This window comes from Pleurodeles waltl, chromosome 9, assembly GCF_031143425.1.
Source record: "Pleurodeles waltl isolate 20211129_DDA chromosome 9, aPleWal1.hap1.20221129, whole genome shotgun sequence".
Lineage (NCBI taxonomy): Eukaryota > Metazoa > Chordata > Amphibia > Caudata > Salamandridae > Pleurodeles > Pleurodeles waltl.
In genome coordinates, this window is record NC_090448.1 from 474759910 (window position 1) to 475336625 (window position 576716).

Below are 576716 nucleotides of genomic sequence, written 5' to 3' on the forward strand. Positions count from 1 at the left end.
TGTTGATAAAAGGACTTGAGTTGGGTAATCACAAGACTGTCTATGGATTAGATAGGATTAGAACTCATGTTTTGATTCATTTTATGTAATTGTAATTTAGGATTTGATGTTTTAGTTGAGTAGTGTGAGTTGAACTATATAGTTTTATGTTGGTTGAACCCTATTTATAAGGACATGTACTCTGTAAAAGACCCTGTGTTCATGACAAGAAAGGTGTAAGCTGAGCTGAACCTTAGACAGGAAAGCTGGTGTTAGCTTTAGCGCTGGCCATAGGATGGCACATGTGGTTGTCATGAGCTGTTCACAGAAACAATAATTTCCTTGTTTCTGCCTCTTTATTCCCTCTACCTTACTCCTCTTGGACTTCTCTAGCACCCCAATTTGGGATGCGATTGTAGTCCTGGAAAGAGGAGGTAAAGACACGGGGGCAAGAGATACAAAAGGTGGAAATTGTAAGCCTCATATGAAAGAAATGAGGTATCTCAATGAAAAAAGTTATATTGTGCTCCAAAATGCACCGCTGTACCCCATGTTTTAAAAGATGACCCCAGAACTCTCCTTGAGACAGCCATGTTCCCTCATTCCATGCTCAGGCAAAATCATGGTTTGCTCGTTTGCCCCACCACATTCAAAGTTGAACAGAAGCCACTGGTTCCATGGTTGATGGTTTGAGTTGGAGCTGGTGGGTATCCCGGAGATCCTTGGTGGTTGAAAGGCTGGGGACAGCAGAACAGATGGAAAAGACTGCATCCTTCCCACAAAAATGAGTCTGTGGATTTGAGGCAAACCATTCCAAGAAGGTGTCCGCCAATTATTTTCGGACTCTGCTGGGTAAGAAATGTAAGAGTGATCTAAAAGCAGGTAGGGCTTCACTCCCTTGCCTGCAACTGAATGTGTTTTTTCTGTTTTTGCTATTATTTATTGTTGGTCCTTCCCCTCTTTGCACCTCTGTTGTTATTTATCGTTCCTTCTGTCTTCCTTCCCCAGTCGGGATTTCTCATTGATTGAACATACCATTGATGTGCAATGCCTCTTCCTTATATAGTTGCTCTCACGTGTAACTTTTTATAATGTCCCTCACCTTCCTGCTTGTCTCAAGCTCCTGTTTTCAGCAGTGCATTCCTTCACTGTGTGCAGGATGCACATGGATAGGGACATCTTTGTATCCTTTAAGATTTGATTGCAGCAAATGACAGGTTAATGGTGAACATTTACCACAGCTTCATGTTGCTCTATTCTTCAGACAAATGACAAACATTGACTGACTAAAGATTTTCTACTTTGGACATGAGATCTATATTTTGTGGCGTGCTGTGCTTGATACTTTGTTATTGCTAACCAGTGTGACACTACTCTGTCCTTTGTCTCAAGATACCAAGAAATTGGTTAATAAATGTGGTAGTTCTGTCTGATCCAGGTATATTTCTGCTCTACTTGGTAACAGAGGAATTGTCTGCTAAGGAATATCTATACAGTCTCTGGTGACAGCAAACTATGCTGATGTACAGATTTCCTTGGGTTGTTTGCCCATGCATTTCACATCATGAACAAAGCTTACTCTGCATTATTGAACCATGCCTATGGGAGTGTGTGTTTATTTGAAAGTCAGCACAAGGACTGCTAAGTATTGATTTTTACCAAGCATGTGGGCCTTTATTTATTTGAAAGACCACTGTGTTCCTTTCAGGCACGAGCATGAGTGGGCAAAGGGACTTTACCTTTATGTTCTATGCAGCAATCACTGTTATAATGCAGTTTCTGTCTTGGGAAAAAGAACGAGCACATATCAATGAGATTCCATTAAATACATCCCTATAAATTGTACTGATGATTTCATCAAGCGCTAGGTCATCTTTCAGCATATATGTTCCAAGCTTCAGTTTGACATGGTGGCAGTAGGAATGAAAATTGAACTTGATGTTTCTGGGTGTGTACCATTAGTTTGTTCTAAATCAGAATGTGGCTTCAAAATGGATCGAAGCACCTATTTTTCTTCAAGTTGTTCTACATGCAGCACATATTTGGAAACACAGAGCAGTGGCTGTCTCTTCTCCTTTCTAAGCTACACTGTCTGCAACTTATATGCTAACTTGCACTTTTTCTGAGTTTAATACAACTAATTTTCTCCAAAACCGGTTCATGGGCATGTTCTTTGTTGCTGAAGATGTTCATGAAAGAGTCCTCCCTGTCCTTCCGTATGAGGTAATTCAGCTTCTTCTGGAAGGTTTTACAGACCATTGCCTTATGGGAGGACAATAATTCTAGAGGTGTCCCATGCAAAGTGATCTTTGCTGCCATAATTTTGAGACCTGAGTTTTCAGAAAGAAAAGCTCTGTCCCGTTCTCAGTGAGGGGAAATGTTATGATGGTAGTGTCTGTTTTCCTGGACAGAGGCCCTGCTTATAGCTCAGCAGTCAGTCTTCTGGCCACTACACAGCAATGTGCAGTGAACAATGAGCTGAATCCATATGAAGTAAGCCATGCTCCAAAAGGGGGAGTGGAAGTAGTTCTAGGGAGTTCTGGGGCCTTGCAGATGGTTCAAAGGGCATATTGATTGGCTTACAATGGCCCAAAAGGGCCATCGCTGGAGCCATCCATCACAGAAAAGTGCTTACAGATGGAGAGTGCACTTCTACTACTTTGATAACAGAGGGCTCCAAAGCAGTAACAATGCAGCAAAAGCAGGTGTTTTACAGTTTTTAAAGAGAAACAAATATTTGCTTTGGTGGTGTTTAGTTGTTAAAATCGGTTTTAACTGTTAAACCGGAAACACTATATATGTTTAATATTCAATACCTGTATTAACTGTGTGATGCCAGACTCCAGTGCCTTCCCCCTCCTACCATTTTCATCAGTTTTCCCTGAGTTTGATTCGTCCACTGGATTTCAGTCGCTGTTTGAGTGCCAAGTTACACCACTCCGGAGTCCGTGGGCATTTGCCGACTCTTTCAACACCACCTGCCTGTAGGCAAACCATTTAAGTAGATTAAATTGTCAATATTTCTCAACAAAAACATTACACCCAGACTTGATGTTAATGAGCCACTTATCATAATTGACACATTTTATTCCATTGAATAGTTTGTGATTGTCATCTTCACAGCACACCTACTGGTTGTTTTTAAAATTGGGAGGCATAGTTTACATGACATTTTTAGGCAAACCTTATGTGAGGCATTGCAAATCATATTTATAAGTTGTCTCCAATTTTTAGTTCTTATATGAGGGGTCAGACAACACAGATTAGTCATAAATAAGAGCAATATATGAAATGCATTATCCATGACTACGTAGACTTCTTTTTAAATTTGTTATGGCTAATGGAGTTGACATTTGATGAGCTGCAGTGAAGTGGAGCTAAAATATTTTCTAAAGATAAAGTCAGGAGGGGGAGACCTTGGAGAGATAAAAACAGACTGTCAAACTTTTTGGGAAATAGGCAGGGTAACAAAGAGGACATCTTTCTCAGCCATGGCCCAAGCACTCATTTTAAGTGGCTAGAACTTGGAGAACAACAGACAGGTGACACTCCCATCCCTGTCTTTATACCCTCCTGTTCAATTGATCAAATCATATCGACATGGAGGCCCCCTTCTAGTCTTGGCACTTTTGTCCCACCCCTTCTGAAACGATCAATAGGGGTGGATGTAACCACCACTGCTACTCTCCTTTACCCATAATGTCACTTGTTGTCACACAGCAAACTTCAACATCTTCAGTGCTGGTCCCTGCAGATAAAACAGTAACAGTGCATCATGATGTATATGTGAGCAGCATCAGCAATAGCTCAACATGGCATGATGCTTTATGGATTCTCTACCCCTAAGATGCCCATGTCGCCAAAGCATAATAACTCAGTGGTATATGGAGTAGCCTCAGTGGCAGTGCGCAAAGAAGCAAGCAAATGGTGAAGCCACAGTGGTGCACTCCTGACCTCTCCCCAGCAGTGATCATGTAATGTGTTTTGGACTTCTTGAGGTATCCCGGCCTCCATCCAGGTGGGCAATGATTGTGGTGATGAGGATGCACAATGTGCTCTGCTAGTTTATTTACTGCATGCAAATTGAGCTTTTTAGCACCTGCGCAAATATGTGTTCTTTGAAACACAGTGATCCCGTCTGGTGGTGAACCTGTTGATACCATCACACCACTGTACCTCACATGAGCCCTGTGCTTGAGGAGCACTTTGCTGCACATGTGCACACAGTGGAGCAAGTTTGATATACTGGAAATGGCATCAGTATATACAACAAAGAGGGGTTTCCTTAGGCCTCGCTGCAAACCACCCTTGAGTGGGCAATTGGTGGAGTTCCCATTAAAAATGTCCCTCTCTTGAGGAGTCAAGGGCATGCTTCTTCAGGAGGGAGCCTAAATGCTTCAGTAGGGGGATTCTATCTATTTTCTCACGGTGCGAACCTATATGGGTTTTTGGGGTCCGTTAAATAAATTATTAAAAGGTTGCCGGGGAGCCTAAGAAATCATATTTAACACACAAAGGAGCTCCAGGACACTAATAAAAACAAAGGTGACACTTCACAGGTTATAATGACCTTAGTGTCATATGGTCGACATGTTTTAGCTATGGGTATATCGTACCCAACTTTCTTTAGGACCTTTACAGATCAAATCCCCAGATAGCAACCTCAGAATTGAAGGTTATCAGTATCAGAGATTTTCCCCAATAGGTGTATCTCATGCATACAATACATCATTCATGCATACAAACCTATACCAGGTAATTCCTGTATCAGTATCTGTAGAGAATATAGAGAACCATTATTCATCAAAACAACATTGCATTTGTGCTCTAGTTTCATGCACATTTCTATGTTCACTACACACCCTACATTAGACTATAAAAACAGTGTTCCAAATGGTCTCATAATCCTCAGACCCGGTGTTCATATTAATGATAACAAACTGCAGGATATAGGCCCTCATTACAACCCTGGTGGTAAATCCCGCTTTCCACCGTGCTGAAGTCCGACAACATACCGCTGCGGCGGCAGAATTCCGATACAGGTATTACGACCCACATCTCAGAATCCGCCACACTACAGACACCCACACAAGTCTGCCACACCAAAGGTCAGTGATAAACTGGCGATACCAAAACCTACACCGCCACGCCAACAAGAATACACCCACACTATCACGACCCACGAATCGATGCAGCGGTCATTCAACCGCGGTAATCCATTGGCGGTACACACCGCCGCGCTCAAAATACACACACATTTACAAAACACAACCACATTGGACAATTCTAAATACACACACCTGACACACATAAACACACCACACCCACACACCCAATCCAATATAAAACACACACACACATTACCCACAAACCCTTACAAAGAACAATTTTGGAAGAAGCCCAGAGAGAGATTAGCAAACACAACACCAGCATCCACAGGCACACAACACTAGCACTCATACAACATCCACGCAGCTCAAACAACACACACCAACACATCCCCCCACACATCACAACAGACAGCACCTCACACATCACCCACACCACATCATGGCACCTCAAAGACACCCCAGGTTTTCAGAGGAGGAGCTCAGGGTCATGGTGGAGGAAATCATCCCGGTAGAGTCACAGCTTTACGGATCACAGGTGCAGCACACCTCCATTGCAAGGAAGATGGAGCTATGGTGGAGAATCGTCGACAGGGTCAACGCAGTGGGACAGCATCCAAGAACACGGGATGACATCAGGAAGAGGTGGAACGACCTACGGGGGAAAGTGCGTTCAGTGGTTTCAAGACACCAGATTGCTGTACAGAGGACTGGCGGTGGACCCCCACCTCTTCCCCCACAACTAACAACATGGGAGGAGCAAGTCTTGGCAATACTGCATCCTGAGGGCCTAGCAGGAGTAGCAGGAGGACTGGACTATGGTAAGTCATATTGTTACTACTATATCCCCCAACACACCTGCATGCCATCACATACCCCCACCCTCACTCCCATCACTCCATCAGCTCACATATGTCCCACTATCACAACCCACACATCCCTATACCAAGGCCCTGCTTGCAACACCTATGCATGGACACCCATCACCAAAGCATGCCCAGAACAGATACCCACACAGACCCCAAACCAACTGTAAGGAAATGGCTCCCTGTTGCAGTTACCCCCCACTTTTTGCCTGATACTGATGCTGACTTGACTGAGAAGTGTGCTGGGACCCTGCTAACCAGGCCCCAGCACCAGTGTTCTTTCACCTAAAATGTACCATTGTCTCCACAATTGGCACAACCCTGGCATACAGGTAAGTCCCTTGTAACTGGTGTCCCTGGTACCAAGGGCCCTGATGCCAGGCAAGGTCTCTAAGGGCTGCAGCATGTCTTATGCCACCCTAGGGACCCCTCACTCAGCACAGACACACTGCTTGCCAGCTTGTGTGTGCTGGTGGGGAGAAAATTACTAAGTCGACATGGCACTCCCCTCAGGGTGCCATGCCAACCTCACACTGCCTGTGGCATAGGTAAGTCACCCCTCTAGCAGGCCTTACAGCCCTAAGGCAGGGTGCACTATACCACAGGTGAGGGCATATGTGCATGAGCAATATGCCCCTACAGTGTCTAAGCAAAACCTTAGAAATTGTAAGTGTAGGGTAGCCATAAGAGTATATGGTCTGGGAGTCTGTCAAAAATGAACTCAACAGCTCCATAATGGCTACACTGAATACTGGGAAGTTTGGTATCAAACTTCTCAGAATAATAAACCCACACTGATGCCAGTGTTGGATTTATTAAAAAATGCACACAGAGGGCATCTTAGAGATGCCCCCTGTATTTTACCCAATTGTTCAGTGCAGGACTGACTGGTCTGTGCCAGCCTGCTGCTGAGAGACGAGTTTCTGACCCCATGTGGTGAGGGCCTTTGTGCTCTCTGAGGACAGAAACAAAAGCCTGCTCTGGGTGGAGGTGCTTCACACCTCCCCCCTGCAGGAACTGTAACACCTAGCATTGAGCCTCAAAGGCTCAGGCTTCGTGTTACAATGCCCCAGGGCACTCCAGCTAGTGGAGATGCCCGCCCCCCTGGACACAGCCCCCACTTTTGGCGGCAAGTCCAGGAGAGATAATGAGAAAAACAAGGAGGAGTCACTGGCCAGTCAGGACAGCCCCTAAGGTGTCCTGAGCTGAGGTGACTCTGACTTTTAGAAATCCTCCATCTTGCAGATGGAGGATTCCCCCAATAGGATTAGGGATGTGCCCCCTCCCTCAGGGAGGAGGCACAAAGAGGGTGTAGTCACCCTCAGGGCTAGTAGCTATTGGCTACTAACCCCCCAGACCTAAACACACCCCTAAATTGAGTATTTAGGGGCCCCCAGAACCTAGGAAACTAGATTCCTGCAACCTAAGACGAAGAAGGACTGCTGAGCTGAAAAACCCTGCAGAGAAGACGGAGACACCAACTGCTTCGGCCCCAGCTCTACCGGCCTGTCTCCCCACTTCTAAAGACACAGCTCCAGCGACGCGTTCCACAGGGACCAGCGACCTCTGAAGCCTCAGAGGACTGCCCTGCATCTAGAAGGACCAAGAACTCCTGAGGACAGCGGCTCTGTTCCACAAAGACTGCAACTTTGCAACAAAGAAGCAACTTTGAACCAACACACGTTTCCCGCCGGAAGCGTGAGACTTTGCACTCTGCACCCGACGCCTCCAGCTCAACTTGTGGAGACCAAACACCACAGGGAGGACTCCCCGGCGACTGTGAGACCGTGAGTAGCCAGAGTTGACCCCCCTGAGCCCCCACAGCGACGCCTGCAGAGGGAATCCCGAGGCTCCCCCTGACCGCGACTGCCTGCTTCAAAGACCCGACACCTGGTAAAGGCACTGCATCCGCAGCCCCCAGGACCTGAAGGATCCAACCTCCAGTGCAGGAGCGACCCCCAGTTGTCCCTCTCCCTTGCCCAGGTGGTGGCTACCCCGAGGAGCCCCCCCCCTTGCCTGCCTGCATCGCTGAAGAGACCCCTTGGGCTCCCATTGGATTACATTGCGAACCAGACGCCTGTTTGCACACTGCACCCAGCCGCCCCCGTGCCGCTGAGGGTGTACTTTTTGTGCTGACTTGTGTCCCCCCCGGTGCCCTGCAAAACCCCCCTGGTCTGCCCTCCGAAGAGGCGGGTACTTACCTGCTGACAGACTGGAACCGGGACACCCCCTTCTCCATTGAAGCCTATGCGTTTTGGGCACCACTTTGACCTCTGCACCTGACCGGCCCTGAGCTGCTGGTGTGGTAACTTTGGGGTTGTCCTGAACCCCCAACTGTGGGCTACCTTGGACCCAACTTTGAACCCCGTAGGTGGTTTACTTACCTGCAAAAACTAACAAACACTTACCTCCCCCAGGAACTGTTGAAAATTGCACTGTCTAGTTTTAAAATAGCTGTATGTCATTTATGTGAAAACTGTATATGCTATTTTGCTAATTCAAAGTTCCTAAGTGAAGTACCTTTCATTTAAAGCATTACTTGTAAATCTTGAACCTGTGGTTCTTAAAATAAACTAAGAAAATATATTTTTCCATACAAAAACCTATTGGCCTGGAATTGTCTCTGAGTGTGTGTTCCTCATTTATTGCCTGTGTGTGTACAACAAATGCTTAACACTGCCCTCTGATAAGCCTACTGCTCGACCACACTACCACAAAATAGAGCATTAGAATGATCTCTTTTTGCCACTATCTTACCTCTAAGGGGAACCCTTGGACTCTGTGCATGCTATTTCTTACTTTGAAATAGTACATACAGAGCCAACTTCCTACACCAGCTATCACAAAACGGCAAACACAATGATGCAAGCACAGGAGTAGAGGGTACCTCATGCAATGCACAGGATGGCACACACAGATACTAAAGCTATGCATTTACACCCCAACAGGACCCATACCCAACGTCACCGGACAGGAGGTGCCAGACATATCCAGTCCCCCCACAGTGATGACAGCAGCTCTGCACGCCTGGATCAAGATGACCAGCCTGGCCCACAAGGGACTTTTGGACAGTCGGTTCCCCTACCACTGTCACAAGCCACCACTGAGCCTCCACCCCTCAGGAAACACCACCACAGCACCCACCAAGTGGGCCCATTCCTCTGTCCCCAGGACACGTCAATCAGCAGTGTGTCCACCACTACAGGGAACCCAGGCAAACACACCAAACCAAGAAAATCAGGGACCTGGGGTCAGTGGCAGTGGGCACACGGTTCAGGGGACAGAGGCACAGGATAACAGGGAAGCTGGGAGGACTGCTGTGTGACAGGGGGAGGACAGGCCCAGGGAACCCACTCTCCACGAGGCACTCTCAAACATCATGGGAGCATATCACCATTCCCAGGAGACCATGGGCACGGTATTGGTCAAGTTTCAGGAGACTCAGCGGCTGCAGGAGGAACACTACCTTGGGATCAGGGAGGACTTGAAGTCCATCAACAACACCCTGGTCACCATTGCAGGGGTGCTGGCAGACCTTGTCAACACCATGAGGAACACAGTGGAACACAAACGGGCCCCTGACACTAGCCTGGCTGATGAACAGCCCTCCTCCTCCGTCGGCGCTAGTGGACAGGAGGCACCACCACAGGACCAACAGGCCACCAGCACCCCACCCCCTGTAGAAGGAGAATCACCCCGCAAATGGTCCCTGAGATCCAGGAACAAGACAGAGAACATTGCCAAGACTCCCGCCAGGAAATAAGACCCTCCTGAATGTCACCCTTCTGTCCCACTTTGTCACCCTGTCCACCTTAAACTGCCATTGCTCCCCTTCCTATGCCCCATTGGACAATGCACATGTGAGACCAAGAGACTGGACTCTGCCATGGACAATCCTCCACCATCACCCCAGCCCATTGCACACCCCCCTCCACTTATTAGCACAGAAATGAACACCCTTGAATCATAAACAAATCTGGAGTCAGTCTGTGCTTTCACAAAGGTGTAATTGCAACATCTCTGAAATATAACAATGTCAATGTACTTGTTCACATACCAATGTTACACAGCTGTAGGCCAGCAGTAAACATAGCAGAGGGCACAAAGTGGGACCCAGATCTGTGAAATGGAAAGCCAAAGTGACAAGTCAGAGTCAATACAAAGAGGTAAAAATACATATCTATGCTAGGTCCTACAATAGTATGAGATGTGGGAAGCAGTTCCATCCTCCTACCTGTGTCTCACTGGAAGTATTGCATGATGATGTTGTTTTGGTTGTCTACATCTTCTTCTTTTGCCTCCTCTTCTTCACTGTCCACAGGCTCCACACCTGCCACAAGACCACCAGCAGGCCCATCCTCCTTCAGAAAAGGTACCTGGCGTCGCCAAGCCAGGTTGTGCAACATATAGCATGCCACGATTATCTGGCACACCTTCTTCGGTGAGTAGTATAGGGAGCCACCTGTCAGATGGAGGCCCCAGAATCTGGCCTTCAGGAGGCCGAAGGTGCGCTCTATTATCCTCCTAGTTCGCTCATGTGCCCTTGTCCTGGGATTCCGCACTCGGGTCAGTAACCATGACAGGTTGGGGTAACCAGAGTCACCTGCAAATATCGAGGGACAACTGTTAGACATACTCCAAACATTAGGGAATCTCCCATACCCAGACAGCAAATAAAACTGTGTGGGGACTTTAGGCTCACATATTAGCCACACACAGTGCCTCTAGAGTTGCCCCATTACATAAGGGATGCTGCTATTCCTCAAAATGTAAGCGTAATGCACTGAGCCTGGATACTTGCCATTCACATGGGAGATGTACTGGTCTGCCAAACACACCAGCTGCACATTCATTGAATGGTAGCTTTTCCGGTTTCTGTACACCTGTTCATTCCTGCGGGGGGATACAAATGGCACATGTATACCATCAATGGCACCAATGATGTTGGGGTTATGTCCCAGGGCAAAAAAGTCACTTTCTCTGTGGGCAGATCCTCCACCTGAGGGAAAACGATGTAGCTGTGCATGTGTTTCAGCAGGGCAGATAACACTCTGGACAACACGTTAGAGAACATTGGCTGGGACATCCCTGATGCCATGGCTACTGTTGTTTGTAAAGACCCACTGGCCAGGAAATGGAGTACTGACAGGACCTGCACTAGAGGTGGTATTCCTGTGGGATGGCAGATAGCTGACATCAGGTCAGGCTCCAAGTGGGCACACAGTTCCTGGATTGTTGCACGATCAAGTCTGTAAGTGATAATTATGTGTCTGTCTTCCATTGTCAAGAGGTCCACCAGGGGTCTGTACACAGGAGGATGCCGCCATCTCATCACCTGCCCCAGCGGACGTGCCCTATGGAGGAGAACGGTGAGCAGAGGGACATACAACATATAGGTTTCACAAGGCTGTTTAGCACAATTGTTAAATGTTCTCTATGTGCCTTTGTCTGTCGTATTTTTGGCCTAGATAGGTGTGACGCAGTTATTTGGCCTGCCATGTGGCTGCCTGACCTGTAAGGTGGGAGAAGGGGAAATGACGTAACTGCGCTCCGGTTGTACACCGTCGCGGTAGGCGGTCAAAGACCGCGACACAAGACAGCATTGGTTATCATTGGGCACTATAGGTTCCAGGAGCCAATGACGATGTACGCCGGCGGAGACGGTGTAGGAGGCTGGCCTGGCTTATAGTGAGTACCTTGTGGTACTTACACCTTGGGCCAGGTCCAGTTATCCCTTATTAGTAGAATAGAGGTGTTCTAGCAGTTTAGATAGAGGTAGCTATAGCAGAGCAGCTTAGGCTGAACTAGGAGACATGCAAAGCTCCTACTATACCACTTATATCATATAGCACTATATCACAAGAAAACACAATACTCTGAGTTACTAACAATAAAGGTACTTTATTTTAGTGACAATATGCCAAAAGTATCTCAGAGGATACCCTCACTTAGGAGGTAAGTAATATACACAAGTGATATGTACACAAACCAAAATCAGGTAAGTAACAGTGAGAAAAGTAGTGCAAACAATGTAGAATCACAATAGGATGCAATGGGTAGAAATAGGCCTAGGGGCAACACAAACAATATACTCCAAAAGTGGAATGCGAACCACGAATGGACCCCAGGCCTAGTGTAGGTTGTAGAGGGTCGCTGGGAGTGTCAGAAAACGCTAAGGTGTCCAAGATACCCCACCCTAACACCCTGGAAAGTAGGAGTAAAGTTACCCTACTTCCCCAGAAAGACAGTAAAGTCGAGATAGGGGATTCTGCAAGAACAACATCTGCCAGCAAAACACTGAAGACAGATTCCTGGACCTGAGGACCTGTAAAGGAAGGGGACCAAGTCCAAGAGTCACGCTAATGTCCAGGTGGGGCAGGAGCCCACTAAACCCCGGATGAAGGTGCAAAAGGGCTGCCTCCGAGGGGAAGAAGCCAAAGATTCTGCAACAACGGAAGGAGCCAGGAACTTTTCCTTTGGTCAGAAGATGTCCCATGGTGTGCTGGAGGACGAAGAGTTGTTTCCACGCAGAAAGACCGCAGACAAGCCTTGCTAGCTGCAAGAGTTGCGGTTGAGGATTTTGAGTGCTGCTGGGGCCCAGGAAGGACCAGGAGGTTGCCCCTTGGAGGAGGAGACATAGGGGGTGCTCAGCAACTCAGAGAGCCCCCACAGAAGCAGGCAGCACCCGCAGATGTACCAGAACATGCACTTAGAAGATCTGAGGACAGCGGTCGACTCAGAGTCACAAAGGAGGGTCCCACGACGTCAGAGTCCAACTCAGCGAGTTGGGCAATGCAGAACGGAGAGCTGGGGACCCAGGCTAAGCTGTGCACAAAGGAAGTCTTGGAAAAGTGCACAGAAGCCCGAGCAGCTGCAGATCACGCAGTACACAGGATTACTGTCTGGCGTGGGGAGGCACAGACTTACCTCCACCAGATTTGGACAGAAGGGCCACTGGACTGTGGGAGACACTTAGACCCAGCTCCTGTGTTCCAGGGACCATGCCCGTCAGGATGAGAGGGGACCCAGATGACCGGTGATGCAGAAGTTTGGTGCCTGCGTAAGCAGGGGGAAGATTCAGTTGACCCACGGGAGATTTCTTCTTGGCTTCTAGTGCAGGGTGAAGGCAGACAGCCCTCAGAGCATGCACCACCAGGAAACAGTTGAGAAAGCCAGCAGGATGAGGCACTACAATGTTGCTGGTAGTCGTCTTGCTACTTTGTTGCGGTTTTGCAGGTGCCCTGGAGCAGTCAGCAGTCGAAAAGGGAAGTGCAGAGGAACTCTGGTGAGCTCTTGCATTCGTTATCTGGTGAGATGCCCACAGGAGAGACCCTAAATAGCCCACAGAGGAGGATTGGCTACTGAGAAAGGTAAGCACCTATCAGGAGGGGTCTCTGACGTCACCTGCTGGCACTGGCCACTCAGAGCTGTCCATTGTACCCCAACACCTCTGCATCCAAGGTGGCAGAGGTCTGGGACACACTGGAGGAGCTCTGGGCACCTCCCCTGGGAGGTGCTGGTCAGGGGAGCGGTCACTCCCCTTTCCTTTGTCCAGCTTCACGACAGAGCAGGGCTGGGGGATCCCTGAACCGGTGTAGACTGACTTATGCAGAGAGGGCACCATCTGTGCCCATCAAAGCATTTCCAGAGGCTGGGGGAGGCTACTCCTCCCCAGCCCGTCACACCTATTTCCAAAGGGAGAGGGTGTAACACCCTCTCTCAGAGGAAATTCTTTGTTCTACCTTCCTGAGACCAGGCTGCCCAGGCCCCAGGGGGGCAGAAACCTGTCTGAGGGGTTGGCAGGAGCAGCAGCAGCTGCAGTGGAGTCCCGGGAAAGCAAGTTTGGCAGTCCCCGGGGTCTGTGCTAGAGACCCGGGGATGCATGGAATTGTCCCCCCAATACCAGAATGGTATTGGGGGGACAATTCCATGATCCTAGACATGTTACATGGCCATGTTCGGAGCTACCATGGTGACGCTACATATAGGTATTGACCTATATGTAGTGCACATGTGTAATGGTGTCCCCGCACTCACAAAGTCCGGGGAATTTGCCCTGAACAATGTGGGAGCACCTTGGCTAGTGCCAGGGTGCCCACACACTAAGTAACTTGGCACCCAACCTTCACCAAGTGAGGGTTAGACATATAGGTGACGTATAAGATGCTTATGTTCAGTGAAAATGTCTGTGAAATATCGTGGACGTTATTTTACTCAGGCTGTAGTGGCAGTCCTATGTAAGAATTTTCTGAGCTCCCTATGGGTGGCAAAAGAAATGCTGCAGTCCATAGGGATCTCCTGGAACCCCAATACCCTGGGTACCAAGGTACGATATACAAGGGAATTATAAGGATGTTCCAGTGTGCCAATGAGAATTGGTAAAATTAGTCACTAGCCTGCAGTTACAATTTTAAAAGCAGAGAGAGCATAAACACTGAGGTTCTGGTTAGCAGAGCCTCAGTGATACAGTTAGGCACCACACAGGGAACACATATAGGCCACAAATGTATGAGCACTGGGGTCCTGACTAGCAGGATCCCAAGTGACACATATCAAACACACTGACAACATAAGGTTTTCACTATGAGCACTGGGCCCTGGCTAGCAGGATCCCAGTGAGACAGTAAAAACACCCTGACATATACTCACAAACAGGCCAAAAATGGGGGTAACAAGGTTAGAAAGAGGATACCTTCCTGCAGACGGTACACACCGCCGCAGACGTGACCACCATTTTCTATCTGTTCACTCACTTGATACCTGACATTCAACAGGAGAGGACCTACACTGCAAGTGCTGCTGTGACCTGTGTCTAGAAGCGCCAATGGCTACAGTATCTGGGCAAAGGGCCCCTGCCTTCACTTCGGAGGAGTTGGACAGACTAGTGGATGGGGTCCACCCCCAGTACACGCAACTGTACGGTCCTCCAGACAGACAGGTGAGTAAACTGTGTGCATGGTGAATGGCACATGATTGTATGGAGTGTCGTGGATGGAAGAGACAGGGGGGACAGGCCAGCATGTGAGGATGGTGTGTGTATGTATTTCTGGGCCAGGGTGGGAGGTTTGTGGCCAATGTGTGAGAAGAAATGTACAGGGAAGTAACATCCATTTATACTTCACTTTTCCTCTCGGTCAGCGCCCACCGGAAGTAGGGTATTTGGTGTGCCATCGCCAAAGACATGCGGACCCTGGGGGTCTACCATAGACGGAGCACCCACTGCCGGAAAAAATGGGAGGACCTCCGCCGCTGGACCAAGAAGATGGCGGAGGCCCAGCTGGGGATGGCCTCCCAACGCGGAAGGGGTGCCTGTCGCACCATGACCCCCCTAATGTTCTGGATCCTGGCAGTGGCATATCCTGAGTTGGATAGGCGCTTGAGGGCATCACAGCAGCCACACGGGGTGAGTACACTCTCATTCAGCTGACTCTGCACGCTTTATGAGGTGTCTGGGTGGGGGAGGTGGGCTGTGGGCTCCCCTAGGCCAGGGCAGACGCGCAAAGGTAGATCCATTGATTTGCAGCGTCATTCCCAGTCCAACCCCAAAGGTGGTATTTGCCCTCTACACCTAGTCAGGCTCCTAGGACTTCCAGGTGTGCATGAAATAGTTCTCGACAGAGTCCCCTATGGGCATGTGCTTTTTCCCTGCCCTGTCAGTGCATGGCTTAGTGCATGGGGCTGCTCCCTGTGTGTTGTGTCCACCAACGGTAGTGGTGTTGCAGGCACTGACCATGTGTCTCTTTTGTCTTCCCCCTCTTTTTGTTTTGTCACCCTGTCCTTGTGTGCATTAGCATTATCTGGCGGAGGAGCAGTGGCACCGAAGCAGGAGGGAGCTGCATCCTACATGGCACTGGAAGGTGAAGTAAAGGAGTCCGAAGGCACCAGTGGGACAGAGGGCGAGGAGAGCTCCACGACAAGGACAGGAGCAGACACCAGCGACTCCTCCTCTGATGGCAGCTCCCTTGCGGTGGAGGGAACCTCTGTGCCCACTGCATCAACAGGTATAGCCGCCACCCTCCTTACCAGCACCGCCCTTCCAGCGGCCCCTCATTGAGTTTCCCGTGCCCTCTCACCCAGGAGGGTGGGCATCTCCTTCACCCCAGGCACCTCAGCCCCAGTCAGCCCTGCTGCCCTCAGTGAGGAACTATTGACCTTCTGACATCCCTCACTGTTGGGCAATCAATCATTTTTAATGCCATCCAGGGTGTCGAGAGGCATTTGCAGCAAACAAATGCATACCTGGAGGGCATTCATTCTGGCGTGGCGGCCGAACAGAGAGCTATTCAGGCTCTGGCCTCAGCACTGATGGCAGCTATTGTCCATGTCCAGCCTCCCCCCTCCAACTTCTTTTACCCAGACCCAACCCTGTGTACCTCAGCCTATCCCAAGCACACCATCAGACCAGCATGCACACACATCAACACACAAGAGTGGGCATGGCAAACATAAGCATCACACATCCCACAGGCACTCACACAAGCACCATCCCCATGCAGACACACCAACATCCACTGTCTCCACTGTGTCCCCCCCTCCACGTCCTCCTCCTCCCTCCCTGTCTCGTCTCCACTCACACCTGCATGCACTACATCTTCATCCACTACCTCCATCACCAGCATGCCCATCACCACACACCGCTCATGTGCACTCACCACCCCCACTACCATTCACACATCCCCTGTGTCCTCTCCCAGTGGGTGTGTGAGCCCTTCTCCCAAAGTACACAAACGCAGGCACACACCCACCCAACAGCCTTCCACCTCACAACAGCCTCTGGCCCATGCACCTTCACCCAAATTCAGAAGACGTTCTCCTCCTACAACCACTACCTCTTCCTCCATTTCCCAAACCCCCTCCATCTTCCTGTCCCAGTGTGTCTAAGAAACTCTTCCTTGCAAACTTTGACTTCTTCCCTACACCCCCCCCCCGTCCTTCCCCTAGGGCCAGGCTGTCCAGGTCCCAGCCCAGCACCTCAGCCACCAAATCCTCCAGCACAGTGGTCTCAGCAAGTCCGGTCACATCGCGGGCGGCACCCATCAGGGCTACCAGTGTGCCACCTAGCGAGGCCAAGGAGCAGGCCATTCCGCCATCTGCCAAGGTGATGAAGGTGCCCACATGCCGGAGGGAGAAGCCGCACCTACCAGCAAGCAAGGGCTCCTCCAAGCCAAAAGAGGACGGTGGCAAGGCACCAGCAGTGACATCAAAGGTGGGGAAGGAACACAAGCAGAAGAGCAGGTCAGGACAGGGCATGTAGGCTCCGGCTGAGGGACTAAAGTCCCCCCTTCTGTCAACCACAACATTGACCTGTACGGCAGTGGACAACGCTACCTGAACCGCCACCTGCACAGCCACCTGCATGTCTCCTGCCTCAGCAACAGTCCCCAGCATCATCCTCAGTGGGTAGCTGTCCAAGGCTGCAGGAGACGTCCTGCTGTGTCCCTCAACAGGTGCAGACACATGCACCACCGCCAGCACCTCCGCCACAGACACCGCTGCAAGCACCGCCAACAGCCCCACGACATGCTCAGACAGTGCCACCACAGCTGACATGGCAATCATCCCCAGTGGCCAGCCGTCCGAGGCTGCAGGAGATGTCCTGGACTCTGCCCAGCGTATACGAGGCATGACTCCCAGCACCATTTGTACCTGCAGGTGGCAGGCGAAGTCACAGCAGGGTGGAGCGTGTCTCTGCCTCCATGGAGTATCATGCTACCTGTTCCCAGGCAATCTCGTGGCACACACACCCAGGTGAGGGAATGGGACCTGCCACACTGCATGTGAAGCACTCTGGGCACCAAGCCCCCTCCAGAACCAGTGGAGAATCACATCCACTACCTCAGTCCTTGGCAGGATGAAGCACTCTGGGCACCAAGCCCCCTCCAGAACCAGTGAAGAAAGGCATCCACTACCTCAGTCCTTGGCAGGATGAAGTACTCTGGGCACCAAGCCCCCTCCAGAACCAGTGAAGATTCACATCCACTACCTCAGTCCTTGGCAGGATGAAGCACTCTGGGCACCAAGCCCCCTCCAGAACCAGTGGAGATTCACACCTACTACCTCAGTTCTTGGCAGGATGAAGCACTCTGGGCACAAAGCCCACTCCAGAACCAGTGGAGAAAGGCATCCACTACCTCAGTCCTTGGCAGGATGAAGCACTCTGGGCACCAAGCCCCCTCCAGAACCAGTGGAGATTCACATCCACTACCTCAGTCCTTGGCAGGATGAAGCACTCTGGGCACAAAGCCCCCTCCAGAACCAGTGGAGAAAGGCATCCACTTGTGAGACTGTGGCTTTGCACTGCCCAGGATAAAGCAGTGGGCAAACCACCCACTGGAGAGACTTGAGAGTCTGTGGCTTTGCACTCCCCAGGACCAATCAGTGGGCATGGAGCCCCCTCGTGGAGCAGTGGTGTCGTCCGTTCATCCGGCTGAGGTGCCCCCCCTCTCCCTCCCCTTGAGGTGTCTGTTTATTTTCCATCTGATGCCCCTGCAGTGTTCTCTCCATTTCGAGTCAGGTATCTTGTGTGGGCTTCGCCCATGCATTTTGGGACACTGATCCACAGACAGTGATTTCATTCATATCCGGACTTGTGTAGTTGGTGTACATATTTGTATATACTGATATTTGAATTTGGCTTATCTGATATTTCAATGATTACACTCGTTACAATCATTTAATTTTGTCCTTGCGTTCTTCCAGAGGGTGACGAGGTGTATTTGTCATGGTGCAGCATGTATTTGTGTGTATGTTGTTGTGGGTGGGGGTGTTGCGTGTGTGTCTCTCTTTTCCCTCCCCCCTCCCCTGTGTGCTAGGTGCAGTACTCAACGTGGTCGTCGCCGGCGTCTTTGCTTCTCCTGATACAAGAGGAGGTAGACCAGCACCGGCAGGACCTGTAGCTCGGGCTCCATGGCGTCCTGGTTGTTCGTAAAGTGTTGGGAGGTGAGTGGCTTCCTTTTTTAAGTCCTGTTTCCGCCGTGCTTTTGATGGCGTTAGTACCGCCCCGGAAAAGGTGGCTGATAGGCGTGTTGTAATACAGTGGGTGGAACCTTGTGTTCCGTCTGTCTGTTGGTGGTGACCTCTGCGGTGTTTGTTTCTACCGCCGTGGTGGTAGGAGTGTTAAAGTGGCTACCTATGTTGGCGGTTTCCGTTCTGGTCGTGATTCCATTTCTTTTCCCTCCAGCCTGTTGGAGTTATTACCGCTGCTTAAACACCGACCGCCAGGTTTGTAATCAGGGCCATAATTCTATGTACTTTGAGTCCTGTGCATCTGCCCCATTACATCACCCATTAAACCATTGCTGATTTCTGACCAAATGTACAAATAATACGCAGTAGTTGTTTGCATGGGCCCTAGAAGTAGGGGAGTTGGTGGGAGGTGCAACATTTGCAAAATAAACTAGGTGGAGTTCAGAAGGTAAATGAGCAATACAAGTGCCTATTTATTTTGTTTTTTTATCTTGTCACATTTGCTGTTCTTTAAATACAGGTCAAAAGTCAGTCTGTCTTATGAGGAAAATTCTTCTTATTCTTTTAACATAGAGTTTAGTTTCTCTGACTACAAAGTGAGATGATTTTGTGAACTGAACTATGTGACAATCTTGCTGTGCTACGGAGAGTGGGTAAGGAAAGACTGTAGGACACAATTTTTATTGTGTTTATTTCATTATAAAGTAGGCTGTCTGCAAATGACAGTGAACTACCACATAATAATGCTTTAGTTATATGTTCACGACAGAGTGCTCCAAAATGCACCAGTGGCTACATACCACACCATTCCCACTCTCCTGAAGGGGCGTGGCTCACTTGCAGTATTGCAAAAAGACCAGTTTGACACTTGGGGGGGTCATTACAACATTGGCGGTAAACGCCGCTTACCGCCGTGCAGAAGACCGTCAACACACCGCTGCGGTCGTGGAATTCCGCCACAGCTGTTATGACACACATCTCGGAATCCGACAAAATTCAGACACCCACACAAAGGTCAGTGATAAACTGGTGAAAACAAAACCTCCACCATCACGGCAACAGAAATACGCCCACACTATCCCGACACACGAATCCACGCGCCGGTCTTTCAACCGCGGTATTCCATTGGCGGTACACACCGCCGCGTTCAAAATACACACACATCTACAAAACACCACCACATTGGACAATTCCAAATACACACACCTGATACACATACACACACCACTCCCACACACCCAATACAATATAAAACACACACCCACATCACCCACAAACCCCTACGACCACAATTACATAGAGAAGGCCAGAGAGAGACAACACCATCAACAAACTAGCATCCACAGGCACACAACACCATCACCCACACTACTTCCACGCACAAAACACCACACACCACTACATATCACCACACTTATCACCACATACACCACCCCACACATCACCTACACCACCCCATGGCACAGCATAGACACCCCAGGTTCACGGAGGAGGAGCTCAGGGTCATGGTGGAGGAAATCGTCCGGGTAGAGCCACAGCTATTTGGATCACAGGTGCAGCACACCTCAATTGCAAGGAAGATGGAGCTATGGCGAAGAATAGTCGACAGGGTCAACGCAGTGGGACAACACCCAAGAAATCAGGAGGACATCAGGAAGAGGTGGAACGACCTACGGGGGAAGGTGCGTTCCGTGGTCTCAAGACACCAGCAGGCGGTTCAGCGGACTGGCGGCGGACCCCCACCTCCTCCCCCACAACTAACAACACTGGAGGAGCAGGTCTTGGTGATTCTGCATCCTGAGGGCCTCGCAGGAGTCGGTGGAGGAATGGACTCTGGTAAGTCAAATCTTAACTATTACATCCCCCACCCTAGCTGCATGCTATCACATACTCCCACCCTCGCCCCCACCCAATCACTCCAACTCCTCACAAATGTACCAATATCACAAACCACACATCCCAACACTAAGCCCTGCATGCAACAACGCATGGACACCATCACTAAAGCATGCCCACTGCACATACCGATACACCCCCCTAAACATCATCACACAAGCTCCCACACAGGAATGCCAGCACTGGGGTACACGGTCACCCACCCATTGCACACCATGACACACACAGATGCAATAATCATGCCTTTACACCCCTGCAGGACCACTACCCAACGTCACCAGACAGGAGGGCGCAGACATCACCACTCCACCCACAGAAGAGGCCCACAGTGATGACAGCACCTCTGTCCACCTGGATCTAGATGACCAGCCCGGACCTTCGGGGGCCTCGGGACAGTCGGTTCCCCTCACACAGGCACAGGCCACCACAGACCTTCCCCCCTCTGGAAACACCAGCACAGCACCCACCCAGCGGGCCCATACCTCTGTCCCCAGGACACGTCAATCAGCTGTGTGTCCACCACTACAGGGAACCCAGGATAACCCACCACCCCAACAACAACAGGGACCTGGGGGCAGTGGCAGTGGGCACACGGTCCAGGGGACGGAGGCCCAGGAACACAGGGAAACTGGGAGGGCTGCTGTACAACAGGGGGCGGACAGGCCAAGGGAACCCACTCTCCACGAGGCCCTCTCCTCCATCATGGGAGCATACCACCACTCCCAGGAGACGGTGGCAACGGTACTAGCCAAGTTTCAGGAGACCCAGCGCCTGCAGGAGGAACTGTATTTGGGGTTCAGGGAGGAACTCAGAACCATCAGCTCCGCCCTGGGCACCATTGTAGGGTTGCTGAAGGAAGTACTGAACACCAGGAGGGACACTGTGGCACTACAAGGGGCCCCGACACTAGCATGGACGATGAACTGCCCACCACCTCCGCCGGCGCTAGTGGACAGGAGGCACCGCCACAGGAGCACCACACCATCACCCCACCCCCTGCAGACGGAGAACCACCACGAAAATGGTCCCTGAGATCCAGGAACAAGACAGAGCACGATGCCAAGACCCCCGGAAAGAAATGAGACCACCCTGATTGTCATCCCACTGTCCCACTTTGTCACCCTGTCCATATTGAAACTGCCCCAGCTCCACTTCCTATGCCCATATGGGCAATGCACCTGTGAGACTAATAGACTGGACTCTGCCATTGGCACTCCTCTGCCATCACCGCTCACCATTTAACTTCCCCCTCCAATATTTTGAAGTTAAATAAACACACCTAAAGCACCAAAAGATCTGGAGTCTGTCTGTGATTTCGAAATAGTGTATTTGCAATTACAGTGACAAAATGTTCATGATATAGTAATGTCAACATACCTATGTCACACAGCTCTAGTCCATGAGGAATCTAAGCAGATGACACACGTTGGGACCCACACCTGTGAAACCGTAAGGGAAAGTGACAACTCAGTGACCATACACTGGGTGAAATCGACAGACAGGATAGAGGTAGAAGTGTAAAAGTACATGTAGTAGGCAGGAATGTATTCTCACCTGTGTTTCACTGGAAATATTGCTGGATGACTGAGTCCCTGTTCTGCATGTCTTCTTCCTCTGCTTCCTCCTCATCACTGTCCCTAGGCTCCACAGCTGCCACAACACCGCCATCTGGACCATCCTCCTGCAGAAAAGGCACCTGTGGTCGCAAAGCCAAGTTGTGAAGCATACAGCAGGCCACGATGATCTGGCACACCTTCTTTTGTGAGTAGAATAGGGATCCACCTGTCATATGGAGGCACCTGAACCTGGCCTTCAGGAGGCCGAAGGTCCGCTCGATCACCCTCCTATTTCACCCATGGGCCTCATTGTAGCGTTCCTCTGCCCTTGTCCTGGGATTCCTCACTGGGGTCAGTAGCCATGATAGGTTGGGGTAACCAGAGTCACCTAATAGCCGCACACGGTGCCTCTGGAGTTGACCCATCACATAAGGGATGCTGCTATTCCGCAGGATGTAGGCGTCATGCACTGAGCCAGGGAACATGGCATTCACATGGGAGATGTACTGGTCTGCCAAACATACCATCTGTACATTCATGGAATGATAACTCTTCCGGTTCCTGTACACCTGTTCACTCCTGTGGGGGGGGGACCAAAGCCACATGGGTCCCATCAATGGCACCTATGATGTTGGGGATATGTCCAAGGGCATAGAAGTCACCTTTCACTGTAGGCAAATCCTCCACCTGAGGGAAAACGATGTAGCTCTGCATGTGTTTCAGCAGGGCAGACAACACTCTGGACAATATGTTGGAAAACATAGGCTGGGACATCCCTGATGCCATGGCCACAGTTGTTTGAAAAGACCCACTAGCAAGGAAATGGAGCACTGATAGCACCTGCACTTGAGGGGGGATTCCTGTGGGATGGCGGATTGCTGACATCAGGTCAGGCTACAACTGTGTACACAGTTCCTGGATTGTGGCACGGTCAAACCTGTAGGTGATAATCAAATTTCTTTCCTCCATTGTCGACAGGTCCACCAGCGGACAGTACACCGGAGGATTCCGCCATCTCCTCACATGTCCCAGCGGACAGTGCCTATGAAGGACAACAGCGAGCACAGAGTCAAACAACTCAGAGGTATGTACCCACAGTCTACACAGAACACCATTCATACACAAAATCTGGCCTGTATGTGTGTTGAGACTAGGCCTAGGTATGTGTGACGCAGTTGGTAATTAGGCCATGTGGGCCCCTGAAATGGCGGCTGCCTGACCTGTAAAATGGGACAATGGGATGTGAGGTAACTGCGCTGGTGTTGTACACCGTCGCGGTAGGCGGTCGAAGACCGCGGCGCAATGCTGCATTGATTAACATTGGACCCTATGGGTCCCAGGAGCCAATGACAATGTACGCCGGCAGTGATGGTACGCACCGCCGCGGACGTGACCGCCATTTTCTATCTGTTGAATCACTCGATACCTGATCTTCGACAGGAGAGGACCTACACTGCAAGTGCTGCTGTGACCTCAGTCTGGAAGAGACAATGGCTCGTGCGTCTGGGGAAAGGGCCCCTGCCTTCACATCGGAGGGGTTGGAGAAGCTTGTCGATGGGGTCCTCCCCCAGTACACGCTACTCTACGGTCCTCCAGACCAACAGGTAAGTACACAGGGAGCATGTTGTATGGGCTATGCCTTTGTGGAGAGGGCTGGTTGTAAGAAGGAAGGGGGCAGAGTACAGTGTGCATGAAAGACGGTGGGTGCATGTGCCACATGGCAAGGTTATGGATGGGGGCCACTCCCTTTGACGGCGCAGTTGGTAATTACTTCTCTTCTTCCCCTGTACATTTCATGTAGGTCAGCACCCACCAGAAGAAGGAAATTTGGCGTGCCATCGCCAAGGACGTCCGGACCCTGGGGGTCCACCACAGACGGAGCACCCACTGCCGGAAAAGATGGGAGGACATTCGCCGCTGGAGCAAGAAAACGGCGGAGGCTCAGCTGAGGATGGCCTCCCAACGTGGGAGGGGTGCCCGTCGAACCATGACCCCCCTGATGTTCAGAATCCTGGCGGTGGCCTACTCAGAGTTGGATGGGCGCTTGAGGGCATCACAGCAGACACAAGGGGGTGAGTACACTCTCATTCAGCTGACTTTGCGCGCAGTGGAGGGGTCTGGGTGGGGGAGGAGGGCTGTGGGTTTCCCTAGGCCAGGGCGAGTTCCGTAGGCTAGGCCCCTCCTTAAGGCATGGGCCTGTGGCCCCCCACCCCACCTCTGTAGAGTGCCAAGTACAGCTATACATGCACCTGTGTCATCTATGTGTGCATATGTCGTCCATAGCCTTGTAGGCCATTTCCCAGGAATTGCACTGTAGAGCCCAACAGCGCGACATAGTGCAGGGGGCTTCTGTGTCTGTCTTGTCCGCCAACAGTAGCGGTAATCCATGCACTCAACATGTCTTTCTTCTGTTTCCCCCCTCCTTTTTTGCGGTCTTCCTGTTCTTGTGTGCAATAGCATCATCAGGCGGAGGAGCAGTGGCACCGGAGCACGAGGGAGCTGCATCCCACATGGCCATGGAGGGCCACACTACGGACTCAGAATACACCAGTGGGACGGAGGGCGAGGGGAGCTCCACGGTGGGGACAGGAGCTGAAACCAGCGACACAGACTTGTCCTCCGATGGGAGCTCCCTTGTGGTGGTGGCAACATCTGTGCCCCCACTTCTACAGGTACAGCCGCCACCCCCCCTTCCAGCACCGCCCTCCCAGCAGCCCCTCAGCCTTCGCCCCGTGCCCGCTCACCAGGGGGGTGGGCATCACCTTCGCCCCAGGCACCTCAGCCCCTGCCCCAGTCACCCCTGCTGCCCTCAGTGAGGAGGCCATTGACCTCCTCAGGGCCCTCACTGTTAGGCAGTCTACCATTTTGAATGCCATCCAGGGTGTAGAAAGACAGTTGCAACAAACCAATGCATTCCTGGAGGGCATTCATTCTGGTCAGGCGGCCCTTTACCGATCCTTTCAAACTCTGGCCTCAGCACTGATGGCAGCTATTGTCCCTGTGTCTAGCCTCCCCCTCCAACTTCCTCCACCCAGACCCAATCCCCTGTACCTCTGCCTATCCCAAGCACACCATCAGACCAGCCTGCACACACCTCACCACACAAGGGAAGCTCAGGCAAACATAAGCACCACACATCCCACAGGCACTCACGCAAGCATCCCACACATACAGACACACCAACATCCACTGCCTCCACTGTGTCCCCCTCCTCATCGTCTCCCTCCTCCCTCCCAGTCTCTTCTACACTTTCACCTGCATGCACTACCTCTACAGCCACTACGTCCCGCACCAGCACACCCACCACCACACCCCGCTCACGTGCAGTCACCACCCCCACTACCATTCACACGTCCCCTGTATTCACACGTCCCCTGTGTCGTCTCCATGTGTGTCTGTGACGCTCCCTCCGAAGATACACAGACGCAGGCACACACCCACCCAACATACATCCACCTCACAACAGCCTCCAGCGCATGCACCTGCATCCAAAGCCACAAAACGTAGACCTCCTACAACCACCACCTCTTCCTCCACTCCCAAACCCCCTCCAGCTACCCGTCCCAGTGTCTCCAAACAACTTTTCCTGTCCACCCTTAACCTATTTCACCCCCCGTCCAACTCATAGGTCCCGAACTAGCACCTCAGCCACAACATCTCCGGGACCAGTGGTGCCTGTTGTCACAGATATGTGGAGTGCACCGGCCACCAGGACACCCAGTGTGGCACGGAGCCACAGCACAGCCAGTCCCCCCCCCCCGGTGAAGCACCACAAGTTGGCCAGTGCCCGGCGGGAGAGGGGGAAGACTCCAGCCTCCCAAGCCGCTCCCAGGGGTCCCAGTGGGAGTGTGGACTCAGCTGTGACTTCTCCCAAGGTGGGGAAGGGCCAGAAGAAACCCAACAAGTCTGGGAGGAGCAGCACGGCAGAGAAGACCGCCATCATCCCCGCTGGCCAGGAGGGCCTCGCCAGCCCCATTGTCGCTGCCCAGGAGGCCACCGCCAGCCACAGCCCAGCTGCCCAGGAGGGTCCCGCCAGCCACAGCCCAGCTGCCCAGGAGGGCCCCGCCAGCCACACCCCAGCTGCCCAGGAGGGTCCCACCAGCCACAGCCCAGCTGCCCAGGAGGGCCCCGCCAGCCACAGCCCAGCTACCCAGGAGGGCCCCCCCAGCCACAGCCCAGCTGACCAATGAAGGACCGCCAAGCCCAGCCCAGCTGGGCAATGAAGGACCGCCAACTCAAGCACCACTGAACAGGGCAAGAATCGCTGAACAGGGCAAGGACCGCCAACTTAAGCTCCGCTGAACAGGGCAAGCACCGCTGAACAGGGCAAGGACCGCCAACTCAAGCACCGCTGAACAGGGCAAGGACCGCCAACTCAAGCACCGCTGAACAGGGCAAGGACCACCAACTCAAGCACCGCTGAACAGGGCAAGCACCGCTAAACAGGGCAAGGACCGCCAACTCAAGCAACGCTGAACAGGGCAAGGACCGCCAACTCAAGCACCGCTGAACAGGGCAAGAAAAGCCAACTCAAGCACCGCTAGCCCATGAGCGGCAGGGGCACTGATGCAACAGGGACCGTCACGGGGTGAGTGATGCACTCTGGGCACCAGTCCCCCTCCAGAATCAGTGGAGACATGCATCCACTACGTCTGTCCTTCCCAGGATGAAGCACTCTGGGCACCAGTCCCCCTCCAGAACCAGTGGAGTAACACATCCACTCTGTGTGTCCTTGGCAGGATGAATCACTCTGGGCACCAGTCCCCCTCCAGAACCAGTGGAGAAACACATCCACTACCTCAGTCCTTGGCAGGATGAAGCACTATGGGCACCAGTCCCCCTCCAGAACCAGTGGAGAAACACATCCACTACCTCAGTCCTTGGCAGGATGAAGCACTCGTGGCACCAGCCCCCCCTCCAGAATCAGTGGAGAAACACATGCACTCCGTCTGTCCTTGGCAGGATGAAGCACTCTCGGCACCAGTCCCCCTCCAGAACCAGTGGAGAAACACATCCACTACGTCTGTCCTTGGCAGGATGAAGCAGTCCCCCTCCAGAACCAGTGGAGAAACACATCCACTACGTCTGTCCTTGGCAGGATGAAGCACTCTGGGCACCGGTCCCCCTCCAGAACTAGTGGAGAAACACATACACTACCTCAGTCCTTGGCAGGATGAAGCACTCTGGGCACCAGTCCTCCTCCAGAACCAGTGGATAAACACATCCACTACGTCTGTCCTTGGCAGGATGAAGCACTTTGGGCACCAGTCCCCCTCCAGAACCAGTGGAGAAACACATCCACAAGTCCTTGGCAGGATGAAGCACTCTGGGCACCAGTCCCCCTCCAGAACCAGTGGAGAAACACATCCACTGCGTCTGTCCTTGGCAGGATGAAGCACTCTGGGCACCAGTGCCCCTCCAGAACCAGTGGAGAAACACATCCGCTACCTCAGTCCTTGGCAGGATGAAGCACTCTGGGAACAAAGCCCTCTCCAGAAACCAGTGGAGAATGTTATCCACTTGGGAGACTGTGGCTTTGCACTCCCCAGGATGCAGCAGTGGGCAAACCACCCACTGTAGAGACTTGAGAGACTGTGGCTTTGCACTCCCCAGGATGCAGCAGTGGGCAAACCACCCACTGTAGAGACGTGAGAGACTGTGGCTTTGCACTCCCCAGGATACATCAATGGGCATGGAGGCCCCTCGTGGATCTGGCGTTGTGCACTCATCCGGCTGAGGTGCCCCCCCTTCCCTTCCCCCTAAGGTGCCTGTTGTATTTCTATCTGATGCCCCTGCAGTGTTCTCTCTGTTTTGATCTGGAGTCGTGTGTGGGCCTCGCCCATGCATTTTGGGCCCAGTGGTCCACGGACTATGAATGGTGCAATACCTGGACTACTAATCTTGGTGTATATTTTGTTAATAGTGTATATATGTATATTTTTTCTTACTGAATTTTGATATATTACAATGGTTACACTCATTTCCTTTTGTCTTTGCATTCTTCCTGGGGGGTTGGGGGGTGTAACTATAATGTATAGATATGCATTAGTGTTTGTGTTGTAGTGGGTGAGGGTGGGGGTGGGGGTGTTGCGTGCTGTGTGTGTGTGTCCCTGTTTTTTGCCTCCCCCCTCCCCTGTGTCGTAGGTGCAGTAATCACCGTGGTCTTCGCCGCCGGCGTTGGTGCTCCTGGTACAGGAGCAGGAAGACTATCGCAGGGAGAATTTGGAGTTCCGGGTCCGTGGTGTCGTCATTCCTCGTGGAGTGTGTAGTGGTGAGCGTTTTTCCTTCGAAATTCCTGTTTCCGCCGTGTTTTTATCCACGGAGAATCCGCCCCGGAAACGGTGGCGGATTGGCCTGTCATAATAGTGTGGGCGGTACATTGTCCTCCGCCTGTCTGTTGGCGGTGACCGCCGAGCTGTTTGTTTGTACCGCCGTGGCGGTCGGAGTGTTAAAGTGGCTGTCTTTGTTAGCGGTCTTACCGCCGCTTTAACAGCGTCCGCCAGGGTTGTAATGACCACCATGGTCTTTTCACAATACCTATGACTTCAATGATGTAACACTGATGGCAGCATCCACATTCTGAAAATTGTTCTAGCCCCACTGGTTGTTTGCACTACAGGGTGCCTCTGCATTATCAGTGTGCAAGGAATTTTTCCATTATATCTACCTCTGTGTGTTTTACTTCTGTCAGTAAAAAGCGTGTAGGTGTGGTGGCTACTTGTACAGTTTGGGTTAGACATAGGGTCTCTTGTCTAAATCACAATAAATGTTAAGTTAGGGATTGGGTGCCTGCGGTCATAAGTACTAAATGCAAAACACTCCTTTTCACTGATTCACCACACAGGGCTGTCATCACCGAAGTACAAAATGTGTTTCAGAATAATTCTTTCAGTAGCTAAGACATTGCGTTCTGTACTGCTAGTCACCGCGTTCTGTACTGTTAGTCACCACTCTTCAAATGAGCGTATACACATAGGATTCCACAAACCACTAGACTAGACATAGATTGATCATTCACCAAAATGCGAACGGTAGAGGAAATGACGGAATTGATGGTGTGCACCCTTTAACCCCTTATGGCACCATTGACCCTTCTTTTGACTCCTCGTTGCTGCAAGGTCAAACTACTCGAAGGGCCTCTTAGATAGAATCTTGTTTACTTTTTGCTCCTGCCATGGACTTCGCGGCCCTTAAAGTCGTGGATAGCAAGAGCAGTGCATGGGATAACAAAGAACAAGCCAGTGGTAGCAGCAGCCACTCTTGACGTCCTTTAATTGACATCCATGTCCTATTCGTACACATAACACCTGAACTCCTGTGAGGGTCGGATCTTCCTGAAACAAGTTTTTCTATTTTAAAAACATTGATACAGGAAGTAGAGACAAAGTGCTTGTACAAAATGATTCTTAAATTGCCAGAGTACTAAAGAATCAAGTCACAGAGAGTGCGTTAACGTACGTAAATGGTAGTCATGGCGACAGCGATGAGCAGGAGTCCAGACCTCAGATGGGATTCATCTGCTGTAGCGATAACCATGCAGACACTTTACCGATTCGTACAACCGGGGTATATTTGTTGTTTAAAACACGGTAAATCAGCAACAAACGAAAAGTACAGATCGTAAACACGCGCGTCAAGTGAGGTGCAATGATGTATGATGGTATATGATCGTGCGATATTCCTAGGATGACCACTTGGCATTGAGGCAAATTCTGGACAGGACTGCAAACAAATCAGGACAAAGGGTCAAAATTCAGGACAGATCTGTAAATCTTGTCCTTATCTTATCACATTTGCTGTGCATTCAAAGAACAAAGTCAAATGTCAGGCTTTTTCTTCAGAGGGCACTAAGGGCCAGATGTAGCAAAGTTGGAAATTGCGACTTGCAATTTGCGAGTCGGAGCGACTCGCAAATTGCAAGTCGCAATTTCCAATGCAGAACAGTGTCTCAGACACCGTCTGCGACTCGCTATGGGGTCGCAATGACCCACCTCATTAATATTCATGAGGTGGGTCGCAAATTGCGGCCCCATAGCGAGTCTAGGCACTCGCAAACATGGAGGCCTGCTGTCGTCAGCAGACCTCCATGTTCGTGACTGCTTTATCAATAAAGCAGTTTTTTTTTTGAAGTGTAGCCCGTTTTCCTTAAAGGATACCTGCCCTGAAAAAATTGTTTTGGGTCCATTCGCAAAGAGGAAGGGGTCCCATGCGAGTGGGTTACCATCCACTTGAAGTGGATGGTAACTGCGATACCATTTGCGACCGCATATGCAGTCGCAAATGGTATTGCATGCCACTCCGAATCGCAAATAGGAAGGGAACACCCCTTCCTATTTGCGATTCTGAAATGCATATTGCGAGTCGGTCCCGACTCGCAATATGCATTTCTGCATAGCAAAGAGGCATTTGGCCTCGCAAACGGCGATTTTCGCCGTTTGCAACGCGCAAATCCTTTGCTACATCTGGCCCTAAGTGCTTACTTTTTATTTCACTTCAAAGTGAGAGGATTTATGTGACATCTTGCTGGATACTGGGGTTAGGAAAGAGTTTTTTCTATCACATGACAACATTTAAATAAACTTCAGAATATATCAGAATTAGGAGTACAAATGAAGCACATTTTGTTAATTCTGAACTGTGCTGGAAACAAATGCATTTATATAATTAAAACAAATCATTGCATTGAGTGATGCAATTTCCACACATCATCATCGGTGCACAGTATAGTCTGATTTGAAAAATTGTATGTCTGTGCAAATGTAATGGTCATTTCAATCAAAAAGGTGTTGTCTGTAATGGCAGTGTGTTACTACACCATGCATACTCCACTCTGCTCTGTGCCACTCCATACCACTGCACCTACTCTGTATCACTCCACTTTACACCACTCTATGCCACTGCACTGCACTCTTCTCCATTCTAAACCACTCCACATTATGCCACTGCACTCTATGCTACTTCACAATAAGGGCCATATGTACGAACACTTTTTCCCATAGACACAGAATGGGTAAAAACCTTTGCTACATCTGGCCCTATGTCTCTCTACTCTACTCTGTACCACTCTACTCTATGCCAATGCACTTTATACCTCTCTACACCACTGCGCTCTGCCTCTGGATGCTATACCACTCCAGTCTAAGCAACACCAATCTAGTCCTCACAATTCCACTCTGCAACACTGCATTGTACGCCACTGCACTCTAAGCTAATACACTCTATGCTTGTGCACTTACCTCTATAACACTCAACTCTATGCCCCTGCACTCTACATCAAAACACTGTACATCACTCTAATCTACTCTGCACCTCTGCACTCTATGCCATGGCACTTTACTCTATGTCATCACACTCTATGCCACTCTACGCAACTCCACTCTACCCTGCACCTCTCCACTCTAAACCACTTCACTCTACTGTGAAACAATCTAGTTTACGCCACTGCCCTCTGTGCCACTGCATTCTATGTCACTGCACTCTACCCTGCACTTCTCCACTCTATGCAATTGCACTCTACCCTGAAACAATCTATTCTACGCCACTGCATTCTACGTCACTCTGACCACTGTGCTCTAATTCAATGCACTCTATGCCACTGCACACTGACACTCTACTCTGCAACACTGCACTGGCTGCCACTATACTCTACGCCACTCTACACTTACACCAAACTTTTGAAAGTCTTTACTTTTTCATTAACAAACTCCCAAAAATGGGAGTTTGTTTTTGAAAAAGTACAAACTAATTGCCCAACACCATGGGAGTGTTCTCCCATGGTGTGGGGGTAATTTTTAGGTTCATGCAATACATTATATTTACATACAGTGGGATAACACCCCACCCATAGCCTACTATTTGCTAGCTTCAGCGTTGCTCTCATTTCCTTAATTCTCATTTTCTTGGCATGCCTGTGTCATGCCCTCTTCTGTTTGTACCCCCACCCCCCGGAGCATGGACCTGTGTCCTTCCACTACTACCATTTTTGGAGTTACTTTTTTTTTGGTTCAGACACTTCATAAGCGAGCTTGTGTTTTCAGTCTGTCTGCTATATCCCTGTTACAGTTGCTTCCTTTCCCTCCCACCTACGCCCTACAGTGCAACCAAATCAGCTCATCTATGACAGTGAATAGCAAACTCCTCCTTCCATCACTCTTGCTCGTGTTGTGATGTGACGTGTTGACCGCACTGGTGCCTGCCCGCTGTGCTGGCTCATCCATCTGCTGTCTGCTCCCGCCTGTCAGCACTTGCTAGCTTGCTCACCTTCCACTCCCTGCCCACCGTCGGCAGCCTGCCTGCATATTGCTCCTGTCTTTGGTCTTGTTCGGTCCACCTGGCCCTTGGGTTACGGGAGCCAACTGTTGTGGATTAATACACCACAGTGGAGCTCATGGAGTCCCGGCGGATGGCAGGCAAGTATTTGTGAGGAATGGGAGGAATGGGAGGCTATGCAAGCAGTTTTGTGTATCAAGGGCATAGTTACTTTAGACAAGCCTTGCTCCTCCGTATGATCCCAGCCTCTTCTGCTTGCAGTCAAGCAGCCTCACAGGGTGGTGACGGCAGTCAGTCACAGCTCTTAGGAGCAGGAGGAGGCAAGTGGACATGTTTAAGGGAGGTTTTATCTGCTCCCTATTTTGTTGAGTGGTACATCTAGCTTAAGCACAGTGGTGGAGTCTGTGGAGGAATGCTGTTCAAAAGAAAACAGGTGTTAACCACTAGACTCTTGTTAAGGACATGAAAACTGGGGGGGTGATGGCCAAAGCAGTTGATTCAAGAGAATCCATTGGGTTGAAGGTTGTTTCACTCTCAAAAAGAGGTCATGAAAGTTCCCTTGAAGCAGAAGAGATCCCCAAAATTGGAAGAGTTCAGTCCTTAGCAAATCCTCTAGCAGTTTCTATTAAGGATTTTGTGGGGAATCATTATAAAGTTATAGCATTACAAGACTCTGCAAGTGCAGGCCCAGCGGCTTCCTTATTAGGACATCTCTTGGTGATGTTGGATAGCCAGGAGAAGGAGGTCCTGGATATAGTTGAAAAAGCTGAAATGTTTTGTTCTGGTTCATCTTCCTCGCCCTGTTTGTTCCGGCCATCTGACTACGTTTTGCAGGCTCAGAGGAGGGGCCTGTGCCTGGGAGGAGTACGGGGTGTGGAAGGTCTAGGGAATCGCCAGGAGCTGAGTCATCTGAAATATTGATGGCCACTAAGAGTGATCTGGCAGGTGTGACCCCGCAAGGGGTGGACCAAGGGATTTTTGCCTCATTGGCTGCAAATATAGACTCCACTCAGTCAGGCCCTTCCCCAATGCTAGATGTCCTCTTACTAATGCAAAAGACATTGCATGGCCTATTGGAATCATCTTTCTCTGCAAACGAAGCTCAGAGAGCTGAGAGTAGTACTCTAAAGGAGATCCTTTATAACTCTTGTATGCCTACACTTGTAAGTCCGGTATCCCTCCAAAATTGGAAACCTGGTGTGGAAGGAACAGAGTGTGTGGGGGGGGTGATCGGGGTTGCTCCACGGTGTACATATCTAAAAAGCCAATGCTGGTGAAAAGATGGTATCATGGGTGGTCCAGGAACTGGCATTTACACCGTGTTAGAATAAGGAAAGGCATAAGTAGGGGTAGAAGTTTAAGGAATCTGCCTCAGGAATCCAGGACCGAGAGTAGTATGGAAGGTTTGGATAGACCTCCCAGGGTATTAGGAAAGCAAGTACATCTCAGAGGAGTAAATCATGAGGGGAGTGGTACAAAGGAAGGATTAAATTGAGAAGGTTCCTGCTCTGACAAAACCTGGTACCATGGTTAAGAATAACTATATTTATGTTGTACATAACAGTATGGTGTCAAAGAAATAAAGTGGTGCAGGGAAAAGTGGCTGGTGGGACCATAGAGATGCTCCCCAGACAGAGCAAAGGGTCTTAAGAAAATGAATTCCCTAGACACCACTATGGCAGAACAGGCTGTCCACGATCTAGAGTAGGAAAGAGGTATATAACCCTCAGAGTGTGCCCAGAGTTAAACATATGTACCTTGAGGCCATACACAAAAAGAAAAAAGCCCTTAAATAGGTCTGACTTAAGGAGGCATTTTCTTCTTGCAATGTACTTGAGGCGGTTACCACAAGGGATATAGATCAGGTGGCTTTCAGGGAGACTACAACGGAGAGGGAAGTTACAAAAGTTAGTTTCACTTCCTCCGTTTTTGTTGATTTGTTGATTTGGTAATTGAAGCTGAAGATATGCTTAAGGAAACAGTGTTGAGGATAGTGCCTGAAGTGTAAGTGGTGATGTTCCAGTCTACGCTGTCTCTATTAGTACATCATGCAGGCCTTAATTCGGCGCACGTAATATTCCTTGTCCAATTCCCTTTCTGTGGGCTATAGGCATGGCAGCTTAGAGGTAGCAGTAGCTGCCCACTCAAGAGAAGGAGAGGTAGAGGCTATCCCACTTCACAATAGATTTGTGCATCTAAATTCAATTAAGAGAGCGTCTCCTCGAGGTGGATGGGGGGATTAAGTGGTTGCCTCTAACACCAGACTGGTTGTTTTTTCGGGGAATGTTCATGAATTTGAAAATGTAGTAAGAACAGCTGACCTTACTAACATATGGGATGAGAATATGGTTATATGTTTCTAGGAGACTTGGCTTGTGGAAGAGAAATTACACCTGAGTTTTTTAGGCAGTTTGTCAAAGAAGCAACAAAAGGGGGGATATCATGCTCAAAAGAAGGATGTCGATCTCAACAAAATGTATCAAAGGTGCAAGCATCATACAGACAAGCAGTGATTGGCTACTGGCCTGCCACCTGGATCTGTACAATAGGGGCATTCCCCTCAACAATCTGATCATAGTTAACGTCTATGTAGATCATGGAGCTACCCGGCAGGAGTTTTGGCAAGGGTTTCTTAGAGCCATGGTATCCCTGACGGAGAGCCCGGGGGCTCCTCCTATCCTTTTAATGGGGGATTTGAATCACCGCTTGTCACTAGCCCAGAAGGAAGTCAACTGCATTGAGATGTTGGAAAGTTATGGAATACCTATTACAATATTCCCGAAATGCTACTAATCAAAATATGATCTAAAATTAAGCAAGTCCCACTACTAGCTAGGACTTGTCTGCCTATATGGCTGGTTCAGGGAGGATATTCTGTTGCCCAAACATTTGTGCGTGGCTGTCAGTTTATATAAGCCTGGGACGTTGTGGCATGTAAAAGGTTTGAGGTAGTAAGAATCATGGGCCGCGAACATTGGAGCCTAAAAATGACTCTTTTTCTTTGGTCCAACAGAAAAGGGATTTAGTGATCCCAGTGGAGGTGTCCTTTCCTAAACGTTTGACTATCAAAATAGACTATAGATATATTGTGCTATTAATGCAGTATCCGGTGATCAAGAACCTAGTGCTGGGTGGGGAACCAGGCAGCAATGTTTTAGGCTGGTACTCTGAGACTATTACATATGTAGTCAAATGCCTGACAAAAATAATGAGAAAGAGCAATTTAGAGGCTAAGGAAGTTCAAACTTGTTGGTCATCTACATAGCCCTGTTTTGATAAAGTATGCTTTGAGTTAAGAAAGATTCTGTCCTACTCTACACCAGTCTACTCTATGCCACTCTACTCTACGCCATATTATGCCACTCCACTCTACGCCACTGTACTCTATACCACTCAATGTCAATCTACTTTACGCCACTCTACATCATTTTATTTCACTCTATGCCACTCCACTCCTTTCTACACCATGCCCCTCTACTCTGTCCCACTCCACGCTACTTCATGTCTCTCTACTCTACTCTACCCCACTCTACTCTGCTTTACAAGCTAGCTAAAAGACATTGGCAAAGCCAATAGCTCTCCGATAGGCAAAACCTATTGGCCTTGCCAATGATTGTTTTAGGTCTCACCTACAGAGCACCTGCACTATGTGCTGCGAGACATATAGCTTACTATTCAGTGGGCTTACAACTCACTCACACCATACCATTAGTTGTTTTCGTTGTTACTCTCACTTGCAATCTTTTGATTGCTTTGCTCCCCTAGGGTTACCTTCCATTCTTGTGTCAGCTTCTCCCTGGAAAGTGGACCAAGTATGCATTCTTCATTGTCTTTGCTCTTCCTCTTCCTTTTACAGCTCATTATTTTATTCATTTACAAGTGTTTCAGTGTTATTCCTGGACTTGCAATGTGTTTTCCTACTTTTAACATTGGTATGCAACTTCTTATTTATGTTGCTTTCACCCTATCTGCAGTCTCTATCAACACTGTAGTTACTTACACCCACTACTCTACGCCACTCTACTGTATGCTACTCCACTTTACGCCATGTCACTCTACTCTATGCTACTCCACCCTATGCCACCCTACTCTATGCCACTCAATGCCACTCCACACTTCTCTACTCTACACCATTCCACTCCACTCTATGACATTCCATTCTATTTCACTCCACCCTACTGCACGCCACTCTACTCTGTTCCACTCCACTCCTCTCTGAGCCACTTCACTACGCTAAACAGCACTCCACTATACCCTATTCTATGCCACTCCACACAATGCCACTCCACTCTATGCTATTCTACTCTACACCATTCTACTCTATGCCATTTTACGCCACTTTATGCCACTCCACTCTACCCCACTGTACTCTACACCCCTCAATGCCACTCGACTTTATGGCACTCTACACTATTCTATTTCACTCTATTACACTCCATGCACTCCACTCTACACCATACTACTCAATGCTATACCACTCTAATCTGTGCCACTCTACGCTACTCTATGTCACTCTACTCTATGCCACTCCACTCTACTCCACCCCACCCTATCCCATGCCACTCCACCCCACTCTATGTCACTGTACCCTAGGCCACTCCACATCACTCCTCTCTATGCCACTCTGTTCTATACTAATCTACTCTACCTCACTCTACTCTACTGTGTGCCACTATACTCTGCACCATTCCACACAATGTCTCTCTGTGTCGCTCTACGCCACTAGATGCCACTTCATTCTACACTGTGCCACTCTACAGCACTCTATGCCACTCCACTCAATGCCACTCTACTGATTGCCAGACTACTCTATGCCGCTCTACCCTACCCCCACTCCACTCTACACCACTCCATTCCACTCTACTCTGCTCTTCTCTATGCCAGCCTATTCTGTGCCACTCCACTCTATGCTGCACCCCTCTACTCCACGCCACTCTACACCACTCCACTCTATGGCACTCTGCTCTGCCCCACTCTACTGTATGCCGCTCTATGCCACTCCACACATTTCTATTCTCTACATCACTCCAGTCCTTGCCACTTCATGTCATTTCACTCTGTCACTCCACCCTACACTAATCTATGCCACACTCCATGCTATGTCACTTCATCCTATGCCACTCTATTGCACTCTCCTCTATCCCACTCCGCTTTACGCCAAACCACTAACCTTTAGCCATGCAGAACAGCAGTCAGGCTGTCGTACAAGATGGCTAAAAGATATTGGCAAAGCCAATAGTTCTCATATAGGTGAGACCAATTGGCTTGTTTATTTTTACTGTCCCTCACCACCAGGATATTCCTGGTGTAGATGGACAGTAAAAAAACAAGTCATACCACTCACACTCTGAATAGTGTAGAAGGTTGGATAGCTTACCACCAATGACTCATACTCCCTTGGGCTAGCTGGCGCTGATTTAGTAAATTTTACTCTGTTGGTGTAAGCCTGGTTTTCTGTCGGCTCAAAATTGGGTGGGTAGTCTGAGAGATTGGCGGACAGGGTAGTCTGTCGCTTTTACAATGGAAACGCTGTCCACCACAATCTAAATTGGGCCCTAAGTTTGAATAACTCAAGAGACTTCTGAACCCTGTACAGGCATAGGCAGCTGGTGTCAGTTTTTAAGGAAGAAACATACCACAAAATTGTAGAAAACTTTGCTTGCCAGATTAGCATTATGAGGTCAAAGCTTTCATATTATAACACTTTCAGGGCTGCCCAATGCTGACACTTTTACAATATTGCCTGTAGTCAAGTAACTTTGCATACATGGACCGTCTCTGTCTACATTTGTCTACAATTGGGGTACTGTAGAGAAATATACTTTTCTCACCTGGAACTCTCTTCACAGGAATGTGAGAGCATGGGCGTCATTTGGGAGTCTCCAGGGGTCGCAGCTGAAACCCTGGCTTTCCCTTTGTTACCACTGGCACTGCCTTTGCGACACTTGGCCTAAGAGGTAGCAAAGTCCGTGCCAAAAGGAATGAGGCAGCCAGCTCTTATGGTCGTTGGTGCTACATTGCTGTTTTCGGCCCATTTATTATTATACTAGTAGCGAATAATAGCTCATTATTCACTATAAATTTAATATAAAACAGAACTAAGAGCTGAAACGAGATCTCCAGGAGCTCATGATGTAAGTGGAAAAAAGTTTTTAAATGTTGTGTGTAGCTTGTGGGTGCAAGAGAGTGTCTGTGTGCAAGAGAGTGTGTGTTTATGACCATGTGTCTTTATGTGTGAGCATGTGTGAGTGAAAGTGAGGGAGAATCTGTGACAGTAAGTGAGAATTAGTGATAGGTAGTGAGTGAGAATGATTGAGAGTCAGTGAGCATGAGTAAGTCAGTGAGTGACCAAGAGCAAGTGTGAGATACTGAATAAGAGTGAATGAGTGCAAGTAAGTGAGAATGAATGAGGGAGTGTGAGTGTGGGTAAGAATATTGGGGCATATTTAAGGGCCACATTAGCGCTGCCATTGCGTCACTTTTTTGACGTTAAGGCGGCGCTAAAGTGGCATTTCCCCACGCCATATTTACAAAGTGGCGCAATGCAAGCATTTTTGAATTTTTTTATGGATGTTACATGAAACACAACATTTCTTTGCAAAATGTCTGGAATAGACTCAGGCACATCACCCACATTAGAAAAAAATTAAAGCAAAACAGTATTTAAAACAATCTGTATAAGAATTATTCAAGGACGTTAGAGTAAGGCTATCAGACAAACAGAGCTGGCTCTATCAGGCCCCCCTGCAAGGCTGGGGCCATGGGCCAGAGCCAACTTTACGCATGCGTTAAAATGTCTCTGCATAACTCCTCTGTTTCCTTTGAGAACGAACATGCAAGATCATCTCTCCTCGTAGCCGCTTTTCAGCTATTTGTTTATTAACCCCTTCCCAGCCAAGGACGTCACTGTTACGTCCTGGGGCTGGCCAAATAAATGGGGACAAAGTTGTTCTGCCCACCGGTGGGCAGATGGTGCAATTACCCCCAATCCACTCCCGGGGGTGGGGGGCAGAAAGCCTAATAGATGCCAGGGAATTAAGAAACATAAAAAATAGTGGGGTCAGGCTACCAACCATTATGGGCATGGTTATGCCCCTACCTGCAACGGCAAGCAAGAGGACATTTGATTATTTTGGGTTTTGGTTTTACATTTCAGCCTGAGAGCTTGTCTAACTCTCAAAATTGTCCCACTTGCAATGGTGAGGGCTGCACTTTTTGGACTTTGGGATGATGCCATGTAGAAAAATCTACGAGACCTAGACACATCTAAAAACTAAAAATCTGGGTGAGTCCAGGGTGTTGTGCTTCACATGCACCTCAGAACATTTTCTTACCCCCAATGCCCTGCAAACTTCCAACTTTGCTTGAAATCACACAAATTTTCCCACATTTTTGTGATGGAACCTTCCGGAATCTGCAGGAATCCACAAACTTCCTACTACCCAGCATTGTCACATCTGTACCAATAAAAATTCTGCCCCACTTGTCAGCCTAAAAACGTTTTTTTTCAAACTGCCCTTTTGGACCCCTTTGGTTCCCCCTCAATTTTAACATGTTTTTGGCTCTTCCCTGTCACAGGCACTTGGCCCACCTACACAAGTGACTTATCATTCTTATTGGGAGACTGAGGGGAACGTTGGGTGGTAGGAAATTTGTGCCGGTGCATTGATCCCACACACAAAAGTGTGGAAAACGTGATTTTTTTGCTAAATTTGAGGTTTACTGAGGATTCTGGGTAAGAAACCACTGGGGAATCCACGCAAGTCACACCTCCCTGGACTCCCTCGGGTGTCTAGTTTTCAGACATTTCTGGGTTTGGTAGGTTTCACTAGATGGCTGCTGAGCCCAGGACCAAAAACGCAGGTCCCCCCGCAAAAACTGGTGGTTTTGTAGTTGATAATTTGATGTGTCCACATAGTGTTTTAGGGCACTTCCTATCGCGGGCACTAGGCGTACACATACAAGTGTGGTATCATTTTTATTGGGAAGATTGGGGAAATGCTGGGTGGAAGGAAATTTGTGGCTCCTCTTAGATTCCAGAACTTTCTATCACCAAAATGTGAGGAAAAATGTGTTTTTTTTGCCAAATTTGGAGGTTTGCAAAGGATTCTGGGTAACAGAACCTGGTGAGAACCCCACAAGTCACCCCATCGTGGATTTCCCTAGGTGTCTAGTTTTGAAAACTGCACAGGTTTGGTATGTTTTCCTAGATGGGGTTGAGCAAGAGGCCAAAATCCACAGCTAGGCACTTTCCAAAAAACACATCAGATTTCAATGTAAAAATGTGATGTGTCATTGTTGCGTTTCCTGTTGCGGGCATTAGGCCTACCCACACAAGTGAGGTACCATTTGTATCAGGAAACCTGGGGGTACACAGAATAGAAGAACAAGTGTTATTGCCCCTTGTCTTTCTCTACATTTTTTCCTTCGAAACATAAGATAGTGTGTAAAACTTACGTCTATTTGAGAAGTCCCGTGCTAGTATGGGGACCCCGGAATTCAGAGATGTGCAAATAACCACTGTTTTTCAACACCTTATCTTGTGTCCATTTTGGAAATACAAAGGTTTCCTTGATACCTATTTTTCACTCTTTATATTTCATAAAATGAATTGCTGTATACTCAGTTTACAATGAAAACCCATTGCAAGGTGCAGCTACTTTATTGGCTCTGGGTACCTAGGGTTCTTGATGAACCTACAAGCCCTATATATCCCTGCAACCAGAAGAGTCCAGCAGACGTGATGGTATATTGTTTTAAAAAATCTGCCATAGCTGAAAAAAGTTATAGAAGAAAACGTGAACAGAAATGGCTCTTTTTCTCACCTCAATTTCAATATTGTTTTTAGTTTTGCTGTTACTTTCTGTAGGAAAACCTTGAAGGATCTACACAAATGACCCCTTGCTGAATTCAGAAGTTTGTCTACTTTTCAGAAATGTTTAGCTGTCTGGGATGCAGCATTGGTTTCACACCCATTTTTGTCACTAACTGGAAGGAGGCTGACAGCACAAAAAATAATACAAATGGGCTATGTCCCAGTAAAATGCCAAAATTGTGTTGAAAAATGTAGTTTTCTGATTCAAGTATTCCAGTTCCAGAAATCTGGGAAGATGGAGATTTTAGCATTGCAAACCCTTAGTTGATGCCATTTTCAGGGAAAAAAACACATGCTTTCTTCTGCAGCCCGGTTTTCCCATTTGTTTTTCAAAAAACAAAAATGTAGCTGTGTTTTGGCTAATTTCTTGGTCTCCTCCAGGGGAACCCACAAACTCTGGGTACCTCTAGAATCCCTAGGATGTTGGAAAAAAAAGACGTAAATTTGGAATGGGTAGCTGTGAGAAAGTAGCCTCTTTCTAGCCTTGTTACCGCCACTTTAGGCCTGTTTGTGAGTATATGTCAGGGTTTTTTCACTGTCTCACTGGGATTCTGCTAGCCAGGGCCCAGTGCCCATAGTGAAAAACCCATGTTTTCAGTATGTTTGTTATGTGTCACTGGGACCCTGCTAGCCAGGACCCCAGTGCTCATAAGTTTGTGGCCTATATGTATGTGTTCCCTGTGTGATGCCTAACTGTCTCACTGAGGCTCTGCTAATCAGAACCTCAGTGGGTATGCTCTCTATTCTTTACAAATTGTCACTAACAGGCTAATGACCAATTTTACCAATTCACATTGGCATACTGGAACACCCTTATAATTCCCTAGTATATGGTACTGAGGTACCCAGGGTATTGGGGTTCCAGGAGATCCCTATGGGCTGCAGCATTTCTTTTGCCACCCATAGGGAGCTCTGACAATTCTTACACAGGCCTGCCAGTGCAGCCTGAGTGAAATAACGTCCACGTTATTTCACAGCCATTTACCACCGCACTTAAGTAACTTATATGTCACCTATATGTCTAACCTTCACCTGGTGAAGGTTGGGTGCTAAGTTACTTAGTGTGTGGGCACCCTGGCACTAGCCAAGGTGCCCCCACATCGTTCAGGGCAAATTATCCGGACTTTGTGAGTGCGGGGACACCATTTCACGCGTGCACTATACATTGGTCACTACCTATGCATAGCGTCACAATGGTATCTCCGAACATGGCTATGTAACATGTCTAAGACCATGGAATTGTCACCCCAATGCCATTCTGGCATTGGGGAGACAATTCCATGATCGCCTGAGTCTCTAGCACAGACCCGGGTACTGCCAAACTACCTTTCCCGGGGTTTCACTGCAGCTGCTGCTGCTGCCAACCCCTCAGACAGGTTTCTGCCCTCTTGGGGTCCAGCCAGGCCTGGCCCAGGTAGGCAGAACAAAGGACTTCCTCAGAGAGAGGTGTTACACCCTCTCCCTTTGGAAAAAGGTGTCAGGGCTGGGGAGGAGTAGCCTCCCCCAGCCTCTGGAAATGCTTTGAGGGGCACAGATGGTGCCCATCTCTGCATAAGCCAGTCTACACCGGTTCAGGGATCCCCCAGCCCTGCTCTGGCGCAAACTGGACAAAGGAAAAGGGAGTGACCACTCCCCTGAACTGCACCTCCCAGGGGAGGTGCCCAGAGCTCCTCCAGCGTGCCCCAGACCTCTGATATCTTGGATTCAGAGGTGTGCTGGCACACTGGACTGCTCTGTGTGGCCAGGGCCAGCAGGTGACATCAGAGACTCCTTCTGATAGGCTCTTACCTGTGTTACTAGCCTATCCTCCTTCCTAGGTAGCCAAACCTCCTTTTCTGGCTATTTAGGGTCTCTGCTTTGGGGAAATCTTTAGATACCGAATGCAAGAGCTCACCAGAGTTCCTCTGCATCTCCCTCTTCACCTTCTGCCAAAGGATCGACCGCTGACTGCTCAGGACGCCTGCAAAACCGCAACAAAGTAGCAAAGACGACTACTGCAACCTTGTATCACTTCATCCTGCCGGCTTTCTCGCCTGTTTCCTGGTGGTGCATGCTCTGGAGGTAGCCTGCCTCCTTCTTGCACCAGGAGCTCTGAAGAAATCTCCTGTGGGTTGACGGAATCTTCCCCCTGCAACCGCATGCAACAAAAGACTGCATCACCGGTCCTCTGGGTCCCCTCTCAGCACGACGAGCGTGGTCCCTGGAACTCAGCAACTCTGTCCAAGTGACTCCCACAGTCCAGTGACTCTTCAGTCCAAGTTTGGTGGAGGTAAGTCCTTGCCTCCCCGCGTTAGACTGCATTGCTGGGTACCGTGTGATTTGCAGCTGCTCCGGCTCCTGTGCACTCTTCCAGGATTTCCTTCTTGCACAGCAAAGCCTGGGTCCCTGACACTCTAACCTGCAGTGCACAACCTTCTGAGTTGTCCTCTGGCGTCATGGGACTCCCTTTTGTGTCTTCGGATGGACTCCGGTTTACTCCTCTTCCAAGTGCCTGATCTGGTACTTATGCGGGTGCTGCCTGCTTCTGTGAGGGCTCCCTGACTTGCTGGGCACCCCCTCTGTCTCCTCATCCAAGTGGCAACATCCTGGTCCCTCCTGGGCCACAGCAGCATCCAAAAACCCTAACTGCAACCCTTGCAGCTAACAAGGCTTGTTTGCGGTCTTTCTGCATGGGAACACCTCTGCAAGCTTCTTCACGACGTGCGACATCCATCCTCCAAAGGGGAATTTTCTAGCCCTCTTCGTTCTTGCAGAATCCACAGCTTCTACCATCAGGTGGCATTTTCTTTGCACCCCCAGCTGGCATTTCCTGGGCATATGCCCACTCTCGACATTGTTGCGACTCTTGGACTTGGTCCCCTTGTTTCACAGGTACTCAGGTCTGGAAATCCACTGTTGTTGCTTTGTTGGTGTTGGTCTTCCTTGCAGAAACCCCCTATCACGACTTCTGCGCTCTCTGGGGGTTATAGGTGCACTTTACACCTACTTTTCAGGGTCTTGGGGTGGGCTATTTTTCTAACCCTCACTGTTTTCTTACAGTCCCAGCGACCCTCTACAAGCTCACATAGGTTTGGGGTCCATTCGTGGTTTGCATTCCACTTTTGGAGTATATGATTTGTGTTGCCCCTATACCTATGTGCTCCTATTGCAATATACTGTAACTTTACATTGCTTGCATTACTTCCTTTTGCTATTACTGCATATTTTTGGTATTGTGTACATATATCTTGTGTATATTTGGCATCCTCATACTGAGGGTACTCACTGAGATACTTTTGGCATATTGTCATAAAAATAAAGTACCTTTATTTTTAGTATATCTGTGTATTGTGTTTTCTTATGATATTGTGCATATGACACCAGTGGTATAGTAGGAGCTTTGCATGTCTCCTAGTTCAGCCTAAGCTGCTCTGCTATAGCTACCTTCTATCAGCCTAAGCTGCTAGAAACACCTCTTCTACACTAATAAGGGATAACTGGACATGGTACAGAGTGTAAGTACCCCTTGGTACCCACTACAAGCCAGGCCAGCCTCCTACAGTAGCTTATGTGGACAAAACGTTATGAGGGCCTAAGTGCGAAATAGCCAAAAAAAGGCTTGGCACAGGAGGGGGAAAAGGCCTGGCAGCGAAGGGGTTAAATGTCTTCTGAGAATGCGAAATTTCCCTCTCCATTCTGTTAACATGAGCCTTAGAAAACATGACAATCGGGCACTAACATTTTATTATTTGCACACTTTAACCTTCTCAGTTAGAAATAAGAAGGACTATTTGTTATGTCTCACATTTCCATCACGCTCTCTAGTGCTTCCACTACGCAAACATTGATCAGGGTATCATGCAGGTAAGCATCTGTGGTATTTAACATCATAGAAACACAAAAAAGCCATGCCACACATATCAGTCGCCATTGTCAGACCCTGTGGCATCCATGATGGTTGTTGCCTTTACTTCCTCGAGCATTTCCTTTCTCACTTTTACATGGTCCTACCTTTACTTTACTAACCTATATCCATGATAATATTTAAATAACCTTTACATTATCTCATTTATGTTGTCCTAGCTTTACTTCATCCTTATCGCTAACCATAAACCTTACAATACTGTTAACTATTTTGGTAATCTTATTTTAAATGTATTTAATGACATTACATTTGATTAATACTAACCCCTATTCAAATTCTAAAGTTAAATTATTTATTTTTTAATCCATTAAAATATTAGGTTACCATATTCTAACCGTTACCCAAATACTAACCCCAATCCTATATCTCAGAAGAACTCTCAAAACTGCTAATGATAACAGTATGCTACTACATCCGGAACTGCATATTACTTCATAAACTGCCAACATGGGTCAAATTGCAAGACAAAAAGTTTAATGCCATTTTGCATTTTGGGGCCTATCCTGTCGTGGGTGAGTGCCCAGCCATACAAGTTGGAGAAGTCTGGAGAAGTGTGGCAATGCAAAACAGTAGAACATTTCTTAATATCAATTCAATTTCTCGCAATTATTGGCTTTTAAATGCAAGTTATTGTAGAAACAGCACGTGGAACTCCAAAGTCAGAGTTTTACAGATAATCACTATTCCTAACCTGAGTATCTTGAGCACCTTTTGAGAATGCAAAGATTTCCTCCATACCCAATTTTCATCCATTAGATTTTACCATAAGAATTTCTGCATGGTCAGAGAACAACAAAAAATTGTTATAAGCTGTAGCTCAGTTGTTGATTCCGGGTACCACATGTTTTTGGGCAACCAACAAACGCTATATATTTCTACGACCAGGAGGGCGTGAGGGGTATAATGATATAGTACTTTTGTAAGCCAGCCAAACAGGCAAAAAAGTACACATAAAATGTCACCTATTTACATTCGTAGGTCTTGTCCGAGTCAGCGAATGCGCTGTCACTTGTGAGACATTTTCTTTTACATTCAACATACAAGGGGCTTAGAACCCTCCCATTACTTATGATTGGTTGGCTTCATCACTACTCTTATTTGCTGGCCTCTGATTGATCAGCGTGTGCCAGTTTCACTTTCTCTTTGTTTGTTTCTCCCGTCCTTGGACCAAGTACTTATTGCTTTTTCCTAATTAGTGCACTTCCCCTGCTCATGCTGGGATTTAAGTACTTTTTTATTCTTTACTTGTCCCCTTTCCTTATCCTTGCTTGCTATGTCGTTGTTGCTTCCACTGCAACCCTCCTACATCATTGCTTGCCTGTTGTTTTTGCTTGTTCCTTGCTCCCTCCACCATAATGCTTTGTCCCTTTCTACTTGGTTGCTTGTCGGTTGTTTTTGCTTCCTCCTCCCCGCTCCTGTATCGTTGGTTGCCAGTTGTTTTTTCTTCTCCTATCCTAATAAGCTAAGCAAAGCTAATAAGGCTACTCTTACTGTATATGTCAGGTGTATCCAGTGCTTAATTTGTAAATAAAAAGGTGCCGGTGCTCAAAGCCCTCCTCAAACACACGGCAGCTGCAATTAAATGTGTGAACACGGAATACAGAGGCAGCGTAATGCTGAAGCCGTCTGGGGCCTCTTCAATCTATATAAAGCCACTCCCAGCCCCTTCAGCTTACTCTTGCAGCTTTCTACTTTATCGCTTTGTGGCGCTTTTTCGTTTTTCCCTTCCTCCGTCTTTCCCATATGTGTCTTTTGCTCGCAGCAAATGCTTGAAGCAGAAGAATAAGCCCCGGCCCTCAAAAATAAGTGCCGGTGCTCAGCACCGGAAACTACAAGCACAAATTAAGCACTGGGTGTATCATATTTTAGTGCCTTTTTTTAAAAGGGGCGCTCATATTGTACTGATTGTGTTTCCACACAGTAGATCTGAGGATTTTTTTGGTATTTTTGCTGTCTTCAGAAAACTAATTATGCATCACTAGAGTGGATTGTTTAGTTAGTTCTCGCTTAGTAGTGTAATATATCTTCAAACTAGCACTCATAAATTTTTGGTTTGCTAACACTGGGCTATATGTACTAACTAGAGTGATAGTTAAAAAGCCTGGACACGCTACCATCTTGCATTGTTGTGGTGTCCCATTTTTTCTCTGAGGTGTACATGTGTTGCTTCTGACACCTGGACAAATAAAGAGCTGACACAGTACATTTTCTTATATGTAGCAGGGGCAGAAAATGGGCGACAGTATAATTTCCAGTGTGTTCCGCCCATAGTTGTACCTCTGAATTAAGGTCATCACATTTTCCCTGAGATGTATCTGATATGTATTTGCATCGTCTGATAGAGCAATTTATATAGATCTTTTTAACCCTGACAGGGCTCACATGTAAAGCTGTTGTACACCATCCTCCTTTGAGTCTGTCTTTAGGTTTTGCTTGAGACAGCGCATGAGCTGTCATTTCCAAGCCATTTTGTTTATATAAACAATACTTGGGGGTTAGAACCCGCCCGTTACTTACCTATTGTTGGTTTCATTGTCACTCTTATTTGCTGTATCCTAATTGGTCAGTACAGGCCAACATCATATTATATTTGTTTCTCTCTTCTGTGGACCTTGGACCAAGTGTTGATTTTTTTTTTTTTTTTTTTTATTATTGTCCTTTCGCTGCTCACACTGGTATTAAAGTACTTTTTTATTCTTCTCCATCCCCACTCCCTGTCGTGCTTGCCCATTTTTGTTTACCCTCATGTTGCGTCATTGCTTTCTAGTTGTTTGCCCCATCATTGTTGTTTCCCTCTCCCGTGTCATTGCTTGCCCGTTGTTTTTCCTTTCCCAGTGCTCCCTTCCGCATTGTGGCTTGCCCCTTTGTTGCTTGCCCATTGTTTTTGCTTCCCCATCCCACCCCTCCCTGTTCTTGCTTAGCCCTTGATATCCAACATCATCCTGTCCCTTCCTCCTCCCGCCTGTTGTTACTTGTCCGATCCAATTTGCACCTTTCCGCACACCAAAAACATTGACAAATCCAAATAGCTTATGCCTATTCAAGAGCTATTTGGCTTTGGCATTGTGTTTTATAGCCATTTTGTAGCATGGTCAAGAGTAAAAATGAACAAGCGCTATGACACACCTAACTTTGACTACATCATAGTGCTTTTTTTGAACTTTCAGCCATGAGGTATAGCAGTTGTGCTTTTCTACAGCATGGCAAAAACATTGTCAAAGCCAATACATTCCACATAAGACCTATTGGTTTTGCAATGCTTGTTTTACATCATGTTTGATTTCCATGATTAGTTTATTGTGAAAACCATGATTGATCTACACAAAAGACCCATTGCTGAAATTTGGAATGTTGTATACTTTTCAGAAATGTATAGATTTTTTGCTTCTACCATGGTTTTCATATTTGTTTTCACCACAAATTGAAAGTTGACAGAAACCAGAAAAATAGTAAAAATTGACTAGGACTTAAAAAATGCAGAAACTGTGGTACAAAAATGTTTTTAGGAACTTTGCTTGTTCCTGAAATCTAGGGAGAATGTGATCTAACCACGGCAAACCTTTGTTGATGCCATTTAAAAAAAAAAAGTATATACGTGATTACACAGCACTTTTCCCCCATATTTCCTAAGATACTCAAAATTTGATATATTCTGGCTATTTTGATGCTTCCCGCAGAGGATTTCACCAACACTGAATTGCTTTAGAATCCCCAACATGTGGAAAATGGATGCAAATATGGCCTTGGCACCTTTTGTGGAAAAATGTTGTGAAGACTTAAGCAACAAGTGTCCCTAACATCAAAAAATGTCTCAGCACTGTTGTAAGGGATGTGTGAGAAGATGGTTAAACAAAAGGTGCATGTCTACTGCTGATGTCCTTATTTCCCATGTTGGAGGGTGGGTCATTAGATGTGCGCCTGCACAAATAATGGGTCGGCAGTCGATCACCACTGGGAACCAAATACCTCATTGTGACTATTGACTCTTATAGGGTAGCGTTGCAGAGCAGATCAAGGCTTACTCAAGGGAGGTAGCGTGGGCTAGTAATCCCCATTCACAAGCACACAAGAATAACACTCAATAAATGATTGTTCAGTCAGTGTTTTTTCTTTTGATAAAGTAAAAATACATGTATTACACACACACTACTCAATACTACGCAACATGTTACACATATACACAAGTTGATGGAATTACTTTTGGATGACATTGCATAATCATTCTCGCCTCTCCCAAGGGGAGATATAAACCAACAACTTACATGGCAGAACATTCACTTGTATTTCAATGCAATATTTGAATGTAACTTGGGAGTGAGAGCACCTGTTAACTGCAATAAAGTTCATCTACTTTGATCACTGGTGGCTGCCAGGCTCATTACTAAATAAGCATTAACAAGGAACATCCCTAAGCAGGCTGGAGTGGTTGGCATTGCTAGGATTACTCTCAGCATGATCTATGCAGCCTACCCGCATCCTTAAAGGGTGTGGGCCAAGGTTCATCATAATCTATATTGAATTATTTAACATAAAACTGATGCACAGTTGACAGAGTCCCTAAAGGACATCACTTGGGTGTTAATCAGAGTGTTATACCATTTTTAACCCCTAGAGGTTGTCCTTACATTTTAAAACACATTTAGCAAAACATGCTGCCATTTTAGCTATAGTCTCTAAGAAACTTCATTACTTAAAAAACACCTGTAATTACAGCCTTTCACCCCTAGAGTGTGTTTACCATTATAACAATCCTGTTGTTATCATCATTCAGAGCACAGGGACTGGAGCTTTGATCTTCGCCCCTAGAGGACTCATTCTCACCATCCTGAAACAAAAGTTCCAGCTGGGACTTGATTTAAAAAAAAGTATTAGAGCCCTTTGGGGGTTATCGTTTTCAAGTCCCACCCAGCCGAGGGTGGGGATGTTAAGCACTCCTTAGGGGGAGGCTGTGCTCCTACTGCAGCCCATTTGTGACATATTTGTGGTGACCCCATCTTCCTGGGGCCATCACAAGCTCAAAACAGCTTTGGGGGTAAAACATTATCCAGGTCCTGCAGGGCATTATGGGGTGCTCCTTGCTGGAGTGTGAATATTATATGAGCGGCTCTCCCGCTGAGCTGGGGAGAGCCTTTTTGTGCCCAGGATAGATGGCCGCCTCAATGGTGTCCGGTCCCACCCAGACATCCCCCACACAAGGTGAGTCCCTCATTGGGGGCGACCCAGGGAGCCCACCCCTGGCTGCCCCTTTTGGCTCCCCACTTGGCCAGCACCTTCCTGTGTTGCTGTAGGAGCTGCTCACCAGGGTGAGTCTGCCAGCTCCTACGAGCAGACACGTTTGGTGTTGCACCAGGCGGGCTGCGGGGGGGGGAAGTGGTGGCGCCCCCCTGCCTTCTTGGCACCCTTGGGGCCCAGGGATGGGGTCTTAGGCTTCGTCGTGCACCTTCATGGGGAGCGCAATGGCGCTCTCTGACTTCATCTTCCTCGAGGGGAGCCACGATGGGTTCCGGGGTCCCCTGGCAATTTTCACAGTGGGTGCAATGGCACCCCGACTTCACCTTCTGTGTGGGGCCCCAGGATGAGGTCTGGGGCCCCTCTCCACTATCTTCACAGGAAGCACAACAAAACTCCCTGGCGCCTACTTCAGCTGCTGGCCCACAGCCAGCAGACATCTTCACAAGAGCGCGACGGCATCCCCCGGCTAATCTTCTGTGTGGGGCCCCGGGATGGGATCCCAGGCCCCTCGGGCCATCTTCGTGGAGGTGCAATGGTGTCCCCCAGCTTTCCTTCTCTGTGGGGATCTGTGATGGGGCCTGGGGCCCCTTCCAGCATCTATGCGGGGAGCGCAACGGCACTCCCCTTGCGGGCCTTGTGATGGGCACTCTTTACAGGGGGTGCAACGGCATCCAACATCCACCATCTTTAGTTCCTTGTGGGGGCCTGGGATGGGTCTGGCGCCCCTCACCTTCGCATTTCTCTCACTAGGGACGCGCAACAGCGCTCCCCAGCTCCACTATTCTTTGCAGGCAGATCGCGAGCCCTGGCCCATCCCTGGGGCAGCACTGGCATCGGGATCAGAGCCCCACACGCTTTGCTGCCATCCCCTCTGGGGGGTCAAGGGTCACCTGCCTTCCACCTGGGGATATCTCAGGCCCCCATGGGCCAATCTTGATGATCTTGGTGTCTTTTCGCTCTTGAGGGCGAGCCCTTGCCACCAGGAACACTGTTTTTAGCCCTCCTGGCCTAGAAGGTTCCCCAAATTGGTAGGAAGCCAGTCCCACTGATTCCCTGTGCCAGCCTTCCTTCTGGGTGCCTTCTTTTCTTCTGGGCACCTTCTTTTCTTCTGGGCAGCGTGCTCTCCTTACACCAGGGCCCAGTCTGCCCCTGTGCTGGTTCTTGGCAGGTGAGGGGTAAGGGACCAGCTCACCTGGCCCTGCAATGTGCCACACTGGGTCTGAGGCCATTCAGGGGCAAAGTCCTTGCCCCAGTGGGCAGTCAGAGGATTCTTGCTTATAGTTGTTCATGACGCCCATCTTTAGTCCCAGTGTCCTGCAGAAAAGCACAGTGGAGAGAGCCAGCTCCTGTGCAAGACCTTTTGATTGAGGGCGGAATTGTCCAGCAGGGCTGCATCGCTGGCCCATCCAGATGTGCCACATCACTTCTCTGGCCCTGTCCCAACCTTCCTCCATAGTCTTCTTGGTTAGCTCAAAATGGGGCCATCCAGGAGTTGTTTGCTACATATGCTCTGAGAGGCTCAGCCCCTCCTCCATGAATTTCTTTCCCGGGCATCTCAGGCCCTGTAACTGGCATGGAATGACAGCAGGCTGATTGATGCAGGGCCCTGCTCTCCCAACTATACAGAGCAGTAATTGGCCCTAATCCTGAGCTGAGTGAGAGAAAGATGATATTCCCATGGATGCTTTTGTAACCTACTGCATTATTCTTTTCATACAAGTTACAGTGTACATTGTTGCGACGTTGGAGTCTGTGGACCCTAGGTAACTGGAGTTGCTCTATAGGCCATCCTTTTCCCATTGACATATAATGCAGTGTCCATGAAATGAAGACAGTAAGCACGCTGACTATTCCTCACATGTGTATACCTATTTCATAAGGCCTACTCCAGGTCACCATTCACACTGCATGGTCCCTTCTGCGTCAGGCTACCTAAACGCAGTTCTTGGGCTGCGCACGCCAGGAGTCCTCCCAGCACAGCCCTCACATGGGTGCACATGCACATATGATCACATGTAACCAGCCCTGGGCCTCCTACCCTTACTGAGTCGCAGCAGCCTTTACTTAATAAGGCGGCACCAGCGGTAGACACACGTAGTCCATTTTACCATAAGTTTACTCTGGGTGAGTCCCAAACTATGAGGCTCACAGTAAAAGGTGAAAAACCAGGTGATCCAAAAACGAAAAATCAGGGCAGACCAGATAGTCAGAACTATCCTCTCACATCCCAGTCTTGCTGTTTGGACATCTCTGTCTGGCTTATTTTGCCCCATGGATTACTGGGCCTTCTCTGATTACCCACTTGTTAGGGCAAGCTTTGCAGCGCGCAAGCGCTGCTTTTCCGACGTGTTGGTATGTATCTGGGCTTTCAACAACGCCCACCTCACGCCCATCACGACCACTCGCTTGTGGGCTTGCCTTTAAAAAAATCCTTTGATGACATTGGTAAATGGTTTACCTTTGTCCCTCCTTGAGGAGGTTTTGTTACCGCCTTGGCCATCGGCCCTGTTACATGGCTAATTGCACTTTTGGCGATTAGTTTTACTGTGAGCAAACTTTTTTTCTTTTTGTGTGTCTCTTCACGCTGATGCTCATGGCGGTCGTGGCACTGTGAATCGGCTCCCTTATGTGAAACTGTTTAACTTTTAATTTTCAATTTATATGGCAAGAAAAGTCGGGTTAGGAGTTTACAACGCTAATAGCTCTAACTCGAGCAGATGCGAGACCCACTGCATTGCAAATGCTTGTTTTGGTATACCCACACAGAATCCTGCTGCCGCTATGACTAAGCTAGTGCTATGCTGATGCCTATAAGTTTTAGTCTTTAAGGCCAATTATAATTTTCCCCTTTATCTTGGACATCACTCACCCATCACACCCAGGGGTGTAACACAGGTCCCTGCGGCCCATCCTCTGCAGTGAGGCTGCCGCACTTCAATGCGCTCCTATAGGAGGCTGGCCTGGCTTATAGTGGGTACCTTGTGGTACTTACATCTTGTGCCAGGTCCAGTTATCCCTTATTAGTAGAATAGAGGTGTTTCTAGCAGCTTAGGCTGTTAGAGGTAGCTGTGGAAAAGCAGCTTAGGCTTAACTAGGAGACATGCAAAGCTCCTACTATACCACTTATATCATATAGCACAATACCATAAGAAAACACAATATTTTAGTGACAATATGCCAAAAGTATCTCAGAGGATACCCTCACTTAGGAGGTAAGTAATATACACAAATTATGTGGACACAAACCCAAAACAGGTAAGTAACAGTAAGAAAAGTAGTGCAAACATAGTAGGATCACAATAGGATGTAATAGGTAGACATAGGTCTAGGGGCAACACAAAATATATACTCCAAAAGTCAAATGCGAATCACGAATGGACCCCAGACCTATGGGAAGTTGTAGAGGGTCTTTGGGACTGTAAGAAAACAGCAAGGGTGTCCAAAATACCCCACCCCAAGACCCTGAAAAGTAGGAGTAAAGTTACCCACCTACCCCAGAAAGACAGAATAGTCGTGATAGGGGATTCTGCAAGAACAACAAGCACCAGCAAAACACCGAAGACGGATTCCTAGACCTGAGGACCTGTAAAGGAAGGGGACCAAGACCAAGAGTCATGAAAGTGTCCAGGGGGGGCAGCAGCCCACTAAACCCAGGAAGAAGGAGCAAAAGGGCTGCCTCTGGGTGGAAGAAGCCAAAGATTCTGCAACATCAAAAAAGGGCTAGGAACTTCTCCTTTGGATGGAAGATGTCCCACGGCGTGCTGGAGGTTGCAGAAGTGTTTCCAGGCAGAAATACTGCAAACAAGCCTTGCTAGCTACAAGAGTTGCAGTTGAGGTTTTTGGGTGCTGCTGGGGACCAGGAAGAACCAGGAGGTTGCCCCTTGGAGGAGGAGACAGAGGGGGCGCTCAGCAACTCAGAGAGCCCCCACAGAAGCAGGCAGCACCCGCAGAAGTACCGGAACAGGCACTTGGAAGATTTGAGGACAGCAGTCAACTCAGAGTCACAAAGGAGGGTCCCACAATGTCGGAGTCAAACTCAGCGAGTTGGGCAATGCAGGACGGAGTGCTTGGGACCCAGGCTAGGTTGTGGAAGTCTTGGAAAAGTGCACAGAAGCCGGAGCAGCTACAAATCATGCATTACACAGGTTTGCTGTCTGGCGTGGGGAGGCACAGACTTACCTCTACCAAATTTGGACAGAAGGGCCACTGGACTCTGGGGGACACTTGGACCAAGCTCCTGTGTTCCAGGGACCATGCTCGTCAGGATGAGAGGGGACCCAGAGGACAGGTGATGCAGAAGTTTGGTGCCTGCGTTGGCAGGGAGAAGATTCCGTCGACCCACAGGAGATTTCTTCTTGCCTTCCAGTGCAGGGTGAAGCCAGACAGCCCTCATGGACATGCACCACCAGGAAACAGTCGAGAAAGCCAGCAGGATGAGGCGCTACAATGTTGCTGGGAGTCGTCTTGCTACTTTGTTGCAGTTTTGTAGGCATCCTGGAGCAGTCAGCGGTCCATCCTTGGCAGAAGTCGAAGAGGGAAGTGCAGAGGAACTCTGGTGAGCTCTTGCATTAGTTATCTGAGGAATAGCCCAGAGGAAAGATCCTAAATAGCCAGAAAAGGAGGGTTGGCTACTGAGAAAGGAGGCTTGGCTACTGAAAGAGGTAAGCACCTATCAGGAAGGGTCTCTGACGTCACCTGCTGGCACTGGCCACTCAGGGCAGTCCATTGTGCCCCAACACCTCTGAATCCAAGATGGCAGAGGTCTGGGACACACTGGAGGAGCTCTGGGCACCTCCCCTGGGAGGTGCTGGTCAGGGGAGTGGTCACTCCCCTTTCCTTTGTCCAGTTTCGCGCCAGAGCAGGGCTGGGGGATCCCTGAAACGGTGTAGACTAGCCTATGCAGAGATGGGCACCATCTGTGCCCATCAAAACATTTGCAGAGGCTGGGAGAGGCTGCTCCTCCCCAGCCCTTCACACCTATTTCCAAAGGGAGAGGGTGTAACACCCTCTCTCAGAGGAAATCCTTTGTTCTGCCTTCCTGGGACTGGGCTGTCCTTCACCAAGTGAGGGTTAGACATATAGGTGACTTATAAGTTACTTATGTGCACTGAAAATGGCTGTGAAATAACGTGGACGTTATTTCACTCAGGCTGCAGTGGCAGTCCTGTGTAAGAATTGTCTGAGCTCCCTATGGGTGGCAAAATAAATGCTGCAGCCTATAGGGATCTCCTGGAACCCCAATACCCTGGGTACCTAGGTACCATATACAAGGGAATTATAAGGGTGTTCCAGTGTGCCAATGAGAATTGGTAAAATTAGTCACTTAGCCTGCAGTGACAATTTTAGAAAGCAGAGAGAGCATAAACCCTGAGGTTCTGGTTAGCAGAGCCTCAGTGATACAGTTAGGCACCACACAGGGAACACATATAGGCCACAAACTTATGAGCACTAGGGCCCTGGCTAGCAGGATCCCAGTGACACATATCAAACATACTGACAACATAGGGTCTTCACTATGAGCTCTGGGCCATGGCTAGCAGGATCCCAGTGAGACAGTAAAAACACCCTGACATATACTCACAAACAGGCCAAAAGTGGGGGTAACAAGGCTAGAAGGAGGCTACCTTCGTACACAACCCCCCCCCAAACGAAGGACAATAAGGCTAACCTTGGCCAGTTGAGTCTTTATTGACTAAGTGGTGACAAGTAGAGAGTAGCTCTGCAATAGCTTGGTTACTCCCTTTATCATCCACTATATGGCTCCTTCCCTGTGGGGATGTAAACCACCCTGTTTGAAGTTTTTTAGCTAGCCAACAATGTGAAGTTATATTCTCAGAGTTCCTATTAGTATGTTTAAGTTTAGAGCAGTGGGAATTGTCCACTGGACCAATATCTAGTGATGAGAATGCCAGACAGGGATGCTGTCTCAATAAAGCCATAGCTGGGCAAAAACTTTGTCCATATGGCTGTAAGAGAGAACAGGGATGCTGTTTCTCTTGAGTTGGAGCAGGGCAGGAATGCTGTCCTATGAGCTCCACACTAGGTCAGGGCTGCTGTCCTAAGTGTTGTGAGGCAGTGCAGGGTTGCTGCACTAAAGTTTGCTCCATGTTAACAAAAATGGTGCACTTTTTCTCACCAATATTAGTTATCCCACAGAGAGGTACTTCTACCTCAGGGAGTACAGCTGTGTTAGCTGATGAGTCCCTTAGTACAGGTGCCACCCCAGGAGAGGTTTTTCCCACCACAGGAATGGTATCCTGAATGGTAGGGTGGGTAGGGGATACTTTGATACCCTTTTTACCTGTTGTTGGAGGTTTTAGGCCTTTTTCTCTCCTTTGCTTTTTCATTTCAGCTGAAATGAGAGGAAGCAATTCCTTAGGGATACCCAGCATGGCTGCATGGGTATTAACCTCTACCTCAGCCCAACCTGAGGCCTCTAGGTCATTACCTAAGAAACAGTCTACAGTTAAGCTAGGTGATACTACCACCTGCTTAGGGCCAGCAACTTCACCCCAACTAAACTGAATTATAGCTAAGGGCAGGAACTTAGTAGAGTTATGGACATCAATAATCTTGTACTGTTGTCCAATGATGTGTTTTTCAGGAGACACTAGGTTTTCAGTCACCAAAGTGATACTGGCACCTGTGTCCCTATAGGCCTGAGCCTCAACACCATTTATTGAAACTGTCTGCCTGTACTTATCCATTGTAAGGGGACAAGCAGCCAGTGTGGCAAGGCCAATGTCACCAGGTGTGACGGAAACTGTCTTGGGACTGACTACCCCAGTTTCTATGATGGACCCATAAGGTAACCCAACTACACCGTTATTTTGACTGTTGCCAGCAGTCCCACCACTATTACCACTACTGCTAGGGGCACTAGAGTTTGATGTATTAGCGGTGGTAGGCTCAGGGGGTTTATCTGGGCAGGACTTATCCCCTGGCCTATGGCCTTTATTTTTACATACAAAGCACCAAGGCTTTTTAATGTGTGAGGGTTGTGAGGAAGAGGAAGAAGATGATTTATCCCCATCCCCTGAAGAGTGTTTAGGATTTGAAAAAGGATCCTTACTTTTACCTTTATCTCCATGCTTATCCTGGGACTTCTCACCATCTTTCTTCTTGCCATCTTGTAAGGAAATGCCTCCTTGGCATGGTTACCCCCTGACTTTTTGTCTTTGCTGATTCCAAGTTATGATTTTAAAGTGTGCTGAGGCCTGCTAACCAGGCCCCAGCACCAGTGTTCTTTCCCTAAACTGTACCTTTGTCTCCACAATTGGCACAACCCTGGCACCCAGGTAAGTCCCTTGTAACTGGTACCCCTGGTTCCAAGGGCCCTTATGCCAGGGAAGGTCTCTAAGGGCTGCAGCATGTCTTATGCCACCCTAGGGACCCCTCACTCAGCACAGACACACTGCTTGCCAGCTTGTGTGTGCTGGTGGGGAGAAAATGACTAAGTCGACATGGCACTCCCCTCAGGGTGCCATGCCAACCTCACACTGCCTGTGGCATAGGTAAGTCACCCCTCTAGCAAGCCTTACAGCCCTAAGGCAGGGTGCACTATACCACAGGTGAGGGCATAGGTGCATGAGCACTATGCCCCTACAGTGTCTAAGCAAAACCTTAGACATTGTAAGTGCAGGGTAGCCATAAGAGTATATGGTCTGGGAGTCTGTCAAACACGAACTCCACAGCACCATAATGGCTACACTGAAAACTGTGAAGTTTGGTATCAAACGTCTGAGAACAATAAGTGCACACTGATGCCAGTGTACATTTTATTGTGAAATACACCCAGAGGGCATCTTAGAGATGCCCCCTGAAAACATACCCGACTTCCAGTGTGGGCTGACTAGTTTTTGCCAGCCTGCCACACACCAGACATGTTGCTGGCCACATGGGGAGAGTGCCTTTGTCACTCTGTGGCCAGGAACAAAGCCTGTACTGGGTGGAGGTGCTTCTCACCTCCCCCTGCAGGAACTGTAACACCTGGCGGTGAGCCTCAAAGGCTCACCCCCTTTGTTACAGCGCCACAGGGCATCCCAGCTAGTGGAGATGCCCGCCCCTCCGGCCACTGCCCCCACTTTTGGCGGCCAGACTGGAGGAGATAATGAGAAAAACAAGGAGGAGTCACTCCCCAGTCAGGGCAGCCCCTAAGGTGTCCTGAGCTGAGTCTGACTTTTAGAAATCCTCCATCTTGCAGATGGAGGATTCCCCCAATAGGATTAGGGATGTGCCCCCCTCCCCACTGGGAGGTGGCCCAAAGAGGGTGTAGCCACCCTTAGGGCTAGTAGCCATTGGCTACTAACCTCCCAGACCTAAACACACCCCTAAATTGAGTAGTTAGGGGCTCCCAGAACCGAGGAAGATAGATTCCTGCAACCTGAAGACGAAGAAGGACTGCTGACCTAAAGCCCTGCAGAGAAGACGGAGATGACGACTGCTTTGGCCCCAGCCCTACCGACCTGTCTCCCCACTTCAAGAAAAACTGCAACAGCGATGCATCCAACAGGGACCAGCGACCTCTGAAGCCTCAGAGGACTGCCCTGGATGTAAAGGGACCAAGAAGCTCCCGAGAACAGCGGCCCTGTTCAACTAAACTGCAACTTTGCAACAAAGAAACAACTTTTAAAGACCACACGTTTCCCGCCGGAAGCGTGAGACTTTCCACTCTGCACCCGACGCCACCGGCTCGACCTGCGGAAAAACAACACTACAGGGAGGACTCCCCGGTGACTGCGTGCCCATGAGTAGCCAGAGTTGACCCCCCCTGACCCCCCACAGCGACGCCTGCAGAGGAAATCCCGAGGCTCCCCCTGACCGCGACTGCCTGCTTCAAGGAACCCGATGCCTGGAAACACACTGCACCCGCAGCCCCCAGGACCTGAAGGAACCGAACTCCAGTGTAGGAGCGACCCCCAGGCGACCCTCTGCCTATCCCAGGTGGTGGCTACCCCGAGGAGCCCCCCGTGCCTGCCTACATCATTGAAGAGACCCCCGGGTCTCCTCATTGATCTCTATTGAAAACCCGACGCCTGTTTGCACTCTGCACCCGGCCGCCCCTGTGCCGCTGGGGGTGTACTTTCTGTGCCTGCTTGTGTCCCCCAGTGCCCTACAAAACCCCCCTGGTCTGCCCTCTGAATTCGCGGGTACTTACCTGCTGGTAGACTGGAACCGGGGCACCCCTATTGCCATTGAAGCCTATGTGTTTTGGGCACCACTTTGACCTCTGCACCTGACCGACCCTGAGCTGCTGGTGTGGTAACGGTGGTGTTGCCTTGAACCCCCAATGGTGGGCTACCTTGGACCCAACTTTGAACCCTGTAAGTGTTTTACTTACCTGTGAACTTAACAATTACTTACCCCCCCCCAGGAACTGTTGATTTTTGCACTGTGTCAACTTTTAAAATAGCTTATTGCCATTTTTGCCAAAACTGTACATGCTATTGTGATAATTCAAGGTTCCTAAGATACCTGAGTAAAATACCTTTCATTTAAAGTATTGTTTGTAAATCTTGAACCTGTGGTTTTTTAAATAAATTAAGAAAATATTTTTTTCTATATAAAAACCTATTGGCCTGGAATTGTCTTTGAGTGTGTGTTCCTCATTTATTGCCTGTTTGTGTACAACAAATGCTTAACACTACCCTCTGATAAGCCTAATGCTCGACCATACTACCACAAAATAGAGCATTAGAATTATCTCTTTTTGCCACTATCTTACCTCAAAGGGGAACCCTTGGACTCTGTGCACACTATTTCTTATTTTGAAATAGTACATACAGAGCCAACTTCCTACACACCCTTTTCACCTCCTGTATGAACTTTTCTGATCACTCTTGTTCTGACCCATTTGCCTGCCTTTTTTCCCAATTCTTGGGGAGAGGTCAGATTTGAGTCTACCAAGTGCTGGTGCAACAAATCAGACACACAATTGTTAAGAACATGCTCTCTCAGGATCAGATTGTACAGGCTTTCATAGTCAGACACTTTACTGCCATGCAACCAACCCTCCAAGGCCTTCACTGAACAGTCAACAAAATCTGTCCAGTCTTGAGAAGACTCTTTTCTGGTGTCTCTGAACTTAATCCTGTATTGTTCAGTGGTTAAGCCAAATCCATCCAAGAGTGCATCCCTCAAAACTTTGTAATTATTGGCATTGCTTTCTCTGACAGTAAGGAGCCTATCCCTACCCTTTCCAGTGAAAGATGCCACAAGATAGCAGCCCACTGCCTTTGAGGGACCAACTGTACCATACAGGCCCTCTCAAGTGCAGCAAACCACTTATTAATGTCATCCCCCTCCTTGTAAGGGGGGACTATCTTATGCAGGTTTCTGGAATCTTGCTCTCTAACAGGATTACTATCTGAAATTCTGCTGCTGCCAGCATGGGGAACTAACCCCAATCTCTGTCTTTCCCTCTCTATGTCTAGGGATTCCCTGTCTAAAGCCAGCTGCTGCTGTTTAAGCTTCAGTCGGGTCTCTTCCAACCTCAGCTTTCTGAGTTCCGTTTCCATTAAGTTATCCTCAGGGTGGGAGGCTTGGGAAGGTTTGGACACAGAGGAGATTTGGGAATTGGCAGAGAGAGACCTGTCCCTAACTGGCTGGACCCTAGTAACCTGGCCTCTAGGAGTGAAAGATGCCCTACTGACGTGTGACCATCTAACACTACCAGTGTCACTAGGTGGCCTGCTAGAGGGCAGGACTTTGTAAGAACCCTCCCCAGAATCTTCAGGGAACTCCTCTGAGTCTGACTGGGAAGCCTCCCCTTTTTCTACTCTCTCCTGAGATGGGCCAGACTGGTTCTGGTCATCTTGCCAGAGCAGATTAAAGAGAAACTCTTTTGTTGGATTCTTACCTATGGTAAACCTCTATCCAGGCAGAGACCCCTCAAACTCTTGTAGTTTCAACTTTCATAAGTTGCCTGAACAACTTTAGAAGTAGCCTCTACAGTAGACATGATAGAAAAGGTTTAAGACAGAGAGAGAAAAAGTTTCAGAACTTTTGAAAGCACAGAGAAAAAAACGTTTTCAAACTTTTAGAAAACTTTTAAAAGTTTTCAGAACTTTCCAGAAACTTAGTAAAAAGTTTTAGAGCAGAAAAGTAAACTGTTTTGGTTAAATGTACATATACTGAACTATTTGGTATAAGATTTTCTTATGAAAAGTACCAAATGGCAAAGTTGCAAGTACTTCTCCCACCGCTGCACCACCAATGTAGGAGGCTGGACTGGCTTATAGTGGGTATCTTGTGGTACTTACACCTTGTGCCAGGTCCAGTTATCCCTTATTAGTAGAATAGAGGTATTTCTAGCAGCTTAGGCTGTTAGAGGTAGCTATGGCAAAGCAGCTTAGGCTGAACTAGGAGACATGCAAAGCTCCTACTATACCACTTATATCATATAGCACAATATCATAAGAAAACACAATACTCAGAGTTACTAAAAATAAAGGTACTTTATTTTAGTGACAATATGCCAAAAGTATCTCAGAGGATACCCTCACTTAGGAGGTAAGTAATATACACATATTATATGGACACAAACCCATAACAGGTAAGTAACAGTAAGAAAAGTAGCGCAAACAATGTAGGATCACAATAGGATGCAATAGGTAGGCATAGGTCTAGGGGCAACACAAACCATATACTTCAGAAGTCGAATGCGAATCACGAATGGACCCCAGACCTATGGGAAGTTGTAGAGGGTCGCTGGGACTGTAAGAAAACAGTAAGGGTGTCCAAAATACCCCACCCCAAGACCCTGAAAAGTAGGAGTAAAGTTACCCTACTACCCCAGAAAGACAGAATAGTCGTGATAGGAGATTCTGCAAGAACCACAAGCACCAGCAAAACACTGAAGACAGATTCCTGGACCTGAGGACCTGTAAAGGAAGGGGACCAAGTCCAAGAGTCACAAAAGTGTCCAGGGGGGGCAGGAGCCCACTAAACCCTAGATAAAGGTGCAAAAGGGCTGCCTCTGGGTGGAAGAAGCCAAAGATTCTTCAACAACAAAAAGGGCTAAGAACTTCTCCTTTGGATGGAAGATGTCCCACGGCGTGCTAGAGGTTGCAGAAGTGATCCCAGACAGAAATATTGCAAACAAGCCTTGCTAGCTGCAAGAGTTGCAGTTGGGGTTTTTGGGTGCTGCTGGGGACCAGGAAGGACCAGGATGTCGTCCCTTGGAGGAGGAGACAGAGGGGGCACTCAGCAACTCAGAGAGCCCCCACAGAAGCAGGAAGCACCCACTGAAGTACCAGAACAGGCACTTGATAGATCTGAGGACAGCAGTCAACTCAGAGTCATAAAGGAGGGTCCCACGACGTCGGAGTCCAACTCAGCGAGTTGGGCAATGCAGGACGGAGTGCTGGGGACCCAGGCTAGGCTGTGCACAAAGGAAGTCCTGGAAAAGTGCACAGAAGCCAGAGCAGCTGCAAATCATGCAGGACACAGGTTTGCTGTCTGGCGTGGGGAGCCAAGGACTTACCTCCACCAAATTTGGACAGAAGGGCCACTGGACTGTAAGAGACACTTGGACCTAGCTCCTGTGTTCCAGTGATCCTGCTCGTCAGGATGAGAGGGGACCCAGAGGACCGGTGATGCAGAAGTTTGGTGCCTGCGTTGGCAGGGGGAAGATTCAGTCGACCCACAGGAGATTTTGTCTTGCCTTCCAGTGCAGGGTGAAGGCAGACAGCCCTCAGAGCATGCACCACCAGGAAACAGTCGATAAAGCTGGCAGGATGAGGCGCTACAATGTTGCTGGTAGTCGTCTTGCTACTTTGTTGCGGTTTTGCAGGCGTCCTGGAGCAGTCAGCAGTCGATCCTTGGCAGAAGTCAAAGAGGGAAGTGCAGAGGAACTCTGGTGAGCTCTTGCATTCGTTATCTGAGGAATAGCCCAGAGGAAAGACCCTAAATAGCCAGAAAAGGAGGTTTGGCTACTGAGAAAGGAGGCTTGGCTACTGAAAGAGGTAAGCACCTATCAGGAGGGGTCTCTGACGTCACTTGCTGGCACTGGCCACTCAGAGCAGTCCATTGTGTCCCAACACCTCTGAATCCAAGATGGCAAAGGTCTGGGACACACTGGAGGAGCTCTGGGCACCTCCCCTGGGAGGTGCAGGTCAGGGGAGTGGTCACTCCCCTTTCCTTTGTCCAGGTTCGCGCCAGAGCAGGGCTGGGGGATCCCTGAACCGGTGTAGACTGCCTTATGCAGAGATGGGCACCATCTGTGCCCATCAAAGCATTCCCAGAGGCTGGGGGAGGCTACTCCTCCCCAGCCCTTCACACCTATTTTCAAAGGGAGAGGGTGTAACACCCTTTCTCAGAGGAAATCCTTTGTCCACATTCATTTTGCACTATGCTACTGCATCACATAGCAGACACTGCATCCCATACCATGATAACTGCACCTGGGTGGTCATCGTGCACGATACGAGTGCACTTTCCACATAGGCTGGAAAAAAAACTCCCTTCCGAGGCCTACTCCAGGTTGTGATCCGTGTGGGTAAGCGTTTCAGTGCCCCAAATAGGGCTAGTAAGCATTATACAAGTGTTACAGTACAAAACAATAAATGTCTAATGACAAGTTGCATTTTTGCACTTAAGCTGCTTTTTTAAGTGCTGCAAGTAACAAGTGTTACCATAACCCAACACTATTGGTACTGTTTTTTCACAACTCAAGAAATGCAACCTATCGACCTGAGATTAATGAAAGGGTGTCAAGACACAGTGGCGGCCGGCAGCTTAAGGAGGGAGGGGGGCGGCGGGACACACACACACACACACACACACACACACTCATCCTTTCACACACAGACATGCACGCACACACATCCATTAACAACAGTCATACCATTCAAACATGCACACACGCACCAAACATTCATTTTAAAAGATCGCACACACTCATTCTTTCACACACACGCACGCACATCCATTAACAACACTCATAACACTCAAACATGCACGCGCGCACCAAACATTCAATTTTAAACATCACACACATACACACACACACACATACACTTACCTTCAGCCTCTAGGTCCCAGGAGGGTTGGGACTGCTGCCTTCCCTAAGGTCAGCCAATGAGGGAAGGCAGCAGTCCTAGCCTTGTCACAGAGTGGGATGGGGTCAGTGAGACTGCTGACCCCACCCCACTCTGTGACGAAGTGTCACTGATTGACACTCGCCCTGGGCACTTCAGGGCTTTAACCTGAAGCGCCCAGGGAGAGTGTCAATTGGTGACGCTTTCCTCGTTACCCAGGGGAGGGCCTCGAGGCACCTTTGCTGAGCCAAGGAGGTCACGCCCATAGGAGCTGTGACCTCCTCAGCTCAGCAAAGTTCAGCTCAGGCAGCCAGGAGTGTGCGCAAATCGCGCATGTCTGCTTCTGGCTGCCTGAGCTGAACATGGAGAGGGTCTGTCAGGCTAACCTTTGTTCAGCCTGACAGACACTCTTCATGAGGGGCAAAAGGTGGGGGGGTGTGGCCCTTTCGCCCTAAGGACGGGCCGCCACTGTGAAGACATTTGGAGACAAAACTTCAACGAAATGCATTACCAGACTGTTATCTCGCCAGCACAACAGATCATCTCAAAATTTTAACAAAAAACTTCCTTATTGCTTCTTCTAGCATTTATTCTTCATTAATGTATTTTTTTCTTTTTTGTGATAAGATTTTGGAATGCTTTCTATTTTAAACTCAAAAAGTTCCTGTTACACTTTTATACTCTGTGCTTGTTTTGAGCTATGCTCTCTTGTGGCCCTTCCTCTCTCGACTCGATTTGCAAGGCTCTGACAGCTTGGTTTCCATTTTCCCATAGCGCAGAATGTCTGCTTTAAGCAATGATAGTAATGTGTGGAATGCAAGGCTCCCTAGTTCTAAGTTCCACACCAATGGCAAGACTTTTTGCTGCGAAGGACACGCCCACTAAACCCCTCCTCCTATCACATACTGTGCCTCCCCAAGCGGTACCATTATTTATATAGATTAATAGGAATGCTGCTAGCGTTTTGGTCCCTACTTTGATCTAGTTTAAACTCTCTTCCAGCAGACCTAAAAACGAAGATAGTAGAATGGTGTTGACTTATTTTATTATTATTATTATCATTCTTTAAAGGGCTTGCACGGCGAATATGTCATTCTGTGTTTGCTTCTGCAGGCCGTCGTTGAGAAACACAACCTTCATGTGTAAGGCATTTTTATTCTTGATTTCTGAGTTTAAACAAATACAATAAACCTGTACATACTTTATAGCATAAATAGACACCGCAAACGTATAATACATGGTCGACAACAAATATAAACAAAACGTTCAGAGTGGCAAATAATACCTATTTTATTTTTGTGCGAAATGTAGATAGCGCAGCTTTAGCTATGGAGGGCAACTAAGCTTTTTACACAGAACACCGAATTACCCGTCGTCACATGCTGGATACAGTTGCCAGGCAGGTGTTTACAAAAGTTAACATATGTAGTAAAGTAGGTTTTCACTTTCGGGATAGTGAAAGAGTGAAAAATTACATTATAGGTTTGCCTGTGCTAGCAGAGATTTGGGAATCGACATATAGTTATAAAAATGCAATTTGTTTACCCTGATTGTTTGGATTCATCCCCATATGGAATAAGTTGAGGTAGGATTGCTTTGCAAAATTATTTCAGGTCTGAAAAATTAAGAGTTGTAAGTTATTTTCAACTACCCCTTCTAGTCATCAGTTAACATGGTTTCCCAAGTACTGACGGCCTACAGGAAACCAGGTCATATTAAACTCACAGCCATTTTGGTTGTGTGTGACATGGGCAGGTCCTCGAGTTGCAGCCAGTTAATTTTGTATCCCCTATAGTATTAAAAGGCTGTATCAGTGATATTTGGAAGGGAGAGACACCTCTCGTTTAGTTAATGTGAGTAGGATATCATCGGCATAGAGGAAGAATTTCACCTGTCCATGTGGTGAGAGTATTGTTAGAAATTGGCTCTCTAGTGGGCAGAGGTATACACCCTTGTCCAAATAGGGACCACACTCCTAGTCAGGGTAAGTCACAACACAACCCAAATTATCTTGTGTTCACCCTCTGGTAGCTTGGCACAAAGCAGGAAGGCTGAACTTAGAAGGCAATGTGTAAAGTATTTGTGTAATAACTCATACAGTAACACAGTGAAAACACCACAAAAATACACCACAAAGGTTTAGAAAAACAGATATTATTTATCTGAATACAATAAAGTCAAAATATCAAAAATCCAATAAGTACAAGTTGAAATATCAGTTTTTAAAGGTTTAGAAGTGTATCAATCCTTAAGAATCAGTTGTTGTTTCTTTGTAACATACAGTAACTGGAATGCATAAAAAAATAATGACGCACAGGGACTGCAGAGGAGATGTATGGAAAAATAAGGTGTTGCGTCAGATTTTTTGGCACGGCATAGATGATGTGTTGTTTCTTTCCACGCTGCAAGGTGAAGAGTTGAATTCCAGGAGCACCGCCTGGGTTCCTCACTGCCATGTGGTGATATTTTGACGCTCAGGGACAATGCGTTGAAAATCCTTCACATGCTGGGAGAAGGGGCAGGCGCTGTGCAGATCCAGTTAGCGATGCAATGAAATTTCAGCCGTGCATCAGATTTCCAGTTTCAAGTCTGGTGCTGCATTGTTCCAGTCAGCAGTGCGCCATTTTTTAGCTCCGATGCAGGTGCTGTGTCGATTTCTGCAGGTGTTGCGTTGATTTTCCGACGCACAAGGATTTCCTGAAGGGGTGAAGTCTTTGTTGCCCCTGAGACTTCAGAAACAGGAGGCAAGCTCAATCTAAGTCCTTGGAGAGCAATTTAGGAGGAAGGCAGAGTCCTTCCAGCTAAGTCAGGAGCACCAGGCAGGAGGGCAACAAGTAGGAAAGCAGTCCTTCAGCAAAGCAGTCCAGATGAGTCCTTTGGGCAGCCAGGCAGTCTATCTGACAGAGTCCAGGTGTAAGTCCAGAAGTGTCTGATTTGGTTGGGTCAGAGACCCAGTTTATATACCCCAAAATGCCTTTGAAGTGGGGGAAACTTCAAAGGGTGGTTCTGAAGAGCACAAGCTCCCCTTTCAGCCCAGTCCTGTCTGCCAGGATTCCTGTGGCGGGTTATCAGTCCTTTGTGTGAGAGCAGGCCACTGGCCTTTGAAATGTAAGAGGAAGACCATCCACCCTTCCTGTCCAGGGAGACCTATTCAGTATGCAGATGAATGCAGATGTGACTGAGCGTCCTGTGTTTATGGTTGTCTGGGTGGAATGCACAAGGAAAGCTGTCAACCAGCACAGTCAAGACACAGACTGGAGACAGGAAGTAAGGCACAGATCACAATAAGTGCAGAGAAATGCCTACTTTCTAAAAGTTCTACAATTTTAAATCCAACTTCACCAATAAGAAGGATTTTCCGTTATCATTCTGGTCATACTAAACATGACAGGGCCACTCTGTCCAGATCAGAATCTACCACTCAAAAGTATTTGAGGGCAGTTCTAATGCCCTATGGGTTACATAGGGCCCACCTTAGGGGTGATCTATATGTAGAAAAAGGGGAGTTTAAGGCTTGGCAAGTAGTTTTAAATGCCAAGGCGAAGAGGCGGTGAAACTGCACACACAGGCCTTGCAATGGCAGACCTGAGACATGGTTAAGGGGCTAGTTATGTGGGTGGCACAATTAGTGCTGCAGGCCCGCTAGTAGCATTTAATTTACGGGCCCTGGGCACATGTAGTGCACTTTACTAGGGGCTTACACCTAAATTAAATATGCTAATTGGGTGGTCAAGTGTGCAGAGTCCTAAAATCAGCAAAAACAGGGTCAGAAAAATGGAGGGAGGCAGGCAAAAAGTTGGCGGATGACCACCCTATGGCTGCCAGGTCGAACAGGTATGTTGTGTATGTCTAGCAAACCACAGATGGTGATGGACATCGGTTCAAGAGTCAGCAGAAGCATTACAGTGGAAAGAGGATAGCCTTGATGAGAGCCCTGTCTTATGATCGACCTTGAGAAACAAACAATGAAATATGATTCGAGCAGTCAGGAATTTATACAGCCAACTGATCTATGATATAAAGTCCTGGCTGATGCTAGCCTTCTCAACGTTATGAAAAAGATATCCCTGCACAACCCTGTCAAAGGCCTTCTTCATGTTCAATGATAAGACTAGTGCATTAGTCTGGAGGGGCTTGGTTTGCCAAAAAAAAAGATGTGCTAGAGTATGAAGGCAAATGAGCATCAAGGAACAAGCTCCTTCTGCGACTTATGTATCAAAGAAGGTATCACCTTGCTGAGTCTAGTGGCTAATATTTTGGCCATGATCTTGACAACCACCTTAAGGAAATGATGCATGCCTTGCATAGAAAAGGAAGTCCTTCTCAGCTTTGGGGATGAGTAGAATATTAGCCTTTTTGGATACAGGCCCTGTGGAACCTATACATTTAGGTCTTTGAAAGTTGCATGAGGTAGAAGATTGAGTAGTGTTTTTCTAGTTTTATAGAAATATTCCAGGAACCCTTTCTCTCCAGGGAACTTGCAGGTAGGGAGAGTGAAAATAGCTTCCACAATTTCTTCTACAGTGATCTCCCCATCTATTAAAGCCTTGCCTTTTGGAGTCAGTGAAGGGAGATGCAGTCACATAACGATCGTCTTCTGCTTGATTGGTGTTAATAATATTGGAGTTATAAAGCCACTCGCAAAAAGACATAAGGGCATCTGTAATCTCAAGAAAATAAATCAGTATGCCGATGAGTAGTCCCATTTGGCCACAATGGACATTTATTACTCCCTTTGTCACAATTGGTAGTCTAGGATTCTACTGCCGTTCCCTGCATTCATAGTGCCATCCATTTCTCCCTATTTTAATCAAAGAAGAATTCAATAAAAAGACTGTTCAAGCCTAACTTGAGTTTGAGTTTCATCTGGCTATGGCAATGTCCCACATAAAAAGTCCTCTCCGGGATGCCTTACTGGCAGTCCATAAGAGGCATGGTTGATGAGACAGACCCTTTGTTCTCCACTGCATGTTATAAGATAGGTCACCTAAGTAAATTATTGGCTTGCAGAAACTTTATACTTAGAGGCCATTCACTAGAAAAGTGAGGTTCCAGTGACTACCAACCACTACAAGCATCTCGCCAAAAACAAAGAGTTTAGATAGTCTAGATAGGAAGGATTGTTTGCACACATTAGGAATGTACTCCAAACAAATGACTAGGGCATGGTCCAGCATTTTCAACTTCACAAATGTGTACCTGCCACCTGGGTCTCACCATTTCAACAAGATCACCAGCATCTATGAAAACTTTGATCCCCAACCTGTGCAGAAGGGACTTCCTTATAAGAACAGCCAAACCACATTTCAGGATTTCGTAAGGGAAACTTTGGAAGTCAAGCAGAAACTGTTACCCACAACTGCCTCAACAAAATCTTATTGACTGTCAATGATTCCAACTCCAACATGTGTGTTTTCTAGATAAGTGCAATGCCTGAGCCTTCAGAGTTGAGCTTATGATGAATCAGATACCCTGCCTCCTCTCAAAGCCAACAAAGCCATGAGAACTAGACCGCAAGTAAGCTGGTACATGAAAGAATTCACCAAAATGCCACGGCAAGCAACTTGAATGCAGAAAGAGACAAGGTCAGAACAACACTGGAAAGAGCACCTACAGCACCACCCTCAGAGATAACCATCAGTAAATCAGAACCACCAAATGCTCCATGCTCACTGCATCGAAAGCAGAACCACAGTCCCAAGAAAATCTTTGCTATAGTGAGAAAATTCACCTCTCCAGCAGACAGCTCCACGAGTGTTACCCCCTACTAAAGACCTCTGCACCCAGCTGTTCCTATTCTTCAGCAACAAGCTCAGCAGTATCTATGAAAACTTCAAGCTCCAACCAGACCCTTCCACGTTTGCACCCTGCCTGCCCATCTCTACCAACATCCAGAGTTCCACTCTGACCATCTGGTCCGCTATCACCACTCAAAAAACACAATAACTATGCATTCCATACACTCCGGAGCACCCTAGGACCTCTGCTCTCACCACTTCTTTGTCAAAGGACTAGACCACTCCAGCACAGTCCTCGCTCCAATCATCATAACCACCTCCTCGGACACCTGAAAATAATCCGCAGTACTGCCCTTCTTCAAGAAACCCTCAGCAGACCCAAAGACAGTAGCTAACTATCAACCTATCACCCTGAAATCCTACTTGGCAAAAGTCATGGAAAAGATGATAAACAAACATCTAGTTACCCACCTCAATGATAAACCTCCTCAACACTACTCAATTTGGATTCAGGCCCAACCATAGTACAAAGGCCACCCTCACTGGCACCATGGACAACATCTGGATGATTAGACACAGAGGTGACAATGCAGCTCTCATACTACTGCATCTTTCCACAGTCTTCGGCACTGTCTCACACTACATCCCTATCTAATGACTGCACAAAGCCAGCATCCATGGTCCTGCACTTCACTCAATTGGCTCCTTCCTGACAGGTCACACCCAGTCGGTCAGCCTGTTTCATCTGCAGAGCTCCATAAGAATCCTGTAGGACAGTCACTCTTTTTTGGCATTGTTACCCCCACTTGTTGCCTGTTGTCAGTGTGCTTAGACTGTTTTCACTGGGATCCTGATAACCAGGACCGCAGTGTAGGAAGCTGGCCTGGTGTGTGGTGGGTACCTGAGGTACTTACACCTTATACTAGGTCCAGGTATACCCTATTAGTATATTGTAGGCAGTGACTAGAAGCCAGGCTTTCTAGAGGTAGCTGTGGATGAGCAGCCAAGGCTTATCTAGGAGACATGCAAAGCTCATGCAATACCACTGTAGTCACATAGCACTTACACACATTAAAGAAAACACTCAGGGGGTCATTCCGACCCTGGCGGTCCATGACCGCCAGGGCCGGGGACCACGGAAGCACCGCCAACAGGCTGGCGGTTCTTCCAGGGCCATTCTGACCGCGGCGGTAAAGCCGCGGTCAGAAAAGGGGATCCGGCGGTTTCCCACCGGATTTCCCCTGGCCCAGAGAATCCTCCGCCATGGGGATTCCGACCCCCTTCCCGCCAGCCTGTTACAGGATGGCGGGAACGGGTGTCGTGGGGCCCCTGGGGGCCCCTGCACTGCCCATGCCACTGGCATGGGCAGTGCAGGGGCCCCCTAACAGGGCCCCATAAAGATTTTCACTGTCTGCTTTGCAGTCAGTGAAAATCGCGACGGGTGCAACTGCACCCGTCGCACCCCTGCAACTCCGCCGGCTCCATTCGGAGCCGGCTTCATTGTTGCAGGGCCTTTCCCGCTGGGCCGGCGGGCGCTCATTTGGCGGGCCCCCGCCGGCCCAGCGGGAAAGCCAGAATGGCCTCCACGGTCTTTCGACCGCGGAGCGGCCAAGTGGCGGTTCCCGTTTGGCTGGTGGTGCCCGCCGCCAGCCAAACTTGGAATGAGGCCCTCAGTGTTATGGAATTAAAGGCCCTCATTACAACATTGGCGGTAAATCCCACTTACCGCTGTGCAGAAGACCGCCAACACACCGCCGCGGCCGCAGAATTCCACCACAGCTATTATGACCCACAGTTCCGAATCTGCCAAAATCTAGAAACCCACACAAGTCCGCCACACCAAAGGACAGTGATAAACTGGAGAAAACAAAACCTCCACCGTCACACCAACAGAAATACACCCACACTATCACGACCCCCGAATCCACGCAGTGGTCATTCAACCGCGGTATTCCATTGGCGGTACACACCGCTGCGCTCAAAATACACACACATTTACAAAACACAACCACATTGGACTATTCAAAATACACACACCTGGGCCCATATTTATACTTTTTGACGCAAAACTGCGCTAACGCAGTTTTGCGTCAAGAAAATTAGCGCCGGCTAACGCCATTCTGAAGCGCCATGCGGGCGCCGTATTTATTGAATGACGTTAGCCGGCGTTAGCCGCCGGCGCCGTCTGGTGTGCGTTAAAAATAACGACGTACACCAGGCAGCGCCGGCGTAGGGGGATATGGGGCTTGGGCGTCAAGAAATGGGGCAAGTCAGGTTGAGGCAATTTTTTCGCCTCAACCCGATTTGCGCCATTTTTTTTCACTCCCAACCCCCATAGAAATGACTCCTGTCTTAGCAAAGACAGGAGTCATGCCCCCTTGCCCAATGGCCATGCCCAGGGGCTTATGTCCCCTGGGCATGGTCATTGGGCATAGTGGCATGTAGGGGGGCACAAATCAGGCCCCCCTATGCCACAAAAAACACACTTACCTGAACTTACCTAGATGTCCCTGGGATGGGTCCCTCCATCCTTGGGTGTCCTCCTGGGGTGGTCAAGGGTGACAGGGGGTGTCCCTGGGGGCATGGGGGGGCACCTCTGGGCTCCTTCAGAGCCCACAGGTCCCTTAACGCCTGCCTTTTGCAGGTGCTAAAAAACAGCGCAAAAGCGGCCGTACGTCATTTTTTTTGACCCGCCCACTCCCGGGCGTGATTTTTGCCCGGGAGTATAAATCCGACGCACATGCCTCGGAGTCGATTTTTTAGACGGGAACGCCTACCTTGCATATAATTAACGCAAAGTAGGTGTCCACGCTAAAAAATGACGCTAACTCCATGGACTTTGGCGCTAGATGCGTCTAACGCCAAAGTATAAATATGGAGTTAGTTTTGCGTCGAAATTGCGTCAAAAAAAACGACGCAATTCTGGCGCAAACGGAGTATAAATATGCCCCCTGATACATATACACACACCACTCCCACATACCCAATACAATATAAAACACACACTCACATCACCCACAAACCCTTACTAAACAATTCACGAACGAAAGCCAGAGAGAGACAGCACCAGCAAGAACAACAGCATCCACAGGCACACAACACCATCACCCACAGAACTTCCACGCACCTCACACAACACCCCACTACATATCAGCACACTTATCACCCTACACTCCAGCCCACACATCACCTACACCACCCCATGGCACGGCAAAGACACCCCAGGTTCACGGAGGAGGAGCTCAGGGTCATGGTGGAGGAAATTGTCCGGGTAGAGCCACAGCTATTCGGATCACAGGTGCAGCACACCTCCATTGCAAGGAAGATGGAGCTATGGCGAAGAATAATGGACAGGGTCAACGCAGTGGGACAGCACCCAAGAAATCGGGAGGACATCAGGAAGAGGTGGAATGACCTACGGGGGAAGGTGAGTTCCGTGGTCTCAAGACACCACCTGGCGGTTCAGCGGACTGGCGGCGGACCCCCACCTCCTCCCCCACAACTAACAACATGGGAGGAGCAGGTCTTGGCGATTCTGCATCCTTAGGGCCTCCCAGGAGTAGGTGGAGGAATGGACTCTGGTAAGACAAATCTTAACTATTACATCCCCCACCCTACCTGCATGACAGCACATACCCCAACCCTCACCCCCAGCACTCCAACTCCTCACAAATGTCCCAACATCAAAAACCACACATCCCAACACCAAGCCCTGCATGCAACAACAAAGCATGGACACCCCATCACTAAAGCATGCCCACTGCACATACCCATACACCCCCCTAAACCATCATCACACGAGGTCCCACACAGGAATGCAAGCACTGGGGTACAGGGTCACCCACCCATTGCACACCATGACACATACAGATGTAATAACCATCCTTTTATACCCCTGCAGGACCCCTACCCAACGTCACTGGACAGGAGGGTCCACACATGGCCACACCACCAACAGAAGAGGCCCACAGTGATGACAGCACCTCTGTCTAACTGGATCTAGATGACCAGCCCGGAGCATCGGGGTCCTCTGGACAGTCGGTTCCCCTGACACAGTCACAGGCCACTACAGAGCTTCCCCCCTCTGGAAACACCAGCACAGCACCCACCCAGAGGGCCCATACCTCCGTCCCCAGGACACATCAATCAGCAGTGTGTCCACCACTACAGGGAACCCAGGCTAACCCACCACCCCAACAACAACAGTGACCTGGGGGCAGTGTTAGTGGGCACACAGTCCAGGGGACGGAGGCCCAGGAACACAGGGGAACTGGGAGGGCTGCTGTGCGACAGGGGCGGACAGGCCAAGGGAACCCACTCTCCACGAGGCCCTCTCCTCCATCATGGGAGCATTACACCACTCCCAGGAGACGATGGCAACGGTACTGGCCAAGTTTCAGGAGACCCAGCGCCTGCAGGAGGAACAGTATATGGGCTTCAGGGAGGAACTCAGAACCATAAACTCCACCCTGGGCTCCATCGTAGGGGTGCTGAAGGAAGTACTCAACACCAGGAGGGACACTGTGGCACTACAAGGGGCCCCGACACTAGCCTGGACGATGGACTGCCCACCACCTCCGCCGGCGCTAGTGGACAGGACGCCCCGCCACAGGACCACCACACCAGCACCCCACCCCCTGCAGAGGGAGAACCACCTAGCAAACGGTCCCTGAGAACCAGAAACAAGACAGAGAACAATGCCACGACCCCCGCAAAGAAATGAGACCACCCTGATTGTCATCCTACTGTCCCACTTTGTCACCCTGTCCATACTTAAACTGCCCCAGCTCCACTTCCTATGCCCCTTTGGACAATGCACCTGTGAGACTAATAGACTGGACTCTGCCATGGACATTCCTCCACCATCGCCCCTCACCATTTTACTACCCCCTCCAATATTGAGCACTTAAATAAACACACTTAAAGCTCAAAACAATTTGGAATCTGTCTGTGATTTCGAAATAGTGTACTAGCAATTACAGTGGCAAAATGTTCATTCAAATGTAATGTCAACATACCCATGTCACACAGCTCTAGTCCATGAGGAATCAAAGCAGATGTCACACAGTGGGACCCACATCTGTGAAATCGTAAGGGAAAGTGACAACTCAGTGACCATACACTGGGTGAAAACGACAGACAGTCTAGAGGCAGTAGTGTTTAAGTACATGTAGTAGGCAGGTCTGTACTCTTACCTGTGTCTCACTGGAAATATTGCTGGATCACTGAGCCCCTGTTGTTCATGTCTTCTTCCTCTGCTTCCTCATCTTCACTGTCCACAGGCTCCACAGCTGCCATAACACCTCCATCTGGACCATCCTCCTGCAGAAAAGGCACCTGTCGTCGCAAAGCCAAGTTGTGAAGCATACAGCAGGCCACGATGATCTGGCACACCTTCTTTGGTGAGTAGAATAGGGATCCACCTGTCATATGGAGGCACTGGAACCTGGCCTTCAGGAGGCCGAAGGTCCGCTCGATCACCCTCCTAGTTCGCCCATGGGCCTCATTGTAGCGTTCCTCTGCCCTTGTCCTTGGATTCCTCACTGGGGTCACTAGCCATGACAGGTTGGGGTAACCAGAGTAACCTGAAAATGGCGAGGGACAACTGTTAGACACGCACTAACCTGTAGGGATAGCCCCAGACCCAGACAACCATTCCCACTGACTAGCTTCCAGGTGATCACCTAATAGCCATGCACAGTGCCTCTGGAGTTGACCCATCACATAAGGGATGCTGCTATTCCGCAGGATGTAGGCGTCATGCACTGAGCCAGGGAACATGGCATTCACATGGGAGATGTACTGGTCTGCCAAACATACCATCTGTACATTCATCGAATTATATCTCTTCTGGTTTCTGTATACCTGTTCACTCCTGTGGGGGGGACCAAAGCCACATGGGTCCCATCAATGGCACCTATGATGTTGGGGATATGTCCCAGGGCATAGAAATCACCTTTCACTGTAGGCAAATCCTCCACCTGAGGGAAAACGATGTAGCTCCGCATATGTTTCAGAAGGGCAAACAACACTCTGGACAACACGTTGGAAAATATAGGCCGGGACATCCCTGATGCTATGTCCACTGTTGTTTGAAATTACCCATTTGCAAGGAAATGGAGCACTGACAGCACCTGCACTTGAGGGGGGATTCCTGTGGGATGGCGGATAGCTGACATCAGGTCTGGCTCCAACTGGGTACACAGTTCCTGGATTGTGGCACGGTCAAGCCTGTATGTGATTATCACATGTCTTTCCTCCATTGTCGACAGGTCCACCAACAGTCAGTACACAGGAGGATGCGTACCCACAGTTTACACAGAACACCATTCATACTCAAAAAGTGGCCTGTATGTGTGTTGAGTCTAGGCCTAGGTATGTGTGACACAGTTGAAAATGAAGCCATGTGGGCCCCTGAAATGGTGGCTGCCTGACCTCTAAAGTGGGACAATGGGATGTGAGGTAACTGCGCTGGCATTGTACACCATCGCGGTAGGCGGTCGAAGACCGCGGCGCAATGCTGCATTGGTTAACATTGGACCCTATGGGTCCCAGGAGCCAATGACGATGTACGCCGGTGGTGACGGTACGCACCGCCGCGACGTGACCGCCATTTTCTATCTGTTCAATCACTCGATACCTGATCTTCGACAGGAGAGGACCTACACTGCAAGTGCTGCTCGTGGATGGGGTCCTCCCCCAGTACACGCTACTCTACGGTCCTCCAGACAAACAGGTAAGTACACTGGGAGCATGATGTATGGGCTACGCCTGTGTGGAGAGGGGTGGATGTAAGAAGGAAGGGGGGAGAGAGCGGCGTGCATGAAACAACGGTGAATGCATTTGCCACATGGCAAGGGTAAGGATAGGGGCCAATCACTTTGACGGTGCAGTTGGTAATAACTTTCTCTTCCCCTGTACAATTCATGTAGGTCAGGGCCCACCAGAAAAAACATATTTGGCGTGCCACTGCCAAGGACGTCCGGACCCTGGGGGTCTACCACAGACAGAGCACCCACTGCCGGAAAAGATGGGAGGACATTCACCGCTGGAGCAAGAAGACGGCAGAGGCTCAGCTGGGAGGGGTGCCCGTCGCACCATGACCCCCCTGATACTCAGGATCCTGGCGGTGGCCTACCCGGAGATGGATGGGCTCTTGAGGGCATCACAGCAGCAACAAGGGGGTGAGTACACTCTCATTCTGCTGACATTGCGCGCAGTGGAGGGGTCTGGGTGGTGGAGGTGGGCTGTGGGTTCCGTAGGCCCGGGCGAGTTCCGTAGGCAAGGTCCCTCCGTAAGGCAGGCCATGTGGCACCCCACCCCACCTCTGTTGAGTGCCAAGTACACCTAGTCATGCCCCTGTGTTATCCATGTGTGCAGATGTCGTCCATAGCCTTGTCGGCCATTTCCCAGGAATTGAACAGTGGAGCCCAAGAGCGCGGCGTAGTGCAGGGGGCTTCTGTGTCTGTCGTGTCCGCCAACGGTAGCGGTAATGCATGCACTCAACATGTCTTTCTTCTGTCGTCCCCCCCCCTTTTTGTGGTATCCCTGTTCTTGTGTGCATTAGCATCATCAGGCGGAGGAGCAGTGGCAGCAGAGCACCAGGGGGCTGCATCCCACATGACCATGGAGGGCCACACTATGGACTCAGAGTTCACCAGTGGGACGGAGGGCGAGGGGAGCTCCACAGCGGGGACACGGACTCGTCCTCCGATGGGAGCTCCCCTGTGGTGGCGGCAACATCTGTGCCACCCCCATCTACAGGTACAGCCGCCCCCCCTTCCAGCACTGCCCTCCCAGCAGCCCCTCAGCCTTCGCCCCGTGCCCGCTCACCCGGGAGGGTGGGCATCACCTTCGCCCCAGGCACCTCAGGCCCTGCCCCAGTCACCCCTGCTGCCCTCAGTGAAGAGGCCATTGACCTCCTCAGGTCCCTCACTGTTGGGCAGTCTACCGTTTTGAATGCCATCCAAGGTGTAGAAAGGCAGTTGCAACAAACAAATGCATTCCTGGAGGGCATTCATTCTGGTCAGGCGGCCCTTCAGCGAGCTTTTCAGACTCTGGCCTCAGCACTGATGGCAGCCATTGTCCCTGTGTCTAGCCTCCCCCCTCCAACTTCCTCCACCCAGTCCCAATCCCATCTACCTCAGCCTATCCCAAGCACACCTACAGACCAGCATGCACACACGTCAACACACAAGGGAAGCTCAGGCAAACATAAGCACCACACATCCCACAGGCACTCACACAAGCATCACACACATGCAGACACACCAACATCCACTGCCTCCACTGTGTCCCCCTCCTCCTCGTCTCCCTCCTCCCTCCCTGTCTCATCTACACTCACACCTGCATGCGCTACCTCTACAGCCACTACGTCCCTCTCCAGCACACCCACCACCACACCCGCTCACGTGCAGTCACCACCCCACTACCATTCACACATCCCCTGTGTCCTCTCCCAGTGTGCCTGTGACGCCCCCTCCCAAGATACACAAACGCAGACACACACCCATCCAACAGCCATCCACCTCACGACAGCCTCCAGCGCATGCACCTTCACCCAAAGTCAGCAAATGAACACCTCCTACAACCACCACCTCTTCCTCCACTCCCAAACCCCCTCCAGCTACCCATCCCAGAGTGTCCCAAAAACTTTTCCTGTCCAACCTTGACCTCTTTCCCACACCTCCCCCACCCCGTCCGTCTCCTAGGTCCCGAACTAGCACCTCAGCCACAACATCTCTGGGATCAGTGGTGCCTGTAGTCACCGGCCACCAGAGCAGCCAGTGTGGAATGGAGCCACCGCACAGACAGTACCCCACCTGTGAAGCATCAGAAGTTGGCCAGTGCCCGGCGGGAGAGGGGGAAGACCCCAGCCACCAAAGCCGCTCCCAGGGGTCCCGGTGGGAGTGTGGAGTCAGCTGTGACACCTTCCAAGGTGGGGCAGGGCCACAAGAAACCCGACAAGTCTGGGAAGAGCAGCACGGCGGAGAAGACCGCCATCATCCCCGATGCCCAGGAGGCCACCGCCAGCACCAGCCCAGCTGCCCAGGAGGCCACCGCCTGCACCAGCCCAGCTGCCCAGGAGGCCACCGCCAGCACAAGCCCAGTTGCCCAGGAGGCCACCGCCAGCACCAGCCCAGCTGTCCAGGAGGCCACTGCCAGCACAAGCCCAGCTGCCCAGGAGGCCATCGCCAGCACAAGCCCAGCTGCCCAGGAAGCCACCGCCAGCACCAGCCCAGCTGCCCAGGAGGCCCTTGCCAGCACCAGCCCAGCTACCCAGGAGGCCACCGCCAGGAAAAGCCCCGCTGGGCCATGAAGGACTGCCAGCAAAAGCCCTGCTGGGCCATGAAGGACCGCCAGCAAAAGCCACGCTGCGCCATGAAGGACTGCAAGCAGCTGAGTCCCTGCAATGGAGACCGCTGCCTCAAGCACCGCTGAACAGGGTATCGCCGTCTCAAGCACCGCTGAACAGGGCACCGCAGTCTCAAGCACCGCTGAACAGGGCACTGCCGTCTCAAGCACCGCTGAACAGGGCACCGCTGTCTCAAGCACCGCTGAACAGGGCACCGCCGCCTCAAGCACCGCTGAACAGGGCACCGCCGCCTCAAGCACCGCTGGCCCATGAGCGGCAAGGGCACTGACGCTACTGAGTCCGTCACGGGGTGAATGAAGCACTCTGGGCACCATGCCCCCTCCAGAACCAGTGGAGAGATCCATCCACTACCTCAGTCCTTGGCAGGATGAAGCACTCTGGGCACCATGCCCCCTCCAGAACTAGTGGAGCGATCCATCCACTACCTCTGTCCTTGGCAGGATGAAGCACTCTGGGCACAAGGACCCCTCCAGAACCAGTGGAGAGATCCATCCACTACCTCTGTCCTTAGCAGGATGAAGCACTCTGGGCACCATGCCCCCTCCAGAACCAGTGGAGAGATCCATCCACTACATCTGTCCTTAGCAGGATGAACTCTGGGCACCATGCCCCCTCCAGACCCAGTGGAGAGATCCATCCACTACCTCTGTCCTTAGGAGGATGAAGCACTCTGGGCACAAGGCCCCCTCCAGAACCAGTGGAGAGATCCATGCACTACCTCTGTCCTTAGCAGGATGAAGCACTCTGGACACCATGCCCCCTCCAGAACCAGTGGAGACTGTCATCCACTACCTCTGTCCTTAGCAGGATGAAGCACTCTGGGCACCATGCCCCCTCCAGAACCAGTGGAGAGATCCATCCACTACCTCTGTCCTTGGCAGGATGAAGCACTCTGGGCACAAGGCCCCCTCCAGAACCAGTGGAGAGATCCATCCACTACCTCTGTCCTTAGCAGGATGAAGCACTCTGGGCACAAGGCCCCCTCCAGAACCAGTGGAGAGATCCATCCACTACCTCTGTCCTTAGCTGGATGAAGCACTCTGGGCACCATGCCCCCTCCAGAACCAGTGGAGACTGTCATCCACTACCTCTGTCCTTAGCAGGATGAAGCACTCTGGACACCATGCCCCCTCCAGAACCAGTGGAGACTGTCATCCACTACCTCTGTCCTTAGCAGGATGAAGCACTCTGGGCACCATGCCCCCTCCAGAACCAGTGGAGAGATCCATCCACTACCTCAGTCCTTGGCAGGATGAAGCACTCTGGGCACCATGCCCCCTCCAGAACCAGTGGAGACTGTCATCCACTACCTCTGTCCTTAGCAGGATGAAGCACTCTGGGCACTATGCCCCCTCCAGAACCAGTGGAGAGATCCATCCACTACCTCTGTCCTTAGCAGGATGAAGCACTCTGGGCACAAGGCCCCCTCCAGAACCAGTGGAGAGATCCATCCACTACCTCTGTCCTTAGCTGGATGAAGCACTCTGGGCACCATGCCCCCTCCAGAACCAGTGGAGACTGTCATCCACTACCTCTGTCCTTAGCAGGATGAAGCATTCTGGGCACCATGCCCCCTCCAGAACCAGTGGAGAGATCCATCCACTACCTCAGTCCTTGGCAGGATGAAGCACTCTGGGCACCATGCCCCCTCCAGAACCAGTGGAGACTGTCATCCACTACCTCTGTCCTTAGCAGGATGAAGCACTCTGGGCACTATGCCCCCTCCAGAACCAGTGGAGAGATCCATCCACTACCTCTGTCCTTAGCAGGATGAAGCACTCTGGGCACAAGGCCCCCTCCAGAACCAGTGGAGACTGTCATCCACTTGAGAGACTGTGGCTTTGCACTCCCCAGGATAGAACAGTGGGCAAGCCACCCACTGTAGAGACTTGAGAGACTGTGGCTTTGCACTCCCCAGGATGTAACAGTAGGCAACCCACCCACTGTAGAGACTTGAGAGACTGTGGCTTTGCACTCCCCAGGATGTAACAGGCAAGCCACCCACTGTAGAGACTTGAGAGTCTGTGGCTTTGCACTCCCCAGGATGGAACAGTGGCCAAGCCACCCATTGTAGAGACTTGAGAGACTGTGGCTTTGCACTCCCCAGGATGTAACAGTGGGCAACCCACCCACTGTAGAGACTTGAGAGCCTGTGGCTTTGCACTCCCCAGGATGGAACAGTGGGCAAACCACCAACTGTAGAGACTTGAGAGACTGTGGCTTTGCACTCCCCAGGATGGAACAGTGGGCATGTGGCCCCATCGTGAATTTGGCTTTGTGCACTCAAGCGGCTGAGGTGCCCCCCCCTTTCACTCCCCCTGAGGTGCCTGTTTAGTTGCTCTCTGATGCCCCTGCGGTGTTCTCTCCGTCATGGTCTGGGATCTTGTGTGGGCCTCGCCCATACCGTGTGGTCCCAGTGTCCCATGGACTTAATTAGAGCACTACCTGGACTACTATGCTTGGTATATATTTTGTACATGGTGTATATATATATATTTCTGCCTACTTGATTTTAATATATTACAATGGTTACACTCATTTTCTATTGTCTTTGCATTCTTCCAGGAGGCTTGGGGGTGTAACTGTGATGTATTAATATGCATTAGTGTGTGTGTTGTAGTGGGTGGGGGTGGGGGTGTTGCGTGCTGCGTGTGAGTGTCACTCTCTTTTCCCTCCCCCCGCCCTGTGTCGTAGGTGCAGTACTCACCGTGGTCTTCGCCGCCGGCGTTCGTGCTCCTGGTAGAGGAGCAGCAGGACTATCACAGGTAGAATTTGGAGTTCCGGGTCCATGGTGTCCTCGTTCCTCGTGGGGTGTGTAGAGGTGAGCGTGTTCCCTTTGGAATTCCTGTTTCCGCCGTGTTTTTATCTGCGGTGAATCTGCCCCAGAAAAGGTGGCAGATTGGCCTGTCATAATAGTGTGGGCGGTACATTGTCCTCCGCCTGTCTGTTGGCGGTGACTGCCATGCTGTTTGTTTGTACCGCCGTGGTGGTCGGAGTGTTAAAGTGGCTGTCTTTGTTTGCGGTTTCAGCCACGGTCGTAATAGCAAAAAAAATTCCGCCGGCCTGTTGGCGGTCTTACCGCCGCTTAATCACCGTCCGCCAGGGTTGTAATGACCACCAAAGTGTCTTTATGACAGTAACACAGTGTAGGAAGCTGGCTCTGTATATACTATATCAAAATGAGATATAGGGGGTCATTCCGACCCTGGCGGTCCATGACCGCCAGGGCCGGGGACCGCGGAAGCACCGCCAACAGGCTGGCGGTGCTTCCTGGGCCATTCTGACCGCGGCAGTAAAGCCGCGGTCAGAAAAGGGCAACCGGTGGTTTCCCGCCGGTTTACCCCTGGCCCAGGGAATCCTCCATGGCGGCACTGCTTGTAGCTCCGCCATGGGGATTCCGACCCCCTTCCCGCCATCCTGTTCCTGGCGGTTTTGACATAATGATTTTCAGTGTCTGCTTTGCAGACACTGAAAATCGCGACGGGTGTCACTGCACCCGTCGCACCCCTACAACTCCGCCGGCTCCATTCGGAGCCGGCTTCATTGTTGAGGGGGGTTTCCCGCTGGGCCGGCGGGCGGCCTTCTGGCGGTCGCCCGCCGGCCCAGCGGGAAAGCCAGAATGGCCACCGCAGTCTTTTGACCGCGGTGCGGTCATTCGGCGGTTCCCTCCAGGCGGGCAGCTTCCGCCGCCCGCCAGGGTCAGAATGACTCCCATAGTGTGCAAAAAGGGTAATGCCAATCTACCAGCAAACTATAGGCCGATCAGTCTTATAGACAATCTACAAAAGATTTTTGCCAAACAACTTCTTGGTAGATTAATGCAATGGGCCAAGGAATACAAGGTATTATCCCTCCTGCAGGCAGGTTTCCGACCTAGAATTAGCACAGTGGACCAGGTCTTCAGGCTGGCTGTGTTGTATTGGAAACACACTGCCCTTGCTAACCAGCCACTATATGTTGCATTCGTTGATTTTAAATCTGCCTTCGACCTGGTCCCAAGGGAGAAACTGTGGGTAGTTTTATCCAGAATAGGGGTCCCCAGCAATTTAGTCTCCTTACTAAAGCGTCTGCATGAGGAAACTTACGCGCAAGTTCGCTGGGGTAACCTAGGCGAACTGACTGATAAAATCCCCATAAATAGGGGTGTTCGCCAGGGATGTGTGTTGGCACCGCTCTTGTTTTCTTTCTTCATTAACGAGGTGGTACAAGTTATGATGACCTGCCAGAGCGACGCCCCCACCTTAGGGACCCAAAAAATCCCCATACTTCTCTTTGCCGATGACTCGCTTCTAATTTCAAAGACTCCTATGGGTTTGCAAATCCTCATTGACAGATTTAGTGCATTCTGCCAGGATAATGGACTAGAGCTAAATCCTAAGAAAACAAAACTAATGGTGTTGCGCTCTGGGAAACGGAAGAAGTGTACCATATCTCTTGATGGTGATCCTCTGGATGAGGTCAGCTTCATAGATTACCTAGGAGTAAGGATAACTGACAATTTACGTTGGGAAGAACAGATTAATAAAAGCACTGGCCTTCTCCAGCATAATGCAGCATCCATCTTGCGCTTCTATAGGAGCACTTCTACAAAAACGGTCTCCCCGGCTATTAAGATCTATGCAGCAAAGGCACAGGGAGCCGCTGTGTATGGTGCAGAAGTATGGGGCTTTTCTGACACCAACAGGCTCACCCTTGGGGAGAATAGTTTTGCAAGGGCCCTTTGTGCTTGTAGTCCCAGTACCCCACTGATCCCCTTGTTCTTGGACCTAGGTATAAAACGGATAGCCGACCTGATAAATTTAAGACCCTTCATGTACTGGGTCAGGCTATGGACCGTCCCCGAACTAGACATCTATAAAGCTTCACTCCTAGATCTGTTAACATCTACTAATTCAGCTTCTATTCCGTGGGTCAAGCACGTATCCACTTGGTTCAAGACAATGGGGCTAGGAGACTACTGGGAGAACCCTCACAAACTCGAGAAAGCCCATCTCAAAGCACTGAAGCGTGTCTATTGGTCTTATTTGAGGAACAATGTCATTATTCACAAATCATGCGGTCGCCTAACCAATTCATTTATTGACACCAAATGGTACCCAAGGTTCGAACCCTATCTAGACGTTATACCTGATATTTTAGGCAAAAGCCTATATGCTAGATTTCGCTTTGGGACCTTACCATTGAAGACCGTGGTGTGTAGATGGGATTCAAATGTGACTAATGATACTTGTCCTGTGTGTGGTACTAATTCTGAATCAGTGGTGCACTTTATGTTCTTTTGCCCTGCATACATGGTTCCTAGGTCCAAGTGGATCCGTGACCTATGTCGAGAAATGGGAATCAAGGAATGTGCACTAGCACTGAGAATTTAAAAAAGTGATTCCACCAAAATGCTAATCATTTCTGTTAGTAAATATTTATTTTCAGCATGGCGCATAAGGAATTTTTACATCAGTAAAAGATAAGAGGAATAAGCTCTTCCTGTTTAACAAGGCCAGAGGAGGTGATCACTTTTTACTTAGAATTACGATTTTAGGATAGATTTGTATTTTATTCTTTTAGGTGGTGTTACCATGTGGTATTATGCTCTTGGGATGGAATTGTATTTTATATTTTTATATTCTTATATTTACTTATGGCAATATTGATTATGTATTGCTTTGATGATCATTGATCGAATAAAGCTCTGTTGACACACACACATAGGCGCTTATGGAGACAGGAGGTGCTCTGGTTCCAGTCTGCTAGCAGGTAAGTACCTGTGTCCTCAGGGAGCAGACTAGGGGGTTTTGTAGAACACTGGGGGGTCCCAAGTAGGCACACAAAGTACATCCTCAGCGGCACAGGGGCGGCCGGGTGCAGTGGGCAAACAAGGTGTCAGGTTTGTTATAGAAATCAATGGAGGGACCTGGGGGTCACTCAGATGTTGCAGGCAGGGCACAGGGGGGCTTCTCGGACCAGCCACCGACTGGGACTGGGCAAGGGTGAGGACCGCCTGCTGGTCACTGCTGCACCGGTGGTTGGTTCTTCACAGGCCTGGGGGCTGTGGGTGCAGTGCTTCTTCCGGCGTTGGGTTTCTTTTCACCGGGCAGTCAAGATCAGGGGGTCCTTGGGATTCCCTCTGCAGGCGTCGTCGTGGGGGTGCAGAGAGGTCTGCCCAGGGTGGACACCTTGTCGGAGTCATCTGGGGGTCCTCTCTGGGTCGTTAGTTTCTCTGGACACGGGCCAGGGGCGTCGGGTGCAAAGTGGTGGGGACTCACACTTCTGGAGTGAGGTGGGAGTCCCTTTAAAGATGTTTTTTTTCTTGTTGGTTTAGACAGGGCCACTGTCCACTGGAGTTTCTTGGTGCTTTGTAGTTGCAGGGCAGGCCTCTGTGCCGGCAGAGGTCACTGGGCCACAGGATGCATTCCTGGTGCAGGTTCTTTGAATCAGGAGACAGGCAGTAGTGCTGGGGCCAGAGCAGTTGTCGTCTTCCTTCTTCTCTGCGGGTTTTGAGGTCAGCAGTCCTTCTTCTTTGTAGGTTGTCAGGAATCTGATTTCCTGGGTTTAGGGTCACCCCTAAGTACTAAAGTTAGGGGTGGGTTTAGGGCTGGAGGGCAGTAGCCAATGGCTACTGTCCCTGAAGGTGGCCACACCCTCCTTCTGTCTCCTCTCTTTGGGGAGGGGGGCACATCCCTGTTCCTATTGGGCTGAATGGGTCACACCAGCTCTGGTCACCTTGGGGGTGGACCTGGCTGACGGGGTGACTCCTCCTTGTTTTTCTGATTATCTCCCTGGACTTGCTGCCAAAAGTGAGGGCTGTGTCCAGGGGGCGGGCATCTCCACTAGCTGGGGCATTGCAAAACCAGGCTTGAGGCTTTGACGCTCACCGCCAGGTGTTACAGTTCCTGCAGGGGGAGGTGTGAAGCACCTCCACCCAGGACAGGCTTTGTTGCACAAAGGCACTCACCCCATGTGGCCAGAAACTAGTCTGGAAGTGGCAGGCTGGCAGAGACCGGTCAGCCTAGCACTAGTAGTTGGGCTGGCATACAGAGAACATCCCTAAGATGCCCTCTGTGTGCATTTCTCAATAAATCCCACACTGGCATCAGTGTGGATTTATTGTGCTGAGAAGTTTGATACCAAACTTCCCAGTATTCAGTGCAGTCATTATTGAACTGTGGAGTTCATGTTTGACAAACTCCCAGACCATATACTCTTTATGGCTACCCTGCACTTACAATGTCTAAGAATTGGCTTAGACACTGTGGGGGCATAGTGCTCATGCAGATATGCCCTCATCTGTGGTATAGTGCACCCTGCCTCAGGGCTGTAAGGCCTGCTAGAGTGGTGACTTACCTATGCCATAGGCAGTGAGTTGTGGGCATGGCACTCTGAGGGGAGCACCATGTTGACTTAGTCTTTTTCTCCCCACCAGCACACACAAGCTGTGAGGCAGTGTGCATGTGCTGAGTGAGGGGTCCCAGGTTGGCATAACACTTGCTGCAGCCCTTAGAGACCTTCCCTAGCCACAGGGCCTCTGGTACCAGGGGTACCTCTTCCAAGGGACTTATCTGAGTGCCAGGGCTCTGCCAATTGTGGAGACAAAGGTACAGTTTTAGGGAAAAAACAGTGGTGCTGCAGCCTGGTTAGCAGGGTCCCAGCACACTTTCAATCAAAGCTGGCATCAACAAAATACAAAACGTTAGGGGGGTAACCATGCCAACAGTGGCATTTTCCTACACACAGTACCAAAGTGCTCGATAGGCAACCTTCCAACAGGAGGTAAGTAAACAGACCGAATATGTACACTAGTTATCAGAAATAGGCATAAAAAGTGAAAGAAAATGAAAATGCAAATAGGCAATAGTTTCCTTAGGGAAAGCCCAAACCATATACAAAAAATGGAATGCGAACATAGGACTCCCACATTGGTAAGTGGATTGTGTAGAGGGGAGCTGGGGGTACTAGGAACCCCCAAAGTTAAGTACCACAGTGCCTCCTAGTAACCAGGAAGAAAGGAGTAAGTTACTGGATTTTTCCCAAACCATCCAAAAGGAAGGAAAAGAAGAAAATGCAACACCCAGACAAGACTTAAAAAAAAAGCATTGATTTCCGAAAGAGGAAGACCTGTGGAAGAAGGGGAAGAAGTCCAGAAGTCAAGAAGAGTCCAGGAGGAGTAGGAGCTACTACCCACCCAGCTGTGGATGCATGAGTTGGTCGATGGTAGGACATAGACAGTCAGGAATTCAGCCCTGGATCAAATTAAGGGTTCCTGGGGGATGCAGTCGACGTCCCACACGGATGGATGATTGCAGTCGGTCAGTGGCATGGAAAAGCCCCCAACAAGCCTTGACAAAGGCAGAAGTCTTTGTGAAGCAAAAGTGGAGCTGCCGGGGACCAGCCATGTCCAGGAGGACTCAACCCATGGGGGTGTCCTAAGGGGACCCTCAGCAAGGCAGACAGTCCACAGAAGAAGAGGCAGCCCCCACAGGAGACCCACTGGACAAAGAACCAGGAGTCAGAGAGGAGCCCACCCAACACAACTGAAGGATCCCACTCCACAAGAGAAGCACGCAGAAGGCTGTGCATCACAGGAAGGAGTCCCTTGGAGGAGATGCAAACAAGCCTTGGTAGCTGCAAGAGAGGCAGTGCACGGGGGTACTGCCCTGCATGGGAAGGCAAAGGCTTACCTCCACCAAAGTTGGACAGCTTGCAGAGAGGACCAAGAGGACTACTGCAGACCACCACCCGTGATGTAGGCTCCATGCAGCTCAGAATGAAAGGAAAGCCACGCAGCCAGTCCTCATTGCAGTTGGTGCCTGCAGATGCAGCAGAGACACCAAACAAGCAGACCAATTTTTACATCTCGCTCTCGGACTCCACCTGGTGGCCTGCCAAACGCAGACCCACACTTCTCCTGGCATCCCACACATAGAACCTTCGAATAGTTCTCGACAATCAACTTACCATGGCTGGCCCGGTGAACGTAGTCTCCATCTCCTGCTTCCACACAATGGAGATGCTCATGAAGATCTTCAAATAGCTCCCCACAAGCACTTGCAGAGCCATTAACTAAGCCATCATTACCAGTAAGTTGGACTACGACAATGCACTCTATGATGCAATCAACACTAACTCCAGTCCATACAAAACTCAGCGGCCAGGATCACCCTCAAACTCCCACCCTGCACTCAAATCAACCCACACCTAAAAATATTTTCACTGGCTTCCAATCCACAAACAAACATTCTTCAATCTCCTTGGCCACACATACAAAGCTATGCTTGCTCCTAAAGCCTGGAATGACCTGCCCTCGCACATCAGAGCCTCTTTCTCAGTTCTTGAATTCTGCAAGAAGCTGAAGACCAGGCTCTTCACCTAGTCATCAGCTTCTTGCAGGCCCTGACCCAGGCTCAGCCCATAAAACTTCTGTTTCAGCACCAGGATCGCCTCCAGAGTGAATTGTGTGCTATACAAATACACAAAACATCATTTGGGAATTACATTGGGTGCAAAGGGGCTCTTGTGATTGCTCCATAAGCCACAGTCCAAAAGGTGTGTAATAAAAACGATAAAAGATATTTGAGCGGTATTAGACACAGATGCGAGGATATGGAAAGGATCCAGGAGCCATTTTGGCTTCTGCACAATCTTCATCATCCATCTCACCCAAGTCAGCTTCCCAAGCAGTCAGTGTGTCCAAGGCATTGATCACTAACTCTATAAAGCGTAGAAATAGCTTTTCACCTTAGTGTGCCCACTGTTAATTTATACTCAAAGGGATTAAGCTCCTGCACTCTCCTGAGGTGTAGTTCCTGATATGCTGAAGCGTGTCTCCATTGAAGATAACAACAAAAACTTGAATTTGTGCACTGAAAAGTGTTCTGTGAGCTCTTCATGAGATTCAGTGTGGTCAATGGGCCATCTATGTCTGAGAGTTGATATCAATTTATGCCCCACTGAGTAACCACCTTGAACCACTTCACCTGTGCATGCCTGGTATAGTCCCAAAGTGAGGTGGCTTTTTAAGGGTTGTTGTGTCATTTGATAGACCTTACAGTGGCATGCCAACATAGTAGTGGCAGTTGGGAAACCTGTGGAAGTGCATGTGGTACTGCCTTCCCATATAAAATGTTGAGCAGGTAGAATTTATCAATGCTTTTAAGTCCAAGCCTGATGATGGGGACCTCCCTGTTCTTAAACAGCCAGTCGTTCATTAGGACAAACTGGTATGCCCAGTAGAAAAGCTTGACATCTGCCCAGCCCTGAGTCATAGGGGTCTGGCAGCTTTTAGAAAAGGATACGCATGGAAATTTCCCTGCCCATGATAAGTATGAGATTGTGGTTAGTAACTTCTTAATGAACCTATGTGAGAGAATATAAAGAAACCAGGGCAGTGATATAATTTTTAAATAATGATGCCCAAACTTTAAAATATTTCAACTTTATCAGTAGAGAAGAGATATTTAAGTCCCAATCCATGGCCTGCCTTTGTGTGATCGCCATTCCCAACTATCTAAAACATAACAGTGTTTACTTTATAATATGCATGTAAGTTGGCTTGCTACAATTTAGTTTTAAACATGAGGAATCGCTGTAGATCCCGAGGATGTCTGTTATATATATGTTAATAGACCTGGCATCTCTTGGCGTGGTTTCCGTGTACTTTTTGCTTCTGACCTTGTGTTTTTGGATCCTGTGCTGTAATTCGTTTTTGCTGGTTTTGCTACTCTGGGCACTTTACCACTACTAACCAGTGTTAAAGTGCAAGTGCTCCCTGTCTAAAAGATATTGGTAATTGGGTTTCCATGATTGGCACATTTTATTTACTGGCAAGTCCCTAGTAAAGTGCACTATGTGTGCCCAGGGCAGTAAATCAAATTATACTAGTAGGCCTGCAGCAATGATTGAGCCACTCACATGAGTAGCCCTGTAAACATGTCTCAGACCTGCCACTGCAGTGTCTATGTGTGCAGTTTTGCACTGACAATTCGAGCTGGCATGTGTACCCAGTTGCCAGGCCCAAACCTGCCCTTTTACTACAAGTAAGTCACCCCTAAGTAGACCCTAGGTACGCACCACAATACCGTGGCCACGACTCGCTCCCCATAATCCCCCCACCTCCTCACTGCTCCACCAGCTCCAGCAGCTGCCTCCAAATCCTGGGTGCCCGTTCCCACTGTTAATGTGGGAGCAACCGGGGGAGCTTCACAGCCGGGCAGCCATTTCAGTCGGTGGCTAGGCCGCACACACCCTTTCGTGTGTTTTTGATTGTGTGCTGGACTTTGTATTCGCTGGTTTTTGGTACTCTGGGCACTTTATCACTGCTGACCAGTGTTAAAGTGCAAGTGCCCCCTGTGTAAATTGTGATTATGATTGGTTATCCCTGATTGGCTTATTTGATTTACTAGTAAGTCCCTAGTAGAGTGCACTAGAGGTGTCCAGGGCCTGTAAATCAAATGCTATTAGTGGGCCTGCAGTACTGATTGTGCCACTCGCATGCATTGCCCTGTAAACATGTCTCTGACCTGCTACTGCAGTGTCTGTGTGCAGTTTTACACTTCTAATTTGACCTTTCAAGTGTACCCACTAGCCAGGTGCAAACCTTCACTTGTACTACATATAAGTCACCCCTGAGGTAGGCCCTGGGTAGCCCCATGGGTAGGGTGCAGTGTATTTAAATGGTAGGACATGTACTGGTGTGTTTTACATGTCCTGATAGTGAAATATTGCCAAATTCAGTTTTCACTATTGCAAGTCCTATATCTCCCATAGTTTAACATGGGGGCTGCCTTTATATATCTTTTAAGTGCAGTTTCCCATAGGGATCAGATAGAGATATGAAGTTTTGGGTCTCTGAACTCACAATTTAAAAATACATCTTGTGGTAGAGCTGGTTTTTAGATTGTCAGTTTGAAAATGCCACTTTTAGAAAGTGTGTATTTTCTTGCTTAAACATTCTGTGCCTCTGCCTGCCCATGGAATCCACGTCTGAGTCAGATTGACAGTTGGGCTGTTTGTGAATTTCCTCTAGACAGTGACACAAAGGGAGCTGAGGTGTTTCCTGCATATCATGTTGAGTCTCCTGGGCTAGAGTGTGGAGGGAGGAGCTGACTCCTGCACCTGAAAGGGCTGTGCCTGTCTTCCCACAATGTAGGCTTCAACCCCCTGGAGTGTGTCTGGGGCCAGGCCTGGGCAAGTCAAGATCTTCTGAACAACAGAAACTTTTCTTTGAAGTTTGCCTACTTCAAAGGCAGAAATGAGTATAAGTAGTGGACCAAAAACCCCAGCCTTTTAGATTACTTCTGGATCAAGAGGAACCTCTGCCAAAGGATAAGTGCTTGATGCTTGAGGAGGACCTGCCACTCTTCGTGTTGCTTTGCTGTGCTGGCCTGCTGCTGCTGCTTCTGCCTTAAGAGGGAAAGGACTGGACTTTGCTTTCTGAAACCCTGCTTGTGAAGTTTCTCCAAGGGCTTGGAATGAGGTTCCCCCTGTTCTGAAGTCTCAGGGACCTCAAAGACTTCATCTCCCAGTGCCTGAGTTCTTCTGCTGAGAGTCCTGACTTGCTAAATGGTGCCAGATCCAGTCCTTGGGCCCTTAGAAGTGGAAGCTGGTAACCTGTGGGGGAAAATCCATGCAACACTGTGTGTGCGTCAGAAAAATCGACGCAGCGCCTGCGTCGCTGATAGAGAATCAATACAACAGTTGTTCTCATTGTGAACCCTTCACCCAGCACGTCAGAATTTTCCACGCATCAATCCTGGGGGTCAAAATCTTCAACATCACTGCACTGACCTGAGGCTGCTTGTCCGGAAATCGACGTATCCCTTCCCTGCGAGGAACGAATCAACGCATCACTTGCCTGGCTGAGAAGAATCAATGCACTGCCTTACTTGCAAGTAAGGAACCAACACATATATAACAAGATTCTGCCTTTAGATCCATTATCCCATTTGAAACCAGAGATCGGTGCATTTCTACAGATCCACTCCACCAGGGGTTCTATTACGAGGGCAAATAGGAGGGGGGCCAAGTGGGCAATCTTGGCTTGTGCCTCTTTCAATTGGAAATGGAGTCGAAAGGACACCATTGACCCAAACCTGAGCCCCAAGGATTGCATGGAGGGTCTCAACGAAGTAGAAGTTTCAGGCCCCAAATTTCATTCTGTATAGCATTTGGAACATAAAGGGACAGTGCACAGTGTCAAGGCCTTCACTATGTCCACTAAAAGGAAGTCCCCGTGTCCAAATAGTTATTGGACTTTAGAAAGTGTAACATGGAAGTGTCTTGGACAGTGTTGTGCACTTCTGTTAGGCATACATCCATTTTGGTCCTCAAGTCTTAATGTACTTTGGCCGTGTTGTGTAGTTCTGTTAGGCAAAATCTCTTTTGGTCCTCATGCATTAACATACATATCGAAGAGAGTTTCTGGTAGCTAGGATTTTGATAGGATTTTGGATGTGAGATTAGTTAATAAGATTGGGCGGTAAAAGGCACAAGAGCCTCGCAGCTTAACAAGTTTCAGGATTAGTGAAATTGGTGAGCCTCTCAAATCATAGGGCAACAAGCGGACTGTATATGCTTCTTCCTACGTTGCCTTAAGAGGAGAAGCAAGCAATGAGGAGAATTTCTTTAAAAATTCTGCCAGAAGACCATTCGGTCTGGGGATTTCCTAGAGGGTATTGCCAATATGTCTACCCCCATTTCCTCATCAATAATAGAGATGACAAGCATAGACCTATCTTCTGGAGATAATGTCCACACCGGCTGGTCTCTAATAGGGGTTTCTTTTTTAACGCATGGGGTGGTCTACACTAGAGTATAGAAGTATATAGCATACAGCAAAGGTTTCTGTAGTATCTAGAGAGGGTACTTTCAAATCCACCTAGAGTCATATATAGAAGGAACTATTCTAGCAGTATGTTCCCTATTGGAGAGCCAGTAGAAGTGTCTTCCTGACTTACTGCCAATCTCGCATATATTGCTTTGAGAATTCAGCCAGCCTGCCTGTGCAAAGTTGTATAATTTCTGTTTAGAATCACATGTTTAGCAGTCATGGAAGCAATTCTTTTAAAAAGAACAATATTGACTCTTTCTGTAGATTTAGGGATTCCCTAGAAGGGGACATTGTCCTGGCATGAATAATCCTCTAATTCTGTCACTTTACATCGAATTTTCCAGACTTTGAGGCAAAGATATGGAAATTTATCCAGCATACCCTCCACACCATCAAGCTGTTTCTCCCCAGATTCCAATTGCTTACGGAATCGCGCAATATCAGAACAAATGGATTTCACTTCTGGTGACATTTTCTTGACCTTAGGCTTTGTATTTCCCATTGGTGATCATAGAGATGTACTTCAGGATCAAGTCAATTGTCATAACAGACTTTTTAACATATTTGTGTGGCCATAGATCACTTCTGAGAAATGTTACTGCCTCACTGGGAATGTGGAAGATGTGTAGGAAGCCACTTTGGCACAGAGTGGTCCCAAATCCATAGTCTCTGAAGGGCAGTTGAAAGTAGCAATGAGAAAACCATAAGTGCAAAGGAGTGAGGTAAGGAAATCCTGATTACCTTGTAGTGCACATGGATGTCCACATCTACTGAAGTAGAGAATTGCACTTCCTAATGACAAGAATGAAATCTGTAAAACGTCTGGGGCAGGAGCCTGTTGGTTACTGAAAAAGGCAATTACATTACATGTAGAATTCAAAAAGGAGACTGCAGCCCCGGGGCCCAAGTGGTATACACTGAGGTAGGTTTCACAGTTTCAAGAACAAACAAAAGTTTATAGGCAAGCTTCTATTGTGCTGTACTGTAGTAAAGGTGCTCAGTCGAAGCAGATAATCTCAGTATAACTACAGAAGTCTGAGAAAGATTATAGGCTAAGTATCAAATCTAAGCTGAGAGGAATTGGGAGTCCTCCATCTGTAAGATCTAGTAAATTGGAAACCTCATGAACCTTTATAATCAGCATATGTTTCTGCAGCAATCCACATTGTCCAGCAAATGGCATCAGATGATCGTTGAAGGGTCTCTGGGAGGCAGCCGTACACACACAGATAAGGGATGGGACTTTGTGGTATAGCCTACAGGCCCAGTGTCAAGCTGCAAGCTGTCGGCCCCTCATGTGACATTGCCTCAGGTCCATGTGTTTGTACTTGGCATTGGTGGCAGTCAGCTCACAGTTAAGAGCACTCTCTTCCTCAACTGAACCATAGCAATATTACAGGCATGAAGGTATTGTCTTATGACCCCGTATTAACCCCAAAGGTGTACCCTCTCACTGCCCTGTCGGCAGCTTCTCAACCTAAAGTTCAGAAGCATCACACATTTGGCTTAGGGAGGAAGAAGATATAGGGTCCCAACCACCCCCTGAGCCTTTAAGAGTACTCTGGCATCCAATCCCCAACTACGGACTGGTGGCAGCTGCAAGTAACATAATATGGATGGGGAGCAACCGCTGCTTCATCTCAGCTGCATTCATCCAACTAAAGAGTGTTTCATGTACTCACTGTCAAAGGTGCTCAAAGCAGAACCCTGGCCATGGTGGTTCAGAACTCTGGCCAATTTGCCTGCTTCAATATATCTTAAGGAACAGACACTACAAAGCAACTTACATTTTATGTGTCCTGGAAGGGTGAGCCAGTGGCGATCCTTGATTGTGGGTGAGGTGTGTTTAAGTATTGGCTTATTGATGTTCAGAACAGAGAAAACCCTGACCAATTAAGAAGACTGAATGCCCCTTGTGATGTGTTGTAGAACAATAGCTTGCATGTGAATGTGAAGCTAAAAGTTAGGCGTGCAGGTTTGATCCTGCAGAGAAAGCGGATATGATACTAGCTGTCTGAGACATGAGGGCAGAAGTTGAGGGAAAATGTACAAAAATGTAAATCTCAGTTAAAGAATAGTCACAATAAAGGACATTTCTCAAACTGGTGTATTAATTTCACCTACATTTTAACAAAGATTGACTTTTAATTTTTCAATCTATAGGTCAAACTCTCAAAAGACCCCGGGTGGTAATATCATTCGAACAGTCTTCAATATTTTATTTATGTTTATTTTTCAAAGTCTGTGGTGTGATACTCTTAGCAATGACAATGCCTTTTAAGAGTGACAAAGTCATGACCCTTTTCCACATTATTCAGGGAGCCTAAAGCAACTTAGGTGCTAAGCAGAGCTGTGGATCTATTACTACGCTCCCCTGTCGCCGATTTCCATCCACCACTACCGAACTAGTTGATAGTGAATACAGAAATGCAAGTAATCTGCATTATTTTGGTTGAATCCCCAGCAACTAGTCATATTTGAGGTACAGTTTTATGAAAATGTACTGGGCTCCAGTATACTGTTGGAAGAAAATGATGAACAAAAGTATAAGCGACACCAAAGTGAGACATCACTGGATATCATACTTTTCAAGACAGGTTTAAGAGTTAGGCAATTACAGATAATTCCAATTTCCCCTTATGGCATATTGAATGACTTACAGTGATTAGTGAAGACTATTATCTTCTTATCTCACCAGACATGATGGAGATGGAAAATACCTAGTTGACTTTTCATATAGAGCATCCTGTTCTGATAATATATTCAATAAAAGTACCACATGTTTTTTGCTTTGTGTATGTAAACGTGTCTTGATTATTTCAAGAAGTTCACCTACCAGCTTGGCACAACAGTTCAGAAAGATCTTGTTGAGTGACTGTTTCAGAGTCGACATTTCAATAGAAAACAACAGGGAACTAAGGTGTTATCTGTACCTTTCAAATTTGTGTCGTGTGAATTGCTGTTTCCACATTCTAAACTGATCTACGGATAGCTGAAAATACATAGACAAGGAGGGTTTCAATTTGATCTGTTGACTCACTCCTGAACTTACCTTTAGACTCTTTCCCTCTCTGGTTTGCTGTGCCAACTTGGTCAGGTAGGCTAGAAGAACCATTCTTCCTTTCTTTGTCAGACTGATCAATTTTGCAGGAGTCTGAGCTACTCTTCCTGTTGATGCCAATTTGCTCTTTCTCACCGGAGGCCGATGTCTCCTATTGGCAATTTAAAAAAACAATAAGTTAGAGGAGGGGAGGGCAAAGAAGCAAGGAGGTTGAAAATTAGATGAGGCCAACAACTCCTCCACAGTAGAAGAAAAAGTAAAGGATTTGGAGATGTCCAAGAACTGAATGTGGAGATGGAGTTGAAGGTGTCACAAAGTGGCCATTGAGCTGCCCTTGCCATTTTGCTTGTCAGATCAGAATGAAGATATGGGCGGCCTCCTTAAGATGGCACAGTCTCACTTCTGTAACAGCCAGAGAGGGAAACAGAGTGAAGATGAGTTAGGTGCCCAAAGGTGTAACATGGAAATAATCCAGAAAACAGATGAAAAGAAGTTGCACCTAGAAGGAGAAAAAGATAACAAAATATAAATTAATAGAAAGGTTGTTCAGAATATAGCAAACGGGGTACAAAACCATACTAGATTATGGTCAAACAAGCACAAAAACACAAGCAGAACAAAAGCTGAAAGATCGATGCAAACCACAAGAGAAAAAAGAGAATGCAGTGCAGAGGGCATTTGGCAAAATAGAGATAGTCTCACAAAGCATTGCGATGTATTGCATTCTACATTTACTCACCTTTTATACCAGTCGCCACACAGAGCTCTTCTTGTGATGACCTGGAAATTGTGGTCTACCATTTTGGTTTAGATTGTTACATGGGGAACAAATGTGTCAATTTTAATATAGTCAAGGTAATTAATAATATACCCCACCACGAGAGGTCGCTTTTTGGGCCGCTCAATGTAGTGTATCTTCTCTACACACCCTCTGTTTTAGATGGCCTGCTCAAGCAGGAGAAATTCAACACTTCTGGAGAGGTGCCTTAGTTAAGCCCATTCATAAGAAGGGCAGTCATAATCTCCCCTCCAATTACCTAATTATTTAGTCTGACAGACATGCTATCAAAAGTATTCATTAAAATAATATTACAGCATTTGGAGGAAGTGGTGCAAAACAGCAATCTATTACCAATCGAACAAGATGGTTTTAGAGAGGAATAGTAAACAGTGTACCACTGTTTTTCATTGTAGCCTATAGTGCGGAGGTCAATTGAACAAAATGGAAAACTATGTTGCTGTTTCGCCAGTTTCCGCAAAGCCTCTGATTAGGTGGACTGTCTGACCATTTCATCAAATCTTAATACATAGATAATTTCCTCAGGTCTCTTATGTACAGTGGCTTCATACTGCTGAATGGGCTCAAGTTGAGATTCATAAAACAGGGTGATTATCTAGTCATATCAATCTCAAAAATGGACTTAAACAGAGATGTTCATTGATCCCAACACTCTTTGGAATATACTGAGGTGCCCTCCTTAGCACTTAAAAGTATAAAAGTTCCTTCTGGCCAAAGATGGGTGGAACCCATAACCTATGTCTGCTTTATGTGAATTATCTAGTTATTATGGATTACAACCCATTAGCACTTCAAAGAAAACTAAATGCTCTTTTTACTTACTGTTCACTGAATTACTTAACTGTTAATGAGGATAAAACAAAAATTGGGATCAGATGGTTTATGCCACATGTGCCTGTCAAACAAAAATATACAAAACATTCCTAAAATATATAATTTACATTTTGACTAAAAAATAAGACATCTCAGGGGTTTCTCAGTCATAACAATAAGAATTGGGGATAACAAAAGACGTTCAAAACATCATAAAATACATATCATAAATTAAGCCAAAATAGCAATTTCATAAGTAAACCTAACTGCCAAAGCACTCCTAATATGTTAAAAATCCATAACATATTTCATGTGAGCTGAGCTGTTGCAAATAGACCATAGCAGAAAGATTATGTCTAATGTTTGCAGGCCATATAATCAGGACTGAAAATCTAGAACGGTAGAATTTGGGGAAGCATCCCGAACAACGAGTCGTGAACCACGAAGTCGTGGAAAACAAAAGCGAAACAACGCTTTCGTTTTCCACAACTTCCTTGTTTTAGGGCCTCAACCACGCATGTGTGAACCACGTACATGCGTGGTTAAGGCACAGAAGAAGAGAGTCGACGCAATCAAGGAGGAGGTAAGTTGGGCTGGGACTGGGGCTGTTTTTTTGGGGGTGGGGTGGGGTGGGGGGCTTAGGGTGAGTAAGGTTTAGGGGTGGGGAGGGGGTCAGAGTTTAGGTTTTAGGGGTGGGGGTTTGGATGCTTTAGGTTTTAGGGGCGGGGATGGGGAGTCAGGGTATTTTTAGTTTTTGGGGGTGGGGTGGGGTGCTCGGGGTGATTAGGGTTTAGGGGCGGGGGAGAGGGGGTTAGGGTTTAGGTTTTAGAGGTGGGGTGGGGTGGGAGGTGGGGGTGCTTTAGGTTTTAGGGGAGGGGGTTGGGGTTGTGGTAATTTTGGGGGTGGGGGTTGGGGTGGTTGTGGGGGTGGGGAGTCGCAGTAAATTTTAGAGGTGGGTGACCAGGGGGACGCATGCAGGAACCATGCATGCTGATCACTAATGCCTTTACCAGGAATCCCTTTACAACGAAAAACCATTGTTAAGGCATTCGTGGTAAAGATATTAGTAATAACTATGAGGTCGTTGTTCCGACCTCGTTGTTCAGGCATGGGTGGTTGAAGCACTCGTTGTTTTGACATATAAACCAGAATTTGTATGTAGTGCAAAATAATATAAAGTGAACTGTGCTTTGAATAGCTGAATTATCACAAGGACATCTGGGGAGAGATCTGAATCAAGTACCCTGTACAGGAAATGCACAGTGCTCTGTCTCAACTTTGTAAGATAAAATCTATGTTGTGAATTATATATTAGTATAAGACAAGGCTACAACCCTATAGTTATAATCATATTGGAATAAGTTATAACCGTTTGCAGGGTTTGCACCTTCTTTATATTTTCCTAAAACAAAATTTTCACTCACTCTTTAGACATAACAGCAATCAAAGCTGGGTTAGTAAAGAGTTCCATAACACCTAGCTGCTCAAAAGTCTGTCTAATATAATTCAGTCTGGGATCTTCCCCATTTTCTCCAATGCTAAACAGTCATTTAATACGTGCCTAGTAAAGTCTTCTTCAGGGTTATTCCAAATGTTAAGCCATAACAATAAGGGGGCGATATGAACTGCATCTACTAAATAGTTCAGGCCCTGTTGTGAGTGTTGTATAAAATTTAGATACAAATGCGGAATTGATAAAAGGCGACTGGCAAATCTATTTTCTATTTTCTACGTTGGTGTATTCCCATACACCAGCAGCCATAAAGTCCCACAGGAATGCGTTTTCTTTGATATATTTGAATTAACTCATTAATTGGGTTGGAGTCCAGTCTACATGAGAAGCGGAAAACGTCTTCATTGGCTCCCTGAATTGTGGGATCTTATTTTAAGCAAGTGAGCCCAATTTAATCTACTGTCGAAGGATACAGCCGAGTAATTAAAAAAAGGGGACTCTATGCACAAGGACCCCTTCGATCAAATGGCTCCTAGTTTTTGTGTGTTTGGGGTGAATACCATTTGTGAACTATTTAAAGTAATTAACTCTTAGTTCCAAGTCGAGCACAAAAGAAGCAAAAGACTCCAGGAGTAATTGTAACCTGTTAGCTGTTCTTGCGATTTGAATGGAAATGTCTGCTTATAGGAGACATGGGACAGAACTACTACCAATTGGCAGCAAGGTCTTCCATTTATTAATTAAGTGGGTTCCAAACCATTTATATAGATTAAAAATAAAAAAGGTCCCAAGATATAAACTTGACTTACCCCTCTGTTAGAAATTATTTGCATGGTACATTCCCCATTCTAACCTTAGTGAATTTTGACTATGGTATCAGTGCAGGTGGCTGAGCAAAGTTCCAAGAGCCACTTCTACACCCATGGTCTTCAGCATACTCAATAATTTAGAGCAGTTTACTTATCAGAAGCACAGGAGAGGCCCATAAATGCCAAATGTAGTGATCCTCTCCTCTATTTTTCAATTATGAGCAATAGATTAGCGCATTGATTGATCGTGCCTAGCCTGGCCTGGAAACCAAATTGAACTGGGAATAGAACTTTTTTGGATTCTGCCCAAGCCTCTGACGGAAAAAGAAAAATCATCACCAAAAATCTTTGAAGTTGGGTCCAATAACGAAACGGGTCTGTAGCAACTAGGTTTGGTTCTCTCCTATTTCTCGTAAATGGGCACATAACTGTCTCCTTCCATGATGGATGGATGCTCGGAGGACGTTGATGATTAAAGGCACCCACAGGTCTATATTCCCCTTGTCGATTCACCTCTGAAAGATTGGTAGAAACACTGTCTGAATCAAATACCTTAGAGAAGTGGGTTACCCAGGTGTCTGCCGATATTAAGCATTCCATCTTAGAGGTCTTGTTAGTAAAGAAAGGGCAATTCACAATTGAGCAGAACTTGCTCTGGTCATTAAGTCTTGCAGCAGATTCCAAATCATCCCAGGCTTCTCTTCTTATTATTTCCTTCCTGCAATCAAGGCCTTCTATGCAGGTACTCCTTGCAAATGTCACGTGTTCTTTATCTCTAGGGATAACTGTCAATACATTTTTACGTTTTCTGTGAGCACCACAGCATGCGGTGTCGAACCATCTTAATACTGGGGGACTCTTCTTGGACTTTCTAACTAACAACATTTCAGACACCCTGGAGCGCAAGGAAACAAATCCACTAATAACCAAGACTGAATTGGCTTCAGGGGATAGACAAAGTGGAGAGCAGCCTCTTTAGTCTGAATACGCTCTTGGGTAAATTTTGCCGGGTTGATTTTACTCCATTTTTGCCTTAAACCATTTTTTGGCTGAATACTTTTGATCCCCTCATTTAGTTTATTACTTTTTCCTAGTTTTAAATCAAGAACTAAGAAAGTGAGTTATGGTCGCTCGTCCACTCAGCGTTATTTAAAACATCCAGAAGAAAAAGTGAGAAATCTTCAGATATCACGATAAAATTGATGGTGCTACCCTTACCATTTCCATGATATGTTGGCAGTAGTGATCTAGCTTAGGAACCAGGGGCCAGATGTAGCAAACGTTTGCGACTCGCAAACGGGCCGATTCGCAATTTGCGACAGTGCAAAATCGGAAATGGGATGCAAAAAGCCCATTTCCGACTCGCAAAAAGCGATGGGACCCGTTTGCGAGTCGCATCCGTTGCGACCCCATTTTGCGACCCGCAAATTGCAAGTCGCAATTTGCGAGTCGCAAACCTTATGCAATTGCAACTCGCAAATTGCGACTAGTCGCAAAAAGCCCAGTTTGCAAGTCGCATTTACCACTAACTCAGAGCAGGTGGTAACCATTACCAAAGTATAAAAGGAGACCCAGAAGGCATCTGGGTCACTCAAGATGGCGGACATATACCTGATAGCAGTGAGGAGGAGAGTCTACGCAGCCCAGCAGAGGAGGAGGAGGGGCCACAGACAGGAGAAGATATATAGAACAAGGCAGACCCTTTTCCAGCAAACTGAAGAGGAGATCTATGATAAATACCGCCTTAGCAGCGCTGTCATTCTAGAATTAATAGATTTACTAAAACCACAGCTAGAACACAAGACTCTGCGTGGCTGCGCCATCCCTACGCATGTGCAAGTACTATGCGCACTGCACCTCTTGGCCTCAGGGAGCTATCAGGGGGTCATTGCCGTGGCAGGTGGGGTATCCCAAAGTGCAGTGTCAAGGTTCCTCAGGGCATTCCTAGATGCCTTAGTAGCGCACAGGTCTCAGTTCATATACTTACCAAGGAATGAGGCAGAAATTAACAGCACGAAGCTGGACTTTTACCGCATTGCCCACTTCCCCCATGTCATTGGATGTGTAGATGGGACACACATTCAAATATGCCCCCCCGCTAATCTGGAACATATTTTCCGCAACAGAAAGTGTACCCACTCACTCAACATACAGGTTGTTTGTGATGCCCATTACGTCATCACGGACATCGTAGCTAAGTTTCCAGGCAGTACCCATGACTCATACATTTTTAGACATAGTGGGATACATCAACGCCTGGAACGTGGGGAGTTTGGAGACGGATACCTCCTAGGTAGAGCTGCATACACCTTGCAGACATACACACAGGTCACTGTGCACGACTATCTGGACTTACTAACAGTCTACTTCTGTGCCCAACAGGTGACAGTGCATATGCTCTAAGGCCATGGATCATGACTCCATTTTTAACACCCAGCAATGATTCAGAGAGGCAATACAACAGTGCGCATAAGAGGACCAGGAACCTCATAGAGCGCACCTTCGGACTCCTGAAGGCAAGATTCCGATGCCTCCACCGCAGCGGAGGCGCCCTCCAATACACCCCCATTACCGCTTTCAAAATTGTGGTCCCATGTGCCATCCTCCACAACATAGCCACCCGACGTGGGCTACCTCTCACCCCTGCAGACCCAGATCCTGATGATGAAGAGCAAGAACAACCACATCGCCATCATGGGGATAGGAGTCTAGCTAATCAAGGCAGACTGAGACGGGACCACATTGCAACGCAATATTCTGGACGGTACGTGTCAACTCCCACCATACTCACCTATTAACCATTTGTTAAGTGGAACAAAAATAACTGTTTTATTAATGTCATGAAGAAACTATATACAAGTTGAAATTGTCCATGGGCAGGAAAATGCCGACCAGTCATGTGGCACATTAACGCCATGTGCCACATGAATCTGTCCTGGCTGTTATCTATGATCTCCTGCCCCTCCTGCCAGCCTGGCTGGTCCCTGCTGCGTCCATGGTGCTGTGCCTACCACTCCTCAGCACCCTACTGTGAGTGGCAGAGACACTGCTCACTGTTGAGCCCTCCTCCCAGGTGTATTTGTTAACTTCCTGGCTGTGATGTCATCATCATGTGCCAGGAAGTGTTTCCAGGGTGTTCTGGTATGCTTTCTGGAGTGTTCTGCTGCATCTGCCAGCAATTTTGAAGGTATTCGCAATTTGCGACACCCACTCGCTAATTGCGAGTTCGTTTTTGCACACTCGCAAACAGCGACCTCGCAAACTGCGGACTCGCACACAGCGTTGCGAGTCCGGCTGCGAGTCGCAAAATCGGATCGCTTTTTTTTCTGGCATTCCAATTTGCGAGTCGCATTTTGCGAGTCGCATCAACTTGCAAAATGCGAGTCGCAATTTTTATTTTTGCTACATCTGGCCCCAGGTCCACTACAAACAGCATTTGTTTTTTTATGAGGATCCTACATAGGGCTTTCCATAAGGGCTATGACTGAAATTCAACAAACCACAGACTGTCTAATCACAGAAATTGCACGCACTAATGTTGAAATCTCCTGCCTACAAAATTGATACCTCACATTGCATTTTTGAAACAAAAGTCGTAATGACGTCATCAAGCTCAGAAACAAAAATAAGTAACCCTGTTTTTGAAAATATTATTATAAAAATTGATCAGCATTAAATTCAGAGGAGCTGGCAAAGTTAAAAGTAACATTTGAAACAAGGTGGTACAACGAATTTCTTTAACCTTCTCCTGTGACAAATTTACCAACACCATTAATGCTATCCCCCCTCTGGATCACCCTGCTGGAGACCGGTTTCGCTTACAACAAGTTTGAAACCTATCAATTACGAAATTGTCAGTCGTCCAGGATTCTTGGAGGCATATTAGATTATATGTATTCAAGTAGTTGGCCAATCAGGATTGCTTAGCTTACTAGGCAAGCCAGGTATGTTCCAAGAAAGAAAACAAACACCCTCTCCTCGGGAGAGTCCCTCCGAGGAACTGTTGTTAACCATCACATCATCCGTGGACCCAGCAAGATTACATGTAACATTTTGTCAAGGTTAAGTCACAGCTTTTCTCAGTTTCCCATGCAGAAGTCGGTCAATAAAGAACATCAACAGAATTAAGGACCACAAAACGATTTGATGTCTGGAAGTTTAAACCTCTTGGAGAAGCCCTTACCCTAGATGGCCCAGGGGCAATATTAGGACAAGCCACTATGTTTGGCTTATAAAAGAACCTTAGAAGAACATCCTGGATACTGTTCAAATGGTTAAGCAGGTGCTTGAGGCAATGCAGCAGGAGTCCAACTACCCTCGGCTTTCTAAAGTTTAGTACAACACACTCGCCATTCCCACTTGACGATTAGTAGCCTACCTGTTTAACTCTCCTGACTAGGAGAATTTCATTATCTGAGTCATTAGACCACCCAGAACTTTTCCTAAGCCAGTGAACTACCTTTGCTTTTAAACCCGCCTCCTGTACTTTATTCCCCATTGCCAAAGAAGGAACGTTTCTTAAAATCAATACATAGTGGTTACAGGTTGGTGGAAAATGGAGGTGTACTTTATTTTCTGTGTCACAAGAGTCCCACCATCCACCCCCCCCACCCTGTGGCTTAGTCGGAGAAAGGTGAGAAATAATACAGTCATTCAATTTATCGGCCGGCTGGGAAGTCTGCTTATGGGACTCATTTAATGGTGTTTGGATGTCTTTAATGAGGCCAACTGTGGTGCATTTTTTCTGTCTAACAATCCCAGAGTTAATCAGGTTGGTAATAGGGGAATTATTGTGATAGCAATGATCATTCAGAGTTTGGCTTTTGAATTTATTCTCGATTTTGCTCAGGTGGCCCTGTATGTCCAAGGAAAGGTTCTGCAACATAATTTCCTATTTGGAAAAGAAGGAGGTGCAATAATCATGGATTAAGGCTTGAAGAACAGATGAACTTCATTCCCTAGAGGTACCTGCCACATCAGCTACTGCAGATAATGAGTCCTCACTACTTGGATTAACATATAATGCTTTCCCCTCCCCTTGTGTTGCCCAGATTTCGTAGAAATTTTTATGTGGGCCTCCTTCCTTTTCCTCTTTGGTGGCAGTGATTTGGGTTTAGCTATGTTGGGCTCAATAATTTCTAACTGAAAGTCATTTACAACACAAGGCTTTTTGCTAGGCCTCCTCACGGTTAGTGTGGTATCAATGCTGTCAGTAGGAAGGTTAACACCATTATGGAGGAACTAGACTCTCTAATAGCTATAGGAGCTGTTACGGTCGGCGACAGAGCCTTGGATTGGAGCATTACCAAGTTGAGTCTTTCCTACACCAGACCAATTTCGGAGTTAATCAATCCCTTTTGAAATATAATTAGTGATAGACTGAGTTGTATGTGTGGCTTGGATAGATCCTCCCTTAGAGCTTCTCTTACCCATGATCACTGAATAAGAGATACTCTTCCTTCTGAGTGTCCCAGTCCAGCCTCTTTCAGGCTATGACGGGGGGAGACGGGACCGCTCTTGGCTCAGGCTTTACAGGGCACGCGCTGGGCCACCTCACACACCACAATCAGAAGGTGGTGCTGTCTTCTGTCAAGGGTGAATCCAGGGAATTGAAGTCATACCCCTGTCAACCGGTACAAGCATGCCCCACGCTGTGGTCAGAAGATGGTGCTTTTATGCACCCAAAAAACACATGACAGACTGTGGCTTCAACTCCTGTCAAAAATTTATCCTGCAGCTTGAAATCCTCACCCTGTTAACTGGTACAAGTCTGTCCCACGCCGCCGTCAGAAGATGGTGCTTTTATGCACCAGAATGGCATCTGACAAAGTGGGGCTCTTCCTCCTGTCAAGAATTAATTCCTGGGGCTTGAAGTCCTGCCCCTGTCAACTGGTACCATACCACGGTCACAAAGTGGTGCTTTAATTCACACAAAAGGTGCCTGACAGAGTGTGGCTCCACCTCTTATCAAGGGTAAATCCTGGGGCTTGAAATCCTGCCTCTGTTAACTGGTGCAAGCGCGTCCTGAGCCCCAGTCAGAAGGTAGTGCTTTTATGCACCAGAATGGCATCTGACAGAATGTGGCTCTGCCTCTTGTCAAGGGTGAATCCTGCCCCACTCAACTGATAACATTTACAAGCAACCTTAATAGGAATGGTCACTTTACCTGTCTAAAAATCAAAGCTAGCATAGGAATAAGAGCTTTAATCAAATGTAAGAGTAAAAAAAGGGAACTATTCTATGTCACTGTTTATTAAAGCCTATAAAGGCTAGATTCTCCCTATGATATCATATGGTGCAGAGTTACTGTAAATCAGTCCAAGAGTATCTTGAGCCTCAGTAGAAAATCCATGATTAAAGAAATTGCCCAATCTTCCCTCAGAAAGTATGGTTCAGGGAACACTACACGAACTTAGAATAAAACAAACAAAAGGTGATGAGAGCAATGGTTGTAATAACTCTACTGGCAATCGCTTGGAGTAAGATTCAAACCCATTGTTGTTTTGCTCACCATGATACCTCAGTTTGGACCCACTCATATGCAAATCAACCTTGACCCTGCCCCAACAGGAACAGGCCAACTTGAACTACCAGGGCAGGTCTTCCCTAAGCCAAACAAAGCCAAGACTGATTTTACATTCAATGGGGCAATTCAGTCGGGCATAGCTTGGTTCCCAGTGCCACAGTGAGTACTGAACCCATGTTTGGGTGTGCTAATAAAAAAAAATCACAGTCACCCAAATACTTGAGAGGTGGCATGATATATGAAGCACAGCATTTTAGTATGAGTGTTTAAGCTACAACCTTAAATAGATATGCCACGCCTAATGGAAATTATTCCTAGTTATTCTTCTTTGACCACTGCCCTTTTAATCCCACGTAAAGCACTGGTGATGCCTCTGGTTACTAATCATTGACTATACATAATGGCGGTCCCATCCCAGACGAAGACTCACCCACAGTTTGACTTCAGCAGTAAGTTTGCCTGTCATGGTTTGAAAACTTCACGCACTAGAAATGATTTTCTAATACAAACATAACCTCTCCACGCGCCTTTAGGGCCTGCCAGTTTTGCAGCATTGTGCAGCGTCGGGACTCCAGCTGTTCTGTCGTTTCATTTTAAATTCCTCCTGATTCACAAAAAATTCACGTTATGTTTATGGGTATTTTCCAACCTCTTTCCTGTCTGGAAAGAGGTAAAACAAGAACCCCAAAAAAGATGTTACCTTTACAACTTCAGAAAATTCCAGAATATCGGGCCTCTGAACCTATGGGAGGTCAAACCTTTTATAAAGAATCAGGCACAACAGAAATTATTTTTCACCAGAAGCATTATACCTCAATTTGGAAACACTGAACCTGATTATTAAACGTCAGTAATAAATTTGAACCTGAAGGGTAAAATACTGAGATACGCAAATCTCTGTCATTATACCATAACATGACCTACTGTAATCAAACATGATTGCAGAATCCCCACCCTTTTCAGGTGTTTGCCAGGGACCTTACAAAAGTTGAAAGTTTCTAAGCATACTCCTGGAAAAATGTGAATTCATTTTTCTCATCGGAAAATGTGCCTCGTATATTTTTTTTTATTAGAACATCTGCAGCACCAGAGCAAACACACTAACTTTCTTTCCTTTGTAGGGAAAACAATTTTCCCACATGGAGAAAACCTTTCCTCTAAGCTCCCACCAATATCAAGGATTGTTATTTTCCCTTTTCCAACTGTGTAAGTCTCTGACATTTCCCTTGGCAACAAAAGATCCCAAATGGTTTTTAAATACCCAGAAACCTGCCATTTTATAGATTTGTACACACTTCCTTGGCAATTAATAACAACCAGGCAGCAACATACTGGAGTAAGTTCATTTGGTAAACATCCACGTGAGTAAATCTTTTTATAAGTTCCAAACCAACTTTCCTTAATTGCAAAAGTGTTTTGCTCTCGTGAAAAGGGCTATTGGCGTTAAATTAGCCAAACACACACAAAAATTAGCTTAGAGAATTAGACCCACTGACATTTTCTCAGATACGTGGTGGAAGTAATAATGAACATGCTTCTCTGAAATACCATTGTAAAGTGTATTTTGGAACGCACTTTCCCCATGCTGTTTCCAGTTTTGTTTATGTAAGAGTAATTGTTGTCTAATATGTGTACATATTACTTCTTTGAACACAGTGTACGTCTTAGGCCCCCTTTTCTGTATGTTTGTTATGTATGGGGCTCTGTGCTTCCAAGACCCCGAAACCAACTGGGGTGTACTGTGAGGGTCTTTGGATGGAGTTCAATCCAGTGCTTAATTTGAGCTAGTGGTTTCAGGTGGGTGCCAGCAGTACTCATTTAGAGCACCAGTACTTATTTACCATCATCAGACTTTGCCCCAGAGTAAGACAGAGAAAAGCAGAAAGCGGAAAAGGAGGAAGTTAAAGGCGGGAAACAGTGATAAGAGGAGAAAGCAGGGATGACAAGGAAACTGAAAGAGTGAGATAAAGAGACAGGGACTGCCTGGAGGTAATGAAAGAGGCATGAGGATTCAAGACTAGACACCCTTGGTACTCAGCAAATCCATCATTAAGCAGTGCAGCATCAGCAGGCTTCTCAGAAACCCCTGGGTCCCAAGTATTTTCTTTTTTTAAGAATTAAGCCTTGAATGAGAGACACGTTGACATCACGGGTGCAACGAACACGCTTAACAGAAAATCCGCTACAATGCGACTGCAGGCCCCATCACTGTGGCCGACACCACTCTGAGTTCAATGTTAGAAAACTGTTATCACTAATAGCGTCGTCTTGCATGTTAACTCTCTCCCCTTCAGATTTCTGACTGGGGAGGGGGGCTAAAAGCGCGGGGTTGATTATCGCTCACTCGATCCCAGCAGAAGAAAATGGCGGTTTAAAATAGCATGGAGTGCGCTTTCCATGGTTACAGAACATATCGAGCACTTATCACCGTTTCTGTTAGGATCGGTTAAATTGAGATGTAGAAGACACCTTGAATGTGGACCACTGCAATTGACACATGAGTTAAAAATATGTTTGAGCATTCGGCTTCACAAATAAACTTCGTCTGCGAGGATTGTGGAAACGTAGCAAGAAGCCCTTCAGTCGTCGCGGTCTCCAGCTGCACAGGGGATGCGGAACTGGGTGCAATGGTTTTAGAAAAAGAGCACATTTGATAGGGAACGGGAAGGGTCACTCTCTCCCAAAGCCATTTTCGCGTGCAACTTTCAAGAGGTGGGGTGTGAGTGTTCTAGACCATGTTTCCCTGGAACGTTTGAGAAAGGTTACCCACAGTTTATGAATATTCTGAAACTCGTCTCAACCCCTTTGTCAGTCTGGAAAATCATAACTGAAGATTTACTATTGCGAATAGTAGGACTATATACATTTCCTTGGTAATAACAGAAAGGGAAAACTTCCAGTACTGGTATTGGCGGAAGTGTTTCTTGACGGGGATAGATATTTTTCTTGTGGAGAAAAAAATTGAAAAAATGCCTTATTACAAAACCGCTAGCATTTTTGCATGCTTAATTGTTCAGCAAGTATTTATTTATTTATTCATTTGGAAAATTGAGTCCTTGAAGTTTAGGTACCTGCGGGCAAGCTCTGCGCTTAAAACATATATTTGCCCCAGCACATCTTATCTGCAACAGTTCAAAATTTCTTGGGCAGCTAAGGTTATATACATTTACTAATCTAACATTTGAAAGGGTTACTTAGTGGGAAACATGTTAAGAGGGGCATGACCATCTTGTATGAAAAACATTTAAAAGAACAAATTACAGTGTTATAGTGTATGTGGTTGGAGCACAGTTATCAGTGACGACTTGTGATTTAAATGAGCAATTACCGGAGAGTACTCACACTTCTGACGCACAGTGCACGTTCAAGTACTTGCTAGCGTCTTTTTGACTGTGAAACAAAAAACACACATCCCACCAGCCCAACTAGAGAAGTCTTACTGAGTGGAAGGAGTCAAACATAGGTTGCATTTTCTCTTTGGCTGGGTTGCACTTCAGTGCTGCAGAACAGCGCAACAGCAGCACCACGTCAGCGCATGTCTAGTGTGCAAAATGAGCTATGTGTTTAGCCATCATGTCATCTGACCAGAAGGCCTAGGGGCCAGGCAGCACAAACTCTTCTGCGAGCTGGACAGGCTGGTAAAATAAAAATAAAAAACATTTGTTATACAAAGCGATGGCAAAAAATCACTAGGTCAGTGCCTCAAGAGACAGTGCAAAAGAAAACTGGTATCTAGAAAAAATTTGACAGCTCAACATAACACAAAACATAATTTTTTCACATCATCCCATGTGTATAACTTTGGGTCAGATGTAGTAAGCATTTTAACATTCTCAAACACTACAGCGTTGGTGACTGCTAAAATGCATTTTCTTATGTACTAATTCCATTTTAGGAATCAAAAAAGGTTTTCGGACTCCTTAAATGGAATCCCAAATGGATAACAATTCGGTATCTGGAAGGGGCATGTTGTAGTTGTCCCAAATATCAAATAAGAGTACCAAAATCTAATTGCAAAACATTGGTATTTTACCTCCTCATATGAGACGGTAAAGCATTCAGACTCCTTTGCCGTTGTAAACGTAAAAATTGTTTTAAAAAAAGGTTCCCGGGACACAGCTAACTCTTAAATGAACAAAAAATAGTAAAGTTTTCTTCTTAAATGCAGTCCTATTTCCTTTAGGTAAACAAAATACATTTAAAAACAAAAATGCTTTATTAAAAAGCAGTCTCAGACATAGTGGTCTACTGACCCCAGCAGACCACAATCCCTGTTATGATCTCCAATGATAGTCAAAGGTAATTTGCGACATACCTCATTAATATTTATTGTTTTCAAAGAGTTTTTAAGGACATTTTTCAAATGCAAAATAGACAAGGTAAATGGATTACGACACATTAAAGACTATGGCCCTCATTATGAACATGGTGGTCCAGACCGCCATGCCCATGGTGGCGGAAATTACCAGCACGGCGGTCTGGACCACCATATTGCAAACACTGGGAGACCACCACAGGCGGCCCTCCGCTACCACCAGGCAGCCTGACGATGGCGGAGTTCCTTCTCCGACAGGGCAGCGCTGCAAGCAGCCCTGTCCTCTGGATAAAGAACCCGTGTTCTCCCGCCTTTCCCTGGCGGTTTCCACCGCTAAGGAAAGGCTGGCAGAAGGGGTGCTCCGGGACCCCCCTGGAGACCCCTGCACTGCCCATGCACTTGGCTTGGGAAGTGTAGGGGCCCCCATGCACAGCCCTGTCGCTCATGTCACTGCCCGATTTACGGGCAGTGATATGCACAACGGGTGCTGCTGCGCCCGCCGCACTGCAGCACTGATGACGGCTCCATGTGGAGCCATAGGCAGTGTCCAGGCCCAGCATTCCGCTGGGCCCCCTATATGATGTCTCAGAAATGCAGTCAATAGATAACACAGTTAATATACCATACCACATCATAATAGTTTCAGGAGAGGTAACAATTTGCATCTTTGTAGTCTGATAGCTATACGTTTCTTGCCAGGATTGACCATGCAGTGTGAAAAACATTTAAAACCTAGCACCGTTGTTGTTAACCTGTGGTCCGGGGACCCCTGGGGGTTTGTGAAGCCTACTCAGTGAATCCCATACTGCTTACAAAAATTAAATAATATTAATAACATAATACGGTGTACATAAAGAAGCAAAATATTGAACTCAACATTTTAAAACATTCTGTTAATATAAAGGGGTTTGAAATTGGAGGCTAAATATTAAGTTAGTATCCTCATGTTGATTCATGGGAACAGTGCATATGCTCAAAAAGAACAAAGCATTGGATGATGAGTGGTCTCAAATGTACTTAGAAATGCTCAGGCTTCCCATTGAAATTAAACTTTTGATTTTTTAATATTTGTTTGTGAATTAAATAAAATATTTCAACATTTGTGTATTTGTTTGATGAATGCTTGTTTCTGTATTTTGTGTATATTGTTTTGTGGTTCATATAATTGAAAATGCTTAGGCCAGGTTCCACGGCTTCCAGTAATGATTCAGGGGGGTCCCTGGATTTTAATAATAATTTACTGGGGGTCCCCAGATTCCAGTAATAATGAAGCGGGGATCAATTGAATTAAAAGGTTAAGAACCACTGACCTAGAAAGTTCAACACGGAGATTAATACAGTAGATAATTCTGTCATAAAGAGAGCAGTTGGTCAGTTAACCAATGGTATTAAAGGTTCATGTGTGGTTTATTGGGAAAGAGTTCCTGGGCTAGTGAGTCATTAAGGGATGAAAATGACTATGGCACATGAGAAGTAGAAGAAGAGTTATAGTTGGGGAACTGTAATATACATCAATGATGTAGGTAGCTAACAGGGCTTTTTTAGGGTTGAGCCTAGTCGCATGTGTTTCGCTTGCGAGATGCTTTAGGAATTAGAAAAGGGCTTGGAGCCCCGTTGACGTCACATCAGTTGTCTTTCATTGGTTCGTGGGCTTGCCTGTTAAAATCCGCTTGCTTTCATTAGTGGAAGTCATGCATACGTCATGCCTTTTCTGGTGGTTAGCCCTCCTCGAGCACAGCGACCAAATACTGGAAACATGCAAGGCTCGCTGTTTCCTGTCAGGTTTGTGGACTACTTTTTATTTTGTGTTTGCAGCGCGATCTCGCTTGGCAGAAGTCAAGCGCTTTGCATAACATCGACCCTGTTACAGTTCACTCGTAATGAAACCTATCGGCAAAAGTGCTGTTAAAGTTAATTGCACTTTTGCCGATAGGTTTCATTACAAGTGAACTGTAGCAGCGCAATCATGCTGTTTTTTCTTCAATGTGGAAAAAAAATACGGTTGGGAGTTTACAACTACTAATAGCACCGGGATTGCGCTGTTTTTTTCTTTCAATTTGGAAAGAAAAATCTGGTTGGGAGTTTACAACTGCTAATAGCTGTAACTTGGAGAAATGTGAGACCCTAGTGCATTGCAAATGCTTGTTTTATATCATGGTGAGAGATGATAATTTTCTTCAGAGTTTCCTCCCGTTCTAACCAGTATGCCCCATTCCATGGCAATTGAAAGCATGTATAAGCATCTCAATTCTTTCTATGGAGGGCAGTGCTTTTAGCCTTTGCCCATCGTATTAGGTCTTAGCATCAGGTTTTGAGTGAGGAGGGATTTCTATTCAATAGTGATGGCATACTTAGTTATTAACAGTGCTAAGTCAAGAAGGCAAACCACTACCTTTTGTCTTTTGGGCATTTTAAAGATGTTTCAGGCACAGGCCTCCTAAGATTCTAAGTTTGGTAATTCTGTTGAATCTGCTAATTGTTGCAAAATAGTAGACCAGAAGGGTTCCAATATGGGGCAGTTCCACAAAATATGGTGAAGATCTGCCCAGTGGTTGCTGCAACATGTGCACGCTACTTCAGCTGAAGGAAAGGGGTGATTAATTCTCTGACCGCTGGCTATAGCTTAGAGAGTTTGAATTAAAGTGTGGGTTTCAGGTTTAGTACTGAGGATAGACCACTTGGCCGTACAAGCGTGTCTTATTAAACCGTTTGTTAAAACTTGACCCCTATGTTATCCAAACTTCTTTCTACGGGCAGAGAAGGATAAGAGTTTCCATCCTGAAAAAAGTTGCTAAGGGTTGTAATGCAGGCCGATTGCCAGTGGTGAATATCAGGCCCAGCAAGGTGACCTATCTATTTAGTTAGACTCACAGAGGCATAAGGAGTTACGTGTTTGGTACTGAGAAGACATTTTATGAGACATTGTAGCACCACTCTTAGAAGGCGTTAGTGATCTCAGCAGGATCTGGTGCCTGGGAGCATTAAATTGTATATAGCTATGCGGTGCAGATTTATGATTACAGTAAATATTTCCTTCAGTGATCGCCCAGAGGGCAATGGAAAAGCCACTTTAATTGTGTTGCTAGATAATAGTGTTGAAAGTTAGGGGCACCTAGACCTCCGTGATTAACTGGGATTCTGAGTTTGGCCATTGCCACCTTGTGACGCCCTGTATACCAGATAAGTTTACCTAATATTATGTCTAAATCCCAGAAAAATATCTGCAGAAGTGATGTAGCAGAAGCCTTAGTACTGTCATTCGTGTCAAAGAAATAATCTATACGTGACAGTTTGTGCATTATGTTAATCAAAGTACTAATAGTTTGAATGTAGAGTGATGCACTGAGAGGCTATGTTAGGGTGCATTCATCTTAAACTACTTTTTGAAACATAAGCAGTATTTAGATTAAATTACATGTTTGATGAATTAAACTATCATGTTATATTCTAGAGTCTAAACAAATAGTCTGCATTGAAGCGATATTGAACATTTTAAATAAATGTTTTACATACATGTGCTAAAAAAAGATGTAGGAAAATGCCACTGTTGGCATGGTTACCCCCTAACTTTTTGCCTTTTGTTGATGCTAGTTATGATTGAAAGTGTGCTGGGACCCTGCTAACCAGGCCCCAGCATACAGCTTGTGTGTGCTGGTGAGGAGAAAAATACTAAGTGTACATGGCACTCTCCTCAGAGTGCAATGCCTACAACCCACTGCCTCAGCACAATAAATCCACACTGATGCCAGTGTGGGATTTATTGAGAAATGCACTCAGAGGGCATCTTAGAGATGCCCCCTGCATGCCAGCCCAACTGCTAGTGCTAGGCTGACTGTTCTCTGCCAGCCTGCCGCTTCCAGACTAGTTTCTGACCACATGGGGTGAGTGCCTTTGTGCACTCTGTGACAAGGAACAAGGCCTGTCCTGGGTGGAGGTGCCTCACGCCTCCCCCTGCAGGAACTGTAGCACCTGGCGGTGAGCCTCAAAGGTTCAAGCCTGGTGTTACAAAGCCCCAGGGCACTCCAGCTAGTGGAGATGCCCACCCCCAGGACTCAGCCCCCACTTTTGGCTGTAAGTCCGGAGGAGATAATGAGAAAAACAAGGAGGAGTCACCCTCTAGCCAGGACAGCCCCTAAGGTGTCCTGAGCTGAGGTGACTCCTTCCTTAGAAAATTCTCCATCTTGCTTTGGAGGATTTAGCCCAATGGGATTAGGGATGTGCCCTCCTCCCCAAAGGGAGGAGGCACAAGGAGGCCATTGGCTACTGCCCTCCAACCCTAAACACACCCCTAAATTTAGTATTTAGGGGCGACCCTGAACCCAGGAAAACAGATTCCTGATGACATGAACAAGAAGAAGGACTGCTGACCTGAAAACCCTGCAGAGAAGACAGAGGTGGCAACTGCTTTGGCCCCAGCCCTACCGGCCTGTCTCCAGATTCAAAGAATCTGCAACAGTGACACATCCAGCGGGATCAGTGACCTCTGCTGACTCAGAGGACTGCCCTGCAACCCAAAGGACCAAGAAACTCCTGTGGACAAACAACCAAGAAGAAACCATCTTTAAAAGGACTCCCACCTCACTCCTGAAGCGTGAGTCTCCAACACCCTGCACCCTACGCCCCCGGCTCGTGTCCAGAGAAGCCAACACTGCAGCGAGGACCCCCAGGCAACTCCCATGATGTGGCCACCCTGAGACGACCTCCCTGCACCCTCACTGTGAAGCCTGCAGAGAGAATCCAGAGGCTCCCCCTGACCGTGACTGCCTGGTAACAAAGAACCAGACGCCTGGAAGAAGCACTGCACCGGCAGCCCCCAGGCCACAGAGGAACCAAATACCGGTGTAGGAGTGACCAGCAGGCTTCCCTCATCTTTGCCCAGTTGGTGGCTAGCCTGAGAAGCCCCCTGTGCCCTGCCTGCATCATCAGAGTGACCCAGGGGTCCCTCCATTGATTCCAATAGAAAACCTGAAGCTGTGTTTGCAAACTGCACCCGGCCGCCCCTGTGCCGCTGAGGGTGTATTTTGTGTGCCTGTTTGGGACTCCCCCAGTGCTCTACAAAACCTCGCTGGTCTGCTCCCTGAGGAAGCAGATACTTATCTGCTAGCAGACTGGAACCGGAGCACTCCTAGTCTCCATAGGCGCCTATGCTATTTGGGCCCCTCTTTGACCTCTACACCTGACCGGCCCTGTGTTGCTGGTGCTGGGTGTTCAGGGTTGACTTAAACCCCCAACAGTGGGCTGTCTGTGCCCCGGAGAATGAACTTGTAAGTGCTTTACTTACCTGCTAAACTAACTTGTACTTACCTCCCCCAGGAACTGTTGACTACTGCACTGTGTCCACTTTTAAAATAGCTTATTGCCATTTTATACAAAACTGCGTACATTACTGTTTTACTTCAAAGTTCTATATTTACCTATGCCAAGTACCTTACAATTTATGTACTTACTTGAATTCTGAATCTTGTGGTTCTAAAATAAATTAAGAAAATAATCTTTTCCTATATAAAAACCTATTGGCCTGGAATTAAGTCTTTGAGTGTGGGTTCTCATTTATTGCCTGTGGGTGTACAACAAATGCTTAACACTACCCTCTGATAAGCCTACTGCTCGACCACACTACCACAAATAGAGCATTAGTACTATCTATTATTGCCACTATCAACCGCTAAGGGGAACCCTTGGACTCTGTGCACACCATCTTTCACTTTGAGATAATATTTACAGAGCCAACTTCCTACATTGGTGAATCAGCGGTTGGGTCTAAGCCTTTGCATTTGCTGGTCTACTCAGCCAATACTTGATCACCCAACGAAAATTCCCAAAACTGTCATTAGAAACAGATTTTTGAATTTGTGGCTATTTTTCTAAATTTTTAAAAAGTCCTGCTAGGGCCTTGTGTAAATCCCTGTTAGCATTTCTTTTTAAGTTTAAAAGTTTGTAAAAGTTAGGATTTAAGTACTAGAAGTAGTTTTTTTTTTTTTTTTAAAGTAATCCCAACTTTTAGAGTCATAATGAGTAACACAGAGGAGATGGTGATGGAACTCAATCCACCCCTTACCTGCATCTAGGGATGTCAGAGCTAAGGCCTCTCTGTAAGATAAAAAATATCAAAACTGGGTCCAATGCTGCCAAGCTGCAGGAGCTCTTGGCAGAGTTTACAAGGGACCAGCCCTCTGAGCTGGAGGATCCTCCCTCAGATGGGGAAATTAGTGAACAGAAAGATGAACTCACCCCTCCTGTCCTAATTAGGGAGAACAGGGCTCCTAGAACCCTGTCTCCACAAATCATAGTCAGAGAGCCTGGTTCTTCCACAGGAGAGCCCAGTACCTCTGTAAGCATTGAGGGGAGCCTCAATGAAGAGGACATCCTTCTAGCAAGGATGGCCAAGAGATTAGCTTTGGAGAAGCAGCTCCTAGTTATAGAAAGCGAAAAAAAAAAAATGAGTTTAACACTCATAAATCATGGCAGCAATTTAAATAGGGTCAGAGAGAATACTGACATCCTAAAAATCCCCGAAGGGATTGTAACTAAGGGCCAGATGTATCATGAAGGCCTTTTGCGATTCGGAAATAGTGATTTTTAAGAAATCGATATTTCCGACTCGCAAAATGCCATGTATCACATTTGCGAATCGGTAATATTGATTTCTTAAAAATACTCAAATGCTATTACCGAATCGCAAATTGCGATACCGGCCCCATTCGCACCTATGGGCCTGTTGGCCCATATCTATATATTTTTAGCATTTCCAAAATTGAGATTTCTTAACCAGAAATCGCAATTTTGGAAATGCAAAACCCCAGGGGGCTGGGGGCCTACGGCCCCCTCTGCTGCACCCCAAAATTATTTTTGGGGACTTGTAAGGTGCACACATGCCAAAAGGGCATGTGTGCTTTACATGTACATTTTAAAAATGCATTTTTAAATTTTGCACATGGTTACCACCAGGTTCAATCTGGTGGTAAATAGCGATTCCTAAATGCCCAAATCGCATTTAGGAATGGCTTCATACATGTGCTAAGAAATTGCAAATAAGGAATCCTTATTTGCGATTTCTAAGTTAGAGAGTCGTAATTTGCGACTCCCTAAACAGGGTCGCAATTTTAAGGAATCAGTATTTTAGCGATTCATTAGAATTACGTTGAGAATGTCTTTCATACATTCTGAACTAGCTTTTTGCATTCGCAAACGGGCATTCGCACCATTTGCGAATGCAAAAAAACTTGATACATCTGGCCCTAAATATGAAGAAGGTGATGACATTACCAAATGGTTCACAGCTTTTGATAGAGCTTGTGCAACCAGAAAAGTAAGCAGATCTTACTGGGGAGCTCTTCTTTGGGAAATGTTCACTGGAAAGTGTAGGGATAGATTCCTCACACTCTCTGGCAAGGATGCAGAATCCTATGACCTCATGAAGGCTACCCTGATTGAGGGCTTTGGATTCTCAACTGAGGAGTATAGGATTAGATTCAGCGGGCTCACAAAACCTCGAGCCAGACCTGGGTTGATTTTTTTGACTTCTCAGTCAAAACACTAGATGGTTGGATAACTGGCAGTGGAGTAAGTGATTATGATGGGCTGTATAATTTATTTATGAAAGAACATTTGTTCAGTAATTCCTTCAGTGATAAACTGCATCAACATCTGGTAGACCTAGGTCCAATTTCTCCCCAAGAATTGGGAAAGAAGGCAGACCACTGGTTCAAGACAAGGATGACCAAGACTTCCACAGGGGGTGACCAAAAGAAAGGGGTCACAAAGCCTCCCCAGGGGAAGGGTGGTAAGACATCCAAGGACAAAAACACAGTCTTTACAAGAGCCCCAAAAACCTGCTCAGGAGGGTGGGCCCCAAACCTCTTCACAGTCCACAAATAGGTATAAGGGTAAAAACGTTGATCCCAAGAAGGCCTGGTGTCACAACTGTAGAGAGCATGGACACCAAACTGAAGACAAGGCCTGTTCCAAGAAAAGTCGAACACCTACCACTCCAGGCTGCACTGCAATAGCCAGTCTCCAGGTGGGATCAACAGTGTGCCCAGAGCAAATCAGGGTTCACACTGAAGCTACTTTAGTCTCAGATGGTGGGGTGGATTTAGCCACACTAGCTGCCTGGCCGCCTAACTTGCAAAAATACAGGCAGCAATTCTTGATAAATGGGAATAAGGTAGAAGCCCTGAGGGATACAGGTGCCAGTGTCGCCATGGTGGCAGACAAACTGGTTTCCCCAGGACAGTGTCTGGCTGGACAGACATATCCAGTCACCAATGCTGACAATGAAACTAAAGTCCATCCCATGGCAATGGTGACTTTCAAATGGGGAGGGGTTACTGGCCTGAAACAGGTTGTAGTCTCCTCTGCAATTCCAGTAGAGTGTTTGCTAGGGAATGATCTGCTGAGGTAGAGCTCAAGACTGATGCAGCCATGCTGGGTATCCCTGAACTGGTGTGTGTTAAGACGAGCACAGAGCAGAGCACAGGGCAAAAAAGAAGTGTTGGAGTCTGGAATAATGGCCCAACCTTCCAAGAGGAAAAGTAAGAAGACTAGGGGACCAGCTTCTACACAGCAAAGGAAACAGGACCTCTCTTCCCAGGAAGATGTCCTATCCCCTGAGGGAACTGAGTCCATGAGGCTGGTGCCTTATCAGGTAGTTCTCTTGGGCCAAGGGGGACCCTCACTGGCTGTGCCAGTGACAAAAGACTTGTTCCACTCTTGCGGGCCTAAGGCAGCAAGCAGCTGAGCAAGGAAATGGAAGTGTCAGTGGATCCCACAGGGTCTATTGGGAGGATGGACTCCTTTACACTGAGGCAAGAGATCCCAATCCTGATGCCACTAGGAGGGTGGTAGTGCCTCAGGAGTTTAGAGAGTTCATCCTTACCTTAGCGCATGACATTCCCCTTGCTGGGCATTTGGGACATACCAAGACTTGGGAGAGATTAGTCAACCACTTCTATTGGCCCAATATGTCCCAGAAGATAAGGAAGTTTTGCAGCTCCTGTGTCACATGTCAAGCAAGTGGCAAGACAGGTGGCCATCCAAAGCCCCCCCTCATTCTACTTCCAGTGGTGGGGATCCCCTTTGAGAGGGTTGGTGTGGACATAGTGGGTCTGCTTGAACCTCCCACAGCATCAGGAAACCAATATATACTGGTAGTAGTGGATCATGCTACCAGGTACCCTGAGGCAATTCCCCTTAGGTTGACTACGGCCCCTGCAGTAGCCAAAGCACTCATAGGTATCTCTACCAGAGTGGGTTCCTAAGGAGGTAGTTTCTGACAGAGGTACCAACTTCATATGTGGAATGAGTGTGGGGTGACTTACAAATTCACCACACCATACCATTCACAAACCAATGGTCTTCTGGAAAGACTTAACAAGACATTGAAGGGCATGATCATGGGGCTCCCTGAAAAACTCAAAAGGAGATGGGATGCCCTTTTGCCGTGTCTGCTTTTCGCCTACAGAGAGGTGCCACAGAAGGGATTGGGGTTTTCCCCCTTTGAGCTTCTGTTTGGCCATCCTGTAAAGGGACCACTCGCACTTGTGAAAGGAGGCTGGGAGATACCTGTCAATGAGCCTAAACAGGATGTAGAGGACTATGGACTAGGCCTCCGCTCCAGGATGGCAGAGTACATGGAAAAGGCAAGCAAAAACCTTGAGGCCAGGCAACAGCTCCAGAAGTTATGGTATGACAAAAAGGCTGAAATGGTTGAATTTCAGGCAGGGCAGAAAGTCTGGGTTCTGGAGCCTGTGGCTCCCAGGGCACTCCAGGACATAAGGAGTGGCCCTTACCAGGAGCTAGAAAAGAAGAGTCAGGTCAATTACTTAATGGACCTGGGCACTAGCAGGACACCAAACAGGGTGATCCATGTTAACCGCCTTAAACTCTACAATGGCAGAGCAGACATAACAATGTTGATGGTTACTGATGAGGAACAGGAAAGAGAGAGTGAACCTGTCCTGACCTCCTCTTAACTGACCCTAATGATGGCTCAGTAGATGGAGTTGTCTACTCAGACACCCCCACTAGCCAATAGCAAGCTGACTGCAGGCAAGACCTACAGCAGTTTGCTGAGCTCTTTTCTTTGACACCTGGTCAGACACCCTTGTGTATCCATGATGTGGGCACAGTAGACAGTTTACCTGTCAAGAATAAAATATTCAGACAGTCTGACCAAGTCAAGGAAAGCATCAAGGTCGAAGTCCACGAGATGCTGCAATTGGGAGTGATAGAGCACTCTGACAGTCCCTGGGCTAGCCCACTGGTCTTGCTCTCCAAACCTCACACCAAGGATGGAAAGAGAGAGATGAGGTTTTGTGTGGACTGCAGAGGGCTCAACTCTGTCACCAAGACAGATTCTCACCCCATACCAAGAGCAGATGAATTAATTGACAAATTAGGTGCAGCCAAATTCTGAAATACCTTTGACTTGACAGCAGGGTACTAGCAAATCAAAATGGCACATGGAGCAAAAGAAAAGACAGCATTCTCAACACTTGATGGGCATTATCAGTTTACTGTTATGCCCTTTGGCATAAAGAATGCCCCTGCCTCCTTCCAAAGGTTGGTGAATCAAGTCCTTGCTGGCTTGGAGTCCTTTAGTGCAGCATATCCAGATGATATTGTTGTCTTTAGCTCCAACTGGCAGGATTACCTGGTCCACCTGAAGAAGGTTTTGCAGGCCCTGCAGGCAGCAGGCCTCTCTATCAAGGCATCCAAATGTCAGATAGGGCAGGGTACAGTGGTTTACTTAGGACACCTTGTAGGTGGAGGCCAAGTGCAGCCATTACAACCCAAGATCCAGACAATTCTGGACTGGAAAGCTCCAAAAACCCAGACTCAAGTCAGGGCATTCCTTGGCTTGACTGGCTACTATAGGAGGTGTGTGAAGGGATATGGATCCATAGTGACTCCCCTCACAGAACTTACCTCCAAGAAGTTGCCCAAGAAGGTTAACTGGACCTTGAACTGTCAAAAGGCCTTTGACACCCTGAAAGAACCTATGTGCTCAGCACCAGTTTTGAAATCTCCAGATTATTCTAAGCAGTTCATTGTGCAGACAGATGCCCCTGAACATGGGATAGGAGCAGTCGCCATAATGGCTACACTGAATACTGGGAAGTTTGGTATCAAATCTCTCAGCACAATAAATCCACACTGATGCCAGTGTGGGATTTATTGAGAAATGCACTCAGAGGGCATCTTAGAGATGCCCCCTGCATGCCAGACTAACTGCTAGTGCTAGGCCGACCAGTCCCTGCCAGCCTGCCATTTTCAGACTAGTTTCTGGCCACATGGGGTGAGTGTCTTTGTCCACTCTGTGACCTGGAACAAAGCCTGTTCTGGGTGGAGATGTCTCACACCTCCCGCTGCAGGAACTGTAACAACTGGAGGTGAGCCTCAAAGGCTCAAGCCTGGTGTCACAATTCCCCAGGGCACTCCAGCTAGTGGAAATGCCCCCCTCCGGACACAGCCCCCACTTTTGGTGGCAAGTCCGGAGGAGAATATGGAGGAGAATATGCCAAGTACCTTACAGTTTATGTACTTACTTGAATTCTGAATCTTGTGGTTCTAACATAAATTAAGAAAATAATATTTTTCTATATAAAAACCTATTTGCCTGGAGTTAAGTCTGAGTGTGTGTTCTCTTTTATTGCCTGTTTGTGTACAACAAATGCTTAACACTACCATCTGATAAGCCTACTGCTCGACCACACTACCACAAATAGAGCATTAGTATTATCTATTATTGCCACTATCAACCTCTAAGGGGAACCCTTGCACTCTGTGCACACCATCTCTCACTTTGAGAAAATATACACAGAGCCAACTTCCTACAAAAGAGAAATGCAGTTCTGTGACACACTGACTAAAAGGTATTAACAGAGTCACCCAGTTTAAATGTTAATGTAACTTGAATGCTAAGAAGCTTTCTCAACACAGAATTTTTAGTTTGCATATTCATGTGTTTTATTTGAATATATTAATGTGCTGTTTAATTTTCATTAGCCTGTGAGGCCTGCTAGTCCCTGTATTCGTGATGTGGCAGGAAATGTCAAGTCATCTTGCTAACTTGTAAGTTTCGTTGAGATTTCGTTTCTATGAGAAAACTAGTTTGGTAATAGATGTCAATTGTTCTAGACATAGAGAGTGTGAAAAACTGACCCTGGATGTAGAACATCCTGGACTGTGGACTAATAATTTAACTATAACTCACTCGAGATGTGTTGTTCCAAAAATGTAGACTCAGTACTACCAACTAGGCAGGAGACTGAAAGGTCCTCTAACGCATCCAGGTTACAGGAACAATAGCCCTGACCCACCCATGGGTAACATGCATCATCATTGGGCCCTGCTCCTTGTCAGGCCTGCACTGCAATGCCTGATGGGTCTTGCTAGAGGGCTCTTTGCGGGAGGTCTTTTGTAGAATAGTTGCCGGTAATGAGTGAATGTGAGAGGGGCAGAAAAAAATATATACATAAAATTGACTATAGGTACCAAAAACAACAATCTTTAATAAAAAACAGTACCTATGTCAAGGTTAAAAACAGGAAATAAGGGAGACTCGGGGTATAGTGGTCTGATTCGCTAACAAAATTGGTGTAATGTCACTACTCCTTAATTTGAGAGTTGAAATCCAGAAACAATCCATGTGTGGGGAATCCTTACACTACAGACATATGTATATCAGTGGACATGTTTCTCGCCTAAACTCAGTCTCTGGTATCTGGTGGTGATTCATCAGGACCTATCTTAAAGGGGCTTAGGGTGGGGGAAGGGGCATTATTCAGGGACAGTTTTAGGGCTCAGGGCAGGGGGGTTGTATTTTTGGCAGGGGGTCAGTTTTAAGTACCAGGGCGGGGGAGGGTGGGTTAGTTTTCAGGGCAGGGTGGGGTTCGAGGGCTCAGGGCATAGGGAAGGGGCAGTTTTCAGGGGTGGGGGGCGGTTTTAGGGCTCAAGGTGGGGGGGCTGGCAACGGGGGACTTATTGGCAGGCAGCAGTGTTAAAGGCCTCAGAGTGGGGGAGGGAAAGAGGTAGTTTTAAAGTCTGGGGTGGGGTGGTTTGCAGGGCTGCAGTATCAGGTGCAGGGCCGGGGGGGCTGGGGTGTCTAATTTACCATGCATATTCCTTTAGAAAACTTGCCATTACAACAAATTTCACTGTAAAGGCATGCATGGCAAATGCATGCTTGGTAAAGACAAAGTTGTGGTTCAGACCACATTGTTGAAGCATGCGTGGTTTAGCCATGAGTGGTTGTAACATATAACCGATTTTAGTTCTTGCCCCCGTGATCAGTTGCAATACTATTGACAGGGGCCGATCATAGTAGCGATCACAAGGCAGGAGCCTGGCAGAGCACAGCACAGAAGAAGAGGAAGACCGTGGCAGCCCGCACCCATCTACTGTTCGGAGCCCTCGCTGTCTGCAGCAGCTCCTGTACCAGGCTACAAACCTCTGGTGAGCTGGTATAGGTATAAATCCTCCATTTGATTTAGCAGTCGGGCTTGGGCCCCTGCTAACATCTCAGATGCCTGCCACGGGCTGCGTGAGGCATACCAGTTACAGCACCTTAAGGGTCCAAACCCATCACATCAGATCCCAGTGTGGCATGATTCTAGGCACTGGAGCTGGCACAATGAGCTATGCAGGAGAAGCAAAAGCTTAATGGATTGCTCCAAGATGGCAATAAGCACTGAAAACTAGTGCCAGCCCATCTCTCTTGACGCTCAGGGTTCTACATCCCACCATTACCAAGGCGAGAGCCCTCCCCACCGATTTATTACTTCTCACCTTTCCCATTTGAGGCTCTGTGACAGTGGGAGAACTGGGAGTTGCCAATGGGGACTTCACCCCATCATGGAATGTCGTTGGTGTGTCCTGCCTGACTGTGATGAGTTGGTGACATCACACACCTTTTCTTGATCTTCGGAACAATCCCTGCTGTGGGGCCTGAGCATCTGCCTTGTACAAACCCTGATTACAAACCATTGAGGTTGTAGGTTGTGAGAGTTCCTCTCCTGGCCCCTCCCGCAGATCCCCCACCCCTTTCCTTTTTCTCTCTCCCAAGGTCTTGGGCAGGCCTAAAGCAATGGATGCAGGCTATTTTAAAATGGTGATCATCACCCTCTATTAACTGTGGAATGCAGGAAACTCAAGGTGATGGAATCCATCCTGGCATCGCCACTATTATGTGCGTAGCCTATCCACCTGCTGTACAAAGGCCCCATTGTTCCGAGCCAGTTGAGACCAAGGAACACCGTAGATGCTACAGATCTCTGATCCAAAATAACACTGCCATGCAGACTACCCACCCTCATCAAGACCCTAAGGCCCATATTTAAGAAAACTTAGTGCCGCCTTTGCGCGATTTTGTCTGATGCAAAAGCAGCGCTAACCTAGCGCCATATTTATATTTTGTTGCTAGACCCGACTAGCAACAAAATTTCAGAGGTAGCGGCATTTTCTGGGAGCTCCACCCCACTTTGCGTCGTTTAGAGACAATGATATGCAAGGTAGGCCTTCCCTTCCAAAAAATTATGCTAGCCCTCCAGCGCCAAATTTACTACCCCACACAAAAACTACACACGTTAAGGAACCAGTCTAAAAAACTGTCGCAAAGTCCGTTTAGCATATGAAAATTTAGGGGCATATTTATACTCCGTTTGCGCCGAATTTGCGTTGTTTTTTTTTACGCAAATTCGACGCAAAACTAACTCCATATTTATACTTTGGCGTTAGACGCGTCTAGCGCCAAAGTTAATGGAGTTAGCGTAATTTTTTTGCGTGAACACCTTCCTTGCGTTAATGATATGCAAGGTAGGCGTTCCCATCTTAAAAAATGACTGCGATGCATATGCGTCGTATTTATACTCCTGGGCAAAAATGACGCCCGGGAGTGGGCGGGACTAAAAAACCTGCATTTGCGCCGGATTTTAGCGCCCGGGTCAGGGCAGGCGTTAAGGGACCTGTGGGCTCAGAATGAGCCCAGAGGTGCCCTCCCCTGCCCCCAGGGACACCCCCTGCCACCCTTGCCCACCCCAGGAGGACACCCAAGGATGGAGGGACCCACCCCAGGGACATTAAGGTAAGTCCAGGTAAGTATTTTTTATTTTATTTTTTTGTGGCATAGCGGGGCCTGATTTGTGCCCCCCTACATGCCACTATGCCCAATGACCATGCCCAGGGGACAGAAGTCCCCTGGGCATGGCCATTGGGCAAGGGGGGCATGACTCCTGTCTTTGCTAAGACAGGAGTCATTTCAATGGGGGATGGGCGTCGTAAAAAAATGGCACAAATTGGGTTGTGGCGATTTTTTTGCCTCAGCCTGACTTGGACCATTTCTGGACGCCCATACGCCATTTTCCCCCTACGCCGGCGCTGCCTGGTGTAAGTCGTTTTTTTTAACGCACACCAGACAGCGCCGGCGGCTAACGGCGGCTAACGTCATTCAATAAATACGGCACCCGCATGGCGCTTCAGAATGGCGTTAGCCGGCGCTAATTTTTTTGACGCAAAACTGCGGTGGCGCAGTTTTGCATCAAAAAGTATAAATATGGGCCTTAATGCCTGGTCAGACCAGGTGTTAAAATGAGCCCCACACACTACTACATAAGAAAAACACACAGAAGGAGCATTGACAACTCCCTGGACAATATGGATCTGTTATTGCTCCAGCTCAGCACACGCAGTAGATGACAGCGATGACAACATATCCTACCAGCACCACTGCAGCAACCCCAAACTCCACCACAGCAGCCACAAAGGCAGCACAGAAGCAAGGAGATGATATTTCAACAGCGCACAACCATCCTTGAGCTTAGGGAACAAGATGTCATCGGAACCTACCCTCTGAAGTGGGAGTCCATTTTACGCCTGCTGCGCAACATTGCGCCAGACATCACTGCAAGTGTGGAAACTCCAACACCTATTCCACTCATGACCAAACTCCTGGCTGTTCTCCATATGCTGACATCAGGATCGTTCCAGACAACTGGGGAACAAGTGGGTGGTATCTCCCAGCCATCCTTCTCGGCCTTCCTTCTAAAGGTTCTGGACGCAAACATCTGCCTCACACTCCATCACATCTGGTTCCCCCACACCCAGCAACTGCAGCAGGAGACCAAGCACGGTTACTACCAAATTGCTGGGTTTGCACATGTGCTGAGTGCAATGGCCTGCACCCACGTCCAACTTGTGCCACCTGCTGCAACGTAACACCTCTAAAGGAACCACAAACACACCCATTCCATAAATGTGCAGGCCACTTTGGACCACAGTGGACTTTTCACAAACATCCTAGCCAAATATCCTGGCAGTGTCCATGATGCCTACATGTTCTGGCACTCTACCATCAACGAACAGTTTCAGGATGAGCAATATGGCAATGGGCTACCCGTAGGTAAGCCACTATACCAATCATTACACAGACAACACTCCAACCCTGTAGGACAAAAATACATACACCACACTAAACACACATGGACAGGGGAACACAGATGTACAGACAACAACACATATGCCACATGCCACACTACGCCACATTTATTGCACATCACACACACATACACCCATATGTACATAATACATGCACAACCTGACTGGCACACCACGTGAAGGTCAGGTGGATCTATGTCCCCTTTGCATACAGAAGCTGGGCCCAAACCACTACAAGTGTCCACTGGTCGACAACTAATTACAAATCATACACACATAACACCTAACAAGGAATAGCTTAGCTATGTGAATGGCATTGACCATGTCAGTGTAAAAAAAAGTCACATATAGGCACACCCTCATATTTGTCATGGGGTAGAAGCCTCCTGCGGTACTAATATCAAATGCCATCCAAGTGTTTCCATCACCAACTACATATCACCAAAAGATACCAGATGTACCCATTGTGTTCTCCTTCACTTGTCTGGGGTATTGTGCTGCACACATAGGTATACAACATCATGAGCCATGAAAGACCATGTGTAGGGAAGGACACCTCCAGCACACCTACAATCATACCTGTTAATTCCACAACTCCCTAACATGATACCAGGGTACCAACAGGGGACTGTGGCATCTGGACTAATGACAATGTACTGGGAGAGACCAGAGATGCATGTGAATGAGGAGACATGGGACTTGGCTGGACAGGTCATGCGATGCGGGCATTGCAAAAAAAAAAAATCCCTCTCCTGTCACACAGGTGTCTGGAAATGCATGCATACATAACAAAACATACATACAACTGTGCCACACTGTGCCCATGATCCACATGAAGATACGTATGCCAGCCAGCAATCAGCAACAACAGCACTTTGTGGAAAGGGGCTTTTCCAAGAGAAAATGGGTGGGAATCACATGCTACCCACAGGGCACAACATCGGTGTCATGGTACACAACACACAAAATAGGTTTGAAGTCCCAGAACATCACTCTTCTCCAGGTCTAAAGTGAAGGAAGTGAGGGCCACACGTCAGGATAGTGGCGCAGCAGCGACAGCAGTGCCACTGTAATTGTGCCCCTTTGCCACACCCTACTGCCACCATGTGGAATCCATATACACCATGGCACAGAGTAGGTGCAGTAGTGTCAAGATAATGAATGCCATAAATGGACCCTGTAGGAGTACTGACAACGTACCTGACCATTTCATGCACAGTACATAGGGAACCATTCAAATCTATGGTGTGCCCCCTCCTAACACCTGCTCTGTGCAAGTATTGAAAGTATCAGTGAAAAATCACGTCTAGGGACCTTGCACTGCATGCATAGTGCCACCTGGAAACATGGTAGCCTGAGTCTGGTCTTGTAGGGCTACCATAGTGTCAATACAAATGACGCTATTGTGGTGGAAGGAGGTGGTAGTTTCCACTAACATTATAACACAACCTCAACTAGGGACAACACAACACATATTTTGCATGGTCGAACTGTCAGTTCAGATTTAATATGACAATCACCAGGTCCCTGAGGCACAACTCATGATAGTAATGTCCACTACCACACACCAATGCAACCATTCAACAAAACAGGAAGAAACACAATACCAGATGCAAGTCGGAGTCACCAATCCACATAAAATTAACATCTGTCATGGCACATGCGAAACCACAAATATGCATGACAGACACATGTTCTCACATTCGTTTGCAGCCGACCAAAGTTACGGCATCCAGCCATGGGTGATGACCCACAGAAGGACACAAAATGTAGTGGAGAGGACATTTGGGGTCTCGAAGTCAAGGTTCACGTTCCTGGCCCTGACAGGAGGAAGCCTGTTGCATGCACCGCTTCTGGTATGCAAGATAATCCTTGTATGTGCAATCTTGCATAACATATGTATTCGGACTAATGTCCCCTGGGATGAACTGGTAGATGTCCCCAAATAGGAGAAGGATGACAGTGGTGCAGAACAGGTGGAGGGGGAACAACAAAACACTGCTGCAGGAGTTCACAGGAGAGAACAAATTGTACTGAAATTCTACACCTAAACACTCTACAACAAAAATCATCCTGTAAATATCACTATTAAATCACTTTGCACCAGATTGTCCATGGCATACTCATTCTCTACTTCATGTACCATTGAAAAGTTGTTCATACCTCAGAGAGCAGGAAAAAAACACAACAGTTACAAAGAATGTTAGAACATAGGATGTGATTTAAGAGGGTTTAGCGCCTCCATGCTGCACATCAGCATCACATTACTCACACTCATGTGGCTCTTGAAAGCCTAGATCCACACACCAGAAATACTAAGGGGTCATTTTGACCCCATCGGTCAGTGGTAATGTGGCGGTGGTACCACCAACAGGCTGGCGGACCATACTGCCACATTATGACATTGGTGGGTTGCCTGAAGCCAACCCGCCAATGTACCACTCCAACCACCATGGCGGTAGCAGCCGCCAGGCTGGAGGTAAGAATCTCCAGCCCGGCGGCCGATATCGTTCCACCTCAGGCATTTTGACCCTGCTTACCACCATGGTTTTCGTGGCGTTCATAACGTCACGAAAACCGTGGCGGTAGGCCCTTTCAGTGATAGGGAATTCCTTCCCTGTCACTGTTAGGAGCCCCCTCCCCCCCCAACAATTCCCCAGACGCCCCCACCCCCCTCCATCCACGCTCCCCCTTCCAGTCACCCCCTACATGCAGATACACACCACGCATACACACACCCACTCACACAGGCATACAGACATTCATACACACATGCATCCATTCATTCATGCACATATCCGCACCACAGTTACACTGACATGCAGACACGCATTCACATATCTGTGCTTACACCCTTTCTCACACATGCATACATGCACACAAACAACACTACACATACATTTGCATTCATGCACACACTCACACACTCATGCACCCCCACCCCCCCACACACACAACTCACACCCCCCTCCCCTGTCAGAAACCCAACTTACTTGGATCCAGGGGGTCTTCTGGCAGGGGATGGGATGGGGCACTGCTACCGCCAGCAGTGCCCACCAGCAGAGCACCGCCAGGCTGTATTATTTTTCATAATACGGCTGGCGGCGGTCTACTGGCGTGGTGCTGCTGGTGGTAGCAACACCACCTTAAAGCCATCTGCAGTATGGCCACAGCCGTATTTCCACCCTTCTTGTGGCAAAAGTCCAGCTGTGTGTCAACATCAGGACAGTGCGCGCTCTACGGGCAACAAAAATGCAAAAACCCAGCCTTTATGCAAGTACATAATTCATGCATTGTATTTATATGCAGTATGTTAACCTTTTGCATTGCAGACTTTAACCTTGAAAAACACTATTAATGATGTTTGCAATAACTGTTCATTTGCAATGTATAGGCTTACTGAGTGTGTTAGGGTGTGGTCCCTTTCTAGGACCTTCTAGAAGCTTTCCCTGCAGCATGACTGGGTGTGGTTTGTGGTCTGGGCCAGACTCTATATAAGGGAGCCAGCCCAGCTCCACGTGCGCACTATTCAGTGGTCTCGGTGCAGAGCAGCAGCAACTTCCTGAGCTCCTGTTCCGGAGGCCTACCTTGATGTTCCAGGCCTGCCCACATTATATTGGTGATCCTTGAGCAGGGAGGTAAGGCGGAGGTCGGGCTGGGCCCCAGACCCTGTTCTCAGAGATTCTGGAGTCTTGGGCCTACTCGTGGAACTTTCAGAGTACGCAAGTCATTACTCTCATGTAAACCTTGATGTTCGGATCGGCAAAGGCTTGCATGATCATTTCATAACATTTGCACATTCTTGTTTGAATCAGCAGTGTGCGCGATTCATTTCCCGCATGTAAATCTTGATGTTCGGATCGGCAAAGGCTTGCGCAATCATTTCATGGCATTTGCATATTCTTGTTGGAAGCAGCAGTGTGCACGATTCATTTCCTGCATGTAAACCTTGGTGTTCAGATCGGCAAAGGCTTGCCCGATCATTTCATGACATTTGCACATTCTTGTTCGAATCAGCAGTGTGAGCAATTCATTTCCCGCATGTAAACCTTGATGTTCAGATCGGCAAAGGCTTGCGTGATCATTTCATGGCATTTGCATATTCTTGTTGGAATCGGCAATGTACACGATTCATTTCTCGCATGTAAACCTTGATGTTCGGATCGGCAAAGGCTTGCACGATCATTTCATTGCATTTGCATATTCTTGTTGGAATCAGCAGTGTGCGCGATTCATTTCCTGCATGTAAACCTTGGTGTTCAGATTGGCAAAGGCTTGTGCGATCATTTCATGACATTTGCACATTCTTGTTCGAATTGTCAGTTTGCGCGATTCATTTCCCACATGTAAACTTTGGTGTTCAGATCGGCAAAACCTTGCGCGATCATTTCTTGGCATTTGCATATCCTTGTTAGAATTGACAGTGTGTGCGTTTCATTTCCAACAAGTAAAACTTGATGTTCACATCGGCAACAATGTGAGCGATCATTTCATGGCAGTTAAAACCTTGATATGTAGTGTTTGTTGAAGTGCACACATTTATCCTGGGCTTCTGGAGTTTCTGCATAGACGCTAAACTCAAAATGTGACATTCTTTGTGCGAATTAAGTTCCTAGTACAATTCCTATTGTTTTTCCTGGGAATGTTTCAGATTGCCTTAGTTCTCATGTTTGAAATGCAATGTTTGTTCTGAAACATTATTCTAGAAGGTTCTTGTATTCCTAGACAGTATGTGACATTTCATGAAAAGCCCATAAGAAACATTGTATTTACTATTCTTGATTTTTTTCCAGGTACCCAAAGTTCTTGAGGTCTAGTTATAGTAATTTCTTAGGTTATCCTTGATTACAGTATGAGAACGCTTAGAACCATAGTCTAGTGAAAGGAACTGTGGTTCTATCTTGATATTGTATTGTTTAACCTTTTGCTTCCTACAGGTCTCCTTCCCAGCTGTTCCCTACCTAATCCCCTTTTTCCCCACTTGGACTCTCTCAGGCTCTGTGATATTTTTATCAGAGTTTTGGAGCTGTCTAGTGGTGGGCATGTTGGGAACGTGCACAGGCCCCGAGGATCTGGTCTCCCTGACACTGTTGTCATTATTTGGCGGACAGATGTTAGCCACGGTGGCGGCCGTCACCGTGGCGGCAGGCGGTTCTTACTGACAAAGTCATAATGTAGGCCTAAGTGTCATAATGTATGCACTGTGCAAATTCTAACCCCTTGCACAACATCATGCATATGCCAGGCAAGATGTATGCAAGGGGGGCATACATACGGTAGAGGCTTTTTCAAAATGGTGTACTAAGGAACGAAACTGTGTCACATCTCAGGGGGGGCATCTGTAACGCCAGCACTGAGCAGGTGTGACAATGGGGAAACCCATTGGTATCAATGGACCATTATGTACTCGTCAGGATTAGGGCCAAATGCTTGACCTTAACCCTGCACTATATATCAATGGCGTTACGCACCGTGAGCGTTATTGGCGCCAACCCTGCCGCATGGTGTGCTGTCTCTCAAATATAGCATACACATGTTGGCTGTGGAGTGTGCTAAGGGTCACAAGACAAGTGGAACAGCAGTGGTGCTAATCCACTCTCCACACATATGCCTCATAGCCAGGAATGATCAATAAAATGGGAGAATGTACAAACGCATGAATGTGTGGGTGGAATGTAGGCAGTCTTTAGCACTTCCAATGTACATTTTTAGACACGTCACACAATTGTGTTGTCTTGACATATGCCTGCAGCTAACCTGGAAATACATGTGGAGACTGCTGTACCAGTATATGGCCTAGGTAGGAAAGGGTTAGCAATTACCTACAATGGTTGATTTGTGTCTGCAAGGTAACCCAGTAAAGTCTGTATGATACAATCACACACAACATATGGAAACATATCTCTCATTGACACTCACAGGTCTGATCAAGAGAAAGTGACCTACTGGGAACAAAACCCTAAAATGTCTAGGTCTCTCACATGCCAATTGGGTTTGGGATGTGCATGTAAGAATAGCAATGTCCAAACATGTCACAGACCCATCAAACATTGTACGGGTGAAAAAGGAGACATAAATGTTGCGTGTGGCATTTCACATAATCATACCTGAGATGACTCCGCACACTAACGAGATACATTCATGGTGAAAGTGACATAGGTTGAGGAATGCAGATAAGAGTGATGCCCATGTACACCAAAGGATGTGGAAGAACAGCTGAGAGACTCCCTCAGACACTTGGAGATACAACATAGGGCGGTCACTCTGACCCTACACAAGTGCTATGGCTGGTGTACTGTCATGTGTGTGTCGATGTCATGTAATCTAGCAAAGCCTGGAAATGGGAGGGATACTATCACGTAGCCAGTAGAAGAAGATGTGTTTATCTACAAACTACACAAGTCTCTCATAGCATCCTATCCATGTATGACGGGACAATGTTGCAGTAGAAGATGTGTACAAATGGTAAGTAGCCTAAAGAAAGGCGACAATGTAGAATCAAATCACTTTCAAACAAGATATGCCATTAATGTTGGAGAAGGAACACACATAGACCAATACTGACTGTGCAACACAAAAATGTTACCATGTGATCACCAGACATATATTCACAGAGGATGTTTAGGTCAGTACATAACCCATTCATGTGTACAACAACAACAACAATGTAGTTGCCCATCGCATCCTATTTTGACAGAAGGCAGTGACAGATAGCATTATCTGTCACCTGGGTCGGAAAACATAAGCAAGGTGTTACACTAGATATAAATGCCCTAACCAAGCTTCATATGGAAAATACAAACAATGTATAACCATGTGTGTCAAACCATGCAACATGTTGAGATATGTCCTACATGACCAAGCAGCCAGTCCCCTGTGCATAATAGGGAATGCTTGACATCAAGTACCCTAAAGGAAACAAAACATGCCAGGCCATGGGATCACATTTGTGTAGGTGTCTGTCTGAAGGGGACTGTGCAATGCGCTGCTGAAGGGCAATCATGATAAAGGTAGATCCCCACCCTACACCCCCAACTCCCCTGTTGAGGCTACATTGATTCTTGACACAGTCAGGGGCCTGTTTCTTGTGCACAGTGGACTGAGCTGAGTGGAGCACTGTCAACCTGCATCAATACATGCAACCATGGGTCTGTGTGGGGACACAAAGTGCCACAGGAGCAATGATGACAAGAGTGCCATCATTGCCTGACAGCAACCCTGCAATACAGTTGTATGCCATTGTATGTAACAGTCAAAACAAACATGCTCTGGTCGATTGTATGTACCAAGTGTGTACCTTTCAAGCATATGTCTGAATTCTCAGCACACATGTACCACTTCAGTGGTTCAGGTCTGGTATTGTGTATTGGAGTATGCACAAAAGTAAACTTTCCAGTAATTAAAATGTATATGTATCACATGATCACACATAGATTTATATGACCTTCAGATATGTTCCCATATAGGAAAACATAGGTGGCACTGATATGAATACACAGCCATGAAACAATGGCCAACATATGTCCATGCTGCAAGATAGATTTGGAGGGGTTGCATATCCCATGAACACACCGCTTTGGCAGTCATTACACATATTACACTAAACATATCTTTCCACATACACGTCACATACCGACCTTCATTGACACATGTCAGTACACCATCTCCTGCATCATATATGCATGGGGAACTTTAGACCTGACAGCCTTAGGGTGGTCACCCCTAACTTTTTGCCTTACTCCCTCCACTTTTTAGATACTGTTTTTGCCGGTTTTTAGACTTTTGCACACTTTACCACTGCTCACCAGTGTTAAAGTGCATATGCTCACTCCCTTTAAACATGGTAACATTGGATCATACCCAACTGGGCTACTTAATTTACTTATAAGTCCCTGGTAGAGTGCACTATATGTGCCCAGGGCCTGTAGATTAAAAGCTACTAGTGGGCCTGCAGCACTGATTGTGCCACCCACTTAAGTAGCCCCTTAACCTTGTCTCAGGCCTGCCATTGCAAGGCCTGTGTGTGCAGTTTTACTGCCAAATTGACTTGGCATTTAAAAGTACTTGCCAAGCCTAAAACTTCCCTTTTTCTACATATACGTCACCCTTAAGGTGTGCCCTGGGTAACCCCTAGGGCAGGGTGCTGTGTAGGCAAAAGGCAGGTCATGTACCCTTGTAGTTTACATGTCCTGGTAGTGTAAAACTCCTAAATTTGTTTTTACACTACTGTGAGGCCTGCTCCCTTCATATGCTAACATTGGGGCTGCCCTCATACATTGTTTGAGTGGGAGCTGCTGATCTGAAAGGAGTAGGGAGGCCATATTTAGTATGGCCAGAATGGTGAAACAAAATCCTACTGACTAGTGAAGTTGGATTTAACATTATTATTTTAGAAATGCCACTTTTAGAAAGTGAGCATTTCTCTGCACTTAAATCTTTCTGTGCCTTACAATCCATGTCTGGCTGGGTTTAGTTGACAGCTCCTTGTGCATTCACTCAGACACACCCCAAACACAGGATACTCAGCCTCACTTGCATACATCTGCATTTTCAATGGGTCTTCCTGGGCTGGGAAGGTGGAGGGCCTGCTCTTACACAAAGGACTACCACACCCCCTACTGGGACCCTGGCAGACAGGATTGAACTGAAAGGGGACCTGGTGCACTTCTAAGCCACTCTTTGAAGTCTCCCCAAGTTCAAAGGCACATTTGGGTATAAAAACAGGGCCTCTGCCCCTAACAACTCAGACACTTCCTGGAGAAGAGAACCTGAACCAGAACCTGCATCCTGCCAAGAAGACCTGCCTGGCTGCTCAAAGGACTCACCTGTCTGCTTTCTGTGAAGGACTGCTGCCTTGCTGTTGCCCTGCTGCCTTGATGCTCTCTGGCTGTGGTGAAGAAGTGCTCTCCAAGGGCTTAGATAGAGCTTGCCTCCTATTCCCTGAAGTCTCAGAAACAAAAAGACTTCATCTCTAGAAGAAGGACTCCTAGTGCAGTGAAATTCGACGCACAGCCTGCCAGAAACGACACACAGCCTGCATCATGGTGAAAATTTCACTGCACGCCGAACTTGAATGACGCAGCCCGACTTCACAATGAGGAGATCGATGCAGCGCCCACTGTGCGGTAGAACATTTGACGCAACGTCTACCGGATCAACGCAGCTCCTGTGACTTTGTCCTAGCAGCGCCGGAAACCCATGCATCGTCCCCGGGGCATCTGAAAACCCCGCAACCCGAAGAGGATCCACAACCGAGTGCCTTATTACATCTTTAATCATTTTGACAGCATTTATCCAGATAAATAGTATATATTTTTTTTCTAAACACTGTGTGGTGTATTTTTGTGGTGCTATATTGTGTTATTGTATGATTTATTGCACAAATACTTTACACAATGCCTTCTAATTTAAGCCTGACTGGACAGTGCCAAGCTACCAGAGGGTGGGCCGATGATAATTTGGATTTTGTGTGAATTACCCTGACTAGAGTGAGGGTCCTTGCTTGGACAGGGGGTAACCTGACTGCCAACCAAAGACCCCATTTCTAACAGGAACCATATGCTACACGTGTAGCATAGCATCATGAACCCTGAACCATACAACACACCACAGTGTGGACACATATGCACTCACATTGCCATGGGTTATGTGAAATCAACCCAGCCATAGTCCACTGCATCCTCTGAATAAGATTTGCCAAGAGTAACACATAGCTCATCATATCTAAAGTGGTGTTGTCAAACATACATTTGGAAATCAGACATGACAATTTGGTAGACTCACAAATATATGTGTTACATAACATATGTATACTCCCAGTACACATGTGGTAACATGTATGAGGAAAAAGTCTACCAACATATGCACATATGCAAACATTATCAGTCATTGCATGCATCACACACACATACAAACGTACGGTAACACATTCTGATGTTACTGTTACACATATGAATGCACATGCACACACACGTAGCCATACCATACTGACTACATACATGCATAGCCCCAGTAAGAAGGAATGTGAGTCTGGGTGCACTGTCAGCCTTATCAACAAAATCCATGCTTTCCCGTTGTGCGTCAACATTTTTCATGTAAACAGCAATTCGCCATACATTGCAATTCAATAAAATGACATCTGGCTCCTGCGCATCAATCCCAAGTCGACAGGCTGTGTCAGCCTTCATGGAAAAAATGCCACCCGTGACTGTCATGCATAAAAAAAAAACGGCACATAACAGAAAACATGACGCACACACCCAGGAAGTGATGAAACAGGACTTCCCTGCTGCAAACATGGTAGAGTGATTTCACTTTTACTTTAACGTCTTTTTGTCGGTGATTGTGAGAGGATGTGTGGAGCTGGTGCTGGAAGAGGAGTGGTGTTTTTTTCAGAGTTTTGTGCTGTGTCCTGTTGCTGTCCTGTCACTTTTGTCATTTTGCTAAGTTTTGTGTAGTGTTTCTGTTCTGTCATAGTAATTGTTTTGTCAGGTGTTTGTCTTGGGGTAGCATAGTCTGTTGGAGTATTTGGGGTTAGGTGGGGTAGTGTTTGATTATTTTGGGGGCTAATGTATTTGCAGTGGAGGGAAACTGCAATATTTCAAGGAAGGGGAGAGCACAAAGAATGAGTGGAGATGAACTGGGATGGTTCATCTGGTTGCTCAGGCACTATCTCCCCGTGATGTTGAGTGTGGGTGGCCGGGTCATCCAGAGCTACCCAACCGAGGCACGGAAGCTGAGGTGGGGCAAAGTGCTCCACCACCTACGGAGCATTTTTGGTGGACCACCAACTTAAACACCGTTGGGCAGACCTCATTGCGCAAGAAGGAGATCTACTGGATCACCTGAAGTGTGGCACCATGATTAGAGCGGCAGACCCTGATGCAGAGATGTGGCCCAGACCAGGGTTCAATTCCTGCCTCGGCGGGTCTTAGGCTCAATTCCCTTGGACCTGATAATTCTCGCCTTGGTGCTCAATCTAATTAATGGGTCCCACTCTGTAACTCTGGGCAATAGCTTGCTTAATCTCCACAACAGCCCAACAGAGCTTGGATGTCTGGCTTTACCCTGGGGGTTGCCCAGGAATGGGCACCTCACAGGGAAAAGCCAGAAGGGGATCCACAGCGGTATGTGTACAGCGCCTTGAGACCCTAACGAGTGAGTAGTGCGCTATACAAGTATGAAGTTTACGAAGTTTCACCTGGTGAATCGGATTGGTAGATAAGTCGGTAAGTACCCCTTTTACATTGTAACATCCTCATTGGCATGTGCGTGTGAGGGGGACATAAAAATGGCTGCAGCATGTTTTGTCAAGGGTCAGGACAGGAAGTTTAGTGTCTAAAGCAAACGGAATTTAAGAGATCTAGCTATGCACCGGTTACATACAAATTACACATTCCTCTTTGTGTACATTGTGTATCACATATACCCCATAAAGTGTCAAATATCAGACACACATGTGCAATGGTGCAAGGGTACATGTTTCCCATGCACAAAATTACATGTCCATCATGGGCGTTACAACTGTAAATTTGAAGTGATGGGAAACATCATGCAAGAGTATTGTCAGTCATGGGTGTGTGTGTGTGCCGAGAGTCATGTATGAGCAAAGTGACATGACAGTTACACAAGTGTAAGCAGGAGTGATTGCCTCATGATGCTACATCTGTGTCTAATTGTTTTGAAGGTAATGTTGCCAATGGAGGGAACTACTACCTAAGCATATTTCAAATTCTGACAAGTGCAAGCATTGTGGCAGTGTGAAAGGCTGATGCCACATGATGACAGAACCAGGCCGGAGGAATGCAAGCTGTTTATTCCTGCTGTAGGTGGCACCCAAAAATATAGCCTTAACATCAACTTGGTTACACTGTTCTTTTATTGGAGTCAACTTATATTTCTGCCTAAGGCTGGTTGATTACATGACTGTTCCCTTATCATCTAGAAGCCAATTTCCACTTTGCCCATGTAGCATATTCTTGTATGGTGCTAAACATGCCAAGTGCAACCATACTGACAGAGTTCCCAACATCAGTGTCCTGACATCCACCATGGTGTGCCATTTATTACATATGACCCGCACATGATGGAGGTTGTGTTGGTGCTATGTGATTGAAAACAGGCAAGCATCTGAGTGGTTGCCTGCTTCTTCACATAGATCAACTACAAGAGTCAAAGCTTTAGCCAATGGCCAGTATCCTGTCCCCCTATATTGTTATATATATGTATCTGAAATGTGTTCAAATGTCTGCCACCCAAATCTGTGCATGTTCTTGTGTGATACCTATGCGCCACATATGTGTGAAACAGGTGCAGAACAGTGCTGTGCCAACATCAGCAGCACGGTGCTGCGCTGGATTTTAAACACAGGCTTGCTCCGTATTACCTAGAGTACAGGGCAGGCCTGCGTCTGCGCCAGCACCGGCACATAACTCAGCAGCCAGCGCCAATGCAGGCATACTTGGACAACAGTGCAAGTGTGTTGAGGGGAGTGTCAATGTGCAGCTAGATATCCCTGCCTTGACATATACAGTCTACAGTGGCAATATGCCACTTCTATGTGTGCTGCAGAACGTAGCCCACATAGAAGTGCCAAAACATCCGTTATGTTATTTTGTAAATGTGCCGGAAGGGATGCCTCCCTGCACATAAACAAAAATCCATGGTATTTTACCTCTACTGTGTGTGCCTTCAAATGGTGCACACATATTACTAGCAAGAAACTAGGAGGTATTAAAGCATTCCTCAACTCTTTGCCAAGTTAACACCACCCCTGGGCTGTTGTTACTCTTTTGGCGCTGGCAGTAAGTACGATGTCTTGAAAATCTGGGGCAGAGTCAAAAGCTATGGGTGTTACAATGGGACGGCCACTGCAAAAACCATTGCATGCCCTTCTGACGCAAAATACTGTGTCATGCTGCCCGATATGTACATGGAGGAATTATGTTACAAAGAACGACATATCAGCTCCTTGTACATATGGTGCAGTGAAAAGCACCACAGGAGCATCACAGAAAGTGATGCTTTGGTGGTGCCAGGGCCTCTTTAATCTGGCCCTTGGTCTCCCAGACAAAAATGTAATGGTTGGCAGTTGTTCATTCCTAACACAAAGTTGACTCTTTTACTCAGCTTAATAAGTTGAATGTGTAACAGTTGTCCATGCTCATAAATGTTCTAAAATCACAAAGCTATGTGTTCCTGTCATGTCTCTCATGGACCTCCACCCTACACATTTGGAGAGATGTCCCAGTTTGAAGACCCCGATGCAGCCAGTAGGTGTCACCTTGTGCGTCACATGTGTCATTCTAAGGTTTTGTGTGAGAGAGTAATAGGTGTGCAATGCAATGTTGAAATGGCATGTGTAACAAGAAGATAACATCATCTGAGTTAGGGTATTGACATCATGCCTGATGCAATGTTGAGAATGTAGATTAAGTTGATTGTTGCACAAGTACCAACGTGTGCTGGTATTAAATTGTGGGTGTTAGGAAAAGGAGCAGAGGTGCTGTTTATCTGATCAGCATGCCTGTTGCCAACATATTTGTCATAGCACATTTTACAGCACTGTGTGCCACAAGTTGCTTTAATTTGCTCAGGACATGGTACAAATGATGTACATGTGTTGAGGTCTCTAGGGGTCTTATCAAGGAGACACTTGCACCACGGGTGCCTCACTCCTCTTCAGAAATTAAGTGAGGCAGCAGCTGTGCAAGGAGCCTTTTTGTGGTGGGCAACAGTCATTTGAGTAAACAACAAGATTTCAACTCTGCTCCAGATGGATGTGGGACATGTCTACGGATTGTAGCATACAAAATGTGTGCAGATTAACCAACAAGATCTACCCATCATGATAATGGTGAGTGAGCTTGGTCACATCACATGTGTGTAGAATGTGGATGTTCAGGTAGTTCAATAAGAAGGAAAACTGTGGATGTGCCCAGTGCAGTGCCACTCTACCTGTGCCCCTTAGGGCACCCATACCACCACCATGTGTGCACCGAATAAGACATTTTACACACCAGGGCACAGGGTAGGGGGCAATAGGTACAAAATCTGTAGACAATATAGATGCACTGTTCAGGTTTAGGACAAACGATATGGGCGCTAACTCTGAACTGTACGTAGGGGCCCATTGTAAGCAATGGTGTGCCCCCTTGTAATGCCTGCTCTGAGCAGGTGTTAACCGAAGGAAACATAAATGATGCATTTGAATTCCTTAGATTTCCAGATGCCATTTTTTCTGCATCCCCCTTTCCCCACTGGGTGAAACCCACCTTGGCCTGGCCAATGCTTAATGTAGCACAAGGGGTGTCAAAGTGGTGGAATGCATGCATTACACCACTTTGTGACTATGGCACAGGGATCTGGGCCTTGTTGGGCAACTTGATCCTCACAAGTATGATGACACAAATGTGGCACAAGGAGGCACTAGTCCACTTTCCTCTGGGCCCTAATGGTCAACAATGGATAGCCGTTAACCCTGTGACATGAACATGATACCGTAGATGGCTGGTAGGAAGTTTAGTCTGATTTGGTAATTGACATTGTTGTGGAATGTCCGGTGGACAGCATGTGTCATTTGAGGATGCTGTGTACATTGTATGCTTGTTCTACCCCTACCCAATGCAGTATTTGATGCTATGTTCTTATCATGTTTTAGCTGCCACTATGATCCCAGCACAGAATTGTGCTTTTGATAATAGGAAAGAGCGTTTCTGCCACATCATGGAGGTACAGGCAGAGTACCGAAAGATGTCCAGGAGATATCGGCGGGAAAGGTCATTGGGGGCTTAACTTCCCTTTCCACATGGGGGACCTCCTAAACAGGCTGCAACAGTAAAAAGCACATCAGCCACAACATCAAGGGTCAGCTGGTCCAAGCCTCTCCACATCAACATCACTTATGGCAATACAGGCACTGCAACAGCCACCTGCAGCAGCCACATCCTCCAAGTTTGACGGGGACATGAGGAGGGGCATGGCAGCTATTATGGCCAGGTTGGACAACCTGGAGCAGGACAATGCTCGCAATTTCAAAATGTTGAAATATTGTAAAAAGAGGCTGAAGAAGCTGTAATCCTGTATATGCACAGCCTCCCAGTTCCTTCCCTTCTCTGGTTGTATAGTTAGTGGCAGGGTTTTAGTATATTTTTTTGTATTGTGGGGTGTGAGTTATGTATGGGGCTCTATGTTAAAAAAATACAAAAATATAAAAAATTCCATTAAAACATTTACAAAAAAATATATTGGTTTAGGATATCTGTTGAGTTAGTACAGTATATGTGTAGCTTTAGGTAATGTTGTTCTACTCGTATCTTGTTTCTTAAGGGGATGGCAGGACAATGTTTAGTGTGTGGCGTTACATGTATAAGATAAGTTTAGATGAGGATAGATAGCTGTATAGGAACGTTTAGAAAAGTTAGCATAGGTTAGCTTAGTGTAGGATAGTGTCTAGTTTAGATTTGAATGAAGTGTTGTTTTTAAGTACCAATACATCCTGTTAGTTGTAGACAATAAGGTGTTCATGATGATTGAGTGTCTGGGTGTTTTCATGTGTACGCTGGCCAAGTTAAAGGAATGCCTTAGGGTATGCTTTCTGTATTGATTTATATGTATGACTATCTGTGTCCCCTATGACCAAGGAGCTGTCTGATTGGCTGCAATATGACATCAGCTACTCAAAACATTTGTCATCCCTAGTTCCTGACAGTCACATTGTGTATGTATACAAAATCATTGAAAGGTAAGAATGGAACATCAACTGAGGTCTGTCACAAATAATCTTGTAAAGTGTAGCACATATTACTTCAATTTATTTGGGGTTTGTATCCTGGCACACTGACAGCTGCCCGTCACTGATCAATTTTGCCTCTTCTGTTTCACACATATTTGTTCTACTGGTGCTATCATCAGGGAAAGTTCCAGACACTTGAGTTCTTACCCATACATGCCATATATCAACTTGCATGGATATCTGTTTAATACATGGTTTTAAGGCTCTGTAAATTGGTTGTAGCCTATAAAACTATCAGTCACCTTTTTCATGTTAGAGTCCTAGTGTGTGGCTTTGTGTCTGACAATAAGCCACACATGTAATTAGGTTATGTTCTCATTGACATAGCTTCACACAATGTATACATTTAGATGAGTTGACGGATCACAGTAAAAGATGGCACAATACATGTGAATATGGAGATTTATTTACATGTGCGAGTGTATTTTCGAATGCAGAACAATTTTCAGTTCACAGACCCCATGAGAGCTCCTGAGCCATCTGTTGTACAATCAGAGTCTAAGAGTGAGGGACATGTCATGAGACATGGGTAGGAGAAGTGTGCATTAGTGAGGAGGTGTCCAAACTGACAGTAGGTAGGAATTGGGATAATGACCGTCTATAGCAGATAAGTCAACAGTGGTTGAGTGAAGAGGGCATGTTACCAGCTATCACAACACAGGCATGATCTTAAGCACAGAACTAAGGAAATACTGTCTATGTGGCACAGACAGCTGCTACTGGGTGGTATTATGTGAATGTTGTTCCATCCACATCTTCATCCTCTGATGTATGTGGTGCCTCCTGTGCCATGGGTGTTGCTGTTGTTGAAGTTGAGGGGGGCCCACACACATCAGGGGATAGAGATGTGGAATCAAAGGTCCTGGCAGCTGCCATTTGTGGGAACACATAAGGCATCACTGCAGCAAGGAGGAACTACTGATTTCTCAGCTACATTGCGGTGTTAGGCAGGCATATTTTCCCTGAGGGAGGCCACTTCCCACTGAATGTACTCCAGGGTATTTTCTATCTCCCCCTAGCCTGTTATCTATCATGCTGCTGCCACATTGGGAGGGCAATAGTTGAAGCTTCTGCCTCATGAAAGCATCTATGTTGGCCAGGGACTGCTGGAGTCCACGTGGCAGGGAGTGGGTGCCTCTGATGGCAGCTGAGTTGTCCTTATTTGGACTGAGCTGTAGGAAGCTAGCCTGGTGTGTGGTGAGCACCTATGGTGTAGTCAGGGTCTAGGAAGGTGTGGTAGCTCTCTAGCGGTAGCTGTGGATGAGCAGCGAAGGCTTATATAGGAGACATGCAAAGCTCATGCAAAACCACTTACAGTCACACAGCACTTACACACATGAAAGAACCGTACAGTGTTATAAAAAATAAAGGTGCTTTATTTTAGTGACACAAATACTAAAATACTATATAGGCAATACTCCACTAGCAAGTAAGTAAACACACTATTATATACACCTTAGTTGTCAGGAATGAGCATAGAAGCAATAGAAAACAGTGAAATAGCAATAGACAATAGGGACCATAGGGTGAGCCCAAACCATAAACCAACAAAATGGAATGCGAATGATGGACCCCCCCACAGGAAAGTGGAATCTGTAGAGGGGAGCTGCAGGAACTAGGAACCCCAAAAGGTAAGTACAGAGTGCCCCCCAGCGATCAAGAGAGAAGAGGTAAGTACCTGTTTTTTAACTAAACCCACAGAAAAACTTTGGAAAAGGACAGTGCAAGACCCAAGCAAGACTGCAAGAAACAGAAAATGGATCCAGACAGAAGAGGACCTGCAAATGAAGAGGGCTGAGTCCAGTTCCAGTTGGAGTGTCCGGTTGGAGCAGGAGCCACTACCCACCCTTCTGGAGATGCAGGACCAGGTCGACGGTGAAGACCAGGAGTCGGCTATGCAGCACAGGAGCAGAGGAAAAGTTCCAGAAGTGATGCAGTCGATGTCCCATGTTGGAAGAAGATTTGCAGTCCATCAGTGGTGTGGAAAACCCAGCATCAAGCCTTGGCAAAGGCAAAAGTTGCAGAAGAGAAGTTGCAGGACTGCCAGGGACCAGGAAGGTCTGAGGGGACTCAACCCAAGGAGGAGAGACCCAGGCATCCCCCAGCAGTCAGGAGAGCAAGATGTTGTGGGTGAGGCCCTGCAGGCAACTCACAGGCAGCAGGCACAGAAGTCAGAGTGAGGACCACTCAGCACACGTGGAAAGAAATTCCACGTCGCTGGAGCAGCAGGCAGGAGACCACATGTTGCAGGGAAGAGTGCTGGAGGCCAGGGCTGCATGGAGCCTAAAGATCCCTCAGAAGAAGAGCCAACAAGCCTTGGTAGCTGCAAGAGTCGCAGTGCAGAGGGGTACTATCCTGCAAGGAGATGCAAAGACTCACCACCTCCAATGCTGGACAGCTGGTAGAGGGGACCAAGGGGACCATTCAGGACTACCACCTGTGTTGCAGGATCCATGCAGAGTTTCAGGAGAGATGACCCACACAGCCGGTCGTCGTTGCAGTTGGTGCCTGCAGATGTAGGGGGGTGACTCCTTCACTCCAAGGGAGATTCCTTTTTGCTTCTCAGTGCAGACTGAAGACTTGCTGCCCTCAGAGGATACACAGCCAGGGAAATATTGCAGTTGCTGGAAGGAGCTGGAGAAACAATGCTGTAGAGCGAGGTCGTCGCTGGAGCTGCAGATTGTAGGTTACTGTGAAGTCCAGTTGCGGTTCAAGTGGCCAGAAGTTGAAATAAACATTGCAGAGGAGTCTTGTTGATATCTTGCATGTCAAATTTGAGGACCCACCCAAGAGGGAGACCCTAAAGAACCCTGGAAGGGGGATTAGTCACCTGCAAGATGATCACCTATCAGGAGGGCGCTGTGATATCACTCGCCTGACCTGGCCACTGAGATGCTCCCAGAGGCCTCTGCCCACCTTGGATTCAGGATGGCAGAATCAAGTGGCCACCTGGAGGCGCTCTGGGCACCACCCATGGAGTGGTGATGGACAGGGGATCCGTAATTCCTGTTTCCATTGTCCAGTTGCGTGCCAGAGCAGAGACTGGAAATCCCTGAACCAGGTTTGTGCAAGGAGGACACCAAATGTGCCATTCAAAGCATACCAGTGGCTTGGGAAGGCTACTCCTCCCAAGCAATGTAACACCTGTTTCCAAAGGGAGAGGTTGTTGCCTCCCTCTCCCAAAGGAAATCCTTTGTTCTGCCTTCCTGGGCTTGAGCTGTTCAAGCAGCAGTAGGGAGGAAACTCATCTGTAAGATGGCAGCAGCACAGGCTGCCCAGGAAAACCCTGCAAACTGGTAGGAGCAAAGCTGGGGGTCCTCTAAGGAGCCCCCAGAGTGCATAAAATCATGCAACCAATTCTGGCAACAGTATTGGGGTATGATTCTGACATGTTTGATACCAAACATGCCTAGGTTTGGAGTTACCATTATGTAGCTGGACATAGGTAGTGACCTATGTCCAGTACATGGCTGAAATGGCTTCCCAGCACTCACGAAGTCCAGGAAAATGGAGCTGGAGTTCGTGGGGGTACCAATGATCTTGCAGGGGTGCCCTCACACACAGGTACTTGCACCCTGGCCTCTGGGCTAGGAGGACCTGCCATAGAGGTGACTTACAGTGACCTGGTGAAGTGACCTGTAGTGACAAAGGGTGCATGCACCCTTTTTGTAGGCTGCAATGGCAGACCAGCAGACACACTTTGCATGGGCTCCCATGGGTAGCATAATACATGCTGCAGACAATGGGGAACCCCTGGTGCCCCAATGCCCTGGGTACCTAGGTACCATATACTAGGGACTTACATGGGGGCACCAGGATGCCAATTGTGGGGTGTAAAAAGTTAGGGACAACCAAATCCAGAGGGAGAGAGCACAGTTACTGGGGTCCTGGTTGGCAGTAAACACAGTCAAAGCACACTAACATCAGGCAAAAAGTGGGGGTAACCATGCCAAAGGAGGGTACTTTCCTACATGAGGCACCTCTGCACTCCCTCTAGGCTGCCTGCCATAGTCTCCATCCCCACTCCCACCTGCTTGGGCAGCTCCCGGTTGACTACTTCCACTGTCCTCTAAAAGGTGATGGCTGGGTCCTCGGAGTCCAGGGCTGTGGCAGGGCTGGTTGGTTCTGTGTGTTGGTAGTCGGTTGGTTCATGAGGTGACCCCACAATGCTATGTGTCCTCCCTGCAACTGGAAGTGGTATCTGGAAGGAACCTAGGACATCCTGGAGAGTTTCTTCATTGATGTTCAGCAGCTGGTCATCCATGTCAAGTGTAAAATCCAGGACAAGCAGGTCAGCAGGAGGTAAGGCATCATCGTCTGCAATGGGATTGTGAAATGTAAATCTTTGGCTGTAGTGGCTGTTGACATGGTTCATCATTTACTTGCTACTGGTGGCTCAGTGACATGTTACAGACCCCAGGTTGTAGTTGTTAATTATGTGTTGCATTGTGCATTACATATGGGGTAACCTTTGAAAGTATTTTGTACATTTACCCCACACCACCATATTCCTTGCAGGGCCCTTGCCCCAGCCTCTGACACCATGGTAGCATGTCATTTATATTCCTAGTCACCATGGTGGGCATTTTGACAGTAGTGTAATGTGTGTTGTCACTATTTTGGTGCTTTATTGCATTGGCACCATGAATGATGGCACTAGTGCAGCAAAGCACAGAGAGGTCAATGCTTATAATGCTTGAGTAACTTTGTAATCTGCCTTTAGCAGGCCCCACACATGTGCTAATTGGATGGCACAGTGCAACCTTAATGGATTGTCAGCCTCATTAATTCGTCCCTCCCTACATTAGGGCCATTTCCTTGTATACAGCAAATCTGGCACAGGCATATGTTGGTGTAAGGATGTACCATGTCGATCAATGCATGCACTTTGAGAGATTGTTAATGTGGCACAAGGGGAATGGGCAGCTTGGATCCACATTGGCAACTATTTGTATGATGTACTGTTGCATTAAAGGCTGGTGACATTGTGCCCGTAGTGCAACATTGATGCAACTTGTGCCTGTTATTAAGCATGAAGGTGCCCCTCTGTGCACAACATCAACCATTCACACAACACAGACAACCTTGTTACATGGTGACCTTGAAGCTACTTGTACAACAGCACAAATGATGATCACAGACATACCCCATATGTTTTCTAAGTTCACTTTTGTGCCCATTCCCAAATGGTGCATGGAGGTGTGTGAGAGCTGTTTTTGGGCCACTCTGTACAAGTAGCGTGCCACATGTTGCACACGGAGGCCTTGATTTATTCTAAAGTGGCCCAGCTCAATGCAGCTGCAAAAATTGCTGCACGGTGCTGCACCGCTTTTGAATGAGGCTGGAAAGCATTTTGCCTTGTTGCACCATCCTGACACCACCCCTGGGATGGTGTTGACTTTAGTCACATTCTCTGGTGAACATGTAATCTTGTATCTGGGGCAACAACAATATGTAATGGGTGTTGTTGTGGCACAGCCACACTGATTGCAGCCCCTTCCTGGTAAAATGCTGCGTGTGTAGGGGCCATATTTACAAGGTGGTGTAAACCACAGTAAGTGACTTAACACCACACTGTGTCTATGCCGGAGTGCATAGTACTACCAGAGCATCACTAAGAGTAAGGCTCGGGTGGTGATGGGGCCTTTTGATTCTGGCCCTATGTGTCCCGCTACTGAAACATCCAGAATATCTTTCAAGGTAAAAGTAGATGCTGTTGCCATTGATGACCACAAAAAATTGATTGATCAAGTTACCCAATTTGATAAAAACCCTACTGGATCTACAGTCTCAATCTGCAGACTTACAACAACAGTTATGGGCCCTCACAGAACAAATTGTGGTTCCTCATGGGCGGGGAGAAGATGCATTAGAAATCTCAAGCGCATGGTTTGGTAATCATCAGATAGTTGGACTGCCTAAATTCTTGAAGGGACAATCCATGGCTGACCATCTTGAAGCATGGCTGAAGAGTTTCATGGCACCACACAACCTCACTCCTTTTCAATTAAAACGGCCCATCGGGTCCTGGCTCACCAACTGCCCCCAAGTCCCTTTCCAAGGCTATAGTTTACACTGCAAACTTCAAGATGTAATTCTAAAAACTGTCAGTCAAGCAGGCCAACTCTAGGTGACTTATCATTAGATCCTAATCTTTCCTGATTATACACCAGCAGTGCAGCACTAATGCGCATTGTTCATGGGAGTGAAAAGAAACCGGAGAGAGACTGGCATGAAATACACCTTGCTTTTTCCTGCCAAGCTCACAGTCACCCTGGGGAAGAAATCCTACTTCTTCCTTTAACCCGAAGAGGCCTGGGATTAGGTGGGGGAACAAGGCACCTCTTCTCAAGCTGATGCGTAGTAACGATGGTCATGCCAACCCCCCCAGGAGATGGTGCGGTTCCAGAAAAGACACAACAGCGCTGCTGAGACCCCACCCACAGCTCCCTCCAGCAAACAAACCTGGGATAGCAGAAGCCGAGTCCCAAGATGGCTGCCAACACTTCTTTTCTGAAGTGTTCAGCACGGGCACAGTTGGATCCACAGAGGATCCGCGACCCTATATATCTATATTTTTTGGCCTTACATTTCTTCAAAACTACTGAACATATTCTCTCTTTCCATAGAAAGTAGGTCCTAACTATAACTTCCTACTGGCGACTGCCAGTAGGTAATATATATATATATGTGTGTGTAAACATATATATATATATATATATATATATATATATATATATATATATATATATATATATATATATATATTACCTGCTGGCGGTTGCTAGTAGGTGGTAGTTATATTTATGATAGACAAAACATTTTTTGACTTGTCTATATCTTTAACATCGTTTGACAAATCTTCACAACTTTTTTCAAAAAAGTGTGCTGGTGATTTTTGTTGCACGTGGAAAGTTTCTTGAGAAAAAGGGGGGTGGGTCAAAAAACATGCTTTTCCCCTGTTAATTCCCATAGGAGTTTTGAACACAACTACAGCCCGAACAGCTGGACAGAATTCTACCAAATTTGGAGGAAAGGTATGTTTCCGTATGTTGATTACGCTTTTTGTTATTTGGTGTAAATTCTTTTTTGAGATATTAAAGGGGAGAGAAATGTGTATAGCTAGGGCCGTGGATCTGTCACAACGTTTCCTCGGCAATCCCGGCGTATTTGCAAATGCGCACACCAACAACAATGCTGTGACTGGCTGGCAGCAACCTGGCCATAAAGTTGCCGCCACCATTTTAGGTAACAGGACACAGTCCCTGAGGCTGAAAAATAAAATGAAAAGTGGCATAAGGGGTCAGGGTGGAGATACCCTGACCCCAGGGCTGAGATATAGGGGCCTTTGAGGGTGAAATTATACCCTTAAAATTATTTATTTTGATGATGCACAACATGTGCTAGTATGCCAAAAGAATTAGAAAAAAACATTCACTGATTCATTCATGAACTAAATCATTTGCTCATAGAAGCACTCATGCACCCACTCACAGACAGGCTCAGACCCTCATACACCTACTCACAGACCAACTCAGACACTTATGCACCCACTCACAGACCATCACGCACCCACTCAAACACCCACTCAGACCCTCACGCATCACCAAACTCACAGATGTACTCAGACCCTCATGCACCCACTCAGACACTCACGCACCCACTCAGACTCTCACACACCCAGTCACACACTCACACACCCACTCACAGAGACACTCTCACACCCAGAGACCCACTCTCACACCTACTCCCACACCCACACCCAGACACCCTCACACCCACTCTCATGCACACATAGACCCTCTTACACCCAGTCTTACACCCAGGCAGACACTGTCACACCCACTCTCACACCGAGACACCCTCTCACACCAATTCTGAGACCCACAGAGAGACAGGCCCTGTGGCCAACACCAACCATGCACGGCCAAAAGCCTTTCACGCACCCACTCACAGAACCACTCAACTGTCACACACCCAGTCGCAGACCCACACAAACATGCACACCCATTAACAGAGACACTCTCACACCCACTCTCACAGCCAGAGACTCCTTCTCAAATCTAGTCTCACACCCAGACTGGCACTCTCACACCCACTCTCACACCTAGAAGACAACCTCTCAAACCTATTCCCAGACCCAGAGAGACAGGCCCTGCAGCCAACATCTGCCGTGCATGGTCTAAAGGTGTGTGCAGTGCGGGCTGGGTGCTTATAGAGGGTTGGTTGCAGGGCTTGGCCGCAGGCCAGGTGCTGCGCCCAAACCATGCTACGCACGGTTGGTTTAACATATAGTAATTGCAATTACTTTAAGTTAAAAAGACATAGAAATTCACTGAAAAAAACAAAGGTTACAGGTACGTTATAGTTAGGAAATAGAATTAAACAAAATATAAATTCACTGAAAAAAACAAAGTTTATGAGGACGTTGTAGTTAGGTCCTGAATTTACTCGTAGAAACCCTTAGAAATTCAGCAGTTATAGTTAGAGTTATTTTAAGAAACTATAACTCGTTCCCTATGGTAACTATAACTCATGCACTGCTTATTACCACGATATTACAGTACTCATGACAACTTTTATAATGTTTTTAAACATGTAAATGAAGCATATGCAGTCATATTAATGAAGAAAAAACTGTGCGTGTCGAGGGTGCGAGTTAAAGTTACCTTAGGACATGAGTTATATTTACTTGAAATAACTCACCAGTAGTTATAGTTAGGACCTAAAACAAAATTTCCGAAACTAGTACGCCACTCACTTCAGCTGCTGTAAATATATACAGATATCTATGGATGTGGATCCTCCGCAGATCCAACAGTCCCATGCTGATATTTGGTTGACTGCCAACACTTCAACCAGGAAGTGTTGGCAGCCATTTTGGGGCTCAGCCGAGTCCCAAAAATGAAGTTAAAAATAATGAAGAGGAGGAAGGGTGGGAATACCTTGACCCCTCTGGGACTGTGCTGGGGTCCCCCAAGGACCCCACCTGGGCAAAAAGCATGTTTAAAAAATGTTACCACCACATTGGGGAGGATCTGCGAATCCCGGCAAAATGTTTTTTAAAAAAACAAGTGCAGTCTCCTGCGCTTGTTTAAAGTTTAGCCCCAAGTGGGCCAGGTCCCAGGGGCATGTTAAAGTATATTTTTTGGGGTGGGGGTGCATGCGGCCACCCTCCCCATAGCCAATCTTGGCCCCTGGGACCCCCATCTCCCTGGGGCATGCCGATTCTCGTTTTTTGGAGAGGGCCATGCGGCCCCCATCCTGAGGCTCTTAAAAACCCCGGGGACCACCGCCTCCCACAGGACTTCATGAATAAATTGGAGGGAGAGCTGTGTAGACACCCCACCATTGCCCTGTAGGGCACCGGAGACCACCACCTCCCCGGAACCATGAATACTAGAGCTGCATGGCTCCCCTCCCAGGCCGTTTTCAGCCCCAGGGACCACCACCTGTAGGAGGCTGGACTGGCTTGTAGTGAGTACCAAGGGGTACTTGCACCTTGCACCAGGCCCAGTTATCCCTTATTAGTGTATAGGGTGTCTAGCAGCTTAGGCTGATAGATAATGGTAGCTTAGCAGAGCAGCTTAGGCTGAACTAGGAGACGTGTGAAGCTACTACAGTACCACTTAGTGTCATATGCACAATATCATAAGAAAACACAATACACAGTTATACTAAAAATAAAGGTACTTTATTTTTATGACAATATGCCAAAGTATCTCAGAGTGTACCCTCAGTGAGAGGATAGGAAATATACACAAGATATATATACACAATAGCAAAAATATGCAGTATAGTCTTAGAAAACAGTGCAAACAATGTATAGTTACAATAGGATGCAATGGGGAAACATAGGGATAGGGGCAACACAAACCATATACTCCAAAAGTGGAATGTGAACCACGAATGGACCCCAAACCTATGTGACCTTGTAGAGGGTCGCTGGGACTATTAGAAAATAGTTAGAGTTAGAAAAATAACCCTCCCCAAGACCCTGAAAAGTGAGTGCAAAGTGCACTAAAGTTCCCCTAAGGACAAAGAAGTCGTGTTAGAGGAATAATGCAGGAAAGACACAAACCAACAATGCAACAACTGTGGATTTCCAATCTAGGGTACCTGTGGAACAAGGGGACCAAGTCCAAAAGTCACAAGCAAGTCGGAGATGGGCAGATGCCCAGGAAATGCCAGCTGCGGGTGCAAAGAAGCTTCTACTGGACAGAAGAAGCTATGGTTTCTGCAGGAATGAAAAGGGCTAGAGACTTCCCCTTTGGTGGACGGATCTCTGTTGCCGTGGAGAGTCGTCCAAAAGTGTTTTCCCGCCGAAAGAACGCCAACAAGCCTTGCTAGCTGCAAATCGTGCGGTTAGCGTTTTTGGATGCTGCTGTGGCCCTGGAGGGACCAGGAGGTGGCAAATTAGACCAGGAGAAAGAGGGGACGTCGAGCAAGACAAAGAGCCCTCTCAGCAGCAGATAGCACCCGGAGAAGTGCCAGAAACAGGCACTACAAGGATGTGTGAAACGGTGCTCACCCGAAGTCGCACAAAGAAGTCCCACGTCGCCGGAGAACAACTTAGGAGGTCGTGCAATGCAGGTTAGAGTGCCGTGGACCCAGGCTGGACTGTGCACAAAGGATTTCCGCCGGAAGTGCACGGAGGCCGGAGTAGCTGCAAAAGTCGCGGTTCCCAGCAATGCAGCCCAGCGAGGTGAGGCAAGGACTTACCTCCACCAAACTTGGACTGAAGAGTCACTGGACTGTGCGGGTCACTTGGACAGAGTTGCTGGATTCGAGGGACCTCGCTCGTCGTGCTGAGAGGAGACCCAAGGGACCGGTAATGCAGCTTTTTGGTGCCTGCGGTTGCAGGGGGAAGATTCCGTCGACCCACGGGAGATTTCTTCGGAGCTTCTAGTGCAGAGAGGAGGCAGACTACCCCCACAGCATGTACCACCAGGAAAACAGTCGAGAAGGCGGCAGGATCAGCGTTACAGAGTTGCAGTAGTCGTCTTTGCTACTATGTTGCAGGTTTGCCAGCTTCCAGCGCGGTCAGCAGTCGATTTCTTGGCAGAAGGTGAAGAGAGAGATGCAGAGGAACTCGGCTGAGCTCTTGCATTCGTTATCTAAGGAATCCCAAGAGACAGAGACCCTAAATAGCCAGAAAAGAGGGTTTGGCTACTTAGGAGAGAGGATAGGCTAGCAACACCTGAAGGAGCCTATCACAAGGAGTCTCTGACGTCACCTGGTGGAACTGGCCACTCAGAGCAGTCCAGTGTGCCAGCAGCACCTCTGTTTCCAAGATGGCAGAGGTCTGGAGCACACTGGAGGAGCTCTGGGCACCTCCCAGGGGAGGTACAGGTCAGGGGAGTGGTCACACCCCTTTCCTTTGTCCAGTTTCGCGCCAGAGCAGGGCTAAGGGGTCCCTGAACCGGTGTAGACTGGCTTATGCAGAATTGGGCACATCTGTGCCCAAGAAAGCATTTCCAGAGGCTGGGGGAGGCTACTCCTCCCCTGCCTTCACACCATTTTCCAAAGGGAGAGGGTGTCACACCCTCTCTCAGAGGAAGGCCTTTGTTCTGCCATCCTGGGCCAGGCCTGGCTGGACCCCAGGAGGGCAGCTGCCTGTCTGAGGGGCTGGCAGCAGCAGCAGCTGCAGTGAAACCCCAGGAAGGGCAGTTTGGCAGTACCAGGGTCTGTGCTACAGACCACTGGGATCATGGGATTGTGCCAACTATGCCCGGATGGTATAGAGGGGGCAATTCCATGATCATAGACATGTTACATGGCCATATTCGGAGTTACCATTGTGAAGCTACATATAGGTAGTGACCTATATGTAGTGCACGCGTGTAATGGTGTCCCCGCACTCACAAAGTTCAGGGAATTGGCTCTGAACAATGTGGGGGCACCTTGGCTAGTGCCAGGGTGCCCTCACACTAAGTAACTTTGCACCTAACCTTTACCAGGTAAAGGTTAGACATATAGGTGACTTATAAGTTACTTAAGTGCAGTGTAAAATGGCTGTGAAATAACGTGTACGTTATTTCACTCAGGCTGCAGTGGCAGGCCTGTGTAAGAATTGTCAGAGCTCCCTATGGGTGGCAAAAGAAATGCTGCAGCCCATAGGGATCTCCTGGAACCCCAATACCCTGGGTACCTCAGTACCATATACTAGGGAATTATAAGGGTGTTCCAGTAAGCCAATGTAAATTGGTAAAATTGGTCACTAGCCTGTCAGTGACAATTTGAAAGAAATGAGAGAGCATAACCACTGAGGTTCTGATTAGCAGAGCCTCAGTGAGACAGTTAGTCACTACACAGGTAACACATTCAGGCACACTTATGAGCACTGGGGCCCTGGTGAACAGGGTCCCAGTGACACATACAACTAAAACAACATATATACAGTGAAAAATGGGGGTAACATGCCAGACAAGATGGTACTTTCCTACACAACCCCCCTCCCCCAAACGAAGGACAATAAGACTAGCCATGACCTGATGAGTCTTCATTGTCTAAGTGGAAATATCTGGAGAGTCCATCTGCATTGGAGTGGCTACTCCCAGGACTATGTTCCACTGTATAGTCCATTCCCTGTAGGGATATGGACCACCTCAACAATTTAGGATTTTCACCTTTCATTTGTTTTAGCCAAAGTAGAGGTTTGTGGTCTGTCTGAACAATGAAGTGAGTGCCAAACAGGTATGGCCTCAACTTCTTCAGAGCCCAGACCACAGCAAAGGCCTCCCTCTCAATGGCAGACCAACGCTTTTCTCTAGGGGTCAACCTCCTACTAATAAAAGCAACAGGTTGATCCTGGCCCTCAGAATTAAGTTGTGATAGGACTGCCCCTACTCCTAATTCAGATGCATCAGTTTGGACATAGAATTTTTTAGAGTAACAAGGGCTTTTCAGGACAGGTGCAGAGCACATGGCCTGCTTCAGCTCCTCAAAAGCTTTCTGACAGCTAGCTGTCCACAATACCTTTTTAGGCATCTTTTTGGAAGTGAGGTCATTAAGAGGGGCTGCAATGGAGCCATAGTTCTTAATGAACCTCCTGTAATACCCAGTGAGGCCTAGGAAGGCTCTCACCTGAGTCTGAGTGGTAGGGGGAACCCAATCAATAATTGTTTGGATTTTCCCCTGAAGTGGTGCAATCTGTTCCCCACCAACAAGGTGTCCCAGATAAACCACCTTACCCTGCCCTATCTGGCACTTTGAAGCCTTGATAGTGAGGCCTGCCTTCTGCAGGGCCTCCAAAACTTTCCATAGGTGGACCAGGTGATCATCCCAGCTGGAGCTAAAGACAGCTATATCGTCCAAATATGCTGCACTGAAAGCTTCCAGCCCTTGCAGGACTGTGTTCACCAACCTCTGAAAAGTGGCAGGTGCATTTTTCAAACCAAAAGGCATTACAGTAAACTGGTAATGTCCTCCAATGGTTGAAAATGCAGTTTTAGGTTTAGCATCTTCTGACAATTTGATCTGCCAATACCCTGCAGTCAAATCAAAAGTGCTTAGATACTTGGCAGATGCCAGTGTATCTATGAGCTCATCTGCCCTGGGTATAGGGTGAGCATCAGTTTTGGTTACCAAGTTGAGACCTCTATAGTCTACACAAAACCGCATTTCCTTCTTTCCATCTTTGGAATGGGGTTTTGGTACAAGTACCACAGGAGAAGCCCATGGACTTTCAGAGTGCTCAACCACTCCTAGTTCTAACATTTTCTGGGCCTCTTGTTTTATGCAGTCCCTGACATGGTCAGGCTGCCTATAGATCTTACTTTTGACAGGTAAACTGTCTCCAGTATCTATAGTGTGCTCACACCAAGAAGTGGTACCTGGCACAGTAGAGAAGAGTTCAGAGAATTGATCTAGGAGATTTATGCAATGGTCTTTCTGCTCAGCAGTAAGACAATCAGCCAAAACTACACCTTCCACAAGAGCATCTTGTTCTGTGGAAGAGAAGAGATCAGGTAGAGGATCACTGTCTTCTTCCTGTCCCTCATCAGTTGCCATGAGCAGGGTGAGATCAGCCCTGTCATAGTAGGGTTTCAGGCGGTTGACATGGAGCACCCTAAGGGGACTCCTGGCAGTGCCTAAGTCAACTAAATAGGTGACTTCTCCCTTCTTTTCAACAATTGTGTGGGGTCCACTCCATTTATCTTGGAGTGCTCTTGGGGCCACAGGCTCCAAGACCCACACTTTCTGCCCTGGTTGGTACTGAACCAAAACAGCCTTCTGATCATGCCATTGCTTCTGGAGCTCTTGGCTGGCCTGAAGGTTTTTACTGGCCTTTTTCATATACTCAGCCATCCTTGATCTGAGGCCAAGTACATAATCCACAATATCCTGCTTAGGAGCTTTTAAAGGTTGTTCCCAACCCTCCTTTACAAGTGTGAGTGGACCCCTAACAGGGTGTCCAAAAAGAAGTTCAAAGGGGCTGAAGCCCACTCCTTTCTGGGGTACCTCCCTGTAGGCAAAAAGGAGGCATGGTAGAAGGATATCCCATCTCCTGCGGAGTTTTTCAGGGAGACCCATAATCATGCCTTTGAGAGTTTTATTAAATCTCTCCACCAGTCCATTTGTTTGTGGATGATAGGGTGTTGTGAACTTGTAAGTTACACCACACTCCTTCCACATGGCCTTTAAGTATGCAGACATGAAATTGCTTCCTCTGTCTGATACTACTTCCTTTGGGAAGCCCACCCTAGAAAATATTCCCAGGAGGGCCTTTGCCACTGCAGGTGCTGTAGTGGTCCTTAAAGTAATTGCTTCAGGATATCTTGTGGCATGGTCCACTACCACCAAGATAAACCTATTGCCTGAAGCAGTAGGAGGGTCAAGGGGGCCAACTATGTCAACCCCTACCCTTTCAAAGGGAACCCCAACCACAGGCAGTGGAATAAGGGGTGCCTTTGGGGTGCCACCTGTTTTGCCACTAGCTTGACAGGTTTCACAGGACTTACAAAAATCTTTTGTGTCCTCAGACATCCTAGGCCAATGAAACAATGGAACCAGTCTGTCCCAAGTTTTCATTTGACCCAGGTGCCCAGCTAGGGGAATATTGTGGGCAAGAGTTAGGAGGAACTTTCTGTACTCCTGAGGAATCACTAGTCTCCTGGCAGCTCCAGGTTTAGGATCCCTGTGCTCAGTGTACAAGAGGTTGTCCTCCCAGTAAACTCTGTGAGAGTCACTGACATCCCCATTAGCCTGTTTGACAGCTTGCTGTCTGAGACCCTCTAATGTGGGACAGGTTTGCTGTGCCACACTCAGCTCCTCCCTGGCAGGCCCCCCTTCACCCAAAAGCTCAGCAGTGTCTGCTTGAAGCTCCTCTGGTGTAGGTTCTGCACAGGGAGGGAATTCTTCTTCCTCAGAAGTTGAATCCACTGTAGAGGGAGGGATAGTAGGAAGTGGTTTGCTTCTACTAGCCCTAGCTTTAGGGAGCACTTGGTCCATTGTTCCAGGATCCAAGCTTCCCTGTCCTTTTTGCTTTTTGGCCTGAGCCCTTGTCAAAGCAAAAATATGCCCTGGGATGCCCAGCATTGCTGCATGGGCCTCCAACTCCACATCTGACCAAGCTGATGTCTCCAAATCATTCCCTAATAGACAGTCTACAGGTAAATCTGAAGCTACCACAACTTTCTTTGGACCAGTAACCCCCCCCCAGTTGAGATTAACAACAGCCATGGGGTGGCTAAGTGTGTTGTTGTGAGCATCGGTTACTTGGTACTGGTGACCAAGTAGGTGTGGTTCAGGGTGGACCAGTTTCTCTATGACCATAGTCACACTGGCTCCAGTGTCCCTGTAGGCCTGAACCTCAACACCATTTATTAGGGGTAGCTGCTTGTACTTATCCATATTAAGGTTACAAGCAACTAAGGTGGCTAAATCAATAGCCCCCTCAGAGACTAACACAGCCTCTGTGGCCTCCCTAACAAGGCCAACCCCAACTAAGTTACCAATAGTGAGCCCAGCTACTCCCTTGGATTGGCTATTAGTAGGTTTGCTCCCACCACCACTGCTATTAGTAGGGACACTAGGGGTAGCAGTAGGGGTTGTAGTGGTAGGAGGCTTGGTGCTTTTCTTTGGACAACTGGGATCTGTTGTCCAATGGCCTTTTATTTTACATAAATAGCACCATGGTTTCTTTTCCTTGTTTTGATTAGAAGAGGATTTGGGCCCACCACCCCCACCAGAGTGTTTTTGTGGGCCTGATGAAGACTCATTTTTAGATTTGTCCCCACCCTTGTCAGAAGACTTACCATCCTTCTTCTTGTTGCCATCTTTGTCATCCCCTGTATGAACTTTTCTGTTCACCCTTGTTCTGACCCATTTGTCTGCCTTCTTTCCCAATTCTTGGGGAGAGGTCAGATCAGAGTCCACCAAGTACTGGTGCAACAAATCAGACACACAATTATTAAGAATATGCTCTCTCAGGATCAAGTTATACAGGCTGTCATAATCAGTAACTTTACTGCCATGTAACCACCCCTCCAAGGCCTTCACTGAATGGTCAATGAAATCAACCCAGTCTTGTGAAGACTCCTTTTTGGTCTCTCTGAACTTTATCCTGTATTGTTCAGTGGTTAAGCCATAACCATCCAGGAGTGCATTCTTAAGAACTTTGTAATCATTAGCTTCATTTTCTTTTACAGTAAGGAGCCTATCCCTACCTTTTCCACTAAATGATAGCCATAGGATAGCAGCCCACTGCCTTTGAGGGACATCCTGTACAGCACAGGCCCTCTCAAGTGCAGCAAACCACTTGTTAATGTCATCCCCCTCCTTATAAGGGGGAACTATCTTATGCAGATTCCTGGAATCATGCTCTTTTGCAGGATGACTATGGGGAATACTGCTGCTGCCACCATGGGTTTCTAAACCCAGTTTCTGTCTCTCCTTCTCTACTTCTAAAGTCTGTCTATCCAAATCCAGCTGTTGCTTCTTGAGCTTCAGTCTGGTTTGTTCCACTCTCAATCTATTGAGCTCCCTTTCTAACAATCTGTCATCAGGGTGGGTGGGAGGGACATGCCTTGAAACAGAAGTATGGTGAGAATGGACAGAAGGAGACGTGTCCATTACAGAGGACACCCTAACAGCTTGGCTAACAGAAACATCAGTACCACTGTGGTGTGAGTAAATGCTTTTGCTATGATGTGAGACAACACTATTTGTATGGTGTGGCTCTTCATCATTACCAACTATGCTAGACTGTCTAGTAATGGGCAGGCTAGGAAGTTTCTTTCCTGAATCTTTTCCTGGGGGAGTCCCTGGATCAGATTGGGAACCATTAGCTACTTTTTCAACAGATGGGGCACTTCTTGCCTTATCTTGTTCTCTAAGCATGTTAAGTAACAATTCCAAGGAAGGATTCTTCCCTACACTCAAATCTCTCTCTATGCAGAGACTCCTTGCTCCTTTCCAGCTAAGGTGATCATATGCAAGTTTGGACAGATCAACATTTTGGCCTGTGCCAGACATTTTTAGAGAGAGTTAAAGTGATAGAAAAAGAGAAAAAGTTTGTCAGAGCTTTTAGAAAGACTGAGAAAAAAAACTTTTTAAACTTTTTCGAACTTTTTAGAAAGTTTGAAGTACTTTTCAGCACTTAGAAAAGAGTGAAAAGAGGAAATGCAAAACTTTTTGGCAATGTGTATATACACTGAACTTGTTTTGTATATTTTTTTCTTATGAAAAGTACAATGACAAGAGTGGTAAGTAGTCTCAAAGCACTTATCCCACCGCTGCACAACCAATGTAGGAGGCTGGACTGGCTTGTAGTGAGTACCAAGGGGTACTTGCACCTTGCACCAGGCCCAGTTATCCCTTATTAGTGTATAGGGTGTCTAGCAGCTTAGGCTGATAGATAATGGTAGCTTAGCAGAGCAGCTTAGGCTGAACTAGGAGACGTGTGAAGCTACTACAGTACCACTTAGTGTCATATGCACAATATCATAAGAAAACACAATACACAGTTATACTAAAAATAAAGGTACTTTATTTTTATGACAATATGCCAAAGTATCTCAGAATGTACCCTCAGTGAGAGGATAGGAAATATACACAAGATATATATACACAATAGCAAAAATATGCAGTATAGTCTTAGAAAACAGTGCAAACAATGTATAGTTACAATAGGATGCAATGGGGAAACATAGGGATAGGGGCAACACAAACCATATACTCCAAAAGTGGAATGTGAACCACGAATGGACCCCAAACCTATGTGACCTTGTAGAGGGTCGCTGGGACTATTAGAAAATAGTGAGAGTTAGAAAAATAACCCTCCCCAAGACCCTGAAAAGTGAGTGCAAAGTGCACTAAAGTTCCCCTAAGGACAAAGAAGTCGTGTTAGAGGAATAATGCAGGAAAGACACAAACCAACAATGCAACAACTGTGGATTTCCAATCTAGGGTACCTGTGGAACAAGGGGACCAAGTCCAAAAGTCACAAGCAAGTCGGAGATGGGCAGATGCCCAGGAAATGCCAGCTGCGGGTGCAAAGAAGCTTCTACTGGACAGAAGAAGCTGCGGTTTCTGCAGGAACGAAAAGGGATAGAGACTTCCCCTTTGGTGGACGGATCCTTCTTGCCGTGGAGAGTCGTGCAGAAGTGTTTTCCCGCCAAAAGAACGCCAACAAGCCTTGCTAGCTGTAAATCGTGCGGTTAGCGTTTTTGGACGTTGCTGTGGCCCTGGAGGGACCAGGAGGTCGCAAATTGGACCAAGAGAGAGAAGGGACGTCGAGCAAGACAAGGAACCCTCTCAGCAGCACGTAGCACCCACAGAAGTGCCAGAAACAGGCACTACGAGGATGCGTGAAATGGTGCTCACCCGAAGTCACACAAAGAAGTCCCACGTCACCGGAGAACAACTTAGGAGGTCGTGCAATGCAGGTTAGAGTGCCGTGGACCCAGGCTGGACTGTGCACAAAGGATTTCCGCCGGAAGTGCACGGAGGCCGGAGTAGCTGCAAAAGTCACGGTTCCCAGCAATGCAGCCCAGCGAGGTGAGGCAAGGACTTACCTCCACCAAACTTGGACTGAAGAGTCACTGGACTGTGGGGGTCTCTTGGACAGAGTTGCTGGATTCGAGGGACCTCGCTCGTCGTGCTGAGAGGAGACCCAAGGGACCGGTAATGCAGCTTTTTGGTGCCTGCGGTTGCAGGGGGAAGATTCCGTCGACCCACGGGAGATTTCTTCAGAGCTTCTAGTGCAGAGAGGAGGCAGACTACCCCCACAGAATGCACCACCAGGAAAACAGTCGAGAAGGCGGCAGGATCAGCGTTACAGAGTTGCAGTAGTCGTCTTTGCTACTGTGTTGCAGGTTTGCAGGCTTCCAGCGCGGTCAGCAGTCGATTCCTTGGCAGAAGGTGAAGAGAGAGATGCAGAGGAACTCGGCTGAGCTCTTGCATTCGTTATCTAAGGAATCCCAAGAGACAGAGACCCTAAATAGCCAGAAAAGAGGGTTTGGCTACTTAGGAGAGAGGATAGGCTAGCAACACCTGAAGGAGCCTATCACAAGGAGTCTCTGACGTCACCTGGTGGCACTGGCCACTCAGAGCAGTCCAGTGTGCCAGGAGCACCTCTGTTTCCAAGATGGCAGAGGTCTGGAGCACACTGGAGGAGCTCTGGGCACCTCCCAGGGGAGGTACAGGTCAGGGGAGTGGTCACTCCCCTTTCCTTTGTCCAGTTTCGCGCCAGAGCAGGGATAAGGGGTCCCTGAACCGGTATAGACTGGCTTATGCAGAATTGGGCACATCTGTGCCCAAGAAAGCATTTCCAGAGGCTGGGGGAGGCTACTCCTCCCCTGCCTTCACACCATTTTCCAAAGGGAGAGGGTGTCACACCCTCTCTCAGAGGAAGTCCTTTGTTCTGCCATCCTGGGCCAGGCCTGGCTGGACCCCAGGAGGGCAGCTGCCTGTCTGAGGGGCTGGCAGCAGCAGCAGCTGCAGTGAAACCCCAGGAAGGGCAGTTTGGCAGTACCAGGGTCTATGCTACAGACCACTGGGATCATGGGATTGTGCCAACTATGCCAGGATGGTATAGAGGGGGCAATTCCATGATCATAGACATGTTACATGGCCATATTCGGAGTTACCATTGTGAAGCTACATATAGGTAGTGACCTATATGTAGTGCACGCGTGTAATGGTGTCCCCGCACTCACAAAGTTCAGGGAATTGGCTCTGAACAATGTGGGGGCACCTTGGCTAGTGCCAGGGTGCCCTCACACTAAGTAACTTTGCACCTAACCTTTACCAGGTAAAGGTTAGACATATAGGTGACTTATAAGTTACTTAAGTGCAGTGTAAAATGGCTGTGAAATAACGTGTACGTTATTTCACTCAGGCTGCAGTGGCAGGCCTGTGTAAGAATTGTCAGAGCTCCCTATGGGTGGCAAAAGAAATGCTGCAGCCCATAGGGATCTCCTGGAACCCCAATACCCTGGGTACCTCAGTACCATATACTAGGGAATTATAAGGGTGTTCCAGTAAGCCAATGTAAATTGGTAAAATTGGTCACTAGCCTGTCAGTGACAATTTGAAAGAAATGAGAGAGCATAACCACTGAGGTTCTGATTAGCAGAGCCTCAGTGAGACAGTTAGTCACTACACAGGTAACACATTCAGGCACACTTATGAGCACTGGGGCCCTGGTGAACAGGGTCCCAGTGACACGTACAACTAAAACAACATATATACAGTGAAAAATGGGGGTAACATGCCAGGCAAGATGGTACTTTCCTACACCACCTCTCCTGAGCTGACTCGAAACAAAAGGAGGGGGGCCACTCAGCTCCCCCTCCTGGAGCCATTAATGGCCCTGGGGACCGCCACCTCCCCAGGCCAGCTTGCTATGTCCTAGGGTGCCCATCTTCACGAAACAGTAATTTTCTGTCGCTTAGAGGGAGCTATGAGTGCTCCCACCAGTCTAGAGCAAAGGAAAACTGCACCTGCCCCCTGGACATCTGCAGGAAAACAGACGAAATAGCTGCTTCTGCATGCAGGGAGCGGCATTTCTCGCTGCTCCATCCAGGTGGGAGCAATGGGACCACAGGGGAATTGAGGATCCCACCACGGTCTATAAGAGTCCACATTTTTGCACAAAACTGTGGACTCTTCTTCGATAAATAAGCAGGTGAGGAAGCAACCTGGCACCAATGCTTATGCATCATTGTTTGATTGGAGTGCAATCTCTTCTGTGGTGACTGTGATGAGCGGGATCTTTCCAGTGCTCTCCTGGTGAGAGCAGAGTCCATCCTCTCAGTATGCAAATGTGCAAAATGACCTGTCTGGGTTGGCAGATCAGGGAGGGGGAAGGAGTGAAAACCCACCTATTTCCTCATTCTACCCCCATCTCGGACTAGATATAACTGGACAAAACCTGCCGTCACTGCTGCCACCGACCCATGGAGAAAAAAAACCCCTGTCACCAGACTCAAAGGTAGGGACGCTACATTTCAAGGGTACGTTGAGTGGGCACTGCATGGGAGGTTGAGACCACTGCAGCCATATATATGTCACAGTAATTTATTAAAATTACTGTAACATGCATATGTGGGGTACACAATGGTGTCACACGTGGCTGGGGACACACTGGCACAACACGCATATCGCACACATACACAACTGTCATTCTGGTGTCATCATTCATTGCAGAATAAATGAAGGCACCACTCTGATGGATAATGGTGTCCATATGTGTGCATTGCTCCAAGGAGGCTTCGTAGGCCCATAACTCTGTTTGTGTAGTAAAGTGGTCCTCAGCTGGAGGTGAGGGCTCCATGACCACTGGTGGTGGTGGAGTCACCCTGCAAGCCTTTGCTGGAGTCGAGGGCTTCTTCCCCTTCATGGCAGGAGTCGAGGGCTTTTTCCCCTTCATGGCAGGAGTCGAGGGCTCCTTCCCCTTCATGGCAGGAGTCGAGGGCTTCTTCCCCTTCATGGCAGGAGTCGAGGGCTCCTTCCCCTTCATGGTAGGAGTTGAGGGCTTCTTCCCCTTCATGGCAGAGGTTGTGGGATCCTTACCCTTCCTGGCTGGTGGAGTGGGATCCTTCACTGTCTTTCCTCCACAACTAGGAGGTGCCTCCACTGTCCACGTTAACTAGCTGAGGTGCTGGGCTGGGTCATTGGGACCCTGCTCTTACAGGCAGGACGTGGGAGAGGTGGAGAGAAGAGGTCAAGTTGGGCACGGAAAAGCTTCTTAGGGTCGGTGGGGCAGGAAGAGGGAGGAGGGATGGGAGTGGAGGTTGAGGGAGTGGTTGTTGGAGGTGTATGTCTGCTGGACTTGGGTCCAGGTGCATGGGCAGTGTGCGTGTGTGAGGTGGATGTCTGTTGGGTGTCTGAGTGCTTATGTTTGTGTCCTTTGTGGGGACACAGACAGGGTGGGAGAGGACACAGGGGACGCATTAATGGATGTTGTGGAGGTGTCTGCTAGTGAGGTGTGTGTTGCGCTTGGTGTGGTGATGCTGGTGGTGGATGTTGATGCAGTGCATGCAGGTGTGAGTGTGGACGTGACTGTGAGGGAGGTGGAGGAGGAGGGAGAGACAGTGGAGGCAGTGGATGTGGTTGTGTGTGCAACTGTCTGGTGTTTGTGTGACTGTTTGTTGGTGTTTGTGTGAGTGTTTGTGGGCTGAAGTGTGGTGCCTGTGTTTGACTGTGCACTCTTGTGTGATGTCTTGTGTGCATGCTCGTCTGTATGTGTGCATGGGGGATGGGTTGGGGTTCAGGAGACAATGGCTGCCATCAGAGAGGAGGCCAGAGCCTGAATCGATCTCTGTTGGGCCGCCAGTCCACTGTGGATGCCCTCCAGGAATGTATTGCATTGCTGAATCTTGGATGCCAGCCCCTTGATGGCATTCACAATGGTTGACTGCCCTACAGAGATGGATCTCAGGAAATCAATAGCCTCTTCACTCAGGGCAGCAGGGCTCACTGGGGCAGGGCCTGAGGTGCCTGGGGCGAAGGAGATGCCACCCTCCTAGGTGAGTGGCACGGGCAAATTGGTGAGGGGCTACTGGGACGGTGGTGCTGGTCCCGGGGTGGCGGCTGTACCTGCAGCTGGGGTGGGCACAGAGGTGTCCACCACCACCTGGGAGCTTCCATCGGAGGAGGTATCTGAGTCAGTGTTGTCACCTCCTGTCTCCGCCATTTTGCTCCCCTCACCCTCCGTCCCACTGGTTCCCTCGGCGTCGGTGGACTCTGCCTTCTGGGTCCTGTGGAATGCAGCTCCCTCTGTCGTCGGTGCCCCTGCTTCTCCGCCTGATGAACTAATGCATACATGGACAGGATGACAGAAGAAAAAAAGGGGGGGGAGAAAGGGAGCATTAGGTCCATTACTGCACCAACACCACAGAAGGCATACACAGTATTGTCACACACATGGATCAGGATTGAGCACTATGCATTGCACTGCCAAACAATTGGCTATATGCCACAGCAAGATGAGAGCCAACTACCGCCAACTGCACCCCTCCTGGGACCCACTAAGCTCTGTATGACATGGAATGCAACCTAGCTAGGTTACCTTGTTTTCCCTTTGAACCATAACCCTTCAGCTGAATCACGCTGCAATGTCCGGCCTGGCATTAAAGGGCACCCACTAATTGACACCCACCACCCAGGTCCCATGCCACCTACAAATTATTGTTGTAACAGCCACTGTACTCAGCCCCTTGTGGCTGCTGTGATGCCCTCAAGCGCCCATCCAGCTCTGGGTAGGCCACCGCCAGTATGCTGGCCATCATGGGAGTCAGGTTCTGATGGGCACCCCTTCCTCATTGGAAGGCCATTCCCAGCTGGGCCTCAGCAGTCTTCTGTGCCCAACGTCTCAGGTCCTCCCACTGTCTCCGACAGTGGGTGCTCTGCCTACCCTATACCCTAGGGTCCGCACATCCTTGGTGATGGCATGCTATAATCCCTTCTTTTGATGGGCGCTGACCTGCAGAGGCGATACAGATGGGAGGACACCATTACACATTCAATCCAGCCTGTCACACATATGGCCCACCAATCCCATTTCCATCACCATTGGCACACACATCACCCAGCACACACAATGTGCAACACAACAAGGCATCCCTCCCGATGACACAATGCTTGCACACACATTTCCATACATCCTTCCCACATGTATTGTGCCCAAGGTGTGCTCACCTGTTGGTCTGGAGGCCCATACAGCAGTCGATACTGGGGCAGGACCCCATACACAAATCGCTCCAACTCCTCTGCAGTGAAGGCATGTGCCCTTTCCCAGGTCACACGGGCCATGGTATGTTCCAGACACAGGTCACAGCGGCACACGCAGTGTAGGTGTTCTCCTGTTGAAGGTCAGGAAACAAGTGAGGAATCAGATAGAAAATGGCAGTCACATCCGCCGTGGTGTACACAGTCACCGCTGGTGCTGATCCTCATTGGCCACTGTACTCCATAAAGCCCCATATTATCCAATGAGGAATTGCACAGCGGTGCAAGACTGCCTTCCACCACCACGCCCAACGTCAGCAAAGTTACTTCACTTCCACCTGTCCCTACAAACAGGACAGGCGGTTGCCATTTCATGGTGGTGGACAACAATCAGATTAGCCTTAACTGCGTCACTGCCTAGATTTGCACATACCTTGCCATTCCCACTGTCCCATCACATAAATGCACTATGTACACTGAGGTGGGGATTCCATTGTTCAAATTGTGACAGCCTATTCACTCTTGTGTCCCTTAGATACCTACAGCTGCGGATGAATGGGAGGAGAAGACGAATGAACCCCTGTGTACAGACAACTTGTGGACTTGTCTACACTGGAGGACAGGCACATTATACTGACTTATAGACTGGACAGGGCCACAATCACAGACCTGTGTGCCCAATTGGAGCCTGACCTGATATCAGCTATCCGTCTTCCCACTGGGATCCCCTTCCCCTTGTGCAAGTGCCATTGGTGCTCCATTTCCTGGCAACTGGTTCTTTCCAAGTGACAGTGGGCTTGGCAGCAGGAATGTCACAGCCAATGCTTTCAATCGTGCTGGCAAAAGTTTTGTCTGCCCTGGTGAAACACATGTGCAGCTACATTACTTTCCCCCAGGTGGAAGATTTGGCCACTGTAAAGGCAGGATTCTATGCAATGGGGCATATCTCCAATATTATTGGGGTGATTGAGGGTACACATATAGCGTTTGTCCCCCCGCCAGAATGAACAGGTGTTCAGGAATCGTAAGAGTTTCCACTCAATGTGCAAATGGTGTGCCTGGCAGACCAGTACATCTCCCATGTCACTGCCAAGTATCCTGATGCCTTTGTCCTGAGGAATAGCAGCATCCCAAATGTGATGCCTCAACTAAGGTGGCACAGGGTGTGGCTAATAGGTGAGCCAGAGTCCCCACACAATGTATGTCAGTGTATGCCTTCAGGTGTTATCCCCATAGGATTGTGTAAGGCTAAATGTTGTCCCTCAATACTTGCAGGTGACTCTGGCTACCCTAACCTATTGTGGCTCCTGACCCCTGTGAGTTATGCCAGGACAGTGGCTGAGGACCATTATAATGAGGCACATGGGCGAACCAGAAGAATAATCGAGAGGACCTTCGGCCTCCTGAAAGCCAGGTTCAGGTGCCTCCATCTGACAGGTGGATCCAAATGCTAATCGCCTGGAAAGGTCTGCCAGAGAGTAGTGGCATGCTGCATGTTGCACAACCTGGCCCTGAGACGACATGTGCCTTTTCTGCAGGAGGAGGGGACTGGAGATGACCCTGTGGCAGCAGTGGACCCTGAGGACAGTGAGGATGAGGAGGCAGAGGATGAGGATGCGGACAGCAGAACATCAGTTATACGTCAATACTTCCATTGACACACAGGTGAGACAGTGGAACTGACCATTACTCTGACTATTGATGTTTTCTGTGTGGCTGTAGCATGATTGCATCTCAACTTACTGTCACCTATGGCTTCTCATTTTCCAGATGTTGGTGATATGACAACAATGTCCTGATGTGATCACTACAGACAGTTACAGGTCATTATTTGTATGCTATCACAGTGTTCAGACATTTGCACTAGATGTGTCTGTTCCCACAAATGCAAATTTTCAACACATAAAACAGTGTCACTCAAATTGTGTTCAAGGGTGTTTATTGTAGTGCAAATAAGTGACTGAAAAATGTGCAATGGAATGGGGTGATGGTGGAGGAAAATCCAGGGTATTGTTCCAGTCTGTTTGCAGCACAGGTCCAGTGTCCAAGGGGCCATAGGAAGGGGAGTAAAGGTAGTTCAAAGTGGACAAGGTGACAGGGTGGGACACAAGGGGGCCAATCAGGAGAGTCTCATTTCCTGGCAGTGGTCTTGGTCTTGGCAAGTGTCTCTGGCTTCTGTCTGGGTCGCACGGAACGTTTGCGGAGTGATTCACCTTCTGCAGGGGGAGGGGTGCTGGTGGCCTGTGGGTCCTGTGGTGGGGTCTCCTGTCCACTAGCTGCAGCGGATGTGGTGGGCTGGTCAATGGATTGGTTAGTTGTAGGGTCCTGCTGCTGTGCAGTCCATTCTCTCACGATGTTGCCCATCTCTGCCAGCACCCCTGCTATTGAGATCATGGTGGTGTTGAGGGCCTACAAGTCCTCCCTGATCTCCTGATGGTGTTCCTCCTGCAGCCGCTTGTTCTCCTGCATGTTGTTCAGGATCTGGCCCATCGTGTCCTGGGATTGTTGGTAGGCCCCCAGGACATTAGTGAGTGCCTCATGGAGAGTCGGTTCCCTAGGCCTGTCCTCCCCCTGGCACACAGTGGTCCTCCCAGTGTCCCTGTTGCCCTGTGCCTCTGTCCCCTGAACGGTGTGCCCACTGCCACTGAACCCCACGTCCCTTATTGTCTTGGGGGCGAGGTGTGGACTGGGGTCCCTCTACAGGTGGGCACACTGCTGATTGACAGGTCCTGGGGACAGAGTTGTGGGTATGCTGGGTAGATGCTGTGGTGTTGGATACTGATGGAGGAGGCTCTGTGATGGACTGTGAGTGGGCTGGGGTGACCGACTGACCAGTGGTCCCTGATGGGCCAGGCAGTTGGTCGAGATCCTGAAGTCCAGATTTACTGTCATCACTGGGGGCATCTTCTGTTGGAGACTGGATAGTCGTGGCACCTCGCTTCCGCTGCCATTGGGTGGGGCACCTGTGGGGATGTAAGTGATTTATTATGCTTCATGCCTGTGACATATTGTACATCCTTATCTTCCCCTCTATTGTTACTGTTGCCCTGCCAACTTTGAATGTGTATGTTGATGTATTGTGGGATTGTTAGTACCTCTATGGTTTGATTGCTGTGGTGATGGATGTCCATGTAGGGCTGGGAGAGCTGTCCATGCATTGGTATGGCATGAAGGGCTTGGCATTAGGGTCAGTCATCTGCATTGGTGCAGTGTGTGGGATGGAGTGGAGTGATGGGAGTGAGGGTGAGGGTGTGAGATGACATGCAGGTATAGGGGGTGATTAGTGGTAAATGTTGACTTACCAGTGTCCAGTCCTACAGCTACTCCAGTGAGTCCCTCAGGATGCAGTAATGGCAAGACTTGCTCCTCCCATGCTGTGAGCTGTGGGGGAGGAGGTCGGGGTCCACCGCCAGTCCTCTGGATGGCGAGCTGGTGCCTTGCTGCCATGGAACGTACCTTCCCCCGTAGGTCGTTCCACCTCTTCCTGATGTCGTCCCTTGTTCTTGTAGGCTGTCCCACGGCATTCACCCTGTCCACGATTCTCCACCATAGCTCCATTTTCCTTGCAATGGATATCTGCTGGATCTGTGCTCCAAACAGCTGTGGCTCTACCCTGACTATTTCCTCCACCATGACCCGCAACTCCTCATCTGTGAAACAGGGGTGCCTTTGTGGGACCGTGGGTGTTGTGTGGTTGTGTAAGTGTGTGGGTGTTGGGTAGTGTGATTGGGTGTGCCTAGTGGAGTGCGTGAGGGATGTATGGGTGTGTGTGTAGATGTTGCAGTGGTCATGATGTCTGTCTGGTCGCAATGATTTGTATTCATAAGGGGTTGTGGGTAATGTGGGTGGGTGTTTTATAATGGTGTGAGTGGGTGTGTGTGGTGTGTGTATGGTTGTTGGGTGTGTGTTTTTTTTACTTGGTCAGTGTTGTGTTGTTTAGTATTTGGGTATCCATTCTGAGTGCGGCGGTGTGTACTGCCAATGGTTTACAACCGTTGAATGTCCGCTGTGGTGATTCGTGGGTGATGATGTGGTGGGCGTTGTTTTGTTGGCGTAACGGTATGGGTGTTGGTACCGACAGTTTAGCACTGACCTTTGTGCTGGCAGATTTGTGTATGTGGCTGTTTTCTGTTGGTGTGGTGTGTGTGTGTGTCATAATATGGGGAACGGATATCCGTCACTTCTGGTGGCCAGCACCATGGCGGTAAGCGGGATTTACCGCCAATGTCATGATGAGGGCCTGTGTATGCAGTGCCTTTTTGAGCCATGAGTCATTGTTTTCCAGTCAGATTAAATGGAAGAAATAGGTGACTTGAATTAAGGTATCGCAGAGGTACACAAACATTTTGAAGGACTTGTAATGTACAGCTAAGTTGCATTATAGACCTAAGCTGACTTTGCCCATGGTACAATACAGACATATAATTTTGCATAATATCAATAACAGATGATACAACGTTATTCAAACTGTAAACTCGAGAAGACAATGTGTAAAGAAATGGCTCCCTGTTGCAGTTACCTCCCACTTTTTGCCTGTTACTGATGCTGGCTTGACTGAGAAGTGTGCTGGGACCATGCTAACCAGGCCCCAGCACCAGTGTTCTTTCACCTAAAATGTACCATTGTTTCCACAATTGGCACAACCCTGGCACCTAGGTAAGTGCCTTGTAACTGGTACCCCTGGTACCAAGGGCCCTGATGCCAGGGAAGGTCTCTAAGGGCTGCAGCATGTCTTATGCCACCCTAGGGACCCCTCACTCAGCACAGACACACTGCTTACCAGCTTGTGTGTGCTGGTGGGGAGAAAATGACTACGTCGACATGGCACTCCCCTCAGGGTGCCATGCCAACCTCACACTGCCTATGGCATAGGTAAGTCACCCCTCTAACAGGCCTTACAGCCCTAAGGCAGGGTGCACTATACCACAGGTGAGGGCATAGGTGCATGAGCACTATGCCCCTACAGTGTCTAAGCAAAACCTTAGACATTGTAAGTGCAGGGTAGCCATAAGAGTATATGGTCTGGGAGTCTGTCAAAAATGAATTCCACAGCTCCATAATGGCTACACTGAATACAGGGAAGTTTGGTATCAAACTTCTCAGAATAATAAACCCACACTGATGCCAGTGTTGGATTTATTAAAAAATGCACACAGAGGGCATCTTAGAGATGCCCTCTGTATTTTACCCAGTCGTTCAGTGCAGGACTGACTGGTCTCTGCCAGCCTGCTGCTAAGAGATGAGTTTCTGACCCCATGTGGTGAGGGTCTTTGTGCTCTCTGAGGACAGAAACAAAAGCCTGCTTTGGGTGGAGGTGCTTCACACCTCCCCCCTGCAGGAACTGTAACACCTAGCAGTGAGCTTCAAATGCTCAGGCTTCGTGTTACAATGCCCCAGGGCACTCCAGCTAGTGGAGATGCCCGCCCCCTGGACACAGCCCCCACTTTTGGAAGCAAGTCCAGGAGAGATAATGAGAAAAACAAGGAGGAGTCACTGGCCAGTCAGGACAGCCCCTAAGGTGCCCTGAGCTGAAGTGACTCTGACTTTTAGAAATCCTCCATCTTGCAGATGGAGGATTCCCCCAATAGGGATAGGAATGTGCCCCCCTCCCCTCAGGGAGGAGGCACAAAGAGGGTGTAGCCACCCTCAAGAACAGTAGCCATTGGCTACTGCCCTCCCAGACCTAAACATACCCCTAAATTCAGTATTTAGGGGCACCCCAGAACCTAGGAAATCAGATTCCTGCAACCTAAGAAGAAGAGGACTGCTGAGCTGAAAAACCCTGCAGAGAAGATGGAGACACCAACTGCTTTGGCCCCAGCTCTACCGGCCTGTCTCCCCACTTCTAAAGACACTGCTCCAGCGACGCTTTCCCAAGGCCCAGCAACCTCTGAATCCTCAGAGGACTGCCCTGCTCTAGAAGGACCAAGAAACTCCCGAGGACAGCGGCCCTGTTCACCCAAGACTGCAACTTTGTTTCAAAGGAGCAACTTTAAAACAACTGCGTTTCCCGCCGGAAGCGTGAGACTTGCTACTCTGCACCCGACGCCCCCGGCTCGACTTGTGGAGAACAATCACTTCAGGGAGGACTCCCCGGCGACTGCAAGACCGTGAGTAGCCAGAGTTGCCCCCCCCGAGCCCCCACAGCGACGCCTGCAGAGGGAATCCCGAGGCTCCCCCTGACCGCGACTGCCTGCTTCTAAGATCCGACGCCTGGTAAAGACCCTGCACCCGCAGCCCCCAGGACCTGAAGGATCCGAACTCCAGTGCAGGAGTGACCCCCAGGTGGCCCTCACCCTTGCCCAGGTGGTGGCTACCCCCCTTGCCTGCCTGCATCGCTGAAGAGACCCCTTGGTCTCCCATTGAAACCTATTTAAGACCCGACGCGTGTTTGCACACTGCACCCGGCCGCCCCCGTGCTGCTGAGGGTGTACTTTCTGTGTGGACTTGTGTCCCCCCCGGTGCCCTACAAAACCCCCCTGGTCCGCCCTCCGAAGACGCGGGTACTTACCTGCTGGCAGACTGGAACCGGGGCACCCCCTTCTCCATTGAAGCCTATGCGTTTTGGGCACCACTTTGACCTCTGCACCTGACCGGCCCTGAGCTGCTGGTGTGGTAACTTTGGGGTTGCTCTGAACCCCCAACGGTGGGCTACTTTGGACCCAAACTTGAACCCCGTAGGTAGTTTACTTACCTGCAAGAACTAACAAACTCTTACGCCCCCCTAGGAACTGTGAAAATTGCACTGTCTAGCTTTAAAATAGCTATATGTGATTTATGTGAAAAGTATATATGCTATTGTGATTATTCAAAGTTCCTAAAGTGCCTACCTGCAATACCTTTCTTTTGAAGTATTACATGTAAAATGTAAACCTGTGGTTCTTAAAATAAACTAAGAAAAGAAAGATATTTTTCTGTACAAAAACCTATTGGCCTGGAATTGTCTTTGAGTGTGTGTTCCTCATTTATTGCCTGTGTGTGTACAACAAATGCTTAACACTACTCCTTTGATAAGCCTACTGCTCGACCACACTACCACAAAATAGAGCATTAGTACTATCTCTTTTTGCCACTATCTTACCTCTAAGGGGAACCCTTGGACTCTGTGCATACTATTCCTTACTTTGAAATAGTGCAAACAGAGCCAACTTCCTACACAATGTGTTAATCTTATAATCAACAACAGTAAGTACTTCCTCCAAATTATCTTGATCAGTTTGTCTTAAACATGCAGTGGCTTCCATTTGCAACAATTTCCAAATTTCATTATAAATTGCATAAATAAATCTTTTTGAATGTGGAGACCCAACAAGAAATCAGAGAGGTCCATGTCCTTTGATCGGAGAGTGTTAGAAATGGGGTTTCTGATTGGCTAGGGTATGCACCTAAGTCAGGCTGAACCCACCACTCTAGGCAGGACGAGTAAGTTGTACAGCAAAGATAACCTGGGCTTGCCCCCAGTAGCCTGGCACATAGCAGCCAGGCTTTGCCCCAGAGGTCATACGTAAACATTTTGCGCAACACACTCACACCAGTGACACAATAAATACACCAAAAAAGAGAGTCTACACAATGTTATATAAAACAATATGATATATTGTACATAAAACATAGACCAACCGACATGGACCATAAATCCTGCACATACTATGCAAATCCTGAGATAATTCTCAGTATCCTGAGTATGAGAGTTACCATGACCTCTTAGAACATCAGGGCACAAAATGTGCAGATTGTAAAATAAGAACACAAGTCAGCAAAACTGTGCATCCTATGTGAGTCCTGACAGTACTCCTTAACCTGACCAGGTAAGGATCACCATGAGATACAACCCGACATCAATACACCCCTGAGTTATGAACCACATCAGAAGAAACACCCCAGTATCAGTAAAATACATAGCTCATGAAATATATCAGGTTATGGGGAACATGGAAAGGTACCTAACCCACCACGTTCGTATATGTGAGGACTCTTAGCTTGTCAAAGCACATAAATCACCAACACCATTATGGGGCGTCAGGACACCTGTACGCCTAATATTCATTACTTGGTAACTGTCCCTGTGTCAGGAAGGCTGCACTGTTTAATGCTGTGTGCTGCACATTGATTATTGCTTGCTGTCAGTTCCATTGTCTCCTCCTCCTAGCACTAACCTGTTTTCCTCTGCGTCTTGGCATCTTCCTGGCTGTCGTGTGCTGTTCCTCTTTATCTCCTGTCCCATCTTCACTCCGCCTGGCGTCCTCGTCCCTGGAGCGTGTCGGGTGCGTTGGTTGGTATTGTGTTCGCCTGGGTTTCTTCTGGCAGCCTTTACTGGATCTTGAGCTCCCTTAGGACCTACAAAGGAGAAAGAAACAATGCTTAAAGTGGCAAACCTTCGGATGGTACCAAATGAAGGTAAATGATATAAAAACGTGAATACTTATCTTAAGGGGTATTACAAACTAACTGGTGACATAATTATTTGAAGCCTGAAAAGGAGAAAACTATACCACTAGACTGTTTATTTAAACCTATTCCTTCGTTGAAAACTTATCATTTGCTTGGGGGTAATCAGATAGATAGTTCAGTATACATGGATAACATTCTATTGCCTGCTCTAGAAGAATAGGTTATCTCTTAAGACTTGAGTAAAACATATATCTATATGATGTGATATGCTGCAATTCTCGTTTAATTAGTACATGCACGATTTTTGTTTCCCTTATTATCTCTAGCTCCTGAAAACAGACATTATGGGTAGGTGTGGAAAATTAATGACTTCTTCGTATACATATATAAGTGTATATATTAAGTATTGCTTTCATTAATGTCTAGTTTACCTTGTAGAACCAGTACACATCCTTTACAGAGTACTAGGAAACTATGTTTTTAACCAAAAGGAAGAGGGGCCATTTGGTTGACACAACAGGGGGCCACAAAGGTATTTTGATATGATTTTCATAAGAAATATTCCAAGTACTAAGTAGTGTTGTTAATTGTGTTAGACTCTGATATACCTACCAAATATCATGAGGTGTTGGACTGGTCAACCTTCATCCCTTGGCCCCAGTGGGTCAGTTGTGATCATTCACTGGTCTGTTTGAATTGCAGGGAAGGTGAGAACCACATCATGTCCATTTCATCCTGTGAAAAGGTAACCCATTCCTGACACCCCATGATCGTGAGGTTTCTCATACCGTGGGGGCCTCTGCTGATGCTCCGCAATACTTCACAGGGGATCCACAAGGTTTGCCAGGGCAGCCCGTCTGCAGCGTGGTTCCTTTTCTTGCTCCCCAGGCTGCCTCCCTCTGGGCTTGGGAAAATGATGAAAGCAAATCAAGTACAATGCCTCCCGCTAAACTAGAGTGGGGCGGCTGTGCAAGTCCCCTGGGGTCCTACTCACCAATGTGATCCCTGTGGGAATGAACCCAGCCTCGGCGGAGTCTTCACTAATGAGGAAGCACCCTCGCCCAGTGCTGAGTCAAGGACGCCGGCAGTTGGGTCTCGGCCACGGGCCCGGAGCCGCTGGGAGTCCAGCTTGTCTGTGCTAGCATCACATGGCCCTGCTCCAGGACAAGGGCCTTGGGTGGCCCTCCTTCCTGGCCCACCCCTAGCAATGCGCCAAGATGGGGACCTCCGTTGCAATGCTTTGTTGTCTGCCGATCTGGTGCTCGGGCCCCTGCACTGGGTCAGCTGAGGGAAGCTAGCACTCAGGTTGCACACAGCGCTTCTCATGTGCTGAAGACCAGATGGTACTCATACAGGACAGAGAGCTCACCACATGTCTGGGGGAAATCCTGGTGCGCTTCAGCACGATCTATCTTCTCCCCATTTATCGCTCATCATGCGCTGCTCTTAACAAACATAACGATTATGATGGCCGGGTCTCAGGCAGTTTTAAGGGATCCTGTCACAATCCTGACATCCCCCCAAGACAGGTAGGAAGTGAGCCCTCAAGCCACAGGAGAGCATTGGGGCATGAAGGACAGGTAGACCATCAGAAGGCCAGCACATAAGGGCAAATTCTCCAAAATGGCGATTCCTCCTGGCAGCCCAACAGAACCTAGGGACTACACACTCAGGGGCAGCTGCAAACAGGGCAGCAATCAGAAAAGCCATCCAGTGAGTCATTTATGCTACCTAGCAGCAGCAGACAGCAGGGAAACAACAGAAAAGCAATACAGATGAGTCCCTTTGTGCAGTCCGGCAGTTCGTCTGACAGAGGTTCAGCCCCAGTTCTCAAAAGTGCTCTAAAAATCATGGGACCCCTGTTCCTGTACTTAAAAAATGCTTTTGTCTAGGGGATAACTTCAAAAGAACCCTTTCAAGTGAAGGACAATACCCTTTCATCCCAGACCTCTCACTAGACATCAGTAGTGGGTAATCAGTCCATTGTGCAAGAGCAGGACACAGCCTATTCACATGTAAGGTGTGAACGACCCTCCCTCCCCTCAGCCCAGGGAGACTATTAGTATGCAGATGCCTTTTCTGTCACACCCAGCCTCTCCTGTGTGATGACTGTCTGGAAGGTATGCACCAAGTTTTGCTGTCACTCTGCCCCAGATGTGGATTGGAGACGGACTGCAAAGCACTAGAGGTATAAGCACAAAGAAATGGCCACTTTCTAAAAGTGGCATTTCTAAAATAGTAATGTAAAACCCACCTACACCAGTAAGCAGGATTTCTCACTACCATTCCAAACATACCAAACATGCCCACTCTACTCCCCACAGATCAGAAATTACCACTTAGACATATATAAGGGAATCCTCAATGCAAACCTATGAGAGGAGCACCTCTCACAGCAGTGAAAAACGAAATAGGCTGTTTACACTACTAGGACATGTAACACATACAAATATATGTCCTACATTTTACATACCCAGCATCCTGCCCATAGGGCTAGGCTATCTAGGGCCTCCCTTAGGGGTGACTTAGGTGTAGTAAAAAGGGAGTTCAGGCCTTTTGCAAGTAGTTTGACTTGCCAAGTCAATTTGGCACTAAACTGCTCACACAGGCACTGCAGTGGTCTGAGACAACTTTGAAAGGCTACCTCTTTGGGTGGCGCAGTCAGCGGTGCAGACCCACTAGTAGCACTTCATTCAGAGGCCCTGGGTATATGGTATACTACTTTACAGGGGACTTACAAGGAAATTAAATAAGCCAAACAGGTGTAAGCCAATTATGTCAAGACTTAGGGGAGAGAGCACATGCACTTTAGCACTGATTAGCTGCGGTAAAGTGCCCAGAGTCCTAGAGCCAACAAAAAGAGGGTCAGAATAATAGGAGGAAAAGGCAAAACATTTGGGGATAACCCTGCAGAAAGGGCTATTTCCAACACAGAGAACAATGTTGTTTTACTGCAGACAGTATGGAATGTTCTAACCATTGTTGACATAACTTCCCCACTGAATATGTGGTGACTACATCTGAATGTTGAGCTGGGGAATAACAAGGGTCTGACCTGCTTGTGTGGAACCCCTGTGAGGACTTACAAAAATGAGCATGACAACCTTTTGTGTCCTGTGGCCACAATAACCACCTGTTTGGACTTGCAAGTGTAGCGTTAAATGTGCTGTTTTGGACCATTTCATTGAGCTGTTTTTCAGTGTAATTTAATACAGTCTGTCAATTGAAATGAGCAATATAGGGAATATTAGGCCATTTATGTCCTTAATTTTTGCGAATCCCAGACATGTAGGGGATCATTCTGACCCTGGCGGTCACCGACCGCCAGGGCCAACGACCGCGGAAGCACCGCCAACAGGCTGGCGGTGCTTCCATGGGCATTCTGACTGCGGCGGTACAGCCGCGGTCAGAAACGGGAAACCGGCGGTGTCCCGCCGGTTTCCCGCTGCCCCAGGGAATCCTCCATGGCGGCGCTGCTTGCAGCGCCACCATGGGGATTCCGACCCCCTTACCGCCATCCTGTTCCTGGCGGTTTTCACCGCCAGGAACAGGATGGCGGTAACGGGTGTCGTGTGGGCCCCTGGGGGCCCCTGCAGTGCCCATGCCAATGGCATGGGCACTGCAGGGGCCCCCTAACAGGGCCCCACATTGATTTTCAGTGTCTGCCAAGCAGACACTGAAAATCGCGACGTGTGCCACTGCACCCGTCGCACGCCTTCAACTCCGCCGGCTCCATTCGGAGCCGGCTTCCTCGTTGAAGGTGCTTTCCCGCTGGGCCGGCCGGCGGGAGTCGGAATGACCCCTGTAGTCTGTTGAACTGTATCATTCAGAAAAATCATTTGTGTAGGTATTAAACAGGCTCTAAACAAAGTGTCTGTTCCCTGAATCTGCCAAGGTTTGGTTCCCCAATTATATTTCATATCTATGGTTTCTTTCCAATACTCATAACCTTGCACAGCTACTTAGTTAACAAAGGAGTCTGTATATATGAGTTTGGTTTGTGTCAACATGCATTTCTTTGCTGTTGTGGGGACTAATTTTAAATAGAAGGATGTTGGGTAAGTTATATTATTACTGGAAAAATATGTAAATTTGGCTTTGTATTTCTGAGAACTGCCCTGTGGGAGTTGGACACTGTTCCCAGTGTGTCTAATTGACAATTGTACACATTGGGGGTCATTACAACCTCAGCTGTCTTTTCGCAAGACCGCCGAGGTACCGCCGTGCTGAAGACCGCCAGTGGTGGCGGTCTTCCACGCCACGTATTATGACTGCTGGCAGCCCGCCGTCCTTTTTCGTATGGAAAGCCGCCAGCAGCCATACTGGCGGACGGCGGAAAAGTGGAGGTTGCTCAACCTCCACCAGCATGTCAACAGAACACCGCCCACTGAATCACGTCCCATGATTCGGTGTGGCAGTTTTCTGGTGACAGTGTTCTGGTGGCGGAGCTGCCCCCATAGATCCCATCCCCTCCCGGAGGATCAAGGTAAATTGATCGTCCGTTAGGGAAGGGGGTGGCGGGGTGTTGTGTGTTGTGTGCGTGCATGGGGGTGTGCGTGTGGGAGTGTAGAGGGGGTGAGTGAGTGAGTGTATGCGTGCGTGGGGGTGTTGTGTGTATGGGAAATGTGTGCGGGTCGGACGGTGTGCATGTCTGTGTGTATGTGTACGGATATGTGTTGTTGGGGTGTATGTGTGCGTGTAGGGGTGTGTATATGTGCATGTTCGGGTGTGTGCATGTAGGGGTGTGTATATGTGCATGTTCGGGGTCGAGGTGGGGAGGGGGGTCGTGCCACCTTTGGGGGGTGGCAGGGAGGTGGGGGGGGGGGTGGGGGGAGGGTGGGGGGAGGATTCGTGGGGGGTAGCGGGGGTGGGGGAGACCCCTATCAGTGCCAGGGAAAGAATTCCCCAGCACTGATAGTGCCTACCGCCATGGATCTCATGGCAATTCCCAACCACCCGAGATCCATGGCGGTATGTAGGGTCCTGATACCGTCGGATGTCTAGTGACAACCGGCGTTCTGGAGACCGCAATCTCCAGCCCAGCAGTCTTCACCGCCATGGCGGTCCGAATGGTGAAGTGGCGGATGACCGCGGCAGTCATAATTCCATTTTTTTTCCCCCCGGCCTGTTTGCGGTCTTACCGCCGCTTTACCACCGACCACCAGGATCGTAATGAGGGCCTTAATGTTTTCTCTATGTAAATAGTGATGTCCATAATGGTGGTGACAGAACATGCTTACGTAATTGGCTGAATTTAAATAAAAATCCTCAACTTCGAAGATAGTATAGTATTCTAACTCAGACAATATTGCATTAACAGTATCAATTTCTCAATCATCAGAATGTAACCGAGGTACAATGACGTCACCTATTGCTATTATACATATGGAATCTGCAGAATCTCAGTGGGGCCAAAGACATCAAAGGCAAATTTATTCCAACCTATTCCATTTGTTACCGGCACAGCTGAAATGTTCACAGGGGACAAGTGTCTAGTCAGACTGTGAAAAGAAGAGTGAGACATAAGCACCTCCTCGACCAGTTCTGTGGTTGAACATTCTGTGAGATAGTGGATGTTGATTAACAAGAAAAAGACAGTCACAAATCCAATCCAAAGCAAAAAAATGATCAAGGCCAGGATAATCCAAATGTATATACAAGGTGGAACCACATAAGTACGTGTTAACCATGAAAAGAAAACACAAACTTTCATAGTCAGAGTCTCTGAGATCGTGGAAGAGTCAAAAGAGTGTGATGAAAAGTCATCCATACCCACACAATATCCAGAACTAGTCTGTAAAAAATTAGGAGCCACTGATGGTATTAGAGAACTGGTAAAGTCACTGAGGGGTGGATCTGTAAAAGCCAAATTATTAACATAAGATGTTGCAGGAAGTGCAGTACTCATGACTGTATTGTGGTTGGTATTTGCAGAGGAAATTGGAAGCAACATGTATGACTCCCGGAACCCCCTCTCAGCTGGGGAGAATCAGATTTGGTGGGGCTCACATGCTGTTGAGAATTTCCTTGTATGATAGCAAGAGGAGTTAGGGAACTACCAAGGACGCCTCATGGCCTACTATTCAGTATTGGCCACATTATGTAATTTGACATGTTCAATGGAGACAGAACAATTGCCTTTGGAACCAGCAGGTAGTGGCAGAATTACAGTTCTTGTACTGTGTATGCCAAGGAATGGCACAGGTGAATGGAATTCTAGGGCAAACTCCTTTTTAACCACAACCTTCCCTCTGACAAGGTCCCTCCTGTGTGGGATCCATCTGGAAGGCACTGGTTTGTCCTTGATTCCAGCGGAGGTAGGTGCCTTCAACTGGACGCTAGCATGCAGGTCATGGAAGTGTTGCAAATTGTGTAAGACAGCACAGTGATCATTTACGACAAAGGGCTTGGCAGCCACCACATGGTCTGGACAATCAAGGTCTGGAACATACATATCCATGCCAAACAGGACCTGGTATGGATTCTCCCCCTCTCCCCACCCCACCTAGAGATCATTTCGGGAGAATATTAAATGCACGTTGGACCCTAAAGAGGTGGTGGATCCAACTGTGTCCTAAGCCTAAAACCCTACCTGTCAAGGACTACTTTAAGTCACGGTTCATTCTTTCTACAACAGAGTTGCCCTCAGGCCTGTGTGGTGAAGAACATTGAATCTGTACCCCAAACAAACCCATGGAGTGCTCTGGAAGCAAAAACAGGGCCCTGGTCCGAGAGGAAAATACTGCATGCATATGTCCCAACAAAGACTTGAAGATCTTTAATGACAGTTTGAGCATCAGCCAAACATTGTGGCCACACCCAGAGGAATCTAGAACAAGAATCAACTTCAAAAAGGATACATTTAAAAGCACCATCTGAATTAAGAGGACCAGCATGGTCCAAATAAATGTAGCAGAAAGGTTTGTTTGAAATGAACAGGTGTGTCTGTGGTGGGCGTGCTAATGTGGAGCACTTAATCTGTTGACAAATGTCACAACAAAGGACATATTACTTGGCCTGTGCGTATAAGCCATGCCACCAATAACGCTGCTGTAGCAGGGAATTTGTAGCTGCCACACCAGCATGAGCAGAAGCAACACCTTCATGGGCAGCTTTTACTATAGCTAGCCTGCAGTCTAAGTTGGGAATCAGCTGTTCACCAAATCCAGGGCGTGTAAAAAAGAGTATAATATGTTCACTTAAATGGTATGTATATTTAGCTGGAAAGCCCTTAGGTAAGGGAGTGCTGTTGCTTGTAGCATTTGCGGCTGCCAGTATATCTTTCTCAATGCGTGTTTGTAAATGTGGAATCGCAGCTACAGTAGCAGTCATAACTGCAGATTTGGCCACTTCATCTGGCAATGAATTCCCTACAGCGTGTCCCCACACTTTGATGACCTAATGTAAGTACAGAAGAGTCTGTGGCAACCTGTCTTTGAGATCCTCCACCTTCACCCAAAGCATCTTGTACTTGATAATGTTATCTTTAGAGTCTTTGAAACCATTCCACCCCCAATAATGCAAATTGTCATTACCGGATTGAACACAAGAATACCAATCACACACTTTGAATGTGGGAAATTCAGGATCTGTATTTTCTAGTGCCAAAATCAGAGCTTTCAATTCAGCTAAAGGCACAGTACAGTCCCCTAGGGATTGTGTGTGAGTTTTCAGGGGTTGGAATTTAACATCTGTTAGATCTGACAGCCTTAGGGTGGTCATCCCCCAACTTTTTGCCTACCTCCCGCCACTTTTCTGACACTGTTTTTGCTGGATTTAGGACTCAGCGCACTTTATCACTGCTAACCAGTGCTAAAGTGCATATGCTCTCTCCCTTAAACATGGTGACCTTGGTTCATCTCCAATTGGCATATTTGATTTACTTATAAGAAACTAGTAAAGTGCACTAAATGTGCCCAGGGCCTGTAAATTAAATGCTACTAGTGGGCCTGCAGCCCTGATTGTGCCACCCACATAAGTAACCCCTTAATCATGTCTCAAGCCTACCATTGCAAGGCCCATGTGTGCAGTTTTACTGCCACTTAGACTTGGCATTTAAAAGTACTTGCCAAGTCCTAAAAGCCCCTTTTCCCACATATAAGTCACCCCTAAGGTAGGCCCTAGGTAACCCATAGAGCGTGCAGGGTGCTATGTACATATGTGTTTTATAAGTCCAGGTAAGGAAAAAGTCCTAAATTGTTTTCCACTACTATGAGGCCTGCTCCTTTCATAGACTAGCATTAGGGCTGTCCTCATATACTTTTTGAGTAGTAGATTCTGATCTGAAAGGGGTACCCAGGTCATAATTAGTATGGCCAGAATGGTAATAGAAAATTCTGCTTACTGGTGAAGTTGGATTTAATATTACTATTTTAGAAATGCCACTTTTAGAAAGAGAGCATTTCTCAGCACTCATTACCATCTGTGTCTTATAGCCTGTCTTAAATCAATGTCTGGCCTGTGCTGGATTACAGCTCCCTTGTGCATTTCACCTAGACAACCACAAACACAGGACACTCAGTCTCATCTGCATTCATCTGCATATTGAATGCGTCTTCCTGGGCTGGAAGGCTGGAGGGCCTGCCATTTACATTTCAAAGGCCAGTGGCCTACTGTCACACAATAGACTGATCAACCCCCCACTAAGACCCTGTCAGACAGAACTGGATTGAAAGGGGAACTTGTGCACTTCAAAGCCACTCTTTGAAGTCTCCCCCATTTCAAAGGCATTTTTGGGAATATAAACTGGGTCTCTGAACCCACCAACTCAGACACTTCTGGACCTACACCTGCATCCTGTCAAGAGTAGCTGCCTGACTGCCCAAAGGACTCGTCTGGACTGCTTTGCTGAGAAGGACTGCTGCCCTGCTGTTGCCCTGCAACCCTGCTGACCTCTGACTTTGCTGGAAGGACTCTGCATTCTCCCAAAAGTGCTCTCCAAGGGCTTGGATTGAGCTTTCCTCCAGTTTCTGAAGTCTCAGGGCCAACAAAGACTTCACCTCTTCAAAGAAATTCCTTGTGCGTCGAAAATCAACGCAACACCTGCCAAAAACGACACAAAACCTACCTTGTGACCAAGAAATCACCACACAGCCAACTGGAATGACACAGCCTAGCTTCCAGAGTGGAAGTTCGACGCAGCGCCTGTTTGCTACAGAAAAATTTGACGCATCGCCTACCCGATTGATGCAGCACCCATGCCTTCTTCCAGCACGTAAAGCATTTGCACGCATCATCCCTGGGCATCAAAATATCCCCGCATCGCAGTGAGGAACCACTATTATGCGCTGTAAAACGACACAAACCCCTTGCAGTGTGGAAAGAAACGATTAATCATCTGTGCTGGTTCGAAAAATTCTACGCACCACCTTATTTTTTCATGCATCTCCTCCTCTGCTGTTTCTGTGAGTCCTTATTTTTGACACATGCCAGGTACTGTGTGTAACAAAGAGACAACTGTTCATTTCTAAGGATTAAGGGCCAGATGTAGCAAAGGTTTTTACCCATTCTGTGTCTATGGGAAAAGGTGTTCGTACATATGGCCCTAAGACTCTTTTAGAACTTTTAAAAGTGATATTTCAACTTGTGCTTATTAGATATTTGTAGTTTTGACCTTAATTTATTCATATAAATATTATCTATTTTTCTAAACCTATGTGTTGTATTTTTGTGGTGTTTTCACTGTGATACTATATGATTTATTGCACAAATACTTTACACATTTCCTTAGAAGCTAAGCCTGCCTGCTCAGTGCCAAGCTCCCAGAGGGTGGGCACAGGATAATTTGGATTATATGTGATTTATCCTGACTAGGATTGTGGTCCCTACTTGGACAAGGGTGTTTACTCCTGCCAACTAGAGACCCCATTTCTAACAACATCCAACATAACACCTTGAACGGAGGGGCACGCTGCTGAATACTGGTATTTAGTCCCTGTAGCAGGTGGAGCTGAACCATCAGTATAAAATATAAATGTATACTGTTTAAGAGGCAAAATATCAGTGGGCATGGGGTAAGCATGCTCATATTGCAAAAATTCTTGTGTCTGCAAAGAAAAGTCAAATACAAAGTCTACATCCATGTCTGTTAAGGATGTTGCCCACTGAATCCATCTAGGATGCAGAGCTTTTGTATTTGCAACGCTAGGATGGCCATCTACACAGCAATCAGAATTTTCTCAGTGAAAGCAAAACGCATTTCCGCATTGGACTATAAATGCAATTTATATGCAATTGGCACTGCTTCATCCTTATTGAAGGAAATGTTAGTAAACCCAATGGCAGCCACAATTATATGGATAACAAGGTTTGTAGTGTTGACATGTGTATGTAAATGTTGTGTAGCAACTAAGTCAGATTGTAGTGATCTGAGTATGTCAGTGTGGTCAGACGTCCAATGTGAACTGGAAAAATCATGATGTATTAATTCATCGAATGGTTTTATGCGCCGACCATAGTCATGAATATATGTCCTGCCAAAATTAATGAAACCCAAGACTGATTGTAGTTTCTGAAGAGTATTAGGTGGTTGTAGGAGTGCACACTTCTCTAAGATGTGAGGTGCAAGGATTTTTCCTTTGTTTGTGAGTTCATAACCTAAGAATATGACTTTAATTTTTGAGATGTCTTAAAATTTAATTTGTAGCCAATGACAGCAAACCGCAAAATAATGCGGCGAACTCTAAGTGTGTGTCCAACTCATTGTCCGTTAGATAGATATCATCGACATAAGACATAACATTTTAGACTGAAAGAACCATTGGGAATATCCAAGGACGTTTTGTATTTTCTTTGGACAATATTATTAAGAGCAGTGCTGTGTGTGTTTTGTATTGCAAACATGCATGTGCGACTATTTAAGTGTCTATAGACTAAGAAAATGTTCTATGAATGATCCGGTTTCAAAACAGGAAAAGGTGGATTGTTCATTTGGTAGATACAGGGTTCAATCACTCCCTGGTACTCTAAGTGAGATAGGATATCTCTAAGGGGAACTTTCGCATTCCCGTTTAATAGGATATTATGTTTGCATTTGCGGTCTGGACCTTAAGGGTATTATCTGATAAGAGGAGTCCTTATTTCAGCTTGTGCAAGAGCCCATTTTGCTGCATAAGCTTGTTTGATTTCCTCAGGGAGAAGGGCAGAGAAAGAAGAAAGGATTACTACTTCACCTTGTGGGGAAGAGCGGACAAACTCTGTGGGCCAATCGACCTCCACTAAGAGAATGTCATAGGATAATGTTAAACTGTCCCCCAAAATTACAAGAATAGTGCATGGAATGTCATCCTCAAGTTGAATGTCTAAATTATAGGGTTGATCGGGAGGGGAAATGCGCCTATCGCGGTTTCAACCATCACATATTGATCAGTTGCTTTCACTGCCAGAAACTCCTGGAGATTCTGGACGGATGGACTATGGTGACCTCTGGCACATTGTCGAGGAGAGTCACCCAATTCCTATTCAGGAGAAGGGTTCTCAGGATTTGGGGCATGTTTCACGGTTATAGCCACAACCTTTTTCTGTTAAAACGGGGATTTGTAGTGAGGTTTTCCTCTTGTTTGAGCTTCACGTCAGATGTGCATTTTGAGTTCTTGCTCAGTTTCACATGCTCCTCATGTCTGTGATCAGACCTTCCTCCTGACTCGTACTTTCTGTCAGATGAGTCCTGGAAGGAACGAGACGGACGGGTATCATGTCGAGGAGAGTCACCGCCCATTTCCCATTCAGGAGAAGGGTACTCAGGATTTGGGGCATGTTTCACGGTTATAGCCACTACCTTTTTCTGTTAAAACGGGGATTTGTAGTGAGGTTTTCCTCTTGTTTGAGCTTCACGTCAGATGTGCGTTTTGAGTTCTTGCTCGGTTTCAGATGCTCCTCATGTCTGCGATCAGGCCTTCCTCCTGACTCGTACTTTCTGTCAGATGAGTCCTGGAAGGAACGAGAAGGACGGGTATCATGTCCTGATGTCTGTCTGGGGTTTTAATCTGTGTGTGAGCACGCAAATCATATTTTCTCTCAGAGGTCTCCAGTGCAGGAGAACCTCTTCAAGATTTAGCCCTTCCTTTAGGTCTATTGTTCTCCCATTGTTTTTTTAACAAACTCATAGTTCTGTGTGGACGTGTCCTTGCTTGTGCTAGGTTTGGCAAGTTGTGGCTTAGGTGGTCTGGTCCCCGAATTATTGTGACTAAGCGAAGTATAAACTTCAGTTATAATGGTAGGCAGCTCAGATTCTTGGTCTGCAGCAGCGACCACTGTGAGCCTCTGACGTACAGCCAGAGCTGCAGCTTTACCGTTTATGTTCAATAGAATAATCTTAGAAACAACAGGGAAAATTCCCATTAATTTCATACCCAAATCAAGGGCCGGACCAGCCCCATACTCATCCTGCACTTGCTTCAGGACATCCAGGAACACTGCGAAAGACTGTGTGCTGTGAGTTAGGGTATAGACAACTGCAAAGACTGTTCCCCATGTGTCCATTATCTCGGGCACCATCCTATGTGGTATACACATAGTAAATAGTCTATGCTTGTCCTGTGGTCCTGTAAGGGGAAACACAGTCTCAATCTTGTCTATTTTTTCCGCAATCCAAATGAGAATTTCCTCACGTACTGTGGGTACCTTACCCATAATTGCATATCATAGGACTAATTACAGGATAATCAGAGCAGCAGGTAACTGTGGTACACCCGCCGCTTCCACTCATGCAGGATCAGCCATCAAGGTGCGCATAACAAACTGAGCTAAGCATCGGTAGAGTCAAACAAGGTTAGTGTATAACTGTTGAAGACCAGCAATAGCCAAGTTACGTAAATCAGGATAAAATGTATAACCAGCTAAGGCCGGCCAAGTGGCCCCTTCATTACTTATGGGTCCCATGTGTAGAGGGGCAAGTACATATTCTAGGGCACCTAGGAACCAAACAGGATGATCCTAATGTGTAAGTGGTATCTCTGAGAGTGCATATGCCCTGTATGCATTACGTGGTGCAATATTAGTGTATTCATGAAAATGATTAGGATTAGCATCCACAGCGGAAAACTTCCATTCTGTAACCATTGTGTGCCTCAACCACGAAAATAAAATCACCGCCCGCATTAGTGAGGCCGTGAAATGTGACATGTTGGCATACAGCCGGCCCGCAGTTTACTGCAATTGGAACCGGTAGTGACGGAGCTGCCATCTTAAAAACAGAAGTGGTAACAAAGTGGTAACAACGAAAATGGGCAATCCTTCTAAAAGTCTGAGCTCAAACAACCCCCTCTATGAAACAATACAGTGGAGAATAAATCCAACACACCACGGACATCTTTGTTGAAGTTGTGAGAGCACTATGAATACTGAGGAGTACCACTCAGGTGACCTATTATATAAGTATCAGACACATCGTTGGTAGTGCCATGTCGCAGGGATTCTGCTTTAGCAGAACTATGCCATGGGACAACAGAACGTCACAATGCAGGGGCGGTGCCACTTCTGCCAAATCAGTACCATTGTACCAAAATATGTAGCTAACTCACACTTGCACTCATAACCTCACTAAGTGGCAAGCAGTTGTGGACTGACCTGGTGAAACAGGTCAGTCCTTTTCGTACATTATCTCAGTCATACATATCCGTAGCAACAGTAAAAAAGACACTATGAAAGTACACAATATATTAATTCCATCTAATGCAGTTTATCATAAAGCAAATTAGATGTGATTACAATACTGGCAATAATTATAAAAATAAGAATAGTAGTTAGAAAACTGTATAACACAAATAGTGCCACCATAATGCAAATCTAGTGGCCTAAGCCTATCCTGTTATGGTATGTGCGGGAGGACTATTATCATTATTATTATCAGTGATCTCTGGTAGCAGCAAACCCTATACCTCTGTTTACGTAGTCAAGTGGTCCTCATAGGGAAGCGTAAACCCAGTTTACACAGGCTGCATGCCCTGGAGGGCATCTGGTCCACGGACGGGTCAGCTCTGCTAGAATCTTCCTCTCTAGAGATAAACACTACAGGACCTAATTTATAACATTAGCTTGATACAGTGAAACTCTACTGTGCTATGTCTATAGGAGCAAAAACAAAAAAATAAGAACATGTCAACCACAGTTCATCCCCCCGGGCTGCATTCTTTCGTTAATGGGAGTGGGGCATTTGAGATGTCATCACTGGTGTCATACATGATGTTGAAGAACATGTCATGAGTGAGGTAATATGTGAGGTCATAAGCAGTGTATGTTTTGGTTTGCCAATACCTTTGGCACCATTTGATGGATATTCACAAAAATTTCCAAAAACGTACATTCATCCACCTCAGCTCCTTCTTGTAAACTTTTGGGTGATCCGTGAAGTGGGGGATGAGAAAAAAGAGGGTTCAAAAAACTACATTTCCCCATGCATTTTCTATAGATTTAAGAAAAGGAGTACAGCCCAAACTTCTGAATGGAATTATACCAAATTTGGCAGGAAGCTGTATCTTGGTACAGAAAGCATACCGTTTGTGATCTGGTGTAAATATGTTCAGTAGTTTTTAAGAAATTAAGGTTAAAAAATACTTGTATATCTGTATGGTTGGGTTTGAGGGATACTCCCAAGAGTCATTTGAGTTCAACTTAAAAATAGAGAGCGTTATGAATGGCCTAGAGGGCTTTTCTCCCCTTTGGCCACCTCGCTCCCACTGAAGTAAGCTCCCTGAATGGCTGGCCGCAAAATGAAAGCAAATTTTGTGGCAGCCATTACAGGACACAGAGACTTAGGGACTCATCATGACATTGGCGGTAAATACCGTCTACCGCCGCGGTGACGGCCGCCAACATACCACCATGGCGGCTACCATCCGTCCACCATATTATGCGCACTGCCTGACTTCTTCCACAATAAGGGTGGAAATCCGGCAGTGCTCATGGTGGTGAATGGTGGTAAGCTGGTGCTGGTAACACCAGCACCGCCCCGCCAGAAGGACTCCGCCAGCCGTATTATGACCAGTAATATGGCCTGGCGGTGTTCTGCTGGCGGGACGCTGCTGGCGGTAGCAGTGTCCCTTCCCGTTCCCTGCTGGATGACCTCCTTGCAAATAAGGTAAGTTGGGCATCTGACAGGGGAGGGGGGTGGGAGGGTGGGGGTTTTGTGTGTGTATGTCTGAGTGTGTGCATGAATGTGAGTGTGTGTGTGAATGTGTCTGTGTGTGTTGTGTTTGCGTGGTTGTATGCATGTGAGTGAATGTGTGTAAGAATGGTGAAGTGAGTGAGTGTTTGCAGGTCAGTGTGATTGTGTGTAAGAATGTGTGTGAGTATGTCTGGAAGTATGCATGTATGCCAGTGTGTGTATGAATGCCTGTATGCCAGTGTAAGTGAATGGGTGTATGCGTGGTGCGTGTGGGTGTCCGTGTGCGTGTATACGGGGAACGGGTGTGTGTGAATGTATCGGAGGGGGTGGAAGGTTGAGTGAGTTGATCGGAGGGGGGGTGGGGGTTAATTTGTGTATGAGTTTGGATGGAGGGGGTGAGGGGTGTCAGGTGAGTGTTGGGGGGGTGGGGGAGCCGCCTACGGGTGACAGAGGATTCCTTCCCTGTCACCGGTAGGGCCTACCGCCATGGTTTTTGTGGTGATGCTCACGCCACAAAAACCATGTTGGTAGGCTGGCTCATAATGCCATGGGCAGGACTATGTCGGCCACCAGGCTGGAGATAGACACCTCCGGCCGGGTGGCTCATACCACCATGACAATATGAGTGGAGAAGTGGTGGGTTGGCTGTAGCCAACACGCCAATCTCATAATGTGGCGGTACGTACCGCCAGCCTTTTGGCGGTATTACCACCACAATAGGGTCAAAATGAGGGCCTTAGTCTCTTGTCCTGAAAAAGTAAAAAAAAACAATATATGGGGGCAAGGTAGGGATACCCCCTTTCGTGAAAACGTTTAAAAAAATAGTGTTGTTTGCATGATCCTGCAGCACCTCGATAATTTAATAAGATATCATGGCCCCTGGGAATGTCATGGGGGCCAATTAAAATATATATTGGAAGGAGGTGTGTATGGAGCCCCGCTCCTCTATATGATTACCACCCTGGGTCCCATGCCACTTGGCCTGACATCTTTATGAAAGAGGAGGGGGCACAGACCTCATCTACTAGGGCACAGTATAAAAATGAAAGGGGAAGCTAGTTCACGGTCCCCCTCTCTGAGCCTCTTAAGGCCACGAGGGCCTACCCCACCCTGGTGGCCTGCTCCACTGTGGTGTCCCAGAGAGCCAATACAAAACAGGAGGCAGGGAAAACTTGTCTGCTCCCACTCGGCTGGAGCTGCAAAAGTGCTCCCGCCAGGTGGGAGCACACATTTTTCTGCCTTCCCACACTCTTGCAGTCAGGGAAACCAGGGTGGGTGTATTTGGGGACCTGGCGTAGAAGGTGTGACTGCTGGGGTCCTGAGGCTACCCCTTTGCACCCCAACATTGTGTTTTGTGGGTGCCCTGTGTGGACAATGGGTCACCCACATTAAGCCACAGGAAATGGGGTGAACAGGAGCTGTAAAAGTTTAGGGAGTGGGGCCACCCACCTCCCTCCTCTTAAAAAACGGCCCAGGGGATGGGGTCCCTTAGGCTCGTAGAAGGCACCGGGGCATGCACCCCTCCTCTTTAATAATAATACGGCACCAAGGAAGCGGAACCTGTGCCTGTAAGTGATCAGGGAGGGAGGCCGCACCCCTCCCCCAACAATTGTAAAAAAGCATGTCCTGAAGGGGCACCAGGACATGGAAAAAAATTATAAAGAAAAAAAAAGAAGAAAAAAAGAGTGGCAGGAGCCACTCATTTATTCATTGCTCCTTGCATGGAGCTCTCCATAATACGCTGCAAGGCTTTTACATGAAATAACTCTAACAGCTGAATTTCTTTGGTTTTGTGCGTGTAAATTCAGAACCTAACTATAATGTCCTGTAACATTTGTTTTTTTCATACAATTTCATTAAAAATGTTTTTTTAATGAAGCAACGGTTTGGTCGCACGGCATTTGGCCGTGCATAGCAGGGGTTGGACAACCCACCATCGGCATCCAACTCTGCGCCACCCACGCCTTCAGCTGAAGGCATCCAGCCCTGCACCACGCCCATGTGCAGCGGGGTTTGGCCTCAGGGCCTCTGGCCAATCCCTCTGTAGGCTTCTGACCCTGTGCCACACACAGCCTTTGGCCATACGCAGTGGGGGTTGGCTGCAGGGTCTGGCCTGCAGCCAGGCCCTGTGCTCCACACACCCAAGCTTCCACCTGCCTATGCATCTAGCCCCACACCCCAGGTCCTGCGGTCAACCCCCTGTATGCATTCAACCCCGCACAACACATGGCCTTTGGAAGTGTGTTGTGAGGGTTGGCTGCAGAGCCTGGCCACAGGCCAACCCCCTGTAGGTATCCAACCACATGCCACTCACAGCCTTTGACCGTGTGCGGCGGGGGTTGGCCCAGGGCATGGCCTGTGGCCAGGCCCTGTGGCCTACCCCCTATAAGCACCCAACACCATGCCGTGCATGGTAGGGTTGGCCGCAAGGCCTGACCTGCAGCCAGGCCCTGCAGCCAACCCCTACAAGCACCCAACACCACGTGCTGCCTTTGGCTGTGTGCGGTGGCAGTTGGCCACAGGACCTTGAGAAAAAAAGGGGACCCCTAGCGTTGGTGCTTGGTACCCCACCAGGGCAAAAAAAAAAATTGTTATATTTCTGCAGTGAAATCTCAGAGGATTTTCAAGTCTGCAGCAAAAATTAGAAAGAAAAAAAGTAAGCACGGTCTCCAGTGCTTGTTTTAAGTTCAGTCCCCGGGCGGGCCATGCTCAGTGGCATGGGGGTATTTAAAACAAGCATTTGCAATGCAATGTGTCTCGAATTTGCTAGAGGTAGAGCTATTAGCGTTGTAAACTTCTAACCTGACTTTTCTTGCAACATAAACTGAAAATGAAAACTAATACAGTTTCACAAAAGCAAGACGAGGGCTGCCATGAGCATGAAGGAGACACACAAAAGGAAACAGAAGTTCGCTGGCAGTCAAACGTACCGCCAAAAGTGCAATTATCCATGTAACTGGCAAAAGTGCAATTATACATGTAACAAGGTGGATGTCATGCAAAGTGCTCGGCTACTGCCCAGCGAAAGCGTGCTAAGGAGGAAATAAAATTAAGCCGTATTTTAAGGCAAACCCACAAACCAACGAAACTGATGGGCATGACATGGGTGTGGTTAAAAGCCCATAGAGAGATTACAACAGGGGCCAGAGCGCTTGTATGCTCGACCATAAAAAAAAGGGGGGGCTCACTGAGCATCTCTCCTAGGGATCTATTGAGCCCCAGGGACCACCACCTCCACAGGGCTTTATTAAAATATCAGTGGGGGCGCACGCCGACACCCCTTCTGGGGGGCGGACCCCTCGGACCCTGGGGAGCATCACCTTCCCAGAGGAAAATACATAATTAAAACTGGAGGGGGCGGGCCGCACCTCTCCCTGGGCCGATTTTGGCCCAGGGGACCCCAACCCCAGGGTGCAGCCATTATTAAAGGAGACAGGGGGCCCACCCGCTAGTGCCTGGGTGCCCCAGCCCAACCCAGGGCACCCAGTGTGCTTCGTTGGGGACCGGGTGGAAGCTTGAAGGCTCCCACGGTCCCAGCTGGCTTCCCACCTACTGAAGGAACTGGCAATGCTCCTGCAGAACGGAGCTGCTAGAAATGCAGTTACCTGTGTGTGGGAGCAGTCATTTCATCTGTTTTCCTGCCTGCATGGCAGCGGGCAAGGAAACAGAAGCAAACTCTGCTTCCAGCAAGTGGGAGCATTTTGACAGCTCCCCCTTGTTCGAAGCGGAGTTAGTGTTTGCTTTTGCTTAGTGGTAGCTGTCACAGCTACCCCAAGCAAAAGCAAACAGCTATCTCCCTAGGGTGGGCACCTCAGGAGATAGCAGGAGCCAGCCATTGGGGGAGGTGGTCCCCAGGGCCAATGATGGCCCTGGGAGGACTGTACAGCCCCCTCCTTTAATTGGTATGGGGCAGCCCCTGGGAGCTGCTGGTTACTTGGGCTGTATATGACCCAGGAGGGGGGCACGTGGCCCCCCTCTCACTTATAAATAAATAAATGACCCAGTGGAGTTGGTGGTCCCCGGGGCAGGGGGAGGTCCATGCAGCACCCCTACTAAATATTTCATTTTAGCCCAGAGGAGGTGTGGTCCCCAGGGCTTCAAACAGCCCCAGAAGGAGGGTTGGTGTGCCCCACTTCAATTAAATAAATCAAGCACCAGGGAGGTGGTGGTCCCTGGGGTTCACTTGAGCCCATGGAGTGGGGTCCATGCTGCCCCCCTCCAATATTGTTATAAAGCCCCAGAGAGGTAGGGGTGCCAGTGCTCAATAGAGCCTTAGGATGGGAGCCCTGAGCACCCTCCTCCATTGTACTATATTGCATCATGCCCCCAGGGCCAGACCTACCCAGGGGCTACATTTTGAACAAGCGTGGGAGACCACGCATTTTTTTTGTCTCCAGATTCGTGAATCCGCCGCAATTTTCAGATATATATATTTTTTTTTTAATGCTTTTTTGCCTTCTCAGAGTCCCAGGGGGATCCCAGCACCAAGGCTAGAGAATCAGAGTATTCCTACCCTGCCACTGTTTCCTTATTTTGTACATTTGTTTTGGGATTCCGTTGAAGCCAAGTCCCAAAAAGGCTGCCAACAGTCCCTGGTTGAGTGTTGGAGGCAATCAGATATCAGCACGGGGTACTGTTGAATCCACGGAGGATCCGTGTCCCTAGATATCTAAATTTATTTTTTCTTTAATATCTCAGAAACTACTGCACGGATTTACACCACATAACAAAAAGCACTCATTCTTTTCCAAAAGCTAGCTTTCTGCCAAATTTGGTGTAATTCCGTCCATCAGTTGGGCTGTAGTTGTGTTCAAAATCCCTATGGGAATTTGCATGGGGAAAACAGGTTTTGGGGCCCATCCCTTTTCTCAGGCCCTGCTTGACGAATCACCTCAAAATTTTAAGACAGCAACTGAACTCATTGATGTATTAGTTTTAAAAATCTTGTGAGGATTCCTCAAATGGCTTTTTCTATGGAAACTAGATCCTAACTATAGCTGCCTACTGGCAACCTACGGGTGTGATATTTATTACATTTGATAAAAGCCTGCTTATCAGCTCATATATTACATCACATATATAAGCACTTTTTGACTTGTCTAAATTTTTGGCACAGTTTGATGAATATTCATGAAATTTTCCAGAAAAAGTGTTCCGGTGATTCTCAGAAAGTTTTGAGGTGATCTGTCAAGCGGCGGCTGAGAAAACAGGGGCGGGGGTAAAAAACATGTGTTTTCCGTGTTTATTCCCATAGAACTTTTGAACACGACTACAGCCTGAACCACTGGACGAAATTAAACCAAATTTGGTAGAAAACTAGCTTTTGGTATGCAGATTGGCTTTTGCTTATTTGGTGTAAATTCGTCCTTATAGTTTTGGAGATATTAACGGGAGAATACATTTGTATATCTTTCGTGAATAATAATGAGCACAGAGCTGCAGAGCTCTGATTGGTTGCCAACTCTTCAAACTAGGAAGTGTTAGCAGTCATCTTGGGACTCGGCTGAAGCTCAGTTCCACAAAAAAAGGAAAATGGGCCAGGGTAGGGACACCTTGACCTCTTAGCTCTGGGTTTGGGGTGCCAGAGGGACCCCGCCAGTGCAAAAAAGTACTTTAAAAAAAAAATGTTTCTGAAAATTTGCAGCTTTGCTGCTAATTCACAGTAAAAATGTATTTAAAAAACAAAAAACAAGCGCAGGTTCCCACACTTGCTTTTTATAAAGCCCTCGGTGGTCCAGGTTCAGGGGGCATATAAAAAAATAAGTAGGGGGGCATGGCGCCCCCTCTCTAGGGCTTATTACTGCCCTGGTGACCGCCACCACCCTAGGGCTTATAATTTCTAATATTCAGGGTGGGGGGGCTCGTCCCCAAGCAGCCCCAGATACCGACACCTTCCCGGGGCTTTAATGAAATGTAATGAGGGTGGCGTGCATCCTCCACAGCCCCAGGGACCACCACCTCCCTGGGGTGCTAGTTAAATACAGTGTGTGGGGGCCGCAATGCCCCCCTCAGGCTCAGGGACCGCCACCTTCCCGGTGATAAAGTTACAGTTGGAGGGGGGCCATGTGGCCCCCATCGCAGAGTCACTGATGCCCCTGGGGACCACCACCCCTCATATTCCGCTCCTGGCATGTTCTGGGGTGCCCATCCCCTGGGACATAGCTGCTTGGTTCTGCTTGGTGGGAGCTGACAGCCCCAACCAAGAAAAAGCAAACAAAGTCTGCTTTCTGACAGCGGGAGCTGTCAAACAGCTTCCGCTGGCAGAAAGCAGAGTGTTCATCTGTTTCCCTGCACACAAATATGCGTGCAAGGGAACAGATTAAAACATTGCTTCCACAAGCAGGGAGCTACTATTAAAAGCTGCTTCCCGCTTGTGGGAGCAATGCTGGCTCCCACAGGACATGGGGACCTGGACAGGTCTGCGGGGTCCTTGAGGCTCCCCCTGCGGTCCTGTAACTCTCTCTTCCATCCCATAATGGGATGGAAGAGAGAGAGAGAGAGAGCATGAGAGATTGTCATCCCAATGGTCTCTCCATGCGTGGGTTGAATGTCATAGGTATGTCTGGAAACAGAAGGGTAAGGAGTCACCTGTGGTGTAATGGTTAAGGCACAGACCTTACACTGGAATTTGAGGGTTCTACTCCAGGTGTGTCTGTGTTCTTTTCCCTTCTTTAATTAATTTTAAACTTCAAAAGTTAATGGTTGATACTGAAAGGTGATCTCACCTATTTTAAATGACAAATACACTTTTCTTTTTAATTTGTTCTACAATATCTCATTCTACGTATCTCATTCATCAAAGCCTAAATCTCTCTCTGTCTCTGAATCTCTCAATTACCCCCTCTCAAGGTTGGGTGGTTGGAGGGGGGGTTGGCCACAGGGCCTGGCCTGCGTCCAACCCCACTGTGCATATCCTAAGGCCATGCACAGCGCAAGGTTGGGTGGTTATAGGGATTGGCCACAGGGCATCGCCTGGCCAACCGCCACCATGTCCGGCGGTTGGATTAGCGTATAGTAATGAAAATTACTTTACATTAAAAAAACATTGAAATTCACTGAAAAAAGGTAACTAAGGTAACTATAGCTTTCACCCTCCCCATGCACTTCTAATTACTCCACAAACTATGACACTCATGACATATTTGATAAAATTGATAATGTCACTGTAACATCTGCTGTAAAGTCATTGATCAGATAACTGTGCATGGTGGGGGCGCTAGTTATAATTACCTTAGGAAACAAGTTATAGTTACTTGAGATAACTATAACTATAACTGGTGAATTCCTATGGTTTTGTACGAGTAAATTCAGAACCCAACTATAACGTTCCTGTAACATTTGTTTTTTTATGTGAATTTCTATGTTTTTTAAAATTATTTTTCCTAACTATAACATCCCTGTAACCTTTGTTTTTTTTCATATATATATATGTATATATGTATATATTATATATATATATATATATGTATATTTATTTATATATATATATATATATATATATATATATATATATATGGATTGATAGATGAATAGATAGATAGATAGATAGATAGACAGATAGATAGATAGATAGATAGATAGATAGATAGATAGATACATCCATATATATATATATATATATATATATATATATATATATATATATATAGATATATGTGATGTAATATGTGAGCTTTTTTCATAACCAATTTTATTATTTTTAATATGCGTGAGAACGCAGCAGAAAAAACTGAAGAAAAACACTTACATACCAGTGAGTATATGATAACCTGTTAAATAAAGCAAGGCAATATTTTCCGCATCGGCAACCTTCCTCCCTCTCCAACAGAACATGATAACGTAGTTCACACAGGCAGCCCCCTGTGAGCCTGCCACTTCCCCAGATTTTCTCATATTTGTGGGGACAGCCCGTGCTTCGTAGACTGGCTTTTCTAATTGAGAGCACCAGTCCAGCCGGATCGCCACTTCAAGAGTGACGGTATCGCTGGGCCTCTCCAGAGCTGTGCAAGGTCTCTCTCAGCCACCAGACAAGTGACCCTTATGAATATTCGGTCAGCTCTCAGCCCCCACAGCTTCTCCAGAAGGCCCAGCAGTGCCACCCTCACGTTCAATTCAATGGGACAACCAAGGACCACCGAGATGTCCCGCTCCACCCCTGCTCAAAAAGGTCGTATCCCCAGACCCTCCCGTGCCACATGTAACAGGTGCACCCCCAGTTGTAACACCTTTGTGGGACAGAGTAACACAAGGCAGTGACTTGCACTACCTTGCCTTACTTCAGATTACTCCAGATTTATCAAGCTACACAGGGCCACACAAGGAGGCTGTGCGTGGGTTTGTAAATCTGACTTTAAAAATGTGTTACCTTTGCATTACCTTGCGTTATTCAAGCTCAACGCAATCCTTCCGTAAATCTGGCCCCTGGTCTTTCCATGAATGGAATATGTTTAACGGTTTAGTTGCTAAAACATATTAGACCATGAGAACATCACACGACCTCCATGTGATATTAGAACATTCGAATGTTGGCATGTCCATTGAAGACAATGGACTGCTGCGGGCTTTTACAGGCCGGTAAAAGCCCGCAGCGCCAACATTCCAATGTTCGCTTTGTTCACAGCAACAGCTGTGAACAAAGCCTCACGGAGCCCGAGGGGATTTAAATCCCCTCCGGCTCCGTGAACATTTTTTTTTTTTAATAGAACATTCTGCCCTGTGTGGCAGAATGTTCTAATAGCCTTAGAACCCGCCGTAGCGGGCTCTACCGGCTATTAAAGTCCCTCTCCCTTGTTAAATGCCCTCGCCTTCGGCTCGGGCATTTAACGCGGGGAGCGGGCCTTTAATAGCCGGTAGAGCCCGCTACGGCGGGTTCTAAGGCTATAATAAATCCTTGAATGCAACTCTAAAGAAAACTGAAGTCTGATCCAGCCAGGGGCAAGTCCAGAGTAAGATCGGTTGAAAAGCCACCTGGTGGATTCTGGTTGAAGTATTAAGCACTGTTCCTAAAGCCTGCATTATAAATAAAGTGGGAAAGCTGGAAAGAGACAGTAAAAAATGGCTTTCATTTGGAATCTAAGACATATGACCCCCGTGGTTGTATCCATCAAGAACACTAGACACCGTCTTATCTTTGGAAGCAAAGGGAATAGTACAGCCTCCAAATATTTTGCTGAACTTGAATAGTACAGTACATTTTTGCTTGAGACTCTTGATGGACCTTTTGTGGAGTGCAAGTACAAAGATTTTTAAAAAACACATGCCCAGGTAACCGAAAACAGTTACGTTCTGCAAATGAACGTGCTTTATATTAAATGTTGTACAGCCATTTTGTCCTCTGCTAAACGCGCTTACCCTGCCACCACCCAAACCAGGTCTCACAGATATCAGGTGCCGAAAATACTTTTCAGCTCGTAGACAGCCTCCGTGGAGAGCTCTAATGGTAAACTTAGGCCCATATTTATACTTTCTTTGCGCCGCATTTGCGTAATTGTTTTGACGCAAATGTGGCGCTAAAAAGGTGTAAGTATGGGCCCAAGTGTTTGGCTACAAGCTTAGATTTCAGTAAAACACAATATATCACTCTATAAGTCTACCACATCTGCCATTGTTTTACTTTGTAAAATGAAAAGTATTTTATCACACGCAAAGCAAAATTCAACACATGAAATGTAGATGAACTCAGAACATCAGACCTCTAGCCCTATCTTAGCCAGGCACTTGAGGCCATAAACCTTTACAGCTTTTAGGTGATAATACACTATGGGCCAGATGTATCATTTTACCAAGTAGCGATTACCTAATTGCGATTATCAAATCGCAATTACATAAACGCTATTTGTATGTATGAAACTCCAGGAGTTTCATTAAGCGATTCCCATTGGCTCACAAATCCACCTACCTCATTAACATTAATGAGGTAGGTCGCAATTTGCGACCCATTGTGAATGGCTATAATCACAGGGAAGGGGGCCTGATGGGCTCAGCAGACCACCATGTCTGTGATTGCTTTTAAATACAGCAATCTTTTATGTTTAAATGCAGCCCGTTTTCCTTAAATGAAAACAGGATGCGTTTAAAAAAGAAAAATGAAAAGTTTTCTTTTCATTTTTTAAAAAGAGTAGGCAGTGGCCCGTGGGACCCCGACCTGCTATTAAAAAATCTTTTTGCATGCATTCAAAAAAGGGAAGGGGCCCCTTGGGGACTCCCTCCCGTTTGCGCATGGGTTACCACCTACTTGAAATAGGTGCTAAAATGTCAATATTTTGCGACTGCATTTCGGTCACAAAACATTCCTATATGCTGCTGCAATTCGGTTTTCGGAAGGGACGCCGTTGACATGCCCCTTCCTAATACCGAATCGGTATGTAGTCGCAGTTCCAAGTTACCGAGTCGCAAATTGGAATTAATACATACCAAAATGCATTTTTGCGATCGCAAAAATGCATAATACATCTGGCCCTATATTCTTATCAATGTTAATCCAACTGAAGCATCTTTTCGATAGCACTTGTGAATCCCAAATCCACAAATCCGAATTCAGATCCGTGGACCCCAGCAATCAAATGTTCATGATTGTGCTCATTTCTGACAGGGAAACAAATACTGGTTGCTCCTTAGTGAACAGAAGTGGTGGGAGCAGAGGGTGGCACACTACTTCAAAGGTTGAGAAAGTTTACCAGGTGTCTGTACCTTGATGCCAGTCTTTCAGGCTCAGACAAAGCCCACCACCCAAAATGGCCAGGAAAACCTACCCAGACTCGGTAATTCTGCTTCAACCAGCGGTCGAAGTGCATTAAAAAAGTACTGGAACTGTGATGCTGCATGCATTGGGGGCGGTGTCAATGTTTGTGGAGTCAAAGGTGGGGCTTGAGACAAAATATTCTCCTTCAGTGAGCTACATATATAATAACTCACAGATTAAATGAAAAAAAATTAAAAGTTAAGTTAATCAATGGTATGTGCACTGTTGTGTATTATGAAACCTCTATTAGTTAATGCACTGAGAGGTCTATGTGTAACCAGAAAGCCACAGATTGAAATCTTGGTTGGTGCAATGGTGAATTGTGGCTTGTGTGTTGTTAGTGCTATGGGGGCCCAACCTGTTTCAAGAAGCACTGAGAAAATGTAAGTCATTATATCAAACTTGTATTACACACAGTATAAGACAGACTGCTACAAAATGTGTAAATAATTCAGATAAAATGGTGCTTCCAAAATATACATTTTAGTAAAACCCAGGCTGTAGGTAATGATTTATTTTTATTTTGCTGTTCTGAAAAGCACACACTACACAGCTCAGCTGGTAACATGCTTCTACTATCAGCTGAAGAGAATTTTATTTGAGCAATTAAACCAGTACCTGCTCCCAAGCCCCCTTTACATTTGCAGATTAACTAGTTGTGCGCATTTGCATTTCTTTAGGGGAGGAGGCACCCTGACAATAAGGCCTGTTTATTGTTAAACTGCCTTCCCCTCCCTCGGTCTCACAGAACAGGAGACTCCCTGAATGAAACAAACTGAAGCGATTGGAGTTTACCGTCCTGGGCGGTTGTCTTTTAATAAGAAGTAGGGGAACGTTTTTTTGTAAATTAAAAAATAGGGGTACGCAGTGCTCCTCCAATCCTGTCCATTTCGACCACTGGCTTCAATACACAAAGGCAAGGAGCTAGTGGAGGCAGTGATAGACTACTGGTTTCTGAAAGTTACTGGTGAAATGTGAGTAAGGCTATATTTTGAAGCCCTTCTTTGTTTTTTAGGAACTGCAATATGTCTTTTAATTGAATTTGTTTTTACTGCTCTTTTCTTTCTCCCTTTAAAAAAAAAAAAAACTTTTATTTTCTCGTTCTTCTATTTCTTTTCTTTGAAATCCTGCATTTCGCAATGTCGTTTGTTCCTTATCACTAATAAGTTTAATTTATGGCTTTCTTTTGCTATTTGGCGCCAAAGCAGTGAAATATCTTGTTTTCGGAACTGCTCTTCGAACAAAGAAGGATCAAGAGCCATTTAAACTTTAAAAAAAATCCTTTAAAACTTTCTTATTTTGTTACATTTACCTGGGTTTGTAGTTTACGTGCCTTGCCTGCTGTTGTTGCCTGATAGCAGTATAGCTTTTTACGTGTCTACACTCTCCATACATTGTAAAATAAAAGAATTAATATTTGTGGGAATTCTTTTGGACATTCTGGATATCCCTGCAAGGTGCCTTTCATTGCAGGATTTTGGAACTTTCTATCAGTTGCTGAACGGTGGACCATTCTGGCGCTACTGTGGCTATTGTAATACAATTCTGGGTATCCCTAGCAGATTAGTGCCCCTTTTATAATTTAATATGGCAATTCGTTTTTTCCTAAAACATTTTTTATAGTTTTTAAACCAACAAGAAGAAAGCATTTTTAAATAGATTTTTTATCAGGGTTTTTCAAAATACAAAAACACAGCAAGGCAAAAGAATTCCCGAGGTAGGGAAGTACAGAAGTAGGCATAAAGCATGTAACACCTAGATTCAGGGTATACAGAGAGCATTGCAGTGTGTTTCCATGGAAGCAATAAATGAAAAAAGAAAGACTGCAACTGCAACTGCAGGGGAGAGATTGCATAACTAGGTTTCGAAAGGGGGTACGCATGGAGGCAGACGAAGTGCACGATGTATCATCAGGCTGCCGGTAAAGAAAAGAAAGAAGGAAGACGGGGAGGAGGAAAGAGCCTTGAATGAAATAAGAGTAACAGTGAAGGCAAAGCGATGTGGGGGGCTCGCTATGCGTTCTCACAGTGTGGCACAGTGTGAATTGTTGAGGGGAAGAGGGTGGAGGGTTGCGAGGTGAATATGAGTGACAAGAAGCCTAAGGGAGGGTGCTCAGAAGTTGGTGAATATTGGCATCAAACTCATGGAGGGAGATCATCCTGTGATATGAGTTGCAGGAATTTTGATTATAGTGTGTCCCACTCGGGATTCGGGATGTTTGCAAAGGTGACGGGCGTCCTCCTAGTGGAGGTCGGTCCCTTCTGCTGGCCCCCTTTAACATGCCGCACCTTGCCATTCAGCCGGTGGTGGAGTGGTGGCTCTCCAATGTAGTGTAAGTGTTAGTCTGGCTAATAGAAGGGCCAACGCAATAAAACATGAGCATACGGAGTGCTTCTTCTTACGTTTAAAAATACCAAGGCTGCAGGCTTCCCAAGTGAATATATCTGTGGGTTCGGTGACCTCACGGAGTGTAGTGTGTATCCCATGCCAGTATGCTTAGAGGTCGGGGCAGGACATAATATGTGATGGAGATCAGCATCTCTATAATGAAAGCGAGGACATCATAACTCTGCCATGGGAAATTATCAGTTGAGTTGTGTGGAGGTCAGATACACACAGTGAAGAATATGGAACTCAATATTTTTGAACCAGGCATTTTCTGAGACATTGTGCAGAAAGTTCAGGGTCTGGATCCACTCAATGTCATTTAGGGCCCTCCCACTATTCTCCTTCCACATAGCACGTAGGGGCCCAAAGGAGGCTCTGGTGTGGCCCTGTATTGCCCTGTGAAAGCATGTAATCAAGTGACCCCCCACCATGGTAAGAAGTGCTTGAAGAACAGTGTGTGTAGAAGGCTCCTTGTCCCTCATGGACCATAAGGTATGACAAGTGTTAGATAGTTGGCGACAGGTAAGGAATTGTCCAGGCGGAAGGTCAGGATCTGTCTAGAGTTGCTCAAAGGTAAGGAGATGGCTGTCAGAGAAGAGGTCTCCAGCTGTAGTAAGGGACCTATCATGCTAGCTGCCCAGGTCCGAAGCTGAATATGTGCCTGGGTGACAGGGAAGGCCCTGTAGTGGGAACTCCAGAGCATAGGGAGGGACATGGGGCAGATTTATACTTTTTGAAGCAAAAATGCACAAATGCAGTTTTGCGTCAAAAGGTTAACGCTGTCTTGTGCCATTTTTTAGCGCTACGCAGGCATCATATTTATACTATGACGCAGGATAGAGCTAAGAAATGGTTATAGTAAAAAATGTTTTCGTTAACCCTTGCGCCCTGTCGTAAGGCAAACTGACGTTAATGCTACAAAATTGACTCTAACCCGTTTTTCGTCATGTAAACATGTCACAAACGCATATGCACCATTTTAACCCTGCATTTGAGTCAACTTTAGACAATAATGCAGGAAGGTCTGCAAAGCAGAGGGAAGATGGAAGCAGCAGTCCAGGAGAGACCCCAGGGTGACCCCATACACCCAGGAACCAGCCAGGAGAACACACAGAAGTCCGAGGGGAGGGAGAATAAAAAGAGAATGTATCGGTTTAGTGAGGAGGAGCAGGAAATCCTTGTGAGAGAGGTGACAGTGCACCAACATCAGCTATTCGTCACCTCTAAATTGCCAATTTGCAAGAGAGAGGTAACATGGCAGCAAATAGTGGACAATATTAACAGTGTGGCAGAGGTGAGGAGAACTGTCACTGAGTGCAAGAAACGCTGGCATGATTGTAAGCAAAGAAATAAGGAGAAAATGGTAAGGAACAGAAAGGCAGCACTGCAAACTGGAGGTGGAAGTCCAGCACCCCAGGAGGACTTGGATGAGATGGAGGAGATGGTTGCAGCGGTCATCCCGGAGGAACTGGTCAATGGAATAGCAGGAGAGCGCAGACTTAGAACAACCACCACAAATGCAGGGGAAGTTGCATCACCTAAATAAATGCAAATTTAACAAATGCAAGAAGGGGGAGGCACATAGGACACACTGAATGCATGCAAAAGGAGTGCAGTGGGCCAAATTGCTCATGAATCAAGTTGCACCATTCAAACATAAGCAAAACATGTACACATGCCTTGGTTGTGCCATGCACCACAAAACATACACTACATGGACACATTTTAATCACCAGGGCTACATACCAACATGTACATATGCAGCACATAGGATGGACCTACTCTACCTACACATAAGAGTCTAGGAAGTCAGTCAATACCATTCCTAGGGTTACATCATGGTGGTGTCTCTTGCAGAAACACTTCGCAACTGCTTTGTCCCATTGCCGAAACGCATGTGTGCTGCAACTTACAGCATCCATTAAAATGGCACCTTAGCTGAAATTACTCAGACATGCCCAGGAAGCACCACAACCCAGCACATAACACATCCTCATAAGGCAGCCACTTCTCCATCATGCAGTAAGAAAACCTTTCTGGGTGTAGGGAAAAGTAATCTGTGTAGCTGCTGGGGGAATTGCAGGGTGATCCCTTATCCAAGGAAACATGGCACTACCCAGTGTAACTAACCTGGTGCAGTGTGGAGCCACACATAGTGATGCTGATCAGAACAGTGCCACTAGAGAACATATGCACTACAGATTGCAATCTGTAGGTCACAACACATAAAGGCTGAGCCCATAACAACTCTGACAAAACTATGCGAGCCACATAGGAATGGGGAAACAATCACACAAACACAACATATGGCGTATGTCTGTGAACATCATGGTGCACAATTTCACTTTGATGGGCAGGGGATGGTGCATGGGCAAGTCTGGCACTGGTAAGACTGCTAGTGCGGTTTACCCTCTGCGGTTTGCAGTATGAGTAAAACGCTGGGATGGCGGGTGGAAATCTGCCTCCTCATGTCAGCTCTGTGGGGCAGTCAGCACTACATTGTTGCTGGATCAAATAGAGCCAGCGCCAATCTTGGGGTGCATTGGGTGTGACAGCACATGCTGCACTTATCACTGCAAATCAGGCAGTGGAAAGTGCAAAGATCCTGGGCATGGGGCCCCCTGCACTGGCCATGCCAGGTGCATGGGCTGTGTAGGGGCACATCACACTACATTACCACCAACCTTTGAATGGTGGTTTGACCGATATGCAAAGGCTGGTGGAAAAGCGGGAACATACTTGGAGGGTAGCGCTGAGCGTAATGGTGGGCTGGTGTCACAAGACAGGTAGCATTGCCAGTCTTTAAGCTGCCAGCAACTTGCCAGTGCCAGGCCATTGGCCCATGGAGCATTCCCCATGGACAACATGCGCCACTTCCACCTGCGCTGTTGGCAGTGGTCATATTGCCAATGGCAGTCTGATGGTCATATGACTGCCAGACTTGTAATGAGGGTCCATGTATGCACCAGTACAACTACCTTCAAAATCTCCATCAAACTAGCCCGAGGTCCTGATCAAAGTTCAAATTTGTCAACTGGCTATGTCCATAATTTAGTGGCATCAGGCTCTGTCATGTAGAAAATGATGTTCACATCAACAAATGATACCCATGCTGGCCATCCCTGTTTCCACCCCTGTGCCAGTGTCAAATTAGCTACACTGCCATAATACTGCATCTCTTGCACCATAGTGTAAGGATGGCTGCATTGAGGGGGAGATCATAGTTGTGTAGGAAGGAGCACCTTCCAGCACAACCAGAAACTGAAATGGCAATCTACTAGGTCCATGTGTGCTGTGCAATGTAGCACACATACACATATATCAACATGAGGAGCAATCAAAGGAAACAACAATATTGCGCCTTGTTAATACCATCCCTGGGGTGGTGAAAGGTTTTGTTGCCGCCCTGGTGTACGTAAAACTTGGACAGGGGCAAATTGCAATGTGTGTTGCTGTAGCTTGACCAGGCCCTACCATGCAAACTGATCCAGAGGAAGGGTCCACAATAATAAGATTGTGTCAAGTCACCAAAAGGAAATACATCACACCTTGTAAATATGAATCAGCCTATTGCACCACCTGAGCTTCCCTTTATGTGACACTCAGGTGGGGCAAAGAGCTAATAAATTGCACCCATAATGTACAAGAACAATGTTTGGGCTGCAAGTTGTCACTGAGCCTCCAATAGCAATTCGATGATGTGACATGTCAACTGCCACAACATGGAAAGGTTGATTTTACACCATCTATTTGCAGAGTATGATGGCTCTCCTGCTGATGTGCCTGTCCTGGAGTTCTCTGATGACCTGGATGACCAGAAGACAACCATCAGCCAAGAGACTCTCCAGGATGTCCTGGTATCCCTCCAGACACCACCTCCAGTTGCAAGGAGGACAATCAATGTAGCAGCCATCCCAGCTGAGCCACCCAAAACCCGAAATTTACAACCTGCCAGCACAACACAGCTCAGTACTCCGAGCACCCAGGGTCAAGCTTCCAGAGGACAGTGCTAGGAGTCCAGGGGGAGCTATTCAAGCAGGCGCAGGTGCGGATGGAGACCGTGGCAGCCAGCCTAGAGGGAATGCGCACGTGCCTCATGACAGCTAATGAACTCACAGCTGCCAACTGAGGCACACACTCCCCACTGTGTGGAGTCCAGCAGTGTCTGATGGACATAGCTGCTGTCATGAGGGAGAGGCCATAACAACTGCCCTCCCAAACTGACAGCAGCATGATTGAGAAAAAGCTCAACTCCATTCAGCGTGAAGTGGCTTCCCTCAGGGCAGACATGGCTGTCTACCAACAGGATGTTGCTGCTATCCTGAAAAATCAGCAGTTCCTCCTTGCTGCAGTGATGCCATATGTTATCCCACAAATGGTAGCTGCCGGGAATTGGGAACCCACATCTTCAATCACTTAAGTGTGTGTGGCCCCCTCTACCTCCCCACCGCCACCAATGGCACAGGAGACACAACACACATTAGAGGATGAAGGCGTGAAACAGATCACCTTTACTTGGAAGAGTACCCGGTAGCACCAGCCTATGCCACATGGGCAGTGTTCTCCTTAGTTCTGTGCTAAAGATCATGCCAGTGTTGTCACAGTAGGATATGTACACTCTTCACCCACACACTGTTGACCTGTCTGCTATGTACTGTTATTGTCTCTCACTTACCAATTGGCAATTATTGTTCCTCCACACTTATCGACTCTGAAACATGTCCCATGACATGTCCCTCAACCCTGGACTTGTATCGTGTCACAAATGTCTGGATTTCACAAATGGGGTCACTGACCTGGATATTGTAAATATCTCACTACAACACTTCCACTTGTAAATAAACACCTTGTACACATTTAGCATGTCTACGTCTATTGTGATCCATCGACTCAGCTAAATGATTGTAATGTGTGAATCCATGTCATTGGTCATAGAATATCAGTACAAGAGTGCAGGACTGTGGGGCACAAAGCTACACACAAGGATCCTAACATGACAAACGTGTATGCTGGTCTCATCAACTACAAGCAATTCACTGAGTATGTCACAAATGAAGGACACATATGTAATTTACTCACCATATACGGCAGGTAGGGCTGAAAAGCAAGTCTAGGGCAATATAGTCAGCTGGGAGTACCAGAAAAACTCATTGGTGTAGTACAGAGGTAGCTCACCTCATTATTGATGGCCACCGGTCAGTCTTGCAGGATAGAGTTCCAATTGTGGCTGTTGTCAGATGTGCCACAGTTCCCAACATTCCTACTACAGGACTCCAACACTGAAAGCTGAAATACCTGACCTACCTGTCCAATACAAAGTATACATAGTCATCATGAGTGGTGGGTACACTGGATGGCAGATGCATGGACTAGTAGATGTGATGTTGCAGTCAATGTGACAGCTCTGTTGTCAATAGGGATAACACATGGTAAATGAGGCTTTTGTAGGCAGGACGGATTCCCTAGGCCATTTCCCCAATTTGCCCAGTACACTCATGGGGAGAATCCTGAGACTCACACTAATTACACAAACTGTTTGCAATGACAACAGGATATTTATTTTATAAATGATCTACTAAAAAACAACTAAATCCTACCCTATCCTAAACTAACCTATACTAACTATACTTATAAATATATCTAACCTATGCTAAACTTAACTTACACATAAAACACCACACTCTAAGCATTGCCCCCCAACCCCCTTAAGAAACAAGTAGGATAACAATTACTATAACTACACATGTACTAACTAATCCTATAGCCTGTACAAATATATATTGTTTTGTATTTTTTTTCTTTTTTCTTTTTCATAAAAACACATATAAACCCCAACATGACCCCCCACCCAACAACCCACCAATAAAAACCTAAGAATAAAAAACCCACCCCCAACTACACGTATCCTAACTAATGGCTACACTACACTAACCTACCACTAACTACATAAAACCCAAACTAAAATATGGTACAACTTTAAAAGGAAGGGGAAGGAACTGGGAGGTAGTCCATCACAGCCCAAGTTAATTTCCATGACTTCTTAACCTTTTTAATATACTTGAGGAGTTTGAAGTCCTCTGCCAGAGCCTCCTCCATCCTGTCCAAACACTGGAGTATCAGGTTGATGTCCCGACGTAAGTCCTGTTCCAATTGTGATGGCCCAGCAGCTGGTGGTTGCAAAACTGGTGAGGGTGGCGATTGGTGTTGCAGATGTGGATTGGGTGGGTGCAGCTGGGAGCCCCTGCATTGTTGATGTTCTTGCTCCATCCTTTGAATTGGGTGGGTGAGTGAGTCCCCCCTGTGGGAAAGCACTCCATTCCCCAGATGCTTCTTCAGAACGGAAATGGCATGTCATGCTGCAGTAACCTGCGTGCACCTCCAGGGTGTGGCGGTAGCATTCTGACCTCCGGTTGAACTGGCACCTTTCATCGTTGGTCATGCTGGCAGCTGCAAAATGAGGACAAGCAACCATCAGTATCAGCATTGGGTGAAGAATATACAGATTTGTAGCTTGCACTGCTACATCTGAATACAAATCCAGTCCAACACACATGCCTCAAAAAAATTTAACTGCACCTCATCTTCTTCTGTATCCAACCATACATCACCAGTATCATGTACATGTCAGTGGGATGACGTCAATCCATTATAAATCAAGAGGGGCCACAGATGATAGAGACTAACAATGAACCACTCAACATCACTCCCATCTACACTTTGAGCATCATGTGTCTCAACAAGTTTGGATTTCATGTCTCCCTGAGCAGAAGGGGAGTTGGGCATGAAATCCATCAGCTCAACACCCCTGGAGATGCCCCAAGGCCCGAGCACTCATCATGGAGTGTAGGAGTGGGCCAATTGTTAAGGGGGCTGCCAACTACGAAGCTGGTATTCTATTTTGTAGTACATCTACATTCATGTGTCGAGGTGTAAAACCTGGCCTGAGCCTACATAACTGGGGTCCAGCTGCATTTCCCATGCTTGGGCCACATGTACAACTGATGCTACCTTGATATGAGAAAGGTTGGGCAAACCCTGACCTGCACAATCACTATTGTCAAGAGCCCCCTACCCAGTGCTTTGTGCGCTGCAACTGTATCCGGGAGCGTCTCACATCATCAGCAGATGCATGTCAGATATCCTCAAAGCACCAGCTACACACACGGCATTGCCTTTTTATGCATCTGCGATGTGGCCTACATCAGTCACAATTTACATGGTGGCTGCACCATATTGGTTACACTCCTGACATCTGGTGTTAGGAGATTAATGGACTTTGACCTGAAACATCTTGACTGTAGTTGTCCACACATTGTGTACACTGATTACTGCAATTCAGGGCATTATGGCTCCTTGCTGTACCACTACCTCATCATCTCTGGAGGGTACTGTGGCACCTTGGTGTGTGTATGTCTCCTACGGAGTCCCCCCTAGAGAGTAATGCAGTTGGAACCCAACATCTATGTCATCTTGTCATCAAGTGTGAGCTATGTGTGGCACACATTGCGGATTATGGTACTGTGGCAAGGTTGTTTCCAACAGGCATGCTATGTACATACACAGCTGGCCTGTGACCTATGATGGCAGACATCCATAAAAATGTGGTCAGCCATTACTAATCCTTTTACACACAATTCCATGCCAGCACACGTTGACCTTAGAACTACATGCAAGTCAATCTCATTGCACAACCCCACAACATCCATGATGGGAATGTGATGGAGCACCATGTTGACGGATAATTGACAGCACAGCACTCGCCAAATTCACAATGCAGAAATGCGCCATATTGAATAGGAGAGGGCACATCACTGTGTTGTCACCTACACTGGCATTAATCATGCTTCCAGTACTCGACCCAGCCACCCTTACCCCATGGTGCTTAGCTTGCTGCGCTGAGGGAGAGAGAGTCATTGTGCATGGAGGGACACGTTCCTACACAAACAAAATCTACAAAGGGACTTTGCACTTTCGATGTGTGCTGCCAAAAGCAGCACCCATTGAAAGAACAAAGTATGGAAGGAACAGCAACATATATGTTAACTCATTGTGGCCTGCTAAAGCCGCACCTTGGTATGTTTTCAGGATTTTCTACAGCCTCAAGTGTAAGGAAATGTGTAGATCTGGGACACCGTCTAATTGGTATGGGTGTTGCTATGGCACAGCCACTGCAACACCCATTGCACGCTCCTTCCATGCAAAGTACTGCATGTGAAGGGGTCGTATTGACAAGTTAATGTGAAGAAACAAAATGTGTCCTAAGCCTACCATGTATACACGGTGCAGGGCATAGCGTCCCCAGAGCCTCTCAAATATAGAAGCTCCGGTGGTTCTTGGGCCTCTTACACATTCTCCATGATGTCACCATCCATCCTCCTATGATTTCTGATTACTGGTCCAGAAAACTACATCACTCATTGCATTTTACTCTTCTGACTGACTCACACCAAACCCCTGAGTAGCTAACAGGAGCCACATTATAGCACTTACTGGATGCATCGGGGTCTTCAAATCTCACCACCTCTCCAATGGTGTAAGGGGCAGGTCCACCTTTAAGACATGAATGTAGAACATTGTTTAGTGCAAATCCTAGTTTATGCAAATGGACAACATAGTTCAGTGTATTAAGCTGACTCTGAAACACAATGCACAGGTCAAATGTAACTGCCAGTAGTCTGGATCCAGTGCATGGTCAGGCTCCCTAACATGGACTTGCATAATGACACCAAGAGGCCGATAGGACTACAGTATTGCAGCACCTATTGCATCTATATTGTCCTTGTGGGTCTTAGGGTACCCCTTACTCACATTCATGTGTGTGCGTAGTCATTATTTAGTCACAGCACAATGGCTGTGTGGGCCAACATCATGTTTACGTGTGAAGGTCAATGATGCACTCAGCAGGAGATGCTGCAGATCACGGAAACTCCTGCTGAGTACATAGGGGCCCTTTACAAACATTTCTATGCACAAATTTCACACCTTCACTCAGCAGTCCTACAAAGTGTTTGGAATTCATACTTTGGAACATTTGTTGTGACACTGAGGTCTGGATTTTGCCCTCCCTAACTAATTTTCACACACCCTTTCATGCCTGTTTCATGGCACAGGCGTTGTTCCTAGCTGTATAAAGTTCAACTGTGCATACATCACTACACTTCAGGCCATAGATATGGAAGTGGCGCAGCACTTAGTGCTGGGCCAGTTGAAGTGCGGGCCCTAACACACTCCTGATATCACCATATATGTGACGTCCCCAATAGACTGCACACCATGGTGGTAGTTAGGGAGAATAGGGTCAAAATTGTTTGGCAGTAGTCTGGCGCTTTGCAGGATTAGCATCATCATTTTTTTCTGAGTCCTGCTAAGCACCCAGGAGCCCATTGGTCATGATGGGAGTGTATGTTTAACGCCTGTGAAGAGCAGACATTAGGAAATACACCACAAATGGGGTGCAGGAGTCTCATTGACTGTTTTTTGCTAATATGGAGGCCCCGTACGTGCCAGAACGGCCCTCTTGCCTACATTGTGGCTCGCACAGCCATGATGTATGTCAAGCCTTGCCAAAGTGGTGCAATGCATGCATTGTGCCACTTTGTAAAGACTACGGGGCATATTCATACTCTGTCTGCGCCTAATGTGTGTCAAAAATTTTGACGCACATTCGGTGCAAACCGTGCACCATATTTAAACTTTGATGCCCGAGCCCGCGGACGTCAAAATCCCGCCGTGTGCGTCATTTTCTGGATGCGGGAAACCACCTTGCGTTAATGATATGCAAGGTAGGCGTTACCGTCCAAAAAGTGACACAAACACCCGTGCGCCTTATTTATGCTACCTCGCAAAAATGCAGCACGGCCGGGAAGCGGAGTCGGAAAATGACGCACTGCCGGATTTGCATCAAAAATTAACGTCTGGGTCATGGCAGGCGTTAAAATGGTGCAAACACACCTGTATTTAATGAAAACACACAGAAGCAACAGCAGAGCTCCAAAAGGAAGACATGGAGGTGCTTTTCATACAGCGTGCACGCAGACGCAGAGCACAGGACCAGCAACAGCAGCTTCCACAACACCAGCAGAGACCCCAAAGGCAATGCAGAAGGCAGGAGAGGATATTCCACACCAGGACAACCCTTCATGGCCTCAGGGAACATGACATCATCCAGAGGTACAGGTTGAACTCGCAAGCCATTCAGAAGCTGCTGCGCAACATTCAGCCACAGTTGGCACCCAGCTTGCAGACACCCCGCACCATCCCACCAGAAACCAAGCTGCTAGCTATACTACACATGTTGTCAAGTGGCTCCTTTCAAACCGCTGGTGCCCTGGTTGCTGGGATCTCACAGCCATCATTCTCCACCTTCCTGCCCACAGTACTGGATGCCATCATAACACTCACACCCCGCCACATCTGCTTCCCCAACACACAGCAGAAGCAGCAGGAGACAAAACAGGGGTTTTACCTCATTAATGGATTCCCACACATCCTTGGTGCCATTGACTGCACACATGTACGCCTTGTGCCACCTGCTGCAACTGAACATCTATACCGCAACAGGAAGCACACACACTCCATCAATGTGCAGGCCATTGTGGATCACCAGGGATTGATCACCAACACTGTGGCAAAGTATCCTGGGAGTGTACATGATTCATTCATCTTCCGTCACTGTACCATCAATCAACACTTCCAGGATGGACGATATGAAAATGGCCTACTTGTTGGTAAGTACAGAAACCTACTTATATACACACTGCACAGCAACCCTCTAGGAAGGTGCACATTCCTACACATACGCATTGTGACAAATTAACACACACACAACAGATGTACTGCCATACGGACCTTCTGAAACTCTAAACAACAACCTCACAACCAAGTTAGCCAGCTGAACTAGACCATGTGCAGTAGCCTAGGTAGACCTTACAACCTGAGTCAACTTGCCAAGGGCAGAGAAATAGGTCTGCAGTGAACTTGTCACACATGTGAAATTAGTGTTGATCACAACGTACGGAGAAGTTTGGCTAATTGTCACATTGCAAAATGTAAGCGTCTCACTGATGGTTAAATTCATCTATTGCATATGTCAAAATGTATGGGATGTCCAGGGTACATAGATGCAAACGTGTTACCACCACTGTTGAATTGATTCTGTGTATGGCACTATCATCTCACCCACAGTGAGGACACAGGGACACCTGTATCACAAGTCACAATGCAAGGGAGTACACACTGTACTGCAACTCTCAAAATATACTGCTGACAACCGGTCAGCAGCTAAACACTCGTGCAGCCAAGGAAACAACCCAATGCTGATGGTACATCCTAGAAACCTAGGAATCGACACAATAACACAAACACAAATGACTCACAGACAACACAAGAGAACTACTGCCATGCAAGGTGATATTAATGGGGCAAGCTACATCAACATGATCGCAATCATTTTCTCTTTCAGCTGATCAGGGGTATGGGATCCACCCATGGATTATGACCCCATTTGGCAACCCAAGCACTGCAGCAGAGCGTGCCTACAATGAGGCACATAGGAGGACACGCACCATAGTCGAGAGGACCTTTGGCATCCTGAAGTCGAGATTCAGGTGCCTCGACATCACTGGAGGCAGCCTCCTGTACTCACCAGAAATGGTCTGCAAGATCATTTTAACCTGTGCCATCCTGCACAACATTTGTGTACGAAGGACCATTCCCCTAGGAGAACCAGAGCCACAAATGCCTGAAGAGGAGGAAGAGGAGGATGCTGGCCATCAACATGAGGGGGGCCAACCAAAAACAGCTGCAGGATTGTGTAGGTGGCAACATATTGTCAACAATTTCTTTTGAATCAACTCACCATCACCACTGTGTTAACATTTGTAAATAAACACCTATAATAATCACCATATCATGGTCTGGGCAATCATTTTTGCTCACCTTTAGCTCTAACTATCAGAATAAGAGTGTAGCCTCATGGAGCATTGCTGATATACCGATCAGGACACAGAAATTTGCAAAGCAATTGTGATGCGTATTAATCAACAGTCACATTCACACACACTGTAAATGACATATATCCTGTACATTTCACCTTTGAAGGGCAATAGCAGAGGACCACACCTATATCACACATACATGTTGGCAACATGATTCATTGCAGCATATGGCACACAACTAAGACACCATCAGTCAATAATGGAACAAAAAGCATCATGCATGAGGCAGTGGATGTGCAAGTGCAACAGTAACATTAATGTGTGGCCAGACCCTTGACAGTAGTAACTGTTACATCACCTATCTTTGCAAGGACTATGTGTGACTAGAATTCCATATAAGCAGAACATAGATAGCACAAGTGCCACACCTATGACAAGCATTCCGCACATGACATTCCATGTATATGTCAGCCCATGTCCTAAGTCCTGACACACCCATGTTCCCGGTCTCACCCCACCCATCTTAAGAGGTCCCTGGAATTTACCCAGATATTCCCTCCTCTACACACACACAGACTCACAATGTTAATCCAGTGTGCTTCACCCTTTAGTATGGTATGCCATAGTCATTGTACATCTGTCTGCATGGACGTCAGGTTAAATAAAGCCCTGTTATCACCTGTAGATTGCTTCCCATGTGAAAGGTACTGTTGGCCATTTGAACTTGAATCTCACCAACAGGACTTGTGAGAGACTGATGCAATACACACCTGTGAGCACCTCCATGCCGACCAGCCATTTTAACATGCACTGCCCTTGCAGATGCTTGGAACAGCATAGAAGCTGCCATTTTATCGATTACACTGTTATGCATTGCCATAAAAATCAGCTGTGTAACACAGCCCTTTGGTTAATGTGTCACCTTCCAAAACACAGGACAAACACAGTTTTCCATGTCAACTGTCTTGTTCCTCCTCCGACCAGTCTCATTCAGACCACTGAGTACGTACCTTGTGAAATTGCTGGATCCTGTTTGACCCTGCATCCTGTTAGCCTGACTGGCTCCTCTCTGTGCGTTACCCTAAAGGTTCCTTGTGGCTACATATGTATCATAGGTGCTTTCCCAACCCTCACATTCCTCCTGGGGTATTTTGTCAGGTGGTTCTTCAATGCCTACTCAAATACATTGTATAGCATAATCTGCTTATTTATCGTACCATTGTTGGGAACTTGTCTCCAAATACCCAAATCATGACCTATCCCTTGTCTGGGTCTCATGTATGCATGAGCGACAAATTGTGACAGTGTACCATGGCCGTATGCAGGAATTGGGTATGGTGCCTCCAGCGGAACCAGCAACGTCAGATAATGTGCATGAAAAGTCCACACATGTTAGGACCCTGACAGTTCACACGCTGATTCACATTGCTCACAACATATTGATGGGCTGTGCATGGTGAATAGCTGCAAGAATAATCAGCACAGAGGCTATGATGTTCCCAGATGCAGTGGGAATTTTAGAGGCCAACCTGTGTACAAAGGTTGTGATGACACCTGCCGGTACAAGAATCCATCCTGAGATATGATCTTACTCAGCACATCAAGGTTGCCCTGTTGACAGTCTCACAACACGTCTGCAGTGACAGGGTAGGACCATCCCCATGTGGGTTCTCAAATCCTCATTAGCTTTACTTCCATTGATCTCCGAAGGATACTCAGTAGATACAGGAATAGCAGCCACAGACTCATGACTAGACCTGGCCGTAACTGTGACAACATAGACCCTAAAAATATACAGGATAAACATTGGCCCACACACATGAACCAGACACCTCTGTGCAATTGATCACTGGAAATATGTGGCCACGTGTTGCTTGGTCTGCTGGTCCTCCAATGCCACAGGAGAGTTGTGGCTCAGTTATATGACCTCAATTGTGGCGTGACATTACAAATGTGGTTTATCTTTGGCTCTCTGTGTCACAAACACGGTATTCACTTAGTATGTACATGTGCCTGACTCATGGTGGATTCACCAACAAGTGCCTAGGAAGCAGTATCCAAAATTCCAGGACATGTGATGGCCAAGTTTTGGACCATTGACATGAACAACTGTCTGCTATCAATCCGGTGGATGCTTTGTCATTTCTGGTGTTTATGTTATCCAATAACTAGAAAGTGCACACAGCAGTTGTTGCTACATGCATGACTAACACATGACCTCTCTCATTTCCACACTGACTTGCATCTGTGGGTTGGACACATTGACTCCACATGCATACAAGCCTATTTGCAATAATGCATCTTGTGATGTCACACAGTGGGTCAACAACAATATTAGTAGCGTCACCTTGCTATCCTCTCCTGACGCCAAACATGCCCAATTTGTGTAATACATATATGTAGGCCACACGTTTGGCCATCTATTGCGTCAGTTAAGAGTGAAAATCCTGTACATGAAGTAGCGGATCATGGTCCACAGTAGTATGATGTGTCACATGTGCCCATACACCGTCATGCCCAAAGTGGGTGCAATCAGCCTATCTCAGTATTGTCACAACTGTAATGTACCATTAAAATGGTACAATGACCCAAACCCAGTTAATGCCTGAAATGTTGCCGCATACGTGTATAAAAATGACCCACATACGTCTAACAATGATGCTTTTGGCCGAAAAACGACGCATAATGCCCTGAAAGAACCATTGGCCCTGAGCGGTATCTTCCACACTGTACCTCCGAAAATTGGTTAAGTTTGAAACAATTTAGAACCATATGGATGCAGCCTTAAATTTACTCCTGTGTGTCGATAAAAATGACGTGCAGACTGCATGCGTCAAAATATTTTGACGCATGACAATAAAAACGCCCGCCATTTTAGGCAGGAAGTGATGTAATAGGATATCATGTGTACAGGATAGGTACAGTGGGTGTACTTTCACTTTCACTTTGCAGTCTGTGATGTTTCCTGACTGTGTGGTTGCGTCTCAATTTGCATTTAGTGAATTCGTCTCCTGTGTGGTCTTTTTATTGTCTTTTTGTGATTAAAAACTTGTTGTAGTATCCTGTCTGAGTGTGTTTTTGTGGTCATTTGTGTTGTAAACTATTGTCTTTGTTTTGTTGGGAGTCTGTTGTGGGTAGTGTTAGTTTGGGTATAGTTGGACTGTGTTAGTAGTTTATTTGAATTTTTCCTGTCCTACATTCCCCCTATTCTCCTTTGTTCCCCTCTATCCCCTATTTCTCTTTTTGTACCAATATGCTGGATAGGCCGCGTCTTGGCAGGATGGGAGAGGAGGAGCTGGGTGGGTTCATTTGGCTGGTGTGCCATTTCCTACCCCTGATGATTGAGGCAGGTGGGCGTGTGATACAGGGGTATCACACTGAGGCACCGAGGCTCCAGTAGGCAAAGGTGTTGCATCATCTGCAAAGGATTTACAACACACCCAGAAACTACCACCAGCTGAAGCACCGCTGGGCTGACCTTGTCTCCAGGGAGCAAGATCTTCTGGACCACCTGGGTATTGTGATTGGTGGCCCTGTTGGTGAGTATAAATCATGTTAATGTGCATGTTGAAATGCACTGTAGTGACATCAGCTGATTTTTACAATATCTTCCGGCAATGTTGTTGAGTGTGTGGAATGCAACTAAAACATACAGGGTCATATTTCTACTTTGTGAAGGACCACAATTGCGAGCTGTTTGGAAGCAAGAGCTCCACAAACTTACTGAATACATTTGTATTATGTAAGTTAGTGCTGCCTTTGTGTCAAACAGCAACACAAATCAGGTGCCAATTATGGATAGATATAGGCCACAGTTGCCTGAGAGGTATAGAATTTTCCGACTCATTACCGTCATTTGTTGACGTAACAGCTAGACTGACTTTCTAAACACAACAGGAGGCTGACAAATAGTGCAGGCTTCACGTCATTTGATGATAGCAATGTGGCGCAAACATATGTCTCATGTGTGTTTGGTGAGTGTGTAAGGAAACCGATCATGGAAATCCTGAAAATCTTAGGGATTATTGTGCCCCTCCTTCATTTCGGATACATGTCTGATCTGGATTTGGACACATGGGTAACAAGTTCTAGCTGCGCTGAGCTAGCATATTAGGCTGGTATTTGGAGTTTGTAGTGCCACATTTCAATTAGGGATGGCTGGCCAAAGGTACGCACATGGGTTCATATCTCTATGGTTGGTGCAACTTATCATAGCTGTGCCACATTAAATGAAGAAACTGTAACAAATTGAGGGCTAACAACTGTCCCTGGCCCTCTATACATTGTACCTGTGTGTCATAAATTTGTCATAGTCACAATGGCTGGTTGACTGGTAATGTAGTCCTCACGGAAAGTGGCTTTGGATGTCTCTCATGGATACACATGATGAGACGAATACACTCCATGATTTTGTCTGCTCACTAATGAAGGAGCATGTTTGCCACCACATGATAGTTAGGGCCACTGCATGTGTGCAGGTATGTGTGTATCACTCACTGGAGTCCCTGGGTCTGTACATGTTTGCCATGGTATGTAGGATGCAGTATCATTATGTCTGAGAGGCTTTACTTTCTGATGTAATCTTACACATAGTATTTGTCTTTGGAATTGTTGTACAGTGCACAGACATTGAGCACATTTCTCCCTTCCATGCCTTACAGGTGGACCGGCACCCTATACTGTTGGCGAGGTGGCTCAATTTGAGGACCCAGACAACCCCAGTAAGTGTTGATATGTCTGTTATGTGTTGTGTTTGCTGGTGATGTGTGATGTACTCCTGTGTGTTGGACACATAGCAAGGTGTGATGCGCTGGCCAATCATTTGTTTTGTTCCATGAGTGGAATATCATTTTATCACTATCTTTGAGTTGCCCAATCCTTATCATATTGTCATATTTTGGTATTCTAGGTCAGTCCTGTAGGCATGGCAATGTGAATAGGGATGAGTCATGTGGATAAAACTTGATTCAGAAAAAGTCGCACTGGACCATATTAGTGAATTAGTCAGCCAGTCAGACACAAATTCTCCCAGAATAGGGATGCCCAATGCTTACTCACAGACTTCTGCTTCCCTGTTCACTAATGTACTTATTGAACTGTATGTTAAACTTCCTAGCAGCATGTAGCTCCACATTTAGTGCTACAAGTATGTGGCACTTGATTGCAATGGCCTAGGTGTGCATGCAACTCATGGCCATAGGAGTTCTTGCATCTCTCTGTTTGTTGTAAGTCATGGCTTACTGGTAGTAAATGATGTGGACAAAGGTCTGATTTCCAAACATCAGTGTTGATGGGATTGGTCAAGGGTTAGCTGTCTCCTATTTGGAGATCCTCCTTACCTGTGGTGTGTGTGTTGGGCCAAACCCATGTCCAGCTTTCCTAAGCTTCCTGGGTGTCATTGTTGTCCACCCCCACCTCAGACACAGGCATAGGGTTGTGAATAGTGTACCTAGGACTGATGATACAAGTTTGGTACACAGACATGTAAATCAGTGAATCACTTGTCTGAACCTAGTATACACACTCATGATTAGCACATGCTTACTATACTGGCAAGTCCATTTAAAACTCGCAGATCATGTGGCCCTAGATTTCAGTCTTGTACAATTACATTTGTAGCCCTGGCAGTGGTGGAGGATGTGCAACATGATTTTTAGCTGGCAACTGGCAGAACTATGATGCCAAAATCATGCCAGTTGTTACCCATCTTGTAGGGTTTGGATGTGCTATGTGTGATAGGACCTTTGTAGGCTGGCTCGCCATGTACTTCCTCAGGGACAATCAAAGATCTGTATGATGATATGGGCTGTTACAAGTACTATTGATGTATTGTCTGATTTACTTCTTGTGCCATTTCACACAATGTAGTAGCTAATATTAGATTTTCTATTTGTCTTAACAGCTGCAAATATGACTCCCATCCAGGTCAGGGAGTTTCAACGGCTGGCAATGAGATACCACCACATACTAGATGTCGAGTCTGGGTACCGCAACATGGCCCGCAGATATCGCCATGAACGAGCCTCCGGAGCCTGGAGGGCATTTGCACAAGTCGGCCCTTCTTTGCCTACCACAACCACTACTACCCAAGTGGCACCACCAGCAGCTGGGACCTTTGCGGGACCATCCACAGCAACTGCTCCTGGACTAAGCACAGCACCACCTGCAGTGCAGCCTACAGCCATTGCCACAACACGGTCCCATACTTCCTCGGCTGGCACCCAGACCACCCCTGCTGCAGCCATTGACCCTGCCGCTTTTTCACAAATGCAAAGGAAATTGGACCATGTCCTTAGAAAGATGAGCAGACTGAGGCAGGAGGTGCGACAGGTCAACCGGCGGGTCCGTTCCATCAAGAAGACCCTCCAGAGGGCCAACCTATAGACATGTAGACAGACAGAAATTCCCTCCCTCCTCTTTCCTGGTTCTTATACTTTGTGGGTTTAGGGGGCTTAGTGTTAGGTTAGTATAGGCTGTTAGTTTAGTTAGTGTTAGTGGGTGTGGGTTCCTGAATATTTCTACTGTTTATTTTTATGTGTGTATTTTTAGGTGTGTGTATGGGTTTCAATGTTGGGGTACTTATGTTTAAAAAAAAAAAATATATATATATATATACTAAAAAAATATATATTTGTTTAGTATAGGATAGTATGTGTTTAGGTTAGTATCTGTTGTCCTCCATGTGTCCCGTCTCATAAGGGGGGGTGGGAGGTTGATGTTTAGAACGTTTCGTTAAATGTGATAAGTAAGTTTAGCTTAGGTTAGTTAGGGACATTTGTGGGTAATGAGTAGTTAGAGTAGATTAGGGTAGGCAAGGTCTTTCCCCGAGTTTTCATTTCTGTTTTTACTGTTTAATAAACATTTAGGTAACACTTTACAGTATGTGTCAAACGCTTGTAGATCAGGGCCTTGGCATGAGTGTACAGTGTCTCTTTTGCATTAGATTTTGTGTCCTATGCTGCAAACAAATCCCAACTGAGCTGTAACATTGGCAGCTACCCCAAAGCTACTTAGCTAAGATTCGGCCATTCATTGCAAACACCAATCACAGTTAGTATGGATCCCAAAGTGTATTTATGTTTTCAATGTCACATACTCTGCTTCCACATTTAGTATTGGGGACACTGTGTTAAGTCTGACTGGAGTCTGATGTCCAAGGAAATCCTTATAAGGTGAGTGGTAGTAAGCTCTCTTGTAGTATAGTGTACATAACTCACATAGATCATTTGTTACACTGTTCAACATAATTACTTACTTGGATGTAAACTCATACACCTCCATTCATGCAGTTTGGGGTGTGTTAGCTTCAGTTCGTGGGAAATGTCACATACTTTAGTTTTGCATTGATGCAACAATTTGAAGGCACTATTTTCTGGATTTGATATCCCTTGAGGAAGCGTTATTCTGTCCAACACAGCATTATGGTGTATAGTTTCTCTTTTCCTCAGAAATAACCCTTAAGATGGGCAGAGTATGGTAGAATCAAGGCCACTGTGCATAGTTATCAGCCCACATTATTTCAGGACAGTTGTATTGACAATCTATGATAATTGGCAGGAGGCAAATTTTACTGATCTACCGCACGGTTGATGTGTCACATTACACAGAGACAAAGTGGTTGTGTAAGTGGTATTTATTGAAAAGTGCTGTAGTGCTATATGTACATTGTCCATGATTGTGAGTCCATTATAGTGACATCTTCCATTGTGATTCTACACAAGTGCAAAAGGACATGTCATTGGACATGCTGGGGTGACGTGTCAGACAGTGCAGAGGGACAGGACTTGCCAATGAGTTAATGAGAAACAATCACTGGGCAGGCTGACAAGATAAACAGTGGTTTGCAGAACAGTGCTTGAGTACAGTTGTTGCAAGACTGGCATATTACTAAGTGCAGGACCTTGGTAATAGGTGGCCATGTGGCAGGGACTAGTGCTACCGGGTACTGTTACATGTGAAGGTGATCTGTTCCTGGTCTTCATCTTCTGATGTGTGTGTTGCCTCCTCTGCCCTTGGTGGTGGTGTTTGTGAAGGGGCAACACAAACCTCAGTGTGTGTAGAAGTGGAGTCAGACATCCCGGTAGCTGCTTCCTGTGGGGGTCTTAAGGGCAGTACTGCTGCAAGGACGATCTGCTGGTTCTTAAGAATAGCAGTCACATCACGATGGTAGGCAGCCAGGTTGGCCCTGAGGGGTTCAATGTTGCATTCGTGCACACGTTGACAGGATTGCTGTTGTAAGTGTTGGGTCAACTGTATTACAGCTGTGCTGATTTCCTTCAGCCTTTTTTCTACTTCCTGCAAGATAGTTGTTCGCCCTTGCATAGCTGCTGCCTGTTCTTCAGTTGACATCATGCACAAACGCACCCCCTCTAGGCTGGCTGCCATAGTTTGCATCCCCACACGCACCTCCTTGGCCAGCTCCCGCTGTATTCCGACTACAGTTCGTTCAAAGCTGGTGCCAGTGTCGTCAGAGTCCTCAGCTGTATTGGAGCTGGCAGGTCGTACAATTGGGTCCTCTGTGATGGCTGCTGTATCTGTGCTCCTCCTTGTGACTGAAGGTGGGGTCTGAATGGTTTCAAGGACCTCTTGGAGGGTCTGCTGGCTGATGTTAGTCAGCTCGTCATCCATTCCTGGACAGGCATACCCGCAGGAGATCCATTGTCACCTGCAATGAAATACGGTACAATGAGTGTGTCAGTGTTGTGGGCTTTGTAATGTGACATGCCTGCCTTGTGATGATTTACACATTGTGATCTTGGTTCCTGTTCATTGCTCCTGTCTTTCAGATGGGCATTCTCCCAGGCCTATGCCCCACATGCATGTCACATGTATTGGTGTCAGTTTGTGGACTTGTCAGCATCATCTCCTCTAGGTGTTGGTTCTGGACAAATAGTGATTTGCCACCTTCTTGTCCTACTCATCCCTCCGTCTACTTCCATTCTCATGGTGAGGCCTTTCACTGGCTGTGGGTGCTCTGATGGCACTAGCAGCACACTTAACAATCTGTACCTGCCCCAGTCTCTGATCTTTCACATCCACCTATATGTAGTTGAAATGGGGCATATACTATGTATATCATTGTTATGGCACAATATGGATGTCAGCATTGGTAATGTGTACTGCTGATGTTGGGGAATGTCTGGTACATTGGATTTCCCTGATAGTCGTAGCAGTGTCCTATTTCCTCCTCTGACTGTGCAGGTGTATTTCTGTTACCAGTTACATGTGTCCTCCCCCTCAATGCTGTTGTCTGAGCAGTATGACATTTGGGATGTTGCATTGTGACCCAGGCACAGGATGGACCCTGACATATACAGAATCGGTGTGACATTAGTGCTGCGTACCTCCTAATGTGGACGACACTGGCTGATGTTTGCAGCAACTATGGACATTCACATTTGACAGGACTGGAACATTTGTCTTGTTTCAGGGGATTGTTAACGTTGTCATCCTAAATCCTCTAATTTGGGTGTGGTTGATGGGGGACGTTACTGCTATTAGCTACTTGACCAGCACACACGGCGGAGGTGGTAGTGGGAACTGTTGTCAGTGTTACATTCCAGTTGTTGGTATGGCTAGAGGTTGTTAATTGGGCCCTAGTTAATGTAGGGAGCATAGTGGCTGACGTGTGACAGGATGCCAGTTTGACGTTGTGCCCTTCCCTCCTGGCCTGGCTTTACCTTTGCAACATCGTTGGCATGGCAGCATACACCCATGGAAAGGTTGTTGGTGTTGTGTATTGGTGTGCCCCAGGTTTCCTCTGAACAGGCCATGTCCCGGTGCCGTGCCTCTTTACCCATGCCACTCCATGTATATAATGACTTACATGCATTGTGTAGTAGGTATCCCCCCCGCTGGCAGTTAACATTTGTGCATTTTAATTCCCCATGCGACTTACCCTGCATGTGCGTTGTCTCCTGGTAGTCTGCACTGTCCTGTCCTTGAATCCCTGTGACAATCTCCTCAGGGATGACGGCTGCAACCATCTCCTCCATGTGGTCCAGGGCCTCCTGTGGGGCTGGGCTCCCACCTCCAGTCTGCAGTTCTGCCTTCCTGTTCCTGGCCATCTTTTCCTTGGTCATGCCAGCGTTTCTTGCACTTGATGACTATTCTGCATAATTCTGCAACACTGTTAATCTTGTCAACAATTTGTTGCCATATTGCCTCTCTCCTACTGATTGGCAATTTTGAGGTGCTCCTCTGCACTGAAGGAACACTTTCTTTTCTTCTGCTCCCTGTCCTGGGTCTTGTGTGGGTCCTCCTGGCTGGTCCCTGGTCTGTTGTCATCTTCCTGGGGTCTGTGCAAGCATCAGGGATCCATTTTGGCTCTCCTCTGCACAAATTGCTGTGTTTGCGGTGAGTTTTGACTCTATTGCGTCAAAAAACACCGCATATCCGGTTTGCGGTTTCGTAAATCGCTCACAGTTATTTCCACTGCGGTAGCGTCGTTTTCCTTTACGACATGACGCTGTGGTGTGGGTCAAAGAAAATGACTCACACCTGTGGTTTGCACCGCCGCGCGTCAAAGTATAAATTTGACGCCCGCACGGCGCACAGAAATGGCATTAGCCGGCGGTAATATTTTTGCAGTTTTGCGTCAAAAAGTATAAATATGGGCCCACGTGGGGTAAATGGCAGGCTAGCGCCGCCTTGCCGTCAATCATATGACACTATGGCAGCACCAAGGTTGAGCTAGGGGCACTTACATATGCCCATTCATAATGGTTATGCAGGGTTCATCATACACGTGTCCTGCATTATCTAAACTGTAATGCATTTAATCTGCAGGCCTCAAGTGGGGCAAAGACTGCTCATACAGGTTGCATACGACATGTTTACAACCATTACAGCCAGCACTCAGACTTATCTGCAACTGTCAGTCAAATGCTAAATGCAGGCGATTGTATGGCAATGGGAGACTTACCAACAGTTCCGCTGATTTCTATTCCCAAATGATCCAGCAGATCCTGCTCCTTACCACTAGATCTGCCCACCGATGCTTGAGCTGGTGCTCATTGCGTCCGGTCTTGAATATCCTCGTCAGATGGTAAACGACCTTGCCCCACTCCAGCTACCTTGCCGTGGTGGAGTAGCCCAGGATCACCCAGCCACCCAGTTGCAGCATGGGGGGCAGGTAATGGGCAACCAACCATGTGAACTCCCCCGAGTTCACTATGCGATATTCTACCCATCCTACCCTTCCCAGACATTACAAAAGGGTATATGACATTACCCAAAAAAATATGATAAAGGAAACTTAAACCCAACACCTTCCCCAAACTCCCAAAACTGCCCAAACAACTAAACTACCCCAGACAGATACCCCACAATACAATGACAAAAACAGTAAACCAATAATACAAATAACAAGTAAATATACAATGTATACACCAAAAACACAGGACACAGCACAAGGGACACAAGACCTCCAAACACACCACAAATCCACCGGCACCTCCAAAACACAACCACACACAGTCACAGGCAAACAGACTTTGAAGTGAAAGTGAAACTACCCTTACTGTACCATGCTTGCAAGCAGGATTTCCTTGTACATCATGTCCTGGAAATATGCGTCATGTTTTTAGCATCATGTGTGTTTTTATTACGTATGAGAGTCATGCATCGATTTTTCTTCATGGTGCACTGAGAGTAGTGGTAACGTTGAATTGCCGCTCAGGGCCCAGGTGTCATTTTTGCATCATTTCGGTGTGGTGTTGATGCATTAGCGTCATTTTTTTTTACACATATCGGAACAGCGTCATTTTTCCACTGCAGCCCTTGAATGCACCCTGAGTCATTTCACATGTTACATGGCCTGTTCTACTATGTGTTATATGTTTTTTGGCTACATGTGCAAGTCTGTGCATGAATGTAATTGCGCTGTCATTGGTATGTGTGACCAATACGTGTATTCATGACTCAGCTGTAGGCACTCCCTCATATTTTGTGCATATGTGCATGTGTCCCACACTGTGTCCACATGTATGTTGGCACATATGTGCTATATTTTAACATATGTGTATGGCTAGTGAGTAGCAAATGGGGTACATAGTTATATCTGTGGACAATACATACCTATATACCTACAAACATATTTTTATGTAGGCCCTGTGTCATACACATGCTAAGGCATGTGTCAACCATTACATTTTGTACGCAGAGTATGCAGTGGACTGCGACTGCATTGACATCACGTATCCCCTGTCAAGTTGGTTGTGCATGTGTGTCTACTCACTGGCTACTTCTCATAATTAACTAGTTATAGGACAGCTACACATGTGCCATGGATTTTCCTATGCATCTTGGTTTCTGCAGATGTTTTGGACACTTGTGTTGGTGAAGAATGCTATATGCCAGGTGTCTGTATGGACAAGTGTTGTGTCGTTTGTGTCATACATCACAACATTGCTGTGTCAAGGGGATGTGCAAGCTCACATTGACATCTTCCTGCATAAACAGAAGTTGTCCTTTTAACTATTTCCTGTGTAGTCACATCATTGGCAAATATGTTCTTTATTTCAGTACACAATTGATCCGTGCATTCATACTCTTGCAGGTTTTGTGACACCTGTGCCATTATGTTGCTGCTAGGTTAGCTTTTGTACTGAATCCATTCACATTACCATGGCTGGCCCATTATGGTGGTACATGTTTGCAGAGACCTTTAGGATATGTGTGCCTGCCTTCATATGTGTTTTCTGACCTGTCAGCATCATGTCAGCCATGACTGCCACATACATTACAGTACCACTGTTTTTCAGTGTTGCAGTGTAGCATAGATGACAGGTCTACCCATCTATATCAATATGTGAGTTTCTGTGGCAACACAAACCTATGGTTGCATGTGAAGATGCAGGTTAATGGCGGTCCACTTCACTCTGCCCCTGTGCATGTGCTTCAAGAATCTGACATTATTATACGTTGATGTTGTCGGAGAGGTGGTGCGTGGGTTTATTGAGCTGGTATCTAATTTTCAGCCTGTGCACACTTCCTAGTAGATGGAGACATGCACAAATGTGGGGATACAGACCTGGTTGTGATTAATTCCAGTGCAGTACGAGATGCCAGCCTTCCTCTCTCAGGTATAGAGGTTGTGTGCTTACACATGTAGGACACATATGGATGTTTAGGAGTCCAAAGTTGTGTCCATGTTCAGCCTGCATAGGGGTTGCATAACTGTTGTGCCATAAAGGTTGGATAAATGAAATGGTTCAGATTGAAGTGTATGTGACTATCTCCTGTTCTGGTACCATGCGAAGGGCAATTACCATGGTATGGTGGTGGCAAACATGTCTGGGTCATCTACTAACTTGCCCACCCTCTCTGTGCATCAGTTAAAGTTTGACATATTGACATTGCTGTCTTACAATGTCTGTTTTGGTGTTTGTCTGGTCATTATCCCTTTTATCTGCCATGGCTGGTGAGGTATGTTTGTGTCCTCCAGTGCTCCCAGTCTTTTGTATGCTAGCACCTTATACACATCTTCTACAGCAACATTGTCAGGTTATTTTGGGACAAGATACTACATATGACTTGTGTAATGTGGAAATATTCCCTTCTCCTACAACTGTCAACTCAGGAGTCAATGTCCCATTGGCGATATTAGTGAGATGGAATGAGTGCCAGGCACACATGACATTGTACATGCCACAGCACTTGAGTAGTCCCCATGTGACATAGCATGTTGTATCAGCAAGATTTTGTGGTTATCTCAGAGCTATCCATCCACATCCACTGTTGAACATGGCAATGCAATTCTCTCAGCATGCCACAACATAGCTGACTCTTACCATGACTGACTGATGTTGAGGTGTATAATCTCCTTAGTGCTGTATTTATCCTTTGCCAGATGCTAACCATATGGGTGTGTCTACTCCCACTCAGTGTGATATGGGTCCCTGACTGTATAGGAGAATGCTGCACATGTTCACACATGCCACACATGATTGTGACATTGGAGGCCAAGGCCAGTACATGTATGAGCTATTTAGTTACATTTGGTACCATGCAATAGATCTGTCATGTAAATGACAATGAGTGGTTTGTATTGCTATATGTTGGGTAAGGTTGTTATACGGGCCATACTGTGTAGACATGCAGACATAGGCCAATCATTGTGGATAACTGCATACCCGTTACTACCTAGGATGGACACCCATACATTAGTCTACTTGTATTTCCCATTATTAGCAGTGGGCATGTGTGAATCAAGCCTATTTGTGTGACAGGTGTGCATCCTATGTAGATGGGTGTGTCACAAACTCTGCCTACATTACAGCCAGACTATCATTTGCAGATGAATTCTCCCATTGAAAACCATAGAGCATTCAATCTGTAATGTGTTTGTATATGGATTCAACACCTCCATCTGCTTTATGTCACTGCCAAGCCATTGACCATTTCCAAGCCAATGTGTATGTGCCATACATGATTTACAGTTATCCATGTGTCAGGGATGTGGCCTATTGCAGTGCCAGTACATATTTACATGGACACACTGTGCAGGCTCAGCTTCCAACATTGACTGATTACCATGGGAAATTATTGAACAAGCAAGGTCACCTATGATGTCCCCCCCTTGACACACATGTACGGTGCAGACCAAGCTACTCTCACACAGAGTTGTGACAGTGTTCATTTCTGACATTACTTAAGCTCCATTTCCTAACAGTACCTTATATGTGGCCCTCTTGCATCCTACCTATTAGGGATGGCGTTGTGTTGATGGAATGGCCAATTAAATTGCACATTGCCCACATGATGTAACGATGCAAGTAGTAGTCCATGGAGCTTGGCCTTCAGAAGTCACATGCTAGGGATTTGGGTGTCACTGATATGAGTCTGTAGTAACACCTTACAGCACCAAATGTTTGTGTACCATATTTGAAGCTTTTTTTGTTTTCTGACACACTCCCTGAGGTTAGATTCATATTCCAAAGGTATATGTATTGGACAATGAGTAGACCAAGGATTATGTTGAACAAACTTTATTTGAGGTATTTACAAAGTACTTTTTTGATTGACTATGTATAAAAGTTGTCAACAATTGTCTGTCTCCTGTGGACTCCACCACATCGCGTGTTTTCCAGTGTGCTTCATTGTAGGCACGCTGTTCATTAGTATTTGGATTTGCAAATGGGGTCATGACTCACGGCTGTATGCCATAACCTTGGTCAGCTGCAAATATAAGAGGGAGAAATTTAGTGAAGAGTTGAGAGGGACCTGGAATATTCCATGGCAGTAGTTGATTGCAGTTTGAGTGGTGACTCAGAGGTGTTTGTGGTGTTGTGTATGTTCCAGGTATTGAATTATGGTTCAATTTGACTGTGTTGATGTACATGTCATTCGTGGGTACTGACTGAAGGACCTGTATATGACCATCTGGATTACAGAACGTATGCTCATCATGTATGTAAAATGTTTTGTGTAGTCCATTTTAGTAGCAGGGTCCTCATATTAGATGAAGGCTACCACCTCCTTGCAGCATAATGGTGTGGCCAGCTTAGTTGCCCTACAAAGCAAGCCTATTCTGTTGATGTAGGCATGTGCAACACTTAGTGGGCCTTAGTGGCAGATAATGACTGTCAACCATCTTGGCCCTCATTACAAATCTGGTGGTCTCAAGAATGCCAGACTCACAATGGCAGTTGGACCGCTGCGGTCGTGGCAGTATGACCCCCACATTATGACTGTGGTGGACCAACCACGGTTGGACCGCCAACATTGTAGATTGCAACCAGTCAGCTGCCTGGCAGTCCCAGCAGTCTTAATCTGCCAGAGCAGTGCTGCCAGCAGCGCAGCCCTCCGGATTTGGACTCCCAAATCTGCCAGCCTTTGCATGGCGGTTCCACTGTCATGCAAAGGCTGGCGGAATGGGGTTGTCAGGTGCCCCCTGGAGGCCCCTACACTGGCCATGCACTTGACATGGGCAGTGCCAGGGCCCACAAAGACAGACCAGTAGCACTTTCGAATTCACAAATTACATGCAGTAGTAACTGCTTCCGGTGCTGCTGCACCCGCCCCAACGCCACATTACAGACGGATCACTTACGAACCAGCTGCAATGTTTTGGCCCTCTTCCCAGCTGGGACGACGTACGGAAAATAATGTTTCTGCCAACAGGCCCATCAGTGAATTCCTAATTGGGCCAGCAGGGTTTATACCACAATGGTGGTCTAACTGTGATGAAAGTTTACCAAGCGGCCTCTGCCAGATAACATTTGGTACCGGTGTATGTCCTAGCTTCTTAGTAATTGAATTTTGAGCCAGACTTACTACACATGTACAGTGCAGACTTTGGGAGGGGGCCAGCTATATTTCTGAAAGGTCACTTTGTACAGTGCATGTATGGCCAGTATTGTCCTCCATCCTATTACAGGGGTCTACTATGGCATCCATGTACATCATAGTTTAGCAGTGAATCTGCACCATGGTGTATTATTGTTATTGAATACAAACAAAGAAGGGCTAATATGTCTGGAGTGTTTAGAGAAAAGCTCGTGTGGCCACCGGGTGGATAACCTACCCCTGCTCCACGTCTACCACACGAGCGGGCCTGGACCACTGATGCCTATCGCTATCCCAATGGGGCCCATCCTTTAATACAAGGAGGGTTTTTGTAGTATGAAGAAATCCCGTATTGGGTTCTAACATGGGGATTAGGTACGTTTTTTGGTCCTGACGAACTCTCCACATTCCCCAAAGAGAACATAGCTTTTCCTGTCCTTCATGTGGTGTAGCTGTTAGTTTGTGGCTGTGTTAGGTACATCTGGGTGTCTGAGCTTGTGATGTCCAATCATTGTGGTATACTGCGGCATGTTGCATATGTGTTGTTGCCAGTACATCAATGGTCCCATGCCCATGCGTCTTTGTTGTGTTGTATATGTTCTTTTCTTATACATTTATGTTCTTTGTCCTACAGGGTTGGAGTTTTGTGTGTGTATTGATTGGTTAGTTGACTTACTGACAAGTAGGCCATTGCCATATTGTCCATCCTGGAACCGTTCGTTAATGGTGGAGTGCCAGAATATGTAAGCATAGTGGACGCTGCCGGTGTACTTGGCTGAGATGTTGGTGAAGAGCCCACGGTGGTCCACAATGGCCTGCACATTTATCGAATGTTTGTGCTTGCGGTTCCTGTATAGGTGTCCCATAGCCCGAGGTGGCACCAGTCATACATGGGTGCAGTCTATTGCACCCACCACATGCGGAAACCCAGCAATTGAGGCGGATGATGGCATCTAGGACCTTAGGCAGGTAAACAGATATTGATGGCTGGGAGACACCAGCCACTAGTGCCCCTGTTGTCTGAAATGATCCAGAAGCCAGCATATGCAGAACAGTGAGGAGCTTTGTGATGGGTGGTATGTTGTAGGGTGTTCGCAGCCTTGCTGTAATGTCTGGTGCAATCTGGTTCAGCAGGTGTAGAATGGACTCCCAGTTGAGACGGTAAGTCCTGATAATGTCTTGCTCCCTGAGGCCGAGGAGGGTTGTCCTCTGCCGAAATATCCTTTCCTGCCTCCTGCATTGCCTTTGTGGGTGCCGTGGCGGTATTTGGGGTTCCTGTTGTGGAGGGAGCAGCTGTCATTGCGGCCGTCTGCAGCATGTGCCTAGCTGGAGCAGTACGACTTTCATGTTGTCCTGGAGGTAGCAAATGTCCCTTCTGTGAATTTTACTTATATAGTGGTGTATGTGCCTCACTTTAACACCTGGTCAGACCCAGGCGTTAAAGTCAATGTAATTTTTTGGGTCCTCCTCCCACCTGCACTTCATTTTTGCACAGGGGATAAATATGGTGCTAGGGGCTTAGAGTAATTTTTGGAAAGAGAACGCCTACCTTGCATCTCATTATTTGCAGGTGGTTTCACGCATCCAAAAAAATGACGTTAACTTCAATATTTTGACCCTAGACAGGTCTAGCGTCAAAATATAAATATGGAGTCAAGTTTGCACTGAATTTGCTTCAAACAAACTGACAAATTCAGCGCAAACAGAGTATAAATATGCCTCATGGTGTATAATCCTGGAGATGCATTTGTGGGCAACCTGTAAAGAGCGCGGGTTGCCTGGTATAAGGCATGGGAGCAGGAAGCCACAAATGGTAGCAGCAGTGAGGGACTGCAAGCCATGGCATGTTTTGCCCAAATTGCAGCTCACCAACCACTAAGCAATCCATTGCAACTGCACCACCAGGCACTAGGCTTGGAATGATGGGGCACCCAAACTGCCCTCACTAGGGGATAACTGCAGCTTTTTCAGGGCCATCGAGCAGAAGCCAGCATCCCATATGAGTTTAATAAACAGGCCATCAAGTTACCAAAAGAAACTGCGGGGGAGATACACTAGGAGGTTGGTAAAATAATACAGTAAACAAGGCAAGATCACTATCTTCGATAAAGCAATCTGCCCCATTGTAGCAAGTGGTAATCTCTTCCAGAAGAGAACAATGGATTTCAATACTGTTAGAGTGGGTTGTAAATTGCTGTCGACAAGGTCAGTTGGTGAATTGTACAGGCGCATTCCCAAATACCAGACTGGAAAGTTCTGCCATGTGAGGCGGCCTCCATCCAGGCAGATCCCCTGCTGGGCCAGTTTAGCTTGGAGCGGGTATACAGAGGACTTGTCCCGGCTGACCACCAGGCCTGTGTGTCTGGCGAACATCTGGAGTGCATCTTGGATGGGGTGAGATCTGCACGGACTTCACATAAAAAACAATAAGAGATCATCGATGTAAAGCGACACTGCATGTGTATGGTCAGCAAGGAGAATACCCCAGCATTGACCATCCAGTCGGTGCAGGATGGCAAGTGATTCATTCGTCATCGTGAATAGTAGAGGCGAGAAAGGGCACCCCTCCTAGGTTCCAAGTCCAACCAAAAATGTGGCGCAGATGGAATGCCCCAGGAGGACCCGTGTGAGAGGCATTGTAAAAAGGAGTTGCGTATAGGCAACTTGCACCCACCTGTGTAAGAACTTAAAACAGGTAATTACAGTCCAGGGAGTTGAACGCCTTCTCCACGTCCAGAACCAGGCAAATTTCAAAAGGTAACTGCCACTGAGCCTGATCTTGTACGTGAAAAAGGCACTAAAGATTATGAGAGGTACTACACCAGGGGACAAACCCGTTTTGGTCCGGATGGATAAGTCTGGAAGGTTTTGGGTGTATCTTGTTGATAAGATCTTGTACATTATTTTATATTCAGCCCTTAGTATGGCAATTGGGCATTATGAAGACATGCAGGTGGGGGTCACAATTTGGCTTGGGAATAGAAATCAATAGAGCTTCCCAGGGAGAATGGTATCTCACCTAATCACAGGGCTTCATGGTACATAGCAGCTAATCAGGTCACCAAACTACTAGCAAAAGTGCTATAGAATTTAATAGGGAAGCCAACCAGGACTGTGGACATGTTTCTAGCCAGGTCTTGAAACACCTGTTTAACATCTGCTGGTGTTATCATAGCATCCAGGCTGTCCTTCAGGGGCACAGTAACATGTAGTAAAGGGAGGCGAGTTAGAAATGACTCCTCATCCCTGTGAGGAACCAGGAAAGATAGAATCACCACCCGGGGACTCCTTCCCAGCGGTGGAGATTCACCCTAGTCCTCAGGGTCCGTTTAGCAGAGAGTACACAAAACAAGCGGAGTCACCAACTGGAGGAATAAAGAAAAGTTTTTTACATGGATTATAGCTCGAGCTAATACAGAGTCCCAGGACAGTCAAGTGACTATCCTACGGAGGCTGCCCCTTCACTCTGGGGCACCCAACCTTATATACACACAAAACTGCTTAGTCAGAGGACAACTCCACCCCTAGCGTATTCAAGGTCCTCTGCGGACTTCAGAATATTTCAGGGATACACGTGTGGTGGGAGAAGGTACAGATGCAGCTGGCAGGAGGTGGCAACGACCTGTACGAACCTGTTCTGGCAGTTACTGATTAAGCACAAACATTCTCGGAACTACGGTTAGAACAAGTAAATTACAGCGATAAGCAGATTGCAGCCCAAGGCTGTGAACACAAGGTCAATCATCAAAGTTCAGGAGGTTTGTCGAGCACATGGCAACATAATAAAGATAAACAGATGCCTAGCAGCTATGGTGTATGATTAAGTTTATGTACATTTTCTCACCTGTCTGGCACATGGCAAGGAGCTGTGTAGATGCCAGAGTAGTATCTATAAAATTCCTGTAGGATGTCATATTGTGGATGGCCAGGGGGCAAGGGATGCCATACAGCAACCGCACAAAGCAGGTAGGCACTGTACACAAAGACAACAGGTGAGGAATACAGCAGCAAGCACAAAAAGGAATATTAGTATCTTCCAGCCCCATTGGGAAATCAAACCCCAAAACCAGTCGGTTAAGGACCATGTTCCTTCGTCTTGGTGTATTGTGGAAGCTATCATATGCAACCTTTAAATAGCTTTATACACTGAAGGGGCCTTGTCTGGTATATAAACGCAGCAGCTCGATCCGATCAAAGTACAAACTCCACCACGGTCCGCCAAGATGATGTCAAGAACCATTCTGTTTTGAAGAGTAACAAGGCGGTCAGCAGCGAGCTCTGCAGTGATGTTATTCAGAGCTCCTGCTGTTTCATTTATTGTTGCTTCCACGACTCGTGTGAGATGTCTGATATCCCTACTGTTCATCATAGGGCCCCAAAATGGAAGGACTCCTTTAAAGTAGTCCAATGCTTCTTGTGCTGAGGTATCTTCTGCAGATATTACCCCTCTCCGAGTCCTGTGGTGTTGAGGGCCAGCTGTGTAAGTTGGTTGTAGTAACCAAGCAATGTAACACGTGCCGGTCCAGGTGGGTACCAAGGAGGTGTAGGCATTATTACCAGAAACAAAATACGAGTTTTGTGATGGTATCATGGTAGGCCAATTAGTTCCATTCAATATTACTGTAACATTACAGTTACTTACACCTACACTTCTATTACCACTTTTCTGACAACAAAGTGGAACCTTGACCTGTGTTACAAAAAATCTTCTGCCAATCCGGGGTGTGGTATTAAAGGATAAAAAATATATGTCAGTAGACCTATTTTGTCGGACAGCATATTCTGACTTTTCTTCCTTTGTTCCATAAACTCTCGTTCCAGTGGGCCAGCATAACCGGTATAGGTGGGTGACCAATAGTCCGGAATTAGTAGCATCCATTGAGGTAGCCCAAATAGCTGATAGTTTATACCAGGCACTGCAGGAGCCATCAAAAGAAAAAGGGAATGAAATATATGGCAACCTTCTTTGCACGGAACTCGGTAGCAAGCCACATATCCAACAATTTGTTCTATTTATAGCCAGCTGATGTTGATGTAACATAGATATGAAGGTATTGTTTTCAAATTCCTTACGTCGTCCTTCCTCCTGGGGTGGTAAGGAAACATGGCTGTGTTCTGAAGGCGGTGGCGTAGTTGGTGAGACCTCTGAATCAGAATCATGTATTACCCACCCAGTGCAGGAAAGAAGTACCAAAAATAGTATTGTTATGGTGAGACAAGCAATACGTGGGCCTAATAATTTTTTTTAAATTACTTACTTTTTTCTTTTTCCTCTTGTCTTCTTGTATAACACCCATTTCTCTTTATTGCTTGTCCCACTAGCAGTTCAGTCCGACCTAAGTGCTGCCCGTGACTGGTGGTTGCTTCACTGTGGGGTGATACCAGAAGTCCTATTGACACACTCTGGTCCGCCCCGACAGACAAAATCACGGCCCTGCAGCTATCGTCAGACTTAGTACAGGGGACAAGCAATCAGTTCATTGTTCATTTTCTTATTTTCGTGGGCGGAAATCGTATCTTGTGGACTGTGGTATGGTATGGTCAGGAAACAATTGTTCAGTGTGACCTAAATCTGAGGGAACCTCCTGCAGCACACTGTCGTTCTGTTTTTTATCACTCCGCGTAGTGTTGCTGAAATGGTCCTCAGTCGTCGGGTGGTCACCACTTTTTATTTCATCAGAGGGTATGAGTAGGGGTACTTTCTTACAGTGGGATGCATGTATCCAATTCTTAGCTCCCTCGACTTTAACTGCTGTTCGTGTAGCAAGAAGGACCTGTCGCGGACCTTTCCATCGAGGTTCGGGACTCTTTTTCTGCTGGAAATTCTTTGTGAGAACCCAGTCGCCAGGTAGTATCTTGTGACCTGGATCAGTGGATACAGATGGGAGTACTTCACGCACCTGTTGGTGAATAGAACGCAAAGAATTAGTGAGTTCATTTAAATAGTCCATCAAAACAGGATGTTCTAGTTCTGAGTACTTGTGAGGTCGAGGGACCCGCCAGACATTTGCTGGCCTTCCCATCACTATCTCATGGGGTGACAACCCTGATCTAGAGTGAGGCGTCATCCTGACAGACATTAAAGCCAGGGGCAACGCGTCCGGCCACCGTATACCGCGTTCTGCGCATATCTTTGACATCTTCAATTTAAGTGTGCCATTATATTTTTCAACTAGTCCTGCTGACTGGGGGTGGTTAGCTGCATGAAACTTCTGGCGGAGGCCCAACCCTTCACACACCCTTTTCATCACCTGCCCTACCAAATGACTCCCATTATCTGACCAGACACACCTTGGGACCCCAAACCGTGGGAAGAACTCCTTCAGAAGTACCTTTGCGGTAGTAAGGGCAGTATTATCTTTAGTATGGTAAGCTTCTACCCACTTACTAAACATACAGACCACAACTAGGACATATTTCAAGTTGTTACACCTTTCCATCTCAATATAATCCATTTGTAGTACTTCAAAGGGATACGTTGGTGGTGAAAAATGCCCAGCGGGGACTGAGGCACCCTTCCCTATGTTATGTTGTAAACAAATCATGCAGGATTGAACCAGTTGGTCAGCTACTCTTCTGATATTTTTATTAGACCAAACCGGATCAAGCAAATTACAGATGCTTTTCGCACTAACGTGTGCAGGACCATGGGCCATAGTCACTACTGGCAGAACGAATGCATTGGGTAACATCCATCTTTCTCTCTGTGACAGATCATTCCAGCACAGCGTATTTTCATCTAACTTGGCCTTCCCTTCTTCCCATTCCTTTCTCTCCTGTTCAGTTGCCTCATCCTGTATCTTCCTGACAGTGTCTACCGTGTACCCAAATATTTCATGGGGACAAACCTTCTCTGTACTATCTACCACATACATGTGTCCTGTCTTTGCATACGCTGTATCTTTTGCTGTCTGATCGGCTAGGGCGTTGCCCCGTCCAGTTTCATCTGTCACCTTTTTGTGTGCACTACACTTCATGAGTCCTGACGAACTCTCCACATTCCCCAAAGAGAACATAGCTTTTCCTGTCCTTCATGTGGTGTAGCTGTTAGTTTGTGGCTGTGTTAGGTACATCTGGGTGTCTGAGCTTGTGATGTCCAATCATTGTGGTATACTGCGGCATGTTGCATATGTGTTGTTGCCAGTACATCAATGGTCCCATGCCCATGCGTCTTTGTTGTGTTGTATATGTTCTTTTCTTACACATTTATGTTCTTTGTCCTACAGGGTTGGAGTTTTGTGTGTGTATTGATTGGTTAGTTGACTTACTGACAAGTAGGCCATTGCCATATTGTCCATCCTGGAACCGTTCGTTAATGGTGGAGTGCCAGAATATGTAAGCATAGTGGACGCTGCCGGTGTACTTGGCTGAGATGTTGGTGAAGAGCCCACGGTGGTCCACAATGGCCTGCACATTTATCGAATGTTTGTGCTTGCGGTTCCTGTATAGGTGTCCCATAGCCCGAGGTGGCACCAGTCATACATGGGTGCAGTCTATTGCACCCACCACATGCGGAAACCCAGCAATTGAGGCGGATGATGGCATCTAGGACCTTAGGCAGGTAAACAGATATTGATGGCTGGGAGACACCAGCCACTAGTGCCCCTGTTGTCTGAAATGATCCAGAAGCCAGCATATGCAGAACAGTGAGGAGCTTTGTGATGGGTGGTATGTTGTAGGGTGTTCGCAGCCTTGCTGTAATGTCTGGTGCAATCTGGTTCAGCAGGTGTAGAATGGACTCCCAGTTGAGACGGTAAGTCCTGATAATGTCTTGCTCCCTGAGGCCGAGGAGGGTTGTCCTCTGCCGAAATATCCTTTCCTGCCTCCTGCATTGCCTTTGTGGGTGCCGTGGCGGTATTTGGGGTTCCTGTTGTGGAGGGAGCAGCTGTCATTGCGGCCGTCTGCAGCATGTGCCTAGCTGGAGCAGTACGACTTTCATGTTGTCCTGGAGGTAGCAAATGTCCCTTCTGTGAATTTTACTTATATAGTGGTGTATGTGCCTCACTTTAACACCTGGTCAGACCCAGGCGTTAAAGTCAATGTAATTTTTTGGGTCCTCCTCCCACCTGCACTTCATTTTTGCACAGGGGATAAATATGGTGCTAGGGGCTTAGAGTAATTTTTGGAAAGAGAACGCCTACCTTGCATCTCATTATTTGCAGGTGGTTTCACGCATCCAAAAAAATGACGTTAACTTCAATATTTTGACCCTAGACAGGTCTAGCGTCAAAATATAAATATGGAGTCAAGTTTGCACTGAATTTGCTTCAAACAAACTGACAAATTCAGCGCAAACAGAGTATAAATATGCCTCATGGTGTATAATCCTGGAGATGCATTTGTGGGCAACCTGTAAAGAGCGCGGGTTGCCTGGTATAAGGCATGGGAGCAGGAAGCCACAAATGGTAGCAGCAGTGAGGGACTGCAAGCCATGGCATGTTTTGCCCAAATTGCAGCTCACCAACCACTAAGCAATCCATTGCAACTGCACCACCAGGCACTAGGCTTGGAATGATGGGGCACCCAAACTGCCCTCACTAGGGGATAACTGCAGCTTTTTCAGGGCCATCGAGCAGAAGCCAGCATCCCATATGAGTTTAATAAACAGGCCATCAAGTTACCAAAAGAAACTGCGGGGGAGATACACTAGGAGGTTGGTAAAATAATACAGTAAACAAGGCAAGATCACTATCTTCGATAAAGCAATCTGCCCCATTGTAGCAAGTGGTAATCTCTTCCAGAAGAGAACAATGGATTTCAATACTGTTAGAGTGGGTTGTAAATTGCTGTCGACAAGGTCAGTTGGTGAATTGTACAGGCGCATTCCCAAATACCAGACTGGAAAGTTCTGCCATGTGAGGCGGCCTCCATCCAGGCAGATCCCCTGCTGGGCCAGTTTAGCTTGGAGCGGGTATACAGAGGACTTGTCCCGGCTGACCACCAGGCCTGTGTGTCTGGCGAACATCTGGAGTGCATCTTGGATGGGGTGAGATCTGCACGGACTTCACATAAAAAACAATAAGAGATCATCGATGTAAAGCGACACTGCATGTGTATGGTCAGCAAGGAGAATACCCCAGCATTGACCATCCAGTCGGTGCAGGATGGCAAGTGATTCATTCGTCATCGTGAATAGTAGAGGCGAGAAAGGGCACCCCTCCTAGGTTCCAAGTCCAACCAAAAATGTGGCGCAGATGGAATGCCCCAGGAGGACCCGTGTGAGAGGCATTGTAAAAAGGAGTTGCGTATAGGCAACTTGCACCCACCTGTGTAAGAACTTAAAACAGGTAATTACAGTCCAGGGAGTTGAACGCCTTCTCCACGTCCAGAACCAGGCAAATTTCAAAAGGTAACTGCCACTGAGCCTGATCTTGTACGTGAAAAAGGCACTAAAGATTATGAGAGGTACTACACCAGGGGACAAACCCGTTTTGGTCCGGATGGATAAGTCTGGAAGGTTTTGGGTGTATCTTGTTGATAAGATCTTGTACATTATTTTATATTCAGCCCTTAGTATGGCAATTGGGCATTATGAAGACATGCAGGTGGGGGTCACAATTTGGCTTGGGAATAGAAATCAATAGAGCTTCCCAGGGAGAATGGTATCTCACCTAATCGCAGGGCTTCATGGTACATAGCAGCTAATCAGGTCACCAAACTACTAGCAAAAGTGCTATAGAATTTAATAGGGAAGCCAACCAGGACTGTGGACATGTTTCTAGCCAGGTCTTGAAACACCTGTTTAACATCTGCTGGTGTTATCATAGCATCCAGGCTGTCCTTCAGGGGCACAGTAACATGTAGTAAAGGGAGGCGAGTTAGAAATGACTCCTCATCCCTGTGAGGAACCAGGAAAGATAGAATCACCACCCGGGGACTCCTTCCCAGCGGTGGAGATTCACCCTAGTCCTCAGGGTCCGTTTAGCAGAGAGTACACAAAACAAGCGGAGTCACCAACTGGAGGAATAAAGAAAAGTTTTTTACATGGATTATAGCTCGAGCTAATACAGAGTCCCAGGACAGTCAAGTGACTATCCTACGGAGGCTGCCCCTTCACTCTGGGGCACCCAACCTTATATACACACAAAACTGCTTAGTCAGAGGACAACTCCACCCCTAGCGTATTCAAGGTCCTCTGCGGACTTCAGAATATTTCAGGGATACACGTGTGGTGGGAGAAGGTACAGATGCAGCTGGCAGGAGGTGGCAACGACCTGTACGAACCTGTTCTGGCAGTTACTGATTAAGCACAAACATTCTCGGAACTACGGTTAGAACAAGTAAATTACAGCGATAAGCAGATTGCAGCCCAAGGCTGTGAACACAAGGTCAATCATCAAAGTTCAGGAGGTTTGTCGAGCACATGGCAACATAATAAAGATAAACAGATGCCTAGCAGCTATGGTGTATGATTAAGTTTATGTACATTTTCTCACCTGTCTGGCACATGGCAAGGAGCTGTGTAGATGCCAGAGTAGTATCTATAAAATTCCTGTAGGATGTCATATTGTGGATGGCCAGGGGGCAAGGGATGCCATACAGCAACCGCACAAAGCAGGTAGGCACTGTACACAAAGACAACAGGTGAGGAATACAGCAGCAAGCACAAAAAGGAATATTAGTATCTTCCAGCCCCATTGGGAAATCAAACCCCAAAACCAGTCGGTTAAGGACCATGTTCCTTCGTCTTGGTGTATTGTGGAAGCTATCATATGCAACCTTTAAATAGCTTTATACACTGAAGGGGCCTTGTCTGGTATATAAACGCAGCAGCTCGATCCGATCAAAGTACAAACTCCACCACGGTCCGCCAAGATGATGTCAAGAACCATTCTGTTTTGAAGAGTAACAAGGCGGTCAGCAGCGAGCTCTGCAGTGATGTTATTCAGAGCTCCTGCTGTTTCATTTATTGTTGCTTCCACGACTCGTGTGAGATGTCTGATATCCCTACTGTTCATCATAGGGCCCCAAAATGGAAGGACTCCTTTAAAGTAGTCCAATGCTTCTTGTGCTGAGGTATCTTCTGCAGATATTACCCCTCTCCGAGTCCTGTGGTGTTGAGGGCCAGCTGTGTAAGTTGGTTGTAGTAACCAAGCAATGTAACACGTGCCGGTCCAGGTGGGTACCAAGGAGGTGTAGGCATTATTACCAGAAACAAAATACGAGTTTTGTGATGGTATCATGGTAGGCCAATTAGTTCCATTCAATATTACTGTAACATTACAGTTACTTACACCTACACTTCTATTACCACTTTTCTGACAACAAAGTGGAACCTTGACCTGTGTTACAAAAAATCTTCTGCCAATCCGGGGTGTGGTATTAAAGGATAAAAAATATATGTCAGTAGACCTATTTTGTCGGACAGCATATTCTGACTTTTCTTCCTTTGTTCCATAAACTCTCGTTCCAGTGGGCCAGCATAACCGGTATAGGTGGGTGACCAATAGTCCGGAATTAGTAGCATCCATTGAGGTAGCCCAAATAGCTGATAGTTTATACCAGGCACTGCAGGAGCCATCAAAAGAAAAAGGGAATGAAATATATGGCAACCTTCTTTGCACGGAACTCGGTAGCAAGCCACATATCCAACAATTTGTTCTATTTATAGCCAGCTGATGTTGATGTAACATAGATATGAAGGTATTGTTTTCAAATTCCTTACGTCGTCCTTCCTCCTGGGGTGGTAAGGAAACATGGCTGTGTTCTGAAGGCGGTGGCGTAGTTGGTGAGACCTCTGAATCAGAATCATGTATTACCCACCCAGTGCAGGAAAGAAGTACCAAAAATAGTATTGTTATGGTGAGACAAGCAATACGTGGGCCTAATAATTTTTTTTAAATTACTTACTTTTTTCTTTTTCCTCTTGTCTTCTTGTATAACACCCATTTCTCTTTATTGCTTGTCCCACTAGCAGTTCAGTCCGACCTAAGTGCTGCCCGTGACTGGTGGTTGCTTCACTGTGGGGTGATACCAGAAGTCCTATTGACACACTCTGGTCCGCCCCGACAGACAAAATCACGGCCCTGCAGCTATCGTCAGACTTAGTACAGGGGACAAGCAATCAGTTCATTGTTCATTTTCTTATTTTCGTGGGCGGAAATCGTATCTTGTGGACTGTGGTATGGTATGGTCAGGAAACAATTGTTCAGTGTGACCTAAATCTGAGGGAACCTCCTGCAGCACACTGTCGTTCTGTTTTTTATCACTCCGCGTAGTGTTGCTGAAATGGTCCTCAGTCGTCGGGTGGTCACCACTTTTTATTTCATCAGAGGGTATGAGTAGGGGTACTTTCTTACAGTGGGATGCATGTATCCAATTCTTAGCTCCCTCGACTTTAACTGCTGTTCGTGTAGCAAGAAGGACCTGTCGCGGACCTTTCCATCGAGGTTCGGGACTCTTTTTCTGCTGGAAATTCTTTGTGAGAACCCAGTCGCCAGGTAGTATCTTGTGACCTGGATCAGTGGATACAGATGGGAGTACTTCACGCACCTGTTGGTGAATAGAACGCAAAGAATTAGTGAGTTCATTTAAATAGTCCATCAAAACAGGATGTTCTAGTTCTGAGTACTTGTGAGGTCGAGGGACCCGCCAGACATTTGCTGGCCTTCCCATCACTATCTCATGGGGTGACAACCCTGATCTAGAGTGAGGCGTCATCCTGACAGACATTAAAGCCAGGGGCAACGCGTCCGGCCACCGTATACCGCGTTCTGCGCATATCTTTGACATCTTCAATTTAAGTGTGCCATTATATTTTTCAACTAGTCCTGCTGACTGGGGGTGGTTAGCTGCATGAAACTTCTGGCGGAGGCCCAACCCTTCACACACCCTTTTCATCACCTGCCCTACCAAATGACTCCCATTATCTGACCAGACACACCTTGGGACCCCAAACCGTGGGAAGAACTCCTTCAGAAGTACCTTTGCGGTAGTAAGGGCAGTATTATCTTTAGTATGGTAAGCTTCTACCCACTTACTAAACATACAGACCACAACTAGGACATATTTCAAGTTGTTACACCTTTCCATCTCAATATAATCCATTTGTAGTACTTCAAAGGGATACGTTGGTGGTGAAAAATGCCCAGCGGGGACTGAGGCACCCTTCCCTATGTTATGTTGTAAACAAATCATGCAGGATTGAACCAGTTGGTCAGCTACTCTTCTGATATTTTTATTAGACCAAACCGGATCAAGCAAATTACAGATGCTTTTCGCACTAACGTGTGCAGGACCATGGGCCATAGTCACTACTGGCAGAACGAATGCATTGGGTAACATCCATCTTTCTCTCTGTGACAGATCATTCCAGCACAGCGTATTTTCATCTAACTTGGCCTTCCCTTCTTCCCATTCCTTTCTCTCCTGTTCAGTTGCCTCATCCTGTATCTTCCTGACAGTGTCTACCGTGTACCCAAATATTTCATGGGGACAAACCTTCTCTGTACTATCTACCACATACATGTGTCCTGTCTTTGCATACGCTGTATCTTTTGCTGTCTGATCGGCTAGGGCGTTGCCCCGTCCAGTTTCATCTGTCACCTTTTTGTGTGCACTACACTTCATGATAGCCATTGTTTTGGGCAATGCCAGGGCAGAAAGTAAGTTAGTTATAAGGGTCCCATGTTGAATACGTGTCCCATGTGAGGTGAGGAATCCTCGTTCTGCCCACAAGCGACCAAAATTGTGTGCTACGCCAAACGCATACTGGCTGTCCGTGTAAACATTCACATTAAGTCCTTTACTTAACTCACAGGCTCGTGTTAGAGCTATTAATTCTGCGGCCTGAGCAGAGTTATGTGGTATTCTAGCTGTTTCAACTACAGTGGTAGCTGTTGTAACTGCATAGGCTGCAGAGGTAGTGCCATCGGGTAGCTTGATGCATGAGCCATCTGCGTATAATATGCCATCAGGGTCTTTCAGTGGAGTGTCCTGTAAGTCCACTCTCCCTTTTGTTTCATCCTCCGTCCGGAGAATGCAGTCATGTATGTCATCATAAGAATCTTCAGTTTTTTCAGTAATTGGCAATAAAGTGGCAGGATTGAGCGTGTTGCACCTTTTTAATGTTATATGACTAGCTAAAAGTGTCAGTTCATAAGTAGTTAATCGTGCATTAGTAAGATGCTGTGTTTTTGTTTTCTTTAATAGTGCGTCAACAGTGTGTGGGACCAACAGGGTGAGGGGTGAATTCAAGACTATCCCGGCCGACTGGCGCACTGCGACCGCTGCAGCGGCTACTGCCCGTAGACAGCTCAGAAGTGCACGGGGCACTGGATCCAGTAGGGCCGAAAAATAAGCACAGGGGCATTGTTTGCTGCCATGCTCTTGGGTTAACACTGATAGTGAACATCCATTTCTCTTGCTCACATATAACTGAAAATCTTTACGATAATCAGGCGTATCCAGTACAGGTGCTGTGCAGAGTGTATTTTTCAATTCATCAAAACCAAACTGAAAATCGTCATTCCATTCAATTGTTTCAGGAAAATCTTTGTGGGTGAGATGCAAAAACGGTTTTATCAAAAGAGAATAATTAGGAATCCATTGACGACAGAAGGAGGTAATACCTATAAAGGCCCTAACCTCTCTCTGTGTCCTTGGAACCGGTATGTCTCGTATAGCTTGTATTCTCTCAGCCGTCAACGTACGTCCCTCCTTAGACAGGAGGTGTCCTAGGTATATAACCTCCTGTCTACAATACTGCAATTTGGAGAGGGAGACCTTATGGTGATGGTGTGCAAGATGTTTCAATAAGGCTACAGTATCTGTTTTACAATTTTGGTCTGAAGTGGATGCTATGAAAAGGTCATCCACATATTGAACCAGTGTCGAGGAGCAAGGAAAAACAAGGGTATCTAATTGACCCTTGAGGGCCTGGCTAAAAATGCTAGGTGATTCAGTATAGCCTTGTGGAGCGCGACAGAACCGGAAACTGCAACCACCCAGTGAAAACCCAAAGATGTGTCTGCTATCTGGATGAATGGGAATGCTAAAGAATGCATTCTTAAGATCGATAACAGAGAACCAAGTAGCGGAGGCAGGTATCATTGTTAATAATGTCGTAATGTCAGGAACAACAGGGAACTGGGGTATTACAATCTTATTGACCGCCCGTAAATCAATAACAAATCGGAGTTCTGGAGACACGGTGCCATCAGATAATTTTTTATGAACAGGAAGGACAGGACTGTTACAATCATTACCACGCGTTTCTTCAATGACACCCAAATCAATCAACTGGGTCACAATATTTTTGAGTTGTTGTTCAATGTGTTGGGATAATTTGTATTGGGGAAGACGTGGCAATTTGGCATTGGCTTTCAAGCGTATGACATACGGTGGTATGTCCAGGCATCCAACATCGTCCTTATGTTTGGCCCATAAAATGTCTGGCAAATCTCAAAGTTCGGGTGGAAGTGGTTTTGTCAAAAATTGTGACGGGGAAATATTTGGACCTAAAGTGACATGAACTCCATCCGGAGAGCAATAAATGGTGGCGTACAATTTCTTTAATAGGTCCAAACCCAATAAATTCTCACTACAGGCCGAAGTAAGAATGAGAGGGGAGCTAATGATGTAAAGACCTATAGCAACATGCAGCGGCTGGGAGACGGGGTTAGCCACCGGAACACCAGAAAAACCCATAGAGACGTTAATATTGCCAGACAGAGGGACCCCTTGGACCTCTTCCTGTTTAACAGAACTTTTGGTGGCCCCAGTATCTACCAAAAAATCATATGAAGTACCGTCTAATTGTACCTCAATGTGAGGGCCATTCTGCCTAACAGGAATAGAAACTGGTCCCACCCCCCTCTGTCGAAGGCTGTCCTAGTCAAAGGAGGACCCCTGACCTTCATACGCATCATAGCCACCATTAAAATATTGACGCTGGGATGAAGCATCAAAATAATTCGGGTGGGGGGTACTGTGGGACTGTGAAGGGGCCTGCTGGTGGGGTCTGTCTGCAGGACCAGACCTACCGCGTGGTCTGTTGTCCTGTTGCGGTGGGGGCATGGGGCGGCCTGTGGAGTTGTCCTTATTGGGGCAGTCATTCTTCCAGTGGCCCTCCTGCTTGCAATAGGCGCACTGATTGTAGGAGAGGGAAGAACGGGGAGGGCGTTGGGACTGCCTTCTGTCATTGGGAGGTCCTTGTGACCTTGATCTGGACCGCTGTTGACGGGGCTGAGGGTAGGCCTGCTGAAATAACACCTTCGTTTTCAACTCCTTCGTTTTTTTTTCTCGTTCTTTTCTTGTTCTTCTATCTCCCTGTTCTCATAATATTGGGCCATTGTCAGTATTCCAGTGGCAGTAGAGACTGGCCAAGTACTTTCACACAATTTAAATTTTCCCTTTATGTCTGGTAATAAATTATCCACAAATTTGTCAACAAAGAGTCTTATCTCCCCTTCAGTAGTCATGTCTTGGCCGCTGTAATCAGAAAAGACACCCTCAAACCTTGTATAAAAGTCTGAAACACCCTCGTCCTTTTTCTGTTTACAGGCGGCCAATTTATCCCAATTTATCCTGTGTGGTGCCAGTATGGTCTTCATTAAATCCAAAATACGCAGTGGGAGAGCCAATATAAGTGGGTCTGGTTTCGCTCCCCCAACCCTGTCCCTTTCTGCTGCTTGCAATTGGTCCCACATGCCCCCTAGTTCAGCATGGTCGTGCCTCTGTACTTTTGACCATACTTCCTGCGGGACTACTGCTGCCATTAACATGTCAATATCGGACAACATCATAGTACAGGATTCAAGAATTTGTTGCAGTTCTTTATAATACCCTGCAGGATTCTTACGGGGGTCAGGTAAGGCGGCTTTTAGGGTATATGTTTCAGATCTTTTCCATGGGGTGTGTACCCACATTTGTTGAAAATGTCCTGCGGTAATAACCTGGCCAGCGTTATCCATAACCGGCTCTCGCCAAACCGGCGGAACCTCTCTCATGGGAAACATGGATGCCCTTATAGAAGGGCTACATGTCCACAGGCGGTCCCTATATACGAGAAGAGTAACAACATAATCATGTAGACCAGAACCAAACGCAGTCCAGTAGAGGTGCGTTTTCGGAGGTCCACCAGTCCTGCGGGAGCTGAGGAACCATCATCCTTATATTCTTGTATTATAATGTTGCACATAAGGGTAGCTGCATGTAACTGAACTAAACTATCCCATTGTTTCATAGTGTGGACAATGTCCCTGACCCCATAGTCATTACAATTAGCCATCCACCTCCGTGTCATTTCTTCAATGACATCTTCCTCTTGTGAATTAGAGAACATGTGTCCGCGGAGGGTGCGCTTTCGTGGGGTCATGGCACGGGGGTATGTGTGGTGTCTAAACAGGAGTCAGGGGTGGGCCAAACGGGGGCCAGTCGAGGGGTGTGTACAGTCGGGCGGGTGTATCCTCTATAGGTCTGGTGACAGGAGGGGTGGTGGTGGGTGACGGAGCACTCGCCTGAGATCCAACCGGGGTGGCACAATAGGGTCACCTGGTGCAGGTTGAGGATGTAGTGTAGGATATATTGGTGGAGTATATAACAGGGGTTTATCTAACATATCGTTTAAAAGGGGGTCTTCCTCTTGTGGCTTATCCACTACTGCCCTGGAAGGGTAACACTTATCAGTTTGTAAGTGAAGCCTTCGGTCATGTTCTAAAATTTTCTGTTGATGTTCAGCTACGTCAGAGTCATATACCTTTTCAGTCACCGTCCTGGTCTTATGTCTCTGTAATTCTTTCTCTGCCTTCCTACGTCTTTGGTCTGCTTCTTTCTGCCGAGTCCGTAGTAAATCAAACATCCCTGGTCTACTTTTTGTCACAAACAAACGTTCCTGTAAATAGTCTAATTTATCTTTATCAAATGTCCCATGAATAGGCCATTGTAAATCAGAACTACCTTTGGTTCTTTTTCTCCATATATCAGACCAGATAATCGGACCTATGCCATATTTAACATATATATCATGATTCGGAGTCCCGGCCGGAGGAGCGGGGCATGTTTCCTCCAGGCGGGAGTCCGTACTGCAAAGACAACAACACAATTTCCTAAAACAACTGAACGCTGGCATTCTTCCAGCATTTAAAAAAATAATAATTCTTACACCAATGGTTTGAATACACCAAATGAGTGGCAAATATGCCCTATGCTTCCTATATACTTAAATGACAACTGAGGTCAGTCTTACCACTGACGTCGATCTTTGCAAGGAGCGATAGAAACGGTACAATACTCACAGACCTATTTTTAGACAGGAATCTTTCAACTCCCGTCCTTACCTGACACTTCTGTTATAGTCCGACAGTTGGGGACTCCAGTAGTTCACGGAAAACAGAGACCCAAATTCAGACAGCACCAGGAGAAGTCGAGCCGGCTGGAAGACACACAGTGGATATCCGCAGGTCCACGACAGAGAACGAAGCTCAGAATCCGGTGTGGGGCGCCTCTCTTGGAAATCCAATCGTGAGTCCTCCATCACCTGGTCGGTCCTCTGGATGCCTGACTCGGGTCCCTGTTCGGGCGCCAACTGAGGAACCAGGAAAGATAGAATCCCCACCCGGGGTCTCCTTCCCAGTGGTGGAGGGACACCCTAGTCCTCAGGGTCCGTTTAGCAGAGAGTACACAAATCAAGCGGAGTCACCAACTGGAGGAATAAAGAGAAGTTTATTACATGGATTATAGCTTGAGCTAATACAGAGTCCCAGGACAGTCAAGTGACTATCCTACGGAGGCTGCCCCTTCACTCTGGGGCACCCAACCTTATATACACACAAAACTGCTTAGTCAGAGGACAACTCCACCCCTAGCGTATTCAAGGTCCTCTGCGGCCTTCAGAATATTTCAGGGATACACGTGTGGTGGGAGAAGGTACAGGTGCAGCTGGCAGGAGGTGGCAACGACCTGTACGAACCTGTTCTGGCAGTTACTGATTAAGCACAAACATTCTCTGAACTACGGTTAGAACAAGTAAATTACAGCGATAAGCAGATTGCAGCCCAAGGCTGTGAACACAAGGTCAATCATCAAAGTTCAGGAGGTTTGTCGAGCACATGGCAACATAATAAAGATAAACAGATGCCTAGCAGCTATGGTGTATGATTAAGTTTATGTACATTTTCTCACCTGTCTGGCACATGGCAAGGAGCTGTGTAGATGCCAGAGTAGTATCTATAAAATTCCTGTAGGATGTCATATTGTGGATGCAAGGTTACACCTGTGGAGGAAAGGAGTTTGAGGATGGAAGTCTCCCTTTATTCCTTTGACACAAATACCGCAGGTTAATACTTTGTAAGCGTCCCATTCTAGGAGTTTGGTGAAGTAGTTGCGTATGTGTGCTTCCTGGGCATCTCTAAAAACAGGGTCATCCAGACAATTGCGAGTGACCCTCAGCATTATGACCCACGAATCACCGCGGCGCACATTTAATGGCGATAAACCATTGGCAGTACATACAGCCGCGCTCAAAATACACATACACATACAAAACAACACCACATTGGACAATTCAAACTACACACATACACACACCACACCCACACACCCACACCACTATAAAACACACACCCAAATTACCCACAACCCTTTACGACTAGAAAGAATTGATTCCAGAGAGAGAGCAAGAGCGCCCACACAACCAGAGACACATAACATCATCACCTATACACCATCCATGCACTTTACATCACACACCCCAACACATCACCGCACACACCCTCATCCACACCACTCACACAACACCCATGGCACTACAACGACACCCCAGAGTCTCTGAGGAGGAGCTGAGGGTCATGGTGGAGGAAATCCTCCGGGTAGAGCTACAGGTATTTGGAGCACAGGTGCAGCAGACATCCATTTCTAGGAAGATGGAGCTATGGTGGAGAATTGTGGACAGGGTCAATGCCGTGGGACAGCACCCCAGAACAGGAAGAGGTGGAACGACCTACGGGGAAGGTACGTTCCACAGCAGCAAGACACCAACTAGCTGTACAGAAGACTGGCGGTGGACCCCCACCTCCTTTCCCACAACTAACAACATGGGAGGAGCAAGTCTTGGCAATCATGCATCCTGAGGGCCTGGCAGGAGTAAGAGGAGGACTGGACTCTGGTACGTCACATCTCTGTTACTATCACCCCCTACCTGCATGCTATCACAAACCCCCACCCGTACCCTCACTCCCATCACTGCACCACCTCTCACATACCCCACCATCACTGGACTCTGGTAAGTCACATCTCTGTTACTATCACCCCCTACCTGCATGCCATTTCAAACCCCCACCCGTACCCTCACTCCCATCACTGCACCACCTCCCACATACCCCACCATCACAACCTTCTCATCCCAATACCAAGCCCTGCATGTAACACCAATGCATGGACACCCCTCACAGAGCTGCATGGACACCTATCACCACTGCATGCACACTGGAGAGAATCACCTAGCCCAACAAATAGCTACTCACTCAAAGGCAAATCTGCCAGGGCAACACAACCATAAAGGGCAACAAACCCATGCACAAGATGTCACACGCAGAAACAATAACACTGCATGTACATCCCCCCAGGTCCCCCAGCCAATGTCACTGGAGAAGAGGTGCCAGCAACATCCAGTCTCTCCCCCAGAAGAGGCCCACAGCGATGATAGCAACTCTGCTCGCCTGGATCTGAATGACCAACCTGGCCCATCAGGGATCTCCGGACAGTCAGTTACCCAGGCACACTCTCACACCACCGCAGAGCCTCCCCTCTCAGGAAACACCGCCACAGCACGGACCCAGCGGGCCCAGGACACGTCAATCAGCAGTGTCTCCACCACTACAGGGGCCCCAGGCTACCCTGCAAACACAGGACGATCAGGGACCTGGGGTCAGTGGTGGTGGGCACACGGTTCAGGGGCCAGAGGCACAGGACAACAGGGAAGCTGGGAGGACTGCTGTGCGACAGGGGGAGGACAGGCCTAGGGAACCAACTCTCCAGGAGGCGCTCACTGTGATCCTGGGAGCATACCACCATTCCCAGGAGACGATGGGCCTCATACTGGACAAGTGGCAGGAGAACATGCGGCTGCAGGATGGACAGTACCTGGGGATCAGGGAAGACTTGAAGAACATTAACACCACCCCGGTCTCCATTGCAGGGGTGCTGACAAACATGGCCAACACGATGAGGGAGGCAGTGGCACCCCACCGGGCCTCTGCCACTAGCCAAACCGATGAACAACCCTCCACCTCCGCTGCCGCTAGAGGACAGGAGGCCCTGCTTAGGATCAACAGGCCACTAGCACCCCTCCCCCTGCAGAAGGTGAACCACCCCACAAACATTCCCTGCGATCCAGGCAGAAGCCAGAGACTACTGCCAAGACCCCCGCGAGGAAATAAGACTCTCCTGATTGTCACTCTTGTGTCCCACTCGGTCACCCTGTCCCCCTTGAACTGCCATTGCTCCCCTTCCTATGCCCCCTTGGACAATGCACCTGTGATACAACTGTGAACTATACCCTGGACTTTCCTCCACCATCCTCCCAGCCCATTACACATCCTCTTCTACCTCTTAGCACTTAAATAAACACCCTTTGAAAGTATGGAGTATGTTAAATGATTTAAGTATGTATTAGTCCAACAAGGTTTAAACATTGAAAATCAACTGTACAGAAATTTAAACACAGGAATGACCTGTAGTTGGCTGCAGTCAACACACCAGGAGCGATAGTGGGGCACAAATATCTGCAAATAGAGATGCCAAAGGCTACAGTGAGTGGCCATAGAAGTGGGGAAAACAGCCTGCCAGTGATAATGTCAAACACAAAAATGTCAATTAAATGTGAAGTTACACTTTCTTACTGGGGTGTTATTGGAAGTATTGACTAATTATTGCACTTCTGTTGTCCTCATCCTCTGCTTCCTCATCTTCACTGTCCACAGGGTCCACTGCTGCCACACGGTCATCTCCAGCCTCATCCTCCTGCAGAAAAGGAACCTGACGACGTGAGGCAAGGTTGTGCAACATACAGCATGCCACGATGATCTGGCACACCTTCTTGGGTGAGTAGTATGGGGATCCACCTGTTAGATGGAGGCAACGAAAACTGGTCTTCAGGAGGCCGAAGGTCCTCTCTATAATTCTTCTTGTTCGCCCATGTGCCTCATTGTAACGTTCCTCAACCCTTGTCCTGGGATTCCTCACAGGGGTCAGTAGCCGTGAGAGGTTGGGGTAACCAGACTCACCTGCAAATATCGAGGGACAACTGTTAGCCACACACCAACCCTTAGGGCCCACACCATACCCATACACAAACACCCCCTGGGTGGGAACCAGGGCTAACCTATTAGCCACACCCTGTTCCTCTGGAGTTGAGCCATCACATATGGGACGCTGCTATTCCTCAGGGTTAAGGCATCATGACCCAGGATATTTCGCATTGACGTGGGAGATGTACTGGTCCATCAGGCACACCATCTGCACATTCATGGAGTGAAAGCTCTTTTGATTTCTGAACACCTGTTCATTTCGTCGGGGGGTCAAATGCTATACGTGTACGATCAATTGCCCCAATAATGTTGGGGATATGTCCCATTGCAGCTTTCACTGTGGCCAAATCCTCCACCTGGGTGAAAACGATGTAGCTGCGCATGTGTTTAATCAGGGCAGACAACACTCTGGTCAGTACTATTGAGAACATTGGCTGAGACATTCCTGCTGCCAAGCCCACTGTCACTTGAAAGGAGCCAGTTGCCAGGAAATGGAGCACTGATAGCACTTGCACAAAATGGGGGGATCCTAGTGGGGTGACGGATAGCAGATATCAGGTCAGGCTCCAATTGGGCACACAGCTCTGTGATTGTGGCCCTGTCAAGTCTGTAGGAGAGGATAATGTGCCTGTCCTCCATTGTTGCCATGTCCACCAGGAGTCTGTACATGGGGATATGTCTCCATCTCCTAATCATCCACAGCAGTTGCAATCTATGGGGCAAATGGTGAGGAGCTGGCTAGGATCTCTTATTTCCAACCACTACACTTCAATGCATGTTGTTATTGTAACAGTATTTTGTTGGAGAGGTTCAAATGGTGCATATGTGTTCTGTGACGAAGTTAGGAGCCATGGCCTGCCCCTCCCCCAGAAATGGCATCGCCTGTTCTGTTTGGAGGGACAGGTGGAAATTAGGTAATTCCGCTGACGTTGTGTGCCATTGCGGGAGGAGAAAAACGCTGTTCAACTCCTCATTGGTTAACATTGGGCCCCATGGGTTACAGTGGCCAATGGTGATGTACGCCGGTGGTGACGGTATGCACCGCCGTGGATGTCACAGCCATCTTCTATCTGTTCACTCACTTGCTACCTGACCTTCAATAGGAGAGGAACTATACTGCAAGTGATGCCGTGACCTGTGTCTGGAACTGACCATGGCTCGTGTCACTGGGGAAAGGGTCCCTGCCTTCACCTCAGCGGAGTTGGAGAGACTGGTGGATGGGGTCCTACCTCAGTACCGAATGCTGTATGGGCCTCCAGACCAACAGGTGAGTACACCGTGAGTGCGATGCATGGGGCGTGAATGCATGGAGTGCTGTGTGTGAAGGTCTCATGTGGAGGGGTTTGGTCAATGGGCTCTGGGCAGCGTGCTGCACGTATGGTGGGCCATGTCTGTGCTAATGGGGTTGGGAAGGGGCATGGTGGGCCATGAGTGTAACAGGTAGGACGGTCGGACTAATATCTTTCCCTGTGTCCATTTCCCTGCAGGTCAGCGGCCACCAGAAAAAGAGTATATGGCGTGCCATTGCCAAGGATGTGCGGACCCTGGGGGTCTACGGCAGGCAGAGTACCCACTGTCGCAAACGGTGGGATGACCTGAAATGCTGGGCACGGAAGACAGTGGAAGGGGTGCCCGTCGAACCCTGACCACCCTGATGGCCCACATACTGCTGGTGGCCTATCCGGAGCTGGGTGGGCGCTTGGAGAAATCACAGCAGCCACAAGGGGGTGAGTACAGTGTCCCAATATACAACTTGCGCATGGTGGGGGTGGTATCCGGGTGGGGGATGTGCCCCTGTGGTTACCCGTAGGCCAGGCCTGACATTGCAGCGTAGGTCCCATGTTGGGCAGGGTTCTGATGTAAAATATCTCCAAACAAGCTAGTAGGAATCCACTACTAGGCAGGGGTCTGTGGGTCTCAGGTATGCTGCAAGTGGCGTTAGGTGTCCCTATCCATGGGCTGATGACTAGCATTGTGACTGGTAGTGCATTGCATAGTGCGTAGGGCTGTTCCCTGTGTGTGTGTGTTGTGTACGCCAACGTTGGTGTTGTTTGCGCCATTGACCAAGTGTATTCTTTGTCTCTTCCCCCTTTTTGTTTTGTCACCCTGTCCTTATGTGCATTAGCGTAATCTGGCGTAGGAGCTGAGGCACTGGCAACGGAGGGAGCTGCATCCTCCAGGGCCCAGGAGGCCGAATCCACTGTCGGTGAGGGCACCAGTGGGACAGAGAGCGAGGGGAGCACCACGGCGGAGACAGGAGGGAACAGTACTGACACGGATTTCTCCTCTGATGGAAGCTCCCTGGTGGTGGTGGACACCTCTGTGCCCACCCCAGCTACAGGTACAGCCACCAACCCCCGTACCAGCACCGCCCTCCCAGCAGCCCCTCAGCGTGTTTCCTGTGCCCACTCACCCAGGAGGGTGGGCATCTCCTTCGCCCCTGTTACCTCAGGCCCTGTCCAAGTTAGCCCTGCTGCTATTGACCTCCTGCAACCCATCTCTGTTGGGCAGTCAACCATTGTGAATACCATCCAGGGGCTGGCAGCCCAATTGCAACAGACAAATGCATTCCTGGAGGGCATTCACACTGGCATGGCAGCCCAACAGAGATCAATCCAGGCTCTGGCCTCCTCTGATGACAGCCATTGTCCCTGTTTCTAGCTTCCCCCTCCAACTTCCTCTACCCAATCCCATTCCCCTCAACCCCAAGCTATCCCGAGCACACAGTCAGACGAGCATGCACCCAGGATAACACACAAGAGTGGACATGGCAAACACAAGCACCACACTTCATCCTGCAGGCACTCACACAAACACCATCCAGATGCAGACATACCAGCATCCACTGCCTCCACTGTGGCCCCCTCCTCCTCGTTGTCCACCTCCCTCCCAGTTGCGTCTACACTCACACCTGCATGCACTACATCCTCATCCACTACTGCCATCACCAGCACACCTATCAGCACACGCCCCTCACTGGCAGTCACCACCCCCACATCCAAGCACACGTCTCCTGTGTCCTCTCCCACTGTGTCTGTGCCCCTGCTCCCAAAGTACACAAATGAAGGCACTCAGACACCCAACAGCCATCCACCTCACAACAGCATCCAGCCCATGCACCTGCACCCAAACCCAGCAGACAGACACCTCCTACAACCACTCCCTCTTCCTCCACTCCCAGACCATCTCCCTCTTCCCGCCCCAATGTCCCTAAGAAGCTTTTCCTCTCCACCTTTGACCTCTTCCCTATCCCTCCCCCACCTGAAGAACCAGAACCTTATGGGCCTGGCGGCGCAGGGTACGCCTGAAATCTCCTTGGATTCACCTGCCTCAACTAACAGAGACACGGGACACTCTGTCAGGCGTAAAAGATCAGATTGTATTAGCTGCAGCTAGTACAGTTGTCCAAGAAGTACACAAGGTATGTTCTCAGGAGACTGCCACTTTACTTTGTGGCGCACAATCTTATATACCGTATAAAAACCATTTATTAACTACATACACTCCCAGAACACATAGAAAGGAGCCAGTAAGAATAATGTAAAGATAGAACAGAGCCAATAGAAATGTCGGAAAACAAGACAGCACCAATAGAAGGAATTGGAAAACAAAGTATCAAGTGACTTAAGGTTGCCTCCCCTCCAGCTGTGTTTGTCACCCCTCCCTTGAACTAATTCATTAACCGATCCACAACGAAGTTGCATGTGGTGCGATAAGTTTGTGTGCGTTTGGAGGACAGTTGTGAAATGAGAGAATACTAGCAAAGGACAGCGAAGGCCAGACAATAAGATAAGATCGGCGGAGAATAGTGTGAGCCTACAGATAGTTGAAACAAGGATTAGAAAACCAAACAGGGATTAGTGTACTCGGTCAGACCTTAATACCAGCCTTGTAAAGATAGAGGCAGAAGGCTGTTTTGAACACCATGTTGCAGAATAAGCAGAAAAGGCAGAATGGACTTCGTTCGCTGTGCTGCCTGAGTGAAGGCAACATAAAATGGCGGCGGGCCACAAAATGGCGGGTCGATACGATCGTATTAAAAATCGAATTTCCTCAGACCCTCCTTTTGCCAGAACTCAGGCAAGATACACAAACTCATGTTAATCTGAGTCGATGTCTATGGCCATGAGGTCATCAAGCTGTTGCTGTACCATCATTTTGATATTCTCTGCTCTTTGTGACTTGGGTTTGGGAATACATGCAGTAGCACATAGGTTGCAGATGGCAGGACCGCAGTGCATACAAAGACAACAAGAGAATATAAAAGCTAAAATTACTCCAAAGAATGTCAATACCTTCCAACCCCATTTGGACAGTAATCCCCAAAACCACTCTGAAAAGGACCAATCTCCTTCGTCCTGATGAATCGACTCGGTGATTATGTGTAACTTAGAGATAGCTTGGTATACTGTCGGAGCGTCATTAGGTATGAAAATACAGCAACTTGATCCGATCAATTTGCATACTCCACCACGGTCCGCAAGAACAAAGTCTAAGGCAACACGGTTCTGCAAGGTCATAAGACGATCAGCCTGTAGTTCAGCTGTAATGTTACTTAAAGCTCCTACAGTGATGTCTATGGTGGTTTCTACGACACAAACCAATTGCCTTATATTTCTGCTGTTGGCCATTGGACCCCAGAAGGGAAGAAATCCTTTGAGGAAATCTCCTCCCTCTTGTCCTGCTGTGTCTTTCGAATCCACAATCCCTCTGCCATATCTATTTTTATGATGGTTCGCAGGAGCGGTGTATGTAGGGGGAAGAAGAAAGGCTATATAACAAGTACCAGAGAAATCAGCTGGCAACCATGTATAAGCCCTATCGTGGCAAACGAAGTATGTACCTTGAGATGGTACTAACGGCGGTGAATTCAGGGCTGAATAAACATATGTATGGGAACATAAACTTTCTCTTTGTCCGGTGTTTGGAGTTCTACCATTTATTTGCAGACAGAAATTTCCTTGTTGGGGTATGACCCGTATCGGAGGAGATTTTCCTTGCTTAACCTTATCATTGAGGCTGGAAATGTAATTAGTTATGTTCCAATTGGTATATGCTTTTCTTTCATCTATGGAAGCTTCACTTTTTTCCATGATTTTAGCCATAGCTACCATTCCCTTTATCAATAAACTATGACTGAAATCTGAACCAACACTATGTGAACTGACAGGTTGTTTAATTTTACTTTGATATGCATTATTGAAAATGACAAAATAAGCCCAAGCGGAACCTTCATAGGAGAATGGAAGAACTAAATATGGCATTCCTTTTTCTACCGTATGTGGTATGAGTCCACACACCCAACAGTCAGTTGTATTGATCACTAACTGATGTTGATGTAACAACTGGACGAAGGAATTGTTAAAGTATTCAGTTCTTCTGATGAGTTCATGCTGGGGAAGAGTGTGAAATAGGTGCGGAGAGATAGTAGAAGAAGATGTAGAGGTAGGAGAAGAGACAACTTTTTGCTGCAGAGTAATAATGATCCAGTTTACAGATGCCAAAAGAATACACGACAATATAATGACGCATAGAGCAATACTACAACGACTATATATTTCTTTACAATTATTCTTTACATTTTTACTTTCTCTTTTATCTAATGTAGCCTCCATCTTTCTAAGTGGATGCTCACGGCAATCTTCCTCAATCACTGTAGTCACGATTATCTACCGTCCTATGACACTGTGAGGTCCTGCAGGCCTATTGCCACTTACTCAGGTCGTAACTAAGACTCCTACCGTGACCCTGCAACCGGGATAGAGTACTACATAGGAGAGAAATTTACAAGTTCTTTGGTCTTGGTCTCAAATTATAGCGTTCCTGTCCAGAGGCAGTCTGGTTTTGAAACAATGTTCCTGGATTTGTCGTGTTCAAGCGACGATGCGATGGTATTGCTTCTTGAAGGATGTCGTCGTCCTCTTTCTCAGAAAGTGTTCCAATTAGACGCGCATCACTGAATGGTACAAATTGCGGAACTTTCTCACTTTCAGAGTCACTGATGCCTCTACGGACCCACTGATCGAAAGGCAAGGGCAAAGGCACTTTCTTGCAGTGCACGGCATGCACCCAGTTTTTCTTTCCTTCGACTTTAACTGCTGTTCTTGTGGTCAAAAGAACCAGGCGTGGCTCTCTCCATCTGGGCTCCAAATTTCTCTGTCGTTGGAAATTTTTCGTGCAGACCCAGTCACCTGGTCGGATGGAATGACCTGGGTCTGTGGAAGCCTCTGGTAGAGCACTCTGAACCTGTTGATGAAGAACACGCAATTTAGTTGTAAGGTCATGCAAGTAGTCAATCAACATCGGGTATGGCAAGTCTGAGTATTTCTTAGGGCGAGGAACTCCCCATACATTAGCTGGGCGACCAAATATCACTTCGTAAGGGCTAAGCCCCAAACGAGAGTGTACTGCTGTTCTGGTGGACAGAAGAGCCAATGGTAAAGCATCAGGCCAATTAAGTCCTGTGCTAGCTTGCACCTTAGCAATTTTAAGCTTCAAGGTTCCATTGTAGCATTCTACTAAACCAGCCGACTGTGGGTGATTCGCCGCGTGGAACTTCTGTTTTATGCCAAGACCTGCACAAACTTTTTGCATGACTTGACCCACAAATTCGCTCCCATTGTCACTCCAGACAATGCGCGGCAAACCAAACCTAGGGAAGAATTCTTTCAAAAGTATTTTGGCAGTTGATAAAGCAGTATTGTCCTTCAGAGGGTAGGCTTCTACCCATCTAGAAAAAGCACATACTACCACCAGAACATATTTGAGGTTGTTGCATCGTTCCATGTGAATATAATCGATCTGCAACACCTCAAATGGATATGTTGGAGGAGCAAAATGACCTGCTGGAGTTGGGGTTCCCTTTCCCGGATTGTACATCAAGCAAACAATACAATGTTTTACTACATTATTTGCACACTTTGGGATCCCCTCATTTTGCCACACTGGAGCCAGAAGTTTACATATTCCTTTTGCACTTAGGTGAGCTGGACCATGTGCCATAGTAACTACAGGTAGTACATAAGCATCTGGTAACAGCCAACGTTGATGTTCTGATAATTCAACCCAACATCCCATCTCATCTAACATTCCTGTACTTTCCTTCCACTTTCTCAACTCATTCTCCGTAGCCTCTCCTTGAATTGATTTCACACTCTCTACTGTATCTTCACACATTCCCTTTTCTCTTACGCAGTTTGCGGGACCTGCAACATACATTCGACTTGTGTTGTCTCTGGCTGTCTTTTTTGCTATCTCATCTGCAAATGCATTTCCTCGACCAACATCGTCCACAATCTTTTTGTGTGCACTACACTTCACGATCGCTATCTGAGTAGGCATTGTAAGTGACTCAAGAAGTTCAGTCACTAATTGACCATGTTGTATCTTAGTACCATGGGAAGTAAAGAATCCTCTTTCCTTCCATAAGCGCCCAAAGTTAAACGCTACACCAAAAGCGTATTGGCTATCAGTGTACACGTTTACTCTTTTTCCTTTGGATAACACACACGCTCTAGTTAAGGCTATCAATTCAGCTGCCTGAGCTGAATTATGTCTAATGCGTGCTGTCTCCACAATCGTATGCAAAGTAGTAATAGCGTAGGCTGAAACTGTATCTCCATTCGGGAGCTTGAAACAAGAACCATCTACCCATAGTGTTCCATCTGGATTCACTAATGGCGTGTCTTTTAGGTCAATTCTACCCTTAGTCTCTTCTTCAGTACGGAGAAAACAATCATGCTGTTCAGAGACATCTCTCTCTTCTGGAAGAGGCAACAAAGTAGCTGGATTCAAGGTATTACATCGTTTGATGTGTATGTGACTAGCCAAAAGCGTCAGCTCATATCCGGACAACCGAGCACTCGTAAGATGCTGCGTTTTTGTCCTATTTAGTAAAGTATCCACTGCATGTGGCACCATAACAATGAGAGTATTATCTAGCACTACTCCAGCAGACTGTCGAATAGAAATTGCTGCTGCCGCTGTCGCCTTAAGACAACTAGGCAATGCTTTAGCTACTGGATCTAACGTAGCTGAGAAATATGCGCATGGTCGCTGTTGATCTCCAAAACGCTGCGTTAAGACTGACAATGCACAACCCTCTCTTTCGTGGACATAGAGCGTAAAGGGCTTACTGTAATCAGGAGTACCCAATACAGGAGCAGAACACAAAGCAATACGCAAATCAGTAAAACTCTTCTGACATTCGTCAGTCCACGGAAGAGGCTGAGGCGTATCTTTTAAAGTTAGCGCCAACAGCGGTTTAGCCAATAAAGAGAAACTCGGAATCCACTGTCTACAATAAGAAGTAATGCCCAAAAAGGCACGTACCTCTCTTTGTGTGGATGGCACTGACATTTGTGCAATTGCCTGAATTCGTTCGGGGGTCAATCGTCGTCCCTCCTTTGACAAGAGATGACCCAAATAAGTCACCTCGCGACAGACATATTGTAATTTAGAAGGAGAAACCTTGTGATTCAGATCAAACAAATGACGCAACAGTGCAACGGTCACGTTTTTGCAAATCTCCTCTGAATCAGCGGCAACTAATAAGTCATCCATGTACTGAATGAGAGCGGCACCGGACGGTAAGGAAAAGGCATCAAGATGACATTTTAGAGCTTGACTGTAAATAGAGGGACTTTCACAATAACCTTGAGGTGCGCGTTTAAACCGGAAGCTTCGGCCTCCGAGGGAAAAACCAAAAATATCTCTACTCTCTTCGGCGATGGGAATACTAAAGAAAGCATTCTTTAGATCAATAACTGAAAACCAAGTCGCTGTAGAAGGTATCATCGTCAACAGAGCAGTGATATCTGGGACTACAGGAAACTGCGGTACGACAATCTTGTTTACCTCCCGAAGATCAATTACAAAACGATAAACAGGAGGCTGAGAAGGATCAGTGCGTTTAAGAACCGGAAGAACAGGACTGTTACATGTATTTCCTCTCGTTTCCTCAACCACACCCTTCTGAATCAAATCATGGACAATTTCCAGAAGTGCTTTCTCACCTTCAGTAGAGATTCTGTATTGCGGAATACGTGGCATTTCTGCATTGGCCTTAAGAGTAACAACATAAGGTGGGATCTCAAGACAACCAACGTCATTCGGACCCGTAGCCCAAAGCGTTTCGGGAAGAGAAAGCAATTCAGGTGGGAATTGATCTTTTGATAAGTACATTGGACTAGTCATTTTCTGTCCTAGAGTGAGGTATACACCAGAAGGTGAACAATATATCGTAGCATGCATTCTTTTTAATAGATCTAAACCCAACAGATTTTCACCACAACCATTCATCAGAAGAAGCGGAGCTTCTAAATCATAAGGGCCTATTGAAACAGGCAAAGGGCAAGAAACTGGATTGCGAACAGGGGCGCCAGAAAATCCTACAGATACATTCGTTAAGCCAGACAAAGGTGCGCCAGGGAGTTTAGAATGAATGATAGAGCTTCTCATGGCACCAGTATCTAAAAGAAATGGCTCTGAAACACCCATTGTAGTGACATTAACATAAGGTCCATTCTGATCCACTGGAATTGACGTAACCCCCTTACTTTGTCCATGGCTGTCCTATTCAAAATGAAGACTTTCATTCCCTCCTTCAATATACTGATCCTCACTGTAATACTGTGTAGACCTAACATTTTGCTGGTCAAAGTAATTTCCGGAATTTGGAGGAACAAAGGAACGCTGCTCTTGGGTTAACACACCTCGACCTCTACCTCTATTTGCTGACTGAGGACCACCACGACCTCGTGAAGCAGATGTTGCTCCATTACGCTGCAACAATGCCGGACAACTGTTCTTAAAATGACCTTCCTCCCTACAATAAGCACATTGATTGGGACCTAGCAAAGGTCTTGGAATGAATGGTTCAGGCTTTTGATACAACCTCTGAAACTGCGGAGGCTGTTGAAACTGAGGCTGAACATAACGAGGAGGATAAGCCTGTTGCAAGAGAACTTTAGTTTTTAATTCTTTCGTCTTTTTCTCTTGTTTTTCCCTTTCTTCTTTGTCTCTATTTTCATAATATTGTGCAGTAGCCAATATCTGGGCGGAAGAAGAAACTGCCCATGAACTCTCGGAGTCTTTTAGCTTGTGTGATAGTTCAGGAAGCAAGTTATATACGAACTTATCCACAAATAATCGCTGTCCCCCTTCTGTAGCCATATCTTGACCACTGTGATCAATGAATGTCTCCTCGAATCGGGTAAAGAAATCGGAAACACTTTCATCTTTCTTTTGTTTACATGCTGCTAGCTTATCCCAATTAACTCTCAAAGCAGGCATCATTGTTTTCATTAATGTAATAATCCTACCAGGGAGTTCTGAGATCAAAGCGTCGGGCTTTGCACCACCTACTTGACCTCTATCTGCGGCAATAATAGCGTTCCAATCGCCGCCTAATTCTTGAGCGTGATCCTCTCTACGAATTTTAGCCCATATTGTCTGTGGAACTACATTTCCCATCAACATGTCAATATCTGCTAGATTCATAGTACATGCATCAACTGTTTGCGACAACTCTTTATAGTAACCAGCAGGATTTTTGCGTGGATCTGGGAGTGACTGTTTAAGTGCTAAAACTTCAGACCTTTTCCAGGGGACATGTACCCATATGCGCTGAAAATGCGCAGGAATAGCTGGATTAGCACCTGCTGCTGCAACTTATTCCTTCCATATTGGAGAAACCTCTCTCATGGGATAGTTTTTCAGTGCTGTCCTAACTGAAGGATCAGAATCAGGAAAAGTCTGTGAGAACAATAGGGATCTGAAAGAAATAAGTGTTCTGACAGCGTTTTCAACCTTAGGACCCACAATAAGTCCTTTGTCAAAGTCAGCCTGAACATCTAACAGATCCTGTGGGACCGAACCCAAATTCATATCCTCCCATTCTTTAGCGAGAGTATCGCACATAACTTTAAAAACATATCTCTGCGTAGGTGCATTCCATTGCAGAAAGGTGGACATAATATCAGACGTACTATATTGGGGACCCTTCTTGATCCATCTACAAGCAAGTGAGTCCAATTTTTCTCGCTCTTCGGAGTCTGGGAATTGACTACGAGACTGTCTTCGAGAAAAAGCTGGAGACACATTTAAAGCTTCAAAGAAAGGTGATAAGAGACCAGAGACAGTATCTGCAAATCGCTTACGCATAGATGGAGAATTTGACATAAGGATAGGGGACAAGGTATTAGGTGAATTAACTAAAGGAGCATTAGGAATTGCCAAAGGAGCAGAAGGCAAAGGAGTTAAAGGCAAAGCTGGCATAGGCAATACTTGAGGAGGCAAATGTGGAAAAGCTGGAGCAGGCGGAAACACAACTGGCGGCTGAACAGGCTGTAACATCGGGGGTGCATTAGCACCTTGTACATAGGGCGGAGGCAATTTCAATAAGTGGGACATTAAGGGATCTTCCTCAAAATCTTTTCTCTTATCAAGGGAAGAGATAGGCAACGTCGGATAGCATTTATCTATTGCCATTCGATGCTGTCTGTCTGAAATTTCCATTGCATTATCTATTTCATCATCTTTGAATTGCTGAGCAGCCTGTATAATCGTCATTCCCTGTGTTTTCCTATCTCGTTTCGCTTGTTTAATTTCTCTCTGTTTGGCTTCCTTACGCCAAAGGCGAAAAGAGTCAAACATTGCCGGCCGGGCTTTTCTTTTAAATAACGTTGCTTCTAAATTATCTAGCACATCAGTTTCGAAACTACCATTTTCTGGCCATTTTAAAACACCATCTTTCTTTGTATATCGGGTCCATGTCTTATTAAAGGCAATAGGACCAACACCATGTTTAGAATAGAGCTCATATGTGGGAGTTCCAACCGAAGGAATCGAACAGGAGTCCTCAAGCTGGGAGTCCCTATTACAACCAAAGCAACAAAGTTTTCCAAACTTAGTCAGACCAGACATCTCACGATTTTTACTGGCTGTTCACAAACATCAAGGGGGTAAAACTTTCAGTTTACACAGCACAAATGCACTTACCCCTCGGCTTTGGCCACTGCAATGGCCAAATCTAAGGACCTAAGGACAAAACAAAGACCAAAATTTGTGGGCGCGACCCACCAAATACTTAACTAAGGATGTCTTCTTACACCAACAGAGGCCCGTCTATCGTCTCGCTTTACCATACATCATCAAAGAAAGGGCCAAGGCAGGGCGGCAGTCAGGGCAGCAGTCGTCAGTAGCCGTCAGGAAGGAGTAACCGCGCTGAAAAAGACCTTCGGACCACTTCGACATACAGGGGTCGCTTGACGTGGCTCGCGATTCCTCCAGAATTTTCTTGCGGGGTTCCTCACGACCTTCAGGCAGAACCGGTACCGCTGAAGCCGCCCCACGTTGGGCGCCAGTTGAAGAACCAGAACCTTATGGGCCTGGCGGCGCAGGGTACGCCTGAAATCTCCTTGGATTCACCTGCCTCAACTAACAGAGACACGGGACACTTTGTCAGGCGTAAAAGATCAGATTTTATTAGCTGCAGCTAGTACAGTTGTCCAAGAAGTACACAAGGTATGTTCTCAGGAGACTGCCACTTTACTTTGTGGCGCACAATCTTATATACCGTATAAAAACCATTTATTAACTACATACACTCCCAGAACACATAGAAAGGAGCCAGTAAGAATAATGTAAAGATAGAACAGAGCCAATAGAAATGTCGGAAAACAAGACAGCACCAATAGAAGGAATTGGAAAACAAAGTATCAAGTGACTTAAGGTTGCCTCCCCTCCAGCTGTGTTTGTCACCCCTCCCTTGAACTAATTCATTAACCGATCCACAACGAAGTTGCATGTGGTGCGATAAGTTTGTGTGCGTTTGGAGGACAGTTGTGAAATGAGAGAATACTAGCAAAGGACAGCGAAGGCCAGACGATAAGATAAGATCGGCGGAGAATAGTGTGAGCCTACAGATAGTTGAAACAAGGATTAGAAAACCAAACAGGGATTAGTGTACTCGGTCAGACCTTAATACCAGCCTTGTAAAGATAGAGGCAGAAGGCTGTTTTGAACACCATGTTGCAGAATAAGCAGAAAAGGCAGAATGGACTTCGTTCGCTGTGCTGCCTGAGTGAAGGCAACATAAAATGGCGGCGGGCCACAAAATGGCGGGTCGATACGATCGTATTAAAAATCGAATTTCCTCACACCCCGTCCCTCACGTCAGGCCAGAGTGGTCAGAACCCAGGCAAGCACCTCAGCCACCCATCCAGGGGCACAGTAGTGTCCACAGCTACACCAGGTGGGAGAGGATCCCGGGCACCAGGCAGCCACACTGATAGGGTGCCTGCACTAAGTGCTGCAAGGAAGGGCAAGTAGGCAACCCCAGCTGCTGCAAAGAAGGGCAAGGAGGTACCCCCAGCTGGTAAAAGGAAGGGCAAGGAGCAGTCCCCAGGTGCTGCCAAGAGGAGCAAGAAGCCATCCCAAGCTGCTGGCAGGAAGGGCAAGGGGCCTGCACCAGCAGGCAAAAAGGACAAGAGGCCTGGTGCTGGGACTCAGTCGGAGCCCCCACCACCAACCATGGTGGGTCACCGTCTGAGGCTGCAGGGGATGGGCTGGAGACTCCCCCCACCACTGCTAGCACCGCTACCAGCACCGCCACCAGCACCACTGCCAGCAGCAGCAGCCCCAGTGAGCAGCCGTCTGAGGCTGCGGGGGAAGGGCTGGAGCCTCCCCCCATCACTGCCAGCACCACCACCAGCACTGCCACCAACACCGCCACCAGCACCACTGCCAGCAGCAGCATCCCCAGTGGGCAGCCGTCCGAGGCTGCAGGGATGGGGCTGGAGCCTCCCCCCACCAGTGCCAGCACCGCCACCAGCACCACCACCACCACCACCAGCACCACTGCCAGCAGCAGCAGCCCCAGTGAGCAGCCGTCTAAGGCTGCAGGGGAAGGGCTGGAGTCTCCCCCCACCAGTGCCAGCACTGCCACCAGCACCACTGCCAGCAGCGGCAGCCCCAGTGGGCAGCAGTCCAAGGCCGCAGAAAGGGATGGAGCCTCCCCCACCACTGCCAGCACCGACAACAGCACCGCCACTGCCATCACTGAGCAGCCGTCACCGCCGGCGGACAGTATGTAGTCCTGCATCCATGGGCTGTTGTGCGGCCTGGGCCCTGCAAATCCTGTGGGTCTGACACCCAGGTGAGAAACTGTGACCTTGCACTCCCCAAGATCTGCATCACAGAGCACAATGCCCCCTCCAGAACCAGTGGAAGAAGCCATCCACTCACCCCATCCAGTGGAGAAGCCATCCACTCACCGCATCCTTCCCAGGATGAAGCACACTGGGCACAATGCCCCCTCCAGAAACAGTGGAAGAAGCCATCCACTCACCCCATCTTTCCCAGGATGAAGCACACTGGGCACAATGCCCCCACCAGAACCAGTGGAGAAGCCATCCACTCACTGCATCCTTCCCAGGATGAAGCACACTGGCACAATGCCCCCTCCAGAACCAGTGGAAGAAGTCATCCACTCACCCCATCCTTCCCAGGATGAAGCACACTGGGCACAATGCCCCATCCAGAACCAGTGGAGAAGCCATCCACTAGAGAGACTGTGGCCTTGCACTCCCCAGGACCAAGCAGTGGGCAAACCACCCACTAGGGAGACTGTGACCTTGCACTCCCCGGGACCAAGCAGTGGGCAAACCACCCACTAGAGAGACTGTGGCCTTGCACTACCCAGGACATCGCATAGGACATGTAGCCCCCTCCAGGACCATTGGTGTTGTACCATCTTCTGGCTGAGGTGCCCCCCACTCCCCGTTCCCCTGAGGTTCCTGTGTAATTTCGACCTGATGCCCCTGCAGTGTTCTCTCTGTGTTGTTGCAGGAGTGAGGTGGGTCCTTGGCCTATGTGATGTGGCCCTGTGGCCCATGGACATTGAGGACTGGGCAGTGTCTCTACATTTTTAAATATGTATATACGTTTGTATGTCGATGCACTTATTCATGTTATTTTATCGTATTACACTCACTTTCTTCCAATCATTTTGTCCTTGCATTATTCCTGAGGGGTACGGGGTAGATAAGTAATGTTTGTGCATATGGTTGTGTGTATGGTGTTGGGGTGGAGGTGGGGGTTGTTGCGTGTTGCATGTTGCATGTGTGTATCACTCTCTTTTTCCTCCCCCCTCCCTTGTATGCTAGGCAGCTGTACTCACCGTGGTCGTCTTTGTCGGCATAGATGTTCATAATGCAGGAAAACATAGGTGAGCATTGGAAATATGTGCAGCTCGGGCTCCATGGCATTGTGGTTGTTCCCTGAGTCTCCAGAGGTGAGTCCTTTGACTTCTGTGTTCTGTTGTGTGCTTTTGATGTTGTTGGTACCGCCCCAGAAAAGGTGGCGGATTGGCCTGTCGTAATAGTGTGGGTGGTACATTGTCTTCCGTCTGGCTGTTGGCGGTTCCCGCCGTGGTGCTTGTTGATTCCACCGTGGCGGTCAGTGTGTCAAAGTGGCTGTCTGTCTGAGCGGTTTCCACTGTGGTCATAATTCCATTTTTGTTACTGCCGGCCTGTTGGTGGTATTACCGCCGCTTTATCACCGACCGCCAGGGTTGGAATGAGGGCCTTAGTGTTTTATTGTAAGAAACCATCATCAATTCAAAGTCTAGAGCTGAAAATTTAGATAACAATGTAATGACGATTTCTGAAGAGACTCCAATTCTATGTCTTTCCAAAGAACAACCCTTCAGTGTTAACAGAGTTGAAGATCAACTACCTGTAGTAGAAACGCTTTGCAAAGAAACCATTTCTGATACCACGAATACACCACAGAGCACTTGCACTGCATAAATCTCAGTCTTGTCTGTAGATCACCCTAAAGAGTTGGCTTGTGGGACTTCTACATTTTCAATTGTAAATCCAGTTTCAAAAGACTTAAAAACTCTTGTTGATCCTGTAATTGATACTCCGAAGTCATCCAAAACTAAAGAAAATTCGGACTTTTTCATGTTTACTTTGAAAACACCAGTAACACATGTCTCCCAAGTCTCTATGCTGTGCAAGCCTCAGACCACAATCAATGTAAATACTGCTGCAGAAACAGACATATCCCGCTTGTCGGAAGGTGTTACAGACCTGGGGGTTACTAACATGCCAATTATCTCCTCCAAAGAAGAAAGTACTGAACAGGAAACTGATGTCCTAAAGAGTACCACCCATAATGCCATTCCAGATATCCTTGCTCCTGAATCCACTTCGCCAGAAACCAACTCCATGCACTCCTCCCTTATCAATTGAACAATAAAGAGGAAAGACATCGGAGCCCATATGGGTATTATTAATACATGCTTTGCTCATTGGATGATTCACCTGTGGCAGGACTGTAATCTTATCAACCAAGGTTGGTGTTGGATTTTCTTGCTGTGGCTTTTTCTCTTCAACTTTCTTCAGCCAAAGGATTGCCTTTTCTTCTTCAGCAGACTGGTGGGAGGTGGGGGGTATACTGTTACTACTCTGTTTTCCCATCTCTAGAGGGGGGTTTGAAGGGACTGTCGATAGCCTGGTAATCACCTTGAACACTTACCTAGAGTCCCTTGCTGACTCCCCTTTGTTTCTCTTTTCGCCATGGTATGCTTTTGTAGTATTACATTTTCTTCCTGGGACTGCAAATCCCATAATGCACAGCCTGGTAGTCAGGAAAGCCTGGACTGTGTTATACATTGTTTTCTATGGGAGAAGTCCAGTTGCTCCTTTTCACCAGATCCTCTCCTCCAGGACTTGCGAGTGTCTGAAACTACACACATCTGAGACCTCTCCTGTGCAGCCCAGTCATGTGATTCCACCTGGGGTTTTCTGCAGCTTGGAACTGCTTATAAGCAGTCATTTCCTCAAGATCCTCGTCATGCATTGGAGTGTAATTCCTTTGTGTTCCAGACCCTTTAACGGATGGTGTTCCAGTCTTATTCCTGTTCTGTTTCAGCTTGAACCTGCTTTCTGTTTCTCTGCTCTGTTCCTGCTTGTTCCAACCAGAGTCTGCTCCCTGTCTCTCAGCCTTGTTCCTGTTTGTTTCTTCCAGAACCTGCTCCCTGTTTCTCAGTCCTGTTCCTGTCTTGTTTTAGCCTGAACCTGTTCTCAGTTTCCCAGTCCTGTTTCCTGCTTGTTCCAGCTCCCTCTATTCCAGTCCTGTTCTTGCTGGTTCCAGCCAGAGCCTGCTGTCTGTTTCCCATTCCTGTTTCTGCTTGTTCCAGCCGGAGCTTGTGCTCTGTTTTCCAGGCCTTTGCATCAGCCTGAGCCTGTTCCCAGTTCCTGCTTCTGCCTCCTAGTTTGTTCTTTCTGTTTCAGTTTCTTCTTGGGTATTTGTGTCTGGTAAGTGTACTATCAGTCTTCACCTGTGTATAAGTGTTTTCCTTTGTACTGGGGTTGGCTCCTGGTTTCCAGGAGGCTATTCCAGCCCCCATCCTTTGTCTAGTGTTATACGTAGTCTTTAGTGCCTAACATTGACAGTGTGCTATTGTTGTTTTTCCAGGAATTGCCACTGTGTTTCCAGCTGGACCCACAAGGGCTTGTCTTGTGTATGTAAGTACAATCCTTGTTTGTATTCTAAGGGTCCAGAGACAGAATCATTTCTGCTGCCTCCTTTCTATGGGGCTTGCGGGGTGACTATCTGTAAGAGCAATCTGCACAGAGGCATTGACATTCCCTGTTGCTGTGGGAAGTTCTGAGCCCTACCCTGTGTACAACCTTAGTGGTAACCCCAGTGTGTTTGTCCATTAGTAATCCATTTCCTGTTTGTTCACACTAAGGTTGCTCTGCTTTTACTTTCCTGTTTCCTGTGCCTGCCCATAGCTGTCCCTTCCTGTGTATGCCTTTAGCTGCTCTTCTGCCCCAGTACACTACCTCTTTGGGATATTCTGTGACCTCAAGGGGTGCCACAACCAGAGTCCTGATCAGACCCACCCAAAACCGTGACAGCTGAGGAGTGTCCTGCATATCCTGATGGTTCTCCTGGGCTAGAGTGAGGAGGGAGGAGCTGACACTTACACCTGAAAGGGCTGTGCCTGTTCTCACACAATGCATTCTCCAACCCCCTGGTGTGTATCTGGGGCCAGGCCTGGGGCACTGCAGGATCTTGTGAACAACAGAGACTTTCCTTTGAAGGTTGCCAACTTCAAAGGCAGAAATGAGTATAAGTAGTGGACCCAAAACCTCAGACTTTTAGAATACTTCTGGATCAAGAGGAACCTCTGCTAAGGAGAAGAGCTGAAGAGCTGGAGGAGGAGTACTGCCCCTTAGCTGTGTGTGCTTTGCTGGGTTGGCCTGCAGTTGCTGCTTCTGCCTTAAAGAGGACAAAGACTGGACTCTGCTGTGTATACTGCTTGTGAAGCTTCTCTAAGGGCTTGGACTGAGCTTGCCCCCTGTTCTGAAGTCTCACATCCATCAAAGACTTCATCTGCCAGCACCTGGTATCTCTTGCTGAGACCCCTACTTTGCCAAGTTGTGCCACATCCAGTCCCTAGGCTCTTGAAAGGAGAGGCTGGTGAACCCAAGATGAAAAGCCACGCACTGTAGGCGAGCAGCAGAAAAATTTACGCAGCACCCGCACCATTGCTGAAAAGTCGACGCATAGCTGGTAAAATCTACGCATCACCAGTTCAGCGCGGATTCATTGCTGGCGTGCGTCTGTATTTTCCACCCATCTTCCCTGGGCATCAAAAACTGCAACATCACCGCATAGACCTGAGGCTGCTTGTCCAGAAATTGATGCATCTCTTTGCTGCGAGGAAAGAATCGACACATTGCTTGCCCGGTGGAGAAAAGAATCAATACACTGCCTCACTTGTGAGTCAGGAATCGATGTATTGCTTGCTTTTCCGATGCACACTTGCTCGTGCTATTTATTTTTGATGCATACCATGTACTTTGTGCTTAAACAATGTATCTATTGACTTCCAGGGATTAAGACTCATTTTACTTTTAAAAAATCATATCTTTGCTTGTGTATGTTGGATTTCTGTCATTTTGGTCTTGTTTGACTTAGATAAATACTGGCTATTTTTCTAAACTGGTGTGGAGTCCATTTGTGGTGTTTTCACTGTGTTACTGTGTTACTGTGTGTTGGTACAAATACTTTACACATTGCCCCTGAGATAAGCCTGGCTGCTTGTTCCAAGCTATCAAGGGGGGGAGCAGGAGTGAGCAGGGGTGATCCTAGGTGTGTATCTCCCTACCCTGACTAGAGTAAAGGACCCTGCTTGGAGTGCAAACTGACTGCCAACCAAAGACTCCACTTCTAACAGCAGGAATACAATCTTCCCAGAGATGCGTCTCCTGGAAGAATGTGATAGAGACATGGTACCGTTTAATGAAGACGTACATTCTATGGCATTGCTCAGGTTTGTTTAAACCCTGGACAGGTCACATAAGGAGCTTATACGTCTGGCTGAGAACCAACATAACCCGTTCTGTGAAGTAGTAGGGCCCTCCCACCAGGCTGTAGGTTTTGTGGTGTGTGAGGTGCAAGTGTCTATAGCACATCCCTTTAACCCTAGAACAATTACGAAACAAGAAAACCCATAATGTCGGAACTCCCCCTGCACATCACCTCCAGGCAGAATGTGTAGAACACCTTCTAGCTTAACCAGTGGCTAAAAGGGTACCATATACTGTATAGGTACTCAGCGGGCCATAAGCGGACTGTGCTCCAGCCAGCACCCGCCGCAGAGCAAAGCACATAATGCAGTTCAACTTGCCCAGTACATGTGTGTGTGTGTGTGTTTAAATAACCCGGTTAGTTTTCGCCTGTGAGGTGGAAAGTCCCAAGGAGTATCAAGTGAACAATCAAACGACCCACACTTTGAAATCTATACAGTAACATAGTTGTGCTATATTACAGAATAGTCTCTGCAGCCTCTTTCCGGGGTTAGGTGACATTTCATAGTTCACTGTTGGTCCGTATAGGCAACTATTACAGATCGTGTGCTTTAACACAGTACTGCTAGTGTCCAGGTCCTCTCAGTTTACGGATGAATCAAATTCACTCTAATCTGTCTATGCACAAAGGGGTCTCCATGAGCCAAGGATAGTCATTCAGCTTCTGTACTATCACTCAGCTTGTCTGGCACCTGTCGTATTTGAGGAAGGTCTCTCTGATCGTAATATCCCATCCAAGAAAACAGGAATCCAGTCTCTGGGGGAGGGCCCCACACGGTGTAAGTTCCCCATGTCTGTTCTTATGTTCTGGTCAGACCGTTGCACCGCGGCTGGGCGGGATCCTCACCCCCTTGTGGTACCAAGCGAGCTTCCCCGAGCGAGAGTGTCCTGCTGCCTGCAGGGATTCATAGAATTGGACCTGGCCCTCATATTGTACATGTAGTCTGGCTGGAAATAGTAAACTGTATCTAATGTTCCATTCCAGCATTTTCCTTTTTTACAGACAGGAAGTTGTTGCAAAGGTTTTGTACTCTGCAAGTGTAATCAGGGTAGTTGAATATCTGTTGGTCCTCATATCTAGGGGGCTGCAGCTGCGGACATGTTGAAGAATAGCATCCCGATCACAGTGGTTGAAGAGCTATCATGGCCTGGGGAGGCGTCCCAGACGTGTCATTGCTGCCAGTGCCCTGTGCATTGTTCAGTTGTGAAGAAACTGGACAGCCTTGGGGACTTGAGTACTGTAGTGATCCAATCTTCAAGGAAGAGCTCTGCAGAGGGACCCTCTGCTGTTTCTGGGAAGCCCACTAACCTTATGTTATTGCACTGGGAGCATCCCTCACCATCCTGTATCCGTTCTTCTGTATGTATAACACTGCATTTCAGCCCCTTGACCGTGGTTTCAGCATTGCAACTTCCTGCTTTAGAGCACCCACGTTGTCCTTCACCATTGTGGTTTGGTCTGTAACTTTGCAGAGGTCCAGGCGCAGGTGATTGATCGCAATGGCCATTGTGTCCATCTTCCCTTCTAAAGCGACCAAGAGCCCTGAATTGCTGCCAGATGTCCTGGTGCAGAGGGCTCCCAGCCCGCACCATCAGTGGGGTGTTCCTGTTAGAGGCCCAGCGAGAGCGTCTCCAGTCTTGATACCATGTACTTCTCATTTTTGTTTGATTGGGTCTGGGCCATTTTCATACCCTTGTCTTTTCCCATATTTGTTGCATGTCATCTAGTGCCCACCTCCAGGAGTCTGGGCAAGTTGTATCCGGTTATGCAGTGATTAGGGGACACCCAGGGCCTTATTTATACTTTTTGGTGCAAAACTGCACTAACGCAGTTTTGCACCAAAAAGTTTTGCACCAGCTTGCACCATTTTTTAGCACCATCTGGGCACCATATTTATGGAATGGTGCAAGCCGGTGCAAAGGGTAGGCTAGCTTTAAAAAAAATGACATTAGACAGGTTATAGTCAAAATAAATGACTCTAACCAGATTAGCATCATTTTTTTACGCTAAGGGGCATATTTATACTCTGTTTGCACTGAATTAGCATCTTTTTTTTTTTTACTCTAATTCAGTGCAAAACTAACTCCATATTTATACTTTGGTGCTAGACCCGTCTAGCCCCAAATTTATGGAGTTAAAGTCATTTTTTAGAAGTGGAAACCTACCGTGCCTTAATGAGATGCAAGGTAGGCGTTCCTGTGCAAAAAATAACTCTATGGCCTTAACGCCATATTTATAATCCCATGCAAAAATGGTGCAAGGGAGGGAGGAGTGGTCAAAAAACGGGGCAAAGCTTGCTTTGCCCCATTTTTTAAAGCCTGGGTCAGGGCAGGCGTTAGGGGACCGGTGGGCCTATTTCCATGGTGGAACCCCATGGAATAAGCCCACAGGTGCCCTCCCCAGGCCCCAGGGGCACCCCCACCCACACCAGAGGGACTGCGGAGGATGGGGGACCCCATCCCAGGTAAGGACAGGTATGATTGCATTTTATTTTTCAAAGTGCCATAGGGGGCTTGAAATGGGCCTCCATACATGGCACAGGGTGCAATGGCCATGCCAAGGGGACTCTTGTCCTCTGTGCTGGCCATTGGGGTGGTGGGCATGACTCCTGCCTTTTCTAAGGCAGGGTTCATTTGGCATGGTAGGTTTAGCACCATAAAATGACGCTAATCTGGTTAGAGTCATTTTTTTTTACTCTAACCTGCCGAAAGTCATTGTCCCACCCGACTAAAGTCATTTTTTTTTACTCTAGCCTACCCTTTGCACCGGCTTGCACCATTCCATAAATATGGTGCCCGGCTGGTGCACAGAAATGGTGCAAGCCGGTGCTAAACTTTTTGGTGCAAAACTGAGTTAGTGCTGTTTTGCAGCAAAAAGTATAAATAAGGGCCAATATTTTGTAAGTTTGCGCCACTTTTGTGTCAAAGAATTACATTAATGCGGTGCAAAAAAGGGTATAAATCAGGGCCTTGGTGCTAGACGGGTCTAGCACCAAAGTATGAATGTGGAGTTAGCTTTGCACTGAATTAGAGTAAAAGAAATGAACACTAATTCGGTGCAAACAGAGTATAAATATGCCCCCCAGTGTCAGGTGTAGGCCTCGTGGCCCCCAGGTGCACGGTCTATGTCCCATCCCGGCAGGCTGTATGGCTTTTTTCCGCTGCCAGCAGCCAGGCTCTTTGACTCATCCGGGGACTCCTCAGAATTCAGGGCAACCAGAAGTCAGTCAGTCTGCCTCAATGTTCCCACTTGCAGCGTGTTTGAAAACAGTGCCCTCCACCAGTAGCCTTGGTCACACAGGAGGGTGCAGCAGAGCCCCAGTGCTGCTATTGCGTATGTCAGACACACGGGCCCGCCACGCCGCCACTGGGCAGTGCCTCTAGATTTCTTATTGGGATCTCACCCTAGAGTTCAGTGCTGTTCCTCCCATCGTGCATGGTGTCACTGCTCACTCACAATGTCAGCCCGGGGAGTGGCAAGATAGTGTCCCTCTCTGGGTCTCAGTTACATCCCTTACAGTGGCATTCTCAGGCTGGTTATTCGTCCCTCCACAACGTTAGGGCAGTGTTGGTCACCTGTAGCACTCAGGTGTTGGGGTCACACCCTCTATTCTGTGTCTTGTGAAGGCCAGTACATTTCCCCAGCCTCAACCACCAGGCGCATCCAGGCAGAGTCCCCCATGGGGGGGAAATTGTGTTCAGAAGCATGGGCAGCAACTCACCGGCATGAAGGTACAGTCAACGATTCAAAGGTCAGCAGCACGGATGCGCAGCCCATGCGGATTAGGCATTCCTTCAGGGCCCTGACCACCAAGCACATCCAGTCAGTATCTTCTAGCAGGGGATGGCCCCCAAAAGGATCGCCGGGGGATCAGACTGACACCTGTTGCTTGTGGAGCTCACTCTTCAGTAGGCGGGCCCCAGGGAGGGAGCACTGTCGGTTTTTAGGCAGGCTGCAATGCAGCCTATGCAGTCCTGACGTAAGCCTCTCCCTTGGCCCCTATATGGGGTCAGTCACCATAACGCACCTGTGCTTGGGCCCCCACCCGGGAGGAGTGCCAATCCCAGGTGGTATTGCAGGGTGGCGCACTGGGACAAGGGGCACTGGGAGGCTCTCCATCAATGACTGGGCTCTTCTGCCCAATCGGTCCTCGCTCCAAACCCAGGCCTCGAGGCATGGTCCAACCTGCTTCTGTCTGGGCCTGGGTAGTGCTCCAGACTCACAACCGGGGCACCAATGTGCTTTTTCTGATCCCCTGGGACTCCTGTCACCCCATCTGGTGTTCTCAGTGAGCAAGTGAGAAAGGATTAGACAGGATGAAGGCTCAGCAGTGGGAGCTTACGGGTTTTGCAGCTAGGCACCCCGCCTTGACTCTGATTACGTTGAATCAATCAGTGCTTGGTCCCTGGTCCACAGACAGGAACGGAAATTATGCCAGGCCTCCAGTGACGCAATACAAGGCTTTAAAGGAGAGTGCCAGGCAAGTCAACAAATGGAAAAGAACAGGCGGGCTCCAAGACCTTTTTAGATCACAACAGTCTCACAAGCGAGACACATGCACTAGCGTTTGCTCTCGCAGGCTCGACCCTAAAAAACAGCCCAGCTGCAGGCCATCAAACTGCAACATCACCGCATAGACCTGAGGCTGCTTGTCCAGAAATTGATGCATCTCTTTGCTGCGAGGAAAGAATCGACACATTGCTTGCCCGGTGGAGAAAAGAATCAATACACTGCCTCACTTGTGAGTCAGGAATCGATGTATTGCTTGCTTTTCCGATGCACACTTGCTCGTGCTATTTATTTTTGATGCATACCATGTACTTTGTGCTTAAACAATGTATCTATTGACTTCCAGGGATTAAGACTCATTTTACTTTAAAAAAATCATATCTTTGCTTGTGTATTTTGGATTTCTGTCATTTTGGTCTTGTTTGACTTAGCTAAATACTGGCTATTTTTCTAAACTGGTGTGGAGTCCATTTGTGGTGTTTTCACTGTGTTACTGTGTTACTGTGTGTTGGTACAAATACTTTACACATTGCCCCTGAGATAAGCCTGGCTGCTTGTTCCAAGCTATCAAGGGGGGGAGCAGGAGTGAGCAGGGGTGATCCTAGGTGTGTATCTCCCTACCCTGACTAGAGTAAAGGACCCTGCTTGGAGTGCAAACTGACTGCCAACCAAAGACTCCACTTCTAACAGCAGGAATACAATCTTCCCAGAGATGCGTCTCCTGGAAGAATGTGATAGAGACATGGTACCGTTTAATGAAGACGTACATTCTATGGCATTGCTCAGGTTTGTTTAAACCCTGGACAGGTCACATAAGGAGCTTATACGTCTGGCTGAGAACCAACATAACCCGTTCTGTGAAGTAGTAGGGCCCTCCCACCAGGCTGTAGGTTTTGTGGTGTGTGAGGTGCAAGTGTCTATAGCACATCCCTTTAACCCTAGAACAATTACGAAACAAGAAAACCCATAATGTCGGAACTCCCCCTGCACATCACCTCCAGGCAGAATGTGTAGAACACCTTCTAGCTTAACCAGTGGCTAAAAGGGTACCATATACTGTATAGGTACTCAGCGGGCCATAAGCGGACTGTGCTCCAGCCAGCACCCGCCGCAGAGCAAAGCACATAATGCAGTTCAACTTGCCCAGTACATGTGTGTGTGTGTGTGTTTAAATAACCCGGTTAGTTTTCGCCTGTGAGGTGGAAAGTCCCAAGGAGTATCAAGTGAACAATCAAACGACCCACACTTTGAAATCTATACAGTAACATAGTTGTGCTATATTACAGAATAGTCTCTGCAGCCTCTTTCCGGGGTTAGGTGACATTTCATAGTTCACTGTTGGTCCGTATAGGCAACTATTACAGATTGTGTGCTTTAACACAGTACTGCTAGTGTCCAGGTCCTCTCAGTTTACGGATGAATCAAATTCACTCTAATCTGTCTATGCACAAAGGGGTCTCCATGAGCCAAGGATAGTCATTCAGCTTCTGTACTATCACTCAGCTTGTCTGGCACCTGTCGTATTTGAGGAAGGTCTCTCTGATCGTAATATCCCATCCAAGAAAACAGGAATCCAGTCTCTGGGGGAGGGCCCCACACGGTGTAAGTTCCCCATGTCTGTTCTTATGTTCTGGTCAGACCGTTGCACCGCGGCTGGGCGGGATCCTCACCCCCTTGTGGTACCAAGCGAGCTTCCCCGAGCGAGAGTGTCCTGCTGCCTGCAGGGATTCATAGAATTGGACCTGGCCCTCATATTGTACATGTAGTCTGGCTGGAAATAGTAAACTGTATCTAATGTTCCATTCCAGCATTTTCCTTTTTTACAGACAGGAAGTTGTTGCAAAGGTTTTGTACTCTGCGAGTGTAATCAGGGTAGTTGAATATCTGTTGGTCCTCATATCTAGGGGGCTGCAGCTGCGGACATGTTGAAGAATAGCATCCCGATCACAGTGGTTGAAGAGCTATCATGGCCTGGGGAGGCGTCCCCGACGTGTCATTGCTGCCAGTGCCCTGTGCATTGTTCAGTTGTGAAGAAACTGGACAGCCTTGGGGACTTGAGTACTGTAGTGATCCAATCTTCAAGGAAGAGCTCTGCAGAGGGACCCTCTGCTGTTTCTGGGAAGCCCACTAACCTTATGTTATTGCACTGGGAGCATCCCTCACCATCCTGTATCCGTTCTTCTGTATGTATAACACTGCATTTCAGCCCCTTGACCGTGGTTTCAGCATTGCAACTTCCTGCTTTAGAGCACCCACGTTGTCCTTCACCATTGTGGTTTGGTCTGTAACTTTGCAGAGGTCCAGGCGCAGGTGATTGATCGCAATGGCCATTGTGTCCATCTTCCCTTCTAAAGCGACCAAGAGCCCTGAATTGCTGCCAGATGTCCTGGTGCAGAGGGCTCCCAGCCCGCACCATCAGTGGGGTGTTCCTGTTAGAGGCCCAGCGAGAGCGTCTCCAGTCTTGATACCATGTACTTCTCATTTTTGTTTGATTGGGTCTGGGCCATTTTCATACCCTTGTCTTTTCCCATATTTGTTGCATGTCATCTAGTGCCCACCTCCAGCAGTCTGGGCAAGTTGTATCCGGTTATGCAGTGATTAGGGGACACCCAGGGCCTTATTTATACTTTTTGGTGCAAAACTGCACTAACGCAGTTTTGCACCAAAAAGTTTTGCACCAGCTTGCACCATTTTTTAGCACCATCTGGGCACCATATTTATGGAATGGTGCAAGCCGGTGCAAAGGGTAGGCTAGCTTTAAAAAAAATGACATTAGACAGGTTATAGTCAAAATAAATGACTCTAACCAGATTAGCATCATTTTTTTACGCTAAGGGGCATATTTATACTCTGTTTGCACTGAATTAGCATATTTTTTTTTTTTACTCTAATTCAGTGCAAAACTAACTCCATATTTATACTTTGGTGCTAGACCCGTCTAGCCCCAAATTTATGGAGTTAAAGTCATTTTTTAGAAGTGGAAACCTACCGTGCCTTAATGAGATGCAAGGTAGGCGTTCCTGTGCAAAAAATAACTCTATGGCCTTAACGCCATATTTATAATCCCATGCAAAAATGGTGCAAGGGAGGGAGGAGTGGTCAAAAAACGGGGCAAAGCTTGCTTTGCCCCATTTTTTAAAGCCTGGGTCAGGGCAGGCGTTAGGGGACCGGTGGGCCTATTTCCATGGTGGAACACCATGGAATAAGCCCACAGGTGCCCTCCCCAGGCCCCAGGGGCACCCCCACCCACACCAGAGGGACTGCGGAGGATGGGGGACCCCATCCCAGGTAAGGACAGGTATGATTGCATTTTATTTTTCAAAGTGCCATAGGGGGCTTGAAATGGGCCTCCATACATGGCACAGGGTGCAATGGCCATGCCAAGGGGACTCTTGTCCTCTGTGCTGGCCATTGGGGTGGTGGGCATGACTCCTGCCTTTTCTAAGGCAGGGTTCATTTGGCATGGTAGGTTTAGCACCATAAAATGACGCTAATCTGGTTAGAGTCATTTTTTTTTACTCTAACCTGCCGAAAGTCATTGTCCCACCCGACTAAAGTCATTTTTTTTTACTCTAGCCTACCCTTTGCACCGGCTTGCACCATTCCATAAATATGGTGCCCGGCTGGTGCACAGAAATGGTGCAAGCCGGTGCTAAACTTTTTGGTGCAAAACTGAGTTAGTGCTGTTTTGCAGCAAAAAGTATAAATAAGGGCCAATATTTTGTAAGTTTGCGCCACTTTTGTGTCAAAGAATTACATTAATGCGGTGCAAAAAAGGGTATAAATCAGGGCCTTGGTGCTAGACGGGTCTAGCACCAAAGTATGAATGTGGAGTTAGTTTTGCACTGAATTAGAGTAAAAGAAATGAACACTAATTCGGTGCAAACAGAGTATAAATATGCCCCCCAGTGTCAGGTGTAGGCCTCGTGGCCCCCAGGTGCACGGTCTATGTCCCATCCCCGCAGGCTGTATGGCTTTTTTCCGCTGCCAGCAGCCAGGCTCTTTGACTCATCCGGGGACTCCTCAGAATTCAGGGCAACCAGAAGTCAGTCAGTCTGCCTCAATGTTCCCACTTGCAGCGTGTTTGAAAACAGTGCCCTCCACCAGTAGCCTTGGTCACACAGGAGGGTGCAGCAGAGCCCCAGTGCTGCTATTGCGTATGTCAGACACACGGGCCCGCCACGCCGCCACTGGGCAGTGCCTCTAGATTTCTTATTGGGATCTCACCCTAGAGTTCAGTGCTGTTCCTCCCATCGTGCATGGTGTCACTGCTCACTCACAATGTCAGCCCGGGGAGTGGCAAGATAGTGTCCCTCTCTGGGTCTCAGTTACATCCCTTACAGTGGCATTCTCAGGCTGGTTATTCGTCCCTCCACAACGTTAGGGCAGTGTTGGTCACCTGTAGCACTCAGGTGTTGGGGTCACACCCTCTATTCTGTGTCTTGTGAAGGCCAGTACATTTCCCCAGCCTCAACCACCAGGCGCATCCAGGCAGAGTCCCCCATGGGGGGGAAATTGTGTTCAGAAGCATGGGCAGCAACTCACCGGCATGAAGGTACAGTCAACGATTCAAAGGTCAGCAGCACGGATGCGCAGCCCATGCGGATTAGGCATTCCTTCAGCGCCCTGACCACCAAGCACATCCAGTCAGTATCTTCTAGCAGGGGATGGCCCCCAAAAGGATCGCCGGGGGATCAGACTGACACCTGTTGCTTGTGGAGCTCACTCTTCAGTAGGCGGGCCCCAGGGAGGGAGCACTGTCGGTTTTTAGGCAGGCTGCAATGCAGCCTATGCAGTCCTGACGTAAGCCTCTCCCTTGGCCCCTATATGGGGTCAGTCACCATAACACACCTGTGCTTGGGCCCCCACCCGGGAGGAGTGCCAATCCCAGGTGGTATTGCAGGGTGGCGCACTGGGACAAGGGGCACTGGGAGGCTCTCCATCAATGACTGGGCTCTTCTGCCCAATCGGTCCTCGTTCCAAACCCAGGCCTCGAGGCATGGTCCAACCTGCTTCTGTCTGGGCCTGGGTAGTGCTCCAGACTCACAACCGGGGCACCAATGTGCTTTTTCTGATCCCCTGGGACTCCTGTCACCCCATCTGGTGTTCTCAGTGAGCAAGTGAGAAAGGATTAGACAGGATGAAGGCTCAGCAGTGGGAGCTTACGGGTTTTGCAGCTAGGCACCCCGCCTTGACTCTGATTACGTTGAATCAATCAGTGCTTGGTCCCTGGTCCACAGACAGGAACGGAAATTATGCCAGGCCTCCAGTGACGCAATACAAGGCTTTAAAGGAGAGTGCCAGGCAAGTCAACAAATGGAAAAGAACAGGCGGGCTCCAAGACCTTTTTAGATCACAACAGTCTCACAAGCGAGACACATGCACTAGCGTATGCTCTCGCAGGCTCGACCCTAAAAAACAGCCCAGCTGCAGGCCATCAAACAGGCCTCCATCCAGTCAAAAAAATGGCAAACACACACCTTCCGGTCAGACCAGTCTATCGGGCACTGCCTGGTTGCCCTATCAGCCTGTCTGGCTCTGATTACGCTTCCTTTACATAAATGTTCTTTTCAAAACACAGAACATGCCATCAGCTTTTTTTTTAACTATCACTGGGATAGTGTGCACAACTTTGTGTACAAGTGTGAGGGTGACAAGGACTACAACCTTCTTCAACTAGTCAGTCTTGTCACACAGATGCAATAATCACCCCTATCCACTCTGTTGAGGAAGTAGCAGTGCTTCCTCATTCTGTGTTTGCAGTGTTAGAATTTAGATTTTGCAGCCACCACCTCTGGTCCGACGTTTCATGTATGTCCCAGCGTCGGTCCCTCCTCTATGGCGGAGGAGCGTCACCCCCACGCCAGTAGCAGCAGCTGCAAAATCTTTACAAGAAAATGATAATAAACTTGGTTTATTATCGTTTTCTTGTAAAGGCGCAGGGCCAATTCTGTGACGAGCACTACGGGGAAGTGCACAGCACTCCCCCTCAGTGCGCATGTATGTTTGGCCGGCCAAACACACATGCGCACAGGGCTCTCTCCAGCCTAGCACTATGTTGCTGGGCTGGAGACAGCAGGCACAGGCTCCCAGTCTGGCTCAGCCAATCCTAACACTGCTCTGAGCCGCATCAGGATTGGCCGAAGGGTTGGCAGGGAGCCTGTGCCTGCCTCCAGTGACCAGCAACAAGGAGCGGCAGTGTCGCAGCAAGACAGGTAATTTTTTTTTAAATTTAATGTTTAAGACCCCCCAGCCCCTGCGTTCCGCCCCTTCAGCGCACAGTGAGCCGCAACTGGTATATCCCATTTGTTAGAATCAGACACATTTCCTGCTGTCAAAGAGGTACTGCTACATGGAGACAGTAGTCTGTTCCAGCCATCTTCCGATGGCATCACCATGATGATAAGATGCCTTTTTTCACCACCAACACTTAAATTCGGGCTAGTGATTTGGTAAAAAGCCAAAACTGCTTTATGCAAAAGCAAAAGTCTTGTACAATACCTTCCATCCCTGTTTATTGGTGGTGCAGTCCAAACTATAATATAAAACCATAATATAATAAGAATTAAGATTGAATGTTTTTATTTACTTTCTTTTTCTTTATGGGCCGCCTCATGTCAAACTGTGAAGCAACTGCGGTACATTGCCTACAAAATTATAAACTTTTTTACGGATACTGGTACTAGGGACAATTTTACCTAGTACTGGGCTGAAAAGCCTAGATTGAAAGAGATTACATAAAGTAAACCTAATGTAACCCTACTTTGCGCGAGTGGGCAAGACAATGGGCCGAGCAAAATGAAGTATTTTCCTGCCTGCCTAAATCGAAGATCAATTGGTGCACTGTGTGCAGACCAACCAGGTTTAGACCAATATAATGCTGGTCTAGTTTTTGGTGACGAGCACCCTTTCACCACCATCTTTGTAATGCCAATAAGTTGTTAGGACCCCATTCACACGAAGAAAGCATTCATTGAAAAGTAGCCCTAATATGCAACATTACCAGATATAGCGTCCAACCTGCATTAGATTCCTGCTGGTTGCAGTCCACTTCAGTCGCAGTTCCAATTTCTATAATAGGATGACAGTTCCTACCTAGTAGCAGCCCACCCCTTATTCAGGCAGGAGCTAGCACTTCTTTACATAACGTTGGTCTGAGATTTTGGACCCCACATCAAACCACTAACTCTTCTCCCGCATAGGCAATAAATGGCTTGGATATGTTGTGGGTTTTGTGTGTGATGGAAGGCCACCCTATGTGGCCAGGTAATTAGGTCGAATCACCATAGTATCTCTGTTGCTCCTATCAACCCTCTTATGCTTACTCCTGGACAGTTTCAAGCTATTTCATTTCTCTGTGGCAGCTTCCTTTCAGAAGTCTGACTTTAGAACTCACCTTCTTAGCTCGATTTTCCATCAGAATCTGAAAAAAGATCTATTCTCAGTTCCTTTGGACTATCGGTCTAACAGAGTCTCCAACTGTAATCATTCACCAAGTTTTTAGAGATATAAAAGAATCATAAAATAGCCTCTCCTAAGAGGGTCAAGGTCCTTCAGGCGAAAGAAACATGCTGCTTCTTGAAAGCAATTCCTAAAGTAGGACTGCAGGAAGGAAAATAAAATGCTCTGTAAATTTTACAGATCGTAAATAGTATTTGTTGATGTGCAGCCCACCCCTGATGATGCGTTTTGAGAGGATGAGATTGCTCAGTGGACGAATCCTTACCTGAACATGATGGGGTGGTGAAATCTCCCCATGGAATTATTATTCAATACTTGAGATACTCACCATTTTTATCCTAGCAAATGGGCCCTTTTGAACAAAGTAGGTAGTTACATTAGGCACAAGACTAGGAAGCCTCTGTGGCCAGAGGAGAAGAAGACTTCAAGATTAGAGTGCTCCTGATCAGCAATCCTGTATGAGGAATTAATAACACAATTTGATCTTAAAATGTTGAATATTAAATACTGTTGAATATTAAGTAATGTTTGTCAAAGGCACCAAGAAAGGTTTAGGTAATCTCTCAAATATATCAGGATAAACTCTCTGCATCTGTCAGGAATCCTGGCTATTACTGAGATGACAATCAAGAAGGGGGTGCCTTTAACACATGCAAGGTCCTCCAGTCCACAAACGACGGAGAACCTCAGACCCACTCCGTCATACAGACTCTACCCCACATGAAAGCACCTGATAGCTTGGAGCTATAAGGCAATACAGGAACACATAGGGTTTTGACTGACCGCTCTGCAGGGCAAATGGGAGGATGATATAGGAAGGACGCTACATGACACCATCTGGGATAAAGCTTTAAATTCCCCCAACGAGTATGTAGAAATACTTGGTTTAAAAACATACAGTTCTCTATTTTTCACCGAGTCTACCCGATGCTAGAGCAGCTCAACTGTTATTTCCCCATGGTGCACCTTTGTTGTCCCGCTTGGCTTCAGCCAACTTACATCATATGCTGGGGTACTGCCTGTCCCTATCCTCCTACTGGTGCTCCGTCCACAACATGTTAAAGGAGGTCAGGGAGCTCACTGACATTAACAAATGGGAGGTCTGCATCCTAGGCATTTTTAAACCTAGGAAGCATAGTTCCCTGCTGCTCAGCCAGTGTGTGTGTGTGTGTGTGTGTGTGTGTGAGGTCATGGAATATTGAGGAGTGCCTGGTTGGTGGATGTCAGTAAGTGAGAGTGGGCAGAGGAGCAAGGATGCTGCTCCTGGTGGGGAGTTACTTGTAACCTATAACTAAGCCTACAAAGGATCAATCTTTATTTACAACACTGGTGACAACTGGAGAAGAACCTACATGTGGCAGAAGAGTGAAGAGGAAGTGAAAATTACAGAGGAAAACTAAGAGAAGAGAGATTGAAAATCTAAGATGAAAATAGATGTTTAAAGAGGAAAAGTGAACACCCTGAGCCCCACCAGTTGTTCAAACCATCTGACAGCCTGCGGATTGTGAGGGTGATCTACTTAACGGTTCACAGAAGAATAGAGTATGCAGCATTTGTGATGATGAGAGAACCGGCAGGAAATAGCCTCAGCCATTTGAAGTACTGAAGTGCAACTTTTTAGTGCACTGTGAGTAACAGTAATGGATGTCAGCGAGAGTCTGTGGACGTCAGGGGGCTTATGTTAGGCAACTTAATAGCGTTGTATAGCGGGAGGATTCTAGAGCCCCTGGGAAGTGCTTAATGCGCTTTGCTGTAACTGTTTGCCACATGTACTTAGAACAGTTATGGTCAAAGTTTGAAGGGGCCACATGCAGTGATGAACTGTGATTTAGCCCCATCAAGTGATGGTAGAAGCGTGCGGTTAGGTGTGTGTCTCTGGCTGTCGGTGTTATTATTATTCAAAAATACACGCTTAGCAGCGCATGTAATGAACCCAAGAGAATAGCCGGTATACCTTCTTGAGTGTGTGCCATCTATAAAGATAAAACAAGAAAGGAAAGCAACCAGCATGTGAACTAGTGCATGAATTGATGCTGGGTGTGTGTGTGGCAATGTTAGTCCAAGTCACTGATAAGGATTCTGCTGGGCCGATGCGTGCTACTAATGGTTGAAATGACAGCACATAAGTAATGCTGAGCCAAGCACGCATTGTCTTCCTAGGAACAGCACCTGGAACCTGTAAGGACACTGAGGGGATGCTTGAGCCGTGCAGCTGCTATGGCAGAAAGTGAGCGCAGGCTTACTGTTCTGGTTTCCTTTGGTTTATATTGACATCACAAAGGAAGTACTCTGGTCCAGCAGCTGCAATTCCCCTGGAAACTACAAGGCAGATAAGGAGTGCATGGTGATGTTCCAGTATTTACAATGAACGGTAGTCTTCTAATCGTCTAAACTTGTCAATCTGGCGTGTGTCATCACAGAATTGGAGTATTCTGGAAAGTTGATGAGGTGCACTGGGCATGTGCACCCACATTAATGATCTGTAATGTGTCTCTATACTTCAAAGTTCTGTGTGTAATTTCGGGTAAGAGGTAGCACACCAGGGTCGAGGACTTTGTGTTTCCTGCCATAGAGTTAATGCTGATTTCTTTATTTAAGCTGCCAATTTGCATTGGAATTTATGCTTTACTGAACGTTATATATGATTGTCATGTCATAATATTTTGATTTATGCAATGTTAGGCTAAAGACCTGTTGATATAATATTTCTGTATGTGTGGAGCAATAAAGTGCGACGGTTTTAGTTTCCCTAACTGTGGTATGTATTGGAGAATGAAGGTTGGAAGATACACTTTGCCTAATGTTGTTATGCGTGAGTGTAGCTTGATCCTAATTTTATTTAGTATCCTGTGGTGAAAGAATGAGTTAGGGTTGGAAGATACCCTTTGTCTACCATTGCTATGCGTGAGTAGGGTTGTGAAAGACCCTTTTAGGAATTGCTACCTGGTTGAAAGAGACCTTTTTATGAATTGTTATCTGAGTACACAAGATGCCCTGCGTTTTGTAGATGAGTGTGGGGGTGAAAGAGACCCTTTTCTATGGTCACAAGATAACCTGTGTTTCGGGGATGAGTGTGAGGTGAAACAGACCCATTTATATGGTCACAAGATACTTTGAGTTTTGGGGATGAGTGCAGGTTGATAGAAACATGTGTCTGCTAATGTGTGTATCTTTCTAAAGGGTTAAGGATGTGGGGGCATGTGTGTGAGGTTCCCTGTGTTTCTGCTAATGTGTGTATCCTTCCTAAGGATTAAGGATGTGGGGGCATGTGTGTTACACCCAAACATGAATGGAGTATGTGTGTTACGACCCAATGTTGTGTGTCCTTCCTAAGGGTAATGGTGTACAGGGTGCAGTAGGGGAGAATTGGATTCACCTGTTGATGTTTTATGAGTCTAATGGTCATAGGACTGATTGATCATTTTCTTCCATCTTTTGTCCTTTGATATGATGTTTAATGAGATTGATTATCTGTGGGACTGGTTGATTATTTATATTTTCAATTGCTTCTTTAAGGGGGAGCTGTGTTGTGACTTGTCATCGGTTGCTATGCATCCTCTTCAGTTCCCTGCTGCTCAGCCAGTGTATGTGCGAGGTCAAGGAATGCTGAGGAGTGCCTAGTTGGTGGATATCAATTGGTGAGAGTGGGCTGAGCAGCAAGGACGCTGCTCCTGGTGGGGTGGTACTTGTAATTTGTAATTAAACTGAATAAACCTATATGTTATAACCTACAAAGGATCAATCTTTATTTACAACAAAGTGTCACAGAGTGAGAAATAGCTTTGCTAGCACTGTCCTTCCGTTCGTTAAAAGGGCCCTCACTTTGTGGTGGAGAGCTGAGAAGGCCACACCTGTGGCTGCATGGTATGGAGCAATGGGGAAGTGGAGGAAGGCCAAGGGAGAGGGCCCAGCGCTATGTGGAAGTTCTGCACCTTGATAAGAATTCAATTTAAATGGCCTGGGATACTCCCATTGACAATTTCCAACAACTTACTTGTAACGACGACTTGACCCCGTGAGCCCAATTGGACTGACAACATAATGCATGCACACTCTCCCCCGAGAGGATCTGATTGGGTTCTCACTGACTAATTCATTGGGCTGCATCTGCACTTGCCTGTGCCCTCAACAGTTCCCCCGCTATACAGCCGCTCTGCCTTCCAGTCCACAGCAACTGCATGCTAGCCCAGCCCTCACATACACTCATGACGCTTACCAATCCACAACTGGAGCCTCGCTCCAGTTTTACACCAGAACGATTTACAGGTACGGTTCTGCTTACTTCTGACTCTGAATCACCATTTTCTTTCCCTAGTTTATGGGTAGTACCGCAATTAGATGGTTAGTCACATCAGCACAAAGCTGTTTAGTGTTCTTTCATTCATTGCCCTGCACAGAGAGGTATTAGCAGCTGTCTCACTCAGTACATTGCCTTATATGTCTGTCACTACTTTGCAATCACTTGTACCTTGGTTATACACAGTTTCTGAATATTATAAAGGTGATGTGATGCTGTTTTTGTTTGCATATGAAAACCCCCAAAAAACTATTTTATAAAAATGGAGGGTGCGCCTTTAGGTACAGACAGGATGAGGGGTTGAAATCAAATATTTCAATGTTTACTGGGACATTTTGATGCATTCTTGATGGTAGAACAGAAAATGTCTATGCCAATGAGCTTTTACAGCACGTTCCTTAAGATAACCCTAAAGCTTTTGAAAGTAATGCTCTTAGGGAACTAGTCAACATGTCAATATTTTTAAAAGTTTCAAAAAGGTCCAATCTTTAATGGATGAGTGGTTAACACTGTTAAATTGCCAGGCTTTGAAAAGACAGGACCAAGTTCATAGGAAGTAGACATCTCTTTCAACCATTATGTAAAATACCAAGGAACCTTTGGAGGCTTTCAAAGGGACAGCCATTGTAACAATTGTAACACATTGGCTCAATAATTCATCCTGTTTAAGTTTTTATTTCACATATTTTTATTATGCATACTCTCCGATGCCTCAAAAAGCTCCAAACTTGCACAAAGAATGAGCCAATGGCACTGACACGAAACTGAAATTTGTAAGTTTTCAGTGTCTGGAAAATGTAGATTCAGAAGTTAAAAATACCCCTTCCATACAGGGAGTTGGGGTAGTGGTTGTGGGGTGAACATACAGGGTATTCATAAACTGTGTTTAGTCCATATGATATACTGGATATTGTGAGATCCCTGGATGTTCTTGTTAATGTCATCTCACTCACTGCTGAATTTCTGACATCATTATTGTATAGTCGACACGTACCAAACATTCTCAAGCATTCATGAGTAACACAACTATTTAAGAACCCATAACAAATCTCCAGCACTCGTTGAGCTGCCAACTGATTGAAACCTCAGGCCCATATTTATACTTTTTGGCGCAAACCTGCACTAACACAGGTTTGCGTCAAAAAGTATAGCGCAAGCTAGCACCATTCCTAGATGCCGGCCAGGTGCCATATTTATGGAACGGTGCTAGCCGGCGCTAAGGGCCTTTTAGCGTCCTTGGAAAGGACGCTAACAGGGCCAGGGAGGCGTATGGGGAACTGGAGCTTGTGCGCCAAAATATGGCGCTACACTGTTTAGAGGCAAAAATATTGCCTCTAAGCAGTGTAGTGACATTTTCTGGTGCACAACCCCATGGACATGTCTCCTGTCTTAGTAAAGACAGGAGCCATGCCCACCACCCCAATGGCCATGTCCAGAGTATGAATATCCCCTGGGCATGGCAATTGGGGCCAGCGCTGTGCAGGGGGACCCAAGTCAGGGCCCCCGAGCAGTGGTGGAAAAAATAAATACCTACGTAGAACCATTAATGCTAAAATATATGTGGCTGAGAGAGGTTACAATATTTTGGGGTAGGGAGATCAAGGGCAGTTTGGAATGGTACTTAAGCCAGGCACAGACCACCCAATTACCTTAGCTGAGAAGGTTGATTTAAAATTGGATTCTTTGCAAGATGTTCTAGACAAACATGACACAAAATTCAGAGGAAACTGGGTTTAGTTAAAGGGTATGAGCACAAAGTTGTGCTTAAACCTGATGCTGTTCCTGTTGTACATAAGGTGCGTAATGTGCCGTTGAGCATTAGAGGGAAACTTAAGGAACACTTGGATGAATCATGTATTGAAGGGGTCATTGAGCCAGTTGATTCATCTCAATGGGTTTCACCTATTGTCGTGGCAATTAGGAAGACAGGAGATTTGAGATTATGCATAGATTTGAGATCCTTAAACAAGAACATTTTCATGGACTGTTTTCCCTTGCCCAAAATTCAGGATATGCTGGCACAATTGGAGTGTATGAAAGTATTTTCTTCAATTGATCTCAAACCAGCATATCACCAGGTTGAGCTGAGCAAAGAATGTCGTCATCTCACGACTTTTGTCATGCCATTTGGTGCTTACCGTTTCCTACGTATGCCGTTTGGATTGGCTTCAGCGGCATCCGTTTTCCAGAAGCTCATGTATCAACTTCTAGGTGACGAGTGCAGTGTCTTGGCTTATCAAAATGATATTCTAATTAGTTCTGAGTCAGTTCAATGGCATGTACACAAACTTGATAAGGTGTTAGGTATTTTGGAGGATCATGGGATTACAGTTAAGAAAGAAAAGTGTACATTTATGGTTCAGTCTGTAGATTATTTGGGGCACAGAATCTCTGCCCAGGGAATTGTACCTAAGGTAGATCTACTAAGTGCAATTGAAAATTCACCTTCTCCCAAAGATAAGGACCAATTGAGGTCGTTTTTGGGTCTCTGTGAATATTACTCACGGTTTGTGCAGAATTTTGCTTCTCAGACTGAACCTATGCGAAAACGTATGAGGAATGGGGCAAAGTTTGAATGGAAGGAGGAGCAGGTGCAAGCGCTTTCTACACTCAAAGCTCTTATAATGGACGCACCGGCTCTTCAACCCTTCAGAGATGATGTACCTTCCATCATTACGGTGGATGCCAGTGGTATAGATTTGGTCACTGTTCTGAGCCAGATAGTTGAAGGCAGGGAACATACTATTGCATTTGCATCTAGACATTTTTCTAAGGCTGAAAAAAATTACAGCACAATAGAGGGAGAGGCTTTGGCTTGTGTCTGGGTTTTGAACCATTTTTTGACTTATGTGTGGGGGAGACAGTAGTGACGGATCACAAGCCTTTGGTATACTTCTGGAATGATAAGGTTTTCAATAAAACCAGTCCCAAGTTGACCAGATTTATGGCTAGATTATATGAATTCAATATGAAAATGAAACATATAGCTGGGGGGAAAATTGCAGGGCAGATTTTCTGTCTGGGTGTCCGGTAACTAATACGAGTGAAGAGGAGGAAGCAGAGGAGGAGGATGTTGTTGTAGGGATGATTGATGGAGTCTTTGTTTTGGACGGGGTTATTTCCAGACAGTCCTGGAAGGAAGCAGTGAACAAGGATAATTCTCTCTCACTTGTTAAAAAGTATGTTTGTGAAGGTTGGCTTGGAGAACATTGTGTAGCTAAGGAGATTAAACCTTTTTGCAAGGTGAAAGGTGAGTTGAATGTGGAAGATGATCTGATGATGAGAGGGGAGCATTTGGGTCCGCCTAGTGGGTTAAGAAACAGATTGATTAAATTGGCCAATAAAGGACATGTAGGGATTACCGGCACAAGGAAACGGTTGCGTTTGTATTATTGGTGGCCGGCATGGATTCTGAGGAGGAGATGACGGTCAAGAATTGTAGTGAGTGCAGGGGGGCTGACAAGAGTTTACATACGAGGTAGGTGCCCTTGAGTTCAGTACACTATCCTCGTAGGCCTTTGGAAAAACTAGGTTTCGATTTCATTGGTCCTATCAGGGGTCAGAATGAGGGAAAGAGGTATGTGCTGGTTGCTGTGAACTATCATTCTAAATGGATTTCTTACAAATTTTTGAGAGAGCCAAACACAATTAATGCATTTGAGTTCTTGAAAGAGATCTTTCGTTGTGAGGGAATTCCTAAGTGTCTGGTTACAGACAACGGTGTCAAATTCGTGTTGCATCGTATGATTGAATTTTTGAAGGGGCACTACATCAAGCATTTAACTACTGCTTTATGTAGTCCGCAAGGTAATGGTCTGGTGGAGAGAGTGAATAGAATTTTCAAAGAAACTATACAATTGGCCATTCGTGTGGGGATGTGTGTTCAAGAGTTTGTGGTTGAAAGGATTTGGTGTTATCACAAGACTCCACATGCTACGACAGGCGTTGCCCCTTTCGTTTTATTAAAGGGTTGACAGTCTTGCAATGAGTTGGCGCCTGGGTGGGTTGGCCAGGAAATGATGAAGGGTGTGGCTGACAAGAGCTTACATACGAGCTAGGTGCCCTTGAGTTCAGTACATTATCCTGGTAGGCCTTGGGAAAAACTAGGTTTGGATTTCGTTGGTCCTATCGGGGGTCAGAATGAGGGAAAGAGTTATGTGCTGGTTGCTGTGAACTATCATTCTAAACGGATTAAGCATTTAACTATTGCTTTATATAGTCCGCAAGGTAATGGTCTGGTGGAGAGAGTGAATAGAATGTTCAAAGAAACTATACAATTGGCCATTCGTGTAGGGAGGTGTGTTCAAGAGTTGGTGGCCCCTTTCGTTTTATTAAAGGGTTGACAGTCTTGCAATGAGTTGGCGCCTAGGTTGGTTGGGCAGGAAACGATGAAGGGTGTGTCCGTTTCAAACATCAAGCAAGTTAAAGATAGGGTGGAGAAGTTGCAAGCTAGAAGTAAAATAAGATACGACAGCCTTAAAAGGGTTTTGGATGTGCAATGTTGTGTGTGGGAAAAAGTGAGGGTGGAGAGGCCTCAAGGCAGAAGTTGTGAGGGGTCAAAATTGTATCCGATTTCTAAGGTTGTCAGAGTTTCAAAACACACCATCATGTTAGAAAATGGGAAGTGGTGGAACAAAAGAAATGTGGTGAAAGTCACTGGGGAACCTGATGTGGTTTCTGACAATCCCCATGCAGGTGTTCATGCTGGAAGTGGGTACAGTTTCGGTGATTACTGTGGAAGGGGTGAGAGTGGTGAAGTGCAGGATTTTGCAACAAGTGTAAGTGATAATGCTCGTAATGTGGGTTTGGGTGAGAGTGTTCGGAGAAGGTTGGCACTATGTGAGGATGATGATATGGGAGTATGTGGAAATGACGAGTGGGGTGACAATGGACAGCTGGATGAAAGGCAAGACAAGGGGGCAAGTGTTCACAGGCCTAGAAGGAACATTGTTAGACCCAAACATCTAAGCCAGTATGTGATGTTTTAACTGGTTTCTTGTTGGGCAGTATATTTTTCGGAACCAAACATCCAAGCCAATATGTGATGTATTTACTTGTTTCTTGTTGAGCAGCATATATTGTTACCTTATGTTGTTTCATCTTAGCTATATTTGTTAAGGAGGAAGATGTGTTATGTTTTAAGTGATTCTTGCAGTGGACCTTTATGGAAGGTTGCTTTCTGCGAGTTCCGATGCCCGAGGTGGTTCGTTCCATGGTTTAGCAGTTGAGAGGCTGTTTCCTTGGGACGGCTGCTGAGGACATCGGTGTTGATTTCATTCAAAAACCCATCTTTTCCTTGACAGTTTATTTCCTGCGGTTCATATGTACCCCATGCAGGATACCACACATGGCTCCTGTCTTGGCCATGGGGCCAGCGCCGTGCAGGCAGACCCAAGTCAACGCCACCGAGCGGTGTTGAGAAAAATATATATATACTCACCCTGACTTACCTGGGATGGGTTTCCCATCCTTAGGTGTCCTCCTGGTGTGGGTGGGTTGGGGTGTCCCTGGGGCCAGGGAAGAGCACCTGTGGGCAATTTCCAGGGTCTCTGACCATGGAAATCTGCCTACAGGTCCCCTTACGCCTGCCCAGACCCAGGCGTTAAATAATAGCACTAAGCCCCCATAACCCATGCTGGATTTTAGCATGGGGATAAATATGGCGCAAAGGCCATATCGTCCTTTTCTGGACAGGAACACCTACCTTGCATCTCATTGACGCAAGGTAGGTTTTCCCCTCCAGAAAATGACGTAAACTCCATTACTTTGGCGCTAGACGTGTCTAGCGCCAAAGTATAAATATGGAGTTAGGTTTGCGCAGAATAAAAAAAAAGAATTACGCTAATTGAGCACAAACCGAGTATAAATATGGGCCTCAATTTCTAGTAAAACATCTTGACACATTGTAGTCTAGCACATTCAGTATTATACTAAAGCCAGTGCTTTTTCATGTAAATGGCAACATGCCTTCAGGCCAGGATGTGCCATCTCTATGGTTTTTCTAGATTCTCAACAAACGTCAGCAAGAGGTTTGAGAGCAAGTAAGTGTACTTTTTATTACGCTTGGTCCATCAGCTACTTTTGACACTCTACACTTGAACAGGATTCACCTCAGCTGTCAGCATATCAAACAATGATCAAACATGGGGCCCATCTTTCCTAATATGATGGGCCAGGTACATTTTATAAATGCCCATAAGCCAGAAGTGGGTTGTTTGAGGGCTCCACCAATTTCTCTCTGACTTGGTACATACACTGATCCCATTCATAAGGCTGGAGAGAGAAAGAGTCTGTGAGAGGGTTGACTGCCTAAGCTTTAATTGAGCTGTTCAGTCAGCAACTGCCAGGTGTACTATCTGGTACACAGGGGACTAGTGCACGTCCTAGTGTGAATGTTCCAGTAAAACCAGAAAAACATACTTGCAAAGCTAATCTGGAGAATGAAACCAAGGTCATCATCATCAATTTGTCACTGAACATTAGCTGAACAGTAGGTACCCAAAACATCTACCTACAGAACCACTGGAAAGAGATGTTCTGATTGGAGATGTGTCCTGCCCTCAGGCAGGGTAGGTTGGTCACTGGTTTATGCTCCTGTGAGATCACAAGAGAGAACTGAAAACTGACCATGCATGCCTCATTCCCAGGCTGACAGAAGAGATCGAAATGTATCACATGAATAGACTCAACTTTGTCCTGTACGCATGCCAACCTTTGTGACATGGCTGGTAAAGGATTTTTCTGCAGCCTGGAATGCATCTCAGGGGTGGGAAAGCATATTGCTGAAAAGGCTGAGAGGAAAGTCCCAGAGTTAGGTTGCAGAGACAATGTCACCTAATTTCAAGGACAACTGGTCATAGTATGCATAGGAGGGCGCAGAGCATAGCAGAAGAAGGCCCACAGAAGAGATACTCTGCCATTATACTCTTGATAAAAAGGACCCCGGCCTCCATGAGAATGTTGCTGTGTAATTCACTTACTTCACAAATCCTTCCTAGCAGGACCAAGCTACCCACAGATAGGCCAAGCAATAGTCTCCCTACGAGTGGCAGCAAAGTTTCAACTGAGACTGCTTAAGTGTGTTGATTTTGCCCAATGTGCTGATGTTCTGCACCTGCAATTGGGACTAGGAAGAGACCAGAAGTTGTAACTTAACATTCACCCGAAGGATGACAAGATACCCCATTTCAGGAAACCACAGGATCATCCCAGAAAAACACGGATTACACGTAATATTGGTTCACCCAATATCAATTCACCAAAATATTACAAAATAAATATTGTTAAAAAAATATTGCCTTCCTTTACTTAACAAATAAAAACACAAATATCGAGAACCAAAATATTGCTGTTAAAATATTGATTTTCACTAATATCAATAACAATTATATAAGAAAAAAAAAATTGTAACCTTTAAATAAACATATAAATAGTCAAAAATATTGCCTAACACAATATTGACTTAATTAATATGGCCAAACGTAAATTATAATTACAAAACATAACAATAACAACATTTTACATTAAAGGTAATATGAAAATAAACATCAAAGAAGAAATATAAATATTTTAGCATTATAATAATTTTACATCAATAAAATACGTATAAATTACCAAACAAAACCTCAAATCATCATAAAATTAAACAACAAATGTAATCAACGTACTACTCCAAAACGTACATAAGCTGGAGGAAGAGGAGACTTTGTCAGACTTTCTAACCAGAACAGAAGTGTGTGTGCATATATATATATATATTCACTGAAAAAAACAAAGGTCACAGGGATGTTATAGTTACAAAATACAATTGAAAAAAACATAGAAATTCACTTAAAAAAGCAAAGGTTACAGGGAAGTTATAGTTAGGCTCACATTTTAAACATACAAACTATAGAAATTCACCAGTTATAGTTAGAGTTACCTCAAGTAACTATAACTCGTACCCTAAGGTAAGTATAACTTGCGCCCCCGCCATGTACAGTTTTTTCGGCAAAAACGTTACTGCAAAAATTACATTGATATTATCAATGATGCTATGAAAAATGACATGATGCCATAATTTGTGGGATAATTTGCTGTGCATGGCGAGGGTCGAGAAAAAAGGTGGTCCCAAAAAGCATTTTCCCCAATAATTTTTCCATAGGGATTCTGAACAGTGATACCGCCAAAACGACTGGACGAAATTACACCAAATTTGGCAGAAAGGTAGCTCTTGGTCCAGGTATGAGCCTTTTTGGTATTTGGTTTTAAATCTGTTCAATAGTTTTCAGAAATAAAAGAAAATCCAAATTTGACACAAAGGATTCACAGCCCCTCCCGGTCTCTTGCTGAAATCTGAGTGGCTGTCAGCACTAGAACAAGGAAGTGTTGTCAGCCATGTTGGGACTTTCCAGAAAAAAGTGTTAAAAAAACAAAAGGGGCCAGGGTAGAGTCACCCTGACCTCTTAGCTCTGGTGCCCAGAGGGACCCCCAAAGCAAAAAATATCAAATTTATGTCGTGATTCATGGCAGATCCATGGATCTGACAATTTTTTTCTTTCAAACGAAGTGAGGGCTCCCGCGCTTTGTCATTTTGAAGTCCCCCGGTGGGCCAAATCCTGGGGGCATTATTTTTTCAAGGGGGGACGCCTGGCCCCCTCACAGCCCTGGGGACCGCCACTTCCCTGGGGCATTAATCAAAGTTAATGTGTAGGGGCACCTGCCCCAACCGCAGCCCGGGGACCACCACCGGGACTGCAGGGCATTTCTTTAATTGTGTGCGGGGAGCTGTGTGGTCCCCCTGCAGTCCCGTGGACCACCACCTCCCCGGTACATATGTTAAAAAATAGAAAGTGGGTCTGTTTTTGTCCCCTTATAGCCCTGCAGACCACCACCTCTGCCGGGGCATGCCCATTGGAGGTCGATCACGCGGCCTCCCTCATGAAGCCACTGATGGCCCTGGGGACCGCAACCTCCTGGGCTGATTCCTGCTATGTCTGATGGTTCCCACCCCCAGGACATAGCTGTTTGCTGTGGCTAGGTGGAAGCTCTGACAGCTGCCACCAAGTCACAGCAAACACTGTGCTCCGATGATGGGAGAGTTGTCAATCAGCTCTTCCTTCATCGGAGCAGAGGTTTCCTCTGTGTGCCTGCCCGCAGAGAAGCAGGCAAGCACACAGAGAAAACTGCTCTCACAGAGAGGGAGCTGCTATAGCAGCTCCCTCCCTGTGACAGCAATGCTGGCTCCCACAGGAGAGGGGGAGCCAGCAGGGACCATGGGGGCCTTCAGGCTCTGCCATGGTCCCCAACATTGTGGCTTGGTTATTTGGGGTCCACTTAGGTCACATGGCTGGGCCCCAGGGGATAAGGCCTGGGGTCCAAGATTGGCCCTGCTGAGAGGGGCTACACGGCCCCCCTCCCAAGAAAAAATGAAAAAATTAAATATTTAGGCTGAGTCCTGCTGGATGGGGTACCCGGGGATGGCCCCCTCTCCTAAAAATAAATTAAAATATTTTGGCCGGGGCCCGAAGGATGGGGTCCCTGGGGATGAGATCAGCCTGAGGAAATTCGATTTTTAATACGATCGTATCGACCCGCCATTTTGTGGCCCGCCGCCATTTTATGTTGCCTTCACTCAGGCAGCACAGCGAACGAAGTCCATTCTGCCTTTTCTGCTTATTCTGCAACATGGTGTTCAAAACAGCCTTCTGCCTCTATCTTTACAAGGCTGGTATTAAGGTCTGACCGAGTACACTAATCCCTGTCTGGTTTTCTAATCCTTGTTTCAACTATCTGTAGGCTCACACTATTCTCCGCCGATCTTATCTTATCGTCTGGCCTTCGCTGTCCTTTGCTAGTATTCTCTCATTTCACAACTGTCCTCCAAACGCACACAAACTTATCATACCACATGCAACTTCGTTGTGGATCGGTTAATGAATTAGTTCAAGGGAGGGGTGACAAACACAGCTGGAGGGGAGGCAACCTTAAGTCACTTGATACTTTGTTTTCCAATTCCTTCTATTGGTGCTGTCTTGTTTTCCGACATTTCTATTGGCTCTGTTCTATCTTTACATTATTCTTACTGGCTCCTTTCTATGTGTTCTGGGAGTGTATGTAGTTAATAAATGTTTTTTATACGGTATATAAGATTGTGCGCCACAAAGTAAAGTGGCAGTCTCCTGAGAACATACCTTGTGTACTTCTTGGACAACTGTACTAGCTGCAGCTAATAAAATCCGATCTTTTACGCCTGACAGAGTGTCCCGTGTCTCTGTTAGTTGAGGCAGGTGAATCCAAGGAGATTTCAGGTGTACCCTGCGCCGCCAGGCCCATAAGGTTCTGGTTCTTCAACTGGCGCCCAACGTGGGGCAGCTTCAGCGGTACCGGTTCTGCCTGAAGGTCGTGAGGAACCCCGCAAGAAAATTCTGGAGGAATCGCGAGCCACGTCAAGCGACCCCTGTATGTCGAAGTGGTCCGAAGGTCTTTTTCAGCGCGGTTACTCCTTCCTGACGGCTACTGACGACTGCTGCCCTGACTGCCGCCCTGCCTTGGCCCTTTCTTTGATGATGTATGGTAAAGCGAGACGATAGACGGGCCTCTGTTGGTGTAAGAAGACATCCTTAGTTAAGTATTTGGTGGGTCGCGCCCACAAATTTTGGTCTTTGTTTTGTCCTTAGGTCCTTAGATTTGGCCATTGCAGTGGCCAAAGCCGAGGGGTAAGTGCATTTGTGTTGTGTAAACTGAAAGTTTTACCCCCTTGATGTTTGTGAACAGCCAGTAAAAATCGTGAGATGTCTGGTCTGACTAAGTTTGGAAAACTTTGTTGCTTTGGTTGTAATAGGGACTCCCAGCTTGAGGACTCCTGTCCGATTCCTTCGGTTGGAACTCCCACATATGAGCTCTATTCTAAACATGGTGTTGGTCCTATTGCCTTTAATAAGACATGGACCCGATATACAAAGAAAGATGGTGTTTTAAAATGGCCAGAAAATGGTAGTTTCGAAACTGATGTGCTAGATAATTTAGAAGCAACGTTATTTAAAAGAAAAGCCCGGCCGGCAATGTTTGACTCTTTTCGCCTTTGGCGTAAGGAAGCCAAACAGAGAGAAATTAAACAAGCGAAACGAGATAGGAAAACACAGGGAATGACGATTATACAGGCTGCTCAGCAATTCAAAGATGATGAAATAGATAATGCAATGGAAATTTCAGACAGACAGCATCGAATGGCAATAGATAAATGCTATCCGACGTTGCCTATCTCTTCCCTTGATAAGAGAAAAGATTTTGAGGAAGATTCCTTAATGTCCCACTTATTGAAATTGCCTCCGCCCTATGTACAAGGTGCTAATGCACCCCCGATGTTACAGCCTGTTCAGCCGCCAGTTGTGCTTCCGCCTGCTCCAGCTTTTCCACATTTGCCTCCTCAAGTATTGCCTATGCCAGCTTTGCCTTTAACTCCTTTGCCTTCTGCTCCTTTGGCAATTCCTAATGCTCCTTTAGTTAATTCACCTAATACCTTGTCCCCTATCCTTATGTCAAATTCTCCATCTATGCGTAAGCGATTTGCCGATACTGTCTCTGGTCTCTTATCACCTTTCTTTGAAGCTTTAAACGTGTCTCCAGCTTTTTCTCGAAGACAGTCTCGTAGTCAATTCCCAGACTCCGAAGAGCGAGAAAAATTGGACTCACTTGCTTGTAGATGGATCAAGAAGGGTCCCCAATATAGTACGTCTGATATTATGTCCACCTTTCTGCAATGGAATGCACCTACGCAGAGATATGTTTTTAAAGTTATGTGCGATACTCTCGCTAAAGAATGGGAGGATATGAATTTGGGTTCGGTCCCACAGGATCTGTTAGATGTTCGGGCTGACTTTGACAAAGGACTTATTGTGGGTCCTAAGGTTGAAAACGCTGTCAGAACACTTATTTCTTTCAGATCCCTATTGTTCTCACAGACTTTTCCTGATTCTGATCCTTCAGTTAGGACAGCACTGAAAAACTATCCCATGAGAGAGGTTTCTCCAATATGGAAGGAAGAAGTTGCAGCAGCAGGTGCTAATCCAGCTATTCCTGCGCATTTTCAGCGCATATGGATACATGTCCCCTGGAAAAGGTCTGAAGTTTTAGCACTTAAACAGTCACTACCAGATCCACGCAAAAATCCTGCTGGTTACTATAAAGAGTTGTCGCAAACAGTTGATGCATGTACTATGAATCTAGCAGATATTGACATGTTGATGGGAAATGTAGTTCCACAGACAATATGGGCTAAAATTCGTAGAGAGGATCACGCTCAAGAATTAGGCGGCGATTGGAACGCTATTATTGCCGCAGATAGAGGTCAAGTAGGTGGTGCAAAGCCCGACGCTTTGATCTCAGAACTCCCTGGTAGGATTATTACATTAATGAAAACAATGATGCCTGCTTTGAGAGTTAATTGGGATAAGCTAGCAGTATGTAAACAAAAGAAAGATGAAAGTGTTTCCGATTTCTTTACCCGATTCGAGGAGACATTCATTGATCACAGTGGTCAAGATATGGCTACAGAAGGGGGACAGCGATTATTTGTGGATAAGTTCGTATATAACTTGCTTCCTGAACTATCACACAAGCTAAAAGACTCCGAGAGTTCATGGGCAGTTTCTTCTTCCGCCCAGATATTGGCTACTGCACAATATTATGAAAATAGAGACAAAGAAGAAAGGGAAAAACAAGAGAAAAAGACGAAAGAATTAAAAACTAAAGTTCTCTTGCAACAGGCTTATCCTCCTCGTTATGTTCAGCCTCAGTTTCAACAGCCTCCGCAGTTTCAGAGGTTGTATCAAAAGCCTGAACCATTCATTCCAAGACCTTTGCTAGGTCCCAATCAATGTGCTTATTGTAGGGAGGAAGGTCATTTTAAGAACAGTTGTCCGGCATTGTTGCAGCGTAATGGAGCAACATCTGCTTCACGAGGTCGTGGTGGTCTTCAGTCAGCAAATAGAGGTAGAGGTCGAGGTGTGTTAACCCAAGAGCAGCGTTCTTTTGTTCCTCCAAATTCCGGAAATTACTTTGACCAGCAAAATGTTAGGTCTACACAGTATTATAGTGAGGATCAGTATATTGAAGGAGGGAATGAAAGTCTTCATTTTGAATAGGACAGCCATGGACAAAGTAAGGGGGTTACGTCAATTCCAGTGGATCAGAATGGACCTTATGTTAATGTCACTACAATGGGTGTTTCAGAGCCATTTCTTTTAGATACTGGTGCCATGAGAAGCTCTATCATTCATTCTAAACTCCCTGGCGCACCTTTGTCTGGCTTAACGAATGTATCTGTAGGATTTTCTGGCGCCCCTGTTCGCAATCCAGTTTCTTGCCCTTTGCCTGTTTCAATAGGCCCTTATGATTTAGAAGCTCCGCTTCTTCTGACGAATGGTTGTGGTGAAAATCTGTTGGGTTTAGATCTATTAAAAAGAATGCATGCTACGATATATTGTTCACCTTCTGGTGTATACCTCACTCTAGGACAGAAAATGACTAGTCCAATGTACTTATCAAAAGATCAATTCCCACCTGAATTGCTTTCTCTTCCCGAAACGCTTTGGGCTACGGGTCCGAATGACGTTGGTTGTCTTGAGATCCCACCTTATGTTGTTACTCTTAAGCCCAATGCTGAAATGCCACGTATTCCGCAATACAGAATCTCTACTGAAGGTGAGAAAGCACTTCTGGAAATTGTCCATGATTTGATTCAGAAGGGTGTGGTTGAGGAAACGAGAGGAAATACATGTAACAGTCCTGTTCTTCCGGTTCTTAAACGCACTGATCCTTCTCAGCCTCCTGTTTATCGTTTTGTAATTGATCTTCGGGAGGTAAACAAGATTGTCGTACCGCAGTTTCCTGTAGTCCCAGATATCACTGCTCTGTTGACGATGATACCTTCTACAGCGACTTGGTTTTCAGTTATTGATCTAAAGAATGCTTTCTTTAGTATTCCCATCGCCGAAGAGAGTAGAGATATTTTTGGTTTTTCCCTCGGAGGCCGAAGCTTCCGGTTTAAACGCGCACCTCAAGGTTATTGTGAAAGTCCCTCTATTTACAGTCAAGCTCTAAAATGTCATCTTGATGCCTTTTCCTTACCGTCCGGTGCCGCTCTCATTCAGTACATGGATGACTTATTAGTTGCCGCTGATTCAGAGGAGATTTGCAAAAACGTGACCGTTGCACTGTTGCGTCATTTGTTTGATCTAAATCACAAGGTTTCTCCTTCTAAATTACAATATGTCTGTCGCGAGGTGACTTATTTGGGTCATCTCTTGTCAAAGGAGGGACGACGATCGACCCCCGAACGAATTCAGGCAATTGCACAAATGTCAGTGCCATCCACACAAAGAGAGGTACGTGCTTTTTTGGGCATTACTTCTTATTGTAGACAGTGGATTCCGAGTTTCTCTTTATTGGCTAAACCGCTGTTGGCGCTAACTTTAAAAGATACGCCTCAGCCTCTTCCGTGGACTGACGAGTGTCAGAAGAGTTTTACTGATTTGCGTATTGCTTTGTGTTCTGCTCCTGTATTGGGTACTCCTGATTACAGTAAGCCCTTTACGCTCTATGTCCACGAAAGAGAGGGTTGTGCATTGTCAGTCTTAACGCAGCGTTTTGGAGATCAACAGCGACCATGCGCATATTTCTCAGCTACGTTAGATCCAGTAGCTAAAGCATTGCCTAGTTGTCTTAAGGCGACAGCGGCAGCAGCAATTTCTATTCGACAGTCTGCTGGAGTAGTGCTAGATAATACTCTCATTGTTATGGTGCCACATGCAGTGGATACTTTACTAAATAGGACAAAAACGCAGCATCTTACGAGTGCTCGGTTGTCCGGATATGAGCTGACGCTTTTGACTAGTCACATACACATCAAACGATGTAATACCCTGAATCCAGCTACTTTGTTGCCTCTTCCAGAAGAGAGAGATGTCTCTGAACAGCATGATTGTTTTCTCCGTACTGAAGAAGAGACTAAGGGTAGAATTGACCTAAAAGACACGCCATTAGTGAATCCAGATGGAACACTATGGGTAGATGGTTCTTGTTTCAAGCTCCCGAATGGAGATACAGTTTCAGCCTACGCTATTACTACTTTGCCTACGATTGTGGAGACAGCACGCATTAGACATAATTCAGCTCAGGCAGCTGAATTGATAGCCTTAACTAGAGCGTGTGTGTTATCCAAAGGAAAAAGAGTAAACGTGTACACTGATAGCCAATACGCTTTTGGTGTAGCGTTTAACTTTGGGCGCTTATGGAAGGAAAGAGGATTCTTTACTTCCCATGGTACTAAGATACAACATGGTCAATTAGTGACTGAACTTCTTGAGTCACTTACAATGCCTACTCAGATAGCGATCGTGAAGTGTAGTGCACACAAAAAGATTGTGGACGATGTTGGTCGAGGAAATGCATTTGCAGATGAGGTAGCGAAAAAGACAGCCAGAGACAACACAAGTCGAATGTATGTTGCAGGTCCCGCAAACTGCGTAAGAGAAAAGGGAATGTGTGAAGATACAGTAGAGAGTGTGAAATCAATTCAAGGAGAGGCTACGGAGAATGAGTTGAGAAAGTGGAAGGAAAGTACAGGAATGTTAGATGAGATGGGATGTTGGGTTGAATTATCAGAACATCAACGTTGGCTGTTACCAGATGCTTATGTACTACCTGTAGTTACTATGGCACATGGTCCAGCTCACCTAAGTGCAAAAGGAATATGTAAACTTCTGGCTCCAGTGTGGCAAAATGAGGGGATCCCAAAGTGTGCAAATAATGTAGTAAAACATTGTATTGTTTGCTTGATGTACAATCCGGGAAAGGGAACCCCAACTCCAGCAGGTCATTTTGCTCCTCCAACATATCCATTTGAGGTGTTGCAGATCGATTATATTCACATGGAACGATGCAACAACCTCAAATATGTTCTGGTGGTAGTATGTGCTTTTTCTAGATGGGTAGAAGCCTACCCTCTGAAGGACAATACTGCTTTATCAACTGCCAAAATACTTTTGAAAGAATTCTTCCCTAGGTTTGGTTTGCCGCGCATTGTCTGGAGTGACAATGGGAGCGAATTTGTGGGTCAAGTCATGCAAAAAGTTTGTGCAGGTCTTGGCATAAAACAGAAGTTCCACGCGGCGAATCACCCACAGTCGGCTGGTTTAGTAGAATGCTACAATGGAACCTTGAAGCTTAAAATTGCTAAGGTGCAAGCTAGCACAGGACTTAATTGGCCTGATGCTTTACCATTGGCTCTTCTGTCCACCAGAACAGCAGTACACTCTCGTTTGGGGCTTAGCCCTTACGAAGTGATATTTGGTCGCCCAGCTAATGTATGGGGAGTTCCTCGCCCTAAGAAATACTCAGACTTGCCATACCCGATGTTGATTGACTACTTGCATGACCTTACAACTAAATTGCGTGTTCTTCATCAACAGGTTCAGAGTGCTCTACCAGAGGCTTCCACAGACCCAGGTCATTCCATCCGACCAGGTGACTGGGTCTGCACGAAAAATTTCCAACGACAGAGAAATTTGGAGCCCAGATGGAGAGAGCCACGCCTGGTTCTTTTGACCACAAGAACAGCAGTTAAAGTCGAAGGAAAGAAAAACTGGGTGCATGCCGTGCACTGCAAGAAAGTGCCTTTGCCCTTGCCTTTCGATCAGTGGGTCCGTAGAGGCATCAGTGACTCTGAAAGTGAGAAAGTTCCGCAATTTGTACCATTCAGTGATGCGCGTCTAATTGGAACACTTTCTGAGAAAGAGGACGACGACATCCTTCAAGAAGCAATACCATCGCATCGTCGCTTGAACACGACAAATCCAGGAACATTGTTTCAAAACCAGACTGCCTCTGGACAGGAACGCTATAATTTGAGACCAAGACCAAAGAACTTGTAAATTTCTCTCCTATGTAGTACTCTATCCCGGTTGCAGGGTCACGGTAGGAGTCTTAGTTACGACCTGAGTAAGTGGCAATAGGCCTGCAGGACCTCACAGTGTCATAGGACGGTAGATAATCGTGACTACAGTGATTGAGGAAGATTGCCATGAGCATCCACTTAGAAAGATGGAGGCTACATTAGATAAAAGAGAAAGTAAAAATGTAAAGAATAATTGTAAAGAAATATATAGTCGTTGTAGTATTGCTCTATGCGTCATTATATTGTCGTGTATTCTTTTGGCATCTGTAAACTGGATCATTATTACTCTGCAGCAAAAAGTTGTCTCTTCTCCTACCTCTACATCTTCTTCTACTATCTCTCCGCACCTATTTCACACTCTTCCCCAGCATGAACTCATCAGAAGAACTGAATACTTTAACAATTCCTTCGTCCAGTTGTTACATCAACATCAGTTAGTGATCAATACAACTGACTGTTGGGTGTGTGGACTCATACCACATACAGTAGAAAAAGGAATGCCATATTTAGTTCTTCCATTCTCCTATGAAGGTTCCGCTTGGGCTTATTTTGTCATTTTCAATAATGCATATCAAAGTAAAATTAAACAACCTGTCAGTTCACATAGTGTTGGTTCAGATTTCAGTCATAGTTTATTGATAAAGGGAATGGTAGCTATGGCTAAAATCATGGAAAAAAGTGAAGCTTCCATAGATGAAAGAAAAGCATATACCAATTGGAACATAACTAATTACATTTCCAGCCTCAATGATAAGGTTGAGCAAGGAAAATCTCCTCCGATACGGGTCATACCCCAACAAGGACATTTCTGTCTGCAAATAAATGGTAGAACTCCAAACACCAGACAAAGAGAAAGTTTATGTTCCCATACATATGTTTATTCAGCCCTGAATTCACTGCCGTTAGTACCATCTCAAGGTACATACTTCGTTTGCCACGATAGGGCTTATACATGGTTGCCAGCTGATTTCTCTGGTACTTGTTATATAGCCTTTCTTCTTCCCCCTACATACACCGCTCCTGCGAACCATCATAAAAATAGATATGGCAGAGGGATTGTGGATTCGAAAGACACAGCAGGACAAGAGGGAGGAGATTTCCTCAAAGGATTTCTTCCCTTCTGGGGTCCAATGGCCAACAGCAGAAATATAAGGCAATTGGTTCGTGTCGTAGAAACCACCATAGACATCACTGTAGGAGCTTTAAGTAACATTACGGCTGAACTACAGGCTGATCGTCTTATGACCTTGCAGAACCGTGTTGCCTTAGACTTTGTTCTTGCGGACCGTGGTGGAGTATTCAAATTGATCGGATCAAGTTGCTGTATTTTCATACCTAATGACGCCCCGACAGTATACCAAGCTATCTCTAAGTTACACATAATCTCCGAGTCGATTCATCAGGACGAAGGAGATAGGTCCTTTTCAGAGTGGTTTTGGGAATTACTGTCCAAATGGGGTTGGAAGGTATTGACATTCTTTGGAGTAATTTTAGCTTTTATATTCTCTTGTTGTCTTTGTATGCACTGCGGTCCTGCCGTCTGCAACCTATGTGCTACTGCATGTATTCCCAAACCCAAGTCACAAAGAGCAGAGAATATCAAAATGATGGTACAGCAACAGCTTGATGACCTCATGGCCATAGACATCGACTCAGATTAACATGAGTTTGTGTATCTTGCCTGAGTTCTGGCAAAAGGAGGGTCTGAGGAAATTCGATTTTTAATACGATCGTATCGACCCGCCATTTTGTGGCCCGCCGCCATTTTATGTTGCCTTCACTCAGGCAGCACAGCGAACGAAGTCCATTCTGCCTTTTCTGCTTATTCTGCAACATGGTGTTCAAAACAGCCTTCTGCCTCTATCTTTACAAGGCTGGTATTAAGGTCTGACCGAGTACACTAATCCCTGTCTGGTTTTCTAATCCTTGTTTCAACTATCTGTAGGCTCACACTATTCTCCGCCGATCTTATCTTATCGTCTGGCCTTCGCTGTCCTTTGCTAGTATTCTCTCATTTCACAACTGTCCTCCAAACGCACACAAACTTATCACCCCACATGCAACTTCGTTGTGGATCGGTTAATGAATTAGTTCAAGGGAGGGGTGACAAACACAGCTGGAGGGGAGGCAACCTTAAGTCACTTGATACTTTGTTTTCCAATTCCTTCTATTGGTGCTGTCTTGTTTTCCGACATTTCTATTGGCTCTGTTCTATCTTTACATTATTCTTACTGGCTCCTTTCTATGTGTTCTGGGAGTGTATGTAGTTAATAAATGGTTTTTATACGGTATATAAGATTGTGCGCCACAAAGTAAAGTGGCAGTCTCCTGAGAACATACCTTGTGTACTTCTTGGACAACTGTACTAGCTGCAGCTAATAAAATCCGATCTTTTACGCCTGACAGAGTGTCCCGTGTCTCTGTTAGTTGAGGCAGGTGAATCCAAGGAGATTTCAGGCGTACCCTGCGCCGCCAGGCCCATAAGGTTCTGGTTCTTCAAGCCTGGGGGGTTGGCACCCCTCCTCCTAAAAAAATGAATAATTGGTCTGGGCCCGGGGGATGGGGTCCCGGGGCCAAGATCGACCTGGGAAAGGGGCAACACAGCCTCCCTCCCCCAAAAAAATATTGAAATGTTTAGGCCAGGCCCTTGGGAATGAAGTTGGCCCTGTGCACAGATCGGTCTTGCCAGGGGGGCTGTGTGGCCTCCCTGCCCCCCCAAAAATATATGTTTATGCTGTGCCCCAGAAGATGGGGACCCTGGGGCCGAGATCGACCTTGGGGGGGGGGGTGGCCCCCTTCCCCAAAAAAATAAATAATTAGTCTGGGCCACGGGGTGGGGTCTCCAGGACCAAGATCGGCCTGGGGAGAGGGTCACGCAGACCCCCTCCGAAGACCAATCTCTGCCCCAGGGACCCCATCTCCCAGGGCAGAGGTTAAATGTTTATTATTTTTTGGAGAGGGGGCTGCATGCCCCCCTCCTCCGGCCAATATCGGCCCCGGGGACCCCATCTCCCGGGGCCCATCATAAATATTTAAGTTTTGGGGAGCACCCCCTTTCCTAAAAAATAATTCAGATGTTTCGGCCAGGCCCTCTAGGATGGTATCTCAGGAGATGAGATCTGCCTGGGGGGACCATGCAACCCCCTCTCCCCCCAAAAAATGTACTATTTACTATGGGCCCCGGGGGATGGGGTCGGCGGGGGCCTATATCGACCTGAGAAGGGGGGGCATGCAGCCCCTCTCTCCCAAAAAAAAAAATTCAACATTTATGCTGGGCCCAGGGGATGTGGTCCCAGGGGCAGAGATCTGCCTCAAGAGGTGGGCTGCGTGCCCCCCCAAAAGAAATTATGCTGGGGGATGGGGTCCCCGGGCCTTGATCAGCCTGGGGAGGGGGCTGTGTGACCCCCAACCCCCAAAAAATTCAAATGTTTAGGCCAGGCCCTAGGGGATGGTATTCCAGGGGATGAGATACGGCTGGTGGGGGTGGCAGTACCGCTTCCCCCCAAAAAAAGTTTAAAATTTACAATGGCCCCCGGGGAATGGGGTCCCCCAGGCTGATACCAGCCTGAGGAGGAAACGCAAAACCTGCTACAAAAACAATTTAAATATTTATGCTGGGGCATGGGGTCCCTGCGGCCGACATCTGCCTGAGAAGGTGGGAGCAGGCAGATATAGGCTGTTATAGGGGTTAGCTGCAGGGGCTGGCTGCAGACCAGGCCCTGAGGACAACCCCCACTGTGCACGGCCAAAGGCCGTGTGCAGCGTGGACTTGGGTGGTCATAGAGGTTGATAATGAAAATTACTATATGTTAAAAAAACATAGAAATTCACTGAAAAAAACAAAGGCTACAGGGACTTTATAGTTAGGAAAGTGAATTTAAAAAACATAGAAACTCTAACTATAATGTCCCTGTAACCTTTGGTTTTTTAACCGAGTATATATATAACACTACCTCCCAAAGGAATTAAAACATATGTTTAAACTAAAATATAAAATTCATTAGTAAAATTAAAAATGTAAAATAAGTACCAAAACGCTCTTACTTACTTCCCTTTATGTCCGGTTACTAAAAAGAATTGCTACAATATCAGGAAACTGCTAATCTACTGAGAAACAGGACCAGTTACATACTGGGAAAAAGACAGACAAAAAGTAAATTTAAAATATTAATATACAGTAATTCACCCCAAAACAATTAAAAAATAAAACCTAACTGCCTAAGCCCCCACTTGCTATCAGCAAACAAACATTTACAATCAAACAAATGTACTTTTTCATTTCAATGGAAAATAAATTACTTCTTTAAGATGTTGAACACTAAAGGGTGTTACATTTACTATTCTCACTCCAATCAAACTATTTTGGGGAAAGTGGAGGACACTAAATAGGTTACATGTACTATTCCAAGTCCAATTTAAATCATTTTGGGCAAGGTGATGGATACTATAGGAGCTACATTTACTATTTCCACTCTAACCTAAACCGTTTTGTGGAAGTTGTTAGACACTAAAGAGGTTAGATTTACTATTCCCACTGCAATCTAAGCTAAATCTGTGCACATGTTGCCCTGTACTAGATGGGCCGAAAATAAATTGGTTATGGCCTTTGTTGCCCTTAAAATGTAATTGGGAATTTAAAACTAAATGGTCCGTTTCTTTTTTACTGGAATGTATCTAATGCAGAAGCATATTTTAATTTTTGAATGAGAAATGCTTAAAATGCAAATTTGGATTGGCTAAATGTAGGAACGCCAATGACAGTGCCTTTTCTTTATTTCCCTAGGCCCCAGACGCACATATAATAAAATTTTTTACCTTTATGGATATTGACAATATTTCCCTTACATAGCCTTAAATTTGGGTTTTGAAATGTCTTTCTTGGCCAAATTAAATAGTTAAGATCAATTGATGCAAAGGAAGAAAAGGTCACAGTCTTCTAAAAACCTTCCTAAATTTAGACTAGCCCTTGTATGCTGAAGGCACCGCTAACGGTTTAGGTTCCAACATGCCTAAACCCCTAAAACTGCAGTTCCCTCATATGTGCCATAAACATCCTATGTATTAATAAAATGTCAGACCTGCCAGCTTTAGCAAGGGTAGAAGCCATCAAATCAATTGCAATAACAGGAAAATATGTTTAGATGGTACCAACGTATGCACTTGTTTTCAATTTCACCAGTAACCTATTTTCTCATGACCTTTGACATTCTGTAATAGCAAACACTGAACATTTCACTAAGGGCCTTGTTTCATTTTAATAGATTTTATTTTGTTTTCTCTTTGCAGTACAGACTTACAACTTGGGGATCGGGGTCTCCTTTTAAATCTTTTAACTAGATTACCTAAAGCCGACAGACAACCCATGAGTAAATACCCTTGCACTTCAAAACTCTAGACCCAACATTCCAGCTCATAGAATGGTTAATGAGAAACGCTTCCTTGGGTCACTCTTTCAAAGCCCCAGAAAACTTGAAGTGGCACATTTAAGAACATTTAAATCTACATCCTGAGGGTGCCTTTATCTGCCCTGGTATCGCCCAACATATTGATACTCTTTTAGGGCGCCCCTGCCATCATGAACACCACAGACATCCTTATGCACATTTTGCTGGCCACCCCTCGCGGAACACGCCTTACAGCCTTGGGTTATACTATGATGGGAGAATGTACTGTTTTCTTTTTTCTTTCTGTGTTTTTCCCTTATTTTAAGTGCCCCCCAGCTGGCAGAAATTGTTTTGGGTGGCCTTTTCCCTGCTGGATGCCCATATGTGCTGTACCACTGGACGACATTGTGAGCCACGGGGCAGCTTCATGGTTTGTGCACCCGCTGTCCCAGCACTCCGCCATGGTTATCCGGCACCGAAATGTGCAATCTCCTCCTTTCTTTCTCCCGTATTTGGCTCCTGGTTTGAGGAAGGTTGGCAGATTACACACAGTGCACACAATGGATTGTGGAGCCCCCCGCTTCCCTGAGAGCTGTGTCTACAATACTGTAGGCTCTTTGGGTATAATGGAAGCGGTCCACCGTGTCTAGGTTGCAGATTAATATGTAAATATAGCCCAATTGGTGTACAAGGCATAGCTGCTCCCTCTAGGGGATCCAGCTGCTGATGGCTCCCCTAGGGATGTCTGATAAACCAATAAATGCAGTAAAGACTTTCTAGGCTTGGCAGTCTCTGGATGCCTGCTGAGCAGCACATACATGGGCAGCCTGTACTAAAGCAAATATCTCCATCTCTAAGATGCTGTTTCACATGGGATTTTCTTCCTGACTCTTAGTGGCATGTCCCAGCCAAAACATCAGTTATTTTTTATTGTATTGGTTGTTTAAATCATTACAAACAATGAAAAAAGAAACCTCCACAAACCAATAAAATCAAACAAACAAGAAGCAGTGGCCGCCCTGCTATAACAGAAGCTACAGTTATTGTTAGTTAAACCTCTACATGCGCAATAACAGCATTCAAACTTTTATTCTTTAATAATACATATTAAAACGTTAATTCAAAGAACTAATTCAACTTACAAGCTCATCCTCCACGAATGGTGACAGCAGATCCGGTCCTTGAGTTTAAAACATACAATATTCCAGTATTTGACCAAGCTGTATATAAATAGCCAGTTGGTACAAGGAAAACAAAAAGCTGTTGCTCTTTTGATAGTTCTCAAGACCATAAGTCTCAACCAATATTTTATTTCTTTCACTCATTTGACAGAGCTGAACATGTATGTTAAATAAGGAATTGATTCTTCCTTGTGTTGGTTCTCTCCATAATGCCATAAACTCTCCAATGGGAACTAGGCACAAGCGTAGTATAGGATGATCTCTGTTTCATTGAATATTTCATGGTTTCAGTTAATTACCTTTGATGATGTCAAATGGTGTAGCTATGCAATGTTCATAATGATTTCTTAGATACATGAAATCTGGAGACTGGTTCACAATATGACACTATTGTCTTAAATTGGTCCACCGGTGATGAGTGATCTCAAAGGTCTACGAACTTCTGCTGTTCCATAGTTGTTAATAAATGCCTTGTCAATAAGGACATGCTGCAGCCACAGGAGTGTTGGTACAATGGCTGTTGGATTCTAAAAATGTTGGTGTTTCTTAGAATGCTTCAAAAACGCTTTTTCCACAGTCTATGGACATTGGTGCTTCCTTCTAGAAGCAGGAGACTTTGCCTGTTTTAGAGCGTTGGAAATATGCTCCATCCAGTACTTGGGGGGGAGGGGGTCTCCTGACCTGTGGTATTCTTGCAGCAGCATACCTTGTTCCTCAAGGCAGATCACTTGCCCTGCCAGCATTCCTTAAATAACCAAGGCCTTTCCCCACAATTGCAGGGTACCTGTGTGTCCAGTATGTGCCTTCGATACCCCATCTAGGACATCCACAGCTAGAACAAGTCCGTTCTCTCTCCCGTGTTTGGCTCCTGCTGGTTTGGGGAAGGTTGGCAGGTTACACACAGTGCACACAATGGGTTGTGGAGCTCCTGCTTCTCTGAGAGCTGAGTCTACAATACTGAGGGCTCTTTGGGTATAATGGAAGCGGTCCACTATGTCTAGGTTGCAGTTTAATAAGTAAATATAGCCCAATGGTGTACAAGGCAAAGCTGCACCCTCAAGGGGATCCAGCTGCTGACTGCTCCCCTAGGGATGTCTGATAAACCACTAAATGCAGTAAAGACTTTCTAGGCTTGCCAGCCTCTGGATGCCTGCTGAGCAGTCCATGCATGAGAAGCCTGGACTAAAGCAAATATCTCCAGCTCTGATGTGCTGTTTTGCATGGGATTTCCAGTGACAAATATTCCAGGCAAAACATCAATTCTTTTTTTATTGTATTGGTAATTTAAATCATTACAATGTAAAAAAGACACCCCAAACCAATAAAATCAAACAAAGAAGAAGCAGTGGCTGTCCTGCTATAACAGAAGCTACAGTTGTTGTTAGTTAGTTAAACTTCTACATGTGCAATAATAAAACTTAAATGTTTATTCTTTAACACATATTAAAGCGTTAGGGTTTCCAGCAAGTTCACCCTCTGCTGTCCCCCAGAGGGAGTAGGGAGTCCGAACGTACAAGTCCAACATGTCTCTCCAATTCAAACATGGCGTCATCAACAGGCCTTTTCCTGCTCCTCTATGCTTCTCCAAGTCTCTGCCATAGTGCTACGGATTAAAGTGGGTATGCGTATACAATCCAGAGAGTTCTAGAAATTGGGCATCCTTATCCAGTCCACAAATGTCACATCACCCCTCCAACCTTAAGTGACACTTCCTTGGAGCATTCACAGGCTGCCCATCCTCACGCAGCATTCTGGTATTTTTAGAAAGGGCTGAATCAACAAAGGGTCTGGAAGATCTCTCCACAAAATCTAGCTCCTCCCAGCCAAAACTGGTTTCTTCCCTCCAGAACGTCCCTTTGTCTCTTAAGAACAACATGCAGAGGCTTGTCAGACTGTAGCAGATAATCACCTTATGCAGATTCCTTCTCCAGCCCCTTCCTCTTCTGGGCTAAGGATAATTCTTCCCTGTGTCACCCTTTAGAGGTTGTCCCCATTGGCACTTTCAATTGCTAGAGTGTACATATTTGTAATTCTGTGCATTATATTTATGTGTGTGTAATTAAGTAGTTTTCTCTTTTAAAAGAAAAGAACACTGACTACACTTTAATTTACTGAGTGTTATTTGTTGCGCTGCTACGTTCTAGGTCTAGCCCGCAGCAGCTCCCAGAGCAAGCCTTGCACTGCTCCCTCTCGCTACCACGAGTCAAGTATTAAAAAGTGTACTTGTTTTGCAAGTTGATCTGCAGCGAGGGCATCCCAGGACACCAGAAGCGAAAGACTCCCGGTTGTTACAATTAAGGCCCAGTAACTTCTAACAGCCCTAAGAACCCCCCCCCCCCCCCCCTCCCGACCCTGATTTCTTGTGCAGGAAGAACCTTGCCTCTAAAGCACGGGAACAACCAGCTGCGCAGCACATAAACACAACTTCAGCCAAAAACATACCAACTGTTGAAACAGAATTGCTGATAGACTCCTCCTCCAGTGGCGCAAGTAAAAACACCTGTCATTCACAACCATCGCAGTAGCCACATTTGAGCGGACTGCAGGCACCCTCTGCTATTAATGTTCAGTAGTTTGCCCTTTCGTCATGGATAAGCTTCTACATCTCCTGCTGGTCCACTTAGATTGGTCCCTTAAACGTTACTCACACTTCAGCCACTACTCCCATTGTTCTTTTAGATTCTTCTGCAAGACGTTTCGCCCTAAAATTCCTGTTTGGCTGTTTTCCTGTGATTCGAAGAAGACGCTGGATGATGCTCTTGCCTCAAGCTACATTTCTTTTCTTTTCTTTTATTTGCTGATATAATGAGTTTGCTAAAACGTGCTTTGAAGATCTTGTGCTACAGCAGATTTATTTTTATTTTTCACACGGAACACGTCTTTTTTTATCGCTTTCTGTCTACATATATGTGTTTTTCTCTTAATGTTTTTGTAGGTTAGAACAAGGTTGGTGAGCATTATGATATCATGCAATCCCTTTAGGCAGCTTGGTAGAAAATGCACGGTCAAATGCAGTGGTTAGCAACCTGTGGATTTTCTACCATTTTCTTGCTAAGGAAAAGTGGAAACATTGGTCCGTGCTGAGCTGGGTAAGTGTTTATTTCACTCCCAACTTTAAAAATAGGAAGAGTCAATTATAACTCGTGGATTGGATTTAGCCCTATAAGTTGCTTTAGGAGGAGGAGTCTGTCATTGGGAAAATCATACAAGTGATATAATTACAGAAGCCTCTGGAACTGTCAGGTAGTGCTCTCAGTAATGGAGTTGCATACTTTCCGATTTTAGGTTCAGCATAGCAGCACGCATGCGCTGCTCTTCTCAACATGTTGTGATCTATTCTGTGGGCTTTGACCAAACCCATTACTTTCATTTGTTCCTGGGTCTGTCTTTCAAAAATCCCTTGATGTCAGTGGTAAATGCTTAAAATTTGTTCCAGCTTGAGGCTGTTTTGTTACCCCCTTAGGGACTGACCATGTTATATGGAATATTTCATGGACGGGCATGTACATTAGTGTGACACACTATTTTTCCTTTTATCTCACCACTTCGCTCATCGCAGTATGTTTCTTCGTCTTCTTTGGTTTCGGGCTTCTTGCTTTTTCTTTGCAATGTCTGCAGGGGATTTTGTTTTGCAGTTTTATGTAGCGTGAACTCGATACAGGGTTTTACATGAGCAGTGGTTACATTACACAAAAACACATTAATTTTTGGTAGCAAGGGGAGAGTAAGTGATTTGCCCAGATTCACTTGGGGGGTGAGCCGGCGCCGAGGCTTGAACCGTGTTCTCCAGGTCCAAAGATGCCAGTTCTGGCCCTCACACCACATCCTCTCCCCTAGGGTGCTTTGTCTGGTGCGTGTTCAGGCAGTCAAAGGAATAACTAGTATTTTTTTATATAGCGCTTGGTATTACAGGTTCTACCATTTCGTAGCAGTGCAAAGCAGGTGCAATTCTTCACAGAATTGCTATAATTCATTTGCAGTTAAGCTGCCTCTTCTGTTATTCTCTTTGTATATAGTCAGTAGGGCTCATTTACGAGCCCCCAGCGCCACCGGAGCATCACTCTTTGTGACACTTTGGTGGCGCTGTGACCAGTGCCGTATTTACAAGGCAGCATTAAGCCACTTTTTGTGGCCTAACGCCACCTTGTAAATACGCCCCCTTCACAAGCAGCACTTTGCCTGGAAGGGGCATGCAATAGGTGTTGCTGTGTGGCGTACTTCCCCATAAATGCAATATAAAATGGTGGCAGTACACAATAACTAACCTCCAGGATGTTATCCATAGGTGATAATCCAGTGAACAGAAATCTGGCCTGGAAAACCACTAGTTAAAGAGGGAAAATAATCAACATCTACTTAAGGTTTACCACGACAGATGTGACCTCTTTTGTGGTCAGCATCTAATAAACTCTCATCCAACTGCTGGTTAATAATTCCTGCATGCCTAAGAATTTTGTCATCACAGACTTGTAATGCAGATTTAGGACAGTAAAAAAGATAATGGAACAAGTACTTCTATATACTGGATAAGTCCACACACGCTGTCTCACAAAGTCAAGGATACGCTTAGACACTGCTGTAGAATGCAGGAAAATGCTTATTAAGGCCTGCTTCTCCCATGTGCTGGATCAGGGAGGCACAAAAAATATTCCATAGGACAGAAGGAGTCTCAATGAAGAGCCTTTAAGATAAACGCTCATATTGGTTGTATGACAGAATATTGAGGAAAACAATATTGAACTTGACAAATATAGCTATATAAATTGAAAATCCTAATATTGTGATCCCATGCTTAAAAGACCAAAACAATAATACTTAATACAAACATATTGCTTTCAGAAATATCTAATATATCATAAACAAAAATATAGAAACACTAAATATCAGGACCACAATAAAACACACTAAACAACTCATAGAAGCTAGTATGAGCTCACAAGAGCCTATTGCCACAATTTAAAAATATAATCACTAATATTCCTGACTGTACTAAAGACCAGTTCGCAGCAATTCACAATTTAAAAACAATATATAGCTAGAACTAGGAAAGCAACCAGAGAAACACCTGATGCTCCAAAATGATTAAATGATTTTCAATAGCCTCAAAAACCTAACCTTAACACTCAGAAGTGGCAGTTTACTGGTATACGACAATGGTAACAATGGGAGTAAAAATATTATATATGCTACTAACTATAACCCACTTAAACTTATACAGAGCAACACAATCCATGGAAAACATCAAATCACCACCATTCCCTTAGTCTACGCACTTTTTAGAAAATAAACAAAGTGCACATACCAAGAACATTAAATGAAATAAAATCCAAATTCAACAATTACAAACCACAACAAATAATTAGCAACTCGGACCAATAAATGATTGTTACCATTTTAAAAATACTCCCTCGTATAACCTTTCAAGGTCATTACTACTACTTTAATCAAAGTATCTGGAGACACCTGCAAAAATTGCCATTAGTTGTAGATTTGTGAAATACTCCACAGATGCCTAGTCTGTACACAAAATAAACAAACTTGTTGCCCTTGCAGATATCTCGGTCACCATATGTGCCTGCAGTAGCAACATATTACAACCTATTAATAGAATCATCTTATTATCAAACGCATTAACAAAAATGAACTTCCTTAATGGACTACTTTGAAGATACTTATGTCAGCAGACTGCACCGTTCTGGTCAAAGGTGCCAACCATATACTATGACTTAGGACAGTACCACCACACAACAAGCAGAAACCAAAAATGCAGTTGAATGGTGGGCCAAAGAAATTTTGGGCGAAGCCACCCTACTTTCACACTCTTGCCTCAGCCTGCCCTCATACTTTCCATATTCCCACTTAGCACAATGGCCCCCCTCCCTGAGGTGTTTGTTTCACGAGTCATATGCTTATTTGTGCACACTTCCTATTTTTCCACTTAGCACAATGACCCTCCCTCTCCGGGGTCCTGTTTTATGAGTCATGTGCTTATTTCTACTTAGTCCTGGTGGTAGAGGTAGGGCTGAATTGTACTGCAATGTACTGATTTGTTTACTACTATCCTGAATGCCATAAATCCCTGGTGGAAGTGCAGTGATAGGGCTGAAATATACTGTGATATTGTTACTATCCTAAATACCATGAATCCCTGGTGGCAGACCTAGAATCCATGTGTAGCAAGACCGTTAAACACGAGGCGCACACACAGTACACCAAAATCTCGCCTGTTCTGGAGTCCGCACTTGTTCCGGTGGGCATTTTGGACATGCAGGTATTTAACCCCTTCGCTGCCAGGCCTTTTCACCCTCAGGTGCCAGGCCTTTTTTTGGCTATTTGGGGCAGGGCGTCTTCGGCCCTCATAACTTTTTGTCCACAAAAGCTACCCACGCCAAATTTGCGTCCTTTTTTTCCAACATCCTAGGGATTCTAGAGGTACCAAGACTTTGTGGGTTCCCCTGAAGGAGACCAAGAAATTTGTCAAAATACAGTGAACATTTCATTTTTTTCAATAAAATGGGAAAAAAGGGCTGCAGAAGAAGGCTTGTGGTTTTTCCCTGAAAATTGCATCAACAAAGGGTTTGCGGTAATAAAATCACCAGCTTCCTAGCTTCCAGGAACAGACAGACTTGAATCAGAAAACCCAATTTTTCAACACAATTTTGGCATTTTACTGGGACATACTCCATTTTTAAGTTTTTTTGTGTTTTCAGCCTCCTTCCAGTCAATGACAGAAATGGGTGTAAAACAATGCTGGATCCCAGAAACCTAAACATTTCTAAAAAGTAGACAAAATTCTGAATTCAGCAATGGGTGATTTGTGTAGATCCTACAAGTGTTTCCTACAGAAAATAACTACTGAAATAAAATAATATTGAAATTGAGGTGAAAAAAAAACAGCCATTTTTTTCAACGTTTTACTCTGTAACTTTTTCCTGCAATGTCAGATTTTTTAAAGCAATATACCGTTAGGTCTGCTGGACTCTTCTGGTTGCAGGGATATATAGAGCTTGTAGGTTCATTAAGAACCCTAGGTACCCAGAGCCAATAAATGAGCTGCACATTGCAGTGGGTTTTCATTCTATACAGGGCATCCAGCAATTCATTTGCTGAAATAAAAAGAGTGAAAAATAGGTATCAAGAAAACCTTTGTATTTCCATAATGGGTACAAGATGAGATGTTGAGAAGCAGTGGTTATTTGCACATCTCTGAATTCTGGGTGCCCATACTAGCATGTGAATTACAGGGCATTTCTCAAATAGACGTCTTTTTTACACACTGTCTCATATTTGGAAGGAAAAAATGTAGAGAAAGAAAAGGGGCAATAACACTTGTTTTGCTATTCTATGTTCCCCCCAAGTCTCCCAATAAAAATGGTACCTCACTTGTGTGGGTAGGCCTAGCGCCTGCAACAGGAAATGCCCCAAAACACAACGTGGACACATCACATTTTCCCAAAGAAAACAGAGGTGTTTTTTGCAAAGTGCCTACCTGTGGATTTTGGACTCTAGCTCAGCCGGCACCTAGGGAAACCTACCAAGCATGTGCATTTTCGAAAGCTAGACACCTAGGTTAATTGAAGATGGGGTGACTTGTGGGGCTCTCACCAGGTTCTGTTACCCAGAATCCTTTGCAAACCTCAAAATTTGGCTAAAAAAACACTTTTTCCTCACATTTCGGTGACAGAAAGTTCTGGAACCGGAGAGGAGCCACACATTTCCTTTGAACCAGCGTTCCCTCAAGTCTCCTGATAAAAATGATACCTCACTTGTGTGGGTAGGCCTAGTGCCTGTGACAGGAAATCCCCCAAAACACAACGTGGACACATCACATTTTCCCACAGAAAACAGAGGTGTTTTTTGCAAAGTGCCTACCTGTGGATTTTGTCCTCTAGCTCAGCCGGCACCTAGGGAAACCTACCAAACCTATGCATTTTTGAAAACTAGACACCTAGGGGAACGCAAGACGGGGTGACTTGTGGGGCTCTCACCAGGTTCTGTTACCCAGAATCCTTTGCAAACCTCAAAAGTTGGCTAAATAAACACTATTTCCTCACATTTCGATGACAGAGAGTTCTGGAATCTGAGAGGAGCCACAAACTTCCTTCCACCCAGTGTTCCCCCAAGTCTCCCGATAAAAATGTTACCTCACTTGTGTGGGTAGGCATAGTGCCAGCGACAGGAAATGCTCCAAAACACAACGTGGACACATCACATTTTTCTACAGAAAACAGAGTTTTTTTTTTTTGCAAAGTGTCTACCTGTGGATTTTGGCCTCTAGCTCAGCCGGCACCTAGGGAAACCTACCAAACCTGTGCATTTCTGAAAACTAGAGACCTAGGGGAATCCAAGATGGGGTGACTTGTGTGTCTCGGACCAGGTTCTGTTACCCAGAATCCTTTGCAAACCTCAAAATTTGGCTAAAAAACACTTTTTCCTCACATTTCGGTGACAGAAAGTTCTGGAATCGGAGAGGAGCCACACATTTCCTTTGAACCAGCGTTCCCTCAAGTCTCCTGATAAAAATGATACCTCACTTGTGTGGGTAGGCCTAGTGCCCGTGACAGGAAATCCCCCAAAACACAACGTGGACACATCACATTTTCCCAAAGAAAACAGAGGTGTTTTTTGCAAAGTGCCTACCTGTGGATTTTGTCCTCTAGCTCAGCCGGCACCTAGGGAAACCTACCAAACCTATGCATTTTTTAAAACTAGACACCTAGGGGAATCCACGATGGTGTGACTTGTTGGGCTCGCACCAGGTTCTGTTACCCAGAATCCTTTGCAAACCTCAAAATTTGGCTAAGAAAACACTTTTCCCTCACAGTTCGGTGACAGAGAGTTCTGGAATCTGAGAGGAGCCACAAATTTCCTTCCCCCAATGTTCCCCCAAGTCTCCTGATAAAAATTATACCTCACTTCTGTTGGTAGGCCTAGTGCCTGCGACAGGAAGTGCTCCAAAACACAACGTGGACACATCACATTTTTCCACAGAAAACAGAGGTGTTTTTTGCAAAGTGCCTACCTGTGGATTTTGGCCTCTAGCTCAGCCGGCACCTAGGGAAACCTACCAAACCTGTGCATTTTTTAAAACTAGAGACCTAGGGGAACGCAAGACGGGGTGACTTGTGGGGCTCTCACCAGGTTCTGTTACCCAGAATCCTTTGCAAACCTCAAAAGTTGGCTAAAAAAACACTATTTCCTCACATTTCGATGACAGAGAGTTCTGGAATCTGAGAGGAGCCACAAACTTCCTTCCACCCAGTGTTCCCCCAAGTCTCCCGATAAAAATGGTACCTCACTTGTGTGGGTAGGCATAGTGCCCGCGACAGGAAATGCTCCAAAACACAATGTGGACACATCACATTTTTCTACAGAAAACAGAGGTTTTTTTTGTAAAGTGCCTACCTGTGGATTTTGGCCTCTAGCTCAGCCGACACCTAGGGAAACCTACAAAACCTGTGCATTTCTGAAAACTAGAGACCTAGGGGAATCCAAGATGGGGTGACTTGTGTGGCTCGGACCAGGTTCTGTTACCCAGAATCCTTTGCAAACCTCAAAATTTGGCTAAAAAAACACTTTTTCCTCACATTTCGGTGACAGAAAGTTCTGGAATCGGAGAGGAGCCACACATTTCCTTTGAACCAGCGTTCCCTCAAGTCTCTTGATAAAAATGATACCTCACTTGTGTGGGTAGGCCTAGTGCCCGTGACAGGAAATCCCCCAAAACACAACGTGGACACATCACATTTTCCCAAAGAAAACAGAGGTGTTTTTTGCAAAGTGCCTACCTGTGGATTTTGTCCTCTAGCTCAGCCGGCACCTAGGGAAACCTACCAAACCTATGCATTTTTGAAAACTAGACACCTAGGGGAATCCACGATGGTGTGACTTGTTGGGCTCGCACCAGGTTCTGTTACCCAGAATCCTTTGCAAACCTCAAAATTTGGCTAAGAAAACACTTTTCCCTCACAGTTCGGTGACAGAGAGTTCTGGAATCTGAGAGGAGCCACAAATTTCCTTCCCCCCAGTGTTCCCCCAAGTCTCCTGATAAAAATTATACCTCACTTCTGTTGGTAGGCCTAGTGCTTGCGACAGGAAGTGCTCCAAAACACAACGTGGACACATCACATTTTTCCACAGAAAACAGAGGTGTTTTTTGCAAAGTGCCTACCTGTGGATTTTGGCCTCTAGCTCAGCCGGCACCTAGGGAAACCTACCAAACCTGTGCATTTTTTAAAACTAGAGACCTAGGGGAACGCAAGACGGGGTGACTTGTGGGGCTCTCACCAGGTTCTGTTACCCAGAATCCTTTGCAAACCTCAAAAGTTGGCTAAAAAAACACTATTTCCTCACATTTCGATGACAGAGAGTTCTGGAATCTGAGAGGAGCCACAAACTTCCTTCCACCCAGTGTTCCCCCAAGTCTCCCGATAAAAATGGTACCTCACTTGTGTGGGTAGGCATAGTGCCCGCGACAGGAAATGCTCCAAAACACAACGTGGACACATCACATTTTTCTACAGAAAACAGAGGTTTTACTTTGCAAAGTGCCTACCTGTGGATTTTGGCCTCTAGCTCAGCGGGCACCTAGGGAAACCTACCAAACCTGTGTTTCTTTTTTTTTAAACTAGAGACCTAGGGGAATGCAAGACGGGGTGACTTGTGGGGCTCTCACCAGGTTCTGTTACCCGGAATCCTTTGCAAACCTCAAAAGTTGGCTAAAAAAACACTATTTCCTCACATTTCGATGACAGAGAGTTCTGGAATCTGAGAGGAGCCACAAACTTCCTTCCACCCAGTGTTCCCCCAAGTCTCCCGATAAAAATGGTACCTCACTTGTGTGGGTAGGCATAGTGCCCGCGACAGGAAATGCTCCAAAACACAACGTGGACACATCACATTTTTCTACAGAAAACAGAGGTTTTTTTTGCAAAGTGTCTACCTGTGGATTTTGGCCTCTAGCTCAGCCGGCACCTAGGGAAACCTACCAAACCTGTGCATTTCTGAAAACTAGAGACCTAGGGGAATCCAAGATGGGGTGACTTGTGTGGCTCGGACCAGGTTCTGTTACCCAGAATCCTTTGCAAACCTCAAAATTTGGCTAAAAAACACTTTTTCCTCACATTTCGGTGACAGAAAGTTCTGGAATCGGAGAGGAGCCACACATTTCCTTTGAACCAGCGTTCCCTCAAGTCTCCTGATAAAAATGATACCTCACTTGTGTGGGTAGGCCTAGTGCCCGTGACAGGAAATCCCCCAAAACACAACGTGGACACATCACATTTTCCCAAAGAAAACAGAGGTGTTTTTTGCAAAGTGCCTACCTGTGGATTTTGTCCTCTAGCTCAGCCGGCACCTAGGGAAACCTACCAAACCTATGCATTTTTTAAAACTAGACACCTAGGGGAATCCACGATGGTGTGACTTGTTGGGCTCGCACCAGGTTCTGTTACCCAGAATCCTTTGCAAACCTCAAAATTTGGCTAAGAAAACACTTTTCCCTCACAGTTCGGTGACAGAGAGTTCTGGAATCTGAGAGGAGCCACAAATTTCCTTCCCCCAATGTTCCCCCAAGTCTCCTGATAAAAATTATACCTCACTTCTGTTGGTAGGCCTAGTGCCTGCGACAGGAAGTGCTCCAAAACACAACGTGGACACATCACATTTTTCCACAGAAAACAGAGGTGTTTTTTGCAAAGTGCCTACCAGTGGATTTTGGCCTCTAGCTCAGCCGGCACCTAGGGAAACCTACCAAACCTGTGCATTTTTTAAAACTAGAGACCTAGGGGAACGCAAGACGGGGTGACTTGTGGGGCTCTCACCAGGTTCTGTTACCCAGAATCCTTTGCAAACCTCAAAAGTTGGCTAAAAAAACACTATTTCCTCACATTTCGATGACAGAGAGTTCTGGAATCTGAGAGGAGCCACAAACTTCCTTCCACCCAGTGTTCCCCCAAGTCTCCCGATAAAAATGGTACCTCACTTGTGTGGGTAGGCATAGTGCCCGCGACAGGAAATGCTCCAAAACACAATGTGGACACATCACATTTTTCTACAGAAAACAGAGGTTTTTTTTGTAAAGTGCCTACCTGTGGATTTTGGCCTCTAGCTCAGCCGACACCTAGGGAAACCTACAAAACCTGTGCATTTCTGAAAACTAGAGACCTAGGGGAATCCAAGATGGGGTGACTTGTGTGGCTCGGACCAGGTTCTGTTACCCAGAATCCTTTGCAAACCTCAAAATTTGGCTAAAAAAACACTTTTTCCTCACATTTCGGTGACAGAAAGTTCTGGAATCGGAGAGGAGCCACACATTTCCTTTGAACCAGCGTTCCCTCAAGTCTCTTGATAAAAATGATACCTCACTTGTGTGGGTAGGCCTAGTGCCCGTGACAGGAAATCCCCCAAAACACAACGTGGACACATCACATTTTCCCAAAGAAAACAGAGGTGTTTTTTGCAAAGTGCCTACCTGTGGATTTTGTCCTCTAGCTCAGCCGGCACCTAGGGAAACCTACCAAACCTATGCATTTTTTAAAACTAGACACCTAGGGGAATCCACGATGGTGTGACTTGTTGGGCTTGCACCAGGTTCTGTTACCCAGAATCCTTTGCAAACCTCAAAATTTGGCTAAGAAAACACTTTTCCCTCACAGTTCGGTGACAGAGAGTTCTGGAATCTGAGAGGAGCCACAAATTTCCTTCCCCCCAGTGTTCCCCCAAGTCTCCTGATAAAAATTATACCTCACTTCTGTTGGTAGGCCTAGTGCTTGCGACAGGAAGTGCTCCAAAACACAACGTGGACACATCACATTTTTCCACAGAAAACAGAGGTGTTTTTTGCAAAGTGCCTACCTGTGGATTTTGGCCTCTAGCTCAGCCGGCACCTAGGGAAACCTACCAAACCTGTGCATTTTTTAAAACTAGAGACCTAGGGGAACGCAAGACGAGGTGACTTGTGGGGCTCTCACCAGGTTCTGTTACCCAGAATCCTTTGCAAACCTCAAAAGTTGGCTAAAAAAACACTATTTCCTCACATTTCGATGACAGAGAGTTCTGGAATCTGAGAGGAGCCACAAACTTCCTTCCACCCAGTGTTCCCCCAAGTCTCCCGATAAAAATGGTACCTCACTTGTGTGGGTAGGCATAGTGCCCGCGACAGGAAATGCTCCAAAACACAACGTGGACACATCACATTTTTCTACAGAAAACAGAGGTTTTACTTTGCAAAGTGCCTACCTGTGGATTTTGGCCTCTAGCTCAGCCGGCACCTAGGGAAACCTACCAAACCTGTGTTTCTTTTTTTTTAAACTAGAGACCTAGGGGAATGCAAGACGGGGTGACTTGTGGGGCTCTCACCAGGTTCTGTTACCCAGAATCCTTTGCAAACCTCAAAAGTTGGCTAAATAAACACTATTTCCTCACATTTCGATGACAGAGAGTTCTGGAATCTGAGAGGATCCACAAACTTCCTTCCACCCAGTGTTCCCCCAAGTCTCCCGATAAAAATGGTACCTCACTTGTGTGGGTAGGCATAGTGCCCGCGACAGGAAATGCTCCAAAACACAACGTGGACACATCACATTTTTCTACAGAAAACAGAGGTTTTTTTTTGCAAAGTGCCTACCTGTGGATTTTGGCCTCTAGCTCAGCCGGCACCTAGGGAAACCTACCAAACCTGTGCATTTTTTTAAACTAGAGACCTAGGGGAATGCAGATGTGGTGACTTGTGGGGCTCTCACCAGGCTCTGTTACCCAGAATCCTTTGCAAACCTCAAAATTTGGTTAAAAAACACTTTTTCCTCACATTTTGGTGACAGAAAGTTCTGGAATCTGAGAGGAGCCACAAATCTCCTTCCACCCAGCGTTCACCCAAGTCTCCCGATAAAAATGGTGCCTCACTTGTGTGGGTAGGCATAGTGCCCGCGACAGGAAATGCTCCAAAACACAACGTGGACACATGACATTTTTCTCCAGAAAACAGAGGTGTTTTTTTGCAAAGTGCCTACCTGTGGATTTTGGCCTCTAGCTCAGCCGGCACCTAGGGAAACTTACCAAACCTGTGCATTTTTTTAAACTAGAGACCTAGAGGAACGCAAGACGGGTGACTTGTGGGGCTCTTACCAGGTTTTGTTACCCATAATCCTTTGGAAACCTCAATATTTGGCTAAAAAAACACTTTTTCCTCACATTTCGGTGACAGAAAGTTCTGGAATCTGAGAGGAGCTACAAATTTCCTTCCATCCAGTGTTCCCCCAAGTTTCCCGATAAAAATGATACCTCACTTATGTTGGTGGGCCAGGTGCCTGCAACAGAAAAAAGCCAAAAACCTATAGAGATTGAGGGGATAGCACAGCGAGTTGATAAGCACATATTTTTCTTTTATACACCTTTAGGCTGACTCTGCTTTGGGGACCCACACAAGTGAGCTGTCGTTTTACTTGGGAGACTGAGGGGAACGCTGGGGAGTAGGAATTTTGTGCCAGAGCGGTGATCCTACAAAGAAAAGTCAGGAAAATATGCTTTTTTAAGCACATTTTGAGGTGTGCAGAGGAGTCTAGGTAAGAAAATGTTGGGGGATCCACGCAGCCACACCTCCCTGGACTCCTTGGGGTGTCTAGTTTAAAAAAATGTTTGGGTTTGGTAGGTTTCCCTAGATGAAGGCCGCATCCAGGACCAAAAACATAGGTGCCCCCTCCCTCCAAACACAGGTAGTTTTGTAATATATCATTTTGATGTGTCCACGTACGTCTGTGATGTGCCCCACACTAAAATTGAGAAAAGAAACGCACTTAGGTTATGTGAAAAAGACCCCTCACCTACCAACCAAGCTGGTGGCATGCTTCATCATCGGGGTCCCACCTGGGACACCTAGTGTGTCACAAGTGTGCTGCAACGCCTGATTACAGCAGAGCAGGTTTTGTCATTTTTACCACACATACTGGTTGGATTTGGCACGAGGGTGAGTGATGGTTCAGTAGATCAAATTTTATTAACAAGAGATTTCACAAAAGTGAAATGCACTGTTAATAAATGAAAGGCCAAAAAACTGAACCAATTACTCAAAGCTCATGAGCTTTAAAGCAGCATCAAGGCACCAACCGTTTTACAGTCCATTCGCACACCTTTCATACATAACATGCTCAAGACCATTCACGTTGCCAGCCACGGGCCCAGCACATTACAACACTCGCATCGACAGACAGCGACACTCAAGAGCCCATCACTTACATACGTCCACATGCTTGATACAGCAATCACACTAGCTGGTGGGAGTGTGTGGACAGACGTTTGGCTGGCAGCGCAAGTTAAGCGCCACTCCACACACACCGCCAGCGAAGCGCCACCCTACGCATACCATCAGCAAAGCACACCCCAAGCACACCGCCAGCCAAGTGCCACCCCATGCATACTGCCAGCCAAGTGCCACCACACGCACACTGCCAGCCAAGCGCCACCCCACGCACACCGCCAGCCAAGCGCCACCCTACGCATACCACCAGCAAAGCACACCCAATGCACACCGCCAGCCAAGTGCCACCCCATGCACACTGCCAGCCAAGCGCCACCCCACGCACACCGCCAGCCAAGCACCACCCTACACACACCGCCAGCCAAGCGCCCACGCACGCCGCCAGCCAAGCGCCACCCAATGCACACCGCCATCACTTTTTTTGTTTATAAACAACAAAGAAACCACTAACTAATTATAAAATAAGTACAAAACTACAAACACAAAAGCTCTAACTAAATACATGACAGTAATGCCAACCGTGAAACTGAACATATGAAAATATAAAATAGGCAGCGTACGCTCACTGTATTTCCCCACAAAAAAATTGGTGTGGTAACTCCTGAAACAGCTGGCCACACACAGCCCAGGCTTTGAAGAGCAATCGGCGCAGTACATCCGGCTCCCTCCGGATACCTCTTCGGGCACATACTCTACATTTCTTAGTGGGCAAGTCTTTTTGGGAGTGGGAGGAATATGATCTGGAAAGTGGCGATCTTTCAATCTAGTTACATCCTCCACCACTGCTACTCTAGGAACTCTTGCCTGTTCCACCACAATAAGCCTCTCTTTCAATGACTTCTGAAATGTAACAAATTTCATCCTTTGACTCAGGTGAACAATCCTTGATCACAATAAAAGCATTAAAAGTTACCAAATGAAATAAATGTAGGGACAACTTTTAATACCACACGTAAGACTTACGAAGAGCAGAGTAAGGTTCCAACCTCTGATCTACTCTATCAACACCACCCATGTGCCTATTGTAGTTCAAAATGCACGCAGGTTTGTGCACTTCGGCAACCTGACCCCAAACAGTCACAGGAGGAAGTACTGTCATCATGGATGGTAGATAGCATGTACGCATCCTTCCTGTCTGAACATTTCAGAGCTAGCAGCTCATTATTCTGCAAGGCACTGCACTGTCTCCTCTCAAGCTTTTTACAGACAAGCTCCCTTTGATAGCCTTTCCGGTTAGAACAGATTGTGCCACAAGCAACAGTGTCCACTCTAAACAACTGCTTGAACAACTGCACTCCAGTGTAGAAATTATCTACGTACAAATGGTGACCTTTGTTAAACAGTCTTCTACCAAGATCCCACACAATTTTTTCGCTAACTCCAAAAGTGGGCGGACAACAAGGAGGGTCAATACTGGAATCCCTACCAGTGTAGACCTGGAAATTATACACGTATTCTGTACTACTTTCTGATAGCATATACAATTTAATTCCATACTGTGCCCTCTTACTAGGAATGTACTGCTTAAGAACTAATCGCCCCTTGAAAAGGACCAAAGACTCGTCCACACTCATCTCTTTGCCTGGAACATAGACCTCTGAAAAACGATCTACACAATGATCAAGGATAGGCCTAATCTTAAAAAGACGGTCACAATCATGGTGCTCTTGTGGCAAGACTACAGCATTGTCTACAAAATGCAGTATACGCAGAAGAAGCAAATAGCGATTACGAGTCATAGTTGCAGGAAATATAGCTGTTGCCATCAAGGGACTGGTAAACCAATAAGAAGCCAGTTGCGGTTTCCTTATCAACCCCATCAAAAAGTCAAACCTAAAAACTTTTTCATCTCTTCCAGATATGTGGGAACCCACTGAGTAGCTCTAGACTGAGGCCTAAGTCTGGCTGCGTTGTCCCTCAAATATTGCTCTGCATACAAATTAGTCTGCTCCATTACCTCTTGCAAAAATACATCGTCCATAAACAAGTGAAAGAAATTGACAGGCAAAAAGTTTTCCGTATTGACTCTACACCCTGGGAGACCAGTAAATGCAGGTAACTGTGGCTGCTCCATGTTTGGGGCAATCCAGGTGTCAGGTCTTCTAATGGGAAACCTTTCAGCCCCAGGCTGCTGCACTCTTGGCACATCAATGTTCTCCTCTAAAACAGGCCCTTCATCTGCACTGAGAGTGGCTCCCTCATCAGAAAAATCCTCTCAGACAGGACAGAAAACTCACTGCCAGAATCTCTCACTTCCTCCTCTGCCCCAGATGCAGAGTCAGTCTCATAATCATGGTCAGAAGACGACTCAAAAACCATGGCAACAACCTGCTGAGCGGTCACTCTGCGGCTAGCCATCATCCTCTCTAACAACAAATGGATTGCCAACACAACCAGCACTAAAATAAGTAATAAACAAAGTGTAGCTTTATCACAAAGAGTTATGTACTAAAAAACTATACCACTCACTTGCCTGAAAAAGCTACTCACCAGCAACTAATCTGCACAGACACATCAATCACCAATGATATCCCACTAAAAAGAAAAAAGCAAATTAGACATATGACAACACAAATATCATTGTGCTCAAATCTAAGGACAATTTCACACACAATCCTGCATCTAGTACACCACCTACAAACATGTCATTCATGCATGTCAACAATACTCCTTTGGAGCAAATTGCTTTTACTTATCTAAAACATGCAAATATGCAAACCGCAGGACAACTACTGCCAAAACCACAAGGATCCACAGCAAAGGAAGCAAAAGCTTTGAAATAGAACAAAAAGAAGAAATAAACTATTATAATCACAAATACAAATACTTCGCCAGTTGAAAAACACCCCGCCACCAAGAACTTAGAAATTGTCCCTGGTGCCTAAGTGGCTTCTGCCCCCCTTGGGGGCAGATGGGCCTCAAACAAATAGGCAGATCTGCCCCCAATGGGAGCAGAAATGGCCATCAGTAATGTGCCTCCTTTGGGGGGGTGACCCTTTCCAGAGGGGCCACCCCCCCCACCAAACACACACACACAAACAAGATCCCTGGTGCCTAAGGGGATTATGCCCCCTTGGGGGGCAGATGGGCCTAAAAAAAATAGGCTGTTCTGCCCCCAAGGGGGACAGAAATGGCCAACAGCTCTGTACCCTGTTTGGGGGGGGGGGGTGACCCTTGCCAAAGGGAGAGAAAAGGGGTACCCTCAGCACACAAAAAACTAAGGGGAACAAAAAAGAAAATTCCCTCACATCTTGGTGGCTTCTGCCCCCTTGGGGGCAGATAGGCCTAACAAATAGCCCAATCTGCCCCCAAGAGGAGCAGAAATGGCCATCAGTAATGTGCCCCCCTTTGGGGGGGGGGACCCTTGCCAAAGGGGCCGCCCTCCCACACAAGACACACACACACAAGATCTCTGGTGCCTAAGTGGATTCTGCCCCCCCTTGGGGCAGATGGCCCTAAAAAAAGGCCAATCTGCCCCCAAGGGGGGCAGAAATGGCAAACAGCTCTGTGCCCCCTTCGGGGCCGACCCTTGTCAAAGGGGCGCCCCCAGCACACAAAAAAACAAAGGGAACCAAAAAAAAAATCACTGACATCTCGATGCCCTCTGCCCCCCTTGGGGGCAGATGGTCCTAAGAAAAATAGGACCCTTCTGCTCCCCGCCATGACATTTACTGCTGCTGCCGCTAACTGTGTCACACAAAAGCAACACCACATCAACATCACATCTACCAATTCAACTGACACCCTCACTTTGCTCACATGCCATGGACTGTCATCAGATTGAAGACACATATGTATGGATGTGTCATGGAACACAAATATCCCTCCCATGAAACATTCCTGTAACAGACCCACACAACACAATGGAAGGTCAATGGGATGCACAATGTTTTGTGAGACAAATATCTAAAGCTTACAATGCAAACAATACCTGCACAATAGGGATGGGGGCATCAGGCGCACTCCTGGAAGGTTGCTGCCCTGAGACACATTTCACTTTTCCCATGCCATTAAAAACACAGGAAGTGGCCCCTCATTTATCTCAGGGACAAAAAATAGTATAACCAAGTGGCATGCCTATCTGCCAAATGTGTAATTGCAAGTCAAGGCAGCAAATAAACCTGCAACAGCATGGGCCATTCATGTAGATGAAGTAGCTGCAAGGTACACGTATCAAAATGGACACATGGTCAGTCAAATGTAAAGGAAGGTAGCACAATTGAACACTCTTCGTGTGTGGGCAAACAAAACTGTAGCTCCCGCACATGAGATGCATGTCCAGTCCATATGAGAGTGACAAGTCTAACACCATACATGCTGACATTGGCCAACCCAAGATGAAATACTTATCATAGCAAACATAACACAATGAAGTGACACCCCCATTACATTAACAAACACATAGTCATACAGTGAACATCTATCCTTGTCCTGGGTGACACCAGCAATGCCCACAAAGTCAGATTTTGCCAACCACAGCAAATGGATCAGCAATCCGGGTGAAACACATACAACTGTAGGCATACAACACAAATGACTCAGGAACAACAAAAAGGTAGAAAAGTAATGGCAGGACAAATGTGTAACCAAAAAAACAACAATCTGGGTTTATTGAATGCAAATGATTCAGATCAAAGGCCATTGGCCAGTCCATATTAGTCAATACACAGTACTGTGCCTAACCTTGACTCCAATCACTCCCAGTGAACCTTCACAGGAGAGGGGCATCAAGTGGGTATGCAGGCACCTCAGGAATCATGATTAGGTAGATTGGGGTGGAGTCAGACTTGGGATGGATGGGTTTGAGTTTGGGATGGCAGTGTTTCTACGGAGGGGTGGGCCTCTTCTTTGGCTGGAGGGTAATGGGTGCTTGCAGGGGGGCAGATGTGACAGTGGAGGACTTGGATGTGGAAGGGATGGGTTGGGATGTGGGGGCGCTCTTGGGTTAAGGAGGGGAGTGGAGGGAACAGGGGAAAGGGCAAACTCAAAAAGGAAACTTTCCTTGGCATAACGGGTAGGGTTATCAGAAGGGACTAAGAATTTGGAGGGAGTGGGAGTGGGGGTCTTGTCTGTGAGCGTTAATGCTTTGGATGTGTGCGTGTGTGAGGTATGCTTGTGTTTCCCTGGTGCCTGTTGTGTGTGTGAGTGTGGGTGTTTGCGTGTCTTGGGGACTGTGAGGTGGCGGTGATGGGTGATGCAGGAGTGGTGGATATGTGTGTATATGTGTGTGTCTGTGTCTGTTGGGGTGGTGTCCGTGGGTATGGTGGTTGTTGTGGATGTGCCTGTGTGTGTTGTGATGGTGTCTGTGGGTATGGAGGATGTGTCTGCAGGTGTTGTGGTGGTGTCTGGGGGTATGGTGTCTAAAGTTTGTGAGTCTCTGGGTTGTGGGGTGCTGTCTAGGTGTATGGTGGGTGTGGTAAATGTGTCACTGGATGTTGTGGAGGTGTCTGTAGTATGGTGGTTGTTATGTATGGCTGGTAGGAGTGCCTGTGGTGATGGTGGCTTTTGTTGTGTCTATGGGTGACTGTTGAGTGCCTGAATGCTGGTGTGTCTTGTGGTTCTTGTGTCTATGTGTGCTGCTTGTGTGTGTTGAGGTGAGTGCATGTGGATGTGCCTGTGTGCTTGGGACAGGTAGGGTAATAGGGAATTTGGATTGGGAAGAGTGAGGTGGTAGGGGATTGTAGGGGGTGGATGGCTGCCGTCAGTGAAGAGACCGCAGCCTGAAAAGATCTTTGTAGCCCAGACATGTCACTATGAATCCTTTCCAGGTATGCATTTGTTTCCTGAAGTTGCTTGTCAAACCCTGTGTGGCATTCACAATGGCAGTCCCCCTGAGATACTCCTCAGGGGGTCAGTAGCCTCCTCACTCAGGGCAGCAGGTGTAGCAGGGGTTGGGGGAGAGGTGCCTGGGGTGAAGGAGATGCCCACCTTCTTGGGTGAGCGGGCACAGCCAACTGGGTGGGGAGCAACAGGGAGGGTGGCTATAGAAATAAGGGTGGCGGACAAGGATGGTACACAAGCAGGTCCTGATAGGTCCACCACCAATAGGGAGTGGCAACTGGAGGTAGAATTTGAAGATGACAAGCTCAATCCTGTGTCCTTCATGGCACTCCCCTCACCCTCCAGGCCACTGGGTTTCAACACTGACCCAATGCATACAGTCCTGACAGACAACTACCATAGTACAAACTTCACCCTACGAATTGAGTGACAATGAAAGGGCTGGGATGGTGGGTACAGAAAGTCTTTATTTTGTGCCTGTGCAGAAATGTGGCCCACCAAATGCCGTCTCATGCCACTTCAGGGTGGGTTTCTGTGGTATGTGCCTGTACCACAGAACACACCTTTGAACATATGTGGCAAACCTACAGAGATGGCATCCGACATACAAAGATACATTTGGTTCAATTTCTGCTATGTAACCAAGCTACTGAGTCACATGGCATGGCCTCCCTGGAATCTACATACTATCTGCACTGTGGGTTTGTCAAATGTGCATTACGCCTGTACTGGACAATTATGACTTAGGTGAAGGTGACAACAGAGCTGTGGGAGTAAGGGACCAGTCATGAGCCAGAAACACACATTGGCAATAATGCAAAATGCACATATGGACTTCTTCTGGGATTTACATCAGTATCCATTCCAGGTCTAGTCAATAGACATTGGCATTCAGTGCAGTTTTTGCCACTAGAACCTCATATTGTCCACATGCCAGGATCTGCTGGTGTACAGGGAGTGGGCACAGTGCCACAGTTGCATAGCAAAAGTGACTCTCTCACAGCCTAGACTAGGTCCCATACTGGAAGATTCAACTGACAGGCCCTGGTCTCTGCAGGCTGTGTAGACAGAACCTACATGCCACTCACATTTCCATACCTTCCATGCATGACAGTACATCATGTGGCCATCAGCAATTTGGCATGGTGTTTATATGGCAACCTGAAGGGCACAGTGAGTCATGATATGCCTTCCAGACAACAGTTTGACAAGGCCAGATGTGGGGTGAAAGATCTGTGCCACAATACACATTGCTTACAAGATCCTCAAATGACAAGATGCATACACAGCTCATGCTGTCATGCACATACATGTTGTCTAAATTTACGATCATCATAAACAAAGAAATATCATTGTATGGCAGTAAGGCTCCTTGCCTAGTTATGTGCATCCAACACAAGGGGAACCTAGGGTCTCAAAAAGCATCACACAACACAATGTGAATGTCCACAACATATAGTACTGGTCTCCAATACCTGTACAATGTACATCCTATTGATGCCACACAAACTGCAACCAAAGCATTGGCTCGCTGTGGCTCTCTGGAAAGCATCCAAAATAGAAGCAACATATGGTATGGAATTTAATGATTTTATAAAGATGGATTAACAGTTCAAACCTCAGGGGAGACATTTGGAAGTGCACAGGAGGGACGCTGCTCCACCACAGGAGCCAGGGCTTTGGTTGCATACGTTCATTACAACCATTGTCAGAGGGTGATACCTTCATCCACCCTAAAAGAATATTAAAGACTGTTGACACATAACGGACCTGAATGAGATTAAGAGGGAATGCGCAGCCCATTTTTAATTGCAGTATACACAAACTGCAACAACAGGCACACAAGAAGTCTAACTGGCACACAAGGGCACATTGTAGCCTGTGAGTAGGGAAAGGATGGTGTTAAACAGAGTCAATGAGGTACTTACCTACTCCTCTGGTGATCCATAGAGCTGACTATACAGGAGAAGGACCTCAATCATAAGCTTCTCCAGCTCCTCCCGAGAGAAGGCAGGGGCTCTTTTACCTGCTGGCCATGGCATGATTGCTCCCAGAGGCAGCGCACAGCAGCTGAAGTGGTGGAGGTGTTGTTGGCAGCAGTGTCAGGAGTCAAGTGACTGATATTACAAAATGCAGCGTACACGACGCCACGTATGCGGTCATCACCACTGACGGACCCAGCCATTAGCCCGCAACCACCACAGGCAACAACGTTAGCCCATGGCTGTGTCCTCCACGGTTGGTACCACCCACTGCATAGACGCCTTCAGCCAGAAGACGCGGGCGGTTCCTGATGTCTAGTGGATTAGGTCAGGCATCCACCATTTTGACAGTTTGAAATACTGTATATGGCCCTGTTAAATGCGTCACTACAAGAATATATTTGTAGGATCATCACATACATCCGAAATATTTCTTGTTGTGTAGGTCCTACTACACAACCACCAGTGTAGTGTATTGCAGGGCACAGATGGCATTTGACGGCGGTGCACTGCCCACTACGGCTGACAGTATTTTTGGCAGTCAGAAAAAACGGTCACATTTCGAGGGGCAACTGAGTAGCAGATAGTTGGGTGTCACCCGAATCCATGTTGTGGACACTTGTTCACAACCATGGGGTCACATTGATCCATGTATAGGTGACATCTGTGATGTGTACTGGGTGTAATGTATTTCCAGTCAGAAATGTTTGTTACATGATTTTGTAGTTATGCATCATGTATGTTGGTATGGTGGACACAGTTACTAATGTTCCAAATCATGTTTATTCACACATAGGTATCCTGGGAGAGGGAGGATGTGACAACCTCCTGCCTACCGTGGTGGAACGCCACACTTTACAGCTCTACCATCTGAATAGGTAAACAATAATGGATTTATGCCATCAGTTGGAGCCAGATCTGATGCCAGCTAAAAGCAAACCATATTGCACACCACCCATTATTCAGGTCATGGCAATATTGCACTTCCTGGCCACAGGGTCTTTCCAACATACAGTGGCTCTATCTGATGGTATGTCTCAGCCTATGTTCAGTCAGGTGTTGAGAGATTTCCTCTCAGCAATGTTGAAACATATTGACAGCTATATTAGGTTCCCCCGATGTGAGGGTTTAGCCAATGTGAAGGCAGATTTCTATGGTTTTGCCCACCTCCCACATGTGGTGGGAGCAATTTATGGCACAAATGTTGCCATGGTGCCACTGCAGGTCACTGAACAAGTCTATCACAAGAGAAAAACTTTCATTCCATCAATGTGCAAGTTGTCAGTTTGGTGGAGCTCTACATTTCAAAAGTCTGTACCTGTGATTCCTTTAAAATGCGGAACAGCACCATACCCCAGATGATGTCACAATTTCAACCTGAGAAAGCCTGGCTGGTTGGTAACTCACGTACGTCCTGATTGTGTGTCGGCATTGTGAGGTGCTACAATCATGAAGTCAGTGACTCATTGTTGCATTTATGTCCCATTTCTTAACAGGTAACTCAGCATATCCAAACAGTCCTTGGTTATTGACACCACTGAGGAATCCAACTACGCAGTGGAAGTCCGCTTTAATGTGGCCCATGGACGAACACGACAGGCAGTGGAGCAGGCTTTTGCACTCATGAATGCCAGATTTCGCTATCTGGACAGGACTGGTGGAGCCCTTCTCTACTCACCCGGGAAAGTGTGTCAGATCCCATGCGAGAAGATCTCATCCACAGCTTCTCATGAGTGTGAGTTTGTCATGTGATGTCATGACTGTGACTGTACAATGTACTGTAGTTGTGAGAATGTGTGGAGTTGAGTTTTTTAAACAGTTAGGGAGCTGTTAATCTGCAAAAATCAGCCAAGGGCTGATTGATGAGATAGCTTTTGACACATCCACACCTTGATGATGTTGCTTTGCTTGTGTCAGATTTCCTATAATGTACTTTGTTTTCCATATGTTTGCTATGTGACACGTGTAATATGTATGGTTTAATGCCTATACTCCTTGTTTGTTCTTTGTACAGGTACCTTCACCATGACATCTTCATGGTGGCATTTCAGAGTTGTGACATTGACAGGTATGTGATGCTGTTCTGACATACAAAGTGGACATGGAATGTTCCAGGTAATGTAGGTCACAGAGTTTGGGTGTAGGAGACATGTGCCAAGACAGGTTGCACAGTGTTTGGATGGAAGTTTAGAAGTGTTCATTAGACTACTTTTGTGTCCTGCGGTGGGCCTGATGCATAATGTCTGTCATCATGTGTACAGAAGATATGTAGTTCTAGGCGACGACCATGTCAGTTCCCATTCACATTGGCTGAACACTCTTTTTGTATGACCTGTATGTAGCTATAGATGTTTAATCATTGTAGGCCACAGTGCCTGTGCCAAAACACGGACGTGTTTGTGTCATGCCACCAGATGCATGAGCACTGGATTATAATGACCCTGTGATCAGACACTATTGTACTGCCATATGTCTGAATCTTAGATTACGTGATGTTGAATTACTTTGATGTGGTATGTGATAAGGTTCAAGCTGATGACATTAACCACTTAAATGTTTGCTTATTCTACAGGACAGTGTCTGACAAAACCCTTCCTTTCGTGGTCTGGTGGTCTGTACCTATAAATATGTTCATTTACTAAGTACGAGTCAATCATTTATGATTTCTAGTAGTTCAGACATATTGACAGGCTATGTGCTGAACACTGTAATTAAAGTTTTAGTTTGACCAGGCACTTCTATGCATGTGTTTGTGTGGGATGATTGTAATCCTGAGCTGTACACTGTGAAAATGCAACGTATCCCATCTTGAACAAGTTCCTTGGATCATCATCTCTTGGTTCACATGGTCTGACACATATACACGTTGCTAAATGTGAAATCAAAAACAACAGAGAATGAGTCAGTGATGGATGATTTTATTGTGAAGCTACAACTAACAGAAAATATATGTGACATGACTTAACAAAAAAATGAAACATGAAGGGGTCAGTCATAGTGAATGAAAACATTGGAGTAGATGCCACACCAATGGAAGACCAAAGTCTAGAGTACTCCTCCCATTGGAAATGGAAGGTGGTTCAGGATCAGTCCACAGAGTATATGCATCACACATAACAGAGGTCCTTAAGGAAGAGAATTATTGCTGGCAGTCAGTTATGGCTCACAGGGCACGGAAGGGGTGGGGTGGCACGCGGAGGGGGGAAATAAACATTAAATTAATATTTAAAAAAAAAAACACTTACCTGAATGCCACCACGCCACTCCACTTCTCCGTCTCATCTGTTTCGTCGCTGCAGGCACAGGCTCCCAGCCTGCCCTGTGGTCAATCCTGATGCTGCTCAGAGCAGCGTCAGGAATGTCTGGGAGCATCCAGCCAGGGAGCTCCCAGGCAGACTGGGAGCCTGTGCATGCTCTAGCCTACTGTGCATGTGTGTTTGGCTGTCCCCAGACAGCCAGCCAAACACACATGCGCTCTGAGGGAAAAGTTTATTATTGCTTTCTTGTAACGGTTTTGAGCTACCACTGCTGACAGGTGGGGGTGGGTGACGCTCCTCCCCTCTAATGGAGGAGCCACCTCTGCTGGCAGTAGTGAGTGTCTTGCCATCCCCATCTCCTGTATTCTTTGCTGGACGTCCCGGATTGTGGGGAGGGGAGCAGGATCAGCTGCTACAGAGGCAGGGGTGTCTGTGGTGGGTTGTTCCTCTGGTAGGGCCTCCCTTCCTGTGGCTGACGCCGATGTACATGGCTCTGATTTTGATGAGCCGAAGGAAAGGAAAGATTGGTTTTGAAAAGCCCTGCTCAGGGTTGTGTGAATGTCCCTCAGCACCCCTGTTAGGGAGGCCATGTTTGAATTGTGGTCCTTCATTTGCTCACACATGTCCCTATTCATGCCCCTCTGTCTCTGCTTGATTTCCCGGAGTTCATTCAGCACCTGGCCCATCATGCCTTGGGAGTCCTGATAGACCCCCAAGACATGACTGATGGTGTCCTGGCTGACAGCAGCCCCAGTGGACTCTATCTGCTGGCCCACAGCATCCCTCCCATGCAACCTATCGCCATGAGCCTGCGCCCTTGGCACACCGTGCCTGGACCCTCAGTGTTCCAAGTGTTGAGTTGCACCTCAGGATTGGGGGGCACAAGATGGTGGAAACTGTGCTAGGTACACAGGTTGGGGGGGCGTATGGTTGCCTGTGATGTAGAAGCAACAGGGCTGGGATGTGACGTTGTGGCCACAGTGAGATTCAAAGTTGCCATCTGACCAGTTTGCCCAGATGTGCCAGGACCTTCCTCCACATCCCCAAGTCCAGAAGGGTTGTTGTAACTGAGGGCTTCATCCAGCGGGAAAGTGGTAGTCTGTTCTGTGGCCTCCATGTGCCCAGTGGCAGATCCACTTGTTGATGAAAATTACATTGTTACTGGTTGAATTGTGAAATCTACCTCCAGAAGTTTTGTGTTACAGTAGGCAGAGACCTTTGACATAGTTAAGTTGCAAGTATTCCAAATGTGGCAAGTTACAATGGTACTGGGTTATTTGAATTGACATGTGTGAAGCATGCCAAACCTATTTGACTCAAGTAGCTGATGAGATGTGCAGATCAGTTGCACTTTGGACTGAAAATGACATCTTCCCACCAGTGAAGCCAACACAGTGGAGAGGCAACATATGGCTTTAAACATTTAGAGGCCTAGCTGAGTGGGATGCAGGCAAACCCAGGACATTGTTTGACTAGAGTCATTATATGCACAGTGATGTGCCAATGTTTCTGCTGCCAACACCAATCAGGTGATGCAGCTTGAGGCCTTAAGAATACTTGTACACACTAGGTAAGGTGTCATTCCTGTTCTCAAAAGTTTCATCTTGGGTTAGCAAGTAAAAATGGAGCTAGGTAGACAGACACGTCTCTGAGTTGAGCATGATCTGTATCTTGGGGACTCCACTGACCTCCTGGTCAGCGTCTGTTGCCCTCCCCAGCTCCTCCTGCTGCTGCCTTGGGAATGAACTGAGAGCCTGCCTGAATCTCAGTTCGAGGCCCTCTTCTACCCACAGGCTCCTGCCTGCACTTCATCGCCTGATGGCCTTGTGGCCATCTACAAGTAAGTATCTACTGTCTCTCTTTGTCTCTCCTTACTCCTGCATTTATACTTCTGCCTTTTACCTCTGCTTTAACTTAGTTTTTCTTTTTTCTGTCTCGTCTCTTATTTTTCTGTCTTTCTGTTCCCCTCTCCCTTCCGTGTCGCTGCTGCCCCGCCCCCTCGCAAAGCGCTTTTCCCACCCTCCTGCCTCCCAGCTGATCATACCCCCTGCCTCCCTCCCCTTATTAATGGTGGCTGCAGCACGGCCACGCAGTAGGCTTGCTGCTGGGGTGCCGAAGGCACATCAAAGGCAAGACCGTCTGCGCCCGTACACGCCTGGACCGCGCCCAGCGCCAGGAACCCTGAATCTCCGACAAGCTATTCCCTGGCCACCCTCCATTACGACGGCAAGACCCTCCACCGCCTTAACACCAGACAACTCAGTGCCTGCTGCACCGCATCTCTAAGGACACCCACTGACCTTTTTCCTACCGGAACTGCAACCTCAATTTCAGCCGCAACAAACAACCGGATCTCCCCAAACCTGAAACCACCGACGCCCTTCACAACCTCATCAACTGCCTCTTTCTGAATATACACTTCCTCCATAAGCACTCCACCGAACTTTGGGACCTGATCGACTCCACCGGTCCAGACATTGCATTCCTAACTGAGACCTGGACCACCCCTGCCTCCAGACTAGACATCGCCATTGCAATCTGAGATGGCTACAACATCCTAAGGAAGGACCGGCCCTCCCGTCTGGGCGGGGGACTGGCCTTCACACACACAAACACTGCACCACAATGGAACACCTACACTTCCTGATTCACGCCACTCACAACTCCTCCCTCTTTGGCCCCCCTGGTCTACAGGCCACCTGGCCCCCACCCAGCCTTCATCGTCACCATTGTAGACATCGCCAACCCTCCAAGCCCTGGCATCCACCGACTACCTCCTCCTGGGTGACTTGAATTTCCACCTCGAGGACCGCAACGACCGAAACACCACTTCCTTACTCGACAATCTCGTCAACCTCAGCCTCAGACAACTGATCACCGCAACCATGCATGCCGCAGAACACACACTAGACTTCATTTTTACCTCAAGCAACCGGATTACCATCAAGAATATCTCCACCCCGGACAGGACCTACCATCAATGCCTACACTTCGCCATCACAGCACCCAACAGCCGCATCCGCATTCACGGGGCCCCCCAGAGGAAATGGAACGAAATCACCAACGAGCAACTCACCACAACCCTCGCCAAATCATCTGACGATGCTATCACTGCAGCACGCAACCTCAATTCCTGGATCACCAAATGCACCAACTCCTTAGCCCTCCTTCGATCAACTTCGGTCAAGCACATCCCAAAAAAAACCAGCTCGTTCACCACCGAACTCCAAGAATCCAAACGCACCCACAGGCGCCTAGAGAAGAAATGGAGAAACTGCAAAACTAGCAAAGACCTCACATCCTTCAGAGCAGCCACTGCCACCCATCACCAATGCATCAAGAATATAAAAAAAGCTGCACTCCGTGAACGCATCAACACCTTCCCACACAACATGAGAAAATTCTTCACGGTAACCACCAATCCTCCCTCCAAAGCCACCAACAACCCCCTTCGCAAGACCTCTGTGAAAAACTGGCTAGCTTCTTCCACCGTAAGATTAAGGACATCTATGACAGCTTTCTCCCACAGAACCCGCCCAGCATCAGAACCTATGACTGACCCAGTCCCCCAGAACCCACCAAAACCATCCACAACTGGTCCACTCGCACCACAGAAGAGACTGAAATCATCATGAACAGCATTCGTTCTGGAGCTCCTACAGACCCCTGTCCTCATCACATCTACAACAGAGCCAGTGCATCCATCGCCCACGAACTCTGCAAAACACTGTACTGCTCTATCAAAACAGCTACCTTTCCCGAAGATTGGAAACATGCAGAAGTCCACCCCCTCCTGAAGAAACCCACAGCCGACCCATCAGAGCTCAAGAATTTCTGGCCCATATCGCTGCTACCCTACCCAGCCAAAGTTCTGGAAAAAGCCATAAACTCACAGCTGCAACAATTCCTCGAGGACAACACCTCTCTGGATACCTCTCAGTCTGGCTTCCGCAGCAACCACAGCATGGACTCAGCTCTTCTTGCAGCCACCGATGACATCCTCACACTCCTCGACCACGGCCACACCACAGCATTCATACTCACGGACCTCTCAGCAGCCTTCGACATTGTCTCCCACAGCATCTTATGCACCAAACTCCACAACACAGGAATCCACGGAAAAGCCTTGCAATGGATTCACTCCTTCACTGGAAGAACACAGAGGCGGTCATTCTGACCTTGGCGGGCGGCGGAGGCCGCCCGCCAAAGTCCCGCCGTCAGGTTACCGTTCCGCGGTCGAAAGACCGCGGCGGTAATTCTGACTTTCCCGCTGGGCTGGCGGGCGGTCGCCTTCAGACCGCCCGCCAGCCCCGCGGGAAAGAGGCTTCCACGATGAAGCCGGCTCGGAATCGAGCCGGCGGAGTGGAAGCTGTGCGACGGGTGCAGTTGCACCCGTCGCGTATTTCACTGTCTGCGCAGCAGACAGTGAAATACATGTAGGGGCCCTCTTACGGGGGCCCCTGCAATGCCCATGCCAGTGGCATGGGCACTGCAGGGGCCCCCAGGGGCCCCGCGACCCCCCCTACCGCCATCCGGATCCCGGCGGTCGGACCGCCGGGATCTGGATGGCGGTAGGGGGGGTCGGAATCCCCGCGGCGGTGCAGCAAGCTGCGCCGCCGTGGAGGATTCAATGGGGCGGCGGTACACTGGCGGGAGCCCGCCAGTGGTGCCGGTCCGACCGCGGCTTTACCGCCGCGGTCGGAATCCCCATTGGAGCACCGCCGGCCTGTCGGCGGTGCTCCCGCGGTCCTCCGCCCTGGCGGTCTTTGACCGCCAGGGTCAGAATGACCGCCAGAGTGTTAGGCTCCCACCCTTCATATCCAAACCATCAGAGGTCAGCTGCGGAGACCCTCAGGGAGTCTCCCTGAGTCCAACACTCTTCAACATCTACATGACTCCGCTTGCAGCCATCGTCAGAGACCACGGAATGATCATTGTGTCATACGCCATTGACACACAACTCATCATACCCCTCACTGAAGACCCAAACAAAGCTAAGAAAAACTTTCACACCGGGATGAAAGACACCGCCACCTGGATGAGGGAGAGCTGCCTCAAGCTCAACTGAGACAAGACCGAGCTCATCATCATGGGAAACTCCACTTCAGCCTGGGACGACTCCTGGTGGACCACATCACTCAGCTCACCGCCTACTCCGACTGACCATGCCCGCAACCTAGGAATCATACTCGACTCTTCCCTGTTAATGACCCGACAGGTAAACGCAGTCACTTCTTCCTGCTGGCACACCCTCTGCCAACTCTGCAAAATCTTCAAATGGATCCCAGTCGACTGCCGCAAGATAATCACCCACGCCCTAGTCACAAGCAAGCTTGACTACAGTGACGCACTCTACGCCGTCAGCACAACAAAGAACATCAGGAAACTACAACTCATCCAAAAGGCTGCCACCAGAACCGTCCTGAACCTCCCCCACCAGGAACACATCTCCCAAAACCTGAGGATCCTCCATTGGCTCCCAGTGGAGAAGCGAATCAACTTCAAAATACTCACCCACATTTACAAGGCTCTTCACAACATCGGACCGGCCTACCTAAACCATCACATCTCATTCCATAACCCCGCCAGACATCTCCCCTCAACCCAGCAGGCACTAGCTACCGTCCCAAGCATCTGGAAAACCACCACCGGAGGAAGATCTTTCGCCTACCTCGCAGCTAAGAGCTGGAACAACCTGCCCATGCACCTCAGACAAAGCCCATCGCTCCCCATCTTCAGGAAAAACCTCAAGTCATAGCTCTTCGAATCAGGCCCAGACGCACCACCAGCGCCTTGAGACCCTAATGGGTGAGTAGTTGTGCTTTATAAAAACTGATTGATTGATTGGTCACTCCCAGGTAAGTAAACGTCATTTGAGAGTTAACAAACAAGGGTATTTGGACAAGTGCACACTGTGCTGGTGGTTGGAGTAACTGGAACAGGGCCTTCTGGGAGTTGCAGTCAGGCTACTCCCTCTACTATACACACTATACCAATGGTATACTACCAGGTGAGTACACGTCATGTGGGAGTTCACTAACAGGTGTATTGGGCCAAGTGCACACTGGGCTGGTATTTGGAGTTACAGACACAAGGCCTCCTGGGAGTTGCAGTCAGCTCATTCACTCAACTACACACACTATACAAATGCTACTTCCCAACACTTAACAAATGGTATCCTCCCAGGTGAGTACACATCTTGTAGGAGTTCATTAACAGATGTATTGGGCCAAGTGAACACTGGGCTGGTGTTTGGAGTTACAGAAATAGTGCCTCCTGGGAGTTGAAGTCAGGTCGCTCCCTCTACTACACACATTATGCACATGGTATCCTCCCAGGTGAGTACACTTGATGTGGAAGTTTTCTAACAGATGTATGGGGCCAAGTGAACACTGGGCTGGAGTTTGGAGTTACAAATATTAGGCCTCCTGGGAGTTGAAGTCAGGACACTCTCTACTACACACACTATACTAATGATATCCTTCCAGGTGAGTACACTTCAATTGAGAGTAAGGAAACGTGGGTAAGTCAGTAAGTGTACACTGGTCTGGTGTTTAGAGTAAGAAAAACAGGACCTCCTGTTTGAGTTGAAGTCAGGTCACTCTTTCTACTACACACATTATACAAATTGTATCCTCCCAGGGGAGTACACTTCATGTGGGAGTTGACTAACAGATGTATTAGGCTAAATGAACAGTGGGCTGGAGTTTGAAGTTACAGACGCAAGGCCTCCTGGGAGTTGCAGTCAGGTCACTCTCTCTACTACACACACTGTACAAATAGTATCCTCCTAGGTGAGAACACTTTAATTGAGAGTTAAGACACAGGGGTAATTGGGTATTCACTGGGCTGCTGTTTGGAGTTAGAGAAACAGTGCCTCCTGGGAGTTGCAATCAGGTCACTTCCACTACTTCCCAACACTTGACAAATGGCATACTCCCAGGTGAGAGAAGAGCATTAGAGAGATTACAAACAGGTGTATTGTGCAGGTGCAAACTGGGCTCGTGTTTGGAGTTAATGAAACAGTGCCTCCTGGAAGTTGCAGTCAGGTCACTCCCTCTACCACACACACTAAACAAGTAGTATCCTCCCAGGTGAGTACACTTCATGTGGGAGTTCACTGACATATGTATTAGGCTATGTGCACACAGTGCTGGTGTTTAGAGTTACAGACACAAGGCCTCCTGGGAGTTGCAGTCAGGTCACTCCCTCTACTTCCCAACAGTTGACAAATGGCATACTCCCAGGTGAGTGAAGAGCACTACAGAGATTATAAACAGATGTATCGAGCCAAGTGCACACTGGGCTGGTGTTTGTAGTTAATGAAACAGTCCTCCTGGTAGTTGCAGGCAGGTCACTCCCTCTACTACACACACTATACAAACGGTATCCTCACAGCTGAGTACACTTCATGTGAGAGTTCACCCACAGATGTATTGGGCCAAGTGTACACTGGGCTGGTGTCTGGAGTTACAGAAACAGTGCCTCCTGGAAGAGGTCAGGTAACTCCCTCTACTACACACACTAAACAAATGGTATCCTCCCAAGTGAGTACACTTCATGTGGGAGTTCACTAACAGATGTATTAGGCCAAGTGAACACTGGGCTGGTGTTTGGAGTTAGAGAAACTGGGCCTCCTGGGAGTTGCAGTCAGGTCACCCCCTCTCTCCTCCCCAACACTTTACAAATGTTGGGTATATCATATAACTGTATGCAGGCTGCATTTAGGTTTGAGCATTCATTTACATTTTGGGACATACCATGAATCCTGGAATGTGATTTTGCTATTGTGAGATTCACAGGCACCATTTGGACTTATGGCATGTGATGGGCCTGACTTCAACTCAAACAGGAGGCCCTGTTTTTCTAACTCCAAAAACCAGCCCAGTGTTCACTTGGCCCAATACATCTGTTAGTGAACTTTGCCCTTGAGGGTGTACCATCTCTTCCTAATGTCCTCCTTTATGAGCATAGTGGTGCCTACAGCATTCACTCTGTCGACTAACCTGTCCCACATTTCCATTTTCCTACTAAGAGGAGTGTGCTGCAGTTGGACTCCAAACAATTGTGGCTGCACTCTTATGATTTCATTTCATTTCAAAAGAGGGTGACAGGGATTTACTTAACAGGGGAAGTGCAATAAGGAGTGAATAGACAAAAGTGTGTGCCAGGTGAACTATGGGATGGTGGAAAAAGAGGTGCCTAATCCATGAAAAATTCAATAAATGGTGGTCGTGGTTCTTTGGCTCCCTGTGGAAATGCAAAGGATTGTGGTCTGTGTATCACTGGACCAATGTGTATCAGCTGTGTTGTTTTTTAATGAATCCAATGTGCACTTGTCTGTTACTTTGCTGGACGCGTACCATGTGGTCGACCGCCATTGATTAACCACCATAAGGACACTGCCATGGCGACTGTGTGTTTGTAATAGGCTCGGTGGTTGGCAGCGGCGCTGATGGCACTGGAGATCGTATCACCTCGATACAAGCCACTGCGGCGCTGGGGGGATGCCTTTTGTGCTTGGTGTGCAGCGGTCCTGCCTGTTTGCATCGTGATATGGTGGTCTGGGGACCGCCGGCACAGCGGCCTTTTTGGGACCACCAACATGGCAGTCCACCGGGATACCTGATGCAGCTTGCATAACCCACCTGAGGGCCTCCAGGGGATGGTGGGCAGCACACAGCGATCTAATTACTGCATGGAGGAAGACGTGGCCTTCTCTTCCCCCGCATCACCGCACGTGGAGGGTACCTGAGTCGGGTGGAACGGCAGCAGAGACCGACTCTAGAGGGGCCTGCTTGGAAACTGCATGGAGGCTTGATGTGGCCTGAAAGGGAGCCTGGTGAGGCCTGAAGAGTAAAGATTAGCCACTACTGCATCATTACACTGGAGATCCTACGGATAAGAGGTGAGAATGTTCATTGCCCATCTGACTGGCAAAATACACTGGAAATAGCGCTAATAGCCGGTGTGAGATAGATTGGTATTGTGTATGACTGTATGCTGGCGGGATGCCTTTTGTGCTTGGTGTGCAGCGGTCCTGCCTGTTTGCATCGTAATATGGTGGGCTGGGGACCGCCGGCACAGCGGTCTTTTTGGGACCACCAACATGGCAGTCCGGCGTTCTGACCGGAAAACTCGTAATCACGCCCGAAGACTGGAATAATCAATAACCCAACTAAAACCTAAGGTCTCAAAACAAACCAAAGAAATGCACAACACGTTACAAAGCAAACAATCAATGACTACCATACCAAGACTCCATAGCAAGACTCTTACTCTAATCAAAGAAGCCCACAAAAAACAACCCTAAACAAATCTATGAACAATGAAACATTGTTTGTACTTATTAATATTTTAATTATTTTACTATTCAGTCTTGATTAAAAATAAACATACATAATTATTTAATAATAATGATGTGTAAAAAAAGACTTCAATAAAAATAAATAAATAAATGATGAATAGCACAAATATCAACTCTAAAAAACAAAATACATAACACCAAATACAAGAAAAAATTCACAGACCATAAAACATCTTTAAAAATAAGTAACATACATTGCAAAATAATATCATCACATACCCGACCATTTAAAAATCAAAAAAGCATTACTTAGAGATTTACAGCTGAAGTGATGAAAGTCCTTAACATTGCACAAAGCAAAAATAGTCCAAGAATTAAAAATAACCCCCTCCCCAAAACATTCAAGAATATAAAGTAAAAAAAAAATTCCAAAGAAGGAATAGCAATCCATGAAGACCATTTAAAACCTGAAAAAGTAAATCTTTACCAAATGCTTCAGGAAGACTGAAAAGTAAAGGAAATTAAGAATAACATTGGTTAAAATATAACAAAATTTGGGGGGGTGTTTAAAATGGTGCCCGATTAGGAGAGTCCTTCTGGAGCTTCTGTTAACACCGATCCTGCCAATGCACCTCCACCGGTGTAAGGACTAGCCGGTGAGAGGCCCCGGCCCGTTGGTGGAGGCTGCATGACCTGCGAACTCGCAGAGAGCGAGGGCCGCATTTCCAAGATAGCCGGCGCTTGTGGCCCATTACCACCTGCCTTTTGGCTGGCAAGCTGATGGCGCAGGCTCGTCACCCACCTTGGCGTGACAGAGCACAAGCACGGCGGCGGTAGCAATTGGCGCTTGTGGGACAGCTAACAGATTTTCCTCCCAGGTGGTGATGGACCACCGGGATACCTGATGCAGCTTGCATAACCCACCTGAGGGCCTCCAGGAGATGGTGGGCAGCACACAGCGATCTAATTACTGCATGGAGGAAGACGTGGCCTTCTCTTCCCCTGCATCACCGCACGTGGAGGGTACCTGAGTCGGGTGGAACGGCAGCAGAGACCGACTCTAGAGGGGCCTGCTTGGAAACTGCATGGAGGCTTGATGGGGCCTGAAAGGGAGCCTGGTGAGGCCTGAAGAGTAAAGATTAGCCACTACTGCATCATTACACTGGAGATCCTACGGATCATTACACTGGAGGTGAGAATGTTCATTGCCCATCTGACCGTCAAAATACACTGGAAACAGCGCTAATAGCCGGTGTGAGATAGATTGGCATTGTGTATGACTGTATGCTACTGAAGGGTGACCGGTTAGCCTCAGGGATAGTGACATGACATACAGGCTATGCCCTCCATCCGGCCATGTTAAATGTCTACAATGCAGACCCTGTGCAGCCTAATCAGGAAGTGATATGCCCCCGGGAACTGCCTGGATAGTTACCCTGCGGGCTCCCCCATACAGGCAAGCATGTTTGACTGCCGCCCCTACCACTGTTCTCGTTGATATCAGAGTGCCTGCCCTGTTAGAAGGAATCACCCAGTTGTAGTGTACTCACCTGGGAGGATTACATATGATTAGTGTGTATAGCATAGGGACTGACATGACTGCTAAGGCCAGGAGGTACTGTTACTCCAATCGGCCATCCCAGTGTCCTCTTCGCCAAAGACCCATGTTTGTGAACTCCCAATTGAAGTGTACACTCCTGAGAGGATAACATTTGTATAGTGTGTTTACTAGAGTGAGTGACATATTTGCAACTCCTAGCAGGCCCAATTTCCGTAACTCTAAACATCAGCACAGTGTTTCCTTCTTCAAATACCACTGTTTGTCAAATCCCAACTGAAGTTTACCCACCTGGGGAGAATAACATTCGCCAAGTTTTGGGGAGTAGTGAGAGTAACTGACTGCAACTCCCAAAAGGCACTGTCTCTCTTACTCCAAACACCAGAACGTTTTCTCTTCTCCAAAAAACCCTGTGTCTTAACGCTCAATTGAATTGTACTCACCTGGGAGGAAAACATTTTTATAGTGTGTGTAGTACATAGAGTTACATGACTGCAACTCCCAAAAGGCTATCCTGCTGTCACTCCAGCCACCAGTCTAGTCTCCTCTTCTCCAAAGACGCATGTTTGGGAACTCACACATGAAGTGTACTCACCTGTGGGGATGGCATTTATCAAGTGTATAAGGTAGAGGGAGTGAAATGACTGCTAAGGCCAGGAGGCTCTGTCTCTCCAATTCCAAACACAAGCTCCGTGTCCACTTGTCCAAATATCCTTGTATGTCAAAACTCAATTGAAGTGTACTCACCTGGGAGGATAACATTTGTAAAGTGTGTGTAATAGAGGGCGTGACATTGATGCAACTCCCAAGAGGGCCTGTTACTGTAACTCCAACCACCAGTCCAGTGTGCACTTGCCCCAAAGCATCTGATATTGAACTCTCAAATGAAGTTCCCCCACCTTGGAGGATACCAATTGTCAAGTGTTGGCAAGTAGAGGGAGTGACCTGACTGCAAAGCCCAAAAGTCCCTGTTTCCCAAACTGCAGTTACCAGACCAGTGTTCACTTGCCTCAGTGCATCAGTAAGTGAACTCTCAAATGACGTTTACTCACCTGGGGGGAGAACATTTATCAAGTATTGGTGAGTAGTGTGAATGACCTGACTGCAACTCCCAGGAGGCACTGTTTCAGTGACTCCAAACACCAGAACAGTGGTCACTTGTGCAAATTCCCTTGCCTGCTATCTCTCCATGGAAGTATACTCACCTGGGAGGGACCAAGATACAGATCCTGCTCAACTCTGAGGTGTCTCTGGCTACCTAGCTCCATCTTGACCTACTGAACCAAGATGAAACCATTGAGGACAGGAACGGCACCTTGTCCAGTATGCAAAACAAGGATGTCAAAGGCCTCAAGATGAATAACAGGAATGGTATTGGCAGTAGACACATCCACAATGCACTGACCACAGGATGATTCCAATCACATGTACAACAAAGTCCTGGGTCTGCCTGCATTACAATCAGCTAGGCCTCAAAATAGTCAAAGCCATATCTTGCCTAGGCACTGTTTTGCCTGCAATAGTGGCAGGATGGCATTCTCAGACCATCCTCCCAAGGGCTAATGACCTGCACATTTCAGCAGCTGCTTGATTTAAATCGTATTTGCATGCTTCACAAATGTCATGTGCATACAACCAATAACAATCAGCCATGTCTTGGGGGTCCCTGATGGGCCTTGTACTTGCTGAACTCCTGGAGATCAAGCAGCTGCAGAAGTACATCCATAGGGATATTTGTGAGCAGTGGGAGGCCCACAATACCAACATGGCCTCCCTAAAAAGGGTGTTGAGGGACATTAACAGTACCCTGATCAGGGATCATCGATAACATTCTACCCCTTCCTTTGGCACAACAACACTAGTCCCTTCATCAGTGCCAGCCACTGGAAGGAAAGCCCTGTCAGGGGAAGAACCCGCCCCAGTCACCCCTGTCTCTGTAGCAGCAGATCCCCACTCAAAGCGGGGATATCCAGCAAAGACTCCAGGAGGTGCGGATGGCAAGACTTCCACCACTGCCAGCAAGTGACCTCTTCCTAAAGGACCTTCTTTGTGTGCCACATACTCACTCCGTTGACTGTTCTTTAACAACCTTCCATTTCCAATGGGAAGAGTACACTGGACTTTGGACTTCCAATGGTGTGGCATCTACTCCAATGATTTCATCCACCATGATTGAACCCTTCACTGGCCCTTTCAACCATGCCCCAATATTATTTTATGCACACATTTTCAATGAATACACCTATCACAAAGTCAGTGTCTGCTTGCTTCTGAAACACATTTTGCAATGTAGAGATGTTATTTATGTAATGTTATGTTATTTTATGTTATGTTATGCAAATTTATAGAGCGCATAGCTACCCTGAGGCCTGCCAGCGTTATACAGAAATCTCCAACAACTAGGCATGAGTAACACATAATTAGTACAGCCAAGTTTTTAATAGCCGACAAAATTATAGTTTGTGGCTAGTTTGCAGGAGAGAAAGAGGCAGAGAGTTCCAGAGTTTAGAGCCAAGATAGGCTATGGATCTTCCGCCCCATTTAACTTTTTTTATTGGCGGAATCACTGTAAATACTGCTGATGATGACTTAAGATGTCTGATTGGCTTATGAAAAGTAGCTAGGGTATGCAAGAACAGGGGGCCCTTAGAATGGAGAGCTCTGTGAATATAACAAAGTGCTGTGAACTTTAGTCGTTATTCGATTGGGAGCCAGTGTAGGGCTAAAAGGGCAGGTTTGGCCGATTGATGTCTGGGCACATTAAAGAGAAGGCACGCAGCCGTATTTTGACCCACCTGCAATTTCTTCTTAACATAGTCTGGAGAGCCCAGAAACAGGGCATTTCCGTAGTCCAGACATGAAATAATTAATGCCTGTACAATGAGTCTCTTTGCAATAAATGGGAGAACTTTCAAGACTTTCCTGAGAAGTCTGAATATCCCAAAACAGGTGGAAGATATTTTCTTTGTCTGATGATCCATGGTAAGCCAAGGATTTAGCCATACACCAGGCTTTTAATGTAATTCTGGGGCAAAGGAAGAGCTCCTAACATATGCAAAGTGGGTGTCGCTTGCTGTGGGTGTGAATGATGGCCCATAATCATGACCTCTCTTTTATCTCCATTCAGCTTGAGTTTACATTCCCCCATCCAATTAGAGACTGCCCGTAGGGATGGAGCAAGCTCAGGGTCAAAAGAGTTGTGCGAGGTGGAGAATGAAACTATCAGCTGGGTATCATCGGCGTAAGATATTAGTGAGAGGCCAAATGGCTCCACTATCCTTGCCAATGGAAGCATATAAATGTTAAACAGTGGAACTCCGCAATGGCTCTTAAAACTATTAGAGTAGAAAGAGCGGTCGAGTACCTGGAATGATCTTACGTCTAAGAATTCCGTGAACCACTTTAGGGAATATCTTGTAATTCCTATTTCCCTCATTCTACCGAGTAGAGTATTATGGACTACAGTGTCAAAGGCCGCTCTGAGGTCAAGGAGCACGATTGCAGAGGCCATTCCCTGGCCTAATCGCTTCCTGACCTCTTCCGTCATTCCTATCAGAGCAGACTCCGTACTATGAAGGGGTCTGAAACCCATCTGGGCGGGATGGAGAATCTGGTAGTCTTCCAAAAAAGAGGAGAGGTAAGTATTGACGTGTTTTTCAAGGATCTTAACAGAAGTTGGCAACATTGAGATAGGTCTATAATTATTCAGTATTAATGGATCGAAGTTAGGTTTCTTGAGCAGCGGTTTTATGATTGCATGCTTCGACTGTGATGGGAGGGAGTTGCTAATCAGTGACAGATTCAATAGATTTGTCGGGATGGGAACTATTATTGATGCGCCTTGGACTAAGATTCATGGAGGTGCAGGGTCTAAACGGGATCCAGATTTAAGTGAATTTAACAATGTTAATGTTGTTTCTACAGAAAGAGGGGGAATCCTTGCTAGGCTGACTATGTCCCTGAAACATTGTCTTCTCATCGCCTGGGAGCTATGAGAGTGTGGGTGGAAGGCTGAGTAGATATCTGAGATTTTTTGGGGAAAAAAGAGCCTAGCTCATTGCTGTGTTTAAAGGAGGCTTCTATGTCTTCGGTTTGATCATGAGGGCATACAATTTCTTTTAGTGTATGGAAAATGTATTTCGGGGAGTTGGCTGTCTGTTCTATCTTAGTTGCATAATAATCGCTTTGTGCCGCTTTAATTTCTACATGGAACTGTCTGATAGCTGTCCTATAGTCTTTATTTGATGGGCTGTCATAGGATTTCCTCCATTTCCTTTCTAGGCGTCTGCAGTCTCTTTTTAGTGATTGAAGATAAGTAGAGAACCAAGGAGCCCTTTTTTTTCAAATACCAGCACGCCTTAATGTACATAGGATAGTAACATCAAGGCTGTTGGTAATCCATTTATTAAAGGCTTCTAGAGAGTCAGCCATATTTCCACTGAGAGTTGGTTTACAATTCTCTAGAGTGCAAATCCATTTGTTGGCATTGGGCAAATGCCACCGTCTATATGGTTGAGATGTAGCTTGGGGGGGTTTGGAGGGTTTTTTGATAGTGAGATTCAGAGACATTAACATGTGGTCTGACCATGCTAATAGGGTGGGAGGTAGGGCAATTGGATCAACTCTGTTACTAAAGACAAGATCAATGGTATGCACTTTATTGTGGGTGGGGTGTCTGATTAATTGAATAAGGTCTAATGCCTTCATGTTATCTAAGAGGCTTCTTGTAGCAGCATTATTTGGAGTTTGTGCATAAATATTAAAATCACCAAGAATCGTAAAGTTAGGTCTGGTACAGATTAGGTCGGCGACATTCTCACGGAGAGCTTCCAAGAAATATTGTGCTAGACCAGGGAGATGGTATATTAAGGCCCCAGCTAAAGTATAGTGAGGGTTTAAATGAATAGAAAAGAGTACACTCTCACAGTCAGGAAGATGGAGGGGGCTAGTGGGGACCCTAACTGTGTCCCTAAAGCTGATAGCGATTCCACTCCCTTTCCCTGAGGGTCTGTCTAACCTTGTTATCAGATAATCACTAGGTAGGGCCAGGGCCACATCCGGTCCCCCTTGGAGCCAAGTCTCTGTCAAAAATAATACTGTGGGTCTCTGTGTACTTAGGAGGAGATTAATATCTAGTTTGTGGGCCGCTAAGGATCTGCAATTTGCCAGGAAGATGGTGCTTACCAATGCCTTCTGAGACCGAGTCGACCCGGAAATGCTCTGCGGGCCTGCCTGTAAATATCTTTGACTTTCTATAAATGGAGGGGTAGCTCCTGTGGGTTTTCCTTGATCCTGACCAATCTCTGATGCGGCTAGTCTAAGAGAAGGTAAGAGTTTCGCATCGTACACTATCGTGTTAGAGCTTAAACTGGCAGGGGTACTAGCCTCTGGGCCCGGTCTGGTGCGGATGGGCACAGACGAGCTTGCCTCGTGCGTGCCTTTGGCGCACCTGAGGCGCATCCGCCGCATCCCCGGTTTTTAATGAATGAAGGAGAGTCAGCAGCTAGCCCGCTGACCTCCAAGATGGCGGATGTAACTGTCCCCAAAAGAGGAAGTTAAAATGGCTGCCGTCTACAGGAGTGAGTCACCAGATTAAAAGAAAGAGGGTGCTCACTGATGGTCCCCCCAATGAAGGAAAGAAGAAGGGTGAGAAATAATCCCTTATGTATCTTTGCAATATCAGCCTCTAAACATGGACCGATATTGCAGAATTCTTTCAGTCAGTCAGTAAATGTAAGATGTAAGACTATGTGAAGCAAATGAGGAAGACACAAGATACTAATGCAAGGAGGGATATGTTACAGGTACAGTGTCCTGCTAAGGATCACTTCCAACCACACAAACACATTGCTACAAGTGTCTGGTCACACCAAACATTTTATTCCAGTGTACAGCACAAAGGCTGTCGGTATGTCTGGACTGTCATAGCCAAGAATGGCTGACTCATATTGTGTCAAGGTACACATACCAATGTACTGCCCTCTAGACCACAGAAGGAAGTGCCTTGTCAGTTATTGTCCTGTAGAATAGGCAAACTGAAAAGTGAATGGTGTCACCAGCTTGAGCATTATCACATACCAAACCAAAGTAATCCACATCCCATAAACCAAGGTACAGAGAGAGGGCAGTACAACAGTCCCTGATCACAGGTGGCCTGCAATGATGAAACACATCTACAGCTACATACAGGTCATACAAGAAGAGTGTTTTGCCTTTGTGAATGGTGAATGACTTGCTTGCACTTGATAACAACATATTTCATGGCCACATGATTACACACATTATGCAACTGGCCCAACACAGCACACTAAACAAGTATAATGTGCACTTTTGACCTTCCACCCAAACGCTGTTCAAGCTGCCTTGGCACAGGTCTCATGCACCCCAAATCTGTGACGTACATTACCTGAAACAATCCATGTCCACTTAGTATGTCGGAACTGCATCAAATACCTGCCAGTGTCACAACTCTGAAATGCCCACAAGAGGATGACATAGTGAAAGCACCTGTAGAAAGACAAAACAAGGAGTATAGGCTTGAAAAAATACCTAATACACAAATTATATGGCAAGCTTCTGGAAAGGAAATTACATTGTAATGAGACTGAAACAAACACATTACCTACATCAAGGTGGGGATATGTCAAAGGTTAACCCTTCAAGAGCCCTTTGGCTGAATATTGCAGAGTATTAGCTCCCTAGTTGCTGCCAAAACACCCTGTTCCACACATTCTAACAACTACAGTTCTTAGTACAGTCACAGTCATTACATCACATGATATACTTACACTCATGAAAATAAGTTATTGACGAGATCTTCCAGCAAGTCAGCTCCTTCCTCCTCACTACTGTCATCCTCACTTGACACTTCATGAGTCTCACCCGCTGGCACTGCAGGCTCCCCCTCCTGTGGGATGTACGGGATATTCCTTGGCAAGGCGGGGTTGTGGAGCATGCAGCATGCCACAGTAATCTGACACACTTTTCTGGGTGAGTAGAGGAGCGCTCCACCTGTCTGGTCCAGACACCTAAATCTGTCTTTCAGGAGCCCAAAAGCCCACTCCTCTACATGCTGTGTTCTTCCATGGGCCTCATTGAGGTGGACTTCCAATGGCTTAGTTGGATTCCTTATTGGCGTCAATAACCAAGGTCGGTTGGATATGCAGAGTCTCCTGTTAAGAAACGGGACATATGTGAAACAATGAATCCCTTTTTTCAGGATTGTAGCACCAAAAATTGCACACACACAAACAGGACAGATGTGACTTACCAACTAGCCAGGCCCTTTCTGGGTACAGGTGCTACATCAGCTGGGGTATAGTGCTGTTCCGCATTATGAAGGAATAATGGGTTGAACCTGATAATGAGCTGTAAATGTATAGATCCGCCAAACAGACAACTTGCACGTTGATGGAATGGAAGTTCTTTCTGTCGCAGAATATTTGTTCATTGGCATGCAGTGGGACCAAGCCAGCATGTGTGCCATCAATGGCCCCCACCGAATGTGGGATACGTCCAAAATCATAAAAGTCTGCCTTCACATGGGCTAAATCCTGATGTCAGGAAAACTGGATGTAGCTGTCCAGGTGTTTCAATGTTGCTGAGAGGACATCCTTCAACACCAGACGAGACAGAACATAGATTGGGACCTGCAAGCTGACAGGGCCACTGTATGTTGGAAGGCCCCCTTGGCTAGGAAGTGCAATACTGAGATGACTTGTACAATGGGTAGTATGCTGGTTGGATAACAAATAGCTGGTATGAGATCTGGCTCCAACTGAATACACAGGTCCACTATTGTTTGCTTAGTCAGACTAGGAAGATGATGTGTCTTTCTTCCATGGACTGAAGGTCTGGCTGTGGACAGTAGACAGGTGGTTGTCGCATTCCCTATCTCCCTCGGTACGTATGTATGACAAAAAATGAGTTCTACCATTAGTCATTGTGTCCCCAGCAACACACAGGCTGCATGTCAATGAACTCATGTGACAAGGTATTTTATAAAGGATAGACATGGCAACCAGTACAAATCGCAGCTGTTAATAACACAAAGGTCACATGTGACCCCCATGGTTTTCCACACTTGTGTCCACAACATGTACCTGGACCAAACACAAAAATGTGCATAATAATTGCCCATCAAAATGTGTCTGGCTATCCCAAACGCAAAAATTACCTTTGGTGGGGGTGGACTGTGCCCGCTGTTAAATGCCATCTGTGCCCTACAACATACCACAATAGTGTTTGAGTAGTAGGACCTACATGACAAGACAGCATTAGCATGTTTGTGAGCTCAAAACAACATTCTCGGAGGTGTGGCACAGTTTTTGAAGCTCAATACCTCATTTCAGGCCTGTAAAATGGTGGCTGTCTGACCTACATGCCTGGACATTAGGAACCGTCCACGACCGCCGGCAGAAGTAGTCATGGTGGTAGGCATTTGTAACTGCAGCAGACAAAGCCGTAGGCTAAATTTGTTGCAAGTATCGGTTGCGGGCCAATAGCTATGTCCGCTGGCAGTGACAAACGCATACCTGGCAGACGTGACCGCCATGTTCTGCAGATTCACTCACTTGACTCCTGACACTGTTGCCAGCAAGACATCCACTGCGGAACTGCTGTGTACTGCCTCTGGGAGCAATCATGCCATGTCCAGCAGGTGATAGGGCCCCAGCCTTCTCTCCAGAGGATCTGGAGAGGCTAGTAGATGAGGTCCTACCTCTGTATGGACAGCTCTATGGTGTACCAGAGGAGCACGCAAGTACCTCATGTGCACAGTTTTAAATGCACTTCACCATCCTTTCCCTCCTCACAGGCTAGAGTGTGGTCATGTGTGCCAGGTTGACCACTCATGTGCCTGTTGTTGCAGACTGTTTGGCATCAGTGGGATGTACAATGTGCAGGTATTGGTGGCCAGTGTCATATGTAAAGTTTAGTCACATTGTGTTGTATGAGGTTTTTGGGTTCCTAGATCCTCCTTGTGTTGGATCTGCATAACTAGGTGAGGAGACATTACTGCCATCCACTGACATCTCCTTCTTCATGATTGCTGAAAATGTCAGGCAACATGTATGTGCATGACAGCATGAGCTGAGTAAACATGTTGTATGAGTCAGTTGAGAGCAATGTGAGCAATGTGTATGGTGCCACAGAGATGTCTAAACATATCTGCCCTTGCTAACTATTATTTGGAAGGCATATCATAACTCGCTGTGCCCTTCAGGTTGCCACACCCACCACATGCCAAATTGATGTTGGTTACATGATGTACTGTCATGCATAGAAGTGATTGGAATGGAGTGTCCTGTAGTTTCAGTATGCTCAGCCGGCAAAGACCAGGGCCTGTCAAATGTATCTTCAGTATGGGCCCTAGTCTAGGCTGGGGTGTAGACGCTGTGGCTATGCAACTGTGGCACTGTGCCCACTCCTTGTACCCCAGCAGATCCTGTAATCTGGGCAATATGAGGCTCTGGTGTGGCCTATCTGAATAACATTAATATTACCTCCTTGACTCTATTGGGACACATATTACGTGGTGAAGTGTGCATTGTTCATATGTTTCCAGTCTGACATGGGTATTTCCATGTCACCTTCTCTAGGATATTGAACTTTTGTCAACAACATGGCATGGTTTAGTAGCATTATTTCTTATTGTTGGGTCATCATGTATGTGACAATAGGATGTGTGCATGACCTTGTGGGGGATCTGTGGAAATGCATTTGGCATTGGCCTACTATTGTATAATAACAGGTGACTAAGGTCTGCTCCATGGGTATTCTGATTGCACAACTTCAGCCATGCAATTGTAGTTGTGTGAGATCCTGATTTTCCTGTGGGCAAATGTTAACAGTTCATATGGCATACATGTATATGGTATTGCACATGTATGGGCCTCTTAGGTTGAGTTTTTTGCTGGGGCCTACTTGACATCACGGTAATGTGTGCTAATCAGAGCTGCTGTTCAAGTGTGATCCTGGATATGTGATGACCCTATTTCTCATGGTCCTTTCAGCATCTGCACCGGCAGGCAAAGGTGATAGGGCACAGCCAAGTGGGAAAGCATCTGGCCACGGGATCTCAGGTCAAGACACCACTGACACAGAGGGACCCAGTGGCCTGGTGGGCAAGGGGGGGTGCCATGGGGAGACCGGGACATCTTCATCATCAAATTCTTCCTCCAGTGGCCACTCTCTTATGGTGGTGGACCCATCAGGGTATCCCCCTATACCATCCCTGTCTGCCACTCCCCGTTCTATCATTACCCACCCTGTTGCTCCCCACCCAGTTGGCCGTGCCCACTCACCCAAGAGGGTGGACATCTTCTTTGCCACAGGCACCTCTGCCCCAGCCCCTGTTACCCATGCTGCCCTCAGTGAGGAGGCTATTGACCTCTGGAGAAGTATCTCTGTGGGTCAGTTAGCCATTGTGAATGCCATCCAAGGATTGGAAACTCAGTTACAGCAGACAAATGCATTCCTGGAAGGCATGCATGGTGCAATGGCTGGCCTACAGAGATCTTTTCAGGCTATGGCCTCCTGACTGACGGCAGCAAGTCAACCCCCACCTTCCACCACCTCTTCGCCTCCCTCTTCCCAATCCAAATCCCGTCTTCCCTACCTAGCCCCCCTACCTACCTAAAGCACACAGACAGATCCGCATCCATCCACATCAATACACAAGAGGAGCACACACAAACACAAGCACCACAAAACTCACCAGCACACAAGCAAACAACAGTCACCAACAGACACAACAGTCACAACTTCCCTAGACACCCCCACCACCCCCAGGTTTACATACACAACATCCAGCATACCCACAGGTACTACACCAACAGTCAGCAACACTCCCCCCCACACCCATCATACCCACAGACACCACCCTAGCAGAACTCTAGATATCTACCACAAACACCACACCAGCAGACACCACAACTACAGACACATAGACATCCACCACATCCAGCGTACCCAAAGTCACCACCTCAACAGATACACATACATCCACCACTCCATACCCCAGCACCTCCACCTCCCAGACTCCCAGGCACACAAATGCACTCACTCACCCACACAAAAAACACCACACAAACACAAGCGTACCTCCCAGAAGCACGCATCCTCGACATCTACATCAACACAGCAGAAACCACTCCCTCGACCTCCAAATCCCAACCCCCTTCTGATGACCGTCCCTGTGTCCCCAAGAAAGTTTTTATGTTTGACCTTGGCCTTTTCCCTGTTCCCTCCACCCTCGTCCCAAACCCAAGAGGCCCCCACCCAGGCCCTCCCTTCCACCTTCAAGGCCTCCCCTGTCAACCCTGCAAGCATCCATACCTCTCCCCACACTGGCCAATGGCCTTGGACTTTTCATCTTCACTATTTACTAAACCCAAATAGTTGTTTTGTTTTGGGTACACATTTGTCCTGCAATTCATTTTCTACCTTGAGTAACTTGTATTGTGTGCCTACAATTTGGTGATTTAGCCTGCTTGCTCATCCATTTGCTATTGTTGGCAGTATCTGAATTTTTGAGCAGTGCTGGTGTCACCCAAGACAAAGGTAGATGTTGAGAGTATGGATATGTGGGTGTAAATGCAACGGTGGAGTTATGGCATTGTGTACTGTTTGTTATGGTAAATATTTCATCTTGTGTTGTCCAATGTGAGCATGTATGGTGTTAGACCTGTACTCCTGATAGGGATTATGGATTCATCTAATGTGTGTCAGCTTGAGTTTTGTTTGTGCAGACATGGAGTGTGTTCAGTTGTGCTAGCTTTGTTTGCATTTGACTGTGCATGTGCCCATTTAGCTGTGAGTACCTTACAGCTGGTTCCTGTAGAGGTATGTTCCATGCAGTTGCAGTTGTATGTGCTTTGTTGACTTGCACTTCTACATTTTGAAGACACGTCATTTGGGCCTAGTACTGCTTTTCCCTGAGACTCAAGTAGGGACATTTGTAGGGCCATTTCCTGTGAAAATGTCATTTGAGGGGCCTCTGCAAAGTGACATGTGTCCCAGTGCAGCCTCCTTCCCTGAGTGCTCCTGATGTCCCCATACCTATTGTGCAGGTATTGTTAGCATAGTGATCTTTGTCTATTACTCTCTCTTTCTATAGCAGATGCCATTGCCCTTCCATTGTGCTGTGATGTTGGTGATGTGTGTGTCCATTGCAGGGCTGTTTAATGAAAGTGGTGTTTGTGTTGTATGACACATCAATACATAAGTGTGTTGTATGTAACAACAGTCCATGCCCTGTGAGGAATGTGAGTACATGAGTTGTATTTGTATATGTGATGTTGGTGTGTTGTTGGTGTTGTGTGAGACAATGTTGTGTAGCCTTCACTATTCTGTGCCTGAAATGAGTGGACGTGAGTTTTTGTTTAGTGTTGCTATGCAGTGTGAGTGACCTGCCCAAAGGGGCAAATTGTGACTGTGAATGTGTCCATCTTTATGTATGATTCCAACTGTGCACATGATGAGACGTGTAATTGGTGCCAGTAGTGTGACCCCCATGTCATGTGGATACCGGTGCAACGATCTGTTGTTACAGTTAATGAGAGGTAGGTGTGTGTACTCATGGTTAGTTATGTCCATGATGGTGTGGATTTTGTGCTCCATCGATGATCAACAACAGCGGCAGGATGTGTGTGATGGGCTCCATGGTGACACCAGATGTGTGAGACTGTCTTCATTTATAATCTCCGTGTGCGCCTGCTGAGACATGGTGGTTGGACCACCATGGTCACATTGGCAGTGTGCAACCTCATAATGTGTCCAGCGGAAACACAGGCTCCGCTGGCCGGTTTGTGCTGCCTGTGACCTTGGTGGTCTGTGCTGCCCGGTGGTGCTGTCGGGACCACATTGGTCTTTGCTCCATAGGCCCATATGACTCGCAATCTGGTGGTCCGACAGCCAACCCGATGGCGGTCGGACTGCTGTCGCCTTGGTGGTTGACGGACTGCGAAACTCATAATGAGGCCCTACAAACTCAAAAAGTAATCATAAAAAATAGTCACACGTTAACTGGAGTACAGGAATGAGGGACCGCGAATGAACACAACCAGGAAAAGCCCAAAATAATAACGATAGACTACAAATGTAGTAAATTGGGAAAATGGCTGCTGAATAAAAAAAATTAAAACTTAACCTCTAAAGGGAACAATACAAAATAAAAAGATATATTTTCTTTAAAAGAATTATAAATAAAGATAAAAAATACTTATAGTACGTTTTAATATGTATATTTTTTTTCTGAATAAACAATGTACACAACAAATTACATGTATGATGAACAAATGTGTTATTTGTTTAAACAAATGTTAGAAAATATATGCATACAAAATGTCTACAGAGTGTTCAACACAGTGTATTAAATACTGTACAAATAATGCTCATGTTAAAAAAAAACATATGTAAATGAAAATTATGTTTAAAAAATGTGTAGCAATTTATGATGAAATGCAAAAAAAATGTTTGAAAATATAAGAAACATAACTTTATATGTTACTAAAATGACAAAGATAGGTATCCTGGAACACACAAATTCTGATACACACAGTTTACTAACTACAACAAAAATACCTTACCCCACACCTGATGCATAGTATGTTGGGGGGGTACCCAAAGACTGCCTTCACTGCTGACAGACAGACGTGGGGTTTTACCACATGGTATGGCACTGTCCAGTGTTACAACCTACGTGGGCATTGGTAATGACAATCAAGTTGGAAATAGTGGAACTCCAGATGTTGTGAACACCTGAGCTTTGCCTTCTGGGCTCATGGCATGAACTAAAAATGATTAACTGCTGTGCAGATTTGTAGACTTGGTGCTAATACTCTTTAAGAGGCCTATAGCAATGGCTTGGAAAATGACTACAGCCCTTGACGTGGAATTCTGGATAAAAGACTTGCTGAAGTGGGCAAAGCCAGAAGCTAATACACTAACACTACTTGGGCTGAAGGATAGCCGCGAGCCCATAGGGCTCACATGGGATGTATACGTTGGGAAATTAGAAGCAAAGAATAAGCCAGACCACCTCAAACACATGACTGAACCTTGTCATTGTTAATGCTCTGAAATTTGGAGATACACGGATGAAGGATTGTACTAATGGTTCATGTGGTGCGGTAATGAGGGGTTGAACTGTTGCTTTATACATGTCAGTAATTCATGGTGAACAACACTGTAGGATTGCATAGATGTTATGTTGTTAAAATATCATAATTAATAATAAATACAAAATATTTAAAAAGTTACGAAAATGATTGCATATAATAAATAAAACATACCTTACAAAAACAGTGTGTAATTCTTCAGTTTTCACTTGTAACCTAAAATGTAGAACAAAGAACACTATTACAAATGTCGTATTCACACAGAAATACTACTTTTACCTATAAAAACAACAGAATTACATAACTTAACCTCTTAAGTGCGGGCGTCGGCCACTGGCCGACGCCCACACTCCCTCCCTGGTGCGGGTCACAACCAGTGGCCGACACCAGGGAGGGGGTTAAAAATCCTCCGGTGCAATGCACCGGAGGATTTATTATTATTTTTTTCCCCGTAGGAGACGCGGAACAACTTCCGCGTCTCCATCCCGCCCCCCTCCCGCCCCTTTGTTACCGTCACTGTTTTTCCCCACCGGAGAAGAAGATAATCAGGGAAGCGTTCTCTTCTTCTCCGGTGGGAAAAAAAGGCCAAAACAGCCTCCCCAGATGCCAGGGAGGCATTGATGGAAAGGGGAGGCTCTCCCCTTTCCATCGATGCCTCCCTGGCACCGTTTCTTGGCCATGGCAGGAAACGCCCCTAGGTACCAGGGATATTCTTGGGGGGGGTCGGCCCCCTTGTAAAAGGGCCGCCCCCCCGGGGGCATTATTTATTAATCTCAACTGTTTTGGGGGGCGATCGCGCACCCCACATTTAAAAAAAATGAAAAAATGAAAAACAAAATGGCGGGGTCAGCCCTCAGAACACGGGCCGACCCCTGGGGGTAAAAAAAAACATCTAGTTTTCCCTGGGGGGGCTGATTGCCCCCCCAGGGTAAAAAGTTAAGAAAAACCCCCAAAAAAACAAATTGTTGGTGGTCAGCCCTTAGGGTGACCATCTATGGGGCCATTTTTTTTTTTTTATACATGAGTGCTGTGCTTTGCCAAGGGCAAGCACACATGTATGAAAAAAAAGTTATGTAAAATGAGTGTCTTGTTTTTTCTCTCTCTCTCTCTTTCTCTCTCTCTCTCTCTCTCTATATATATATATATATATATATATATATATATTTTTTTTTTTTTTTTTTTTTCAGGTCGCGCATTGCAGCGCCCATGCACTGCTTTTCTGGCTTGTTGGTGTGTATCTGGGCTTCTAACAACGCCCACCTCACGCCCATCACTACCACTCGTTTGTGGGCTTGCCCTTCAAAAATCCTTTGATTACATTGGTAAATGGTTTACCTTTGTCCCTCCTTGGGGAGGTTTTGTTACCGCCTTGGCCATCGCCCCTGGTACATGGCTAATTGCACTTTTGCTGTTACGTTTAACTGCGAGCAAACTTCTTTTCCTTTTGTGTATCTCTTCACCTGATGCTCATGGTGGCCGTGGCGCTGTGAATCGGCTCTCTTATGTGAAAGTGTTTAACTTTAAATTTTCGATTTATGTGGCAAGAAAAGTTGGGTTAGGAGTTTATAACGCTAATAGGTCTAACTCGAGCAGATGCGTGACCCACTGCATTGTAAATGCTTGTTTTTCTTTTGTGTGTTGTTTTCTGGGAGCCACAATTGGCCCCCCAGGGAAACCACACATATACATAAAAGTTATATATATATATATATATATATATATAATGGCAAACAATTTCACCGCACTCCACGAGGACCGTGATCAAGACTCCTTGGTGAGTCGAAACGCGTTGGTGGTTATTGACTGCAATAAAATACGCGTTTATTTGTACCTCGTGGAGTGCGGTGAAATTTTTCGGCATTACATAATTTCGAGAATGGTCTTCTCTGTCACTGGGCACCGGCAGTGGAGTGCGCCGCCCAGCAACCCTTCAACCACTTTGTTTCTAAACATATATATATATATATTATTATTATATATATATGCAACAAAAATTGGTTAAAAGATTGTTGCGCAGCGCACTCCACTGCCGGTGCTCAGTGTTGGAGGAGAGCAACCTCGAAAATATTTTGTGAACAAGAATCTCACCGCACTCCACGAGGTTCAAATTGACATGTTTTATTGCAAGTATAAAAAATGAAAGAAAAGAGGGACTCATTTACTGTGATCATGACTCCTTGAGAGTCGAAACGCGTACGTGGCTGTTGCTTGCAATAAAAGATGCCAATTTGAACCTCGTGGAGTGCGGTGAGATTCTTGTTCACAAAAAAAATATATATATATATATGCATGTATGCATGTCTTTTCTGTAGTGGCACTTGCTATAAAGTAGCGCAGGTGGTTTATTGTCCTGCTGCAAAGGAGATACATTTATATGTATTTAGCTGAGTGGATTAGTAAAGGCAAGCGTTACCTGCGCTTTAAAACAAATGTTATGCCAGGGGGACTATGGAGATATGAGTGGCACTTTTGCTGGGTAGTACTGAGGGAATTAGAAGAGGAGGTAATGGGAGGCAGAGCACCAAAAATGACTGTTGCACTGGGTGTGTGGTAAGGTGAAGTAATACATTCTTTTTTAGTTTTTTCAGTGTTTTCAGAGAATCTGCAGAACTGGAGAAGAAGCGAAGGTAAGGTGACGACATTTCCTATTGTACACAACAAACATACCCACAAGCAATTTTGTGACTATCTGCCTTCTACGTAGGCTAGTAATTTAGAGGGACAGTTTAGCCAGTAGCAGAGATGGCGTCTCGTTGGATGACTGCTGATCAAGCCCTAACTCGGGTTATGGAGGACAGTTCTGTTGTAGGCTCAGAGACTGAGACAGCAGACACTGAGACAGCATCTGAGGGAGAGGACAATGGGGCAGATTCTGGGAGTGATTTTTCAGTCTGCGGAGTCCCATCCGACGACACCTCTTCCAGTGAGTCTGAAGGAGACAATGACGACATCCGTGCTGTCCCTTCGCGAGCACATTCTGGGCAGCAGGACCACATTGGGTTAGCCGAACCCAGAGAGCATGTGCTTGCGGCCGCAAGCGCAGAGAGAGTGCTCTCTTGGCAGCCCCCCTGTTTAGTTCAGCCCCAAATGCCACCTTTTACTGGTGACGCTGGATGTAAAGTCGATACAGCTAACTTTTTGCCAGTCGACTACATCTATCTATTTTTGGATGTTGACTTCCTTCAGAAAATTGTGTAGCAAACAAATTTGCGTGCAGACCAATTTCTGAGGGAGCGCGGAGGCACTCTAGGGCCCCGTTCTAGGGCATGCCAGTGGACTCCCACTTCGCTGGCGGAGTTGAAGATATTTTTGGGCCTTACGCTCAAAATGGGGTTAGTGCAGAAACCCACCTTGCAGTCCTACTGGACGACTCGCACGGTTTGGGTAACTCCTATCTTCACACCATACATGAGCAGAGATCGTTTTTTGCTACTGCAGCGCATGCTGCATTTCAATGACAATTCTGCTGCATTGCCCCGGGACCATCCAGATCATGACAGGTTGTTCAAAATTCGGCCTGTCGTGGAACATTTGTCTGCCAGGTTTCCAGAGATCTATACTCCTGGAAAGAATATAGCAGTCGATGAGTCCTTGATCCTGTACAAAGGACGGCTGCTTTTCAGACAGTACATTGCGAGCAAAAGAGCTCTCTATGGCATAAAGCTGTACATGCTGTGTGAGAGCTCTTCTGGCTATGTGTACAGCTTGAGAGTGTATACAGGGAAGGATTCTACCCTAAACCCTGTAGGTTGCCCTCCCGCGTTAGGGGTCACAGGTAAGATTGTATGGGAACTTGTCCAGCCACTTCTACACAAAGGTTATAACCTTTATGTGGACAATTTCTATACATGAGTAGAGCTGTTCAGTGAGCTCTACAAAGCTGGCACTGTGGCCTGCGGTACAGTTCGTTGTAACTGCAAAGGATTCCCGCAGGAGCTTGTTTGCAAGAAGCTCCAGAAATCCCAGAGTACTGCATTGTGTTCTAACGAACTGCTCGCAGTCAAGTTCCTAGATAGTCGTGATGTATACGTGCTCACTACAATTCATGATGAGAGCACTTCTCCCATCACGGTTTGGGGTCAGATGGCCGAAGTCCACAAGCCCATCTGTATACTTGATTACAATAAGTACATGGGCGGAGTGGACAAGAACGACCAGGTTCTTCAACCATACAATGCGTTTCGTAAAACTCGCACTTGGTACAAGAAACTGTTTACCCACCTGATTCAGATGGCAACATATAATTCGTATGTTGTTTACCGTCAGACAACCACAGGAAGACTCATGACTTTCCTTGACTTCCAGTTGTCTGTAATTGAAAGCCTCACTGCTGTTACAGAAGAAGCAGCAGCCTCCACCTCATATGTTCTGGAGGATGTGGCAAGGCTGCAGGAGCGACACTTTGCTGTTCACATTCCTAAAACACCCAAAAAGGATCGTCCATGTCGTCGCTGTAAAGTGTGCTCGAAGCATGGAAAGCGGCAGGAGAGTCGGTATTACTGTCCCCAGTGTCCATCACAACCAAGCCTCTGTATCCCTACTTGCTTTACGTTGTATCATACTAAAGCAAAGTTCTGGGAAATCGACTGAGGTTGAGCTGCCGTTGGGTAATCCTTTCAGTGGCAGTGCATGGATACCGAACGTCCATGGGCCACTGCTTCGTTAGGCAAGTAGCCACAGAATTTTACTTCATCATGGACTTCCTTTTGGACTGCTTGAGAGCTAAATCCACCGTCAGAGCGTGGTCGATGTTCTGTTCAATTAACATGCATTATATTCCCCCTACTGCATATACTAGTGGACAGAACATATGCCACATTGCCACGGAGTACCCTTTCTTCACCAGCATGTCTACCTTACTTTCAACGGTAGATATGCTCTCTCAGTTCGAGGAATCACTTTGTACGGCATACTTGGAAACCCCCAACTTGCATCCACAAACTAGTATAGGTTCACTTGGCAATTATACAGGATTAGCCAGGACTCTGATGAGAACAGAGACATGAATGGGTAAGGAAAGCTTATGGTAGGAGTGCCTTCACAGGGTTATTGCACAGGTAGAAGGCAGATAGTAAAGGTAGAACAGATGTACATCATCTACACCTATGGATTCAAACCCATTGGTGCCATCCCAACACTGAAGGAGAATGACTTGTATAGGTCAGTGTTTGACCTGCTTTTCATGTTCATCCTCCATCAGAACTTAGTAGATGTTCAGTTTGCTGTATAAGTGCATTATAGTCACATCACTGCACATAATGTTGGCTGGGACATATGCTACGTTCTCATGGACTCCCCTATGTACCAAACACTACCCTTTTTCATAGCCTATGACCTTCTCTTTAGGGAACATCATGAGAAATCCCCAGCATGTCTCCCTTAGTTTCAAAGGTAGATATGCTCTCTCAGTTCGAGGAATCGCTTTGTACGGCATACTCGGACACCCGCAACTTGCATCCACAAACCGGAAGGAGTTGGATTTAGCACAGAGAGTGCGTTAAAAGCGCATAAAAACATGTCTTCCCGAGCCTCAGGTGGCTGTCACAGGAGTCATTAGTAAGGGTTTGTTACGCATGCATTTGGTAATGTTAAGGAAGAAGGAGGCAGTTAGCCTATGACCTTCTCTTTAGGTAACATCATGAGAAATCCCCAGCATGTCTCCCTTAGTTTCAAAGGTAGATATGCTCACTCAGTTTGAGGAATCGCTTTGTACGGCATACTCGGACACCCCCAACTTGCATCCACACACTGCAAGGAGTTGGATTTAGCACAGAGAGTGCATTAAAGACGCATGAAAAAAATGTCTTCCTGAGCCTCAGGTGGCTGTCACAGGAGTCATTAGTAAAGGTTTGTTACGCATGCATTTGGTAATGTTAAGGAAGAAGGAGGCAGTTACTTGACAGGTGGTAAAATGTACTCAAACTTATTCTGTTCTGTGGCGTGTGAATGTGATGGGCCCTTGTCTGGCAGCGGTAAGTTAATGTGAGTGCAGTGATTGGTTGGATTGGGCCCGTGGCTGGCGATATGAAAGGGTTGTTTGCTGTGCGTGAATGGCGTGTGAATGGACCATAAAGAGGTTGGTGCCTGGACGCGGCTTTATGGCCCACCTTCAGAAGGCTTGGTTTCAATATTCAGATACTTTGATAAGTAATCATGCTTTGAAACCATAATTTCTGGAGGTGCTAAAACCAACCAGCGTGAGCAGTGGGTTAACTTTAACAAACTAGTACCAGGGGAGTCCAAGGGTGCAGGACTTGCGTGGCTCTCACCAGTTTTCCTTCACCCAGAATCCCCTTGAAATCACAAAATGTGCTTAAAAAACAAATTTTCCTTGCATTCCAATGAGCAGAAGTCAAGGGATCTGCAGGGAGCCATTAAAATTACCTACCACAAAACAGCCTCGTTTTTTAAAACAGTCACCTAAGTATTTGGTCCTGGGCTCGGCAGCCATGTAGGGAAACCTAACAAACGCAGACATTTCTGAAAACTAGACACCCAAGGCAGCCCACGTAATTGTGGTGTGTTTGGATTTAACAATGTTTTCTTACCCAGAATACCCTGCAAAAGTGAAACGTTGATTAAAACCACTATTTTTCCTTTCTTTTTTTATCACAGAAACTACAGGAATGTGCAGGGATCCTCAAAATTCCTACCACCCAGTGTTTCCCCACTTGTCCTGGTAAAAACACAACCCCGCTTGTGTGCCTGCGCCTAGTGCCTGCTTCAGGAATGAATCACTCCAGGGTTAACAGTAGCCCTCATGCAAGGACTACCATTGACCCTTGTGTGATCCATTCCTGTCGCGGGCGCTAGGCCTACCCACACAAGTGAGGTATCATTTTTATCGGGAGACTTGGGGGAACGCTGGGTGGAAGGAAATTTGTGGCTCCTCTCAGATTCCAGAACTTTCTGTCACCGAAATGTGAGGAAAACTTGTTTTTTTAGCCACATTTTGAGGTTTGCAAAGGATTCTGGGTAACAGAACCTGGTCAGAGCCCCACAAGTCACCCCATCTTGGATTCCCCTAGGTCTCTAGTTTTCAAAAATGCACAGGTTTGGTAGGTTTCCCTAGGTGCCGGCTGAGCTAGAGGCCAAAACCTACAGGTAGGCACTTTGCAAAAAACAGCTCTGTTTTCTGTAAAAAATGGGATGTGTCCATGTTGTGTTTTGGGGCATTTCCTGTCGCGGGCGCTAGGCGTACCCACACAAGTGAGGTATCATTTTTATCAGGAGACTTGGGGGAACGCTGGGTAGAAGGAAATTTGTGGCTCCTCTCAGATTCCAGAACTTTCTGTCACCGAAATGTGAGGAAAACTTGTTTTTTTAGCCACTTTTTGAGGTTTGCAAAGGATTCTGGGTAACAGAACCTGGTCAGAGCCCCACAAGTCACCCCATCTTGGATTCCCCTAGGTCTCTAGTTTTCAAAAATGCACAGGTTTGGTAGGTTTCCCTAGGTGCCGGCTGAGCTATAGGCCAAAATCTACAGGTATGCACTTTGCAAAAAACACCTCTGTTTTCTTTGGGAAAATGTGATGTGTCCACGTTGTGTTTTGGGGCATTTCCTGACGCAGGCGCTAGGCCTACCCACACAAGTGAGGTACCATTTTTTATCAGGAGACTTGGGGGAACATAGAATAGCAAAACAAGTGTTATTGCCCCTTATCTTTCTCTACATTTTTTCCTTCCAAATATAAGAGAGTGTGTAAAAAAGAAGTCTATTTGAGAAATGCCCTGCAATTCACATGCTAGTATGGGCACCCCGGAATTCAGAGATGTGCAAATAACCACTGCTCCTCAACACCTTATCTTGAGCCCATTTTGGAAATGCAAAGGTTTTCTTGATACCTATTTTTCACTCTTCATATTTCAGCAAATGAATTGCTGTATACCCAGTATAGAATGAAAACCAACTGCAGGGTGCAGCTCATTTATTGGCTCTGGGTACCTAGGGTTCTTGATGAACCTACAAGCCCTATATATCCCCGCAACCAGAAGAGTCCAGCAGACATAATGGAATATTGCTTTAAAAAATCTGACATCGCAGGAAAAAGTTACAGAGTAAAACATAAAGAAAAATGGCTGTTGTTTTCAGCTCAATTTCAATAAAAAAAAATTCTAGTTGTTATTTTCTGTAGGAAACCCTTGTAGGATCTACACAAATTACCCCTTGCTGAATTCAGAATTTTGTCTACTTTTCAGAAATGTTTCGGTTTCTGGGATCCAGCATTGGTTTCACACCCATTCCTGTCACTAACTGGAAGGAGGCTGAAAACACCAAAAATAGTAAAAATGGGGTATGTCCCAGTAAAATGCCAAATTTGTGTTGAAAAATGTGGTTTTGTGATTTAAGTCTGCCCGTTTCTGAAAGGTGGAAAGATGGTGATTTTAGCACCAGAAACCCTTTGTTGATGCCATTTTCAGGGAAAAAAACACAAGCCTTCTTCGGCAGCCCTCTTTTCCCATTTTTTTGAAAAAAACGAAATTTTCACTGTATTTTGGCTAATTTCTTGGTCTCCTTCAAGGGAAACCACAAACTCTGGGTACCATTAGAATCCCTAGGATGTTGGAAAAAAAGGGCGTAAATTTGACGTGGATAGCTTATGTGGACAAAAAGTTATGAGGGCTTAAGCGCAAACTACCCCAAATAGCCAAAAAAGGGCTCAGCACTGGGAGGGGGGGGGGGGGGGGGAACGGCCCAGCAGCTAAGAGGTTAACAACGCTTAAAAAACAAGCTTTATTCATAACACAGTAAACCAAGTGTTCAACTTACAAGATAAACATGCCAACTAAAAATTAAAATAAAATTTAGAGAAGTGTAAACATTAAAGGGTGTAGACTTACTATTCCCATTCCAACCTAGGCCACATTGGGGAAAGCATTAGATTTTAAGAGGAGCAGATTTACCATACCCCTTCCAATCCGAGCCAGATTGGAGAAAATGTTGGACTTTGAGCTCGCTAGTTTGACTATTCCTACTCACATTTTAGCTATACTTGTTACATACCTAAACTTAAAATATACATTAAATGAAAAATATATCATTCAAAGGATTATCATGAGAATTTACAGACTGTAACCAAAATATAAAAAATACTTTTAATAATAAACACTAAAAATCTATATATTAACACAGTGCATGACCACTCTGTAAGATTGGAAGTTGCACAGGCAAACGTGATGAACCGCTGAACCACGATGCTTGTCATGAAAACTGAACTCCTACTCCTGTGATGACAAACAGAATGGAAGAGACCTGATAGTCGATAAAAGTATTCCAAACCAGAGAAGAGCCGGCGCAGTAGAAATAGGTATCTTCATTCAGTACAATCTCCAGATCCAACCTGAGTGAGATAACTGTCTTAATGGTTCTCTGTTCACAGAGCAGTGTTAGATAGGATACCCAGCATTTAAAAATTAACATAGCTTAACCAACAAGTACAGTATATAACACCTCTTAACCATTCTTCTAAATTCCAGGTGGTTGTCAGCTGCTCTTATTTTTGCTGGGAGTGAATTTCATAATTTCTGAGTGAGTCCAGAGAAAGTAGTGCGGGTGACTGTTCTCTTTTTGTAAGGTGTGATAATTAATCATGGTGTGAGTCCGGAACATAAGTTCAAAGGCCAAGAGTACTGGCTGATTTTCGCTTGGAGGCATATGTAAGAATGGTTAAGAGCTGTGTTTTAATACGGTACTTGTTTTTTCATCTATGTGGATTTGTATGTGCTGTGTATGCAACTTATCTGAACAGCGCAGCTCTGTGAGCAGCGAACCATCATGACAGATATCTGTTAGCTTGGATCTGAACATTGTGCTGAATAAAGATACCTATTTCTACAGCTCCGGCTCTACTCTAGTTTGCAACAATTTCGGCGACGATCAGGCCCCTTCCATTCTGTTTGTCATCACAGGCTTCGGAGTTCAATTTTCATTACAAGCATCATTTTCCAGTGGCTTATCAGGTTTGCCTGTGTAGCTTCCAGTCTTCCAGAGTGGTCATGCGCTGTTTTCTCCTGGATATTTTCTGACATTGCATGCCGACAGACTCCAGTAACTTGCGTGAACTTACTGTCTGTCTTGAGACCAAAATTGTTCATATGACCGAGGTCTTTCTAGTTCTCCGCCAGAATCCTGTGTGGACCTGTGCAGTGCTTTCTGTATTCTGGCTTTCTTGCCAAATTATGAGGAACTCTGGAAATTTCTTCTCTGCTGACCCTGCTTGGAGCACAGTGTGTAGGGAAGGAGAATGACTTTGAAGTGGAAAATCCACAAGTTTTTTGACTGACTAGTCACTAGATATTCAATCAACAATACAACAATAATCATTTTTTCAATTGTGTTTATCATTTGTTTCCTAAGTCCACATTATGTTTATGCCACTGTGCATGTGCTATCTACAATATTCAGACTCTAAAATCGTTTATGTATATGATTAGCTTTTGCTACTGATCGTGCATTTATCATTAGGCAGTTTGATCCTCCTGAATTTCTCCAAGCTAAAGGGGAACTTCAAATTCCGTGGGTGAGATGGAAAGAGGAGTTTTCATCTACCTGATGGCAAGTGAAATTAAGATGCCAGTGGAACGACAAAATAATATTTTTCTTCAATGCATAAGATCTAATGGACAACTTATTTTAAGAACACTTCCAAATGCTATGTGTCACGACTCAATCTTGTGCTGTATGTGTGGTGGGTATTACTCGCCTGCCTCATGTCATTCCTTTCCCTGTGGTGCTTATCTGTTTTGAGTACTTCACTCAATCAATCAATCAGGGATTTGTAAAGCACGGCTACTCACCTGTGAGGGTCTCAAGGCACTGGGGGAGGTAGGTGGGGTGCTGAGGATCAGTAGTAAAGCCAGGTCTTGAGGCCCTTCCTGAACTGAGACAGGGTGGGAGATTGCCTGAGATGGATGGGGAGGGTGTTCCAGGTCTTGGCGGCGCTTTCCTTGAAGGCCTGAAGTATTGGCCCTTCAGTTCTGTTGCTATGCAAGTTTAGGCGAGTTAGAACCTGCAGATATCATGTGCCCTTTTAGGATAGTCACGTTTCCACTGTGAACTATTGTGCTGTACCATCATGCACTTGGGTTCTGTTGTAGTTGTTGTTGTCAATTACCATTTCCACGTGCTGCCTGTTAACTCATATTTGTTTGTAGGTAACACGTCATTCCCCAGGTTCCTTTGGAAGACTCCATTGGAGCTTGGCCTCGTACCTGTATCCTGACCCACACAAGCATCTGTCAGGTCGTGCACAAGCAGCTGCCCTGCACTCATCTCCAGAGTCGCCCTGACCTTCATTGCTTCAGACCTGTGCAACGTCAAACCTGCATTCATCTTCCGAGTCATCTGGAAACCTTCCAGAGCTCTAGTCTTCCAAGTCTCCTGTGATGAGTCCAGAATCCTGATTTCAGTAATGCCTCCAGTGTAGCTCCATGAACTGTGATTCTGCCTCTTGTCAAACTCTTGAAACCACCCGCCTGCCTCCTTCAAACTCCAGCTCAAGTGCTAGTCCGGGCTAAGTACTTGCCCCCAGATTAGTGCGCACTAATCCTTAGTAGTATTTGCAGGCCTTTCTGTGATCTCCTCAATCGTCCTGGCTCTGCACCCTCCCTGCAAGTCTTGGCTTCTGAACTGTGTTGCTCATGGACTAGAGACTGTCTCCTGAACCAACTTCATACCTCCAGTTTATGCACTGAGATTAATTGTGTTTTCTGGCACAACTTGGGAGTGCACCTGACTCCAACCTTGTACTGAGTGTAACCATGTTTTCTAGTATATCTTGGAAGTGCCCATGACTCCAAGCTATATTCTAGCATACCTTTGGAGTGTCTCCAATTCCAATGCATGTGTTGAGTACAACCTTGAGAGTGTGAGTAACTCCAACCTTGTGCCAAGTACAGTATTGTTCCACGTTTACCTAATTCTGAGTAACCTGGTCACTAACATAACTTGAGGGTTTGTGTAACGTCTAATCTATGTGCCTAGAGCAACCTGGTGTCCTATTTCCTTGTGAGTGGAATCATGGGAGTTGTTCCATCCCTGCGGTCCCGCCACCCTCTCGGCATGGCTTCCCACTTCCTGCCTCCCAGCTGACCAGCCTATCCCACCTCCCTACCCTTCTTAATGGCAGCCGCTACGTGGTAACAGAGCAACCTCACTGATCCTTGGTCAGTGTTCAGTTGCTCCCCACCACGCAGCTCCACCTGTTAGCTGCTGCCCCTTGCGCTGCTTCAGGTCGCCCATTCAAGGACCTGCTCCACCCGCAGGCTCCCCCCTGCACCTCATCCCTGGTGGTCCAGTGGTGAGTTCCGTCTCTGTCTCTGCTCTTACTCCTTGCTCTGTCTCTCTTGCTCTTCTCTCTCGTCTTTTTGCATTTTCCTTTCCACTTTTCCATTTTCCATTCTTATTCTGCTGCTTTCCTTGCTCCTCTCCCCTTCCTGCCCCTGCTGCTGTACCACCCCTGTTGCCCTGTCCCCTTCACATCGCTGCTTCCTGCATCCCGCCTCCCAGCTGACCAGCCCTTCCCACCTCCCTATCCTTCTTAATGGTGGCTGGTGCGCGGTGCCAGAGCAACCTCACTGACCCTTCGTCAGTGTTCAGTCACTCCCCACCGCACAGCTCCATCTGTTTAGCTCCAGGTTGCACATTTGAGGCCCTCCTCCACCTGCAGGCTCCCGCACTGTGCCTCATCCCTGGTGGTCCAGTGGGGAGTTCCATCTCTGTCTATGCTCTTACTTTTTGCTCTGTTTCTCTTGTCCTACTCTCTCGCCTTTTTGTATTTTCGTTTGTATTTTTCCAATTTCCAATCCTAATCTGCCACTTTCCTCACTCCTCTATCCTTCCTGTCCCTGCTTCTATTCTGTCCCTGGGGCTCTGCTCCCCTCCCAGCGCCGCTTCTCGCCTCCCGCTTCCCTGATGACCAGCCCCTCCCAAATCCCCACCCTTCTTAATGGTGGCTGCTGCACAGTGACAGAGCGACCTTACTGACCCTTGGTCAGCATTCAGTTGCTCCCCACTGCACAGCTCCACCTGTCAGCTGCTGTCCCTTGCCGTGCTCCAAGTCGCATGTACAAGGCCCTCCTCCACCCGCAGGCTCCTGCCTGAGCCTCATCCGTGGTGGTCCAGTGGTGAGTTTCGTCTCTGTCTCTGTTCTTACTCGTGGCTCTGTTTCTCTTGTCCTACTCTATCACCTTTTTGTATTTTCCTTTCTATTTTTCAATTTTCCATTCTTTTTCTGCAGGTTTCCTCACTACTCTCCCCTTCTCGCCCCTGTTTTGTCCCTGCAGCCCGGCCCCCTCTCAGTGCTGCATCCCACCTCCCTGCTGACCAGCCCCTCCCACCTCTCTACCCTTCTTAATGATGGATGCTGCATGTATTCGTGCTGTGGGTGCACCAAAGGCAAACCCGACTGCACCTGCCTGTGCCTGGATCATGCCCAGCGCCACAGACCCTGGCCCCTGCGCTTCTCACCGCTACGACGCCAGCACCCTCCACGCCCTCAACATTGGAGGATCCACCGCCTGCCACCTCACGTTGCCAAAGGACACACATGGCCCGTTCACCTGCTGTAACTGCGCCCTCTTCAATCTCTGAACACCACACTCACAGACCACACACCCACCTAGCGCTGGACCCAACCATCTCAGCTGCATCCTACTCAACAACCGCTTCCTCATCAAACACATAGTGGAAATGTGGGACCGGCTCGACTCCATCTCTCTAGGCGTCCCCTTCTTCCCGGAAACATGGATGACCCCCACCTGAGACAAGGACATCAGCACCTCCCATCCTGACAGCTACAAACTCATCCACAAGGACCGCATCAACCAACCGGGAGGAGGCATAGCCATCGTTCACAGAAACACCCTCTGTCTCACTACTAGCTCCAATGACCTATCTCCTGACATGGAGCACCTCCACTTCCAGATCCAGACCAACCCGAACACCACCCTATGCAGCACCTTCATATACAGACCCCCGGACCCCATTCCCCCCTTTAGCGAATCCATAGCTGACTTCATTGCACACCACGCCCTCACCTCAACGGACTACATTCTCCTCTGCGACCTCAATTTCTACCTGGAAAACCTCAACGACCCCAACACATCATCCCTACTGGAGAACCTCCCCTCCCTGGGCCTCAAACAACTGGTCACTTCCCCAGTCCACTCAGCAGGGCACACAGCAGGGCACACACTGGACCCTGTCTTCTACGCTACCAACAACATCTCCATCACCCACACCTCTGAATTGCACTGGACCGAGTACCACTGAGTCCACTTCTCCTTCACCATACCCATCGAACACCACCACACCCACCTCCACCCATGCAGAAGCTTGAACAAGGTCTCCGAAGACCAACTCACCACACCCTTCGCAAAACACCACTGCCCGTGACCACGGACGCCAACTCATCAGCACACAACCTCCACCAATGGATCTCTGACTACGCCAACACACTGGCCCCCCTCAGGAAACCCTCTGACAAACAACCCCCCAAGAAAGCCTGCTGGTTCTCCCCCGTCCTCCAGGAGTTCAAGCACACCTGCAGACGATTCGAGAGAAGAGAGAGGAGCAGCAAGACCAGACTGACCAAACAGTTTTCAAAAACGCTGTCACCACAAACCACCACCTTATCAGAACCACAAAGAAAATGGACATTCAGGAATGCATCAATGCCAACGCACACAACAGCAAAGAACTCTTCACCATGATCAGATAATTCACCAAACCAAGCATGGACTCCACAGACATCCCCCACTCCCAAGACCGCTGCTACAACCTTGCCACCTTCTTCCATTGCAGGACCCTAGACATCTATGCAAGTTTTGCAAACCAAGACCCACCCACCCCACCTGCAACAACCGTACACAAAGGCTCCAGTACCCAGCTGACCCTGCTCAACTAGACCACCCTCACCACTGACGGCACCCTAAAGGTCAAGAAAAACATCAACTCTGGAGCCCCTTCAGACCTATCTTCAACCAAGCCGGTGCCACCATCGCCCCGTAACTATGCCGCACCATCAACTGTTCCATCTAGTCCGCCACCTTCCCGGAAGACTGTAAACATGCAGAAATCAACCCTCTGCTGAAAAAACCCTCTGTCGACCTTACGGACTTCAAAAACTACAGACCCATCTTACTTCTCCCCTTCCCAGCCAAAATCATTGAGAAGGACATCAACACCAAACTCACCGAAGTCTTCAAAACCAACCACACCCTGGACCCCTCCGATTCAGGCTTCAGAGACAAACACAGCAGCGAGACCGCACTCCTCGCAGCAACGGATGACATCCGCACTCTCCTCGACTGAGCCAAAACCTCAGCCCTCATCCTCCTGGACCTCTCCACTGCCTTCAACACCGTCTCCCACCACACCTTCTCCACTAGACTCCACGATGTTGGCATCCACGACAAGGTCTCAGAGTGGAGCTGCTCCTTCCTCACCGACAGAACCAAGAAAGTCAGGCTCCCACTGTTCTCCTTAAAACCGGCAGAGATCAGCTGCTGAGTTCCTCAGGGCTCCTCTCTCTAAATGGCTGCGCGTGTCAACATCATCAGAAACCACAGACTCAACATCGTCTCCTACGCTGACGACACCTACCTGATCCTTTCTCTCACAGGCAAGCTTACAACCACCAAGAGCAACTTCCACAATGGAATGAAGGCATTTGCCGCATGGATGAACGAAGGCTGCCTGAAACTCAACTCTGACAAAACCGAGGTTTTCATCCTAGGCTTCACCCCCTCTCCCTGGGACGACACCTGGTGGCCCTCAGTGCTCAGAACCCCCACACACCCACTGAGCACGCACACAACCTCTGTGTCATTCTTGACTCCTTGCTTTCAATGAACCACCAAATCAACGCCGTCTCATTCTCCTGTTTTTCCACACACTCCGAATGTTCTGAAAGATTTTCAAATGGATCCCCACCAAGTCCAGGAGAACAGTCATCCAGGTGCTCGTCAACAGCAAGTTAGACTACAGCAACGACCTCTATGCCGGCACCATCCAAACACTCCAAAATAAACTTCTGAAAATGCAGAATGCCTCAGCCAGACTCATCCTGGGCATCCCTCGTCACAGCCACATCACAGCTCACCTAAAAGACCTTCACTCCTTCACTGGCTCCCATTCAACAAAAGAATCACCTCAAGCTCCTCACACATGCCTACAAGGTCCTCCAGAACACCGGACCCACATACCTCAACCACCACCCCTTCTACATGACCACCTCCGCTCTGCCCAACTGGCCCTTGTCACAACCCCAAGGATTCGCAAGACCTCATCTGGAGGAAAATCATTCTCTTACCTCGTTGCTCAGACCTGGAATGCTCTTCCGCCACAACTCAGGCAATCACTCTCTGCCTCAATTCAAGAAGGACCTCAAGACCTGGCTCTTCAACTGAACTGCACCTGCCTTCCCCTCAGCACCTTGAGACTCTCATGGGTGACTACCCACACTCTAGAAAGAACATGATTGATTGTTAGATTGAACCTATGTTCTGAGTTTACCTGCGGAGTGCCTTGAATTCTACCCAGTACTTCAAGTTCTTCTTCTAGAGTTCCGGAAGATTCCATTTGAGTATCTGGTTGATTTGCTTTAATGGTATGATTAATAAGAAATCTGTAAGTGTGAAATATTGAAGCATTGTATTGTAACCTACATAGAGAAAGCAGAGTAGTACCATCACTGAGCAGAACTAGTACCGCAAGTGTTCTTTTATTATGTTGTCCCTCCCCTCCTTCCCCCTTTGGAAGTGGCCTGAAACTAGGAGTACTGTCCCTGCTTCCAGCTTCTTCCTGATTGGGAGTGGGGGTCCATTATCAGATCCAGTGTTGTCACTGTGGTTTGGAACCAGGTGAGTGTGTCACATTTTGCCCCAAGATGGTCAAGGACAGGTCAATCAGTTGACAATGTATCGTTGAGGATAGAAAGCAGGTTCAAACCTTATCCAAGTTTAACTTTGGATATATATGTCTTATACCAGGGTACAGAGAGAAGGAGAAACAATTGATGAATTGCGTGCCCTGTCTATGTCAAGCAACTTTGGTGTGATGGGGGGTGAGATGATCAGGGAACAAAGAATTGTGAACACCAGAAGCAAAATAATTCAGGAACAGTGGTGGGTTTTAGAAGATCCCAGTCTCCCGGGTACCATTTCCACAACCAAAACCACAAAACAATGAGACTGCTGGATTAAGTCTGTCTATGAGAATAAACTTGAGAATAAGTACGGTAAAGTATGTAGTCTAATTAAAAAGACTACCATAGATGAGAATTCCACTAGGAAGCACGAAATACCAGTGTTTTGTTATCTTCAAATGTCTATCTTTACAGTATGTCCTGCTTTTAGCAAATATTGTTAAAATTGTGGTAAATATCGACATTTGTTTTAGGCTGTATAGGGAAGGTAGACATAATGCAAAGGTTTTCAGGAGCACAGAAGCTACTGTTGGTTCCTCTGTGGGAAATGGCAAATTTACTCACGGGAAAGAATATGAGCTAAGTACTGGAGTAGTTTTGGCTCGCCAAGATAGGAAGCAGTCAGACTGTATGGAAGCTAGACCACGCCTTCCTGTTTATTGACTGTTCTTAGTAAGACATTTTCTCTCATGGAGGATTCCTCACCTTCGACCATTGTGACAAAGGAGTTTTTGCTAAAGGAATTTGAAATACTCTTGAGTGTAAGTAACTTACGGCCATATGTACAAAAGTTCTGCAAGTTGGTAATCAGTTGCAAACTGGTCACCAGTTGCAAAAACACAAATTTGCAATGTAAGAAATCCATTTGCAGCAGTAAATTTTGCAATGCAAATGATTTACGAATCAGTATTTTACTGACTCCTAAAAGCAAATTGCTATTAAGAATTCAGTAATAGCGATTCACTATTCCTAGGTTCATTACATTAGCAAATAGTAAATAGTCACACAAACATGATTTTGCACATGCAATTTACAACTAACTCAAAGCAGGTGTTAACTGGGTGCAAACTATAAAAGCTCCCCTATAATACATCTGCGGGTTTCCAAACTGGTTGCTCAATATGTGATGGCAAGGAGATTGCATATTCTGGCTGGTTTGCAGAGAAGAAGAAGGAAGGAGAGCATCTTCAGTCTGAGGATTACACTATTTGACCAAACTGAGGATGAGATATATTTGAAGTATAGGCTCAGCGGCACTGTTATCCTAGAGCTCATGGCTGATTTAAAACCTCAGATTGAGAGAAACACCTTGTGCAGTAAGTCCATCCCGATCCATGTACAGTTGTTATGTAGTTTGCATCTGTTAGTCTCTGGTAGCTATCAATGTCTAATTGCAGCAGCTACTAGTGTGTCACAGAGCTCCCATTCGTGTTTTTTCTGTGCATTTTTAGACGCAATGTGAATGCGCATTAAAACTTAAATATATCTCCTCAGAAATGCACAGGAATTGCACACCACCAAAATGGAATTCTATAGCATTGCCAACTTTACGCATGGCATAGGATGTATAGGTTGTCCATATGTGCATATATGCCCACCTTCTGACATTCAGGGGCCGATTGACAAAGGTAAACTTAGACGTTTTGGTCTAAGTTTAGACCAAAAGTCTAAGTTTATGAATTTTCGGTATTTACAAAGATAAGTTACGAGTAGTATCTTTACGTCCTCCCTCGGGGCAGAATCTCTGCACTCTGGGCAGAATCTCCAACCTGAGTGCGGAGATTCCACTCCACACCCGGAGTGTAATCTCTGCACCCGGAGATTCTGCCCGAGTGAGGACATGAAGATACTACTCATAAATTACCTTTGTGGATACTGAAAAGTGGTAAACTTAGACTTTTGGTCTAAACTTGAATCAAAAGTCTAAGCTTACCTTTGTGAATAGAAGCCCTCATTATTTGTTCATGAATTGGAAAAATACACATTCATTGAACAATCAAGTGGCGTGTGATGCACAACATTTCATAACAAATATTGCTGCCTAGTTTCCAGGAGGCACCCACGACTCTTTCATAATCCCACATCATGGAATTTACCAAAGGCTACAAAGAGGAGATTTTGATGACGGATATTTATTAGGTAAATACACATACATATACAGTATATAACAAAGAGCTTAAATGTGATTTTATTCATAGCTCAATGTGTTTTGTCTGTTTTGGAGGTGCTAGTCTGTAAGCCTTATGAGCATAGCTAATGTCACCATATCTGTCCCCCAATACTCCTGCTGAATGTCGCTACAATGAGGCCCTCTGTAGAGCCAAAGGTATCAAGGTAAGCACATTTGAACTACTAAAAGTTGTTATAGATGTCTGCGGAAGAGTGATTGTGTACTGCAATTTTCTCCAGGAATCAGCTGTAAAATTGTAGCAGCATGTGCTATCTGCACAGTATTGCAACAAAAAAGGGATTCACTGTAACAGTGTCAGATTCTCACTCAAATGAGGGAAGATATCTAATCCTGCCATCTCCTGCACATGAAGAAACCAGTATGCAGAAGGGCATTTGAGACGTTCCAATTTACCTAATCATTACTTTTCACAGTAAGTATGTACCAATGCATTCAATCTTACATAAATAATAAGAAACAGCCAGTGTAGGCTGTATAACTCTGTATTCCTTTATTTTCACACACAACCATGTACATCTGAAAATATGCATTTATTTCCAGTTTTTTAGAGAAACAGAATAAAATGAAATTGACATGCAATGTTAGGGTATAACAGCTTGCCCTTTCTAAGACTTACATTTGTTGCGAGCTGATGTTTTAGCTCCAACAATTTCAGAAACAGCACCACGACTCAAGCGTCACCACTAATTTAAATTATCTGTAACTGAGTGTTAGAAATGGGATCCCTAGATGGCAGTCGGTTTGCACCCTGTCCAATTAGGGACCCTCACTCTAGTCAGGCAAAGGGAGATACCCGCTCAGATAACCCCTGCTTACCCCCTTGGTAGCTTGGCACGAGCAGTCAGGCTTATCTCAGAAGCAATGTGTAAAGCATTTGCACATAACACACAGTCATAAGTGAAAACACTACAAAAGGACACCACACCACTTTTAGAAAAATAGCCAATATTTATTGATATAAAACAAGACCAAACACGATAAGAATCCAACATACAGTAAGAAAAATATGAATTATGCAAGATTTACTCAAAACTACAGTGCTTTGAAGTCGATAGCTTCACCTGGGGCCATCACGGCATTGTGATCAACAAAACCAAAAGTTCAGGCCGGCCGCGGCGTTGCGGGCCAGCTACGGTGTCGGGAAGACCCGCAAACAGTACTTTGGATTTGCAGGGCGTCGTGATCCTCGCGGTGAGCTCCGGAGGGCGGCGGCACTGACGTCGCGGTGTCGGGTCCGGAGTCGTGCAGGAGTCATCAGGCCCTTGAGGTCCCACACGTTGCAGATCGAACTCCAGGCTGATGAAGTCAGGTGCGCCGGGGTGGATGGTGTCGGGGCTGCGTTGCGAAGTGGGACGATGCAACGTGCGGTGCCTACAGGTCACAGTGCAGGCAGCGGCTCGGTGACGGCGTCCAGCGGCGTCGGTGAGACCAGGGCTGCGGTTCGAATTGGGGTGGTGCGACGTGCGGTGTCCACAGGCACCAGTGCAGGCAGAGGCGGCGTCGTTGCTTAATCGCTGTCGTCGGTAGGCCCAAGCCAGCGGTGCAGGATACGACAGTGTTTCATGCCCCTTACGAGCGGTGTCCACAGGCCACAGTGCAGGCAGGATGCCTGGGGGACGACTCAGGAGTCGATGGTGCTGGCATCGGTGGACCGGGGCTGCGTTGCGGGATGGGACGGTGCTTCGTGTACCTCACGAGCGGTGTCCACAGGCCACGGTGCAGGCAGCGGCGCTGGTGTCAGCAGGACCGTCGTCGTCGGGCATGCCCAGGCTGCGGTGAGAGCAGGCGATGCCAGAGTGTGGGGCACAGGGGTCGCGGTGCGAGCAGCGGCTCAGTGAAGTCATCCGATGACTGCGTCATGAGACCAGGGTAGAGGTGCGAAGTGGGGAAATGCATCTCCGTGTGGCATCGGCAGGTAACAGTGCAGGCCAGCGGCGTCGTTAGTGGCGTCACAGTGGTTTCTCCTCTTGAACAGCACAAAACACACAGTTCCCAGTGCTGCAGGTCGAGGAAACTGAAGTTTTTGGTGTCTCTGAGACTTCCAAAAGGAGGCAAGCTCCATCCCAAGCCCTTGGAGAATTTTCTCAAGCAGGACACACAGCAAAGTTCACCCTTTGCACTCTTTTCAGGCAGAAGCAGCAACTGCAGGCCAGTCCAGCAAAGCAACACAGCAAAGGGACAGTACTCCTCCTTCAGCTCTTCAGCTCTTCTCCTGGGCAGAGGTTCCTCTTGATTCCAGAAAGATTCTAAAAGTCAGGGGTTTTGGGTCTGCTTCTTATACCCAATTCTGCCTTTGAAGTTTGCAAACGTCAAAGCAAAGTCTCAAGTGTTTGCAAGATCCTTCCTTGTCCAGGCCAGGCCCCAGACACTCACCAGGGGGTTGGAGACGGCATTGTGTGAGGGCATGCACAGTCCTTTCAGGTGTGAGTGACCACTCCTCCCCTCCCCGCCTAGCACAGATGGCTAATCAAGATATGCAGGCTACACCCCAGCCCCCTTTGTGTCACTGTCTAGAGGAGAGGAGTGAACAGCCCAACTGTCAAACTGACCCAGACAGGGAATCCACAAACAGGCAGAGTCACTGAATGGATTAAGCAAGAAAATGCCTACTTTCTAAAAGTGGCATTTTCAAACGCACAATCTTAAAATCAACGTTACTAAAAGATGTATTTTTATATTGTGAGCTCAGAGACCCCAAACTCCACATGTCCATCTGCTCCCAAAGGGAATCTACACTTTAATCAGATTTAAAGGTAGCCCCCATGTTAACCTATGAGAGGGACATGCCTTGCAACAGTGAAAAACGAATTTAGCAATATTTCACTGTCAGGACATATAAAACACATTACTATATGTCCTACCCTAACCATACACTGCACCCTGCCCTTAGGGCTACCTAGGGCCTACCTTAGGGGTGCCTTACATGTAAGAAAAGGGAAGGTTTAGGCCTGGCAAGTGGGTACAATTGCCAAGTCAAAGTTACAGTCAAAACTGCACACACAGACACTGCAGTGGCAGGTCTGAGACATGATTACAGAGCTACTTATGTGGGTGGCACAACCAGTGCTGCAGGCCCATTAGTATCATTTGGTTTACAGGTCCTGGGCACCTCTAGTGCACTTTACTAGGGACGTACCAGTAAATCAAATATGCCAATCATGGATAAATCAATCAACAGTACAATTTCTATAGGTAGCAGTTGCACTTTAGCACTGATTAGCAGTGGTAAAGTGCGCAGAGGCAATAAACCAGCAAAAACAGACCTGAAAAAATAGGAGGAAGAAGGCAAAAGGTTTGGGGATAACCCTGCAAAAAGGGCCATTTCCAAAACTGAGATACTGCTGACACTTGATTGGTCCTCACTTTCTCCCACTCCAATCAATGTGCCACTTGCACTACCAGTTGTTTGCATTCTCTCCACTGCATTGGTCACCTGGCTTGGGCTTCTTACCACAGCTACACTGTAGTGCTAATTTCCACTTGTTAACTAACAGTACAGCAAGTAAAGGTGGTTGTGGCTTGTGCCAGGAGATTGATAGCACAAGTTAGCCGATCAACGTGGGATAATGTATAGCGCTCCCTACTCCTTTGCTGGATGCTTTCATGGTGCAGTTCATCACATAAGGCCTTCATGGCGTTTGTGAGAGTTGAGAAATTTTTATTCATTGCCATCTGATTTGCATCTAGGGTACTTGTGATGCTTCCTAACCTAGCTGGTATGCTTTTATTTAGGGCTACCAGTTTTTGGTTGATCATTTTGATCTATTTTTGTTACATGCACTGAACCTTTAGAATAGAGGTTTCTAAACCTCCAAAGAGCTGTTGGTTTTCAAAACATATTACATTTGGAATAGGTGATTGTGCTTGGGTGTGTTTAGGACGACAAGGGCCAATTCAATATCTTCCCTGTATTTGGTGTGGCCTCACTACAGGTTCATGTGCAACAGTTGTGTGATGTCCTCAATCCCTTCTTCAGTGCTCCATAACTGCAGGACTTGTACTTTCAGCATTCGTTGGACTGGCCTGCCTCCCACTATCATTGGGGTCAGCTATATGCATATGTATGTCTTTTGGATAGTCCCCTTCCGAGTGGTCACTTTCTGGAGTTGGACTGCCTGTGTAAAAATGGCTTGAGAAGGCCTTAGTGTTTCTACTTGGTTGTATGTGGACTACATTTATGACATTTACAATTAAATATGTTTGTCCTATATTTTTTAAAACAGTATATCCCATAATGCACTTTGAAAGCACATGGACTACTACTATATTATGTGTAAGATTTGGAATTTAGGTTTTTTGTTTCACAACATTAAAATGGCTTAACAATATATTTACTTGTCTTAATGACACACTTCAAATAGACTGTGTAGTATTAAGAGTCTATGGTGGTCATTTCAACCTCGGCGGTAAAAGGCGCTTACCGCCGTTCAGAAGACCGCCATAACACCGCCGCGGCTGCGGTAAACCGCCACGGTCATTCTGGCCCACAACAGGCAAACCGACAAAATACAGACATCCACAAAAGTCCGCCACACCAAAGGCCAGCGAGAAACTGGCGATGACCAAACCTCCACCGTCACGCCAAAAGAAATACGCCCACACTATCACGACACACGAATCCACGCGGTGGTCTTTCAACCGCGGTATTCCATTGACGGTACACACCGCCGCGCTCAAAATACACACACTTGTACAAAACACTACCACATTGGACAATTCAAAATACACACACCTGATACACATACACACACCACTCCCACACACCCATTACAATATAAAATACACACCCACATCACCCACAAACCTCCACTCCTAGAGATTCGTGAACACGCACCGAGAAAAGACATCCGAGCACCCAGACGCCCAATTCACTGTCACCCAGCAATATTTGCACGCACTTCACACAAGACAACAATACACATCACCACACTTAGCACCACACAATCCACCCTACACATCACCCACACCACTCCATGGCACCGCAAAGACACCCCAGGTTCTCTGATGATGAACTCAGGGTCATGGTGGAGGAAATTGTACGAGTAGAGCCACAGCTGTTCGGGGCACAGGTGCAGCACACCACCATTGCCAGGAAGATGGAGCTATGGAGCAGAATAGTGGACAGGGTCAAAGCTGTGGACAGCACCCAAGAAATCGGGACGACATCAGGAAGAGGTGGAACGACCTACGTGGGAAGGTGCGTTCCATGGTATCCAGGCACAACATCACGGTGCAGCGGACTAGCGGCGGACCCCCACCTCCTCCCCCAGAATTTACAACATGGGAGGAGCAGGTCTTGAACATCCTGCATCCTGACGGCCTCGCAGGAGTAGGCAGAGGAATGGACTCTGGTAAGTCTCATCTTCACTACTTCATCCCCCCCACCCCACCTGCATGCCGACTCATACCCCCACCCTCACCCCCACCTCCATCACACCTACTCCTTGCAAATGTGTCACCATCACAACCCACCCATCCCAACACCTAGCCCTGCATGCGTCCACAAAGCATGGACACCCATCACCAAAGCATGCCCACTGCACATACACATACAACCCCCCCCCCCCAAACCACCGTCACAACAGCCCCCACAAAGGAATGCCAGCACTGGGGTACACGGGCACCCACCCATTGCACGCTATGGCACACACAGAAGCAATAACCATACTTTTATACCCCTGCAGGACCCGAATGCCAGGTCACCGCGCAGGAGGGTCCACAAATGTCCACTCCACCCCCAGAAGAGGCCCACAATGAGGACAGCAGCTCTGTCTCCCTGGATCTAGATGACCAGCCCGGTCCATCGGGGACCTCGGGACAGTCGGTTCCCCTCACACAGCCACAGGCCACAGCAGACCTTCCCCCCTCTGGAAACACCAGCACAGCACCCACCCAGCGGGCCCATACCTCTGTCCCCAGGACACGTCAATCAGCGGTGTGTCCACCACTACAGGGAACCCAGGCTAACCCAACACCCCAACAACAACAGGGACCTGGGGGCAGTGGAAGTGGGCACACAGTCCAGGGGACAGAGGCCCATGGAAACAGGGGAACTGGGAGGGCTGCTGTGCGACAGGGGGGGGGGCAGGCCCAGGGAACCCACTCTCCACGAGGCCCTCTCCTCCATCATGGGAGCATACCACCACTCCCAGGAGACGATGGCGAAGGTCCTGGCCAGGTTTCAGGAGATCCAGCTTCTGCAGGAGCAACAGTATATGGGGTTCAGGGAGGAACTAAGAAACATCAGTTCCGCCATGGGTACCATCGTAGTGGCCCTGAATCAGGTAGTCACCACATTGCGGGACACTGTGGCACCTCAAAGGGCCCCTGACACTAGCATGGACCAAGAACTGCCTACCACCTCCGCCGGCGCTAGTGGACAGGAGGCCCCGACACAAGACCAACAGGCCACCAGAACCCCACCCCCTGCAGAAAGAGAACCACCCCACAAGCGGGCCCTGAGATCCAGGAAGAAGACAGAGTAAGATGTCAAGACCCCCGCCAGCAAAGGATACCGCCCTGATTGTCATCCCACTGTCCCACATTGTCACCCTGTCCAACCTTAAACTGCCCCTGCTCCACTTTCCACAGGCATTTGGACAATGCACCTGTGATACTGACAGTCTGGACTCTGCCATGGACAATCCTCCACCATCACCCCTCACCGATTTGCAACCACCCATCCAATTTAGAGCACTTGAATAAACACACTTATTGCACAAAACAATCTGGAGTCTGGCTGTGATTTTGAACAAATGTATTAGACATGACCGTGCCAAAATGTTCATTCACATTGTGATGCCAACAAACCGCTGTCACAAAGCTGTAGTCCATGGGGAAACAAAGCAGATGTCACGCAGTGGGGCCCACATCTCTGAAAACGGAAGGGAAAGTCACAACACAGTTACCATACACTGGGGGGAAAAGTCAGACAGTAGAGAGGTAGGAGTCTTTAAGTAAATGTAATATGCCGGTGTGTACTCTTACCTGTGTGTCATTGAAAATACTGCTGTATTACTGTGTTCCTGTTCTCTATGTCGTCCTCTTCGGCTTCCTCCTCTTCACTCTCCACAGGCTCCACAGCTGCTACAACACCACCATCTGGACCATCCTCCTGCAGAAAAGGCACCTGGTGTCGCAAAGCCAGGTTGTGAAGCATACAGCAGGCCACGATGATCTGGCACACCTTCTTTGGTGAGTACATTAGGGATCCACCAGTCATATGGAGGCACCTGAACCTGGCCTTCAGGAGGCCGAAGGTTCGCTCGATCACCCTCCTAGTCCGCCCATGGGCCTCATTGTACCGTTCCTCTGCCCTTGTCCTGGGATTCATCACTGGGGTCAATAGCCATGACAGGTTGGGGTAACCAGAGTCCCCTAATAGCCACACCCGGTGCCTCTGGAGTTGACCCATCACATACGGGATGCTGCTATTCCGCATGATGTAGGCGTTATGCACAGAGCCAGGGAACTTGGCATTAACATGAGAGATGTACTGGTCAGCCAAACACACCATCTGTACATTCATGGAATGATAACTCTTCCGGTTCCTGTACACCTGTTCACTCCTGCTGGGGGGGACCAAAGCAACATGTGTCCCATCAATGGCACCAATGATGTTGGGAATATGTCCAAGGGCATAGAAGTCTCCTTTCACTGTAACCAAATCCCCCACCTCAGGGAAAATGATGTAGCTCCTCATGTGTTTGAGCAGGGCAGACAACACTCTGGACAACACCTTGGAAAACATGGGCTGGGACATCCCTGATGATATGGCCACTGTTGTTTGAAAAGACCCACTTGCTAAGAAATGAAGTACTGACAGCACCTGCACTAGAGGGGGGAACCCTGTGGGTTGGCGGATGGGTGACATCAGGTCTGGCTCCAGCTGGGCACACAGTTCCTGTATAGTGGCTTGGTCAATACTGTATGTCAGCATGACATGTCGTTCCTCCATTGTCGACAGGTCCACCAGCGGTCTGTACACGGGAAGATTACTCCATCTCCTCGCATGTCCCAGCGGACGGTGCCTATGAAGGACAACAGCGAGCACAGAGTCAATCAACCCACAGGTACGTAACCACAGCTTGCACATAACACGATTCCCAATGCATTGAAAGGTTTGTATGAGTGTTGATGCAAGGCCTAGGTATGTGTGACGCAGTAGAAATTAAGCCATGTGGGCCCTTGAAATGGCGGCTGCCTGACCTGTGAAGTGCGACAGTGGGATGTGAGGTCAATGCGCTGGCGTGGCACACCGTGGCGGTAGGCGGTTGAAGACCGCGGCGCAAAGCCGCATTGGTTAACATTGAACCTTATGGGTTTCAGGAGCAAATGACGATGTGCGCCGGCGGTCGCGGTACGCACCACCGCGGTACGCACCGCTGCGGGCGTGACCGCCATTTTCTATCTGCTTAATCACTCGATACCTGATCTTCCACAGGAGAGGACCTACACTGCAAGTGCTGCTGTGACCTCGGTCTGGAAGAGACAATGGCTCATGCGACTGGGGAAAGGGCCCCTGCCTTCACTGCGGAGGAGTTGGAGAAACTTATGGATGGGGTCCTCCTCCAGTATGCGCTACTCTACGGTCCTCCAGACCAACAGGTAAGTACACAGGGACCATGCTTAGTGGGCAATGCCTGGGTTGAGTGGGGTGGATGAAAGAAGGTGGGGAGGGGAGCGATTGAGGCATGCATCAAACGACAGATGAGAGCATGTGCCACATGGCAAGGGTGGGGATGGGGGGCCACTCACATCGAGAATGCAGAAGGTGATGACAATTTTTCTCTCCCTGTACATGTCACATAGGTCAGCGCCCACCAGAAAGTCGCAATTTGGCGTGCCATCGCCAAGGACGTCTGGACCCTGGGGGTCCACAACAGACGGGGCACCCACTGCCGGAAGAGGTGGGAGGACATCCGACGCTGCAGCAGGAAGACGGCGGAGGATCAGCTGGGGATGGCCTCCCAACGTAGGAGGGGTGCCAGTCGTACTTTGACCCCCCTGATGTCCCGGATCCTGGCGGTGGCCTACCCCGATTTGGATGGGCGCGTGAGGACATCACAGCAGACACAAGGGGGTGAGTACAAATACATTCTGCTGACTTTGCGCGCAGTGGAGGTGTCTGGGTGGGGGAGGAGGGCTGTGGGTATCCCTAGGCCGGGGCGATTTCTGTAGGCTAGGCCCCTCCGTAAGGCATGGCCCTGTGCCCCCACCCCCCACCTCTGTAGGGTGGCAAGTACAGGTATCCATGGCCCTGTGTCATCTATGTGTGCAGTTGTCGTCCATAAGCTTGTAGGCCATGTCTCACGGATTGCGTAGTGGACCCCAAGTGCGCGGCGTAGTGCAGGGGGCTTCTGTGTCTGTCCTCTCCGCCAACGGTGTCGCCAATGCATGCACTCAACATGTCTTTATTTCTCCCCCCCCCTTTTTTGTGGTATTCCTGTTCATGTGTGCATTAGCATCATCAGGCGGAGGAGAAGTGGCATCGGAGCACGATGGAGCTGCATCCCACATGGCCCTGGAGGGCCATGCAACGGAGTCCGAATACACCAGTGGGACTGAGGGCGAGGGGAGCTCCACAGCGGGGACTCGTGCTGATGTCAGTGACAGCGACTCGTCCTCTGAAGGGAGCTCCCTGGTGGTGGCGGCAACATCTGTGCCCCCCTCAACAACAGGTACAGCCGCCACCCAGCGCACCAGCACCGCCCTCCCAGCAGCCCCTCAGCGTTTGCCCCATGCCCGCTCACCCAGGAAGGTGGGCATCTCCTTCGCCCCAGGCACCTCAGGCCCTGCCCCTGTCACCCCTGCTGCCCTCAGTGAGGAGGTCATTGACCTCCTGAGGACCATCATTGTTGGGCAGTCTACCCTTTTGAATGCCATCCAGGGTGTAGAAAGGGAGGTGCACCAGAGTAATGCATACCTGGAGGGCATTCATTCTGGTCAGGCTGCCCATCAGCGATCGTTCAACGCTCTGGCCTCCGCACTGACGGCAGCCATTGTCCCTGTCTCTAGCCTCCCCCCTCCAACTTCCTACACCCAGACCCAATACCCTGTACCTCTGCCTATCCCAGACACACCATCAGACCAGCCTGCACACACCTCAACACCCAAGGGAAGCTCATCCAGACATAAGCAACACATATCACACAAGCATTCACACAAGCAACATCCACATGCAGACATACCAACACCCACTGCCTCCACTGTGTCCCCCTCCTCCTCGTCTCCCTCCTCCCTCACTGTGACGTCTCCACTCACACTTGCATGCACAACATCTTCAGCCACTACGTCCATCACCAGCACACCCACCAGAACACTCCGCACATGTGCAGTCACCACCCCCACTACCATTTACACGTCCCCTGTGTCCTCTCCCAGTGTGTCTGTCACCCCCTCTTCCAACCTACACAAACGCAGGCAGCCACCCACCCAACAGCCATCCACCTCACGACAGCCTCCAGCCCAAGCACCTGCACCCAAAGACACCAGACTTCACACTCCTACAACCACATCCTCTTCCTCCACTCCCATACCCACTACACCTACCCGTACCTCTCTTGCCAAATTGCTTTTCTTTTCCAAACTTGACCTCTTTCCTACAACTCCCCCACTCCGTCCATCTCATAAGACTCCAATCAGCACCTCAGCCACCACAAAACCGGGACCTGTAAAGACTGTTTGCCATGGACTGTGGAGTCCCCCACCCTCAAGGGCAGCCAGTTCAGCTAGGAGCCAAGGCATGGCCAGCCCACCCCCAGAAAAGCATCCGAAGATTGCCAGTGCCCGGCGCGAAAGACCAAAGACACCAGGGACAAAAATCGCTACATTGGCTCCGGCAGGAAGTCGGGTCCCACCTGGCACACCGCCAAAGGTGGGAAAGGGCCACAGGCGAACAGGGAAGGGTGGGAAGGGCAGCACGCCCGACAAGTCCGGCAGCAGGCCAGCTGGCCAGGAGGGCCCCACCAGCCCCATCCCAGGTGTGCAGGAGGACACCCACAGGCCCGGTACTGCAGCCCAGGAGGGCCCCACCAGCCCCATCCCAGGTGTGCAGGAGGACACCCACAGGCCCGGTACTGCAGCCCAGGAGGGCCCCGCAAGCCACGTCCCAGGTGGGCAGATGGACACCCACAGGCCCGGTACTGCAGCCCAGGAGGGCCCCACCAGCCCCATCCCAGGTGTGCAGGAGGACACCCACAGGCCCGGTACTGCAGCCCAGGAGGGCCCCGCAAGCCACGTCCCAGGTGGGCAGATGGACACCCACAGGCCCGGTACTGCAGCCCAGGAGGGCCCCGCAAACAACCAGACAGATGGGCAGGAAGGCCCCGCCAGCCACATGTCAGGTGGCGATTGTCATCCATGCCATGGCCGGATCCGCTGACCTGGACACTCATCTCAAGCACCGCTCCGCCGGGCACCGCCGGGCACCGCCGTCTCAAGAACCGCTGAACAGGGCCCTTCATCTCAAGCACCGCTGAACTGGGTCCTTCATCTCAAGCACCGCTGAACTGGGCCCTTCATCTCAAGCACTGCTGAACTGGGCCCTTCATCTCAAGAACTGCTGAACTGGGCCCTTCATCTCAAGCACTGCTCTGCTGGGCACCGCCGTCTCAAGAACCGCTGCGCTGGGCCCTTCATCTCAAGCACCGCTCCGCTGGGCACCGCCGTCTCAAGCACCGCTGAACAGGGCACCGCCGTCTCATGCACTGCTGAACAGGGCACCGCCGTCTAATGCACCGCTGAACTGGGCCCTTCATCTCAAGCACCGCTCCGCTGGGCACCGCCGTCTCAAGAACCGCTGAACAGGGCCCTTCATCTCAAGCACCGCTGAACTGGGCCCTTCACCTCAAGCACCGCTCCGCTGGGCACCGCCGTCTCAAGAACCGCTGAACAGGGCCCTTCATCTCAAGCACCGCTGAACTGGGCCCTTCATCTCAAGCACTGCTGGCCCATTGGCGGAAGGGGCAGGCCCACATCTGTGTCGGGCAGGGCTGCACGAAGCACTCTGGGCACTAGTCCCCCTCCAGTACCAGTGGAGACTGTCATCCACTTGAGAGACTGTGGCTTTGCACTCCCCAGGATGGCACAGTGGGCAAGCCACCCACTGTAGAGACTTGAGAGACTGTGGCTTTGCACTCCCCAGGATGGCACAGTGGCCATGGAGGCCCCTCGTGGATCTGGCGTCATGGACTCATCTGGCTGAGGTGCCCCCCCTTCCCCCTGAGGTGCCTGTAGTTTTCCTATCTGATGCCCCTGCAGTGTTCTCTCCGTTGGAGGCTGGTATCCTGTGTGGGCTTTGCCCATGTGTTTTAGCCCAGTGGCCCACGAACAATGGCTGATACACATATCGGACTGGACAATTTATGTATATAAAGTTATAGATGTGTGATATATTTTATACTCAGTCTTACAATATAATTCTAATTTTATATTCATTTCCTTTTGTCTTTGCATTCTTCCGGAGGGTTTGGGGGGGGTAACTGTGATGTGTTGCTATGCATTGATGTGTGTGTTGTAGTGGGTGAGGGTGAGGGTGGGTGTGTCGCATATGTGTGTCCCCGTAATTTTTTGCCTCCCCCCTCCCCTGTGTCGTAGGTGCAGTACTCACTGTTGTCTTCTGCGCCGGCGTTCGTGCTCCTGGTAGAGGAGCAGGAAGACAATGGCTGGGAGGATGTGGAGTTCGGGTTCCATGCTGTCCAGATTCCTCGTGGGTTGTATGGAGGTGAGCGTTTTCCGTTTTAAATGGCTGTTTCCGCCGTGTTTTTATCAGCGGGGCTACCGCCCCGGAAAAGGTGGCGGATTGGTGGGTTGTGATAGGGTGGGCGGGACATTGTCTCCCGCCTGTCTGTTGGCGGTGACCGCCGCACTGTTTGTTTGTCCCGCCGTGGCGGGCGGTGTGTTAAAGTGGCTGTCTCTGTTGGCGGTTTCCGCCAGGGTCGGAATTGCATTTTTTTTAACGCCAGCCTGTTGGCGGTTTTGCCGCCGCTTTAACACCGACCGCCAGGGTTGGAATGATCCCTTATGTTTGACTCACCTTGTAAGCTTCCTGGAAGGTCTGAGGAGACAACTTCACCACAACCACTTTATGGCTTCTGGCTTCAAGGTGTGTTGCACAACCTCCTCAAAGGTAATGGCTGGTGAGAACGTGGGAGGCCTCCTCCTTGTATTCGTGACTCATTCAGATGGCTTGCCATCTTCTCCTTGGTATGAGACCTGAGATCACACCATACCTTCCTTATCTCTCCAGTTGATCTCAGGGTGACTGCATTGATCTTCTCCTGCACCCCTTTCCATATTTGTTTTCTTTTAGGCCTCAGGCGCTGTCGTGGATGACTTGCCAAAAAGTTAGTCATGGTGAACTACACATTCCTCTATGAGGATTTCAAGTTCTTTTTCTGAAAATGTCAGTTTTCTCTGCCTGTGGTGGCAACCTTCTCACTGTCCTTGCATTACATATTGCTTTCCTAAAAGGCTGGTGGCAGACCAACTGTGGGATACAAAATAGTCCCTTAGGGAGCTGCTGCACCAATTGTCTCCAGCTTTAAGGTACAGCCTACTTCCTTGTTCTGATGTTATCAGTGTATGTCAAAATCGACTGTTGCTATTTATAACTCCATTCACTATTTAGGAAACCAATAAATGTGAGTTCTTAAATACCAAACAACTACTTAATGAATCGCTATTTATTTTACAATTCATCTCATATATACAGATTACCAATCACTAAATTGAAATTTGCAAGTATTTGCTATGAGTTAATCGCACTTCAGTAAATTTGTACTTCTGACCTTTTGAACTGTGTGATAGCTTTTGATGGGAGCTACTGGCCTCCCTGGATTTAGTAAGGTTAAACTCTATTTTAAGGATTGTTTTGCAGAAATAAAATTGTATGTAGCTAATAGAGGGGCGAACATGCGAGGATGGAGGGACAAGTAGGAAATTGATTACATTTGTAACCCCTGTGGGAAGGAACTAGCCCTGTTGGTAAAGGAACAAGGGTATGGAGAGTGGACTTCAAAACACTTCCCTGAGGTTTCCTACCACAAAGTGGGGAATTGAGAGGATCTAAACATGTGATCCATATGAAGGCTAGGGCTAGTCCAGTGAAGCAGAAGCTAAGAAACTTTCCCCTTTACACTAAGGAAGAACGTAATCAAATGTTGTACTAGTTAGTGAAGGAGGACATCACTGAATAGATAAAATCTTCCTAATGGGGCTCTCCCACATTGGTGGTACATAAATATGGTCATCACATGAGACTGTGTGTAATTTAAGGGTGCTCAACTCTAACATAGTGATCGACTGTCACACCTTACTTAACATCAACAAGCTAATGAATCACTTAGAGGGTGCTAATGTCTTTTCAACGTTATACCTTTGTTCTGATTGTCACTAAGTTGTGCTGGTGCAGAACACGGAATTTTAGCACATAATGGAGTGGAGTGTTGATATATATGCTGTAAGATGCTTTAGAACAGATAAAAAAATACTAATCCTCCAACCTTGATTCCTTTCTTTTGTAATCAATGACAGATACTCAAAGGTTATAAAAGAGATAGGTTTATTAGCTTAGTTGTAGGTTATGGATAAAGCCCCACCAGAAGCAGCATCCTGCCGCTCAGTCCTTCTCACTCCAACTCTCCACTCGTCCAAGCACAAACACTGTCAACATTCCAACAATACAATGACCTCACTCACTTGTTGAGCAGCAGGGAACATTTGAGTAGTGGGTAGAATGCATGAGCTAGCAAGAGGCCACAACACATCTCCCCCCTTATAAAAACAATTATATATTCAACAGAAAATAAAAAGGCAAAACAACCCCATAAATCGCCTTTCAAAATTATGAGTACACCATTGAAATAAACAAAACACGTTAACAAAAACTCTCTGCTTAACTTCTGTACTCCAATGGGATGTAAGATGCTACAACACAGTTAATTAATACATTCCACAAATTCACAATATGAGTGCACAAATAACTACTTGTTCCTCTCCACATCACGCACACTATAACAGGACCAGCCTGTTGTCTTCCACAACTCAACACTCAACAGGATTAAAGTTTCTTACACCTCTACTGCAATGGGGTGTAACCACGTACCCCATCACCATACACCTAAACAGAACCAGGGTCTCACCTACCCTCCACTGCATTGGGGCATAAACACATACCCCCATCACCATTTCACCTACCCTCTACTGCATTGGGGTGCAACCACATACTCCCATCACCCTATGCTCAAATAGGACCAGGGTTTCACTTACCCTCTACTGCATTGGTAAGTAACCACTTACCCCCTTAACAATGGACCTAAAACACCGCCCACACATCCTTCCTTAAACTTGTAGGAAGGTTTGACACATATCACTGGGGTGTACCCCCCCTTAACATTGGGCTTAACACACTGTACCCACATCCTTAACCCCATAGGAAGGATTGACACATATCACTGGGGTGTGTCCCCATAACATTGGGCTTAACACACTGCCCCCACATCCTTAACCCTATAGGAAGGATTGATACATATCACTGGGATGTGCTCCCCTTAACATTGGGCTTAACACACTCACTGAGCAGCAGGGAAGATTAGGGTAACGGGGAAAATACATGAAATAGCAAGAAGCCACAACACTTTCTGTTTAGTAACTGTGGATTCCAGTATGTATGGTGTGGGAGCTGACTTATTCTGAGTTTTATTTTATGATGAGTGGAATGTAGTTTTTACATCGAGAATGTTTTTAATACAGAAAGTAAATATTAATTGATTAAGACTGTACTTGTTGTATGTGTGTGGGCTGTAAATAACTCAGTTTATTCTAAAAATAGACCACAAGCTGATAGCCAGTATTCTATCACCAATTGGTGGTTGGAACTCAACTGTACAGATCTCCAGGCTGAATTTACGTTTACAGAGTATAACTTTAAAGTGGATGGTATACCTGGGAAAGCAATATTACTGCTGACTATTTTTCAAGACATCCATGTGAGTGTGGTAGTTCTGAAAAATCTTCTAAAGAAGACATTTTTACACCTGTGAGTAGCATCACTGAAGGTGGATTTAGTGGGCTGACTGAAGTAAGATTTGTGAAACCCAATGAGCAAGACTTATTTCTCAGAACTGTTCAGATGTGAGTCAGAGGAGGATGGCCGAGCTGCAATGAAGTGCTAGCTGAACCAGAAACTTTTCTCTAAACTGCTGAGACAATAAAAGTGAAGGAAGTTCTATTATTCAAGGATGGAAAGTGTGTAGCTCCGTAAGGAATAAGAGATGATATTCTAAAGTTGCCCATGAAGGTCATCCTGGAATGTCGACCATGAAGGGGTTGTTGATCATGCAGTTTTGGTGACCGGGTCTTGATAAGATGGCAGATTGTACAGTGATGGAATGTCCTTAATGCAGTTGCAGCAAAAGGTCATTTAAAACTAGGCCAGGCCCTCTTGTGGCTGTTCTTTGGTCCAAAGAGTCATTGTGAAAACATAGGTTTCAACATCTTTGAACAGTTTCATTCTCTACTCTATTCTGTATGCTTTAATTCTTGATGATTTTCACTCGAAGTAACCCAAAGTTAAGTTAATCAGTAGGGCAACCACTGCAATACAATAGATTTTTAAAATATGTTTTCTCCCATAGAGAGGCACTTTTGAGACTGATACCGTTGTGCTGCTTACCTCACTTGAAATGAAGGATTTCTTGAGGACATGCAATACTACACACATCACCACTGCTTTATATGACCCTCAATATAACAGTCAGGTAACATGATTGCAATAGTATTTGCTGTGCTAGGAACAACTGTTTGGATTGGAAGAAATTTCTGAGCTCTACAACATGGCTATATCATATGGATTACACCACACAGTATGACAGAAGTTAGCCTCTTCAATATCCTCCAGGGGAGAGATCCATCCTCTGGTCTTTGTTCCTGGTGGTTCATATAAAAGATGAGATGTCAGGTTAATGGCATGCCATGTAATATTGTGTTAGAGACAGCGGCTGTGAAGCAAAAGTGTATGAGGTTTAAGTATGATGTTTCTAGTTGATGAGAGTCAGCCTGGATTATTCAGGAAAACTTCACTTAAGTGTGAAAAACCCTTGAAGATAGTTAAAGCTTAAGTAAATCTGCATAGAATAATATCCCAAGACGGAGAAGTTTGGAACCTCCGTAGAATTGTAAAGTGTGATCCCAAAGATGAATAATGTAAACACTGCCTCAGAGGACTGATAACTATGAATAGTGAGACATGTTGCCAGTGCAAGAATATCTGTTTCTGAACCAGGTTTCTGTGACCAATTTATCTCATACACTTATGTTGGAGATACTCCCAGGCATTCAGGTGCAGGTCTGCATGACACACATTCATAGAGTCAAGTGTAAACGTGCAGGGTGATTCTGTTGATGAATGTGTCAAAAGTATGAGCCTAATAGAAAACCTGCAGTGAGGCCTACAGTTTTTGTTTAGGTATGACTTATGATGCGCTAATCTTCATTGTTGTCACAAGTTCTGCTGAGGGCCAAGACTAGAAGGCCCACAATACCTACCCTCTCTGAGGGGAGGAGGAGGCATAAAGGAGCACATTGTAACCGCAGTACAGGATGCGCCAGAGTAAAGTCCAGGCCAACAGTAGGACCATCTGCACCTGTCTAAGCCCAAAGGAGAATGGGCTGGGCCACCCCTCTATGGTTCAGCATTGTGTGTTTTCTTTGCTTGATTGTCCTCTTTTACCCCATTTCTTGCAATTAGTGCGGCTCATACTGCTTGACATAGCTAAGAGAAAATTATCTTCAAAAACAATAATAAAAGACAGATGCCCCAAAACCACTACTACAAACTATCTCTGACACAATGGGTATTAGAAGCTATGAGACTTAAAATGTGGAAGGGAGTTTAGCAACGTCGCAAATTGGCCAACAACCCCTACAGGAGGAGCACAATTGATCAGGTACCACAACATTATAGTATGGGCAAGATTATAGTGGATTTGTAAACTCTTAAAAAGCCTTCAAATCCATGTGTTACTGCAAGGGATGTTTGTAACATCAGTTTTTATCTAACCCTCAAAGTCTTATCAGTGCTTCACTGCCCCCCTAAAAAGCAAAAGAAAAGAGAAGTGTATCAACCTTAACGCAGAAGATGAAATATTGTAGCTGGCTCAGGAAGCAATTAGGTTTCCAGTCAGGCCAAAAATTGTTCTCATAAAAATACAGCCATGGATTGCACTCCTGTGCTTGATATCGGCAATAACCACATAGCCTTGCTAAAAGACTTTGTAAAACAATTGTTCACAGAGGTTATGTTCAGGCTAACAGTCTTGGAAAATACATTAGATAGCCTTCTGAAACACGTCAACTTGAGTAATCCAATTGATTTAGCCTGTCCTAGCATTGGTCTTACTACTCACGTATCACCTGACTCACTACTTCCTCATAGGTCATGGAATAATGAGACCAATATTTTATGCCATAATATCAATCAAAAGTAACAAAATCAAATTACATGTATGGCCATTGGTGTCCAAGGAAGTCAGATAGGAGCTTGACAGCCCAGTGTATCAAAATAGGTATGAGTGGTACCAAATCCCACCCCGAGTTAATTCAGGTAAAGGATACAGATATCTTACACTTACCCACTGAAGCAACTCTGTATGTTTTATTCCTCAAAGGTGTTCTACCCTTATCCCACAATCAAAACACATCTGATAACTCTTTGAGAAGTAAGACAATACATTGGTTATCCAACAGATTGGGTAATGCTCAACGCCTAGCGGACATAATCCTGATGGTATGGAGAGCCTCCTGAATAGGGAGCTCGAGGACACCTTGTAGAGGAGATTGTATTATTATAAATTTTAGAGATTCTGCCTTTTGTGAGACATATTTTCAATACATTAAACCTCTATCCTTACCCAAACACTGGAATTCAGCTGTCTCCCTAGGTCTTTTTATATCAACCTGAGTTCTTTGGTAGGGGAGGAACCAACAAACTTGCTTATTATAGGGGTTTGAGGGTCTAAATTTAGGCAAAATCCCTGGCACAGATAGTGCCTACCGCCACGGATTTCGTGGTGGTACAAAACCCCACGAAGTCCATGGCGGTATGCGGGGTCCTGATACCGCCAGCGGTCTAATGACGGCAGCCGGGATGGAGACCGAAGTCTCCAGCCCAGCGGTCGTTACCACCCTGGCGGTCAAAGTGAAGAAGTGGCGGTTTTGCATGGCGGTAACCGCCATGCTTGTAATTCCATTTTATTTCCGCCGGCCTGTTGGCGGTATTACTGCCACTTCTACACCGACCACCAGGGTTGTAATGAGGGCCTAAGTATCTCAACTCGTAACAGATACACTTGCCTATCCACTTTAGATAGACATGATTGAATTTCATACACTCTGACAACTTTTGATACATCCTTAGGTCTCCCCGCCACCCCCAGAAAGGCATCTACCTGGGATCTCAAATGAACCAGTATCTGCTCACAAAGGTGTAGATCTTGCCCATCAACCTGAATATAGAAACTCTAAATCAGAATCATCAAGTACTGCTAAATCCCAAATTGCAGTTCCCTGAGGGAGGTAAGTTACAATATGCACCCACCTAAGGAAAGGTTTACACTTCTTAATCTGGAATGTGGCAGGTATAGGGAATACATTAAAAATTGAGGAATGGCCAAATGAGTTAGCTAAATAAAACATTATCTGCATACAAGAGACCTGGGCGATAGATGAATTTACAGTAGATGGCTATATAATTTATAATATCCCTGTCATTACATCAACATTGGGTAAGGCCAAGGGAGGGCTAGCTATTCTTATTTCAGTCCTTCTTCCTCTAGAAATAGTTGGCCACACTTCCAATTACTATGCTTAAGTTTGGATCCAACTCAAGAGCTTGTAATGCAAATTTGTAAAACAACACATTTAACTCACAGCAGTGCACCCACTAAAATGACTGGAGACATAGAAACTTTCACCTATGTTGATAATAAAATACATTATTTTATGTGGGCAGAGACTTCACTACACAGCTATATACAAAACCAGCCAAGGAAGTTTGTGGCTATGAAGACATCTGAGAGGTTGGCCAATTTTATTTTGTGCACAGAATAATCTCTGTGCAAAGCTCAATCTTAGTAGTTGATGTACTCGCGCCCTCGCCATGCACAGTTTTTTTTGTAAAAGATTTTATAGCAAAGAATACATTGATATTCTCAATGATATTATAAAAAATGTCATTAGTGCTGTAATTTGTGGGGTAATTAGCAGTGCATGGTGAGGGTGCGAGGTATAGTTACTTGAGGTAACTCTAACCATAACTGGTGAACTTCTATGATTTTGTATGTTTAAAATGTGAACCTAACTATAACGTCACTATAACCCTTGAGGCATGAGAAAAGTGGCCCCTCTTTTATTCAATATATATACTGATGGCCTGGAAAGAGTTCCCCTCAAAAACCCTAGCTGATATGCTCAAGATTAGTCTGTGAAAATGTCTGGCTCTTTAAGATGCAGAGGATGACGTCCTCCTCATAAGAACTCTTGTGGGCTTACAGAAATTGCTGGATGCATTTGTTTATTACACCATGAAGGAAACACTATTAATATATACCAGCAGACAATCTGGACTAAAACAGAAACAGAGCAAAGTGGGGCAATTATTGTAGTTTGCCTAGGCCTCGATAGTGTGTTTAATATTCCCTGGTTGGCTTATATTAGGAAGATGCTTAAGAGTGTTGAAATAACTCTGAATATTACAGAACATTGGGCATTTAATATAATTTCAAAAGTAGTAAAAATAAAGCAAGATAGTTCTGGATTGGGAGAGAAAGTGAATTAATTATGGTAAAGTAACAGCAGTAAGCCATGAATTGTGACTGATGACTGGAAATGTACAAAGATACCTTGTATCAATACCAAAGTCATATGATCATTTCTTACTGACTAGGTTCTGACTCAGTATGATACACTATTTAGTATCCTGCCTGATAATGGGACAACAGTTCAGGAATACTAGGGTCTGTCCCTATGATGGTGTTTCTTTGCAAAGCATCATACACTTTATATTTATGTGCAAGGTTTATGAATACCAGCAATCTTGTTTTGTAAAGACCATGATTCAGAATTTTAGACAATGCAGGCCTGCCCTTGTTTACCTACAAAAATTTGAATCCATAACAATTTGTGTTGTGCTTACCGAATTTTTTAAGAAGTCTCTTTCTTTAAGGAAAGGAATGGACTTTTCTTGTATTTTAAACGTTATAAATGTTACTAATGTTTTGCTTATGAAATGTATATGTGTGAATTTGTACTCTTTTATGTTTCTGTTTTCTATGTGTGAAAACCCAATAAAGTTATATAGGATTAGGGACTTATGACTTAGGGCCCTATTACGAGTTTGGTGGTTGTACCGTCAGACAGCCACTTTGGCTGTCCTGAAAAGACCTCCATTACGGCGGTCTTCCAGAGCACCCTATTATTAGTTACACAGGCAGGACCGCTGACCGCCAAGGAAAAATTGCAGACCGCCAGCGGTGCAGCGATCTGGAATTAGATGGTCTGACCTCCAGCGCCATCAGCACAGCAATCAACCACAACCGATGTGACAGTCCCTTCATGGCGGTCAGCCAATGGCAGTCTGAACCATGGTGGTTTGGAGTCAGCAAAGTAACAGACTAGTGCACATTGGACGAATTTTAAAACAACAGAGCTGACACACTTTGGCCAAGTGGACACACCTACAAAGGACACTATAAAACACACCCCTTCACAGACCAGAATCCTTTGCATTTCCAACGCAAAACACAGAAGCCCGAGCACCTTATTTTCCATACACTTCTTAGATTAAGCACCACTTTTGTTCCTCATCCCACAGAACACCCTGTACACACTTTTGTCAATTCACACCTGTTAGACTTTTCATCCTTGGCGTGGTCTCCCTTAACTTTTTGCCTCTGTTCCCCAGGTTGTTGATGTGTGCTGGACTCTAATTTTGCTGTTTTTGTTACTCTGGGCACTTTACCACTGCTAACCAGTGCTAAAGTGCAAGTGCTCCTGTTTAAATTGTATGTAAGTGGTTCATCCATGATTGGCATATTTGAATTACTAGTAAGTCCCTAGTAGTGTGCACTAGAGGTGCCAGGGCCTGTAAATCAAATGCTACTAGTGGGCCTGCAGCACTGGTTGTGCCACCCACATAAGTAGCTCTGTAATCATGTCTCAGACCTGCCCCTGCAGTGTCTGTATGTGTATTTTTACACTGTAAATTCGACTTGGCAAGTGTACCCACTTGCCAGGCCTAAACCTTCCCTTTCCTTACCTGTAAGGCACCCCTAAGGTAGGCCCTAGGTAGCCCCAAGGGCAGGGTGCAGTGTATGGATAAGGTAGGACATATAGTAATGTGGTTTATATGTCCTGACAGTGAAATACTGCCAATTTCGTTTTCACTGTTGCAAGGTCTGTCTCTCTCTCATAGGATAATATGGGGGCTACCTTTAAATATGATTAAAGTGTAGATTCCCCTAGAGAGTAGATGGACATGTGGAGTTTGGGATCCCTGAACTCACAATTTAAAAATACATCTTTTAGTAAAGTTGATTTTGAGATTGTGCGTTTGGAAATGCCACTTTTAGAAAGTGAGCATTTTCTTGCTTAAACCATTCTGTGACTCTGCCTGGTTTGTGGATTCCCTGTCTGGGTCAGTTTGACAGTTGGGTTGTTTTTCACCTCACACCAGACAGTAACACAAAGGGAGCTGGGGTGTGATCTGCATTTCCTGATTAGCCATCTCTGCTAGGAGGGAGGGGTGGAGTGGTCACTCTCATCTGAAAGGACTGTGCCTGCCTCTGACAATGCTGTCTCCAGCCCCCTGGTGTGTGTCTGAGGCCTTGCCTGGGCAAGGCAGGATTTCACAAGAAGGTGTGAGTCCCCTTTGAAGAAAGGTGACTTCAAAGACTAAAATGGGTATAAGAAGGGCACCCAAACTTACAAACTTTAGAAACACTTCTGGAACCAAGAGGAACCTCTGCCTGGAGAAGAGCTGATAGCTGAGGAAAAGGTGCTGCCCTGCCTGTGACTGTGCTTTATGGAGCTTTCCTGCAGTGCTGCTTCTGCCAGAGTAAGAGGGCAAAGACTGGACTTTGTGTGCCTTCCATCTTGAAGAAGAAATCTCCAAGGGCTTGATGTAGAGCTTGCCTCCTGTTGTTGAAGTCTCAGGGATAGCAAAGACTTCTTCCTGCCAGCACCTGGAGTCTCTGGAGAGACCCCTACTCTGCTCTGTGGTGCCCTTCCAGTTCCTGGGACCCTGAAAGGAGAGGCTGGCAGCCTAAGGACAAAAATACACGCACCGAGCGCCGTGCGGAGAAAAGATCGACGCGAATCCGATCGCGGCTGAGAAAACGACGCGACGCCGGTTCCGCAGCTGAGAAACGACGCCGCAGGAAACGCGACCGAAAAACCGACGCCCGGAGCAGGAGAAACGACGCGCAGCATCGCTGACGGAGGCTGAGAGATCGCACCCTGCGCCGCGGGATTTTCGGATCGTCGTGTGGTTGGCTTTTTCAACGCGCACCGCCGTGCCGAGTTGTTTTCGACGCACACAGCCGTGCAGGGTTACTTTCGACGCACACCGCCCGTGCGGGGTTATTTTTGACGCAAACCAGGTACATTTTCACGCTAGCAGCGCTAGTGTGGTGTTACAACTACCTAAAGACTCTTTTTATTTTAAACCTTTAAAAAAATCATTACTTGACTTGTGTATGTTGGATTTTTGTCGTTTTGGTCTTGTTTTGTCTAGATAAATATTTCCTATTTTTCTAAACTGGTGTTGTGTCATTTTGTAGTGTTTTCATCAAGTTACTGTGTGTGTTGGTACAAATACTTTACACCTAGCACTCTGAGGTTAAGCCTACTGCTCTGCCAAGCTACCAAGGGGGTAAGCAGGGGTTAGCTGAGGGTGATTCTCTTTTATCCTAACTAGAGTGAGGGTCCTTGCTTGAACAGGGGGTAACCAGACTGTCAACCAAGGACCCCATTTCTAACATTGGTGACCAGCGGTCGGGATTTGGACTTGTATTTGTACTTGACATACAGTAATTAAGTGTACACTACTGTTTTGATCTCAGACCACTACGTGACCACATACTACTAGTCTTGTGATTTTTGTTTTTTCTACTTGGACTGTTTTTCTCTGCATTCAGTTTCTTTTTTTCGCTGATCCCGTGATTGACTTTTCTGGAACTTCATTTGAGAACTTGCTTTTCTGTTTTTGGAACTGTGCATATTTTTTTAACCTCTCATCATGTCTCAGTCTGGAGATGCCCTAGCTGAAGCTGCTTTTGACTTGGAGAAATTGGAGAGCTACAAAGTGGCTCAGTTGAAGCAGTTTTGTAGTAATGTTGGCTGTCCCATTAAGAGCTCATCCAAGAAGGATGAGCTGCAAAAGGCGCTGAGGGCCTGGGTGACAGCCAAAGCAGCTGAGGGGCACACAGATGAGGAGCCAGAGGGGGAAGAGGAGTTGCAAGTCACTCACACTGATGTAGTGGGTGGGCCTGCTATGTCTCAGGGGAGAATCTCCAGGGCGGGTAGCAGTGTGTCCTCCAAGAGTCTGACACCTGGAGAGTTACAGGACAGACAGGCAGAGAGGGAGTACCAGTTGGAGCTGAAAAAGCTCAGTCTAGAGATGGAACAGAGGAAGCTGGCCCTTGAGGAAAGGAAGATAAACATGGCTCATGAGCTCAGTTTAAAAGAGATTGATCAGAGGAGTCAGTCCAGTAGGGATGGTGGCAGCAATTCTACAGTGCAGCCTGAGAGAAGGGTACACATCCCAAAAGACCTTGTGAGGGATTATAAGAGGGAGGACGATATCTACTTGTGGTTCAAGGGTTATGAGTCAGCTCTCCACATGAACCTGGTCCCTGAAGCTCATTGGGGGGCAGCCCTGTGGAAGCATTTTGAGGCAGAGGGGAGGGACACACTGACGGCCTTAGGGGATGCTCAGAGTCTCACCTACCCTGTCATGAAGGAGGCCTTACTCACAAGGTATGGTCTCACCCCTGAGCAGTACAAGGAGAAGTTTAGATCCTACAAGAGAAAGGAATCCCAAACATGGTTGGAATGTGTTGATTCTTGTTGCAGGTCACTGGATGGTTGGGTGAAGGGCAGTAAGGTAAACACGTATGAGGGGCTTTACAATTTAATTGCTTGGGAGCACTTGTACAGTTTATGTTTTCCAGAGCTGCGCCAGCACCTCATTGACAGCAAGCTGACTGACCCCAGGAAGCTTGCACAGGAAGCGGACCGCTGGGAGAGCACCAGGGTCCAAAAGAGGTATGGGGGAGACCACGCCAAGGGTGGGCAGGGTCCCTCTCAGAAGAAAGGGGGGGGTAAGGGCAAACAGGATGAGTTCTCTAAAGGGCCCCAAACTGATTCCCAGGGTAAGAATTCCCAACCCCCCAGTGAAAAGAAGCCATGGTTCTCCAAAGGGAAGCCAGTGGCAGGTGGTTCCCCACGTAAGTGCTATGCATGTGACCAGGTGGGTCATGTGAGGGGGGACCCCAAATGCCCCAAAAGCACACCGGCACCCACTGGTGCACCGTCCCAGGGTTTGGCCAGTGTAGCGCTTGGGGAGGAGTTGGTTTCAGGTGGGTGGGAACCAGCAGAAATGACCCTTGTCTCACTAGGGGACAGTGAGATGGTCCAGAGAAACCTAGTGCCTGATAACACTAAGAAGTACAGGCAATGGGTGACCATCAATGGACAGAGGGTGGAGGCTCTGAGAGACACAGGAGCCAGTGTGACTACAGTGAAGAGTCACCTGGTGTCTGAAGAGCAGATTGATCCCCGGGTACTTCACCAAGTAGTTGCAGTAGACAACTCTGAGCGCCTCTGCAGAGTGGCGCAGGTTCCCTTTGAATGGGGGGGGGTCTCAGGTTCCTGGAAAGTAGCTGTGAGTCCAACCATGCCTGTTGATTGTTTGCTAGGCAACGACCTGGAAGATTCCCCTTGGAAGGAGGTGGAACACAGGTCTCACTTGGAGATGTTGGGTCTGCCTGGGTGGGTATGCGTATCCACCCGGTCTATGGCGGCCAATCAGGGTAGTCAAGAGCCCCTGGAGCCTGAAACAGTGGCCCAGGGGACCGCCAAGAAGAGGAAAGGCAGGAGGCGCGGGAAACCCGCCCCAGAAGTTCCCACGGTCCGGGAGGAGGCAGAGCCTGAGGGTGATGCCCCGGAACCTACAGGGGAACAGGTGGCTGAACTGGGGGAGGTCCCTGAGCTGTCGCAGTGGCAGCAGGAAGGGGGACCCACCAGGGAAGTATTCTGCACAGCGCAGAAGGAGTGCCCTACTCTTGAGGGACTGCGGCAGCAGGCTGCAGCCCAGGCGGCTGGCGGGGCGCCAGGTACTCACCTGATTTATTGGGAGGATGGCCTCCTGTATAGTGAGCCTAAGGTTCCTGAGCCGGGGTCAGCTCGTATGCTGGTGGTACCCCAGGGCTTCAGGACCTTCCTACTGGGTTTGGCTCATGATGTGCCTTTGGCAGGACATCTAGGGCAGGACAAGACCTATAAGAGGCTTGTCTCCCACTTTTACTGGCCCTTGATGAACAAGCAGTCAGCTGCTTATTGTAGATCTTGTCAGACTTGTCAGGCAAGTGGCAAGAGTGGGGGGAAATGCAAAGCTCCCCTCCAACCTTTACCGGTAGTCAGTACTCCCTTTGAAAGGGTAGGAATTGACATTGTGGGGCCTCTGGATCCCAAGACAGCCATGGGCAACAGGTTCATCCTGGTCTTGGTGGACCATGCCACACGGTACCCAGAAGCTATTCCTCTAAGGACGGTCACCGCCCCTGTGGTGGGACGTGCCTTGATGGGGGTTTTTACCCGCATGGGGTTCCCCAAGGAGGTGGTATCTGATAGAGGTACAAACTTCATATCCACTTATATGAAGTCTCTGTGGAAGGTGTGTGGGGTAACCTACAAGTTCACCACCCCTTACCACCCCCAAAGTAATGGTCTGGTTGAGAGATTCAACCGCACCTTGAAAGGCATGATTCAGGGCCTGTCAGAGCCCTTGAGGCGTAAGTGGGACGTCCTCTTGCCATGCCTTCTGTTCGCTTACAGGGAGGTGCCTCAAAAGGGACTTGGCTTTAGCCCCTTTGAGCTCATCTATGGCCACCCTGTGAGGGGACCGCTCAGTCTGGTGAAGGAGGCTTTGGAGGAAGCTCCTAGTAAACCACCCCAGGATGTATTTAGCTACATGCTGGCACTAAGAAACCAGACTGCCCGCTTCAGGAGTCTCGCTCAGGAGAACCTGGAAGCAAGCCAGGAGGATATGAAACGGTGGTACGACCAGAATGCCACTCTGGTTGAGTTTCAGCCTGGGCAAAAAGTGTGGGTCATGGCACCAGTGGAGCCTAGGGCTCTCCAAGATAAGTGGACTGGGCCTTTTGAGGTGGTGGAAAGAAAGAGCGAGGTCACCTATCTGGTAGACTTGCAATCCCCCAGGAACCCCTTGAGGGTCCTACATGTCAACCGCCTCAAACCACACTTTGAGCGAACTGAGCTATCCATGCTCCTAGCGACAGATGACGGGGTGGAGGAAGAGAGTGAGCCTCTTCCTGACCTCCTGTCTGCAGGAGAGAAAGATGGGTCTGTGGAGGGAGTGATCCTCTCCCCCTCCCTGACTGAGGAACAGCAGAGGGACTGTCGCCACGTGCTGGGACAGTTCGCCTCACTGTTTTCCCTGATCCCAGGAGTCACACACCTGTGCACACATGATGTGGACACTGGGGACAGTACACCTGTTAAACATAAGGTTTACAGGGTGACTGACAGGGTGAGGGCTTGCATTAAGGAGGAAGTCTCCAAAATGTTAGCCCTAAGGGTTATTGAGCACTCCAGCAGTCCTTGGGCCAGCCCAGTGGTCTTGGTCCCAAAGGCTACTGCTCCTGGTGCCACTCCAGAACTTAGGTTCTGTGTGGACTACCGGAGTCTCAATGCGGTCAGCAAGACTGACGCACACCCCATCCCCCGAGCTGATGAGCTCATTGATCGGTTAGGAGCTGCCAAGTACCTCAGTACGTTTGATTTAACATCTGGGTACTGGCAGATCGCCTTAACTGAAGGGGCAAAGGAGAGGTCAGCATTCTCTACCCCCGATGGGCACTTCCACTTCAATGTGATGCCCTTTGGGATGAAGAATGCCCCTGCCACCTTTCAGAGGTTGGTCAACCAGGTGTTGGCAGGACTGGATGAGTTCAGTGCCGCCTACCTGGATGACATTGCTGTGTTTAGTTCCACATGGGAGGAACACCTGCAACACCTCTGGAGAGTGTTAGAGGCCCTGCAGAAGGCAGGCCTCACTATTAAGGCGAGCAAGTGCCAAATAGGGCAGGGTTCTGTTGTGTACTTAGGACACCAGGTGGGGAGTGGCCAGGTGGCACCCCTACAGCCTAAGATTGACACGATTCTGGCTTGGGAGCCTCCCAAGACCCAGACTGAAGTGAGAGCCTTTTTAGGTCTCACAGGATACTATCGGAGGTTCGTTAAGGGATATGGTACCATTGTTACCCCCTTAACTGAGTTGACTTCTAAGAAGCAACCCAAGAAAGTGATCTGGACAGAGGCTTGCCAGAACGCTTTTGATGCCCTGAAGGCTGCCATGTGCACAGCACCTGTGCTGAAGGCACCTGACTACTCCACGGAGTTTGTTGTGCAAACAGACGCCTCAGAGCATGGTATTGGAGCAGTACTCTCACAGCTGAATGAAGAGGGCCTAGATCAACCCGTAGCCTTCATTAGCAGGAGGTTACTACCCAGGGAACGTAGGTGGAGTGCCATAGAACGTGAAGCGTTTGCTGTGGTCTGGGCACTGAAGAAGCTAAGACCCTACTTGTTTGGGACTCACTTCCGAGTTCAGACCGACCACAGACCCCTCAGATGGTTAATGCAGATGAGGGGTGAGAACCCAAAACTGTTGAGGTGGTCCATTTCCCTATAGGGGATGGACTTTACGGTGGAACATCGACCCGGTACAGAGCACGCCAATGCTGATGGTCTGTCCAGGTTCTTCCGCCTTAGTGATGAGAACTCCCATGAGGTTGGGTAGTTGCTCCCCACTTTTAGCTGGGGGGGACACGTGTTAGACTTTTCATCCTTGGCGTGGTCTCCCTTAACTTTTTGCCTCTGTTCCCCAGGTTGTTGATGTGTGCTGGACTCTAATTTTGCTGTTTTTGTTACTCTGGGCACTTTACCACTGCTAACCAGTGCTAAAGTGCAAGTGCTCCTGTTTAAATTGTATGTAAGTGGTTCATCCATGATTGGCATATTTGAATTACTAGTAAGTCCCTAGTAGTGTGCACTAGAGGTGCCAGGGCCTGTAAATCAAATGCTACTAGTGGGCCTGCAGCACTGGTTGTGCCACCCACATAAGTAGCTCTGTAATCATGTCTCAGACCTGCCCCTGCAGTGTCTGTAAGTGTATTTTTACACTGTAAATTCGACTTGGCAAGTGTACCCACTTGCCAGGCCTAAACCTTCCCTTTCCTTACCTGTAAGGCACCCCTAAGGTAGGCCCTAGGTAGCCCCAAGGGCAGGGTGCAGTGTATGGATAAGGTAGGACATATAGTAATGTGGTTTATATGTCCTGACAGTGAAATACTGCCAATTTAGTTTTCACTGTTGCAAGGTCTGTCTCTCTCTCATAGGATAATATGGGGGCTACCTTTAAATATGATTAAAGTGTAGATTCCCCTAGAGAGTAGATGGACATGTGGAGTTTGGGATCCCTGAACTCACAATTTAAAAATACATCTTTTAGTAAAGTTGATTTTGAGATTGTGCGTTTGGAAATGCCACTTTTAGAAAGTGAGCATTTTCTTGCTTAAACCATTCTGTGACTCTGCCTGGTTTGTGGATTCCCTGTCTGGGTCAGTTTGACAGTTGGGTTGTTTTTCACCTCACACCAGACAGTAACACAAAGGGAGCTGGGGTGTGATCTGCATTTCCTGATTAGCCATCTCTGCTAGGAGGGAGGGGTGGAGTGGTCACTCTCATCTGAAAGGACTGTGCCTGCCTCTGACAATGCTGTCTCCAGCCCCCTGGTGTGTGTCTGAGGCCTTGCCTGGGCAAGGCAGGATTTCACAAGAAGGTGTGAGTCCCCTTTGAAGAAAGGTGACTTCAAAGACTAAAATGGGTATAAGAAGGGCACCCAAACTTACAAACTTTAGAAACACTTCTGGAACCAAGAGGAACCTCTGCCTGGAGAAGAGCTGATAGCTGAGGAAAAGGTGCTGCCCTGCCTGTGACTGTGCTTTGTGGAGCTTTCCTGCAGTGCTGCTTCTGCCAGAGTAAGAGGGCAAAGACTGGACTTTGTGTGCCTTCCATCTTGAAGAAGAAATCTCCAAGGGCTTGATGTAGAGCTTGCCTCCTGTTGTTGAAGTCTCAGGGATAGCAAAGACTTCTTCCTGCCAGCACCTGGAGTCTCTGGAGAGACCCCTACTCTGCTCTGTGGTGCCCTTCCAGTTCCTGGGACCCTGAAAGGAGAGGCTGGCAGCCTAAGGACAAAAATACACGCACCGAGCGCCGTGCGGAGAAAAGATCGACGCGAATCCGATCGCGGCTGAGAAAACGACGCGACGCCGGTTCCGCAGCTGAGAAACGACGCCGCAGGAAACGCGACCGAAAAACCGACGCCCGGAGCAGGAGAAACGACGCGCAGCATCGCTGACGGAGGCTGAGAGATCGCACCCTGCGCCGCGGGATTTTCGGATCGTCGTGTGGTTGGCTTTTTCAACGCGCACCGCCGTGCCGAGTTGTTTTCGACGCACACAGCCGTGCAGGGTTACTTTCGACGCACACCGCCCGTGCGGGGTTATTTTTGACGCAAACCAGGTACATTTTCACGCTAGCAGCGCTAGTGTGGTGTTACAACTACCTAAAGACTCTTTTTATTTTAAACCTTTAAAAAAATCATTACTTGACTTGTGTATGTTGGATTTTTGTCGTTTTGGTCTTGTTTTGTCTAGATAAATATTTCCTATTTTTCTAAACTGGTGTTGTGTCATTTTGTAGTGTTTTCATCAAGTTACTGTGTGTGTTGGTACAAATACTTTACACCTAGCACTCTGAGGTTAAGCCTACTGCTCTGCCAAGCTACCAAGGGGGTAAGCAGGGGTTAGCTGAGGGTGATTCTCTTTTATCCTAACTAGAGTGAGGGTCCTTGCTTGAACAGGGGGTAACCAGACTGTCAACCAAGGACCCCATTTCTAACAACACCCTTTTACACTTCCCCTGTTTAGTAAATCACTAGCCCCTGTTAATTTGTTTTCACCGTCTCACATTATAAAAATCCCAATTTTTCAGAAGATGCAATATGAGTCATGGTGGATAAAATCATAGAAGTAGAGCCACAATTGTTTGGAGCACAAGGCTCTGTTGCTGTTACTTCAACTACCAGCTCAGTGTTCTCTTGTCCAAATAACCTTTTTTGGTAACTCCAAATGAAGTGTACTCATCTGGGTGGATAACATTTGTAATGTGTGTGTAGTAGAGGGGGTGACATGTCTGCTAAGGCCAGGAGTCTCTTTTACTGTTACTCCAACCACCAGCACAGTGTTTTCTTGTCCAAAAACATTTTGTCAACTCACAAATGCAGTTCACGTCACTTACAGGGACAACATTTGTTTAGTGTATGTAGTACAGGGAGTGGCATGACTGCAACTCCCAGGAGGCCTTGTGTCTGTAACTCCAAACACCAGATCAGTGTTCACTTGGCCTAACACCCTTGTATATAAACTCTCAATTGAAGTGTATTCACCTGGGACAATACCATTTGTATAGTGTTGAGAAGAGAGGGCGTGACCTGACTGCAAAGCATAATAGGCCCTGTTACTCGAACTCCAACCACCAGCGTAGTGGTCACTTGTCCAAATACCACTGTTAGTTAACTCTCAAATGAAGTATACTCACCTGGGATTGGTCAAGCACAGATCATGCCCAAATCAGAGACATATCTGTCAACTTAGCTCCATCTTGACATGGTAACCCACGATGGAATATTTAAGGACAGGAATGACAGTGTGTGTACCTAGTATTCATAAGGCCTCAAGATGCATCACCAGATTGGTATTGGCAGCAGAAACATTCACACTGCACTGCACACATGATAACTCCAGTCATATATACAACAAAGCCATGGGTTTGCTTGCATCACACTCAACTAGGCCTCCAAATGGTCAAAGCCATATCTTGCCTAGCCACTGTTTTGCCAGCACTGGTGGTAAGATGTCATTTTCAAGCTATCCACCCAATTGCAAATGATCTGCACATTTCAGCAGCTGCTAGAGTAAAGATGAATTGGCTAGTTTCATCCATGTCATGTCAATACATCCAATACCTTGGTTACTTGCAAAAATAGGTTTGTACAAGGTCTCAGCTTACTGTAACTCTAAACCGCTGGAGGTAGATGTCACAATACAACCAGTAACACTGTACGTTTTACATCAACAGGCCGAGCTGCCGCTGAGGAGACAGAGGCCACAGAACAGACTGCAACTAAACCCTGGATGAAGCCCTCAGTGAAGAAGACACTCATGGACTTCTGAAAATGGAAGATAGTTCTGGCACATCTGGGCAACCTGGGCAGACGGCAACAGTGAGTCTCACTGTACCCACAACTTCATCTCCCAGCCCTGTTGCCTCAACATCACAGACAACCATTCTCCTCCAAACAGGGTAACGAGCACAGTGTCTACCATCTGTCCTGGATCCTGGGTTGCAGCACAACACTTACGACAATGTGGATCCAGGAGCAAGCGGGAGAGGGCACCCTGTGCAAGAGAACAGGCCCATTGAGGTAGATCGTGGGTGGGGTGGGCCAACGGGGTGATGTCACTGGGGCTGCTCTTGGCTAGGGCATCATCAGCCACGTCTAGGGGATCTATCAGGAGTCTCAAGGCATGATGGGCCAGGTGTTAACCGAACTCTGGGAAATCAAGCAGCTACAGAGGTACATGCACAGAGACATGCAGGAACAGATGGAGGCCCACAATAACAACATGGGTGCTGAGGGACATACATACCACCCTGAGCAGGGCTTTTCAACAGCAGTCTACCCCTTCCTTTGGCTCATCAATACCAGGTACATCAACATCGGTGCCAGCCACTGGAACATAGGACCTGCCAGAGGAAGAACCAACCCCAGGCACCCTGCCTCTGTAGCAGCAGATCACCCCCCCGCCACCTCGAGCAAGCGGGACGTCCAGCAAAGAATCCAAAAGGTGCGGATGGCAAGACACCCACCACTACCAGCAAGTGACCTCTTCCTAAAGGACCTCCTTTGTGTGCCATACATTCACCCTGCTGACTGATCCTGAACCACCTACCAGTTCCAATGGAAGGAGTACTCTGGACTTAAGACTACCAGTGGTGTGGCATCTGCTTCAATGATTTCTTTCACCATGACTGACACCTTCACTATACATTTTTGTTTCTTTCTGTCCCATATTTATTTTCTGTATTAGCACTGTAATACATTCGCCCATCACAAACTCATTGTCTGCTTGCTTAAACTTCACACCTAGCTACGTAGAGATGTAAGACCATGTGAACCAGACGAGGAAGATACAAGATACTTGTGCAAGTAGGGATATGTACGGGTACACTTTGTCCAGCTCAGGATTACATCCATTAACCCCCAACACATACATACAAGTGTCTGGTCAAACCAAATATTTTAATACAGTATTTAGCACATAGGCTGTCAATATGTCTGGACTATTAGAAATCAAGAACGTCCATTTTTTTGCAATCTTTAACGAGGAAAACTATGCACTTTTTTGTTCACATGACGACACACATGATGCATCAGGCCCACCACAACACACAAAACAAGTGCAATGGGCAATTCTGTACCTCCACCTAAATACTGTGAAAACTTTTTTGGTACAGGTCTCATACATCCAAACCTTGCAACCTACAGTGTTTGGAACAATCCATGTCCACTTTTTATGTCAGAACAGCCTCAGATACCTGCCATTGTCACAACTCTGAAAAGCCCACATGAAGATGTCGTGGTGAAGGTACCTGTACAAAGGACAAAAGAAGACGTATAGGCTTGAAACCATACCTATGGCACACGTCACATAGCAACCCACTGAAAAACAAAGTATGTTGCAAGGACACTGACACAGACAAAGCAACATCATCAAGGTGGGGATGTGCCAAAAGCAATCTTATCAAGCAGCCTTCGGCTGAATATTGCAGAGTATCAGCTCCCTAGCTGTTTCCAAAAAACTCAACTCCACACATTCTCGCAACTACAGTTCATTGTACAGTCACAGTCATTACATCACATGACATACTTACATTGATGAGAAGTAGCTGTTGATGGGATCATCTTGCAAGTCAGCTTCTTCCTTTTCAGCACTATCATCCTCACTTGGAATTTCAGGATTCTCACCCGGTGGCACCTCCTCTGAGATGTACGGGATATTCCTCCGTAGGGTGATGTTGTGGAGTGTGCAGCATGCCACAGTGATCCGACACATTTTCCCGGGTGAGTAGAGGAGGGCTCCACCAGTCCTGTCCAGACCCCTAAATCTGGGCTTCAGGGGCCCTAAAGCCCATTCCACTGGCCGCCGTGTTCTTCTATGGGCCTTAATGAAGTGGACTTCCCCTGGCACAGCTGAATTCCTCAACTAACCGTCCAACCAAAGATGGTTTGGATATGTGGAGTCTCCTATTACGGAATGGGACATAAGTGCAATAACGAGTCACTAACTTCATGATTGTAGTGTTGTGTAGCCATTTTAATTATAGCTTCATACACGTTATTTCAGCAAACTAGGCCTGCCCCTGTGCCCTTTAAACTAGATATATTTTATTCAGCTTTGTTTATTATTTAAATAATAGCCACATTTGTGGTCTTGTTTTATTTCTCTCTATCTTGCTGTTGTGTGCCTAGGTCAGTACTGCGTTCTTAAACAAGACATTTCTTTCACTATGTGCTTTTCTCAAGGCTGCAGTAAGATAGGTTGCCAGCAAACGTGGTAACCCTTTGTCTCTAGTGTTCATAGAAACATACACACATCAGCTGTGTTATTATAAAAACACTGCTTGTACGTTAGAGGGAGATTCCAGCCAGATGACCACGACTGTATGCTGATTGCTGAGTGCTTCGCTACAGCTACTTATGTAGACTACAGGCCTCTTGCTCAGGTATGAGGGATGATGTCTTCCCAGGGGAACCTAAAGGGCAGAACTAGAGCTTAACATGCTGTTCTCTAACATAGCCTAGGTAGGAATTATTTTAACGATTCTAGTGACAATATGATAGTGTTATTTTGATACTTCACTCTCCTTGTCACAATTTTAATCCTGTCAGGCTTTCTCATCCTAGTTATTGCAGTACATGCTTTATTACCCAGGATGCAGTTACTTCAATAAAAGCTTATTGAATTTTTTTCTGCTTCTGATTGTCCTTGTATATGTGAGACTAATGAAACTGACAGAAAAGGATGTGATCTGAGTGACCACGATTTCCCTGAGGAGTTAGTTGTGTCATGCGCTCAGCTGCCCTGGGGGGGCAGGGGGACCTGATATAGCTGTCAATGTGTTTCAGCATTGCAGAGAGGAAATCCTTCAACACCAGACTGAATATAGGTTGGGACATACCAGCAGATAGGGCCACTGTATTTTGGAAGGACTCTGTGTCCAGGAAGTGCAATACTGACATGACTTGGACAATAGGTGGTTGTATATCAGATCTGGCTCCAACTGAAGGCATAAGTCCACTATTGTTTGTCTATCCAGGCAGGATAACATAATTATATGCCGTTGCTCCATGATCTGAAGGTCTGGCAGTAGACGGTAGACAGGAGGCTGTCGTAGCCTCCCTCTCCCAGGGTACCTGTGTGACAAGACATGATTTGTAACATTAATCAGCGTGTCCGCAGCAACATATATGATGCATGCCAATAACATCATGTCACAAAGCATTTCTGACTGAATAGACATGACACTCATCACACATCACAGCTGGCAACTACACAAGGGTGACATGTGACCCCCATAGTTGTCAACACGTGTGTCCACAACATGGATTTGGACACAACTCAAAGATGTGCTACAAAATAACCCCTTGAACTGACTATATTTTCCAATCACCAAAAAGACCATCAGCGGTGTTGGACCGTGCACCACTGTCAAATGCCATCTGTACCCTGCAACACACAACACTGGTGGTTGTGTAGAAGGACCTACATGACAAGACAGAATAAGGATTTTTTTGATGCTACAACAAATCTATTGTAGGTGTGACACAGTTTACAAGCCAAATACAATATTTCAGGCCACCAAAATGGCAGATGCCTGACCTACTCCACTGGACATTAGGAACTGCCTGCAACTGCTGGCGGAAGTGGTCTGGGCAGTAGGCAGCATCAACCACAGTGGGCACAGCCATAGGCTAATGTTGTTTCCTGTGGCGGTCGCAGATCAATGGCTGTATCTGCCACCTGGGATGACCGCGTACGTGGCGGACATGACTGCCATGTTGTGCACATTCACTTACTTGACTCCTGAAACTGCTGCCAGCAACACCTCCACTACCTGAGCTGCTGTGTGCCGCCCTAGGGAGCAATCATGCCACATCCAGGAGGTGATAGGCCCCCTGCCTTCTCTCCAGAGGAGTTGTAGAGGCTTGTTAATGGGCCCTTCCCCCTGTATAGACAGCTCTGTGCTCACCAGAGGAGCAGATAAGTACCTCACTGGCACAGTTGACTTTGTTCAACATCATCATTTCCTTCCTCACAGGCTACAATGTGCCCCTGTGCGCCAGTTAGACTTCTCGTGTGCCTGTTGTAGTCTATGTGGCATCAATGGGATGTAAATTGTGCAGGTATTGGTGGGTTATATGTTGGAACCACGGGTCCCTAAACCACCCGTGGCTCAACAATGAGGGCGGAACAACGACCTTGTTCTAACCACTAATGCCTTTACCACGAATGCGTTTACAACAATTTTAGTGTTGTAAACGCATTCCTGGTAAATGTATTAGCAATCAGCATGCACGACCCAGCATGCTTCCACCCCAGTCTCCCACCCCACCCCACCCCTTAAACCTAAACCCCAACCCCCTCTCCCCCCAAACCCTAATCACCCCCAGCCACCCACCCTACCCCAAAAACTAAAAATACCCTGAGTCCCCACCCCTGCCCCTAAAACCTAAACACCCCAACCTCCCAACCCCCCACCCCACCCTTTAAACCTAAACCCTGCCCCCTAAACCCTAATCACCCCACCCAAAAAACTAAAAATACCTGAATCCCCACCCCACCCCTAAAACCTAAACACCCCAACCCCCACCCCATCCCTTAAACCTCAACTCTGCCCCCTACACCCTAATCACCCCCAGCTCCCCACCCCACCCCAAAAACTAAAAATAACCCGAGTCCCCACCCCGTCCCTAAAACCTAAACACCCCAACCCACCCCTTAAACCAAAACCCTGCCCCCCTAAACCGTAATCACCCCGAGACCCCCCAAAAAACAGCCCCAGTCCCAGCCCAACTTACCTCCTTCTTCACCGTGTCCACTCCGACTCCCTTCTTCTGTAGCTTAACCACGCATGTACATTGTTTAGACATGCGTGGTTAAGGTACCAAAACCAGGAAGTCGTGGAAAACGAAAGTGTTGTTTAGCTTTCGTTTTTCACAACCTTGTGGTTCCGGACTTGTTCTTCCGGGTGTTTCCAGTATTGGTGGACAATACTATTTGTTAAGTTCAGTTGTATTGTGTTGTGTGTGGTTTTTGGGGTCCGAGATCCTCCTTGTGTTGGATGCACATAACTAGGTAAGGAGACTTTACTGCCATCCAATGACATCTCTTTCTTCATGATTTTTGTAATTGTTGGACACCATGTATGTGCATGACAGCTTGAGCTATGTATGCATTCTGTATGAGTCATTTGAGGATCTTGTGAACAATGTCTATAGTACCACCGGTCTTTCAACCTACATCTGGCCTTGCAAAACTGTTGTCTGGAATCCATTTCCCGAATCACTCTGCCCTTCAGGTTGCCACACAAACAACATGCCAAATTGCCGATGGCCACATGATGTACTGTCATGCATGGAAGTGATGGAAATGTGGGTGGCATGTAGGTTCTGTCTGTTCAGCCTGCAGAAACCAGGGCCTGTCAGTTGTGTCTCCCAGAATGGGACTTAGTCCAGGGTGTGGGAGATTCACTGTGACCATGCAACTGTGGCACTGTGCCAACTTGCTGTACACCAGCAGATCCTGGCACGTGGGCAATATGAGGTTCTAGCAGCAAATCCTGCCCTGATTTCCTCAGACCATTGACTAAATTAGGAATGGTTACTTAGGTACATCCCACAAGTAGCCAATATGTGCATTTTGCATCACTGTCAATGTGTGTATTTGACTAATAACAGGTCTCTTACTCCCAAAGCTCTGTTGTCACCTTTACATAAGTCATATTTGTCCTGTACAGGCCTATCGCACTAATGACAATGCAGACAGTGTGTAGATTCCTGGGAGGCCATGATATGTCACTCAGTAGCTTGGTCACATAGCAGAAATTGTACAATGCATAACTTTGTATGTTGAATGCCATCTCTGTAAGATAGACACATATGTCCAAAGGAGTGTTCTGTAGTACAGGTACATACCACAGAACCCACCTTCTGAAGTGGCTTGAGTCTGCATTTGTTAGGCCACATGTCCACACATGCACAAGGAATACACTTTCTCTATCTACCATGTCAGCCCCTGCATTGTCACTCAAGCGTAGTGGTGAAGCCTGTGATATGTAAGTTGCCTGTATGGACTTTATGCAGTGAGTCAATCTCGCAGAGTGTGAATGTGTTGGTCCCTTCAGGCCTAAGAAGTTTACCCTTCAGACGCCAGCTTGGTGTGTAGTGTTTCATTGTGGTCAAATCACAGTACATGTTGCTAGAGCATGGGCTACATGATGTGAGCAGGCTTGCTTAGTCACTGTAGGGCCTGAAGCAGAGTATTGGGTTAGTCTTCAGATGGTTACAAATGCCTATAGTCATGTCCCTGTACTTATTGGCTTGTGTGCTTTACACTTGTGGTGTGCTGACAAATTGAAAATGTCTATCTTGGTGTTTCTGACATGTGTTTGACTCAACCATTGTGATAAAACTTGTAATTGTAATCTCTTAATTTGTCTTTTGCATCTATGCAGGTAAACACCCATCCGAAGGAGATATGGAGAGCTATCGCCCAGAAGATGCAGAGCCTGGGGGTCCACAGCTGACGGAGCACCCACTGTCGCAAGAGGTGGGAGGACCTGAGATGCTGGGCCCACAAGATCATGGAGGTCCAGCTGGGGCCTCCAAATGGGGCAAGGCACTCATCGGACCATGACCCCCCCTAATGTCTTGCATCCTGGCTGTGGTATACCCAGACCTTGATGGGCATTTGAGGGGAGCACAGCAGTCACAAGGGGTGAGTACAGGGCATATTCCTGACTGTCACATTGCCAAGTAAATGTGTTAAGTTCTGACATCTCCCCCTGATGGTTAGGTATGAGCCATGTGTGGCATAGGAGATGAGTGACTGTTTATGTAGACATGCCATGTGGTGAATACTGATGTTCCTTGCTTATTGGCACAGGGACCTAGACTACAACTGTGTTTAATCCACAAATAATTTGCTTTCCAGGGGCAACAAATGGCTGCGTACACTGATCAATTAAGTAATGTTTGTTGTTGTAGTGGGTGTAAATTCTATACAACAGACCACTACTCCTCAGTGTTATAGACCAAAGGAAAGGAAGGGATGGATCACTGCCATCAGCCATGTGTCTAGTCAAATAAGTATACTGGCATCTGCTACCCAGAGCCTACTTGTCTTCAGCGTGTGACAGGTGCTGGTGCCTCACTATTGTCTGTAATGTGAAGATGGGCATCATACATGTGACAGAGCATACATTGTTCTTAAGGTGCAGCTACAGATCAATACTTTCCCTTGGAAGGGGAATGGCCATTGACATGATTTTTGTGCCATCACTGTTGCCAACATTCCTTGTGGCTACATGTTAGCATGTGTCTCTTTCAATTTTGACAAATGTGTACACAGCTGTTTCATCCATGGTCTACCTGTGTTAATGGGATGGTTCATGTATTCCCTCACATATGTGTGCATGACAACCTGTGTTGGAATGGAATAGGACATTTGCAATGGGTGTACATTTCATGTGGTGCCGCAGACAGGAGTCTGTCACCATTGATTGTTGGCTGCCACATATCCTAAATCGTCATTCCATGTCATTTGGCATGTTCAACTGCAGCAGCAATTAAGGGCAAGACGTATATGACTAGTTTGTTAGCCACAAAGTGTAATTCCAGGCCATTGATGTGGCATCATGTAGCAGAGCGTACTGCACATGTGCAATGGGAAAGGCTTGTAACCGGACTGTTGGCAGGCATCATGGAGTGACTTGCAGTATTGTTGGAATCACATATGGATGCGTACAACCATTCATCCACAGACATCTGGTTTTGTAGGTCCAACATGGAGACAGTGATGTAGCTTCCCAATTGGGCAATATGTTGAGGGCCTTTTACAAGTACTTGTAAATGTCTGGGCCTCTCCAACATATAAAGGACTAATGGCATCTACTTATGATTTCAGAATCTGTCCTAGTAAGGGGGTGCCAGACATTAGTGATGAATTCCCTGGGGCTTGCTCATTCATTGTGTTGTGGATTTTGGGGGCATGTCTCCCTGTCAATTTGCAAACTATGTCTACAGAGTACATTTCCATGACAAACATGTGGCATATCTGAGCAACATTAGTACTACCTCCATGACTCCATTGGGACAAATTTAATTTGGTGAAGTGTAATCCCCTGTCACCTTCTCCGGGCTTCTATACTGTTATCAGCAACATGGCATGTTCTGGGAGAATCATTTCTTATTGTTATGTTATTGTGTGTGTGACAAATACATGTCTGCATGACCTTGTGTGGGATATGTGTGAATGACATTGTCATTGGGGTACTATTGTATCACAACAGGTAACTGAGGTATGCTCCATGAGGCAACGCATTGACTGTGATGTGATCTCTTACTTGTTCAATAGTGACTGTGATTGCACAATGTCAGCCATGTAACTGTAGCTGTCGGAGATCCTAATTTTCCTGTGGGCAACTGTTGACAGTTCAGATGGCATACATGCATATGGTATGGAACGTATATATGGGCCACTTTGGTGGAGTTTGTTGTTAGGGCCTACTTGACCCAAACCAAACCCAAGAGGCCCCCACCCACATCCCAACCTATCCCTTCCACATCTAAGTCCTCCCCTGTCACACCTGCCCCCCTGCAAGCACCCATACCCCTCCCCCAAGAAGATACCCACCCCTCTTAAGGAACAATCCACCCCTTTCAAGCCCAAACCTACCCATCCCAAATTCGACCCCCCCCCCCCACTCCAGGGATGATCCCTGAGGTGCCTGCCTGGCCACTTGATGCCCCTTTCTGTGGAGGTTCCCTGGCAGTGCTTGGAGTCAAGTGTGGGCACAACTATGTGCATGGACGTTACTTGGGCTGGCCAATTTCCTTTGTTCTTAGGCGGATAATTGTGTTTACCGCGGTACTCAGAGCACCGTGCACTTGTTACTTACTCTTTTCTTCCTGATACTTGTATTTTGAATCCACTGTAACATACAGAAAAACGTCCGTGTTTTTAAAATTTTTAGACTGTATTGTAGTGTATTATCGACACTGTATTGACTAGAAGGGCCTGTAAGAGCCCGGGGGGTCAGACATTTTAAAGGCATCTTTGGGGTTGGGTAGACGTCGGTCTAGTTGCTTGCTTTTGGGGCCACGCCCTCTCCTGACCACATGTGCAGACAAACGCTATTAAACCAGGGGGTGCCGCAGACACGCAGGGGATAATTGTGTTTACCGCACTACTCAGAGCACCGTGCACTCGTTACTTACTCTTTTCTTCCTGATACTTCTATTTTTAATGCATGCTTCCATATGGCAAGACTTCTGTGTTTTTAACATTTTTAGACTGTATTGTAGTGTATTATCAACACTCTTTTGACTACAAAGGGCCTGTGCAGGCAAACGCTATTAAACCAGGGGGTGCCTGTCTGGATGATTGGCAGAAGAAAAAATTGGGGTCTCAACCTCTCCTTCTAATAGTTCATTTCCAGACACTAAGGCCCTCATTCCAACCCTGGCGGTCTATGACCGCCAGGGTGGAGGGTAACGGAAGCACCGCCAACAGGCTGGCGGTGCTTCCAGGGCCATTCTGACCGCGGCGGTAAAGCCGCGGTCAGAAAAGGAGAACCGGCGGTTTCCCGCCGGTTTTCCCCTGGCCCAGGGAATCCAGCGCCGCCATGGGGATTCCGACCCCCTTCCCGCCAGCCTGTTTCTGGCGGTGTACACCGCCAGAACCAGGATGGCGGGAACGGGTGTCGTGGGGCCCCTGGGGGCCCCTGCACTGCCCATGCCACTGGCAGGGCCCCATGAAGATTTTCACTGTCTGCTTTGCAGACAGTGAAAATCGCGACGGGTGCTACTGCACCCGTCGCACCCCTGCAACACCGCCGGCTCCATTCGTAGCCAGCTTCTATGTTGCAGGGGCTTTCCCGCTGGGCCGGCGGGCGGCCTTTTGGCAGTCGCCCGCCGGCCCAGCGGGAAAGCCAGAATGGCATCCGCGGACTCCTGACCGCGGAGCGGCCATTCGGCGGTGACCGCATGGCGGGCGGCGACCGCCGCCTGCCGCGGTCAGGCTGACCGCCTAAATGTGATTTACAGAATGGGTCTTTGAAGTTTTAGGTTGAGGTTCTGCTTCTTCTGAAGTGTACACTTTTCTCTCTCTTTTTTGTCTGGAAAAGCTCTCTGTCACTGCAGGAATGACTCTGAAGCAGGTAGTCCCACAACACAGACCATAGGAGTGACTACAGTTCACACCGTAGGTGCAGTGATGTGTGCATCAAAAGGTTAATCACAGGCTCTCAGCCCTATTCTTTCTGATTACCTTGCCAGCCCCATCTCCTCTCTGAGAGGAATCCAGACCTCTTCCTTGTGATCTATCACTGAATCAAAGAGCACCCTTTCAAAGTATACTGGAGTCTCTCTCCTTCCCTTCCTCTATCCAGTGGGTCCCACCCAGCTCACAGGAAAGCAGCAATACACAAACTTGTCTGGGGGATTCCTGTAGTCCTAATGTCTTTAACAGGCAGGCCTAGGCTTCCCAAAATGGAACCCAGGGTCCTACATGTAATGTACCATTACAGGCACCATTGCACTCATTGTATCGCCATATGACATACACTATCCAGTATTGTTACCATCATACATTGTGCTACCACAAACATGCATACATTCTCGCCCAAGCATTCATTCTGTTCGCACTGCTCAGTACTGTAATCTTTCTGTAGTGTGCCATGGTGTGCTACTTGCAAGCACACATACTGCAAGCACACACATTCACTATATATGTGTTGCACAACACTTCACCCTTTATGGATTGTTCTTCTCACAAGCACACATACACCCAGCACATGCTTCAACTGCGCACACACTGCACAGAGCTACATCTGTTTGCTGGTATATTTACACCCAGCACCCACACTTATGATGCATATTCTGCACAGCACTTCTCTGTCCTTGTACTGTACCCTTCCCAAGCACACATTCATCCAGTGCAGAATCACCACTTCTGCGCTCCGCAGCACTCTACATCTTCTTGATGTAGGTCAAGGGTGAGTTAAACACACAGCAGCAGAACTTTAAAAAGGTGAGTAAGCCCATAGGCCTCATTCAGGTGACACAGATTAAAAAGTACCTGTTCACTACCACTGATCACTACATGGTATAACGCCACCACCACACTTGTGCTGCTAAACTCTTGGTAAAGACAGTAGCCTTCCACCACTATGAGGGTGATGCTTTAGGGGCCCCTCCTGGTCCTACAAGACTGCATTAGGAATCCACACAACAGTACAGTTGGGCATTCAGGGCAGGAGTACAGATTCATAATCATGCAGATGACATTTCCGTCCCAACAATATGCAAGATCTCAATCATTCATTTATGGCAACAGATTCAGTCCCTGTACGGCCAAATGTAGGATTAAAGTACTATCAAACACTTACATACTTGGTGGACGCCAAAGGGGTGCTCTAGTAACACTCCGCCGTCCTCCCCTCGAGGGTAGATTGGGAGTATCTGATTTTGAATTATATTTTTTAGCTGCCCAGCTTCAGTGAATTACAAAGTGGCTTGATGGAACAGCCCTATTGGAGTTAGGCCTATTTAGTGCCCAAACCTAATTGGGGAGGCAGGACCTACCTGTGATAGAGTACCTGACCCGGTTGGGAACAAGTGACTGAAAACCCTAGTGGAAATGATGTAGAGGGCAGAATAATGTATGGTGCCCTAGCAAACTGCCTTGTGAACCACCCCCCCAGGTCTGATTTGCTTACTTTTACCTTTCCCTCCATGTGGCTAGCTCCCCTCCCCGGGGCCCAGACCCCCACACATATTTCACAACTGATACTGATTACATACTCTACAACGAGACTAAGGCATACGTGGACACGGTTATGGTTTATAATTATTATAAAATGTTTTACTGTTATTGTTTTCTTGCATACAGTCATTCTAAAAATGTGTCTGCGTTCCTAAACCCTATGAGAAAGAAGGTTTGTTTCGGCTTACACTGTGACCATAATAAGACCTTCTCCTATTACATACATTCAAATGGTTCTTTCAAACATAGGTCTGTCAAACTCCATCACCAATGTACCAAATCCATGTCTAAAATATGTTATGATGTGATTAGGGGAATGCCAATAAACATGAGTGTTAAAAAAAAAATCAAACAGTTAATTACTTCACTTTTTCAGGATCACTGACAATATCTGAAACAGAAATATCATGTAGACATAATAACATGTCAAACATATCAAGGACCAAAATATCGAGAAGGTAAGTGCAAATAGTTCAGTATAGATTTACTATTCTTAACTCCACAACTGTGTACCTTGAAGATATATCTATTGTTAAGGTACATGTATGTGGATTTATATATAGTACAACTTTGCTTACCTATAGAAACCTACCTTTACAATATTTTTCTCAAGATTGCATGAAATCCAAAAAACATGCTTCCACTATATTGCATAATCCCTGCACAAAATAAAAATAACTTTTATTTATGACCATCCAATAGCCACAATACTCTGCATGTCCTGCTGCTTTTATTCAATTTATTTTCCAAACTGCATGTCCTTATCCAACTCCTATACCAAGCTGTACAGCCTCTGGCTTACTTTTCTATATGCACCTGTGTAAACTGCCCTCTCTAAGCCCATAGCAACAAACCTTGCTTCTCACATAGGTAATAATTTGCCTGCAATATATCAAGTGTTTATGATTCTTTTACCCTATCTATTCGCCCCACCAAACACTCACACAAACTAACATACCCAACCTCGATATTGTTAACAACTAACGCCATTGTAAGAAACGTACTCGCTATCTCTTCACCTCACTAATCATTCACATGAACTAACATATCCCCACCCTTCTAGCTATGGCATCCAACCATCTCTGACTCAAGCACAAACAAGCTGTGTTCCTCGGCCTCAGAGGTGGCAAAATCAGTGCCATTAAAACAGTGGCAGCCCATCATTATGTACATCGGTTGGGGCTCCACTCTTTGTTTTCTCAATTTTTTTATTACACTAATAGTAAAAAAAAAAATGTATTCACTATTACTGTGATGAAAAAACGGATTACAATTAGCTGGAATATGATCTTCCATGGCAGCTGAGATAAGTAAAAAAAATACTTTTAAATGTATGTTGTGTGCGTGCTTGTTGCATGAGTGTCTGTTTACGTGACACAGAGTGTGTGTAAGAGTGAATGTGTGTGCATGTGTAAGTCTGAGTGTGTGTGTGTGAAACTGAAGGTCACTCATGTGTAAGCATGTGAAAGTATCTGTGTGTGAGTGTGTGTGTGAGAGATTTAAGGTCAAAGGGTGTGTGTTGTTACTTTCCCTGCCCCTAACATCACTTGTATTGCACTTTTGGACTTTAGCTTGACTCGCCTCTTAGAGTTTGCTAATCGTCGTCCGACATCTCGGGTGCCGATCTAGTCTTTTCTTTACAAAGACTACAAAAGACGGACGCTGCATGACCGCACAATGTTCTCTGACACCTGCCACATTTTTAAACTGTATTTGGTACTGTGCTGGGGGCATTTTAAGGGGGCAGAGATTTTAGCCTAACATACCTTGTATTGCACATTTGCACTTTAGGTTTAACTCGCCTGTTAAAGCGAGCTAATCCCCGGCCTCCGTCTTGGGTGCTGGTCTAATCTTTTCTTTACAAAGAGTGTAAAAGACGGGCGCTGGGGTGACTGCACAGTGGGCTGTCTGGCCAAAGACGTGCCAAAGGCAAGCCAGTCTGCGCCCATCCGTGCCGGAGTGTGCCCTGCGCCAGGACCTCTGGCCGCTAGTAGTAGGAAGGGATACCTTTAATCACCATATTAAAAATGACAGTTATCCCGCCCCGGATATGACGTCATTTCCGGTGGCTGGGACTTCCGTTGTCCCTGAAAGCCCTCCCCGGAAGTGACGTGTGTGCCTGGGGGTGTCAATTGGGATGGGCCCTCATGGTGTCACGTGTTAGCCCTGTGTCTGGGTCCTAGCCCCTGGGTTTTGGCCTATGAGATGTGTAAAAAGTATGACTTAGTGATGTGCACGTGGTTTCAGAGCTTGTGAGGGACAGGTCTGGACATGTCAGACATTCATGCCCAAGTGGCTGTTAGGGTGCCTCTGCATAGGGCTGCAAAGTGGGCGGTCTGGTCAAACCTCCACACTGTTGGCTAATCCAAAAAAAAAAAAAGTGGGAATGGTCAAATGCTGCTTTTGTTAGAGCCAGCCTATCAATTTAGAGAGGTAAATCTAAAACAGATGTGTGCCTACATCCTTTCCCAGGGACACAGTGGGGTCTAAATTAGAAACTGGCCCAGTAATTAAAAGTTTGAAACACAACAGAGGATGATGGGCATGGCAAATCTAAAACAGAGATGGGTCTACATTCTTTCCCTGGGACACAGTGGGGGCTAAATTAGAAACTGACCCGGTAATTAAAAGTTTGAAACACAACAGAGGTTGAGGGGCATGGCTAATGTAAAACAGAGATGGGTCTACATTCTTTCCCTGGGACACAGTGGGGGCTAAATTAGAAACTGACCCAGTAATTAAAAGTTTGAAACACAACAGAGGTTGAGGGGCATGGCAAATCTAAAACAGATGTGGGCCTACATTCTTTCCGGGGGTGACCGAGGTGGGGTTAAATTAGAAACTGACCCGGTAATTAAAAGTTTGAAACACAACAGAGGTTGTTGTGGCATGGCTAATCTAAAACAGAGATGGGCCTACATTCTTTCCAGGGGTGACAGAGGGGGGTTAAATTAGAAAACAGACCCAGTAATTTAAAGTTGAAACACAACAAAGGCCTAGTATTGCTAACCTATAACAGATGTCTATTTCCAGGTCCCACCAATCATAGAACACAGACATAATTACCACAGTGAGCATGGTATAAGAACCCCCCACCTTCACAGACCTCTTTTTTCTGAACTACATACTGACAGTTGTGGCAAGCAGGGCTGTATCAGGACATCATGGCTGGAAACATGAAGGGCAGAGCTCAGACTGGTGATGCTGAACATCTTCTACTTAAGGTCTGTAACAGTGTGGTGTGTGTATGTGTTTTACTAAAGTTTAACAATGACATTAGCCCCAACCTGTTTAACTATACATAGATATGTAAAATGCCTGCTTTAAAAAAAAAAAAAAAAATACAAATTTAAAAGCTATTAGTGTATTTTTGAGATACTGTAATTACTTTATGGGTTGGTTTTGTTTAATTGGTACTTGTAGAGGCTTGTGCTATGTATTTGTAGGTATTTTTGCGGGGGCGCACTTATTTTGGGGATTGTGTTGGTACTGCTTGATTTGTACATGCTGGTTCTGGGGTTGTGTATCTGTAGGTATTTTTTTAAGTCTGCACTTGTTTTGTGGGGCGGGGTTGTTTAATTGGTACTTGTGGGGTATTGTGCCATGTATATGTCAGTATCTATGCAGCTCTGTAATTATTTAATGGGCCGTATTAGTATTGCTTAACTTATACTGGATGGTTCCGGGCCTATGTATGGGACCTGTATTTTTGAAGGTCTGCACTTATTTTGTGGGTTGGTATTGTTTAATTGGTACTAGTGGAGTCATGTGCTCTGTATTTGTCTGTATTTTAGCGTGAGCGCTCGGACTCTGTGGGGTGTATTGGTACTGCTTAATTTGTACATGGTGGTTCTGGGGCTGTGTATCTGTCGGTATTTTTTAAAGTCTGCACTTGTTTTGTGGGGCGGGGTTGTTTAATTGGTACTTGGGGGGTAATGTGCTATGTATAGGCATGTATTTCAGCGCGAGCGCACTTACGATGTGGGGTGTATTGGGACTGCTTAATTTGTACATGGTGGTTCTGGGACTATGTAGGGACATGTATTTTTTAAAGTCTGCACTTATTTTGTGTGATGGTCTTGTTTAAGTGGTTACTTGTGGGGTCATGTGCTATGTATAGGCCAGTATTTTTGCGAGGTTGCAATTAATTTGTTGGCGGTATGGGGGTGGCTTAATCTGTACATCATGGTTCAGGGGTTGTGTAGCTAACGGTATTAGTGGTGGGGCTGTGTTTAATTTGTAAAGGTCTGCTGTGGGGAGCAGTATGTATATATTTTTTTCTTAAGTGCATTTTATTTTAAGGCCATAGTAATATGTGGCCACACATTTAATTCTGGCAGTCGTTTGTTTAAATGGCCTGCTCTAGGGTGCCCTGATATTAATTTTAGAGCGCCGCTCACCATGATGTGGAGAGCGGCGTTCTGAAATTAATAAATGGGCACCCTAGAGCCGACCTGCGCTCAGGGGGTGTCCCATTGTTACATTTTCCACTGCTGCCCTCAGAGCCCACGAGGGCTCTGAGAGCAGCGTGCTGAAATGTTAATAATGGGGCTCCCCAGAGCATTCCCGAGCTCTGGGAAGCCCCCCTGTAACTTTTCAGCGCGGTTTTCGGAGCCCCCTGGGGTGCTCTGAAAACCACTCTGAAATGCTGATAATAGGTCTCCCCAGAGCGCGGGAATGCTCTGGGGAGACCTATTATCAACTTTACAGCGCGGTTTTCAGAGTCCCCAGGGGGCTCTGAAAACCGCGGTGCGATGCTAATAATAGGTCTCCCCAGAGCATTCCCGCGCTCTAGGGAGACCTATTATCAACTTTACAGCGCTGTTTTCAGAGCCCCTCAGGGGCTCTGAAAACCGCTCTGAAATGCTGAAAATAGGTCTCCCCAGAGCGCTGGAATGCTCTGGGGAGCCCCACTATCAACTTTTCAGAGTGGATTTCAGAGTCCCCGGGGGCCCTGAGAACCGTCCTGAAAAGTCGATAGTAGGGCTCCGGACGGCTGTAGCCGCCCGGTGCCCGCGTGTTTTGGGAGTGTTTGAGGTGGTTCTCAGAAGTCGCTGGGGAATACCCCAGCGGCTTCTGAGAATCGCCTTGAAGGTTTAATTACAGAGAATGCCGCATGTGTTTCAGCGGCATTCTCTTTAATTAAACCTTCTTCCGACCGGCTCACCGAGGCCACGGGGAGCTCCCGAGGCCTCGGTGAGTCGGTGCTAGCCGCCGTAGTGCGGCGTTTGTTTTTTTTTAAAAATAATAAAAACAAAAGGAGTAATGGCGCGTGGCCAGGGCCTGTGGGGCCCTGACCACGCGCGCTTGGGCCCTAGGGCCCATACAAATATAAATTATTATTATTTTTTTTTTAAAAAGCTGCAATACACGTATCCTCTGGGGCCCTAGGGATTGGGGCCCCCAAGGCCCCATAGGGCAGCATTTAAAAAAAAAAAATAGAAATAAGGCCTGTGTGGTCATGAGGGCCCTGAGCACGAGGCTCAGAGACCACCAGGCCTCCATGTGGTAGCCTTTAAAAAACAATTAAATGAAAAAAAAAAAAAGAAAATATATATATATATATATATACATATATATATATATATATATATATATATATATATATATATATATATATATATATATATATATATATATATATAGCAAGTGTGACCAGGGGTTTAGGGGTCCCTTGGAGTCTACAAGGTCGTTTTTTTAAATCACAGAAATAAATAAAATAAAAAAATAAAAAGATGTTGAAATAAATAAAAAATAATAATGATTAAAAAATAACTATCCCTGGTAAGGAGCCTCAGACCCCTCAAGTAGCCCACACCACTCACCGTAGTTCAGGATGGCATTGGATCCAATGGTGTTGCCCTGAAAAACCCAGGACCTCACACATGTTGCATCCACATCCGGCCATTTTCTTTTTTTTTAAAACAAAGACTCTAAATGTGTTGGTGGGATTGGCTCAGCTAGGAGTTTAGACTGAGCTCCGCCCCCACACATGGTTCACAACCTTGTTGAGCTGCGGTGAAAACCAGGCATGGCTCCTAGGATCCAGTTTCCTGGCTATGTCTTATAGAGACAATCTTAGAGCTCGTATTATGCAAGAGCGCCACCATGTGGAATTTGTTCATTAAACCATGTAGAGTTTTTGAGAAATGTTTTACAGTTGTCAATATGTATTTATACTTACAGAACAGTGGGCTTCAACAATTTGAATCTTGATATATATATATATATATATATATATGTATATATATATATATATATATATATATATTTTTTTATTCCCATTTTTTTTTTTTTTCTCAAATTTAAGAAAAAAAAAACTGTTTTTAAAAAAAAGAAAAAAAAAAAAATTCAACACTCGGTGTGCTTTTATGATGGGTTCTGCCCTAGAAGATGAATTGTGGGGTGCTTAAAGGTAAATCTGTCTCTCTTGTACACAGGACTGTCAAGAGTCTGGGGAACCCCATGTGGAAATGGAGACCGTGCAGCAAGGTGAGTTACAGGCCCTAGGTCGTTCTGAACGACGTTGTCAGGAATGTTATTTTTATTTTACTGCTAATGGGAACCCATGTGTTTGCATAGGTTATGATGCCGAACTCAGGTGTGCGCTTGCCTCTCTCCAACAAATTCTTCATGTTCAAGATGGGTCAAACACCTTGTCACAGGATAACGTTTCTGCAGGTAAATATTAGGGTTCTTTTTGTAACCCCCTCTGAAAACCTAACAAGCCCTACAATCAGACCTATATTTGGTCATCTTAGTGAGTTTGTATAGTCTATGTATTATCTTGTATGTGTAACATTATTTTTTATGTTTTTTATCCCGAGGGGTCCCTATGGATGAAGCGATCCGGAATTTGGATGCAAAGCTTAAAAGCCAGCCCCGCAAAAGGAAGTCCCCTGGTTCTAAGGACGGCCCGCCCATTAAGAAGGGCCCCTCAAGCCGAAAAACCAAAGGTGATTTTTTATAAAATGTAGAGTCTGATGTATACTGCCCTTAGTGTGTCTAAACGTCTTTCACACCCACCGGTATAGCAGCTATAACTAACCCTAATATGTATTTTGCTATCTTTACATCCTAGAATCATCACAACAGAGCTCCGGAGACGCCGACCCTCAACCTAAGCAGCGGCTGTCGTCTTTAAAGGTCTGCACTGGGACGGCTCAAAACCCCACCGCGTCATCGGTACACGTGAACCAACCCGAACATCAAGACCCACCCTGCAACCTCTCTACAGCCACCGATCATGGTCCAGGTACAACTCTTAACGGCACCACACCAACCGTCATAAAGGGAATGCCTAGTACAGCGAACACTTCTGCAACAACTATCCCGGGGATGGGGCATGGACAAACGGACATTATCAATCGTACAACACCAAACGCCCAACTGTTTGTACCGTGTGTGGTCTCTGGACGGTCCCCAAAACAGTGCAGCAGTCCTAAAATAAATCGGTTGTCCTTAAAGAGTCGTAGGAAGAAGTTCCAGACCCCTGAGCTGCAATCTGGACCTTTAGACCTGTCATTTAAAAATGTTGTTAAGGTACAACCGGTTCCCCCTAGGGCCCAGAGTTCTAATACCGAGGTGTCTGGCCACACCCTAACCCCTACAGGGTGTACAACTATCCCCTCTGTGTTATATGACCCCTCCTTGGAAAATGATCACCCTGCAGAGGATCCCTACTCCCACTGTATAGAACTTCTTAAGGCTCTAGCTGGTACTACCCAAAGTTCTGAAGCCCCGGCATCCCCATGTGATACTTCTAAGATGACCCCCGCAGGGTTACAATCAGTAGGGTCTCAATCAGTAGCACCCAGCCACAACACTGCCTCTACATCAGCGGCCATCCGTTATTGCGATAAACATTTAACCTCCCCATGTCTGATGTCCCCCGATACACCCCCGGGGGCATACGACCCCACCAGTCCTTCGCCAAGTGCCCGTGCGCAGTGGTCTTCACCATCCTCATCAATATACCCCAACAGCAGTATAGGGTGTAGCGGAACGCAAACTCAGGGTTTTGGAACACCCTCGAGCGATGATCAGGACTCTCAAACTCCTGGGTGTTCACACTGGAACCCTGTTTTTACGTCCCGCTCTGGTCCAGCAACAGTGAGTGGTGGTGATAACGCCAGCCATTGTCCTATAACCGGGGTGACTCAGGGAGTTGGCAATCATACCTCTAATGTCATAAGTACGGGCCTTGAAACCAACCTTTCAAACCGTGCTAGAGTTCTAGACAGCTACATTAAAGAAATCCATCAGTCGTTCAGACAATTAAAATGCCAGCTCCGTCTAAAAACTTTAAAACTGTGTAAGAACGGCGGTGATATAGCGGCATCCAGAGCTAGCATAAAGGCTTTAAGACAGCTGATGGCTCGGTGTAGAAACACAATGGCCCAAACTTGCACTTCAACAGTTATAGCCATGGGTAACATACCATCATGACTAGGCGCGCGTACATACACGGGGAATGTGAGAGGTACCTTTACCAGTACAATGGGCCATAGGTCTAAATATGAAAAGAAGCCACAGCACCTGCTTAGTAGAGCTCTAAGGGTTTTACGAGCGCTCAATAGTCAGAGGTCATGTCAACCCCCAAAACCAACACCCATAAGACCTCAAAATATAGAGTTAGGAGGTGCTGATGGTCTTTACAGACCCTCTGGGGGTGACGGTCAGAGCCGTCTCAGCCTTAAGCAGTCTGAAGGAGCCCCATCCGAAGTAGGTGTAGGGTCAGTGTCACCATTTGTAAACAACACAAATATTGTTCAGATCGGCGGGGGACAGTTACCAAAAACCACATGGGCCCATAAGAAGCCAAAGTGGCTTGGTAGCTCTAGAAAACGCAAGGTTGTAATAAAAAAGTTAAAGAAAGCCAGACTCTGCGTTACCAGAAGGTCTAAAAACACATCTACATCTAACCATACCCCTGTGAGCTCTCCAACAACCAGTAATTCTCAAACTGAGGCTTCAGAACCAGTATTTATGGAAAGTGTGAGACGGTATAGTCGAGTTGTAGAGCGGTTTAACGCTACAGAGCACTATGAGGAGTTTAGGTTTGTTAACCTAGATCGCCTACACTCCTCAGATCATGGCATTATAGCTATACATCAGGCTGTGCAAGCGCTAATCGAACGATTGTTACACGATGTGGGTCCTAATGATTTCTTTCAGATGCGTTTTCAGGGACAGGGTCTCAATAGTCCCCTGTTCACCAGACGGTCATCTCGGGATGTGTTTGACGCTGTAACGTTTTTAGAAAACCTATCTAAACTTTTACAGAGCAAAGCAGAATTATTGGCGTACGGGTCCTTTAGAATCATCGCCCTCGTTGTTAGGGGTCGCGAGGGTGGTGCTTCCAGAGCCTTAAAGAGCGTTATGTACAGTAAAATCATTGGCAAGAAATCTCGGTGGTTGCTCGATTTTAATACCGGCGCTACCAACATGTGTCTGGCCGCAAGCATTGCGGGGTTATTGATGGACCGCTCTACCCCAGACGCCGTCATTATGTCGATGGCTGTAGCGGCACATGAGGCACTTAAGATACCGACTGACAAAATGGTCGGTTTTGGGGATCTGGGCCTTTTTGAGAATCACTTTGCCGTGACGGTTAAAGTTCTATACCATGCCGGTTCTTGGAAGTACTTCACTACCAATGAAGGTGTGAAAAACAAGACCGTGTATGTGTTGCATCATGAAAACCACTTTTACGGTGTCTTGAACCTGAAGGGTTTTCTAGGGGCCAAGTATGTGTGCGAGCATTGCGATCATATATACAACAATCGGACCAAACACCAGTGTGAATTTCACTGTAAAATGTGTCAAAGGGACGGTTGTGTCAATGACAATGCTCAGAAAGTGAACTGCACAAAGTGTAAGCTGTTTTGTCGGTCGCAAGACTGCTTAATCACGCACATCGGCCTGGCCCAATGTGTTCTTAAAGCCGACTGTGGGGCATGCGGTCGCTATAAACCTGTCGACCACGAATGTAAAGGCATGGAATGCCCTACGTGTACCGCTGCTTTTATAGCCGGAACAACACATGAGTGTTACATGCTCAGAAGTCACTACCAGAAAAAAACAGAAGACTATGTCGTATTTGATATAGAGTGTACGCAAGAGACGGGTGTGCACCAGCCAAACTATATTTACGCCCACCATCTAACAGGTGATGAGAGCTGGGAGTTTGAAGGACGGTCATGCGTGAATGATTTCCTCATCACGTTCATGCAACCTCGATACCAGGATTATACATTTCTGGCTCACAACTCCAAAGCATATGACTCATTCTTCATTATCCGTGACCTGATACATGAAAAGTTGCCCATTAGTCTCATAACCCAAGGTTCCAAACTAATGCTGCTTAAGGTTGTACCTTTTGACATTAGGTTCATAGATACCTTGAATTTTCTGCCCATGAAGTTGAGCAAACTGCCAAAAGCCTTTGGGTTTGAAGGCTGTAAAGGTTATTTCCCTCACTTTTTTAACACCTGGGCTAATCAGAATTACAGCGGCCCTATGCCTCCGCCCGACAGTTATGGTTGCGAGTACATGATGCCCTCTGAAAAAGAGAGTTTTCTACAGTGGTACGATGAAAACCGTGAAAAATGGTTTCATTTTCAAACTGAATTGAAAGCATACTGTCAGGCGGATGTTATGATATTGCGAAAAGCATGCAACCTTTTCAGAGATATTGTGGTGGCGATGACAAAGCGGGTCCTGTTTGTTGAAACCGAATCATTCAAGAGTAAAAAAAAAATAACTGTATACCTGGACCCATTTCCAAACATTACTCTGGCTTCAATGTGCATGTCTATTTATAAACACATGTTTTTATTGCCTGAAACTATCGCCTTAGTACCACCTGACCTCTATAACGGCAAGCAGAAACGTTACTCCACCCCCTCTATTCAGTGGCTCATGTACGTCTCTGCGAGTGAGAGCATCTTCATTCAGCACGCTCTGCAGGGCGGCGAATACCGGCTGGGTCGCTACTATCTAGACGGGTATGCATTAATTAACGATGTACCAACAGCCTTTGAGTTCAACAGGTGTTTTTACCATGGCTGCCCTCAGTGTTACAAGCCCCATGAGTTTAATAGACTGCAGGGAACCACGTTTGAACATCTGCACCGCAGGACTATGGCGAAGGCGCAGTATATTGAGAGTTGTGGGTTTGTTTTGAGAACTCTATGGGAACATGATTGGGTAACTGAGCTATCGAAAGATGGTGAACTGAGCACTTTTATTAAGAGCCAGCAGTTACCTTCACCGTTGGAACCCCGTGACGCCTTTTTCGGTGGTCGTACAAACGCCATTCAATTGTACCGTGTAGCTGGCCCTGGTGAGAAAATACATTACTACGACTTCACAAGTCTGTATCCGTTTGTGAACAAGGTGAAGTTGTACCCTATGGGCCATTCTACCATCATATACCAGAACTTTAAACCTCTCAAAGAGTACTTTGGAATCATTAAGTGCCAGATACACCCACCGCGGAAACTTTACTTTCCGGTGCTCCCTTATAGAGTCGAGGGTAAGCTAATGTTCCCCCTATGCCGTACCTGCGCTGAAAGTAAACAGCTTAGCGAATGTCTGCATAGTGATGAGCAGAGGGTGCTGGAAGGGACATGGTGTACCATCGAGGTGCAGGCGGCCCTAGAGAAAGGGTATCGCCTAGGTAAAATCTTGGAAGTCTGGCACTTTCCAAACACAACAACCCAGCTCTTTTCTGAGTACATCAACTTGTTTCTCAGAGACAAGCAGGAGGCCTCGGGGTATCCAGAATGGTGTGTCGATGAGCCCTCAAAGAAAAAGTATATCGCTGATTACAAAGCTCGCGAGGGTATTAAACTGAAACCGGCGTTCATTAAGGTTAACCCCGCCCGCCGTCAGCTAGCTAAGCTCTGTCTCAATTCCTTGTGGGGAAAGTTCGCACAACGTACCAATTTGTCAAACACATCCATCGTCACAGATCCAGATGAGCTTTTTAAGTACATATTCACCCCGGTTTATGACATATCCAGTTGTGAATTTATTGACGACGAGACGGCCGTTCTATGCTGGAAATACGCCAAAGAGTACCCCACAACGTGTAACAATATAAACATCTTTATAGCCTGCTTCACAACCGCTCACGCCAGGCTAGAGCTTTACAGGTTGCTGGACAAGCTTCAGGAACGGTGTTTGTACCATGACACTGACTCGGTTATCTTTGTGAGTAAAGAGGGTGATGAAGATCCTCCGCTGGGTGATTATCTAGGGGATTTGACCAGCGAGCTCGAAAAGGGGGAGTATATACAGGAATTTACCTCATCAGGCCCTAAGACGTACAGTTATAAGAACTCAAACAACAAGGTTTGCATGAAAGTCAAAGGTATCACTTTAAACGTCAACAATACGATTAAAATAAACTTTGACAGTCTGAAGGGTCTGGTGCACGAATACTCCGCCTCGAGCGATCACAAAAATAGCAAAGCCATTGTTGTAAACCACCCGAGCATTGTCAGGTCCAAGAAAAAATGGGAAATTACAACCCAACCTATGTATAAAACCTTAAGAGTAGTGTTTGACAAACGGGTCCTCACATCTGACTACAAAACACTGCCTTACGGTTACTAAATGACATTAGAGGCGCGAACTCCACCCAGACATGGACACTAGACTACAACACCCATTCTCCTGCGTTTTAGCAGGTCCCTCCAACAGCGGTAAAAGTTTTTTTATAAAGAAACTGCTAGAAAATGCTCCCGGTGCTTTATCTCAGACCCCAAACAACATTGTGTGGCTTTATTCATGCTGGCAGGATCTTTACACGGAGCTCACCCTAAAGTTCCCCCACATTCGGTTTATAGAGGGTATCCCCGATAATCTCAACGACGATGATTTGCTACCAAAACAACTTGTAAACATGGTCGTGGTGGATGACCTCATGCGTGAAGGCGGGGACCACCCCGAGATTGAGCGGGCTTTTACGCAATATTCACACCACCGTAATCTGAGCATATGCTATATAGTGCAGAACCTGTTTTACAAGGGCAAGAGCAGCCGATCCATAACTCTCAACGCCTCATACCTGGTCTTATTTAAAAACCCCAGAGACAAACTTCAGATCTCAATTATAGCTAAACAAATGTACCCCGGAAACACCCCGTTTTTCATGGAGGCCTTTAACGATGCTACAGCAAAACCCCATGGTTACTTACTGGTGGATTTGAAACCCAACACTCTTGAAGACTACAGACTACGAGCCGGCATACTACCACCTGACTTCCCAGTCGCCTACACGCCTAAAACAATGCCCAAAACCTATAAAAAGAACAAGTAAAAAGATGTTTATAACATTTACACTCTAAACCTTGTAATATAAGGACCCCACAATGTCTGCGAGGTTGCGGCGTAATTTAGGCCTTCTAAAAATGTTGATCACAGCCAGCCCCTCTAAAAGAAAAGCAATCCTTTGCGCTGCCTCGGACGACTTAGTGGCCGCCATTTCAGAAATAGCCCTAAACACCCTAAAAGGTAATGTCCCGATATCAACGAGCCAGTTCCGCGTTCTGAAGAAGAAGCGCCACATTATTAAGAAGCTCAGCAATAAGAGGGCATCGCTCCTTTCCAAAAGAAAACTGTTCAAACAGTCAGGAGGCTTTATAGGGTCGCTGTTAGGTATAGCTATACCCCTAATCACAGGGTTACTGTCGAGGTCCTGATGGAGCACGCCCACAAAATGTACCTCGTACCACGGCAACAACTGGAACATCTTGGCCCTTCTAACACGGATGTCTGGGACATACGCAAAAACGAAACGCAGCGTCTCGATGCTGAAATCAAAGCCATTTTGAACCGAACTGATTTAAAACCCCATGACAAAGCAGGGCTTTACTCAGGAGCCCTTCAAAACTTTCTACAATACTACAAGCAGCTAACCTCTGAAAAAAACAAACTGACGCTGTATACCCCAGATGCTGAACAGCAGCCAGGACCCTCTACGGCGTCTCAAGACATAGGCCCCACAACCACAACGGATGCCTTTGTCTTAGACCTTTTAAAAAATATCAGTCAGAAATATAGAGGGGCTGCTCAAATGTTGCTCAGTAAAATGACTACTACTAAAGATTTGACCACCTGGAACGACCGGGGTGAATTCGTTTACAAAGGGCAGCCGATTGCTGGTTCCCATATGTATGATCTGGTCCGGGGTCTCACACACGGTAAAACCCTATCGACACAAGACGCTCCTAGAGGCTGGGAGCAGTTCCTAAGTGCAGCTGCGGAACTCAACATTCCCTCCACGATTATCGGTAATGCAGAGAATCGCCGTAAGCTTGAAAGATTAAAAGATCCGGCCCCAGCAGTTTTTACAAGGAGCCCCGCTATATCGACATCACCTTTCTTTCCACAACTAACACCCGTTCGGAACAGTGCTGCTCTTCCTATGGAGCCTAAAAAGAGACTATTCAAAATGAACACCTGGCTACCGCTCTAATTTTGCACACTTGTACAGTTTTTGTTAAAAGTTTTTACGGTTCGAAAAATTGTGCTTCATTTTATATGTTTAACATTGTAAATGTTAGTGTTGAAACATGCTTGTAATAAACACTTTTAAATTTTCATCAGTAGTCTGCCATCTTTTTGTTTATAAATGCTTTGAAAATGTGCGCAGTGTGACTTAAAAAAAAAATGCCAAGGATGAAAGCATGTTTAAGATGTTTTTTTTATTTTAGGCACACATAAGTACAAATAACAGCTTTACAGTACCTTACACTTTTGACAAAGACCATATTCTGCTTTAACAACGTGCGACATTGTCCTGGAGTTTTCATTCACATATTTCATAACAACATCATCGTTGTTTACTAGATCGTCTGAGTACAGATTTAAAAAATTTCTAAACGTTATACCTTCAGACATTTTACTAATAAAGTATATACAATGTTCCCCACATGTGATGGCCATAGGATCCTGTACCCGAAGTTTATTATACACAACAGTGGGTGATGCTTTTTTTACATATTTGAATATCGGCTTTGTATAAATACTATGCTCAGGGAATTCGGCTAACCTATCAAACACTATAACCTTGTCCACATCCAGAAACAGAGCCGCCCAATGTGCACCACCCCTGTAATGGGGATCGGTGTTAAAGACGAGGGTGCGGGCCTTTCTGGACCTATCTTTTCAGGTAGTCCATCGCTAGGGTATACCCCTAGAAAGTATTTTTTAGCATGTTTATGTCTACTTAAGAAGTCCCATATCTCCGTAGTGTCCATTTTATATATTTAAAAAAAAAAAATGTTTATTTTTTTTATTTTACACTCTTTCAATGGTAGTCAAACATAAGCTGACGTGCGTGGTTGACCTGGATAACGCTGTCGAATACCGAGAACACAACCATGTTCACATTGGCCGCCAGCGCCTGTGTAAAACGTATTTCCGCTTTTAGATTTCCGTTTTTGATCAGGTTGTAATGGTCGCCGTCTTCCATGTCCGGCGTCAGGTCGAACGCAAACAGAGTGTAGCCGGCAGCATACCCTTCTCTTGAAACAACTACTCCAGAGTCCCTCAGCTGTTTCCCCGTTATCGAGACCAGTCCTAGATATTCCCGGACAAAATTTGATGTTCCAAAATTCGGCGTGAAAGGTTTTGCGGGGATCACGGCGCCCTCGTGAACCAGAGCAGCATAGTTGATATCATAGTGTTTGAAGTTGAAAGGGTTTGAGTTGTAGGCGCCACTAAAAGCGGTATTGTCCACAAACCCTATGATGATGAGTTTCGGTAATTGCCCCAGAAATAGATTCTGCTGCTGCGTTAATCGGGTTCCGGCGGGGATGCTGAATATCTTCAGAGCAACTCTTTCAATGGCATACTTGGCATTCGATAATTGTAAAGCTTCAGCATGGGCCAGTCTGACACTTGGGGACACTTTCACTCTCTTTACAAACAGGCTCGCTGACAATATAACCAGTTTATACTGCTCTGCATCACCGCTGATGAGACAGAAAGCGTCTTTGTTACGATTGAGTTTGATCTTAAGATCGATACCGTTGACTAACAGTTTGTCTTGGAAGAAAAGGTCTGAATGTACGCGTCCCAGGAGGTCAAAATGCCTACTGCCGGCGACGAAGCTGGCTCTTTTTTTAAATCCCTCATTGTCCCCGTCCAAAGCCGTGTTCTCCAAATGCGCTTCGGTATCTCGGTAGAAGAGCCCCGCTGAAAGATGTGTGTCCAGCGCATCGCGACTATAATTTAGAATACTCTCTATGTATGCCCTGTAGGCATACATGTTATCACTCTGTGTGACAAGGCGATCGCCTAGGTTAATGTCCACTTGATTAAACATTGTTGCGATGGGATAGGCTATCGGGGCCACTCTAGCATCATCCTCGATGTTGTCACCGTTCGCTTTGGTTATTTTGCAGACGAGGTGCAGGAGAGTGTTGTTGAGATCAAGGTACATATCCGTGGACCCCGACACATAAAACTCTATCGGTGCAAGGGGTGTCAGAGCGGCCATCGGCGACACTTCCATGAAAAAACTGTTTTCAATGCTAGTCTGTGTGGGTTTGAGAGAAAACAGATCTAACTCAGATTTGGCGCATTCACCCGATGCACAGTGTACGAAGGCCATGATCGATGTTTTAAAAAATATTCACACTAGAACGAGTTCTCTTCTTCCTGGTCGATCTCTTCCGTCTTACGGCTCTTCTTTTGTGAGGGCCTTTTGAAGTAGTCCGGCGCTTCTTATAGGGCCTTGGTGGACCCCTACGCCTCGAAGCCCTGCGCTTCCTTTTACCACCACCATGCGCTTTATACAGCAACCCCGCTCCTTCTTGGGGCTGTCTATTCATGCGTTCGGCTACCGCAGACGTTACACTACCCACGACATCCTGGGCGATGTTTGTAGCAGCCGCTTTAACATGAGGTTTTGCAATTTCGAACCCTCTTCTCAAAAAGGGCATGGCTCTCCTAAACATGCTCCGGAAGAAACCACCCAATCCCGCCCCATACATAACCGGAGCCCCTTGAAAGTAGGGCTGGGGGCCTCCATACCCCGCCTGAACTCTATAATAGTCCCTGTACATAGAGGGATCCCCGTAGGTTTTCATGATGACCATTGCAGCTGTCTAATAGTCACCTTCGCGCCGTGGCCTTAAATGAAGCTTGACAATAACTTTCCCGTATTTAAAGGCAACCGGCTCCGACTGATCGTTGTACACCATGATGGTTATAGTGTCAAAATGGTTTTTAGAAATTGCAACATAGTCGAGTTTGTGATGTTGTATATTAACCATCGTGTTATTTTCGCCCTGCACAGGGACCCACCTCAACAAAGGTGAATAACTGTCCCCGACCCTCTGTGGCTCTACAATATTGCTATAAACGTAGAGTGTATAAAATCCTCCGTTAATATCGGGACATGTAGGGTCTGGATCCACCTGCCTTTGTTGATGTTGTACGGTCCCTAAAACCCGCTGTAATTTACCACTACATTTAAACACAGTACTGAGCTCTGGGGCTTTAAGAAACACCTTTCTTCTAACGTAATCCAATACCAGATATATATTCGCATACGTCTCAATGCTGCCTATAGTTTTGTTGATGGCCTCGACTACCGCCGCTACGGTGGGGTAATAGCCATGTGGGAAAGACAGGTGATAGGTCAGGGTATCCTGAGGGCGCTTTATATGAAATTTAACATCGGCCTTTGTAAAGGTATTCCAAGTTCTAGGGTACTGTATTTCCGTTAGTGCCACCTCCCACGGGCCTTTCAAATCCACTGGTTTTGCAAGTTTCACTGTATAACTCGAAATCTGATTGTCTGGGAACATGTCCTTCGAAGCATTGGATGGCAGCGTGATATAAAAAGGGGAGTTCTCCATCATGGCGCTTACAGCTTGACCTCACACACCGTGCAATGAGCTGGCCAGGACCCAACTGTTAAATTTCTCGGGCCACCCACGCCATTTGACCAACGCCTGTCTCCGGGCACCGCTCCCTTTCCTTTTCAGAACCTTTTCAACCCTGTACACCTTGTTCGGATCGTAGGGCACCTTTTGCAACTCTTCGGTGTAAAAGACACCCGATACCTCTTCCCCAGCGTAGTCTTTTAACCTGTAAATATATATCCCTTCTTTAAGCTGCACCCTTTCCACTATGAATATCTCATCGCTGAATGTTTGCTGGTAGCCTTTGGTGAAGACCCCCTTCAACTTTGAAACCCTGACATGATCCCCTTCTTTTAAATTCGGTTTCTTGACCTTCGGCGTGAGACGCCCACCGTACACCGTTCTCCACACCGTTAACGAATTATCCCTTGTTACCTTAACAGGGGCCATTTTGATTGTCCTGTGGTAGGTGGCGTTATAAACATCTATAAAAGCCTTTAGAACATCCACGTATCTGTAGGTGTTGTTGGCGGTGAAATATCGCCACATCTTCGACTTTAAAGTACGGTTAAAACGCTCTACAACAGCAGCCTTTACCTCTGTGTGCGTTACAAAATGTTGAACAGCGTGAAGGTCTAATCATTTTTGGAAATGTTTGTTTAAAAATTCCTTTCCGGCGTCTGTTTGTAGTTTCTGGGGCACACGCCCTCTAGCGAAGATGTCTTTAAAAGCAGCTGTAACGCTGGTACCACTTTTATCGTTTAATGCCTCTGCATAGGCGTACTTGGACAAGACATCTATGACGGTTAATATATACATGGCGCCATCGTTATGTTTTGCTAGATCTTGAAGACTGATTATGTCGGCCTGCCACTGATAATCGAGCTGTGCGTTAACAACGGTGGCCCTCCTCTTAAAGCGTCTCCTGGCAGGTTTGTGCAGCGAATAAGCCTCTTCCCCAGCTAACCAAGTCTTCACACTGGCACGTTTTACAGATTCATTTTCAGCTCGAGCCCTTCTAAATAGAGCTTCGGAGCCTCCGAAACTTCCAACCCCATGTTTATCGTAATAAAGCTTCCTTAAATCTGCATCCGTCATGTTGTCTCCCACCAACACCACGAAATGAAAGACGCCTGTTTTGTGTAAGGTCATTTTATTAAACATGAAAAACATAAAAGTGCGGCTGGGATACACAACCAACGTGTATTTGACATTTTGTGCTACATAGCTTATAGATGTCATAACGCGGGACCGTTGTGGTCTTTTTACAATCGTATACATAGTACAACACCCACTACACATGGTACTCAGAGCATGTCCTTTTACAAACCCTAAGCACCACAAACTTTGATATTTTTATAGCTATACTCTCAATAGCTCTAGACATGACTTCCCGCTCCCCACGCCTATAACTCTGAACACTCAGGATACTGACAGAATTCAACAGTTCATACAGTTCTAGCCAGGACCATTCAGAACCTTTATTTGTGAGATAATCTTCAGTCATGTTCTCCAAAGCCTCATGTATCCCCGTCTCAGGTGAAAGTCTTAACTCTCGATTGTGGTCTTTGTCCGAGGTCTGGCATTTAACAGATGCGTTTAGCCGCCCATTGATACACCACTTGGCGATACACATATGACTGCTACATTGCAACAAGGCCGAAGGTTCCGAAATGTTCAGATACCGCAGAGTCATAGGATGTATTTCAGCTATTCTTTCTTTAACCAGCACAAAAATCAATCTCCCGATCCAGATGTAGCCCGGTTGTAACTCATAGACATCTTGCATCTCGATACCCGGATTCCCCGCCTAAAAGTGAGTAAGTATGGAGCGTTAAGTAACACATTTATGGTCTACTTTTTTTTAAAAAATTTTTTTTTTTTTTTTTTTTTTTAAACAGCTTTCGTGGGGCAAAAGACAGCATTCTTCTGTTTTTATAATAAATGTCACACATTCGTCTTTTTATAACCCGTTCTAACATACTTATGTCAAAGTGGGGACACATCCCATGCATGCGGTCGAGTTTTGAGCAGGGCTCAGCAGCGTATCGGATCTCATTGACAGCCGCAGCCAAGACCTTAATCATATCACTGTGGACACCTTTCTTCACAGCAGACAGCCCATACACAACCCTTAACAACTTATATACCCGGTAAGGGTCTATCCGACTACAAATGTGGCGAATTATTCTTGCTGTGTATGCATCGTATAAACATTCATGAGCCTCCTGTTGAGGCTCATTAATTTTATGCCCGTAACAAAGATCATAATAATCCCGTTTAACACAAGCGTTCACAGCGGCCGCTGCAAAACCTTTAACTGGCCATATGGTGGCCCAGGGTACACCCGGAGCTTCCTTTTCAAAATCGCGGCTAGTGGAGGTGCAGACACATTTCTCACGAGGCTCTTTGTTCTGGCTTGTAATACTTCCAGACTGTCTGGAACAGCATAAGCAGTAAAAATTTACGGCGTTAACCTTTGGAGTTGACCCTTCTAGAGGCTCTCTTTCTTCAGCTACGTTCTAGGGTTCAAACAGAAAGCACAAGGCACATTATTAGTTAAATGTATGACATTAGAGTATACAGGCATAAAAAATAAAAATAAAAAAATAAAAAAACTGTCGTTACCAACCTCCATATTCGCATCACACTCAGAGGCTCCTCTGAAATCCTGGGAGTCGCAGAGGTCCATTGGGGTAGAAACAGCGCCGGAGCTTACACCAGATGGCTGTACAATAACGGCCTCTGACTCGGGGTCCTCCTGGACACCCATGTCTTCATAGATGGGCGAATTCGGTGGTGCTACACATTCTTCAACATCTTCAATGTCTATGAAGTTAGATGCAGCACTTAATTCATCTTTCCAGGCATTGCTGTCGCTGTCGGCCCCCTTAATAGGGGATATCTGGGACGACACATCCTTGAGGTTGAGCTTTTCAAGCCGGTAGCAAAGTTCCTCTTCAAAACCGGTAACATCGGTATCTTGGGTGGCAGGGACACCCTGTTGTGCATTCTCATCCATCGTAAGAGGGGCTAGGGTCCGGTAATATCTACCAATAGCGTTCAGGGCCCCTGAGGAGGCGGCTTTTCTTGCGATCGGATTGTATCTCTTCATGGCACCTTGCCAAACTGTTTCAACCCTGGTTCGCGGTTTGACAGCCGGTTCTAACCAGCTCCTTATATGCAACATTTCAAAAAAAAAAAAAAGGGGGGCTAACACGTGACACCATGAGGGCCCATCCCAATTGACACCCCCAGGCACACACGTCACTTCCGGGGAGGGCTTTCAGGGACAACGGAAGTCCCAGCCACCGGAAATGACGTCATATCCGGGGCGGGATAACTGTCATTTTTAATATGGTGATTAAAGGTATCCCTTCCTACTACTGCCGCTTCCCTATTAGGAGATTACGAGGGATACATTATTGGAACTCCGCTGCTCGGGCAGGGAATAACAGTGTAATATTAATGATTTTATTGTTAGCTCTTGTCAATATTGCTATTTTGCTTGCAAATATGTCTTCAACGCTGATCTTTCCAACCCTCCGATAGGTAACACTTTCTTACCCCTCCTTCCCGCAGTTGCAGAGCACTTTCCTCAGTCACTTAGGTGTGTTCTCCTGAACTCAAGATCGCTGATTAAAAATATGTATGAATTTGCAGATTTTAATGAGCTCCATGCTCCTGATATAGTTTTTGTAATAGAGTCGTGGGCTGATACTACTTCTGACCTGGTTTAGTAGTGGCGAATCCCGATGGCTAGAGTTGAGAAACCTCTTAGAGGTTGAGGTGGGATTGCAATTATTTATTGCAACCACCTTAAGGCCACATTTCAGCCTGCTGGATGGTGAAGCTCTTATGTTTAATTTTTAATTTAATAATTCTCATACCTTCAATGGCACTTTGGTGTATCGCCTGCCCGGACCAAAAGAGAAATTTATTAGATCCCTGTAGTCTTACACTGAATCCTGCATGGAGTTCCCTAATTTCAGTATTTTAAGAGATTTCAATTTTCATTTAGAGGTTGACGAAAATAAAGATACCTGCCATTTTTAGATTTGATCTTATTCAGATAGTCAATCTTCCTACCCACCAGGCCAACCATTCTTTGGCTGGGGTATTCATCAACAATTCTGGCCTTAGGTTTGATAAAGTTCTTCCATTAACTTGGACAGACCATAAAGCCATTTTTCTTAACCTTACCCTTAAATCAAATTTTTCCACATCATTTAAGTTTCGTCAGTGGCAGAAAATTGATAAAATGGAACTTAATAACATTTTTAGAAGCTCCAGTCCTGTATTAATTAGATAGTAATATTGAATCTGCAACCACTAATTTCACTAATTGGATTGATTCTGCAGTCACTCTATTGACTCCCAAAAGAACAATGACAAACCATAGAAGGAAACCATTACCTCCTTGGTACTCACCTGGTTTTAAAAAACGTAAACAAAAATGTAGGGCTCACGAATAAAGGTGGGCGAAAGACTATTGTCCTGAAGAAAGAATCAAATACAAATCTTTTAGCAATGATTACAGAGCTTTAATCATTTCTGAAAAAACAAGATATTTTACTGAAAGAATCAACATGGCCACAGATTCCACTAAGGAATTATTTAATACAGTTACTACTCTGTCTAACTGAAGTGTGTAATAACTGCAAAGCTTTTACACCAGATCAAGCTTTCTGCGATAAGCTTTCGGATTTCTTTCAGTCAACATTATTTTAATGAATTCATCTCTAACCAAGAGGGTACTTCCATTGAAGCCCCTATCCCCGTTCCTACTGATGCAGAAGTCTCAATATTAAGCCCTGATTTGGCTCCTAATTCTTTTACCAATTTTACCAATTCTGACTCTCCAGCTGATCCTTGCCCTCCTTTTATCTAACAGGATGTTTCCTTTACAGTCTCAATTCATCTTAATGAGCTATTGAATAACATACTGTCCTCAGTTTACTTTCTGCCAACTTGGTAAAAGGCCTTGGTGCTTCCTCTCTTGAAAAAATTCCCTTGATCCCTAGTGATCTGAAGCATTATCGGCCTATTTCCCCCCTTCCACTTCCTGCCAAGAGTCTGGAAAAAGCTATGAATGAGGACATGGTGTCCTTTCTTGATGTCAATCATCTTCTGGACCCATGGCAATATGGCTTTGGATCGCATCATTGTACAGAGTCAGCCTTAGTTGCTTTTACTGAGGAGATCAGAATGATGGTCGAAAGGGGCTGAAGAAGGGCTGCACTGACTCTTTTTGATCTCTCGGCCACGTTTGATGCAGTTAATCATTCCTTGCTTATCAACTGGTTGGAGAGAATCGGCATTCGAGATGCAGCCCTTGGCATCCTCAGTTCCTTTCTGTCTGACAGAGAGCAGGTGGTTGCTTTGGAAAATTTTGTTTCAGCATCTTTCGTTCTCCTTTGTGGGGTGCCTCACAGCTCTTCGTTAAGCCCTACACTTTTTAACATCTATGTCACCCCGTTAGTCAGGCTTATTCCATCTCATGGCTTCTCTGTTGTCTCCTACGCCGACAACACTCAAATAATAGTGTCCGTATCATCTAATGATGGCGAGGTGGCAAAAAATGTAACAGCTTCCTGGCGCACACTGTCAAATGGATGCATGGTAACTGTCTGACACTGAACTCAGAGAAGACAGAGGTGCTCCTTTTTGGAAATAATACCACTTTTTGGAACACCTTCTCATGGCCTTCCAATCTTGGTCCACTTCTCCCACCTGTACAGAAGGTTAAGAACTTAAATGTATTGTTTGACAGAAAGCTTTGTTTTTCTGATCAAGTTAACCATGTTACATCTTCCTGTTTCTAACTATTCAGGACTCTGAAAAAGGTTTTTCCATAAATTCCCCTACACATGCAGAAAATGGTCATTGTGGCCCTTTTTCTTGTCCAGAATTGACTACTGGAATGCTCTGTACATGGGCTGACAGAAGGGTTTAGTCCACAAACTACAGTCCCTGCAAAATGCAGCATCACAGCTGCTTTTAAACTTTCCAAAATTTAGCCTGGTGTCTCAAAACATTTTTGACTTTCACTGGTTGCCTGTTTGCGAGAGGATCTAATCTTTGGTCCTCTGCCTGGTTTATAAGGTGCTTCAAAAGACCGGCCCTCAATACTTTAAAAAAATCTTTAGCTGGCATGTGCCCAGCCATGATCTTTGGTCCAGTTCCGCTGAGTTGGTAGCCATTCCTAGAATCAACAAAGCAGGATGGGGAGGTCAGAGCTTTTCCTATTCTGCCTGCAAACATAGAGTTCTATTTCCTTCCATATGAGATCTCATTCTAACTTTACTCAATTCTGGAAAACTCTAAAAACCTGTTTTTTCCATCACCAAATAGGAATATACTCAATGGACCTGTGCGTGCTTTATAACCTTTTTACTTACTTATCTGGCATTTTGTAAATTGACGTCTATGGTAGTACGTGCTATGTAAATACAATTACAAGGTAATAAACATGCTAAACTTTAAAAACTGTGTAGCAAATTGTGGTTTGCTCAGTTGTGTACTCTGGTACTGAGATGGTCATGTTCTACTTTATAAGACAGGTCAGTTACTCGTGACACGAGTCACGCCATTGCAGCTGAACTGGCCTGTCTGATGCCCTGTGTAAAGTCTGTTAGGCATTCACACGAAAGATAAAAAACGCATCGATTGCAAGTCTTAGATCGTTTCCTCACGGCTTGCCTTGTACAGGTCCAGACGGTACTACTGACGGAGAGATCTGCAGGCCTGCCTGCAGCTCCAGCGGCCTCGGCACTCTGTCAGGAGGAGGCCTCCCTCACGTGGGGGCCTTTTCTCTCGCCTCCCTGAGGCCTCGCCCTACTCACTTGACACTGCAACTTCACAAGCCTGAAAGACAGGGTGCTGCTGCGTTTAAAGAATGCGCTAACACTTCCCTTACAGGTAATTATGTATTTATTTAACAAGAATCTTTGCAGAGTTTTAGAAAGCAACAAAAGGAAAAAAACTGTTACAGACTTACCTCTGTTGACTGTGCTCTGGACGTAAGAACGCCGACAGTTTATAAAGAGGGTTTTTTATTTTTATTTTTTTTAAAGAGAAGTTATTCCTGTCAAAGAACCAGCAGTAAATGTGTGGAGGTAATGGAGGCAATGAACGCTTTGCAATCATGTGCAATGCTGTATAGTGGCTGTCAAAAGACATGCACCAACTATATAAAAACGTTGAGGCTATTTATTTACCCGCAGACTTCTGATAACTCTGAAGCCTATTATAATTATCAAACTGTGCTGAGCCCAGCACAACCCATGCTTTGCAGTCACAAGCTGTTGTCAAGTACCTTTTACGTCTGCTTTGAGCTATGTGAATGCGATTAATTGATAATATTATTACGTTTGTATCAGTGTTGTGTGGTTTTAGGTGCTGATTTTTTATTCTTTTAAATGTAAATAGGTATTTTACCTACTTGCAGAATCGGTAGTAAGCGTGAGATAAATAAATACAAATATAAATAGATACATTATTATGACTCATAATGTTGTCTGTTAGATGTGGGGGGCGTACTAATTCCGGGGGACGCCCATTCATATGGTAAATGGAATTTATTCATGAATAATATAGGCTTCCACAGACTATCATGCATATTGAAATAAACGTTGATAAGGCCAATAGGCATGCCTTTCATTTTCAGTTATAAGCCTGTTCTGTTGGCTTCGGCAGTACTTATTTGGAATGTATTTGATTGGTCAGATTCACAAAGGATACATGTGTTCTAGTCTATTGCATTTTGACGGTCAATGTATTGTTAACATAATCAAAATCAATGTATCCAAAAGTATGGGCAAGGATACGGTGTTTTCATAGGCCCTGCAAAGCCTGACACCTATATTGTGGTGTAATATAGAATCTGTATAGCGCTTACTACCTGTATGTGAGGTGTTGATGCACTTATCCATATGGGTTATAGTGTCTATGGGGTGGATGTGTGGTTGGAAATGTGTTGTTCTCGTTCTGAGCCGCTATGGGAAATGTTTTCATATGTATGGGCATGTATGATGACCACCAAGGAGCATGTATTGTGTTATGGGATGCAACGCGGGGTGGTGTGATGAATGGTAGAGCCTGAGAGCTAGATAAGCATTTTTATTAGATCTGGCACTAGACAAGACCTTTTAATTTGATTAAAATTACATAGATAGTATACTCACTTGTAGGTACTTTCAGCCAGCCCTTTTCATTCCTTTGACTCCTGGATAATGGGCGATCCCATTTTACCATTGGCTAACTTCACTGTAAGTGACAGCATTCTACCATTTCAATATGAGCATATCTGCACACAAAGTGGTTTCCTTCAGTGCTATAGATCACTATGGCAATGTGTGATTTTCAAAACCAACAAATACATTTTTGCTCTTAGAAGATTTTTTTTACATATTGGTGAGGGCCCAGCAGCAATTCCAGCAATAAAGTGTTACAAAAGCCATGAACAATTAAACGAGCACTGACAAAGATACAATTCTGGCAGCCAACATCAGACCTATTGGCTTTGCAATGCTTGTTTGTAGTTTGTGTTATACAGGTAGTTTTGAAAAACTCTATAGGTCCTTTTATTGTGTTGGTAGTTTAGCTTCGATTTTCTATGCTGGCTGTGGGAGGAATCGTGCGCTCTGTGATCTTATGGATCTAGGGCAGGTATCAGGTGTAAATAAAAAGTGAGGAACAGATACTTCTGAGGCGGGTCCTGTTGAGAGAATGTTAGTTGAGAATTTCATTAATTGGAATGTTGCCTTCCTTTTACACGGTGATATAAAGCAGGAAGGTAGACGCTCAACCTACATGTGGTGCTCGTATCATAGAAGGAGGTTTGCATAGATTTTGTGTACTGACGTGGAACGACAGTGGTCTAAATGACAAAATGAAACCGGGCGTTAGGGGAGAGCAGTGCTGCAGTACATAAAGAGAAACTCCCCAGAGGTGGATTTACTATAACAGGCACTCTGGGCTTTAAATGTGGTTTTGGTAGATTGGGTACACAAAAGTTCTACACACAGGCTTCACAAGAGACTAGCGATACACAATTTTTTTCCGAAAATCATTCTTATTCACAAATAACGACACTCTCCTTGACAGGCAATGGAGGTAAATTGTGGTATTGGGGATCTTCCACGGATATCTATGGATAATGATCAAGGTTTATGCCCCTTCTCAGAGTGTGAGCCTCATTCTTCAGGTCTGCTTCCTGGTGCCACACTTCTAGGTAGCAATCTCACTGCCATTATGGATCCTGAAATGGATTGCCCAATTCCCAGCATCGCTGGGACACGTAGAGCCTTAGCGCTCTGTGATTGGACCTGTGCACTGGGGCTACGGGAGGCATTCTTCTCAGTAGCCCACCACTCCTTTTCCAGATCTGATCATGTTATCCTCTTTGCATTCGAAATGCACCACATGTAAGATTTACAAATCTTGGCACATGGTAGTTCAGACCACACCCCTGTCAAGCTCACAATGGACCCCCAAGGGGAGGCAAATGGTCATATGGAGACTAAGGGGCTTATTCTGAGTTTGGTGGTCCCACCACGGGACTGCCAAATTCACAAGAAGGACGCCACCGCCATGGCAGCGACGTCCCCCTGAGTGTATTACAATGTTCCCGCTGGGCTGATGAGTGGGAGCATTGTAATACGCTTTCCTGCCGGGCTGACCGGCGGGAACAGTGCTAGGATATTGGCCTTGGCTATTTTAAGAGAGCCGAGGTCATTATCCTAGCACTCCAGCACCCTATGAATGTGCACTGTCTGCAAAGCAGACAGTGAGGATTCAGACGGTGCTAGCAGGGGCCCCACTGTGGCCCAAGCACTGGCTGCCTGCCAGCCTTTTCATGGGGGTGTCCCCAGCCTGAAAAGGCTGCTGGAAAGTGGGGTTGTAATCAGTCAGGCAGCGCTGAGTTCAAGTTGGTTACAAGTCCAACCGCCATTACCCCGTCGGGATCTATGATCATGGTGAGGACGGCTGTCTTTAGACTGGTCTGCCTGCCAAGATTGTAATTGAGCGGTCGGACCATCTGGAGTGCAGCGGACCGACCGTCAACACTAGTGTGGCGGTCTTTGGACCGGCACACTCATAATGAAGCCCTAAATCTGTGTTGGCTGAAGGATGAACATGTCTTTGAGTTCCTTCAGATGAAGAAGAGCAGAACTTTCAAGTAAATGGTTAGTCCAGATGCATCATCTGGAAGGCATTCAAATCAGTGAACAGCGGTACAGCAGTGGCATACTGCAAACACAAAAACAGAGAAACATAAAAGGCCAATTACCGAGTAAGAAGCAGCCTTTCTGGATCTAATACAGAAGTACATTTACATAAATGAGGACAATGTGCTGTGCTAGGTAGAGATTATGCGTACCTCATTAAAGAAAATAAGTTAATATGAAGCCAAGTTGCATGGTTTGCCATTGCGCATTTGCCATTTGCAGACTTCTACTCAAGTGTATATGTTCCAACACACGTTGAGCAAAAAAATGGCAACCAGGGGATTCATGACCTCCCCATTCGCAGACTGGATGAGACTGGGAGAGGGGCACAAGAGGCTGAACTCTCTGTGGACGAGCTCTCTGTAGCTTTGGACTCTGCAATCAAGGAAGACCCTGTGCTCAAAAAGCCTTCAATATGAGTTCTTTAAAAACTAACCATGGTAATAGTTCCACACATTTAAAATATGCTGCATGAGACCATAGTGACTGGAGCATTCCGTGATGATCTACGAATTGCAACAATTACTGTGATACCAAAACTCAGGCTCACACCTGAACAATGCACACACATATAGGCCATGACTAATACCTGCATTTGCTCATTACAACACACTCTTGTTCTCACTCTCTCATCAATTACCCACTCACATCAGCTCATCCAAGCCCTTACTCATAGCAATGCACTCAGTTTCTCCAAGCGCCCACTCATATATCCACTCACTTGAACACACTCAGCTATATGAAAAGTAGAACTGATAAAGGCCTGCAGTTGGCGATGTGAAGAACCAAGCGAGGGAGCAACAGGAGGTGTGAAGGAGCTGAGTAAGGGGAACACCACATCTGCCCAGCAGTGGTTGTCAGCAACTTGAATGTGACTTTATCCACTGTATACGTCATTGAGGATGCAGCCAGCAAGTAAAATGTGCCCTCAGAGATGATAACAGTTGCGGCTGGTGACATTTGAAAGTGGTGGGGCGTAAAAGTTGGGAATGACTTTTATGTAGCGAATGAAGCGAGCAAGCTTATTGGACAAATGTGGGGTCCAAGGTGAATCCTCCTCCCAAGAATTTTTTTAAAAAAGATTGACAAATGGTACATTTGAAAGCAAATGGATTTAGTGAGAAAGCAAGGTATAAAGCAGTGGGAACATATAGGCCCTCATTATGACTTCAGACCGTCGAAGTCACGCACACCACTTGACCGCCAGAGTTGGCGGTCTTCAGACCGCCATATTGTGGCTGTGGGCTTCTCTTTGCCACTATTTGGCGGGGTGGCCGTCAGCAGCCATACTGGTGGTTGCAGTCTAGTGGGGCTTGCTCCGTCACCACCGCCATGTCACCACAACACTACCCGCCGTATTACTACATTGTAGATGGCGTGGTGGTGTTGTGTTGGCGGGGTGCTGGTGGCGGAGTGCTGGTGGCGGAGCAAGCGCCATGGACCCCGTTCCCTCCCGGACGACCACCGCGACCACCAGGTAAGGTGATCGACCGACAGGGGAGGGGGGAGTGTTGAGTGTTGTGTGCGTGTATGGGTGTATGTGTGTGTGTGTTTATGGAGGGGAGAGGGGGTGTTGTGGGTGTCTGTGTGCCTGTGTGACTGTGTGTATGCGGGGGTGGAGGGAGTGTTGTGGCCATGTGTGCATGTGTGTGTGAATGAGTGAGCGTGGGTGTGTGCGTGTATGTATGTATGTGTGGTGTGTGTAGATGGGGTGGGGGTACAGTATGGGGATGGGGAGTGGGGGTGTCGCTGCTGGAGGGGCTTCTGATGAGGTCGTGGTTGGGGGAGTTCCTACATGGGGGGGTTGGGGAGTCCTTTAGTGGCAACAGGAATGAGTATTCCTGTTGCCAGTATCCTGACCGCTAGGGATTCTGTGGTGGGGCTACCACCACGGAATCCCTGGCAGTAAGGATACTCAAAATACTGTAGGCGGTGTTAGGTGGACCACCCCCCTGGCGGTACAGGTGGTAAACTGGTTACACTGCAGCAAGTTCATCACAGTGGTCATTATATGGCGGTCCTGCACCACCACACTGTTGACGGTCTGGCCGCCACCACCGGCATGGCGGGCAGGACTGCCAGGGTCATAATGACCCCCATAGTCTTGAAATACTAAACAAATTAAAAACTACCCAATATTGTACTGTGTTACTACGTTCAAATGTTACTTTAATGTGCAAATTTACAGTGTGACAACTTCAGGCCCTTTAAAGTGTGTTCTTGCCCAGTGTCTTGCACTGCATGCAGCACCAACTTTGAAGAAAATGCTCTAATCAGGCATCAGGAAGCACCCACAGCTGCTGGCTGCAATCAATCATACAGGATTATGTGCAGACAGATCTTTAAGTGGGCTGAAAAATGTGGGGGCTCTCCAAAAGGGAACATGTAAAATATATTTCTGTGATTCCTATAGTGTGCCACCCGGCCTGTATTTTGGTTTCTCTCTGAGATGTTATTGCATTCAGAAATATAACACAACAACTGACATACACCTAAAACCTGTCAGTACTATTGGCTTTGTTAATGGTTGTTAGCTGTTTATGATAAATGAATAACAACAATGATTAGTTATAATAAATAATTAACATTGGAAATGTTTCAATTCTGAAATTGTGAGACTGTGAATGAAATATTATTGAGGCCTATGGAAGGAGTATGGCCTTCAGTTATGTGTGCTTTACATTAGATATGTATGCCCTTTTTCTCTTCCCATCTTATCCATCTGCACATTTTCACCCTCCTCTCTTTCCTCTTCAGCACCCTCCTTTCCCTCTCCCCTGAACGCACTTCCTCACATCTTCCTCACTTTACCACCCCAAACATACACTGCCCTCATTCACATTTAAGCACTTTATTTCATTTTGCTTTTGCCGTCTAAATATTTCGACCTCTGTGCACCCCTTCACACACATTTACACTGAATTTCATTTGTAACTGGAATACATGACCAGTGTTCTGTGTGCTCTGCAGAAAGACCAACCCACTGTCAGGCATTTTGCTTTGCTTTCAGCCTCAGCCCCAGTGCTCTCAATCAAAGCCCCTCATAAACACCTGGCACGAGTCAAAGTATGCACTATGCAAAGGTAAGACAATGCACAGAAACACAGCATGATGAAACAGCTAATGCTCTTGTGGGGGAAATAAGAGGAACTAAATGGCTGACACACATTCCACACATTTCAACATGCATTGTTCGAATATCAATCGCATATCAATCCATGTTTGTGGCATTAATGTTAAAGGCATGAAGATAGGGCCAGTTTTAATGTCATACAGCAGATAACTGCTTTTACTGTAAGAAGGTATTTCTCCCCTTGCGCTTGACTAAACTATTTGGATCCATTTCGCAAGGGAGCAAGAACCCTGCTCGTCGTTTGGAACAGTTTGACGAGGAACAAATACAGCAGCTCCACTTCCAAAGGAGCCAGCAATCTGCAGCCGGGGTCTGGGGGTGTCATATATGGGAGGGTTAGCATGACAAGGGGTCTTAGCACAAAGAAAATAACACAAGATTAGCATTATAACACTTACCGTTACCAAAGACAAGGCACTGAATCACACATGTTTGCATCCACTCCTACTGCGTGACATATGGGGAAAGGGTGGGATCTATGCCTGTTAATGACAGGTGGCTGCTCCAACACCCAAAATCATGATGATAAAAGTGTCACTAGTCTATAGTGGATACTGCCATAGACCTCAATGGAAATGAAGGGCTTTAGAGCAGTCATCCCTGTGTCGTGCATCACAATGTAGAAAGTTGATTTACTGCCTGGCTTTCGTCTTGTGCTTCAAAGCAAGGTAGGGCAGGCAGCCTGGGACAGACAGCCCAGACTTAAATCCATCAATGTGTTTGGAGATACAATTGTATTTCTCAACAAATCAATCTTTTTAATATTTATTGTATGAATGTGTAGGAATTTCAGAGGGGCACAGCCCCTCAGCCTTAAAGATAAACCACCCCTGGGTGATAATAAGGATTGTGTAACACACAGGATGCTAGTTAGGACCACAGCCTAGTGGTGCATATGTGAGTTATTTAGGGACCACTGCAAAGGCTTGCATGTACGCAGCCTATAGAGTCCTACACTACTGTGGCAACTAAGGCTGTGCTACTGATCATGTTCACCCTCTCATCACCCTGCACCTGTAATTAAAGACACCTTCCTTAATAGGAAGTTAGAGCAGCAGACCCTGATGCAGAGATCTGGCCTCGGACCAGGGTTCAATTCCCACCTCAGCGGGTCTTGGGCTCAATTCTCTTGGACCAGATAATTCTCACCTCGGTGCCTAATCTAATTAATGGGTCCTACTCTGTAACTCTGTTCAATAGCTTGCTTAATCTCCACAACGGCCCTGACAGCACTTGGATGCCTGGCTTCACCCTGGGGGTTGCCCAGGAGTGGGTGCCTCACAGGGAAAAGCCAGGAGGTGTTCCACAGCGGTATGCGTACAGCACCTTGAGACCCTAACGGGTGAGTAGTGCGCTATATAATTGCGAAGTTTAATATGTAATGGGACTGGCAGCGGGAGCCCCAACATAGCCAAAGCTCCTACAGTGTTTGGACGCAATATCAAGTTTTTAATATTGTAATACATAAATATTTTGTCAAGAATATCGTTGGTACAAAAATATTGTGTCACAGAATATCATAGTCAAGAACATCATTTTTGGTATATAATATTGATGTGAAAAATATTTTGTATTTAATTTTGTTTACTTAAATATAGTTTAAAAAAAAAAATTGTTTCATTTAATGTACATTAAATAAAGTATTAACTTTAGGTGTTAGTCTCATTGGTAATAATGTATTATGCATAGTTTGTAATTTAAAATGTATACTTTTTTTTAATTAAGTTAGTAATTTATAATGTAGTAGCTGGAAAGTAAATTAAGTTATATTGTAATTTCACCGTTTACTGTTGTAAATGAAATGTTTTATTGATTAATAAATATTTAACCAGTTTTATTGGTATTATATGTATTTAAATTATTTTTAATGCATATTTACATTTTGCTTAATTATTTTTATTGTTGTAGGGAGTTGTGGGGTTTAGCAGCTGTACAGGGTGAGAAGTAAATGAAGTTACAAATAATTTTATACTAATGCTAATTATTTTTTATTATAATTATGTAATCGAATATCAAATATGTGAATTATTATGTTCTTAATTTTACTGTATGTTTAAATGTTTATATTTTGCTAGTAATTTATATTTTAGTAGTGCATTGTTGGCTTTGTGGGGGAATAGGGAGGATAAGTAATTAGATTACAAATAATGTTATATAAATGCTAATTAATGTTTCATTGTTAGTTATGTAATTAGTGATTAATTCTATAAATTGTTTTATTTCTTAATTGATGTATTTTTTTAAATTTTACAGTATATTTAAATCTTTATTTTAGTAATTTATATTTTAGGAGAAGGATGTTGCTTTTGTAGGGGAATAGGCTGGGAAGTTACTGAAATTATAACATTTTAAAAATAATTCTTAATAATAATTGATTAATCAATAATTATGTGTGTATCTTTTTAATATTTGACATAGTATGCACATTATTTGCTTTATTGGTTCATTTACTGTTAACTGTTTAAATGTTTGTTAAAAGTATTGTTTATTGTATTGCATTTAATACTTTTTTTGTTTAAGTAATATTTTCCATTGCATTTTTTGTATTGTGTAAGTAATTTATTTCAGTATTTACTGCTTTTTTTTGTGGTCGGGCATAAATGTAAATTTTATTTAAGTTTTTTTTTTTTAAATTTAATTAGTTTTTTTAATGTATTTATTAACGTTTTATGATTAGGAGGTGCAATTTTATTTCTGGTCCCTCCAAATTCAAATATTTTCTGTACTGTTGTTTTGACTAGAGTGGGAATAGTAAATCTAACCCCTCTGGAGTCCAACACTTTCCCTACAGTTGCATAGAGTGAGGTGGGAATAGTAAATCTAACACTCCAAAGTCTAGCACTTTCCCAACTGTTGCATAGGCTGGAGTGGGAATAGTAAGCCAACCCCTCAGTAGTCAAATACTTTTCCTTGTGTTGTGTAGCAAGGAGTGGGATTAGTAATTGTAACCACCCTGTAGTCCAACACATTCCCTACTGCTGCATAGAGTGGAGTAGGAATACTAAATGTAACCCCTCCATAGTACAACACTTTCCCGACTGTTGGTTATACTGGTGTGGGAATAGTAAATCTAACTCCTCCGGAGTTCAAACCTTTCATGACTGTTGCATTGACCGGAGTGAGCTAGTAAAGCTAACCCCTCCGGAGTCCCACACTTTCCGTACTGCTGCTTAGATTGGAGTGGAAATATTAAATCTAATGCCTCTGAGTCCAACACTTTCTTGACTGTTGCATAGACTGGAGTGGAAATAGTAAATCTAACCCCTCCGTAGTGTGGCACTTTCCCTATTTTTGATCAGACTCAAGTGGAAATAGTAAATCTAACCATTTTATGGTGATCAGGGAGAGACAATGACAGCATACACATCTTTCAAGTAGAAACAGTAAGTTTAATGACAAAAGGAGCTACCATAGATGTCATGTCAGCTCAGCTGCTACCACCAACTGCCACAGAATGCTCATAAATGCTATCTTCACTAACATTCCAAAACCCCACATTCCACATCACTAAGCCCCTCTTGCATTTTTCTTATTTGTGCAGATCACCATATTACCTTTCTCCTTCCACTGGAACATAAAATACATTCTACACTGACAGAATTTTCAAATTTCTACAATAACACATATTAATATACCTAGGTTCAAATTATGCAGAAACACGTTTGGTTGAACAATGCAGTTAATCCTGCAAACAAGAATATTTAAATAGTAAAATACATTAGGGTGATCTTGCACAAAAATACATTTGGTTGAGCAATACATGAATTCCTATAAATAAGAACATTTAACAAATACACAAAAACTCAATTCTTTATGAGCAACAATTACAGAAACCATTCAAATCGTAAATCACAGTTTATTTCCTGAATCTGAGAGGAACATGCATGTTTCTGGTACTCCTGAAGATCATGGGGTCATTACTGCTTTTAGGAACTACAGATGGTAGGGAAACCTGTCATGTAAATTCACATCTGAGACTGGAAACCTAGACAAAAAATCTGCCCGAACATTCTTGACACCTTTGATGTGCTCCTTGTCAAATTGGTATTGCAATAAGTTTGCTGTGATCCAAGGAATCCCAGGGGTCTGTTCCTTTATCTTCTCCCCCAGAAGGAATGGCAACTAATGGTTTATGATTAGTCACAATAGTACATTTATTTCACACATACAATTGAATTTTTTGAAAAGCCCACCAACAAGCCAACAACTCCTCTTCTATTGTAGAATAGTGAGTTTTAGATTCCCTCAACACTAGAGACGCATAGCAATCAGTATTGTCATCCTTATCATCAATTTTTGTAAGAAATGCTCCTATCTAATGTTGGCAGCATCAGTCGTGGTATAGCATTGTAATCTTGGGTCAAACAGCTTCAACACCCCGAAGCCAGCGAATTCTTTTTTAACCCATTCAAATGACTCTTGGCATGTAGTGTTCCACTTGAAAATAGCATTTTCTTCAATCGAATGGTCATAGGCTTGCTATTGGATGCATAGTCAGGGATAAAGCAAGAATAAAATTCACACATACTTATAAACGATGGTTTAGCATCAATAGTGGCGCTTCCCAATCCAGTTCTTGGCTCAATGCCATCACCTGAAACTACATAACCTAGATACTCAAATCTGGTCTTGGCAATTTCACATTTCTACATTTTTAATACAACACCTTTCTCTTGTAGAATAAGCACTACCTAGTATGAAATTGTGTCATGCTCCTCCATTGTGTTTGCAAAAATCAAAACGTCGTCTTGAAAGGCGACTACTCTTTTATATCTTTGAGCAGCTGATAAATGCCCAAACCAAGCCAAAAGGCATCTCGCAATACTAAAATGTTCCAATCTGTGGCACAAAACCTGTGAAATGCCTTGACTCGGGTTCCAAAAAGATACAATGATATGCTGATGCTACTTCAAGTTTTGAAAACCAATGTGTTCTTGCCACCATGGTCAATAGGTCGGTGATCCTAGGAAGAGGGTGCAAATCAATCCAAATGGCACTGTTAAGGCTCCACAGATCTCTCAGCTCACCATTTTTCTTATGAACCACTACCACGGGAGAGGACCATAAAGAAGATTCTATGGGTTAAATGATGCCACTGTAACATCATTTCATTAGTTCTTTTTTCAAATCATCCATTATAGAAAACGGGACACTCTGCATCTTGTGCTAAGTCTGGATTGCATCTTGCTTAACCTCAATTTTATGCTGGAACCCTTTTATGGTACCCAAAATGCCTAAAAGTTATTGTAGAAATCTGATAGTGATGTCACTTACTACCTCTTCTGTGATCACTGACACTTGTTCTTTTGTGCCAGGTCTCAAAACAATCTTGAAAAGTCTGTGGTGGAACGAACCTAGGATGCATAATCCTTTAACTGTCACATAGACTTTTCCAAAACTCTTCCAGTTCTTGAAGACCAACATATCCTCAAAATACCCTGATAACTCTATACACCTCCCTTCATATGAGGCTGGAGCATTATCCGGTGGCTCCAGGATTCTTACAGGCCACAATTAATCAAAAACGTCCTGAGTCACCATTGTGATTCTGGCACCAGAATCAACCAAAAGTCTGAGAGATTTATTATCTACTACTACATGTTGCATCTGTATAACTAGGAGAACCGCAGTTTGATGACACACCAAAGTACTGCAAAGAAGATTGTGAGTTTATCATTGTGGACTTCAATGATACACCAAAGTACTCTAAAGAGGCAAGTGAGTGTATCACTGTGGACTTCAATGATACACCAAAGTAGTACTGTAAAGAAGTAAGTGAGTGTATCACTATGGACTTTGTAATGTTCTCAGCCTTCCTGTTGAATGTGAATAGTTTTGAAACTAATCCTTTGGCAACAGCAGCACTGGCATTAAAGATTATGAATTTTGTTGTTGTCAAATTAAAAGATGCAACATGGCTACCGTCATTACTGTGGACAATGGACCTGTATGTGTACTTGGTTGTACATTAGACACAGGCCATACCTAAAATGTCTGTTAGGGCTGACACTAGAATGAAACAATATGTACAGTCTAGTTGATTTTGTTTAGCCCATTAAGGTAAATGACTGCTTTCCCGATTATTTCAAATGCTCTTTGAACAATGTTGAAATAAATACTGCTGATTGGATGTGGGCTAAACTAGCACACAATTGACACTGAGTTGTGAGATAAATGAAACGCATGGTAACTAATATGTCAAAATCTTGTTATAGAAAGACGAAATACACTGTGCAAGATGCCTGCTACAGTTTACACAGCTGACACGCAGCACAGAACATCGCTGGATGATTGTCCGATTTTACATTTCGAAAATGGCCATGAAGGTTGATGTCACTGTTCAGCACAGCGGTACATGCGCAACAGACGACAACACTAATGGGCGGATCAGGCTGGAAATGACATACACAAGGGATCGCAGGGATGCTGTTATGGGCTCCACTTGCTAAAGCAGCTTAAATTTAGTGAGTCAATTGCAATGGTCACAAAGAGAAAATGACTTGCGATTCTGGATACAGCAAACGTAGGTCATCCTGGTCCTGACAGTCCTGTTCCCACTTGTCTCCAACAGAAATGTTGGTGATCAGGGAAAAATGATTACAGCTTACACAGCTTTCAAGTAGAAAGGTCATTTTAATGACAACAGGAACCACTATACACATTGTCTCTGTTTGTTTGCTACCACCAACTACCATGAAACGCTTGTAAACACTATCTCCACTGGCATTCCAAAACCCAACATTCCAAATCACTAAGCTCCCTTGCATTTTAGTTACTTGTTCAGAACATCACAACTTTGCATTTTTCATGCAATTCTCCATGTTTTACTGGTTATTTTATTTTTTGAATGCTAAGTATGTTGATATTTTTTTAAATATATATATGTGTGTATGTGTATGTATATTATATTAAATATTATACTGTCTTTTGTTTATTTTTTATTTTTTATTGCATTTAAAGTGTTAAATATAACGTGTTATATATGCATGCTAATATTTAAAATTAGTTATATATTTTTGTTTATTGTGTACATACTTTGTTAATTTTAAATTTACTCGACTGCTACTTTTTTAAATTTTAATGTACTTGAAAAAGTGTTTATTTTTTGTTGGTTTATTATATATATTATATATGTATAAATATATATATATATATATATATGTATATATATATATATATATGATTACAACTATTTAATTTACATTGCATTACATTTACCTATATAAATATTTTAGGAATATTATTTTACAGTGTCTATATTTATTAAAAAAGAATGTTCTTACCTTGGTTTGGAAAATATTCCCTTAATTGGTATTTCTGACACAATATGTTTGTCATTCCTATTATAAGTATAGAAAGTCAATGTTAAAGTAAACAATATTTTGACACAATATTTTTGTGCCTTGATATTTTTGTGCAGATGGTGTTGTCATGCAGCCGTTCCTAAGAAACACTGTGAATGTCGTGTGAACTCAGCAGCTGCACAGCAAGGTGACCAGACCCTCAGCCCAACCAAAGAATACAAGTAATCACTGAAAGAATGAGGGCCTGGTGATTAGTAGCGAATGTGCAATGACCACCCAACAGGCAAAGTGAGGCAGCAGTCGCTGTGGTGGTGGTGTGTCCATTCCATCAGGGCCATTCATGGGCTAGGGGTGACATCAATCCTCTATCAGTGACCAGAAGGAGGAGGAGCCCATACATCCCATGTTGGTGAAGAAGTGCATAAGTAAGAGCAGAGCAAAAGATGTATAATTGCAGAGAAAAGGACACCGGGCTAGAAACCACAGATTTCTGAGGTCAACAGGATCAAACACAGCTAACAGATCAACAGAATAAGGCAATGAGGGAAGACATTCCAGATGGAAAACTGGAGTCACCCTCACAAGACACAACACCATGCAACCAAGAAACCTCTTTAATGGTTCAACAAAGGAAAAATAACAACCACCATGAGTGAATGCAAACACACTGAAGATGAAGATCGCTTTACAACCATGGAGAGGTCGAAGGGGAAACAAAGGCTGTAGACCCAAGACCTCAAGATGTGAATACAGACACCTCAGCAAGAACTCCTGTCCACCAAGCAAGCATAACAACAAGAAACCCATTGCCATTCTTTAGCAAGCTTGTAGACACAGAACCCAGATAGTGGGTGTGGCTGGCCAGGCGAATCAACTACTTTAAGGCCACTGAAGAAAAGGACAAGATTGTCAAAAGATCCTTTTACTTCACTTTGCAAGAGAGGAAATATGGAAATTGTTTGAAAACCTAACTAAAACGAGGGAAGTAGATGACTATGACATAGCAGTGACTGTTTTTTAAGCTTAATATTAACCCCAAATTAAACACTTCTATGAACATTTTGAACTACGCAACCCATGTTCTAAGCCTGTCTGCGGGATGCAGTCAGCACATGTCCCGAGGATAACCTACTCAAAGAATTAATAGCTCAGCTCAATCAAGGGTGCAGACTGTCAGTCTTTCACTGATTAATCTTAAGAACACAAAGAAAGAACGCTTGGAGTTAGCTCTCACCAAAGTACCCATTAAAGATGAGCCAGAAAGTACACCAGAGGTAAAAACTTAGATAATAAATGCACTAAGAAGTGGGCGCAGCTCGAGCAGTAACACCCGCCAATGGACATCAATGGAGGTAGAACGTCAACTTAATGGCTACTGCAGAACAGAACCTCACCCTTTGGTATATTAATATGCTCTGGGCATGCTTGGCATAACCTGTTTCAACTGGGGCAGATTGAACCACTGTGCATTAGTCTGTTGAGAAACACAAAGAGGAAGTACTCTGAGAAATGCAATCTCCATTGAAAGGCCACTTCATACAACTTTACCAGAATTGGATGAAACACTTAGCCAGACTAGCACATCTTCAGCAGCATCTGATGACAAAGAAGATGATCAATAGATCTTCATCATCGCATTTACTGAACACTCACAAAAGAACCAACACTTGTCGCCATCATGCATAGTCCAGCTATCACATCACACAGGGCATGCTCCAATAGACATAGAAGTCTTGATAAATGTAATGTGCTACTGACAATTTCAATCATTAGATCTCAGCCCGCAACAAACGATAACCAAGCCACAACTATTTGCATATGGGAAGACTAACCTAATACCACTGATTTGCGCCTTCACCACAAATATCTTCCACAAACCCAAGGCTACAGTGGGGAGATTCCTTATCACCAAAACAGGATCTGGCACGCTTATAAGCACTTTGTATTTACAAGGTACATATGTGACACGGGGATAGATACATTTGAAGGATGTCCAGCACATTTCCAATGAGCTAAAGTGGTTAAAAACAAAACAAAACTAGTTAAACTGCACATTTACAAATTGATCTGCCCCACAGCGCTGTGACATCGAAAGATTTCATTCCATATTCAACCCATTGTTGAGCAACAGCGCCAAAAACGTGAAGACTTTTATATAAATGAATTGGGACCCTCCCCATATGTGCTGTACCCATCTGTGTCGACCTGAGACTTCCAAAGAAAACTATACAATGAGAGAGACATATCACACCAACAATCAGTGACCTCCTTCATGACCAGAACAGGTCATAGGGGTTCCCTAAACCTGATTTGATTCTGGGTATCGCCAAATACGGCTGATGAAGCAAGTCAATACTTAACCTTAGCTTTGCTCATCGGCTTGCACAGGTACAAGCTTTTAAACTTCAGAATTTCCTCCACAGCAGAGGTGTCCCATAATGTGATAAAAGAAGCCTATCAGGACTAGTGGGAAATCTTAGTGCGAATTATGACATTCTGATCCACACATACCTGATCCAGGAACTTCAACAGAGCCTGAGGGCAGTCCTCCATAGATTCTCTGAATGTGTCAGACACACAAAAGCCAGCAGGCAGTAGAGACAATATGCGCCCTGAAATACAACAAAGGGAAGAAGCTTCCTGGGGATGACCACATATTGCGGAAGGTTTATACCCACCTTAGTGACCCTCATGGAACTGTTGAGACATCTAACAAAGAAGAACAACATTTGCAAATATAAAAAGCACCCTACTGAGCGAGACAGAAATATGATACTTCAACCCCGATCTGAAAGCCAAATTGGGTGTTGACGCCAGCCCAGTAGACCTGGAAGCAGTGTTGATACAACTACAAGACACTGACATGTGGACGACAGTAGTATACATGGGGAGGGACTTTGGAATTTAGAAAAACAATATTTTCAGGCTAAAAAAAAAAGTCCTCGACATCTGGTGGGGATGTGCAAATTTCTAGATCTACATATATGGACAGGAACTTGAAGTAATCATCAACATCACACCACTCACCCACTTGTTCTCATGGACAACACATTTATCCCAATCCCTCTAAGAAAAATAGACCCTCCTGCTACAGAAGTGTAGAATCAAGGTGTTGTATAAACTAGGGTGCAACCATCTCATCCTGGGAGTCAAATACCTTCACCCCCAAGAAGATGTGGAGGAGCATATCAACATGATAGTAAAGACTGCATGTCAAAAAGCAATGACCCTCTGGGAACTCGCAAAAGCCACAAAAGAAGCTCAGTGCATTAAAATGACACTAAACGTAACAAAGGAGAACGCCTGGAGAACTTTTTTTTATCACAAAGTACAGGAACTCTGATGACCAGCAAACAGCCCTGTGGAAAAATATAAGATGAACTGAGCGCAACCGCAGATGGACTGCTGCTAAAAGGAAAAAATTGAAGTACCCTCATCTCTACAAGACTGAGCTGTCCAACTAGGGCACATCATCAACGCCAAAGCTGACATAATAGAGAAACTCTAATATCCTGGCATGGATAGGCACATATACAATGTGATCACAAAGTGCCTGATGTGCCAGGCCACAGGAATCCCGATCCATTTATTCCAGTGATCCACGAAGAAGACAGCAACTCTCTGTAGGGTAATGTCGCTGGAGACTTTTGTGTATTGCCCGATGGGAAATATCTACTGGTAATTGCAGGTGGCTACACCCAGTAGTAGAGATTGTAATCTTGACAGCATCTGAACAAGTTCGACCCAAAATGTAAAAATTATTTGCAGCCTATGGCATCCCCAAACTAATGAAGACAAAGGCCCTTCCTTCTGGGAACCCAATTTAAAGCTAGCATGGCAGAGCTGGGCATCTGACTCAGAAAAATGACCCCAAGATCACCACAGGGAACTTAAAAGATTTATGTGCACCCTCAAAGGCATCAGAATAGAGGTGGAACAACATACCATCTTCGAAAAGGCCAGCCACTAGCTTCTAAGAGTATACCGTCTAGCACCCCACTTCACAACCAACTGTGTCATGACATATCTAATGTTTGGAAAGTCAGTGGGCTTGGTGACTGGAATTCTTCAATTCTGCAACCACTACGCCTTCCACATAATTATGAATTTGCCACTGTTGTCTCGAAGTCCACCATCTGTTGCATAATCTATACCTTTCAACATAAAAGATGCTTTTGACTCATATAGATCATAAGTTACTAAAAACGCAACAACATGTTTTGCGGTGCAGTAGAAGGCCCTTTGCAAAGAATGACTGGTCATTTTTCTGTTGCTTATCGCTGATTTCGGTGTCAGATTCTTTCTAATAAGATTATCCTTTTGCACAGATCGTGTTCTTGTGTAAAAAAATTTAAAAATAATGCGACAAAATGTCTTGCATTATGCAGCATAATTTCCCTTTTCTTGGCACACAATTTAGTAAACGTGTTGCATACCAAATGCCCGCAGTGGATTCCCATAGCAATAGACATGAAACAAGTGCAGAGGGAATGGGTCTGCAAAAACAACTATGCTAGCAAAGTATAAGTAGCGAGGGCTAGTGGAACAGAAGAAGGTGACTGGGTCCTCACACATGACCGAGCCCCAGGAAGCAGATTCAAAACTTCATTTGAGAGCAAACTGTGGATAGTGCAAAGAACCATGGTTACAGGCAAAGAGGACCAAGTGGCAGTGCCAGGAAGTAGCTATTGAAGAAAGTCACCCATGTCTGCAGAGACACTCTCATCCCGAAGGTGACAGCAGAAGTGAAAGACAACTCAGGGTGAGACAGAAGCGAAAACCAGTCAGCGGGACGCAATCCAAGGGTCAGTTTGAGGAACCACAACCGGATGCCACCTCCACTCAATTCCTTGCCCTGAGGGACGAGGAGGTGGCCAGTATAACCAGGAGTGTAGCTTAAGTTAGTGGGGTTCAGGGTGTGTGAGCCTGAGATTTCCAACAAACACTGCTATTTACCCATCAACAAGGATGTCACAATCATGCTCTTGTATCATCAGCACATTTGGTCCACTCCCTGGAAAAGCAACATGAGAAAGGCATAGCTCAGCTGTTTCCACATCAAAAAAGAAGTAGAGTAGACGCATAGAGCAAGTTCGCAAAGTCATCCCCGGAATACGAATGAAAGACAGAAAACAATGGATTAACATAAAAGCTGTCTTCATCATAAAAGACAAAATAGCTTTTGATAAAGTGATAGCCCCAATATAGTTGGTTTCCATCACCATTTCGTCTAGTATCTAGTCCCTACTCAGCAGCATCCTAAACTGTGTTAATATATACAAGCTCAAATTCACTTTATGAGAGTTTTAAAACCTGCCTCTTTTATGTTTTGTCATTGTGCGTTCCCACACCAGTTAGTGCACCCTCTTTTGGTCTCTGCTACAAAGCACCACAGAGGTACATGTTTTGGAGAACACTTTAGAGCGTTCTTTTTAATTTTCTTAATTTCTGTGGCATAATGTGGGCATTGGATGACAATTAGTTTCTGCATTATAATTACCAACAGGACTGCCCGCCTTTCATTATTTTTCAGTTTGTTTTACTAGAAGTCTTCATGGCCGCCCTCAAATCTTAACTCCTTGTCTTCTCACTCTGGCAGAATTTAGGGCAATGAAGCGTATAAAGTTTCTTTTACCCCACTGTCTGCAGAGCCTAATGTCACACTGTAAACTTTTGTTTTGCCTCCTGCAGATCTATTTCTGTGCTACTCAGTGCCAATGTGCATGCACGAAATAAAATACGCTCAGCACCTTTAGCAGACACTGTCAAATACTGTCATACAGTGGTATAACGAAACTTGAGCCCCCGTCCCCTGCAAAGTGGATGAAGGGGCACGGCCCTCCCCGGCCCACCACCTACCACTTTTGTTGAGAGTCCCCCCTGCAGCTTGGGTCCCCCCGCATCGTGGGGGCTGTGGACGCTTATGTTACGCCACTGATGTCATACTACACAGAGCCTCCCAAAACCCAAAGCTAACCCCCTGGGTATAACCTTAGGCACAACACTCAGCTATCAGTGAAACTGAGAGACTTCTTATGTTGAGCCAGATAATGGCCAAGATATTTTGTTGTTCCATGCTGTTTGTTTTGTTTGAAGTTGATGAGGGATATGGGCCCTCATTATGAACGCAGTGGTCTGGGCTGCCATGCTGGCGGTGGTGGGAAATACCACCATCCGGCATGGCGGCCCAGACCGCCACGTAATGAAGACAGAGAGGGCCGCCATAGGTGGCCCTGCTCCACCGCCAGGCTGCCTCCGACAGGCAGCCTGACGGTGGACAGCATCATTATCCGACAGGGCCGCGTTGCTGCCCCTCGGATAATGATCCCATTGCTTCCAGTCTTTCCCTGGCGGGTTTCCCTGCCAGTGAAAGGCTGGTGGAAGTGGTGCTCTGGGGTCCCCCTGTGGGCCCCTGCACTGCCCATGCACTTGGCATGGGCAGTGCAGGGGCCCCTGTGCAGTGCCCCATCTTGCAGGTCACTTCCCGATTTACGGGCAGTGATCTATGCGACGGGTGCAGCTGCACCCACCACACAGAGGCATTGACCCAGCAATATCCCGGCCAGGCATTCTGCTGGGACGGCGGGCGGAAACAATGTTTCTGCCCGCCGGCCCAGCAGAATGTATATTATACGGCCGGTGGGGCCCCGGGGGGGCTGGCAGTCTATAGAAAGACCGCCAGCATGAACACGGCGGTGCTAACCGCCGTGTTCATAATGAGGGCCATAGTCGGCTATCCGGCACACCAAAATGAAACAGTATACCCACAAGGAGAACTCTCCCTACCTACCGAAAAGCCACTGTAACAACCCTACTCTCCCTACCTTACATCTATACCTACACAAATGAACAACCAATCTCACAATATTCTGCTTAGCCCTCACACTACTCACATCCGCCTCAATTACTTTTACTGCAACCCCCCTGTTGCCACACAATACACCTTCTCTTGATTCAACACCTATCCATATTTCCTTCCACCCCCTCCAACTTGCTCATCCACCCCTTAAAGACCACCAACTGCTGTGCCAGATATAATTCACTACACACCATTCTATTATTTGATGTCTCCTCGCACCATCATGCTCTTCTCCCCATCTTGCTTAACAACCCAAAGCAACTCACATAGAGAACTTCACTCCCCATACCCCCTGTATGTACCTGTTTACATAAATAACAAAGTACACCCAATGCTGTTGAGCCCCTACAACTCCCACAACACCTATTTGCCAATGAAAGTCCTGATCCAAACCCAATATATTATTCAGATGAACCAATTTCCAGATGAGAAAACTGAACCAGCACCACACAATAAATCACCAGTTTACAATGATCCACAGCTCTCCAAATACTCTCAATGACAACCATCTTCATTGGACAAAAACTTTAGGTGAACATCATAACAAAGGTTCTTCCACAACCCTGCAAACTTGACCTCCTCACCTTAAAGCTTTCTCAGTTTGATGTTATCTTAGCCCAATTTAACCTTATGCTTTTTGCTTTTTCTGTCACAGTGCCCTTTCCTCGGGATCTGCACGCTGCTGACCAAAAGGCCCAACTCCCGGCATCACCAACTCAGAAAGCTATCAGAGCCAGAGTATTGATGAAGCCAGGCGGTGGGTAGGGAATTAAGGTAGGGAACTGCAGGGAGAGAGATCTGAAAAGAAAATGGTTAGGACAAATATTCATATACTCTTTCATAACAGTATAAACTCACCAATAGACTCTGGAACAAAGGCGTCTCCGTGATATCGGATTGAGATTCTTTGAATCATGGAACAAGAACGAACTGCAATCTCTGTACCTAAACATGGCAAGAGCTTTGGACTATGATCATACTCTAAATATATTAACCATGTAACAATTATGCTTTCATAACATAAACGTTTGATCTCAGCCTAGAAATGCACAAAGATTTAAATATGTATCTCACATATTGTAGTTCCCAAAAACAAAGAAACTACAGCTTGCTTTTCTCAAGCACTTTCACATTTGCAACTGAGGCCTGAAAAGTTTTACTAATTGAATTTAAAGCACTTTGATCACAGTGCATAAAGTGCTTTACTCATTATGCCAGGGGCCCTTCTACTTGTTTTGCCTGAAGCGCTTTGATTGTCGTGCCAAGGGCACTTTACTCTTGTGGCCTGAAGCGCTTTGATTGTCGTGCCAAGGGCGCTTTACTCGTTTAGCCTGAAGTGCTTTGATTGTCGTGCCAAGGGTGCTTTACTCGTTTAGCCTGAAGCGCTTTGCTCGTTGTGCTAAGGGGCGCTTTACTCGTGTGGCCTGAAGTGCTTTGATTGTCGTGCCAAGGGCGCTTTACTAGTGTGGCCTGAATCACTTTGATTGTTGTGCCAAAGACACTTTCCTTGTGTGGCCTGAAGCGATTTGATTGTCATGCCAAGGGTGCTTTCCTCGTGTGGCCTGAAGCGCTTTGATTATCGTGCCAAGGGCGCTTTACTCGTTTAGCCTGAAGTGCTTTGATTGTCGTGCCAAGGGTGCTTTACTGGTTTAGCCTGAAGCGCTTTGCTCGTTGTGCTAAGGGGCGCTTTTCTCGTGTGGCCTGAAGTGCTTTGATTGTCGTGCCAAGGACGCTTTACTTGTTTGGCCTGAAGCGCTTTGATTGTCGTGCCAGGAGCGCCTTACTTTTGGTCTAAAGCTTTTTGCTCGTTTTGCTAAGGGGCGCTTTACTTTTGGGAGTAAACAACCCCTTTCAAGATTTGACTCATCAAGACCTTACCGATACGAGTACGACCTACTCATTTTTTAATTCACCATGGAAACAAGGATACTCTGACATGCTGCCACTCTGCCATGCAGGAAATCCGCTTTCTTCAGAGGAACTCCCCACGAGGTCCGACTGCACCAAAGTCTTCAAAATAGTGAGCAATGTGCTTGGGTGTGGCTGGGCTTTATAGGCCTGCCACACCCCAAGATGGCTGCTGCCTCTAAAAACTTGGGAATTGTAGTCCATTCATAGAATGGCATTGATAAGTGCATCTTGTCCACCAATGTCCTGATCCTGCAGCTACATGAGCTTTAGCACAGGACAGACGATGCTGATGACCACTTCTGGAGCAAGCGGGGATGACAAGCGGCGCGCATGATGCGCCCCAAAGACGCGAAGCAGAGGTCAGGGCGGGTCCTGGGCCACGCACAGCCTTATTCTTGACACCTGTACTCCCCGGCTTATCAGGGTGGAGGAGATGAAAGCGTTGCAACAAACGTGGTGCATGGACATGCCGTGCAGGTTCCCATGAGTCGTTTTCCGGTGTGTATCCCTTCCAGGACACTAAATACCAAAGGTAAGACCCACGATATCGGAAGTCTAAAATAGCTTGCACCTCATACTCCCAATGACCTTGGACTAGTAGAGGAGCAGGTTGTGCGACACTTGAGGGCAAAGCAGGTTAAAGAAGTGAAGTGTGAAACACTGGATGGATTTTCAAGGACGATGGCAATTTTAGTTTATATGCTACAGGGTTCACTTGTCGCAGAACTTCATAGGGCCCTATGAATTTTGGATGAAACATGTTTTTATTTTTTAATACAAAGTTTTTTGTGGATAACCAAACTCTATCTATCTTTGTCTTTATACTGAGGGCCAATCTGGTGTTTTTTGTCATACTGCATTTTATATTTTGTCTTTGCCTGGTGTAGATTTGCTTGTAGTTGTGAATGCATTCTTTTCATGTGTGTTAACATATCCATGACTGCTGGAGTGGCTTGCGTAGAAGCAGGTAGCGTAACTGGCAAAATGTGCGGATGACACCCATAAAAACCATAGAAGGGAGTTGAGTTTATTGAAGAGTGGTAAGAGTTGTTATAAGCAAGTTCTGCAAGCCACAGGAGATCCAGACAGGTTTTTGGAGACTTTGTTGCATAACATCGTAAATATTGTTTTAGAGTTTGGTTCAGTCTCTCTGTTTAACCACCCGTTTGTGGATGATAACTAGTGGATAAGGTTGAATCAATTTGTAAAGCCTTGTACCATTGCTGCCAAAAACAAGCAGGAAATTGTGTTCCTGTATCAGAGAGGATGACTCTTGGAAGTTCATGAAGGCGAACAATGTTTTCTAAGATGATAGTTGCTAAAGTGTTGGATGTTGGGAGACCTTTACATGCAATGAAATGAGCATATTTGGTAAGACTATCTACTACCACTAAAATGGTTGAATATTGCCTTACTTGGGGAAGCCCAGTAATAAAATCCATAGAGATATGTTCCCATGGATGATTGGGAACGGGTAGAGGTATCAATAGACGCTTGGGCTTGCTATGTTCACTTTTGCATCTTGCACATACTTCGCATGATTGCAACATTTGCTTTAAGTCATAAACAAATGTAGGCCACCAAAAATACCTTTTCATTAATTCTAGTGTTTCTGGAGGACCTGGATGACCTGCCAGAGGGTGAGTATGCAATCAATGAAAAGCTGTCTCTCCTAACTCTTCAGTAGGCAGAAAGACTTGAGATTCGTATAGAGGTAGGCCTTGTTGAATGGACTTTTGGTGTCTTGTTGTAACTATTCTTGCCACTTTGTGATATGAAAATGATTACGAATGAGATCAAAGAATTTTTTGGCAGCTATTAAACACAACACTTTTGAAGGCGTTGTAATAGGCATGGGTTTTTGTTCAGTATGTGTGATTGAAGAATCTTGTCTAGACAATGCATCGGCCTTGCCGTTATCTAGTCCTGGTCTAAAAGTAACTATGGAATCAAATTCTGCAAAGAATAACATCCATCTCAGTTGCCTGGGAGTTAGTAGTCTGGCAGAGCTCATAAATTGTAAATTTCTATGGTCAGAGTATACAGTTATGGTGTGCTTTGCTCCCAACAGATAATGTCTCCATTCTTTGAAAGCATTGCGGATTGCTAGTAATTCTTTTTCCGCAATGGTGTAATTCTGTTCCGCTTCATTCAGTTTTTGTGACACATATGCTATGGGATGCAACTGTCCAGTTTCTAGGTGACGTTGGGAAAGGATGGCCCCAACAGCGACATCGGATGCATCGGCTTCCACAATGAATGGTTCCTCCACATTGGGAGGAGCTAGAATGGGAGCTGAAGTAAAAGCCTTTTTTAACTCGTGAAATGCCTTCTCTGTCTCTTGGGACCAGTTGAAGCCAGCCTTTTTCCTTAGCAATTTGGTGATTGGTGCTACTTTTTGGGAGAAGTGAAGGATGAAGCGTTAGTAAAATTTCACAAAGCCCAAAAAACATTGAATGTCACGTACTGATTTAGGTGTGGGCCATTCTGCTACAGCCTGAATTTTTCTCTCAGCCATTTGCATGCCGTCAGGTGTTAAAATGACTCCCAAAAGTTCTACTTCTTTGGTATGAAATTCACATTTACTTAATTTGCAAAACAAATTATGTTTTGGTAGAGTTTGTAACACCTTTGTTACATGTTCTTCATGAATTTCTTTGGAGTTTAAATAGATCAATATATCGTCAATATAAACAATGACAAAGATGTCTAGGTATTCTCTCAGAACATCATTTAGGAAATATTGAAAAGCTTCTGGGGCATTACATAGACCAAACGGCATCACTAGATACTCAAGAAGACCATACCGAGTTTTAAAAGCTGTTTTTAACTCATCTCCCTCTCGAATTCGAACTAGGTGATAAGTACCTCGTAAATCAAGTTTGGTGTATATAACTGCTGATTTTACCTAATCTCATAACACTGGTATGAGTGGTAGTGGGTATTTATTTTTAACAATAATCTTGTTTATCGCTCTAAAGTCAATACAAGGTCTTAATTCACCATTGGCTTTGGATACGAAAAACAGCGGAGAAGCTGCTGGAGATCGTGATGGCCTAATTAGCTTGTTGGCTAAGCACTGATCGTGGTATTCTCGTAGGACTTTGGTTTTCTTTCTCCAATAATGCATAGATTCTACAATTTGGTATATTGGCGCCAGGTACAAGATCGATCTGGCAGTCGTACGACCTGTGAGGTGGTAATGAGCTCGCTTTCTTTTCACAGAAAACGTCAGTATATTCTGAATACAGTTGTGGTTGATCAATTTCCTTCTCTGCTGCAGTAGCAATAGAGTGTTGAGGATTCCCTTCTTTCTCTCTTCTTGGTTGATTTGTTTAAACAAGAGGAAGAAGAAAAACGCAAAACCTGGTTGTTCCAGTCTATGCATGGATTGTGTAACATTAACCACAGCACTCCTAAGATAAAACCATATTGGGGAGCTTGGATTATATCAAAGCGAATTATCTCACAGTGGTTCACATTCCCATCATTTTTGCAAATCATTTGCATTTGTGAGGTTTGCATAGTAACGGGGCCTACTGCCAATTCACTACCATCGACTGCATAAACAACTTCAGGAACCTTTTTCTTGACACTGGGTATTTGCAAGTCTAGTGCAGTGTGTTGGTCCACAAAATTTCCTGTTGCCCCTGAATCAATTAGAAATTGTACAGTATGACGTTTTCCCTATATAGTTGTAGGAAAGTACCATCTTGCCTGGCATGTTACCCCCATTTTCACTGTATGTATGTTTGTTTTTGCCCATGTGTCACTGGGATCCTGCCAGGCAGGACCCCAGTGCTCATAATGTATACCTTGTATGTGTTCCCTGTGTGGTGCGTAACTGTATCACTGAGGCTCTGCTAACCAGAACCTCGGTGTGTATGCTCTCTCTGCTTTTCACAATTGTCACTGCAGGCTAGTGACTATCTTCACCAATTCTCATTGGCACACTGGAACACCCTTATAATCCCTTTGTATATGGTACCTAGGTACCCAGGGTATTGGGGTTCCAGGAGATCCCTATGGGCTGCAGCATTTCTTTTGCTACCTTTAGGGAGCTCAGACAATTCTTACACAGGACTGCCACTGCAGCCTGAGTGAAATAACGTCCACATTATTTCATAGCCATTTTTCACTGCACATAAGTAACTTATAAGTCACCTATATGTCTAACCCTCACTTGGTGAAGGTTAGGTGCCAAGTTACTTAGTGTGTGGGCACCCTGGCACTAGCCAAGGTGCCCCCACATTGTTCAGGACACATTCCCCAGACTTTGTGAGTGCGGGGATACCATTACACGTGTGCATTACATATAGGTCACTACCTATATGTAGTGTCACAATGGTGGCGTGTGGCTTGAAGCGCTTTGATCATCGTGCCAGGAGCGCCTTACTTTTGGTCTAAAATTTTTTGCTCATTTTGCTAAGGGGTGCTTTACTTTTGGGAGTAAACAACCCCCTTCAAGATTTGACTCATCAAGACCTTACCGATACGAGTACGACCTACTTGTTTTTGAATTCATCATGGAAACAAGGATACTCTGACATGCTGCCCCTTTGCCATGCAGGAAATCCGTTTTCTTCAGAGGAACTCCCCACGAGGTCCGACTGCACCAAGGTCTTCAAAATAGTGAGCAATGTGCTTGGGTGTGGCTGTGCTTTATAGGCCTGCCACACCCCAAGATGGCCACTGCCTCTAAAAACTTGGGAGTTGTAGTCCATTCATAGAATGGCATTGATAAGTGCATCTTGTCCACCAATGTCCTAACCCTGCAGCTACATGAGCCTGACCACAGGGCAGGCGACGCTGATGACCACTTATGGAGCAAGCGGGGATGACAAGCGGCGCGCATGACGCACCGCAAAGACGCGAAGCAGAGGTCAGGGCGGGTCCTGGGCCACACAGAGCCTTATTCCTGACACCTGTACTCCCTAAGCTAAGGTGCTGGATTCAGCATCCTCTAGAAAACAGACTTGATCTCCTCAACTCAAAGCTTTCGCAGCTCGATGTTACTTTAGCCAACTTAATCATAGGTCTTCTGCTCACTTGGACTGTCTACTTCTAAAGATATGGTCCCAGATTTCCTGGCACACAAGACCACTGAGCAACTGTCTACCTTATCCCAAAAGACCCATACTTGACCTCTCATAGGCTGACATAGTCAACTTACTTGATAGTTATAATACCCCGCTATTCTCCACCTCCTCTACCCTTTCAACTCTCACTACTCCATCCAACTTTAACCAATACAGACTATCTACTATTACATTGACCAGAGCTAAATCTCAACCCCATCCAAAGCAGGCACAGGGCAGCCAGAATCTATAAAGTTCCTGTCACAACTGAACCTCTTGATATTCCTCACAGCAAAACAGCTACTTCAACCATGCAATGCATTCTTCATAATTGCAGATCAGCAATGAAGCACAAGCTGGAAACTGCAGGCACCATCTCACATTATAACCTTGACTTATGAGGCCTCACTGAGAATTGGGCCAATGATAAATCTCACAACATAATAGACCTTTTACTTCCTCCAATCTAATCCATCGTCAGAAACGACTGTGTAGGAAGAGCTGAGGAATGAATAGCAGCCATCTTCAGAGATTCTTTAAATTGCAGACAGATACCCAGCTGTATGTTCTCCCCATTCCAATGCCTAATTATAGCTCTGCATGTACAACTGAGTTCCCCTTTCAGACAAAAGGACAATACAGCTTTTCTGCATAAATCTGATCTAACATAACCTAAGATCAACACACACCAAAGGAGCTAGTTTTGACTTAGTAATCTAAACAAAACTGATCTCACTAGATGAACTCATACCTGTGGACTGGTCCAATCATTTACTTATTCACTTCTATCGGTGGATCTTACATTCTGTAATCCTGGGACAGCCTATAAGAATTGTAACCTGCTTTCGAGACAGCAAGATAATTAATATCAACACATTTCACAACACTGCACAGAAATTAGTACTACCCATCAACCTGGGCACTGATATCAATGTCTCAACTGTACAATGTTTTGAGCGTCTTTCAAATCTGCGAGATGAGGTAGTTCCACTTCAGAGCAACAAGAAAAGACTTTAAACCATTGGCTCCTTGGTTTAACAAGGCACTATATGAGGAAAGAAGAACTCTGAGAATCCTAGAGAAGAAATGGAAACCATCACCCTTCACCTTTAATCTCATGTCTCCAAAAGGCGAGATCACTTTACAAAGGAAACATCTTCTATACAAAATCAAAGCACTTGAGATCTCCATTAGACTCAGTCAAGAATCGACCTCAACAACTTTTCAATCTTGTCAAAACCACTAACTACCCTTCCATGTCCATAAAATGTTATGACTTAACAAAAAAAACAGAATTTCCACACTTCTTCAACTCCAAAAGAATTCACTCTGTTGTGGATCCATTTTAGTTTGCTTGGGTATAGGAGTTTAGCTTAGCGTGCAGGCCTGTGCCCTTTTACCTAGATAAATATGCTCTGTTTTATTATTCATTTCAGCAATGCTTGCAGTTCTTGCATTTTATGAGAAAATTATTTTATTTTATAGTCAGCTGCCATTCAGTGAAGCGTCAGTATCTGTAATGTACATATTGGATTGTCATCATGTCCCTGTGCTTCACGTTAGACAAGAAAAGAATGTGAACATGTCAGGCATTTTTTTATGGTATTGCAGATACAAGTTTGCGCACACAATCTAACTCTTAGGTACATACCCACTTCAGGATGTCTGAAGGACATAAGGATATAAGGACAATAACATGGGCCTTATAAAAACACTCTGTGAGACCAAGGTCATTAGAGGAGGTTCCATCCAGGATATTCCATCCGTACTGCACGTCAGTTTGCAGCAGACCTCACACTTTGTGTCTCTACAAAGCAAGATTTGGAGACTGGAGGCCAACCTTGTTCTATGGTAATGGGGGTTGAGGAGCTTCTCATGCGCATGGCTTGGACATATTAGGTTTATCATGCCTTGCTCTCTTAAGGGTAGGCAATACGCTTTAGGGAGGAATTTACATATTCATGTGTTTTCACAAAACGTTTGGATTGTTCATATTCACATCACTTATTCTCACAATCCTGATTTTGTCTCTTGTCATTATCCTAATCATAGCAGCCTATGCATTTTATTCTAGATTGCAGTCTTTTCAATAAATGTTCTGAAAATGTCCTGAATCTTCTTTCTTACCTGTGTATGTGTGTAAGAGACTCATTGCTAACGAGATAAAAGGGTAAGACTTATTGCACCGCGACATTTCAGAGCCCATGCCTTGGGTGCCAAAAATTAACTTTACTGTTTGGGTTTGGGTGAGGTGCTGCTAGAAAGTCAGAAGAGTTGAGCCAACAGTTGCCAACTGGTGTAGGAGTGACTCAGCAGCCTACAATCAGAGGTACTGCCACCCCTAGTCCAGCAGGTACAAGAGTCCATACGACAACTCTTGCCCAAGATGTCTGGTCCAACCTGAACAAAATATGTAAATCTATGAATACATGGCAACTCTTCAAACTGATTGATCTAGATTTATTGAAAACCATCATGAAAACCAAACGATCTAACCACTTTGTGGACTTGATTCTGGGTAACATTGCCAAAGATCTTTACATACAAATGCTTCCCTACTGTAATGAATTGGTAAATCTCTCACTCAGACAAGGAATATTTGCCAGCTGTCTCATGACTGGACAAGTTACCCCACTCCTCAAAAAAACCCTGCAGATGTGAACGATCTCACCAATTTTTTCCCTGTCTTTAACCTCCTTTTCCTTTGAATAATCCCTCATGGGAAAGACACAGAGGGTAAATATTGTTGACTATTCCTCAACACTGTAGATCAAGTGGTCCCTCTGGGATCTATCCTAACTCCGATCTTATTAAATCTGTATAATGAGCCTCATGGAGTCTTACTGAAAAAACTGACAGCATGTCCACAAATGCGGACTAACAACTGCATCTTCTCTGGGGAATGGGCAGCCATATTCCTGAACATGATTTGAAAACTCTTGTGCAGTCTCTGGTACTATCCAGAATCGACTGCTGCAACTTTCTCTTGACTGGTCTTGGCTGGTCTCCCAAGACTCATCTTACCTATCTTAAATCAATCCTACACTCAGCAGCATGCTTCGTCTTTGGAGCCAATAGGAACATTCATACCAATACTGATCACACTGCACTAGCTGTCCATGAAAGCAGATTATCTAGAGTAAATAGTAAGTCTCTCCAAAATTTGCTTACTACAAGTACATATATCTCTTATTTAAGTTCATGTAAGATCATATACGATATTCTGGGACCCACAGATTATTATTCCAGCATTTGATTGAAAATCAAGATATATACATTTATTATACGTATATCCAAAAACAATCTCCTTATTTATCTCATATTTGAACACTAATTGCTAAAACAAAGAAAAAACGTCACTCACTCCAACATTAATACAGACAAATGGAAAAATTATTCATCTCACCCTAAACTGACTTTTTAAGCAAAAGAAAAAAAGGTTTCTAAAATACATACATGAAAATGACTACAAACAGAACAAACAATATATACTAACAGGCTGAACATAAATTGAAAACATAACATAAACTCATTTGCAACAATCATTGAAATAATTCACATTAAAAAAAATTTGCTAAAAAAATAAAGTTCAGGAATCACGCTTGATTTATGCTAAGCAACCCAGCGTGTATTCATTATCATATTTCTTCATCCTTGGCTGATTTACTTGTATCCTTTAAGTAATCACAAGAATTGTTTTATTCTGCAAAGATCCGCTCGTTTTTATGAGTTTTGATGTTCTCGTTTTTATGAGTCTTGATGACCATTAAAACTCATCATTGGCTATGTTCTAAGATTCACATGTTTTGGGTGTTATATGGCAGTTAGACAATTCCTTGCCAATAGGCAATCCTTTGCTAACAATCCTGTGCCAATTGACAATCCTTTGCCGACTTGCTTTTCGGAGGACAAAGAAACTTATTATTATAAATATTTAACAGCCACCTTAGTCAGGGCAATTCATGCCCAGGGAACTATAAAGATTTTCTCCTTATGTTTTTATTTAGATGTTTCTGAAGGTTCACTGCCCTGTTTTGCATGAACTGTGTACTCAAAGAGCACTTCCATATTAATAGCTAGAGGAGATAGTATGCAGCATATGACATGTAGGCCACCTGAAAACCTACAGAAAATGTTCCATTAATACCTTGTAAACGGACATTCCCATTACTATTCAGCCTCAAGCAAATGGTGTCAGTTTCCTAACCTGCATCCTCTTTTTGGCACACTACTATGCACTCTTTGGACAGCCTCACAATTGAACACTTACTGATGAGTCTGACAACCAGTAGTTGTGCATGAGCAATAGTTTTGTACGTTGTGATGGCGAGTGTATCAGCAGCCTACTGTAGCGTCTTCCCCAGCCCGGGAGCATGCAGATTAATTATGCCAAATGGGAGCAGCGGTCAAACATTACTTCATATCTTAGCATACACTCACACACTGTTCATTACATCATACCTTCCGTTAGCCACACCCTAATACTTCCACCGGACACTACGTACTTCCTGTTCAGAGTCCACCCAGAACCACAAGGATTCTAGTGCGCATAGCATAAATATGTTACATCTCCCCATTTGTTAAATAAAAAGGTGGCAGACACCACCAAGATAACATTTCCTCGATTAGTCAGCGAGGCGTCCTCACTTGTCTGCCGGCTTGGGTGATCCAAAATGATCAGAGTCCACTCTCATCAACAACGGCTCAGGAGCATGAGACGGACCTGCTGGCAGGGTCGCTTCCTGGACAGTTTTAGGACTCAAAAAATGCTGCGGTAGGGGTTTAAAATGTGATGTGCCTGAGTCAAGAATTGTCCAGGATGATGTGCTATCTCCATATGTTTTTTGCATGCCACAACCTGTAACAAATCAGTGGCAAAAGGAGTGCCTGTTTTCTGTCCGTGCTTTTGCTTAACCAATGCCCAGTCTACTTTGTCAAACAGTGTCTTCTGGGCATGGCGACGCTGATCTGCATATGTTTTCATTTCCCTTGTCTGACCCACCTCGTTGTCTCAAATATTGTCAGTATTCACCAATTGATCTGGGGTCCATTGAGGTAGTTTTATTTTGATGGTTCTCCCAAATAGCAAGGTGGCTGGACTCTCACCAGTATTGGAGTGAGGAGTTGATTGATAGGCCCAGAGGGCCTAATGCATGTCTTGGTTCAGATTGATTCCCTCCATGGACACTCGCTGAATGACCCTCTTGAAGTGCCTATAAATCGTTCAACTACACCACTTGCTTGTGGCCAGAGGGGTGTACTCTTTTGGTGTTTGATGTTAAGTCTGATGAGAAATTCTTTGATCTCTCACCTTTTAAAGGGCAGGCCATTATCAGATTTGAGGATTTCGGGGATGCCCCACTTCGCAAAGATGTCTTCAAGCCGTTCTATGACTTTGTCATGGGTTGAACATTCATCTATGACTACCATGATATGGTGGCCATTTCCTAGCAGACCAAAAAAGTAAACTGGAACTCTCTCACAGGCTTGGGCAGGAAGATCAGACATTGTTACATTTGCAAATGTGGCATGCCTTCAGCTCCTTCTTGTCTCATCTGGCCAAGGGAACCACACTTGACCTCTTAATGCCCTCTTGGTTGCTACAACACCATGGTTTCCTTCATGGGCCAGCTCTATGGCACCCTGCCTTAGGCTTCCAGGTATGATGATTCTCGAGCCTTGTAGTAGTATTCTTTTTTGGGTGACTGCTAGATCATCCTATACATTTTTGAACTTTTTGATTTCAACATCATCGGAACAGGGCCGGGTGATTTTCCTTCATGATTGTGTGGTTCTTTGATTATGTTCATGTCTTTATCTTCATTGGTGGCAGCAATGATATGTTCCACAGATAGAGCACTGGTGTGCTGGAGTTCACAATAAAGTTGAGATATGCTTCATTTGTCTTGGATGTCGAACTGCAATGATGCAGGTGCGCTCGTGAAAGGTAATCTGCTGGGTTTTGATCCTTCCTCGGTTTGTGCACAATCTCATAGTCATATTCTTGCAGTCTTTACCCCCATCTATTGATATGAGGGGCCATCTTAGCCTTCCGGTTTCCAAAAACTGTAAGCAGTGCCGGTGAAGTGTGATGAGAGTGAATCGTTTTTCATAGAGGAATACAGACCCACACCACAGTCAGACTCTCTTTCTCTGGCTGAGAGTAAGCACATTCTGATTCAGACAGGCTTTGACTGGTATAGGCCATGATGTGCCTCTGAGCATTTGGATGGCCACTATGTTGAGCAAGGATTGCCCCTAGCCTAATGGGCTTGCATCAAACATTATTTTGGTATGTAACCTGGGGTCAAAGTAGGCCATTTCCGTTGTATTCTCAACGGCATGTTTAATGTCTGTAAAATTCTGGTTACATTCCGGAGACCATTGGAACAGTACATTTAGCTTTTTTCAGGTCTCTCAAATGGGCACTCACTGTAGCAAAATTGCAAATGTAGCTTATAGTGCTTGCACCTTGTCTGGGTCTGGAGTCATCCTTCTGTCAAATAGTATGTGCCCCAAAAAAAGGGAGTTTGGTTTTGTAAAACACACTTTTCGGCATTCAAAGTGAGACCTGCATCAGCAAGTAGCTGACACACTTGGGCAAGGGCTTTGTCGTTTCTTTTTGTGCTCTCTCAAAAAACAGTATGTCATCAACGTAATTGAAAGCATGTGTAACAGGTTGGATTACTCAGCGAATAGCATCCTGAAATATCTTAGCAGCCAAAGATACTCCAAAACTCAGTCTCTTATATCTGAACAACCCAATATTAGTTGAAAAGGTAGTAAAGTGCCTGCAGTTCTCCTTCAATTCGAGTTCATGGTATCTTTTACTCCGGTCAAGGCGAGAAAACACTTTGGCTCTGTTCATTTGCATGATCATGTCCGCTATGCACAGACTAGGGTGTCTTTCCCTTTCAATGGCTTTGTTCACTTGGCGCATATCAATGCAAATATGCTCAGCTCCGTTACTGTCCTATTTAAGTACTACTACTACTACTATGGGTGAAAGCCATGGTGTGGGGCCTGTAGAGTATTCGCCTATGTCATGGTTTAGGAGGGCTTCCAACTCTTTCTCTATAGTTTCCTGTAGATGAAAAGCAACTCTGTGGTGTCCCTGAGCAACAGGGTGAAAGTCTTCATTAATACGAAGCTGTACTTTCATTCTCTTGAGTTTTCCAAGGCCATTTACAAATGACGGGAATTGGTTTGTGATCTCGAACTGAGCACAGAGGTTGTCGGTGTGGGATATCAGCCGCATGTCAGCAGCAGTGGCAAAGCTGAGTAAAAAGGCACTCTTTGAAGTCCCTTGTATAACATAAATAGTGGCTCGCACTGATGTATTTTTGTGTTGCATTGTCGCTATGAATGACACTTGGCTTTGAAATGGCTTAGCAGCAGCCCAGATATACACCTTCATGTGTGATGGAGTGAGATGAGGCACAGGGGACAGGCCGTTAAACTTTTCTACTGGCATGATGTTAATCGACGCACCACTGTCTATGATGAAAGTCATTAGATGATCGTTCACTTTCAACTTGATTATGGGACAGTGTCCAAATGCTATTTGCCGCTCTGTTTGGTAAGCGTTCTTTGAACTATGATCTTCTTTACAGGTAGACAACCCCACTTGTGCTCGCCATTTTTTGGTAGATAGCATCAGTGCAAATCCATCTTCTTTCTTGGTACTCGATAGTGACGTTGAAGAACCTCTGTACAATGAGCTTGAGGATGACTGATTGTGCCTGGTTTCTACTTGCCATAGTTAATGCTGCTTTTCAGCTTTAGGAGCTTGGTGCGAATGTTTCTAGAATGTTCTCGTGGCCATTTCCTCTTGCTGTCGTGATGCATTTAAGTTCTCTTTCGTTCAGCACACTGTTATGAAATGGTTTTCATTCCCACAACCTTTGCAAACTTGTTCTACAGCTGAACATTTACCTTCATGGCAAAACTAAAATCCACACTGTAAGCATAGCTTTGTTTTCTTTAAAGACGTCGACCTACGTTTATCTTGCCTACGCTCGTACTTGTTCTTCATGGTCATTGCCGATTCATGATGCGCGGTTCCTGCTTCCATATCACAAGCTTGTCAATCTGCTTGTTCTGCTCTCGCAGCCATCAGCATTTACTCAAGTCTGTGCATTTCTCTTAGCATGCGCCTTCTAAACAAGTCTGAAAGGCAGCTATCAATAATTCTAAGGCCATGGCTTCTTCGTCGATGAAGTTGCAGAACTTGCAACGTTTAATGAGGGCATTCAGTATTTCAACAAACTCATTCATTGTCTCACCAACCTGTTGTCACGCTTGGTTGAGGATACAGCTTTCATTGTCGACTTTCGGCACTGGATTGAATTTGACCTCTAATGCTTCTTTTACCTTTTGTTATGATTTTGCATCAGATTGTGATATTTTCTTTAGCACGTCTTTCACTCCATCACCTGCAAGGTTTCTTAAATATTTAATGATCTTCCTGTCATCTTCTTCCTCTAGTGCCATGGCACTCAAACTATGGCCCGCAGTCCACCAGCGGCCCACCAGACCTGGGTTGGCAGCCCGCAGACTTTATATTTGCTCCCTTTAGCAAGCATAACAAAACTGTTGTGCACTGGGCCACCAAAGACTTTCTGTAAATACAAAAGAGAGCCCCTGGAGCATGTGTGACATCAACATCATTGTGCATGCCCCAGAGGCCCTCTTTCGCATTTACAGAAAGCTTCTAGAGGTGTCACACGCCGGCCTCACCATTACAGCTGACTCTTAAGGGGCCTTTCCCCAAGCTGCCTGCCTGGCCATCTTTTTTAAGAATGTCACTTGTGCTCCCTTGACACCACCAGCCTGCTGTCCATGCTGGCCACCAAAAGAAGTGCAAAAGCAGCAGGATGACTCCTGTTAATTGGGTCAGCGTGTTCTCCTTTTGTTGCCCATTAAGCAGCTTGTTTCCCTTCTCTACCACCTGCCCGGCTTTTCCCCCCTCATTTCTGCAAGCAGACCTGCCCTCTTTTTCTTGTGATCTGGAGCCTGTCATCAGATGGCCAAAAGCAGTAGGTTTCTCCCTCGCATCAGGACTGCCTGTCCTCCTTGTCCCCCACCAGCCTGCTCATCTCACCACCTAAAGACAGCAGCAGGACTTTGCAGGTAAGTGGTGACCTCTTTTCTACAATGTTTTAGTGTGGCCTTACTGAATGTAGAGTAAGGTCTTTCAGGTCAGTGCTGGGCTGTTTTTGGTTGTTTGTGGGCCTGTTTTATGGTCTGCTGGGTCGGTTTTTATTGTTTTCCCTCATATTAAAACAAACATTGCCTGCATCAAGATCAAATCCATGCAGCCTTCCACACTTTGTGAAAACATTTACAGCATGTCTTTACAAGTTAAAAACTACCCTAATTTGCAAACATGTGCCACTTTGTTTTAGCTTTTCTTATTCACCAATATGAGCACGTTTATTTTGCCTATTTTCTCTCCCAGTCAGACGTTAGTAATACAAAATGCTTACTGGCAATGATGAATGTGACAAAATTGCCTTTTCTGAGCCCCTGCACAACCTTAACACTAGTGTTGTCACCCTGGGGAGTGGCGCATCCTGGTGGGGCAGTACCGCTAATTCCCTTGACCCCCAATGCCTCCATCACCACCAGCTGTAGTCAAATAAAATTAAAAAAGGACACTGACTTGTTCTTTTTTCACATTTTATTTACCTCATTCAATGTGCTTACATTTCTTACAGTATGTTGTATTTCTGTTGCCATTTACATGCACTATTTTACCCCTGTATAGTGTGCGGTAAGAGGAGCAACCTGCATATCAGTTTGAGTTCCGTTGGTAGGTAGGTGTTCATAATAAGGCACAATTGATAAAAATGTGGTTCAGGCCTAAGGCAAAGCAAATTTGTCAAAGTACCAGTTAGTAGGTCATAAATGGGTAAACAATACATGCTAATCCAACCCTTGGCCTCTCTCTGCAGAGCAAGCATGAGAGCAATGGTCAGGTGTGCCAAACACAAATGTGCTTATATGTGAAAGTGTGTGGATGAGGAATACAACAGTTGAAATACTGCCATGAAAAAAAGATATATAAAAGGTGTGCCCATTGTAGGTTTTATTTGTGCCCCCTCCTTAAAAATCACTCCTAGAAGTGAGTAAATGTCTGGTGTTTTTATATAGGAACGGTGGCAAATCTACTTTTGGCACATTTTAAAAAGTGAAAATGCTTGTCTTGACTCCTTAGCTATCACCTTTGAAATATACTTTGGTTCTGTATTAGTTTAGTTTTCTGGCATTATTTTCTTCCACAGCTGATTTTCATGTTGTGACCTTCCTTTTTTCTTTCTTGGAAACCTTTATACAGGAAATTACTTCTAAAGGCTGTATAAATACCTGGGTCTCTACTTGGGCTGGATTGTATAGTCTTGGTTCTGCTGAGCTGCAGAGGCAGGAGAGCTGTGCTTCTCTAAATAGTTTTGACCAAAGGCAGCCAAACAGGACATGTTATTATTATTATTATTATTATTATTATTATTATTAGAACTTGTAGAGCGCATGGCTAGCCAGAGGTAGAGAAAAAGCTGAAAAGCTATAGAGGAAAAAGAAAGGTCTTGAACTTTTTAGGGAAGGAAAGTTCTGAGTTCTCTAAGCGGAGTTCCAATGGGAGGGAATTCCATAGATTGGCTGCTTTGAAAGCAAAGGAGCTGCCTCCCCATCTTGCTTTCTTGACACAACAGATGTTAATAAGAGAGGCAAAAGAAGATCTAAGTAATCTTTGAGGAATACAGGGAGTTACGATCTGCCTAAGAAAAGCCGGACCCTTTTTATGAAGTGCCCAGTGAACAAAACAGATGGCTTTGAAATTGACACGCTGTTCAATGGGAAACCAATGGAGAGAGGCCAGAGCTGCCTTGGCAGAGTAATGTCTGGGAATGCCCAGCAGTAGGCAGGCAGCAGCATTCTGTACCACCTGCAATCACTTTAAGACATAGGATGGAGAGCTCATAAATAGAACATTCCCATAATCCAGCCGTGACAATATGAGGGCCTGAACAATAAGCCTTTTAGCCAGAAAGGGAAGGAATGTAAAGATTTTCCTGAAAGACCTCAACAGATAGAAACAGGTGGCTCCACATTGTTTTCCAATGATATTCCATCATAAGATGGGAATCCACCCAAAAGCCTAACCTTTTTATATTGTCTTTAGGCGGGGGGAGATCTTTTAATTCTACTGGGACTGTAACAGGGGACTTGAGGAGGGATAAGTTCCCTAACAACATAACCTCTGTTTTCTCGTCACTTAGCTTAAGCTTGCAGTCTGCCATCCATCTGGCAACATCTGACAGACAAGATGATAAGGTGGTCTGTTCTGAGTTGGTGGAAAAAGAAAAGACCAATTGGGTATCATCGGCATAGGACACAAGGGATATACCATGGGGTTCCACAATCTTTGCCAAAGGGGCCATACAGATATTAAAAAACGCAGGGCTTAAGGACGAGCCCTGTGGAACCCCACATGTGAGAGGGAAAATGTTCAAAAAGGGTGCCCGATCAAGTACTTGAAAAGTCCTCTGACTCAAATAAGATGAAAAACATTTAAGGCTGGTACCCACAATACCCATCTAAGAAATGCTGTGAAGTAGGAGCTTATGATCCACAGTGTCAAAGGCGGCACTGAAGTCAAGTAAAATGATTGCTGCATATCCACCCGCATCTAGACGTTGTTGAGTATCTTCAGTAACAGACAGCAGGGCAGTTTCCGTGCTGTGTTGTGGTCTGAATCCTATTTGTGTGTTATGAAGAAGATTATACTCTATATCACTTTGGTTAGCACAGGCGTTATAACATCCGATCCTAAGGCTAAGAAGGAAGGAGGGGACGGATCCAAAGGAGATCCAGATTTTATAGAGCAAAGGTAATTATCTACCAAGTCTTCCCTCAAGGGCAGAAAAACAGAAAAAAGGGCTCTGGAGGACTGAGAGTTGTCATGGGGGGGTTAACTTATCCTTATACAAGGAGTTGCTGGGGAAAGGTGCCTGAATGGCAGAGATTTTCTTTTGGAAGAAACAGGCTAGCTTATTACTGTGCTCCTTGGAGCCTTCCGTTACATTACTGTCAGCGGAAAGCTGAGTCATTTCCTTCAAAATTATAAAGATCTCTCTAGGAGAATAGGAGGACTGTTCAATCCTAGAGGTATAAAAAGATGCCTGTGCAACCCTAATTTCCGTATGGAAAGATCTAATTGCATTCCTGTAGCCCATTTTATTTTTGAGACAGGGTCGTAGGTCTTTCTCCACTTTCTCCCCATCCGCTTACATTCTTTTTTTAAATACAGCAGATGAGGAGAGAACCAAGGTGATTTCTTTTGGAAGGTAGATCTGTGAACAGTCTTAGTTGGTAAAAATAGTGTCTAAGGACTTGGAAATCCACTTATCAAACCTATCTGCTGTATAAGGCTCACAAAAAGAAGAGGTGGAATGCAGGTTCTCTATGGTATCAATCCAGTCCTTCTTATTCAGCTTTGACCACTGGCGTACAGATAGCTTCCTAGGGGGTTGGTGGATTGGAGGAGGAGATTTGGGAAGCGTAAGTACAACAAAAAAATGATCGGACCAGATCAAGGGGAGGGGAGCCTGAGCTGATAGATTTGAAAGATTACTAAAGACCAGGACTTTGAGATGAGTGGGGCCAGTTGTCAATTGTGTCAGGTCTAGAGCTGCTAGATCCAAGAGTAAGGATTTTAGCAGAGATGCTGTGTGCCTCGTCTACATGAACGTTAAAATTGCCTAGAATAGTAAAGTTGGAGTTTCTGCAGGCAAGATCTGCTACACAGTTGGGTAAGGCCTACAGGAACCTCCATAGGGGCCAGGAGGGCGATAGATAAGAATGCCAGAGAAAGTAAAAGTGGCGTTAATTGCCAGAGAAAAGGCCAGACTTTCGCAATCAGGTATAGAGAGGGAGGGGATAAATCAATAGATAGAGTTTTTATAGATATTCCAACCCCCCCTCCCCTGGTGTGGGGTCTATCTAGACAGTATATTAAATAGCCTGGGGGCAGAGCCATGACTACATCGGGAACAGAATCCTCAGACAACCAAGCTTCTGTTAGAAACAGAGCCTCTGGGCAAGTTCACTTAGCAGTGAGTAGATATGTAGCTTGTGGGCAGATAAAGAGCGACAGTTTAGTAGCATCAATTTGGTAACCTGCTCTACATCCTTTCTGAGGTCTAGTGGGAGTGTGGGCTGAGGGGTCCATTGACAAATGTTACATGAGCTGATAGGGAAGTTGGGATTTAGCACATGTCTGTGCTTGCTCAGTGTCCCCAAATGCCCAGTGCAGACCCTGTGGACCTCCTGAACCAAGTATTAGCAATTTTACTGTATACTATTGTGAGACTTGACTGCTCACTATTGCAATTTTTGAAAGGCCAGTTTAAAACAATTTACAAATGAAATAGTATTATTTTCACAATGATACATTTTGCTGTTGGCGAACTACCACCAAAGGACCCATAGAAAAGGTTGTGAATGGTATAAAGATGTTTCTTACAGCCTTTAAGCAAGGCAAGCTTCTAGGGTGGGCAGACAAAACTAGATGGGGGTGAGTGGGGTACCTGTTACCCTTCTAACTAGGATACTTGACATCTTATCTCAGCCTGACCACTTGGGAATAGGTGTTGCATTCTAAAGCTGGGGATGTTGAAGAGTAAACTCAGAAATATACTTACAGACTTACTTCTGGATGACCTCTTGAGGCTTGCTGACTCTGACATAGTTCCAGATTACTATACACTAATGCTATTGTGTCTGAGAATAAAAATGCATTATCAAAACAGGAACAGTATGTGTTTTAATGTGTATACCTTTAATAGCTCAACCGTAGGTATTTACTTCTACCTTGTAGTGAATCCTAGTTTGTTTTAATGGGATAACAGGAGTTAGCTTAGCCTTTGGCTTGCAGACTCGTGCCCCTGTCACCTAGTAACTTTTAACCTACTTAGCGTGCTCTGTCTTCGACCATTCATTTAATTAATTCTTATAGGATGGATGCTTTGTTTACAGTTAGGCTCTTTTGTTTAGAGTTATGTTATCAGTGTCACCGCGCTAAGGCGTCAACTCTTGCGACAAAGACAAACAAACTGTAAGTGCTTACATTAGAAATTACCGTCCCAAGCATGCGGTGTTATCTATTGTTTTGGAACAACCTATGTCAGGGGTCCAAGTAGATCTGTATAAATACATCACACTTTAGACAGATAATCAGAGGGATTCCGACCAGATACCATCGCCGCTATTTATGCTGCACGTCGCCTTGACGCCGATCCGGACTTCGTGTTCTTCCGAAGTCTGAGCTCGAGACCTTGTTTCAAGGTAACAAGGGTTGGGGGTTCCTTCCAGGGACATGGCATTGGAACATTAGGTTTAACATACCCAGCTCTCCTCTAGGTAGAAGGTTAGGCCTATCATTATAGGGTACTAGGACATATTATACACTTTGGCCCTCATTACAAACCTGGTGGTCGGTGGTAAAGTGGCGGTAACACCACCAACAGGCCGGTGGTAAAAAAAAAATGGAATCATGACCACAGCGGAAACCACCAACACATACATCCACTTTAACACTCCGACCGCCATGGCGGTAACAACTAACACCGCGGCGGTAACCGCCAACACTCAGGCAGAAGACAAGGTTCCGCCCACTGTATTACAGGAGTCCTATCCGCCACCTTTTCCCAGGCGGTACCAAAACCATCAAAAGCATGGCAGAAACAGTGTTCTGAAGGGAAACGTCTCACCTCTCGACACTCAAGGAAGAACCAGGACACCATGGAGCCTGAGCAGCAGGTCTTCCCTATGTTGGAGTATCTGCTTATATACCAGGAGTACCAACGCTAGCGACGACAACCATGGTGAGTACTGCACCTAGCAAACAGGGGTGGGGGGAGGAAAAAGAGAGTGACACACACACGCAACACTTCTATCCCCACCCCCAATAACATACACACAAACACATGCAACAACATTACATATACACCCCGTAACCCCTTGGAATAACGCAAGGACAAAAGGAATGGAGTCAAATTAGTGTTATATTTGAAATAGTTATAAATACATTTAGAATTCAAAAAAGGTATTTCCAAAATATACAATATTCACAAAAGGCAGGACAATGTCCACTCAAAATGTCCGTGGCCCACTGGGCCAAAACACATAGGCCAAGCCCACACTTGACTCCTGCCTCAATACGGAGAGAGCACTGCAGGGGCATCAGGTCGAAAACACACAGGTACCTCAGGGGGACGGGGAAGGGGGGGCACCTCAGCTGGAAGATGGTACAACGCCAATGCTCCTGGAGGGGGACACATGCCCACTGCTTGGTCCTGGGGAGTGCAAAGCCACAGTCTCTCAAGTGGGTGGTCTGCCTACTGCCTGGTCCTGAGGAGTGCAAAGCCACAGTCTCTCAAATGGGTGGTTTGCCCACTGCTTGGTCCTGGGGAGTGCAAGACCATAGTCTCTGAAGTGGGTGGGTTGCCCACTGCTTGGTGCTGGGGAGTGCAAAGCCACAGTCTCTCAGGAGGGTGGTCTGCCCACTGCTTGGTCCTGGGGAGTGCAAAGCCACAGTCTCTCAAGTGGGTGGTTTGCCCACTGCTTGGTCCTGGGGAGTGCAAGGCCACAGTCTCTCAAGTGGGTGGGTTGCCCACTGCTTGGTCCTGGGTAGTGCAAGGCCACAGTCTCTCGAGTAGGTGGTTTGCCCACTGCTTGGTCCTGGGGAGTCAAAGCCACAGTCTCTCAAGTGGGTGGATCCTACACTGGTTCTGGAGGGGGCCTTGTGCCCAGTGTGCTTCATCCTGCCAAGGATAGGGTGAGTGGATGCCTTCTTCCACAGGTTCCGGAGGGGGCTTTGTCCCCGGTGTGCTTCATCCTGCCAAGGATAGGGTGAGTGGATGCCTTCTTCCACTGGTTCTGGAGGGGGCCTTGTGCCCAGTGTGGTTCATCCTGCCAAGGATAGGGTGAGTGTATGCCTTCTTCCACAGGTTCTGGAGGGGGCCTTGTGCCCAGTGTGCTTCATCCTGCCAAGGATAGGTTGAGTGGATGCCTTCTTCTACAGGTTCTGAAGGGGGCCTTGTGCCCAGTGTGCTTCATCCTGCCAAGGATAGGGTGAGTGGATGCCTTCTTCCACAGGTTCTGGAGGGGGCTTTGTGCACAGTGTGTGTCATCCTGCCAAGGATATGGTGAGTGGATGCCTTCTTCCACTGGTTCTAGAGGGGGTCTTGTGCCCAGTGATGCAGCACTTGGGGGGTGCCAGGTCACAGTCCCTCACCTGGGTGTCAGAGCCACGGGATCTGCAGTGGCCAGGATGCATGATACTCCATGGAGACAGGACTACAGTCCATCCGCCAGCGGCTACGGCTGCACGGTGGTGGTAGTGCTGGTGGGAGTGCTGCCAGTGGTGGGGGGTGGCTCCAGCCCTTCCCCTGCAGCCTCGGATGGCTGCCTACTGGGGCTGCTGCTGCTGGCAGTGGTGCTACTTTCAGCAGTGCAGGTGGCGGTGCTGGTGGCGGTGCTGGCCGCGGTGCAGGTGCCGGTGCTGGCAGTGGTGAGGGGAGGCTCCAGCTCTTCCCCTGCAGCCTTGGACGGCTGCCCACTGGGGCTGCTGCTGCTGACAGTAGTGGTGCTTGCGGCGGTGCAGGTGGCGGTGCTGGTAGCCACAGGCCTTCACCTGCAGGCTCGGACGGCTGAAGTGCCTTGGCTGGTGTTCTGTGCCCCTTCCTTCCCTGGGCAGATGGTGGTGTCACCTTGGGTCTGCCAGCTGGAGTCGTTGACGTGGCCTTATTGGGTGGTTGTGGCTCCTTCTCCTTGCTGGATGCTGTCCCTTTCTTGACCTTGCCAGGTGGCAGGATCTTCTTGGCCTTGGCAGGGGTTGGTGGCACACTGGCCGGCATGACGGGTACCCCTTAGAGCCACTGACAGCTGCAGAAAGCACAGCGGATGTGGACTTGGTGGCTGAGGTGCTGGGCTGGGTCCTGGCCACCCTGACCCGAGGTGAAGGACCGGCGGGGAGGGGTAGGGAACAGGTCAATATTGGCTAGGAAAAGCTTCTTAGGGACATTGGGGCGGGAAGAGGGTGAAGGTTTGGGAGTGTGTCCCCCACCGCCAGTGAGCTTCCATCGAAGGAGGAGTTGCTGTCTGTAGTGTCCCCTCCTGTCTCCATCGTGGTGCTCCCCTCGCCCTCCGTCCCACTGGAGCCCTCACCATCCGTGGATTCGACCTCCAGGCCCATGTGGGATGCAGCTTCTCCACCAGATGATGCTAATGCACACAAGGACATGGTGACAAAACAAAAAGGGGGGGAGAGCAGAGGATACACTTGGTCAATGCCATCAACACCACTACCGTTGGCGGAGCAGTCCTATGCACTAGGCCATACACTACCAGTTACACAGCTAGTCACCAGCCCATGGAGTACAATGCCTAACGCCATTAGCTGCACACCTGAAACCAACAGGACCCTGCCCAGTAGTAGATGTCCACTAACATTATTGGGGTTGGAGTGCTTCAGAGCCTGCCCAACAAGGGACCTACCCTGCGATGTTCACACCTGGCTCAGGGGCACCCACAGCCCACATCCCCCACCCAGGTAAAACCTTAACACGTGCAAAGTCAGGAATCTGTACTCACCCCCTTTGTGGCTGCTGTGATGCCCCCAAGCGCCCATCCAACTCCGGATAGGCCACTGCCAGGATGCGGAACATCAGGGGGGTCATGGTACGATGGGCACCCCTTCCTCGTTGAAAGGTCAGCCCCTGCTGGGCCTCTGCCGTCTTCCTTGCCCAGTGGCGCAGGTCCTCCCACCGTTTTGCAGCAGCGGGTGCTCTGCCTGTCAAAGACCCCCAGGGTCCGCACCTCCTTGGCGATGGCATGCCAAATACCCTTTTTCTCATAGGCGCTGACCCACAGGGAAAAGACAGCAGAAAAAGGATTAGTTATACAGTCCGGACTGTCATAATCATGGCCCACCATATCCCTCCCATCCCCTTACGCACATACATTGACCACCATACATGCAGCACTCTGACCAGGACCACTCAGCCCCCACCTACATGAGGCTGACACAGCACTCCATACATTCATGGCCCATGCATCATGCTCACAGTGTACTCACCTATTTGTCTGGAGGACCATAGAGTAAAGTGTACTGGGGTAGGACCCTATCCACCAGTCTCTCCAACTCCTCCGAAGTGAAGGCAGGGGCAGTTTCCCCAGACACTTGAGCCATTGTCGCTTCCAGACACAGGTCACAACAGCACTTGTAGTGTAGGTCCTCTCCTGTTGAAGGTCAGGTAGCAAGTGAGTGAACAGATAGAAAATGGCGGTCACGTCTGCGGCAGTGCATACCGTTACTATCGGCGTACATCGCCATTGGCTCCTGGAACCCATAGGGCCCAATGTTAACCAATGCGAAGTTGCGCGGCGGTCATCGACCGCCGACCGCTACGGCGCACAACGCCAGCGGAATTACCTCATTTCCACTTGTCTCTCCACAGAGGTCAGGCAGCTGCCATTTCAGGGGGGCACAGGGCATGGCACAGAACTGCATCACAGCAGACATTGGCACATCAACTGACTCTCAAATTCACATACTGTTTCTGTAAAGGAAGAGATGCAACATTATTTCAATAAATGTGTGAATATGACCCTCTGCTCACTGTTTTTCTCCCGAGACTTCAACCACTGACGATGAATATGAGATGGGGACATCCTCCCGTGTACAGACCCCTGGTGGACCTGGCGACAATGGAGGACAGACACATTATCCTAACCTACAGACTTGATAGGGCCACAACCCAAGAACTGTGTGACCAATTGGAGCCAAACCTGATTTCAGCTATCCACCAGCCCACAGGTATCACCCCTCTTGTGCAGGTCCTGTCAGTGTTCCATTTCCTGGCAAGTGGTTCCTTCCAAGCGACAGTGGCCATGGCATCAGGGATGTCACAGCCTATGTTCTCAAACGTGTTGACCAGAGTGTTGTCTGCCCTGCTGAAACACATGCGCAGCTACATTGTATTCCCCCAGGTGGAGGATTTGGCCACAGTGAAAGCTGACTTCTATACCCTGGGACATATCCCCAACATCATTGGTGCCATTGATGGTACATATGTAGCATTTGTCCCCCTCCAGAGGAATGAACAAGTGTTCAGGAATAGAAAAAGCTATCACTCTCTGAATGTGCAGATGGTGTGTTTGGCGGACCAGTTCATCTCCCATGTGAATGCCAAGTATCCTGGCTCTGTGCCTGATGCCTTTATCTTGAGGAATAGCAGCATTCCATATGTGATGTCTCAACCCCAGAGGCACCGGGTGTGGCTAATAGGTGAGCCCATGGTCCCCACCAAGTTGATGTAGGTATATGGGTGTGAGGTTGTCCCTAAGGGTGAGCATATGTCTAACAGGTTTCCCTCGAATATTTGCAGGTGACTCTGGTTACCCCAACCTCTCATGGCTACTGACCCCAGTGAGGAATGCCAGGACAAGGGCAGAGGAATGTTACAATGAGGCACATGGGCGAACAAGGAGGATCATTGAAAGAACCTTTGGCCTCCTGAAAGCCAGGTTCCGGTGCCTCCATCTGGCAGGTGGATCCCTGTACTACTCACCCAAAAAAGGTGTCCCAGATCATCTTTGCATGTTGCACAACCTCGCCTTGAGATGCCAGGTGCCTTTTCTGCAGGAAGATGAACCTGGAGATGGTCTTGTGGCAGTGGTTGAGCCTGTGGACAGTGAGGAAGAGGAGGCAGAGGAAGAAGATGTGGACAACAGACGCTCACTCATACAACAGTACTTCCAGTGACACTGTAACTTCACTTTCCATTGCAGTTTTGTGTTAGACATTTGACATGGCAAACTGATTTCCCTATGTCTATGGCCACTTACTGTACCGTTTGGCATCTCTATTTTCAGATCTCTGTGGCCCACTCTGGCTCCTGGTGTGTTTAGTGCTGCCCACTACAGGTCATACCAATTTATATATAACTGTACATATGATTTGAAATGTTTACAGCTTGTTGAACTAATACATATTTCAATCAATTGGCAGACTCTATAGTTGTATTTATTCCAAGGGTGTTTATTTAAGTGCTAAGAGGTGGAGGGGGATGTGCAATGGGCTGGGGTGATGGTGGAGGAATGTCCCGATAGAGTCCAGTCTCTTTGTATCACAGGTGCATTGTCCAAGGGAACATAGGAAGTGGAGCAATGACAGTTTAGGGTGGACAGGGTGACAGAGTGGGACAGAAGGGTGACAATCAGGAGAGTCTTATTTCCTGGAGGGGGTCTTGGCAATGTTCTCTGGCTTCTGCCTGGATTGCAGGGACTGTTTGCGGGGTGGTTCTCCTTCTGCAGGGGATGGGGTGCTGGTGGCCTGTTGGTCCTGTGGCAAGGCGTCCTGCCCACTAGCGCCCGTGGAGGTGGAGGGCTGTTCTTCAGTGTGGCTAGTGTCAGGGGCCCGTTGGTGTGCCACTGCCTCCCTCATGCTGTTGGCCATGTCAGCCAGCACCCCTGCAATGGTGACCAGGATGGTGTGGATGGGTTTGAGGTCCTCCCCTGATCCCCAGGTACTGTCCCTCCTGCAGCCGCTGGGTCTCCTTCAACTTGGCCAGTATCTGGTCCAAGGTCTCATGGGAATGGTGGTATGCTCCCAGAATCCATGCTAGTGCCTCGTGGAGAGTGGGTTCCCTGGGCCTGTCCTCCCCCTGTCGCACAGCAGTCCTCCCAGCTTCCCTATTGTCCTGTGCCTCTGTCCCCTGAACCGTGTGCCCACTGCCACTGACCCCAGGTCCCTGATTGTCTTGGGTTTGTGGGGTTGCCTGGGGTTCCTGTAGCGGTGGACACACTGCTGACTGACGTGTCCTGGGGACAGAGGGATGGGCCCGCAGGGTGGGTGCTGTGGTGGTGTTTCCTGAGGAGGGAGGCTCTGTGGTGGTTTGGGACTGTGGCAGGGTAACCGACTGTCCAGAGGTCCCTGATGGGCCAAGTTGGTCATCGTGATCCAGGTGTGCAGAGCTGCTGTCATCACTGTGGGCCTCTTATGGGGGGGACTGGATATTGGTGGCACCTCCTCTCCTGTGACGTTGAATGGGGGTCCCTGTGGGGATGTACATGCAGTGTTATTGTATCTGCGTGTGCCATCTTGTGCATGGGTGTGTTTCCCTGTATGGTTGTGATTGCCCTGTCAGCTTTGCCTTGTGTGAGTGGTGATTTTGTGGGCTAGGTGATTCTCTCTAATGTGCATGCTTTAGTGATGGGTGTCCATGCAGGTCTGTGATGGGTGTCCATGCATTGGTGTGGCATGCAGGGCTTGGTTTTGGGATTGGTGGGTTGTGATAGTGGGGTATATGTGAGGTGGTGGAGTGATGGGGGTGAGGGTAGGGGTGGGAGTTTGTGATGGCATGCATGTAGGGTGGGGGATATAATAGTAATGATTTGACTTACCGGAGTCCAGTCCTCCTGCTGCTCCTGTGAGGCCCTCAGGATGCATTATTGCCAAGACTTGCTTCTCCCATGTTGTTAGTTGTGGGGGAGGAGGTGGGGGTCCACCGCCAATTCTCTGTACGGCTACCTGGCATCTTGCAACCATGGAACGCACCTTCCCCTGTAGGTCGTTCCACCTCTTCTTGATGTCATCCCTTGTTCTGGGGTGCTGTCCCATGGCGTTGACCCTGTCCACGACTCTCCGCCATAGCTCCATCTTCCTAGCAATGGACGTCTGCTGCACCTGTGATCCGCTGAACTGTGGCTTTAGCCAGATGATTTCCTCCACCATGACCCTTAGCTCCTCCTCTGAAAACCTGGGGTGTCTTTGGGGTGCCATGGATGTGGTGTGTGTGGTATGTGTGAGGGTGTGTGGCGTGATGTGTTGGGGTGTGTGCTGTGAAGTGCGTGGATGGTGTATGGGTGATGGTGTTCTGTCACTCAGATTGAGTGGGTGCTCCTGGCTTGTCTCTCTCTCAGTTAGCAATCTTTTTTTTCGTTGGAGGGTTGTGGGTAATATGGGTGTGTGTTTTATAGTGGTCTGAGTGTGTGGGTGTGGTGTGTGTATGTGTGTCAGGTGTGTGTAGTTTGAATTGTCCAATGTGGTGTAGTTTTGTTAGTGTGTGTGTATTTTGAGCGCAGCGGTGTGTACCGCCAATGGTTTACAGTGGTTGAAAGACTTCCGCAGTGATTCGTGGGTCCTGATACTGTGGGTGTATTTCTGTTGGCGTAATGGTGTGGGTTTTGGTACTGCCAGTTTATCACTGACCTTTGGTCTGGCAGACTTCTGTGTGTGTCTGTATAGTGGCGGATTTCTCTGTGTGGGTCATAATACCCGTAACGGTATACCGCTGCGGTCATGGTATGTTGCCAGCCGCCAGCACGGCAGTAGGCGGCATTTATCGCCAGGGTTGTAATGAGGGCCTTTATGTCTTTCCATGCTAACACAAGATGGTGGGGGTCTTCATAATCATGACTCTCGTCTTTGCCATTCTATTTCTTGCACTGTTTGTTATCCTAATCATTGCAGCCCATGCGATTTACCGCAGATTGCAGATTGTATTAAATAAAAAACTATTGAAAGATAACTGCATCTTCGTTATTGCCTGTGTTTGACTGAGACATGATACATCTGTGAGAAAGGGGTAATCTCTGTTTAACCATGACACTCCCTGAGATGTCATACCTCTGAATCCATGCGTAAAGGCTGCCACAAATCACCTTTAACTGTTTGGGTTATTGGTGAGGTACTGCTAGTGAGCCGGAAGGGTTGGGACTACAGTCGCAACTTGTTGTAGGGTAGGCATAGTCGCCTGCAAACATGAGTACTGTCATCCTTGAACCAGCAGTCTTGCCCAGAGAGAGCCCAAACTACGACATGGCGCCACCAACGATGGTGTTTAGGCACTAATTTACGGGAACCCCGACTGTCACTGTCTCACAGACAACAGGTACCCTAAGTACCATTAAACGGAGACGTCCGTGGTCTTTGGGAAAATCCTCCTCAGCTGAACAGGGAACACCTAATTAGGCTGTAGGTTGTTCGAGCTCAAATTCATAAAAAGGACTATACTCCCCACTTGGTGTTCCATCTCTTCACCCATTAATACAAATATGGCTAACGCCATGAACATTCCAGAGAATGCTAGACAAGCATTAACATTACATCTAGTAGCGCATGGCTTAACAGATGAGGGCGGGTATGTTACATTCATAGTAAAAACTAATGAACCTTACCAAACAGAAACATTCTACTCCTGGGTCACCTTTCCTGAGGAAGACCGCAGGTCTGTCACGTTCCACACATATAGAATTGCTAATGTACCTCAACGGTACCAAGCATACCAGTATCATAAAATACCGCTCACCTATCAAGAGCATCAGAACTAGTTTGAAGGCGCCCTACCACATGTAATACAACGCATGAGATTAGGTCCTTAAGGGAATGACAGACCTACTTGGCCTATGTTTGCCACATACACACCTCACCTGGATATACAAAACTTTCAAGCAGCAGACCTACGAAACGTATATGATAAAGTAGTAACATTACGGCTTGTTCAGTTCGTAATGCGGACTTTGAACACAACACCAGCGTGTCCCGCACCACCAGCACCTGCTGGATACCAATTGGCTACTGGGATTAATCCACAAAGAGTACATGCTATTATGGGTAAAGTGCCCACAGAACGGGAGAAAATACCTTATTGGATAGCCCAGAAAACAAATCAGCTGGAAGCTGTTTCCCCATACGGGACCACAGGAGAAACATAGAATTCTAACAATGTTCTTGCCCTTTGGGATGGTTCCCTCATTGGATGACTCTGCCGCATGGGGTACAGTCTTCGCTGCAATATATACTACCACACATGGTACCCCGACACTTGCCAATTTACCGGAGGTGTTAAAACAAATACAGAATGAGCATGGGGCAGCACCTGCCCTGGATTTGGGGATGAAATTGATGCGTAATTGTGATGTAGTATCCTCGATAATACTCAGTAACATTGAAGGGGAAGCGGTAGCACTGGCTATATGCAAGCGTCTCGGAGAAATGCCACATTTGGATCAAGAGAGACAGGTACCAAAAAAAAATTCCGATACCTATACTAGTATAGGACGGGATAGTCTGGGAGCCAAGCCAAAGAAATTGGAAGTACAGAGTACCACCCCTAAGGAAGGTAGGAAACAGACACAGGAGGGTTCCAAAAAGCGATGGGAGAAGCCAAAACAATTTAAAGAAAGAGAGCATTCAGAGAACTCCAAAAGGCAATATACTCTCAGAAATAGGGAGAATATTAGAACTCCTGATAGATATACTGATTCACGTCAGGACGTTCCGGATAGGCATACCGAGAGAGGGGGTCGTCCTGACTGATGTCCTGACTACGTGAAACAAAAGAAAGACTTGCTGCAGTCTACAGTCAAAAAAGAATAGAAGACTTCGCAACAAAAGCCACAGTTTAAAAAGAAAAAGGTGGCAGCACTATCGCTTAAAAATGCCAATACACTTGAGAACACTGCTGAAGAACAAGACGTGGGCAGTGACACTGCTAGACAACGCAGCAGAGGTCACAATATGTTGCCAGAGACTGAAAGATTATCTGGATCCGACAGCAACTAGCGACTTTGTTGCAGTTGAAACGGGGGACGGGCGCGTACTCCCACCAGATAGACTTTATGATCTAAGGATCCAAATTGAGGGAGACGTGGTGGCAACATTGGTGTGATCTTTTGGGACGAACTTAACTGTGACATCCTATTGGCCGAAAGAGATTGGCCGCCCAAACACGTCCGTAAGCTCCCACATGAGGAAAATGTCATTTTGTCTTCTTTCTCTAATCTTGTTCCAGAAGCGAAAAAGGAAGCCTACACTGTCAGTTGGGCTCTAGCGCAGGCACCTGCATTATATTGCAATCATGTAGGTTGGGACAGGGACTCTCCATGTCATATAATACCTGTCAGGTCTACACCCCAGCCTCAGACACAATATCCAGTAAAACATGAGGCTAAAGCTCCAGTGAGGGAAATACTCACTCAGCTAGAATATCAGGCGGTAATTGAGCCTTGCACCTCTGCAATGAATAATCCATTATTCCCGGTTGCGAAGCCAGACCATTCCTATAGAATAGTCTTAGATTATAGACACTTAAACAGTCATACACGTACATATGCGATACAAAATTCACATAGGACAGCCCTGATAAATAACATAGTGCAGAAACAGTATAAAACAACGTTGGACATCTCCAACAGGTTCTTCTGCCAGAATTTAGCAGAAGAAAGTGTGGAACTGAGTGCATTCTCATTTGGCTCACAAAAACGCTTTTGTCGTTTACCCAAGGGCTATAAGAATAGTCCAGGGCTGTTCTCAGCTCGAGTAAAGTCAATATTACATGATATTGATCATGAGGCGTTATTCCATGTGGACGACATTTATCTCACAGACGATGACCTGAACATTCATCTTGTGAGGGTCGATCGAATAATTTTGGGGTTTGCAGAAGTCAGTTATAAATTCAACTTTAAGAAAAGCAAGATCGCCTTTCTCAGTGTATTGTTCCTGGGATACGAGCTATCAAACGAAGTAAAGAGCCTTGCCCCGCACTTCTTAGAGAAATGTGCACAACTGCACCCACCAAATACACTAAGGAAACTACAGTCTGTACTTGGTTTCATTCGTTTTGGCAGAACATACATTCCAGACTATGCAAAACTTATCAAGCCACTATACGACTTAATTCTCCAGATTTTTCTAGCAGACACTGGACAGTTGAACACACGCACATCCTTAGGGATTTGTAACAGGACATGTTAGAAGCTAAACACTCACACACATGTGGCAATAAAAATAATTTGGTCATCAGAATAATTGCTGGTGCCCTTGAGTTTACGTATGTCACCTTCAATGAGGATGACAAGGGGCCCATAGCATATAAATCACATTTATATTTGAATGTAGAGCAACGCTTTGCACCCATAGAAAAAAGTCTAACTGCAGTTCAGATGGCTGTCATAAAGGAGAGGCCACTTGCCCAGGGGAAACGCATCATTGTTGTTACCCCGGTTCCAGCACTAGAGGCCGTCACCAAAGCGAGCGTTCCTAATGCTAAAGCATTACACCCACGCTGGATTCAGTGGGCGACCTCTCTGACAGCTACTGATGTAGATTATATTTTTGATCCGAAACTTCAGACACAAGAATTTCTCCAATATGAACAAGAGTGCCCCGCTCCTCTACATCTCTTACCTTTAGGCAACTATGATACTGTCATTTATACTGATGGTTCAGCCCAACAAGCTGTAGGTACCAAACATCAATACTCAGCCGCTTGCGCAGCTGTGAGTGGAGTGATGAAGGGTGGAGTCTTCCACCCTCATAATACTTACACGCAGACCCTAGGGGACTGCACAGCTCAGTTAGACGAGCTCAAAGCCCTTATTTTAGCGCTAGAAAAAACGGAGACAGGAAGACTGAATTTGATAGTCTGTGATTCATATTACTGTGTTCAGTCTTGCAATGATTATCTTAATCATTGGAAACTGAACGGGTTTAGAGATTCTAAAAGGAACACCATAAAACACAAGACATTGTGGGGGAGAGTGGCTGTTCTTAAGGATAAGCTGCAATGCGTCCATGTAGTACATACATTGGGCCACCAACGTGTAGGAGTACACGTTATCGGTAATACATTGGCTGATGAAATAGCCAAATCCGAAGTAGCTACTGCTTCTGTGGCTGCAGGGACTCGTTCCCATTCGAGATTCGATAATGAAATAATGCCTGCTGTGAAAGCTTCGGCTGAAGGCAAGCCTCTCCCGAAAGGATATCCTACTAAATATTCATACCACATCAGTGCACAGAATGTTGCTTATGCAACACTTCCTGGGGTTGGAGATCAGGCAATCCTCAACGAAGACCAGAGATTAGACCTAGTAAAAGCAGCGCATGAGGGTGTCGCATCTGCTCATGCTGGTATTTCGGCCACAGTAATACTCTTACAGAGGATTCTGGTGGCTGGGTCTATATAAACAGACAAAGCAATATGGGGGTCATTACGACCCTGGCGGTGTCATGGACCGCCAGGGCCGGGGACCGCGGATGCACCGCCAACAGGCTGGTGGTGCATCCAGGCCTATTCTGACCGCCGCGGTCAGAAAAGGGAAACCGGCGGTTTCCCGCCGGTTTTCCCCTGGCCTGAGAAATCCTCCATGGCGGCGCTGCAGGCAGCGCCGCCATGGGGATTCCGACCCCCTTACCGCCAGCCTGGTTCTGGCGGTTTTGACCGCCAGAACCTGGTTGGCGGTAACGGGTGTCGTGGGGCCCTGCTTGGGCACTGCAGGGGCCCCCTAACAGGGCCCCACCAAGATTTTCAGTGTCTGGATAGCAGACACTGAAAATCGCGACGGGTGCAACTGCACCCATCGCACCCTTTCCACTCCGCCGGCTCCATTCGGAGCCGGCATCCTCGTGGAAGGGGGTTTCCCGCTGGGCTGGCGGGCGGCCTTCTGGCGGTCGCCCGCCAGCCCAGCGGGAAACTCAGAATTACCGCGGCGGTCTTTTGACCGCGCAGCGGTATTCTGACGGCGGTACTTTGGCGGGCGGCCTCCGCCGCCCGCCAAAGTCAGAATGAGGCCCTATGTCCTTTGTTGTGACATCTTCCAGCAGATAAAGGGCTCTAATATCAAACGCCCACCGCAGACATCCCTCGTAGTGTCCAGTAGGTCATTACAATGTGTGTACCTGGACCACTGTCGTCCACTCCAACCGGATGGTGCATACAAATACATCCTAGTCGCTGTAGATTCTTGTTCTAGATTCCTGTGGGTATGGCCACAGCTGACGCTCGAACTGTTATAAAAGATTTGCTGATCTTTATCGGTACATATGCGGTTGCAGCATTCCACTCGGACCAGGGCCCTGCAATTGCTTGTAAGGCATTCAGGGACACCATGGGGATGATGGGTGTTGAACTCCATTACTCCTCACCATACCATCCTGAGGGAAATTCGGTTGTGGAGAGGCAGAACAGTGATCTAAAGCAGTCCTTAACAGCTAGAGTATTCTGGTCTGGCCACAACTGGCTTCATCATCTATATGGGGTCCAGAGAGGACTGAATAATATGCCAAGACAGTCCTTGGGGGGGATGATCTCCCTATGGGGTTCTCTTTGGGATACCTATGTATGTCCCAGATCTTGATGGTTCTGGTATGGTGGCAGCAGAAACACCTTTTGACATAAATGAACATTTCACTGTCTTACAGGAGCTTCAACAATTTTGAGATGAAAAATCATCCACCAATGCTGTCACCTTAGGAATAAGGGACATTCCTACAACTTTCACTGGCTGGATTCCTAAAGTTGGGGATCTGGTTCATGAAAAAATTGCTGTAAAGAAGGAATTCGGTCCATCCTACAGAACACCAGTCTCAGTCTTGGGAATACAAGGTACCAGAACTGTAATATTACCACCATTACCTGGTTCCCGAGGAGACAGATTCATTTCAATTGACAATGTCAAACTACACCATGTGGCCGATCCTGCACAGTAGACCCAGAGGTCCCTTGGGTAGTTCCCGATCCCTTCTCACTACCCAACAGGACATTCCTCTTCAGAGCAGAGTGACCAACACTACTATGGACTATGCTACAGTGTCCAACAATGCTATAAATTCCTCCTCGACTATGGGGAGGGTGGAGAATGAGCTCTTGCTGGTTCCAGTCACCACTTCCACAACAACACCTGGTCAGGAATTGGCCATCTTATACACCAATACAACACAGACTGATGGCACTATTTACTACGAGCCTCCACGTGATGTGAACACAACTACAAGTACTGAACTTGCTCCTGTTTATGCAGAGACTGGCTCTGGTTACTTCATCGACATTGATGACTTTTCTTCAGACTCATCCACTCAAGCGATTGAAAATGATTCAAAGACACGCAAGCTATATCTATGACTTAGAACAAACTACTTGATATATCACTGGAACTATTTATGGTTCTGCCTAACATTTTCCACCTTATTTCTATGGATTGGTTCCGTGACTGTTTTTTTCTTACTAAGAAATGGTCATTACACTCCTGAACGTGCAATTGTAACACCAGTAGAGGAAGTTTTAACTCCGCATCATTCCTCACACAAGGTCCGCAGAGACTTGTCCCCGGTGAACATTTCAGCTGTACCCATTTCTGATGGGATTGTGTGGGACAAAGTTCCTTTTGGAATATACGGGCCTACTGAGGTCGTTCAAATTCCATATGTATTTAAAATATCCATGACAGATGTTATCACACCCAGTGTTGTATCTGATGATTGGGATGTCCAGACAGTTGATATTATGTTAACTGAAATTAAGGACTATTCAATATTTGAAAGTGATAATGTATATGTAAATACAATGAATTATGGAGAAATGTTCTGCTACAATAATTGGGGGCATTATTACCTGCAACGTGCAACTAGACATAGACCTGTACTTAATTACACACAGAGGGAACATTGTTCAATGCCACCGGTGGGCAGCCCAAAAAATTATTTAGAAAAATTCACTTATTTTTTTGGGCATGACACAAGAAATTCCGAGTCATATTTTTTCAAATTGCCTCCTTCAAAAATTAGGAAAATGTTGCAAACAGATACAAAACTGATATATTCAGATGCCTTTGTTTCCCGTCTTACCATTGAAGGTTACGATCACTGGAAGAACAATATTGATTTAAAGAGTGTATGTGGGACACAAGATTGGCAAATACAGGGTAGGGAAGCCTTGTTCAGAGCATGCCTGATTCCTGTACAAATGATTTTTTTAAATAACACTGTTCAACCGACGTCCTGCCTAGGGTTAGCAAAAATAAAATAAATGAACACGCCCAGTATCCCCACACCGGCTAAATTTAATGATTGGCAATTCTTCCTGAATAACACCGAAGAAGAGCTAGATGCAAAAGTTCCGACTGGTACTTATAATTCTTCACTTTCCAGTCCCGTAGGGTGGTTAGTTTGGCCAATAGACACCAATGGATGTCAGGCTCATTTTTTAAACACCTTGGGGGGTTTTAAGATTAGCCGGCCAGATCCTCGCTTCATCTCAGGTCAACACACGGGGATAGTTACTACATACAGTGTGGGTAAACTGTGTCAACAATGGGTACAGTCTAACATGTTAGCCACAGTTAAAGAACACCTGAACGTACTTTCTGAAGATACAGACTTGCAGGACTTCCTGTAAGGTCCTGGAAACAGCGCTCTAAAAGATTTGTATATGCTATGTATAATGAGATATGGAAACTTTCTCAGATAGAAGCTGCTGCACGTTTAAGGAAGATAGATAAGGAAAACTTAGAAAAGGCTTTGGCAGTTGTCGATAACGGCATGAATACCATGTCCAACAGAATGTATTCACTCACAAACATGGTGTTGTCTACGATTGATATTATTCAGTCAGACATGTCCCGTTTATACCATGGACAAAGTCATCTGCGTTCTATTATGCAGCTTGGTTGGACGTTACAAACATTGAAAAATTGCCGTGTTCCATGGAGATACATTAACGGTAGCGAATTGTTTGATGCTTTTAATATATCTGAGAAACAACAGACAATGGCCAAAAGGGAAGAGAGTTTCACCATGCTTCATATAGAAAAGTTGGAAAAATTGCCTTTTACGATAGCAGAGAGTCTTTTGACTGTCTGGCTCATACATGGCATTATTAATCTGCCCATATCCACCTTTCGTTTTTGGAAATCCTTGAAACATCTTGCCATGGGCAGGTATGAACATTTGGGCGATAGCTATATTAAGGAAGAGTGGGAGTTGCCTTTTGATTATAAATGTCTGAACAGCGAAACAGAGGTCTTTCTTAGCGGAAGCGAATGTGAGACTACTGTTAGTCATTCTATGATCTGCAAGCAGGTGTCCCTTCACAGCCACTGCAATGCGGGGGTCGCTAACTTGGCTGTTTTCTGAAGGGTACTCTGCTTCTTTGATTCGACCAGCATTTCATGTACTTTACAATGGCAGTTATGTGGCGCTGAGCGATCAAAGTTGTTGCGGTATGCGATCGGGCATTGCCTACACAATTTTGGTCTCAAGGTCGTTACGTGTTGGGGACATGTTTTATTCCCCCCTACGCAATAGATAAAGGTATCAGAAATGTGGCCTCACATTGATACTATTAATGTAAATGATGACAAGGTGAGTAGGCTAAAGGCGCTACTGTTTCAAAAACAGGTCGCGTTGCCATCCGCTAGAGAGACATATGTTCTCCAGATTGCGAGATCATCAGCCGAGATACAATCCCTAGTAAATACCAATTTCCCCAAGCACTTTGGTGAGCTGGTATCCAGAATATTCAACGCCTCGAGCACTACTGGGATTGTCCATTTCTTTAAGGCTATCGGGTCTGGATTTTTGTCCATCTTCCAGACTATCTTCGGAGTCATCCCGTCGGCCATCCATTCACTCTTTTCAAGTGTGTTTGGTGGCTTTCCTGTAATTTTGGCATTATTTGGCGAAATACTACTGCTATTTTTTCTGATTCGCAGTGGTTGTATTTTTACAGCTACAAGGAGCGATGGAGCCGCTGCCACCAGCACAACTGTGCTGTGAACACATGGTTCAGATCTTCGATGTTTCCTTGCTGGAGGAACTAGAGGGGAATTGATCATTGTCATTTTGGCCACTTCTCTGGTGCGTGCAGCCTGTCTTTCACTGCGTATGATGCTTCTTCGAACATTTGCCAACAGTGTGTCTTGCCGTTTTGCCAGTTTCTCCTGTGGACCAAGCACTGTTTATGTCCCCGATGAGGGTTCATACACGGTTGTGTCCCATGAGACTAAGACTGATCCGCGAGGCCACTTATGAACACTCAGAGTTGGCTCTTCCATCTACGGACAATGACACTGATGCAGGTGGACCCGCACATGAGACTTCTGTGCACTTTTGCTTGGTGAATCCATCCGCCCAAGTGATCGATCTTACATCAGATAAATTGGCCTCATTTTTTGATGACTTTTTACAAGGTGACTTCGGAGCTAGTCTTCAAGATCATGACTATAGTTCCACACCACAATGATGGAGAATTGTTTTTTTAAATCTGCACTGACATCCAATGTATGATTTTGCTTTGGCCTGCTGTGCTTGTCATGGTTGACTTTAAGTCTCTATAGTATGTTTTAAACGTTCAATTTTTAACTGTGTTTTTAACTTAGCTTTTTTAATTCCCTCACCTTCGGTGGTGTCCAGTAATGGTGTCATACTTGTTATGGCAATGGGGAGGGTGTAGTGAATCCTAGTTTGTTTTAATGGGATAACAGGAGTTAGCTTAGCCTTTGGCTTGAAGACTTGTGCCCCCGTCACATAGTGACTTTTAACCTACTTAGCTTGCTCTGTCTTACACCATTTATTTAATTAATTATTATAAGATGGCTGCCTTGTTTACAGTTAGTATAATATAAACCACAGAGGGTAACCCTGCAAAACCCAAGAGGGGCTGGGTAGAAAATATTGTCAACAGACTACATTGCCCACTCTTGGACCAACTCTAACATAAAAAAACACTAACATATACATGCAGCATCATAAGACAATATTTAAATAAACTTATTTTATTTACATACAAAATTAATTGACATATACACATCCAAATACCCCTATCAGCAAAATAAGAAGGACAGAAAAAGTGTTGAAAGATCAAGCGCTCATGTTCAAAAAGAAAGAAAAGAAGGTCAATCTCACACCTAACCAATCGTTGACGATGATGTTTGAGCCTGGATGTGGTTTTTTTAGCATACAAGAAGGACTTTAATGGGGATTTATTAATCTTATAATTGTACTACAAGATTCAATGTGTTAAAAGTTGAACCAACAGGCTGTCCTGTAAATTTCGGTTTTATTGGTTATCCAGAAGGGTTGGGACTACAGTCACAACTTGTTGTAGGATAGGCATAGTCACCTACAAACATAAGTACTGTCATCCTTGAACCAGCAGTCTTGCCCAGAGCAAGAGTCCAAACTACGACAACCACTTTTGTTTGAAAAGCTACCCCTTGTAGTGTTGTAGTTGAGCTGTCATATAACTGCTTTTGAAATACAGCATAATCTAGTAATGTTTTGAAAAGGCATGATTTTTTGTACTCTAATATCCTGGCCTTGCCCCCTACCTTAGCCCTGCCTCAGCCCCACCCCCATCCACAGGCCCATCTGTGCAGTCCTCAGTCCCAAACCAGACCGTACTTTTGGCCATTGAGAAAATGTTTGTGAGTACTCATGCTCTAGTGCATCTATGAAGTAATCGAATGTCTCAAATCACACAGCCCCACTTGGCACCATTGCTTTGCTTTCTCATAAGTATGGCTTCAGGAACACAGCTAAGTTGTACTTTGCGCTCCCTTCTGCCGCCATTAAAAACACATGCTGTTAAGACAGCTTTCGCCACACAAGGTGGCCCCAACAACCTCTGTAAGCAGAGGTCGCTGCTGTAATATGTGCTGCCTTATACTTTAGTTGCCCTTGCCAATGAGTAAGTTCTCTGTTTCCCGTACCTTGGTGACGTGATCATTATTTCTTGCTATAGAAGGCTGGTTCTCTATGTAGTGTTCAAAACCAGGCACACTGTGCAGAGTCCGGGAAACCACATGTTGATTTACAAAGGTAAAAACTAGACCACCTAATGCTTTAACTCTAATGGTAGTTTGGTCAAGCAGTTAGGGCAGTCTGGGAGAAGTACAAAGCATTTGTTGTACTCACAGTATCAATAAAGCAAGAAACACACTCAAAGGAATAACTCAAGGCCAATTTACAAAAATTCTTCAGATTTGTATAAAATATTTAAGACCAAGATCACCAAAATTGGGTACTTTTTGAGATATGATTATTCAAAATTTAGCAAAAACAGTCTTTTTGTGCATAATTATGCACCATAGGAATCAATGTGAGATAAATGTTAAAATGCATATAAAATCAGGCAATGTGTTTACCAGTACCTCCTTTTGTTCTTAGGTTGAGGTTGTCAAAAAGTGTTGAGGGCCAGCCCAAGGAGTTCGGCCAGTCCCTAGTTTTGACAGGAAGATTTGCTGAAAAGTCCTTGGAGCTGGTGCAGGACCACAGCGGGGGACCACTTGGAAAAGCAATGCCCAGACAGACTTCAAGGTGAGTCCGGTGGGTCCTCTTGGACTGTAGAGGTTGCAAGGGGTGGGGGAACCTTTAGAGCACAGCTGGTTCTCCAGTGCAGGGCCCAGGAAGGCTGGGTGCAGAGCAGATAGGAGAGCCAAGAACTGTGTGCAAAGGTGCCCTTGTAAGCAGGAGGGAGGTCACTTTGGGGGTTGCATGCAGGTCAGCAGGGCCTCTCTGGTGGGTGGTTCTGGTGGTTTCCGAAGTCCCTCAACTGGGGATTCCTGTTGGTCCTTTTGGAGTCTGCGGTGCACTTTTCATCTGGGCGTCTGCTGTTGAGTTACCAGTACCCCAGGCTATTGCATGGTTAAGCCACTCAAGGGTGCAGTGCCACCAAACTTAGCATGCTTGCAGGGTTTGTTCTCCGGATCCATCAGGTGAAATTTGGTCTAGCTGAGGCATTAGGTTCCTTGGTCTGCAGCTGGCCAGTGTAATGGACTTCACTGGTCTTTGTTGCAAAAGAGTGATGCCTTCACCCTGGAGGGAGATCTTCGGTGATTTTCAGAAGAGTAGAGTTCCTCTGGTGATTTTTAGAGTCCATCCGATGTCCAAGCAAACCCTCAGCGGCGATTGTCAAGTCCTGGGTGTGCCAGGCAGCGTTTCCCACTTTTTTCTTTGTGCAGCAAGAATACTGTTCTTGAGCAGTGGGTCTTCTTTGTTGCTGGTCTTCTTTTGTCCTTGGAATTTGATCTGCAGGTCTAGGGGTGCCCACTAATATTGCATTTAGTGGGCATTTAGGGCAGTACGTAGTAGTGACCAATGGGTCATCTACCTTTGGGTTGCTACACCCAATAAGTGACCACTACATGTGGGCAGAGGTCACTTCCCTATCCCTTATAGGCTATTTTCCTAATATTCAAGATGGAGGAAAATGAAATGGAGGGGTGACCTCACATGCAACACCTTAGGGGTGGTGCAAGCTGGGGGTGGCCATTGCTCCTGTCCTTTGTGCACTTTTCCTCTTTTGGCCCTGCCAAAAGTGGGGATTTGCAGTGGGGGTGGCCATCTGCTGCTAGCAATAGGGCTGGGGTTGAGTTTCAAGGGCGGTAAACCCTTTGAAGCTCATAGGCAGGGCAGTGCACATTCCTGGTGGAGAAGGTGTAACACTTCTGCCCAGAAAGGGCTTTGTTCTCTCGACCCAGAGAGCACAGGCTCTCACCGCAGGGTTTCAGAATCTTGTCTGGTGGTGGCAGGATGGGTGCGACCGGCCAGCAAACATACCAGGGTAGTTAGCTTTTGCAGGGGGAACCTCTGAGGTGGTCCCTGGGTACATTTTGCAATAAATCCAATACTGGTACCTGTTTGGGTTTATCATTCTGAGTTGTTTGATACCAAACAACGCAGGGTTCAGAGTGGCCATCGTGTAGCTGTAAAACACGTAGGGACCAGTGTCCAGCACATGCATGTAAAATGGCTGCTCTGTTCACTTACTATGTCACAGGTTTGCCAAGGACACAGTAGGGGCATATTGCTCATGCATCTATGCCCACACATGCAGTATAGTACACCCTGCTTTAGGGCTGAAAGGCCTGCCAGAGGGGTGACTTATCTATATTGCAACATCCAACACAGGGGTTATTATCCTTAATACTTAATTGTTATTAATAGACAACGCACAATAGCATTAGTAAATGTTCCAACAGAATGTACAACCATGGAGGCTTCGCTCATATTGAATTACACAGAGTAACTTAATATACGTTTCCAAACATATATTTCATACAGCCAAAAGGAATCCCATAAACTTGAACCTGTGACATATACCATGTTATGTATTAATAACAACTGAGTAGTAGGGATAAGAACCGCTGTGTTGAATGTAGCTAATAGCCCAGGTTCTTTGTCGATAGGGCAGACTTTGTGATATTTCCTAGGTTACCTATATTGCATGCAGAGTGTAGTTGACCGGTCAAGCAGACTGCATGCCAGTCAGTTTTGCATTTTAGGATTGCACCAGGACACACAGCCAGCAATGGCAGTGCTGGGTGCACTTGGATGCATGGTCTCTGAAAGAGGCACACAATCTGGGCTGCTGCCCTCAGGGGACTACCCTTAGTACCCCTTGAGTCTCAAAGTACTATTTACTAGGGACTTATAGCGACAGCTAAATGTGTTTCCAATTGTGACAATATTTATTTTCATTTTAGTGGAAGAGCACTGGCTTTGGGGAGTGGTTAGCAGGTACCAAGTGCACTCCAGTCCAAGCTGCATTCAGTAACCAGGTAAAAAAGGGGGGGGTTACTGCAACAAGGGGCCAGTTTCCCACATTTGCTTTGTCTGAATAATCTCTCTGTGTTTGCGGTATGGCGCAGCATCTCATCAGCGGTTTTAGGAGGTATTTGTGCTCCTCTGAAAGGTCCTCAATCTGTTGTCTGGCCGTGTACAAGCTCGAGCAGCGCTTTGACTCCACATGTGCCAGCCGCAGACCGCTCTGCATCGATTATGGGCCCACATAGCACGCACAAGCAGTTTGCTGTATTGTTGCAGTCTTGTCTTCACTGGAATGTATCCCCTACTCATCGCCAGCTGCAGCGTCTTCCCCAATCAAGAAGCATGCAGGTGAATTACGAAACATGTGAGCTGAAGTCAAACATTACTTTATTTCTCAGCATACATTCACACACTGTACAATACATCATACTTTCTGTTAACCTCACACTAACACCTCCCGCAAATTACGTACTCCCTGTTCAGAGTCCATCCAAAATCACAAGACTCTAGTGAGCATAACATCAATATGCCATACCCACAACCAACTAGATCTCACGCTCAAGCTGGCACGCAGCCTATTGTTGCTGAAACAGAAGACCACTCAATGAGTTTTGTTGATCTAACAAACATCTCTCTGGTTGCAGTATCCCTTCATGGCTTTCCAAGTATGTCTGCCTAAGTCAAAGGGTTGTATGATACAACCACTCATGCCAGAACCATGCATACCTTAACAACGTGGTCGGAACCACGACTGCCTCTTTTCCACACATGCCTTTACCATGCATGCCTTTACAAAAGCATGCTTAGAAAAGGCAGATGTGGAAATGGCATGCATGGTTGTGTCATACAATCCCCCCTTTAACCTAAAAATGACCCCAACCCCCCTCACCCGCCATGAGTCCCAAAACTACCCCCACCCCTAATAAGTAAACTACCCATACACCCCCCACCCGGAGCCCTAAAACCTTCCCCCACCCCTAATAACCAAAGTACCATGAAACCCTTAAAAATGAAATACCCTGCCCCTGCTACACTTACCTCGCCGCGTCCTCTCCCAATCCTTCCTCCTCTCCTCACTCCTCCCACCCTTCCTTAAACCTTCCCCACCCCTAAAAACTAAACTACCCTGCCCCTAAAAAATAAACTACCCCGACCTCATACCCACCCTAAGCCCTAAAAAATAAACTTCCTCAACCCCCACCACAACCCTAAAAGAGAACTACCCCCACTACACCACCCACCCTAAGCCCTTAATCCACTTATCACCCCTAAAAACTAACCCCCAACCCTGCCCTAGCCCCATTTACCTCACTGCGTCCTCTCTCGAACCACTAGACTGCTCTCTGCCTTTTTCCCTGCCTTACCGCACATGTGTGGTTGAGGCAGAGAAAAAGGCAAGCGTTGTTCAGCTTGCGTGCTTACGGCCTGCGTGGCTATAGCCGAGTTGTAAAGGCCGTTTCCCTAAGTCAAAGATGACTGGGCAATTGCTCTAAATGAAGGAGAGTGAGAGGGCTCTCAGACTTCCTACAGCTTCTCGCTCCTTCAGAGTTGATTCTATGTCAGGAGCGGAGGCTTCGGATTATGCTTCTCTTTCTTTCTTCGCCTTTTAACAGCAGCCAATCAGAAATAATAAACTTTAAACTACATATCTCATGACCCTTTGTCCCTTCCAGTCCCCGGCGTCAGGATCCCTATAAATTTCCTTCTTTCTTTGCTGCTGCAGCAGTCGATTTAAGGGCTTTCTTTTACGCTACTTAGTTTAAATGTGTATTTGTACTTTTTAAATGCAAATTTCAGGTGGGTAGCGCTTTCCGCGACCGCTTCAGCCAGCTGTGTTTACTTACATATTTACATATTCTATCGGAGTTTAACATGTGGAGTGGGGATTAGAGCAAATCTCAGCTCGTGAGGAACGCGTCCTCTTTCTGTGTCCACGCTTGTGCATACGCGGTGAGCCAAATCAGGGTTTTCCTTCAGTCCACAGACTCAGAATCCCCTTAGCATGCCCGACGGGGTGAAAAGAACGATTTGAAGGCTTTGCCCTAGGAATTGTGGCAGGTGGCTCCCTCCACTATTTATTCACTGAATTAACAGACTGTCTGGCACATACAACATTTCTGGCACTGGTGTTTCTGTTAAATCTGTCACCTTCACTGGGCTCATTCCCCTCTTAACCTCTCCATTCCCTCTTTGCTTGAAGTCTTCAGACATCATGGCAAACTATCTAGATGATGAAGAAGGATACACCGAGTATGCTAAGGCACCATATGACCAGCATATGGAAGAGCATCTAGCGGAAGCACTGAATAATCAACTGCAGGATTCTGTGACTCAGGCTATAATTAATGCTTTAAGGCCATTTACGCAACCTCTGGTGCATTTTGGAGGTAGAGAGTTTGGTGGTGTGCGTCTGGGTGGGAAATTTTCCTCCATATTTATTCTGGAAAATTTCCCACCCAGAGCCTCAGGTCGGAGTACTGCAGAAAACTCAGCTTCAAGATCGGCATAGGTTTTGTCGCAAATCACAACATCAATTCTGAGAGACCACGAATTTGGATATGAAACAGGTTTTGGCGTTTCGGGGAACCCTGTTGAGGGAAATCCCCAGATCACAGAGTTCTCTCCCGGCTCTTCGCATGAGTCATCTGACACAGATGCTTCACAGGAGGAGTTACATTCCCCATCTAAACGTAAACGTAAAACGCACAATACTACGGGGGACCAAGCTATGGTGCAGTCTAAAAATCTGTTATTTGAACCTGAGAATATTCTTCACCCCAGGTCTACTGATTGGGTTCCATGTATGGAAGTGGCACATAATGTGCAAGAGATTGAGAAAAGGTTTTGAGAGCGATGTGCGCAACAGTTTTGATTCGGAATGTCCCAGACCATCATTGCTGGGAAAAGGGGCAGACACGCCTGATCTTGATCCAAATATGATGACATTCATAAAAAAGTTCACCAAGGACCCCGAGTTGGTCTGGACAGAGCCTGGAAAGGCTGCCAGGACAAATTATTAGGTGTTTCTGGGCCTCTTACCAAGATCTTAGAGTTAGCAGTCCAAGCCAAAGAGGCAAACACACAACTGGATCGAGGAGACGTATTGGAGTGGGCTCAGCGAGCCATTTGTATTTTGGGCAGTGCAAACTCTGCTATGTCTATTGAACGACGAGTCGTTTTAATGCGCATTGGCCCCAATTTGATGGTGTTCGCCTCCACGGAGGCAGGAACTTTGGCGAATGGTCTTCTGTTTGGAGACAAGTTTGTGAAAGACTTAGGAAAGTATGTGTCGACATTCGCAGCCTTGGATAAACAGAGGCCTTTTAAGCAGGGCTGGAACCTTCCGAGGGCGAGCGCCTTAATAGAATTTACATTTCTTGACGCATAAGCTTGAAAATTTTATATTTCTCTGCATCTCTGCTGGAGCCTGTCACAACATGATGATAGAACCATTCATGATGAGATAGATGGAGTGGATCCAATTCTGTGTGTTAACAGTTGTGGGGTTGAAATACTTGCTCCGGGTGGTAGACCAGGACGGCCAAGCATGGGTCGTTTTTGGAGGTGTCTGGGGGAGAGGACGACAAAATAAACTGCCACAAAACAACACAACTGTGTGCCACATCATTTCAATTTTTGGTGTCGCAAAATTGGACAATTAATGATGCAACATCCGGGGGGATCTGTTATTACAGCTATATTGTGCAGCAAAGGCATATAATAGTTGCATTCTTGCCTTCGTCCAGGGAGAGAAGAAGCTAGTCCCTAACACTGGCTTTTATGGAGTCAGTGCCCCACAGATGCCTGAATACCACTGATGGTCGTGAAGAAGACGGTTTTGTTCCACAACACCTCGATAGTGACTTGAAATACACCAGTCATATGCCCGTATTGTCAGGTGTTAGGTTGTTTCCTTCAGGAGACTGGTGAGAATTATGTTTCAAAGCCAATAACGATTTCAAGAAATGAGAGAGGAATTACATATTTTTGGTATAACAGCTAATAGCACTGTGCATCCTGGTTATGTAGTTTTTCATTTAGAATGAGAAAGTAAAATCTGCAAGAACACGTGAATCTTGGTTTGTTTTGTTCTCCGTATCTGTCGGCCACACTGAGACCCTGCTGCACGAGCTAAAAATCTGCAGAAGGGCTACTGTAACAACAGTATTTTACTCAACGGAAACTGCAGGCTCATCCTGCTTTCGAGATGCTGCTGGACATTAATCTAACGTGGTCCAGGGGAGCGCGCCCTCTGTGAGGTATCTGCAGGTTTGAGGAAAAGACTGAATATACGAATACTGCAGCCAGCGCTACTCTAAGGAAAACCGTGACTACGTTATCGCTGAACATTGGTAGATAGCAAGATGTGAAAGCAGTAACTGCCTGTCGTGCAAATGCAGATTGTGAAAAATGCAGCGTGGAAGTTGGCTGCACTATAGCGCTATAGGGCGACTGCTGCAGTTCGGGAACGGAATAATTCATAGACAGGTTCTTGCCTTGCGGCGAGGAGCTTGCTGGGGTGGTTATGAAACTCTTTAGGAGAGCGTGACGCGAGAGGAGGAAGTAGGCTGTGGGGGATGGGACGCCATCTGCACTGCAGGCTGCAGCACTCCCTGGACGGATATATTTTGGTCTTATTGTGAGATAGGGCTCCAGTGCATGCGTCTTTCTGTCTCCCTTTTCACGCAGAATTAATGAACTGGCCTGCTGCCCGATGCTGAGTCTCACAAGCAGCCGCGGTCGATGCATTCCGACCCTCTTCAATGTGAAACTCGTGCTTTCCAGACAAACTCCGGATGGACGCTCGTTCAAACGTCCATTAATCTGAAAACACAAGGCAGGAGCCTGTTTTCTGGGCAGCTGATGCACGTCGTTAAATCAAGCTGTTTCCGGCACCAGACTTTAGTTTATTAAAGCATTGTAAACTGAGGGTGTAGTCCAACTGTGTTGGAAAGGAATCACGACTACAAATGCCAGCATGCAAAGCTGACATCTGCCACCCCTGCAGTTTGGTATGTTCTAGCTGTCAACAACACCAAGTTTTCCTGCTCCAATCGTGAATAACTCGCCCAGTTCAGAATTGATCCGTTGCATCCTGGGACATGTAGTCCTGATTTTACAATGGCACAAATGTCATCACTGGCAGCTCAATTAACTCAGTGCTTAATTTGTGCTTTTTGTTACCAGTGCGGAGCTCTGGCACTTATTTTTGAGAGCTGGCACTTATTTTTCTGCCTCAAGCATTCTGCGAGCAAAAGACCCATCTGGGAAAGACGGAGGAAGAGAAAAACGAAAAAGCGGCACAATGGGAGAAAGCTGCAAGAGCGAGAGGAAGGGGCAGGGAGTGGCTTTAAATGGATTGAAGATGCCCGAGATGGCTTCAGGATTACGCTCTCTCGGTATTCCGTGTTCGCACATTTAATTGCAGCAGCTGCGTGTTTAAGTGGAGGGCGTTGGGCTTTATTTACAAATTAAGCACTGAATTAACTAGTGCCATTTTGTAGTCTAGAAGTTGTACTTTTGATCTTCTCATTATAAATGTAGGAATACAAGTCCTCGTAGGCTAAGCGTAGTTGGCTAGAAAGCATGAAGGGATATGACGTACGTAGCGTCAGCAGTTAATTAAGTCACCGAATTAGGACCTTGGTGCCCCATGTTGATAATGCCTCATCTAGTAACATTAAAATGAAAAAGATACAATGCAGATTCTGGTGTTTGCAGTATCCCTGAATGAACTTTAAATGGTCCCTGCCTCTTGGGAGGAGTCTCTTTTTCCGGTAGGAGGCTCTTACTCTGATCTGGCATTAAGATGCCCCTTTCAAGCTCCTGGTAACATGGAAACGTGTCCTTCCCTCCTTGCTCCTGTTCCCTGCAGTTATCAATGGAGAGCCACCTGCATCCTCAGCAGAGAGATCGACTGCTGTCTCTCATCTGCAGGGATTTCAGGCCCTCAATTACGAAGGGACAGAAAAAAAGACCGTTTGGAAGCAAGGGCGGGGCGAGCACCTCGTGAGCGTAATCAAGCGAGTTCCCACTGTGCAGGCAGCCTGACTGCACATCTGCGTTCATATGACTGCTTCAATAAGGAGCATGGCGCGTAGGGCGGTGGAAGAAGACGAGATATGGCGTGGACCGTCTAGGCAGCCTCGGTATCCAAAAGCAGAGACTGGATCGTAAAAACCTCGGGCCTTGCAGCTATTATTATTTAGAAACGAAGAGCTGCTCTCAGATAAAGCATGAAAGCACTCTGGGACTTGTAGTTTTGGTTTCGATCAGTCATTTTTATTTATTCATTTTGTATAGGGCGCGGACGTTACCAAAAGGTGATAGAGTACTTTACAGTAGATATATGTTGTTACATAGATAGTTACAGAGGTCTAAAATTACAAAATATAGTTACTTAAGGTCAGCATTACAAAATGGTAAATCATTACAGGAAAAAAGAAAAACAATAAAAAGCAAATTGTCAAGAAGTTTATACAGCAGTGAAAAGGTTTAACCGCCTCATGAAATGGAGGTAGTGTAGTTCTGTGCCAAAAGGTGAGTGTACGTGTTCTCATTGGGGAGGATTAGCACCAATGTTTAGTTAAATTATCATTGAAGGAGGAGTGCTTTTAGTTCCATTTTGAAGGTCGCCAGTGAGGTGGTAGTGCCTAGTTCTCAAGGTATCAAGTTCCAAATTGTGATTGCGCTATTCAAGAAGGATAGTGCCAGGAATTGTTCCTTTTTAAGGATCTGGGGTTCCAGCAGCAGTGTTTCAGTGTTTCACTGTGGGTCACTCTAATCCTAAAAGGGTTTTGTTTTGACTAACACTGGGAGCTGCCTAGTGTCTGGACAAAGCTAAACCCATCTGAAGAGCTCTAAGGAGAGCGAAACGTGCCGGGGTGACTTTTACTCATTCCAGATTGGCTTGGATGATATTTTACCAGTCCAAAGCTGTAATACTGTGCCTGGCTTGGTAAATGGCTTTTCTCATTTTACAGCTCGGCCAGGATGACACTGTGTCAATACTATGCTTAACCTCTTCTGTGCCTTGGACGAGATGATCTCGTCCAAGGCTACAGTTCCCCTGTGCCTTGGACGAGATCATCTCGTCCATGGCACAGGGGAACTTGGGGGCGCGCTAGCGCGCCCCCTGTGCACCCCCCTTCCACCCCCAAGTCGGGGATGGAAGGGGAAGACCTTCCCCTTCCACCCCGACCCCCCCACCCCCCCCTGTGACGTCAGCGCGCGCACGCGCGCTGATGTGTCACAGGGGCCTCCCTCGACGCGCTGGAAGCTCTGCTTCCAGCGCGATTGAAAAAGAAATGCAAAAAGCATTTCTTTTTCAATCACTTGGGAGGCCCGGAGGGGCTTCAAAGGGAAGGAAAAGTATTTCCTTCCCTTTGAAGTCCCTCCGAGGGTTTCAAAAGCCGGATTGCTTGCAATCCGGCTTTTGAAACCCCACTAGACACCATGGATTTTTTTTTTTTTCTTAGAAATTGACAAAAGGGAGCAACCCCTTGGGCAAGGGTCGCTCCCAGGGGGGGCATTTTTTTGAAAAGGCCTTTTCTGCCCCCAGGGGGGGCAGAAACCTCTAGGCACCAGGGACCATTTTTTTTTTGTTTCATTTTTTTTTATTGAGGTGGGGAGCGACCCCTTAGGCAAGGGTCGTTCCCCTTGGGGGAAAATTATATTTTGGCCATTTCTGCCCCCCTTGGGGGCAGATTGGCCTATTTTGATGAGGCCAATCTGCCCCCAAGGGGGGGTAGAAACCACTAGACACCAGGGATTTTTTTTTTTTTTTTATTGTTATTGACAAAAGGGAGCGACCCCTTGGGCAAGGGTCGCTCCCAGGGGGGCATATTTTCGGGAAGGCCTTTTCAGGGCAGATCGGCCTACTATTAGGCCGATCTGCCCCCAGGGGGGGCAGAAACCTCTAGGCACCAGGGACCATTTTTTTTTTTTTTGTTTCATTTTTTTATTTTTTGGTGGGGAGCGACCCCTTAGGCAAGGGTCGCTCCCCTTGGGGGAAAATTATATTTTGCCCATTTCTGCCCCCCTTGGGGGCAGATTGGCCTATTTTGATGAGGCCAATCTGCCCCCAAGGGGGGTAGAAACCACTAGACACCAGGGAGTTTTTTCTTTGCGTGAATTTCACGCAAAGGGAGCGACCACTTAGGCAAGGGTCGCTCCCTGGGGGGGAGGGGAATTTATTTTAGGCCATTTATGCCCCCCCTGGGGGCAGATCGGCCTATTATTAGGCCGATCTGCCCCCAGGGGGGGAAGAAACCTCTAGGCGCCAGGGCAAATTTTTTTTTTGTGTTTTTTTTTTGTTCTTTTTTTTTTTTTAGAGATGGGGAGCGACCCATCAGGCAAGGGTCGCTCCCCTGGGGGGCAAATTGTATTTAGACCATTTCTGCCCCCCTGGGGGCAGATTGGCCGATTTTAGGTCAATCTGCCCCCAAGGGGGCAGAAACCACTAGGCACCGAGGATTTGTTTTTTGGCGCCAATGTCACGCAGGGGGAGCGACCCCGTAGGCAAGGGTCGCTCCCGGGGGGGGGGGGGGTGGGGGTGGGGGGGCAAATTTATTTTAGGCCATTTCTGCCCCCCCGGGGGACAGATCAGCCTATTATTAGGCCGAACTGCCCCCGGGGGGGGGGGGGGGGGCAGAACACTCTAGGCGCCAGGGCAATTTTTTTTTTGTGTTTTTTTTTTTTGTTGTTTCTTTTTTTAGAGATGGGGAGCGACCCATCAGGCAAGGGTCGCTCCCCTGGGGGGGCAAATTGTATTTAGACCATTTCTGCCCCCCTGGGGGCAGATTGGCCAATTTTAGGTCAATCTGTCCCCAAGGGGGCAGAAACCACTAGGCACCGGGGATTTGTTTTTTGGCGCCAATGTCACGCAGGGGGAGCGACCCCGTAGGCAAGGGTCGCTCGCGGGGGGTGGGGGTTGGGGGGGGCAAATTTATTTTAGGCCATTTCTGCCCCCCCGGGGGACAGATCAGCCTATTATTAGGCCGAACTCCCCCAGGGGGGGGGGCAGAACACTCTAGGCGCCAGGGCAATTTTTTTTTTGTGTTTTTTTTTTTGTTGTTTCTTTTTTTAGAGATGGGGAGCGACCCATCAGGCAAGGGTCGCTCCCCTGGGGGGGCAAATTGTATTTAGACCATTTCTGCCCCCCTGGGGGCAGATTGGCCAATTTTAGGTCAATCTGCCCCCAAGGGGGCAGAAATCACTAGGCACCGGGGATTTGTTTTTTGGCGCCAATGTCACGCAGGGGGAGCGACCCCGTAGGCAAGGGTCGCTCCCGGGGGGGGGTGGGGGTTGGGGGGGCAAATTTATTTTAGGCCATTTCTGCCCCCCGGGGGATAGATCGGCCTATTATTAGGCCGAACTGCCCCCGGGGGGGGGGGGGCAGAACACTCTAGGCGCCAGGGCAATTTTGTTTTTGTGTTTTTTTTTTTTTGTTGTTTCTTTTTTTAGAGATGGGGAGCGACCCATCAGGCAAGGGTCGCTCCCCTGGGGGGGCAAATTGTATTTAGACCATTTCTGCCCCCCTGGGGGCAGATTGGCCAATTTTAGGTCAATCTGCCCCCAAGGGGGCAGAAACCACTAGGCACCGGGGATTTGTTTTTTGGCGCCAATGTCACGCAGGGGGAGCGACCCCGTAGGCAAGGGTCGCTCCCGGGGGGGGGGGGGGGGTGGGGGTGGGGGTGGGGGTTGGGGGGCAAATTTATTTTAGGCCATTTCTGCAATTTTTTTGTTGTGTTTTTTTTTTTTTTTTGTTTCTTTTTTTAGAGATGGGGAGCGACCCATCAGGCAAAAGTCGCTCCCCTGGGGGACAAATTGTATTTAGGCCATTTCTGCCCCCCTTGGGGGCAGATTGGCTGAGTTTAGGTCAACCTGCCCCCAAGGGGGCAGAAACCACTAGGCACCGGGGATTTGTTTTTTGGTGCCAATGTCACGCAGGGGGAGCGACCCCGTAGGCAAGGGTCGCTCCCGGCGGGGGAGGGTGGGGGTTGGGGGGGCAAATTTATTTTAGGGCATTTCTGCCCCCCCCCCTGGGGCCGGCTGAGCTACAGGCCAAACACCACAGGTAGGCACCTTGCAAAAAACACCTCTGTTTTCTGTGAAAAAATATGTTGTGTCCACGTTGTGTTTTGGGCCATTTCCTTTTGTGGGCGCTAGGCCTACCCACAGAAGTGATGTACCATTTTTATCGAGAGACTTAGGGGAACGCTGGGTGGAAGGAAATTTGTGGCTCCTCTCAGATTCCAGAACTTTCTGTCACCGAAATGAGAGGAAAAAGTGTTTTTTTAGCCAAATTTTGAGGATTGCAAAGGATTCTGGGTAACAGAACCTGGTCCGAGCCACACAAGTCACCCCTCCTTGGATTCCCCTAGGTCTCTAGTTTTCAGAAATGCATAGGTTTGGTAGGTTTCCCTAGGTGGCGGCTGAGCTAGAGGCCAAAATCTACAGGTAGTCACTTTGCTAAAAACAGCTCTGTTTTCTGTGATGTGTCCACGTTGTGTTTTGGGGCATATCCTGTCGCGGGCGCTAGGCCTACCCACACAAGTGAGGTATCATTTTTATCGGGAGACGTGGGGGAACGCTGGGTGGAAGGAAATTTGTGGCTCCTCTCAGATTCCAGAACTTTCTGCCACAGAAATGTGAGGAACATGTGTTTTTTTAGCCAAATTTTGAGGTTTGCAAAGGATTCTGGGTAACAGAACCTGGTCCGAGCCACACAAGTCACCCCTCCTTGCATTCCCCTAGGTCTCTAGTTTTCAGAAATGCACAGGTTTGGTAGGTTTCCCTAGGTGGCGGCTGAGCTAGAGGCCAAAATCTACAGGTAGTCACTTTGCTAAAAACAGCTCTGTTTTCTGTGATATGTCCACGTTGTGTTTTGGGGCATATCCTGTCGCGGGCGCTAGGCCTACCCACACAAGTGAGGTATCATTTTTATCGGGAGACGTGGGGGAACGCTGGGTGGAAGGAAATTTGTGTCTCCTCTCAGATTCCAGAACTTTCTGCCACAGAAATGTGAGGAACATGTGTTTTTTAGCAAAATTTTGAGGTTTGCAAAGGATTCTGGGTAACAGAACCTGGTCCGAGCCACACAAGTCACCCCTCCTTGGATTCCCCTAGGTCTCTAGTTTTCAGAAATGCATAGGTTTGGTAGGTTTCCCTAGGTGGCGGCTGAGCTAGAGGCCAAAATCTACAGGTAGTCACTTTGCTAAAAACAGCTCTGTTTTCTGTGATATGTCCAGGTTGTGTTTTGGGGCATATCCTGTCGCGGGCGCTAGGCCTACCCACACAAGTGAAGTATAATTTTTATCGGGAGACGTGGGGGAACGCTGGGTGGAAGGAAATTTGTGGCTCCTCTCAGATTCCAGAACTTTCTGCCACAGAAATGTGAGGAACATGTGTTTTTTTAGCCAAATTTTGAGGTTTGCAAAGGATTCTGGGTAACCGAACCTGGTCCGAGCCACACAAGTCACCCCTCCTTGGATTCCCCTATGTCTCTAGTTTTCAGAAATGCACAGGTTTGGTAGGTTTCCCTAGGTGGCGGCTGAGCTAGAGGCCAAAATCTACAGGTAGTCACTTTGCTAAAAACAGCTCTGTTTTCTGTGATGTGTCCAGGTTGTGTTTTGGGGCATATCCTGTCGCGGACGCTAGGCCTACCCACACAAGTGAGGTATCATTTTTATCGGGAGACGTGGGGGAATGCTGGGTGGAAGGAAATTTGTCGCTCCTCTCAGATTCCAGAACTTTCTGCCACAGAAATGTGAGGAACATGTGTTTTTTTAGCCAAATTTTGAGGTTTGCAAAGGATTCTGGGTAACAGAACCTGGTCCGAGCCACACAAGTCACCCCTCCTTGGATTCCCCTAGGTCTCTAGTTTTCAGAAATGCACAGGTTTGGTAGGTTTCCCTAGGTGGCGGCTGAGCTAGAGGCCAAAATCTACAGGTAGTCACTTTGCTAAAAACAGCTCTGTTTTCTGTGATGTGTCCACGTTGTGTTTTGGGGCATATCCTGTCGCGGGCGCTAGGCCTACCCAAACAAGTGAGGTATCATTTTTATCGGGAGACTTGGGGGAACATAGAATAGCAAAACAAGTGTTATTGCCCCTTGTCTTTCTCTACATTTATTCCTTCCAAATATAGGGGTGTGTGTAAAAAAGACATCTATTTGAGAAATTCCATGTAATTCACGTGCTACTATGGTCACCCCGGAATTCAGAGATGTGCAAATAACCACTGCTCCTCAACACCTTGTCTTGTGCCCTTTTTGGAAATGCAAAGGTTTTCTTGATAGCTATTTTTTACTCCTTATATTTCAGCAAATGAATTACTGTATACCCGGTATAGAATGAAAACGCACTGCAGGGTGCAGCTCATTTATTGGCTCTGGGTTCCTCGGGTTCTTGATGAACCTACAAACCCTATATATCCCCGCAACCAGAGGAGTCCAGCAGACGTAACGGTATATTGCTTTCGATAATCTGACATTGCAGGGAAAAGTTACAGAGTAAAACGTAGAGAAAAATTGATGTTTTTTTCACCTCAATTTCAATATTTTTCTTATTCAGCTGTTATTTTCTGTAGGAAACCCTTGTAGGATCTACACAAATGACCCCTTGCTGAATTCAGAATTTTGTCTACTTTTCAGAAATGTTTAGGTTTCTGGGATCCAGCATTGGTTTCATGACCATTCCTGTCACTGACTGGAAGGAGGCTGAAAGCACAAAAAATTGCACAAATGGGGTATGCCCCAGTAAAATGCCAAAATTGTGTTGAAAAATTGGGTTTTCGGATTCAAGTCTGCCTGTTCCTGAAAGCTGGGAAGCTGCTGAGTTTAGCACCGCAAACCCTTTGTTGATGCCATTTTCAGGGGAAAAACCACAAGCCTTCTTCTGCAGCCCCTTTTTCCAATTTTTTTGAAAAAAACGAAATTTTCACTGTATTTTGGCCAATTTCTTGGCCTACTTCAGGGGAACCCACAAAGTCTGGGTACCTTTAGAATCCCTAGGATGTTGGAAAAAAAGGACGCAAATTTGGCTTGGTTAGCTTATGTGGACAAAAAGTTATGAGGGCCTAAGCGCGAACTGCCCCAAATAGGCAAAAAAAGGCCTGGCACAGGAGGGGGAAAAGGCCTGGCAGCGAAGGGGTTAAAGACTTTCCTGTACAAATGGCAATATACTTAACGTTTTATTTTTTATCATGCATATTTCTTTACCAACCATGCCTCTACAATTACATTTTCGTGGTAATGGCATTTTCGTGTTAAAAAACTTTTGCTGTAAGTGTATTTGTTGTCATGACGGATGTGTTGTAATTACCACATTGTAAAAACAGTCGTGGTAATTGCACTTGTGGTTTTGTCATACAATCATCTGAGAATATATATCAACATTTGTATAGGGAAAGAGAAGAAGTAAACAACAGAAGGAGCAGTCAAATAAATAACTTGCAAGTGCAGTAACTAAAATGGATATAAGTTCAGAGGTAATTAAGGGAAAATAAGAATTAAAGTAGAAACCTGAACACAATGATGGTGAAGAAAATGATTTAAATAACTAAAGAAGTGGATTAAAACACTTCAAGTAATTGTGGCAGTTTATAGCATTTATTTTTGGTCATTGTTACCTGCTTTTACGTACACCTATCATTTATGTCATTTGTATCTGTTCAAGTTTATTTTTTGCTTTGCAAAAACTAGTAGTGCTCTACATTGTTTTATTTTTCAGAAAGTATGAATATAGACATTGCTAATTATATAAATCTTTATAACTTTGCCAAAGGCGCCTTTGTGTCTTTGCACTAGCAGAAGTTAATATGGAGAATTGTGATGAGAGATATTGCAAAAGAGTAGTTTTGCAATAGCCCAAGTAATCAGTACTAAAGAGTCACTGTGCCAGTAACATTAGAACCCTTCTGCTATAGGCCAAATACTCAGATTGCAACAATTATTGTGCCATAATCGAGCAGTTGTTTATTGTGCCAGTAAACACTGCACCATTAACTAGGAATCATTACTACATCTGCGACTGGACCTCTAACCATTGCCTCCATTTTACAATCCCCCATGTTCAGTGCCTTGTCAGAAGGTGCAGCTGTAATCAATGTTTATCAGTCACCAAGTAGCCATTTCTCCATCCACTGCCATGTAAGTAATCATTACCCCCCTTTCCATCTGTTTAGTACAGAGGTAAGCATTGCGCCAAAAGTTATTATTTCAGAAATCCCCCCGTCAATTATTTCTCTAGTAATCATCACAGCTACCTGTTATTGTTGCAATAATCGTTCCCATCATTTGTTATGGTGAGATTAGTCTATTGCCCAGTTTTGTTGAAATAGGGGTCATTGCCTCAATTTGTCATGGTGAGAGTAGTCATTGCCATGCTTTTTCTTATGGCAGGAGCCATTGCCCACGTTTGATATTGAGAGAGAGAGGAGTAGAAATCATCCTGTTTTTTTTTTCTTGCTGGAATAGCCACTGCCCCCATCTGTTAATGTGGGTCAAAGCCTTTGCCCCATATTTTTTTCTTGTGGGAGTAATCATTGCCCCCATTTGGTATTGTGGAAGTTGCCACAGACTCATTTGTGCATGTGTCAGCACTCAGTGCCCCACCTGTAACTGTACAAGCAACAATTGCTTCAACAGTGGTTGTGTCAGAAATCAGTGCCACATCTGTATTGTCTATAATCAGTGCTTTACCAGTGAATTTCTGGGGACTAGGAGCCCACCATTAAGGTTCCCAGTAATTATTGCCATGATCAGTATTTGTGCAGATAATCACTGGTGTATTTAGTACTGATCAGTTCCCATTGCCCGTATGGGCTTATAAGCCCCCTTAAAACGAAGTTCAGCTGGTGGAGCCTTCTTTTCACACAGTTAAAAGCCCTGTGACTTACTCAGTTGTTCCACAGGAATGTCTGCAGGGTATGATTATGTGGCAGTTGTAGCAACATAATGCAAACTGTAAGGCAATCTTCTGAGACGATTCTTTGAGCAGAAGTAGATATAAATCTGAACACAGAGTACGGTGAGCTGAACCCTGAGTCGAAAGTAGCATTATCAAAGAATGTCAGGACCACATTCTTTACCATACCTATCTGAATATCAGTTTCTCTCCTGGTTCAGAAATTAGTCAGGAGATGGGGTTATTTGGATACAAGCAGGCTTCAGATGTTGGCTTCCTGCCAGCACACATCTAATAAAGTAGTGGAATAAGTCAGCATTTCCCAAAATGCTGTTGAAAAGGTACCAATAGGAGAACTTTGATGCAGAGTTCCCAGATTTTCCACAGGTTGATTCAATGTAAGCTAACATGTTGGGGTTCTGGGCGCCCAGATGACATACAGCAGACCCTGTCAACAAGCAAGTGGAGATGGCTGTGAAGCATGTATGTGGGCCAAGGAACTTTTCTCTGGATTTAAGTATTTATGTAGCATATACAATCCAGTAACTTCTGATAGACTTTTAGTCAACGTTTGATATGTCTCAAGAAGGGGACTGTTTTAACCTTTTGGGAGATAAGAAGGAACACAGACCAAATTCACAGCATTCCTTTCATTTTTTTGCACTCTGTTCCACAGTTGCAACGTTCGACTCAGTGACGGCCCATTGGCAGGTTGGCCGCATCTATGGAAAGTGAACATGATACACAAGAACAGAAGCTTTGTTGTTGGTTTCTCAGTCCTAAATTTTTTGAAGAACAATTAGAGATTATTGCAAAGAAGACAGTGAAGGATAGAAAGGTGTTGATTCTGTTCAACTGATATCCAGAGGTCACTGCTTTGTCCCAGAAGGGGTTGCTAACCACACAGCAACACCCAAGGGACCTCAGTGTCTCTTTTGTGTACTGAGTCATGGATGAAGGCCCTTATTCCAAAGTAAATCCCAGCCCCAGCTTTCACTCGACTCCCCTGGTCCCAATGGCATGATTATGCCGTACTAATGAAAATTGCCCATGGAATGTTGAAGGCGATATTTCATCAAGGTTATTTTATCGACCTCCAAACAATACTAAAAAGGTATAACTTCATCAGGACTCAGTTAGCATGGAAGCAGATCAAAAGTTGTTCCACGACTCTGTAAGTACAGGTTCTGCTGCAGAAAGATCATAGAAAAGGTTTCACTTCCAACCATGCGTTAAATTATCATCTAGGTTCAGAAGTCTTCAGGTAATTTCTTATCAGCTCTGGACCTTGAGACGGTCTCCAGTTTCTCCTTGATGTCCAGTCAAGATGCTGAAAATAGTATGGAATTCTACCACTCATTCCAACAGACAGCTTCATGAAACTCCGGACCTGAAGAATAAATATACAAACCGAAACCACCTGAGGAACACAGAATTTTGAAACGTGTTGTGGTGTTTGATGTGCTGCTCTGTAAATAAATGGAATCTGCTAATCCATATCTCTGGGAGTGCAGCAATTCTTGTTGGATTATTTTGTGAGGGTTGTGGTCTTAACCCTATGATGGCACCGGCAGTAGGAGTGCTCCGCTTTTTAGACCATTTGTTGTGCAATATATATATATATATATATATATAGTCGCCAGTTGGCCTAATTTCAATAGGGAAGAGCATTTTTTATTGCCAATAACTGTGGAGCCACTTGACAAATCTTCATGAAATTTTCAAAACGTATTTAAAATTGGTAATTTTAACTGCTGTCTTTAAAGTTTCGGGATGATCCGTTAAATGGGAGCTGAGAAAAAGGGCGGAGTCCCAATATGCGTTTTCCCCATTCATTTTTCAATATTGTCTTTAGTCACGCCTACATCCCAAATTGCTGAATGGAATTACACAAAATTTGTCAGGAAGGTAGATGTTGTTGTGCAGATTGTGCTTTTTGGGATTTGGTGTTAATCCATTCATTAGTTTTGAAGACATTCAAGGGCAAAAAATATAGATATCTAGCGACACGGATCCTCAGTGGATCCAACTGTCCCTGTGCTGATATCTGATTGGCTTCCAACCCTTCAACAAGGAAACCTAAAATAACTGAAGTAATGTATCTGTTTCTGCCCGTCAGCACAGGAGGAGGTGGGCTGCCTGCACCCTGCAGCAGAGAGACTGAATGGGGAGGAGGGCACAAGGGGGCAGAGTGGAGGTCGTCCCAAACATAATGTTATGTAAACATAGCCTTGTACATGTGTATTTTACTTACACACACCCACCCACCCACCACCACCACCTCCTCATGATGAGACTACTGACCTTGTAGACATGAGGCCGCAGTCCACCATCTTTACGTCTGTAGCCAACATCACAAGCCACCCTGTTGCTCTGACCAGTGGAACACAGTGGTTTCTGATATTACCGGCTTGCCCTCTTACTTGAGACAAAAGATATCACTTCAGGTTTGTTGACGTTCAACTCCAGTGCTGCTGAACTTCAGTAATTGCCAGATTCAGAAGGTAAAACCCTGTGTAGCAAACAAGTCCAAAGTGCACATTTTGTATCTGACTTTCTAATGGGATGTTGAAGAGACTGGGAGTCTGGGCTTGAACATAACATCTGACTGAAGAATGCTGTTCCTTTCTTGAGACATTCCATGTTCCTGGTTTACATGGATCCACAGTCAACAGATAATTTTTAGATTTCTGAAGGCCAAATCAGTTAAAGAACCTTTTTTGGAAGCTGGTCCAGAAAGTAGGTTTTAGTGTGGTTGAAATATATTGGAGGTAGGAATATCTAGCACAACGCTTGACTTAAAAATGATTGTGCTGTCAGAAAGTGGTCCAGGTATCTTGAAGATATATGTATTAATTCAGAGGACATAAAGGCATTAGTGATAATCTGATAACTAGTCTTGTAGCCGATTGTATGTAACAATATCAAAATACAAAAATATTGTGCAACCAAAAATCCGCAGCATAAATATCAACTAAATATTGTGAAAGTAAGTATTTCGGGTAAGAACATTTTTATTATCTTCGCTCCATAACTGCTTACATTGCAGACCTATAAATTAACAATGTTCCTCTATGTGGGGATAAATATATTAAATCTATACTTACCTGCATATACTTTCTTTTACAAAATGTTGGTAATTAATATTGTGGCTATGATATTTTGACCAGAGTCAAGCTAGCCTGGTTGATGAAGGGTGATACCCTGAAACCTGTCCCAGGATGCTTGTTTCTGGTCTGGGGGGACCTGGCCTGGCAGTTCGGGTTGGACTGTTCCCACAGGGTACAGGGTCAAGACTGATTTGCATATGGCTGGGTCTGAACTGGAATGGCATGGCAAGCAAAAAAACTGATGGAGTAAACCTAGACCTGTGACTGGGGGAAAATGTTTGATTTGTTCTGCATTCCGTCCATCTCCTGCTGTTTTTGTATACAATGTTTTGGTAGCATGATATTTAAAATTTGACATTGAAATAGTATACCTTTGTAGCACTTATGCTTCACCATTGTGGTGGCCGACAAAAATATCAGAATCTGCATTGACTGTGAGCCACATGACAATGCTGCCCTGGTACATGATGCCTAGTGTTGACAATGTGCTTGACAGCCTGGCTGGAAATCACCTATATTCAGTACTTAAGCTGGTATTATCAAACTCCCGTGAAGAATCAAGATCAGGAGGAGATCCAGGGGTTCAAGCCTCACCTCAAGCGACCGGCAACATTTATGATTGAAGGAGGAGGGTCTAAAGGTGCCTCTTTTAGAGTGTCATTCTTGCCTCTCTAGCATCAAATATATGTCTGCAAACAGTGAATTTAGCGAAAGGGGAGGCCACCTGTGCCTGGCCCTGAGAAAACCATGTAAGTGACCTGCAAAGATTCTGGGGATTCTTTCTCATCTCACAGACGCTGCTCCTCTGAGGTTTCCAGAATCTGTAGGTTGCGCCCCATATTTTTAAATGTGGTCTCACCATACTGAACGCTGCTCCATCCGGACCTTATCACAAAGTATAGATGCCTTTGAACCGTAGTGGAGAATAGACTGTAAAGAATCCTTCCATATCCTAACAGAACAGATCGATAGCACCAGTTTTGGATTTCACAGACTCAGGTGAACCTTACCTTCTGTTTAATGATGTCAGCTTTGAAGGTTTGGGAGCCGTGCTGTATTTGGCAGCAAAGGTTAAAGCCAATGCTACCTCAAGCCTGTCTAGTGTGAAAAAGAATTATGAAGTGAACATACTAGTACTTCCTGCTTTTAAAACTACCTTAATACACCAATCTCTCTTGGAAGCACTTCTTCTCAGTCTCCACATGAAATCAGCATTGTGCAGGTAAGACAACTAGTGCACTGAGCCATTAGCACTTTAGTTTTAAAACGGTGGCTGCAGTGTGCCTGTAAGGTAACAGGAGAGTGTGTGTGCTCTGGATCCTGACCAACATGTAGCTTTGTATGCACTACCTGAAAAGCCACATTCTTCCCACTTACAGCACAGCACAAAAATGTGTTCACTGCAGGTTGGTCAATTGTTGCACTAAACAGTGAGCACTTAACTTTTTAATTAGGAGGCAGTAACGTGTTGGTGAGGAGACCAGAATGCTCTTGAGCCCAGGATCCTGGCTCACATAGAACTTCATACTCACTACCTGGGCAACCCCACCCTTGGCATAAAATAAGAATACCACTGACCCAGCATAAAAGCACTCAAAGCATGACATGCACATTACTATTGTGTTGTTTGGCTATGCAATCATGTCCTATGCCAAAGACACCCAACTCATTCTTTCCCTGACTGACAAGACAACCACCACTAGAACCAACTTCACCAATTGCATGATCAAGGTAGCAGAATGGATGAGAACCAACTGACTAAAGCTCAACTCAACAAGACAAAAGTGCTGGCTTTTGGAAACAAGAAGTCTCCCTGGCACTCAACCTCTTGGATGTCGGAGCTGACCCCACACCAAAACCCACTGACCACTCCTGGGAATCATCCTGGATGATAATCTCAACATGACAGTGTAAATCAACACAGTTAGCTCCTCCTGCTTCCACATCTAGTGCATGCTACACAAGATCTCCAAATGACAGCCCAGAAAACAAGATATACCATCACATAAGCAGTCTTCACAAGTAGACTCAACTATGGTAATGCACTTGGAGATCTCCAAACAGCTCCTATAGAATGCTACAGCAAAACTTACCCTCAACCTCTCATGTAGCATCTATATGTCACCACACATCGGAGAGCTCCACTGCCTTCCCATTCACAAACCAGCTAATGAAAACTCCTCACACATGCATACAAGCACTGTACAACATTGGGCCAGCAAACCTGAACAACTGCATAAGTTCGCCAGCCGACCAGAGACCTACGCTCGCCCACACCCTCACTTGCTCACATACCCTCCATCCACAAAACCAGTACTGGAGGTTGCTCATTCTCCTACATCTTACCCCAAAAATATGTAATGACCTCCATCAACACATATGAGCCACCTCCTCGCATCTTGAATTCCTCAAGAAACTGAAACCCTGGTTCTTCGAATAACCCTATGGGGCCTAGTGCCTACACAAGTGCCTCAATTCCCTTACAGGTGATAGCTGACCAAATCCGCATAACGTAACATCAGAATCTGTGGGTATAGAATGTGGTAAGTTTCTTTATCAACATTACCTGTTTCTTGCTAATTTGTATTGTTGGTAGTGACATCCAATAGGTTCACCTTTATCTCAACCAAGATAATCGCTCTAAAGTCCTGATAAAGTTGCAAATTATGTGATGACCTACCAGCCGCAGTTATGTAAGCCAAATAACCTGAAGTACTATTAACGCTCCCCTCGGAAAATGCAAAGAAAGTAAATGTTACATTATTCTTCTCACAGCTTTATTTCCAAGTTATAGTGGCCCCTGGTCAAGCACAGCAGAGGTAGGTCTCTTTAACCCCAGCTTGCAGACTGTCTGTTTGTGGACTTATGCTAAAAAATAAAAACACACACATATATATATATATAAAACAGGTAACAGAGTGGTGGGAGCCACTCTGTGGTTATTTTTAAGGTGACTAGAGATAAGGAAAATTGGGATTTCTGACCCTTAATAACTTTGCACCCGTTTTATGAATGTTCACAAAACTTTGTCAGCCTGCAGCCCGTTTCATTGTCCTGAAAGTTTTGCAGTGTTTTGTGAAAAGGTGGAAAGAAACATAGGAGGTCAAATGCATTTTCCATGGATTTTCATATTTTGTGTAGTGTGAAAACCATCAACTGGATTTAGGTGTAGGTGATTATTTGGGGTACTGCTAGCAAGTACAGTAAGTAAATGTTAAGCTATAGGTTTTTTAAAGCTATCTCTGTGACTCTTGTAGTACCGTGGCATATAGCGGTGACAAGTGATTATCTGATTGGCTAATGTGTTTTTTTTACAATCTTGAAGGCAGCCATGTTTTACTCAGCTGGCTTTGGTTTGCAATACAGCTTAACAATGAGTTTAAAATTAAGTTGTAGGAAGTTGGCTCTGTATGTACTATTTCAAAGTAAGAAATAGCATGCACAGAGTCCAAGGGTTCCCCTTAGAGGTAAGATAGCGGCAAAAAGAGATAATTCTAATGCTCTATTTTGTGGTAGTGTGGTAGAGCAGTAGGCTTATCAGAGGGTAGTGTTAAGCATTTGTTGTACACACACAGGCAATAAATGAGGAACACACACTCAAAGACAATTCCAGGCCAATAGGTTTTTGTATAGAAAAATATATTTTCTTTATTTTAAGAACCACAGGTTCAAGATTTACAAGTAATACTTCAAATTAAAGGTATTTCACTTAGGAACTTTAGGAACTACTTTGAATTAGCAAAATAGCATATACAGTTTTCACACAAATGGCAATAAGCTATTTTAAAACTGGACAGTGCAATTTTCAACAGTTCCTGGGGAGGTAAGTGTTTGTTAGTTTTGCAGGTAAGTAAACCACCTACAGGGTTCAAAGTTGGGTCCAAGGTAGCCCACTGTTGGGGGTTCAGGGCAACCCCAAAGTTACCACACAAACAGCTCAGGGCCGGTCAGGTGCAGAGGTCAAAGCAGTGCCCAAAACGCATAGGCTTCAATGGAGAAGGGGGTGCCCCGGTTCCAGTCTGCCAGCAGGTAAGTACCCGCGTCTTCGGAGGGCAGACCAGGGGGGTTTTGTAAGGCACCGGGGGGGACACAAGTCAGCACAAAAAGTACACCCTCAGCGGCACGGGGGCGGCCGGGTGCAGAGTGCAAACAGGCGTTGTGTTTGCAATAGGTTTCAATGGGAGACCCAGGGGTCTCTTCAGCGAAGCAGGCAGGCAAGGGGGGGGGGGCTCCTCGGGGTAGCCACCACCTGGGCAAGGGAGAGGGCCACCTGGGGGTCGCTTCTGCACTGGAGGTCGGATCCTTCAGGTCCTGGGGGCTGCGGGTGCAGTGTCCTTACCAGGCGTCGGGTTCTTAGAAGCAGGCAGTCGCGGTCAGGGGGAGCCTCTAGATTCCCTCTGCAGGCGTCATTGGGGGGACTCAGGGGGGTCAACTCTGGCTACTCACAGGGTCGCAGTCACCGGGGAGTCCTCCCTGTAGTGTTGTTTCTCCGCAGGTCGAGCCGGGGGCGTCGGGTGCAGAGTGCAAAGTCTCACGCTTCCGGCGGGAAACATGTTGTCTTTAAAAGTTGCTTCTTTGTTGCAAAGATGTTTCTTCTTTGGAGCAGAGCCGCTGTCCTCGGGAGTTCTTGGTCCTTTTAGATGCAGGGTAGTCCTCTGAGGCTTCAGAGGTCGCTGGACCCTGTGGAACGCGTCACTGTTGCAGTTTTTCTTGAAGTGGGGAGACAGGCCGGTAGGGCTGGGGCAAAGCAGTTGGTGTCTCCGTCTTCTCTGCAGGACTTTCAGGTCAGCAGTCCTTCTTCATCTTAGGTTGCAGGAATCTATCTTGCTAAGTTCTGGGAGCCCCTAAATACTCAATTTAGGGGTGTGTTTAGGTCTGGGGGGTTAGTAGCCAATGGCTACTAGCCCTGAGGGTGGCTACACCCTCTTTGTGCCTCCTCCCGGAGGGAAGGGGGGTACATCCCTAATCCTATTGGGGGAATCCTCCATCAGCAAGATGGAGGATTTCTAAAAGTCAGAGTCACCTCAGGACACCTTAGGGGCTGTCCTGACTGGCCAGTGACTCCTCCTTGTTTTTCTCATTATCTCCTCTGGCCTTGCCGCCAAAAGTGGGGCCGTGGCCGGAGGGGGCGGGCATCTCCACTAGCTGGAGTGCCCTGGGGCGCTGTAACAAAGGGGGTGAGCCTTTGAGGCTCACCGCCAGGTGTTACAGTTCCTGCAGGGGGAGGTGAGAAGCACCTCCACCCAGTACAGGCTTTGTTACTAGCCACAGAGTGACAAAGGCAATCTCCCCATGTGGCCAGCAACATGTCTGGTGTGTGGCAGGCTGGTAAAACTAATCAGCCCACACTGGAAGTCGGGTATGTTTTCAGGGAGCATCTCTAAGATGCCCTCTGGGGTGTATTTCACAATAAAATGTACACTGGCATCAGTCTGCATTTATTGTGCTGAGGTTTGATACCAAACTTCCCAGTTTTCAGTGTAGCCATTATGGTGCTGTGGAGTTCGTGTATGACAGACTCCCAGACCATATACTCTTATGGCTACCCTGCACTTACAATGTCTAAGGTTTTGCTTAGACACTGTAGGGGCATAGTGCTCATGCACCTATGCCCTCACCTATGGTATAGTGCACCCTGCCTTAGGGCTGTAAGGCCTGCTAGAGGGGTGACTTATCTATGCCATAGGCAGTGTGAGGTTGGCATGGCACCCTGAGGGGAGTGCCATGTCGACTTAGTCATTTTCTCCCCACCAGCACACACAAGCTGGCAAGCAGTGTGTCTGTGCTGAGTGAGGGGTCCCTAGGGTGGCATAAGACATGCTGCAGCCCTTAGAGACCTTCCCTGGCATCAGGGCCCTTGGTACCAGGGGTACCAGTTACAAGGGACTTACCTGGATGCCAGGGTGTGCCAATTGTGGAAACAAAGGTACAGGTTTAGGGAAAGAACACTGGTGCTGGGGCCTGGTTAGCAGGCTTCAGCACACTTTCAAATCATAACTTGGCATCAGCAAAGGCAAAAAGTCAGGGGGTAACCATGCCAAGGAGGCATTTCCTTACAGAAGTGCTGTGTTGTACTTTAAATTATTACTGCATTATCGAGGTCATATGTAGGGAATAAGATTTGACAATGGCTATATGTTTCGCGTAGGTCTCTAGAGAGTACTGCGGTACCATAAAAGTATTAAAAAAAAAAAAAATGAAGGCATATGTTTAAACATTTACACATCCCCCTGTTAGGTTGGCTCTTTGATTAGAAGTGTGTATTTTCAATTTAGATGTGTTTGAACGGGAACTGGAGGATGTTATTAATGAACACCATCGGAAGTTAATAATACACCATAAGCACAACATAAATAAGCTTTTGAGAACAATGTTTAGGTGATATATGGAAGACATTTTGTGATGTCTTAGGAATGCAGACACCGTTTTGTTTATATGTCTGCCCATTTTCGCATACTTTTCCGCATTTGATAATGAGTACTTCCATTTTATCTTATGGCAAATATTTGAAAACACAAAATGTATAAGAGGAAAAACAGTCATTAAAGATGTAAATATCCCTTTCGTTTCTATTTCAATTCGGACACCAATGAAGTGATGAATATGATTGCCTCCACAATAAATAATTATCAAATGGGGATGGTCACAAGCACTAAGAGAGAAAATGAGAGGTAGTATGTAATCCACTTTAAACCTCGTTCAGCCATTTATGTGATTCTGACATGTGGCAAACCTAAATTGTGTTAAATTTGACGTTTTTTGGCATACTTTTGAGCCCAAAAGATATAGCTATGTCCAATGATCCAGTCACAAACCATCCTATTTGAATAGTACCATAAACCTTCAAGAAACACTGGCTGAATCTAGGAAAGTGAAACATACGTATACTGCCTACAACACTATCCAATTATATACTATTTAAAACATTACATGTATGAAAGGAAAATTGTGAATGTAACATTGGGCTACTAAGATAGCCCAAGCAGTACTAAAGAAGCATATTATATAAAAAAATAGACTAGACCGTACACTTAAACAATATTATAGTGTATCTACAACAATTTTCGGTGAACTTTAAGGTCAAATTACCATGTTAACCAAAAAAGCACAGGTTACAAGGGTGAACACTAGCACTTATATGTAATGTACTGTGTGATTTGTTGAAAACACATCTTAAATTTAGACTACCTTTGATTATATTATTAAATGAAGTAAAACTATATATGTAACATATATTGGTATTCATTTTTTTCCCCAGTAGGCTAGATACTTAGACCAGTAGCACTAGACTTATGTAAACAGTAAATACATGCTGTGTAATTTTACAACACACTTTCGATGTTGAAAATTGACTTCTACATCGAACAAAAGGAGACATAGTACAGTTTGCAAAATATAAACCAAATTATGATTTTTTTTGTTGCTATTGTAAAAACGGATTATATTAAGGAACCAAAACAGATTGCACACTAACAGTTGGATTTTAGGAAAATTAGACATTAGTAATTATCTTTTGAACGTTCCGTAGAACTCTTAAGTTAAAAAAAAGAATTATTAAAATGCTATTTCTCACATTTCATTTTTTTCTGCAGTGTTTGGTGAAGAACAAAACATTAACTTTATGTGAATCCTGCTGGTTCATAAATAAGTAGCAAGGTGAAGACTGATATGCATATTGCTGGGTCCAAACTGCAGTGGCATAGTGAACAAATCAACGATGGGTAGAAGTGATACCCTGACCCTTTGCCAGTGGTTACACTTATTGGTAACAGGATCCTATTATCTTTTTTGTCTTTCATGTACCGCCCTAAGTGGCATGTGTAGGAAGTTGGCTCTGTATGTGCTATTTCAAAGTAAGGAATAGCATGCACAGAGTCCAAGGGTTCCCCTTAGAGGTAAGATAGTGGCAAAAAGAGATAATACTAATGCTCTATTTTGTGGTAGTGTGGTCGAGCAGTAGGCTTATCCAAGGAGTAGTGTTAAGCATTTGTTGTACATACACACAGGCAATAAGTGAGGAACACACACTCAGAGACAAATCCAGCCAATAGGTTTTGTTATAGAAAAATATATTTTCTTAGTTTATTTTAAGAACCACAGGTTCAAATTCTACATGTAATATCTCATTTGAAAGGTATTGCAGGTAAGTACTTTAGGAACTTTGAATCATTACATTAGCATGTATACTTTTTACATAAAACACAATAAGCTGTTTTAAAAGTGGACACTGCAATTTTCACAGTTCCTGGGGGAGGTAAGTTTTTGTTAGTTTTGTCAGGTAAGTAAATCACTTACAAGTCTCAGGTTTGGGTCCAAGGTAGCCCACCGTTGGGGGTTCAGAGCAACCCCAAAGTTACCACACCAGCAGCTCAGGGCCGGTCAGGGGCAGAGGTCAAAGAGGTGCCCAAAACACATAGGCTTCAATGGAGAGAAGGGGGTGCCCCGGTTCCAGTCTGCCAGCAGGTAAGTACCCGCGTCTTCGGAGGGCAGACCAGGGGGGTTTTGTAGGGCACCGGGGGGGACACAAGTCAGCACAAAAAGTACACCCTCAGCAGCGCGGGGGCGGCCGGGTGCAGTGTACAAACATGTGTCGGGTTTACAATGGTTTTCAATGAGAGATCAAGGGATCTCTTCAGCGTTGCAGGCAGGCACGGGGGGGCTCCTCGGGGTAGCCACCACCTGGACAAGGGAGAGGGCCTCCTGGGGGTCACTCCTGCACAGGAGTTCCGTTCCTTTAGGTGCTGGGGGCTGCGGGTGCAGGGTCTTTTCCAGCCGTCGGGAAATGGAGTTCAGGCAGTCGCGGTCAGGGGGAGGCTCGGGATTCCCTCTGCAGGCGTCGCTGTGGGGGCTCAGGGGGGACAACTTTGGTTACTCACGGTCTCGGAGTCGCCGGAGGGTCCTCCCTGAGGTGTTGGTTCTCCACCCATCGAGTCGGGGTCGCCGGGTGCAGTGTTGCAAGTCTCACGCTTCTTGCGGGGAGTTGCAGGGGTCTTTAAATCTGCTCCTTGAAACAAAGTTGCAGTTCTTTTGGAGCAGTGCCGCTGTCCTCGGGAGTTTCTTGTCTTTCTTGAAGCAGGGCAGTCCTCTGAGGATTCAGAGGTCGCTGGTCCTTTGGAAAGCGTCGCTGGAGCAGGTTTCTTTGGAAGGCAGGAGACAGGCCGGTAGGACTGGGGCCAAAGCAGTTGGTGTCTTCTGTTCTTCCTCTGCAGGGGTTTTTCAGCTCAGCAGTCTTCTTCTTCTTGTAGTTTCAGGAATCTAAATTCTTAGGTTCAGGGAAGCCCTTAAATACTAAATTTAAGGGCGTGTTTAGGTCTGGGGGGTTAGTAGCCAATGGCTACTAGCCCGGAGGGTGGGTACACCCTCTTTGTGCCTCCTCCCAAGGGGAGGGGGTCACATCCCTAATCCTATTGGGGAATCCTCCATCTGCAAGATGGAGGATTTCTAAAAGTTAGAGTCACTTCAGCTCAGGACACCTTAGGGGCTGTCCTGACTGGCCAGTGACTCCTCCTTGTTATTCTCATTATTTTCTCTGGCCTTGCCGCCAAAAGTGGGGGCCGTGGCCGGAGGGGGCGGGCAACTCCACTAGCTGGAGTGTCCTGCGGTGCTGGCACAAAGGGGTGAGCCTTTGAGGCTCACCGCCAGGTGTGAGAGCTCCTGCCTGGGGGAGGTGTTAGCATCTCCACCCAGTGCAGGCTTTGTTACTGGCCTCAGAGTGACAAAGGCACTCTCCCCATGGGGCCAGCAACATGTCTCGGTTGTGGCAGGCTGCTGGAACTAGTCAGCCTACACAGATAGTCGGTTAAGATTTCAGGGGACACCTCTAAGGTGCCCTCTGGGGTGTATTTTACAATAAAATGTACACTGGCATCAGTGTGCATTTATTGTGCTGAGAAGTTTGATACCAAACTTCCCAGTTTTCAGTGTAGCCATTATGGTGCTGTGGAGTCCGTGTTTGACAGACTCCCAGACCATATACTCTTATGGCTACCCTGCACTTACAATGTCTAAGGTTTGGCTTAGACACTGTAGGGGAACAGTACTCATGTACTGGTGCCCTCACCTATGGTATAGTACACCCTGCCTTAGGGCTGTAAGGCCTACTAGAGGGGTGACTTATCTATACTGCATAGGCAGTGTGAGGTTGGCATGGCACCCTGAGGGGAGTGCCATGTCGACTTACTCGTTTTGTTCTCACCAGCACACACAAGCTGGTAAGCAGTGTGTCTGTGCTGAGTGAGGCGTCCCCAGGGTGGCATAAGATATGCTGCAGCCCTTAGAGACCTTCCCTGGCATCAGGGCCCTTGGTACCAGGGGTACCAGTTACAAGGGACTTACCTGGATGCCAGGGTGTGCCAATTGTGGAATCAAAAGTACAGGTTAGGGAAAGAACAATGGTGCTGGGGCCTGGTTAGCAGGCCTCAGCACACTTTCAATTCAAAACAGAGCATCAGCAAAGGCAAAAAGTCAGGGGGTAACCATGCCAAGGAGGCATTTCCTTACAGCATGGCTAAGCACAGACTTGGCCCCTGTGCTCACTGGGGCACAGTAACAAAGCTGCACTTGCCATATGATTCCAAAACCAGGCCAAAATTGGTAATAGGTTGCTTTTGTTCCGATTCATGGAAAACCTGTGTTGATAGTTTGGGCTGGACTGTTGCCATAAGAAGCAGGGTGGTTGGGCCCAAAGTGATGTGGCATGGTGATCAAAAGAGCAATGGGTTGTCGTGGTTCCCCGACCTATAGCCAGTGGTACAGCTATTGTAAGCAGGCTCCTATTATCTTCTTTGTCACCCGCCCTAATTTGCATGGTTAAGGACAGACATGGCACCTGTGATCCTTGTGTCACAGTAACCAAGCTGTACCCACCAGATGATCCCAAATCTAGGGCGAAACTGGTACTGGGCTGCTTATGTTCCGGTTCATGTAAGATCTGTGTTGGTAGTTTGGGCTGGATTGTTGCCATAAGGAGCAGGGTGAAGACTAATTTTGATACGGCTGGGTCCATACTGAGATAGCATGCTGAGCAAAACAACATGTTTAAGTGTTACACCAACCTATTGCCAGTAGTTAGAATTATTGCAAGCAGCCTAACATCACCTTTTGTGTCCTTTATATACCACCCTAATTGGCATGGGTATGCCCAGACGTGGATCCTTTGCTCATTGTGTCATTGGAATCAATCTGTACCCAGCTGGCGAGCCCATAAGAAGGGTGAATTAAATCCTGGTTTGCTTTTCTTCTGGTTTAGGGAAGACCTGGCTTGTCAGTTAGGCCTGTACTGGTACCATGATGAGCTAGGCCAAAACGGATTTGTATATGTATGGAGCAAAACTGATGTGGCATACTGAGCAAAACATACATGGGTTCAAATATCACCCTGAGCTATTGCCAATGGGTAGACTTGTTGCAAACAGCCTCTTATCACCTTTTGTGTGTTTTAGCTGATACATTACTACAGAAATTATTAACTTAATTTTTATGACCACATAATCCACAGTAAATACAGAAAATGTGCATTTGTCATGTGTATGTGAACTAATATCGATGTAATCTATTACAATTTGCTGTTTTAAATAAAGTAACAAATGTAAACTTGAAACTTACAGTCTAAAAGTTCTATTCCTGTTCTATATTTCCCTACATATCGTAGCTTACCATTCACTTACCTTCTCTTTTACTCTTTCTTTGTATATATTACTACCTGCTCCTGTAAGTAAAAAATTTCCAATAATAACAAGGTCTTTAATAGAATGAAATCGAAAATAGTTCTCCCAAAAACGTTTTCTTCTTCTGTTTGTTTTGTGTTTTTTTTTTTTTTTTTTAAGTAGAGGTCAACAGGACTGACTATAAAAGTAAAAAAACATGCACCCGACAGGGCACAAGCTGCTACAAGCTCCTAGTGGATGTTCATGTTGCTCTCCTCTGTGACTATTACTGTTTGGCAAGCTAAACAGTAGGTTGCTATTGACAGATAAGGCTCAAATATGTTGCGCTGCTGCCTAAGGAAGTTGACATTAACTACCGAGCCATGTGGTGGAATTGCGGGTGGTGCAAAACTAGTAGGTGGTAGGAAAATGTGCGTAGCCACAGCTGAAGTGGACCGTCAAGCAGCTGCAATATTTTGACCTGTGTAAGATGTTCTCTTCTCGAGTTGTGCCAACGGCAGCTCTCTTCTCCTTTCTACCTGAGACAGGAGAGTGGAATGCGTGGCACAAAGGTGTTTTCACATTCCTGTTGTTCCCAAGGAGTACTGCTGTCCGCTTCCATGAGATATGTCTTTGTGACACTTTGAGGGTCATTCTGACCCTGGCGGGCGGTGGTCGCCGCCAAATGGCCGCCCCGCGGTCAAAAGACCACGGGGGCCATTCTGACTTTCCCGCTGGGCCGGCGGGCGCCCGCCAAGGGAGCGCCCGCCGGCCCAGCGGGAAAGGGCCTGCAACATAGAAGCCGGCTCCGAATGGAGCCGGCGGTGTTGCAGATGTGCGACGGGTGCAGTAGCACCCATCGCGATTTTCACTGTCTGCTATGCAGACAGTGAAAATCATGCTGGGGCCCTGTTAGGGGGCCACACGACACCCGTTCCCGCCATCCTGTTCCTGGCGGTAAAAACCGCCAGAAACAGGCTGGCGGGAAGGGGGTCGGAATCCCCATAGCGCCGCCATGGAGGTTCAGCCCAGCCAGGGGAAATCTGGCAGGAAACCGCCGGATCCCCTTTTCTGACCGCGGCTTTACCGCCGCGGTCAGAATGGGCAATGAAGCACCGCCAGCCTGTTGGCGGTGCTTCCGTTGCCCGCGGCCCTGGCGGTCTTGGACCGCCAGGGTCGGAATGAGGGCCAATGTGCATGTCACGTGCTGTGTGTACACTTTTTTCTTACCCACAGGAAGACTGAAGAACTACTGCAACACCAACTCTTTCAGTTCTTTTTGAAGCTGCTGTTCTTGCTGTTCAAGGGCAATGGCTCCTCTTCCTCCTCCATTGCAGTACGAGCACGAGCAAAGGATTCTCCTCCTTGAGCCATGAAAAAAAACAGGACTCAAATACGCCAGAAGCAGCAGCAGACCTGTTACACTTCTGAGCAACTCAAAAGCACAACAGGAATTAGCAGAAGAAAAAGCACATTTCCGTTATTTTAAAAAGAAATATTTCATCAGATTCTTTGTTACTATTGCAAGGTACTGTGGTACTGCCAAGATAATACAGCAGTACTGTTGAAACCCCCCCCCCCAAAAAAAAAGGGTTAATGCTGTCTATTTTCAGTATACAGCCTATACCCTCATTACTATTACTACTATAGAGCCAAAAACTCTAATATTACTATACTTAAACAATTTTTGTTTTCAGAAACCACAGTGATTTGAGTTACAGAACTATAGCAAAATTAACCCCCTCAAACGAATTAAGAATGTACAATTACAAGAGCATTTTAACATAATTTTAAACACAATTTATTATACAGAAACACACATTTTCAACCTTGTTCACTTCTAGAAATCCTACAAATTCTCAACAAAACATGGGTTACAACTTAGTTATAGTTAGGGGTTATTACATTACTACTACAACAACAACAACAACAACAACACATTTAAGCTATGCTAACATTATAAATACCATAGTTATAGTTTTTTAAGGCTTTCATTGAAACTTGGTTTATACAACTAGTGCTACAGTCCATAATAAAAGATTACATATATAGGACACTAGTGCAGTCGAAAAACGATAACTCGCCTATTGTGTATGTATTCTTTACACCTTGAAATAACGGCTTCTTATTAATGTAGCAATCATATATACATTATAATTTGGAGATGCAAACTTTTTCTTTCACAGTTGTTATATGCTTGGTGAGTAATTTGACTGTAGTAGTGGCAAACATATGTAATCTTTGATTATGGACCGTAGTACCATTTGTATGAACCAAGTTTCAATTAAAACCTTAAAAAGAAACCTATAATTATTGTTTTTATAATGTTTGTGTAGTTTGAGCCCCTAACTATAACTAAGTTGTAACCCTTGTTTTTTTTAGAATGTATATGTATGTGATATATATAATAATGTGTGTGTTTGTATATATATATATATATATATATATATATATATACAAAAAAAACATTTAAAAGAATCCACAGTATCCGCGCTCACACAGTGAAGGTGCAACATCAATACTTTGTTCACCACAACCTCAATATGAGTTTCAGCCCAACTGGGCCTTGGCCTTGTCTTGAGGTTGTGGTAAATAAAATATTGATTTTGCACCTCCACAGTGTGAGTGCGATTACTGTGGATTATTTGAACATTTTACAACTGGCTGCTCTTCCAGTCTATGCGCTCTTTCCCAAAGAGGTCCTGGCACCAAAAAAAAAGTAAAGAGCTCTTCCATTGCTTTTTTATATATATTTAAATATACAAAACACTGGTGGTGATAGCACCAGTGTCGGTACAATTAGGTCTCAGTTTCCATAGGAAAGGCATGCATTGTTTTCTTAGTAACTTTGTTGCAGCTTGATGGAACTACACAAAACTTTCCGAATATATTCAGCACTTTGGGTCTTTCGTTGATCACTTGGCACAGATCTGTGAAGAGGGTACCAAGGATAAAGGGGGAGGGTGTCCAGAAGTGTGATTTTCCATTGTAATCCATCCTCCCACGAAAATATGCACACCAATACAGAAAAAATGGCTAAACAGAATTAAAACAAATTTGATTAGAAACGTACTCAGAAAGCATACGTATTTGGTGTGAATACATTTCTTAACGTACTGGGAGTCAAAAATAAAAAGTAGGGTAGGTTTCTGGGTTCGGCCTTGCACATCAGTGGTTGTCAATCTGCAGAGGGTTAGCCACCCATTGAGGCTTAAGCGCAGGACCTGGCCAAGGCACTGTGGCCAAACCCTGCTGTGCATAGCCAGAAGCCTTGCACAATGGAGGTTAGCCACCGACAGAGAGGTGGCTACCTGAGAAGGGCATGGACAGTCCTATGACTGAACTTACAAGTGTGCAGTTATTATTAGTTATATTCCAGCTACAGTTAGCGATCTCGGCCACCAAAGTGGCTATCTCTACATAGAAAAAATATAGGAAAATTTAATAAAGTTCTTATGTTTTTACAAAATCAATACAATTATTTTTTTTAAATTAGAATGCAAAATAATTTTAAACAAATAATAATAACCTAGGACTACTTGAAGAAAAATATACAACACACTACATCCTAAAATTAACTTAGTATTAAATTGTAAAGTAATTTAAACACATACATTTATTTTTAAAAAATATATTTTTTTTAGCAGTATTTTGCAATTAAAATCATTCACCCTTCCCAACATTTTTAATTGAAAACAAACATAGTTGTAAGCTACTTTTTAAATTATTTATAATATTTTAGATTTTAAACAGTTAAAATGTTTATTTCGGTTATTTTAAATTAAAAAAGTAAAACATTTTGCATTAATCACACATTCATTTTTAACTAAAAAAAGTATATACATATATATCTATATCCTACTTAAAAATAAAGCTCCTCAGGTGACAAAATGTTGGCACTCTAAAGGTGATGTTGTGCATAAAGTCCTTTTATGTAGACTTTTGCTCACACCCAGAAGTGATTGGAACAAGGTAATTTCCCTGCAAATATAATATATATACCCAAAGATAATAAAAGAACACATTACATCAAGAGAATCAATTACTCAAACATTTCAGCCCGAGGTGCATTCAAACCCTGAGCTAGCTGTATGAGAGGTATGACATTTGCCACTCCACTAATGGATATCTATACTTAAACTGAGGAAATTAAACCAGTGCATTCAGTTTGTTCTGAGACATTTAATAGTATGAAGGCCCACTGGACGAACCCAGAGCACTTACAATATATCAACATCATTGTTAGAAACTGGGTCTCTAGTTGGCAGCTGCCCAAGTAGAGACCACAATCCTAGTCACTGTAAATCAGATACACAACCTAAATTAACCTGTGCTCACCCTCTGGTAGCCTGGCACTCAGCAGTCAGGCTTAACTTAAGAGACAATATGTGAAGTGTATGTGCAACACTTGAGTACAGTATCACACTGTGAAAGACACCACAAAATGACTCCACACTGGTTTAGAAAAAAAAAGTGGTTATGTTTTATTTATATGGATAAAATGAGACCAAAATGTCAAACATCCAATAAATATTTTGCAAGTTATAGCGTTTTCAAATATTCATCTAATGTCGGAGTGCTGAAGTAATGTATCTGTTTGTGCGACGGTCAGAGAAGCACTCACGATTACTGAATTGTTGCGGTCTCACTAGAACCAGGGTGATTGACAGGGATCCCCCACCGGGAGATCAGTTTCTATGTGCGAGGTAATGAAGCAAGCCTTTTTACGGCTCACCCAAGTGCTACAGGACCGATAGAGAAAAGTTACTTAGCCGCCGTGTGGTGCGGGATAAACACAGAGGATCTTGCATGTCTCGTTCTGAACACAGTACCTCTCATGCAGGAGCGGGCCTCCTGATACAAGCAGTGTGGCATTGGGTTGTGCGAGGCTATCCTTGGCAGACGTGCAGGTTCGGAAAGTCCACACTCTTCTGTGGCATGCAGTGCGCCTCAGTTGACACGTCATTACGGGGGAGCCCGTTGTTTTGGCAAAGCTGAGGGGTTGCGCTGGGAAGCTTCTCTTAGTCCTGTGGCATCAGCCTGGGCTGAAGTAGGTGATTTCAATCAGCCTGTGTCGCTGACATTGGGTGCAATGTAGAGAGTGAGTGCTGACTTCATTGGGAGTGCAGCACTCAGTCTTTGTGAAGAAGTCCTTCCTTGTGCAGGGCGATGTGCTGGGGACACACTGGTGTTCGTGGAAAGGCTCCTGCGGCACAGTGATACAAAGAAGGACACACAAATCTTTGATGGCCTTGAGACTTCGAGAACCACGGGCAAGCCAACAAGCCCTTGGAGTTACTGCAGATTTAAAGGTTGTAGAGTAGGTTGCAGTCCTTCTTGCTACCAGAGGCAGCAGGCAGCATGGCAACACAGCAAAGGAAGTTGCAAAGTGGCAGTCTCTCCTGGCAGCACAGCAATCAGCAGGCCAGCACAGCAAAGCAAATAGCAAAGTGGCAGTCCCTCCTGGCAGCACAGCTCCTCTTCTTGGTAGTCTCCTCAGGTACCCAGAGTGAACTGATTTGGTGACCTTTGGGGTCCAGTACGTATACCAAAATGTGTCTTTGACGTGGAGGTGACGTCAACAGATGCCTTTGAAGATCACAAGGTCCCTTCCTTTCCTTCCCTGGCTCCAGACACTCTACTAGGGGGTATGCAGCCCTTTGTGTGAGGAGGGGTGCAGCCCTATTCAGGTGTAGGTATCAGCTCCTCCCTCCCACTTAGCACAGGAAGACCCACCAGCCAGGTGATGGGATCCATCAGGATGCAAATGTCACACCAAAGCTCCTTTTGTGTGGGACTATCTAGAGGGAACGCACAAAGTTGTCATCTTCCCCAGACGTGTATTCAGAGACAGGCCGAGGCACAGAATAGTTAGAGTAAGAAAATGCCAACTCCATAAGTTGTGATTTTAATTTGTGAGACACTATACTCCATATTTCTATCTTCTCCCAATTGGAAGATACACTTAAAGGATGCTTCAAGGTAGCACCAATGTTAACCTATGGGAGAGACAGACATTGCAGTAGTGAAAAATAAATGTAATCGTTTTTTGCTACCTGGCCATCTTAAACTTAAAAGTACATGTTCAACTTTTTAAATACACTGCACCCTGCCCTTGGGGCTGATTAGGGCCTACCGCAGGGGTGCGTTATATGTAATAAAAAGGAAGGTTTGGGCCTAGCAAGTGGGTGCATTTGCCAGGATGAAATGGCAGTTTAACACTACCCACACAGGCTCTGCAATGGCAGGCCTGAGATGTTTGAAAGGCTACTGTAGTGGGCGGCACAATCAGTGCTGCGGGCCCACTAGTAGCATTTAATTTACAGGCCCAGGGCACATATAGTGCTCTTTACTAGGGACTTACAAGTAAATTAAATATGCCAATTGTGGATAAGCCAATGTCACCATGTTATAAAGTACGAGTACAGAGCACCTACACTTTAGCACTAGTCAGCAGTAGTAAAGTGTCCAGAATCCTAAAAGTCACCAAAAATGAAGTCAGAAAACAGGAGGTCAGAGGGCAAAAAGTTACGGGAATCACGCCAAGGAATCATTATAACACTAGAAAAAGATTGAACAAAAGGTAATAGATGCCATACTGATTGTATAGTAATATCACTGCTTTTTTGGTCTTGGCCCATAAAGGTAAAAAAAGACCTTAAAAGGTACATTCAGGCCCAAGTAGGGGCCCAGTTTGCCACTTATCAACCCACTGAGCTTCTCTATCCTAAAAAGTGAGTTGTGATATATGTATATTGATTGGTTAGTTTAGCTTTGTGTACGGTTTGAAGTGGTACACCAGCAATATTGCCCAGCGAGCCAAGCACATGTTGCTGACTTCTAGTGTGACTTACTAGTCACAGGAATCATTTATCTTTCCATAGTAGATTGAGTACTCATACATTTTACAATAAGATCTGTGTTTATGGTGCTTAGAAACAGCAACAACTCCAATGTTAAGCGCTGCATTAGACATTTTTATTATTAATGGCTACAATGGAGGCTGAGCTATATACTTATTTATTTTTTATAAAATTGGGAACTTGTGATTGCCTAGTACTTGTTCTTATTGAAGTGTATGTTTTAACAATGCTGTTCTTGAATCCAACTAAATATTAGAATAATGAAGGGAGTACATTGTTTTTTTTTTTGTATTACCTAAAAGTTTAGTAAGCATTTTGGGCATAATATACCAACGCTTTTTTTGCGATCTGAAAGCCTGCGAATCACAAAATCACAGACTTTTCGACTGCAAATGCTTATGTTACTATGTATACAAATTACTTTGTGAGTCCTAAAAGTATCTGGCTTGCAAAGTAACTTTTGCAACTCATTCCTAACTGGAACTAGCATAGAGTGTAACAGAGATCTCTTCCAACTTGTGAGTTGCAATACAATGTATCAGTGGGTCGAGATCATAATTGCAGTAGCCAACCATTAATCAATTACCGACTCCCGATTTGGCATGTTTACTGATTCACACGAGGAAGCAGGCTGCTTTAAAAGAAATGTTCACTTTGAAGGAGTGCTGTCCAAAACAAATGTTCACTTTGAAGCGATGCAAACGCATGGATGCAGTCTGCTGTCAGTCGCAGGTTTCGGTCTCTGCATTAGAAGGCGCTTGCAGGGGGTCACAAGAGGCCTCTTGGCTCATTCCTGCAATCTCTCTCCAATCCACAATGTAAAATGGAGCCAGGATTGGAAACTACTCAGTGCGAAATAAACATATGCTGCTTTGTGAATAAGGCTTAGTATATCGGGTCCTATATTCTTGCACCTTATTTATTAAAAAAAAAAAATAGCCCAAACAATGTAAACATAGGATTGAAGAACCCGGAGTCAAACTGAGTTAATGCATCTGTTACGCTAACCACTTAACAGAGGCAATTCACAAATGCTTTTTTGCCCGTAAACATATGTTTACAGTCGAAAATGCCTACATTTACACATACAGAAATCCACAACTGGATTTCTGGCTGACGTAATTGTTTTAACCCTTGTGCAACTGGCTACCATCTGCTTTTCAATTTCAGTGATCCTTCAATGGTGTGAAATAGCTGAAGCAGTTGAATACCATTGAAATACCTGTTTGGGAGTAGTAAGAAAGGAAGGATACCCCTTTAATGCATCCTTTTATTTGTGTTTCACTAGAAATCACAAAGTGCACATATACAACTCAGTTTTGCATTTTCAAAGCGAGCATTTTAGGCCTTCTGAACGGTTATAATACGGTCCATTAGTCTCTCAATTTGTATTTATTTCAGTGATATAAACTATCTGCAAAAGGTTTGGGTATAGCGACAAACGTCTGTGTTTGTAGATGTTGGCCCCCTTCCCATGTGACCACCCCTAGAATGCACACAAATAAGCCTCGGTGTGCAAATTTGCTTGCATGCAAATTCCACTGTACTGGCAAAATTTCGGCCTGAGAAAATACCATTTTACAAGGCAAAATTCCACCATGTTAATTCTGTGAATTAGTAATCTGATTTTGTCTTCGGAAATGTTGCTATTTGTGCACGTAAATTACGCTTGGGCTCTCAAATGGCTTAGTGGAGAAGGATCTTGAAGAACAGCGATATATTTGGAAATAAATCACTTCTAGTGAATTAATACACAATTCAGTTTTTTATGTACATTTACTACATGTTTTTACAAAGGCATACCTTAAAATACTCCAGGCGCCGCTGCACTCGGACCAAGAGGTGCGAGAGCACTACAACACCCCGATTATTGCCGCACCCTACTACCCACTCAGGGCGTAAGGGAGCTTTTTATATGTTTGACTTAGGCGTTACGGCACAAATGTTATGCCACTGAGGTGTTTTTTTGCAAATTTACAAACAGCGTTTTTCTAGTAAAAGTGACTAATGAATTTTACACGTTGTGACGTGGTTTTACCTTGTTACTGATATGGTTAAATGCGAAACACTATGCAGTTTTACTACCTAACGTACATTGAGTCCAAACATTAATAAATGTGAAAATCGATTTTTAGCATATATTTGTCATTTGTTCATCACAAATGTAAATTAAAATGTAGTGGTTTGTTTCGATCCTATTAAAAAACTTTCTTTACGTCACAGTTTGGAATAAAAACAAAAAAGCATTTTGCCTCATTAAAACTTTCCTTCCTTGCTACTGATTTATTTTGAAATACATTTAGTTTAGTGTTAGAAAACATTTAACTCACTGTAGTCTTCTCCTTCAGTCTCCCTATGCCCATGAAATATTGTAGTTAGGTTTGCAATACAAAATTATTTCTCTGCAGTGAACAAAATCAAAAGTAAACACCTCCATGTTAAAAGAATTGGCAACAGTTTGTACACACATGACAATTAACCTCTGTCTATGAATGCAAAGCAAATACTAAAAGTTAAAATCAGAATTGGAAAGTATATTTACTGCTCATTGTCCATCTAAACTCCTTTGGGATTATTTGGAGGTTGGGGTGGAGGGGTTGTGATGCAGTCTCTCTCACCCTCCCAGTCCTAGTGCCCCTGGTTTGAGGATTAAGAGCCTCATTAGGAGTTTGTCGGTCTGACTGTCAGACCGCCATGGTGGCGGCCGCCAAAAGACCGGCATGTTGGCGGTCATACCACCGTCATGTTACGAGTTACACAGCCAGGAACGCCAAAAGACAGCCAATATCCTGACATCGCCAGGACTCTGGAGGGTGGGAAATGGGCGGTCCAACCACTAGCACCTTTAGCCCGTCAAGCAACCACCAAACCTATTACGTCTCACAAATCACAATGACAGTTCTTCCATGGCGGCTTTCCAATGGCGGTGCGAATTGCTGTGGTCACCACAGTAATACACAATATCACATTAGTTGGATCAAAATCCACACAGCTTACAAACGAAGGTGTGTCAGGTCACATGAAGAAACTGAAAAAACAATGAATTCCATCCACTCAGGCTCCCCCTCGGACCCCTGCCCCCATCGCATTTACAACAAAGCCAGCCCAACCATCGCCCCCAAGCTTCGCGACATAATCAACAGCTCTTTTGACGACGCCACCTTCTCAGGTCCCTGGAAGCACGTAGAAGTCACTGCACTCCTGAAAAAGCCCAAGGCTGACCCTGATGATCTCACCAACTACCGCCCTATTTCACTCCTCCCCTTCCCCGCCAAGGTCGCTGAGAAACTAGTGAACACCGCCTGTCCCACTTCCTTGAGGAAAACAACACACTCAACCCCTCCCAGTCTGGGTTCTGCAAGAACCACAGCACTGAGACCGCCCTCATTGCATGTACTGACGACATCAGAACCAGAGTCAACAAGGGCGAGTCCATCGCACTCATCCTCCTGGACCTCTCCGCTGCCTTTGACACTGTCTGCCATCAAACACTCCGCACACGCCTCCACAACACAGGGATTCAACACACAGCCCTAGACTGGTTCACCTCCTTCCTCACTGAAAGAACCCAGAAAGTCCGCCGCCCTCTTTTCTACTCCACAGCCACCAAAATCATCTGCGGAGTCCCCCAAGGGTCCTCCCTCAGCCCTACCCATTTCAACATTTACATGACCCCGTTCGCCAACATCCTCCGACCACACGGAATCAACATCATATCCTACGCAGATGACACCCAGCTCATCATCTCCCTCACCCGTAACCCTACCACCGCCAAAACCGACCTCCACAGCAAACCACCTTAAGCTCAACTCCAACAAAACCGAAATCATCATTTTCGGCCCCAACAAAACCATATCGGACGACTCCTGGTGGCCCACCGCCCTAGGCCCCCCACCAGCCCCCGCAAACCATGCACGCAACCTCAGCATCATCCTGGACCCCTCCCTCTCCATGACTCAGCAAGTTAACGCCGTCACCTCCTCCTGTTTCAACACACTCTGCATGCTGCAAAAAACCTTCAAATGGATTCCAATAGAGACCAGAAAGACCGTCACCCACGCACTCATCAGCAGCAGGCTGGACTACGGGAACGCCTTCTACGCCGGCACCACACTCAAACTCAAACGCAAACTCCAGAGAATCCAGAACGCAGCCGCCTGCCTCATCCTGGACCTCCCACACCATGAACACATCTCGTCACACCTCAGATCCCTTGACTGGCTTCCTATCAACAAGAGGACGGCATTAAAAATCCTCATCCACGCACACAAATCCCTCCACAACACCGGACCAACCTACCTCAACGATAGAGTATCCAACGCGCCACCACCGGAGGCAGATCATTCTCCTACCTCGCCCCCAAGGCCTGGAACTTCCTCCCCACCAACCTTCACAAGACCCAGGACCTCCTGCTCTTCAGAAAAAACCTCAAGACGTGGCTGTTCGAACAGAAACCCCTCCTCCACCAGCGCCTTGAGACCCTCACGGGTGAGTAGCGCACTCTATACATTTTTTGATTGATTGATTGATTGATTGACAAACTGCACTATAAAACACACCCTTTCACACACCACAATCCTTTGCATTGACAACGCCACACATAGAAGCCAATGCCCAAAATCAGAGTCACAGTACTATAGATTTGCCCCCCTCGAACTTTCACATAGCCCGTATCCCACACCTGCACAACACAGCCACCACACAAAATAAAATCTCTACACATCATCTACTAACCGTCACCCGCTCACCACACAGCACATACACCCAGCTTCCTTTTTTTGTGTTGACTAACATCACCATGTCACCACAAAAACATCCCAGTTTCACAGACGACGAGTTAAGAGTCATGATGGATGAAATTATCAGAGTAGAGCCAGACATATTTAGAGTCCAAGTCCAGCAGACTACAATTGCGAGGAAAATGGAAATGTGGCACAGAATAGTCAACAGCGTGAATTCTGTAGGCAGCTCTCCGCGCACAAGGGACGACATAAGGAAGAGGTTGAATGACCTCAGGTGGGAGGTGTGGTCCATGCCATCCAGGCACTAGCTGACGGTCCCCAAAACTGGAGGTGGTCCCCCACCTACTTCCCCACAATTCAGATCATGGAGAGAGGATGTCCTGGCCATTCTGCATCCAAAGGGCTTGACAGGAATACCTGGGGGAGTCGATGCGGGTGAGTCAATACACCAATAATGCCACCAAAATGTATTGTCATACATGCTCACTGATCACCTTTTGCCACCTTAACAGTCTGCCCACTCACCACCCCTGTGTCCAACTGTCCAAATACCCCTGTCTGGCAACACACATATGAGGTTAACTCACCTGGGGGCACAGTATCGGTGTATTATGTGGGTAGTACAGGGATTGACAGCACTACAACTCCCAGCAGGCACTGTTCTACTGTTAGAAATGGGGTTTCTGGTTGGCTAGGGTATGCACCTCAGCCAGGCAGAACCCACCCACTCTAGTCAGGGCAAGGGAGTTACACGTCCAAGATAACCCTGCTCACCCCCTTGGTAGCTTGGCACGAGCAGTCAGGCTTAACCTGGAGGCAATCTGTAAAGGGTTTGCACAACACACACAACACATGTGACGCAATATCCCCACCACAAAGGAAACACAACACCAGATTATATGAAAATATACTGTATTGTACACAAGGCAATTATCAGACCAAACATCACATATCAGTACTATCCTGCTACCTTAGCAGTTGTCAGAACGTTACACATTAGTTACTCTGCAACCTAGCAGTAGTCACACATAAAACACAGGTTATTCAGTATTCTGCAACATAAGCAGTAGTCAGGAAAACACGTTATTACATCACAGCACTTGTCATAAGAATATCATAAAATGCCCATAGTAGGAACATTAGAAAACATATGGGAAGTTAGAAAAAACATATTAGCAAGCATGTCCATAAAAGGAACATTTGCATACACATATGTAAAAACATCAAACGCAGGTAGGTAATATATGAACCAAACAAAAGTCTGTAGAAAGAACTTTGGATTGCAACTATATTGGTCCTTTAAACAGTACCTGGTTGGATGAAGGCACCTCCAGTGCCTAGAAGGCGAACAATGGGGCGCCCGGCGCTCCTATGTGCAAAACGGGGGCCTCCCTTATACTCTGGGGTCAGAGGAGGGCGACATGCACCTCCTCTCTTTTATAGACAGGCCCCTCTGGAGAGCGTGATTACTGGGGGCCCCCCAGGGCCTCAACCGGCCCTCGCGAGGGGGGCCAAAGCCAGCAAAAACAACTTAGGGCAGGAGGGGGGCACCACGCACCCCCTCCGGTTTGATGACAGGCCCCTCCCGGGACCGGCGATCTCTGGGGGCCCCCCCGGGCCTCCACTGGCCCTTCCACCAAGGGGGTGGCCCACAATAATGCCCGTTTTACCTAACAGCAGAAAAGGAGCGTCCTGCTCCTAACGCAGAGGCCAGGGGGAAGGGGGCACTCCCTGCGCCTTCCCCTGGTCCTGCCGTGAAGCCACAAGAAGATCAGACACTCGCCTGCACCCGATGCGGTGCACGAGTGTTCTTCCAGCTTCCTGGGCCGCTGCAGTGATCTTATTTAAAGGGGCACAATGCAGCAAGGAGCCTACGAGCTCCCAAGGCTCCATAAGCGTGCTGCAATCAGCGCTATGGCAGCCACAACCACGGAGAAGCGCCCCTCGTGAAGAAATGGATGCAGGGGTCAGGGGCCACAGTACCCTGCCCCTGGGGAGCAGAATCTTAAGACAAGGTCCTCAGGTGGAGGGCCCAGCTACAGGCCAGCACAAGGGAAAGGCAGCAAGTGGCAAGTCCTTCACAGTGACCAGGCAGGTCACAGGTCAGCACAGCAGCAGCAGTCCATGGCGGTTCCTGGTGAGTCCTTTCAGCCTTTGGTGTCCAGTTCCAAGATGATTCCAAGAGTCTCCAAATTGTGGGGAAAATTCACCTGTACTTATAGTCAGTTCTTACAGTGTTTTACAATGGTAGGGAGAGGAGGTTCCAGCCAGTTACAACTGGTTCTGGGAGTGCCCCCTCTCTCCTTTCAGCACAGGCTCCAAACATCAGTGGGGGGTTAACAACCCTATTGTATGAGGCCAGGGCACAGTCTTTACAAATGCAGGTGTGCCCCGCCTCTCCCTTCTCTCAGCCCAGGAAGACTATTCAGTATGCAGATGCACCTCTGTGACACCTCCACCCTCCCTGTGTACAGGCTGTCTGAAAAGTATGCACAAAGCCCCAACTGTCACTCTGCCCAGACGTGGATTGGAGTCAAGCTGCAAAACACCAGAGTCATAAGCACAGATAAATGCACACTTTCTAGAAGTGGCATTTCTGTGATAGTAATAAAAAATACACCCACACCAGTAAGCAGCATTTATTATCACCATCACAACCATACCAAACACGCCTACGCTACCCCTCATAAATCAGACAATACCCCTTACACATAAGGCAGGGCATTTCTAATGCAATCCTATGAGAAGGCAGCACTCACAGCAGTGAGACACCAAGTTAGGCTGTTTGTCACTTCTAGGACAGGCCATGCAATATGGCACATGTCCTGCCTTTCTACATACATGGCACCCTGCCCATAGGGCTAGCTAGGGCATACCTTAGGGGTGACTTACATGTAGTAAAAGGGGAGTTCTGGGCCTGGCAAGTAAGTTTAGATGCCAGGTCCCTGTGGCAGAAACTGCGCACACAGGCCCTGCGCTAGCAGGCCTGAGACAGGTTTGAAAGTCTACTTCAGTGGGTGGCGCAAGCAGCGCTGCAGGCCCACTAGTAGTATTTAATTTACAGGCCCTGGGTATAGAGATACCACTGTATAAGGGACTTATAGGTAAATTATATATGCCAATTAGGTATAAGCCAATCATACCAACTTTAGATGGGAGAGCACCTGCACTTTAGCATTGGTCAGCAGTGATAAAATGCTCAGAGTCCTAGAGCCAACAGCGAGAGGTCAGAAAAACCAGGAGGAAGGAGGCAAAAAGACTGGGGATGACCCTGCGTAAGGCAAAAAGTCCAACACAACCCCCTACCAGCCAAAAGCCAGGGGAGAACAATCAATACCTTGATATACTTCCCTGATTGGGGCGATAGAACAAGGACCCAGGCCCACAACAGAAGGGGCATGTTCCAGTTCTACGCCTTCCTGACTCCACTTGGATCTCTCTGTCAATGCTTCCCAGGCAGCCTAGACCAACCCACGGGGGTTCTCTAGCTGCCAATGGCCAGAACCAGGCCCCAGTCCATCTAGGAGTCTCTGGTCTCTGAAACCATAACGAGTGGGGGGGGCGGTAGCACCAGGTGCAAAGCAACCTGTCTCCACTCCACTTCCAATCAGTTCAGGGGCTCTACCCTGCCACTGATCCACCAACCTAGGGTCCGCACCGATAGGTTCTACAGGGGCTAGAGGCGAGGCTCTTCTCCCTCTACCCCTCCGTCTAGGGTCCTGCCCTCCTCTCCTAGGAGGGTTATCACCAGAATCCACATTTGCCAGGGTGCTGGGTACAGCAGCCCTGCATAACTCTCTCGCCAGCCCAGGATCACTACCTGGCGACTGACCACCCAACCTAGGGATGACACCCTTGGGTTGCACCGGGGTCCGGGGCGGGCTTCCCCCTCCCTGAACCCCACTTCCAGAGTCCTGCGTCTCCCCACCTTGGGAGAAGCCACCAGAAGTTTCACACGGGGGTGAGCACACTAACCGCCCCCCCAACCAGGTCAGAGTTTACCCCCTGAACCTGTCTATCTAGTCCAGGGACGACACCCTTAGACTGGACCATTGCCCAGCGAACCAGGACTTCCTTGGGAGCACACCTACCCCCTACCAGATCAGAGCTTACCCCCTGAATCTGGCAATCCAACCCAGAGTCACTACCCTGCGGTGGAACCACTGCCTGGCGCACCAGGACTTCCTTGGGAGCACACCTACTCCCCATCAGGTCAGAGTTTACCCCCTGAAGCTGATCATCCAACCCAGAGTCACCACCCTGCGGTTGAATCATTGCCTGGCGCACCAGGACTTTCTAGGGGGCACACCTACCCCCCACCAGGGAAACACCTTCCCCAAGGGCCACACAAGAGTCTGGCTGGCGCAGGTATCCTGACCTCTGCCCATCTGACAGAGTCCGGATTCCCCTCCAGCCCAGAAATGGTCTCACCAAGGTCATTCCTATGGGGCTCTGCTCTCAGAGCTGACCCCTGACCCTCCAGGTTCTCAACTTGGGCCCGCAGCCCCCTCTCAACCCTATGCCTGGATTTCCGCCTCCTCCGCTGTAGAGCGAGACTACCAGACACCAGGACCGGGGGAACGCTATTACCAGCCACCCTCCCAAGTCCCAATGACAAAATGGGATCCTTCTGAACAGCTGGCCCTACGGCACAGGCTAGGCTCACCTCCTAGCGTTCACTCATGGAACCCTCCAGGACCTGGGACTGGAGCTCGGGTACCCTGGGCCTCAGCCCAACCCCATTCCCTCTCCTCTGAGACTGGCCATGGGGTGCCTTACCCGCCCCAATACACTGGGACCTACCTGGGACACAAGCCTTTCCCACCACACCTGGTTGGGAAACACCTAGACCACTCTCATTAGGAACACTCCCTAATGCCACACCAGACCCTCTGGTACGCAACCAGAAGTCTGCCTCCTTTGCCAGCTCCCTGGGGTCAGAGAGCTCACACACCGATAAGTGTTGGCGTAACTCTGAAAAACAACAGCGAAGCAGGTGCTCTCTGACAATCAGATTAAACAGCCCTTCAAAATTGTTTACTGTGCTACCCTTCACCCATCCATCTAGTGCAATGCAGCAATCCTCCACAAACTCCTCCCAAGACTGGTGGGACAGTTTCTTACCACCCCTAAACCTTTTTCTGTATTCCTCAGGGGGTAAACCATACTTCACAATCAGTGCATTTTTTACAGTGGAGTACCCCTCCCTGTTACTCTCTTCTAGAGTCAGTAGGGCATCCCTCCCCTCCTCAGGAATAAAGCTCCCTAGGCCAGTTCCCCAATCCTTCTCAGGGATCCTGCGCTCTACCAGAGCCCTCTCATATTCCTTTAACCACTGACGTATGTCACCCCCCTCTTGGAACCTAGGTACCAGAAATATGGGTATGTGAGGAACATCTTTGCTACAGCACTGTACATTGCTGCCACCACTGGACTCCACCTGCAGCGCTGGTGAGTCCAGAACCTTCAGACTGCGCTCTAGAGCGAGTCTTTCTCTGGCAAAGGCCTTCTCTGCCATCCTCTCCTGTACTAAGGCCTTCTCTACCTCAGCCCTTCTCTCCTCAACAGCTAGGCGTGCTAACTGCAACTTCAGGTCCCTCTCTTCCCGCCTATCTCTTAGCTCACAAGGCGTCAAGGAATGAGAGGTAGCCCTGCTTCTTACACTGGACCCAGCAAGGGACTCCCTATCACTGGGGCCTTCCCTGTCAACTGGCATCCCCAACCGGTCATTCTCACCCTCCTGATCAGTCTCTCTACCACTCTCTAGGGATGAGGTCTGGGAGCCCTCCCATTGGGAACCCTCGCTACACTCAGGATCCTCTGGGTACTCCCTAAGCACACTCCCTCCCTGGGTATATGTCACAAACCTTTCAAAGAAATTCAGAGATCTCCTGAGGTCCCCTTCTACAGGCAGCCCTCTCTCTCTACAGAACCCCTCTAATTCCTCCTGCGTGTAAAACGGCAGGTCCTCTAAATCAAAGGTAAGCCCCATCTTGAAACGGTACAAATAACTCAAATGTGACAACCACAATACCCAAGCGTGAGGACTGAAAACAGGAAAAATGACCAAAGAGAGAAAGTTTAAGAGAAGCCAAACATGTGATGGTCTAAACGCAATCCTTGTAGTGAAATAATGAGTCACAATGGTATTGTGCAAGCGCAAGTCCTATCCTCACCGCTGACAACCAATGTTAGAAATGGGGTTTCTGGTTGGCTAGGGTATGCACCTCAGCCAGGCAGAACCCACCCACTCTAGTCAGGGCAAGGGAGTTACACGTCCAAGATAACCCCTGCTCACCCCCTTGGAAGCTTGGCACGAGCAGTCAGGCTTAACCTGGAGGCAATCTGTAAAGCGTTTGCACAACACACACAACCCATGTGACGCAATATCCCCACCACAAAGGAAACACAACACCAGATTATATGAAAATATACTGTATTGTACACAAGGCAATTATCAGACCAAACATCACATATCAGTACTATCCTGCTACCTTAGCAGTTGTCAGAACGTTACACATTAGTTACTCTGCAACCTAGCAGTAGTCACACATAACACACAGGTTACTCAGTATTCTGCAACATAAGCAGTAGTCAGGAAAACACGTTATTACATCACAGCACTTGTCATAAGAATATCATAAAATGCCCATAGTAGGAACATTAGAAAACATATGGGAAATTAGAAAAACATATTAGCAAGCATGTCCATAAAAGGAACATTTGCATACACATATGTAAAAACATCAAACGCAGGTAGGTAATATATGAATCAAACAAAAGTCTGTAGAAAGAACTTTGGATTGCAACTGTATTGGTCCTTTAAACAGTACCTGGTTGGATGAAGGCACCTCCAATGCCTAGAAGGCGAACAATGGGGCCTCCGGCACTCCTATGTGCAAAACGGGGGCCTCCCTTATACTCTGGGGTCAGAGGAGGGCGACATGCACCTACTCTCTTTTATAGACAGGCCCCTCCGGGGACCGTGATTACTGGGGGCCCCCCAGGGCCTCAACCGGCCCTCACAAGGGGGGCCAAAGCCAGCAAAAACAACTTAGGGCAGGAGGGGGGCACCACGCACCCCTTCCGGTTTGATGACAGGCCCCTCCCGGGACCGGCGATCTCTGGGGGCCCCCCCCGGGCCTCCACTGGCCCTTCCACCAAGGGGGGGGCCCACAATAATCCCCATTTTACCTAACAGCAGAAAAGGAGCGTCCTGCTCCTAACGCAGAGGCCAGGGGGCACTCCCTGCGCTTTCCCCTGGTCCTGCCATGAAGCCACAAGAAGATCAGACCCCTCCTGGGGCCCAAGCAGACACTCGCCTGCACCCGATGCGGTGCGCGAGTGTTCTTCCAGCTTCCCGGGCCGCTGCGGTGATCTTATTTAAAGGGGCACAATGCAGCAAGGAGCCTACGATCTCCCAAGGCTCCATAAGCGCGCTGCAATCAGCGCTACGGCAGCCGCAACCACGGAGAAGCACCCCTCGTGAAGAAATGGATGCAGGGGTCAGGGGCCACAGCACCCTGCCGCTGGGGAGCAGAATCTTAAGACAAGGTCTTCAGGTGGAGGGCCCAGCTACAGGCCAGCACAAGGGAAAGGCAGCAAGTGGCAAGTGCTTCACAGTGACCAGGCAGGTCACAGGTCAGCACAGCAGCAGCAGTCCATGGCGGTTCCTGGTGAGTCCTTTCAGCCTTTGGTGTCCAGTTCCAAGATGATTCCAAGAGTCTCCAAATTGTGGGGAAAATTCACCTGTACTTATAGTCAGTTCTTACAGTGTTTTACAATGGTAGGGAGAGGAGGTTACAGCCAGTTACAACTGGTTCTGGGAGTGCCCCCTCTCTCCTTTCAGCACAGGCTCCAAACATCAGTGGGGGGTTAACGACCCTATTGTGTGAGGCCAGGGCACAGTCTTTACAAATGCAGGTGTGCCCCGCCTCTCCCTTCTCTCAGCCCAGGAAGACTATTCAGTATGCAGATGCACCTCTGGGACACCTCCACCCTCCCTGTGTACAGGCTGTCTGAAAAGTATGCACAAAGCCCCAACTGTCACTCTGCCCAGACGTGGATTGGAGTCAAGCTGCAAAACACCAGAGTCATAAGCACATATAAATGCGCACTTTCTAGAAGTGGCATTTCTGTGATAGTAATAAAAAATACACCCACACCAGTAAGCAGCATTTATTATCACCATCACAACCATACCAAACACGCCTACGCTACCCCTCATTAATCAGACAATACCCCTTACACATAAGGCAGGGGATTTCTAATGCAATCCTATGAGAAGGCAGCACTCACAGAAGTGAGACACCAAGTTAGGCTGTTTGTCACTACTAGGACAGGCCATGCAATATGGCACATGTCCTGCCTTTCTACATACATGGCACCCTGCCCATAGGGCTAGCTAGGGCATACCTTAGGGGTGACTTACATGTAGTAAAAGGGGAGTTCTGGGCCTGGCAAGTAAGTTTAGATGCCAGGTCCCTGTGGCAGAAACTGCGCACACAGGCCCTGCGCTAGCAGGCCTGAGACAGGTTTGAAAGTCTACTTCAGTGGGTGGCGCAAGCAGCGCTGCAGGCCCACTAGTAGTATTTAATTTACAGGCCCTGGGTATAGAGACACCACTGTATAAGGGACTTATAGGTAAATTAAATATGCCAATTAGGTATAAGCCAATCATACCAACTTTAGATGGGAGAGCACCTGCACTTTAGCACTGGTCAGCAGTGATAAAATGCTCAGAGTCCTAGAGCCAACAGCAAGAGGTCAGAAAAACCAGGAGGAAGGAGGCAAAAAGACTGGGGATGACCCTGCGTAAGGCAAAAAGTCCAACATCTACCGTTAAGAAAACCAGAACAGTGTACCAAAATGAAAATAGCCTTGCATGTAAACTAAATAATGGAGTATACTCACCTGAATGTCCACAATTGTATAGTTTGTGGTAATGACAGCAATGCTATGGACATCTGCTAGTACAATACTGCTAACACACAACTACAACTGTATCCTCTGCTACTCTGCCCGTACTACCTCCCATCACCTATAGAACTGTACCCACCTAGGGGGATAACAATTGTATAGTCTGTTGGCATAGGACACCTATTGACAGGAATGCCAAATGATAGCTGCCACTGACATACCCCTCACAAACAGCTACAACTGTATCCTCTGCTACTCTGCCCATACCACCTCCCATCACCTATAGAACTGTACTCACCTAGGGGGATAACAATTGTATGGTCTGTTGGCATAGGACACCTATTGACAGGAATGCCAAATGATAGCCGCCACTGACATACCCCTCACAAACAGCTACAACTGTGTCCTCTGCTACTCTGTCCCTTCTACCTCCTAACACCTATTGGACTCTACTCACCCAGGGGGATCTCACATATATGCATTATGTTGTACGTGGTGTAACCTGTCACATATGGCCAGGTAGAATGGTTACTCCAAATCTGATGGGCAGGTCATTCGGAGCCGGCCCCTGTGTTGCGGCCTCATTCCCGCTGGGCCGGCGGGCGCTAACTTGGTTAGCACCCGCCGGCCCAGCGGGAATGTCAGAATGGGGGCCGCTGAATTTTGGCCGCGTGGCGGCTAAATGGCGGTTTCTGCCTGGTGGGCGGCGGTAGCCGCCCGCCAGAGTTGGAATCACCCCCAAAGTGTCCTTAAAGCCCTGTAGGTGCCATCTGTGTGCTTAAATAGTTGAGTTCCTGGGCATGTACCTATGTGAAGTGACAGGTTTAGAGTCTTGAGGAATTGTGGAGAGTCTGCAATGAGTGTTCCCTGACCCACCTTGTGATTGTTGCACATGGTTAGTTGAGGTGTCATGACAGCCATCACCAGGTAAATTCCATCATCAGATGTGCTTGATGTGCGGTCATATGTGGTAACATAACAGCAGGAGGTGTTGATGCATGTTGATTGCCAATTTCTCTCCATACTTGTGCCCTTTCTGTATCTGCACATACATCTGTGGCCACATCTGGCATTGTTGAATTGTTGTACTGAAGCCAGCTAATTACACTGTATGGCCCTAAGCTCTGAACAATAACAGCCTTTGCTAATTGGCTATGGGACACATGAAGTATTGTGATGCGTCTAACCTTTTGGGACATGGTATTATTTGTGGATATATGCGGTCTGCCTGCAGAGAAAGTTGCCTTTTCAATTGCCACTTTCTGTAAATATTGCCATCTGGACTGTTATTGAATAGTTTTTGTACTGCAGGTGTGAGCCTGTATCCACACCCTGTATCCATAAACAGCATGTGAAGCTTAAAATATCATACCACACTACTAAGTTTGATCAACTTGAGCCTGAGTCCAGTGTTTACTATTGTTTTGGCATTGGGTGCATGGTGGGGAACTGTGACAGATGTGCTCATCACAACTCTGACCATTTGTGTTACATTACTTTGACAGGTCTCATGATCACACTGCACAGTTTGCTCCTTAATCCAGCTCTGATGCGTAATGTGGATGCTCCTATTTATTTGGACATTGAACTTCTGCAAACAGTGTGTTGTTGTCTGATGATCCATGATACTTGACCCTGTGTTTTGGGCATGAGGTAGGACATGTCAAATGCAAGGCTATGTGTATCTTACTTTGAAATGGTATTTGTGTGCACACATGATTTGGAAGTATATTTCACATTTTTTTTACTGATACAAAGAGCCGCACTTCCTGAAGTAGCATTTGGGTGCATATGTATGTGCATAGGTGTACACATGTAGAGGCTTGCATTTTTGTGCGCACAACATGTGACTTCCTTGTATGTTGTCCTGGCTATATGGGCATGTCTGTAGCCTGGCTTTGACCTGTGGAAATCAAATGCAGCTTGTGATGATCCGGGGTTGTGGATGTATGTGTGCAATGTTTCCCATTTGATGTAGCTGTCACTTGCCATTTTCTGTGATATGTTATATCATGTTCCTGGTCAATGTAATGTGGATTGCTCATGTCACACAAAACACACTGCTCTACTAACTGGTCAGTGCAAGGGCTGAGCTGGTGGTTGTGATGCATACCCTTGTGGTGAGTGTTAGCAGTAATGTCCCTATATCCAATGTCTGCTATGTGCCATAGGTGGACAGGATGGTCAAGACAGGTTATTATCGGCTTGTTGGACTGACTTTTAGTTCACTCTGCTTGTTCTTGTGTGGGACATGTGGACATGTTTTCTGTCTTGTCTTTTGCATCCATGCAAGTCAATGCCTTATGCATCCATGCAAGTCAATGCGTTCTTGGCATGCCATTGCCAAGAAGGTGTGGATCCTGGGACTCCGCAGTCAGCAGAGCACCCACTGTCTGAAGAGATGGGAGGACCTGAGACGCTGGGCCCGGGAGATCGCAGAGGCCCACCTGGGGCAGTCCTCCCAACAAGGATGGGGTGCCCATCGGACCATGACCCCCACTAATGGCCGGCATTTTGGCGGTGGCCTACCCTGCACTGGATGTGCGTTTGAAGGCAGCACAGCAGCCACAAGGGGGTAAGTAAAGACCTAACTCATTTTTGACACTTTACCAGGTGATTGAGTGAGGGACAGAATGCTAGCTCTGACAATGTGGGAAGTGTCATGTGTCACAGGTCCTTTGTGCTTACATTGGTGTACACGGGTCATGTATTGGCAACAGGTGTGCACATTTTGGTTTGGGACATGGTACTCAACTATGGGGACCCCTCATTCCTACGGCACAGAGTGGAGCACACAGGACTGTGTTTTTTGTTCCAGTAATCTGCTTTTACTACCCCAGTGGGTGTTAGTTCCCACCAACAGATCACTCCTCTCTAATGCCACAGTAGAAAGCTGGGTAGGTTCTTGCTCTCTGTCCTCTGCTATGTATCAGGGGTTAGGTCTGTGTGTGAATTTAATTCAGGCAGGGGAAATTCATCTCCAGTGTTTGTAGGTTTCTGATGTGTCCCATCACATTGTGATGCAGGGGTGCCCATCAACCATGTCACATTACTTACATAGCTAACAACTTGACACCAGTTGCAAGGTAATTCTTTTTGTTAAGTGAGGAATGTACACTGACATGTGATGTCCCATCAGAGTTGACAAAAAATGCATATTGGATACCAGTGTGCATGTACTACATTTGCACTGGGACATATACGTTGGTATCAGATGTAAGCATGTGATAGCCATGCTGATATCCTGATAGCTGAAAGTTGTCACATCTTTGTTTATGGGATACGTTTGTTGGTATGATACATAGGCAATGGCTGACCACTCGAAGCTATGGCCCAGACATTACAGTGTCAACATCATGTGTATTCAGAATACAAAAATCATGCCTCACTGTTGGATTTTATCATGTGTACCTGCTGTCGCTATGAAGGATTGGACACATGAGCCCACAGTGTTTGGGAACTTCATGTTTGACGATTAACTTATTTGGTGCAGTTGTGGTAGTTCATATACATCTGTGAGAAGGTTGGTAAGTGTGACCTGGATGTTGGCTTGCATCATGGTTGGTATGCCAGTAATGTTTGCATCACTTATACTTTGCCTCTTGGAATCCTACAGAGACAGATGCCATGCTTGCCATGTCTGATGTCTGGGTATTTATGATGCATCGCATTCTGTACCAAATTAGTTTACTCATGTGAGTGTTTGCAAGGTGTGTCTCCATCCTTCCTGCGCAGTATAGTAGTCTATTTGATACATACACAGAATAGTTAACTTTTAAATGTTTGTGGTACATTGGTGTGAGCTTACTTGGTACTTGCATGACTACTATTGTTTGTCTTCTGGAGACAATTAGCCTAGATAATTAGGACCTGAGTCCATTGTTACTCCTTGCTACCTCTGAATTGGGGCATGTGTATGTAACATGTGTACTACCTCCTTGACTAACATTTGGCAGGTGTTGGATGTTGATATGTCATATGATGGTATGTGTCCATAGTAATATGGTTGATTCTATGCCACTTGATGCAGGGGTGGCTTGTTTGTACCAGGGATGCCTGCCTTTACTTGGAAACATATGTTATGGCCCGGTACATGACATCAGGGTAAGGTATTTGTGTGGTAAGGATTGAATCTGTGTATTTGGGAAGCTAACTTACAATGGGAATCCATTGCTTGTCTACTGCTTGACTATTTTGTGTAGGATATGGCACCTGTATTGGGTGGTATAGTCACCTACTCATGGTATGGTTAGTGTGGTAGCTCAACTTTATTCCTGCTATTATAGTTTTCTGATAGCTTGCTTTGCTGGTGTGTGACAGATGTAAAATTGAGGAACTGTTGTTACATGATTTTGGGACTTTGTGGTACTTCCTGCGTGGGGTCATTGGACATGATGGTATGTGATTTCTTTCTGATTTGTTATGGAAGTGTTATCAGGTGTTTATTATGACCCTACTTCATTATCTATTTCCAGAATCAACACCGGCAGGCAAAGGTGATGGCGCACAGCCGAGTGGGGAAGCTTCTGGTCATGGGACATTCGGTCACGAGACAACAGACATCAAGGGACCCAGTGGCCCAGAAGGTGAGGAGAGTGCAACGCGGGAGACAAGATCTGCTACATCTTCTTCAGATTCCACCTCAAGTGGCCACTCCCTAGTGGTGGCCGATCCATCGGGGACCCCTCCAGTACCATCTCTGCCCGCCACCTCCCATTCTATCACTGCCCTCCCTGTAGCTCCCCCCCAGTTGGCCGTGACGTTCACCCAAGAGGACTGGCATCTCCTTTGCCCCATCCCCTGTTACCTGTGCTGCCCTCAGTGAGGAGGCTATTGACCTCCTGAAAAGCATCTCTGTGGGTCAGTCCACCATTGTGAATGCCATCCATGGACTGGCAATGCAGGTCCAACAAAGCAATGCGATCCTGGATGGCATTCACAATACAATGGCTGGCCTACAGAGATCTTTTCAGGCTTTGGCCTCCACACTGAGGGCAGCCAAGTCACCCCTTTTCTACCGTCCCCCCTCCACCTTCCTCTTCCCAGTCCAAATCCCCCTTCCCCGACCCAGCCAAATCACACAAACAGACTGGCATGCATCCACCTCAACAGAAAAGGGAAGCGCAAACAAACATAAGCAGCACGAGACACACCACCGGCACGCACACAAACAACATCCAGCTGCAGACACAGCAACAGTCACAACTTGCCCTGATACCCCCACCACCTCCAGCATCACAGACACAATACCTGGCACACCTGCATACACCACACCAACATTCACTAATCCAGCCACCACGCCTCTCCTACCCGCAGACACCACCCAGCAGACCCTCAGACATCCACCCCATTCACTACACCCGCAGACACCACAACCACTTACATGCAGCACATCCAGCATACCTGCAGTCACCACCCAAACAGACAGCTATCCACCAACCACTGCACCCCCCTCAGCCCGAGACGCATAAACGTTCTCACTAACCCACCCGACAGGCACCCACCTCACACAAGCACACCTCCCACAAACACACACACAAGACATCCACACAGCACATCAGACAACCACTCCCTCACTCTACACACCCAAACCCCTTTCTGATGGCCAGCCCTGTGTATCTAAAAAAGTTTTCCTTTGTAACCTCGACCTTTTCCCTACTCGGTCTCCCACTGTGACACCGCTAAAAGGGCTGTTACCCTCCCCAAGGCCATCCCTTCCACCTCCAAGGCCTCCCCTACGCCCCCCTGCCAGCACCTATGCCCCTCCCCCCACCAAGAAGTCACCCCTCCCAAGAAGCACCCTCCCAAACCAAAGCCAAAACCCACCCATACCCAGACCCCCCCGCCACCCCCCCAATACTCCCTGAGGTGCCTGCCTGCCCCCTTGATGCCCCTACCTGTTCAGGTAACATGGCAGTCAGGAGTCAAGTTGGGGCACCATAATGTGCCTTCGGTGCAATAAGGACCCTTGTGGACTGACCAATGGCCTTGAACTTTCATATTTTTGCCACATTTATATTATTAAAGCCAGCCAGTTTTTCTTTTGGTTACATCTTTATCCTGCATTTCCTTTCCTAGGTTTCAGTTGTTCCTGGCTGACAGTGGTTGTGTGCCAGTATTTCTGTGTGTGTGCTGCTTGCTGCTTCATATTGTGTATTGGCAGTATGGGAGTTTGTGTCCATTGCTGTTGTCCCCCAGGGGCTGGGGGTGTGGTGTGGTGTGTGATAGGTATGTGTATGTAGCTGAAATGTTGGTGTCATGGTACTGTTTGTAGTGATATGTGTTTGTTGTAGTGATATGCGATGTGGTCCTGTATGGTGTATGCCTTTTCCCCTGATGTGGCTATTGTGTAGATGTGTTGGGTGTTCAGGAGTGTTTTCAGTGTAGACATGAAGTGTGTTGAGTTGTGCAAGCATGCTTTACTTTTGTGTGCATGTGACTATTTTGGTGTGTGTCTTTCAGATCTGGCTGGTGTCTTGTATGGTTTTTGGAGTAGTGTTGACTTTTTAGACTTGCCCTTCACCCATTAGTGTGACTGTACATTATATTTGATGTTGGTATTGGTTATGCATGAGATCTAGATGGGGCCTGTTCGTGTAGGCATGTTTTTGTGGGACTTGTTCAACATGAGATGTGTCCCAGTACGGCCTCCTTCCGTGTATGATTTTGCTACTCCCATCACTGCTGTGGTGGTTTTATTGTAATGTGTCACTTGGTATATTTTGACTGTTTGTGTTTGCGTGTGTTGTGCATGGCTTAATAGGTTTGATGTGCTGTGTGTGTGTGATGTGTGTGTCGATTGCTAGGTTGTTTGATGGTGTTGTGTGTTTTCGATTACACATGGATGTACATGTGTGTTGTATGTGTGTTGAGTCCCTGGCCTTTGTTGGGTGTGAGTGTGTGACATGTATTTGTGCAGTTGTTGTGTTGTTGTTACGAGTTTGTATGTTGTATGGGAATCTGTGAGCCTGGGCCTATGCTGCGTTGCTGTGCGTATACGTGTGGTATTGACATGTGGTGTGTGTGTGCTGGCTGAATTGTGAGTGATGTGTATGTGTGAGTGTCCTTGATACACTATGTGAGTGTGTCACTATGCTGTTACATGTGAGTGCAGCCCTTCGCTACCCCCTCCCTATGATATGTTATCTGACTGTACCAATTTATACATTTTAGAAATGCAACAGGTGAGTGTGTATACTTACGGTTGTTGTCATCCTCATCAGCGATGATTTAGTTGTCTTTCAGCGAGCAGGAGCAGCGGGATGCCATCTAGTTGTGGTTCCAAGGCGGCTCCGGACTTGTATGGCTCCCTGGAGGTGAGTGTCTCCCTTTATTGTGTCCTTTTCTGCCTCCAGATGAGTGGTGGTTTGACTGCCTTCAGACGACTGCCGCGGACTGACCGCTGGCAGTCTTCTGTGTGCACCGCTGCCAAAGTCATAATTTGGTGGTCTGCTTCGCCAGCCTGTTGGCGGTAGGACCGCCACCGCCAACATGGTGGTCACAGGACCGCCAAACTTGTAATAAGGCCCCAAGTGCCTAGAGACGTAATTCCTCTGTGTGTTTTACACTGTTTTGTTCTCTTCTTTTCTTTGGAAGTGGTTTCAAATATTTTTACAGAAGTCCTACTGGGAGACTAATTGTGGCTCAATTTTTTTAGACTGTCTCCACAAAATTCTAATCCGCATGATCGTTTTCCATATTTTTGTTCAGTATACTGCCTTTTTTACCACAATCTGTGGATATGCCTATCCTTTTATATCTTTACTTCACATTCCTCGTTTTCGGATTGACGGAGTGTCTAGCATTAGTTTATAAAGTAAAAAAAGAAGGGAGCCAAATACAGGTACATTTAGTGGGACAAATAGTGGAAGTCAAAACTAGTCAAAGCTAAAAATCATTAATACCAAGAATATATAGCAATTGTAATTAACTGATATGTGGGAAAGAGAATGAACTTTGACAGAATTATTTATATGTAAATCCAGTCGATCTTTGTAGATGTTGATATGTTTCAGGCCGAAAACACTATGTCCAAGCAGGCTTTAATTAGCTGTAGAACTACAGCAGTTACTAATCCAAGTTTAGAATGCCAGAAAGTGCCACCCCTCAGTGTAAAACAGCAGTTCCTAACATGGGGTCCACGAACCACTGGGGTCCATGACACCTACACAGGGGGTTTGCAACTGTTTAGAAAATTAAATAATTTTAGCAGACTAACAAGATATATGTACATAAAAAGCACAACTTTAAAACACTCTTGGAGGCTAAAAATTAAGTTGGTATTCTTGGCTTGAATCATGGGAGCAGCACAAGAACAGCAAACAGAATATTCTGCAGACAGTTGGTGGCCTCAAATGAAGCACCGATATGCACTGACAGAAAGACAGCAGGCATTAGGAGAAAAAAAGACAAATTCAATCAATCAATCAATCAGGGGTTTGTAAAGCGCAACTAATCACCTGTATCGGTCTCAACGCGCTGGGGGGAGGGGTTACTGATCTGACTGGGAGTTGTGGTTCAGTCGAAGAGCCAGGTCTTAAGTTCCTTCTGGAATTGGGCAGCGATGGAGATAGCCTGAGGTGGCAAGGCAGGGTGTTCCAGGTCTTTGTGGCGAGGTAGGAAAAAGATTTTCCTCCGGTCATGGTCTTACGGATCCGATAGATTGTGGCCAGGGTCAGCTGGGCACAGAAGAGGTTTCTGGCTGGTGCGTGGAATGAGAGGCGGTGATTGAGCTACTTGGGTCCTGCATCGTGGAGG